A 576,716-nucleotide genomic window follows, 5' to 3' on the forward strand; every position below is an offset into this window, starting at 1 on the left:
GTACTCAACAGCCAACTGTTCTTTTTCCTTTTTCTTTTTTTTCTGTAATTGAAGGATAGTTGATTTACAATGTTGTGTTAGTTTCAGGTGTACAGCACAGTGATTCAATCAGTGATTCAGCCAACCGTTCTTAAGCAGCTTCACTTTCAGCTCTTAGAAGACAAGTTAAAATTGAAAGCGAAAATTTTTTAACATTTTGTCAACAATAAAACATGTCTGCTTTTGGGATTAGGGAAAAATAGGAATCATTTACTTTTTGAAAATTGTTAGACCACTGGCTTTGGGTACGGTCAGTATGTATCAGGAATTGTTTAGAATGTTCTAATAAAAACACATTTCATTCATTCTAGCTCTTGACTTTCAAAGACAAGGCAATTACAAAAAAGAAAGATTGGCAAATAAATATTACAACATTTCAGCATGGCTTATATTCTTTCAGTGAATGGATAGTTTTAGAGTACATAATAACAAATTTTAAACTCCCAAACTACGATTGTACCAAGCACATGCGGTAAAAAGCTAAAAACTAATTCCCAGCACTAAGGCAATTGTATTAGTCCCATATATTTGCTCATAGATATGATAGTTCAGACCAAATTTACCAACAAAGCAATTTCTTGGATGACAACTAAGGGTCTGAAACTGAAAACTTGTCCTACCAGCTCATCCATAAATGGTACCCTCAGAATCCCACCGCTTGTTTAAAGTTGAACCGTAGACTCATGCTTAGAGTATTAGCATATTAGATAAAACTTAACTTGTTGATCGACAACAAATGTTTCAATATTTTGGCCTCAAATATTTAGCTTATTTATATGAAAAATCATTACCAATTAGAGATCCTAGGCTGATAGTTCACTCATTAACCATTTCAAAATCCTCTTAGGGTTCCACTTGAGAGAGCTAGCTGCTGAATCACCTAGAGTTAATGAAGCCCTAATTGTTATGGCGTAAGCTGGTCTGCTTAACTTTGCCAACTTTAGGACCATTAGGCATCATTAGTATTACCCACTGACTCACTGAACTATAAAATAAGATTTAGCATTTTATTCTCAACAACCTTTAAGCATCCAAGAAGAAAATGTTACAACTTATGACAACAATGTCTTCTAGAAAATTAATGAGTCAATAAAAAATAAGGATTCGGGTGGCTTTTCAACTAAGTAGAGCAATGCTCTGAATGTGAATTCTAAATCACATTCATTGATATTAAGATTCAATATTCAAATCAATTTGCATAGGAAGACAATTTTTGTGAGAATTAAGACTTATTTTTCATCAATATTAAGTAGCAGAATTAAGATAAACTATAGATTAGTGACATCCACTCAAAAAGTAGGATGGAATCATTGTCAGGATACTAGAGCTCCCCCCCAAAACCACTAGAATCAGTAACATAGATGATCTGAACGACAGTTTTAACCTAATTTGACATTTACAGAAAACTGTGCCCAACAATAAAAGAATAGACACTCTTTGAGTCCACAGAGAACATTTGCCAAAATAAAGCATGTGACAAGTCATCAAATAAACCTCAACAAACTGCACAGAATTTAATTCATTCAAATCATGTTTTTGGAACATATGGTAATTAATTAACTAATTAGTCCAATAAAAAAATAACTAGAATATCGCCCAGATTCTTAGAAATTAAGCCATACATTTTAAAATAAAATGTAGGTCAAGAAATAAATCACAAAGAAAATCAATAATTCTTTGGAACTAAACGGTAATGAAGGTGTAATATATTAAATCTTCGGAGATACACATCTGACACAGTACTTAGAGGCACGTCTAAAAAAACGCATATATCAGAAAATAACAAAGATTGAGAATAAACTAAGTATCCATCTAAAGAAATTAGAAAATTCTAGTGCAAATTAATCCTAAGAAAGTAAAGGAAGGAAATAATAAAGAACAAAGGATAAATTTGGCAATTTAGTGAAAAGTTCACATTTCTTGAAAACTACTGATTATGAAACCCAACACGAGAAATCCTAAGTCCAGATGATTCCAGCAGTGAGCATTTCCAAACATTTAAGGAAGAAAATGTGGATTTAAAAAAGAAGGGATGCTTGCTTCTCCCTCGTTTAATGAGACCAGCATGTCTTTGATACACAACCTGATAAGGGCACTACAAGAAAGAAAAATTATAGGCAAATCTTTTTCATCAAACAGATGTGAAATCCTCATAAAGTATCATATCAAATTCACTTACATACAGAAAGGATAATACACCACAATTAAGTGAGGTTTATTCTGTGAATGCAAAGTTGGTTAACATTTGGGGAAAAATGTAATTTAACACATTAACTACAAAAAGAGAGGCAAATCCTATGAATGCAAATAAAGTTTGTGATAAAATTCCACACACTTTACTAAAAACAAAACAAAAATACAAATACTCTTAGCCAAAGCGGGATAGACAAGAATTTTCTGAATATGATAAAATCATTTTTTAAATGCAGCAGAAATTATATACAGTGATGAATTACTAAATGCTTTCTGCTTGAGACCGAGAATAAGAGAAAGATGACTGTTATAACCATTTCTGGTCCACACTGTATTGGAACTCCGATCCAATGCAATGAGGGAGGGGAGAAGAAAAGTTAGCCAAGAAAAATACATCTTTATTCACAGACAACATGAGAGCACCTGGAGAGAATCTGAAAGAATCAATAGATGAAGTTTAAAACTAAGCAAAACTCATCTATGATGAAAAAAGTTAGGTTAACAATAACTCCTGGGTAATGGTGAAAAGTAGTTTCTGCAAGGAACATGTAATAATATCCCATTTCTTGATCTTAGGGCTATGGAGACTGATATGTTCCCTTTTTGAAAATTTATTGAGATACACAGTTAGGTTTTTATGTACTTTTCTTTATGTAAAACTACAAAGAATTTACATTATATGTCATAGGTAATATTTATTGAGGCCCTGAGATAATCACATTTCAAGCATTATGCCATTTAATATTCAAAACAATTTCAGAAGGCAGATCCTGTTTTTAACTTCATTTTACAAATAAAGAAATAAGTTCTTGAAGGTTGATGAAACAACCCAAGTACATACAATACAAAGAGTCCAGAAATTTCAACCCAGATCTTTCTGTTGACAAATGCATTTCACTTATCACTAAGTGTAATGTTTTCATTGCTTCTTAGTTCCATGTGTTTTGTTTTGTTTTGTTTTGTTTTTTTCAAACTCTCTCAACAGTTCTGTTCAAGATTTTGGGCAACCAACACAGGTTAAACTATAATTTTAAATGATTGTGAATTCACAACAGCAATGACCTCAATTGATTACACGCCTGAAAAACCAGTGCTTAGGGAGATAATGTTGACGGCATGCTGCATTTTACTTACATTCACGCAAGATTGACTCAACCTGCCAAATGTTTAAAAATCAAAGCCAGACTTATGGTCCAAAGATATATTAAATCATGTGCACAAATGATTCATAACAAAAGCCAATCTACCTGCCATGTGCTGGCAGCCATGAACGAATCACGGTTACACCTAAATCTGAAGAACTACTCTTCTCATATACTGTTAATGATGAGAATACAAAAGCAGCAAAGCACAGGAGATAAATGGGTGTCCATAAAATATGACATATCCTCCAGTAAGACCCAAAGTAATTGAAAGAAATTAGATCATGATGGTACTTCTTTCTATTCCATCTACTTTTTTCAATCTCCCAGCAGAGGTTGATATAAGAAGAGAAAATATTTGCTGGTCGATACACAAGGCAGTGAAACCTTCCCACTTTCGTGCAGATGGAAGCTAGCTTAAGCTGGTTCGTGTGTTCTAAGCACATCTTAAAATAAAAACTGGAGGCTGATTTGCACCAAGAAAAACTGTGCGTAAAGCTGCAGAAGTAGGCAAGCAATTTAAATTTCCAATAATGTCACTGCAATTTTTTTTTTCAATTTTCAAAGGGGTAATAATGCTACCATTTTCACTTCATCATCTGATTCCTTTTGAAACCCACTCTTACATTTCAAATATTACGTCTGACCTAATTATTTCAAGGATGTTGAAGTTGTTTTAAAAAATCAATTACAATACCCATTATGTTTCGTTTCCACTTACAAATTCATTACTTGAACTTGCTGTCAGAATTCATAGCAATAGAGTTTCCAGTTATAATACATGTATGACATCTGTTATTTTCTCTTGCAAGTGAAGTCCTTGAAGTACTTTGGTAAACTTTGCTAAGAAAATATACAGTAACCATTTTAGCATCATCCAACATAACTGGACAGTGCTTATCTAACAATTGCCTTTACATCTTAATTGAGTTTTAAAATCATATGCTACTCTTAACAACATAATCAATTTTTTCCCAAGGAAAACAGAAAAGCCAAGCACTATATTTTAGTGAAGTGTGTTCTGCTAAAGGGTTGGGTCCTTTATTTACTATTTTACAACTAGTTGGCATGTTTTCCATTTTGGAAAACATAAAAAAGAAAGGACATGCTGAAAATACTTTTGTCTTTGTCTTAGTCTATCATTTCAATCCCTGTTGAATGCAAGCTCCACGAAAGCGGGTGCCATGTAGGTCTTATTCACAAATTTAATCTCAGATTCTATTTAGCACAGTACCTATCGCATAGTAAGTGCTCAGTAAATTTCCATGGAAAGGATGAGTGAGTTTGCCATACAAGGTCACCTTTGAGATCTAGGAACAAAGAAACAGAAGATTGTACTTTGATCAAGGGACCCCAAGACCCCAAAGTGGTTCGATGATTTGCCAGGAGAACTCCTAGGGCTCAGCAAACAATTGTACTCACAGCTATGATTTATTACAGCAAAAGGATTCAGAGCACAACAGCTCATGGGGTGAGGTCCTTAGGGAAATGGGCAGAAGCTTCCAAGAGCCCTCTCCAAATGGAATCACGCAAACCTGCTTAATTCCCCAGCAGTTAGGACAACATATGTGAAATGTTGTCTCCCAAGGAAGCTCATCAGACTCACAGCCTAGAGTTTTACTAAGGGTTTGTCACATACACACCCACTGCCTACCACATGCCAAAATTCCAGACTCCTTGAAGGAAAGTAGATGTTCAGCATAAATCATATTGTTTGCATAAACAGTTTAGACAGAGTGAGACATTGTTATCTCTAGGCATGGTGGGAACCCTTTCAAAATCCCGGTTTCCCAGATGCCAGCCAAGGGTTAACATTACAAGCAGCCCTTTTGATGGAAAGTGGTCTCAGGCCTGCTATGTTACTGTTTTCCCCAGCAGAGGTTGATGTAAGAAGAGAAAATATTTGGCAGGGCTCATTTCAATACATCATGCAAATATAATGCTGGCCAACTTTTCTATTTGATTCTCTTTTTCCATTTTAACAGAGCCCTGTGGGCAATCTCATTTATCCAATATCACTGATTGTTAGCAAACGTATTTTAACACTATGTAAGTAATAATATGCACCTTTTTTAGTGGAAGTTGTGATGAGAACCTTACTAGATAGTACAAAACAAATATAAAAAGTCAACTGCCTAATTGGACTTCGGTACTGAGTTATTTTGCTGGGTCCAGAGAAGGGTCATTTTTCCAACCGTGACTCATTTTAAAAGGCAGAGACGTAATCTTATTAGTATTTTGCTCCTTGAAGCACTTAGGCTTTCTGTAAATCATCAGTGCCACAAATATTTGTTGAATGAATGAATAAATTTATGAACACATATTTACATATGTTCTTTGAAAGATAAATTTTGCTATTGGCTGAAATTTTAATACTCAAAATTCCTTTAAAAATATTGCTGTGCTGCCTCCTAGGTAATTTGTTCTTGTTAAGGACACAGGTTTTTTCCTTAATAAATTAATAAAAATAAGTCTTAGCTTCAAATGGAAACGCCTGTGTTTAAGAAGGGAGCGTGAACTGGGAAGTTACTGTCTTCTGATGGGAATATAGGATGATTATAGTAAACTGCCTTAATGACACCAATAATTCATTTTGCAAGGACATGCCTCCACCATGTAACTGTGCAGGTCTTCCCAACAAGACAATGAGTACATTGTTCAACCCCTTGAATCTGGATTTGATCATATGACTTGCTCTGATGAACAGTTTGTCATGATGTCGTGATGTAAGCAGAAGCCTGAAAATTATCTGTGAGGTTGGGCTTGTGTTCTTGTGCTCCTATCATGGACAAGAGAAGGATGTGCCTGGGCTGGCCCGCTACTCCCAGGGGAAGGATGGGAGACGTGGAGCAGAGATGAGTGTCCCCATCCAAGCCCCGTCTGGAGCAGCTGACCTCCTGCTAACTCCCACACGTCTGAGTGAACCAAGCCAAGATCAGCACTGACGCATGAGAACTCAATGTTTATTTTTGTATGCCACCTGACTGTTAATAAAAGTCATGTAAAAAGTCACAGAAGCAAATTATAGGATACATTTTGCCAAGTCACTGTGAGGAGAGTTTGTAACATTACAAAGCACTTATAGCTGACTGGAGGGACATGCCAGGCATTTCCTGGAAATGGCATTTACAGTCTCAAAGGATTTTTTTGGATCAGTTAAAACCAAAACATAAGACATATTTTGCAAGGGCCATTTTAAGATAAGAGCTTGAGTCATTCTAAGTCAAGCATAAAAAGTTAATTTGATGTCATATTATATTTATAGTCTACAGAAATCTTGACTCCCTGGTTATACTGTATTCTTTAATTAAATTTTTATTTAAACCTTGAACCAGTTTCAGTGTACAACAAAATCGTACGGCAGAGTGACCGGAAACAGCAAGAGTGGTAAACAGTATTCAAACTATTCTCAAATTGGCCTTGAGTTTCACCAGTGGAAGGGTGAAGAGTAGGAGAAGAAGCACAAGTCAAACACAAGAATCCATACCTTCATCTCATCTCATATCTCTCTAATCAAGGGGGAAATAAAGGCAAGACATGGGGAAAAGGAAGTAAGAGCTGTTCTGTTATGGCCATGAAATCTCGAATTTCCAAAGGGCTTGACCGGCTCAGACCCACCCACCAGCTCACAAGAATAAGGCAACCTGCCGCAACAGGTATTTTCTTTTGGACCCTAAATTCAGTTAGAGCCAAGTCCTATCTTATTATATTAGTTATGATTAGTACTATCTACTATAAGAAATTAATCCCCAAATGTCAATGGCTTAAAACAGCTAATGTTGATTTATTGTTTATTTAATAGTCCAATGTGGGAAGGTTTTGTCCTTGTCAATCTTCAAGGACCCAAGCTTTGTCCATCTTTGGGTTCCACCCTTTCAGGGCCTGGAAGTCCTCTGCAACCAGCCATTGTACAGGAAATAAACAAAGAAGAAAACATACTTGCTTCTTTAAAGGACCAGAAGTCATACTCTCTCTCTTATTTTGCATTGGCAAAGACTAGTCACATGGACACACAGAGGTGAAAAGGAGAGGATGTGTAGTTCCAGGCTATACGGCAGCCTGGCAAAAACGTTACACAGTGGAAGAGGGAGCACGAATTTTAAGTGGATAAGCAGCCATCCCTGCCGTGCTGATACAACTGTGCTTTGCCCAAGGAGACCAGCACAAGTCTTCAATGTAGCAAATGTTCCATACATATTGGTAGAATAATTGAACTAATGAATTATCTGGACTCATGTACCCATCTTTGTCCTGTAATGTTAATACAGCTATTATTAGTGCCTTTATTGGCCTTCATTGGGTAATTGCTGCAGGCCAATGGCTAAGCTCATTAACTCACTCTTTGAAATAAATATACCAATATCCCTGTTTTGCTAGGTGTTAAAATCAGAATTCAAGCTTAAGTCTGACTCCACAACTGAAACTTTCAAAGGCATTTAATGAGTCCTTCACAGTTTTAGCTCAATCACATGCTGATTTGTAATGTAACATTTTCCATGTATAGACATCTCTTTGCTAGTTACTGCAAGTTCTTAGAGGAGATAATCTCAGTCTTTAATGATCTTTTTCCCTGTACCCCTACCTCTCTCACAGCTTGCATAAATTTAATCTTACAACAATCTACATTGAAACATAGAAAAATAAAAAGCTGAATCATTTGTTTCATGTTGCAAATTGAGTCTATTTTCATACCTCTGAGGTATTTGTAACGATGTGTATATTACATAAAATAGTATATATATAGAGAGAGAATATGTATATAAAACAGTAAGTATAGTATGTATATATATATGTGATATATATACATGTATATATATATATAAACCAGTAAGTAAATACTGTTAAACCAAATCAGATTCTCACCCATTTTCCTGCTCTATAGACTGCTTTCAAATTAAGGTTTGAAAAAGTAAATGGAAAATATAAATTCAGGTAAGATTCCGGTTCTGTTTTTTGAAAAGAAACAGATCCAAATGTTCCAGGGCTACAGGCTGAAAATAAACCATTAATTTAGAGCAGGCTTAATTATGATTTGAAGATATACCTTAAACATCAAAACCATAGGTTCTGATAGAATCCATCACCAATAAATTGTGTGCTTAATTCTGAGCTCTAGCAGTGAGGAGAGCAAACTGTGAGAGGTTTGAGAAACATAATATCCCTATATAATTATTTTGATAGAAATAAAAGTGGTGCTAAATTATTGTTTTTATTGAATTAGAAGTATTTATTCCAAGCATCTAAAGCATTTTTTATGTTGAGGTTAGTGAATGGATTTTCCCACCTTTTAGCAAAAACAGGATAAATTATGAAGGCCTTAAACTGTGACTGGAGAAATCCAGAGTGAACACCAAAATGGTGAAAATGCAGTATTAAATTCTTTGTGAGATCACATTTGAGCAGATATATTCCTTTACCTGTGACAGTTTAACTTGTTCCAAAGTTTTGGGGCTAGCGATTGACTAGCATTCAGTTTTACCGAATATTTTTACTGGAATGATTTTATTTTTGAAATAAGCAAGTAGTTTACCTTCATATAAAAACTGAATAAAAATAGAATCCATGGGCTTCCCTGGTGGCACAATGGTTGAGAATCTGCCTGCCAATGCAGGGGACACGGGTTCGAGCCCTGGTCTGGGAAGATCCCACATGCCGCAGAGCAACTAGGCCCGTGAGCCACAACTACTGAGCCTGCGCGTCTGGAGCTTGTGCTCCGCAACAAGAGAGGCCGCGATAGTGAGAGGCCCGCGCACCATGATGAAGAGTGGCCCCCGCTCGCCGCAACTAGAGAAAGCCCTCGCACAGAAACGAAGACCCAACAGAGCAATCAATCAATCAATCAATCAATCTTTAAAAAAAAAAATAGAATCCATGATTTATGTTCTCTGTTCCAGTGGATAATTAACATTAACTACCACATCTGGCAAACTTACAAAACCATAGAGACTTCTAGATCCCTTTGTCTCTGACATAAAGCCTAACGAGGGTTGGGTGGCCTTCTGCCATCTTATAGCCATGCTGTCTGTGGCTTCTAAGGCTGCAAAGACAGGCAAGAAGAGAGAGAAGCCGGAGGCATGTCCTCTTCACTGTCTTGGCCCCTAATTGGCACATGTGTCTTCTGACCATAGTCCATTGGCCAGAACTAGTCATGTGACCACAACCTAATTACAAGGAAGACCGGGAAATACAGGGGGACAGGGGACTATAGGACGAGCACTGTGTCTGCTACATTCACAGCAAAAACAAGCACCCAACTGCCCCGAGAGCTAGTCCAGACGTTTTCCCATGGATCTTAATACCCTGGCAAACGGTACTTATTGAGCTCTTTTTTCAGCTGTGTTCATCACAACCATCATTTACATAAAGAGATATTCCTGATAGAACTGTGGCGGCAGACATTACCATAACATTCTCAATCTTGTGACTCTGAGTCTGAATTTCTTGAGGTTGACCTAGGAAATTTATTTTACAAGCTTCAAATGATTCACGGCTGAAACCGGGTTACCTGAAACTCGATGATTTAGTAGGCATGCATAGTAGTAGGAGCATGTATGGTTTAGTAGGGTCTTTCTCAGAAAGAAAGATATATTTTTTTCTCATTGGCTATGAATTCTGTTTCTCTTGAACAAAACCTACGTAGCTTGCACCAAAAGCTTTCTGCCTGTATGCACTGCAGGATTTGTTTTTATTTTTTAAACACTAACTGAAAACTCAACACAGGATAAAAATAACGTAGCCAGTTATTTTTCTTTTCTTTTCTTTGATAATATGGATCATACAGAAAGCATTATAATAACATAAGGAAAAGAATTTTTGACAGCTTTAAAAGTTTTAGAAGTAATGCCATGCAAGTTGGAATGGTGTTCTCTAGTCATGTTCCTAAGAAAATGTGATGGCACCGTATTTCGTAATAATTTGAATGTATTATTCAACACTGATATCTCAAGTATTTTGTAAGCAAATTATTATGTTAGCAAAGCAAACAGATTTCCTCCAACTCTGCTCATATTGATTAGTAAAGATGTGCCGAAGGGAGTTTTGAAACTCTTCCAAATGTTCTTGTATGTTAACTCCTTTTCATTATGATGAAATACAGCCTATTATTCATATGGACTAGTGAACAAGAGAGGTTATTTTTTCCTAGTCCTCAGTCATGAGCTCTGGAGAAAATACTGTAATCATTCACCTACACCAGACTATTGCAGGCATTCCTTATTGTGAAGTAGTTTAATCAGTAATTTCATTAGAATGATATTACACTGTGCCTTAACTAATGTTTGGTTTTCCTGACTTTGAAATACCAGATAATGTTATTAAGAGTCACAGAATGACCTCAAAAATAATCCCATTTGTATACAATGTATATTTGAAGTCTGTATTCCCTAGACTCTAAGAAGAGGTTTCAGGAACTTTGATGTCTTGTGTTTTATTTATGCCTAAAAGGGGTTTCTGTCTGGTTTGAGCAAGCTAGGAAATGAGCAGAATTTCCACTAAAAAAAAAAAAGGCCATTTGAAACAGTCCATGGCAAGCGGCATTCGGCATGAAGAACCCTCCCTTCTTTGAAGTCCTAAATATTAGTAGGTGAACTTTTAGCATTTAGGGGTTGCAAAACGGTATAATGACAAGTTTTTCAAATATGAAAAATTATAAAAGAAAGTTGTTGGTAAAGTTGAATCATACACACAGTTTACTTAGACAAAATGAAGAATTAAAAGCATGAGAAAGTAAAAGAGAAAAAAATTTTAGTTAAAATTGGCAATCATTCGCACTCAGTAAATCATGTGCTGAAATGGTCATAAGATTGAAGAAATGAAGATGCTTGTTCCTTGGTCTTAGCTTTCAGTGACTTCTGAGAATGTGAGCATCTTCTACCTTAACGATGATTCTAGTAAAGAAGGTTGAGTATTTGCACACAACACTTCTCCCAAGCAAGGATCAACATCTTCATCTATTCCTTAACCAACAAAACAGCACTGAAGGAAGAACTTACCATGTTGGACTTACTGAGAAATGATATGCCTGGACACTACCCTTTACGGGAAACCTAATGGATTTTCAAAGGTAATTTTAGCAATGCGTACTTTTCACTTTAGCATCTAATTTAAGATTTGGAGCATCTGAGAAGTTTTAAAAGAGCATGTAATTATCGTAATCAGATCCATAGCCACATCATTATTCCCTCCTGGGGGGGCAAAAGTATTTGTAGACACGTTTCAGATCTTCTGAGGGTTTCTCCAGAGGATAATGACCAACAGTGTGAAAACAGTAAGCTAGAGATTAATACTGACAAGGTCAAAATCAACTGACCGAGCATGTTTAAAAGCCACAGTGCTCGAGACCCAGGCACCTTCTTAGCAAAACAAGTCAATAACCTACTTACAAGACACAGTCACCTCTACATGGACAGGGGTACGTAAATCCAAATGAGCATTATTCTCTGATTCAGTCAACGTTCAACAAATAGCATACAAATTACCCACTACCAGGAGGCAGGCCTTGGAGTAAGAGAGGCATGGGGGTTGAAACTCCCTATCTTACACTTACTACTTGAAAGTTGAAATCGGCAAACTTTTTTTTGTAAAGGGATAGATAAATATTTGGGACTTTGTGGGACAGATGGTTTCTGTTGTAACTACTCAGCTCTGTTGTGGCACAAGAGCAGCCGCAGACAGTGCATACAGGGATGGGCATGGCTGTGTTCCAGGGACGCTTCGTTACAAAAATAGGCAGCAGGCCAGGCCTAAGGGCGGTAGCTTTCCAACCTCCGGTAAAGGCAGGCTGGAAGACAGCCTCCACAGCTCTGGAAGGCTACACAAGACCCAGCAGCAACTGCTGTCTCTGGGGAAAATAAATTGGATCTGTGAAATTCAAGGAACAGAGATTTACTTTCCATCGTGTAACTTTTCATTATCTTGAATTCTGTACAATGTATCACATTTACACAATAAATGAATTTACCTTTGGAAATAATCATTATTCCCATGTAGCTATCAACTTCCCAAGGCATCCACTTTATCTTCTATAGACAGAGGGTATTATATCTCCTCTCCTTCTTCCATAGGGCCATTGTAAAAATTAAATCAAACACTGGATGTAAATGTGCTTAATATAAACCTAAAGTACCACCTAAATGTACAGTGCTATTTTCATTATTTTATTACTTTGGGGAAGGTAGAACAGCTTAACAGCTAAGATCTCAGGTATCAGAGCCAGACTATTAAAGACCAAGCAGAATATTTTCTGTTACCTTTTCCTCTCACCACCTGTGTGTTCAAACAGAAGGCAATTCCAAATCAATACTAGGCTCCAAGGAATTTAGAAAGCAAATATGGCATATTGAAAATTAGTACATAGAAAAAAAGTCCTAACTGGGACCCACACTTTTATTAATTCATAGTTCTTGTATTCTTAAATCTATTTAGTTTACTAGAAGAAATTGACATAAGGAATATGATTTCCTTTTATCCTTTTTTTTTTTTTTGACTTTCCAACTCAATTCCGGAGTCAATCAACTCTGGACCCTGTCCTGTTGACATTTACAATCTCTGCAAATGTCGTACAAATTGGAATTGGTCAGGATCAGAATAATGACCTTAGGCGCCATGAAATCTTCAAACACTAAGTAAGATTTAATTAGATCATGTAAACATGATAAAGCAAGAAAATAGGAACATGTATTTTAAAATCACCAACAATAAGTCTTAAAACTAAAAGAAATTTTAGGTTAAGCAAGTTAGACTAAACAATCCATTTTCATTAAATATGGATTTATTGAGTTTTATTTCAGAGGCAAATATAAAAGATTTTTGGGTTATATCCTCTCTAGCAATTGTTTATAACTGCTGGAATGGGTAAGCAAGATGGAAACATTTTAAGAGATAAGAAGAAAGAGAAGTGAATCAATGTAATGAAATAAAGCACTCACTATTTATAAAAAATAATAGTACAGCACTTTGGCAATGCAAAATGTGAATGATCATTGATTAGTAATCAGTAAAACGTACCCTTAACATGGCACTTGAACCATCTAGAAGTTGGAAAAATTCCTCACTCCTTTAAAGATAGTTTAGCTACAAAATCCACAAAGTAATGAAAGCTGGAGATGAAATGTGGGGTCTTTTGGGTATTTTTTCCAACAACGAATCCAGTATTGAACTGGAAGATGCCATATATGTCATTGAATCTTACCTTACCCTGAGGTAAGGTAGCTACGAGCAAAAATATAGGTATGCATAATTCTGAACTCAAGAAGTAATAAACTGGATGGGAAATGGATTTTGAGTAGCAAATTCTCTAGGCAGCCAAAGATGAAAGACTTTCTTGTTTACAAACAGAGGCACCAGAGCAAAGAGCTGCTTCACCGAGGCCAGAGCTAATTAAATCTTTGGGAAATTGTTCCAAGGCGTGGAAGATAGAGAGTGAATATCAAAGAGACTAGTTTAAGAGGAGTGCCCTAAGGATGAAGGAAATAAACCAAAATGAAAACTTCTTGGGGAATAAATGGAAAGCAAAGAGCCATCACTGTGGGCCACATTCTCGCTGAAGAAGGTGGTGGTGAAATTTGTGAATAACACTGGACATCTCTACTAATAATTAGTAACATCATAATGGAGCCATTGATATTCCAGAAACCAAACACAGTGACAAAACGTCCCACGAGGGGCAGAGTCTGCTGAAGTGATCTCCCTAGTCCCAATTGGAGGAAGACCTATAGCTGGTACCCAAAGGCAGAACTGTAGTGCTTGAAGCATGTACAATTTGGGGCTTCTCATTAAGTGATTAAAAAATTACTAATAAAGACTGGTCTAACAGGGGATGCTTATTTGGAGTGACAAAAGAAACTGCAACTGATTAGGAATATTAAAAACCTAACAAATGCCACAAATATCACAAAATCCAGAAAAAACCCTCATAATATTTAATTAATATTTTGACATAAATCTGACCCTGCACCTTTGTGTCAAGATGTCAGGGAAGGGCTTCCCTGGTGGCGCAGTGGTTGAGAATCTGCCTGCCAATGCAGGGGACACGGGTTCAAGCCCTGGTCTGGGAAGATCCCACATGCCGCGGAGTAACTGGGCCCGTGAGCCACAACTACTGAGCCTGCGCGTCTGGAGCCTGTGCTCCGCAACAAGAGAGGCCGCGACAGTGAGAGGCCCGCGCACCGCGATGAAGAGTGGCCCCCACTTGCCACAACTAGAGGAAGCCCTCGCACAGAAACGAAGACCCAACACAGCCAAAAATAAATAAATAAATAAATAAATAAATAAATAAATAAATAAATAAATAAATAAATAAATAAAAATAAAATTAAAAAAAAAAAAGATGTCAGGGAAATTGGCAGGAGAAATACCATGGAGGCATTCCTAAGTCAGGATGGCTGGCCATGATTTCATCGCACAGATACATGGAAGTGACTTTGAGCCACATGTTGAGTGTATCCCCCGCCCAAGTGAAGCTAAGTGTACCCCCCAACTCCACCTCCTTTAGCAGATCCCATACACAATCATGGCCAAAGTCACTTAACAGGGGAAGAAATGTGATGGAAGGCAATTCAGAGGTGGGCGACAGTGGTCCTAAACGATTGAAGTCACAATGTCTTATTTTTGCAAATTTTACAGGAACACATCACAGGCAACGCATGGTGTACACTTTGCTGGACTCTTCCAGAACCTGGCGAGGGGCCGTGCACACAAGGAGCCCTGCATCTTCTCTCAGCTTCACTAGCTTCACAGCAAGTTTGCCTCCACACATCCACTGGTGCTTCTGAACTATACACTGGTGGCCATTGGTCGAGGCAAAAATAGCCTGGGCCAGTGTTGTGTAAGTGCCTGGCAGTAAGCTTTTGATTATCGAGGCAGCCATTTCAAAGATAATCCATCTCAAATAAAGGTACCGTCAACTGTACGACACAGCTACTAGCAAAACGTCCAGATAAGGAACCAGACTGCCCGCACTCACAAAGTTCCCCTTCTGGAAAGGCCTGGGTGACCTAGATAACTACCACTCGAGCGACCAGCTTTTCCCATCCTGCACCCCAATTCTCTCTCTTACATTTTAAATTCACTAATAAAGAGTGAACCCACAAAATCCTAGGCACTCCATCGTCGGACCCCAGTAAAGAGGGAGAACACCAGGTTCTCTCCCTCTCTCTCTCCTCTCCCTCCCTCTTCCCCACCCCTCCCTCCCAACCTACAACCGTGCTGTGTGGCCCTCAGGCATGTCGTGTACCCTCCAGGACTCAGGCATAGACTGGGAGTTGGGGACTGACATGTACATACTGCTATATTTAAAACAAATAACCAACAAGGACTTACAGTACAGCTCAGGGAACTCTGCTCAATACTCTGTAGTAACCTAAATGGGAAAAAAAAATAGATACGTGTATATGTTTAACGGAATCACTTTGCTGTACACCTGAAACTAACACAACATTGTTCATCAAGTGTACCCCAATAGAAAATAAAAATTTTTTTAATAAAAATAAATAAATAAATAAAAGAGAGTAATAACTTTTGCTCCTTCAAAGTTCCCTGATGGTTGTTCCTGACATGAGTCTTGCAATTATAATAAGAATCACAAGGGCTGGTCCAGCCACAGCCTTGGCTCATGCTAGGAAATGTGTGTAGGGCTCGTCCCAAGTCGTAGGGGCCCAGGTGAGTGCCTCAGGCTCTCCTATCGTAGGCTGTGCATCTCTATCATAGGCTGGGACTGACACAAACCAGCCAGACTCTAGATTTTCATAAAAATGGTGAGCAAGTTGCAATATAATTTACTGCCAGCTACTCTGCTTCTACTTTATACTTGTAAAACGTACTGAAAATGAGAACACTAACAGGTACGTTAAAATATTTAAAGAAAAATTTTGCTTGTTTATTTCTTTGAAGATCCCAGACTCATTCACAGAAAGATTAATGGGACTTCAGTTCCCAAAGATTTAGAATTTCTAGGCTATATAGTATGATCTGCAGGATGATGTTGTCAAGTTCTCTGCTGAAGAAAAATCTACCCAGGAAGAGGATTAAACTCAGACACTCATCATTTTAGAATAAAAGAGAATGATTCAAGGCTACTGCCCCATTAAAATTCAAATCCCTCTCTAGCACAGACTAAGAAATTTGGCTACATTATTATCAATTAGAAAGCTCATCAAGAATCAGTATATTAGATCAGAGAGTTACCAGCCATGTATCTCAGAGAAGATTACCCAGGAAAGCTGTGTTCTGAAGTTTTGAGGCAGAACAGAGGAAATGAATATAGATGGAAGAAAATGCTTTCTTCCAGGAAGGGTTTTTGCTTCTAGTGGACAAACCGTAAATGGGCTTTCAGTAAGGGGTGGACACGGGAAGCAACTGGGCAGCTAGAATTCTTGAAGAGGTAAGAAAAATGGAAAAGGAAGAGGTAGAGTGATGTTGAAGTTAAATAATTTTTTTGTTGTGCAGTTGTGCCAATAGCCTGCTTTGCCCTTGGCTCCTAACCATGGTCAAAGCTGCACATTTAATGCCACGAGGTCAAAGCTGTGTGTATAATTGGAGAGGTCAACAGTAAATTCCAGTGAGTGAGCAGATGACCCCTTTCATGCCAGGAACTTTAATTAGGGGAGGTTTGATAGAGGGCTTGTTCAGGTGACAATCTTGAGCCAGCATTTCCAAAAGCAACTACAAATACCACCGTTCGTACGCCAGATGATGTAAGATGAGTGGCCATTTCTATTGAATGCTTTCATTTTGCATTCTGTTTACCTTAACGTAGTAAAGAAAAAATTATATCTACCCAGTAAGTTTACAGAAATGATGTTTTCTTTATAAATTAATCACTTAATAAGAAAAAGTGGATCAGCTTAGAATAAATAATATTATTTTTGATTAGATGATACTTAGATGTGACAAGAATTATAAAGGTGGGGAAAAAAATAATGACACCTGGACGATTGTCATGTATAAACCTCTCCTTTCTTAGGAGTCTATAGAAGAGGCCATTTTGCAAAAGACTAAAAGAGACGCAATGTATTTTGTGTTAAGGTGCCTGTACCTCAAATTCCTAAAATTTTATCAAATAAGAATGGATATAGTTAGGAAACCCAAAATATAGCTAAGCTCATTAAGTAAATCTGAGCAGGGATCATGCACCACATTTTTTCCAATGAGGAGCCTGAGGTCTGGTGTAAGTAGCTTAATTCCAAAGGTGCAAAGAGCTGAGTTAAGGTTGAACACAGGTCTGCTACCTCCAAATTCTGTTACCTAAGCACTAGTTCAAGATGACATTTTAGAGAAAAATTGCTAAGTCAGAGAATCAGTATGGGCAGGAAAATGGTAATGGTCTCAGGTACAACCAGAATATTTACTTCATTAGCTATTTCTAACTACAATTTTACCAACTCCTAGAAGAGAATTGTTAACACCAAATCCTCAGTCAGGATGTCCAGAAAAACATTATAAGAATGACGCATGCAAAAAAATTATTTATGTGTGGGTATGTACACGTACGCATAAATACCTATACTTCCATTATATGCATACGTGACATGGTAGTTTATTGATAAAAATAAACATTATGCCATAAGATGAAGAGATCTGAAGCCTTATCTTCTAGACTCAAATCTCTTACCAGCTATGTGGCTTTGGGCAAGTGGTTCAACTTCTCTAAGCTTCAATTTCCTCAAAACAGGGCTAATAACAGTAGTTGTGGTTGTTGTGAAGATTAAATGAGGTAATATACAAAGTGTGCTGAAAACTGTCCTGGAACGTCATCAATGCTAAAAAACTGTAAGACACTATTATTATCCAATTGATGGTACAATTTAAAATACACACAAACACATAGAGGTCTCGCTCTTATTTGACTCCATCATTCATCTTTTTGAATCACAGATTTATATATTAGATAGAATACTAAGATTATCTTCACACTAACATTTGACATAAATGTGGAAAAAAGTATTGAAGTAATTTTAATAATATGAGCACTTACTATTTAGAGAAGACCCTGGCCTGAAAACTTGCAATAGCTAGGGGTGAGCAAGGGGGTAAGTGTTCTAAGTACCTCGATCTTTCCAGCTATTTTCACATCCTGATTCTCTGGTTTGCTGGCTTGTTAGGAGAATGTAACAGGGTGAGTGGGGGCAGGGGAAGCCCATGGAAGGGGCAGAGCTGGCTCAGTCTGTGATGGAGATGAGTCTGAATCCCAAAGGATGATGAAGAGTCTGCCAGGCAGAATGGCAAAGAGAGAGGCAGAGCTTGCCCTGGCAGGTGCCTACTGCGTGAAAATGCCCAGAGGTGAGATGACACTGCTCGTTCAGGGAACCGTTTGCTGTCCAGTATCGTCAGAGCTTCAAGTACAAGGCAGGAAAGCATGAGAAACTGAGCCTGTGTGTCATGCTCAGGATTTCAGAATTCACCCTGAAGTTGGCAGCAAGTGGAGGGCTTCAAATGGAGGAACTACACATGGTCATCTTTGCTAATAGGCTACCAGCATCTATGTGATAGCATTCCTTAGTCTGGAGTCTATGGGCATCTCTTGAAATTCAGTGTGTCTGTGAACTGGGATAGCAAAAGTTAAAAAAAAAAAGACAGATTTTTACTGAACAATGTAATGTGTTATTAAAGAAGCACATAATTCTATATCACAGATTTACTTATAACATATTGAAACTTTTAATATAATGGATTTGTTCTGCAGTTGTATGTACATTCCTTTATGCTTTTAGAAACTATTCTGAGAAGGGATTCTTAGGCCTCCTCAGACTGCCAAAGGGTTCTATGGCACAAAAAAAGATTAAGAACCCCCAAGGAAGGGTTACACACACATGCAGAGATTCTGAAAGGTAATTCCTGCCATATGCAGGGGAGTAGCCAAGAGTTCAAGTACAAACCACAGATCCCAACAAGATAACAAATAAACTGGCTTAATTAGAAACCACAAACATTGACAGCTCTAGTACTTTTCTTTACTGTGTTTTCTAGCAAGGAAGCTCAAAATAGTAAATTGTCTCTTTCAATACCAGTCATCTGGCAACCTTCCAGGCACTAACCCTGCATGTTATTTCTGGTTGCTTCTATACATACACAGTGTCATAGTGGACGTTTACTGGAGATTTCTCCCCAGATCCATCTCCCTCCTTCTGGCAATAGCAGCAGTTAGTGGGTGCCCCCGTTATGCTCTCTCAGCAAGTATGGTCTTGGGGGTTTTCACCCCCATCGACACGTATACCAAGGCTAAACCAATCACATTCCACCAAACATATGACCTACGTTTGTCCAATCACAGTAACTCTCAAGATTTTGCAGAACCAGCTGACAAGATTCTAGCTGCTCCCACTGGCTCTGAACCCGAGGGGTTGTGAGGATGGAGCTCCTGCAAACAATTGTCCGCCAAAGTAGAGAGGCTTGCAGCAGAGGAAGAAGTTACCATGTGAACGGCAGAGGAAAGAACTAGGGAGAAACAGTTCTGGCGACACCATTTGATGCCTGAAGACAAAGCTAACACTGGGCTTTTTAAATTCATAACCCAAGAGGTTTGCTTTTTTATTACTAAAAATAAACTCACAGAGGGATATAAAATTGTCATCACTAGATAGAAAAGATCCTAACAGAAATGCCCAAGGTTCATGTACTTGGTGAGAAAATTCTAGGTAGCTCACAGAGGAACGTAGATTCATTTCTTCTCAATGAATTTGTGACTTTGTGAAGTTACAACTGTTATCGTCACGTCCTTGGTGCCCATGTTGTGTTGACCTCATTCCTTAAGCAGAATTTTGTCAAGTGTGCTCTGCAAAGCCACGTGTGGCAGGGCCACACGGCGCGAAGGCTAACGGTAGACATTCCTGGGTACAAGGTTAAATGTATTAAATGTCTGGGGAAAATGGAGAGGCCAGAGAATCGATATTTTGCTCAGAAGAGCTGGTAGTGGTCACACACAGAAGGATCTGAGAACCTTCTCCCTTCACAGTTACTAGGGCTGCAGAGTGTATGGAGTGTTAGGCCATGAGGGGTTTGGGGGCAGTACTGTACTAATTCTTCACCAGATGTTTTCTGTATTTTTTACTTTATAATTTCATATTATTGACTGGGTGCTTTGCACTGTGATTTGTGGTGCTCAAACGGTACCATGTGCCATAATTTCTGAAGACCTTGGTATCTAAGTAGACTCCCAGGACTGATTCCGGATTCAGTTAAGAATGAATGGAGGGAGCCCTGAAAGATCTATAGGTTTTTAAATCATGTGTCCCAGGTAATAACTCCTGATGTTTAAAAGCCATTGAACTGGAAAGATCAAGAAAAAACTGAATTCTAAGCAGAAGAGAAAGAATATTAAATCTGAAATCTCTGAATTCCCTTTTTACCTGGTCAATCCAGGAGACACAATCACTTTTCTCTATTTGCTATAGGTTTCTCCTTTTTCGGCACACCACACCTTCACCTCCGTAGAGGTTGGAATTCATGGTGATCTCTATATAGAACAATGCAAGCCACTTGCAGGCACCAGCCAGTTTTTAATTAGGAATATCCCTAAGGAAAAGACTCGGGCACCTTTATGGGCACTGCTGTGCCCACGTCTTGTCACTCTCCAGCAGGGCTTAATGCTTGATGAATTTTAGGATATTTTTAAAGTAGGAAATTGAGCATACAATTGAAAATGCAAAAACGCTGCTGCATTCATCCAATAAACTCACTGTGAACTATGAATTCTGTTTTTGTCCCTCAGGCAAAATTGAGTTCGGGTTATGCATGCATTTCAGGAATAGGAAAACCATTATTTACCTCTTTTCAGATGTGAGTTTTGGCATCTCCTTCAAACTAGCTGTAGAAATTGAGCTGCCTATAGGTGAACAGAAATGTTGCAGCTTCTTATGAAATTTTTTTTACAATGGCTTTAGGTATAAATTAGAATGCCCCTACATTGTAAAATCCACTCTCAGGAAAAGGAGGAACTGCATTTTTAAAAGTTTTTCATTCTACCAAATGGACAGAGTTGCCTTAATTTGTTAATTCAAGGGCTTTCCCCTATCTTTTTCTGTGTAGAAGATACAGATTAGACCCTGAAAGAGAGAGAACACCACAGAGAGAGGTTTTCTTAATCAGTTGCCTATTTCTATTAGGAAGCCATAAGGAGAACACACATTATTTATTATAAGTGTATCTAGTATTTTTTTAACTAATAAATCTGAAGAGGAAAAATCCTTTAATATAATATTTCCATTTCCTTTTCATGGAAGTTTTAAAAAGTTAATGCTTGCACATCTTAATAAACTTTTCTCACATGTCACAACAATAAGGCAAAGAGATCTGATCACTTTTTCCCCAAAATAAAGGCATTTTTTAAACAAAGGCATTCTTAACACTGTACAGGGCACACACATTATCCTTAAAATGCACTTCCAAATCAACCCTTGGAAATAAAGCTGCAAAAGCATTCCATTTCCACTTAATCCAAGAAACAAGCAACCTGGAACACATGAAGTACGGTGTTGGTATTTCCTATTCCTAGTCACACAGCGGTCAACCACAGTAAGATCTGACTCAGCATTTGACTGAAGCAGGAACCTACGGAGGCCTTTGTGTTGCGTCAGCGGCTTATTTGATATATGGAACCATTAAGTGTTTGTTCTTATTAGGGACTATTAGCCAACAGAAAATACTGTACACTTGGTTCAGCCTTTCACATCTGATCCCATCTCGTGCATGATTTTAATCAAGTGTATCAGGGAGGGTTTGATCAGAGTAGGACCACCATGAGAAACAAATGAGGAGAGGACCTTATGTAAATGTGGAAGCAGGGGGTGAGGTCCATGCAAGGCTATGGCTTCTGCATCTGGTTTTGGGCTTCACTTGTTACGGATCAGACAGGCTGGCCTCCAGAAGGGGAAGGTGGATATGAAGTGGGGTGTCAAGGACAAATGGAAACCCAAAAGGATGAACTCCAACCCACCAAGACCAATGACTCGCTTCATTTCATGCTATGTGACATGTGTTTAACAAGGTACAGGTCCTCTGCAAATGACAGAGGATACTTATCACGGCACTTTTTCCCTAGTGATGAAAGATTGTGCTTCAGAATCCTTCTAAACACAGCTCTCGAGGCAGGCATTTCCAATTAAGTGGAGCTGATTGAAGAGAAGAAAGCTATTTGCCCCCTCTACTGTTAGCACAGCATTCAGGAAAGGGTTGTCTTTTTACAAGCTTCCCTTAATCTCTTGATCTCAATCTTCATCGATTTTATGATTTAAAGAGGCTGTGGGGTAATTAATCAAGATTTAAGACATTACTTTTTAAGGGAAAAATGAATTTCAAGGTTCACCAACCAACTTATAAATGCTATGCTTGGTAGATTCCCAAGAGAAAGTATTTTATTAGCAGTAGTAATAATAAAACCTGCTCTTGTGAAGATTATCTACATTTATTTCTATTTGTTCTAAACTTAAAATTCTTTGAGTCTATGTGAACTTGCTCAAAAGATTAGCCATTAGATCTTAACAATGGGACTAAAGTCAAAAGGGGTCATGCTTTCAAAAAAGCAGACTGGGATGGAGCTGGCCACTGTCTTCATTCAGCCTGTCTGGGAACTCTTCTATAGGTACTGCCTTCATAAATTTCACGAGGGTGTGAACTTTATTTTCATTCTGCCCTTAATCACATTTACTTTAAAGCTGCCTTTCTTTAGATTCACTCATTTGATCTGCATTCTGTCTACCGATAAATTCATTTCCTCTGTGTGATCTTTCAGCTCTTATTTTCCCCTCATATCTTCTCTGCATGTCAGATCTGGTGTTTCCTTAAGAATTCCTCTTTTACCATATAGCATTATTCTTCACCCATTCATATACTGATTGTTCTTCACTAGAAGCATTCTGGTTTATTCATACTTCTTTCAGAGTTGTAAGAGTCACTATATTTAGCACAGAATTGAGCCAGAGCATTACAGCACTTGTTCTGAATTATCCATTTCTATGATAGCCATAGAATTAAAAAGAAATTACTTTTTTTTCAATCCATATCATACTACTTCCGCATATTGATCTTGTGGTCAGTTAAACTCCTGAACACTTCCCACACAAGGCGTTTTAAACCACAGTGCCATTCCTGTAACTGCACAGCTGGAATATTGAGACTCGAGAGCAGGTCATTATATTTGTCATTTTTATAGTTTACTGGCCTCAAAAATAGAACGGGAATGAGTTGAGTCCCCAGTGAAAATTTTTATTGAATCTACAATCACTTTTTAAGCAATCACTACTACTTTTTCTCCATGCTCAGAAGTCAACCTTACACAACATTACTTTGGATTTTTCTGGCTTGGTAGCAAGTTCACTTGTGTACTCAGAACTGTATATTCATATTGTTAAGAGACTGTAAGGCACACGAGTGGGAATTTTTTAGCTGCTTTGTTCACTGATGTATCTCTAGCAGTAGGCCCTCACTCGAATCTGTAGAATAGATGAATGAATATAACAGGCACTTTCCATATACTGAATTATTTAATCTGTTTAATAGCCCCAAGAGGTAAATACTATTTTTATTCCATTTTACTGATGGGAAGTAATGCGTTTACTTACAAATTCAGAGAGGATTTTGACTGATTACTGGAAATTAGTTCTAACATGTATATGGAAAATAAGAAACTACAGCCCAGGAAAGAAATAGCCACATTTCCAAAACTAATTCGATTTTCTTTATATAAAAAATCCAGCTATTCACTTAAGCAAATTTTGAGCACTTTTTCACCAAAAACTGTGTTACATGCTAGGAAGACTTAGGAGATGAAGGACAGCCCCTGGCCTCAGAGAGCTGTCAATCATGGTGAAAATAATAGAAATCATGTACTAAGATGAGAAGAAACAGGATGGAGATGAAAAACCACTCATATGCTCACTCAGTGTCTGAGTGGACAAAATCCAAACTCACAAACAGGCAATCATTTAAAATAAAAAGTGATCAAAGGCCCAAATGGGAATCACAATATTGGAATCAGATTTCAAGATGAAATATGAGAGGAAGCCCTTCTGGACTGCATAAAAGCTGATAGGATGGGCACCATTATGAGATCCAGACCAGGATTTATGAAAAGACTTCATATTGATAAGAAAACTATTGATGCTGTATTGCCTCATAAATAAGAGTGTGCCTGACAATATATGTACAAAATGAAGGTTATTCCTCACTGATGTGGATGGAATTAATTAACTGAAGTCAGCCAGGTTTTCAACGGGTCTAGCTTGACTACTTACGATTTATATCTATTCTCCATTCTTGATCTTAGAACAGTTCTTTAGTCACAGGACTTTCTAAATTATAAAGACCTTTCTTGGATTTTTTTCTTCTGTCACACATACCAACAATATACTCAAACAAATTATCAATTTAAAGTTTGGAGCCTGATAGTTCTAAGCATAAAACTCTGAAGTTTTAATAATCTATAAAGTTTGTGTCAAATGCTTAATACACACCTGTTCCAACACAGCTGGCATCTGTCATATACTTGTAAACTATTTGCCTTAATTTGCTTGTCCTAGTAAGAGTAAGCATGTGATATAAGAGATTAGGCTGAATTTCAGTCCAAAGAGACACTGGGGAGATGATTTATGAAATAATAAAAGCCAGAAATGAAATATTCTGTTAGATGATCCCTTTCTTTAGATGGCATATTAATCTCACTCCCACCACTACTTGCAATTCCAATCAGGAAGGTCATGGTCAAAGCCAACGCTTCTCTTAATTTTAGCCAGAAACCTGACTTTTACCCCATTTTTTATTTCTATACTTTCTAATGATACAAGAAGCAATTTTGGCTTACTTGGTTTCTGATGAGAAGCACTTGTACTACATGAGTCACTCTGCCTTACTACTTTGATTTCTTTCATTTTGCATCTTTTTTTAAGACTTCGGTTTCTTAGAGCAGTTTTAGGTTCACAGGAAAATTAAGAGGAAGGCACAGAGATTTCCCAAGTATCTCTATACATGCAGATGCTCCCCCATTATCACCTTCCAGATGGTACACTTGTTACAACTGATGAACCTACACTGACACATCATAATTACTCAACGCGCATAGTTTACCTTTGCATTCACTCATTGGTGTTGTACACTCTTGGGTGTGGAGAAAGGTTATAATGACATGTGCCCATTGCTAAAATATCATACAGACTGTTTTTACTGCCCTGTGCTTTGTCCACAATCCTGCTCTCATGTCCACCTCTGGCAACCAGTGACCTTTTTACTAGTTTTGCCTATTCCAGAAAGCCTTAGGGCTGGAATCATACAGTAAGTAGCCTTTTCAGATTGGCTTCCTTCACTTAGTTATGTGCACTTAAGTTTCCTCCACGTTTTTTTAATTGCTTGATAGCTCATTTCTTTTTAGTGCTGAATAATAGTCCATTGTCTTGATGCACCACTCTTCATTTACCCAGTCATATACTGAAGGGCAATTTGATTGCTTCCAAGTTTGGGCAATTATAAATAAATCTGCTATATACAACTATGTGCAAGTTTTTTTTTTTTTTTTGGTGGACTTTGTTTTTGGCTTTTAACAGTTTGACTATGATATGTCTAAGTGTGGATCTATTTGAGTTTATTCTACTTGGAATTTGTTGAGCTTCCTGTATGAGTAAATATTCATAAATGCTTTTCATCAAATTTGGGATGTTTGGGGCCATTATTTCTTCATATATTTTTTCTGCCTCTTTCTCTCTCTCATCTACTTCTGGAGCTCCAACTATGCAGATGGCATCCCAAAGGTCTCTGAGACTCTGTCCATTTTGTTTTCATTTTTGTTTTATTTGACCTCAGACTAGATAATCTCAACCTATCTTCAAGTTTGCTGATTCAGAACTTGCCAACTCAGATCTGCTGTTGATCCTCTGTTGTAAATTTTTCACTTCAGTTATTGTAATTTTCAACTCCAGATTTCCTATTGGTTTCTTTTTAAAATAATATTAATCTCTTATTTGCTGAGATATCATACTTTCCTGTAACTCTTTAGACATAGATTCCTTTAGTTCTTTGAACATATTTATTATAGCTGCTTCCAATGTCTGAACTTCCTCAGGGATATTATCTAGTGACTGCTTTTCTTCCTGTTTATGGAGCATATTTTCCTGTTTCTTTGTGTGTTTTGTAATCTTTTGTTAAACAATTGACGATTTAAATAATTTATTGGGACAACTGTGGAATTATAACCAATTCTCCCCACCAGCGTTTGCTGTTATTGTTATTGTTGCAGCAGCAAACTTATGCAGTTTGTATTTTTATCATATGCCACTGAAGTCTCAACTCAATTAACTCTGTGGTCAGCTAATCACCGGACAGAGATTTTCTTAACTGCTTTAGATGAGTCAGTCTCTCATCCTTTGCCAAATGACTCTGTGTGTGCTGGAACAAACCTTTAAAATTTTGGCAGTTTACAGCTCTGCCTTAGCACTCGCTTCCCCCTTGTGCAGAGCTCCAGTGTCAGAGAGAGGTGAGAAATCAGGGCTTTCTCAGGTCTTTCCTGGGCATGTGAACGGCCCTGCATATATGCATGGCCTTCTAGGTTATCCAGAACATGTCAGAGATTTTCAAAGCCTCCTATGACATCTCACTCCTCAATTTTTCTTTTCAAGTTTTCTTGGCCATCCTCTTATTTGCCCTAACTGGTATCAGTGCCTCAGGAAGCTTTAAAGTTAAACAGTTGCTCCTAATTATTTTCAAGTACCCTGAGGATAAGGCTTTTTCTGTAGTATAAGCTGTGAGTAAGTCAAATAAAGACAAATACTAAAAATGGAGCTTTTCCAGTGAGCTGTCAGATAGTGAAGATTCTCTGGGTGTGTGATTATGGGGGGAGGTGCAAACCCATTCTGTCTCTCTAGTTACTGCTAGGCCACTACTTCCCATATATATTGTGTTTGCAAAGTTGCTGATTTTCAAGGCTACCAAAGACTTGGGGAAGAGGGGGTATAAATAGAGCAAATTTAAAAGTTTGCTGCTGTTACCAAGATCCAGCTATTTTTCTTGGATAAGCTTTTATTCTATTGTTGGAAGCCTTTGATTAATTTCCCTGAGCTCTGAAAAAGTTGGTTTTCACTATTTTTTCAAGTATATTTATTACCCTTGGGTAGGAGCAAATTTTCAGAGGGCCTTACTGTGCCATTCCAGAGTGCTTTTTTCTGGTTTGCTTTTTCATTTTTGCATCAGATTAATTTATTTCATTGTTCTCCATATATGGCTTTCTTAAGCACCCTATTCAACTAATACTTTCATCGTCATTTGTTGTAGAATTTTATGATTTCAAACTGTTAAAAAAACTGCCATGTATATGAATATCATGAGACTTTATATGACTCTGGTAGAGTTCATAATAAACAGTTTTTTACAGTGATAATGGTAAATATCCAAAACAGAACTTTGCAATAGGATAATGATAGCAGGGTTAAGAATTTTGAAATGTGCAAAATAAAGGTCAGAACATTTTGATTTATCTAAAATAGTAATGTTCATTTAAATAGAATCACAGGAAAAATCACAAAAAGGTGAAATAATTACAATGATTCATCATTTTTCCTTGGGGAAATACACATCAGATGTCATTTTAGTTAAATGGAATTAACCGTGCACGGAAGAGAGTGAGAGAAAAAAACTATGTGGGCAATTCGGCTCACCATGCATGAGTTGAGGTTGTTAATATAAGTTGGTTCTTACAGCTACTAATAATTTAAGTGTCTCATTATGCTGCATCTCATTCTAGTGTTTAAAGATACAGTGCTGGAGAACTCCATTTGCAAGATCGTTTCCTTCTGGGTGCACGTCGTACATGTAAGTATCACTATTCTCATACAGCATTATATATATAATATCAGGCATAGTGGATTGAATAGGGTCCCCCAAAACTCATGTCCATCAAAAACCTTAGAAGGTAAACCTAGTTGGAAATAGTCTTTACTGGTGTAATTGGTTAAGATGAGGTCATACGGTACAAGGGTGGGCCCTAAATCCAATGACTGGTGTCCTCATAAGAAGAGGAGAGGGGGCCCACTGTCTAAGGCTCCACGCTCCCAATGCAGGGGGCCCGGGTTCGATCCCTGGTCAGGTAACTAGATCCTACACGCCACAACTAAGTGTTCACATGCCACAACTAAAGATCTCGCATGCTGCATCGAAGATCCTGCGTGCCACCACTAAGACCCGGCGCAGCCAAATAAATTTTTAAAAAAGAAAAAGAAAAAAGTTTAAAACGGCAAGTTGAAAAAAAAAAAGGAGAGGACTCACAGAGATACACACAGAGAAGAAGTCCATAGGAAGACACAGGCAGAGACTGGAGAGATGCAGCTATTCAATACAAGCTAATAAACACCACAGATTGCTAGAAGCCACTAGAAGTAAGGAAAAGGCAAGGCAAAGTTCTTTCCTAGAACCTTCGGAGGGAACATGGGCTGGTAATGCCTTGATTTTGGACTTCTACCCTCCAGAACTGTGAAAGAATAAATTTCTGTTGGTTTAAGCCACCCAGTTTGTGACACTTAACCTTAGGAAACTATTACACCAAGTATCCCATATTTGGGGGGAAATATAAGGAATTTTCAAGGGTAACTAGACACAATTCAGCATTACTTTCATGTTAGGCACTGACCTAAAACCATCCCCTCACATCACTTACATGACTCTGCAACACAAAGAATTTCATAATTGTAAATGCACAATTTCTTTTGAAACTATTTAAAACATAATATATATAAGTACTAAAATCTAATCTGTATTATTGGTGATATCATTCAAATGCTCTGGCCTTCAATTTTTTCACTGGGAAAATGGGACTTCAGAGCCTAATCGATTACAGCCATTTTTCTATATGTGCACAGAAATTTGTGTAAATTCCTCTGACGAAATTTAGACTGTTATTGAGTATGTAAAATCTTTGAGTCCAGGAACATTATTTTACTGTCTTTTATTTCACATAGAATAATATCTTTCCTGTGTTTTCCAAGCACCCAGACATTGCCTATATCATACTAGACAATCAAAAATTTGTTGAAAGGATACTATCTGGTTAATATCAGAATAATACAATTTTAAAGCTGAACAAGAACTTTAAAAGGACAGTACAACTGGCAAAATCTAAATGTTTCCTTTTGGGAACTGAAGCTCAGAGAGATTATAGCCACAGTGAAACTACAGTCCAGATTCTCAACCTCATCCTTTGATAAAAATTGCTATTCTTATTAGGAGAGGTCCCAACATGCTTTGCAGAATTGGCATAATGGGTTAAGATGGTAGGCTTTTGAGGCTGACTTCCTAGGTTCAAATTCTGGCTCTACCACAAACTAATTTTGTGACTTTAGCAATTAATGCAATCTCCCTGGAACTCAGTTTCCTCATCTGTGGAATGAATTTAATAATCATACTTCCACATCATAGAGTTATAAAGAGGGTTAAATGACTGTTAAGACATATAGGCAGATAATAAGGGCCCAAGAATGTTAGTGGCTACTATGATTACAACCAAATGTCTGTACCTTCGTAAAGAGCTGTTATGTAATGCACTTTGTGGCCTAATTCTGCCTGTGTTTGCTTTACTGGTTCATATAGCCCAGGGTTTCTGACCCTAGGCACTACTGATGTTTGGGGATGGATAATTTTTGTTGTTGGTGGCTGTCCTTTGCATTGCAGAATGTTTACTGGCATGCCAGGTCACTATATGCCAGTAGCATACACTCCCTTCCTTAGTGTGACAACCAAAAAAGTCACCCTGGGTAACATTACTTCTGATATAGAACTACAGCTCTCCTCTTAAGTTCTCTGAGGGCTGGGAGTAGCTCTCATGTCACTTTTTAAACTCCCAACTATCTGGCCTCATGCCCTCCTATAAACACTGTATTTCATAATTTGCTATATTATTCAATAAGTGATGTATATACCCTGTTGAGAATTTAAATATTAGAGGCTATAATAAAGGGGTTTTTCCACCCTCACTCTACCACCAAGACTTATAACTGGTAGCTACCTCAGTGCTTGCAATATGAGAGGTATTTCAAGAATGATGGCTAAATGAATGAATGTTGGTGGGAGAAATTGTTCGCTTCATTGAGAAGGGTGAAATGTCTCCCCTATGCATTGAATCTTTATCATGTAGGAGGCACTCTACTAGATGCCTTACATACATTGTAGCAATTTGGCAAAATCCCATTTTGTAGATAAGCAAACCAAGATTTAGTTCAAAGTCACACAACTAGTAAGAGACAGAAGCAATTTTCGGTGCATATCTTCCTAAATCCTCATCTATACCTTTTATCCTTTTGATATCATGAAGTTCAAATTAACAGTCCTACTGCCCTGGTGACACAGTGGTTAAGAATCCGCCTCCCAATGCAGGGGACACAGGTTTCAGCCCTGGTCCGAGAAGATCAGACGTGCCGTGGAGCAACTAAGCCGGTGCACCACAACTACTGAGCCCGTGTCCCTAGAGCCCATGCTCTGCAACAAGAGAAGCCACCGCAATGAGAAGTCCGCGCACCGCAACAAAGAGTAGCCCCCGCTCACCGCAACTAGAGAAAGCCCGCGTGTAGCAACAAAGATCCAACGCAGCCAAAAATAAATAAATAATTTATTTTTTTAAAAAAATCAACAGTCCTAGAATGAACAGAATCATCTGTTTATAGTAGCAGCCTTTTGAATTTGTTCCCTAAGATTATACAGACACAGTAGAAAGTTTTATATCCAAATAAATGCAATAGAAACTAATGAAAGCATCTGAGGATGGCTCTGAAAGACTTTTATAACGTAAGGTTGAGGAAAAGCAAGCAGCTAACTGCCCCAAAGCGTTTATTCATCAGTCACGGGCCCAGACCAACTTATCTTCTTTGACATACATCTCATCACCTCTACTCATGCTTGTAGCTCTCATTTCAACATGATATGTCCACGGCGGAAAGTTAGTCTCAAAGATTTATTACGTCATTAATCAATATTCAGTGCCACAGAGCAAATAAACCACAAACACGCTGAATCTGCCTGTTCAGTTGCCTTTAACACTGTCAACCCAAAGGGTCTGAGATCCCAGCGTGCTCACCCCAGGGCCGAGTGTGTGTGTGCAAGTGCACATGTGCCAGAAGAGTCTCATCTCAAAAAATTAAAAACCACTTAATCATGACTTACCACTTTCCTCCGATCGCATTATACCTTCATAAATTATACCCATTCCTGTTATTTTTTAAAGAGGGTTTAAAAATCACATGTAACCCCATCTTGTCTTAGGAATATAAAGACTGATCAATGCCTCTTGGTGGATAGTATTCCCTTCAAACATGTAAGATCTTCAACAAAAAGGAAACAACCCAGGTGACCAGGATTTCTGTTTAATGGCTGCTGGCCAGTATATAGGTTTTGTTGTTTGGGAACAGCTTTTGCTCCCTTTGGACATGATACCATAGGCGATACACTAACAATTATGTACATTCAAACTTGATTATTTTAAATTCGATCTTCAGCTGTACTGTAAGTAAGGAACTGCACGTGCATTTGTTGCTTTTCAGTAATATTGAAGAATTGCTTAATTAGCACAACCTTGTAAATCCACTATACTTCACTAAAAAGATAAATAAAATTTTAAAAAATTTAAAAAGAGTTGCTTAGAAGTATACAAAATGTACAGTCACTAAAACAGCTAATTTTTTCCTTCTCTCCCCCTTTGAAAGGAATGGGATTTGGTTGTTCCTACACTAGCTAGAACCATAATAAAAACGTACCATTAATTCGTAATGTAAGCATTGCAATGTGTTAGTAACAATCTTGTGGGCTTGTTTTTCAAATTTCATTTTATTTTGATCAGTTTAATATATTGCATGAATTGTTTTAGGTATTTTCTTTTTTTTTTTACAACAAAAATTTTTTTATTCCTTTAAGTAACAATGGAAGATAAGCCTTTTTTCCTTCTTTTCTCTAATATTTGCCCATGAATTAGAATATACCAAACACAAACTTAAAATAATCCTGAGTGTCATTTATTACTTATCACTTTAGTTCAAGAATAGTGAAGTTAACCACTGACACTGCTGACCAAGTCCTACTTGCTAAATAACAACATGGGATAGTGAAAGCTGAACGGGACCTGTTTAGGCCGTGGCCTGGGCTTTAGCCATCTCTTCCAACACCGGTTGTCTACTTTTATTATGTGACAAGCTCTGATCATTACTTTACATTTGACAAGCCTGTTCATTTGACAAGCTCTGGTCATTATTTTACATTTATTCCAGCAAATCCAGCCCCTGTGGCACTTAATACTGCCATTGTCAATCAGTCTACAGTAGTGACTGACTTTATGGCTCCTGCTGTGGGCCACGTCCAGTGTCCACTGGGTTCTGGGAGAGACACCAAAGAAGAGGCCATTTACGGCTCTGCTGAGGGTAAATCAAGCTCTAAGAGGGAAGGCTCAAGGAGGAGGGCTTATTCCTACAGCACAGAAAGGCCTTAAACATTCTCATTTTTGATTGGACTAAGAAAAAAAGTCCACAATTTCAAGGCTTTTCTACAAAGAGATGCACCCTGAAAGATAATACACAGCTCTGAAGGGTGAATATGGAGGGTACAGGGACCCCTCCACCGACTTCCCACACTCCTTTCTCTAAGTGACAAGGTTGTGGGGCATGGCTGGCTGTTAGAGATTGAGGTAGGGGAGGTACTGATTTACTTTACTTCCTTGCACTGCAATTTTATTTATTTTTTTAATAGGTCTTTACTGGAGTATAATTGCTTCACAATACTGTGTTAGTTTCTGTTGCACAACAAAGAGAATCAGCCATATGCATACACATGTCCCCGTATCCCCTCCCTCTTGAGCCTCCATCCCAACCTCCCTATCCCACCCCTCTAGGTGGTCACAAAGCACCAAGCGGAACTCCCTGTGCTATGCGGCTGCTTCCCACCAGCCAACTATTTTACATTCGGTAGTGTGTATATGTCGATGTTACTCTCACTTCACCCTCCCACCTCATGTCCTCAAGTCCATTCTCTACGTCTACCTCTTTATTCCTGCCCTGCAACTAGGTTCATCAGTACCTTTTTTTTTTTTTTTTTAAGATTCTATATATGCGTTAGCATACGGTATTTGTTTTTCTGACTTACTTCACTCTGTATGACAGACTCTAGGTCCATCCACCTCACTACAAATAACTCAATTTCATTTCTTTTTATGGCTGAGTAATATTCCATTGTATTTATGTGCCACATCTTTTTTATCCATTCATCTGTTGATGGACATTTAGGTTGCTTCCATGTCCTGGCTATTGTAAATAGTGCTGCAGTGAATATTGTGGTACATGACTCTTTTTGAATTATGGTTTGCTCAGGGTATATGCCCAGTAGTGGGATTGCTGGGTCATATGGTAGCTCTATTTTTAGTTTTTTAAGGAACCTCCATACTGTTTTCCATAGTGGTTGTATCAATTTACATTCCCACCAACAGTGCAGGAGGGTTCCCTTTTCACCACACCCTTTCCGGCATTTAGTGTTTCTAGATTTTTTAATAATGGCCATTCTGACCGGCGAGAGGTGATACCTCATTGTAGTTTTGATTTGCATTTCTCTAATAATTAGTGATGTTGAGCAGCTTTTCAGGTGCCTCTTGGCCATCTGTATGTCTTCCTTGGTGAAATGCCTATTGAGGTCTTCCGCCTATGTTTTAACTGGATTGTTTGTTTTTTTGATATTGAGCTCCATGAGCTATTTGTATATTTTGTAGATTAATCCTTTGTCTGTTGTTTCATTTGCAAATATGTTCTCCCATTGTGAGGGTTGTCTTTTTGTCTTGTTTATGGTTTCCTTTGCTGTGCAAAAGCTTTTAAGTTTAATTAAGTCCCATTTGCTTATATTTGTTCTTATTTCCATTATGCTAGGAGGTGGGTTAAAAAAGATCTTGCGGTGCTTATGTCAAACAGCGTTTTTCCTATGTTTTCCTCTAAGAGTTTTATAGTCTCTGCCCTTACATTTAAGTCTTTAATCCATTTGGAGTTTATCTTTGTGTATGGTGTTAGGGAGTGTTCTAATTTCTTTTGCATGTAGCTGTCCAGTTTTCCCGGAACCACTTATTGGAGAGGCTGTCTTTTCTCCATTGTATGTTCTTGCCTCCTTTGTCATAAATTAGGTGCCCATATGTGTGTGGGTTTATCTCTCGGCATTCTATGCTGTACCACTGATCTATCTTTCTATTTTTGTGCCAGTACCATACTGTCTTGATTATTGTAGCTTTGTGGTATAGTGTGAAGTCAGAGAGCCTGATTCCTCCAACTCCGTTGTTCTATCTCAAGATTGCTTTGGCTATTCAGGGTCTTTTGTGTTTCCATACGAATTGTAAATTTTTTTGTTTTAATACTGTGAAGAATGCCATTGGTAGTTTGATAGGCATTGCACTGAATCTGTAAATTGCTTTGGGTACTATAGTCATTTTCACAATATTGCTTCTTCCAATCCAAGAACATAGTATATTTCTCCATCTGTTTATGTCATTTTTGATTTCTTTCATCAGTGTTTTATAGTTTTCTGAGTACAAGTCTTTTGTCTCCTTAAGTAGGTTTATTCCTTGGTATTTTATTTTATTCATTTTGTTGCAGTGGTGAATGGGAGTGTTTTCTTAATTTCTCTTTCTAATTTTTTGTTGTTGGTGTATAAGAATGAGAGAGATTTCTGTGCATTAATTTTGTATCCTGCAACCTTACCAAATTCAATGATTAGCTCTAGTAGTTTTCTAGTGGCATCATTAGGATTTTCTATGTATAGTATCATGTCATCTGCAAACAGTGACAGTTTTACTTCTTTTCCAATTTGTATTCCTTTTATTTCTTTTTCTTCTCTGATTGCCATGGCTAGGACTTCTAAAACTATGTTGAATAAGAGTGGCCAGAGTGGACATCCTTGTCTTGTTCCTACTCATAGTGGAAATGCTTTCAGTTTTTCACCATTGAGTATGATGCTTGCTGTGGGTTTGTCATATATGGATTTATTATGTTGAGGTAGTTTCCCTCTATGCCCATTTTCTGGAGAGTTTTTGTCATAAATCGGTGTTGAATTTTGTCAAAAGATTTTTCTGCCTCTATTGAGATGATCATATGGTTTTTATTCCTTAATTTGTTAATGTGGTGTATCACATTGATTGATTCGTATATATTGAAGTATCCTTCCATCCCTGGGATAAATCCCACTTGATCATGGTGTATGAACCTTTTAATGTGCTGTTGGATTCTGTTTGCTAGTATTTTGTTCAGGATTTTTGCATCTATGTTCATCAGTGATATTGGTCTATAATTTTCCTTTTCTGTGATATCTTTTTCTGGTTTTGGTATCAGGGTGATGGTGGCTTCATAGAATGAATTTGGGAGTGTTTCTCCCTCTGCAACTTTTTGGAAGAGTTTGAGAAGGATCGGTGTTAGCTCTTCTCTAAATGTTTGATAGAATTCACCTGTGAAGCCATCTGGTCCTGGACTTTTGTTTGTAGGAAGATTTTTAATTTCAGTTTCACTTTCATTACTTGTGATAGGTCTGTTTATATTTTCTAATTCTTCCTGGTTCAGTCTTGAAAAACAGTACCTTTCCAAGAATTTGTCCATTTCTTCGTGGTTGTCCATTTTATTGGCATATAGTTGTTTGTAGTAGTGTCTTATAATCTTTTGTATTTCTGCAGTGTCAGTTGTGATTTCTCCTTTTTCATTTCTAATTTTAATGATGTGCGTCCTCTCCCTTTTTTTCTTGATGAGTCTGGCTAATGGTTTATCAATTTTGTTTACCTTCTCAAGAACCAGCTTTTAGTTTTATTGATCTTTGTTATTGTTTTCTTCATTTCTATTTCATTTATTTCTGCTCTGATCTTTTTGATTTCTTTCCTTCTACTGACTTTGGGTTTCCTTTGTTCTTCTTTCTCTAGTTGTTTTAAGTGTAGGGTTAGATTGTTTATTTGAGATTTTTCTTGTTTCTTGAGGTGAGATTGATTTGCTATAAACTTCCCTCTCAGAACTGCTTTTGCTGCATCCCATAGGTTTTGGGTTGTCGTGTTTTCATTGTCATTATTTTCTACGTATTTTTTTGTTTCTTCTTTGATTTCTTCAGTGATCTCTTGGTTATTTAGTAGTGCGCTGTTTAGCCTCCATGTATTTGTGGTTTTTTACAGTTTTTTTCCTTTAATTTATTTCCAATCTCATGGCGTCGTGGTCAGAAAAGATTCTTGATATCATTTCAATTTTCTTAAATTTTCCCAGGCTTGATTCGTGACCCAATATATGATCTATCCTGGAAAATGTTCCATGTGCACTTGAGACGAAAGTGTATTCTGCCACTGTTGGGTGGAATGTTCTATAAATATTAACTAAATCTATCTGATCTATTGTGTCATTGAAAGCTTGTGTTTCCTTATTTATTTTTTGTTTGGATGACCTGTCCATTGGTGTAAGTGGGGTGTTAAAGTCCCCTATTATTATTGTGTTACTGTCGATTTCTCCTTTCATGGTTGTTAGCATTTGCCTTATGTATTGAGGTGCTTCTATTACGGATGCATAGACATTTATAATTGTTATATCTTCTTCTTGGATTGATCCTTTGATCATTATGTACTGTCCCTCCTTATCTCTTGTAACAGTCTTTATTTTAAAGTCTATTTTATCTGATATGAGTATTGCTACTCCAGCTTTCTTTCGATTTCCATTTGCATGGCATATCTTTTTCCATCCCTTCACTTTCAGTCCATACGTGTCCCTAGGTCTGAAGTGGGTCTCTTGTAGACAGCATATATATAGGTCTTGTTTCTGTATCCATTCAGCCAGTCTGTGTTTTTTGGTTGGGGCATTTAATCCATTTACATTCAAGGTTATTATTGATATGTATGTTCCTATTACCATTTTCTTAATTGCTTTGTGTTTGTTTTGTGGGTCTTTTTCTTCTCTTGTGTTTCCCACTTATAGAAGTTTCTTTAGCATTTGTTGTGAAGCTGTTTTGGTGGTGCTGAATTCTCTTCGCTTTTGCTTGTCTGAAACGTTTTTGACTTCTCCATCGAATCTGAATGAGATCCTTGTTGGGTTGAGTAATCTTGGTTGTAGGTTTTTCTCTTTCATCACTTTAAGTGTATCCTGCCACTCCCTTCTGGCCTGCAGAGTTTCCACTGAAAAATCAGCTGATAACTTTATGGGGATTCCTTTGTGTGTTATTTTTTTTTCCCTTGCTGATTTTAATATTTTTTCTTTGAATTTAATTTTTGTTAGTTTGATTAATATGTCTTGGTGTGCTTTTCCTAGGGTTTATCCTGTATGGGAGTCTCAGTGCTTCCTGGACTTGGGTGATGATTTCCTTTCCCATGTTAGGGAAGTTTTTGACTATAATCTCTTCAAATATTTTCTCAGACCCTTTCTGTTTCTCTTCTTCTTCTGGGACCCCTATAATACGAATGTTGGTGCATTTAGTATTGTCCCAGAGGTCTCTGAGATTGTCTTCAATTCTTTTCATTCTTTTTTTTCATTCTGCTCCTCAGCAGTTAATTCCACCATTTTGTCTTCCAGCTCACTTTGCTATTCTGCCTCAGTTTTTCTGTTATTGATTCCTTCTGGTGTATTTTTCATTTCAGTTATTGTGTTGCTCATCTCTGTTTGTTTGTTCTTTAGTTCTTCTAGGTCTTTGTTAAACATTTCTTGTATTTTCTTAATCTTTGCTTCCATTCTATTCGCAAGATTCTGGATCATGTTTACTATCATTACTCTGAATTCTTTTTCAGGTAGATTGCCTATTTCCTCTTCAGTTATTTGGTCTTGTAGATTTTTACCTTGCTCCTTCATCTGTGACATATTTTTTTGCTGTCTCTCTTTTTTTTTTTTTATGAGTGGGATTGTGTTCCTGTCTTACTGGTTGTTTGGCCTGAGGCTTCCAACACTGGAGTTTGTAGGCTATTGGGTAGAGCTGGGTCTTGGTGCTGAGATGAGGAACTCCATGAGACCTCACTCCGATGAATATTCCCTGGGGTCTGAGGTTCTCTGTTAGTCCAGTGGTTCAGACTCAGAGCTCCCACTGCAGGAGCTTTGGCCCGACCCCGGGCTCATGAACCAAGATCCCACAAGCCACGTGGGGTGGCCAAAAAAAAAAAAAAAAAAACAATAACAACAATAACAAGTAAAAAATAAAACTAGACTAGGAAAATAACAGATATGTTAGACAAAATATAAAAATAAAAATATAGATGAATCAACAACTGGAAGGTCCATCAGTACCACAGTAGTGAAAAAGAGGAGGAGGGAAAAGTAAAAAAAAACAAAGGAGGGAGGGAAGGCCTTGGCTGTGAAGGGTGGGGCCTAAGCAAGGGTGAGATTTGGGTGGTGGGTGGGGCCAATGCTCAGGACCCACAGGGCTGGAAAAGGCCCTGGGGGCTGTGGTGGGTGGGGCTGAGGCTCAAGGAACAGATGGGGCCCAGGCGTGCCCCCACTTCTGGTCTCAGAGGGCGGGGGACTCACCTGGGAGCCCAGCAGGCTTCCTGGGCTTGAGTGGGCAGGGCATACACCCTCCGCTCCTCTCCAGCTCCTCCCATCTGCCTCTCCTGATCTCCCCGGCCTCCCCTTCTATGGCCCCAAGGACCCACGTGGCCTGGAGGGGGATTTGGAGGGCAGGGGACTGGCCTGGGAGCTCAGCAGCTTCCCCAGCCCGAGTGGGCCAGGTGATGCCCTCCACTCCTCTCCCACTCTTCCCAGAGAGTCCCTCCTGCCTGCCTCTCCTGATCTCCCCAGCCTCAGGGGTGCTGAGCCTGTCTGGCCTTCACTTTCCTCCCCCCTCAGTCCCCCTATGTCCTACTGGCTCACTTTGGGGTTCCTCCTGTCTTCTTGGGCATCAGAGTCCCCCACCAGTGGCCCGCAGGCTCTCTAGTTGCGTGGAGACTCTAACTTTGTGTCTTCCCACACCGCCATCTTGACTCCGCCCTGTTTTAGGTATTTTCATTTTATGAAATTTACCATGTGTCGGAGATGATTTAATCAATTTAAGTGTTGAACTGGTAGCAGAACTTGTACATTTGTAGTAATTCAGAATTAGTAAGGAAAACAGTTCACCAGTGTCTAGTTTTATATTAAGGTGCTCAGGTTGAAGTAAAGTGGTATAAAAAGCAAAACCAACCAACAAACAAAAGTGCTAAAGCGTATAAGTTTAGTCTCCAAATTCCATTCAATTTAAGATTATTTTCTGTCACATACAGTCAATCAGAACTTGGTTATAAATAAATTACATATTAGATATTCAACTTTAAGACAACTGTTTCCATGTTGGAACACATATTTCACTTCATAATTACAAGTTATTTCTACAATCAATCTATACAACTCTATTTAAGTAATATATATAGCTGAAATAGCTGAACTACATAGCATTATTTCAACTATAATCAACCACTAAATATATAATTTTTATTGAAAAATATATGTAAAAATTTTGGAAAACAAACTTAAGTTCCTTAATGGTGATGACTTAATGGCACTATTAGAGTCAAGAATTCCATCAGTAACATAATGTAGAGAAAGATCATGCTACTGGATATTGAAAAGTTCTGTTATCTCTTTAATTCATTTCAAACTTATTAAATATCAATTCTATTTTGAACACATGGATTCTGCACTCTGCATGATCATAGCTGAAAACAGGAAGCAAATACAACTATAAATAAAAACAATAAAGTGAGTTAAGAATAACAACGGACTGAATACAAGTTAGAGATTACATAGGGAGGAGAAGAGGAAGTGGAGTTGGGGGCTTGGGGTTTAACAGACCCTTCACTGAGGAGGGGATTTCTGCAATGCTTAGATGAGGTCACATATATAGGGCATATTTAGGAGATTTAATCTAGAGACAAAAGACGTACAAAATCTGATTAACTCACTTATAATTCTAGCATTTCTCAAAGAATCTGGTAATTAGATTATATCACACCATAAGTATGAGTTATACTGTTATAAATAAATTCCTTTTTGTTTGTTTTGTTTTGTTTGACTCTACAATTCTAAGAAATAATCTCTTGAAATCTGCATTTATAATAAGAATAACGGCCAACGTTTGAGCACTTACTCCAACCTGAGAATTCTTCTAAGCACTTTACATGCATTATCTTGTTTAAACCTACAGTATGCTTATGAGGTAAACTCTAATTGCCTCCATTTTGTAAATAAGGAAAATGAAGCACAGAGCAATCAATAACTTTCCGAAACTCACAGGGCCAAAATTTGAGCCCAGTCAGTGTTATTCTAGACCTAGTTTTCACCAGAATCTCATACTGTTTCCCCAAAATTAAAATAATAATGTAACTAACATCTACTTTGATATTTTCCCAGTTGCCATCTTATTTGAGTTCACATATCACATTACCATTAAGGGAACTTAGCCCAGATGCTCCTGTTAAAATTATCTCTGCTTTTTTATCTACTACATATCCCATGACCCGGTAATCCCACTTTTAGGATTATATCCATTATATCCATGTCTTAATATGTTTAACCAAGGCCCATGGCAGCATCATTCACAATACTGTCATACTGGAAAATAGCAAAACACCTTTTAGTACTGAAATGGATTTATAATCTGTGGTAGACTCACATAACGGAAGGTTATACAGCAAGGAGAATAACTAGTTACAACCACACACAATATGGATGAATCTCCCATACAAAGTTGGTAAAATAAATCAGACACAAAAGAGTATGTACTATATGAATCCAAGTGTATAAAGTAGAAAAAGAGGCAAACCAAGCTGAGCTGTTCAGGGCTTTTAAGTACACTGATAATGTCCTTTTTAAAAAACTATAGGTGTTGCTTAGATACTGAGATTTTATTAATGCATAGCTTATAGTCAAACTTCCATGATGATAAAAAAAAAAAAACTATAGGTGTTGATTACATGGATGTTTTTACTTTGAAAAAACTCATTGTGTTCTTCATTTATGATATGTATACTTTTCTCTATATTATACTTTGAAAACAAATTTTTAAATCAAATGATACAATGCATCGACCAATGAACAGAGTAGCTATTCAACAAACATACACTGCTTGGAGGAAATACCAAAAATTAAACATTGTCTTATTTCATCAAAAACACAGGTTTGGATATCCAACTTCATATATTGAGCCCTACAACCATAAGATTATTTAAGTAGACATTTTATAATCTTTAAGTAAAATAAGCTAAGAATTTCACCTTTCTGGTTTGGATCTGGGAAGAGGGTAGTAAGTACACATGAGCCTAACAGTCTTATCAGTAAAACAGGGCAAATGTTTTTGGGATGGGAGCAGGGGGTGAGCAGGAAACAGGAGAAGCAAATCAAAGTCTTCAAAAAAATTCTGGAGCCCACTTACTAATCAGGTGTGGCATCAAAGTCTCTCCAGAAATAGTAAAGATAGCCTAGCCAGGCATGAGTCTATAAAGGAGTGAAGGAGGCTTTCTCTGGCTGTGACTGCAGGGTCAAGGTCAAGTGTGAAGGGTTGCAATAAAAAGTGACAGTTGCAGTAAACGGTGGTTCCAGGCACAAATCCACCGTAACCATCTTAAACTGTGTTCTGTTCCCCTGTTGGTCTTTTCAACAACAAACTATAACTGCCTTTAAAGCCACTGAAAAATCTCCAAATATTGAATGTTAGATATATGACTATATCTAGAGCCAAGCAGTTATATGGGCATTGACTTTGCTATTCTTCCCCCTCTAAAGCCTCATAACAAAGCAAGAAAGCCTATTAGTCCTTCCATAGTCTGTTCATGTGAAATATTTAGAGGGGTCAAATGTTTGCAGCTGTTTAGTATGAAAATGTGAATTGCTGTCCTGAAGCACATAAAATACCATTACAAGTTAGAAAATTTTAATAAATTATTGGACACAAATTGTGTAGCCTGTGGCTCCCCTAGATGATGAAATAGCTCTTATGTCGGGCTTGGCCAGTCATCTACTCGCTGGTAGAAGATAAATAAGCAGACTAATCTTATCTCCTCCTTAATCTGTAATTAATTTAGGGAGCAGCATATATGATTTGGGACTAGAATCCATTTTATCTCCCAACATTAGAATGGTAAATCCCTTCATTAACAAAAACAGCCCATGGTACAGTTATTAAACTTATTATGTTATATTGGATATTTGTTTCAGATTGCAGTTACGCATGAATGGGTATCATAGGATGCTTTGACGACCTTTAGAAATTCTTCTGATTAAATGCTGTTGTACTTCATTATGACATTTCCCTCCTTGTACTACCAGATTTGATGTGTATGGCTTAATAATGCAAGTAGACACGAATGTTAATAACTTCACCATTCATTTGCTTTGCTATTTTTTTAACGCACATGAAATTTAGTACAAGTTTCGCTGGCTGGAGGCTTACATGAATCATATAAATTAGAGGGTAACAAAAGAACGTATTAGCATTTGTTAGCCTAGATGCACGAATTTTGTACTAACCATTTTAGTATGTACTACAATTTTTCCACCCTCAGGTAAAATGCCTTTCAATTTTTCAACCAACATCATAATTGAATTGGTTCTCTTTCTGCCTAAGGATGACAACTGTACACTCATGGAATCTTTATTAGATTCCAAGGATTATACCAATGGTACTGGTTTTTCAAGTCAAACAACTCCACTCAGGGAAAGGGGTATTACACAAAATCATGAGAAAAAAAAAGTTAAATTTGTTTGTCATTTAGGGTTGAAAATTCCTGATTAATTACTATTTCACAATAAGCTGAATAGGTATCTGATAAGTGATTCTCAGGAGAAATAGCCACACACTGAGAAGGATAGGAAACCTAAAACTTCATAGAGCATAACTGGCCCCAAACCATAGCTATGTTTCTCACTAGGTGGTGTTTTGTTATTTTCTGATGAATGCATTTTTAAGTTAGTGTTTGAAACAGGATTTTAGGAATCATAAGATAGAACCTTTCTTTTTATAGCTGAGAATTCTGTGTCACCTTAATTATTATTATTTTTTTGAAATAGGATTTAAATCAACAATTTCATACCAAGTTTTAAATGTGCTGCAGTTGATCTGAATAATATCCTGACAGTGACCTGAAGGAAAAGCTTCAGATGCTCTAAAATTAAAAACTCTTAAGTTACACACAGGACATTAGAGATAAGCTAGATAGGCCCTTGTGTTTTGAACAATGAATCTGAAATTTTGAAAAAAAAAAATCAGAATCATATGTAGTACAACCAGGTCATTCTGATAGGTTCTTGTGTATATTATCAGATCTTTCTGTCACCTTTGGTTTCTGGCTGAAATTTGGGAGAAGAGTTGCTGATCATAAGGAAGAATTGAAGAATAAATAGAATCACCAGAAACAAAGCAAATTCATGTGATTTTCTTGATTACAAGCCACACAAAGAGACTAGCTAATAAGCACATGCGCATGTATATACACACATACACACTCATATACGCACACACAAGTCAATTGGAAGAAAAAAGGATAATTCTCATAATCAAAAGAAGAATAACTTCCTTTCTTAAAAAAGAAAAGATGAATCAGGGCCATTCTGGGTTTCCAGGTAACACTAACTAATGCGCATATAATTTTCCTTTCCAGCATTAATCCAATTTTCTTCTGGTAAGAGTACCTAGATTTTTCTCTCAGTTACCAACTTCTTTCTCACTTAGCTCAAGAGTGGATCATGTGAGCTTAGCCTAAGCCAATCCGAGTATCACATTTTCTTAACCTTGGTAATTGTCCAAGTATGCACACATAACCCAACAACATCTTTTTGAGACTTTAAAGAATACTTTCAGTGTTGCCACCCCAAATTTACACCCTAAAGGTTGTATTTTCAGGTTTACTGTAATAAGTTATTACCACTGAAAACAACACTGAAAGTGAGCAAAAAGTTGGAGGAAAATATACACATATGGACAAAAAACTATTATGTGATAAAGTAACCAATGTAGCGAAACCAAGCCAGATACTTGCTCATAAGCTTCATAACTAATACAATTTTAATAGAGTGAATGCTCAGTAAATGATGCCTGACCCTGTTCAGAGATTAAATGTACAAAATGTCTTCACTGAAGACCAAACCCTATGGCCCCGGTCGGCTCGAGTTTCCCGTAAGATCAAGGAAGAAATGATCGCTCTAGGCAGGGACGTGAGGAGAGCCGATTGCCTTATCTTGGTGTGCTGTCCCCCCAAGACGCTCAGGATGGGCCCAGCTCTACAGAAACCCCACTGGACCGAGTGGGAGGTGGGCGGACGGCAGGAGGGCAGCTCAGCTCCCGTCATCAGATAAGTACGAATGGAGCGGCTGTCTCAAGAATTCTGAAATGGAAGTGCCTGGGATGTCTGTGGAACAGACAGATTTGAGTAGTTGCTATATTGGCCTCATGGAAGTATTCATTCAATTAAAGCTATAAAAATCCACGGGATTAAAAAAGGAGAAAGAGAGGCAGACGATTCTCAATAATTTATAATCAGAGCAAAATCACTGGAAATTGGTTGCAGTTCATCTCAGCTCGTCTACGTCTCAAGCACAGGGACCTCATTCTCCTGCTGTGGCTCTGACGTGGGGAACACCCACAGCAACCTCTGCTGAACTTGGAAAGCGATACTTATTACTGACTTTTAACTTTCATTTCGTTAATTATATGATATCGCTCACTCAAGGCTTTGGATGCTTTGTAAACCTCCACTGCAAAAGAGGAAAACATCAAAAAAAAAGGCAACACCTGGTAATAAAATGTTTCATTTAAGAAAAAAAAAAAGGCCAAATGCTAACCAGCTAACTGAAGGCCTCCACTTCCATTAAGATATTGGTGATTCTCTGGAAATGGTCCCTATTAAGCCATTTAACTCCTTATCCTTTGCAAAATGTTTATGTTTAATTAAAAGTAGGAATGATGAAATTAAACTAGAATTTAAGTAATCGGTTGAGTTCTAAAGCACAGTTATTTTTTTTTAAAACACAGGAATTATTAAAGAAGATTTAAATACCTAAATAAAATATCTATCGATAATATGTGCAAAAGTAGATTCTTCTAAAATTGAACTTTGACAATGGGCCAGTCTCTATACTAGGTAGATAGCAAAATTTTCTCATTAAATCTCCATAATGACTTTTTCAGGTAGGCACAATTATCCCTACTTTCAATTCGAGAGGCAGGGGTATAGCATTAACTTGACGAGCTGGGATTCAAATCTGAACCTGAGTTAAACCAACGTCTTGTTTTCTACTGCCAGCCCTTGTCCTACCTATAGATATCTTTTGATTATATTCATATTATTACAATTTTCATACTGAGTTTATTTTTTTAATCTGTAAGCTCATACTGAATCTCCTTTCCATATTTAGAGCTCAATTTATTACTGACCTCTCTCATGTCAGCTCCCCTCCCCAACAAAAAACAACACTGCTGCTGGGAGTGTACAACGTTTATAAAGCACGTGACAGCATGTTGTAAAGGTTTAAAAGTTCGTGTGCTGTTTGAAACGGCAAGGTTAATTCTAAAAATATTTCCTAAGTGGTTGAATGTGATCAACTTGTTACACTTCAATGTAGTTTTGAAAAGTAAAAACTTGGAATGCAAATAAATGTCCAAAAGAGAACTGGGTAAATCAATTATTGCTTAGTTACACAATGGAATGCTTTGAAGCCATTAAAACTGTTCTCATAGAACAACATGAAAAAGGTCTACAGTACATAAAGCAGGACACTAAACATTATATAAAATATAACTCTATAGAGTTCTATTTTAATATACACACAGAAAAATTTTTGGTTATCGTGGAATGAAAAGGATTCTGGGAATTTCTTTGTAAAGGCTGTTGTGTTTGCAAGGAGGAGAAACCTACTGGATCTAGCTTAAGCATAAAAGGTGTATTTATCAAAAGGATCCAGGGGTATCTAAATGCAGTCGGGGTAGAAGTACAACTGGGCTTCAGGAGAGATGGGAAGTGGGGACCTGAGAGCTCTTGGGAAACAAGGCAGTAACGTGCTTGGAATCTCTTTTTCCTCAAGACTTTCTGTCTGAACACCTGTTTCCTTCTCCTCTCTAGAATGGCTTTGCTTCTGTGTACACACGGCAGAAGCTGAACACCCCACTGTAACCAAGTTCACATATTCTCACTTCAAGCAACTGGGGAAGGCTGACTAGTATCTGTGAATTCAAACATAATAGGAGTATCTCATTCATCTACCATGGGACACATTATCAATCCTGGTTCAATAAATGGTGACCGAGGGGACCAGGTCCCAGATTAGTCACCTGAATTTTAGTGCCAACCCTAGGGATTGGGATTTGGGAAGTCAAGGTCTGGGATCTTACTTTAAGTTTTTTCTATAAGAGGAAAATGACATTCTTGTTTTTATGCTTTTCTGGATCTTGCAATGTGAAAGCATGCCTCTTTTGTATTAATGAGAAAAAAAAAAAAGGTGTCTACTGGGCTGAAAGAGGCAATGAACACAGCAGGTGAGTTTTCCCATGTGGGCAGCAGAGTCACAGGTTATTCATACCCCAGTACAATCCTCATAAAAGTTAGGGGACACTCTGTCTAGGAGCTTGATACAAACCTTCCTTCAACACTACACTCTCTGCACCTTCAGGTTTCATCAAAGATCCTGAAGGTAGAATACATAATGGTAGAGGGAAAGTGCAGTGTGCAGTCCAAAGGGCTAAGAGTCCTGAAGTCCCCAGCTTCACCTGATGCCTAAGACAAGATGAGTAAGGAAAACAGAAGCAGCACGACATCATGTACCATTCACTCCCACCTCTAAGTCTGCCCCACCTTTTGGAAGTTCATCACACTCAACTGATTTTTCAGTTTGTAAAATGAAGGGGCTTGAATCACGTGATCTACAGCTCTGAAAACGTGCAGTTCTAAATATCTGGTAAGAGTAAGTCATAAAATAATGAGCTTCGGATATTCACTTGGTTGTTTACGAGATCTAAAGTATATCTTCAAGCTATTTTGGCCTGCGTACTCTAAAGGAATTTGCTATATTTGGGGTCTCAGTCATTTATTACAGGATAGGCCTATGTCATTCAGGAACAATCAGGTATGCAATGTTCTGCTATTTTAATGGGTTTTTAAACCCTCCTTCATGGTTCATTAACATGGATGGACATAACTTCAGAGGTCATAAAGCACGATAGCTTTCCTACACTTAGTTGATAAATAGGTCAATCAGCTTACTTTACATAGCCAAGAACATTCCAGATAAGCACAAATTGAAACCCATGCACAACTAATTGCATATAGGATGACCAAAATGTCAACTCAAATGTAATGTCCACGCATTAAACTATTATCAACTACGTGAGACTGCCTTTCCTTTTTAGTTTACTCTGTCTATATGCCACAATGTTCCCATTAAGAATGTTGTGACACTCCTGTCATTTTGAGAGAGAGGGAGCGTAGGAAGGCGTAGTTTTGCATGTCCAACAAGCTAAACCTTCCTCGCGAATATGTTTATTATGGGAACTAATTCTCTATATGCCACATTCATTATTCTGCACTGTTTTCCTACTGCCCGCCGCACAAGATTATTATACTTTCAAAGTCAACGTGGCTCTTTTCTTAAAAGATGTGCTACACACCATCAATGTACTTGAATTCCTTCCCTGATCATCAAAAATCTGTCAAGAGGTTTGCTAGCATTCAACTCTGATATTACAGTGTTTGACATCACTCAATAATGTGTTGCACACCGAACAAACAAGTGTTACTCTTTAGCATCCAACACATGTCAAAATAAATGGCTATTTCAGTTCTAGTGTTCTCTGAGTGACATTTCTATGTGGTGTCATGCTTTTACTTATCAACCTTGGCTTCTTGGAGTGGCAGGCCTCAAGAACAAAGATTAGCTCTATTGTTCCCCAGCCTATTTTTAACAAGTTGTCACACCGAGAGATCCATTCCAAACAATTTCATGAAACAAATTGTCATGCCTCATCTGCTAAATTGCTTTATTATCTTCTGCACCATTGGTACTCAGACTAGACCCTGTCTTCAAGTTTCTGATTTCATGAACCTCGGTTTCTATTTCTATGTAACTTTTGTTTCCACCAGAGCTACAGGTTTCTGAATTGTTAACGTACATTGACAAGATTAGGTCTGGGGAATATAATCTTAAATAATTGGGTTTATTTAAAATCTATCTTTGTAAATTGCTTTATAGACACTGTGGAGACTTACAAAGGAAGAGATTCAAAAACTGAATTAGCTGGATCTATGCCAGGCACTCAACTTCAATTCCAAAGTCTTACAGTAGATAATTCAAAACTGCTTTACCAATTTAGTCTGAATTTCTGTGTTCATTTATTCTCTCTTCCAGTGTATCTGTTAACATGACAAATACTCAGTTACATCGAAATTTCCCTTTTTTCCTTTAAGGATTTTATTGTCTCCCTTTGTAATACGGAATCTTTTAGATATTTCAAGTAATGTCTTTGCCTTCCCCTTTTTCTTATATACTATGTTTGCAAGTGGGTCATGGCGGTAGGAAGAGAAAAGGTACATCTATGAATCCTGGAGAACATTCTTAAACTAAAAAATCATGTCAAAACAACTCACATATTAAGAAATCAAAGCATTAAAAGTGAAGCAGCTGTGTCCAGCTCTACTGCATTCCCCATCCTCTCCCCCAACTTCACAGAATCAACTACTTTTAAACATTTGATATTAGGTCTTTTAATGATTGCTTCCAAATCCCAAATAGTACACTTACATTGACTTTCCTAGATTTATTAATGTGAGACACTATTAAATCTCTAGTTAAAATATGAGGATTTTGCTCATTTATTCTGCCTTTCGTCTCCTCACCAACCTGTAATCAACATTGTGATGAGCATCTGTAATCTCATCGTCACCATCAGGACCCAATAAATTCACTGATTCATTCACCTCAATAAATATGTACTGAACAACTACTATGCGACCAGACCTTTTACAAGTGCTATAAACACAACAATGTACACAATACAACAAAGCTCTGCCCTCATTGAACCTCTATTTTAATGGGAAGAAGGAGAAAATAAACAGTGGACAGAATATACCAGGCACTCGCTTATAACAGCTAAGAATAACAAGTGAATGCAGAGTAAGGAGTGGAGGGGACCTAAGACCTATTTGATATAGGATCATTTGAGGCCTTTTTCTCGAGGTAACATTTCAGCAGACACTGGAAAATAATGAAGAAGTGAGCCATGTCAATATCAGAGGGGATGTGAATAACAATAGCAAAAGTATAACTGGTTTGAAAAAGACTCACAAGAAACCCATCGTCGATGGAGACAGTGAGGAGGAGAGCAGTAGAAGACGAGAAGGTTTGGGAGGCAGTGGCAGGCAGGGCGTGTGTTGCAGTGCCTGGAAAACCCTGTCAGCCAATAATAAGGAAATGTGTGATATACTGAGTGAAATGAGGTCCCAGCAGCTTCAGGCATCATGATGAACAAAAACATAAAATGCCATCATCCACTATGTCTCCAGCCTGGGCCTCTCCAACATAGCCTGTGTACCACATAAGCACCCTGAGATTCTTCTAATAATGTAATACTACTCTTAACAGTATTATGGAAAATGCACTGAAGTAGGGACAAAGCCACGGTAAGAATAAAAGACAATGAACTTATGTAAATCTGTGTAAGGTGGAAAAAAGCCTTGAACGAAGGCAGTGATACTAGGTACAGAGAACAGTGGGCAGACTTGAAAGAAATTTCCTGAAAGAAACTGGTGGCTCTTTAAGTGTAAAGTTTAAAGGAGTGATAGGACAATAAACTGATACCAAAGTATCTATCTTAGGAAGTAAAGAGGTAGAGTTGAAAAATTCAAGAGAGAAGGCAGGTTTGCTGAGGTTAAAAAAAAGTTTATTATTGGACAATTTAGGTTTTAGGTATGTGTTGGGTATATGTCTTCACAGCTACAATGTGAAAATCATTTCAGGCAGAGGTTTTTACAGTTCTTCTTCAGAATTTACTGTGTACTATTTTTTGTTGGATTAATTATTCTCATTTAGTTTTACTGAATTAAAACTGAGTCGTGCATTTTGAAAAGGTGATAAAGGCGAAGGTTACACATCAGGAAGTTGATGGAAACTAGTGAAACTATTCTGGCAGCAAGGTCACTAGGAGCTGATGAGATTCTAGGTGCTTAGTATATGTATGGGTGGGCTCATTTTGTGGCAAATGAATTGAACTGATTGAACGGTAGGTGATCATCTGTGTACTTTATGTGTGTTATAATACATTAAAAACTATTTTAAAAAAACAAACTTTTGGCCATCCTCAAAATCCCAACAATTTTGGAATTTCTACTATTTCCAATTTGAAAATCCACTAATTTGTGGGATTTTTCCCTCACAGGAACATCTATGGTACCATTATGAGACATGGCTAAAATCAGTTGCAAGGAAGTTTAAAAATAAAATGTCAGCTCCTGAAAAATAATCCCAGGTTTCCAGTAAAATTAATTTCCTTTTTTCTCTAAATGGGCTCTGTTCATACTTTTGTTTCACTTGATTTTACCTTTTTGTCAAAATATTATTGTAAATTAAAAAAAATTAGCTAAGTAAAATTTTGGAATAAAATACTTTAAAAAAAATAATATATCAAATTCTTAACACTATGAGTTTGAGCATTTATTTGAGTACTTCCTTTAATGAATTGGGAAAACTAAAAAAAAATATATATATATATATAAATATATATATATATATATATAGGATTCAGGTGCTTTTTATTCTTATTACTTATAATCTCTTTCTTTTCATACATCTTCCCTATGAGTCATCGAAGACATTTGCTGTTTTTATTGATCATTATTTTTTTGGATGATAAATATAAACCACATATTGCAGAATTTTTCTGGCCAATTCTCAAATATGTTACTTAAGTAATTTTTTTAATATGTAAACCTGTCAATTCAACTCACTAGGTTTATAACCACAAAATTAAAAGCTATTAAAAAGAGAGAGCATACCTGAGATGATTTGTTTAATTCAGTTTTGGAAACTTCATTCTCTTTGCTAATGACTGGTGTAGAGGAAGATTTGTGATCCCATTCCTGATTGAGGTAACATGAGGGGAGGGCCGTTGGGGCTTGGGGAAAGGTTTTTTTGCTGGTAAGAAAGAGACACTAGGCGGGGCTTCCCTGGTGGCGCAGTGGTTAAGAATCCGCTTGCCAATGCAGGGGACACGGGTTAGAGCCCTGATCCGGGAATATCCCACATGCCGCAGAGCAACTAAGCCTGTGCGCCACAACTACTGTGCTCTAGAGCCCGCTAAGCCACAACTACTAAGCCCACATGCTACAACTACTGAAGACCACACACCTAGAGCCCGTGTTCCTCAACTAGAGAAGCCACCGCAATGAGACGCCCACGCACTGCAACGAAGAGTGGCCCCCGCTCACCGCAACTAGAGATAGCCTGCGTGCAGCAACGAAGACCCAACGCAGCCGAAAATAAATAAATAAATTCTTAAAAATATTAAAAAAAGAAAGAGACACAGGAAAGGTCCAGGTTTCCTGCCTTCACTACAATACCTGGGCAGCAGCAGCAAATATGCGATCAATCAACGAAAGCCAAAACTCACAAACTTTATTTGACTATGATAAGTAAACTGGTGACTATTCATGTTTTTACCACTGATTTAATCTGTATCACAGAACAGAATTTACAGAATTAGAATAATGAGCCATCATGAAAGAAGAGAGAGATGGAACAACCTAGGTCCTTGATGATGCTATGGATCTACTGACATTGCCTCACCTGGAGCTGCCACATCACTGGGCTTCTGCAAGTAAATGTGGTAATAAATGTGCTTATTTCTAACCAATTTTTTATTGAAGTTATATAAGGAAAATCAAAACATCCTAAGTAATCTAAAGGGACAAGTATATTCTCTTTAAGACTTCCCCACATACTCAATACAGTGCCCCAAACTTGACGGATACCTAAGACATATTTCCTGAATTTTTAATTTGAAATTTGAATTTGCAAATTCAGTTCTTTAAACCTATATATGCTACAGCAGTGTTTCTAAAAATTTTTTTCACTATGAACTCCTCCCTTCACTCCAGGAGAAAAATTATATTACATTTAAATTTATTGAAAATTGACTAATTTAATTGATTTAAACTAAAATTGAATTTCCCCTTAAGGAGAAATTGTCTTTCTGAGTGCAATATACCCTGCATATCCATTAAAAATACATGTGTTTGCTAGCCCCCATGTTCACTACAGCATTATTCACAACAGGCAAGACATGGAAGCAACCTAAGTGTCCAGTGATGGATGAATGGATAAAGAAAACAGAGTATATACAGACAATGGAATATTATTGAGCCATAAATAAAGAATGAAATCTTGTTATTTGTGCCAACATATAGGGGCCTTGAAGCCATTATGCTAAGTGAAATAAGTCAAAGGAAGACAAATATTCTATGATTTCACTTATATGTGGGAATCTAAACAAAACAAACTCATAGAAACAGTAGAATGGAAGTTGCCAGGGACTGTGCGGGGAGGAGGGGGGATGAAATGGGGAGATGTTTGTCAAAGAGAACAAACTTCCAGTCATAAGAGCAGCAAGTTCTAGGGATCTAAGAAACAGCATGGTGACAAGAGTCAACAATACTGTACTAAACACTTGAAAACTGCTAAAAGATTAAACCTTGAATGTTCTCCCCACACACACACACACACACAAAAGATATACATATGTGCTAATCACTTGAGGTGATGGAGGTGTTAACTAAGCTTTCTGTGGTAATCATTTTGCAATATATGTGTATCAAATCATTACATTGTATACCTTAAATTTACACAATGTTATGTATAAATGATATCTCGATTAAAAAAAAGAATTCATGTGCTAGAGGATATCTTATTATGGCTGAATTTTTTTTTTTTTTTTAAATGTGTTTGCCTTTATTCTTTATTTTTTTGGCTGTGTTGGGTCTTCGTTTCTATGCGAGGGCTTTCTCTAGTTGTGGCAAGTGGGGGCCACTCTTCATTGTGGTGCGCGGGCCTTTCACTGTCGCGGCCTCTCTTATTGCGGAGCACAGGCTCCAGACGCGCAGGCTCAGTAGTTGTGGCTCACGGGCCTAGCTGCTCCGCGGCATGTGGGATCCTCCCAGACAAGGGCTCGAACCCGTGTGTCCTGCATTGGCAGGCAGATTCTCAACCACTGCGCCACCAGGGAAGCCCTATGGCTGAATTTTTACCCAGCACTGTGTGTGTGGTAGGACTGGGGAGGGGAGAGAGGATAACACCACCTTTGATGGCTAAGGAGTTTTTGACAAAAAAGACAATGGCAATGGCTCATTTTTCTAACTATATAAAGTACTGTTCTGCAATACAGAGTCAATAGAACTGCACAAATATAAATATTTACAAGTTTATTTTTTCCTATACAAATAAATGTTAAGCCTAGATTACAAGCTGTTTTTTTAAAAAAATATTTGTGTATTTAAAGAAACACATTTGTAGCACCTCTTCCTTGGGTGTACTCATATTTTCTGAAACTTGTTCAAAACATTTCAGTAAGATGCATTATACAATATATCAGCAACTAATGAAGAAGAAACATGATGACTGTGCACTGTAAAATGTATTAGAATACTAATTAGACTATTGCCCAGAAATGCTTACTGATGTCTTTTAAACACCTGCTGGGTAATTTTGAAGCCTGGGTGTTCCTTCATTTAACAATACACGCTTAATTAGGAGACCAAGTTCAGATTAAATAATAAACCCAGGACAGCCCAGCATGCTCTATGCTTTTAACTTTCTACCTCATCCACAAAATGTAAGGAATGATCATTCCATTTACAGGGGAAGCAATAGAATAGATTTATCAGTTCCCTCAAGGCAGAGTCTAACGGCTATTCTGAACTTCATTTCATAGAATGGCAGGGCAGATTTAGGGACAAAGGGGTGTATAGGGATATTGGAAAGATGTTACATGGAACCAGGCCAGGTGGGGTTTCTCCAGAGGTCTGGTAGCCCATTTCCCTGTGCTCAACAGAAACAAAATGTCTTCGGGGCTTCTACCTTGGTGTCCTGCACTGGGTACCTGCTCTTTTATGCACGTGCCAACTCACTTGCATGTGTGCTTTATTTCCATCTACTTTGACACATGAATACAGTGGAAGTTTCCATAGTCCATGACAATACCCCGCTGGCCACAGTTGGTGCATGGTCTCTTGCTACTGGAGTGTTCCATGGACTTAGCAATATTGACCTCACCTAAGAGGTCATTAAAAGTACATTACCTCTCACTCCACCGTAAATCAAAGATCTGAATTTTCAGAAAATCGTCAGATGATTTGCATGCACATGAATTTTTGACGCACTGTTCCAGAGCACTCTATTTCTCACAGCCTATCAGTTCAAGCTTTTGATTCCCTGCAATACTTTTGGGTCATTGTCACCTATATTCTTTGTCCTTTAGCTAATCTCAGTGGGCTTTGGCTACCTGAGACTAGCAAACCCAAGAAAGCCTCACTTTACCTATTCAATCAATTTTATTTCTTAAAACAAAACAAAGTTTAAACTTAACTTCTAGACAATTTCCCTCCCCGAAGTAGCATGAAAATAAACACTGAGAAATATTCACATTGGGAGATCTGGAAGAATCATCTGTTGAGGTTTAAAGGGTGGTTGAGCATCTTTGAACACAGAATAACTACTCATGTTCAGTGGCTGAATTTATTTGCAGGAAAAGCATGTCACCACCTATAAAGGATGGTTTTATAAATAATATTGCACTGACAAATTGTAGGGAAAAAAAGATGGGGAGAGAACCCATAGATTAAGAAAAACTTCAAGGACTAAAATAAAGAGGCAAGACTAAACTGAAGTGTCTCGGCTGCACATTTGGGTGATAAAAAACCATTAAAAATGTTTACTATAAAGTCAAGGTAATGGCTACTTACAGGAGAAGCGAGGGGTTGTGACTGAGGAGGAGTCCATGAAAGGCACTGGGGCAGGCGGCAAAGTTCTGCTTCTTAACCTGATGGTAGTTGCCATGAAAGAATGTATTAGGGCATACATTTGCTTTGTGCGGGGTTTTTTTGTAAGTGTTATTTTATTTTATTATAAAAATATATAAACAACAACAAGGAAAAGTCTGGTAGGAGAGTGTGGTTCTACCCAAGAGTTAATATATCACCTTGGGCTTCCCTGGTGGCACAGTGGTTAAGAATCCACCTGCCAATTCAGGGGACATGGGTTCGAGCCCTGGTCCGGGAAGATCCCACATGCCGCGGAGCAACTAAGCCCATGTGCCACAACTACTGAGGCTGTGCTCTAGAGCCCGCGAGCCACAACTACTGAAGGCCGCGCACCTAGAGCCCGTGCTCCGCAACAAGAGAAGCCACCGCAATGAGAGGCCAGCGCATGGCAACAAAGAGTAGGCCCCGCCCGCCGCAACTAAAAAAAGCCCGCGCGCAGCAACAAAGACCCAACGCAGCCATAAATAAATAAATAAACAAATAAATAAATTTGAAAAATAAAATATCACCTTTTCTACACATCAGGTTCTTTGCAAATATGTCCAAGGCATTTACTTTACTAGAACAATACGAAAGTCAAATTAAAAAGAAAAATGAATACCTTTATTTCAAAAAAGCCAAACAAACACCAGGCATGCTTTCAGGACTCGTCATTCTGGATTCATCTGTTACTAACTCATTTTTTTAAAGCAGTTCCGTTTTCTTGTTTTAGCATTGCGGTAATTGTCTAGTGTTTTAACAAGGAAGCTCTGGATCCTGGATGCCCAGATGCTAACATGACCTTGATGTGTTAACACCAGGCCATTTACACAGCCTCACCTGGGAAAGAGGAGTAACCATAGTATCAACCTCAGAGCTTTCAGAATGGTGCAAGTGTCCATAGTGAGTCACTGAGCACTGTGCATGACCTATCTATGAGGTTAAGACCCATTAGTTTCTAGAAGTTGTGAAAAGAGGAGGACTTATGGAGTCTAGTGATTTGGACTAAGTCCAAATCGTTTAAGCAGAGTAACTATTTTCTGCCCGATTTCATAAATAGTATAAAGGTTCATTTAGGAAAAGTAAATTTGTAAGCCATTTTCTATCATTCTTAACATCTGAAAATTGAGTCATATTCAAATCCTAGATAATTGTTTTAGAATAACATCTTAGAGGTTGAAGTTCAAGGTCGAATTTCTGCACATTATGAGTCTCTTGATAAGTACCATATGCCAGTGTCATATCCAAGATTAGGTCACAAAACAACAAAAAAAAATGTTTTTGATCCAAATTACTTTTGAATCTTGATAAATATTGAATCTAGTTAATGGGTATATTCTTCTATATATTTTTTATGCTTGGAAATTTTTATTAAAAATATCTCCAAACTCAACAAGTTATATACATGAAATATGTACAGCTTTCTGTTTACCAATAATACCTCAATGGAGTTTAAAAATATACAGGTTTCAAAAAGGAATAAAATTGTAAAAATATATATATTTTAAATATACATACACATGACTGCTGTTACAAACTCTTGTGCAATGAAGCATGTTGAAGAAAGTCTAACATGTAATCTTTCTAGAAGTCCAAACCCAGCTAGTTTTTCCAACTGGGTGAAAATGGATCAATTTTTTCTTTGGTTAAACACCAGGTGATAGAAAGGGCTTACCAGTTTGATAGGCAAAAAATTGCCGTTTTCTCTTCTAGTTTGTATTTCTTAGAACACTAGTGAAGTTGGCCTTGTTACTTTTTACAGTTATTAGTCCTCTGAAAATCTTCTATTCATATCTTTGGCTCATTTTTCAATAGAGTCATTTAGCCTGTTATTATTACTAAGAATTCTTAATACATTACAGATATTAACTTTACTGTATAATACATGTGCCGCAGTTTTTCTATTTTTGTCTAATATTTATCATACATAGAAGATGTTAACCTTTATTCAGATACATCTATATTTTATCTATTTATATATGTAATTTTTCCTTTATGTTTTCTTTCTTTGCCTTTCTACTTAGGAAACACTCTCCCTTTCTATGTATTTCTTACCTGTTTACATACATTTTTCTCCTTTTTCATTTATTATTAAATACTATATATATTTAATAGAGTATATATTTTATGATTTAGCATTTTTCCATTTGGCACTTATTTAGATTTTGTGAAGTAGAAATCTCAACTTTCTTTTTTCCCTCAAGTAGTCAAGTATTATTTATTCTAAAAACAAATCCATCTGTACTAATATACTTGAATTGTCTCCATGTTATAATAATTACAAAAAACAGGATGCTTTGTGCACATGGAATCTTTGTTATAGCTGACCATTCAAAAATTGGCAACAGGCAGTCTAAGTCTCTATAGCTGGAAATATTATTCATTTCTCAGAAAGAGATGTGCTTTGAGAAAATCAAAGAAAGAACTTTTAATGTCCCCTCCCCCTTCTTTTTGTTTTTTTGTTTTTTTGCAAGATGAGTTGGAAGGAGAGAGAGTTTCAACTGTTACACAGGCAGTTTTGTGGTCCTTCTCCGGTGCCCAAAACATAACTTTATGATACTACAGTGAAGTCAAAATTATGGTGCACATAATCTTGAAATAACCTTGAAATTCCCATGGGAGGGGCAAAACTCTTCATTTTTACTTTGAAGAGTTTATATCTTGACTTCAATGAACTTTAGGTATGATACTGATAGAGGGGCCAACCCTGAGAGCAGACATTAACGAGCAACTGGAAATCTTGTGCCTGATAGGACACGCTAGAGAAGAAGTTAAATAGAGAACATGAAAAATGGAGCTTTCTATCAGTAGTCTTGCTACATCCTCCATTTCTAGAAAGGCGATCATATCCTAAGTACAATCTAGCCATCCTTCTCTGGAAGACAGGCAAGTGAGTCCATCAAGAGAAAGCAAGGAAATTCTCTAGGTTGTACATTTCACTTGACCTTTCTGAGGAAAACTCTAAATCATAGGTTGATGAGAAACAAAAGATAAACAAGGAGAGTTATAAACTCAAGACACCACAATGTAACACAAACACAAATAAATCACACCTGCACTATATGGGGAGCAACCCAAATTCCAAAGAGAGAAAAATAATTGTTCCTACAATCAGAGTGGACAAAGCTTATAATTTCAGGGAGGGCAGGGATAACATTTAGTTAACATAGGTGATAAGTTCTCCTGACCTCAAGGGATGCAATGATTCAGTGGTTAGACAACATCATAATTTTGGTGTGTACCTAGAGATAACCCTTGCCAGGGACACAATGACCTGGATTGACAGAAGCTGAATCTATCAGTTTAACACAGAGCTAAGAGGTTAAAACACCTTCAATGCAACAAACTTAGTACTTTATTGAAAGAAATACGTAAGAATATGTTTATCCTTAAGTAACAGAATGGTCAAGGGAAGATGTTTTCTTTTACGAAGAGACAGAGTACTTTTCTTTTCAATTCTATTTTTGCCGTCTTAAATCAACGAATTCCAAGCATTCACCAAGGCAAAATATTCTTTATACAAGAAAGTGAAACACAGTCAGTCTAGAATATAACCCCTTGTCTTTACCCCCCTCTGGCCGATTGTGTTGACTTACAAATTAGATATTATGTTTTCTCATTTATATCGTCCTTCCTTGGAAATTGACTCCTCCTTAGGGTGTAATATCAAGTCAAATTTTCACATAACTCAAAGCCAAAAACAGAAGCATATTTATGGTCTTTAAGTGCACTGCTCTGAAGATTAAGCATTAGTGTGGAATTCTTATGAAATAACATCTCTATGATATTCTCCATTACTATTAAATGATATATTCTTTTGCTTTTTATGTGGAGGTTGAATTGGATTATATGGATATTTCCCCCTAGTGATTTAATTTTTTTTTTTTTTTTTTTTTGGTGGTGGTGGTTATCCTGCTGTTTGTGTCTGCGTGTGTATGTATGCATATGTGTGTGTGAGTGTGTATGCTTGTGTGTTTACTGATTTAATGATACTCATTATAAGGATGATCATCCAAATCAGCATCTCTGAACCTTCTTCTTAATTTGAACACACAACTCAAACTGCATGCTGCATACTTCCTCTGCTTCTCACTCTTACCTAAAATCTAGCATGCAGAACGCCAGTCGCCCAATCTCTATTTCCAGGGTACAAGCAAATTCCTTCCTTTGCTGGTTTCCTTTTTGGTCTCTGTTATTCATAGCTATGACTGGCAGCAGAGTCAGAATTCAACACTAACAGAATCAACATCTTCGAGTGAAGATGAGGCTTGAAAACCTACATCATCTTTGCCTCCTTCCCCACCCTTCTCTCCCCTCACATCCAACTACCTAGTTGAGGTAGTTATCTTTCTGTAACTTCCCTCTTCACGTACAAAAGCAAGCAAGGCCACTGGACAATGCAAATTATGTCTGTGTCTCCTTAGAGCCAACAACATAAGGTGTTTCACTGCTCTCAAGGTCCTGAAGACATTCTTGTTTCTCCTCTGGATTCCTAACTTACAGCTTAGTATTTCAGAGAGCTTTCCTTTACTCCACTCTGAAATGGCAGCTTCTTCTTCTTCTTTTTTTTTTTTTTTATAAAAGGAGTCATCTTATTTAAGTCAACACATATTTTTGGAGCATATAATACATGCCCAACTTGATAATAGAGGAGCCTACCTCCAGCTAAGGAGACGAGAGAGAGCCTATGTCTCAGAAAGAAAGAGAAAGGGCAAGTTCCTGTGTTGGACACTGCAAGCCAAGAGGTTCATGCTGAGTTTATTCTTACAAAATATCAGTGGCAGAGACCAGGAGCGTAACTAACCAACAAGATCAAAAAAAGAGGTGACGTTTTGGTGGTAAATGACAAAAATGCCACTTTCCCCAAGTGAATGATAGGATTCCCCAAAGAGCACATAAAATGAGGTTAAAATGAACTAACACGAAAATTCAAGATGTTTTCCATTAGACTGTAGCTTTCAGGACACAAGCCTGAGTATGAAGGGGGCAAGAAGAGGACAGAGTTAGTGAGGAGTCTGGCGCCCAGTTAAAATCCTGACTGTGATTTTTCAGACCCGACTATGGGAGATTCCAAAGGCTCTAATTGGCAGGCAGAGCCACTGCCGTGCGGTCTCTGAAAGGGGATGCAGTCAAGGACTCAGGTCCCCGGCCGGTCGTGCTCTTCACACGTTTACCTTTCCAGCCCCAGAGCCCTCATTCCTCAGTCTCTTTACCTGAAGTCTCCGGCAGACATCTCCTTCAGGTATCTCAGCCGAGGCCCCCTTTTAGGGAGGGGTCAGATCCCTGTGCCTCCGCACCAAGCACTTTTCTACTCCTAGATCTTCCCTTTCCCACTCCCCTCAACTTCAGGGTCCATAAAACTGCCAGAGCCTTTGGGTCCAGGCTCCTTGAAAAGGGGAGGACCCATCCCTCCTCGGGGCGGACACCTCCGCCCAACCCTACACGGATGTGCAGCCCCATGGGAAGAAATGGGACAGGGGAGTGGGCTACTTCTCTGGGTTTAGAGTCCTACTGCTACCATCACAGAAAGTGATTAAAGGCTTAACATTTTCATTTTTGTCTTGTTGCTTTAATAGGGAGCAAGGCCCTGCCAGCTCCTCCGTAGAAATAATAAGAAAGGCTCCTTCTATGGGGCAGATAATCACAAGGAAGCATAGGATCCAAAGGTTGCTCCCCCCTCCAGGCCCATGGGGCCAAGGCTGGGAGCCAGGAGCTCAGGCCATGTTTCACCCTTGTCCAATCTACACAGCCACAGGGGTGGGCCAGGCCCTAGTGTGATGGCACTAGCAAAACACATGGAAGGAGGAAGGGGTGATTTTCTACAGATAGTAAGGCTCCCGGCAGACAACAGACAGAGCCAATGCCCTAGGCTGAATGCAGCAATGGCTACAGTCAGAACTGGAATCGAGACTTTAGTTACAAGCAAAGATGGAATCTGTGCACAAGTGGAGAAGGCAGTGCCCTCTGTTCCCCTTCAGAAGGCATTGTGTGGACAGAAGCCTGGAGAGAGAAATTCACCTCACCGTAAAGCAGTGGAGGTGAACATAGTTATAATTGAAAAGAAAATCACGTAAAGGAACAAAGGCTCTTTAAATAAATACTCAAGAGTTCTCACACCCATTGTGTAATTGGAACTGCGATTAATACCTTGAGATGAGAATATTTATCCAGTACTTTGTCAATGTTTGTTTTTTGTGAACCATTAAAGGTTTGGATCTCTAGCCCTGAACTTTCTATCTCTATTGCTAAACTGTAACTTCTATGCACAAACTAAAGAGCGGATGAAATATAATTAGAATATATCTTTCAAGAAGAGAAATGAATATGTAATAAGAATATGTCAAAACAAAGTTTGAGCTTGAGCAAGGATCACCACCGAATACTCTGAACGTTTCTTTGCTGCACGTGGTGATGTTTGACTCGTGGACCCCTTACTGGATAGGGAGATGATTGGACTCGCAATGAATTCAAAAGTGACCTGAAAAACTATATTTATTTCTTTGAAAAGGATTTGGAATCTAATCTTTACCCTCTAAGTATAATTTTTCAAGTAAGCACTTTTTGAGGGCAATATAATGCCCCTGAGGTTTTTCTGTTTTTTGTTTTTTTCTTTAATAGATATGTCTTTCCCAGGTAGAATAATCATCTGATTTCTAAAATGCCTTTAAATATAGCAGTACCATTTTAGCTACTTTAAAAAATTCAATATGAATGTAATCCCAGATCCCATTAATTATTACACCTTTAAAAATCCATTTTCACCATTCTAAATTTAACACTTTTACAGTCAATACGGTAGACCACAGACATTCACAGGTTTAAATTTTATGATTTTGACAACTGGCAGTACTATGAATGTCTATGACATATAGTAATTTTCTGGAGACCTGCATTTGAATTGCCTGCCGGGAGATAGATGCTCAAGAATAAGTCTCTTAGCTAGTGACTGAGCGCTCTCATTGTCCAGAAGCTGGGCATCTCACAAACACCTGTCCGCATTGACATAGGTCCTCAACCAAGCTGCTTAAAATGGCCAGAGACGACCGTATTCTGACAGCGTGCACCGTGTTAACGACCTAACACAGTGATTCTCAAACCCGGAGGGTGTTTTAACTCATCCAGAGGACACTCTGTTAAAACACAAATTGCTGGGCGCTGCCCAAGTTTGTCAGAGTTGGAAAAGGAAAATTTGCATTTCTAACACATTCCAAGAGTTCCAAGGTGCTGCTTTGAGAACCCTTGAGCTGAAGGATATTATCCATAATATCCTATATTATCATTAGGAAAAAAAAGTTTTTTTAGCTAAAATTTCCCAAACATATATCAGTAGTTTTAACAATACAATTTTTTATATCAAATAATGACTAGGGATAGCCTGGGTCAGAAGTGATATTTTGCTGGTAACACTATCTATACTCGTTGTCAAAATACAAAAACATTTTGTATAGGTAGTCACTTCATTGAAACCAGTAAATCCTCCCCTTCGCTACCCACACTATTCCTTTCAACCCACCCATGAACTTAGCAATCAGATGTTAATAACTGGCCTAGTAGGGGACCTCCCAAACCTTTCCAATTGATCATCGCCTTTGGTTGCAGAAAGCAAAACACATTAGGAACCAGAACTTCTCCTTTGTCCAGTCAGACCCCACCTTCTCAGGAGAGAGGAGGGGAAATGGGAGACAAACTAAGGATTCTTTTTGATTAAAGAAAAGAGTTGACAAGTTTGTTTATGCTCATTCCAGTAATGGTGGCTTTTTACCATGGAAAAACTATTCCAAGTTTCTGTGAATTCTTGAGGCTCTCAAATCATCCAGACTTATCCAACTGTGTCAAAGATCAGAAAGGAATCTAAGAGGGAAACTCCACCATTAACAGGAGTGCACCTAATTCCAGGGCATTCTCTGTACCTTTAGAGAGCTGGAGTGTTGACAGCCGGATGAGGATTCTTAGATTTGGGACACGGCCATCTCAACGATTCAACGAGATGAAAATGTCAACAATAATTTGAAAGTTGTCTCATACATAACCATATGACATAATAATGAATGCATAAGAATTTATCATCACCATATGTTTTTATATAATCATTAGGTTTTAAGATGTTCTAAAGCAGCACTAATACAGATATCCAGGGGAATGTCTTAGTCAAATCTTTGACAGATCTTCCTCCTGTCTCTGTTGGCTAAATTCTTCATGTGTAAATTACTCCAGTTTAAATTTAATCGCTTTTCTCCATTTGGTCCTTTGAGAAACAAATCGTGTCCCTCATAAAAAGCTCCCTAAATTTGAAGCGAATGGTCTAAAAATCTCTATCATCTTCTCTTTTCTTTCTCTCTCCTTTACTCAAATCATTAAGCACCTGTACCAGGTACTAGGCTGGGTACCAGGGCTACAGATGAACAAAATGTAAACTCCTGTCCTCATGACACATATAATATGAGGGAAATTATAGGCTTCCAGGAGAGGAGATATGAGTGGGTCAGATTTGAACTGGGGAATAATATGGCAAGAAGAAGAGAATGAGAAGGCCTTAACTTGGGAAACTACTTTGTGCAGCAGAGAAAGAAGGTGCTACGTGGCCAGGGTGGGCGAGGTGGGGGAAGGACAAAGAGGTTACAGTATTCATGACCTTGTTGAAGATTTAAGAACAGAAAAGATCTGAAGACTTACAAATTAGATGTGTCATGAGCAGATTCCATTTTTAAAAAGATCTCTTGGGCCACAGTGTGGAGACCAGATTGGAGAAGAAAAACAGGGGGAAACAACCAACCCTTGTCGTTATTAATATTTCATTCCAGACATGGCGGTGGCTTGACATAAAATAATGGTATTGAACACGGGAAAACACAGGCAGATTTGATATACATTCAGAAAGTAAAATAATCAAAGATTATTTGGTGGTGAAGTGAATACGTGGGATGGAAGTAGAGGGTATTATAAGGATATGAGTGGTGGTGGCACTTCCTCCACGTTCAGAGACTGGGGAGATCAAGAGTTCACCTTCAGTTTTTCTCGATGCCTATCGGCATGCACAAGGAGAGAGCACAGGTATGTGGATCTCACTATTGAAGTCTGGCGCTCAGAAAAATTAAACTTAATCACGTTGGTCATTAACATCTGTAGAAGCAGTATAGCACAGGGGAGAGTTTAGGCTTTGGATTCAGAGGCCTGGGAGGCAGAACCAAAGAGATCATGAATCCCCAGAGAAGGACTTTGAGCTAGCCTAGGAACTGCTTTCTTTATTTTTTTTTAATGGTTTTCCGGTTCCAATCCATGAGTGTCCACAGAATAGTAAACTTGACCGTCTGGTTGACTTGGTCTACATCTTGAAACCAAAAGAAATAAACATAATGGATTTCCATTTGGCTCTGCTCAGATGACTAACTGATTGGAGGCTGGGTAAGGAGGTTGAGCTCAAAGGGATCAATAATCAAAACAAACAGTAGCTCTGTCTTGCTCTGGAGACTTCTTTATATATTTTGCTTTTTCACTCTAATTGCTTGGCACCCTAGTTAACGATTTCTATGGAATTAAACCCTATGATAAATAGTATTGATTCTAGCAACAATCAGCTCTGTAACAATTCCTGCACCAATGTGCTCAGATGTCATCAGCAGAGCCAGTGAGTTCTATCTATGAAATCTACCTTTCATTTCAGCGTGAAGCAATAAGCAAAATTCTCAGACTATAACCCCAGCACCAAAAGGTATCCATACTATAGAAAGAAAATCATTGCATCTTTTCAACTTGTATATACACCTTGCTTTTCCCTGTGCCAGCCTGGGAGATATTCTCTCCCTCCACTGAAGGACAGTACAGCTTCATACCAAAGTTACATTTGAAAGAGAGTATCTTCATATAAATTGCTAAATTGGCCATGATTAGTAAAAAATGTTTCTTTAACACAGAGGATCATTTTCCTTCTATTTTAACCCCTGATTGGACAAGCTCACTCTGCCTTCTGTCTCATCACTTATAAGACCTACACTTTATTGAGAAATTGCTTTATATTTTTTTACCCATTATGGGGAATTCTTTACAGTGCATTAAAACGTAACCACTTTAAGAGGCAAGATATATCTATATTTATATATCTATATCTATGTTTATGTCCAGGCTATATTTATCTACCTATGTCTATAAATATATATATATATTACTTCTATATTATAAACATATAAATATACTTCGTTTGTTTGTTTGTTAATTACAGTCAAACAAGTTGAAGGTTAGTTTATGCTCAAGTCAAAAGCCCAAGGGTCATCCAGCTGGTAAGTAGCATTTCTAAGACTTGAATCTTAGGGTACGTGATCTCCAACCTGAGCTCTTGACAACAAAAAGTGATATTTTCTGAATTACTCTTATCTGTGTAAGATTTCGCAATATTCATGGCATCATATGCCTCAATGAAATTAAAGATTTGAATTAAATACCAATATCTGAAAGACCACCTTCAAAAAAGCTTTCTTGCATGATCTTCGGCGTTTTGAGACATATGTAGCTGAGTCTCCAAAGACAGAATCATTTTCTCAGACTAAATGCAACTACTGAGAATTATAGCCACTTGTCTACTTGCAGTGAAATGTCTTTAAAAATGATCAGTTCTCCCAAATATTCCGTTCATTTTTCAACTGTAACTTATGTAGAAAAGGTATCACCTATGCAGTTCTAATAAATCCTATGGACAGTTTCTTACGATATCATATTTATATGAGACTGTGCAAAATCTCCCTCTTCTTCTTTTGAACCAAAATAAAATATAGCAAAGCTGCTGAAAACTTACATTAAAGCACTGGAATTATGTTTCCAAAAAAAGTCAGGAAATATTCAAATAGAGTTTTGGGGGTTTTTTTGTATGTGAGTGAAAGTGATTAAGAGCCTAACTTATATTTGTGAGCCAATGGGGATGCCAAACCAATGGTATAAAAGGTTTCAAGTAGGTGTCTACTTATTTTAAGGTGAAAACCATACCACTCACTGTATGCATATTGTTTTAATGCACCTGTCTTCCTTAATGAGTTCTGAGTAATAAAAAGAGAATTATTCTAGGTATTTCATGTGGAATTATGTAATGTAATGAACAGGGTTTGCAAATGGTTTCTCTTCTACCCAGGAGATGAAGTGTGTAATTCACTAAAATCCTGGATATTGACAGTTCCTTTATCTGGACTGAACAGCCTTAGCTACAAATGACAATTTCATAGAAATACGGGCGAGTTTAAAACGTTGTTCTCAGAAGAAGTTGGGAGAGGGAGAAGACAATATTTTTACTTATATTTGCTTCTTACCTTAGGAGGACATGCTAAGAATGGTTTGACTTTTTCTGTATTATGTAAAACACCAGAAATATGCCTAAAGGGCATTGTTCATTTTACGTGACACACAGTGATTTCAGCTTCTTCTTGGGAATCACTCTCCTTCACTCAATCATGAGCTTTATGTCCCAAAACAAGCATAATGAAATGTCTTAAAACCCCTTCCTTATGGCACCCAGGAGAATACTGTCAAGTTCTAAAGAGCTTCATCTCCAAAAGCTTATTCTAGGGACATGGTGAGCAAGGTGTTTACTATTCACATAATCTTTAGATCTTAGGGTGTTTGACAAAGTGAAAAGTGTTATGAGATAAACCATTTCTCAGATAAATCAGCTAGCAAATCTCAAATCTCAGTTCCTGTTAAGTCAACCGTGTAATTCTATCCTGCAGTTCTTTCTAATAAGAAATTGTATACATCGTGGAAATGTAAATTAATTTTCAAAAGTCTGGGATTCTTTGAGAGTGCTATATACATGTGTTTGCGGAAATGAACTCTGTGTATTATCTTGTATTCACTTTTGTAAATTGTGTCTTATACTAACATCCTCAGAGACAAAGGAGACTTCAACACTTGGACAATGCTTGGGAGACTTAAGCAAGTAGAAGATGGTATATTCTAGAATTCAAGATACAAAGGCCCTTTTATTTTGTTCCCAAGAGGAGCTGATAAGCCTAACTTTCCTTATGACTAAATTTAGCATGGTATTCCCTCCTCAGACAATTCGGGCCTAAAGTCATTAGATGGAAGTGAGCAAGGTTAAGTGTCCAAGAGGGGTTCAGGGGACGGGAGGTACAAGGGTGACCAGAGATCAGATATCAGAGATAAGGTGGGGTCTTCATGAGCAAGTCTGGGATGGGCTGGAGGAGGAAGCCTGGCCTAGGGTGTCGGAGTCCTAGCAGGGTATGGGGGGCTACCTAGTGTGGGGAGTTACAGCCCAGGAGGGCTTCAGAGGGCATCCACGTGGAAGACGGTCTATCACAGGGGTATCTGAACCCGAGCAGAGTGAAGCTGTCATCCACATGGGAAAGCGGCTTGGCTGGGCCTATTCTGGGTGACGAAGGCATCTGTGCGGGGGGCGAATTCAGTGAGGTGGTGTTTGGGGACGCAGTCCTCAGTACAAGGCACAGGGACGTGGACAGGGAAAGGAGAGGCGGTGGCATTTTAGCAGGTGATGGTGGCAATTCTACCTCGGTTACACACAGAGAGTGAGCAAATACGTAAATACTTCAAAGGCCATGAAAGCGGAGTTCTCATTGTCAGAGAATGCAGAAACCAAAATGCCACAGACACTAAGCAGGTGCCACTGAATCCCTGTTATGAGAGGGTCATGAGGAAGCACGTGAAAAGCTCTAATATCTGATTACTGGAGTCAGTGAAACTATACTGCTAGCTGACAGGTGAGTCTCAGATGAGGCCTCAGATTTTCCTGAGACCTAGTGAGTAATTATGTAACAGAGACCTAAAGGCAGGGATTAAAGGCCCAATTCACCCACCTGGAAACTGAGGAGCCTTAAACCTGATAAAGGTGGGAACAGGCGATCCTTTTCCTCTGTAGGGTGCAGGAGAGTAAGTTACTCCGTCTCATGGGAGTGGCCCAGGAAAAGGAGGAACGGTAATACAGCTAACAAGAACCAACGAATTAATATGCTGCACTGTGATACACTGTCTACACGTTTTGTCTCAATTCTCACGGCAACTCATTATGGGTATTGGGAATATGGATATTGTAAGACTATTTTGCAAGTGAACAGCGTAAAGGTTCAAATTTAAATACACTGCTAGTTGGGACCTTGAGCAAATGTATTACAGGGTAAAAGATCTTAGTCTGATTTTCAGCCCATATTTTTAGTCTTTTTACTTCTTCCCTAAAAAGAAAGAAAAGTAGTCTCCCAGGTATGGTAGCCTCTCTGATGTGGCACCATTCCCAACCTTCCATAAGTATGTTACAATAAATACTACCTTATCAGTATACACTAGCATTGCATATTCTAAGGAAAAAATAGTGAAGAAATGTTTATGGCTATAAGATAATCAAGTGTTTTCTAAGGTAATGATTTATGACTTTTATCCCAAGATGAAAATTGACACACTTTATAAGAAAGGTGAGTTCAATTGTTGTTTCTCTTACTTCTACCGGCTTTCACTCATGGTGCCTTATTTCCTTATGTGTTTATTGATTTTTAACTGCTGGCTGTTCATCTTGTTTGTAAACTTACATACGAAACTTCTTTGAGCCATGAGATGCAGGTGGGTACCTCCTGGGAGGATTTTGCCATCTGGTTCTGCCACAGGTCTTAAATGTACTACTACATGAGAAACACTTATATCTAAATTTCTGGCTTGAAGTGTTTTGGGACTGACCACATAGTATGAATTTATGTCGCAGACTTGTTCTAATATCAGCTTCTGGTTATAGGCAATTTCCCTATTTTCATGTGAATTCACAGTTCCTTCTAATTCATCTTTAGATGGAGAGTATAGCACTTTTGAGTTCCAGCTATAAGAAAAGAGGATCCCTGCTTTGGTTTTCTCATTTTGGCTCAGCCTTAGGATTTTTTTTTTTTTTTTTCCTTCTGTACTAGCACCTTCCCCAGTCCCATGAAATACCAAGAAATGGTACTCGGTAAAACTGAGATTCGCATGTGCCCTCAAGGTGAAAGCGGGCTGCAGTGTTCCAATTATTCTCAGGCTCTTGCCTTCATTTAGCTATTGCTCTAAATTCTTTACTTTCTTGCTAGACTACATATGCATCTCTTTTCTTTTCCATTTTGTTTACTGTTTTCAGAAGAAAGATTGGTCCTAGATCCTCATCTGCTAATACATTACTAGAAATGGAACCATAGGGTAAGTTTTTCATTATCCATTCAGTTATTTAAAAATTCATCTGGGGAAAAACTATTATAGATGACACGGATTATCTCATAACTAAATTTAAAGAAAAAATTTAACATATCTTAATCTTCCCCTTGTTAATGGATTTTCTTTTTATTGAAGCTCAATAATTTTCTTTCTATATTTTAAGGGATAATGATTTATTGACAGGCTCACACAGAGACTTGCATTCTATGCTAGTTTCTATACTAAAAAATTGTATCACTTAGTAAGTGACAATCTCTCTGGACTACAGTTGCAAGAAGTTAGTAACCTCAAAAGGAAAGTTTTGTATTTCCTATAGTACTTAATCATGGATAAGAATAATACATGTACATAAAGATTAAGTCACAAAGAGGCTGTTCTGGGACTAAAATCTCATTTGTAACCATAAGATCCTTAAGTGCGTTGATTTTAAATCAATGCATAATTTCATAGCAGACAACTCTCTACTTATAATTCTGGCGTCACCTGCTCTCACAAGACCTGATCTAAAGTTGGTAATGCTTATTACATTAAAACTTACCAATGCCACTTGGAAAAATTAAACTATGTTAATTAAAATATGCAATATTTAATACGGTGTTTCAAATTATTACAGATACTTGACAGACATACAAGGGGTTCAACGACTTGTCTTTTGGAATTCAGTGAATGAAGCTGCTTCTTTTCGTCTTATGTATAATCTTGCACTTCACAAAGGAAACACATTGGAATGTAACAAAAGTAACCCCATAGTTTATTTTTACTTCTACTTATTTTGTATGAAATATAGGTTTCTAACAATTACATAGCCAAATCCTCTTGTTTCAGTCCTGATAAATATAAGAAGCAAATTTCCTCTTGTTTAGTTAAATTCTGATAGAAACTAGAAGGGGTGATGCTTAGTAAATGCACAAATGTTTGCTTGTAAATTTTATATAAAATTTGGTTCAGGGACTTCCCTGGTGGCGCAGCGGTTAAGAATTCGCCTGCCAATGCAGGGGACACCGGTTTGAGCCCTGGTCTGGAAAGATCCCACGTGCCATGGAGCAACTAAGCCCATGAGCCACAACTACTGAGCCTGCGCTCTAGAGCCTGCGAGCCACAACTACTGAGCCCTCGTGCCACAACTACTGAAGCCCGCACACCTAGAGCCCGTGCTCCACAACAAGAGAAGCCACCGCAATGAGAAGCCCACACACCGCAACGAAGAGTAGCCCCTGCTCGCCACAACTAGAGAAAGCCCGAGTGCAGCAACGAAGACCCCACGCAGCCAAAAAAAAAAAAGAAGTTGGTTCAGTCAAGATGCTCCACTGATTACTTAATATACAGGTTTTGTCATAAAACCAATCATATAAAAAAAATGTTTTGAGAATAATAGTGTTGCCTGGCACAGTGTCTGGCACCTAAGGGCATTAGTATTTAGTAAAATATGTGTGGAGTAAATCAATCACTGAATGAATAAAATGTATAATAGATTTATATATTTAAAGTAGTTCTATAAATATCTAATAGCATATTATCCTTAATCCTATTAACTTATCTGATAGCTGGTCTAGGTTAATAGCTTTTAGCTCTGTGGATGGACTAGAAAGGATCCTTGTGCTTTTGGAAATTATGTGCAAAATTGTGATTTAAAGGATTAAATGGATTGTTCCCTCCTGGGGAAAGGATCACTGCTCTCAAAAGATCCTTAAAGTGTCTGAGATGAATAAAGGTTAAATATCAATGTCTTAAACAAAGATGGATCCATTATTTGGGATTAAGGTATTTCTCTAATCAACACAATGCTCTTTTACTAGAACACCAAGAAAAAAATACTCTGATGTAGCCAAGTCTCGGGATTTTAAAAGAACAAAAGCAGTATTAGGCTTAATCATTGTACTTCCTGACATAAAATCTCGCAAGACTGTAAACTCCACAAGGGCAAGAATTTTTTTTTTTTTTTGCTTTGTTCACTGGATGTGTTTCTCAGCACCTAGAATGGCACCTAGCTTATAAAAGGTGGTCAAATTCTGTTGAGCAAATGAGTTAAAATTCAAATAAACGTTGCTTTCTTTTTTTAAAAAAAGAGATAGACACTAGTTATATTTCAACAATTAAGTGATCTATTATTGTAAATATTAATAAACTCAAAGTACAGGATGTAGCCTCAAAAATACCAAGTTATATACATTTTAAATATTATATAAGATTTATTTTATGTGCTCAGATTTTGGAAAGCCCTTAGTTATTAACTTCATAAACACCTGAAGCTACTGTTTAAATGACCTAGCATAATTTTTGAAAACCTTCCTAGTGTATGGTAAAAATAAAAAAGGAAGAATTTGGCCAAGTGAATCCCTGTTTATAATATGTGTGATGTTATCTTCAGGTTTGAAATCAAAACTTAAATAACCTTCTGGTTTGCTTTATTGAATGGTTTCCCATGTGCCAGTCAAGCTAAAAAGCCATCAACAAACCCAGTGTGCATTACGAGCACAATGTGTCAGTGAACCAGCTTGATATGACGGAGCTTACACTCAAGCAGGGGACATTGAGAGATCTAGGCCTTAGATTTGTGTTTCTTTCTGAAAGGATTAAATCATGAATTACTAGATAATTAAACAAAAGAAAACAACACACACAAAAAAATCAAGAACAGTGATTAATACATTATTTATTATATCCACATTTACATGTTAATAACAATTTAAACCTAGAAGAGCACTTATGGATGATCTAATCCAACATTCATTTGACAGATGGAACACCTAAGACCAAAGAGGTGAACTGGCTTGTCCAGGATAAAGAGAGATAAAGCAAGAAGGCAGAAGTTAGCATAGACACCCATGTTTTCTGACAGCCATCTCAGAAGATACTTCCACATAAAATGAGAACCCACATGTCCCCCAATACAGTTACTGAATGAGTATTCGTTGAATTCATTAATTAGCTACATTGTATTTCCCATATAAGCAGACATATTACTGTATGCTAAAAAACTCAGCATAGTTAAGAACTAAGATGCAGGTCTTGTGTATACTGATGGGTGAATATTTATTACCTGGTATGCTAATGCTGGTGTCTCTAATCTAAGAGCTCCCTTGATAAAAATTAAACTGTAGGTAAATGGCTATCCTGGTAAAATGCTGATGGGAACATTTTGATACACCATTTTGGAGGGTCATTTGGCAATATCTATTAATATGAAATAGGCCTATCTTTTGACCTTGCCATCTCATTTCTAGAAGCCTACAGACATGCACATAAGTTGGCCAGGATACTTATAAAAGTAACACTTGTAATAAGAAAGAAAAAAGGCAAATGGCTAGCTGTACTCAGTTTTTAGGATTACGGTGAAGTGACCATTTTAAAAGTTTCTGTGGAAATTTTAGTCCCAGCATCTAGAATGGGTGTGATACACAGTCGACCCTTGAACAACGTTAGGGTTGGGGCACCTACCCTCCGCACAGTCAAATATCCATGTATTGTCGGCCCTGCACGTCCTGGAGGTACTTCTGTATCCTCTGTGCCTCCGAGTTCACGGTCTACATCCACCGATTCAACCAACCATGGATTACGTAGCACTGTAGTATTTACTATTGAAAAATATCCACATATAAGTGGCTCCCCGCAGTTCAAACTCATTTGTTTGAGGGTCAACTGTATAGTAGGAGCACAATAAAATTTAATTCTTCAAAAGCACAGAACCTGACACCTCTTGTACAGAGAACTTCCATAAATGTTCTCCATCAATTCATTCTCCCATAAATGTACTCACTCAACCTACTGGGAAGCACCACAGTGTAATGGTTGAGGGCCAGCATCCATGATTGGTGTCAAACATCTAGATACCTATCTAGGCTCTGAACACTTAAGCACTCAAAACCTGCTTCTTTTGTTTCTTTGTGTAAAGCAGGGATAACAGCACAAACCTCATTAGGCTGTTCTAAGCGACTGCCCGAACATCAGAGGCAACATCATGTGTATACGCACACAGGCCTTATATACTGCCTGCATCATTTTTGTTGTCTAAGGAGTGGTTAAAATACTGGCTCCATTTTATTGGATTGTAATGGAGCTCAAGGGAAATGTTGACTACGATATGCTTTACGTTTCACATAATTGTAAAGCAGTATTATTTAATAATTGTTTAACAGAAATCCTGAACATTCTCAATTTAGGTGATGTCTAATATGATAATTACAGTGGATTGTGACGGGGCTGTGGAAGCAGTCTCTAGTAATAACAAATCTATTTAAAATAAAAAATATGCTAATATATCATGTGCCTGCTATATAGAAATTCTGAAAGTGTAATAGTATATAGAGTAAAAAAGCCAAAATTCCTTCCTTTCCTCCCCAAGTATAACCATTTATTAAGTTTGGTGTATTTCTGGAAGCATATATAACCACCGACTAATATATTTAAAAAAGGGACAATAGTTCATGTTTTGCTTTGCAAGTTGTACTTTCTATAGCTCCTAAATTGTATGACAAACGCCTCGAATTTGACAATCTATATAATGTCAACTAATATGTATTCTTGTGATTGCGTAGCTTCCAAAAGAAACAGACTTAATTTTATTTAGATCAGGAATCAGCAATCTTTTTTTCTGTAAAGGGCCAGATGATATTTTCAACTGTGAGGGCCATGTGGTCTTTGCTGCAACTTCTCAACTCTGCCACTGTAGTATGAAAGCCTCCAAAGGCAATAAGTAAACACACAGGAATGGATGTGTTCCAGTAAAACTTTATTTACAAAAACAAGCTGTGGGCCAGACTTCACCTAATGGTCCTGTTTGCTGAGGCTTGTTTTAGATCACTTTTTAGTATCCAATGCTAGTTCCTAGTCCCCTAAGCCAGACAGCATTTACGTGAATTCTATAACCTTGTGCAAACTCATACAAATTGGAGATCTCACACAGACTTTTCATTTTTAAAGGCACATGACTGTCAAATGATGAGTTAAACACTGTCCTAGGGCAAATGAAAGGCATCTTGAATACAACTGGTCCCCATGGATAGAATCCTATCAGAGAGAGTGTTATTTTATAAAGAGAAAATGGCACATTAAGTTACTCTTCATTAAATGAAAAAACAAAAGCTACTCAGGACCTATTAAAAGCATGAGGAGATTGAGTGAAAAGACAAATAGATGAGGTATGGCAGTAAAAAGAACAATGTCAGTGCATTTTATTGATCATTAACCTTTTGAAATAGGAGGCATTTGAAAACAACAGAGAAGTGTGTTATTGGTTTGGCATGAAACCTCTAATGATGCATGAGAATATATGCTCAAAAATGTCAAAGGTCACCAGAATCACATATTGGCAGATAAAATGTTTTTGATATTGTGTTATACAGAAGTAAAAGGGCAACAAGCTGACTTCTATTGTAATGCTGGCTGGGGAAATTCTGTGGTATTCAGTAAAGTTAAAACTGAATGTAGTACAATATAATCTTGGCCTCCTTTCTATACACCATCAGATAAAACTATGGCTAAAATATCAATGTTATGGATATATTTCTTACCAAGTAGGCATTAAAGATGTCAAGGATTGACCAAATTTTTTATATTAATGGTGGTTCAACAATTTGTCAGTGTAGACTTTTTGTTAAAAATTGGAGAACCAACTCACCTATAGACAGAGACAGTCTTAGACATATAAAGCTCTTCCTCCCATTTTACTCATTCTGTGGTTTCAAATGTCTAAAATATTTCTGTGAGTGGTATCTTAGCTATTGAAATATTAGGATAAATTTGATCAAACCTATTTTTTTCTAGAAAAAAAGCGTCTAAATAAAACTTAGCAGGGACCTGAAAAATCTTTAAAGTTTTGTAGGACTGCATATTTTTTATACATCACCAAATAAACATTGGTATGCTAAAAAAAAAAAAAAGAAATCCTACCATACTCAGAGCACTGTGCATACAGGACCACATCTGAATTTTTTTAAGCTGCTTTATTTGGAAAATAATTCAACACTACCTTTCAAAATAAACTCGATCTACAAAGTTAAGCTTTGCAGGTGTGTTAATTTGATAAAAATAAAAATAAACTTTAGACAAAAAATATTAACTTGGCATAAGGGTAGGATGGATTTCTTGATTTTTGTTGACAATGATCTACAATCTACCTAAAGAGAAGACAACATTTATAACGTGGTATAAATGCGAAGACCTAGTACACATTAAAAGAAAAATATTCTCATGTATTCTCCTGCAGAGACTTTTTTAAAGATCTAAAATGAGACGGCCTATGAGTTTTACTTTGGGTGATCAAGCAAAAGCAAAACAAAAACACAGTAAGAAGTCATCTTTTACTTCTAGTTTCCCATATCCTCCCCTATTGAATCCACTAATACTAATACTGATCTTGCCCCCAGAATCTCACAAGTGTTCCCATTCTTCTCAATCACCTTTCCTTTTGCTACGCCAACCCACGCACCAGAGGTTCTCATTGTCACAATCTCACTAACCTCCAAACTGGCCTCCCCACTTTAATCCATGTAATGCACAGTGGCCAGTTTGATTTTTTTTAAAAACTATTTAGACCATGCCACTCTTCTGCTTAAACATTAAATTGCTCCCCATTTTACTGCCTATGAAATCCAACTTTCTTATCATGACCTAGAAGTCAACAAGATGTTTTCCACTTCATCTGATACCATTTTCTCTTGTCCAGACTCTGTTCTTGCCTCAAAGCCTTTGACTTAATGATTTCTCTGTTTGGAAAGGTAATATTTGTGACACCGAGGCCCCCTAAAACCGAGTGCCTCTGCCCAGTTTATGATAAACCCCTCTATCCAAAACATTATTCCCTTTCTTGTCCAACACCTATTCCCCTCTAGATTGAGAGGTATAAAAGAAAATGGGGGATTGAAACCAAGCAGGATACTGTGGGGTCCTCCTGGGTACAAAAGCCTCTCCATGTCCCCTGTTCCTTATCCGTAGGAAAAAGACTTCAGCCTCCTAAAGCACCCCTGAGTGCCAAAGGGCAGATTCAAACACAAATTCGGGAAAGGAGGGAATACAGAAACAAAGGAGGAGCAGTCAAGAAATAATAATGCGGTGATAAAGCAGGGTCCTGGTTCCTCCTCAAGGGATACACATAATCTGGTACAGATCTATGAGCTCTTCTATAGGAACTAAGGCCCCCGCCCCACCCAGGTGGAGGAGGGTAACTTCAGGCTGAGCATAGGCACTGGACCCTAGACTGCGTGGAACCAGAAGGCTGATGACCAGATTCCTGGAACACCACCCTGTTACCTCCCCACCAACCAGTCAGGAAGGTCACATGCCCTGCAGTCCTCCCCCTAAATTTTGCCTATAAAAACTTTTCCCCCAAAACCATAGGGAAGTTTGGCCTTTTTGAGCATGAGCTGCCCTTTCTTCTTGCTTGGCCTTTGCAATAAACCTTTTCCCTTCAAACTCCGACATTTTGCTTTCTTTGGCCCCACTGTAATCGGGCACATAAACTTGGGTTCGACAACAGTCTGAACTCCTTTTACGGAGAGAAAACTCTCATCCTTTAGCTCTTGGCTGAAATCTCCTCCAACCCCTAACTTCTCATTCTGTGAGTCCCTCTTTCCTACCACTGCCGTTATTAGTTCTCACACTTTTATTTTCTTCACAGTCTGTAGCAATTCAGTTCATTTTTTGATCACTTGTCTAATGCCTATTACTGCTTACAAAATGGAGGCTCCATGAGAACAGAGGTATTGTTTTTCTTGCTAACTGCTATATCCCAGTGCCTAGGATGAAGGCCCACTCAGAATAGTGTGAAATAAAATTTATATTTTATGGCAAGACGACCAAAATTTGAACATAATTTCTTCTCTGCCCTTTGGCCTCCTCTCTCCCCCTTACTGTGCACTGTGTATCTGCATTATGCATCAACCAAACTTCCCCCATGAGCAGGAATACCTTGTCACCCATAAAGAACAATGTTCTTCCAGCATCAACAAGACAACTCCTTAAAAAGATAACATTCCTTCTTGATCTTGTAAGGGGTCATGTGACCCACCAGGTTGACACTTAGATCTGTATTATGTAAACTGTCAATAATACGTCATTTGATGTACAGCCCTCTGCCTCAAAAAATCTTATGTAACTGTGCCTTGATTTCTAACTGGTGGAACAGTTCTCAGAGCTTTCTGAGATGCTCTTCCGGGGTTATAATCCTCAAATTTGGCTCAAATAAAATTTTCCATTTCTTTCTTAGATTGACTGATTTTTTTGTTTACAATAGATAATCAGACATTAATTACTGAATGAGACACACGTTACAGATGAAAGTTCTGCAGATCCAAGGATAAAATAATGACAATATATGTAAAGTACATGCACACAACACTAGCTTTATAATTAAAGCCTCAAGTCCTTATTAGGCATTTCTTGAAAATGTCATAATTATAAACGGAGATTAAATGTAGACAGACAAGGGAGGGAAAATATTATAGTAATAAAATTTCAAAAACCCTTTGTTCATGCTGAAAAAGCACAACACAGCTTAAGAACAGAATGATTTTGTTTACGTAACTGACTTTCTGTCCCCAAATTCAATAGGAGCCGATCTGAAGCACTCCTCTATCAAAATGTCAGGTCTCAGTAAATGACAACTATTGATATTTAGTGCACTCCTAACAATACCAGACCATGCACCATGTTTTACGTGTATTCTATGTTAATCGTTTCAACAACTTTATTGAGATGCTAGGACCGTTATTCTCATTTTGCAGATTAGGGAATCTTGAATCTCTTATGTCAACAGGCCATAGAGAGAAGAATATTTCAGCAAGTCATCTGCTAGGCTTACAGAAAAAAAAGCACTGCAGATTTTACTGCTGTGCTTAATCATTTATGAATCTTGGTTTAACTTCTATCTCTTGCTGGAGAATGGAGAGACTGTGGAATGTTCAGTTAATAAAGAGAAAAGACATTTCGTGTCTTTTCCTATGATTCACGCAGAAGAGTCAGTTATTAGAGCCTGGCATAGAAAGCAACAGGGATGAGAGGATTACACCTGACTGCAAGACAGGAGAGAAGGCTCCAGAACTCTCATTTATTAATTTACTTCATTAATTATTGTATTTACTGATTGTCTACCAATTACCAAGCAGAATGCCTCTATGCCAGAGATACGAAGACAGATAAAACACATTCCCTGCCCTAGACTCAGTTACTGTCATTTGAGTGGAGAGACAAGCAAACTAATGATAAAAATATGCTGTGATAACTTCTTTAATAGACGGTATTTACAGAACACTTTTCAAGAGTTAAATATATACCTAACTTCTGAGTAAATGAAACAGTGCAAAACCAATCAGCGTCAGATGCTTTTATGAGACAGTAGGGAAACACTGAAAACACAATTCATCAAACAAATAATTACACACATCTTAGTATATAGATACATAACTGAAAAAAGTTTTCAGGAGGAAACAGAAAAACCCATATGACCGTGAAACAAGAAAATTTACTTTCTTAATGTTTGACTATTTACAAACCTATCCCACTCCCCCAAATCATATCATATTGTTATTTATTTCAGACATAAAGCTGTCAGATTAATGCAGACTCTCATGCAAAACTTCATCTTTGACTGTCTGAAGTTAATTCCTAAGTGCCACTGCCTGACAGATGGTTTCAACTTTTCCATTCTCACAATAAATACACAAGTTTACCCTTTTCAGGAAAACTATCTAAATTTGATTTCCAATAACTCTTAAGGATAAAATTAGTGTCTAGACGACATAGCTATAAAACATCCAGCATATCTATGCAATATATTTGACAGTCGATTGTCTTGTAAATCAAGTGATATTTTTACACTGACAACTCAAATTTAAAGCATCTTTTCAAATTAACATTGCTAGGAGTATAAACACATTATTGTAAACACAGATACCTGACAAAAGCATTTCCATTCCTGGAATATTTATTTTTATTTAAGACTTTTACAGTTTATTTCCTTTCTTACCCTATAGTCAAATACATTTCTCTTCTTTGATATTCATATAACACTAATTATTATACACTCCCATACTTAAAAACTTTAAATTTCATTATAATTTCTATGTTCAGTTTTCAATATTCTCTTTTCTTTTTCAAGTATGCTTGTTTTACATTATTCCAGATTTTTAGAGATTAAAGTTTAAAAAGTTAAGGAATATAGGGACTTCCCCAGTGGCACAGTGGATGGGACATTGAGCTCCCAATGCAGGGGGCCCAGGTTCGATCCCTGGTCAGGGAACTAGATCCCACATGCGTGCCACAACTAAGGAGCCCACCTGCTGCAACTAAGGAGCCCATGTGCTGCAACTAAGGAGCTGGCAAGCTGAAACTATGGAACCCTGGAGCCGCAACCAAGGAGCCCGCCTGCTACAACTAAAACCCAGAACAACCAAATAAATATTTTTTAAAAAGTTAAGGAAAATAAAGAATATGCCTATTCTATAATGTATACATGATATATATATACCATACACATTATACAATTATATTATATTTTATATATATTCTTTAGAAAAAAGAAAAATGAAACAGAAAGATATATATACAACACCGAGATTTTGCAAAATACAGCTTTCCCTCAGGCTCTAGCTAGTAACCTTAATTTGATTTCAGGGCCTCCTCCCAAGCAAGCATTTCAGAAATTCCTTTGACCACTGCTGATTAATCACTCAATCTCTCCTTAAGGAACTCCTCCATTCTTAGCCCCTTTCCTTCGCCTACATACAAAAATTAGTCCTGTGCTTTACTGTATTATTCAAATTCTGAGCCCATCCTTGTCCTGTTTCATTTGGCTCCAAGAATGATTTAAGATTAGAAAAGGTAAACTTTCCACTTATATCCTCAAGCATTTGTCTATGTGAATCAATGAAGAAAACCTACATTTGAAGTCCAACTTGCTGGCTCTAAGGACTGCGGAGAACGAAGTACTGATATTTTCTCCCTTAAGACTCTTGCATGGACTAGTGTTATTTCACCCACTGCCATGCCTATGGGTCCATAAAAGAAAACACGCTCAGGCCACCCCTGAGAAGACAACGTTATGGTAACTGAACCTGAAACATAAATCTGAGATGAGGCCTGAGGACACCAGAGTCCACATTTTTTAGTGTGGAGCTCGACCCCCACGTGAGACTTGCAAACTGTACTTCAATAAAAAAAAATTAAATTAATAATTTAAAAAACCCAGCATGGGGGAAAATAAGTTCTATGAGTCAAACCCCTGACTCATGCTAAAAAAGCATAAGAAGTTTATGGGTGAGGAAATAGAGAAAGATTTTTTAAAATTAATTACTTAATTCTACTGAAGTATAGAAAACTTACAATATAAGTTTCAGGTGTACATAATAACACAATATTTATATAGAATACACTCCATACAAAGTTATTAAAAGATTTTTGATAAGGCTTTTGGGTCTTATTATCACGAACATTCATTCCCCTGAATTGGGAAGACAATGGTTTCTTCCTCTTTATCTCAGTTTGAGAGGCTTCAAGGAGATCACTTTGTGTGTCATCTGTATTTTGAGGACACACTGGATTGATATGTGTGTGACTGAGTAGGAACCTATGGTGCCTTCCCAGGACAGAGCCCTCCCACTATGTCCTCTGCTTGCCTCTTATTTGTAGAAAAGCTGTAGTCTCCCAGGCCCCCTGAGTCACAAAAGCATGGCTGAAGAATTAATGACTGAAAAGCAATCTTGAGAAAGAAAAACGGAGCCAGAGGAATCAGGCTCCCAGACTTCAGACTATACTACAAATCTACAGTAATCAAGACAGTATGGTACTGGCACAAAAACAGAAATATAGATCAATGGAACAGGATAGAAAGCCCAGAGATAAACCCACGCACCTATGGTCACCTTATCTTTGATAAAGGAGGCAAGAATATACAATGGAGAAAAGACAGCCTTTTCAATAAGTGGTGCTGGGAGAAATGGCCAGACACTATAAGACTTTTATAGGCCAGACCTATAAAACTCTTAGAGGACAACATAGGCAGAACACTCTATGACATACATCACAGCAAGATCCTTTTTGACCCACCTCCTAGAGAAATGGAAATGAAAAAAAAATAAACAAATGGGACCTAATGAAACGTAAAAGCTTTTGCACAGCAAAGGAAACCATAAACAAGACGAAAAAACAACCCTCAGAATGGGAGAAAATATTTGCAAATGAAGCAACTGACAGAGGATTAATCTCCAAAATTTACAAGCAGCTCATGCAGCTCAATATCAACAAAACAAACAACCCAATCCAAAAATGGGCAAAAGACCTAAATAGACATTTCTCCAAAGAAGATATACAGATCACCAACAAACACATGAAAGGATGCTCAACATCACTAATCATTAGAGAAATGCAAATCAAAACTACAATGAGGTATCACCTCACACCAGTCAGAATGGCCATCATCAAAAAATCTACAAACAATAAATGCTGGAGAGGGTGTGGAGAAAAGGAAACCCTCTTGCACTGTTGGTGGGAATGTAAACTGATACAGCCACTATGGAGAACAGTGTGGAGGCTCCTTAAAAAACTAAAAATAGAACTACCATACAACCCAGCAATCACACTACTGGGCATATACCCTGAGAAAACCATAATTCAAAAATAAGCACATACCACAATGTTCACTGCAGCTCTATTTACAATAGCTAGGACATGGAAGCAACCTAAGTGTCCATCAACAGATGAATGGATAAAGAAGATGTGACAATATATACAATGGAATATTACGCAGCCATAAAAAGAAACGAAATTGAGTTATTTGTAGTGAGGTGGATGGACCTAGAGTCTGTCATACAGAGTGAAGTAAGTCAGAAAGAGAAAAACAAATACCGTATACTAACACATATATATGGAATCTAAAAAAAAAAAAAAAAAAGGTTCTGAAGAACCTAGGGGCAAGACGGGAATAAAGACGCACACCTACTAGAGAATGGACTTGAGGACACGGGGAGGGGGAAGGGTAAGCTGGGACGAAGAGAGTGTCATGGACATATATACACTACCAAATGTAAAACAGATACCTAGTGGGAAGCAGCCGCACAGCACAGGGAGATCAGCTCAGTGCTTTGTGACCACCTAGAGGGGTGGGATAGGGAGTGTGGGAGGGAGATGCAAGAGGGAGTAGATATGGGGATATATGTACATGTATAGCTGATTCACTTTGTTATAAAGCAGAAACTGACACACCATTGTAAAGCAATTATACTCCAATAAAGATGCTAAAATTAAAAAAAAAAAAAGAATTAATGATTGAAAGGATGTGAACATGTAGTGACAAAAACAGCAGTTGGGCCAGGAGAACTGGTAAGAATTTAAATAGTGAATCAGCCATATGTCAACCACAGAATCTTTAGCTCCTCCCTTAAGTACACAGATAACTGTATCTAATGCACAGTCCCTGTGTTGTTTTACAGATGCCAATGCCCCCACCAAATGGAAGAAGTTAACTGCTTGATGACCATGAGCACATAGCCCCCAGAGTGGCTGGAGCCTGAGGATTGATAATGTTAACCCCTGTGACACCACCCTTGTTAGCTCACCATCAACCAATCAGAGACTTGTGCAGAGCTGACCACATACCCTGTGACTTCCCTCCCTCATTTTGCCTTTAAAAATGCTTCCCTGAAATCCACTGCAGCTTTTGGGTTTTTAGAGCATGAGCTGCCTGGACTCCTTGTATGGCACCTGTAATAAATGCTGCACTTTCCTTCACCACAACCCTGTGTTAGTATATTAGCTTTACCACATGAGGGCGAGTGGGCCCAAGTTTAGTTCGGTAACATGTTTCCCACACAGAACTATCTGAAGGACAAGTTGTCCAGCCTGCCTTCCTGAGTTGGAATATACAACATGATGGCAACAGTTAACAATGCCATACGATGTATATGAATATTAAGAGAAAAAATCCTGAGTGCTCACTGTAAGAAAAAAATATTTTATATTTTTTTTGTATCTCTTTGAGATAATGAATGTTAACGAAACTTGCAGTCATCATTTCATGATATATGTAAGTCAAATCATTATGCTGTACACCTTAAACTTACACAGTACTATACATCAATTATATCTCAATAAAACTGGAAAAAAACATAAAACAAGGTGATAAGACAAAAATAAGATGCTTTATAGTTATATCCCATGAGGCTTGTTTGTTTGCCATAACTTTACAACAGTTATGCCACTTTGTTTTTTATATATACCTAAGCAAATTATAAAATATGCAACACATTATTTTAATTAAGGTGAATATTTTAACAGAAATAGCATGGATAAGGCTAAATATATCTTTGACCACAACTCCTAATCTCAATACTGCCACTTCATTCCGGAAGTAACCACTATTACTGATTTAGTGCATTCTCTTCCAGACCTATGGTTTTATACATGAATGTATATCCATGAAAAATTTCATTTAAATTTTCACATAATTAGAACCATTTTTTCATCTTATATTTGCCTGTAACACCCAAAAACCTGTGTGGGAGGAGGTAATCAAGAAGACTTGACTGTCAGTTGAACTACAGGCTGGACCCAGGCCATTGGAAGCTTGCCATCCCACCTCCACTGTCTTGGGATGTGTGTTCAGCTTGTGTTCCTTGCTCCTAGAAACTGCACCAAGGAAACAGCCCTGAAATAGGACTGGGTATGTTACTAAACGCAGTTAGGGGCTCTATATAAACAGTTCACCTTTGGCTGGTGAGTATGGAGATCTACTCGTCTTGCAGCCACCCAAGACAAGCTTCTATGGAGATCTACTCGTCTTGCAGCCACCCAAGACAAGCCTTCTTCTAAGTAAGCTCTCTTGCTTATTAAACCTGCCACCTAGCAATCTGGAAGGGTCTGCCTTTTTCTTTGGTCTCTCCTGCCCTCTGCTTACTGGGGGTCAGGAGCGGGGGCTGTTTCCTTTTACACCCAGGAAGTTCCTGAGGAGGTTATGAAGCAACAACCTGTCTTGCATATTTTTACTTGCAGATTTCTTTTTAAGTACTGCACACTAACCCACAGCATCTATTTATCATATCGTATTTTTCTCCTTCTGTGGACATTTAAATTGTTAACATTTTTTTCCCTTTCACAGACAACAGTGAATATCCTTCTTATACTACTAAGAAAGCATTTTGATGTAAATCTCACAATTTATAAATTCTTAAGGCCACAAGGCTGTGCTTTAATCAGATCCATTCTTTCATAGATCTTAATCATGATGTCTGATTTTACTTTACACATTGTCTTATTAAGAAATGTTTTTGTCCTGCCTCAGATATTTTTTACTCATTTGTACTTTAGAACATTGGATACCAAATCTGATGGTTCATTTTAATCAGCTCATTAGACAAAAGTCCGTGGATTCCTTGCCTTATCCTGAGAGACTCTGATTCAAGACAGCTGGGCAGGAACCCACTTCTGATACTTTGGTTTGAAAACCTCTAATACAGAAAGAAGACCTGAAAACAAACTCCTCCTGCTTCTACGAAGCTTTACTTAAAGATAATTCTCAGGATAAGTTATTTCCATGCATACTCCATGCTCTGCCACGGCAGCAGTATCTAGATAGTAACCTCTGATGTCCTAATACAGAAAACTGTAGGACTTGCTGGTATTCCTAAACACCAAGATCATCTATAAATCACAAACAGCTGTGCACAGGGTCTATCTCAGCCTAGGAAACACAGGATTTTCAAGGAAGAGCCAAGAAAAGAATCTGTAGTAGATGCTGATAGGAAGGCACTCAAAGGTTTTCTATCTCAAGTTTAGTGGCTGAAAAGCTTCCTGGGATTTTTCTGCTGTTGGAAAAGTGACTACTCTTTTATTAAGTGACAAGTGATCTCACATTTGTCCAAGAAAAAAAAAAATATCCAGATCAATATGTTTAATTAAGGTACTTTTCGCCTTAAAAATCACAACGTCATGATTAAACTCTGTTTTCATGTTAGAGTCTTACTCAAATTCTCAAAAACATGTCATAAATAAGAATGAGCCTGAAGGTATTCCAGGATATCATGCATGTTTTACGCATAAAAATGTGAAGGTATCTAAGAGTCAAGTTTTTCCTTTAACTGTATAGAAAGGCTTTAAAACAACTAGAACACTCAGATGGGAATATGCTATCTGAGAAGAGGGAGAAAACAATATTTTTGATGCAATTTTTTTCTCTTAAAAATACCATTTAGTTTCAAGGAAAATAATTGAAATCGAACACTTAAGGATGCAGGAACCTAACATTCTTTACATATGACCAATTTGGGAAATTGTTCTGAACCAGTAAAGAAGGCTACTTTTCCTCTTTGATCTCCCTTTTAAGCCCAAGAAAAAACGGTGGGCGTCTCCTTTCAATATGGCATTTTCTGTGTCAGTTTTCACCTCGAGCAATAAGCAAGTCTACACATGGGGTCAATGAAAACGATAAACAGAATGAAATTTCAAGTATTAGGAAAAATTAGCGCTAACCTTCTCATTCCTGCAATATGTGAGATGGGAGAAAAGTTGAAACTGGTTCTAAGTTCGGAGCGTTGAGGGCTTCCTTCCTCACGTAAAGCGATAACCCCATTCTGTGTATTATTTCATTTATTTATCACACACTAGAGGCAGGCATACCCCACCTCCGTTTTATGGGTGAGGAAAGGGATTTAGAGCGCTCAGGCACTTTGCTCAAAAGCCCCAAGCAAGGGAGAGACAGATTCAGGCATTACAGGCTATCTGATTCCAAAGCACACCATCGCCATCTTTCCCCAAATCCTCCTCTACCATCCCTTCTAAAATACAATTTAAGTGTACCTACCAAGCCTGAATGCTCCGCTCACAGCTTTCATCATTTCTTTCCACCAGCTTGTTGCTTAGACCTGGAAGCTCTTCCCCCAGGCAAGCCACCGTCCGCTGCAAGTCCCTTCCAGTTGCCTAGGAGCATTCCGCGTCCCCACTTCTCTCCTGAGCAGCTGGGGCTCATCTACTTTCACAACACCTGTAGCCACTAGCTGCCTTTTCAACAACACAGGCTGTCAGCAGAAAGCTCTCCACAGAACTTAAGTCTCTGGCTAGAAGTATGGGTACGTGCCGTTTTGAAGAAAACTCTCTTTGAAGGTACTGAACGACCTTTCAGTGAAAGGTGAATGTCCCTGAACATAAGTGAAATGTTTTCAATTAGCATTACATTGGAAAATAAACCTAGCGCTTTACTCTCCCCCTTGCCTTTTCTTTAAACTGAAATCTTGGCCTGGATTTATCGTTTTCTCTCTCTTTGAGATCATTTCATTACTACATAATGAATCTCCCGAGCTATGGCAGGAGGCAACTAGAATTCCCCCCCCCCCCCATTCTGCATTCCTTAGCATCTGCTCTTAATAGAAGCGGGAAAACTCAAGGAGAGAATGGCTTTCTTTCCTACAGAAAGAGCCTAGTCAGGTGTTGCAAATTTAGACAAATGTGCTTAATTTCTCAAGTAAGAAAGCTTTTTTTTTCATATGGTAGCAGTAGCCAAAGAAATCTCCTTTGGCACTTCCAGGGCCAGCAGGACTTTGTCACTCACGGGCAGTGGTCCTGGCAGATGAAGGTAACCCACTATAGGTAAGAACACTAAACTAAGTACTGTTCTCAAAATGCGGCTTCTGGACACTCTTCCCATGATTTCCCTTTTTCTTTTTTTTTTTTCTTCTTTATTGGAGTATAATTGCTTTACAGTGTTGTGTTAGTTTCTGCTGTATAACAAAGATAATCAACTATACATATACATATATCCCCATATCTCCTCCCTCTTACGTCTCCCTCCCACCTTCCCTATCCCACCCCTCTAGGTGGTCACAAAGCACCGAGCTGATCTCCCTGTGCTATGCGGCTGCTTCCCACTAGCCATCTATTTTACATCTGGTAGTATATATGTGTCCATGCCACTCTCTCACTTCATCCCAGCTTACCTTCCCCCTCCCCGTGTCCTCAAGTCCATTCTCTACATCTGCGTCTTTATTCCTGTCCTGCCCCTAGGTTCTTCGGAACCTTTTTTTTTTTTTTTTTTTTGAGTCCATATATATGTGTTAGCATACGGTATTTGTTTTTCTCTTTCTGACTTACTTCACTCTGTATGACAGTCCCATGATTTCCTTCTCCTCAACACATTTCCCTCTCCCAAGGCTCTCGAAAAAAACTCTCAGCCCGGGCTTCCCTGGTGGCGCAGTGGTTGAGAATCTGCCTGCCAATGCAGGGGACACGGGTTCGAGCCCTGGTCTGGGAAGATCCCACATGCCGCGGAGCAACTAGGCCCGTGAGCCACAACTACTGAGCCTGCGCGTCTGGAGACTGTGCTCCGCAACAAGAGAGGCCGCGACAGTGAGAGGCCCGTGCACCGCGATGAAGAGTGGCCCCCGCTTGCCGCAACTAGAGAAAGCCCTCACACAGAAACGAAGACGCAACACAGACATAAATAAATAAATAAATAAATAAAAATTAAAAAAAAAAAAAAGAATCACTCTAACATACGGCAGTGTTCATTTAAAAAAAACCAAAACTCTCAGCCCCTCATGTTCTTCAGTCTAACATCTAGAACCTTCTCTGCAGCCAAACGAGCTCTGCCAGGCCAAGGGACCCTGTTTTCACTTAATTACCATAATTCATGAGGAACAAGTATGAGGTCATGAATAGGCCTTATTGATTAATGCAGAAGCAGTAAAGCTTTTAGTCTGAGATTTAACATCTTTCTGAATAACATCCTCTGAATAGTATTACTGGCTTTGATTGTGGCAACATTTTGAGCTCTCTGCCATTTGGATCTTGTTTTGAGAGAATAAGGGTTGCAACCAGCAGAGGCTGAGTGCCTGACATGTGCCCAGTATTTTGCTAAAAGCTCTATAAACATTACCTTAGTTCTCACAGCTACTTGAGCATATATTCTACAATATCCTTCTCATCCTCAAATTACTCTGTAGTCCTTTCCTTTGCTTTATAACTTACATGTAACCTCCTGGAGACGAGACGTCCTGTCCCAAGACCAGTATCTGAAACTCTGGATGAATTAATGAACTACCATTTGAGGTTTAATACTGTCATCCTGTGTATTTTACAAGTAACTCTTGAAGAATAATTGAGCATTTAAAACCCAATAATCAGGTCAGCGCCAGGAGCCGGCCAATCCCGGAGCTCTCCCCCGCGGTCGCGGCACAGGCCGAACAACCAAACGGAAAAGTTTAATAAACAGCAGGCGGAGGGGCTGGCGGCAGCGGCCGGGCCCAAGCGAGCAGGAGTTCGGTGGCCTCACCTGTCCTCATTCACCGGCGGCGACCGGCGGCGGCAGGCAGCGCGTCAGGCGGAGAGAGCCGCCGCCAGCCCAAGCAACAGCAGCAAAGACAACCTGACATAGGGAAGTGGGGACTGCTATACAGAGGACTACAAAGCATCCTCAGTGCAGTAGGAACCCTAATCCAAAGTCCCTATACTTTTATCGGAGTGCGCAACAGAGGAACGTAGCTCAAGAAACTAATCACAGCCAAGTGCCTATACTTTGTTCCACTGGCAGCGGATTTTATGGAAACCCTCGTACAAATGGCATGTGTTCAATACGTTATAAAGAACATCTTCAGAGACAGAATAGTAGTAATGGTAGAATAAGCCCACCTGCACCTTCTGTCAGTAGTCTGAGTCTTTACCAGTTCAGGGCACAGATGGCAGTGTCCAGAAGCTCAGTTGGCATTAGACTCTACCTCTTCATCTATGCTTCCAAGCCCTGTATCAAATCAGTCACTCTTATCAGAATCTGTAGCATCTTCCCAAGTGGACAGCACATCTGTGAACAAAGCAATACCTGAAGCAGAAGACCTGTGAGCTTCAGGATCAGAAACCGCACAGCAGACATCTGAAGAGCGAAGCAAGCCTCCTGAAAAACCAAAACAAAAAAAGAATCACTGTTTCGTGTGCAGGAAGAAAGTGGGACTTACTGGGTTTGAATGCTGGTGTGGAAATGTTTACTGTGGTGTACACCGTTACTCAGATGTACACAAGTGCTCTTACAATTACAAAGCTGATGCTGCTGAGAAAATTAGAAAAGAAAATCCAGTAGTTGTTGGTGAAAAGATCCAGAAGATTTGCACTCCTGCTGGAATACAAAATCCTTTGACCATCTGCAAACTAAAAATGGACTTCAGGTTTTTTTTCCTAGTCATTGGGAATGTAGAGCAATGTATCTTGTATAGACCTTTTAATCATGCATGTCATCAGGAGAACAGATTTTTGTTTCTGTTTTGAAAATGACTCTGAACATTTATTTACATTGCAGTTTCTGTGGCTGAAAAGACTTAAGTAAACTTTACAAGTATTATCCTTTTAAGATCATTTTAATTTTAGTTGAGTGCAGAGGGCTTTTATAACAAATGTGGAGAAATTTTGGAGGGCTGTGATTTTTCCAGTATTAAACATGCATGCGTTAATCTTGCAGTTTATTTTCTCATTGTGTATGTATATATAGCTTTTCTCTGCAGCACGACTTCTCTTCTCACTGTGTATGTATATATAGCTTTTCTCTGCAGCACTATCCCTCTTCTCATTGTGTATGTATATGTAGCTTTTCTCTGCAGCACGATTTCTCTTTTGATAATGCCCTTTAGGGTATAACTAGTTATCAGTAACTGAATGTATCTTAATCATTATGGCCGCTTCTGTTTTTCATTAACAAAGGTTATACCTATGTTAGCATATAGTTTCTTTGCACCCACTATTTATGTCTGAATCATTTGTCACAGGAGAGTGTGTGCTGATGAGATTCTAAGTTTGTGTGTTTTTAACTTTTTTTGAGCTAGGGAAGGAAAAGCTGTATGCATTTCATTGCTGACTGCAGCTTTCTTTCAGATTACGTTCATTGGTCTGTGTGTATACAATATGAAGAATGATCTGAAGTAACTGTGCTGTATTTATGTTTATCCACCATTCTTTGATTAAATAAAAAGGAAAACCATAATGTTCCCTTGTAAAAACAAAACAAAAAACCCCAATAATCATATTATTATTATTAACTTATTAGACTTTCTGACTGAGTACCCATTAGCCAAACTATGATAAAAAGCTTTCTATGATTAGATCATGTCCTCTTACCATGACAATCCTCCAAGGCAGGTCCTTCCTTCCATTGGTGTCTTTTTAGAGATAAGCATTGTGTCTTAGAAAGATTAGCCTGCTTGTCCAAGATCACACAGTTATTTAGGGACATGGCTAGGGTTCCAACCCAGATCTATGACTGGGAACAAATGCTCTTAACCACTATGCTATACTGTTTCATCCCAATTTGGTCATCTTTCCCAACACAGATTATCTACTGCTTATCATTATTTCAAACACATTTTAAAATACCTCTTAGTCTCCTAATCATCATATCTTAATATCTTCAGGGGTCGCACAGGAGGAAAAATTAAGCAAGCAAAAAAGGGGAGGGTTAAGACAAAACGGTGATTAATTCCCTGATTTCACTCAACAATTAGGTACTGAGCAGATAAATATGAGCTACACACAATGAGTGTACTTACTGTGCCACGGTTTATGATTCCAATGAGCATTTCCATATGTGATCTTGAAATTTAGTCTTGGAAGGGCAGCCATTCTTGTCTGGATGCTTTGGAAAGGCCAATATACCAATCACACTGGATGGACCCTTCACTTCCTCATTAGCCAGTCTCGATAGACATTTTACATTAGCATTGTCATTTATATTAGTCTGTCCCATTTTACTGTCCGATGGTAAAATAATTCTCATTTGCTGTTCTTATCATTTGTCTCTGTTTTTTTCTGAGTTTTCCCAGGTAACATCCAATTATGCAGGATCTAATTCTTTCTCTTCCCCACAGTATTAATGACCAAGGTAGAATCATCAGGCTATAAGATAATTTCAGCAGGCAGAATAAGAGTAAAGAATAAGAATGAATGCTGACAAATAACAGAAGCACCCTTTCTTACAACTTTCTGATTCAGGGCATTTATTCTGCGTGCAAGTTCAAGAGGTAATTATCACCTACACGTAAAGCAAGACATGTTAAATTAGGGCACAGGGTTCAAATAAAAATAACAGCAGAAACACCTAACCATTTAAATCAATCATAGTCCTCTCTGTTTACATATTTTCTTTCAAAAGAATGGTACAACTTACTAATTGCTAAATTTGTAATTGCTGCTGTGGTGATTTTACCTCCAATATTTACTGAAGTGATTCCAAATGATAATGAGTATCAGCACAATTTTCATTTTTAAAAAGGGTAAAATACTTCAGAAAAAAATGAACCCAATTAAGATTAACTTTAAATTTAAAAATAGATGGAGTTATAAGAACATGAAACGACAGGGGTGATTTTCATTGAAAAATAAGAACTTGTAACATTCTAATCACTTTTCTTTATTTAATTGAATTATACTGTTAGGTTTTCATTGAAAATGGTAATATTAATGAAAATCAACAAACCATCTTCAATTTTTTAAAAAAAAATGTGTGAAGAAAATTAAACATAAAACCTAAAAATTATTTTTAAAAAACAAATATTTTTATAATTTTTACTTAAAGAATACTTACGCTTGGTCAATTTTAGCTTGGATAGCCTTCCATGTAAGAATTAGAGAATATCAAAATTTACGATAGCCAAAAGAAGTCTTCCCAGGTGTTCAGTTCTCCAATTTGAATTATGATCAATAATAGAGGGCAGAACAAATTATACTACAAATTGACATTAGAGATGCTTATTCAAAATCTCTAAATCTAATGGATCTGATTTTGAAAGGGATTAAAAACCTCTTCATGCCTCAGACTCAGGGGTTACAGCCAGATTACCTGGGTTAGACTCCCGTTTTACTATGCCCTTGCTAGAATGACCTAGTACAATGTCCTTAATCTTCCTGACCCTTAGTTTCCTCATCTGTATAATAGGCTTGATAATAGTACCTAACTAAGAAGACTGTTGTAAACATGAATTTAGCAAAGGTACAGTGCTTAACTCAGAGCCTGGCACATGGAGAGTGAAGATACGTAGTTTAATAGGATCAGTATTACATTACTATGAAAAATTAATCTGATACTAGAATCACTTTACCCTCTCTTCTAGGAACTCCTGGAATCATATACCTTTCTTCTCAGTGGAATGAGATTAAAGGAGAGCTCTAAACGTATACAACAAAGCCACCTACGAACGATGTCTTCTGTCTTCCAGTGTCATATAGGTACCTATTGATGGGAAGAAGAATGCTAAGAGCATGGTTCTAAGCACTCACACATCACCTTGCTTCCTAACTCCCAGCCCTCTGAGTGGGTAGCACCAATAACCTCCATTTTCATAAAAGAGGAAACTTCAGCACAGAGGAGTTTAGTAGTCACTGAAGATCTGACAACTCTATGAGGATAATACCACGATAGTCCCATTCTGCAGACAGGGAAATGGAGGCTTAGCAAAGTTATAGAACTAGTACAAAATCACAGGGCCACTAACTGGTGAGGATGCAATTCAGATCAAGGCAGTATGACTCACTGCTGACCTGACTGTGCCGTGTCAAACAGCCCTGGCTTCGGGGGAGAGGACATCAGGGCTGGTTCTGGTGGTATAATCTGTTTCTGCATATTCCCCAGCTCTTTGCCCTTTATTAGGGTACACTAATGCACCTAGTACAACTAGACTTAAATTTACAGTCACCCACACACACATACCCGTGCGCACACACACACACACGAACACACACACACATGAACACACACACACACGAACACACACCTTCATACCGTGGTACAACCCCTACACATACTTTTCTCAATTCTCCTACTTCTAAATATATCTTTGAATTTTCATGTAAGAAAATGATTATTATTTTAGCTCTAATTTTCCTTACATCAACAATAACTTTTAACACTCTTTACTAATGGAAAACTAATCTTTTTCTAGTATACATTTTCAAACATTTAGAATATATCATACCGCAAGGATTGTTTAGAAGCAAGTCTCTAACACAGATACCAAGGAGAAAGTCAATGAAAGAGTTGATAAGTTGATATTAATCTTAAGAAGATATTTGTCAGAAAAGTGGGAGTAGCCACATTAACTGAAGAAGAAGTCAGAAGAAACTAGATACCATAATTCTAGAAAGTGAATTTTCTGCTTCTCTTTCCTCCCGTCTCCCCAGAGCTGAAATCCCTTTAATAGAGAGGGCATTGTCTCAAACTGCTGATTTTACTCAGTCATTAGGGTATAAAAAAATAGAAGATTAAAAGATGGAAAGACTAAAAGTAGGCTGAAGAATATAAGAAATGATAGCATCAGCATAACTATTATGGTGTGCACCTATTTCCCCCTTAAAATGTTCTTTCTGACCATACCACAATTAATCATCCATGGGCATTTAATTTTTATAAATTTTATTAGAATAATAAAAAATAATACATACAGATAACCATAGGATACACACACAGGAATTTAAAGGTAAATTTTATACTTTTCAATATGAAACAAAGTACATATCTCATGGAGATATATTTCTAGAAACACCATGAAACAATAGAGTAATTGCCTTGAAAATGAAAAGTATAGGAACATATTATAGGAATTACCAAATAATAAAAAGGTACAACTCCATTACATGTAGCATAAAATACAGGTATTGGAGAAAGTGTTTCTCCACTTTTTGACCCGAAATAACAATGGTCATATGAAATCTACTCATCATTCAGAATTTTTCTAGATATATACAGTATATACAGACCTTGAAGAGAAAAGTTATAAATATTTTTCTTCTTTGTGTATAATGACTTTATCTTAAATGTGATCTCTAAATGTAAAGTAACACTCTATGGTAATATCAGAATTTTGCTAATATGTATTCTCTTTTGATATCTGTTGGTTTCAAATTCAGATATCTTTGCAAAGAACAAGTTCCTGCAAAATGTGAAATGGACAGGAAAGAGGTAAAAAATTGATTTTGCAATGTGTAACACTCAATCTGCTGATTTTCATATATTTTTTACATACTGCTATGAAGTCATGTCTTTGACAATCTTTTGAACACCATGTATTGAGAGGCTGAGTCATACATATCAAAGTCAGCGGCATGGCCATGGTTCTATTACAAATTTAGCTCAGGAACTAAAAAGCCTGCCAGACTCACTCTCATAAACGGTTGGATTTCATTAAAAACCATCTCCACCATCCAAAAAAGAGAGGGTCCCTTGATGGAATCGGAGATTGGAAATGAATGATCACGTAAATTTTGTTTTATATTTGGGTTAAGATTCAGGTTGTTCCTTATTTTCTCCACCATGTTTTAATAAAACCTGAAAGCTTGTTCTTAGGTGTGAAGGAAACAATCTCTTTTTACTTTATTTCACTTTTTAAACCTTTTGAGAGAGGACAAAATGTGATCATTTCAGTTTTATAATATCATGGAATGAAAAAGAAAGCATTACCTAGAATGGAGCGCAAACTTAAAAAATGTGGCTGGCTGGTCCTCAGGACTTCAATATGATTAAATAAATTCATACTAATATTTTGCACAGGCCTAGTGCATTAGGGCTAACAAAGCATGGGGGAGAGGCAGAAAAGATGGGCATTATTATCTCCACATTTTAAGGGTGAGTGCTTGAGAAGTAGAGAGAGCAGTGATTTGTAAAGAATCTCACAACCACGCAGCAGTATACCCAGACGAAACAGCACTCTTCCAAAGTCTACTGTAGCATCTCCAACATTCTTTTGAATTACATGCACCCTCTGCCCAACGGGGTAATTTTTAAAATGTATCTTTCACCCTTGAGTATTTCAAATGAGCATTTCCAAATAACACTAATTATGTCTTCCAAACAGTGCTGTTACAATGGGAGCAAAGCATTTGGAGTAAATGAGTTTTTCTACATTAAAAAAAAAACAAAACCAAACCCACAAAAGTATGTGTCTGCATGTGGGTGTGTATACATGGAAGCATGTGAGTCTTTATCCACAGGCAGTGCTTAAAATCATAAGAATGTCTCTATCAAAAATCGGATGTATGTAATATGTAAATTCCTTTGGTGTATCAAGTAAATATTAAGGCATTTCAGATTCCCCTAAAAGGATTTACTGGGTTTTTTTTTATTATTATATTCATATTTTACCTATGTAGAAAGTTAAAAATACAGAGTTGGAAAAAAACATGCATAATCACTGCATTTCGTGAAAGCACTTTTTTTGCAACCAATGAACTTTCCAATAAATAATAAAAAAAAAAGTGACTATCACCACAGGGTGTTTACAATAAAGAACAGTGCTGTAGAGATATAACTTGACACAGGGTGGGCATTGGAGATGGCTGATGTACAACCTCTTGCATCCATATCTGTCAAAGATGATAAACAGCTCATTAATAAGGACTGTATCAATTTAAGTAACTAACTTACTACCACAAGTTAACATTAGCCTTCATGTTATTTAACAATGTAGCATATATTATTTGCCAAGAGTATCTATAAACACTCTTATATACTTAAGTTTTCTTAAAGGATTCTGGGCTTTGTTCATCTAGTATTATTTAACTTTAATTGAAAGTGGAAAAACAACTTAATCATTTTGAAAACAATTATACTCCATTACAGACAATTTTGAGATAATTCAGTGGTTTAATTAAAGCAAGCTTCATTGGAGAAGGGTTAGGAAATATGTTTGTTTCTCTTCTGTACATTTTTTGATAAGTTATTATGCATAATATAAAATATCATCTTAAAAAAGCAATCAATAAAAGCTCCATTTTCCTATAGTTGGCCTTTGTCTGCACCAATCTATGCAAACTCAACAAGAAGGCAGATGTCAGAGGGAAAGGCTACTCTTGACTCAGCATCCCTCAAATGCTAATAAAATCTACCTGTTCCTGCAAAAGCACAGAACCTATTCCTTTTAACAGTTCCACTTGGGCCATATGGTAATTTTACCTCTGAACCTTGATCTATCTTAGGAACAAGATAGCAGGTCTTAATTAAAAACCTAAATAATAATAATAATAAGCTTAAATTAATTTCTGGTTTTGCTCTATTGAAGCACATACAGTTTTAAAAAAGTCTGTAGTCCTAAATGGTTTTTACATATTTTTATGTTGCAGAACTCAGTTCTGAGATAAATATTTCCCATTTTCTTCATTTAGTTACTTGTTTGTTTTGGTCTAAGTATTGCAGTCTTTATGATTTCATGAAGAGATAAAATTCCTCCAACTTTCCACATCTCCCTTTCTCTTTACTTGCTAAGGATGTCCCTCATTTTGTTTTCCAAGATTACAAATAAGGGTTTTAATCTTGAATGCCCAAGATTATAGATTAGGCCAACCTCAATGAAAAGAAACACGGAGCAAAGTAATTTAGGTTACTAAGAACCGCAGAATAGCATGGCTTCTGCAGTACTTAAATTGAGGCCACAAAACTCCACCCTTGAGATTTAAAAGATAAAATTTCTTCTAACACTGTCACTGGTAAAATACGTATGAAAAGTCTGTTTCCCTGAACTCTAAAAATACAATTTCTATAATACAATAGGCTTCATTTGGATTTTGAAAAGACGAGCAAGTATGAAACTCCACTGAAATCAGAAACTAAGAATTTTTTTTTTAAAGCGTCTTTTGGTTTGGCCAAGTGGGTTCTGACCTTAATTTAACAATGCTAAATTTTCTACTTGGTAAAGAACTGATAAGATTCATCTATAATTTCTCAGAGGCAAACAACTAGAAGATTAAAGATCTTAAAAACACTCTGTGGGTTCAACATTGCCCTTGAGAAATGCTTAAGGAATTCTGTTTTATGGCAATCCAAAGGCAAATGTATGCATAGCTCAGAATGAGAAAAAAATAAATTAATAAAATTTGTTAAATATTTCTCAATGTCTTTTCTGTTATTCTGTTCTTATCATTCTTATTTTGCACCACTAGTGAGGAATTCCTCCTGCCCTCATCTCTCATATTCCAAGACCTTCTCAGCATTCAGATGAAAGAAATGGTAGGAAAAAAAGGAGTGGAGAGGGAGGCACTGATTGACTCTCTCTTGGGGGCTCATAACTGATGCCGCGAATTAAGGAGATGTTGACTTCAACCAACTTACTGGTTATTCTTGGAATCCTGATCTGTTCGCTACTGGTCCCATCCCCGCCATCCGTTGTGGCCTTAACTTCAATAATGTAGTCCTCTTTAATGGGCAGCAAAAGTTCAGCTGAAGTTTTGTTTGTGTTTAGCACTTGCACATTATTTTGACTGCTAGTCCTATAGAAAACCTAAAATGCATGAACAAACACATTGATTTTTTTATAGTGCCCTCTTTTATTTTTTTCATAAACTTATTACTCTGATGTTACTTCATTTATATTGTTTGTTTTCCATACCCACTAAAATACAGGCTGCATTCATAGCTCTGTCACCTTAGACTAGGGATCAGCACATGGTAGAAATATCAGGTGCTCAAAATGAAGGAGGTGGGGAAGAAAAAACTTCTTCTATGAAAAGTTCAGCTGGTTGGGTATTTGTGAGGATGGAGAGATGGGGGCAAGGTCCTATTGTATAGATCTTGAACAGGAGACCAAAGAATCAGAGCCAATGCTATTAGTTGTTTTTTAAGTAGTATACGGGTGAGCATCAGAAATAGGAAACTAACATAATTAACAACTTATCAACATTTGGGCTAAAACTCCCACGTGAGCAGAAATATGTCACTTAAATTTATATTTAAGAAATCAGATGTTTTAGAAAAATACCCTTTTCATAAACAGCTTGACATCTGTATGTCAAAAGTAGTTTATAAAGATCACACCATCCACATTTAGAAAAACTGTTCAAATCTAGCTTCCTTTGAAAAGTACTGCCAGAAGTAGGAAAAGAAAGCATTGCAAATGATACAACTTACTTTATATCCTGTTACTTCTGATTCATTCTCCATGGCTTTCACTTGCTCCCAATTAAGTAACACTTTCGTGTCTGTAGCATTCCAAACAACATTTCCTGGTGGCTGACTGGGGGCTTGAAATGCAAAATGAGAAATTAAAATAGATTTGAGCATGGAGTGATATTTTACATAGAACAGATAAATGACAGTCACAGGAGGCAGCCAAAGGAGAGCAGAATCTCTTTGGTAACACATAGTGTATAGGAAGAATCAGAGAAAATAACAGCGTAGCTAAATTTCCTTTTACAAAGGCATTTCCATAACATTGTGAGACAATTTGTTTTATCATGTTCATCATACACTTTAGGGCATTTCTCACTTGTTGCCGTGGTCTCCTGGAAAACTTGTTGATAGTGGAGATAAAGAAATTCTTCTATCCACCACTAGAGGGAAGCTTGTGATGGGCCAGGAAAGGCAGGCAGTGTGTGTCCCGTTTGACACATCCAGAGGCTAAGAGAAACTGCCAACTGAGCAGATTAAACTTGCAGGAAATGAAGTGTGGATGATTTTTAAGCCAGCCATGTATGATGAGATGAGCAAAATGGGAGGCAATCAAAAATAAGGATTACTTAGATTTATTCCCAAGAAGTAATAGCTATACACATGAAAAACTGCAGCACAGAGTCTGTTATTTTACCTTCGTTTTCCAAGTTTAAATCAATTTTTGAGAAAAATAAGGCAAAACAATGAAACGTTAATGAGAGCTCCATTAGATAATTAATGAAACTCTCTGAGGTTTAAAAACTTGGATTCATAATTCAGCTCCCTCTCATGAACACTAGATGCCGGGGGAAGGCGGTTTGATAGCATTTGTCAAGAGCAACATAGCACACTGAAAATTCTGTTTCTTGTCAATCACAAAACAACAAACATAAAATTATCCGTTTGGCAACCACATCACAATTGCCCAAAACAGTGTTGAAATATGTTGCACTTGTGGATTTAGCCATAGAATGTGATTTGGTTAACTGAATTTGTCATGGGAAAATGATATAAAAGATTGGCTATGCTGAGAAATTTCTCAACATCACTGACTCATGCCATGAGGGAGAGAGGGCTGGACTTACAGATGGGAAGAGGGCTCAGGTACATTCATGTGACCAATGACGCCAAACAAGATTGTATTCCCTGCAGATTTTTTGGCTTACTGTCTGCTCTTTAACACAGTTCTACATTGCCTTTAAAATTTGTGATCTGGTATTAACCATGAGTTTAGGTCAGCTCAGAGCACTCTTAAGCTGCAGTGCTTAGATAACAGAACATATATATGGCAGTTACTTAGGGTTGAAATACTAATGACTGTGTTTTGCAGGGCTCCATCCAAATGCTATGAATGCTCGATTGTTAGAACAGTTTCCCAAAGTCTGTGATTTCCTGTGGCCTGGCGGCACCATAAAAGGGCAGGTTCCATTTGAGGCAGCTCAGATAACATGCTTCAGCATGGTGTGTCCTGCCAAGAGATGTGTGCTCGTAGATTATAGAAAACTTGAAGTGATTTTGGTTGAATCACTTATTCCAACACCAGTCTTGCAAAAAAATTAACTGCAAGTTTAAAACCTGGGCTTATTTTGTGTGAGTCCCAAGACAGATGAGAGTTCAGCCTGAATTGAATATTTTTTGAATGGACAAAAAGAAAAAAAAAAAAAAAACAGGAAATGGGAACGGGGAGAAAAATAAAAGCTTTGTTCTGGGTCTGATTACTCTTATTTTCCATATCGGTGTTTCCAAGCATCAGATAGTCACGCCCCGTTTTCATCATTTTTGTTATTTTTAAAAAAATGAACTTGACTTAAACATCAACTTTAGCCTTGTCCTAAACACTAATATTCACACAGTCATGAGCCTTGGTTTGCTAGTTACATTCTTATGGTACTCTATATAATAAATGAAGCATTATTAAATTTTCAAAAATATTTGTGGACTATTCTGAAATCATTTTGTATCACTACTGGTAAGAATAACATCTTCTGGGCTTCCCTGGTGGCACAGCGGTTGAGAATCTGCCTGCCAGTGCAGGGGACACGGGTTCGAGCCCTGGTCTGGGAAGATCCCACATGCCGCGGAGCAACTAGGCCCGTGAGCCACAACTAGTGAGCCTGCGCGACTGGAGCCTGTGCTCCGCAACAAGAGAGGCCGCAATAGTGAGAGGCCCGCGCACCGCGATGAAGAGTGGCCCCCACTAGCCGCAACTAGAGAAAACCCTCGCACAGAAACGAAGACCCAACACAGCCATAAATAAATAAATAAATAAATAAATAAATGACTATTAATATTAAAAAAAAAAAGAATAACATCTTCTGGAAAATCCTAGATCAGATAAACTTTCCTTCCAAATTTAAAATCCTATTATTGTTAGCAACTAATGCCTATTAAAACCTATAATATGTTAGGCAAGGTAGAATGTGGTTTTATATAATTTACTTAATCCTCATTACACTGCATTATAATAAAGCCCGTTTTGCTACATGGGTAATCTGGACCCAGAAAGTTTAAAAAGAAGATTGTACATTCATGTTTATAGCAGCATCATTCACAGCAGACAAAAGGTTTAATCAACCCAAGTGTCCATCAACAGGTGAATAATCAAAATGTGGTATAGCCATACAAAGGAATACTATTCAGCCTTAAATAGGAAGGAAATTCTGACACATGCAACAACCTGGATGAACCTTGAGGAAATTATGCAAAGTGAAATAAACCAGTCACAAAAAAGACAAATTCTGTAGGATGCCACATATATAAGGTAGCCAGAGTAGTCAATCCATAGAGACAGAACGTAGAATGGTGGGTGCCAGGGGTTGGGGAGGGGACAATGGGAGATGCTGTTTCATGGGTACAGAGTTTCAGTTTTGTAAGGTGAAAAGAGTTCTGGAGATTGGCTGCAAAATAACCAAGCCCAACACTAAGGAACTGTACATTTAAAAGTAGGTAGGATGGAAATTTTAGGTCATGCGTATTTTTATCACAATTAAAAATTAAAAGCAAAGAACTTGCTAAGATGCACAGCTGGTAAGAGGTATCATGTGGATTCAAACCAGTTCTGGTTAATTCCAAAGTCTATGCTTCCCCTATTACGTTGTGGTAACTATCTGTGACTTTATTTAACTCTTGAATCATTGACAAATGATTTGTCAATGATGTAAAAATGAATATTAAACATGTTCATCTCAAAATATACTCAATTTTCACTTTCCTAGGACTGCTTTTCCTGACTTCTCAGACTAAATGTACAATGGGGCCTCTTTTCTTATGCCAGGTTCCCTTTCTTCATCATCTTCAACAAAGGTACATTTTACATTTAGTTGTGGTTTTATGTTTATTATCCAATTTTCCTACTAACTCGTAAATTCCTTGCAGAGAAAATGTCCTACATGGTCTCTGACATCGATAGGCCCATATACTAGTTTTTATTCACTAGCCTAATGTCTTGTTAAAGGTAGATATCAAATTAGATTTTGTATGTAACTGACTGCTATTTTAATGCAAGAAACACAACCCAAGGATTCAGAAAACACTTTTCTAGTGTTATCAAAAAATAAGTTTGATCTACTCCCTATGTGTCCCTAAGGAATGATTCATGCAGTGACAAAGTAATGCTGAATGGAGAAAGATTCAGAACAAGTATCAGTAGCAATTCACCATGGTGTCAGCGGGGTAACATTTGGCTGGTCACAGTTCTCAAATGTGGCACATCAGAATTTAGAATGAATTTTCTAGCTCCATGGTTTTGAAAGTCCTCCAAGACACATCCCAGTAAATGCATACATTTCACAAAGACAAAACTGGGACATTAACACTGACCATCAGCTTGAGAGCTTGAATATGGCTGATCATATTGAGGCTAAGACGATAAGGAACAAAACACAAAGAACAGAATAAGAAAGACAGCAAAACAACTAGTGTATTCATTCAATACTTAAATGATTTATTTACTAAATATTTATGTTTTAAGGGTTCAGGGAAAAATGCATATAGGGGTGACAATATCTCGAGTAGATTTTGAAAGATGAATGTGAGTTTCACATGTAGAGGTTGGGGGGTGGTATCCCAGGCAGAGGGATGACACACGCCAAGGCACAGAGGCAGGAACTAGCATAGTGCCGTAGGGAGCTCACTTCTGATGGGTTACGGGTAGGGATGATGGGAAGGAACTGCAAAGGCAGTTGCAGAGACAGGTAGAAGCCATATGCTAAAGAGTCTAGAAGGCCAAAGGAACTAGAAAAGGAATTTTCTGGGGCAGGCAATTGGCAGGGCACTGAAGAAGGATCAGATCTGTGATGCCATCAGGTCTGTGCTTTCATAGATCTTTGTGGGGACAGACGGAGAAGAAGGAGAATCTTGGTGGGAGCTCTGTAGGGAGTACACTGCAGCACTTTGTGTGAAAGATAATAAAGCTCCATATGCAAGTGATGACAGCAGAGTTGGAGGGATGGAACAGACCTGGAATTTGTGAACAGGTCATGATGATGGAGGTCATACGGGTGGTGGTAATAAGAAGGAAGGCTAATTCCAGCTCGGCAGCCCGGGTGAATGACACACACCTTGGGGAACAATGTTTCTATCTGGAATTCCTTTTCAGTCACTACGTACTTAATAAGCATTTTGCATGTGTCAGGGATTCTCCTGAGTACAGTGAGCACAGAGATAAGGATGTTCTCTGACTTCTAACGATGGACCACATTAGTGGTTCCCAGAGACCAGTACTTGTACAAATACGATGGTTTTAGGTGGATAACATTTTTAATTGTAAATATTTACATATTTTCATGTTAGGGGAAAAAAAAACCTATCGTATGCAAGTCTTGATTCATAGATATAATTCTTTTGGATGAGGCCAATATTGGTACATCAGTGGTAATCTACTTTACACACAATACATAGATTAAAATTAGGTTCTAAATAATGACACAGAAAATAGGGCGTTACAGAAACATAAATAACTCAGATGCTTTCAGTAGCACACAGATGTCTGGTAAACACCCCAAAAAACACAGTCATAATTCAAACTGACTCTGAACTAAGGATATATTTACAGTAAATAATTCATCTTAAACTAAGTGATCAAGAACAGAATATCACTCTATTAATAACAGTCATCAACACTCTGGTTAGCTCATTGCAAAACTTATTTCTAGGTACACATTTTTGGCAAATCAATTATGTTTATTTTTGCTGTTCATTGTAGTTTTAAGTTATAAACTTTTCTCTAAGCAACTGCTTTGCTTTCATTGTTATAGGAAGAAAATTAAAACTACTATCTTGTAAGGAGAGAGTATGAGTCGTGTTCTGTTTATAGCAATGATACAAAGCCTTTTAAAATAAATATATTTAAGTATTAAAGTAAATACATTAGGGAAATAATAATCCAGGTTGTTGAGTATGTGGCTAAAATCTTGCAAGGATCATTCAGTGACTGGAGATTGCAAAACACTGGGCAAATTATGAATAAAGTAAAGTTTGATTATTGTATGATCCAAACTTCCCTTTAGTATCTTCATCCCTACTTTTGGTTTCCATCCTTACCAACCTTTAGTTACCTCGTATTAAGCCTTAAATGCCCTTCTTTTCTATCTTACTAATGTCAAAGTTCAAATATTAATTCCTTCCGTCCACAAACTCTCTATAAAAATGATTTACCCTTGTGCACCAACAAACAGCAAGCTTGTACCACCACAGACAAGATCTACCTAATATACTTAAGGCTTAATATACTAGAAGCAATGTGGCCACTTACAACTCACCTGTATTGATTTTAGTCCCTTAACCTAGCAGAAGCCACAGAGTCTCAACTGCAAAAGAAGGAAAACAGCTGGTAGAGCTGTTGCTGGATTAAAAAACACAAGATAGTGAAACGTTTATAACTGTAAAGCTTCACATCAGAGGTTGCAACCTGAAATTTCAGCTAGATCCAGCTTGCACATATTTTTTGTCTCACCCAAATACTGTATTTTAATTTTGTTTAGTTACCAACATTTAAAACTTGGGAGCTTTCATTTAAGATCCAGATTTCTGGTTTCTTGTGCAAAAGTAGATGGTCAGGAACACTGATGGATAGAAAGGATGGGATGGAGCAAGAAGAGACTGCCCCACATGCCCACCACTGCTCATTTAAACCTGCCTGGCCACTGAAGGCACCTGACTTTATTATTCCTCTTTTTAAATAAAGAGTCATTTGGGGTAGTTTTTACATATTTTGAGGATATTTTATTGACATATTTATATAAGTAATCTATATGGATGGAATAAATTACCTTGTTATTTATGTAAAGGCTTGAGGTTGTAGATGCTGAAGGAAGGGATATGAAGGAGGAAGGTGCAGGCAGTAAAGGCAGATGAAAGAGCAACTCGGGGACCCCTAGGGATCTCTCAGGAACTGTGATTTATTCTTAGATCCTCTGGAAACATTTTTAAATGATCCTTATCATTGGCTGGTAGGATTGACTGTTATTATTGTTTAAAAATACTTTGGGGTAGATTATTTGGGGTGTATTATTATTTAGTCTTTGCAAGTCTTCTGTCCTTCATCCTCCATGGAAAGATTATGCTTCCCTGCCTCACTCTCATTGACATTTAGCTCGGCCATGGGACTTGTGGTCCCATGCCTTTAGGAAGACATACTTCCCCTTCTCACTGGCATCTCACAGACATCAGGTTTTGTTATATGGCTTGTTTCAGCCAGTGGAATGTAAGCAAAAGTGAAATGACAGCTTTAAAAGCAATTGAAGAGCACGGTTCACCATTTTCTCTTTGCCATGAGACCAGCATGGCCCAGAGAGCGGCTGCTTCTTCAGTCAGGGTCCTGCAGTGAAGATGCAATTGATCAGATCTGAATCGCACCTGTGATGGACATGTAGTATGAATGAGAAAGAAACACTTGTAGTTTAAAACCTCTAGGTTTGGGAGTTTTGGATACTCTACCCATACTAGCCCAATCTGACTAATACAGCTATTAAACAGTAGCCTAAGCTTCAATGCAACACAATGAATTTTTGTAAAGGCATTGAGTCACATACTGAAGTGGAAATGGGCAGGAGAGAGTTGACAGCATATCTTTTAGGACTTCCAGTTTCACTTTTCATGTTCTATGACATTGGAAGCCTAACCCAGAAGGCTGGCTGAGTTCCACACCTTATGAGAATTAACTTGATATATGGTCTACATTTTGAAATTTTTTGTAAATCATATCTCAACTTTCATATCCTGTAGATTTTTCCTCTGTCAACTCAACTTCTACTGTGTTGACAGTACACTAAAATAGAAAAAAATGATAAAAACTAATTTAATTCTAGTAGAAAAGTGGCATATCACTATATTTATAGCACAACACTAATTGACAGGCTGTAACATTATTTCAATAATTTCAAATGGTATGTGACAAGAATAATAGTATGTCGAAGGCTTTTATTATTGTTATCATTCTTTTAGCACCTATCCTGACATCCTCCGTGTATTTGATTATCAGACTTCTCAACAACAGCCCTATAGCTTTTACTAAATCTACAGCCACGTGACTGCAAATAGGTGATTACTGCAAGGGTGTTGACTGGATGAAGCTGGGAATATAAGACATGTCTACCAATAGGAAAATGGCTAAATTGTGGTGCATTATCACAATGGAATATTATACATACACTAACATATTTATGAAAATTATTAATGACCTGGGGAAAATTCTGATACCAGGTAACTAAATATATGGCATAACCTCCACTGTCTAAGAGAAACATTTTATAGAACGTAAGTCTGGAAAGAAAGATCAACAATACTAGCAATGGTCTTTCTGAGGGATAGGATTATGGGTGATTATTTTCTTCTATTTTCCCCTAATTTTCAGCAGTGAATACATTTTCCTTTACATATAAAAGGTAGAGGTTGTTAAAATAAAGAATATTACTGTCCAGAATTTTCAGTAGTGATATCTTCACAGTGCTGATAGTGAAGTTGGCATTGACTTTCAACATATGGAATTTTAAGAAAATATATTTGCTGTGACTTAATTATGTAAAACTCAACAGATTTCTTGACTACCTGATGGTAATGAGCTGACTTACATGATAAGTGGTAGCTTGAAGGTACACTTTCCACTTGGACTTCACTTGACTTAAACATCAGCATTTGTCATGAAACGGCTTAAATATTTGACACTGTGCAGAAAACAAGTCACCAAAAGCCACTCTTTCCCAAATAATGAGATATATTTGTCTTGACATCATTGAAATTATTATAAATTAATTTATCATAAGAGATTGACTCAATTTTTTAAAAAAAGACAAAAACACGTGCTTCTTAACTCATCTAAAACTCAGAAAAGACTTTACTTGGGGTTTAATCTAGAATGTCAGGGAAGAAAGCCTTTCTTCATTTTAAATGAATGGGAATTCCCGTGACCAAAATCTCTCCTTCTTCGGATAGTAACAACATGAAAATTTGTAACCTATAATCAGAACATTTACAAGCTTCTAGAGAATTCATGGGCAAGGTGGACAGATTTTCAAAAAAATACCAAAGCTCCTACAAACTAAAGTTCATAAGATTTATACAATTGGCCAAAGTATTTGTTTCTATACTAGCTGAAACTTCCTAATTGGATTCTGATTAAATTCAATATTATATTACTATCTTGCTTCAGATCTTACAAGATCAGAGATCACTTTCTTGAAGTCCACAGACAGGAAAAGAAAACCCTTCTAAATCTGAAGAATGTGCATTATTAGTAAACAGTGTATTCTAATGTTGTATGTATGTGATTTGTGGCATATCATACACAAACATGAGTGGGTGACATATATCGGTGGTATGTGACACACAGAAAAGCCAACAAATAACATTTAGTCACCTAGGGAGGAATTAATTCCCTTTTAGTCTTCCCATTAGTTTCAAGAGAAAGCTGGATTTGGGGGCTACTAGCTCTTTCATATCCCTTCAGTGCTAACATCACAAACAAAGAGGAAGCAGGTTCAGTTGTCTGAATAGGCAAGACCACGTTGCTAATATTTAAAATGGAGAACAGCTTATTTTTTCATTATATTTACTATTATTGGCATTGTTAATTGTTTAATTATTACTTTGTTAACATCTACTTATGGCAATGATACTGTTTTTCATACTCAGGAAATTAGTTTCCATTTTCTTTAGGTTTATATAAGTAAAAAAAGGTAAGTTAGTTTTTAAGAAAAAATACTAGGTACACATTAGCAGAGAAGGCCCACAGAAATGGCAAAAATTGAGAAGGCAGATCACCATCTAAAATTTGGGAAACCTTGCACTGATATGTATCCTGACTCTTAACTTAGAGTGGATGATTATATAATGAAATCGTACCTTTGAAAACTTGAAAACTTCTACATTAGGTGTTTGAGGCAGGAATATTCATTTTATCAAAAACCTCTGAAATATTGACTCACATTCTTTCAGGGCTAGTTTTATTCACATTTCCTTTTCATTTCCTGAGGACACACTTAATCGGTTTCCTTAAATTCAGACAATTAATTTTGGCTCAACCTACATGGATGAACATTCCCTTTGGAAATGCAAACACTCAAGTGAAAAACTGATTTCACCATTTAATATCACTATTTTCTCAAGTAGATACTCATGTATAATCATTGGTGAAGGCATTAAAAAATAGGATTCTCTTGTTCTAGGGGAGAATCTGGGCATGTGATGCAGGCCAGGCCAATCAAGGGTTTCCACCTACTTGCCACAAAAACTGGCTCTAGAAGAGCCAAGACCCCTCCTTGGCTCTGAGTGGAGGCATCAGGAAGGAGCTGGCCCTTTTCCCAGCATGCTCAGTTGACAGGAATAGGCTTTGAGGTGCTTAATGGCAATACTGTTACTCTGAAGAGGGGACCTGGTGAGAATGATGCCACCATGGAACAGAGCCAAGAGATGAAGAGAGTCTCGATTGTTTAATAAATACTTACAGGGCACCAACTGTGAGTACTGAGACACGGAAGATAGAGCTCTGGGGATAGAGTAATGAGGAAAACAGGCAAAATCTCTGCCCTGAAGGAGTTTGGCCTTCAGTCAAAGCAGGCTGGTGAGACAACAATAAAATAATTACGAACAAGCTATAGCACGGGTGGTGGCTCTAAGTGCGATGCCCAAGAATAAAGCAGCAAAGGAGACAGGGAGTGTCGGGAAATGAGGGGCTGTACTTTTACATACGGCGGTCAGGTGGCACTGAGGTTACATGTGAGCATGGGGGAGAGTCCCACTTGGGCATCTGGAGGAACAGCCTTCGGGGGAGAGGGGGCAGCAAATGCAGAGCCCCTGAAAGAAAGGTGGAAGGAGCAGGTAGAAAATAGTAGGAAATGAGTCTAAGTAGGATTTCAGGATGGATTGTAAAGACCTTGTTGGGCATTTTAAGGATTTAGCGTTTATCTGGAGTGGGATGGGAAGTGATTGGAAGGTTCTGAGCAGAGAAGCGACATCATCACTACCACTCTGGCCTAAGGGAGACACAGGCAGAGGGGCTGAATGATAAAGGGCCACTGCCCTGATCCATGTGAGGGTTGTGCCAACTTGTACCAGGGCGACTGCCGTGAATGCCTTAAGAAGTGGCAGATTCTTGTAGAAGGCAGATTCTGGACCAGGTGTACGGTATAAGAGAAACAGAAGAGTTGAGGGTGACCCCAAAATTTCTGTGGATGAGCAACTGCAACAACGGGATTGAATTTACCAAGATGGGGAATATTGATATTGTAGAAGGGCCAGGTTTTAAATGGGGTGGATGATTTAAAGAACTTGGTTTTAGAAATAATCAATTTGAGATGTTAGGTGATTATTGAGGATGTTGAGTGCTAAATTTATCCATACTGAAAGCCACAATTACCACTTGACTTTTCAGTCATACAAAGCAGAATATTTGCCCTCCACATTCTTTCCTGCAATCTCCGAACATAAACTTCTCAGTATGTTTCCTTTTAGAAGCCGTTCCATTTTGTCATTTATATGCTATCTGCAATTTTTCCTCATCAGTGCATTTAGATAAAAGATGTTCTTAAGAGTTAGCTCTCTTTGGGTTGCAAGTAACAAAAATCCATCTTTGATTACTTAAAGAGGCTAATTAGTGTTTAACTTAGAAATGCTTTAAAAAAACACAAGTATTTGGATATCAAAAATTAAGTGTTTAATGGAAGCTACAGTACTTAACCTGAGAATCCTTGTATTATTTACATTAATCAAAAATATCACCCAAGATCTGTATGGATGTAAAGCCTCGCATACAGAATTCCATGATTACAAGTACATGAAACTTGCACATTTTAAGTAAGATGGTGAAGGACTCCAGTAAGTGTTCTGAATTCACCATGTTCAGTCAAGAGGAAGTACATGGGATTAATAATAGTACTTCAGGCTGGCCTGCTTCTTTAGATTTCATTCATCTATCTAGCTACCGATTAAATATTTAATGAGTGGCTCCCAGTGCCAGGCTGGGCACTGGGGCTGGGTGAACAGACACAGAAGGACTCTTTCCCCAGAAAGTTTACAATCCAGAGGGGAAGACAGATAGCAAGCAAAGACTCAAAGATGTTATCTTCGTTCTTTATGCCTGAAGCATGACAATAATTCTCTTCACAGTGATAATCACAAAAGCCTTATTAAAATTCGTAACTAGGATTTAAAGCTAACACCATGTCAAACGTTAGTATGACTATTAAGAGCTGCCAGTAAAACAATATTAGAAATAGTTTTAAAAGATTGTCTTACTTGTATTTTGGTACATTAGAAAAATTATGAATGTAAAATTTAAAACTTAACAATGGTCTTTATATACAATCTTAGAATAATTAGGGATTTTAATTATCTCTATGAATTTCCCACTCAAAGTAGGAAAACTTTCTTTAATAACACCTACAGCCCCACATGCACACTCCAGTTAAATTGGGGCGATAGGAATGTATCATTTGCAGGGGGGATTTTGTTCAATTACTGGAATTCCCATGAGACTCCAGGTCCATGAGCACAGAAGTCCTGTCCATCTTTGATCACCTTACCTGCTTCCTAAACACAGAGTAAAATCCCAATAAATACTGGTGTTATATATGACATGAACATTCTAATTATATGGTTGAAAGAGAGGCTAGCACAGTGGTTAAGACTATGTCTGGATTTGTACGGCTCTCTTGCTACTTACTCTGTGATCTCAGCAAAGTTATATAACCTCTATGTGCTTCTGCATCCTCGTCTCTAAAGAGAGACTACTAATAGTTTCCAAGTCACGGTGTTGCTGTGAGAATTAAGACTCAATACATGAAACATACTTAGAACAGAGACTGGAAATTGCTCTGTAAGTGTTAGTCATTAAAATCATAATCACCATCGTTACTGTAACCCACAAATTCCTACTTTAGATTGGGTATTTATATGCTATCTTTAAATTTTAAAGGGTTTTGCTTTTTTTTAATTCTATTTCACTCAGTGTACATTACCATGAAATTCCTATCGATTTATAATCAGTCTCTTCCTTCTGTCTAACCCATTCACTAAGCTCTTCACTGATTCCATGATGATGTCCCACAGTCTTTTACAATCATAATTTCTTAGCAAGTAATCACATCAATTATTAAGTCAGAGGAAAGAGACAGATAAACTTGTTTGCATGCATCAGTGCAATCAGAATTTTTGATTGACGCTGTGCTTTGAACATATAATAATGATGTATATTTAAATCTTACTAATTCAGAAGCGCTACTGGGAATACCAAACATACTGAGCGAAAAGTTCTAAACGCAGAATATTTTCAGTTTATTGCCAAACGTACACGCCCCTTGGTCTAACCCCAACCATGTGTTATAAATAAGAGATGGCGTCAGGCTTCTCCTAATAATTAGTGAAGGATAATTAATTACCACATTAGTTGGTTGCTTGTAAATATATGCTACTTAAAGGGATTAAAATGTTTGGTTGCTAAACTTTCTCTCCAAACTCTCTTTTCAATAGATGATACAAAGGTAAAAATATGAACTTTCCTGATCAAATTAACACTGGTTAATGAAAATCCATAGTAGAATTGTGTTTTATATATATTTTAACTTACCCATAAATAACACTAGCAATAAAATTAGATTTTATACTATTGTTGTTCTTAGCAATTTTAGCCAGCCAACGTATGTTCTCACGAAAGTTTGGGAATTATATATGGAAATAGAAATGCATTAATGAAATTGGCAGTCAAGCAAAATAACTGTCTCATTCCCATATAGGGCCAGTTAAAAAAACATTTTTATACAGGGTTAATTAATTTTGAAAATAAATTAAGAAGAAAAATTGTTTTACTGCACCATTATTTTAAAATTAAAGTTAATCCTGTCATGCCCACATTCCTCATCTTTCAAAAAGAAGTAAAAATGACACCTACCTCATGTGGTAGGTATGAAGTTTAGGTGTGGGAATACATGTAAAGCATGTGAACATAAAATGTTCTCAATTGCTATTAGCTATGACGATAATGACAAGAGTAATTCAAATGGTTGCATTGTGAGAAAGTAGCAATACAATACAATAACTAAATATACACTGGTGCTATCAGTTTCATGGAAATATATGTGAAAGACTACAAAATTGCAAATCACTGATTTTTCTGTAGCCTAATTTAAAGCCAGGTTAATGTATAGCTCATAATTGGTGCTTGTGAATGTACCTGTGAATACACAGCTAACAAAGACTCAGCTTTGAAGGCAACACTGACTGACATCTCTGGTCAGATTTTTAAAAATATCAATATATTCATGTGAACCAACATCTTTACTGTGCATTGCCCTCTTTTGAATAAGTAGGAAAGAAAAGAAGAAAAACATCACTCTTGATTCTTTGGCCTGAACTTTAAGTTATTCATGCTTATCAAAAATCCTCAAGCTTTGGAGAACTAAAAATACATGAAATAAACCAATTAGCTGGATCACATTTTAAAAGAAAAGTGGATGGACTTGACTAAACATCCCACTCTAAAATTTTTCAAAAGGTGCACATTCATTTTCACATGGGGTTTCTAACTGAAGATTTAGGGGTATCAGGAAGACATGTATGTGTGCCTCTGAGTTTACAAGGGATTGGAGTTGGGTTTACATCATTCATTGGGCTTACTGACTTGTGTTGTCCATCTAAAATGATAAAGAAGGCTACCATTTTAAATGTAAAGTATTTTTTTGACGTTAAAAAAATCAGAAGATACATACGAGTTTTCTTGGTGGTTGCATTAACCGTGGCACTAAAGGGACCGGTACCAGCGCTGTTGAAAGCCCGGACAGCCGTGTAATATTCCAAGTTGCTCTTCAAGCCACGGAGTCTGGCCGATGTCACATTTCCTGCCACTTTCAGTTTGCTTGATGATTCCTCTTCTCCATTATTCCAATACCTCACCTGGTGGACAGAAAACATAAAAGATGAGAAAGATTGAGAAAACGGCATCCTTTAAATTAAGTGATTTTTATTAAAATGGGCACTGTAATTTATTTACTTTATCATTTGTTCCACAAGTAGTTTTTAAGGACCTACTATGTGCTAGGTGCTGCATTAGGCTCTGTGCCACAGATGTGAAAGAAAAGGGACTCCCGGGGGAGACAGGTAATAAGTACACAAATAAACCAGATAAGTTCAAAGACAGTAAGTGCTACATGCTACTAGCCCATAGCCTTATAAATGGGAAAATGAAGGAAAAAAATCTACATTTCTAACAGAGTGAGCTGCCCCTCCTTCTCAGACCCTAATCAACCTGGCTCAGGCTCAACGCTGGAAGGCTGGCAGCTATGCTTAAACTCTGATGGATGGTGAAGATGCCTTCTGTGAAGAAAGTGACCTGTCAGAGCAAAGACCACTGAAAAGCCAGCTGGCCACTGACTTGTCCTACAGTGATGGCCAAGTGTCACCAAGACCCCTGAGTATGCACAGCTGCTGCAGAGAAGAGGAAGGCAGGTAACATAGGTTAATATATGGATATATTGAAATGTTTTACTTGTATTTCATTATTGTGAACTGTGCAAAATGATCTGAGACTGCTTATAAAGATATATACATTTACAGTATAAAAATACAAAAATGTTTTCAGAGTATTTGATAAAATAAAGAAAGAAAAGTAGAAAAATACAATAATAAGACACGTTCCCCAGTGAACTCCAATTTATGCTATAAAGTCCTGCTATGCTTTGCTAGACAGTTTGGATCCTTCATAAAATAAAAACAGCAACAAAACCACCAAACAAATGGCTCATGAAAAGTGCAACTATTCCTCGTGCTGAGACCAGATATCACCATCTGACCGTCTAAAGCAGGGGCTGGACACTTAACACAAATACATAAAGCAGACTGAGTACATACTTTTTTACTTTCCTAAAGAAACAGGCACTTGGGGCTCCCCTGATGGCGCAGTGGTTGAGAATCCGCCTGCCAATGCAGGGGACGCGGGTTCGAGCCCTGGTCCGGGAAGATCCCACATGCCGCGGAGCAACTAAGCCCGTGCGCCACAACTACTGAGCCCGTGTGCCACAACTACTGAAGCCCACATGCCACAACTACTGAAGCCCGGGAGCCTAGAGCCCGTGCTCCGCAGCAAGAGAAGCCACCGCAATGAGAAGCCTGCGCACCGCAACGAAGAGTAGCCTCCGCTTACCGCAGGTAGAGAAAGCCTGAGCACAGCAACAAAGACCCAACACAGCCAAAAATAAATAAATTAAATAAATAAATTTATTTTTTAAAAAAAGAAAGAAATAGGCACTTTCCTGTTTTTCTTGCAGTCTTTGCCCTTTTGGTTTGACTTTCATTTTTCTACTTCGATAGCAAAATATGAAAACAGGAAACCATTTCTATAATTTCTGTAAGTAAACGGCTCCTTGGGCAAAATGAAAACGGCAATCGATGCTCAGCCATCAGAGTCATGAAGGCAGTAGAGACGTGTGGGAACTGCGGCGAAGGAGACAGGCACGTTCCATCTTCGTAATGGAGCCTCTACGCAGCTCTGGTCGACGGGGGGAAGACGGACCCAGTGTTTACAGGTCTTTTTTTAAAAGAAAGCAAAAATCCTGATTTTAATGTGAAATGTCCCAAATTTAGAGTTGGCCCCCTTTGTCTGTGGGCTAAACAAAACGTGTTTATGGGTTGCCTAGGGTAAACCCATTTCAGGCCTCTGAGAAAAATACACCTAAAGTTACTTTTAAAAAAATGAGCAACTATAAAATTATTTCTTTAAAAAAGATTAGCAGCAAAATATAAAATCTCAGGTTTTTCAATAATAATCCCAAATTAGCATATTAATATACGCCAGATCAATATTTTCCCTATATATGTGCATGTATATATGTGTGTGTATATTATGCATGTATATTTATATTGCTATCAAGGCCCCCTTAAATTCATGCAAAATGCTGGGCTCATGTATGTGTATATGTGCGTTTTCCCTGGAAAGAAGTTATTAGTTTTCAGAAAAACCGTGAAAGGAGGACGTAAACCCAAATAATTAGGACTAAATTGAATATGCACCTCCTACAACTTTAAAGCATCAAATATAAATTAGCAAAAAAAATCCACATATAGGACAGATACCATTTACCATTATCAAAGAAAACCACATAGATTTTACTCATTAATTAAAGATAACATGCCAAACTGTCTTTTATAAAGCCACACCCAGCAAATTGTTAATGGATACCGAAAACTCACATACATTCTAAATTCACCAACTGTAAACAACGGAGGTATTGCTGAGGTTTAGATGACTCCACAATGATAAGACGCTCCCTGTTCTTTAAAGCATTGTCTAGTTATTAAACTAAGAATGACACATAATCGATAATTAAAATAAAACACTGTAGTCAGCCTGAAAACTTGTGGCCTAGGATATAGCATAGATTGGGAAAAAGATCACATAATTATGAGCTTTAATAATTGTCACTCAACACATGGAATGGCAGAGGCAGGGAGAAGTCAAGTAACTCAATCAAGATCATCCTGTGATACACATTGGTCTCTTGTTAGGTTTCCATCCGTGCGCCATTCTTTCTGTATTCAAATTACTTCAATATAAGTTGCCTAAGAAATCATTCCTTAGGCGACTGATTTAAAGAAGAAATAAAAATAATTTTCAATTGGCATATGGATTATCTTTTATAAATCAGTTCATAGAAGGTGCTTGAAAGCTCTTGATAGTAGTTTGTTTCTGAAGTACTTTAACCAATCTCCATGTATCAGAATGAGAGATTTATTTTTAGATCTCAGTTGCTGACAGGTATTAGAAATATTTAATCATAGAGAAAATTAGTGCCCAAACTGAGCATGATATTAGTTCAAATTTATTATATAATCTTCTTAAATAGCTTTACTTTAAAAGTTGAATAAATATGCATATAACTAAAGCATAAAGAAATAAAGCAGTGACATACATATTTCCAAGTAATAATCAGTTATGTTCTATAAAAATTTTGTTCAAAAATATTTATACAAGGATAGATGTTTTTTATTATGTAAGTAATAAATCAGTTATGTTCTATAAAATTTTGTTCAAAAATATTTATATGAGGATAGTTTTTTTTTTTTTTTTTTAATAGAGGAAAAAGCCAAGAAGTAAAGACGCCATTTTTCCTCTCAGTTGTGTTCTGGGTTTAAATGGTAAAAGTTCTACACTTGAGAGGACAGAATATAACTCCACACTAATTTGGATTTTATAGGCACAACCACAATACAGGGATGAAGAAAGGAAACATGTCCAGGCGGAAGGAACAAACCCTGAAAATATAATTGTGCAGAAAAGAGTTAATGTAACATTGACAGAACATGAAGGCAGCATCTACAAAAGATGAGCAGAGACAGAAATATTACAAAGCACATGAAGAACCCTGCTAACAAGAAAGAAAGTCAGCAGACTGGACCACAGGGGACTGGCTATTATACGCTTAGGTGAAATGGATCTTAAAATAAGTATATTTAAAATGTTCAAATTTACCAAAGAAGGGACTAAATTTATAATGCAAGAATAGGAGACAAAGAAAAAAAGATGGGGCGAATCTAAAAAATATCAAGTAGAATTCTGATACCTGAAAAATACAATAGTAAAAAAGAAATCAGTGCTAGGATTGAGCTGAAGACTGGAAGGTAGAAGACAGAATGAATAAATCCAGAACATGGAGAAGGAAAGAAAAATTATGAAAGCCAAGTTAAGAAACACTGAGGATGAATGAAATTTTCCAACCAGAGTTCCAGAAGGAGAGGTTAAGGAAAAGGCAACAATAAAAGAGAAAATGTCTCAGAATTTTCCAGAACCGAAGAAACGCAGATATTTTCATGTTGTAGATTCACTCTGAGTTCAGAGGGAGGAAAAATAAAAGGTAAATCCACTCCAGAGGAGAAGGTGATTAAGACTGAATTGTGGCTCTCAACATTTTTTCATCATCCGGCCTGAGAGACACAGGCCACTCTCTCCATCAGTAGCGGGTCAGCCTGCCTTGGTTTGCTAGTGCAAGTGTGCGCCAGTGCCAGCAACTGCATTCCCTGGCACAGAAGACAGCAGGAAGGGCGAATGCTAAGGTGGAATCATGTTCTGGAGGCAGGTTTGTCTTGGTCATCACCATAGCTCTGCCGCTTGGGTCAAAGCTTGTACACACTAAGTACCCAATATTGGTGAATTCTTGAATGACTTAAACACGGGCAGTTTAAAAATGCCTCCCTCCTTCCCACCACAGAGACACATAAGAAATATGTATTTGGTCTCTGCACACAGCTCCCCCCAAACCCGTGGAATCTCAGAAGTGGTAAGCGTCTTTTGCATGCTAATGAGACATCTGGTGGCTCTGGGCTCCTGGGTACCTTCAGGATGGAGACTGGCTGCCAGGGTAACCAACCTTGTGATTAGAGGGTTGGAACTTTCAGGCCCACCTCCTGACACAAGGCTGGAGGTGGATTTAATTTGGTTAACTAATGGTCAATGATTTAATCAATCGTTCCTATGCAGTGAAGCCTCCATAAAAAAAAAACCTAACTGAAGAGGTTAGAAGGGCTTCCAAGTCAGTGAACACATTGAGGTGCTGGGAGAGTGGAGGGCACCGAGAGGGCATGGAAGGTCTGTGCCCCTTCCCACATACCTTGGCCTACACACCTCTTCCATTTAGCTGTTGCTGAGTTGTATCCTTTACAATAAATGGACAACGGTAAGTAAAGTGCTCTCCTGAGTTTTGTGAGCCATTCTAGCAAGTTATCAAACCCAGGGAGGGGGTTGTGGGAACCCCTCCGTTGATCAGAGGAGGGCTGGACTTGTGACTGGCACCTGATGTTTGTGTGCGTGTGGCGGCGGGGCAGGGCAGTCTTGTGGGACTGAACCCTCAACTTGTAGGATCTGAAGCTAATTCTAGGTACAGAGGGTCAAAATTGAATTGAATTTTAGGACGCCCAGCTGGTGGCAGAGAACCGGTTGGTGTAGAGAAAGAACCCCACATTTTTGATGTCAGAACTGTTTTGTGGATAGAGCACAGAGGAAGATTTTTTTTTTTTCCTTAATTCACCAAGCTAGTTACTCAAGTCCTAATATTCTATGTGTCTATAAAACACTGGGACTCCAGTTTCTTGATGAGATAATAATTTTTTCTTCAGAACCATAATACTCTTTCACAAGCTAACATATTTTTATCTCGGTAAGTAAACAGAAACAAACTTGAGGAATGTCAGGATTTAAAATGCTATCTCTATTTCTGCAAGTAATTTGGTTATTCCAGAAACTAATGTCCCTGCGGTGAGGAGTCCTTCACATCACGGCATCAGAGATTTCACTTCACCTTAAAATGAAATGCAGTTTATAAAAATAATATATTGAAAAATGGCACCTTTTTTAGCCATTAAAGTACAGGTATTTAGTCAGAATAGACTGAAATAATTTTGTGTATACTTACAGATTTTCAGGAAGACAAATATTTCATCTTAGCTGCTAGACGAAACACATTTCAATAAATATCAGGCAGGCAAATGCACTGGACAGGTTTTAGAAGACAAATCCAGATCTACCTCCTACTCTTCTTTACTGGGCTCTCAGTCCCTGGAGGGCTGACCTATGTGAATTACACACCAAGCTCGCTGACCCTCTGGCTTCTCACTGGATGGAGAGGAAATGGAGCAGGACCCTCTAGGGCCCTCCCAGTACAAATCCTTTCTGTAGACCCTGTTTCTTGTTTGCAGGAAATAGGCTTCATTTAGCCTCCGTGACCTACCCTGAGTTCCAAAGGGCAGATTCAAATAACTGCTTATCAGGGAAGGGAGGGAATACAAAAACAAAGGAGAAGCGGGCAAGAAATAATAGTGCATGGGGTGGGAGTGGAGGCGCAGGGTCCTGCTTCCACGTCAAGGAATATAGGTAACAATACCTTTGAGTTCTTCTGCAGGAACTAAGGCCCCCGCCCAGGCGGAGGATGGTAACTTCAGCCTGAGCCCAAGATTCCTGGAGCACAGCCCTGTTTACCTCACCACCAACAAATCAGAAGAAAGTCTGCCCACAGTGGAAGATAAATGAAGACCCTGAACTCCTCCCCAAGTGATTCTCCCTTTAAAAACTTTCATGGTCGAGCAGAATCTTCAGAGTTGGTTTTTGGACACAAGTTCGCCATCTTCCCACTTTGCTGGCCTCCTGAATAAAGCGACTTTTCCGTTCCTACCAGCACTTGTCTCTTGAGTACCGGCTTTTGAGAGGAGAGCAGTGAACCTGAATTCAGAAACAGAGAAGCCAGGAGATGGGCCGATGCGAGGAGAGAGAGGCTGCGATATTTACTCCCCTGGATCCCTCAATGCTGAGGCGCAGTCTGGTAGGGACTATATCTGCCTAATAACAAACCCAGCTTTGTTTGCGTGGCTCTCACACACATACGTACTGCTCCCTCCAGCATAACAAATCCTTCCACCACCTCCAGAAAGTCTGCATTTTATTTACTCAATTCATTTTTGCTGCCTTCCTGTTTATTTAAATGGGCCTGAATTGTCTCTATCCAATTTTCCTACGTACATGTGACTCGTTCTAGAGTGAAGTTAATTCTCTGCCTGATAGTAGGAATTAGACTCTCTCCATATGTCTTTGTTTCTTCCAGTAGGATTTTCGTATTATCAAAAAAGTATTCAAATATTTGACGTCTTTTTCCACTCTAATTAAAATGTTAGGAGCTAAACACATTCCGTACAGCTGTTTAGAACAGGAGGTAGGACAGAGGTATGAGTGAAGTTTTAGTTTGGCCTTCTGTACACATTTTAAGTTATGTTCCCCTGCTACACATTAAAAAAAATAAATCTACTATGTTCCCCTCCCCCCCGCCCAAGTTCTATTTCACTGCCAAACATTTAAAAAAACTCTACAACTCCCCCCCGCCCCCCATCCCGGGGAAACACTGACTGAAACCGTCCACCCTGGCCAGGCACCACAGTAACCACCTGCATGAGTTATCTTCAACAGGAGGTCCTGGTAAGGAATGCAGAACTAACAAGCTACCACCAACCGGAATAATTCGGGAAAGGTCACAAGGAAAGAGGCGACGCCAGCCCAGATGTCCTGCCAACCTCCCAGAATCCTTCTCGCTGGAATCCATCTTGGTCGAGCGATGCACGCACCATCAGGAAGGACCCTGACTCAAAGTGACTGTCCAGAGATAACCCCAAAACTAACCCCATTCCCATAAAACCCGAGTCTGCGAGCCACGTGGGCAGAGCAGTTCTCCTGGCTTCCCTTACCCTGCTGCTCTCCACCCGGGAGCCCCTTCCCAATAAAGTCATTTGCTTTGTCAGCACGTGTGTTTCTCTGGACACTTCATTTCTGAGTGTTAGACAAGAGCCCACTCTCGGGCCCTGGAAGGGGTCCCCCCTCCTGCAACAGTTCCACAAATATGTTTACCTGTAGTATTTCACAAGTATAGATTTTTGTTTCCATCACTTATCAAGATCATTCTCCCAAGTTTTATTTTCTCAAGACACAAAATGACTTTAAAGAAATGGACTGTATATACCAAGCTAGAACTTTGGAGCTTTTGTTCCTCAGGCACCCACTACCCATGAACTTAAATCATCTGCATCCTCTTTATCTTGTCTGTACGTATCTCTTGTTCCTATGCAAAGGGCACAAGAAAAGATCTGAGCCTGAGTGTTGTGGCTTAGAAGGTGAAATAAATTGGAGCCCAGGGAAATGAGCTCCTCGACGACTACTTGGTCAAATCAGAAAGAAAATTAGTCTAGATGCTAAAGATGATGTGTGCTCAGCACACCACGTGACACAGGATGAGATGAGAGGGAAGCAGGGTGCTACTAACAATTGTAAAGCCACACTGGGGAAACTGCAACCCAGAAAGTTAGCCACATGCCTGATAGTTAAATACTCTGCTAAGTCCTTTATTCTTCCAGGTTACTGTTTAAATCATTATTGAGACTATGAAAATACATATTTTTATCTTGGCATAATTATATAAATTATTTCTTAAGTTGCCCCAATTAGTATACCTTTCCCTGAGCTTGTTTCTTTCTTTTCATACGTACCAAGCACTTGGGGAACAAACTTTCACTAGTTGTTTCCTTTCAATACTGTATTCAGGCTCCATTTGGATGTTAAATTTGCTACTCTTTACACAGATAGGCAAGATGTCATCATTAATTTCGAGCGAAGTCCCATATGCTCTTCGCCCCTCATCTTTTTGCCCCCCACCTAACGGCAACACCAGTAGCAACACAAACAACAGCACTGGGTCCCATACTCAGATTGTGCTAAGTGTTTCTGTATTACTTCACTGGTTTTCAAATTTCCCCTTTCAATGAAATCTTATCCCAACGCCCAATATTCAAAACAGAAAAGGAGAAGCTCCCAAAGTCTCTTTGGGCCATTTTCACAATGGCTGCTTTATCTCACTTAAAGTTTCTCCAGTGATGCTGAGAGTTATTTACTGTTTTAACTGGGCCTTGGAGAGCATTCGTAATGTGCTCAAAGCCAGACAGCAGTAAGATAATGGAGCCAAAATTGCATTTATTCAATCAACATGAAATTTTTGCCTGCCTTCTGTGTGCCAGATACAACTCTTGGCACTTGGGATACATCAGTGAACAAACAGGCAGAATCCCCTGTCGCTGGTGGAGCTTATATTCTGTCCCAGTGGATCTGAAGGCAGGTTTGTCTAATTCAAAAATGGTATGGACTTCATGAGATACTACAATGGCACTACTTGGATTCTTTGGTTTTCTCTCTTGTTCAATCAACCTCTCTTTCCTGACCTGAGCCACAGTGGTATAATTCTACTTTCTTAGAGAGTATGCATATCTGGATGACTCATGATCAGCTTAAAGTGATATATTCTAAAATCAGCATCTACCTGCCCCCAAGCTGTCAAAACAATCGCCAGTGACTGGTAACATTCCTGTGGTGCTTGGAAGCCCACAAAGCCCATTTATATATAGTCTCTTGCTTATTTCTCTTAACTACCTCACAAGCTACAGCCAGGTCAGAAATGATTATCCTATCATACGGTTTGTAAAGGACAAAGTTATGAATGGGGGATGTGTACTTCAGTCTGCTGCTGGAGGGATGCAAAATGTGCTCATTTATTTTCTTTAAGTAAATTTGATTTAACACTGAATTTCATATCCTGCTCAGCTAATGGAAAATTCGACTTCAATCACTCCTGGGGCTCCCTTCCCAAAGCCTGGCCAAGATAACTTACTGTTACATTGGTCTGATCCCTTTAGGCCCAGCAGTTCTGCCATGCTTGGGGAATAAGAAGTCCTTGCTGAGTGTGGGAAGCACAGCTGTTCCCTTCTGTGGTCTGGCCACCAACTTGGGCACTGCCAGGTAGAAAGCTCTGGGACCCACGAGATTTTGTAAGCCTCAGATCTTCGTTTCCTCCAAGGTCACCTGAAACTTCTCTTGTATTTTTTCCTCTGTGGCATGTTCTCTCGCTTCACCCTCTAGGATACATGAAATAATCTCCTTAAAGGCTTGAGCTTTGGAAACAAAGCGAGGAAGGAAGGGATCTCACAGGCAACCCCATCTTGATAGCCGTCAAAAACTCTCATGAGGCAAAAGAGCTTGGAGTCGAAGAACTGCTTGAGAATAGTTACTGGGGAGAAATCTATGAATTAATATCGGAAAAATTCTTCTGGGACATGGTTCACACTTATTCATTGCTTATTATTATGAGCCAGAAACTGTGAGAAGCACAGGTGCCTAATCTCATTCAATCCTCTCAAAATCCTAATTAGGTTAAGCCCATTGTTCCCATTCTGCAGGCAGGAAAATGAGGCTCACAGAATTTACGTAACTTTTCCAGCACAGTGAGTGGCAGAGCTGGGACCTGGCACAGGTTTGACCTCAGGATTATGCTCCTTTACATCTGTGTTCCTTCCATCACACTTACCGTTCCTGTCAATGCCATTTCTCTAATCATTGGGGAGCTACTATTGGTTGCCCGCTATCTTTCACTGCTTCTACTCACTGTCAGGGAATTAAAGGAATTTTCCATCCAAGTGTTCTTGGCTTCCTTTAAGATGCTGATCAAGTTGCTCTGCTGTATTTATGTGGTGTTTTGCTTCTTCAGTATCACTTCGGTTTCCTTAAGTCTGGACAGCTCTGTGATCAGGGTCTCTGTGTCAAGACCAGGGCTTCCTATACATACGTGTGCAGGAAGACGTTTCCCTATGGGTATTTACTAAAAATGCACCTTCACAACACCCACCCCTAGATGTTTGGGTTCAGTGGGCCCAGGGAGGATTCTGGGGGCTCATCTTCAGCAAAAATTTAGGTAATTGTGGTGAAGGTGGCCCATGGTGCATCCTTTGAGCATCACTGCTCTAGCCAATCCTTCCTCTACTTTATCTTTAATTTATCCAAGTCACTGCTTGTTTGGTTACAAGGACCAGGAACTCTCTCAAGTGCAAATGTAAAGGGGGCTGGCTGAAAAGGAGGACAAGGTGACATTATGAGAAAGAAAACAGCCAACTCAAGAACTGGTCAATTGTCAGAGAGCTCTTCTATGTTGCTCTTCAAGCTCCACGGGTCCTTGTCTCCTCCATTCTTTAGGGCTGCATGAAAGTATGTCTGCTCCGTCTCATCTCTGTAAATCAGCTTTGTCCTATCTGCCCATGGCCTTCACTTGGGAAGTCTGAACTGGGTCCTAAATTTGACACATCACTCACTGCATTATGCTCACTGAACACAATCTCTATGCTGCTTGCTTCAATACTTCAAACAAGAATCTGACTAGCTCAGCTTAACTGTCCATGGGTCAGCTGCCTTTGAGCAAGTGGGCACCCTCGTGCAGTCACTGAGGTTATGCTGGCAAGTGGCAGGGTACACGGTTCTGTACTGCAAACACGTGCATGTAAACCTACCACTGAGTCAGGAATTAGAAGCATGAGGGAAGCTTGCTAAGAAGACGGCTGTGGGCCGGGGTGAAATCACAGCTGTGGCTACCACAGTGTCACTGTCACAGAAACCTTCTTAAGACTTCGCTTTTTATCTTGTCAGCTCTCAGCTCAACTGCTCCCACTCTTCTCTAACTGCTCCCTCCTAAACGTGGGGCCCAGTCCAGAATGGTTCTTCTTAACATTCAGAGCCGTCTGTGAGCTGGCCCCGCTGCACCCTGCTACCGTCACCTGCCCCACAGGAACCCCCTTCTGCAGATGGACCTCTACTCCTTCCACTCTTTCAATGTGCCATGCTCAGCCTGGAATGTTTCCACTTTCTCTACGTTTACTTATTTTTTCTTTAAAGTCCTGTTAAACCTTACTAGCCTTATGAAACCTTTCAAGGTCACTCATCCCTCAACCACTTTCTGTGTGGCCTGTTCTGCACTTCATTACATTTGGTCTTGTGTTATGCCGTTTCAGACCTTTCATCGTATTTCACCAAAGACAATTATTTGAAGGCAAGAATTACATTCTACAAGGCTGACTTCTCTAGAGCCTAGAAGTAACAAGGTCACCAAGAAAATAAGACAAAGCACCGGAAGAACTATTAGCAGATATACCCAGTGAACTTAAATACTATGTTTCGAGCTCACTCTTATTTTTTAGCCAAACTAGCTAAAGATTAGGCCCACAGGATACATGATTTCCTTTCATTTTATTATTATTTTTTCCTTTATACCTCAACTAAAGTCACTTTCATTCAACTGGTTGAGTTAAAGTCAATATCCGTTGATAGCCACACAGAACAATACGGTGATAAAATTGAACAAAAGTCAGACTTTAGCTAAGATGTCATTGTTAAGAAGACTTTTAAATGAAAGCAGACAAGGTAGCATGGCAACATACTTACACGAGCTAATTAATTTGAAAAGACATTACCTCATAGCCGAGTAAGTGTCCGTTGCTCAACTTCCAAGGAACAGCCTTCCAAGAAACTTCAATTTCTGAGGAAGACAAGCTATTTGCACAAACTTGAGATGGAGCTACTGTAGGCTCTGTTTGGGAACAGAAAAATATATTGACGTTCTTATTTTTTTAAAAAAAGCATTTTAACATATTTGAAAATGTAAAATATTCTGTAAAAATATTTGAAAACATGAACCATGTCTTGGTCACTTCCCATGTCCTAGGAAGAGACAGCATCACAGCCACAGGCTTTTCCTTGCGGAACAGCCAGAGCAACTTGCTCCCTCTCTGGCATTCCCTTCTTGGTATCCTACTTTCCTCCCCTTTTTCCCTTGGTTCTTTCCTCCCTATCATTATTTCTCTCCTCTCCGTCCCACAGTCCCTATGGGAAATCCTATGCCCACAAGTGCTACTTATTTTATGTTATTTTTTGTTTTTCCAAATAAAGGTCAAGGTCTACAGAATTCATTTATTCAATAAGCATTTGGTGAGTGCCTTGTCTAGCCAGGCCCACAAGAGGGGCAAAGTTAAATGAGATCCTGTACTCTTCTGGAGGAGATAAGCACACACAGAGCTTAATACACAGGAAGAAATCCCCTTTGTAATGGAGAACTCTTGGGGCTTCATGGATCTCACAGTGATTCTTTCCTCTTAGGAGCTCTGAGCAGAGATGCGTCCTCCCCCAATATCCATTTCTACGTTAAAGGATCCTGCTCCCTGGCCATGGCTGACGCATATTAAGATAGACCCCTGGTCCAAGGATGGGCCTATTAGATTTTTTTCTCTTGAGAATTTGAAACGTGCTTTGGAAAAACGAGGAAGACTTGAGGCCAATCAATCCAGCCCTGGTGCCCTAGAGAAGCCCTAAGTTTCTGAGGGCCCAGAGCTTCTCTGACTAAGGCTCTTCATGAGGTTTGCTATTTACCTCTCTCTTTGATTCAATGAAAGGTCAGAGTATATTTCCAATAAATCCCTGCTTTTTTAAAAGACAAGTCGAATCAGTTTCTGACATTTGTAACAGAAAGACCTTTAACCAAATCATCAGTGGTGGCAAGAATGGAAACAGGAGAAGGAAAGTGCAGGAGGCAAGAAGATAGAAAAAGGCTCTGGCCGTCCCTCCTTCCCAGCTGCTGCCCGCCCCCAACCCCATCTACCCAAACTCCCTGGTTAATTTAATTGCCATCACCCGTCAGACTGCTGACCTGCTCTTGTAATGATAATCCTTCTCAGCAACTCTTGGAGATGGGGTCTGGCTATGAATATAAAAGCTCTTGGTTTTGCAAAAAATTTAAAAATCCTGTTCTCTTTTTCCTCTCAGAACACAGTGGGAAAAGAGAGAACAAAAATAGGAGGTGACAGTATGATGAAAAATTGAGCCTCCTTACTGTTTTTAGGAATGACAACTGTGGACCCACTTTCTCAATTTACTGTAAGGCTTGGAGGATAGAGGAGATACTGTGAAATCGTATTTCATGAGCTCAAACTACTCAAGAGCAAAGGCCCCGGGTTAAAATACTAGCTCAATAGGTCTGTATGGATTTTGGCAAGTCCATTAATTTCTTTCCTCAAGCTTCCATTTTCTCCTGTGTAAGTGGGAAATAACAATAGTATCTACTTGCCATTCCTCCTTGGAAAATTCCAATTAGGTAACGTCTGGCTGATGGTAAGCATCCAATACGTGTTAGCTCCTGCCATTCTAACTAGCTAGAACCTCATGAGATAGCCAATATTCAGCTGCTTTTGACCTATAAAATGGCAATTTCATAGGATTCTCCTAACGTTACTATTATTTTTACTATTACTTTCTGGGACAGAAAGGCAGAGAAAGGGAGTGAGTCCAGAGTGGAGTATGTATGAATCTATACCGGCTAGAACTGGTGAAACCCATCCTCAAACCTGCATATTCCATACCTCCCCAATGTCAGATTTCTGGTCCTCCCTCTCCATCCTGCTAAAACCTCTTTCTCAGGTCTAGGAACCACTATAAAGCTTCAGACTAGGGCACTTCCAAAAGAATATCTTAATCTTACCTCCCGAAGAAGAAAGCTGTAGAAGGCTGTGCTGCTCCCTGCTTCACAGACTGGAACTCAGTGTATTCCTCATAAGCAGATTTTTAACGAATTATTACCCCCTCTAACTATCCATTGAGTCTCACGCTTCAAGTAGGCATGGTTGATCTTTATTACCTGGACTACTAACTATGACTTCAATCATTCTCCTTTTCAAGAAATATATCTGAAGTCACAAAGAACTTCCAAATGGGTTTTTGGAGCACAATTGGTTGATTAAGTGTGGTACTGACATACAGATCTTCCTTGACTTATGATGGGGTTACATCTCGATAAACACATCCTAATTTGAAAATATCATAAGTCGAAAATGCATTTAATATACCTCATATAGCAAACAGCAAAGCTTAGCCTAGCCTACCTTAAACAGGCTCTGAACACTTACATTAGCCTACAGTTGGGCAAAATCATCTAATATAAGGCCTATTGTACAATAAAGTGTTGAGTAGCTCCTGTAATTTATTGACTACTGTACTGAAAGTGAAAAATAGAACGGTTGCATGGTACAGAATAATTTTAAGTATATCCAGTGTTTACCCTTGTGGTTGTCTGGCTGACTAGGAGCTGTAGCTACTGCTGCCCAGCACCCTGAGAGATTATTTTACTCCATATCACTGGCCCAGGAAAAGATTAGAATTCGAAACTCGAAGTACAATTTCTACTGAAATGTGTCTCACTTCACACCACTGTAAAGTCGAAAAATCATTAAGTTGAAGGCCATAGCCTATGGCTAATCATAGCCCTTCCATACCTTCTTCTGCAGAGAACACTGTTGTCACTGGGCTAAACGGTCCTTCGCCTTTGTTATTATAAACACCCACTTTAACTTCATACAGTGAAAATGGCAGGATGCTTTCATTTCTAAAGACGTATCTTGGGGTATCAGGAGATGTGACCACTGTCTGGATCCAGTTGGTTACTCCAATAGGGCGGAAAGCAACAACATATCCAAAACCTTCACCATTCTGTAGTTCTTCAGGGACTGGCTATAAAGGAAAGGCATATTAACTCACGCTTTCACACGAGAGCAAGGCAAGAATAAATGCAGCTATAATGCGGAGTCTTTTGTAAAAGCCATCAAATAATCATCTACATTGGATTAAGTGGTTGGATTAAAAAAGGAGAAAAAGGTCAGGGGGACAGTCAGCTGCTTTTAAATAAACATGTGCCACTCTTTCATAGCCACCAGATAACTAACTGGAATTTTCATAAATTATTCAGATTTTTGAGCATCTTGCAGCCGCAATCTTAGTTCCGAATAATAAAGATATACTTTCAGTTGAAATACTGCATCTCTAAATCAAATAAAAATCATCTCATCCCTAATGTTGATTTTATAGAAAAAAACTACACATTGGCATGATAATTCAGAGCAAAAGAGTAAAACTTTAAAAAAGGAAATAAAAACAATGTATTAAACTCAAAGCTGTATTTGCATCATGTCAAAAATTCCTATTGACACTCCATACTCTCTTGACTTCTTATTTTTCCAACCACATCTTCAAATAATGTAGACAATTCTAGTGCCTTCTGACTTTGTTAATTAATATTTTTCCTAATTATGACTTAAAGCAAGGGCTGAGAGAATGGCTAGGAAGCAGCACGGGCTGGAGAAGTGGCGTGTGCATCACCAGCGGGGGAGCAGCTCCAGAGAAAAGAGCCAGGACTAGACTCTCAGCCCTATGCTTACCAGCCAGATGACCTCGGGCAAATTATTTAACATCTCTATGCCTTAGTGCTTTCACCTAAAAAATGTTGCGAGGATAAAATGAAAAAAATATGCAAAATGCTAGGAACAATGATTAACACAGAGTGAACACCCAAAAATATTAGCTACTAGTTCCAGCCACCACTACCAGCACCACCCAGGATGCCATGAGTGTGGGAAGAGCGTCACCCTGAGGGGCAGGCGCTGTGCAGACACTTACATCCCAGGTGATCACCAGTTCAGACCGGCTCCCACCTCCTCCACTGGCGTCTGAAGGAGGCACTTCCGGCACTGAAAGATTAGAAAGAACGACTGAAACCCTGCTAGCATCTGGTAATATTTATCTGAAAGAAGACTCAATGTTGTTTACCTTTAATACTTAAAATAATTTGATCATTGGCACATTACACACGTGTGTGTGTGCATGTGCACACATGGGTGTATATATGCAATATCTGTGTATATATACGTGTGTGCATATATATGTGTATATATACATATATATCTTTGAGGGAGATCATCACATGCTTCATATTTGCATAAAGTTATTAGAGATTCAAAATATCTCAAACAGTAAGAAAAAAATGACTCAGTGTGAAGGTTAATAAAACAAGAAAAAGTGATTCATCAGGGATGATGATAAATCAATCCCATACGGACATTTTTTCCCCCCAGTTTCAAAGCTATTTTTTTAATTGAGGTATAGTTGATTTACAATGGTTCAGGTGTACAGCAAAGTGATTCAGTTATATATATATATATATATATATATATATATATTTATACATATATATACACACACATATATATTCTTTTTCAGATTCTTTTCCCTTATAGGTTATTACAAGATATTAAATATAGTTCCCTGTGCTATACAGTAGGTCCTGGTTGTTTACCTATTTTATATATAGTAGTGTGTACCTGTTAACCTCAAATTCCTAATTTATCCCGCCCTTCTCCTTCCCCCTTTGGTAGCCATAAGTTTGTTTTCTATGTCTGTGAGTCTACTTCTGTTTTGTAAATAAGTTCATTTGTATCATTATTTTTTTAGAGTCCACATGTAAGTGATATCGTATGATATTTGTCTTTCTCTGTGTGACTTGACTTCACTTGGTATGATAATCTTTAGGTCCATCTACATCAGCATGAACATTTAACTTGTGACTATTTCAAGTACAGATTTAGTTCTCAGAAAAACATTGGCTCTATATAAAGATGACCAATACTTAAACCCTCAAATCCTGTTATGAGATAATCTTTATGAACCTCACACAGGCTTTTATGCTGAGAAATTTATGCTTAGTAAATCCCATGACACACCTAGAACATAAGTTCCCTGAAGGTGGGTCTTTGTTGTATTCAGAGCTGTACCCACTGTACCTAGAAAGTGCTCAGTGCACAGCAGGTACTTCCTGAATATGTGTTGTGTGAATAAATGAACTGAGCACCAAGACAGACATGGTTCCCCGATTTCTCACAATACCTGGCATAAACATTATATGCATTGTCCCATGTAAATGAGCATCATTAAAATTATTGAAATGTATTCCATGACTTCTATCTTGGCTTTGTTCCAAAGTAATATATTGGCTGTATTTCAAACATAATTTTAGTCTTAATTAATACTACAGACTCTGAAAAGGAAAGTCTTAAATCCTCTCTGATGCCTCAATAATGTGATACCATGTACACTTTCTACTTTGCAGTTTCAATGTTAGGCTATTTTTAGCATTATAAAAAACAGTCTTATGGTTATTATTAATAGTTGCCCCACATGGACAATTTTAACAATAATTCTCTCTTAATTTAATACTCAAGGGGCCAAAATATACCTATTCATCAATCGCTTAAGCTTGGTGGCAGAATGAGATTTCCTAGCAGCTGAACTCCCAGAAGTCATTATCCTACCAATTTGTCAATGCTTGTTATAAATGAAAACAGCATTTCCCCTGTTAACGGGTGACTATATCAGATAGTAATTATAACCTTAAGTGACAAAAACATATTCACTCTACATACACTAATGAATGCTGACGATGGACTGAACTCTTGCAAATGTCACACTACATCAGAATCACTTACACGTGTCTTTTGACAAATGCCATATGGCCAGTCTGCCATTAGATAGTTCAGATAATTGCGACAATGCATTATCGAGGCTGGAGATCAAGCGCAAGAGAAGTGGAAATACACACCCAGAAAAACCTATGAAGCCATGACTCAGAAAACAAAAACACTAACCTGCCTCCTCAGTTCTTACTTTTTCTGAGGGTAAACTGGGTTCTCCACCTCCGATTTTGTTACTGGCTACAACCCGAAATTCGTATTCCACCCATGGATTTAACTCGACTACCGTAGCTGTGTGTGTTTTCCCATCAATGACCTCAGGCACTACAAAGGAATATTTCAGAGAGGTAAACGTCTGCATGTCTTAGGGTTGACCTGAAATCCATTCATATGTACCGGTGGCATTTGCCTCTTCCCCTTTACCTGTTGTGGCCGTCTGCCAACCCACGGAGAAAGGGGTCCGTGCCTGGATAGAATAGGATATAACGGGGCTGTGGTTGTCTGTACCTTCTTTCCAAGAGAGTTGGGCTGTTGTATCTGTAATTTCATCTACCTTTACGTCTTCTGGTGGTCCAGGTGAACCTAAGGCAAAAATGCAAACAATATTTAGCAATTCCATAAACGTCATTCTCTTCTACCAATGTGAAGAACATGCCCCATAGCACTTGAATCCCTTCAACGGATCCCAATTTCAAAAGCACTTCGGGAAAAAGGACATTTACCTGGCAACAAAATTTCCACTTTTTTTCTTTCACATTCCTGTTGTTAGATATTAAATCTGTATTTTGAGCCATGAATTCCAAAGGCATAATACTCCACAATTGCAAATGAAACCTGCTTTTTGAGCCCTCTATTCAGCATGATTCCTGCACTGTTCCAAATTCAACATCCTTTACTTTTGGCGCAAAACCTTTTTCTTTAATCTTCTGGGACATCTCTGTAGTTCCCAGTTTGTAATCTAGAGCTGTTTTATTCTACCATGCACTCTGGGTATTTTTCAGCTCAGTAGCAAATCAGTACTTTGGACAGTAGCTCAGACTGGCAAATTTTCTCAGGCACCCTAGATGATCCTGTGTTTTATTTTGGAAGTAGACACACACACACACACACACACACACACACACACTATCACTACTCTCTTTCATATTAAACACTACTGCTGAATTAATGACATGCTCAATAACACATCAGCTTGGCAGCAGCTGTGGAATGCTCATTACAGTGAGAGCTATTGGAATGACAGAGTTGAGATTTTTATTTCTTTGAATTAGCACCCATCCTTATTCTCACATCTTCTGCTCTATTTGGGCAGGGGGATCAAATCAATATTATATAACTCACATGTTCATATGCTATCTCATCATGGTTTTTCAGTGAGAAAGGCTCAGTTAAGATGCGAAATTAAAGAAGCACACAGAGCCATTAATGTTTACCTCTCACTATGAGGTCAGCGGCAGATGAAACACTGTCCACCCCTGTCTGCACCACACAAACATATTTCCCACTGTGTTTCAACTGAATGTTTCTGATCATTAAATCGCCTGAAGAACTCTGTTGGAAAAAACAGGTAATGAACATATTATTAGTTTGAAAACACAGAGACTCTCGAAGGCTATGGCCAACAACACCACTGGAATAAAACCCGTATTTAGAGAGAAGACCTAGGTGGTTCCAAGACATAAGATTGCTACGATGGAAAGTATGGAAATAAAAACAGGTTAAAAACCATACATGATTGCAGACATAGATTTCTGTAGCTAAATAAACAACAAGCTTTCCCCTAGGCATTTATGGTTTCAGAGATAAATAAGGGCAGAGATTACAGTCTCAGAGTCTATTTACTTTCAATAGGGTGACACTTCTTTTTATATCCACTGCTCAGCACCAGCGCAACTCTTTTCTCTGGTTCCATCCTCTTTGCAATTATCTGCCTGAGAAGAAGACAGAAGCATTTAGGTATCTGGTGGGAGATAAAGGCAGCACGACAAGGGGATTATCATGGTTGAAACACTTTTCTGAACACTTTGAAGCTTAAAAAGCCTAATGCTATTTAATTCCTTCGCTACAGAATTTAGGGACGGTCAGTATGAACCCCTCAATAAGAAGAAATTAAAACATTTTTAACCAAAAACTAATAGCTGCCCATAAAGACATAGGCTGGCATTCCCCAGTGCCAATTAATGAAGCAAATGTATTTCTAAAAGCTCAACTTCAAATCGTCCTTGTTTTAAAAGAATGTAAAATCATGTTCGTAAAATGAGTAACTGCAGGCCAGTTTCATGCATTAGTAAAAGTATGGACTGAAATAAAACGATTTGGAAAGCAAAGCCCTTTGAAAAGGATCACTTAATGGAAAATCTCTAAAATGGTATGGAAGAGGAAGCAATAAGTAGTTTGTCTTATTAATTAAAAGGATAATTTTACTCTTGGGTTTTCCCAGTATTTGTTGAAAGATGGATTCCACTATCCTGCTTTTAGGTAATTTCCTAAGATCTCCTATCAGGTAGTTTCTTAAATATTGCTTCCTATCCTTAGGATTCTTAATGCGCTATGTATTCTCCGTTGGTTGGATTGTATGGCTTTAGCCTGAATTTCTTAGTATCAGGAAAAGGCAGATGTGAGCTGATTGATGGCTGTAATTAAATGATAATCCAGAAACTGTTGAGTTTGCACATTTTACTTTTATCAAGTTAAACTTTTTCGTTTCCCTCCCTCTTTCTTTCTCCTCAGGGTTACTTAGAAATTTATCCCCAGGACAAAGCCTTCAATGCTTGCTGACCTTTAGAAACTCTTTAGATTTTATGAGCCCCATATACTCACAGGAGGTTGATTATCATTTCTATAGGAATCTCTTATTTTCAGTGAAGTAAGAACTGTTACGATTAAATTCCATCAAGGCATTGGGATAAGCTGTTATTCTTCCCTGTGTTTATTTGCTTATTTTGAAAGCAGTTGGGTAAAAAAAGAGAACTGGAAGTAGCACTGTCTTTTTGTCCTCAGACACATGAATATAGCTTTTAGGCACATAAGCTCGTTTTCTTTCTTGAAGGAGTAAAAAAGAGATTGATGTTGGGTTTGTCATTTCTGTTCACTTTGGTATTGATGGGTAGAGAGAGATATAACTTAGCTAGCTTGTGTAATAACCAAACCACCTTCCTGAAGAAATATAGTTAGGCTCACCATGAAGGGAAATATAATTTTTAATTATATTTTACACTGCAGAGTGAAAACGGAAGCAATAAACATGTAGACGGTAGGAACCATTGATTTTTTTTTCAGCACCAACATGAAACTGAGTGGATGAATACATAAATGAAAAATAAAATGTAGCAAAAACTAAGGATCCTGTACTTAATTTTTGTCTTTCTCAGTAGACTATATTTATATTGTTCCTCTTCTAGTGCTTTTTCTCTCTCACTCTATCTATTGTCTTTTCATGGAGCAATATGAAGAGTCAAGATTCATCTTAACAAAAGTTCATCGAATGCTTGCCGTATTAGACTCACTCGAGGTTAGAGAAGTGTGTTATACATGACCTCTGCTCTCTAGGATGTAAACCCAAGTCAGGGATATATAAATATATATGAAACAAGTTATGTTTACAAATTTAGAGAAGTTATTTAATAAAGGTTAAATAAAATCACATGGCACATACCATGTGTACACAACCTCAGAATGCAGGAGGCAGGAGATTTTTCAGTCCTGCCGAGGATGTGGAGCAACCGGTACTCTTGTTATTGCTAATGGGAATGGAGACCGGTGCAATCACTCTGGAACCTTGTTTAGAAATATCTACTAAGGCAGGATATACCCATAATCTACAACCCGGCAATTCCGTTCCTAAGTAATACATACTTTACAGAGATGTGTGTGTATGTTCATCAAGACATTTACAAGAACGTTTGTGGCAGTACTAACCATAATAGCTAAAGAATGGAAACAACCTAGTCAATCAATGAACCATAACTAAATAAATCAATGAACCATAACTATATAGACTGACATAGCTAAGTCTCAACATAAAAGATATAAATCAGATAGAAAGGAGTACAATGATACTAATCTATCATATCATAAATCTAGACTGTGACTATCTTTGGAGGGATATTTAGGACTGCAACGAGGCATCACAGGGACTTCTGGAATAGGGGTCATGTTGCTTCCTGATTTCATCGTTGGTTACCTGAATGTGTTCATTTTGTGAAAATTCACTGGGCTACACACTTACAATTTGTGTATTTTTTGGCAGAACATAATAACTCTCAAGATGCAGCTGTTATAATGTACAACTATAGCTCTAAATGCTCCACTATAAATAGGACCATCAGTGAAAAGGTCAAATAACATGGCTGTTATTCTAAACTCCAGTTTCTTTCACAAGAATTAAATGTTTAATAATAAAAGTGCAATTAATTAGAACATTCTATAACTTCTTATTAAGATGCAATTGATTATTCCCAGACATTAAAAAAAGATAAAAAAGGAAAAGGAAATTCCAAAGGGAAGTTTCACTTATATCAAACCAATTCTTGTCCCCATCAATTTTCACTGCTAATGGTTAGAATATAGTTTGTTACTGATTAACTATGATAAAGGGGACAGGAGAGGAATGTCTGAAAAAACCCAAGTAGCATTAGTCTAATTGTGGTAAAATAGCACTTGATAGATTATTTTTCAGTATATTTATCAGTAAAATTGCATCTATTATTTAGATACATTTAGAAACATGCTTCTAATTCCTCAGAGTGTAAGTGTAAAACAACTTACAAACATTAATAATCTTTGAATAAATTCTTAGGAACACTAATAACCCTTTGAATAAAAATAGCTTCTACTTTATTATCTGCTAAATTAGTTTGTTAGTCTTTCTTTGTATTGTTTTCCTAAACTCTCCTTTGTCCCCCTTCCCTCAAATAGAACGGACTAGAATTGGGACAACGCAGAGTCAAAGCTTCATTTTCTTCACTTCGCTTATCCCTATGGCCCTTAAAACGTCCCCCTCCAAGTGCAGCACTGTAATCCCCAGTCTTTCCAGAAAACAAGTCCTTTTTCTATGCCGCTGATCACAGCATTATTTGAAAATGGAGCTTTTAGCAGTGCAAGAGGCCTATTTCTACAGCTTCAACAGGGGTTTAAGAAGAGGGAGACATTTCCCTAAGTCATATGAATTTTAGCTCTTTCTCAGAAGCACTATCTTTTTAAATAGGATCATTCATTCCAAAACTATTCATTAAGCAATGGTTATACTTTAGTCGCTGGGGATACAATAGTGAGGGAAAAAACCAGTCCTTATGTTCATGGAGCTTACAGTTGAAAGACAGCCATTAATCAAATGACTACCACAAATCAATGTAAAATTACAGTGTAATGCAAGTTCAAAATACACAGACGAATCTATGATTCTGGAGTCTCAATGTATTGATAGTTGAGCTAAGATTTGCAATATGAATACAAGCTATCTAGCAAAAGAGGTTAAGAAAAAAATGGTCTACATTAGAGCACTTACACATATGCAGAGACTCTAAGGCAGGTGACAACAGAGTCTCTTGTGGTAGTGGGAGGGATAGGCAATGTCAGGGGGGATAGTCAATCCACAAATCCATAGGAATAGGCCTCTCCCACTACCAAAAGCTCCATTTCTGTCCCCAGAAAACTAAAATTTCACTGTAGCTAATTTCAGGTTCATATTCATGTCTTAATGATAGTAAATTTTTTATTATATTTGAAAAAACTTGTAAGCTTTTCTAGAATTACTTAATTATCTAATTAGTTGTTCACCTAATTATATAGATTTCTCCTAGAAAAGATCATATTTCCAGAACATGTTACAGGTATAAACAGTATATGGATTTATAAGTCAAATCACCTTTGAAATAAATGCTAACAGAAAATCCAGTGAGTGCATGAGACGAAAAAGAAGATAAGCTTGTTAACTTTTTCCCTATATTTTCTTAGGTGACGATGCTAGTGGAATTTTTGATGCAGTTGAAAAACCACTCTGCACTGAAAGAAAAATACTGCATGATGTGATAACCCACGCCAGCTGGAGGTAAGAAAGAGACAACTCATTCCTAATTACACGTAAGCTGAGAGTACATCGTGAGATCTACCATATGCTACAAATCAAGGTATAAAATAAACCTTGGAACTTGGAAAACCTCTAGACCCCTGCAAATGTAGCGTGCACTCTGAATAAAACAAATTTTCAGCAAAAACTAATTTCCTAGTAAGCACTCTTGATGTACATGCTGCTGCTGGACTGCCAAGAAGCATAATTTTCCAATTTAAGGGGAAAAAAAGCATTTTGACAACTATTTGGAAGGCAAGGTAGAATAGAAGCTCCTCCTTTTTAAAAATCACTTTACACAGCCTGTTTCTGTATAGATTCCAATGTTAATCATTCATCCCGTCACTGGGTTGCCTTCCAAGTCCTGACACTGCATGTAAATCATACACAGGTGACTAGGGAACAGTCAAGCCTACAGGTTACTTCTGAAACCTGAGTGGTGTTTTTCTCTGTGAAGGCCCCTAAGGGAATTGGTGGGAGATGGGTCACCTCTGTATTTCTGACCAACCAAGTTAAATCTTGCCCCATCCCTACCCCAAATGGCTGCAACAAGGCCACCTTTGTTACAAATGGACACTGCTCACCCAAGGAACAGAAATAATTGGCAACCACTGAAACATGAAAATGGGCCCTAACACTGTAAACACTTTTAGTTTTTCCAACTGATTAATAATTTCATCTGAAACTGTCTGATGCCTGGTTGTCCAAACAGGTGATATTTAGTGCAGGTAATATGCAATCCGTTCACATCAAAATTTTTCGACCTTCTTTGGTACCAATAAACTGAAATAATTGATCCATTACAGGATTTAGAGCCCTAGCTTGTCCCGTCATAACTGTTTTGAAAGAATAACACATGAAAGATAAAAACTTGGTCAAAGACCTTCATACATATTTTAAACTGTGTCAATGCCCAAGTTACCTTAAAGGTATCAGCTTTTCTATTTCAACATCAGGTTCACATTAACAACTTGGGGATTTTTTTTTTCTGGCCACTGTAGTGTTTATGGAGTATCTTACTGGAAGTTGGTGATCTCAGGATCCAGTGTCTATTCCCACAGTGATTGTACCTCAGTGTTTTCTAAACTTCAACCATTAGAGTCACACCGCCACATTTTTTTTTTTTTGCCATATTCCAGTACTAACTGCTCTACTATTTACTTGTTTCTTAAACTGTTTAACTTTCTTAAATAATATGGAAGTCAATACAGAAAATGTGTACTTTTATCTAACATGGAAAACTGTCGATCACAGTAATAGTTAACTGAAAATGAAAACAGTGAGTGGAAAATAATGCCAATGGACACTGTCCAAAATAATGTAAATGGACACTAGGTGGGCACTCTCAAAGTCTCTGAGACTTGGACCTTTGCTCTTTTAATTAAAAAGGGAGATTAGCAAAAATTAGAAAATCATTCGTGACAAACCTAACACCATACTGAATTATTCTCCTTGATTTAACCTAAATGATTGAAATGAAATTGAAAATAGAATAGATCTCATTCTGCATTATTTAATATTGCCTATTGGGTACCTAGTCTGTGCTTTGCAAAACACTGGGCTACCCAGATCACTTAACCCAGTAGTTTTCAACATTGGCTGTACAGTAAATTCACCTGGAGAGTCTTTAAAAACATACCAGAAATCCCTAGGCCACATCCCGGAACAGTTAAATCAAAATGGACTAGAAAGAGGAGACCCTTTAGCTGATTCTAATGATCAGTTAGTATCTAAAAGCATTAAATGCCCGAGATTTTATATTCTTCACATCATCACTCCTCCTGGAAATAAAAGCTTCAAGATAGTCACTCTTTTCCCTAGCTCTAAAACTCTGCAATTAATAAATGCATAAAATAATCATTAAGTTAGGTTGCTTAGTGCTGGGTTTATAAGCTGAGAACAGTACACCTGTACATATTTTCATTCTGGAAGATGGGTGAGAAAACTAGTACCTGTGAAACAGGTACTATATGTCAAGTACAAGGCACATTTCCTTGACATTAGATTGCTTTGGTGTACTTGTTGTCATTTTAAAAACACTAGTCATTGAAATAATTCAACATGGTGATAGATTTCTATAGATTCATATAGCAACTTACTGTTAGTCAATGTGAATCACCCTAAGATTACTCTGAATTGATGTGACGACAGTTCAGAATGCAAGTATTTCAAGTCACAAGAGCCTACCCTGAGTAACAATTTATCTCATAGATCACAGGTCTTTTTTTTGTCTTTGTTGCTTTTACCCCCATATTAGAGGTTTAAAATACACTGGGAGCAGATCTGCCCCTTGCAGAATTATAAGGTTAGTATATGAAAAAGGGAATCCCCTGATACAAAGGCACAAAAAGCCACTGTTTCATGGAAACTTGACCAAGTTGTGCAAATGTCTTGTGCTCAGTTCTAGTTCCAATTACTCTTGCTGTGTAATAAATTACCCCCCAAATTTAGTGGCTTAAAAAACTGATGATCATTTACTCTGCTCAGCTATATATAATCTGAGCAGAGATCAGTAGGGGGACAGCTCGTCTCTGTTGTAAACCTCATCAGCTGGGGCAGCTGGAATGGGGACAGGCAAACCAGCTTACATGACTGGAGACTGGTGTCGGCTGTTGGCTGGGAGTTCAGCCGTTCTCTTAAGGTAGACCTCTCCACCATCCGCTTGGGCTTCCAAGCAGGAATTCCAAGAGAAATTGCACCAATGGAACCAGGTGGAAGTGCAGGCATTTTTATGAGCTCGCCTCAGCACTCACAGAGCACCACTCCTGCTTTTCTTTATTGATCAAAGCAGCCACAAAGGTCTACCTGGGTTCAAGACAAGAGGCGTACATTTCACCACTTGATGGGGAAGAGTGTCAAAGTCACATCGAAAGACGAGCAAGTTGGGTACAAAGTGTGCTTTTGCAGTCATCTTTGGAAAACACCATTGGACACGTCCCTCCAGATCCATTCTGTACCTGCCATACTGCTTCCTTTGGAGGCAGCTGACCTACATGGACTATGTAAAATGGTGCCCTCACTTTCTGTCTTTTCCTTGGGTTCCTCCCATCAGGAAATCTGAGGAAGGGAGAACAGTGAGTTCGTGGTATTTGTTTATCAAGATTCATCCCTGCAGGGTTGTTTTACTCTGACTGTGCCAAGAACCCAAGATAGACTTAAAACAACCCCACCAACTCTGATCTAGACGCCCTTTCATGTCAGGAGCCTATGCGTGAGCCAGAGAAAGGATACCCGCAGGCAGAGAGAATAAAATTACACTCTCTCCCAGGAGAGTTGCTCCCAAAGAGATCACACCAACTCTACTACAACTTCAGACCAATGTATTCCCACAGTTTTCCTGATGCTCTGGAAATCAATCAATCAATCTCAAAGTCATATTTAAAAAGTTGAAAAAAAAGACTAGGTTGGATGCCAAATCCAATCTATCATTAGACTATTTTTTTTGTAAACAGTTATGATCTAAAATTTTAAAGTCAGTATTAAAAAATGGTTTACAAAATCAGAGTGTTTACTGTTATAAAAAAACAGCTAAAATTCCTGGTTTTTGTGTCTAAAATTTTAAATTGCCCCAAATGAGCCGTTTATTCTTCACTTTCTTATTCATGTCCAGATCAATTAAATGGTATAATTAAATACTGCCTTGCAAAGTAGAATAATTTTCTTTCTGAAATCGGAGCATAAAAATCCAAGTCACTATGGACAATTACAAATCAATAATAAAAAGGCAAATAACCCAATTAAAAAACAGGCCAGTCACCCTGACTTCTGATTTTCAGTTGGCATATAAGCAGTTTAGCAGTCATCACTCTGTTCTAACAACAAGTAAAAGCTGAGTAACTCCTCTTCGATCTGACAGAGAAGTGAGGCCATGGAAAAAACCACTACCTTCAAAAGTGGAGAGACAGACCGACAAATACAGAGAACCACAACTTACTGGAGCAGAAATCCGCCAGCAGAAATTTCCCTGGGAGGCAGGACTGGGGTAGAGAAACCCAAACTGTGATGGGTGAATTGCTGGACGGTCAGCGTGGACAGGTCTGAAAGCTAACACTCCAGGGAACCCTGACACAGGTGGTTCCCCATCCTTTTCTGAGTTTTACCTCCAGGAGCTCTACCGGGTCCTCACAGTGAATGGTGAGGAAAGATCCCCTCATGTTTCTGGCAGGGGAAGGGAAAATGAACCATTACGAAATAAGCCAGAGCCCTCTGTTCTTCTGAACAAAGGCTGCCTTTAGGAGAAACTATTTTACCAGAGCCTAACCTGCTGGGGTTTTGTAAGAGCCTAATACGTCTCCCTAAGAAAAATACCCCAATCCTGATCCCTCTAGCTTCCCACGCGGGGGAAGGGAAATACAAAGCTCCAGTACCTCCGGCCATCCTGTCTCACCAGATGGGAAAGGGGGAGATGAAGAAGCACTGCGGAAGTTCACAGTGCAGGGGCACAGGCTCACCAGAACAGCAGACCAAGTCACAGGCCTGGAGAACACTTCCTCTCACCCCCCACAAACTCACTACGGTATCTGTAAAGGCCTGCTCACTGCAGTTCCTTTCAGCTAGCGCATCACGTATGCCTTTCAACAGAACAATTACCAGGCATATGAAAACGCAGAAAACACAGTGTTAAGAGGCTGAATACACATCAGAACAGGCATCAGATACGGCATGAAGTATCAGACCAGAAGTTTTAAAGAGCTATGATTAATATGCTAAGGGATTTAATGGAAAAAATAGATTGCAAAAAGAAATGGATAACGTAAGCAGAGGGACGGAAATTCTAAAAAACAAAAAAGAAATGCTAGCGATCAAAAACACTGTAAAGAAATAAATAATGGCTTTCATGAGCTCATTAGTAGACTAAACATGGCTGAGAAGACAATCTCTAAGCTTGAGGATATGACGATCAAATCTTCCAAAACTTAAAATGAAAGATGAAACAACTGAAAATAAAGAACAAAATACTTAAGAACTGTGTAATGGAGATATCAGAAGGAGAAGAAAGAGAAAAAGGAAACAGAAGTAATATTTGACGCAGTGGTGACTGAGAATTTCCCAAATTTATATCTGAAATCAAACCACAGGCCTCTCTCCAGAGAGAACGAAAATGATAGGTCAGAAACACGGCCCTCCATAAAGAAAGGAAGAGCATCAGAAAACAAATAAGTGAAATATTCTTAATTTATCTAATAGATAACAGTTTTTTCAAAATAATAATTCACTGCTAGGAGGAAAGCAAAACTAAACATACTCGTGCCATATGACCCAGAAATCTTACTCCTTGATATGTACCCAAATTGAAAACTTATGTCCACACAAAACCTGCACACAGATGTTTAAAGCAGCTTTACTCATAATTTCAAAAACTTGGAAGTAAACAAGGTGGCCTTCAGTAGGTGAGTGGATAAACTACTATATCCAGTCAAAAGAAAAAAGAGCTATTATGCCATTGAAAGATATGGAGGAAACATAAATGTATAGTACTAAGTGAAAGAAGCTAATCTGAAAAGGCTACATACTACGTGATTCCAACTATAGAACATTCTAGAAAAAGCAAAACTATGGAGATAGTAAAGATTATTGGTTGCCAAGGGTTGGGGGAGGGAGAGATGAATAGATGGAGCATAGAGGAATTTTAGGGCAGTGAAACTACTCTGAATGATACTCTAATGGTGGATACATGTCCTTATATATTTGTCCAAACCCAATGAATGTACAGCACCAAGAATGAACGCTAATGTAAACCACGGACCCTGGGTGATAATGATGTGTCAATGTAGGTTCATGGATTGTAACAAATGGACCACTATGATGCAGGATATTGGTAGTGGAGTAGGTTGTGCACGTGTGAGGACAGGGGTTGTATGGGAACGACTCTTTGCACTTTCCACTCACTTTTGCTGTGAGCTTAAAACTGCTCTAAAAATAAAATTTATTAATAAAAATAAGTTAATAAAATACTTATTAATAATTAATAACAAGTAAAAAATAAATAAAAATTTTACAAGTCACAAAGGACCACATCCTTCATGATTTCTTTATATGAAATGTCCAGAATAGGCAAATACCAGAGCAGAAAGTAGCTTTGTGGTTGCCTGGGGCTGGGAGTGTTTGAAGGTGGAGGAGTTGGGGGAATTATGGATAATGGGTGTGAGGTCTCTTTCTGAAGTAATTAAAATATTCTGAAATTGATGATGGAGGCACATCTCTTTGAATATAGTAAAAGCTATTTAATTGTATACTTTAGTTCAATTATATGAATTATTTCTCAATAAAGGTGTTAAATAAATAAGCCATCATGAATAAAAGGTAATGCTATGATTAGCAGACACCCTTTACCTCCTCATTCAGTTTGATTGATCTGTTCATTTTTTGGATTTATTAGATTTAAGCCTATTTTTGACAAGTCCTCTTTTTTCAGAATGTATTCATGAACCTTAGCCCCACCCCCTTTGCCAAACAAAACCAAACCAAAATTATAAACTACTAGTTCTTTCCTCTGCCTCCAGAGATGAGATATTTTAAATCTGCAAATCACAGATGCAGGTAAATATCTGTTAATCACAATTTGGAGGATCTGAAGTAGTCATAATCAATATCGAATGAATTGTTACTGACTCTCTTAGAACTTTCTTTAGAGATTTTTTTTAAGTATTTGTACATAATGGTGTTTGGATTTTCATGTGCTGGTATATACACAAACATATTTACAGGAACACAAACATACACATTACTGTCTCGGATGGTAGCTTATAGTTTTCAACTGGCTAACAGTAGGGTGGGTCCAGTGGTGGAATCCCAGTATGTCCTAAGCTCAACAGTGAACAACTGACAACCCCACCCTTGAGAAAAAAGTCAATTCCTAAGAATTGGAGTGATGTCATTTTATGAAAGGTTTGTGGGGAAAAATATGAAATTCACAACAAAATCTCCCTGAAATATTCTTTAAACATCTGCATCTCTCCCAAAGTTTCTCTCCTAGTATCACTAGCCTATCTAACTTCCCCAAAGTTTCTTATGTAACCCTCCTTGAACACTAGTTCTAAAATCTTCATATTCCCCTTCAAATTCCTACAGCTTGAATATCCCATTCAACCCAAGAAAAGTTATGAAAACTATTAGGAAAAGAAGAATACAGATTTTTTGACTACGTGAAAATGAAAACTTTTACTCTATGAGTGATAAAATAATAGACAAAGTTAACATAAAAGTGACATACCAAAGGAAGATATTTCCAGTGACTCACACTAAGATATAATAAATAGCTTGACTACATAAGGACCTACTGTAAATCTGTAAAGCAAAAGGCTTGACTTCTAATGGAAGAAATGAGCAGAGGACACAAATCTGCAAGGTATGGAAGAGGGACAGGAAATGGCCAGTACACACTGTGAATTTGTGTGTAAGTGAAGGATTTCCTGCTGTGACCTAAGGAGAACACTGTCCAATGGACACAAAATATACATGAGATGAAAATCTATTATATGCAAATGTCAATATCACTACTGTGTTTCTAGCAAAAATAAAATAGGTCTTATCTGGCTGATGGTTGTCTTGAAGCAGTGTGTGTTTTGTTTTTGTAACTTTCGGAAGTCATTCCCTATTGCTAGATTTAAAATAATTTTTTGAACACTCTTCTATACAATAACCCAGGCAGCTGGGCTATTGTGAATTTCTCTAGCTAGAAATTAGGTAATTTTTTGTTTTCTGCAGAAGTAACGATGCATTTCATGAGTCAGTATTAAGCCCCCAATTTTCTTGATTTGGAGGAGTCAGTCATAATTCTGAATCTTTCTTAAGTATCCAAATTACTAATAAGCAAAATGGAGAGATTCTCCATCTTACTATTAATCTGAGAAATGAGAAACTGTTGATAATGAGATATCACTTCTCAACCATCTGTTTGGGAAAATTTTTATTTAAAAAATCAAGGGAAAAAATCATGTGTGGGAAAGAATGTGGGGCAACAGGCACCTCCTGCTCTGCTGATGGGAATGTAAATTGCCGCAGCTTTCCCAGAGAACACTTTAGAAGCAATCCTACCAGCGCTGCTGGTAGCAGTAACAGCAACAGCAAGAACAACCGCAGCCAACAGCTAACATGGGTTGTTCTGAAGTATTTTATACACTTACCTCAGAATAAATGACTAGTATCACATCAGTTTTACAGATGAAGAAACTGAGGCAAAGAAAGATTAACAACAGTTCACAGGAGAATGCAATAGGTTAAAAGAGATGGAATTTTGAGTACCGATGTTTTAATGATGCAACTATATGTATAATTCCAGTCCTATCCAGCAATTCATACGTGAACAAATACCCCCCAGAAAAATTCCTGGGAATTACTGACAAGGTGTCATTACTCTTCTTTCAAAATACTGTTAACTATTCTTTTCCTTACCTAAATACTCTCAGAATTGTCTAAAGTGGTGTCTGATTGCTAGTCATTCTAGAAGCATGGGAAAAAATTGAAGAAAAATGAAAAGCCTTACATTATAATAGCTGCTTTATTTCATCTAGGAGCACTGATTTTTTTTTTTCATGATTCTTTCCCTGTCTCTCTCCACATCCAATCCATCCATCCATCCATCCACCCTAAGAGAGTACTGGAGTTGTCTTTATTTAGGCCTTGTGTACTTGTGCAAATTATTAACATGCATTTTATATATCTTTTGAGGGATCTTTTTGTCCCGTTATACTGCTTATTGGTCACTGTTGATACATAAGTAAGCTATTACTTTTTGTGAATTTATCTTGTATCCCAGTAGTTGACTGAACTCTGATTAGTTTTTAAAAATTTTAGAGTTGATACTATTGGGTTTTGAGTAGCCCTGATATCGTTTTGTCCAAATAATGGTAATTTTGTTTCCTTATTTCTAAAGTTATAATTGGCCCAAACACCTCCAAATGGTTTCAAAGTAATGGTACCTGTGTGCATTCTGTCTTATTGTTGATTTAAATAAAAGTATTCCTGATATTCCCTTTAAAGACATTTCTGAGATGTGGAAGAAGTATTTTTCTGTTCCTACAACGGGTCATTAATTTTATTGAATGTCTTATAAATGCCCACTGAGAATACAGTGGTCTATTTTATTATATCTATTGATATGAAGCACGCACATTTCCTAGATCATCATCTAGTGTTTATGAAAGTTTACTCTTTCAGTATGATGTTCAGTTGTTTTTTGCTAAAACTTTATTTAGGTTTTCATACTCTATTCATGAAATCGATTCATATTTACTAATTATTTGTTATCTTGCCAGGTTTTGTTCTCAGGAATATGCTAACCTTACAAAATAAATTGAAAAGATTTAAAACTTTTTATATTGTCAAATAGTCTATATAACAATTTAGCTATTTCTTAAAATCTTAAAAAAAATTACCAGTAAAATTCTAGCCTTAGAATCTTTTTATTTGTGGGGGAAACGGGGGGGGGGGGCTGTTACTAATTTACAGTTTTTCATGATTATGAATCTACTTAGCTTTTTAAATTCTTATTAATTTTGATCACTTATATACTCCCCCAAATTTTCTACTTAATTGGGTTTTCATATATATGACTTGAACATGGAATATTCTGTTTATTTTTAATTCTTTCTCACCCATTACGTTCTCTTTCTCATTTCTAATTTTAGCTGCTTTAACCTTTATTCTTCATTAATATTTTCCAGAGCTTGTCTATTGCTTTTGGACATTGCTCCATCCATCCATTTATTCTTCCATCTCCTTAATATATAGTTGTTTTGTTACTTTCTTTCCTAAAATTTACAAGGGTGTGAAAAAGATGAAAAGGAATGTGTATTTTCTATTTTTAGGATCAATTTTTAATGTGTATCTGTTACTTCCATTATAAAATAGTATTAAATTGTGTTTCTGATTTTTGGCAAATGATCTGTTGATGGTTGAAAGAGGAGCTCTCAGACTACATGACAATTTAGTTTCTCATTTTCTATTTGTTTTTGACTTGATATATTTTAATGGTACATTAATTGGAATATTATGATTTATGATTATTACCCCTGCATGGCAGAGCAAACTTTTTTCAAAATAAATTTACCTTTTTTACTCTTAAAGTTTGCCTTGAATTCTTATTATTTTTTAAATTAGTAATTGTTACCGTGTTTCTTTTTGTTGAATTTGACTGATAAATATTTGCACATCTTTTCATTTACAGCCTTGGTTTTTGTTGTAACTCCGCTGTCTTTATGGGTTTTAATTCAAGTTACATGTTACTTGGTTTGACTGCTGCTCGTCTTCTTATAAATTTAAATCTTACAGGGTTTCCACTAGGGGTGGATTGGACCATTCATCTTAACAAACATTGTACGTAATAAACGCAGCCCTGGGATACTAATCATACCCTAGGTAGGAACTGAGACTCTAGGATGCCTGGCTGAGCAAACAATGAGTTAGTGAAATAAACTCAACTTCAACTCTTTTGCGCATTTCCCCGTTTCCAATAGGCATTGGAGAACCTTTGTTTTTTCATCCCCAAATAGCTTTGTGGGAGGGGCTGGGCTTCAGGGATGTATGCTCAAGATGAATAATATTAATTCCCCTGGTCTAATCCCCAACTTTTATGGACTCATTACTGGATGTATTCTCTAAAGGATCCTTCCAAGTCAGTTTATATTTTGAATTTGGACAAGATATAAAATTTATAAGACACTCTAAGTGGGAGATGTTTACAAACGCAGCGTGTCACCACAGGCAGTGTTTGAATGAGTGCTTTACCTCAGTTCTGTATTTAAAATGCACACAAAACCTCTTACAGAATTTTGTGTTGTAAAATAACTGCTATTGTCAAACTTTTAGTCCTCATACCTAAGTAATTCTATGAAATAAATCAAGTCACGGTGACCATATTGTATTATTATACACAAAGGATTTCTTTCAAAGATACTCTTTTCTGCCACTGAGAGCTGGGAAATATATCAGGTCTCAAGCTCTCAAGCAGCTGCTGTCACTAGACTGAGATTGTGGCCTGTGGGAGATAAATCACACCAAAGGCAGCCAGTTCAGTGAGTCGCAGATTGGTTGTCACTGCTAAACCTCTTATTGCTTCCAGTGACTTTTATCCACACACATTCTAATTCATCATAGATCCAATCCCATAAAACGTGTGAAGCTCTCTAGCTTGGCTCTATACATTCCTCATTTCTAAAGTATCTGCCGCACATCAGGTTTATCAAAGCATATCTATTTAAACATCCTTACAATATACAGGAAACTTCTGGGGTGTTTAGGTTCGACAGTTTCTAACTACAGTCAGTCTCCATAATGGAATATGTCTAAGTCCAAAAGTTAGCTTATCAAGGCAAGCCAAATTATTCTTGAACGTTCTTAAAAGCATACTTAAATTTCCAGGCCCTTAAATCCTTAGGTACCAGCCAAAAATGTTCTTTCATTTCTCTTGAATTTGGGGGCCATTATCTCCTTTTTCCTGTCAGTGGAAGCTTAGATATATTTAAAAGCTGAGAAAGAAAGATTCTATACTGGGAACTGGGTGAATGATGTAATCTCTTTTTTCTCTCTCTCTCTCTTTTTTTCTTTTTTTTTGCATGGAGTGGAATTTTTTTTTTTTTTTGCATGGAGTGGAATTCTGTTGGTTAAACATGGCTATGATAGAATGCTACCGTAGACATATTGTCGGGACTGTGTCTCTTCCTATTACTGTGCATATATAAAATTTATGTACACGTAACTACATACATTCTTACCTACATAGGCACAACTACATATGGAGACATCTAGGTATAGCCCAAAGGGAGAGAGCACAACGTTCCTGGAAGAGGGACCAGTGTGTGCAAAATCTTGTGGTGGGAGGGAACATGGCAAATACTAAAAACTGATGTGAAAAGAAACCAGAAAATGGGGAACAGAAAGTTAAGTAACTCATGCAAGGACATCACCTAGTAAGCAATAGAATCTAGACCTCACCTGTATCTGAACCCAAATCCCCTGCTTCTCTAATTACACCACACTCTGCCTATAACCAAGATTTGCTTGGCAAACAATGGACTTAAGTGGATGCCTTTTACTGCTGACTTATTTATACAACTCTGATTTGTCCCATGGAACAAAGCCTGTATATGACCCATATTTCTCCTTTGTGATGTGTCAATTTGCTTTGGACAGTTGGCTTAATAAGCTTTTCTGAATGCTATATATTCTGACTGTGCAGAAACCTACAACTGCTCTTGAGACAGGACGGAAAGGGGCAGGATACAACCACTAGATAAATGAAGAAGGGGTGCAGCCCTTAGGATGTGATAAAAACTGGCTGGAACCGGCTGAAACCAAGGTGGCATGGAGAACAGTCTGGTCCTTGACCTTTAGCTCATTATACCTTCATTATAATACTGAAAGTGGCCCAATTCCTGGAGATCCTCACCCTTTCCTGGAATAGCAAGAACATTCCTCCTACTCCTTAGCACGTGATATTACTCAGCCCACAAAAAAAAGACCAACCCCACGCCCTGGGGCCACTCTCACTTTCTGAGCAGGATCGCATTCTGCCTATGGAATGTGTCCCTCTAAATAAATTTGCTTTCACTTTACTTTGGCTCGCTCTTGAATTCTTTCCTGCTTGAAGCCAAGGACCCTCACTTGGAGGTCTGTCCCAAGGACTCGAGCGGGTCCCTGGACGTGACAATTTCCTCTCCTCCAGCACTGTCAGCACACTGCTTTGGCATGACACGCAAGTCTACACAACACATCTGATCTAAACTGGAGCTTTTGGATTTTCCCAAAAAGGTGTGTATTTTTTTTTTTTTTTTTTTACAATGAATGAATATTGAATACCCAGAGTCGTCTCAATGACAAGTGGCTGAAACAGCTGAAAGCTGCCAGTTAGATTTTCCATTTTCTAAACTACCCACCCTCTTTTTAAAACATGGCTCCTACACTATCCAGCTTTCTAAGCAACTTTCCCAGTTACCGGCTTCTCCCTCACATTTTGTTGCTTTTGAAAACAGGGGATATATCTATGCACACACTGGGATAAAAGACAAGCAGACTCCTCGGTCTTCAGTGAATGCTGCAGTGAATACACAGAGGACAAGAGCTGTTATATGACTCCCTTCTCATGCAACAGGAAAGCAATTTACTTAATTGCTTGTGCTTGAGGGTAATGTCATCTTGTATGGCTTACATTTTATACTGATGGGAGAATACTAAGTTACTAATGGCACAAGTCAATAAAAAAATTCATAGGCCATGAATGAACATGTTAGAAAAAGACCAGAACTGGCAAGTGACAGGTTTAATTCATGCAGTTTCATGTTTCAGATACGTGATTCCTGTAGAGAGATGACTGACTCAATACCTTACGTAGAACCTATCAAGTAACACAGGAGCAGTTAAGTTACAGTATTATCTTGAATATTCTTAATTCCAAGACCCTCTTAGAGAAAGCAGCCATCTAGCTCAGTCTCAGTGAAATGTTTGTTTGAGGATGTTTGATGCATATTAAAATCAAACTGCTGGGACTTCCCTGGTGGTCCAGTGGTAAAGAATCCACCCTACAATGCAGGGGACTCGGGTTCCATCCCTGGTCAGGAAGCTAAGATCCCACATGCCGCGGGGCAACTAAGCCCGCACACCACAACTACTGAGCTCGCGACTCAACTAGAGAGCCTGCGTGCTGCAAACTACAGGGCCCACAAGCTCTGGAACCCGCACGCCACAACTAGAGAAGAGAAAACCGGCACGCCACAACTAGAGAGAAGCCCGGGAGCATCAACGAAAGATCCTGCATGCCACAACTAAGACCCGACACAGCCAAAAATAAATTTTAAAAAATAAATAAATAATAAATAAATCTTTAAAAAAAACCAAATCAAATCAAAGTACTTTGGGTTTTTAGTCTTTTAATGTATATTTCTTTAGCATTAGCGCAGACGAAGGACATTGTATTGGATACAATATTATCAGCAGTTCACAATCGAGGAGATAAATCACAGTATTATCTACATTATACAGCAAAGGCAATTAATGTTTCAAATCAAATTCTTTATGAATTAAAGTTAGGGCAAGAGCTGGGTTACAGCAGTGAAGGTAACATTCTAGCCTTTTCTTTTTTCCCTTGACTCCTCTCCAAGGAAAGGCAAATGATAAACCCTAAGTACGGAGTAAAGAGTTGGCTGAGGATACTGGCATATGCCTTTTCCTGCTGTCATAGAAAAAATCAGTGACTTAGAAAAAAAAAAGCACTTAAAGCAATAGTAAAAGAAATGTCAATGGTTTGCAGCAATTGGTGAAGTTCTTGAAAGCCTTGAATCAGTCAGAACAATTTGGAAAACTAGAACTTCGAAAATGGAGTAAGCCAGATGATAGAACATAGAAACAGCATTGAAATTGTACTTAATTGTGGCTAGGTATCTAAATATCGCCTTTTTTTTTTTTAAAGACCAGCTGTAGTGGGTCACTAGGGCTGCTGTAACAAAGTAACACAAACTGGGTGGCTTCAAACCACAGAACTTTATCCTCTTAGAGTTTTGGAGTCCACAAATCTGAAATCAAGCTCTCTCTCCCAAATTTCGAGGGTAAGACCCTTCTTCCCTGCCTCTTCTAGGTTCTGGCAGCCCCAGGCATTCTGTGACTTGTGCCTCCATCTTCACAGGGCCATCTTCCTTGTGTCTATGTTCTCCTCTCTGTGTGTTTGTCTGTGCCTAAATTTCCCTCCTCTTACAAGGACAACAGGCATATTGGATTACGGCCCATCCTATTCCAGTATGACATCATCATAACTTCACTGCATATATCTGCAACAACCCTTTCCAAATAAGGTCACATTCTGAGGTACTAGTGTAAAGGACAGACTCTTCTGTATCTCCTTTACAGTCAATACTATACGCACACTCGGAACACGTCACATTTCTGACACCTGAGGTGTGTGTTTTCCACACCAAGCAATTCTCCAACACCAGGTGGTGGGGGGTCCCAAAAGTCAATTCAATTCTGACACTATCTGCCTGGAGTTAGCATCAGATCCAGAAGTTAAGGGCTCAGTCCCCTGAGACTGGCCCCTCTTCAGACAACAACTGCAAGTCTCAGACTGTCATTTGTACTTCCGACCAACCACTTACAAATTGAGGTTCCCATGACACTCTCCTTGGGTTCAGTAATTTGCTAGAATGGCTCACAGAACTCAGGGTAACATTTATTTACTTTATGATACTTTATGTATCATAAAGGATACATATAAACAGCCAGATGAAGAGATACATAGGGTGAGATCCAGAAGGGTTCCAAGTACAAGAGCTTCTATCCCAGTGGAGTTGGAGTGTGTCACCCACCTCGCATGTAGATATGTTCACCAACCCAGAAGCTCTCTGTGATGAAAAGTACTTTACTTTTGGGATTTTTATGGAAGCTTCATCACATAGGCCTGATCCATCATAAATTCACTGCCCAGCCCCTCCCTCCTTCCTGAAGGAGGGAGGGGCTGGGCAGTGAATTTATGATCGATGGGGAGTGCTGAAGGTTCCATGTTTCTAATCATGGCTTGGTCTTTCTGGTGACCATCCTGAAACTATCCAGGAGTCCACAGCGTCACTTCATTAGGACAAAAACACATTTCATCACGCAGGAAATTCCAAGGGTTTTAGGAGGTCTGTGCCAGGATCCAGGGAAAAAGGCTAATAATCCTATTATTATTAGCCTCTACCACAATCCTATCACAACTAGGCCTTAGGATTTGAACTTATCTTTTGAGGAAACATAATTCAAGTCCTAACACAATCCTTTCAAGTTGCACACAATCCTAACACATTAATAGACCCCATGTATATACATATATACATTTAAGAAGAAATATTGGTGGTGGTTTTTTTTGTTTTTTTTTTGACCTGGCCATGTGGCTTGCAGGATCTTAGTTCCCCGACCAGGGATTGAACCCGGGCCATGGCAGTGAAAGTGCCAAGTCCCAACCACTGGACCACCAGGGAATTCCCAAGAAATATTGTTAAATAAATATAGCTGAATTGACCATCATATCGTTTTGTCCATAAGAAGAAAACCCAGACTCTACTATGATGTACCACTGACATCTTAGCCAAAATGAACGAAGCTAAACCCTGTGTCAAAGAAAACAGGCCTGCAAGGGAAACTGGCCTCGTGATGATGGATTCACAGACATGTGGCCAGGTGCAAGGCCTGCTGTTAGTCTGTGCGGTTCACAACACTGCGTTCCTTCTTAACAGTTCTCCTCAAGGTGTCCATTTTCCCTTGAAATCTGTAATTCTTCCTCACATAGAACCATCGCAAACGAGGAGGCAGAATGAAACAAGAGAAAGTATTTGTGTTTTGGGGACTCACAGATCTAGGCTTGGATGTAAGTTCCACCACTAGCTAGCTCAGTGACTCTGGACAAGTTAATATCTTTACAAATCCTTAGTTTATGCACCTGTAAAAGGGCAATGCTTACCACTGACATCCAGTGTCATTGCAACGATTAACTGGGATGAAGCACCTGGCCTGATACATGGAAGGCATTTAGCAAATGTGACTCCGTTCAACTTCATAATATATCATGTTGAAAATAAACACTTGTATAAGAACACTTTCCCTTCTGTGGAATACTAATGACAAAAGTATCGTGCAAAATAACATTTAATATAAACACAGCAAACATCGATTTTAATTAAAATTACAGTTTACGGGTTGAAGTAAATATGCTCACTTTCTGGTAATTACTATAATAAAATTAGATCATTACAGAATCGCAACCCCCGACTCACTCACAGAACAGACATTACTGGAGTAACACATATGTGCCTGATGTTTCTTTAGGGACAATATGTCAGAGACACATGTAAAAATCATGAGGAAAGTGTCACAACTTACCCCACCGACTTTCTCAAAGTGAGATCCATCTTTCTTAAAATCTGTGAGGGCCCCATTGAAATACCAGGTAAACATGATGTCTAATAGGGGGTCGTGTTGCACCTGGCAGGGCAAAATGACACTTTCGCCCACTGAGACATCCATGTTGGATGGTGCCAAAGTTATTCTTGTTGGTTCTATTGGGGAAATAATAAAGTTTTAATTAAAACTTCAGCATTTTTATTTTGATGAAAGCAATTTTCAACAGGCAGACTGTTAATCTAACTTATAGTATGTATGTGTGTATAGACATACATATGTGTCTATATACATATATATACCTCTGTATCAAGAAAAGCCTTCAAGATGAAAAGAGACATTTTGATGCAGACCCATAACATATTTCATTGGATACACAAATTCTTGTTAAATGAATTAGGGTATCTAAATTTATGGGATATAGAAGTTTAAAAATTGAAGTCACCTGTAAACAAGGGTTATAATACTACTACAAAATCAATTTCATTTTAGCTTTATTGCTTCATGAAATATACCGGTAGAAATAGAAACCACTGTATTTTCAATGACTGGAAAATGTATTACTACCAAAATTTAAATAGACTCAAACTTTTGAAAGACTACAAAAATGATGTTTAGAATAGGCAGAATACTAAGTTAAAATGTTAATTAATTTGTTTTTTCCCAAATGCAAATGTCCTTTCTATCATCACCATAGTCCTTCCATAGTTGGGAATTAAGCTTCCCTTGACTCCACTTTTCCATTGCTGCTCCCCATTTCTTTGCTCCATGTTGTAGCAAAAGTCTTCAAAAGAGGCATTTATTATGTTTTCTACAACAACAATCTTCTGATCTTCCTCCTACCCAAACCTGTGCAACCTCAAGCCTTTCCCATCTCAGTTGTTTTGACTGTTATTCTTCCTGTTGTTCACCAAACACTCTGCAGGCATCCTTCTCTTTCTTTCTCTCAGACCTCACAGTCAGTTTGTCAGCAACGCCTACTGACTCTACATGCAGAATATATGCAGATTCGAATCCCTTCCCATCAACTGCTCTGCTGCCACCCTCATCTGGGTCATTATCACTCCCGCCTGGATTACTGCAATGTCTCCTGAGGTTCCTCCCACTTCTACCCTTGACTCCCCACAGTCTGTTCTCAACAGAGCAGCTAGAGTGACCCCTTAAAAATATATTTCCCATCATTTCATTCCTCTGCTCAAAACTGTGCACTAGCCTTTACTTTTCATTCCAACTAAAAGTTGACGTCCTAACAAGGTCTACAAAACCTCCACACGATTGTCCCCAAGAAATCTACTGAACTCCATCTCCATGAAATCTTTGTTCACATCTCTCCTTCTCTGATCACTTGGGTTCATGCTCCAGCTTACTTCTCCCAAACACTCCTCTGTATTTTACAATCGTTTGCAATCTCTTTTCTTCTAAGAATTTCCTTGCCTTATATTCCTACCACTTATTTTCTTTCTACCTTTGGTAGAAGGTAAGTTTCATGTGGGCAGCATTCTTTGTCAGTTTGTTACTGAATAACCCAAGCACCTGGCACATGGTAGATACTCAGTGCTTTTCTTCAATGAATAAATGAACAAAACACATCCACAATTCTAAGTGACTCTTTTTGATAGCAAGGGTTATTCCATGGACTCAAACATCTCCAGAAAATATCAAAGATAATGGAAAAGGGGAAAGTGTACCCAAAAGATTTGACATACTAGAATAGCACAAAATAAAAGCAGACCAGCCGCATATGCTATTTATAATTCTTCTGCCCATTTTGGCAGCACAGTAACTCATGTGTCCCTGGTACACACCGTGGTGTATAAAAAAATATTAAGGACTGTTCCCTTGACTTTCACTTGTTAGAGAAAACACAAGTGCAAACGTAAGGTCGCTCTTCGTAGTGCACTGCATATTGTGAAAAACATTTTTTCCTTTGATCTTAATAACATACCACACAGTGTATCTCCATGTAAAGCAATCTTTCAGAAATGCACCTACCTGTAACAACCAAGTGTGTTGTGCCATTTGCTTTCCCAAACTGGTTTTCTGCTATGCAGGTATAAATTCCAGCATCAGCTTTAGTCACACTGGCAATTTTGAGTCCTCCATCTTTTAAAAAAGAAATTCTAAAGATACAAATGAGACAAATAAAAGTAAACTAGTCACTTTTTTTCAAAATAAATAGCGTTTTTGTTAACAGAAGTATTGTCTTAAGCTACTATATTTAAGGCAACATAAACCAGCCCTTAGCCTCCTTGGGTCTAAAGAAAATTAAAAGAAAATTTATACACACATGCACACAGCTGACTAAAAAAGAAGCTCTACCAATTCAAACATTTCTTGATATGTTTACACAGTTTTACTTAACAGCATTACTTAACATTACATCGGGTTTTGGGGATGCCTTTATCTATTAAGTGTGAAATGTTTTCTAAAAATATATGGTGAGGTAGATTACTCATGGGTTACCCGTATCAATTTGGAGAAAATAAGAAGTAGACATGACACTATTTTCCATAAATCTGAAAGTTTATGAGAAATGAGAAACCCCCTGGTGTTTCATTATGAACTTGAGAGAGTCAGATCTAACCTAGTATAAATCCATATTTTGCAAAAGAACATCTGCATGGTCACCCATGAACTACGGCAAAAATGTGGGCAACGTAAATGAACACATCTGAGTTTCTGAGCATACGCTTAAAGTACTTAAAGCTTTTGGTCTAACTAATTAACTAAGGAAACAGAAATGAACTTTACATGAGCTAGATGCTATGAGAGTCTCTGAGATCATGGTGTGAGCAAGACAGGAAGTCCCCACCTAAGAAGAACTACAATCCTGCAGCCTGTGGAACAAAATCCAAATTCACAGAAAGATAGACAAGATGAAAAGGCAGAGGGTTACGTACCAGATGAAGGAACAAGATAAAACCATGGAAAAACAACTAAATGAAGTGGAGATAGGCAACCTTCCAGAAAAAGAATTCAGAATAATAATAGTGAAGATGATCCAGGACCTCGGAAAAAGAATGGAGGCAAAGATCGAGAAGATGCAAGAAACGTTTAACAAAGATCTAGAAGAATTAAAGAACAAACAAACAGAGATGAACAATACAATAATTGAAATGAAAACTACACCAGAAGGAATCAATAGCAGAATAACTGAGGCAGAAGAACGGATAAGTGACCTGGAAGACAGAATGGTGGAATTCACTGCTGCAGAACAGACTAAAGAAAAAAGAATGAAAAGAAATGAAGACAGCCTAAGAGACCGCTGGGACAACATTAAACGCAACAACATTCACATTATAGGGGTCCCAGAAGGAGAAGAGAGAAAGGACCCAAGAAAATATTTGAAGAGATTATAGTTGAAAACTTCCCTAACATGGGAAAGGAAATAGCCACCCAAGTCTGGGAAGCACAGAGAGTTCCATACAGGATAAACCCAAGGAGAAACACGCCGAGACACATAGTAATCAAATTAGCAAAAATTAAAGACAAAGAAAAATTATTGAAAGCAGCAAGGGAAAAACGACAAATAACATACAAGGGAAACCCCATAAGGTTAACAGCTGATTTCTCAGCAGAAACTTTACAAGCCAGAAGGGAGTGGCGTGATATACTTAAAGTGATGAAAGGGAAGAACCTACAACCAAGATTACTCTACCCAGCAAGGATCTCATTCAGATTCGATGGAGAAATCAAAAGCTTTAAAGACAAGCAAAAGCTAAGAGAATTCAGCATCACCAAACCAGCTCTACAACAAATGCTAAAGGAACTTCTCTAAGTGGGAAACACAAGAGAAGAAAAGGACCTAAAAACCAAACCCAAAATAATTAAGAAAATGGTCATAGGAACATACATATCGATAATTACCTTAAACGTGAATGGATTAAATGCTCCAACCAAAAGACACAGGCTTGCTGAATGGATACAAAAACAAGACCCATATATATGCTGTCTACAAAAGACCCACTTCAGACCTAGGGACACATACAGACTGAAAGTGAGGGGATGGAAAAAGATATTCCATGCAAATGGAAATCAAAAGAAAGCTGGAGTAGCAATACTCATGTCAGATAAAATAGACTTTAAAATAAAGAATGTTACAAGAGACAAGGAAGGACACTACATAATGATCAAAGGATCAATCCAAGAAGAAGATATAACAATTATAAATATATATGCACCCAACACAGGAGCACCTCAATACATAAGGCAACTGCTAACAGCTATAAAAGAGGAAATCGACAATAACACAATAATAGTGGGGGACTTTAACACCTCACTTACACCAATGGACAGATCATCCAAACGGAAAATTAATAACGAAACACAAGCTTTAAATGATACAATAGACCAGATATATATAATTGATATTTATAGGACATTCCATCCAAAAACAGCAGTTTACATGTTCTTCTCAAGTGCGCACGGAACATTCTCCAGGATAGTTCACATCTTGGGTCACACATCAAGCCTCAGTAAATTTAATAAAACTAAAATCATACCAAACATCTTTTCTGACCACAATGCTATGAGATTAGAAGTCAATTACATGGAAAAAAACGTAAAAAACACATTACTGTTTTTTAACAATAACACATTGTTAAAACAATGTTTAACAATAACACATTGCTAAAACAACACATTGTTTTATTGTTAATAAAACAATACATTACTAAATAACCAAGAGATCGCTGAAGAAATCAAAGAGGAAATCAAAAAATACCTAGAGACAAATGACAATGAAAACACGATGATCCAAAACCTATGGGATGTGGCAAAAGCAGTTCTAAGAGGGAAGTTTATAGCTATACATCCTACCTCAAGAAACAAGAAAAATCTCAAATAAACAATCTAACCTTACACCTAAAGGAACTAGAGAAAGAAGAACAAACAAAACCCAAAGTTAGCAGAAGGAAAGAAATCATAAAGATCAGAGCAGAAATAAATGAAATAGAAACAAAGAAAACAATAGCAAAGATCAATAAAACTAAAAGCTGGTTCTTTGAGAAGATAAACAAAATTGATAAACCAGTAGCCAGACTCATAAAGAAAAAGAGGGAGAGGACTGAAGTCAATAAAATTAGAAATGAAAAAGGAGAAGTTACAACAGACACCGCAGAAATACAAAGCATCCGAAGAGACTACTACAAGCAACTCTATGCCAATAAAATGGACAACCTGGAAGAAATGGAGAAATTCTTAGAAAGGTATAACCTTCCAAGACTGAAGCAGGAAGAAATAGAAAATATGAACAGACCAATCACAAGTAATGAAATTGAAACTGTGATTAAAGGTCTTCCAACAAACAAAAGTCCAGAACCAGATGGCACAGGTGAATTCTATCAATCATTTAGAGAAGAACTAACACCCATCCTCCTCAAACTCTTCCAAAAAACTGCAGAGGAAGGAACACTCCCAAACTCATTCTATGAGGCCACCATCACCCTGATACCAAAACCAGACAAAGATACTACAAAAAAAAGAAAATTACAGACCAATATCACTGATGAATACAGATGCAAAAATCCTCACCAAATACTAGCAAACAGAATCCAACAGCACATTAAAAGGATCATACACCATGATCAAGTGGGATTTATCCCAGGGATGCAAGGATTCTTCAATATATGCAAATCAATCAATGTGATACACCATATTAACAAGTTGAAGAATAAAAACCATATGATCATCTCAATAGATGCAGAAAAAGCTTTTGACAAAATTCAACACCCATTTATGATAAAAACTCTCCAGAAAGTGGGCATAGAGGGAAACTACCTCAATATAATAAAGGCCATATATGACAAACCCACAGCAAACATCATTCTCAATGGTGAACAACTGAAAGCATTTCCTCTAAGATGAGGAACGAGACAAGGATGTCCACCCTCACCACTATTATTCAACATAGTTTTGGAAGTCCTAGCCACAGCAATCAGAGAAGAAAAAGAAATAAAAGGAATCCAAATCGGAAAAGAAGAAGTAAAGCTGTCACTGTTTGCAGATGGCATGATGCTATATATAGAGAATCCTAAAGATGCCACGAAAACTACTAGAGCTAATCAATGAATTTGGTAAAGTTGCAGGATACAAAATTAATGCACAGAAATCTCTTGCATTCCTGTATACTAATGATGAAAAATCTAAAAGAGAAATTAAGGAAACACTCCCATTTACCACTGCAACAAAAAGAGTAAAATACCTAGGAATAAACCTACCTAAGGAGACAAAAGACCTATATGCAGAAAACTGTAAGACACTGATGAAAGAAATTAAAGATGATACCAACAGATGGAGAGATATACCATGTCCTTGGATTGGAAGAATCAACATTGTGAAAATGAGTATACTACCCAAAGCAATCTACAGATTCAATGCAATCCCTATCAAATTACCAATGGCATTTTTTACAGAACTAGAACAAAAAATCTTAAAATTTGTATGGAGACACAAAAGACCCCGAATAGCCAAAGCAGTCTTGAGGGAAAAAAACAGAGCTGGAGGAATCAGGCTCCTTGACTTCAGAGTATACTACAAAGCTACAGTAATCAAGACAATATGGTACTGGCACAAAAAAAGAAATATAGATCAATGGAGCAAGATAGAAAGCCCAGAGAGAAACCCACGCACCTATGGTCAACTAATCTATGACAAAGGAGGCAAAGATATACAATGGAGAAAAGACAGTCTCTTCAGTAAGTGGTGCTGGGAAAACTGGACAGCTACATGTAAAAGAATGAAATTAGAACACTCCCTAACACCATCCACAAAAATAAACTCAAAATGGATTCGAGACCTAAATGTAAGACCAGACACTATAAAACTCTTAGAGGAGAACATAGGAAGAACACTCTGACATAAATCACAGCAAGATCTTTTTTGATCCACCTCCTAGAGTAATGGAAATAAAAACAAAATAAACAAATGGGACCTAATGAAACTTGAAAGCTTTTGCACAGCAAAGGAAACCATAAACAAGACAACCCTCAGAATGGGAGAAAATATTTGCAAACGAATCCACGGACAAAGGATTAACCTCCAAAATATATAAACAGCTCATGCAGCTCAATATTAAAAAAAAAAAACAACCCAATCCAAAAATGGGCAGAAGACCTAAATAGACATTTCTCCAAAGAAGACATACAGATGGCCAAGAAGCACATGAAAAGCTGCTCAACATCACTAATTATTAGAGAAATGCAAATCAAAACTACAGTGAGGTATCACCTCACACCAGTTAGAATGGGCATCACCAGAACATCTACAAACAACAAATGCTGGAGAGGGTGTGGAGGAAAGGGAACCCTCTTGCACTGTTGGTGGGAATGTCAATTGATACAGTCACTATGGAGAACAGTATGGAGGTTCCTTAAAAAATGAAAAATAGAATTACCATATTACCCAGCAATCCCACTACTGGGCATATACCCTGAGAAAACCATAATTCAAAAAGACACATGCACCCCAATGTTCACTGCAGCACTATTTACAATAGCCAGGTCATGGAAGCAACCTACATGCCCATCAACAGACGAATGGATAAAGGAGATGTGGTTCATATATACAATGGAATATTACTCAGCCACAAAAAGGAACGAAATTGGGTCATTTGTGATGGATGGATGGATCTAGAGAGTGTCATACAGAGTGAAGTAAGTCAGAAAGAGAAAAACAAATATCGTATATTAACGCATATATGTGGAACCTAGAAAAATGGCACAGATGAACCAGTTTGCAGGGCAGAAATTGAGACACAGATGTAGAGAACAAACGTATGGACACCAAGGGGGGAAACTGGGGGGGCAGAGTGGTGGTGGGATGAATTGGAAGATTGGGATTGACATGTATACACTAATATGTATAAAATAGATAACTAATAGGAAGCTGCTGTATAAAAAAATAAATAAAATAAAATTCAAAAATTCAAAAAAAAGTCCCCATCTTCACGGAAACAACAGTCTAGTGAGTGGCACAGACAGTAGATGATGAAATAGGTAAATGTGATAAGTTCAGATTTTTGAGAAGTATTCAGAAGGGGTGATACCATAAAAGCAATGGCTCTAGGGAGTGTTCCCATGAGAGAGTGCTTCAGAAAACCCTCTTAGAAAAGGTGCCATTTGAACTGAGAAAGAAGAATGAGAAAGAGTTGACCTGTCATTAGTCTGATTCATGAATCTTTACTGCCCATCTTGTCTATCCAGAATTATTCTTCTTTTCTCTGAATCCCTAAAATCTTTACTATCCATACCATGCATTTAATGCTTAGAATGCCTTTTATCTTTTATGGTTCACATCTTTGATACATGAGTTTAGTATCTATCCAAAAGGATGGTAAACTTCTTAAAAGGTTTGCAACTCCAGCGTCAGCATGGCATGGTATGTGTAAACCGTCAATAAATGCCTCCCAATTCTGGGTGATACAGTAGAGCGGACAGGAAAGATGCTGAGGACATTAGACTAGAGTTGGAGGATCTCAGCTCAATCTCTAAATATTACCCCATTTGTTGCAAGATTTTTAGGTGTGTGCCAAAAATGTGATTATTAGGACAAGTTTATGTATCAAAAATACACAAGATATGGATTTTATGTTGTATGTATTATGTGTGTGTGTATTTTTCATAGCTTGTGATTCACTTTCGCTTGCATCCTGGTTATATTTTCTTGGGTGAGAAAGTTGTAGGGGAATTGGAGCTGGTGCACAGGGGCCTGTTTATGATCCTGGGTAGAGCGTTCCATGTATGTTAGTTGCTCATGTGATTTTTTTAACATGTCAAGATACATTTCAAATACAAGGGTTTGAGAGCAATGGCCTGGACAGCTAATTAGGGAACACAGAGCACTATACTTCAATTTGAGGAACTACATTGAAGGGTTAAAAATTCCAAGAACTTTCGTAAGAAGCTGTAAAAAAGGTGCTATGTCTGATTTCCTTCGTGAAATCCTGGCCACTTTGTTGGGTATGAAATGTAATCTGATCACTTTTTGCAAAGAGACGATCAAAAAAGAATTTCTTTGTATCTTGTCATAGAGCAGAGATTTTCTTAAACAGCGTGCAATAATAACTGAAAGAGGAAAGCCTGCAGGGAGGTACACGTGAATGAAAGCTTTGGAAATGGAGACTCTTTTGAGAAACATGGGGAGTAAGCTAAGGAAAGAGAAATCTGATCAGTAACCCCGCCTTCCTCCCTCCTGCCCAGCCCAGCCTTAGACCCCTTTCCCTAGCATCCCACTGCCTGAAGGACAAAGACCGCATCCTAAGCCTTAGCCATATCCTCCCATCAGGACCCCGCCCCTCTAACTACATAAGGCCTCATGAATTCCACCCTTTGTTTGCTCTTCTCCAGTCACACAAGCCTTCTTTTAATTGCTTTTATGCTCTTCTTGTCTTGGGGCCTTTATAAAACCTGTTCCTTATGTCTGATAAATGCATACTCAACCTTCAGATTTTGGTCACTTCCCTGAACCCATGGGGTGGATTACGTCTTCCTGTACTGATTATAAATCATCTGTGCTTTTGTCATAGCATTTGGCAACTGGCCAATTATATACCTGTGTGCTTATTTGACTAATATTTTTCTCCTCTTGTAAGCTCAGAGACAGTAAGGTCTCTTGAAGCAAGGAGGGTGAATAGTGTCTGGATTACTCACCACCGCATTCCTAGAGCCTTGAACTATTCCTGGCACAGAGGAGATGCTCAAAAATAATGCCTGTTGAATGAATAAGTGACTGTATGCCTTTAAAGAGTCACTGTAGAAGAGATGGGATTAGTGATGGCAGGTTGCAAGGCACTGAGAACTTTACAAATTACAAGGAAGTAAATTCAGAAAGCGTGCAGACTTTTACTCACACATATATTTACATACATATGCACATACGTATATATGTTCTCTATATAAATGTGTGTGTGTATATATATATACACACAACTATACATATGTGCATAAATATATATGTGGAACAAAGAAAGATGAAGCAGTAGAGGGCTGGATGAAGAGAACTGAACAACTCCTAGGATAAGAGGACTGAAAATACACTTGTACTTTTAAGGAAGATATCAATAAAGGGCAAGGCACTGAAAATAAGGGAAGCACAGGGGAAACGAGGGAGGGAGGAAAGAGAATGAGAGAGAAAACTGGCTGAGAAAAGTCTCAGAGGTGGAAGGAATGAGTATCAACAAAGGCAATGTTCCTGACCCACTCTGACTGCTAATCCTACTTGTCAAATTTTTGGCCAAGATCCCCAAAGAACATAGTCCTTGATCCACAGCACTGCTCAGTAAATTTTACCTACCATTGCCTTAAAAAGAAAGTGCAGATTTGCTAGAGATTTTCCTATGTAAAGAAAGCAAGCCGATATCAGAAAGATGGTTATCAGAAGGTCTTGAAGACATTCAAACCGTGAGGCAACCTTACCTGTTCTGAGATAGAAGGTGGAAATAGAATTGAAAGCTCTAGGAGGCTGGGCAATCAACCACTCCTGAGATTAGTAAGCAATAAAACAAAGTAATGATGTCTCTTGTTGACTGAACAAATATTCAGCTTAAGCTTAGAGCTTCTGATTTGGGTACCACAGAGCAGAGATGGGCAATTTCAGGTATCTTCCCAAGCTATGAACTAGTGTTAACAGTCAATCTTTCACTACAAATATAGAACTATTAGCAATGATGGAAGAACTAGAAATCCTTTAGTGCAGGAGGTTTAATAACTCTAAATGAGCAGGCCTAGCCTCATGACTACAATGAGATAAGAAACAGTTTCAAAGGCAAGGCTAACACCTCGGGAGTCACACACAGAGTCCAAAACAAACATACTGACTCTCAAAGAACGCAAACTCTGTACATTGTAAAATTTTGAGCTAATTGGATATTTTCTTCCTCAATTGGTTCTTCCAGTAAGTTCTAAGAGGCCCACAGGGCATTTCACACAACATAAAAATAAACAATATTGAGTAAATGGATGGAGTAATTGCTTCTTAACAGAAAACCTTCAATAACCCATGCTTCCCTACAGAGATCCAAAGTGAAAATTTTATACCACTTCACTATAAATGAAATTGCTTTCTGAGCTTTCTGGGAACACGTTTTTCTGCAAATGGGTAGAGCTGAAAATGTAGATAACCATGAGTAACTCTAGTCTTGGCACAAAAAGTTAAATGAAGATTTATGAGATTAATATTCAGAAATGTGGTACTCCAGGTTGCTTTGAGAAATGTGCAATTTTAATCACTGTGGCATTTTAACTCCTTGATCAGTTTTATAATATACCTTTATACGTACCCTTTTATTGGTTTTTTCCTTTTGTAGGAAAAGAGGTTAATTATTTCACTTAACTTCACGCAGTCTGTGGTTAGTTTGGGATAAGTAAACTTAATTGCTCTAAGCTGGTCTAATGGTCCATGCTGTAGTTCAGCGATGGAATTGAATTTATGACTGTTAAGAAACCCTGTTTGCTCTGAAAGTAGACTGTTGTCTAGGCAACGTTGACCTATACTGTATGATGACATTTAAACATCCATAATAAGACACTATGTTTTAGAATGAGAAAGGTATGGAATATTATGCATGCGAGGCAGGATTTCTGAAAACATTCTTTTCCCCCTGCCTATTTTCTGAATATTACAGTAGTTTATTCAACTTGAATTTTAACAAACACACTGCAACTCTACATTTTCTCAGGAAGCTCATCTCAGTGGAGATGAGATCACATGAGATTGTAATGATTAAACTGTTCTATAGAAAATAACAAGGCTATTTTGGACTTCACTTTGTTAGTACATATTGTAAGAGACGGATGTTTAAAATTAGCTACAAGAGAAAAGTACTCACAATGCATATATTACAGGATAAATAATGACAGTTAAGAAAATGAAATATAAATTGACAAAAACGCATGAGAAAATAAATGCCAGAGACAAAGAGCATATAGTGTATATTTTCATTTACAACCAATCTCACTTCCATATGCTTGGTAAATAACGTCTCCCCCTTGAGTTCAAAGATAACCTACAAATAGTATTTAGGAAAATAATATTAGCATTTTCATTCTTTTAGTTATACCATTTTGAGCTTTCATCTTATGAACTAAACAGTGTTAGTTTAGTGATTTATTGCTTAGAAAGTCTCCAAGGAAAAGACAGGCAGAGTAGAGAAGATTCAGCAGTTAATCATCCTTTCTTTGAGTAAGCACCAGGCTAATAATATGCGGCTGTGTTACTTTGTTGGATACACATGTTACACAGAACAGGCACCTGAAGTCCTAGAGAAACAGGGTGTGGCTCCACTCTGTAGCCAAGATAAATGTACATTTTTCACATTAATTAATATTTCCTCATATTTATAAGACGAGAACCAACAATAAAGGAACATTTTCATTACATGTATAAAACCTTTCCAAATGTACATCTATCATAACAAATACATTTGGAGCTAAATTTATTATGACAGAGACTCAACAGTTTTTTTCCTCCTAAAATGGACTCACAACTATAGAACAAAATGCCTCTAAAAAAAATTTTCCAGTTTGAATGATTATATAAAACTATTTATCTAAGTAATTCATGAGGTCCAGGCAACAGTCCATTTGAAACATTTAAATCCTCATACAACAGAGGATCTGCAAAAATTATAAATGCTCAGATGAGTTAGTAAAACAAACAAACATGACAAATCAACAATTCTCTGATGGCTCATGTATTCAAAGATAACCTCGTAAAGAATACTTAATAAGATTCAAAGGGGCCTCATATTTGACACTATTCTTCTTTGCCTGAGAGATTCATGAGTCAAATCAATGCAAATCAAGATGTCAGCTGTAATACAGAGAAAGCTGATGCAAAACTGCTTAAGTGAGAAGCTATGGTTTCCGGACACTTCATTCCAGAATTAGGCAGGCCTAAGCTTCCTGGCACATGCAGATGAGCACAGGCCCTCCCTGTAAGGGCAAGCTCCCTTCCTGTATGGTAAACAGAACAGCAGAATACATTCAATCTCTACAGGCAGGCAGACACCAAAGAGAAAGAAGGAAGACGTCTGAGCTACAATGTCAAGGTCTTCCACCCAATTTCAGGAGTCAGATGCTTTCTCTGGGGAAGGGTTGAAGAGAGACACAAGTGTTACCCAAATGGGTGTCCTTCCCCCTAGAGACTAGCAGTCCTGGAATGGAGCTCACCTCCAACAATAATGCTAGAAGCAAGATACCTTGTACGCAAAAGGGAAATTTCATTGACTCAAGGGATGTAGAAGGTGCTGGATACTTTTTGGCTGCCCAGAATCGATTCCCCTTTCTTTGGGAACCAACATAGATCTTACTTTGTAGGATTCTCTTCCACTATTGTATACAGTCTTAGTAGGAACCAGTGATGGTTCCCATCTTATCCTAGCCAAGGGGGAAATACCAGACACAGGGCAGCATTTCTCAAACTTTACTATTCACCATTCACCTGGAGGACTCAGTCCTTCAAATACCCACTGCTGGGCCCACCACCAGATAAGGTGTGGGACAGGGCCCCGGAACTTACATTTCTAATAAGTTCCCAGGTGATTCTGGTGCTGCTGATATGAGGACCACACTTTGAAAAACCGTCATCTAGGCTACGTCCTTTGGGCTCTCCCTCTGCAGACTTTGATTTGAGACACAATGATGAAAATAATGATTAGCTAATTCATTCCAGCACTTGCCCTGACAGGATGGGGCAATCCAGGATTCCTGGAGCCAACTAGCTCCTGTCCATTCCCAAGTCAGTTTCTACAGCTAATCTAACAATTTTGTTCAATATTCTTGTATTAATTCTTAGCTAGAGTGCCCAAATCCCTAAAAAATACAAGTTACTAATAGTTGGCGACACACACATTGTATTTGTTCAATAAATATTTGTTGTCTTAATGAATATGAAGGGTTCTGAGACAGTTTTCTATACAATTTTCTAATTTTCTACAAGGTTCTATCACAAATCAAGAATGGCCCCCCAAACACATGCCCTGATGTTGAGCTCTTGCAAGATGAAATGGTTTTAGCCTCACTATTTCAATTCCAAGGTCATTCTCTTTTATAGATGTCCATCAATATTTAAGTGACTCATTTACAACCTTATGCAGTGTTTCTAACCTTTCTGGGACACAAAGTTCTTTGAATATTTGAAAAATCTGAGGACTCTCTCTGCAGAACAAATAAACACATATACAACCATAACAATAACAAAAGATCTGATACGATTCAGGATGAATTGTCCAAGCTTCTGTGGACATCAGGTTAGCAACTCCTGCTAGCAATTCAACTCATCCAATGACACAGGAGTGCATTTGGAATCTCTTTGTCTTGGATGCTTTAGTGTGAATCCTTTAAGATGTGCTTTATTGAGATTTTCTATTTATATGACTGTGTACGTTTGATGACTGGCTCCTTAAAAATTATCTTGCACAAAAAGAGAGAGGTAATATTGCATAGCTCAAGAAGGTAGAGTCTTAGCTCAGACGTGCATCCACACACTGGAGTGGGTCCCAAGGTTTTCTGAGAAAAATCTCAGCCCCAATAACCTGAACTTTCTTGTCCCTCCTCCATGCAGAGGTTAATCACCATCATCTATTCAGACAAAGGGTCTGGTGATCCATCACACCTCTAATAAGATGATATAAGCTTTAACACTAGTTCAATTGACTCTTTAAGCATTTGACTCTGTATTTTCACAGCAGCACCTTCTCTTTACCTCAGATTCTTGATGCTGAAAATACCCTCGAAATAACTTCTATTTACATGCTTATTAAACCATACATGTGAGAAATAATATTCATGGACGATTAGCTGAAAAACAATGTCTATCTATTCCTCAAGAGTCTTAAGTCTTAAAACTCAAAGTTACCCTTGGATTATGAGAAAGAAAAAAAAAATTAAAATTCATATTTCATTTTAAGGACATTAACATATATTACTCAATGTTCTCTCCATCACAATCCATTGAATTTGGACATATCCATTTGCATACTTTTGCCTAGGAAGAGTTGCATATCTCCTTATCAAATGGCTTCATTCAATCTTGCAAACAGTGTGGATTGTGTTATTAGCAGTATTTTTCTCTGCTCATTTGTTAAAAGTGTTGAGCCAAAATTTTGGATCTCAACTAAGCGAATGGATCTGTTGGCATAGGTTTGGTACACTAACCGCGGATATTCACTCTACAAGTATTTACTGAACATGTACTATGGACCATGCTCTGTAATAAGCAAAAAGGATTTACTGGTAAGAATTTATTCTGTCCTAATGAAACTTACATTCTAGGAAATTTGAACTCTGGCATATTTTTTGTCTTCAATGTTCATTTTGTGTGTATTCTAATAAACTGTCCTCAAGTTCTTTTTGGAATGAGGCATGATGTTAGTAAATGAAATAAACTAGAAGACATAAAGGTATTAAAATGAGTAGTCATAAGAAAATAATATATAATAAATTTAGTAAGGTATAAGGTGTTTCAAGAACCTAAACTAGAAAAACATATAATTTATATCAAGCTATAAAAACTATGATTTTCCCATTTGTGTAAATCAATAAATACTGCAGAAAATTAAGTGCCTAATACAATCTTTAAGTTAAAGGTGCTTCCTTCTTTAGCATTTGAATGTAAAAGGTTAGAAAATAATTTTTTCCCAAAACAAGACAGATTTTATATATTCAGTCCCAATTACAGATGTTGTTTCAGAATTGCAAGACTCTCAAAGGGTCAAATGCTCTCGTGCGCCAACAAAAACTGCTCTAGCAATGACATCTACATTAAGACAGGATTATAAAATACCACAAATAATACCAGAAAGTGGAAAACACATGAAAGTACAAAATGGTTTTTTTTAAAAATTTGTTAGGCAGTAAGAAATGTAACTCAGTGTACCAATTCATTAGAACTTACAGAACAGACCATAAATTATGAATAACTCCTTTCCAGCATAACTATGTGGGAGGCATCAACCAACACCAACAATCCGCATGTTTATTCCTTTTTCACAGAAGTGCAATGGCACCTCACCTAATCATTCATTCAACCATTTTTCCTTCCATTCCCCCCCTATTTCTATTAAGGGCTTCAGGGAGGGGGAAGAATAAACTAAAATATAGCACTTTTCATATTTTAATAGGAAGCCTCAAGTAGAAATCTATTAAAAAATCAATTTTATACATTTCTAAGAAATTGCTGCAATAAATTAGATAAGAAAATTATAGGTACTTTTAAGACATGGGAAGCGATCCAAAAAAAGAATAAAATTCACTTCAACAAATATTTGTTGAGTACTTACAACACTCTAAGTGTTTTGAAAAACACATGTATGAGTAAGAACTAGCCCCTATCCTTTAGAGACTTTCAATCTAATGGCGCGGGGGGTGCATAGAGTTCACCACAACTATCAATAAAATTTGATGCTTTGGTATGAAATTTTGTATCTGAGGTACAAATTCATCCAGCTCTACCTCAAAACACACAATATCCTTTTCTCCATTTCCTCCACTGTTACCATAAATCAAGCCTCCAGTACATCTTACCCTGACAACTCCAAGTTGCCTCCTAACTAGATTCATTGCTTTCCCCCCTTTCTCTCCTCAACCCACTCTCCACACTACAGCCAGAGTTACCTTTTAAACAGAGTATGTCACACCCTGTGTTAAAATCACCAATGACTTCTTATTCCATTTAAAATAAAATCCAGCAGTTTTATCACTGTCTTCAAAGACCCCATTTCTGGATTCTGCCCATCTCTGGGACCTCATATTTCATTATTCTCCCTTTCTATGCATGATTCTTCAGTCACACTGGCTTTGCTCCAGATTCTCAAATGAGTCAATTTCATTCCCACCTCCAGGCCTTTGTTCTGTTGGGACCTCTTCCTGCGAGGCACATCTTCCAATTCTTGGCATGACCCATTGCTTCTTACTATTTAGTTCTCTGTCCAGAAGTTACTTCCTTAAGGAGGGCTTTCTTGAAATACCCTATATGATTATACACTTTTTTCCCTTAATGGCTAAAGAAATTATCTTCTTAACTTATTCGTATGCCATCTCTCCCTTCTGCAAGTTACACAAGGAAGGGACTATATCTGTCCTGTTCACTGTGGTCTTCTCTGAGCCTGGAACAAGGCATGCCGGGTGGGTGTGCCAGATTGTATTTCCCAAAGGTGGCCACAGTAAGATTTCCCATCCCAAATGCTCTCCTAGAATCTTGCTATAGTACTCTCCCATTAAGAGGTGCAGTCAAATCCCCCTCCTCCTGAATCTGCTCAGCTCGGTGATTCACTGGTAACCAGTGGAATGCCAGGAAAGTAAGGTTTTGTGTCTTCTGAGCCTAGCCTATTCAACTTCCACCTTGCTTACTTGAATATTCGCTCTTGAAGACTTTAGCTGCCATATAAGCATTTCAACTCCCCGTGAGGCCACCATGTTTTGAGGGAACCCAAACTAGCCCACGTGGAGAGACCACATGGAGAGGCTATGGGCCTGCCAGAGAGAAAGCAGTACATGGCCAGCCCCCAGCTGCTCCAGCTCCAGCACAAGCCTGACTGCAACCACGTGAGACGCTCCAAACAAACACTGCCGAGCCAAGCCTTTCCCCAATTCCTGACCCATGGAAACCGTGAGCGATAATAAAGCGATTGCTGTTTTACACCATTAAATTTTAGGGTGATTTGTTATGCAGCAATAGTTAGTGGGAACAGTAGGTGCTGAATAAATATTTGATGAGTAAATGAATGTTGAAATGAATAAACATGTATGGAACAGTGACCACGTCTACAAAGACAGAGAAGGTGAGAATCCAGGTGAGATGATGGCCTTCTGCACAAACAGCCACAAAACACTGTGTTAAATGATACAGTTGGGCCTAAAGAAACCACAAGGGTAAAGCAGAAGAAAGAGCAATTAATCTCGCCTATTGGGCTTGGGAAAGGCTTCCCATGGTGAGTAACATTAAGCTGGGCCTTGAGTGATAAGCAGGGGTTTGCAAGATAGAGAAGAAAAGACATTCCAGCCAGAGTAAATCACAGGAGAATAAATGCAGAGTGCAATGAGAATTCTGTTTTGTCCTCCTTTCTTTTTAAGAATTACTCAGAGGGCAATGGTAGGCACTCTTGATAATGTTAAAGGAGTCAATACTCTTATTTTGAGAGAAGTCTCCTGTTTTTTCCTGTCTTAAACATTATTACGAGAAAAAGTGCAATGGTAGTATGTTATGATATGACAGGGGTCCTCAATAAAATATTTTTTCTTTGAATTTTCAGTGAAAGCAGAGATACAGAACACTGACTGGGCCGTAGGAAAATGCATGTGGGATTTTGGGGCTTGAGTGAGAAATTCTATATGACCAAACGGATGTGGTACGGAGGGACATACCCAGTAAATAAAACATCTATGCTGAGCATGGTTATGAATTAATGTACCCAGTTCTAACACAGAACTGGCTGGAAGTAGATTCCAATGCCTAGCATTGGGATTCACTAACCTGCTTTCCCCTACCAAAATCATAAAACTGACAAAATATTTTTAAAGGGGCCCTAACTTTTACAATCCATAAAAATCAAATTTAAAATATGGATTTAAGAACCACATGGTCACCTGCAAAATTTAGTTGATATAATTTTAGAACCCATTTGACAGCTACAAATTCTTTAATAACATCTGGGTAGAATTTATTCATGGTTAAATAATGTAAAACTAATCTGGTTGTTGTAAAAGAGAAAGGTCTTTACTCACCTTTCTTTTAACCCAGTCTTGTTACTCTTACCGTATGAGAAACATGATGAAAATAAATAATATTAAAAACTGTAGATTTGGGGATTAGTAGCTGCAAACTATTATATATAGAATGGATAAAGAACAAGGTGTTACTGTATAGCACAGGGAACTATATTCAATATCCTGGGATAAATCATACTGGAAAAGAATATGAAAAAGATTGTATATTTTTTCTATAACTGAATCACTTTGCTGTACCATAGAAATTAATACATCGTAAATCAACTATACTTCAATAAAATAAATTTTAAAAACCTGTATCAACAGTAGCAGGTCCCTTTTTTTGAGAGCCTATGTAGAAGCCACCAGAGTAGATGCTTCACATACTTTATTACTTTTATCGTTGCAACTAGAGTCTACTGAGATAAAGAAGGAATGAACGTGAGAGAAATGGGGCAGGGCAGAGTTGGAAGTAATTTGTCCTTTCTCTGCCTGTCAGGGGAGATCAGTTTTTTTAGCCAACCTCTTGCTCAGAGTTGGCTATGCCACCAAGCAAATGCCACCTATCAGACCAACTAACCCTGCAAAGTAAGAATTTCTGGCCCTGTTGCACAAAGGAAGGAAACCAAGGCTCGGGGGTTAAGTAACCTGCCTAGTATCACACAGGTGGTATGATTGGACCCACGTCTTTTCGACTTCGATGCTCTGCTCTTACCAAGTACTAAAATTAAATCAAGAAGCAAATAAAACTTACATTTAACTTCATCTGACATGGTGAATAATGTGCATAGTGATTAGTATACTGCATGTCAATCATGCATAAATAATGCACATAAGTAATGATACAAATATGCAGAAAATTAAGCTGCCTGCGGTTAAGAGGAGAAGATCTGTAGGTCTCTGTTGGTGGCTGGAGAATGGGGAATGGAGGAGAGAAAGTGATTATGATCCCTTCCCATGAGTCCCATTTCAAACCCTTCCCATGAGTTGCATTCCAAACCCAAAGTCTTGGGTTGCATTAACTCCTCTCTTGATTATCTTCACTCTTAAATACTAGCTTAATCTTCTCATAGGGTGTGGGACTTATGGGGCAAATGCACCGTTTCCTCTTCTCTTTCCAGCTGGAAGCATGAGAGAAATGGAAATATGGGTTGGGAAACACAGAGACAGAAGGAGACTGTTCTCTGTTCTCTGAGACTCTTGCATATTTACCCAGGCATCTCAATCTCGCCTTCAAAAAAAATTATCTTCCTTCGATATTCACCTCCTCTGAAGGAGAGAGATGGGTCTCTACCTGGGAAAGAACTCAGCTTAGCCTTTCTTATTTACCTGATCATATGTGAACTTTACCTTGGACACAATCGGAATACATAACCAGTTTCACCTCCTGTCTATGCAATCATTTTGTTCAGATGGTGTTTTCCCTACTTTTTTGCTTTCCTTGGTTTCACAGATCCTTCAAAATGGAGCTACAACATCACTTCCTTCGAGATACCTCTCTGTATGGAGCTGCCTGCCCACTGCCCCAAGATGCTGGCTGAGACAGCATCTCTTCTCTGTGCTTCTTACTGGCTTATAAACACCCCATGATAGACAGGGTGGCAATGTCCTGTTTCCTCGGGCCAGCCTTGGCTTCTATGTGTTGTCTTGGCGGGAATTACTAACAGGGTCCCCTTTCTCTTTCAAAATGTCCCAGATTGTAGAATAAATTATATATGGTCACTTTAATTATACAGTCTCTCCCAGAATAACTGATGGGTAAATTTTCCACATCCTAAAAGAATGTGTGGGCTCCTGGAGGGCTCTTGATGTTTCTTATTCATTTATGTATTCCCAGGGCTGGGCACTGTCCCCAGTGCTGAATAAAGATAAGACAAACTAGTGGACAGCCTGAGTACCTTCCCTGCAGACAGGAAGCAAGGACATCAATCTCGATACAACTAACATCCAGGTTCTGACAGTTGGCAACATCACATGTGTTAAATAAAATTCTCCTTTCTTCTTGTAAATTTACCAGTGAGAGATTAATCTAGAGTTAAGGGTACAGAAGTAAAGGATTGGCTGAGATCTTGGCTGTGTACCCAAGGGGAGATGAACTGATACTCTCTGAGCTTCGTTACCTATCTGATGGTTGTGAGGGGACAGCTGTTGAGATAGGGAGACAAAGGGTGATGGGGAAGATAATCCAGATGGCTTTTTGGTGAAAGGAGCAATGGCAGGCAGAGAGAGAGCAGCATTTTGAACAGTATGAAGAAAAATCAACTCCACTGTGATAAGAGACAGAGGAGCCAAGAAATGTGAGGAAATGGGGAGGGAATGGAGATAGAAACGATCTGGCAAACAAATTCTTTTTCTTCATCTAAGAGCTCAAGCCAAGGGAAATACCATCTAACAGATTTGCTGGATAGTAACAGAGTCCCCAGACACATCTTTACAAAGCAAGGCTGTGGCGACTAGCAGTAGCAATGGCAGAAATGCCAAGTGGTTCTCGCTCTGATGGAATTATCCTGTTTACCGGCAAAAGTTTAGATTCTACTTCTAAGTAACGTCATCGAACTACTCAGTGTTTCACAAAAGGGCCAAAATGACCAGTTGGGGGCATTTCTTGAGCTTTGAAACTCCTATCCAAAGCCACTCATGAAATTAGGATGAGATGACTATAAAATCGCACGCAAAATTTTGTTTAAAAAATTAAGGTATAATTTATAGACAAAATAATCCACCTTTTTTGCTGTACAGTTCTGCGAGTTTTAACAAATGAATGTAGACATGTAACCACTGTCATAATCAAGATCTAAAACAATTCCCTCACCCCCCAAAATTCTCCCATGCCCCAAAATAGTCAATCTCTCCACCCACTCCCTGCCCCTGACAAGCAGTGATCACTGTTTTTTGTCTGTAAAGCATGCCTTTTTCCGGTCTGTCATATAAACGGAATCATACAGCATACAAAGCTCACTGTCTTTTAAAGCCAGCTTCTAACTATATGCAAAAAATACATTAAAATTGGTTAATACATTTTAAAAACATTGTCTGGATTATGGCTATTAATATTTGGGGAAAATCTTTATTTCTTTCTTTAAAAAGCATTTAAATTTCTATAGTATTAAATGCTGCCTAGAACCTTTGAAACAATTTTAATGTGTTTAATTAGAAATAATGGGCCATTTTTTTACTCTCTTCTGAATTGAGGCCATTGTAATAAAATATTTACTATTATAAGCAATAGCATTCAAGTGAAAGCCCCATTTTTAAAGATAATTGGCTAATGTGTTTTAAGTACCACTAAGTGAAACAGAAAAGCTAAACATTCTTTAAAATATGCCAGCTGGCTATTTCTTCTCGCATACCAAGCCTATTCACATTCTCCAGGTTCTTTTAGAATTTTCCTTGGCTTAAAGGAGACAAAACTTCCTGTTTTATTTCAAGTCTTTTGAAAACATGTGGATTTAAGTGAATGAATGCAACAGCACTAAAATGTTGAAATTTAGTGAAAAACCATTGGATGCTCAAAGGGTAGAGCATTTCTGTTTATAAAAGAAAACCTCCTTTCTGAAGGGTGAAAAGCAGAATAGTTTTTCTCAGTACCGGATGATACAAATATCAAACCAAAAGAAGGAAAAAAAACTCTACTCAGAATTAATACTAGTAATTTAAAAGTTTAGAATATCTGCATTCCAGGTGACTTAACTGGACCTTGACTTAATATATCAATTGCTTTATACATTGTGACTGTTAGCCATTTAAATGATATTGTAAAAACAGGCATCCTCTACTTACATTTAAATTTCCATAAGCTTCAGAATTAAGATACAGACCCTCCTTTAATTTAATGATTTACTGTCTAATGATATGTAACTTCCTAGAAACTTTTATCCACTGTCATGATTTCAGCTACCATCTGTATACATGTAACACCTAAATTTCTATCTGTAGCTCAGGCCGCTCTCCTGAGTTCCAGATTTAGACAGTCAACCTCTAAAAGCACACAGATATATCCAGTTGGTTTGTCAACAAGCATTTCAAACTGAAACAATTTCAAATTGAATTTATCATATTTGCCCCCACCTCTGCTCCTTCTGTATTGTTCCCTGTCTCACTAAATAGGTCTACCACCACCCTGATGCCTGAACTGGAAATTTAGGATTCAGTCTTGACTAGCATCTTCTCTCCAAATCTTTGAGTCCTCTGTCCTGCTGATTTAACTTTTTCACAACCCCTCAATACTTCTCTCCATTCTCATTGCCATTTCTTTATTTCAGGCTCTAATCCTCTCCTGCTCACACTGCACAATTGCTGCTAATTGGGAATCTTGCCTCAAGCTCCAACTGCTCCAATTCATGCTCTCTACTGCCACCGTTGTGATTTTTTTTAAACATAAATTTGATCTTTCTCCAGGACACATATCTGGAGAAAACTATAATTCAAAAAGATACATGCACCCCAATGTTCAATGCAGCACTATTCACAATAGGCAAGACATGGAAGCAACCTAAATGTCCATCGACAGATGAATTCATAAAGAAGATGTGATACATATTATACACACACACACACACACACACACACACACACACACATACATACATACATACAATGGAATACTACTCGGCCATAAAAAAGAGTGAAATAATGCCATTTGCAGCAACATGGATGGACCTAGAGATTATCATACTAAGCAAGGTAAGTCGAAAGAAAAAGACAAATACCATATGATATCACTTATATGTGGAATCTAAAATATGACACAAATGAACTTATCTACGAAACAGAAACTGACTCGCAGACATAGAGAACAGACTTGTGGTTGCCAAGGGGAAGAGTGGGTAGGGTAGGGAAGGATTGGGAGTTTGGGATTAGCAAATGCAAACTACTATATATAGAATGGATAAACAACAAGGTCCTACTGTATAGCACAGGGAACTATATTCAGTGTCCTGTGATAAATCATAATGGAAAAGAATATGAAAAAGAAGGTATACATAGGTATAACTGAATCACTTTGCTGTACAGCAGAAATTAACACAACATTGTAAATCAACTATATTTCAACAAAATAAATTTTTAAAAAATAAATAAATTTGATCTTTTTTTTTTTTTAAATTTGATCTTTTAACTGCTACTTTATTTTGTTGCTTTCACAGGAAATAAAGCCCAAACTCTATTTCATTTGGCTTCCCGCGTCATTCACAATAAGATCCTTGCTTACCTCCATGGCCTCGCTCCCTCTGTAGCCCTCCCTCCTAAGTGACTTTTCACTCGAGTTGCACTGAACATCAAATGCCTATTCTGTCCTTGCCTCTGTGCCTTTGCACAGGCTGTTCCTCCTGCCTTGAGCACTCTTCTCCAGTGAATCCTAGTCATCGTTCAAGTCTTGGTATAGATACTACATTCTCCAGAAAGCCTGCTCTGCACCCTAAATTGGAGATGGGGCCTCCTCAAGTAATCACCGAACATCTGTACTTTGCCAGTTGAGTTTTGTTATAAAGGCCCTGTGTTACCTGCCTGATACCCTGAAAATCTACAAATAATGGGATTAACTTCTCTGGTGAAAATTAAATACCTAGTGCCTAGCACATAGTAGGTATTCAAAATATTTTCAAATGATTGAATGAGCACTTAATTTTAAGAGCTCAGGAATCACTATGTGCATTATAAGCCCTTGTTATCTATTCAGAGAAGCTTTACTAAGACCTCTGTTGGGAAGTAATCCCTTTATTACCTTAGCTTGAAATGCTCTCTCTACTTGAAAGCACTAACACTGATTTCTTCAAAACCTTTCTGTAATTCAGGTGTCTCACTCACTTAGATCTACATTACTATGGCTGATGCAAGATTCAAAACTGTAACTGTGCTGATATAAAAACTTTCAAACTAGATAGATTATAATTATTCAAACATATTGTGTGGTTTACATAGTAGACATATTTATCAATTTATATAATTTTTAAAAGACATATTTAATCCTTGAATTTTTTTTTCTGATTCAGGCTTTGAATGATACTATATATCTATATAAATATATAGATATCTATGTTTATGTGTATATCATACTATATATATATATATGTATTATATATAGGCTTAATCAAAAGTGCATTTGTCAGGCTTCCCTGGTGGCGCAGTGGTTGAGAATCTGCCTGCTAATGCAGGGGACACGGGTTCGAGCCCTGGTCTGGGAAGATCCCACATGCCGCGGAGCAACTAGGCCCGTGAGCCACAACTACTGAGCCTGCGCGTCTGGAGCCTGTGCTCTGCAACAAGAGAGGCCGCGACAGTGAGAGGCCCGCGCACCGCGATGAAGAGTGGCCCCCGCTTGCCGCAACTAGAGAAAGTCCTCGCACAGAAACGACCCAACACAGCCATAAATAAATAAATAAATAAATAAATAAATAAATAAATAAAGTGCATTTGTCAACAGCCCATATGCTAGGCTAGAGAAAGCTTTCCTATTTATCATAAGTTTCTTATTCACTGACAAACCCATGTTGATCCACCAAAAAAACCCCAAATAAACAAAACAAAAACCAAAACACAAGAAAAAAAACTAAGTAAAAATTTTATGGATTTAAAATCTTGCCATAAATATCCCATCAAAAATTTTTGCCTTCTCTTATATTTTCAAATGCATCAATGAATTCATTTGTCCCCAAGATGAGATTTGAGTCTGCATGTTTGATGTCGGAACAGCCCATGACTGAACAACCTCAATAAATCTATCATTTAAAGTGTTTCCCCAATTTGGCTTAAGCCTGCAGACCAAGAGGGATGGACATGGCGCTTTTGTTGCCAAGTGATGGCTGAGACCCACTCTGATTTCACATGAACTTGGAGAAGATTCAGCTCTGCAACTTGTTCCATAATTGCTTCTAGCAGCTTTTCCCCTAAGCATCAAGGCCCTGGCCCAGTGTCCAGTGCTTTTGCTGTCCAAAGAGATAAAAGCAAAATCCAAACCACCAGACCTGGTGCCATGTACTGAATATTAGGGTTTCCCCAAAATTTATATGTTAAATCCTAATCTCCAATGTGATGGTATTAGAAGGCAGGGCCTTTAGGAGGTGATTAGATCATAAGGGTAGAACCTTCATGAATGGGATTACTGCCCTTATAGACGAGACCTCAGAGAGCTCTCTGGCTCGTTTTCTGCTTTGCTGAGGATATAAGGTGAAGGCAGCTGTCCTTACCAGAATTCAACCATGCTGGCACCCTGATTCTGGCTTCCATCCTTCAGAACTGTGAGAAATAAATTTCCATTGTTCAAGCCATCCAGTTTATGGTATTATGTTATAAAAGCTCGAACGAAGATACCTGGGAAAGACTGCAGCACTATGGACCCTTCTCTTAAACATGTTTCCTCTTTTTAACCTTATTTTTATACCTGAAAGTTTCCTTATTCACTGGGGAGATGTTAGAAATACTTAATACAAAGTACAGGGTAAGTAGGCTTGAAAGGGTCAGAGAAATAACTTTTATGAACATGAGACATGGTTGGAGTAACCACCACTTTCCCCCCTTTCTTCTTAAAACATAATCCCAATTTCTCATTGGGCACACTCCCACCCAGGAAAGAAATCTGTATTTCCCAGCTTCTTCTGCAGCTAAGTTTGGCCAGGGAACTAATTTCTGACCAGTAAGGCATAAGGAAAATTATTGGATGGGGCTTCTGGGAAGTTTCTTAAAAGGGAGTAAATGTATCTTGATTTCTACCTTCCTCCTTCCCTGTCATTGGGGGATGACATTGGGAAGGATGTCTTGGGAGGCTGAAGCCCCAGCAGCCATCCTGGTTCCTGATGTGAGGACGGTAGAGCAGCAAGATAAAAGGGGTGTGCATCTCTGATGACTGTGGTCTCCAGGGAGTCTTAACTGCCTATCTTCCCAGAGACCAACCAGCCAATGAACTGCCCAACCAACCAACAAACAAAACAAATTCTATCTCTTTCAGCCACTGTTACTTCCAACATTTTATCTGTAACATAACCTCATTTTTCTGATCAGCGGATCTACAAATATCAGACATCATGGTAAACGCTTACTTTATAGCAACTGTATAAGGTGGGAATTATTCTTTCTGTTTTATAGATGAGGAAATTAATGTTCAGAGGTGTCACATAACTGACCTAATGATACCAAAGTAGCAAGTGGCCAAGTCAAAATACCAGGTGAGATTCTAGAATTTAAACTTTTTTCCTGCATTATCCCATCACTCTCTAAAGTGGGAGTAAATCTCTCCTGTGTGCCTTTAGCTAAATCTCTTAATCTTTTATCCCCTTTTAAAATTAAGATTAAAAACCTCTGCCTACTATAGGCACTACTGTGAGGACAAGTGGGTTTATTATTTTGCAAAGCATTTAAGTCCTTGGAACATAACCATTATTTAATGTATGCATACAATTAAAGCTCTAAAATGTTTTTGACAACAAAAAAGTTACCAGTTATACACGAACACTTAACTTCCATCACAGCTAAAATTAACTAGTTTGTGCCTATAATTGTTTAAACTAGCTTCAACAATTAAACTCCGAATCACTAATTAATTTCCTGCCCCAGAAATCTATTCTGTGCCGCCTAGCCCTTAGTTGGATTGTGTTTTGTAACCACTCAGCTGACAACTTGGCCTTGTCCTCCTGCTGTGGCTGCCTTTTAACGGAGGTGTCTCCCATAAAATATCTGAGGGAGAGCAGATTGTGTTGTCATAACCAACTCACAAAAAAACTCTGGGACTGTAATCTAAAAGCAGTTCAACCTGGTTGTCTGTCTGCAATAAGATTTGGCAATTTTGGAAAAGCAAATCTACATTTCTTAGTCTAAGAAACTGTTTGTTTGTTTTCCCCCATCTCCAAAAAGAATAATTTGGACCCCATGACTTCAAAGGCTGAGACCACCTCTCAGATTCGGGGCTCCCTATACACAATGTGGCATTGAAAAAGCTTGATGGTTATGCCCTAGCTATGGGACTCATCCTGGCTATGTGACTTTAGGCAAATTACATAATTTCTCTAAGCTTTAGTTTTCTCATTAGTAAAAATGGAGATGATAATAAGATCTAACAGCACAGAGTTGTGGAGATATTGAAAGGAGATAATACGTGTAGAGTTCTGTATTAGTTTCCTTTTTCTCCAATTACAAGTTACTATAAACTTGTTTAGTGGCCCAAAACAACACAAATGTATTACCTTACAGTTTTGGAGGTCAGAAGTCCAGTATGGGTCTCAATGGGCTAAAATCAAGGTGCTGTCACGGTTGTGTTACTTTGGAAGGTCCTAGAATCATTTTCTGCTCCTTCAGGTTGTTGGAAGAATTCAGTTCATTGAGGTTATGGGACTGAGCCCCCTATTTCCTTGCTGTCAGCTGAGGATTTTCCCATTTTATAGAGGAGTCTGAAATTCCTCTGTTCATTGGCCCCCTTCTACCATCTTCAAAGCCAGCAATCCCAATCAGGGTCCCCCTCATGCTGGAAATCTCTCCTGCTCTTCTCTCATTACCATACATTTCTTTCAAACACTGCCTCTGTCTTCTTCCCCTTTCAAGCGCCCAGGTGAATACTTAAGGCAACCCAGATAATCCAATATAATCTCCCCATTTTAAGGGCAAACGGTTAGCAACCTTAATTCCATCTTTAACTTTCATTATCTTTTGCCATGTAATGTAATAATGTAAATCATATGTCTTCAGGATAAGAACATGGACATGTTTGGGGCCATTATTCTGCTTACCAGAAGCTTTCAGCATAATGCTCCAACAGGTAGTAAGTACTCAATAAATAATAATGATAGCCAATACTTATGTTTACCCTATGCCAGGTACTGACCTAAGCGCTATATGGATATTTATGTCTTTTATCCACATAGCAACCCTCATAATGTGAAGTATGCGCTAATATCATCATAACCATTAACAAATGGGGACATGAAACACACAAAGAGTAAGTCATTTCATGTAGCTGGTAAAAGAATACAGATTTGAACCCCGGCAGTCTGGGTCCAGAAGCTGTGCTTTTAAGTAGGCCCCATTCTGCCTCTTCATTTTAAATATTATTACAGTAAACAGGAAATCAAGAAAGCGTCTGCTTAAACTAATACCTGTGAAGCTAAATTATTTCAATATAGGGCAACAGCAAGAGTGGTATTCATCTGGCATATGCTGCCGTCATATGTTCTCTTTGCCCTGTGATGCTGGGCCACCAGGAGCTGAGAGAGGGCCTGGGTCCAGGGCTGGCATTCCTTTGTCATCCCAGTTTGAGTCTTACCAGGCAAATGGGGAGGAAACTCCTTTCTAAAATATTCTATGTTGGAAGAGGTGAGATAAATCTCTGTTTTTAGATTTCAAAACCTGGTGAGTATCATCTTGAGAGTATTACAAACAAAAATACTGCTATTGTGGTTCTTGAACACCTCACATTTTATCGAAATGCTACTGCATTTCACTTCATACTGAACACCTGCTTTGGCATCACGATGAAAAGTGAGAAGCAAATAAATCACCACCTTTCTGGACAACAGAATACCTTTCAGTCTCCTGTACGGGCACATCTCCTTTCTTCCAGGAAGAGAGTGCCCTGGGGGAAGCTCTGGGTTTACAGTCCAAGCTGACCTCGCTGCCCACCTGCACCTGAATCAACTTTTTCATCGGAGTCTTTGAAAAATCTGGAGCAGAAGCTAAAAAGGAAGAAAGAAGAAAGAATGACAATTTGAAGTCTGAATTCATTTCTTTAAATTCCCATCAATTTCAAAGGTTGACTTTATGATTTTTTAAAGTTTCTTGACACGTAAGATATTGGTACTTGATTTATTTGATTGACTGGGCACCACCTCCAGGACGATTTCAATGCTTAAAAAGTAAGTCCTACCATTGTGTTTTCTGGCAAGTTCTAATTCCCGAGACAATTACTTTATATGAGAATTTTTAAAGTTTACTATGAAGTTTTAAAATAGCTCAGTCATGAGTTTATCAAAACTAAAAGCATTTAATAGAATGTTCTTGAAAGTTAGTTCCACGAGGACTACAGTAGGGTTGGTCTCTCTTGTGACTTCAAGGACACAGATGTGGCACAGGGCCTGGCACTCATTAGATGCTCAGTTATGTTTTTAGAATGAAGGCTGAGTACTGAATTCTTATTCTCTTGTATGAACAGTAACAAGATCTATTACAAAATTTTCATGTGGTTAGCTTTAACTTCCAAGTTGGAGAAATATATTATAGCTTAACATTATTATATTAAGTTACAATATTCCATTAAATACTATAATATGTAGAAAACATTATGCTGGCTAATAATGGATGGAATGCTGATCCTGAAACAATACCTGAACATTCAAGAGACATAAAAATGTATCATTTGAATTAAGTATGTTACTCAGAAAATCATCCTTCCTTTTACTGCAAATGCGGAAAAAAGTTAAGAAACGAGTGCATTTCCCCAAATATCTAATCCCCTGTCTCATGGCATATCCCAGTTAATATAACTTATTTTTTATAAGTGGAGATCATAGAAGGAATTATACTACATATATATATATATATACATAATTGCAGATAAAGAAAACATGTTATCCAAAGGTTGCTGGCCTTAAGAATTAGGATCCTGAGAGAGTAATTTTTACTAACACAAATGAAAAATACTTTTATGTTTCAATAAAATCTTTTTTTTTAAGCATAGATCATGTATTTTCCCATATGAAAACCCCATGCAACACTGGGTAGGGACCCATCCATTTGAAACATGAATAAACTATGGCTCATAAGGTAAATTTAACATAAGAGCACAGCCATGCTTCGACTTAAGATATGGGCAAATCCCACTTTCTTTCTGTCATGACACCCTACTTCTCTGTCACGGATAACACTAGCCAGATTTTCAGTTGATGATCTGCCCCTCCCAAGCTTCAGTCTTCCTGGTGCATGTGATTTGTTTCTTAACTTCCAGGCACCAAGAAAGACCTATTTTCCTCAAACCAGTGTTTTTCAATGAGACACTTCACATTTCGGGCTAGACAGGACTTTGTTGTGAGAGGCTACCTTGGGCATTGTAGGACATTTAGCAGCTTCTCTGGCAGCTGCCCACCAGATGCCAGTAGCACATGCTAGCTCCCTTCTTCCCCACCTTCCCCTTACACCGTGACAGCCAAAAATGTCTCCAGAATTTGCCACTATCCCCTGGGGGCAAAATCATCCCCAGCTGGGAAATACTGAGTTAGATCAGGGCCTTTCAACCTTCTGGCCATTTGGGTTGGACCAACCATGGGTACGTGACTCAAATCAGGTACGCGGGGCCAATGACATGTAGCACTGTGACTTCCATCTGAACAATTAAGAAAGCCATCCTTCCGCCACTAGATTGACTGTGGTAATGAAAACAACATGCTGGGTAACATCCTACGGGGCCAGATAGTGGTGATGATGTTTGAGCCCTGGGTCAAGTCCAGCTGAAATCCAAATTCTCCATTTTAATAACACTGAGCAATAAACTTCCTCCCCTCTCCTCCTCTTTCTCTCCCTCCCTCCTTCCCTTCCCCCCCACTCCCTCTTTCTTTCTTATTTATACATACTATGTTATGCTCTGACAATTTTGGTTGGACTTTAAGTCATTTGCATCTTAAACTGTTTTTCTGAACAACTGCCCTAAACATGATATAACATCTCCTTTCTTCTCCTATACCTAAAGTACAAAAAAAATAATAATTCTTAATTTCAAGTACTTGAGCCTTGGTCAATTAAAGCTTTGGTCTGCCGAATGCTTGATGCTTTCAGCAGAGTTATTAAAGAAAAAGACAACTCCTTTTGGATCAATAAAGCACTGATTTGAATTCTGATATTTACTTTTATGGACCAGCAACAGAGAACACCAGAGTCACTTATTCTCTTAAAAGGTACTACTTACTTAGTTGGTACTGCTGGAATTGGATAATAAGGATGTCTTAGGTCAACACTCTCTCCCTGTTGCTTCTCTACTTCAGTCTTTGGGCCTTAATTCTGGTCATAACTGGTGCTTTCCCTTAGAAATCATTAAAATGTGTGCCTTGATTAGAAACCCTGCATGATTCTGCTGTGATACTGAAAATGTTATTAGATGTAGGAATCTAATATGAAAAGTAAATATTTCTGCTTCTGGCAAATATGGAGGATTTAAGAAAAAAAATAATAAGACAAGAAAATTAGTCTTACCCACAACCTTGAGCTCAGCACTGGAATAGACGAGACCATGTTTGTTCTCTGCTATGCACTGGAACATGCCAGAATCGGTCACATTTAGGTTGGATATTTTAAGGGCACCATTTTCTATCTGTGTTCTCTCCTAGATGATAATAAAAATGTCTTGTATATACCATTTTAGAAGAAAAAAGATAACCACTGAATATTATTTCAATCATACACAAACCTCCTTAATTTTTCTCATGGGATTAGGCAATCTGAGCTGAAATTTAAACATTTCCCTTATTTGAAACAGTGAGAATGACTTAACATAACAGCTAGACATCGGAAATACTAATAAACGTCCTTCAGTCAAAGAGTATATCAGTAAAATGAATAACAAAGCACGATGTAAAATATTGCAACTATTTCATTTTTCCCTGTGGATAAAGTTGCAGACTTTAAGAAATCTACCATGCTTCCCACCCCATTAACTGGAAAGGTTTTCACCAGTTTTTAAAATCATGCAAATTAAAGATATTATAAATTCTATGTATTAAAAAGGGTTCTGGGAAACACATTTATTAAAGGTTTGTAGGTATTATGAAAGGTTATGTGTAGAACTTTGAAGGAACATAACTGACTTAGTACACAATTTTTAAAAAGAGCAAAAATTACCTGGCTTGAGAAGAGGAGCGATTGAGAAAATAAGTACTCGTGTAACAAGGTAACGAAGTAATCGATACATTTATTCTCCAGAGGCCATGCAAGTTATCAAACACGAGAAAGGAAATTACATTCTACATTTTATTAAAGTAAAGCCTTCTCTAATTTCAAAATGAAAAAAAATAGCGCAGTGGACCCTTGAACAACAAGGTTTGAACTACGGGGGTCCACTCATTTGCAGATACTTTTTCAATAGTAAACACTACAGGACTACACGGTCCCTGGGCGGCTGCATCTGCGCATGCAGAGGAACTGAGGACACAGAGGACAGACTATAAATTATACGAGGATTAACGCCTACATTGTTCATGGGTTGACAGTATATCATTTTATGTACTAAATTCATAAAATCACCTTTTCCCAATGAAATTCAATATTGAAAATATTTCCTCCTTGGCACACTGAGTACTCGACTTCATCCTTTTTACCTCTGTACCACTGCTTAGCTGAACGCGGTATGAACGGTTCAGATGAATGTATGCAAACTCACCAGTTGACTCTGGCACTGGTCACTGGGGAAGGCATTTATTTATACAAAGTGGGGACAGAGTGGATTAACCAGGCATGTTACCTTACCTCGAGCACAAGGGCTTCTCCATTTTTCAACCATCGGTAGGAGGGTTTGGGCTTACCACTCGCCCGACATTCCCAGTAAAGACTGTCCTCCACAGCTATTTCCACATCTTTTATGAGTTGAACCCAATGAGGCTTTGCTGCAATGGAAAAAAAAAAAAGAAATTCAAACCACTCCACAATAAAAAAACAAATACTTTATCCACATAAATATAAATGGATATGACTATGGGCAATAACAGATTAACGTAAGCATAGTGGCTAAAATTATATTTAATTCCCTAAGTATTTACTAAGTGGGTATATGAAACATTTCTAGATTTGAGGATGGATGTTACAATCTGCCTTTTCCTAAGTCAAACTCATTACGCTTTCTCTGTTTTTGAAATTCTGGGCACTGTATTACATTCTTCAGATGTCTATTAGTAGAAAAAAAATGCAGGTACACAAAATAGATTTTCTTGTCCAAGTGCATTTTTGAATTATGAGATCACAATTGATAACAAGTTAATATGTGAATGACAGCAGATACTAGTCTAAATTTGCACTAAAAATCAGCATCCATAGAAGAGAAACTTCTACAGTGGAGGAAAAAATATTTCCTTCAACTTAGAAATAACTCTTAATTAAATACAAACTAGTGAACATCTTATGAACCTCTGTGCAAATGAAAATGTAAGCAGGGAAAGATGGATAAATTGCTTCAATTTGAATCAAACGATGTTTTATGAAAAAGAAGTAACTCATGCCACCTTAAATGATGTATGCAAATCAGTTGCATCAGGTTCATTTGTCATTTTTACTTACATTTTAGAAGACACTTGGGAAATCCTTTTACAGATGGAAGCAACGTACCACTCATAATGAAAGTCATTCAATACACACAGTATATTCAGCCAAGTCTCAGCTTGTGTTTTAGACCCGAGACTAGGAGGTGAGATGTCTTCCTGGTTTCACATTGCATTATGCATGCGATGTGTACTTCGGGGTTCACATTTGCATCCTCCATATGGAGAAACAGTTTAACTATTTCTATTTAATTTCAACCATGGGAAGGTTTGTCTTTCTGTTTCTATCTCATAAAATTGCTTTTTTTATAACTGAAATTGAAATGAAAATATAGCTATTTCGCTTTTAGAGAAAATGTACCCATCTGAGTTTTACCTTATTTTGTTTTTTAAAAAATATAAATGACTTGCCCAGTCTGAAGTGTAGTTCAGTCCAAAATCACTCCTCTCTACTCTATATTAAAACACATTTTCTTCTTTCAGGAATTATCAGCCTCGGTGGATGGAGACTACAAATAAACTCACACATGATCCCTTGACTGAGACTCAAGTTTCTAGCAAAAGTTTCCACTGGATCCTCATATTACTATTCTCCAAATGGGAAGATAATTTGCTGGACTAAGCCAATCCTGAGATTACAACTGGTACATTTATTGTGATTTTTCCCCTTATTCCATCATACGAGATTCAAATATTCTACTGGACCATTTTTTACATGAACTATTAGAGCAGATAAGCAGAGAACTACACGGCATTTATTGAATATACTAGTCTTTTTTAAAAAATAAATTTCTTTTATTTATTTATTTTTGGCTGTGTTGGGTCTTTGTCGCCGCGCATGGGCTTTCTCTAGTTGCAGCAAGCGGGGGCTACTCTGTTGCAGTGCGGAGGCTTCTCGTTGTGGTGGCTTGTTACAGAGCACAGGCTCCAGGTGAGCGGGCTTCAGTAGTTGCGGCACGTGGGCTCAGTAGTTGTGGCTCAAGGGCTCTAGAGCACAGGCTCAGTAGTTGTGGCGCACCGGCTTAGTTGCTCCACAGCATGTGGGATCTTCCCGGACCAGGGCTTGAACCCGTGTCCCCTGCATCGGCAGGCAGATTCTTAACCACTGCACCACCAGGGAAGCCCTGAATATACTAGTCTTAAGCCAGAACTGTAAAGTAGCTTTTACGAAACTCTCTATCTCATTGATTTCCTTTCTTTTTATCTTTTTCTTTTGTGGCTGGCCCATGCAGCATGTGGGATCTTAGTTCCCCGACCGGGGATCGAACCTGAGTCCCCTGCAGTGGAAGTGCAAAGTCTTAACCACTGGACTGCCAGGGAAGTCCATCTATCTCATTATTTCTAATTGGTTTCTTAGGTACATATCATATTACCTACATAATGGACTAAAGCAACAGTCTACCTCATTTACTAAGACCTCCTTTACTAAGTATAGTGGATGATGTTGGTTGTCTATTGTGCATCCATTTCCTCTCTCCTTTATCTCTAAGATGACCCAACTTATCGTTGAATTATCCTCTCTTCCATCACCTCGCATTGTCCACAAAATCCAGGGAAACCTGACCATATTCCATGTTCCAAAAAAGAGGCTCTTAAGTTGTTTAAGCCAATTCTCCTAGCTGGTGATTGGTTTAGGAATGAACACACAGCCAATGAGATTTGAGAAGTGAATTGCAAGATGTTTTAGAGAAAGGAAGAATGAACAAGAACTAATGTGCTAGCCACTGCTGGTAGCCATTCTGTGACTGTAAGGGCAACCAACATGCAGAGAAAGGGAAAAGGTAGATAAGGGCAGAAACCACACCACAGAGAAAATGTGCCAGGACCTGAATATAAGGCACATAAATGTCAGCTTAGCTTTGGATGTCTTGCAATACAAGTGTTTTATTATTTGTGCAGGGTCGCTGTTCCATACAGATAAAAACATTCCTATTGAAACATTAAGACAGTTGGAATATCCTGTGTTTTCCTGTCATGGTCACTTCTTACCCTGGGTCAGGTAGTGGCTGCTTAGAAAGGAGAAAATAAACTAGGACTTGTTTGCGGTCGACTTAGAGCCATACAGCCACATGGGTTAAGTGTCCCCAACCCATCTCCATATCATCCCACCAACATGTAGAACTTGACACCTGGGAAACTTCAACTTGGTGCTACGTATTCTAACCTAATCCTGTTACAAGATGGAGGAGTTAGAACACGGAATGACTCATGCTATTAAACCATGCCTCCATTTTGTTCCTGACGGCTCCTATAACCTTACCATAAAATAAGTGTCAATCTAATCACACATAATGCACGTGCAAACTTCACATTCTTTTGAAGGGGTTCATAATAAGCTCTATAATTTTAATATTTGTCTTTGCAAAGTTTTTCCTCTCTGCAACATTTTATATGCTGTACAAGTTTGCACTGAAAATTATTTCAAATTCCAGTTTTTAAAATAAACAATATGTTGCCATTTGCTTTTCACAAAAGTGTTCAATTCCTATTAGTTTTACAATGTTTCTAATGATTAAACTGCAAAAATATATTCACTGAGCTTACATCTTCCCATATTTAGTAGTACGTTTTGTAAAATCATTTATTTCTACTTTCTAAACCCTGCTTTCATCAAAATACATAGTATATTTTTTTAATAAAAGGGATTTGAAAACAAGTTTGGGGAAAAAAGATAATCTAATTTTCCTACAAATAGACTCTAAATAAAGGTAACGTTACTAACCTTTCTTTACCCAAATTGAGCAGTACATCAAATAAATGTGCTTACAAATTAAAGGCAGCAAACATGGTACACCATGTTATTGGAAAGGATAGAATAACACTGAGGAAGTCAAGTAAGCCTGGGTTTATGTGGTTTGTCTAATGCAGTAATTGCAAGTTTTCCCAGTAGACAGTTTCTTTCTGCTTAGTAAAGACCATAAAGAAAGATACAAAATACTATTTTCTAGAGGTAAGGGCAGACAGAAAGGAGATCTCTCCTTGTTACGGTTAAGTGAGTAAATGGTTACTCTTAGGAAAAAAAAGTGAAATATTTCATTATCATATCAGTCAGTTTAAAATACAGTTAAGAGTATATTATGCCACCAACTTCATTGCAAAAATTTATTTTCTTAAACTCCTTCTATGCTAAATATCCTCATTTAACAAAATGTAGAGCAGAAAAAGTTGGACACTGGGATTCTGCTAAAACCTCCTACTTCACCCCCACCCAGTCCCAATAACAATAACTTTTAGAGAGATTGAAAGTTAAAAATCCAATATGCCCGAAGTGAAGGCTCACCATAGTAAGTGAGACGCCCCCTGGCGACATTTTTTCCTCGTGAATTCTCAGCAATGCATTCATAGGAACCTGCATCTTCCTGTTGGAAGTTGGGGATTTCAAGCACACCATTGGACTTCCTCAATTTAATTTTAGTGGAAAAAGGCAGTCCATCACTTCTTCTCCAATTAATCTGAGGTATAGGACTAAGAAGAAATTTCTCAAGTTACTTGCTATTTTAAACAGAGGTCTGGAAGCCTTTTAGGCTTGACAAAATAAAACTTTCTTAGGATAGAACAAAAAAGGCACAGATTTTCAAATGCAGAACACAGACAGTTGTCAGTCACATAAACCTGCAAATGCCAAGATTTATCTCTTTAAGTTGATATTTTAATAAAATAAACTGTGCATTTTCTCTAGTTAACTCATGATTTAGAGAAAAAAGTCTAATGTATACTCACTGTATTATAATACAACAAATGAACAAGCAAAAGAAAAATAACACCAATTTAGTTTATGAAATTAGGCAGGCATAGTCATTTTCTGGAAATCGCCTTTAAAGTTTCAAACTAAATTATACATGTGCATTTCCCCTGTATTTTAATTTTTTCTTTGCTTCTAAATGAAAGAAAATTTTAGAAAATAAGGAAAAGAAGAGGCTGTTAAAAGCTATCTTGATCTCTTACAGCAACCTAACATTTTAGCATATCGGTGTAAATGTTATAAAACTTACTTTCCAAGGGCAAAACATTCCAACTTCACAGTTGAACCTTTAGCTGCTGGAAGAGTTTCTGGAAACTGAACTTCTATTTTCGGTTCATATTCACCCATCACTCCTGTGAATCCACAATACAAAGTTAATGGTTTCAACGTTTCCTTTGGAATTGTCCCATTTTTCTTAAAACTTTTTTTTTTTTTTTTTTTTTTTTTTGCTCTATTTTGAACTAACTCTTCCTTATGATTTGAATAACTCACTAGCCGTCTGGTAGGTACTTTTAGAAGCAGTGCTACCTTGGGCCAAACATGCAACATTAATAAATATGTGGGAACTTTGGATTCCGTGATTCCTAAGTTACAGCTTACAGAGCAGTTCTGAGAAAACCACTAGGCCTTTTACATTATATAAAATGAGAGGCTTTTTTATTCTGTATTCAATTTGGACATTTCTAGTCAAACCGAAATACACAATGTATTATGAGTTCTTAAAATATCCTAAAGAGCAAAAATTATGGGAGGAAATTTACTTAATGGTACCCTGGTAGCACAGACACCAATCTTAAACTTATTGACTACCAGGAGACAAGAAATGGTAACTTAATAAATGGGAAAGGTCAAATTCAATTACAACTGACTGGAAAGTATTTTGTGGCCATGGCATTGTGCTGTATCAGATACAGTTTTGCATAAGTGGGAGTTACCCAAGGCTTCCAAATCTGCTTTCTCTGAAGTTCATGGGCTCCCTTGAAACAGTCATTGAGGGGCTGAAGAAACATCTATTTTCCCTTTTTCCCCTCCAGTTTTATTGAGGTATGACTGACGAATAAACACTGCATGTATTTAGGTTGTACAAAGTGATTTTTTTAGGGCGTACAATGTGATGATTTCATATATGTACACATTGTGAAATGATTACATCAGTCAAGTTAACACATTTAACACCTCACAATTACTATTTTCAATTTTTAAAATTAAAATTTTTTTCTGTAGTGAGAACACTTAAGATCTACTGTCTAAGCCAATTTCAAGTACACAACACAACATTACTATATAATCACTACACTGGTGAGGGTAGGGGAATGGGGGAGATGTTGGTCAAAGTGTACAAACTTTCAATTATAAGATGAGTAAGTTCTGGGGATCTAATGTACACATTTTTTCTTTTCATTTTCTTTAGAGATGCTTTTTAGTCTATAACAAAATATCCAGAGCTTTAATAACCTCAAGCTGGCAAAAGTCAGGACCAGTGACGTCACGGGAACCCAAGGTGAGCCCCAGGCTCAGAGGGCCTCGCGTTTGGCTTAATGACCTATTGCCACCATCTTGAAATTCTTCATAATTTTTGAACAAGTGACGCCTCATTTTCATTCTGCACTGGTCCCTGCAAATTAGGAAGCCAGTCTTGAGTAAGAATTATGTACAGGGACCTATGGTTGATGGAATCATTTTAGCCATTGTACTCATAAATATTTTTTCTTCTGAAAAAAAACAAAATAATAATTCTTCAGGATATACTTTTCACTTTTCCCAATTTGTTTTTACTTGTATTCGCAACAGCATTTCCACTCAGAATTGCCCCTTGAAACATATCCTACCGTCAGAACGTAGCACCAAAGGAGTTGGAGAACCCAGCACTCTGGCGTTTGTCACCATACTAGTCACCACACACGTGTAATTTCCCACATCCAGTGGTTCCACCTTGGCTATGTAGAGGTGGCCTGTCTCTTGAGAGACAAATCGCCGACTATCTTCTTCGACAAATGATGGATATTCATTGAAGATCCAAGCATATGATAGTTCTAATAAAATTTTTAGAGAAAAGAAATTCCATCATGAAGGAAAATTTTCCACAGTATATTAAAAATATCTGAAATCACCGTTACTGTGAAGCAATGCTGAGTGTCTTTATTGCAGGTCATGAAGAGAAACGGTTATGAGACGTGATGCTGTGTTCATTCTGCACTATTATGGAGGTCACTGCTGATTAGCATTCTTGTGGGAGCAATATTATCACTGTCATCATTATCGCTGCTCCAGATACCTCCTAACAAGTATCTCTGGCTTCAGTCTTGCTCCCTTTTAATTTGTATCGCCATACTACATGTCCCATGATCTTTTAAAATTACCAATCTCATCACGTCAACTCCTGACATAACACTTTCAGCAATTCCTCGGTAGTCTCTGGAATAATGCAAAATTGCTTAACATGAAAATGAGACCCTGCATGGTTAGGCCCCTGCTTATGGCTTTAGCAACTGAGAAGCCCAATACTCTTTCTTGCAGCTGGGTTTTTATATATGCTGCTCTCGGAGGCTGCAGTGTCCTTTTTCTCTGTCCAAGGCTTCTTTCCTTTTCAACACCAAACCCCATTCTGTCATAACTTCCAAATGTTTTTCAAAGCCTGGTTCCAACATCACGAATCACCTCCTCAGAGAAGACTTCCTTAACCCTCGTCCTCTGAGTAAGTGCTTCTATACAGAGCAACTCTATGCTTATACTACTTTAAGTACTTACCACTTTTTATGCAATGATCTATTTACTTATCTGTCCTCCCACCACTCGGTAAACAAATAATGTCAAATTTTATCCTGCCTGCCTTCCCCTCCTAAAATTAGCAAACTGAAACATCCAAGAACATTTAACAGTCTTCAATAAATATTTATTGAGTTAATTAAGTTAAAATTATGCTACTATCTCCTACATCAGGTCCAATATTAGAGTTTTCCTGAACTTTGGGATCAAGGAAAACTAACCTTCCCCAAAGGAACTGTTGTTTTCCTCCTCTGAGATGAGGACTAAATAATACTATGCTGCTTTGTTCTAGATGTCTATATTTTTTAGAAGCAAGTTGTTATTTAAGTATAGTTATTGTGGTTGGTTTATTTGATTCCTTCTTTCTGTGGCCCTATTTTCTTTTACAATTCCACTAACCTTATGGCACTGGTTCATACTGTAATGCTTTTCCAAGAGAATCTTCAGAAAATATATGTAATCAAAATCAATTTTAATGAATAACAAGTTCAAAAACGTATTTAAGGCATAATTCCAATGGTGAAGGGTCTTTCTGCTTGGTAGAGGGGGACGGTATGTCAGCACAAAAATAACAATGAGATAATGTGTCAGGACTGGGTGAGAGTTACTGTGGGTTTCAAAGGAAGGAGCGGCGACATTCTCAGGACTGAAGAACAGGTCTTAAAGAACAGGTGAATATGAAGGGACAAAAGTGCTCCAGGTGGAGGGAAGAGCATGTGTAAGGGGAACAGGGTAAAGAGCAGTTAAGTACCTGATGGAAATGAAAAATGACTGTCTCTCTTCCACTTTCAAAGCAAATTCTGATGATTCCAAAGGTTAGCAGGTCAACGGCGTACTGTGCAGATGTTCAGAAACAATGGTTCGTAATCTCGAACTGATCTTTATGTCATGCTATCATATCAGTAGAGAGTTTCATGAAATTCCACTCAGTCATGTGATAGAGCATGAAATCTAAAGTTGTTTGTTGGATTGTACGGAAAAAAATGTATCTCCAACATCCACTCCACAATTGGCTTCCTGTCTACCCTGATGGTGCTTTCTCTTGCACTAGTGCTAAACAAACCACAGAGTTGAAGAATGCTGGTAAGGTAGGCTTAATTTGTTCTGGGATGGTTAAAACTGACAGGTATAAAAGCAAATAAACCTTTAGGCTCTTCCCTTGGCCCTAAGTATCCAGTCCCATCCCAACATTCCCCAAGCCCCCATAAACTCACCTTGTTTTACAGGAAGCAAAGTAATCTTATTCTGCTTTCCAAAGTGTTCTATTTATGAAGTGAATATGACTGTACCTCTCCCTTTAATCCAGGGGGAGTAAAACATCTACTGCTCCCTAACATAATAGACCTTAGCTGGGTATTAGAATAAGTCAATCTTATTAAACTAGTTTATACTAAAGTGAGAATGGCTGATGGAAAAAAACTGATTCAGAAATCCTAAAATCTAATAAATTCATGAAAGAAAATATTATACAGCAAGAAGAATGTATGAACAACAGCTACATGCAACAATTTGGAATAAATACTACCTATGTAATTTTGACTGAAAATGTTCGATACCAGATAAAACAAGACTGCATTTGTAGTATTTCTTTTAATCCCAAATTAAAATTGATACTACTTAAATATTGTACTATTATTATGTTGTTAAAGAAATATTGTGGCAGCTTTGCCTATATGACCTAGTAATGACTGTTAAGAGAAGTAAGGGAAGGATATCAAAATTAAAATCATTTTAAGTGTGCTCCCAAAACGAGCATGAAGTGCATATGTAAGAATCACAGAGTGGAGGAGAGGGGCAAGATGGCGGAAGAGTAAGACGCGGAGATCACCTTCCTTCCCACAGATACAGTAGAAATACATCCACACGTGGAACTGCTCCTACAGAACACCCACTGAATGCTGGCAGAAGACGTCAGACCTCCCAAAAGGCAAGAAAATCCCCATGTACTTGGGTAGGTCAAAAGAAAAAAGAAAACACAGAGACAAAAGAATAGGGACGGGACCTGCGCCAGTGGGAGGGAGCCATGAAGGAGGAAAGTTTTCCAGGCACTAGGAAGCCCCTTCGCGGGCAGAGACTGCGGGTGGCAGAGGGGGGAGCTTCGGAGCCGTGGAGGAGAGCGCAGCCACAGGGTTGCGGAGGGCAAAGCGGAGACATTCCCGCACGGAGGATCGGTGCCGACCAGCATTCACCAGCCCGAGAGGCTTGTCTGCTCACCCACCGGGGCGGGCGGGGGCTGGGAGCTGAGGCTTGGGCTTCGGTGCTAGCCAGGAGGGAGTCCGGGAAAAAGTCTGCAGCTGCCGAAGAGGCAAGAGACTTTTTCTTGCCTCTTTGTTTCGCGGCGCGCAAGGGGAGGGGATTCAGAGCGCCGCCTAAACGAGCTCCAGAGAAAGGCGCGAGCCGCGGCTATCAGCGCGGATCCCACAGCAACAGGGGCGCAGAGGGAAAAACGGAGAGATTCCCGCACAAAGGCTCGGCGCCGAGCAGCGCTCACCAGCCCGAGAGGCTTGTCTGCTCACCCGCGGGGCGGGCGGGGGCTGGGAGCCGAGGCGCTGGCTTCGGTCGGATCGCAGGGAGAGGACTGCGGCTGGCGGAGTGAACACAGCCTGAAAGGGTTGGCGCGCCTCGGCTAGCCGGGAGGGAGCCTGAGAGGAGGTCTGCAGCCGCCGAAGAGGCAAGAGACTTTTTCTTGCCTCTTTGTTTCGCGGCACGCAAGGAGAGGGGATTCAGAGCACCGCGTAGATGAACTCCAGACAGGCGCGAGCCGGGGCTATCAGCGCGGACCCCAGAGGCGGGCGCGAGCCGCGGCTAACAGCGCGGACCCCAGAGACTGGTAGGCGACGCTAGGGCTGCTGCTGCCGCCAACAACAAGCCTGTGTGTGAGCACAGGTCACTCTCCACGCTGCCCCTCCCGGGAGCCAGTGCAGCTCGCCACTGCCAGGCTCCCATGATCCGGGAAAACTTCCCCGGGAGAACGCACGGCGCGCCTCAGGCTGCTGCAACGTCATGCCGGCCTCTGCCGCCGTAGGCTCGCCCCGCCTCCTCCGTACCGCTCCCTCCCCGCAAGCTGAGTGAGCCAGAGCCTCCAAAGCAGCTGTTCCTTTAACCCCGTTCTGTCTGGGCGGGGAACGGACGCCCTCAGGCGACCTACACGCAGAGGCGGGTCCAAATCCAAAGCTGAACCCCCCAGGAGCTGTACGAACAAAGAAGAGAAAGGGAAATCTCTCCCAGCAGCCTCAGAAGCAGCGGATTAAAGCTCCACAAACAACTTGATGTGCCTGCATCTGTTGAATACCTGAATAGACAACGAATCATCCCAAATTCAAGAGGTGGACTTCAGGAGCAGGATATATTAATTTTTCCCCTTTTCCTTTTTTTGTGAGTGTATATGTGTATGCTTCTGGGTGAGATTTTGTCTGTATAGCTTTGCTTTCACCATTAGTCCTAGGGTTAGGTCCGTCCGTTTTTTTGTTTTTTTTTTTTTTACTTAAAAAAAATTTTTTTTTCTGAATATATGTTTTCTTAATAATTTTTTCCGTATTTTCTATTTTTAGAAATTTAAAAAATTTTAATAAGTTTTTTCATATTTTTTATTTTAAAAGATTAAAAACTTTTTTTCTTAATAAATTTTTTCTTAATTTTCTTTCTTATTTTTTACTATAAAAAATTAATAAATCTATTTTTAAAAATTAAAAAAAAATTTTTTCTGAATACATTTACTCTTAATAATTTTTTTCTTATTTTTTATTATAATAGCTTTATTTTATTTTATTTTATCCTCTTTCTTTCTATTTTTTTCTCCCCTATATTCTGAGCTGTGTGGATGAAAGGCTCTTCGTGCTCCAGCCAGGCATCAGGGCTGTGCCTCTGAGGTGGGAGAGCCAACTTCAGGACACTGGTCCACAAGAGACCTACCAGCTCCATGTAATACCAAACAGCGAAAATCTCTCAGAGATCTCCATCTCAACATCAAGACCCAGCTTCACTCAACAACCAGCAAGCTACAGTGCTGGACACCTTATGCCAAACAACTAGCAAGACAGGAACACAGCCCCATCCATTAGCAGAGAGACTGCCTAAAATCATAAGGCCACAGACACCCCAAAACACCACCAGACATGGACGTGCCCACCGGAAAGACAAGATCCATCCTCATCCACCAGAACACAGGCAATAGTCCCCTCCACCAGGAAGCCTACACAACCCACTGAACCAACCTTACCCACTGGGGACAGATACCAAAAACAACAGGAACTACGAACCTGCAGCCTGTGAAAAGGAGACCCCAAACACAGTAAGATAAGCAAAATGAGACGACAGAAAAACACACAGCAGATGAAGGAGCAGGGTCAAAACACACCACATCTAACAAATGAAGAGGAAATAGGTAGTCTACCTGAAAAAGAATTCAGAATAATGATAGTAAGGATGATCCAAATTCTTGGAAATAGAATAGACAAAATGCAAGAAACATTTAACAAGGACGTAGAAGAACTAAAGAGGAACCAAGCAACGATGAAAAACACAATAAATGAAATTAAAAATACTCTAGATGGGATCAATAGCAGAATAACTGAGGCAGAAGAAAGGATAAGTGACCTGGAACATAAAATGGTGGAAATAACTACTGCAGAGCAGGATAAAGAAAAAAGAATGAAAAGAACTGAGGACAGTCTCAGAGACCTCTGGGACAACATTAAACACACCAACATTCGAATTATAGGGGTCCCAGAAGAAGAAGAGAAAAAGAAAGGGACTGAGAAAATATTTGAAGAGATTATAGTTGAAAACTTCCCTAATATGGGAAAGGAAATAGTTAATCAAATCCAGGAAGCACAGAGAGTCCCATACAGGATAAACCCAAGGAGAAACATGCCAAGACACATATTAATCAAACTGTCAAAAATTAAATATAAAGAAAACATATTAAAAGCAGCAAGGGAAAAACAACAAATAACACACAAGGGAATCCCCATAAGGTTAACAGCTGATCTTTCAGCAGAAACTCTGCAAGCCAGAAGGGAGTGGCAGGATATACTTAAAGTGATGAAGGAGAAAAACCTACAACCAAGATTACTCTACCCAGCAAGGATCTCATTCAGATTTGATGGAGAAATTAAAACCTTTACAGACAAGCAAAAGCTGAGAGAGTTCAGCACCACCAAACCAGCTTTACAACAAATGCTAAGGGAACTTCTCTAGGCAAGAAACACAAGAGAAGGAAAACACCTACAATAACAAACCCAAAACATTTAAGAAAATGGGAATAGGAACATACATATCGATAATTACCTTGAATGTAAATGGATTAAATGCTCCCACCAAAAGACACAGACTGGCTGAATGGATACAAAAACAAGACCCATATATATGCTGTCTACAAGAGACCCACTTCAGACCTAGAGACACATACAGACTGAAAGTGAGGGGATGGAAAAAGATATTCCATGCAAATGGAAATCAAAAGAAAGCTGGAGTAGCAATTCTCATATCAGACAAAATAGACTTTAAAATAAAGAATATTATAAGAGACAAAGAAGGACACTATACAATGATCAAGGGATCGATACAAGAGGAAGGTATAACAATTGTAAATATTTATGCACCCAACATAGGAGCACCTCAATACATAAGGCAAATACTAACAGCCATAAAAGGGGAAATCGACAGCAACACAATCATAGTAGGGGACTTTAACACCCCACTTTCACCAATGGACAGATCATCCAAAATGAAAATAAATAAGGAAACACAAGCTTTAAATGATACATTAAACAAGATGGACTTAATTGATATTTATAGGACATTCCACCCAAAAACAACAGAATACACATTTTTCTCAAGTGCTCATGGAACATTCTCCAGGATAGATCATATCTTGGGTCACAAATCAAGCCTTGGTAAATTTAAGAAAATTGAAATCGTATCAAGTATCTTTTCCGACCACAACGCTATGAGACTAGATATCAATTACAGGAAAAGATGTGTAAAAAATACAAACACATGGAGGCTACACAATACACTACTTAATAACGAAGTGATCACTGAAGAAATCAAAGGGGAAATCAAAAAATACCTAGAAACAAATGACAATGGAGATACGACGACCCAAAACCTACGGGACGTAGCAAAAGCAGTGCTAAGAGGGAAGTTTATAGCAATACAAGCCTACCTCAAGAAACAGGAAACATCTCGAATAAACAACCTAACCTTGCACCTAAAGCAATTAGAGAAAGAAGAACAAAAAAAACCCCAAAGCTAGCAGAAGGAAAGAAATTATAAAGATCAGGTCAGAAATAAATGAAAAAGAAATGAAAGAAACAATAGCAAAAATCAATGAAACTAAAAGCTGGTTCTTTGAGAAGATAAACAAAATTGATAAACCATTAGCCAGACTCATCAAGAGAAAAAGGGAGAAGACTCAAATCAATAGAATTAGAAATGAAAAAGAAGTAACCACTGACACTGCAGAAATACAAAAGATCATGAGAGATTACTACAAGCAACTCTATGCCAATAAAATGGACAACCTGGAAGAAATGGACAGATTCTTAGAAATGCACAAACTGCCGAGACTGAACCAGGAAGAAATAGAAAATATGAACAGACCAATCACAAGCACTGAAATTGAAACTGTGATTAAAAACCTTCCAACAAACAAAAGCCCAGGACCAGATGGCTTCACAGGTGAATTCTATCAAACATTTAGAGAAGAGCTAACACCTATCCTTCTCAAACTCTTCCAAAATACTGCAGAGGGAGGAACACTCCCAAACTCATTCTACGAGGCCACCATCACCCTGATACCAAAACCAGACAAAGATGTCACAAAGAAAGAAAACTACAGGCCAATATCACTGATGAACATAGATGCAAAAATCCTCAACAAAATACTAGCAAACAGAATCCAACAGCACATTAAAAGGATCATACACCATGATCAAGTGGGGTTTATCCCAGGAATGCAAGGATTCTTCAATATACGCAAATCAATCAATGTGATACACCATATTAACAAATTGAAGGAGAAAAACCATATGATCATCTCAATAGATGCAGAGAAAACTTTCGACAAAATTCAACACCCATTCATGATAAAAGCCCTGCAGAAAGTAGGCATAGAGGGAACTTTCCTCAACATAATAAAGGCCATATATGACAAACCCACAGCCAACATTGTCCTCAATGGTGAAAAACTGAAACCATTTCCACTAAGATCAGGAACAAGACAAGGTTGTCCATTCTCACCACTATTATTCAACATAGTTTTGGAAGTGTTAGCCACAGCAATCAGAGAAGACAAAGAAATAAAAGGAATCCAAATCGGAAAAGAAGAAGTAAAGCTGTCACTGTTTGCAGATGACATGATACTATACATAGAGAATCCTAAAGATGCTACCAGAAAACTCCTAGAGCTAATCAATGAATTTGGTAAAGTAGCAGGATACAAAATTAATGCACAGAAATCTCTTGCATTTCTATATACTAATGACGAAAAATCTGAAAGTGAAATTAAGAAAACACTCCCGTTTACCATTGCAACAAAAAGAATAAAATATCTAGGAATAAACCTACCTAAGGAGACAAAAGACCTGTATGCAGAAAATTATAAGACACTGATGAAAGAAATTAAAGATGATACAAATAGATGGAGAGATATACCATGTTCTTGGATTGGAAGAATCAACATTGTGAAAATGACTCTACTACCCAAAGCAATCTACAGATTCAATGCAATCCCTATCAAACTACCACTGGCATTTTTCACAGAACTAGAACAAAAAATTCCACAATTTGTATGGAAACACAAAAGACCCCGAATAGCCAAAGCAATCTTGAGAATGAAAAATGGAGCTGGGGGAATCAGGCTCCCTGACTTCAGACTATATTACAAAGCTACAGTAATCAAGACAGTTTGGTACTGGCACAAAAACAGAAATATAGATCAATGGAACAGGATAGATAGCCCAGAGATAAACCCACACACTTATGGTCACCTTCTCTTTGATAAAGGAGGCAAGCATATACAGTGGAGAAAAGACAGCCTCTTCAATAAGTGGTGCTGGGAAAATTGGACAGATACATGTAAAAGTATGAAATTAGAACACTCCCTGACACCATGCACAAAAATAAACTCAAAGTGGACTAAAGACCTAAGTGTAAGGGCAGACACTATCAAACTCTCAGAGGAAAACATAGGCAGAACACTCTATGACATACATCACAGCAAGATTCTTTTTGACCCAGCTCCCAGAGAAATGGAAATAAGAACACAAATAAACAAATGGGACCTAATGAAACTTAAAAGCTTTTGCACAGCAAAAGGAAACCATAAACAAGACCAAAAGACAACCCTCAGAATGGGAGAAAATATTTGCAAATGAAGCAACTGACAAAGGATTAATCTCCAAGATTTACAAGCAGCTCATGCAGTTCAATAACAAAAAAACGAACAACCCAATCCAAAAATGGGCAGAAGACCTAAATAGACATTTCTCCAAAGAAGATATACAGATTGCCAACAGACACATGAAAGAATGCTCAACATCATTAATCATTAGAGAAATGCAAATCAAAACTACAATGAGATATCATCTCACACCGGTCAGAATGGCCATCATCAAAAAAATCTAGAAACAATAAATGCTGGAGAGGGTGTGGAGGAAAGGGAACACTCTTGCACTGTTGGTGGGAATGTAAATGGATACAGCCACTATGGAGAACAGTATGGAGGTTCCTTAAAAAACTACAAATAGCACTACCATACGACCCAGCAATCCCACTACTGGGCATATACCCTGAGAAAACCATAGTTCAAAAAGAGTCATGTACCAAAATGTTCATTGCAGCTCTATTTACAATAGCCAGGACATGGAAGCAACCTAAATGTCCATCGACAGATGAATGGATAAAGAAGATGTGGCACATATATACAATGGAATATTACTCAGCCATAAAAAGAAATGAAATGTTGGTATTTGTAATGAGGTGGATGGAGTTAAGAGTCTGTCATACAGAGTGAAGTAAGTCAGAAAGAGAAAAACAAATACAGTATGCTAACACATATATACGGAATCTAAGGCAAAAAAAAAAAAAAAGGCCATGAAGAACCTAGTGGCAAGACGGGAATAGACACAGACCTACTAGAGAATGGACTTGAGGATATGGGGAGGGGGTGGGGTGAGATGTGACAGGGTGAGAGAGCGTCATGGACATATATACACTACCAAATGTAAAATAGATAGCTAGTGGGAAGCAGCCGCATAGCACAGGGAGATCAGCTGGGTGGTTTGTGACCACCTAGAGGGGTGGGATGGGGAGGGTGGGAGGGAGGGAGATGCAAGAGGGAAGAGATATGGGAACATATTGTATATGTATAACTGATTAACTTTGTTATAAAGCAGAAGCTAACACACCATTGTAAGGCAATTATACTTCAATAAAGATATTTAAAAAAAAAAAAAAAAAAAAGAATCACAGAGTGGACTGTGGTAGACACAGAAGGGTCCCAAGTAGGTCTCACTTGAGAAGAACGTACTGCATGGCACACAGTTAACTGATGGCCTCCAGCCACTGGTGCATGCGAGCTGTGGCTGCACTTTCCCAGGTTGCTACCTGCTAATAGGGGCTCCCTGGGGGTGTTAATGCTGGCACTCCTGCAGGATTCCTCACAAGGGCAACTACGGCTTGAGGACTCCCCATCAGAAGGGCCACAATAGTTTTAGAACTGTGCTGTGCTCTGGCATTCTTCCTGCCCAAGTTTTCCTCCCCTCTCTGTTCAAAGCTATCAGACCTGAATCTCAGTCTGAGTCTCCCCCTACCCATTTCTGCTCGCTCCCCCCTTATCCTTCACAGGCACTTCCTCAGGTCTTTTTTTTTTTTAATGTCTAATTCTCTGATGCCATCTTGCAGTCTCCTTCTTAGGGGACCTGAACTGACATGGTGTTGCTGAAATTGAGTGACACACTCGCCTGGGTATTAAAAATTGCCCCTCCCCTTAGAGGAAATGTCTGTTTTCACTGACTGCCTTTCAGATAACTGTCCTTCTCCCCATGTTGCATCAAGATAGTCCCCTCACCTCATCCCCCAAGCTCTTCAAATATACAAACCAATCCCTGGTTGATTCTTAGTACCTGCCCTCCAGAGAAGCCCAGACAAGTCAGCATCCCAGAGTCAGTGTAAGCCTATCCTGAGACCACCACCCAATCCCCCCACCCCAACAAGCAGAGAAGGAAAAATTCCACCATTTACAGAAAGCTCATTTTTCTGGGCTAAGTTACTGAGAAGAAGCCTTAAACCATTGGCTTACAATGGCCTACCTACTGGAATATGATGTAACTAGAATAATACAATGGTCTTCCTCCACTACTTCTTCCTCAGAAAAGCAAGAGAAAAAAAAAAGATCTTTAACTAACAACACAAAAAACTACCTTTAAGGTTTTGAGTGGAATAAGCAGAAGAAACAGGAAAATTAGGAAGAAAAACCACTCTGGGGATGGAAAAGGTTGTACTGAAAACAGATTTTGAGACTCAGGCAGGTAACCTAGAAGTAAATGCCCAATACGTGGGTAGAGATGTTGTAACTACAACTTTAAGAGAGAGCCTGGGCCTAATAATCGTAGGCAGAACAGTGGCCCCCAGAAGTCTACATCCTAATCCCTAAAGTCTGAACATGTTACCCGGTGAGGCAGAAGGGACTCTGAAGATCTGATTAAATTAAGGATGTTGAGATGGGAAGATTATTCTGGATTATTTGGGTGGGCCCAATGTCACCATAAGGGTCCTTATAAGAGGGAAGTCACTGAAAGGACATGTAATGCCAGAAGCAGAAGTTGTAGTCAGAGAAAGATATTTCAAGATGCTAAACTCTTGGTTTGAAAATGAAGGAAGGGGCTGTAAGTCCAGGAATGTAGTTGGCTTATAGAAGCTGGAAAAGGCAAGAAAACAGATTTTCCCCTTGAGCCTCCAGAAAGACAGCAGACCCACCAACATCTTGATTTTCCATCAAGTGAAACTGGTTTTGGACTTTGGACCTTCAGAACTATGAAAGAATAAATTTGTGTGTTTTAAGCTACTAAATTCATGGTAATGCATTACAGCAGCAATAGGGAAGTAATATACATGGCAAAGGGAGTCTGCAGATGTGATCAAGTTGAGAATCTTGAAATGGATCTGGGAGGGCAAAAATGTAATCACAAAGATCCTTATGAGGAAAGAACAGAGACCGGAGGGTCAGAACTATGACTAAGAAAGCAGAGAACAGAGTGATGGGATTGCTGGCTGGGGGCCAAGATTGCCAAGGAATGCGGGCAGCCTCTAGAAGCTGCAAAAGTAAGGGAACAAAGCCCTTGATTTTAGCCCAGTGAGACTTGTGTTGGACTTGAAGGGGAGCAGAATATACCATCCCAAAATATGCCTCTTTGGCATGAAGATCATTTTAAGTTGATTATTTTTAAGAAGGAGCCGACAGAAAAAGCTCTGAAAACTTGAGTAGAAGTTACACTTTTTAAAGAGACGTTTACATTTAAAAGGGGAATCTCTGTTTGTAAGGACGCCTCTCTCCCTGTACCAGGAAGAAAAGGATGACTAAACTCTTCTCAGTGGAGAAGACAAGAACTTAAATCTGCATAATCACCTTACCCTTGTTTACTGTACTTTTCCTGACCACCTCCCATAACAGGCCTCCTCCTGCCACACCCCAACATTTTCTTTTCTTTTATATTTAAGGTGGTGGCTTGCGCCATTTCAGTTATCCTGGGTAACTCCTATGTATATATGAGAGACACACACACACACACTACATATATAAAAAATACATATATATACATAGAGAGAGAGAGAGAGAGAGCGAGCTTGGAAGGGTAGAGGGAAAATTATTTTTCTTCCTCCACAGGCTTCTGACCTGCAGGACTTTAAGATAATAAACCTGTGGCGTTTTGAGCCTCAAAATTCGTGGTAATTTGTTGCAGCGGCAACAGGAAACGAATACAAATGATGATGACAGCTAACAATGAAGTGTTCACTATGTGTCAGGTACTAAGTGCTGTAGACACAATTTTCAAAGAAAAGCAAACAACCAAGGACAAAAAAGTGGAGAAAGCCTAAGCTCCTAATGCCTAAGGAAGAATTAGATTTTACATAATCTGTTTATAAAATCAATACAATTAGGGAGGGGTAATTCCAAAAGTGGTATCAAACTAGGATAACCTGAAAGCAAATGAATTAGTGATTGATAGTTCTGTACAAAGATTCAGACCCTTAAAGACTTATGGAAATAAATCAAACCTGTATTTAATATGGCATACACTGTCATGAAAGGTACACAGAATTCTGTAGCACTGACCTACCTTTCTTTATAGATTTTCTCATTGAGATGGAACGAAATATAACTTTTATGTCTTAGAGTGAAGAGAGGGAAGATCTGCACTATTTCATTTATTGCTTGCATGTCTTTGTTGAAATATATATGGCATCACTCTGATTGAAAACATTAAAAAATTATGTGATTTACTGTGTACTGAATAAAGTAAAAAATACCTGCCATAATACTCTCAGAGTTTATTCACCATAAAAATCTGCATTTGCAATAAATGTTAATTGTATACTGCAAAGTAAAATATATATCAAATCAGCATCCTTTGGAGACTTTTCAACATCATTTTATGCACGATGATAAATAAAAAGCTATAATAAAAATAATAATTTTATATACTCAAACAAGCTAGGCTTTACAAAACCCTTCCCAACCTCCTGTGTATAATGTGCATGAGCACATTGTCCCAAAACTTCCTGGCTGCTGGGCGTTCTATTAACAATGTTACGTGAATATTGGGAATGTGAAATATTTTTTATTAGAGGACAAAGAGGTTTTACCAATCAAAGCCATAAATTAACAAAATGGAGCACTGAAACTCTGTTTTCTAAAAAGTAATATTTGATGGAGGACATCACTCCTCCAATCACATTCCTTCCTGCGTCACTTAAGTGTAAGGCCAGTCAATTTAACATGAAATATGTCACCTTAGTGTTTACCTGAAGATACATTAATACACATACTACTGACATTGAAGGGTTTATTTCTAGTTCCATTATAAAATTCTATTATGAGGGATATCTAATCCTTTGTATAGGCATTTGCTAGAAGAAATTCTGTCAAATAAAATTGCAGTTGGGCAAATTTGTGCAAGTAACTTTGGCAATTTTCTGTAGTGCCAAGTGGGAAGTCTGACCTGCTTTTTAAATATTTAAACATATTTAAGTATGTTTAAATAAAACATATTTAAAAGGGTCTGAGAGCTTGCTTGATGTCACTCAAGATTTTTATCTTGATTTTAACTGATTCATACAAGTTGGGAAGGAAATTTTGCTATAGAGCTTACACATGACACCACACTGATGGAGGGTCTGGGACACACTCAACAATCTAAAATGTAGAAAACTGAAGACAATTTAAGTTTCAAAGAAGAACAGATCAATGGTTAGGAATGAAAAGTCTATACCTTGAAGCAGAAGGCATCTATCACCACTTCTATCATTTCAGTGTCTTGTCTTTCAAAAGCTTTTTTGTAAGTTGTTGCTTTGGTGACAATATTATGTATATAGGTTTCCTTGTTTAGCCCATAAATGTCTGCCTAATCCATTATGATTCAGAGTACTAACAAGCCTGGCTTGTGAAGGTCCTAAGATTAGGAGAACAATGATCAGGGAGGGAAAACACTAAAGGTGACATTTCTTTCCTCCTTTCATACTTGGGGGACCACGGGTCAGCAAGGAATAACTAGGAGGTCAAGCCCAGACTGCCGCCTGCTTTGTAAACTACATCTTTTGGAACAAACTCACGCCCATTCAATGGCTATTGTCTAGGGCTGCTTTCAGGCTGTAAGAGTAGAGTGAGTAGCTTCGACAAAGACTACATGGCCCATGAAGCTTAAAAGATTTATCTGATCTTTTAAGAAAAAGGTTGTTGACTCCTGTTCTAGGTTAATATTATCTCTAGACCAAATTATGAGTTTGGCAATCTTTTAAGATCTCTTGTCTTATTTATTTTTACTCCTCTCTTCTTTACAGGGCTGTCATATTGTCCTACCTTTGTGAAAAAATATTTCACAAAGGTCATGCAAGACCATTAGCCTCTTGTACTCTACATTTCTTTGTTTCTCTCTCTTGCTTTAGTCGCTACCATTAGGGACTACATACCAGCCATTACATTGTGTAATAGAAGCTTCCAAGAAATAATGCAGCCCTGTGACCACCACTTTTAGTTCTACTATTTTCTTTTAGGAATGGGGAGTATTTTCAGTGGGTACCTGCATCTTCCATCACATTCTGACTGCACTAGGCACTGACATCCTTGTCTTCATTTTTAGGCTTCTGCCAGGGAAGCTCCTCTCCTAACGAGTGTCTTCATCTCTTTCCTGGTACCTTGGCTGCTAAGACTGATACGGTGCCAAAGTGAAGCTCTTTCTTCCGTATTTGTTGAGGCAAAAATGTGTGGTGCCCTCTAGAGGCCATTTGTATTTTTGCTTGTATATACACATTCTTCCTTTTTCTCATGAAGAACATGTATTTATTTATTTATCCAGTGAACCTCCTCTCATCCTTAGTTCAACTTGTTTTGCTGGGACTGTCTCCTTGCTGCGAGGAAATTTCAAGATGAGGAAATACAAGTGGGAGCTAAGTACAATGACACTCAATACCTGATGCCGAGCAATGATTTGGGGTTAATGCGGAGACGGACTAGCCAAAACATCGGCAAGCCATTTAACGACATACTTCCTTTGCGAGGGTGCTAAAGAAGCAAGGCATTGCTACAGAAAGTGGTTCAGACACTCATTAGAGAAGATGAGGTCTAATAAGGACAGGATGGAGTTATCGTGATGCTTTATAAAGACATGACAAGACCTTCATGCCACAGACCCAAACTGCAATCACTTATTCCCCAGCTCGTATGAGGACTTGCTGGTATCGTGCTGACACTCAATTCAGGAAGAGCGCCCCAAAATGGCAGAGTCGGAACTTAAGGTACAAGAGACTTTGGGAATATAATGCATTTCTTCTGGGCTTCCTCATTTTTATTATTAAAATGTACCTTGGGGGCTTCCCTGGTGGCGCAGTGGTTGAGAATCTGCCTGCCAATGCAGGGGACACGGGTTCGGGCCCTGGTCTGGGAAGATCCCACATGCCGCGGAGCAACTAGGCCCGTGAGCCACAACTGCTGAGCCTGCGCGTCTGGAGCCTGTGCTCCGCAACAAGAGAGGCCGCGATAGTGAGAGGCCCGCGCACTGTGATGAAGAGTGGCCCCCGCTTGCCGCAACTAGAGAAAGCCCTCGCACAGAAACGAAGACCCAACACAGCCAAAAATAAATATAAATAAATAAATAAAAATTTTTTTTTTAAATGTACCTTTCCAGAGGAGTTCAGAGACCCTGAAAATGTTAGAAAGCGATTTTAAGATTAGCTCTAAACCCAAATGTTGCCAACACTAGAAGCTTCGCTGCCACCACCTGCTTGTGCAGCTAAAAGAAAATGCTTTGTAATAAACACATTTTGGCACACTGCTACGCTTGATACAATGTGCACTTTGGTGCACACATCTTAAATATATGCCAAATCCTTCTGGCCAGGTTTGCACTTGCTTCATCACTTATACTGAATAATGGACATTTTTTTATGACTTCAGTGACAGTAAATAACATTTTCTTTTTAAGTGCAGTCCAGGAGAAGGTAAAGAGTCCTACAGCTCATGGGAGTGCTAATTGGAGCCAATTATAATTTGATTGACCTGCCTTGCTTATTAAAATGATATGCAAAATTTACACTGCCCTTGCAAAATGGAAATTTTCTTCAGTACAAGCTAACTACAAGAAGCCCACCCTTTAATGAATCCAAAGGTGGTGCTTCTGGGTTATAATTCGCACATCAACTCTCAGAAGCCAATTCCAGAGAGGGATTTCACTGGGTTGCAAATACTACAAAAGAAGTCTATGGAGGGGGAAAAATGTGCAATAAAATAAATGAAATAATTAAGGGCTAGCGAATAAAGGGGCAGCATCACAATAACTCTGTCCATTCCTCATCAGGTCTCATTTTCTTTTATGAAAATTAAAATGATTTCCTTAAGGAATGTCACGGGGACTTGATATTTCCCTTCTTGCCATGTGGGTGATTTTTTAAAGCAGAATAAATGTTCATTTTCACTGGTAAATAGAAATGAAGTTATTAGCAGAAGATAAAGTCATTCCGCCAAGTCACAGGCGTCTTCCAACTGAGGACAACAAATGAGTCCTCAGGAAGCTGGAGAAATTAATGTTTCTCCTTCCCTCCCTGTCCAGCCTCCAGTGACACACACAAACACACACTCAAACCCACACTCTGTCATACACACACACACAAAGTAGTACTACTACTTAACTATTAGTAACATATCAAACTGTTCATCAAAATAGGGTTAAATACCATTTAAAAATGTATTTTAAAATGGATCTTCACCCTTCCTGATCTAGCTTTTCTGAATAACACATTTTAGAAAGTGGTGGTTCCATTATAAATTATACTACTAAAATAGTCCTAAGTCACCTGATTAAAAAAGCAAATCAAATAAATCAAACCAAAATCAAATGAATCCAAATCAAATAAATATTTGATTATGGAAGGATGTGCAATTATGCCTGAATAACTGAAATAAACATGGTAACAAAAAACAAGGCCCAAAGGAATCAATCACCAAAAGTAATTCCCTTCCTTCAAATCGGTAGGGCTCTATAAATGCCAATTTCTTTAGGCACTAAAGGATATGCACTGGAGATTTCACAGCCGCCTCAGGTTCAAGTCAAATATAGACAGTAGTTTGCAGGCTTTCAGAAAAGTGATAGACGACAAAGTCAGAAAAACAGCTTTTAGACCACTTCACGTTTCCCTGCCTGCTATGCTAAATAACACGTGTATAAAGGCATACATCGCTTTATTGAGTTTCACTTTATTTTGCTTCACAGATATCCTATTTTTTCCAAATTGAAAGTTTGTGGCAACCCTGTGTTATGTGAGTCTGTTGGGGCCATTTTTCTAATAGCATTTCCTCACTTCCTGTCTCTGTGTCACATTTTGGTAATTCTTGAAATATTTCAAACTTTTCATTATTATTATAGTTATTATGGGGAAGTGTGATCACTGATCTTTGATGTTACTACTCTAAGTGTTTAGGGCATCCACATAAGACAGCAAGCTACTGGGGCCCAGGGCAGGCCACCCCAAAATATGCCTCAATGGCATACTGATTATTTTGAATTACATTAAATGGCCAATGCAAGAGGTACACTCTGAGCCTCTTTTCTATCTCCCTGAAAGCAGGAAATACATTTCTCATGTGAAAGGTACATTCCCTGTATCTAGAGGTAGAAGGACGCCCTTATCACCAGAGACAGGAATCCTGGGCCAAGAAGCCTGTATAAACAAACCTTGTTACTTTGTTATTTAACTACCCCAAGCCCACACTTTAAGTTCTTCACTAATGAAGAACCCAAAGCATAAGTTTCTTTGCCCTGTCAATTCTTCTCAAATTTACTGTTTCTTTTTCCAAAAATTATAACAGCTGCTTGTTTTGGCCACTTCTTAGGTCCCATTTCTATGAGACCTTTGCGCACACGAATTAAAATGTGTTTCTTTTCCTCTTGTTATTCTATCTTGTGTCAATTTTATTATTAGTGCAGCCACAAGAACTTACGAAGAGTAGAGGAGGGAAATTTCCCCTACCAATCGGTGTTCTGACTGCACCACCACCCGCCCACCCCGCCATTCGCCCGTCTCTCTCCCTCTCCTCAGGCCTCCTTCTTTCCTGAGACACAACAGTATTGAAATTAGGCTAATGAAGAACCCTACAACGGACTCTTAAATATTCAAGGAAAAGGAAGAGTCACATGTCTTTCACTCTAAATCAAAAGGTAGAAATGATTAAGCTTAGAGGAAGGCACATGGAAAGGTGAGACAGGCAGAAGCTAGGCTTCTTGCACCGGTTAGGAAGTTGTGAAGGCAAAGAAACGGTTCTTGAAGGAAATTATCAGTGCCAGTCCATTGAATACATGTCTGATAAAAAGCCAGAGAGCCTTACTGCTGATATGGAGAACGTTTTTGTGGTCTGGATAGATCAAACCAGCCACAATATTCCCTTACGCCACAGCCTAACCCAGAGCAAGCCTCTAATTTCTCTTATATTCTATGAAGGCTGAGGGAGGTGAGGAAGCTGCAAAAGAAAAGTTTGAAGCTAAAAGAGCTTATTTCAGGAGGTTTAAGGAAAGAAGTCGTCTCGGAAACATAAAAGTGCAAAGTGAAGCAGCAAGGGCTGATGTAGAAGCTACAGCAAGTTATCCAGGGGATTTAGCTAAGATAATAATTTAAAGTGGCTACACTAAACAACAGATTTTCAATGTAGATGAAACAGCCTTATGTTAGAAAAAGATGCCACCTAGGACTTTTATAGTCAGAGAAGAGAAGTCAATGCCTGACTTCAAATCTTCCAAGGACAGGCTGGCTCTCTTGTTAGGGGCTAATGCAGCTGGTGACTTTAGGTTGAAGCCAATGATCAGTTACCATTCTGAAGATCCTAGGGCTTAAGAATTATGCTCAATCTACTGTGCCTGTGCTCTATAAAGGGAACAACAAAGCCTAGATGATGGCACATCTGTTTACAACAGGGTTGACTGAATACCTTAAGCCCACTGTTGAGACCGACTGCTCAGAAACAAAGACTCCTTTCAAAATATTACTGCTCCTTCACAATGCACCCAAGAGCTCTGATGGAGATGTACAATGAGATTCATGTTGTTTTCATGCCTGCTAACCCAACGTCCATTCTGCAGCCCACGGATCGAGGAGTAATTTCAACTTTCAAGTATTATTATTTCAGAAATACATTTTGCAAGGCCAAAGATGTCATAATAGTGATTCCTCTGATGGATCTGGGCAAAGTCCATTGAAAACCTTCTGGAAAGAATTCACCATTTTAGATGCCATTAAGAAGATTCATGACTCATGAGAAGAGGTCAACATATCAACATAAACGGGAGTTTGGAAGAAGTGGATTCCTACCCTCATGAATGACTTTGAGGGATTCAAGAGTTCAGTGAGGGAAGTAACTGCAGCTGTGGTGGAAGCAGTGAGAGAACTAGAATTAGAAGCGGAGCCTGAAGATGTGACTGAATTGCTGCAATCTCATGATAAAACTTTAACAGATGAAGAGTTGCTTCTTATGGATAAGCAAAGAAAGTCGTTTCTTGAGAAGAAATCTACTCCTGGTGAAGATACCGTAAAGACTGTTGAAACAACAACAAAAGATTTAGAATATTACATAAACTTGGTTGATGCAGGGTTTGAGAAGCCTGACTCCAATTTTGATAAGAAGTTCTACTGTGGGTAAAATGCTATCAAACAGTACTGCATGCTACAAAGAAATCATCCTTGAAAAGAAGAGCCAATTGATGAGGCAAACTTCATTAAGAAGAAACTGCCACAGCCAACCCAACCTTCACCAACCACCACCCTGATCAGTGAGCAGCCATCAGCATCAAGGAAAGACCCTCCACCAGCAAAGAGATTATGACTCACTGAAGACTCAGATGATGGTTGGCATTTCTTAGCAATAAAATGTTTTTAAATTAAGGTTAAAACTTTTTTTTTTTTTAGAAATAAAGCTAGGACTCCCCTAGAGGTCCAGTGGTTAAGACTCCACACTTCCACTGCAGGGGGCGTGCGTCCAACCCCTGGTCGGGGAACTAAGATCCTGTATGCCGCGTGGTGCGGCCAAAAAAAAAAAAAAAAAAGTTAGTAGAAATAAAGCTATTGCACACTTATTAAAACATAGCCTAGTACAAACATAACTTTTATATGTACTGGGAAAACAAAAAACTCGTGTGATTCACTTTATTGCACTATTTGCTTATTGTGGTGGTCTGTACCAAACCCGCAGTACCTCTGAGGTCTGCCTCTAGGCAGTTCTACTGACAATTGTCCTTAAAATGCAGTAAATTTTATGTTTACTAACTTTAATTAATTTCTTTCCTTTTGCTTTTTTCCAACAAGAAACAATTATACAGAAGTGTTAAAGAGCACTGGCTCTTTCTTTTTGGCTCTAAATATATTTACCGGAAACAACACAAAGAAATACAAAACCACCACCTGCTCACTCCTTCAAACATTTCTCTATAAAGCGCTTCTAATAAAGGAGACAGGTCTCCTCTTGAAAAGGAACGGCAGCAATCACGTGAGTATTCTTCAGCCAACAAGATGAAAAGCTTTTCTTTCCAAGAAGCAAATATGTAGATCCTCAGTATAAAAGCATTAGATCTGGCCTTGATCAAAGTCAAGAATAAACTTATCTAGAAATTGTAATGTGTTTGACATAAATGTTCATTGATCCTCTTTCAACGAGAGGGACACTGAACTTCATTCCTTTAACTTCTAATTCAATATTACATCTTCTTTTTATTCTCCCTAACAATATTGCATTTTCATTTTCAGAATAAATTCATATTAAACAAGTTGTCCTGCTGATTTACCCTGCTTACTTTGATTCTTTCCCCTTTACATTACCTGAGGTGATATAAAGATCTCTTCTGCCAATTACATTTCAGCAGCTAATATTCTGTTATAAGCAAGGGTAACGCATCTGTTTCACTGCGTATCTAGTTACTGTGAGGGATGCCTGTCCTCTGCTTCTAGACAGTTTTGCTGTCTTATTTTGAGACCATATGTTGTATAAGGCTCTGGGAATTACTGAAACTGCTCATATTTGTTTTACCACATTTTACTTCAACAACATATCTTCTGGGAGATTTAGGAGCATGTTTATTTCTCTCATTCCTTTATTTTATTAATTCAATTAGCTGACCTTCAGCTGGCACGCGATGAAGGACTTTTCTAGCTTTCAATGTGAATGTGTTAAATCAAAGAGTACTTGGTGCACCATGTTCCAGATCGGAGCTGTATTTTATTTCTGTCGACCATAGACACTTACAATACTTGGGCTCTGATAAAAATAATAAATTTTATCACTTTTCTTCGGAGAAAGATTTTCGAATTCCAGTTAGAGAATCTCTTTTTGCACCACTTATTCACCAGAGAACATGTAAGAAGGCGATATGATGGGTCTTAGCCCTAAGGATTTGGTCATCGACCCCTAGGTCTCAGGTGACTTGTAATGGTTACGGTTACACGGAACATGGAACCTGTTCTGTCCTTTCTCCAAATTTCCTTTCAGCCTCTTATACATGAAGATATGAAGGGAAGCTTCTCTATTTCTTAACAAGGAGAAGCAGCAAATATAACGTGGATAATGGAAACTAAGAAAGCCTGAAGTACTGTTTAAGGACATAACACTGTTTGACCAAGCTGTCTCTCTGACTGGAAGAACAGCCTGAAATAAGTTTATGGGGGCATCTTCGAAAGAAGGAAGTGCTTCTGCATTGAGTCTTAGGATTTGAGGTTTAAACTTGACTTTCTCTCATCCTAGGTACGTGCCTTTGGTAAATTCACTTAAAATCTCTGGTCTCAGTTTCTTCTCTGGTATGAAAAATGACAGGGTCGCGTAAGATTGCCCTGGATGCCAACCTGTGGGTTGTACGAGATTGCCCTGGTTGCTAACCTATAGGATACAGGTTCTTTGGGAATTGCCATAAGATGAGAGAATCCACATGCATCTACTTGGTGGGAGAGATCAAACAAATTTTACATTACAAAATATATAAACAGATCCTGCTATTTAAAATGTGAGAGCCATACTGTGATTAACAAAAATATATATTCAATTAAAAAGTGTTACTGAAGTCACTGTGACTTTTGGGTATCATGTACTTTCTCTCCCGAAAATACAAAAAGCAATAGAAATAGCTGAGTACCTACTGCGAGCCAGATACTGCTCTTAGCAACTTAAACATATTACCTTATTTAATCGTCACAAAAGTCTATGAGGCAAGTACTATTAACATACATTTTACACAGATGAGGCAACTAAGACAATTAAGGAAGTCCCAGGTAATAAGTAATGTTAGAAGGATTTGAATCCAGGCAATGTGGAACAGAGCCTAACCCACTACACAGGGCTGTCTTCTCTGTGTAGTGTCTAAATCATGTGACAATAGTAAAATTTTGACAGTTAAGATGAATCCATAAATTCAAAAGGGTTGAAGACTATGGGTGTTTCAGATTCCTTTTATCCCTTAAATATTCTCCTTTACAAGTTTTATTTCTTAAGAAAAGACAGTCTAGGGTAGAGGTTAAAAACAAAAGTTATTGGAAGAAACAAACAACAGCAATAAACCATGACTGAGATCCATCCCTGGTTCTGGTACCTAAAGCTATGTAACCAAGGGGCAAGGCTCTTTTCTTCTCTATGCCTCAGTTTCCTTGTTTGTAATATAAAGATAATAGTAGTACCTACCCCATAGTTTTGGTTGTGGATTAATTAAGAGATACATACAAAGTATTTACAGGCATGCATGACAATTAGTGAGGGTTCAATAAATGTCTGTAGCTATTGTTTTGCTCTTGTTTGACTGTCCTCTGTGGGGATCCTACAAAGAAGTTAAACATGCAAAACGCAGGTTTTGTGGAGGAAGCAGAGAGGCAGGACTGCATCACACAGACACTGCAGTGAACAAGCCCATCCAGATCCAAGCAGTAAAGGTATAGTTTTCACTGGCAGATCTAGGGAGCAGATCAAACCAACCGGAAGTGCTTAAGATGCTGGTAGCAGAGGGCAAGGCAAACAGGTGTCAAACAAGTGTCTATGCTTTGTGGACAGTGAGAAGCTCTAAAATGATGGCGTGCACGAAGATATTTGACTCCTATAACCAGCTAGGTTGAGCGGTGGGAGTTGCTTGTTGACAGTGTTTTGATGTACTTTTAGGAGACACTGAGATATGCGCTTCTGGATATATAATTACTATCACATATGAAAAACAGAACGGGAACTTGGCAAGAATAAAGTTTCCTCAAACAAAAGAATGGACAGAACTGCACAGAGCAGATTAAAATCATTATATAGTACAAACAAGATTAAAGTTTACTCTTAAGAGAAAATATAAGCCAAGGTAAGTGTGCTGAAATCTGGTCTCACTTGAAAAGAAAGGTAATAGGAATGAACACTGATGTGGAGAAATAATCAAAATGCAAGCATGACAAAATGCAGCATCCTTTCTGCTCAATTAATCAGATGAGCTAAGTGTGCCACAAAAGCGAGGCTTCACAGTACAGGTGGTGTCAAGTGAGCTGGGGAGTGGGTACGCGGCTCTGCAGAGTGCTGAAAGCTAGCAATGAATTGGAGTTCTATTTCTAACTTGCTCTTGGAATATTTCCACATGGGAATAATCATTTCTAAATATCAACTGACTGTCTGTAATCTTAAGTCAAAGAAGTACCTCCTCACATCTCTATGAGGATATTGAGAGAAGGTTTTGCCTTTAAAATTGCAAGGGCTGTTGGTTAAATGCTCATCTGTGTGCCATTGTTTTGAGATGTATACAGATATTAAATGAAAATGAGAACAGAGGAAATTCCCTAGTGCTCCAGTGGTTAGGACTCAGCGCTCTCACCGCGAGGGCCTGGGTTTGATCCCTGGTGGGGGATCCCACAAGCCGCACGGTGCGGCCAAAAAAAAAAAAAAAAAATCAGTGGTTAAAGGGACTTCCCTGGTGGTGCAGTGGTTAAGAATCCCCCTGCCAATGCAGGGGACACCGGTTCGAGCCCTGGTCCGGGAAGATCCCACATGCCGCAGAGAAACTAAGCCCGTGCGCCACAACTACTGAGCCCGCGTGCCACAACTACTGAAGCCCGCACGCCTAGAGCCCATGCTCCGCAACAAGAGAAGCCACCGCAATGAGAAGCCCGCGCACCGCAACGAAGACTAGGCCCCGCCCGCCGCAACTAGAGAAAGCCCGCGCGCAGCAACGAAGATCCAACGCAGCCAAAAAGAAATTAAATAAATAAAAGAAAAATGAGAACAGGTCCCCATCCCACTCAACTTGTGAACCTTGATGATGACATAATGACACAGGTAGAAAAGAAACAATTTATATTTAATATTCTAATATCATACACATAAAATGGGACCCCAGTAATTAAGAACGTTCTCTACTTTTCTTTAGCTGATGAATTGTCATCCTGGGGTTAAAGGGAGAATGTTTAAAGGCAGATGATCAGGCCAAATTAGTTCTCCTGGCTGACGGCTGAGTCAGGATGGTTTTTTTCTAGGCTCTCTGAATAGCCAGAAAATAGCCCATCCCAGTGCCAGGATGGTTTCTGATAAAAACCGTATCACTGAATTAAAATTAGCCTAGTGTTCCTCAAAAGGTAGGCACCTAACAGATAGTAAAAAACAAATAAATTAATATGGACAAATTTTAAAAGGAACATGAATTTAAATAAAAGTCTACATTGCAAATGTTTATGAGAACTTAACACGTTAGAAGTTTATTGAGTATATTGAACAGCTTGGAAATATTAATTATATAATTTTTATGATCAGATACAGTCAAACTGAGTGGCTGTCAAATGACTGATTTTAGAATTTCAAGTATTTTAAATATGGCTCAAAAAATCAGCGTCAGAAAAAGTATAGCATATGAATACTCAGATGTTTCATAATTGTTTTAAAAAGGAAAAGAAACATAGACAGAAAATAGCTTTTACAACCCAGGAATATATTTATCTTTATTAAAAACTTTCCTACCCCACAAAAAGGTTTTAAAATAAATCCTAATTTTTATATTTAACAAGTGTTTCCTGAAAAGTTCTATTCTAAGGGGCAGCTAAAATAGTCTTTGGATACACAATATAGGTTACCCATTTTTCTTCACAGGACATCTCACAAAATTGCCTACAGGCACACAGGCAAGAGAAAACTGACTGGCCTTTACAATCTCAACAAAGAAAGCACTCTTGTAGGCCACGTGGCAGGAAGTCCTATTTAAAATCAGGGAAATCAGATTTTATAAGGATTTATCCTTTACTTACACTTACTTCAGAGAAAAGGATGGCTCAGTCCATCAGACGCTCCTTTTTTCATCTCTTAGGTTAGTTTTAATTTGATTATTGAAGCTAATTCCCTCTGTTTTCTATATTAGAGATCAATATACATACTCTTGGTAGTTATCCCAAACAACTGATTAATTTTTCAGTTTGGATTCAGTCTGTTAATGTGAAGCTTCAACTGACTTTGTATGCAAGTTATTGGCAGAAGAAATTAAGGCATCTAAAATGTAATTTTAACTCTTAAAACTATTGACCCTTATCTCTCAACTATTGTATGTTAAAGTAGATAATTTACAGATAAACTTATGGAATTACATTAGCTTTAACATTTGCAGAAAGACTAAATTAAATTAAATTACCCTGATATTGTCACTGAATTAACAGGTTGGATTATTTTGGGAAGTTAACAAGCTGCTCAATAAAGGAAGAGTTTACTAGTTACATGAGAGGAAACAGGTATCCCCCTTTCTCATGGGACGAGTATTTCTGAGTCTTATAGTCTATTTAAAAACCACTCCTTACAAACATGGTAAAAAGAAAATAACTCACATAAGGGCCATGACTTTATTTTTGTGCTTTATGCTATGCTCTGAGAAGTAGTACGTACATGAGAAGAGTATCTCTTAGTAATTTTAATCCCATTTTACTGATGAGAGTATTGAGGCCCATAAAGGTTAAGTGAGATCTCATACATAGTAAGGGAGGAAAGCAAAGTTGAAAGGAGCCTGGTCCCCAAGTCCCTGCTCTTAAAATCTAAGCAGCTTCGCACCCACTAACTCAGACTTGCCACCATTATCCCTTTTTCCTCTTTAATCCAAGCCTGTTCTATATGCCAAAGATAAAAGAGAGAAATTGAAGGCCTAAAATTTAGATTCCGAGCCTAACGACTTGGAAGGAAGCCTTATTATTCTCTCTGAAATAAATAAGGCGCTCCTGGAAGATGTAATTAAGATTCTGGGGAACAAGCATGATGATAACTTATAGGAGTCAACATACACCCCTACCTTTCTTCAGATCTCTTCTTTTAAACTGATCCCCTATTCACATGTCTCCCCTCTGACTGTAGCTAAATGGTACCAGGAATTATATGCAATGACCTTCAAAGAGTACTTTGTGAAGTACTAAGAACAAAATTGTCATTTATTAGCCAAGTTGATCTCATTAAGGAGCATTACCCTGACCATCGACTTAGAGCTCTAATAGAGCTGGGTTCCAAGATCCCTCAGTATTTGACCTGGGTGGGACAGAGGCCCAGAATGCCAGCTTTTGTTAAAGGGTTTGACTAAATAGAAGAAAAATGTTAAACAGCCCTAACAGCGTGCCATTTTATACTTTCTCTCTCCGCTGAGAGTCTGCTTTTTTTGGAGAAAAGGCTATTTCATGACAGAATAATTGGTTCTGATTCCACAGTTTTCTATGTCAATGTTCTTTCTTCCATGAGGCCCCAGAATGCTTTGAGCTGCATTGTGGAAAAAAAAAAAAATTCAAGAAATAGACTCAACCCATTTGGGAGCTCCACAGTCCAGTCTAAAAATTAGGCACCAGAAACAAAGCAGAAGTCCCAGAAGGAAAGGAGTCCTCCCTCCGAGAAGTGCACAAGGTCACTGTCATCACTGTCATGAACAGACCAACCTCAGCCTGTCAGGCAACCTGGGCCAGCCTGATTCCTCCCGGAGGGCACAGTATCCACCCATTCACCTGTTCTTCAGATCCCTACTTAACACTTACAGACGCCTTCCCGACACAGATTACACCATTATAAAGGTGGTAATGGGATAACAATAAAAGTCAGATTTAGCAGTGTTCAGACAAACGGGTAAACATAACTGAGCCATCAGAGTTATGTTACAAACGTTAATTTAGGCAAAAAGGTAGGATTATAAAGGCATCGTGCGCTCTGAAAGTATCCCCTTTCACGTTTATTAGTTTCTCTGCCACGACTCTATTTATCAAAGTATAATAAGAGCCCATTCGTGGTCATGCATTACGGGAGATGGGTCTTACCAGAGGAATTAAACACGTAACAGCCTGTGATATGAATGAAGGTGTTTTAATAACTTTGGGTTTGGCAGCCCAATAAAACATTATGATCATCATGGGATTCACGCTGAAGTTCGCAGCCCTGTTTAATGGAAACAGGCTCCACGTGAATAATCTATCCTTGCCTAACTACGTTTCCTCCTTAAAATGATATGGGTTCAGATTAAAGAACATATGAAGGCATATCATTATCATAGACATAAAATTGCTAAGAATGTGGACATTCTGTAAACAGTAAATATCTGTTTCCTGGGTTGGGAGTCAATGTTAAGTAGTGCTCAAGAGCATCAACTCGGACTCTGCTGCCCATCAACTACATGACCTTGAGCAAGGTCACCTAACTTACTATCTCTGAGCTTCCATGTCCTTATCTGTGAAATGGAGAAAATAATACCCTGACCTTGATGAGGTTGTTGTGAAGATTAAATAACTGAATATATACCTCAGTGGCTCAAATTAAATGCTCAATAAATGTTAGCTATTAGTATAGTTTATTCCTTGTATTATTATTTTCCACTCTCCTACTAGATTTGTGAGAAAGACAGTGCCCTCTAATTTCGATGAGAATTGTTATGTGACTTTATTCATGTTAAGTAGAGATCGGCTGTGGAATGACAAAGAGGGGATGAGAAGGAATGGAAAAAGGGAAGAAGAGGAAGTAAGAGGGAGGGGGAAGTGAGGAAGGAGAGAGGGGAGAAAAAAAGGACAGAGTCTAAACCAGGGTCTAGGAATGTAGAGTATTTAATTCAGGGGGATTAATTAAAAAGCATTACTCTAATGGAGAGCGCCGTGCTTGGGCCAAGGAGGGTTACCGGTGGAGAGAATTAGAGGTGACAAGGCAAGGGGAGAAGGCCGATGGCTCTCCTTGTTCTACTGACACCTCTTCCCTCCTCATCCTTTCTTTCCCTTCCTTCCTTATTTATTTTCCTCCTTTTTTCCCCTTTCTGCTTCCCTCCTACCCTCTATCCCTCCCACACTCCCTCTCTCCTTCCTTCTTTCCTTCATTCACCCAAGAAACATTTATTCAGGAGTCATTAAACCCTTAGAACATCATAAAAGTGCGTTCTACATAAACCTCAACAACAAAAACCAAGACTAGGTATCAGGTAGAGAGGATATTGCATAGCCTATCAAGACAGAGAGAATCCAGTGCCAGTATATGTGTGAGTGTATAGTAACTAGCAAGTTAGAGGAATTCTCTGTTCTCAGGGAGCCTATATTTTAGTAGTGGAAGATACTCTATTAATTAACAGACACAAAAATTTATATCAGAATCATATCATTTGATGAGAGCTGCTATGAACAAAGTGTCAGAAGGTGCGAGAGAGAGAACTCTTTTGGACAGGGTGCTCAGGAACAGGGTTTAATTCCCTAATTTTTGAATTGAGATTTAGCATTCATCCACAGAGTGCACCATTGTAAGTGCACAACAGGGTGAGTTTTTACATCTGTATATACCTGTGCAACTATCACCAAGATCAAAGTCCAGAACATGCTCAGAGATTTCGTTTATGTACTTTAGTTTTTCGTAAATGATACTGTGTTATATATCTAACTCTCTTAATTTTTTTTCACCAGGCACTATTTTAACACCTATCTCTACTCCACCTTTTACCTGTGCCTTCTAACCTCTGTACATACTCCGTGATGGGTGTCAACCACCTGTCTACTTATCCTCTGACCCAGTAATGGGTCCAAGGTTGCTTCCAACATTCCAGACGTCTGAAGAATACTGAAAGGAACATCCTCAAACATGAATGCTAACTGAGCTATATGATTTTTTTCAGTTCCTGAGTAGAAGCAGAAAGTTGCTCTCTGAATCTACAAGAAGAATAATTTGACCAATGCCTGACTTCTTTACAGGACGTTAGAAGTTAGAAGCACACCACTCTGTGCTCCCACCAGCAGTTCACATCTGCCTGTTTTTTAAATTGACGTGCTCTGACATCTCAGAATTTAGAAAATCTTTTCACACAACTCTAAAACTTCTGAATTTCCTCCCCTTAAATTCATCGTTCCTTCCCTGGGGCGTGTTTTTCAAAGCGTGTGGCCGTCCCTTTCTTGATGATTTGCATGAATAGTATTATTAAGGAGGTAACACTTAAGCTGAGATGTGATTAACAGGGAGGAGAAGGCAGAGGGAACACCCTAGACAACGGCCCTCAGGCAGGACTGAGGCTGCTGTGTAGAAGGAACAGGGAAGCCCACCAGTGTGGCTGGAACACAGTGGGAAAGGGCGCAAGGGAGGCAGATGAGGTCTGAGAGGGAGAAAGGGCCAGAAGTAGCCTGTGATTCAAAATCTGCCAGACAGTGCAGAGTTTTCCTGTTCCATCTGCAGAATTTTTAATGCTGCACCTGACCTTTTACCTGTCATCAATAAATGAAGAATGGCAGGCACAACTGTAGCTGATGTGCCTCTGAGAGTTTAATAGTAATAAAAGTAGATCAACAATTGTGATTTGAAGCACTCAGAACACCATAAGAGTACATTCTATAAAAATCTCAATAGCAAAGAGGTAAAAGATTACATATCAGGTAGAGGAGAATTTGTGTAGCAGAATAAGACACATCACTGAGAGAGCTCAGAAAATTGCTTACTCCTCATGGGAAAAGCTAAAAAGAATAATAATAATACACTTATTTCATTAGACCAGTCTGTGGAGATGTTCATCTCAAATTACTATTGAAATGAGTCTACACAAGATAAGGGATTTTGAGATTTAAATTTAAGGACAAACTGTTCTCATTTTTAAAGTAAAAACTCAAAGGGTAGTAAGTTAATAACAATAAAATACAAAGGAAAAAAAAAAAAAGCCTGCAACTGGTAAGTGGGAACATTATATAGTCTTAATAAAATATATCAACTTTTCAGATGTTAACTATGCATACTGCAATAGAAAAATAATGTGATTCAGAAGCAATATACTTTAAGGCTCTTGGAAAACAGAAACAGAAGACTTATTATTTTAATCTGGTATAGAGCAAAATGACAAAGGATCTGTTAATTGAGTGACACGTGACATTGGGACATGTGACACCCAACCTCAATTTGTCTGTCTGGCCAACAGTAAAAAGTCATTATGAAGATGATGATGAGCATGGTAAAACAAAAAGAGGCAAAGAACAGTAAACATGGAGGAAAGTATATTTATGTTTACCTTGAGATAAATAAAATTTTTCAAATGTTAACAGGGAAGTTAGTCTCTCTTTTTAGTCATTTGATTTGAAAAGACGGTGTGGAAGAACACAGCTAGGGTAAAACTAATTTTTAAGCTCTTGCAATAAATGTTAAAATAACCATCACAATTAAGAAAACCTTTGATTCCTCTCTAATCTTTATTGGTGGCTTCTAATTTTAAAAGAAGATATGAATTTAATCACTCCTTGTTACTCTGCTGTGATGATCAGTAATTTGATATGCATGGAAGTGCTTTGAACTCACAGAAAGAAAGAGTCTGTAAACATAGAACTCTCGTTCTTTCAAATAAATAAATATATGGAAAATGTTTAACATGCAATGAAAATGATATATATGTTAACAAAATTATAAGATAAAAATGCAAATAATATAAATTGATATAATGATCAAAACAACTGTAATTAAGTGAGTAGTCTGGGAAGTCTAGATTAGATAACACTTGCTTACACAGGCCTATAATGTTTATTCTGTTTCCCTGCAAACGGTTTATGTCCTTGTCTGTCTCTCCTACTGGACTCTAAGCATCTCACAGCAGGAACATCGTCCTCACCTCCGTGGCCCCAGAGTGTGGGATGGTGTAAGAGGTCAGCAGATGTACGAACTCATGCCCTTGAACTGCGGTACCCAATCAGCAACTGAGGGAAAGGCACATGTTTTGAAGAACAAAACCAAGATTGACTTGATTCAGCTCTTCTGTAATCATCAGTATGTTAAGCATTCATCATTGCCTGCTCTAATTTTACACACACACACACACGCGTGCACATACGTACACACGGAAATTAGGAAGACCCTGAAATTAGAGCAAGACATACTTGAGTCTGACTCCCAATAAGTACAGATTTATTAAACATTTATGATAGTGTCTCGCATTTAGTAAAGGGTATATAAGTGCTTCATTTATTAAGAAAAAAACCAAACAAAAACCAACCTAGGCCATACCCATGCTGGCTATTACCGTGTCAATCTTGGGCAACTTATTTTACTGCTTTGAGCCTAGGTTTCTTTTATCTGAAAAATGGAATACTTCTTACTTCACAGGGTTTTTGTCAGGAGTAAAATATGAAAATGAATAGAAAAGTATTTAGCATGCAGGTGTTCAAAAAACATTACTTCTTTTCCCTACTGCTTCTGTCTACACTTTAAAAACTGATGTAGCTCAACTGCTGTGATATGTGTCTCTAACTTTACTCTTAAATAGGTTACTATTGGTATAGTCTGTTTCGATGATGAAAAGTCATACAGTAAGAGAGGTGTTACAGAATGTTAGGTAAAGGTGAAACATCAGTCCCTTGCTAAACCTGCGGGTTCCACCTGTCTACCCCCAGAACAATTTGTAAAAGCCTCCATTCACTGCTTATCATGTGGCTTATAAGTCTCTTTATTACCTGCTTCTCCATTTCTAGACTAGGAGCAGCATCAATGCAACAGTGATGTCTCCTTTACTTTTATCTCCTTTGAGCCCAGCGTAGAGTAAGATAAATGCTTGCTGAATTAAATGAACAAGTGATACTGGAGGAGCATCAAAAACTCATGACCAGTCTGCTTACGCCTGGCTGTATCACATAAATGAAAAAGTTAAACTGCTCTGGACAGAGACTTATAACTGGGTCTTAAAAGGTTAAAAATAAATTTCTGAATGATGTGTCTAATTAAAATTTGTCAGTTAAATTTTACACAAAGATTCTCCAAATTAACATAAGGCTCTTCTTTTCTCCTTCAAAGATCCCATAACTTTTTTCTTTTAACTTTCCCATTTGTTTATCTTCAAACATGAGGTGTTCATAATCATCTCCATTTAACAGATGGGAACACTGAAGTTCAGAGATGTTGTGAAATTGCTTTCTCAAACAGGGGCACCATCCCAGGGGCGGTCACGATAGAAGTCCTATATCTTTCAATTAGAATCCGCTTCCGAGTAATTAACACATTTTCTTTAGCCTGCAAAATAATCACCCTTTGTAGAGCTCCAGTGTGGAAAATTTTTATCTGAGAAAGACTTATTTCGGAAAGCTTTATATGAACTTGCAATTGCAGGCCACTGTGAAAATCACCGTGCCGTTTCAGGTTTAAAAGTGTAGTTGTGATCAACAATTCTCTGCAACCATGGCAACACAATGTGCCCTTTTCTAGCTGTTTACTCTTAAAGAATTAGAGGACTATTTAAAGATTAAGATTACCATGCATGCTATACTAGGTGACCTTACAAAGGATAAGATAAAAGCTCTGGGTACTCAGCTTTGTAAACGAGTGCTAGTGATTACTTTGGGTTACATAGGTATATATGAAAATTTAATTTCTTGGGAACCATTTATAGGTTACAGCAATCCAGCAATAACTATGACATATTACGAACTGATTTGCATACCAAGGGGAACTTTACTATATGTGTTTCCATAAATTTGTGGACCAGTGTTTAGTACCAGTTATGAGATCAGAACAAAGAAGGATTCCTTCTATCTTGAATTTCCAAATAAGAAGACATTCAGAATTTTGACTACTTTTATTAAAGATATATTAATGCTCATGTAAGATGAGGAAAGAAGAAAAACTCAAGAGGGATAAACTTGTGACCTTGTAATAGAAAAATGCACCTTAACCGACAGGTTATATGTGCCTGTCTACTAAGAGACCAACTCAGTTATTAATGAAAATATCAAAAAAAGGCCCATGCATTTTGGTTCCACTGCTTACAAAGATCCAATTTAATTAACTCTTGAAGCTCAATCACTACACAAGATGAGTTCTTCTTTAACCACAACTTTTTAACTGTTTATACTAAAAGAGATTCTAACTGTCCTTACTGTAACTAAATTAGTTTTCATAAATCTTGTGCTCAAGATCAAAAAGAGAATATAGGAAACCAGTATTTACAGAAACATTTTTTTTACCAACTCACCTGTAGGCCACAGATCTTTAATCCATCTAGTTGAATTTGAATGCTTTATTCATATTCTCATTCATTCTCCTCTCCACCCCGCCCCCCCCACCCCCGCCGACCCCAGTTATCTGAAACAAGCTGATTTAGGGGCCTAATTAAACATTAGAAAATAGTATTTGTAAGAACCATTCTAAAATGTACAACACACTTCTTTCTCTTAGTATACTGAGTCTGAGGAACTTAATTTAACTCTTATAGCATAAGCATTAATTAACATCATAAACTGATGCCAAGAGATGCTCCAGAGAGCCATAGGGATGCAGTTGAAGACACTGTGATGAATGCTCCCCAACCCTCTCATCTCCCTCATCTTGTCACCTCCACACAACCTACATCTCTGCTACTCAGTGAGTCATGTTTCCAGAACAGCCCATTCTTCTAACCATCCTCATCTTTCTTCAAGAGTTAAGCTTTTATGCCAGCATTTTATATCTACTTTTAAGCAACAGGCTTTGGTTGGGAAAACTCTTATGAATGAAGCCCATCTTCTCCTAAGAATAAACTTTGCAAAAGATACAAGGTCTTTTATGTTTCTTAGACTGAAGGGTACGGTCCCCAGGAGCAGAAGCTTGGCTTCTGGGGATATGTGAGGCCCTGGGGCGCACACTGCACATCTTCCGTGGGCATCCATTTTACCACGTGGATGTATTATAGGGTAGGAGGCAAAAACTGCAAGAATCTTCAAAGTAAGATCTGAGACTTCAAAGTATTCTTGGGTTTATGGTTGTTTCCCCATGGCTATGTCCCAGAACCCCTAAGGTCTGTGATTTGTCTCTCCTCTTTTCAGGGAAAAAAAAAAAAAAAAATACAGAAGCACTGCTTAAGGCATGGATATGAAATTATGTCAAAAATAAATGAGGTTTCTAATAATCTAGCTGGGTGGGTCATTAATGATGGCTTTTTTTAAATGACAGCCCCACCAAATGAAGCCTCATCTAAGATCATAAAATTTTAAATCTTTGGAACTCACCACTTTCTACCTTGTCTTAGTTAGCGTCATGCATTTTTTCCCTTCTTCTCTCTCACAAACAATACCTGATTAATCTTTGTGACAGAAACTTCCTAGAGCACATGACCTTGAATAAGTAAGCAGTAAAGAACATTTTACATGCTCCAGCAGGTACTGGGCACCTGTTTATTGAGTGTATGCTATACACTAAGCATTATTCTTGGCTCTGAGGATACAGGGCTAAAACATTTAGCCAAGTCCTAACTCACTTGAAGGTAGATTCTAACTGCATTGGCAAAGGGGCAACATTTTTAAAAATATACAAAATAAAAGAGCAATAAAATGGGAGAAAATGATACATGCTACGAAGAAAATAAATCTGGGTGATATGACAGTGCCAGAGAGAAGGAGTTGCTTTGATGGTTAGGAAACAGGCCGTATCAACTGAGCCCTCAACAGAAAGCAAGTCAGCCAAGGAAGGATTTGGGGGATGAATATTCGAGGCAGAACGAACAACAGTGCAACTGCCCTAAATGCTGGGGTTCCTGAGGAGTCAGGGGATAGCAGGTCTGGGCAGAAGGAGAGGTTGGAGAGTGGAATGAGAGAGCGTCCTGACCTGGGCTGATACCAGATGTTCCAGGCTGTGTGAGCAGGACAAGGAATCTGAACTTGACTTTTTACCTGTGATAAGCAGTTGCTGAAGTGCTTTAAGCGAGGGAGCTAGGTGACTGAATTTACATTTTAAAGCCATAACTGGCTGTTGTGTGGACAAGGACAGCAGGGAGAGGTTACAGTGGAAATGGGACATCAGAGAGGAGACTCCGCAGGTGCAGACACCGGCAGTTTCCACCAGAATTGGGGAATTGCAAAAATGTGCAAAATTTTGTTGAGTGGAATTGCTGAGAGAAGGTGAAGGGAAGAGAAGAACACGGCTCACCTCACATGCAGTCTCCCAGCCTGAGGAGTCAGGAGGTCGCATGATCCCTCATGCAAGGTCACAAGGTGCTAGGTGGCTGAATCAGGCCTGAAACCAGAAATGTGACTCCACCCACAAACTTTGTGATGTCAACTGATCGGTTCAGAAATTCTAGTTCTTCAGTAGAAAGGAAGGCAATACAGTCAGAAAGAGCGTAATGGTCTAATCCAATCTGCCTAACCTGGTGTTTGACTGTCCTCTGCCACATCCCTCCCACTCCTCCATACCGCAAAGCGGTGGGTGTTCAATACTTTATAATTTCAGTTTTTTGTTTGCAAGAATATGCACTCAGAGAAATGCTACAGGAAATAGAAGCCTGTTCAAGGTGATCATGAAACCAAACAGAAGTTCCTGGGCTTTCAGAAATATTCCGACCTCCTTCTTCTCGTTTGCCATTAAACTCATTAATGCAGGGAGTTCAATTAATTCTCCTCTGGTTCTCTTTTCTCTCCTCTGTCTAGATTTATTGATACTCCATGCTCTGATTCCGCGAGGCTACTTTGACCAGGAAACTCCTCCTCTTTAGCAGGTAAAACAGTCTTTCACAGCTGCTTCCTCCTTGAAGTCTTCCCTGTTCTAAGCTCCTAATACTTTCATTCATTTGGCTCTTAACCGGTTCACCATTCTCTCTTTCCTTATTTAGAGCAACGTCTAAGCCTCCCTCTTACACATCACAAACTATTTCTGATTTATCTTTCTGATGGGACCCCTTCCCCCAGCACAACAGGCACAAAATAAATATATACAAAATAAACAATTACCTAAACTTTTAGGCTAAATTCATCTCTATAAGGAGTCCATTCTATTTTAGAAAAGACAGCAAGGGATCAGGAATTTTCTTTCTTAATTGAACGTGGTAAAAGTGAACTCACAAACATTTGTCAATTCAATAATAATTTACTAAGCCTTTCCAATAAGCTAGGGATGTTGTATACATTGGCCAAAAAAAAAGAAAAGGAGGATGGCTAAGTCTTCTCAATGTCCATTATTCTGGTTTCTCTAACTGGGGGGCCTTGAATATGATAAATCACTTCCATGCCTGTCTCTCTTTGACTACAACTTCACTTTTTCCTCCCAACTGAAACTGAAGTCTGTTTCCTTTTAAGAAAAGCTTAAAAAAGAATTTTCCTTGTAGAACTCATCATGTTCTTAAAAGAACCCAGGAGAAAGCATGCTGGAGTTAAAAGAAGGATTAGAGTTATCAGGTAACCTGAGTTTGAGTATGGCCCTGACATACACCATGTGATTTTGCTCAAATCAATTAATCTATAGAGGTCTCAGTTTCCTCATCTGTAAAATAAATAAATTAAACTACCTTTTCCTACAGTGTGTTTAATGCTCAGCACACTACTGCAAAATACTGACATAATTATAGAACAATGTAGTTTGCTTATCTGTAGGGACATTTTTAAAGTAGTGGAAAAGAAGTGAAAGAAAGATGGATTAGACAAAAATGTTTCATATTCCAACGACAAAAACTGTATTATCAGGCCTCACTACTTGTGCTCTTGAAAGAGACTTCAAATGTAGAAAAATCTTTCACAAAAACCCCAAATATGAACTGAATTTTACACTCAAAGATATTAATCATAGCATTATAACAGCAAAGGTCCAAATAATCTAAATGACCAAACAAAAGAATAATGAGAAATGAAGGGCTACTTCCTTCAACATGATAATGATTATCTATCAGAACAACAGAAAGCAGTACCCTTAGTTACACAAGAGCAATGGTGTATTTCAAAAATGGCTCCTGTCACTGTATCTTCTGGGAACACATGAGGGTCATCCAAGAATTCACTGACACTAATACAGTGGCCAGAAAATTTGCAAATAAATATAAAAAACTAGGTAGTCTTCTCATACCTGGTCACAATGTTTTAAAAAATACGTAAATTAAAAAAGTTTTTAAATGTAATGACTCTGATGTGCATTTAGAAGAATGAATGTATTTGAAAGACAATATTTCTTTTCTGTTTTGGCAATATAAGCTGTACAATAGGAGGACTTGTCCTACAAATTATTAAAACATTATGGAATTAAAATAGGTATAGCATTTAAAATATCATAGTGATGCTGTAGGAACAGAACAATAACAGAGAATAAAGAATTCAAAAATTGATCCATACATGTGTGTGTGTATGTGTATGTGTGTGTGTCTGTGTGTGTGTGTGTGTGTGTGTGTGTATATATATATATATATATATATATATATATGTAGGTATGTATCAATCTATATGTATTTTTATATGATTGTGGTGGCATTTCAAAGAAGTAGGGGAAAGAGTGGATTATCCATTGAAGTGTGTTGGGACAGCTAGCTACCCATGTTACAAATATGATGCCAAATCCTTACCTCACACATTACATCAAACAAATTCTAGATGGATTAATATTAAAATTAAAAATATCATAAAGGTCCTGAATATATGTATATATTTGAAAATATTTATAATGTGGAGACTTTATCAAAAATGACACCCAAGGCAGAAAAACATATGTAAATCAGAGATTTTACTATATAAAATTTTAATACTTTAATAAGGCAAAATAAGGAAACAAAAATGAAATCCACTAACTAAAATAACAAAAGGTGACAAATTATGGAAAAAAACAGAAAAAAATGTGCCATATATGACAAACACAATGATAATCATCTTAAAATATAAGGAATGATTTAAAGGCATTATTTTTATATTAAAATTGTTTTTAATAAAAAAAGATTATTTTGAAGGTGTTCACACTAACAGGGAAATGCTTAAGCTATAACATTAACAGAAAAAAATACAAATATGTCACTACAGTTGCTCTCAGTTATGGAAAAAAAAAATGTTTAAGAAAAAAATAAGACAGTAAACAGACCAAAATGATGGCTATTTTGGCACTGTGGTAATATGGGTGATTTTACCTTTGTGATTTAAACCTGCTAAGTTTTCTAAATGCTCTATAATAAGTATCATTTATTTTCTCACCTGAAAAAAATAACAAACAGCACAAACTTTTTTTTTTTAAGTCTCTTCAAGGGAAAAGCTTGGGTTCATTTTGGAATCTTACTTTTTATATGTTCCTTACTTTAACTATATTCAGTGGAGAGTATGTGCCAATAAAAACCTCCTTCTCCATGTGTGCCATTCTCCTTCATCCAGACAATTCTCTTACTTAGCGAATCTATAATTTTTCCAAAAGGAAAAGAAGTTACATGTGCACATGCACACACAAAGGAAATAGCTAAAATACAACAGATACATTATTTCTCATTGCTAGTAATTATTTGTTTCTGCCAGAGGAGGAAAGCAATAAAGAAAAGATATATAAGAGAATTTCAGCAGGGAACATGTACTTATTAATTCTTTTCCGGGCTAAAATGACAACTCCACTTCGTTTGTTACATTGTATCTTGAAAACTATACCAAGGGATAGAAGAAAAATGAAAGTTCTTGTGTTCAGCATCCTGTTCTCAGACCTGAGGTTTACAGAACAGTGTGGTAGAGTGGAAGGGGTCCTGCATTCTCCCTTACAACTGAAGACGGAAGTCTTTCAGTTTTAGTCATCAACTGAAATTTGTTGTATTTTTCTGTGTAATGCCCAAGACAGAGCAATGTGGAACTTCAGAGAAACAATGAACTGAAGAATAACACATAACCTCTGTGAGTAGTAGGAGAATCCTAACTGAGAAAATACAAAGGTGTGAGTAAAATATAGGCATGCCAAATGTTCTTCGCAGAAGACCCATAGCAAGTTTGGAATACTGGTAAACAAATACTTGATGGTAAAATATAACACCACATTGCATCCATTCAAAGATATCTCAGCTTGATAAAGTATAATACCTTGTCAACATTTAAAGGAACCATATTTTCTCTCCTATTTGGGTAGGGTGCATATCACAGACACCATGTATATACAGGATACCATCTCCAGTGGGGGTTGGTGTTTGTGAGCAATGTGATGAGTCTCTAGTTGACCTTTCTCTGACCTGATATTTTCCAGCTTAGCCAGAATGGCCCAGACAATCACTGGCTTCCTGCAGTCAGTTTATAACTTGGGGTAGGAAGGACCTTAAGAGGTCATCAACAGTGCTTGAATAAATTCTGCGCCATGGTGGCAGGCTGCAGGCTTCAAACTCGTGCGCTTCAAAGGAAATTAATTTCCCACTGGTCTTGCAACTTTGTGTTATATAAATCCCTGGATTTAAGACTAGGAATATTTCTGATGTGCTTTTGAAAATCTGATCTAACTAGAGTTTAAAAAAAGGAAAACAAAATTCCTCAGAACAAAGCGTGGTAGGCCTTTAATAAAAGGTTTGCACTGAGTAAGTCTTATCCCTGGATTATCTCCCTAGTACAGTAACTGGCTGGTTTTTAAAGGGTATCACAGAAATCAGACAGACAAGAATAGGGCATGATCAGGAGGCAGTGCATATTTTCATTCTTTCAACTGCACTTGGAAGTTGTCCCTGTTCTTGGAGGGGACATGACTGAAGCCCAAAACTAACTTGCAATTTGAATGTCCCTTGATGCATTTCCAAACTGGGCCAGACTGCTGGAGACATTCTCAAATATATGCATTTACACCTGACCCCCCAATCCTGACAGAGATCATGCTGAACCTTTGTAAACTGACTTGGAATTCTCTAGAAAACGTCCTTCATTTTCCATGTGGAATTCTGTATGCAGCTTTGTTAAAGAATTCCTTTCCCTTCTTCAGGGCAATTTCCCTGCAAAGAAGTCTTTTGCATCCTCTGGTTCCAAAAGAATTTTCACAGAATTCATCTGTCCTTTTGTCTTCTAGTGAAGCCTCCCATTGTTCCGGAGACCATCTGAAGGTTGTTTCCCTAAGTATCACTAGTATTCTGCTAGCACTAAGATAGAGTATGATTGTCTAAACATTTATCAACTTGATTATATTTTTTTCAATTTCAAGTGTAAAGGTTCTCAAGTCCTTTTGCCAACACACTACACACGGCTTAGATGAATCAGTTTTTCATGACACAAACTGTTCAAGAACTTTGCATATATATAAGGGTTGTAAGTTATGTCCCCTATAAGGATGTCTTATCATAGCCCTAATATCCCAACTGCTAGTTGTCTCAGTTCTTATTAAAATGGATTCAAGGGGGCTTCCCTGCTGGCACAGTGGTTAAGAATCCGCCTGCCAATGCAGGGGACATGGGTTTGATCCCTGGTCCGGGAAGATCCCACATGCCACGGAGCAACTAAGCCCGTGTGCCACAACTACTGAGCCTGTGCTCTAGAGCCCATCAGCCACAACTACTGAAGCCAGCGAGCCACAACTACTGAAGCCCGCGTGCCTAGAGCCCGTGCTCCGCAACAAGAGAAGCCACCACAATGAGAAGCCCGTGCGCCGCAACAAAGACCCAATGCAGCCCAAAAAAAAAAAAAAAAAAATGGATTCAAGGAATCTGTCTCTAATCAGGTGCATAAGACCTGGAGGTTCACAAATATAACACGAGATATACATAGGTGCTATTCTTTCAGCAGAACCCTCTCTCATTTTCGGTTCTAAATTTTCTCTATACAATACTTCCAACTGAAATTCCCAGGCTGTTCCGAAGGTTTGTTTCCTTTGACTAGGAAGCCAATTCTTGCATTGTTTTCAAGTTCTCCCAACTTGGAGATATCTGGAAATCCAGTGAGTTTTGTATTTCACCTATTCCTTTTACTTCCTGGAGGTTTCCTTCATTGTATTATTCTGCTCTGATCATGACTTGGTTTTAGCAAACAGCATTTCTTCCAATTTAGTTGAGGATTCTTAATAATGCTTTGTACCTTGGAATACCTACCCCCAATATACTTCACTAAGAATCAGAAAGAAGTCATGGTCACTTTAATACCTTCCAATGCCTGTTGAAGATATGGAATTTTGTCTCTGTTCTACTTCACAAATAGAAAGATTAACAAAGCCTTAATTTCACCATCGTTTTACATCTGTATCTTGTTCAAATAGTCCTTTAACCTTTCTTATTCTCTACTCTGGTACTGGAGCGGACAAAATTCTCTCATTGCCTGGCTAAGGACTCTTGAATCTCTGCCTCCCTGCGAATCTACGGTGAGGAATCCAAGACTCAGAACTAAGAAATAACTTTCACTCCTTACCAGCACTGGATTAAGAAAACTCATACAGATTCTGTGTTATAGCCATGGGAAAAACAAAATATATCATATGAGCATCTGAAAGCAGTTGGCAATATTAAGTATGAGCCAAGAATTAACACTTCATGTTTATACCAGATGTCAGGTACACCACTTCTCTCTCTGAGCTGTCAAAAAGCCTAATACAGAGAGAAAAGGTCAAAGAATCCTGAGGGAGGTTAGTGGTGCTTAAAGGTTATAATGATTGAAAAAGATTGCTTTAAGTCTACGTATGTCACCACTTCAGATGTCATTTCACATCACAAGTGGAAAACAGAATAGGCCTTCTTAAGAAATTTGCGGAATACAGTATGTTTTGGCAGTAGTGTTGAAAACACACTATGGTTTCTGTAAGCCAGCCAGCACAGGTCCCCTTATCTGAAGATCAATGATTACAGATGATTGATGGACACCAGCCTGTTATTACTATAACAGATGTAATGTGATCCACTCATAATTAATTGAATTTATAAAATGCCAGAAGTATACTTAGTCAAAAGCATCCCTTAATTTTCTCCCCCAGTTTTCATAATGATATAATGAAGAATCCACCCCCTAATATATCAAGAATTACAGTGAAGATGAATCAGAACAAATCCCGGGAACTGACTCCACCTGCTCACTGATAAAATAAGATACACTTGTCCTCTACCCCTTCCCTTCCCTTCCCTTCCCTTCCTCCCTCCCTCCCTTTCTCTTTATAATTTATCAGTACAGAATTCTATCTTTAAAGAATATTTATGTGGAACTACAACATTTAAAACTGGTAAAAAAAGAATTGCTCTATTTGAAGAGGGAGTTGGGGAAATCTGAGGCCCGTACACTAAGCTGTACCCTTTCACAAACCCTTAGAGCATTTAGCAGAGAATATTTTGAAAATTACTGGTATGCATGATCTTCAAGCTACGTAAGCATTTCCTGAAGTGGACTTCTCAGAATATGTGGTCCCGCAAGATGCTATATAAACAAAGGGTTCGCTCGTCAAGTAAGTTTGGGAGAAGCTGTCCGCTAGACTCCTCCTCTAGGATATGTAAAATTAGTACTGTACTATTAAAAGCTCTGACAAATAAAAGAAAGATGCTTTCTTTTGCTTTCCCCAGCGTTTTTGCAAAAGTGTTTTTTTTTTTTTTAAAAAACTGCCTCACTCTTTTGCATGATGCCTATTGCTGTTGCATAAGAATACATAGTGAAAAAATGTTGCTCAGTGTCACACAAATGGTCTGTGAGTAGAAGTATAAAACCACAAGAGAAAATAAGGAGTCTATGGTAGGAACACAGAATTTACCTTTACCTATTGTATTTAATATATCAACCCATGAGTCAGATGATCTTGTCAGGGACACAGTGCACAGGAAGGTTCCTTATCTGTGGAGGGTCATCAATACTACTCAGTGCAGAGAGTATGTACGTGTCATGCTGTATAAAAATCAGAGGGGAACTTAAAAGAAGTGATAGGAGTGGGTTACAAAATGCACAATATTTCCAAATATATTAATGTCACTGAAAACATTAAGATTATTTTAGAAAAATGAGAAAAAATAAATTTTTTTTTTGGTTGCATCACACGGCTTGTGGGATCTTAGTTCCCCAACCAGGGATCAAACTTGGGCCCTCGGCAGTGAAAGCGCCAAGTCCTAACCACTGGTCTGCCAGGGAATTCCCCCAAAATTCTTAAATTTCTAGATTTACATAAAAATTTACCTTAGGAACAACAAATGATTTACTCATAGCTACAATGGAAGAATTAGTTACAATTCTGCTTAATTATTGTGTTTACTCTTGGGAATACAATGCTTCTTCATGGGAACTGGGCTTTAGCTGACATCACTGACCTTCCAAGTTCATCTCTTTCTAGATAAAATCAAATGTAGTCTCAAAAATTACAGAGTTTGTACTTACATATAATAAAACCTCACACATTAGACCCCCATGGCTTTGCTGTGTTTAGTTGATTGGTTTATCCCCACTTTGGGGGCATAAAACATTTGCTAAGAAAAGTAATGATGTAAACTAGGCTAGATGGGGAGAATGTAAAATGAATCTGCAAAACTGTTTCCAGAAGGATTGAGATGCTACTTCCAAATACTGCAGGCCTCCAGGAGCCCATAATTAGCTGTTTTAATTAGCCTTGTTTGGAATTGTTTTCTGTACTTCTGAATCTAACAAAAGTGAATTTTTAAAGGCTATAAACAATACTCTTACCTCTTAGACACGTATACCCTTAGACTACTGAGTGAATGAGGCATTTTTAAAGATTAGCATTAATTGAATGTCCTTGAGGAAGAGACTTCTAACTGTGGCCCACAGGCTAAAGGCACCCTCAAACCAAGTACTGTTTGACCCATATTGTTAACGTTTTGGAAAATTTTGTCAACATATAGTTTCTAGCTGTTCTTGTTTTCTCCATGGCAATAATCGGCTGGAACTGAGCAGCATTTGAACGCTTTGGGTGGTTTGAACATTTTGGGTGCCATTTTTCATCATGATATATTGTTGTTCTTACATCTTCTTGTTGGAAGAGTTAGGATAACTTAAACTAGTTATTGGATCTAGATCTCATCACATCTGGGGAAACTGAAAGAAAGACTACAAAGGCCCAATAGCTAAAGAAAAAAATAAGAGAGAACTTACAGTCGATTACATTATTATTAAAATTTTTTGTTGCTCCTCTCTGTGACAGAATGGTTTCTGGCCCATTTGATCAGTACTGGCCATAATACGTGTTTCACAAAATAGAATAGGAGGGGCTTCCCTGGTGGCGCAGTGGTTAAGAATCCTCCTGCCAATGCAGGGGACACGGGTTCGATCCCTGGCCTGGAAAGATCCCACATGCTGCGGAGCAACTAAGCCTGTGCACCACAACTACTGGGCCTGTGCTCTAGAGGCCGCGAGCCACAACTACTGAAGGCTGCGCACCCTACAGCCCATGTTCTGCAACAAGAGAAGCCACCGCAATGAGAAGCCCGCACACCACAGCGAAGAGTAGCCCCCGTTCGCTGCAACTAGAGAAAGCCTGCGCACAGCAGTGAAGGTCCAACACAGCCAAAAATAAATAATAAATAAATTAATTAATTAATTTAAAAAATAGAATGGGAGCAGAAATGATGTATATATACCACCTGTGAACAGACTGAATGAGTCTGACAAGTTTCTTTTCTTCCTGCCATGAGAATGGCATATCCCAGACAAGGGCTACTTTTTCCCAAAATAAACAGGTCACATGGAATATAGCTGCAGCCAACCCATAGCATAGAGCCTACAAAACTGGAAATAAATCTTCATTATTATAAGCCCTTGAGACTTTGGAGTCATTTGTTACTGAGACTTTGGAGTCATTTGTTACTGCAACAGAACCTAGTAAAAGCTGACTGATATGCAGCAAATTTTGTATAAATAGTGCAAAAAACAGCTCTGTGTTTAATATGCCAAGCGTGTCTGTGTCTAATGAATTTAACTTAAGAGGACATTAGGAAAAAAGCCATAGTAATAACTTAACCAGCAAATGGAAGATACGTGTGACAAAATGCTTAAAAAACTCAGAAAAGAACTGTATTTTCTATGTTGTAAAAACTGCATATGAAGTAAATGATGCTGTTAAGTGATTTCAATATGTTACTGGGAAAAAACCAAAAAATTGCCCAAGTCTCAAAACCTGGCCCTGCTCATCAATCTGAAACACTTGGCTGGCCCCTGCAGACCTCTGAGAATACAGAAAGGTGGTCACTGTGATGTTTCTTTGGATGCATTTAGACACTGACTCTTGTAATCTTACTGAAAACGTTGCACATGATTCATTTTAAAATTTCTTAGTTTTAAATACTGGTATCCTTTCAAAGTCAAACTTCCTAAAGTTAATAGGGAAAAATAGCTTTTAAATAAGAGCCAGGTCTAAAAGGGAAGAAGGTAAGCGACTGATTTTGAAAATCCTCCCCTACAATATCAGTCTGATTTTTACTCCAGATGGGCATACCCCCTTGAGATGAACACTCTCACAGAAACACACAGACACAACAACAACAATAAACAAATCCAAACTACTCAGGGGTAAGATGCCAAGCAGTGCCTGGAGGATCAAAAGCTACGCACACTTAACCAATGCCCAGCTTCTGTGATTATCAACAAGCACCGGTGACTGCCGGGCACCTACCAACTACGCCACACGGGGGAAAGTGGATGAATGCCATGGAATATTCAGCTACACGCCTAGGCACACCGGCAACCGTGCTCTCTAAGGCAGCTAATGTTAATGAAGGAAAAATTCAGCTGGGATAGGAATTGCCTAGCTTATAAATAAATGAACATCAATGTCCTATATAAGCCAAGAATTCCACTACCCTTTTAAAGTCCAAAATGTCCTACTTAATAAAATGCAACTCCTGAAATACTTCAGTGCTTACACTTGCTCCATCATAAATGACATTTCTCTACTCCTTTAAAACATTTCTTTAAGGCATTTAAATTTGTACGACGTGACGACAGTGGGTCTCAAAGTGTGGCTCAAGGCCCCGCTGAGTCAAAAATCCCCTGGGTCATTCATAAAGAATGCAGATTCCCAGAAAAGACTCCGCACTAAGGAATCAGAATCTCTGAGAGTGGGATCGTGGAATACACATTTTTAACAACTCCTCCAAATAAGCTTCTTATACAGCCACTAGAAATCATGAAATACAGCCTCTTAAGACACACTGTATCTTATACATCTCTGGTCCTAACCTGCTTGTGCTTATTTTCAAAAGCGCAGGTCTATCTAAAGGTGGCAGAGAGAAGCCAGCTATACTCCCAACCCGTTCCCACTTCCTCCATGGCACACAATGGACCTCCTTTGCTCTCAGTGTGACCATGTGACTGGGAACCAGTCAGCAGAATGTGCACATAGGTGACATGTGCCATCCCCTCCAGGCACATGTCCACAAGAACCATCCATGGGTCATCTCTCCCCCTTTTTTCCCTGCCAGCTGGACCAAGACAGAGGCAGCGACCACAGATTTTAGATGCTGAAACGGAGAGGCATAAATGGATGAGGCCAGAGATCTATGATCAAAAGCACTTGATGTGGATTTTAGCTGAGCAAGAAATACAGTTCAGTTTAAGCTAATATATTTTCAGGTTTCTCTGTTAACAGTAGCTCACGTAAGCTGAATTAAAACACTAGTACGTATAACCTCCTCTGGGCCAATCAGCAGCGGCCAGCTGGAACATGCTAGGCGTGGTTCCAAGCCCGTGGAGGCAATGGAGGGAATACCCAGGGGGAGAGGCAGTCACTGCTCGTGTCGTTAAACAGAACACAAGCGAGTCTAAAACCTCCACCACATAATCCAACCCTTACGGCTGGAGGAAGGAAACCCAAGCGCCGTCTAGAAACAGGTTTTCTAAAATGGGGTAAAAATAAGCCAATCAAATGTACAAATGTACCCTGGGGTACATGAGGAAAATATAATAAGCCCTCTTTAAAAATTTACTTACATAGTTTAATTTTACATTTTTCTACCTAGTAAACATATTAGGATTATAATATATTTTTATCTATATATATAAATCAGACATTTCAAGCCACTCACATATATGCCCCTGGGGACAGGGGGATTCCTATTTATCTTTCTATTTCCTTGCACCCTGAGAACAGTACATTTAACTTGGAAAGTGGTTTGGGTAGGGTTCAAAAATACTGACTTGAATACATTCCTATCAAGTTTATCAGCAATGCTTTCAGTTTTTTCTGTATTTAATACTAAGATTATTCAAGTAAAGGGCCATATATATTACAGTAAAATAGCATTATAAGACGTAAACATCTTCCACACGTCAACAGATATTTGATGGATGCATGAGTAAATCAAAATATGAATAAAATGGATGGATAGATGGACAGATGCAGGAAGGAAGGGAAGGAGGAGGGCAGACTCAATGAATATTTTTAATTCATAGTTTCCACATTCAAGCACTTTGGAGAAACTCAGGATTTTTCATCTCCATTTCCAACTACAAAATGGATGTTCAGCAATTAAGACTATTTGAGACAACAGATATTCCCTTCAGAGATCAATTTTACTGTTATCCACATAGTAGCACCTGAGGTTTATGTGTCAACCGATTCAGAACATACTTGTCTGAATATTACTACGAATTTATTAATATTCTGGACACCCATAAATGTCAACAGTCACATCAGCATTGGCATATATTCAAAAAACACTTTCACAATTGTGATATATTATTCATTCAGTCTACAGATGGATTCTCTCTTTCTTGTGACATGTTAACATATCTGACTCCCAGGCTTACGAGCAATAAATTAGGAGCAATATTCTATGGTGCAGAGAGATGCTTATTCCTCAATAACCCACCAACCATCTGCTTTATCTAGATTTCATAATTTGTGATGGTATAAAGACCTGCTATGATGCAACTTTCAGATACATTGCTTTAGGGAAGGGGAAACCCTTGGGTTCTCAAAGAAACGTTTTATATAGTGACCAGTGATGCAAATGCCATGGGAGCCAGAAAGCACATTCTGCCCATGAACATATTATGTATTTCCTACTTCAAAGTTTTGTAAAAAGCTGTTGTTTTAAATTTGACTAAACTACAAACATGAATAGTAGAGGAGTGTAGTTCAAGGAAAAATGAATGCCTAAGCCAAGGTGGTGCTAAGGTTACACATTAAGGTATTTAGGGAAACTACTGTTTTGGGTCCAAACCACATCCCAAAACACTAGGTAATGTCTCATCGCCTTGAAGCAAGGTCTAGCAACTGCACAAGTGTTTCCAGAACATTCTTACTTGGAAATTTTTCTTCAAGTTGCCCCATCTAAACTACCTGAGGTGACTTTTGTGTTTTGGTCCTAGGGAAAGAAAAAAAAAAGATGTTGACACAGAGGGTGTAAATCCCATGCCATCTGGTTATGTTGCTAACAATTGTCACCTCTGTCACACCGGATTTACAAAGCAATTTTTAGCATGAAGTCGCTTCATCCTGCACTACCTGCTGTTTAGCATCTCACACGCTTCCTTTTCACATCCCAAAGGATGGCAGGCAGTGTCCAGGGCTGTCATTGTAAGAAGAATACGCACAGAGCACAGACGTGGGAAGCTGGATCAGAGACCAAAGCTGTTTGCTTATGAAACACTGGGAAACACTCAGGTCTATTTTTAACTCAGAATAAATCTCATCAGGCATCCTTGGACAAAAACCAAGTCTTTATTAACATGTATGTAGGCAATAACTTGATTAATCTATGAATTCCTGTCTAATTAGTATTTATCATGAAAGGCCCATGAACTAGTCTTGTATCCTTATTTATATTAGGATAATTTTTTTGTGCATTTGAATTTACAACGATCTTGTAGTGATATCAGCAACTGACTGGTAATTACACTAATTCCCAGCTTTTCACACTATTGGTAACTAGATTGATAATTAACCCACAGATAATCCATGGCTGGTACCTTATTTTTGACATGTCGCTTCCTGATTTTCCAGATAATTTTCAAGAGAATACTAATTCCTTTCACCTTAGAGAGATGATGAATTATTCTGCAGAGAAGACAATGAATAGGAAGTAACAGAAAGTGTCACAGAATGAGTGGGAGATAAGACCCCTCTCAAATGACAGTAACCTGCATTGCTTAGGAGTTATGGGGACTCCTAGGAAACATTTCTGTCACCCATCAGGAAACAATTTTTCCTTCTATGGCATCATATAAATGGCGATTGCTCTTAAGCAAAGCAGCCCCAGGTTGCTGCTACTTTCTTATAAATTATCTGCATAGACAAATTATTTAAGGGAGTATGAATAATATATTCAGTTTCCATACTTTGGGACTCCTATTTGGGTTCTTTTTTTGCATATCTCCCTTGTCACTTATCCAGTTCCTCTCCATACTTTTAATCAAAAGAATCTCCTAGCAGATGATTTATTTCCATCAAGAGCCAGCACCCTGCTTAGCAACTAAGCAGCACTCAATAAATAGAGACTACTATTATTATTTGTTATTATTATTATTATTATTTCACCCCTGTGTCTACTCTGTCAGGCTGTGATTCTGTTAGAGCATACGATAGATAATAAAATACGATGATGTCTTCAGTAATCAGAAAATAACAACAAAATTAAAAATTTCCGACCACTGAGAAGGGACCAAGTAGAAGGGAGTAAAAGTAATACAGCAGTTAAGACAGAGAAGGGAAGGTCATGTCCTGCAGGGACCACGGGACTTTGTGGAAAGAGGACACAATGGATCACAGCGGGGCCATGTGTGCCCCATATCACATGTACTGATAAATCCTGGAGTCACGGCTTCAGCTGCTCTGTGCTGCCTCACATTCTCCACTGAATGAAAAGTCCCTCAGTCCACAAGGGGATGAAGCGGAACTGATACCAGCTGCTGTGGGCAGAGTTCACCGTCATCTGTCAGTGTCTGCACCTGTCTGCTTGGCACCCAGCGCATATTAGTTGTTAAATGCTTCCACCTCTAGAAACAAGAGTTTGCAGTGCATTCTCAGAAAGCATCTGTAACTGGCCCGATCTAAAGAGGATTCCTTTATTCATTTCATGAATGTATTCATTTGTTCAACCATTATTTACTGACTGCTTGTCATAAACCAGCCTTGTGTCAGGCACTTGGGTGCAGAGCAAACCTGGACATAGGCTCTGTCTTCTAGAAGCTCCCAAACCAAGAAGTCAGGGCAGGGGATGTAAATTGTGACTTGGCAGACTCAACATTAGGGAGACTTGGATCAATGACAATCCTGTTTTCAGCATCTAAATCTGACGCTCTGGTCCCTATCATTTTCCTGCACAATCTAGCATGCAGGAAGATATGCTTTTGTTCAGTCGTTCGCTCCCCCATGCATGCCGCGGGGTCTTAAGAGCTAATGTACCGCATCTGGGAAGATTTCTTTCCTTCTTTGCCAACAATTCTACTGACTTCCACAGTCATCCCAGGCTGTGAGCTTTAAAAATGAAAAGAGCACTATCTGAAGTCACCAAGGCAGAGAGGAATCAGGATGTCATTACTTAGGAGAGTTGTGACTGGCCAGCAGTTCTCCAATTTCAAGACAATGGAAAAGATTCATCTTTTGGAACATGTTTTATCCAACAGCTTATTAAGACTCCCTCACTGTGTGCATGCCCAGTCAACTAAAAGATCCCCTCCTTTGTTATCAGCAAGTACATCTAGTCATAAAAATGTTGAAAGAAGATCACTTAGACTTTTAATTTGGGTCAACAGTTCCAACACACATCATAGACAAGACCGCCCAGCGGTCTTTTATGTTGCTTTTCAAAAATAAACTTTAGTTATTTTGATACTTGCTTACTAGGTGTACTTCTAACCATTATTAGTGTCTACCTAAAACATCACTCCCTTTTTTTTCTCATAATAAAACCCTTCTTTTCTTTTGGAAACTACGTCTTTCTCATCCCAGTGCTTGCCAGTAGATGGAGCTGACTCTGGTTCTCTGCTGGAGGGGAAAATCTCATGAGCAAGGCTCATCCAATGAAAATCAGGAGCCACTGAGCAACAGGCTGTCTGGTCCATTAGGATCTTTAGCACTAAGGACCGGAAGGCCTGGAGTTGCCAGGAGCCACCTGTGCCACCACAGGGAGTCTACATGACAATGGAATCAACATGGAGGGAAGCAGAGCCAAGAAACAGCAAGAAAGACCAACCGCTTATGGAATTGGTTAAACCATTGGGTCCAGTAGACTGGTTCTCAGGGAGCAAATATTAGAGTCTGGGATAAAGATTTTGACCAAAGCTCAAAACCTGTGAAAGCAAGGAGGCAGAAGCAGGATTTGAGATAAGAAAGAAGTCAAACTGTGGTGATCCAAAAAGCCTTGGCCATGCTGGAAGGAAGCTCTGGACTGAGTCCTCCCCACTAAAAGTGTCCAGTGTTGGGCAGAAAGGGCTGACCCCTTATATCCTCTCCTTGTTCAGTCACCAGATGCAGGCAGTCCCGGGAAGGGTGAGACCCTGGGCAAGTGGCTCCTGCAGCCAAGGAGATCAGGAAGAAGCTGAGAGCTGGAGGCCACTGGCTGACCCCACTGCCCATAGTGAGGCAGCGAGTCATTCTGGGTGGTACATCGCTGTGTCAACCATAGAGCTCTAGTAGAAAGCACAGGCTCAACACAGTTATATGAGCCAGTAAACTCCCTATTTTCTTCAAGCCAGTTTGAGCTCAGTTACTTTTACTGCTAATCAAGAGAGTCTATGCTTCCCTTCAAAGTCACAGGTCCTCTGAAACTTCATGATTTCAGCAAAATATACACTCCCGAAGTAGACTGGGGAGCCCAATTTAAACCCATACTCACCAACACGAGGGCAAGCATGGCAGCTAATCAAGCCCCAAATCTGCAGTCTGCAGCTGGCTCAGACATTTCAAATGATCAAATACTGAAGATGGGAAATGTCTGTTTTACTGGGCTGAGGATTTTGTCATGAAAACTGCCAAGTCACTGGGCAACAAGGACTTTGGTTTGGATGTCACAGAACAAATAAAGTCCAGTATATTGACATTTGACTAAGCTTTATTATAATGGGAAGAAGACTTCTCAGTTTTGCCTCTGGTCAGAAAGATTCTCTCTAACCTATTTATCTCTCAGTAATTCTCATCCTCTCAATAACAGAATGTGTTTGCTTCTCTGAGAACAATGATTCATACATTAATAATGCCTTCTTTGTTCCTGCAAGTGACCAAGTTTGTAATAGTGAGCATGAGAGGAGAATCCAACCAGCACTTCAGGCTCTTACTGGGGAGCAGTACTTATTAAATCATTTTCATATGTGCAGAAGTTCATTTTCACTCTTGGTAGCTATTCTGTTAACCTTCTGAATTTCCAGCAATATTTCAATTTATAGCAATGCAGCATAAAATTTGCAATTCCAACACCCCAGTAAAAATGGTGTGAATACACACACATATTTCATTTTCAATGTATATTACACATATATCAAGAGGTGCAACAGCATATATCAATAAGCATGTGTAAGCGTGTATGCATAAGGCAGGAGAGAGAGAGAGAGAGAGAAGGAGAGAGAAACCACAAAGACACCAAGGTATGTCATGGTCTAAAACTAAATAATAAATGATAATAGTGTAAGGATGAAGCATTGTTCAGCACCATTAGGTAACTGAAATTAACTTGATCTTGCTTGCCTTTAGAACCTTCCTTGTTGGAATGAGTAAATTATGTTTATAATCTCCTCTGGGCTACTTTTTGTAGAGTTTCTTATATTGCAACTCAACTGACAGAATCCAATGCTTGGATTATCAAGTTTCTCAGGGTAATTTATGGAAGCAATAACAGCACATATGCTGTGGGTCTCGCCCTGAAACTTGTTTAATAAACATAAAAAGCAAAAACAGAGCACTTGTTACCTCCAGAGTGTGGCGGGAGGCCACAGAGCAGGACGACTCCCTGTCCTTCACGCACTGACACTGTACTTCTCATTTTGGTTTTAAAATTTTCCAGATCTGATTTGAAAACAAAACAAAACAGAATTTCAGAAAGGACCATAAATTTAAAATGTTCACACAGAGGCATTCTTCTTTTTTAGGATAATAAAAAATCCCTTCTCAGGAACCTCAGGAGGAAAACACTTAACATTTGCTTTGAGAAGGAAAAGTAGGATTTTGATTTCTTTATTAAGGCTTCTAGAAATTCAGCAATAGAAACAAAAATACATACCCACTAATCCTGTAAATTAAACCCACATATTCCTTTTTATTTATAGCTGTAAAAAAATACAAACTGTTTTTATCATTGGCCAAATAATTTTTTTCAAGTATTTAATAAAGTAATTAAGGCAAATACTATTTTGATCACCAGTGGTTATTTTTAAAAACCATTTCATTTCTTTCAATAATAATCCAGGACAGCAAATTCCAGTTCATAGTCTCCAGCTTAAATTATAGCATGGAGAAAATTCTATGGGCTTCATTTTGAACAAAGCTTAAGCCTACGGGGAAAAAAAGAAGAAACATTTGTTTCTCTAAACTCTGATTTAAAAAAAAAGTACTGTGCATTCCATAGTTAATATATGCTGTGGTGTCACTTTCTGTATTAGAAAAATTGCACTGTCAATTTGTAAAAGAATATACTCATTTCACAGCTTTTAAGGGTTGATATAAATTGCCTATGTGGTGTCTATGAAAAGTAAGGCAGTGTATGTATTTTTAAAATACAACTTGAAAAATTTCAACTTTGAAAAATGCAAAAACCAAAATAATCTTCTTCAAATTGATAAGACTACCAACTGTAGACATGTATGAATTTTCTAAGCACCATAAATCAATACATCAAAGGGAAATTAGAAGGTCTATGTGTTTCATTTTATTGTTACTGAAAAATAGTATTAAATTGTTAGCTTATAAGCATGGAATAAAGCAATTCAGCAAAACTCACATATGTGTGACTATAAAAGGAGAAAAAAATAGTGTTTATGGACTTATTTTATTCAGAAGTTACCCTACAAAAGTGATATAACGTAGCATTATATCATCTTAAATCTATAACCAAATGCAGCATTATCAAAACACTAAGGCGTTTGAAGTGTAACTGAGCTGGAACTGCAGAATTGGACCATCCAAATGTTTCCCAAAGACTAAGTGGAGGAGTACATCATATCAGAATGTAGCCCATACATGGAAAAATAATCTCAAATCATTATATTTTGACAACCAAGTATGCATCATAATTACTGATTTTCTGTCCAATTCCTTGTTTTCTTCTGTTATATAACTTCACATCATAAAACACATTCATCACTGATTTTACCTAGAATACACCAAAAAGGATAAAAAAATGTTCTACGGAAACTAACAATGTCTCTTCTCCTCCATAGGTGAAAACCTCTTTTGCCTAAACCCTAACACTGTCACAGGTTTGTCCATTGCTCTGGACATTTGCAGTGATACTATCTCTACAGTATATAAGGACAGAGAACATTATTTTTGGATACCTGATGTGGCCAGTTCATGGAGAACATGCATTAGGAAGAGCAAACAAAAATAACTGTAGTGGTCTTAAGTGTCTTCCCAGCTTCTTTTTTTTTTTTTTTTTTTTAACCCTAGGGACTATAGAGATAAAAGTAGTATAAATATCCAAAAAGTTTCAGATTACTGAAATATCCTGGCAGATTATATATGCAACCCAAACCCAAGTCAAGGCTGCATATGGTCCAATCTTGACAAGAACTGTATCAGAACAAGTCCTGTTTAGGAGTCAAAATAAATAAGAAGTCATTCCAGAAATTATTTGGTAGAAACCTCTCCGATTTTTCTTCCTGTCTCCTAATTCTTGCAAAATGTGACATTATTCTGGAGCCTCCAATTAGCCAGATTTTAAGAAGAAACCAACTTCATAAGGAGCATCTACAAAGAACTACAACTAGCATCATATTTGATGGTGAAAGACAATGTATTCTGCCAACATCAGGAATACGACAAGAAAGTTCATTCTAGCCACTTGCAGCCAACATCATACTAGAAGTTCTGACCGCTGCAATAATAAAAGAATAAAAAATAAGAAGCATACAGTTTCTAAAGGAAGAAATAAAATGACCCCTATTAGCAGATGATATGATTGTCTAAATAGAAAATAGGAAGGCATCTACAAAAACAAAAAGCAAACCAAAAAATTCCCACTACAAAGTGAGTTAAATAGGTCACAGGATACAATTTCTAGAGAGTAACAATAAACCTGCAGAAACCAAAATTAAAGACACAAAATTGCTTACAATCATTTCAAAGAAAATACAGTACTTAGGTATACAGATAATAAAACGTACAAAGGATCTATATGCTGCAAGTTACAAGATACTGATAAAAAAGAATCAGTCTAAATAAAGTGAAAACACCTACTGTGTTCATGGATTGGAAGATTCAGCATAGTTTCAACTGTCCCCAAATTGATATATAGATTTAATGTAATTCCTATCAAAATTCCAGCAAGGTTTTTGGTGGGTTTGTTTTACTTTTATATCTTTTGTAGATGTAGACAGGCTTGTGCTAAAACTTACATAGAAAAAGCACAGGCCCTAGAATAACGAAGACAATCTTGACTAAGAAGAATAAAGTGGAAAGAACCACTCTACCTAGTATTAAGACTTATTATGTAGCTACAATGAGCGAGACAGTGTGGGAACGGCAGAGGGACAGACACATAGAACAATGGAATAAAACAGAGAATACAGAAACAGATGCACACAAATACGCTGTGTTGATTTGTGACATATGTGCAAAAGCAATTCAGTGGAAGAAGGACAGCCTTTCAATAAATGGTGCAGGAGCAACTGGACAACCATAGGGAAAAAAAGGAACCTTGTCCTCAACCTCACTCATATATGAAAATTAATTCAAAATGGATTTGAATGTAAATGTAAAACATAAAAATATAGAAATATAGACCTTTTAGAGAAAAATATAGGAGCACATTTTTGGGATCTAGGGTTAGGCAAAAAGTTTTTAGGCTTGACAGTAATAAACTGGACCTTACCAAAATTTAGAGCTTTTGCCTTGTGAAAGTGCATGGGAAAAGGATGAAAAGACAGGCAACAGACCAGGAGAAAATATTTTCAAATCACTTATCCAGTAAAGGAATAGTATCCAGAATAAGTCCTCTTAAAACTCAGTAGTAAAAAACAAAACTATCCAATTAGAAAATGGGCAAAACAATGAACAGGCATTTCACTGAAGAAGATATAGAGATGGTAAATAAGGACATGAAAAATGTTCAACATCATTAGCCATCAGGGAAATAGAAATTAAAACTGCAGTGAGGCATCACGGCACACCTATCAGAATGGTTAGCGACACCTATCAGAACTATAGCGACAACACTAAACCCCATAAAGGATGTGGAGAAACAAAATCGCTCATACGTTGTTGGTGGCTGTATGATTGTACAGCATTTCACAGCCACTCTGGAAGCAGTTTGGTAGTTTCTTCAAAAACTAAACACACAATTGCCATATGATCCAGCAATTGCACTCTTGGGCATTTATCCCAGGGAAACAAAAACATACTTTCACAAGAAAACCTGTACAAAAAAGTTTGTACAGTTTTATTCATAATAGCCCTGAATTGGGGACAACCCAGATGTCCTTCAATGGATGAACGGTTAAACAAACAGTAGTGCACACATTTCCTGGAATACTACTCAGCAATAAAAAGCAATGGACTACTGATACACCCCACACTTGGATGAATCTTCAGGTAATAATGCTAAGCGAAAAAAGCAATCCTGAAAGGTTACATGTTGTATGACTCCATTTATATAATATTTTTAAAATTACAGAATTTCAGAAACAGAGGATGCATTAGTGGTTGTCAGTGTTTAGGGAAGGTGGGGCAGGGATATGGGTGTGGTTATAAAAGGGCACTGTGAGGGATCTCGACCACAGAGTGGATACACAAACTATACATAATACCATTATAGAGAACTAAACACACACAGACACACACACACACACACACACACACACACACACACACACAAATAAGTACATTTACAACTGGGAAAATCTGCATTAAAAAACAAAGCTAAAATCCAGCTCTTCATATTTTTTTACTTTCTTTCCTCTTCCTCCACCCCACCTACAGGCCGCAAGTTGCTCACCTTGATTGCCCTTCTGGTCGCCACCTGTGCTGTGCTGCTCTAAGATATCCCAAGTTCTGGTCACACCCTGGAGACAGTATCTCCCAAACTGATATCAAACGGAGGTATGCAGAGCCAGGAGAGAAATACACTCCTTACTTTGACTGTTTTTCCTATGAATATGCACATGGACCATTCCTGGTGTATAAAATACTCTACCTTGACACCTGTCTGTTAATTTTATTTAGTGGGCTAGGTTTTCTATGGGCTGCTCAAACACTTCACACTTTCAGGTTGATCTCCCCTAGAGGGGTGGGATAGGGAGGGTGGGAGGGAGATGCAAGAGGGAGGAGATACGGCGATGCATGTATATGTATAGCTGATTCACTTTGTTTTACAGCAGAAACTAACACACCATTGTAAAGCAATTATACTCCAATAAAGATGTTAAAAAAAAAAAAAAGAAGAATCCGCTTGCTAATTCAGGGGACATGGGTTCAAGCCCTGGTCTGGGAAGACCCCATGTGCCACAGAACAACTAAGCCCATGCGCCTAGAGCCCGTGCTCCTCAACTAGAGAAGCCACCGCCATGAGAAGCCCGCGCACCACAACGAAGAGTAGCCCCCGCTCACGGCAACTAGAGAAAGCCCGTGCGCAGCAACAAAGACCCAACACAGCCAAAAAAAACCAGTAAAGTTTCTAACGGAAAATTCTACCATGGCAGGCTAATAGGTGTGTCCTAGGAAAATAAGAATGGCTCCTTATGTAAAAACAATGGCTTGCTCAACAAGTTCAATAGTATCTTAGTTTTCCTTCCCCAAAAGCAGAGCCAAGAAAGCACTTGAGTGACCTGGAGAATGTGGAAGATGATCTCCGAAAGTAGGAGGGAAGGAGTGGGGTGAAAAAAAGAGGGATGGAAGAAAAGCCACCAGCTGGTTACATTACTGAAGCTGCTGCTGTAGTCAGTAAGGGATTGATTCTGCATGAACCTCTGATAAGTGTATAGAATGCCTTCTAGAACCATCACCTTGAAAGATGGGAGTCAGGGGTATTTGAATACAGGCTCCCAACCTTACCAGTGAAGGGTTTTCCCTGGGGGCAATCATTTTCCCCTACCCAGCAGAGCTCTCACTGTGAACTTTCATGGAACTGTCCACCCCCACTGCACATTAATCAGAGGTGGGCAGAGGGGATTTAACACATTTTGGGGATACCAAAAATTTCTACTGCAAATAGATTTCATACTTAAAAGCCCAGCCTTTTTAGAGGTTTTAAAACAGGTTTGTGTTGTAAGTTTCCAACCAGACGTAAGTATTCAGTATTTTCTAAGCCTCCTTAGGGACCAGGGAAGCACTTAATAAGATCTTAACACCTTCAGGAACTGTCTTTGTTTTTTAAACACAGTTGAAATACTGGCACAATGGGTGAACTCTAAGCACCTAGGAATACTTTACAAGACCTTTCCCCACAGGTATATCATAATTCAGCTCCTTCTCTACCTCTCATCACCCCACTGCTCCAGCAAGCCCAACTCTCAGCCACATACACTGAAACAATAACAAACTATTTGGATTTCGCCAAGCACAAAATGCTTGTCAAAAATCATGCAATTGTGCGCCCGCTCCTTCACTGACGTTGCACTTTTATTCATCTTCAAAACCAGCTTCATCCACATCCCTTTCTTGAAACTCTTGAAATTACCTCCATCCTTTCAATTCTGTTTTTTAATTAATTTATTTATTTATTTATTTATGGCTGCGTTGGGTCTTCGTTGCTGTGTGCGGGCTTTCTCTAGTTGCGGCGACCGGGGGCTACTCTTCGCCATGATGCATGGGCTTCTCATTGCGGTGGCTTCTCTTGTTGCAGAGCACGGGGTCTAGGCGCACGGGCTTCAGTAGTTGTGGCGCACGGGCTCTAGAGCGCAGGCTCAGTAGTCGTGGCGCACGGGCTTAGTTGCTCTGCGGCATGTGGGATCTTCCCAGACCAGGGATCGAACCCGTGTCCCCTGCATTGGCAGGCAGACTAACCACTGCGCCACCAGGGAAGCTCCCAATTCTGTATTTTCTATATTTTTCTATTTTTCCATTTTGTTCTCCTATCCTGGGGGTCCACCAAGATTACAACACTGTCATTTTCATCTTTATATCTCTAGGCTATTACATATTTGTTGGCATTGTGTGGGTCATCAACATACATTTGCATCCATCATATCATTTTCCTTGGAATCTCCATGGTGGGTCCCCCACCGAAGTTGAATCCTCTGTGCCTGGGCTGCAGATTTCTTAACTTTCTACCAGTGAGGTTTAGGAAAAGAAAACAGGAGTGGGCCCACCAGGGATCCTGTCTTTGCTCCACCATAATCCAGATCTGCAAGATTGGAGGAGTTACCACTTGGTCATCTGTGCTTCCCAGCTTTTTATTTGTAAACTGGGGACAACACCTGCCCTCTGAACCTCACGGAGTTTTTGGAGAGAGGCTCTCTACCATCGCAGATCTGCAAGCCTTTTGAAAAATAAAAAGAGTTATAGAAGTGCAAGGTTCCTTATTCCTTCTGAGTCTCTGGTTTTACAACTCTCCTTACTTCAGTCTCTCTCATCTCATATATGATGTCAAACATGCAAAGATCACTTCATCTAAAAAGCAAAATATATCTTCCAATAATTCCCATGCTCCACTTTTCTTAAACAAATCCCCCTGCCCCCCATGACCATCTCTCTGTTTCCTTCCACTTTTTAACTTGGATTGAATTTAAGTCTGGGTCCTCTGGAGTCAGATAAACCCATCTACAAATCCCTTTCCTGAAACTTAAGTGTTTGACCTGTGGTAGATTACTTCACTTGTTGATCCACAGTTTCGTCATCTGTAAATTGAGGATAATAATAGCAATTATCTCTGCTATTGTTGTGAGAAAGAAATATGATAGTCTACGTCATTTACTTAGAAGTGTCTAACTTATAAGTGTTCAAAAAATAATAGCTATCATTTTTCTTTACATCCCCTCATAGATCTCACCAAGTCTGAAGCTTCTACCATTGTGTCTATACCAAAGATGTGTTCATCAAAATTTTAATTCAAAACATGCATTTTCTGCATGCCTTCCAGACACATTTTGGCTATTCATCTCATATTCAACATTTCATTTTCCTACGCTTAGAGTAGCCCCTACAAAACCCTACAACTTCCATCATTGTGTTGTTACTTTCTAAAACTCCCACCTCCAATTTGTCACTCCTCATTCCTACTTTTGTTCAATCCATTCAATTTTATCATGTTAATTGCTTTGCAAAGTTCAGCCTCTTTCTTCCCATTTCTAATTTCTCACTACCACCATTTTAATTTTACTGGAAAAATTTTATGATGCAAATTCACCTGGCATGTATTAAGCATATGGCTCCAGTATGCTTGTCTATCAAATCTCTGCATCCCCAATGTCATAAGAATATGCTCTATCAAAACTGACTAAATTCACATATGAAGGAATTAATGGATGAATGAAATTGCTAGGCTGTGTGATAGAATTTCCTGGAATTTATCTCATTTAATTTTCACAAAAGCTCTCTTTAAAGGTATTATTTTTCCATTTTCCAAAAAAGCTGTGGCTCTAAGCAATTACAGACTTTGACAAAGGTGATGCAGTAAGTGGTGGAGCCAGTTCAACTGATTTCAAGTCCAGCTCTTTTTATCTTTATACTATGTGATAAGTCCATCCAACCTTTGGGCCAGTCTCCCCACCTGCGATCTCTCCCCTCCCATCCAATCCATCTGTCTTGTGCCCAGAGAGTTGAGTTCAGTTTTCTTCATAAAACACATATCCAGTTTTCAATACCTGCTCAAAATTTTACATGAATTTCTCATTGCCTAGATGATGAAGTCCATTTTCTTGTCCTAACATTCAGTCATTCACTCGAAATGTATGTATTAATATATGTACATGTATATGTATATATGTGTGAAATATGTACCTATGTTCCAGGTATTGCCACAAAAGAGCTCGGTTTGTCATCTGGAGTATTTCTGCTTCTAAAACTTTACTTATGCCCCATCATTCCTTTCAACTTATGTTAAGTATCTATATTTCAAGGTCTAGTTAAAAATGTTCACGCTTTGTGAAGGAAGAGTTCTCCGATAATTCTGAACTACATGATAACTGTGTTTTAGATTAATCTGTCTCACAAGACTAACGCTGAGGGCTCAGTCCACCTCCATCTCCTTTTTGCCTTCCACAGACCTCAGAAAGCACCTATCCAGTACAAATGGCTTCAACTCAAGCAGTATTATTCGTCCCCTCTAGAAAAGATACCATCCACTGTTAAGAGCACACAGAATGCTTGTGCCTAGTAGCTGCTCTCTAGCAAGCCCTTCTGCTTCCATCAGTTGAACTGCCTGTATTTATTAACAGAACTGAATCACCCTTTTTACATTTTTTTGTTGAAATTAAATTACTAGTGAAATACTAAAAAAGTTGAGGGAATAAGTGTGTGAAAAAAAGGGAACTGTTGTTTATGAAAAAAATTTTAAACTTTTGAAAAACTCAATGAAAGAAATTCACCCTTTCCCCAAGATTGATGCTAAAATAGAATACAGAATGCAAAATACCATAAAAGCTTATAAATAAAAAATAAAAATCTTTAGACTATTTCTGTACCCAGATTACTTAAGAAATATTTTTTAAATTATCACTCAAATTCAAAGAAAAACAACAGCTGTAAATCACAGGAGATTCACAATAGGTGTGTTTTATACAAATAACACAATGAATTCCTACCTTCCATCAACGAAGAGTGCTTGGCACTGCATTAAAAAACAAAAACAAAAAGCAGAAGACATATATAGTTTCATATTTGAAGCAAAACTATAATTGTTATAATAAAAGGTAACTTTTCTTTAAATGATTACCTATTTTAATTTATTAAGGAGCTTTTCAATTAAGAGTCCAACTACTGGTCCTGACTATATCAAATAAAAAAGCCCCTTATGTATTTGGGAAAAAGTAAATGCTGGATTATTAAATCAAACAAGAAAAATTAAGAATAACGTTTCTGATATTGACAGTTTTGCTCTTCTAGTATATTAAATCTAGGAAAAAGAAAAAAAAACTCTTCCCAGTTGACTGTGGATATTAATTTTACCTGTAATACTAAATTTTAAAACACGAACAGTTTAATGTAAGCTGAGCAGTACTATAAATCTTACTTTCTGAAAATTTTTTCTTCTTATACTTCATGTATCTTAAAAAAGCTAGCTTTATCATTAAAACCACATTTAAAAAATTTATGTGGCAATACTACAAATCATTTTCCTTCTCTTTGAAACTAAGATCTCCAAGTATACCAGAGGTTTGAGATAATTCAGAAAATCTGCATGAAAACCATATTTTAAAAGTCAGTTTGATTTTAACAGGGCCATAGAAAAAGCCAGCATTCATACACAAAACGTTACCAAATATAGAGAACTATTTTCAAGACTATCTAAGAACGTTATATTTCAGAAACTAACCATCATTGGGTGTGTCACAGAGGAATTCTAACGATTAGTTATACAAAGATGTGCTTGGTCTTTTCACTTAGAAACATCTACTTGCCAATTTGGAAATAAAAAGATCACATAAAATGACAATATTCTGAATATCTGAACACATCACACCACTTCAATGCAGTTATCTTAATAATATTCTCAAACATTTAAAAAAAGCTTTTTAACAGTCTAGATTAAAATGTCTCAGTGGCTTCTTCAGCAAAGAATTTGAAGTTAGATTTCCGTTACAGTCTCTGCTACTAAAACAAGCTCTGTGGTTTTACACAATTTTCTCAGACTCTTTGATATGCAGATTCTTCTGAAAAATGCAGATAATATGACCTGTGTTAGAAACGTGCTGAGAGGGTTATGTGAGAAAATAAATGCAAAATTCTTGGAATGTATTACGTGCTCAGTAAGTATTAGCAAGCTGCTTCCCCTCCCCGGGCAAGGATAAGCTCTACATATCCTTCTATCCTCATCTATCCAGACCTATGTCATTCAAACCCAGATGAAAGTTTCCTTTCTCATCTGAAGCGTTCAACAGCTACTCCAGTTTGTCTATATTTAGCCTCTTGCTTTTAACAGGCATGTCTCTCTTCCCAGGAACATCATAATTTCTATTGTTTTCCCCCTGCAATTAGTAGAGTAGTTGCTAAGTAATACTTGTTGAAATTCAACACATGAAGTGAGTTTTTTAAAAAAAGCTCCGTTATTTGCTAAACTGGCTGAGTCACTGAGACTGTTTATATATTTCATGGAACAGTTGCCATTAAGACACATGTGATTTTAGCAACGAATATATGGTGTTACATTATATGCTTACTTCTATCCATTATAGGAATAATGAAAAATAAAAATAAATTAGCATAATGCAATAACCCTCCAACACTACAAGAAAAAATATTAAATATTGAGTCATTACCCTTATTTACAAATAGACAGTTTATTTTTGAATGATTCCCTCAGCAGCACATTTCCAGACTAATAGCAGGGCTCACAGATGATAAGAACGCCTATGGTCTGGCATTCAAAGATCACCTTTGTTACAGAGAAAGAAGCTAATTAGATTTATTTTAATTATATGATCACTTCATACTGACAATTTTCATCAAAAAGAGAAAGAGAGAGACACACATCAAAGATTAGTTATGGACCGCCTGAAAAAAATACTTTGCTAATTCAAGTTAAATGAAGATTACTTTCTAAAGAATCAAAATGACTTACATGTGCACAGACCTCTTGAGACTGACATAGTTTATCTCCTATGATTCTCAGCAATAATCTGTGAGACAGGCAATACATATATAATTATTCCCAATTTTTACAAGAGCAAACCAAGTCCAGGAGAGGTTAGATTTTGCCCAAAGCCATGCTGCTAATTAAGTGTCAGAGTCAGGCAGATGACACATCCTCTGATTTCTAACTTGGAGAAAAAGGAGGAACATCACATCTGAATTACAGTTTAAGCTTTTGACTCCTTTTCAGTCTTTAGAAATTCTACCTTAGAAAACTGAAATGGATAACTCGCAAGTCATATTTAAGGTATGTTCGTTCTTTCAATCATTCATTCAAATTATTCAACAAGTGCCAACAAGGCTGAGTGAAAGAATATGTCTTTACTCTTCTGAAACTTGCCAACTCGTTTCTTAACCGTGCAGTGTCTTGGTTTCCTCTTTGTAAACAAGGAGGGATGACACCCACCCAGGAATCCCTTGGGGTTTGATATAACAATCAAAGGTAATGATCAACAAAATAGAGCTTTCAAAGTGTAAATGACAGCAAAATATTTAGGTGTAAATGCTCCTATTTTTCATCACTCTATAATCTTATGTAGCTTCACGTTTCTTCAAAGTCATTATACAATATTGGAGAATGTATTTACTGTTTATTTATTTAGTACCCCCCCCCCATCCTGGCTAGAAAGTAAGCTTCACAAAACTATAGTCTTTCTTCTGCTTCATTTTTACATCCTGGGCACATATTACATGTTAAGCATATAAACAGATGTTATCATATGATTTCAATAAAGGCTCTCACTCTCTTATGCCCCTATATCAACAACACATAAAAACTAATTTGTCTATTGGTGAAAGATTGATAATATCTTAGATCATTACCTAGTGCACAGCTGATGTCTGTTGTTCTGTTGCAGAGCTCCTGAATTATTAACTTAAAGCTTAAGTTATAAAGCAAAGTTACAAAGCAAAATAGCTAGAAAAAAAACTCCCCCAAAATATAACTGTGAAATTTAAAGAAATGTGTGTATTTCTCCCTAACTTTAACACCGGCCAGACTTACTGTGTCATGTACATCAATTTCAAAACTTTTATAAACAAATGTACATAATTTAAAACTAATAGGGAATAATAAAAATCTACATGTGTAACAATGACTTCTTGTTAATTTCTATGAGGTCTTTAAAAATATTTAACCCAGAAAAAAATCAACCTTATATTTAAGAAAATAAAGGCATATGTTATTTTGTCATTTTAACACCAAACCCTAAAATAAACTAAAGCATAATAGATGGATATAAATATTATAATAGCCTGCTTGTTGCCATGGAAACATCACTATCAGCAGACCTCTGAATGTGCATTTGCCTATGTTTCTCTGAAGAAAGCAAGCACAAATTCATACTACTTGTTTTCTTTGTAAGTTATATCTGACTTCCAGAATAAGCAAAGAACAAGAGTGTAATTTTGTGCTACAGAAATGCATTACACATGATACTAGGTGACACATGGATCCATTAGTCTACTAGATCCCCTACACTTTAGTACTTAAAGAGCTCCTGAAAAAAGTTTCTTGGTCTAAATTTTTAAAGCACAAACATGTATACAAATGAGAAAGCAATCAGGGCAAATGTGCTGATGCAGAGGGTAAAATAAAGTGAAAATGGGACAAATGTAAATATATTATTGTTAGAATAAATGGACCAACTTATTAAATGGGCTATATTATCCTTTGGACCTGTTTATTGAAAGTGCCAGCAATCATGAAGCTGGTAGGAGAAATGCACTCCATCAATTCTGTAGATGATGCTTCTTTCCATAAATAAATCTTCTGCATTTAACCAACACGAAAACTTAGGTTACCATTCTAACGGAAAATATTCCTCCCTAAGTATATATTCTGTAAGCTTCACTTTCTGAACACTGAGATTGCTACATTCCTGTTCTATTCAATTTTGTTTCTTGTTTAATGATTACATAATCAGGTGGGAGGCTGTTACAGTAAAATAGATTAGATGGGAAATGTGTCCAAAGTAAGACTGTAGAAATCAGAGAGGAAGAGAGGTATTTTAGCAATACCTCTACAAGATAAAATTACATAATCAATATTGTGTGGAAATATTGATAAAAAAGAAAGTGCTAGGCAAAATACAAATTCCTTTGCGTGGCTTATGCAGGCGAGTGGGATCTGAACCGTGTCTATCTCTTCTGCACCATCTCTCCACTGCCTGTGGCCCATTCCACACTTCAGTCAGATGGAATTCCCTTCTCTAAGCTGCATACACACAACTACTGCCATCTTTTCAGGCCTTTTTCTTCTGCTCCTTCCAGGTGGCTAACTCCTGCCCACCCTCAGTCTCATCTTAGGTACTGTGGCCCCCATATGAGGTCTGTTTCTTATCACAGCTTAGTGGTTTTACACACCATGTACTATGTGAGCTTCATGAGGGCAGGGAACTCTTGGTCAAGACTTGGCACTTAGTAGGTGCTGTTTTCATTTCCTGGGGCTGTCGTAACAAAGTACCACAAACTGCGTGGCCTAAAACAACAGAAACTTATTGACTCACAATTGCAGAGGCTTTAAGTCTAAAATCAAGGCGTTGGCAGGGCCATCCTCCCTTTGAAACCGGTAGAGGAATCCTTCCTTGCCTCTTTCTGGCTCTCGTGGCTTGATGGCCATCTGGCATTTCTTGGCTTGTAGATACATCACTCCAATCTCTGCCTTCATGGTCACATGCATTCTCCCTGTGTGTCTCTGTCTTTACATGGATGTCTTCTTCATATAAGGACACTGGTCACTGGTCAGATTAGGGGCCCACTCAACTCCAGCATGACCTCATCTTAACTATTTACACCTCCAGTGACCCTATTTCCAAATAAGGGCACATTCTGAAGTACTGGGTTAGGACTTTAACGTATCTTTTTTGGGAGGACACAAATCAACCCATAACAGGTAGTGAACAATATAATAAATAAAGCCAGTAAAAATGTTATGTTTGGGGCAGAAGGGGCATTTAAGAATAGAGACATAGGCATTTCTCACTATACCCATGCATATTTCTTGTGGATATCCTACTGAAAGCCACACTTCTTACGTCTCGTCCCAGAACTTTTCACCTATCAGACAATGAAGTATGTTTAATCACAAGCTTCAAGATCGTGACATAATTCTTTAGACTCTTTCTTATGTCCAACAGAGCTAACTTCCCAGTCTTCAGCAAAGACTCTTTTTCTTGGTGTTGCCTATTCCCAACCCAACTGGCACTTTAAATGTGGCATAGCTTCACTTAAATTTTTAAATTACCACATTAACTAAATTTTGATACACTTCTAAGAAAACCACTTTAATTCAGGTATTTTTAGCAACAATTTAAATTTTCTCAATTATAAACCTTTCAGGAACTAGCTGAATATGGCCTGTTCCTTTACTGCTCAAGGAAGGGACACTACCAACCATAAACAATTAATTTTAATTGAAATCCACAAATGGTTAAAACTAGGTAATGCTGAACATAAATGATTCTGAATATTTTTACATACCACCAAGGTATCTTACTCATGATGCCACACATGCTAATACAGAAAGATGATAAAAAACTATACATAGAAGAAATTAAATACAGCTACCGTTCTTGAAGTCAGCAAACAGGATAGCTTCAAGAGAGTATGTATTACCTAGACGGCTACTGCATTATTACTCCATGATGAATACTGTCTTTCAGTATGCCTGATGCCTCTAACAACATTCATAATATTTAAAGCACTAAGGATGTATTTTGGTTAGGAGGTTAGCTGATGTTTCCAATGCAACACTTCCTAGAATGTCACAATCTTCTGACAATAACATATGGAAACATTAAAAACGACTCTTGTTTTATGAATGCTTTCTACTAGAATCAGTGAAATTAAAGAGAAATGCTTTAATAAGATATGTATTTAACTAAGACAGTAGGCAAAAGTAGTGCTACTAAGGCATGACTTTGGAAAGCAATACATTTTATGCAGTACCTTAATGTGTATCACCAAAGCAAGGGTAACAAAAATGAGGAATGCAACAATCATGCTAGTGGAGAAACATGTGCTCCCCATCATTAGGAATCACAGGACAAGAGAGGGCCTCTGTGATGGCATCAGCATATATTCTTCATTAGTGTTTGAAAAAAACAGAGGGGAAACTCTAGTAATTTGCCTATGCTTATTGGTCTGGGGACCTGAAGTCAGGGCTGCCCCCCACGGCTGCACAGGACTCCTAGATAACATACAGCAATCTAGCAGCCAAAGAGCTGGTTATTAAATACCCTGACCATTCCTCTTCCCACTCTCCAATTGCCCACCACTGCCTCCCATTAGCCAAAACCACCCAAAAGCCACATGGCAAGGGAACCCTCTGATGTAGTCCATATGGGTGGGTCTCCTTGGGCAGACAACAGGGTGGAAAGTGGATGTGGAAGGATAGATGGAAGACAACTAGCACAGCTTGTTTTTTTCATTGTTCTCTGGTCAACCAAGTGAATAAAGGGATCAGTAATTACATGGAAAGTAAGACATACTAAGATGCTCCCCCAAACATGTTTAATTGAATTTAGTTGAAGGATCTGGCATTTTTGTCTCCAGTGAGGTCACAATAATCCTCTCACCACCTGTCCTATTTTCAAGTTCAAGATTTACCATCAACTTTCTCTTAGAATGAATGATCTGGTTTTCAGACGTTATTATCCCTTAGGTGAGGAGTGCATAACGAGCTCCACTGCTCCAAGTTTCTAATGGTAGGAAAAGGAATCGTTTAGACCTCAAATTAAATTGCTCTACTTGAAAAACATGATGCATTTTATAATGAAGAGATGAAAACAATCTTAATAGGTTGTTTTTTCAGCTAGTTGGAGAATAATTCATTCTGGCAGATCCATTGGGATGCAGCCCAGCTTCCAACTGGATGATCCACTGCAGCCCACGGCCTGATGTCATTTTATGGATGAGGCACTCAGCTGAGAACATCTGCTTTAAGATTTTCCAGGTTAAAGCTTTGTCTTCTATGCTACATGGGGCAGAACTCTACGGGTTTTAACCAACTGCTTACACACATACTCAACCTGATTCAAAGATCTCCTATGGACAGTGAATCTTTCCAGGCTACCTTCAGGAAATCCATGATACACACCCACAATGAAGTCGGTAAGCCCAGGGTCTAGGTGAGAATAAGAGGGCAACTTCATCTTCCTTCCTTGTTTACATCCGTTCCAAACACATTTTTGCAGGGTGGAAAGACGCCTAAGTAGATGGGCTTCTGTTAACCAACAACACAGAACAACAACAGAACCACTAGACACCAGTTTCATCTCAGGACACTAGATAAAGGGATTGAGACATTTGTCTTGGTCTAGAAAATGAAAGACTGTGATAATGCAAACACAAACTCTCTAGTCGTCCTTATTCTCCAATATGCGCAATTTATTATTTTAATTTAGGACAGGAGAAGGGAAACCACTTGGATGATTCTGACAAGTGCATAAAGTATAGAGTGTAATAATAGGCTCTCGAGTCAGGGTGCCACTTGGTAACCCAAGCGACTCAAATTACTTAGCCTCCCTACACACACCTAAGGTTCTAAGATGTAAAACAAGGAGAACAGTGTTACATACATTTCTGGGGTTTTTTTTGAAGATTAAATGAGAGACCATATACAGGGACAGGATAAACACTAAATATTAGCTATTATTATAAGGTATCAGCCCAACCAGAAGTGTCTTTTATGGCTGTACTTAATGCAAGGCCCTCAGTCTACCTGAATAATACATTTCACAAATATTTTTCTCTATCTTTTGCAAAACATTCCGTGTTTTCTCTGTTATACAATATCCATCACTATACATCCCACATTCATCCATGCTTATTTAGTTCAAGGAACACAGTCTCTTCTGACAGCCATATATGCTTTCTATAACCTAGATGAAAAATGTATAAGCCAACATGTTTCATTTGGTTATAGCTAACAGGATACTTCCCAGCTGTTAGAATCAATATCTCCCAGGTGCCTCTAATTCTTTTAAATGGTCTCCTTCCATTTTTATCTGTGATTGTCCTACTTTATACTAATTTCCTTCTGTAAGCCAACTCAAGTCTTTTCAGAAGCCACTGAGTATAAATCATGAAGAAATATCTATGTATATATAATATAATTAATGGAGATTCATTGTGGCTTCTTATTGCACCTGCTCTGGGGCCATTTTATTGCCAACTGACATCCTACCACAAGAAAGACAAAGTAGGAGCAAAGGACTGAAAATTAAATTAATCATTTTTTAGATGAGATTCTGAGTCTTAAGTAAATCATACCATTACAGTAAAGAGTTTAAATCTGAATTATTTATATACTCTTTTAGAACACTAATCTCTTTAGTCATCTTTGCTCAATTAAAAAGAAAACCAGCCATCATTTTTAAAAGAGAAAAGAATGAAATTCACTTTGGTTTATAAGAATCAGCAGGGAAGCATGTTTAAAGTGTAGGTTCCCAGGCTCTAACTCTAAAGATTCTGATTCTGCAGGTGGGGGAAGGCCTTTGGATTTATTAAATAGAAAATATATATAAATATAAATATAAAATAGATATGTCCGGCTAGTGATTTGAGGGCCACACATTTTAATATTTTGCATAAAGGGGTAGTCTACTTGATAGGCAGAAAAACCCGCTGACAGAATTTATCTTTCTTTAAAATGTAAGCCTGGGTTGACTGAAGTCATTTCGATTCTGACATTTACCAAAAGCCATTTGGCATTAATTGCTCTTTTTCCAAATATTCAGAACAACTGACTACTCCATTATGGAGTAAGTAAAAACTATGTACGCAGGACCTTAAGATCCAGAGGAATATCCTTGGAACATTGTCATTAAACAAGAGAAGTGTTTGAAACTTCTTGACACTTAAGGCAATTTAATTCCATGTTTCTCAAAAGAGCATGTTAAAGTATATTTCTTACTTTAATAATAATTTTTGTGATCATAAGTAGTTACATAATCATTTAGTAGCAAGAGAATGAAATACACTGAGTGTATTCCCCTCATCCCTTACCTAAAAAATGAAAACAGTCTTTCACTTTCAGGCTTATGAAAATTAAGTTACCCAATTTCTAAAACATAGTAGGGTTTGAGTAAATGGTAGCTGTAAGCATCTTGTACTTTGGTAGGCAAGGTTTTAAATTCTGCTTTGTAACTATTTGAAATATATTTTACATACATACAGTTTTTGGATATACAGTTTAAAAAAAAGGCCTTTGAATCTTCTAGTTATAAAAATATAGACATATACCAAGTATTCAATTTCCTGAGCACATCAGGGACTCAATACTTCAGACTAATTACACATATGTGCAGTCCATACATTATTCTGAATTTAAGGACTTGCTCACTCCAAAAGTTCAGTTCCACGTTGGTTTGACTGGAGAACTCAGAACACGAAGTACTTAACTTTAACCCTATTATTCTTAAGCATCTGCCTCTACCTTCACGGCTCTGAGAGCGCTAGAAGCCTATGAGATCTTGATCAGCCCTTGCGCCAGTTATCAACTTGTGTGTAACAACCACCCCCAATAAATTAGTGGCTTAAAATAACAATAATTTTTTTCTTCCCAAATATGCAGTGTGGCCAGGGCTCAGCAGGGAACTCTCGTCTCTGCTCCATGTGAGATCAGGTAGGGCAGCTACTTGGGACTGGAACGTTTTCTTCCAAGACAGCAAGTTGACAATGACTGTCAGCAGGGAGTTCAGCCAGAGCTGAGAGCCAAGAGCCTTGAATCTCTCAGTGGGTGGCTTGGGCTTTCTTTTGCATAGTTGCTGGGTTCCAAGAGGGGATATCAAAGGAGCACCAGGAGTATTGCCTTTTAGGACCTCATCTTTAGAAATCACATAGGATCACTTCTACTGTAGTTACAGGCCTGCCCAGATTCAAGAAGGTTGCAAAGACCCTTCCTGTCTATGGGAGGAGTGTCAACATCACATTGTAGGTTGGCCATCCTGAAAAATACAACCTTCCACAGCCTTTTTTTAATTCTCTCCTACTGTAATCACCTACCTACCTATAGGATCATTTCTTCTCAGTCTTTTTTGAAGGCTTTTTCTCCCTGACATATCCTCAATCTAGTCTTCTTCTCCATCCATTTATTACCAATACTAGTTTTTTTAAATTACAAAAATAGAAGAAAACCTCAAGAAAGATTGCTTCAGAAATGCTAAGAAAAATCTCATACATTATTGGTGGAAATGTAAATTGGTATAACTTTGGAAAACAGTTTGACAAATATCTATCAGTCTCCTTAAAAGGTCTATATACAAGGATCTTCACTGCAGCACTATTCATAATAGAAAAAGGCTAGAAAAAACCTAAATGATTCTTAATAGACACCATTATAAACAAGATGGTTAATCTGAAGCCCTGATTCTCAATCTTTAGTGGGCATCAGAATCACCTGAGATCTTGTTAAAACACTGGTTCTTGAGTCCGACCCAAAAGTGTTTGAGGCAGTAGGTCTGAGGTAGGGCCCAAGAATTGGGATTTGTAATAAGTTCCCAGGAGAAGCGTACGCTGCTGGTCTAAAGGAACCACACTTTGAATATGCTGGTCTATGACATGGACTATTACACAGTTATGGGGAAAGAAAGAGTCCTATATTCTGATATGGAACAATGTCCAAAATATGTTGAATGGGAATTGTTAAGGTGCGAACAGTCTGTTTGGTGTTACTACTCTAAAGAACTTATACTCTATATATGCTTGAAGAGTCATATAGGAATTGCTGCCTGGCAACCAAGGGTATGGGGGTGGGAAGGAGACATCCTCTACGATATAAATCTTTAATGTTTTACATGTGCGTATGCTATTTTTTAAATGAAGATCTATCGACTGAAAAAAAATAACAATACTCAACTTTAATTACTTTTCAACTGACTTACAAAACCCCTATACATCTTCCTTGCCTAGGAGCATCTTTCTTCAAAGGTACTGCAGTAGCATAAAATCTGAAATCTGGAGAATCCTAAAGGCAGCTCCACTCTTACATTTTCTTGGCAACGTATTAGAATCATGGACTCAGAATGAGGGGTACAGATATGAAAAATGATGTGTTTCTTTTAGAGCAGTAAAGTACAGTACTAAAATAGTAATGTAATGTCAGCACGCACGACAAATGAAAACACAGAAAGAGATAATCTGCTCATTTACCATTAGGTGGTATGTGTTGTTAAAAGCACCTGATATTCATACAGGTTTCAGAGGTGGAAAGTAAACTGTCAAAAACAGTTGGGCTGTTGAACGTTTCTCTAAATAGGAAGCCAAAGACTGGTAGGAAATTTCATCATAGGTAATTTTGCATTTGCCATTAAATAAAACACAAAACTTTTAAAATTTTCCTTTTTGTGACTTAGGTTAAAACTTTTTTGGCAGATGAACATGTGTTGTTCATTTCAAATGGCTGAGAGTTTAAAATGTTTCTTTTATGTTAAAATAGCAAACTACTGAGAGTACACTTAAAGGAAAAATAAACTCTGTTTACCAAGAAATTTTTATATATACTTTGTATACTATAAAAATAAAGCAAATATAATTCTTAAGGCCAATAAACACAAAGGTTATAACTCCTTCCACAAATATGCTATGTTAATGGCAGAGTTTATTTTAATATTATTAAATACTATATTTTGTAAATTTCTATGATAAAATTAATATTTCAGTAGATAAGAGTCTATTTTACTTTAATATTATTAAAACCTGATATTTTGTAGAATACTATGATAAACAAGATTATATAACTGACTGGTGGGAAAAAAGTCATCATTTAATGTAAGAGTGAGAAAAATTAAAAAGTGTTTTCATTGTTTGCAAAAGTTTAATGTACTCCAAACGGGTAAGAGTTTTCAGAGAACAACTTCGCATTAAGACAAAATTTTACAAGTCAGATATGCATAGATGTTAACAGTCTTTCATTTACAGATAAGTAGCCAAAGTTTGTATTTATACTTTATCATCAACTATGTACCTAAGGCAGTAAAATGGGGATAAGAGAATAATATCATTTACCTCAACCAAATGAAGTAAGACACCCCTCCCAGAAACTACCCCAACAACAACAAAAAAACACTATTCACATTTAAAATAGCATCTGTAGCATAGGGGGTAGGAGAAGCTAAGGAGCCATTCCTACCGCCCTTTTAAAATAATTAGGCCACTGAAATTAGGCTAAATGAAAACATGTTTACTTTGACTCCTTATGTTTACTTTGACTCATACTGTTAAAACTAAAAAAATCTTTTACATTTAGTGTTCATAAAGTCTGCTAGAACATAAAATTCATTAAATTTTTAATGCTTTGCCTTAAGAAAACATTCTGCATGACTCAGAAGGACAGATAATACAAGACAGTAAACAAGAAGGATCTAAGGAATGTAAAAAGTAAAAGCAGTGGTATAAACTATATAAAACAGAGTCAGGAACTGCTATAAAGTCCTACCTACTTACATTCAGGTCATAAATTTCATTCTGAGCTTTCTAACAATTATTAAGAAAACAAATATTTGTTTGGTTCAGCAATTCATTATGTCCAGAAAGTTTTTGTTGTTGTTGTTGTTTTAATTCCACAAGTGAAACACACCATACCTGATACTACACGTTCCCATAAAGAGGATTCTGTTGGTATAAAGAGCAAGCAACACCCTCAACTACATCTTCTCCGGGGCAGACGATGGTGAGTTCTTCAGGGCTGTTGCTCACAGCATCTTCCACGCTGGCTGATGAGCTCTGGGCTGACCACATAACATGATCTACACGAAGACAATTTTGAACGTGACAACAGCTACTAACTAGGCCTGAAGAAGGGCAAATAGAGGTAAACTGAAAATGTCCCAGGCAAACTGAGATCAGTGGTCATCCTTGCTGAAATCTATCAGTAAAAGTAATTCTATAGAGATTGAGGGACGGAGTGGCTGAAAATTTGATGAGGTCCAGGTACACAGCTGTCTGCTGGAGTTAACACATACTTTATCCATTTCTAATCAGCAACGGAAATTCCTAAGACTTACATAGTTACCAATAATAAAAGTAGTTTACATTTTCCAGGATTTACTAGGTACCTGGGGCTAATGGTTTCAGGAGTTGGCAAACTACTGCCTGAGGACCAAATCCAGCCTGCCATCTATTTTTGTTATTATTGTTTGTTATATTTAGTTGAAAATAACGAAAAGAAACATACTCTTTGGAGACGTGTGAAAATTGTAAGAAAAGAAAATTTCAGTGCCCACAAATAGTTTTACTGGAACACAGCCAAGCCCATTTTATCTATACATGTCCTATGGCTGTCCATCGACTGCAAAGGGAGAACTGAGTACGTATGACAGAGACGAATATGTCCTGCAGAGAAGCCAGACTCAAAAGGTTCTATACTGTATGAGCCCATTTATATGACTTTCTGGAAGAGGCACAGCCAAGGACCCAGAGAAGGGATCAGAAGTTGCCAAAGGTAAGGGATATGGGAAATTGGACTACAAGGGGCAGCTGGAAAGAACGTTCTTGATTGTGCCATTGGTGCAATTGTCAACACCTGTAAATCTATCTACACCAAATGGCATGAACTATATAATTAAGGGAGAAAAAAAATCTGTTTGGTTCCAAACCCTGTAGCCATGCAGACTCAATAAAACACAGCTTTGTGTCTTTCCAGTTCTGTTTTCTTCCAACTGGGAGCTACAGACCAGCTGTGAATCTCCATTCTCAATTCATATATCTTTCAATAGAAGAGCTGTATTTTATTCAGTAGAAGACTGCTAAACTCATCTGCCTCGTGTGAAGGTCAGCCAAAGCCCTCCTCCACTTGACTGACCTAGCACTCCACAGCCATCCCACACTGACTGGACCCCTCGGGGCTCCTTGAATCTTGAGCTCTCTGCCTTGTAACGGAGTGTTTGTGCCAAGTTTCCTCCACAGAGCTCGCTCTCTTTACTCCATGTTGCCTCTTCATACCCTCTTGTATTCCCAGACCCAGAGGGATCTTGCTACCACTCTTCACTCATTCTTCTGCTTAACAATCTGTCACCAAGTTCTGACACTTTTGTTTCTGAATACCTCCTGAGCCTTTCCTCTTCATTTCCAGGGCTAAGATCCCTATCCAGGCCACCACCATCAATCCATTCTACCAAACATCCCCCAAAACCGTCCAAGTGCAAACCTCACTCCCCTACTGCCCTGCTTATACCACCCCAAAGTCTTCCCACTGACCTGACTTCTTAACAAGGCCTGTAAGATCTCTGCATGTCTATTTCCTCAGCCTCATCTCTTTCCACTAGTCTCTATAAATTCTAGGGTCCAACCATAAACTTCCCTCAGGCCCCTGAATGTCCTATGCTTGCTGCTTTTCCAACCGCTAAACGTTTACACATGCCATTCCCTCTGTTGAAACTCTTCTTCAACCTTTTTACTTTTGTCTTCACCACCTATTCATCCGATTAGTCCTCAGTTAAAAGCTGCCTTTAACCTTTAAGGTAGCCTGCCTAAATGCTCCTGAACAGGATGACGCCCATTTTCATTACCTCCAATCACACTTTAAGTTAGGTTTTTTAACTTCTACTTTTCTATTTTCCCTGGAGTATTTTAAAGCAAATCTAAACAGCTCATTGTTTTACTTTAAATACAGTCAGCCCTCTGTATCCATGGGTTCTGCATCCTGGGATCCAACCAACCACAGATGGAAAATATTCAAAACAAAGTTCTGAAAAGTTTCAAAAAGCAAAACTCGAATTTGCCTGAAGCTGGCAACTATTTACATAGCATTTACATTATATTTACAGCTATTTACATAGCATTTACACTGTATTAGGTATTATAAGCAAACTCGAGATGATTTAAAGCATACAGAAGGATGTGCATAGGTTATATGCAAATATAACACCATTTTATATAAGAGACTTGAGCATGGGGACGCGGATTTTGGTATGTGGGATGGTGTCCTGGAACCAATCCCCCTTAGATACAAAGAGACAACTGTACTGCAGTATTATTTCTAATAGCTATGACCTTATTTTTTAATTCAGTTAGCGTAACAGCTTTACCATTAGCATACACAGTGTTTGCAATATTTTCTTCTAGTCTGTAAGATATATTTTCATCCTCTTCCCATTTTCTTAATTGGTGAGGTCCAATTCATAAATTTTTCCTTTTATGAATAATGCTTTTGGGGCCAAGCCTAAGAACTCTTTAGCGAGCCCTAGGTCTCAAGAATTTTTTTCCTATTTTTTAGAAGGTTTATAGTTTTGCGTTTTACACTTAAGTTCATGATTAATTTTGAGTCAATTTTTGTACAAAGTATGAGGTTTAGGTCAAGAGTCATTGTTTTGCCTATGCATATCCAATTGCTCCAACACCATGTGCTGAAAAGGCTATCCTATCTTGAATTGCTTCTGCATCTTTGTCGAAAATCAATTTAGAATATCTGTGTCGGTCTATGTCTGGATCCTCTATCTGGGTACCCTATTCTATTCCTTGGTCTATGTGTCTACCTATCAGCCAATACAATAGTCTTCATTACTCTAGCTAAATATTAATCCTTAATATCAGGAATCAGAGTGATTCCTCACACTTTATTCTTCTTTTTCAGGACTGCTTTCAGAGTCTGTGCCTGGTATAAATTTTAGAATAAGTTTTTCTGTATCTAAAAACAAAACAAAAATCAAAATCAACCTCCCTGGGATTTTGTTTGGAATTGCATTAAACCTACAGATCAATTTGGGGAGAATTGACATCATTATTATGTTGGTATTCTAGTTTATGAACATGGTATTTTATTCCATTTATTAAGGAATTCTTTGATTTCCTTCATTAGCATTATACAATTTTCAGCATAAAGATACGGAATGTATTTTGCAAAGCGTATACCTTAGGATTTCATTTTCTTTGAAGCACCTGCAGTTGAGATTGTGTTTATAATTTTGGTTTCAGTGAGTTCATTTGTCATCGTATAAAAACATGATTGTTTTTTGTGTGAACTTGTTTTCTTTGACCTCGCTAACTTAGGTCTAAGAGATTTTTGTAGATTCCTTTGGATTTTAGATATATCTGCAAATACAGTGCTTTTTTTTTTCTTTTTACTTTCCAATATGTATGCCATTTATTTCTTTTCCATGACTCATCACAGGGGCTACAATTTCCAGTACTATGCTGAATAAGAAAGGTGAGAATGGACATCACTGCCTTATTTCTGATCTTATGTGGAAACCATTAAATAAATGTTTAACTATAGTGGAGGTAATTCCCTTGTATTCTTAATTTGGTGAAAGATTTTACCATGTATGCGTGCCAGAACTGTTAAAATGCTTTTTCTGTGTCAATTGACGTGACCATGTGATTTTTCTTCTGTAGCATGTTGGTACGATGTATTATACTGATTGATTTTTGCTCCTTCCACAATGTAAGGATACAAGGAGAAGTCTGGGTGAAGAAAATCAGTCGTCTGTGCCGTTCAAATGATTACAATATGGACTAACTGCATTTCTGTGATTTCTTTTAACTTGAACTTCTATCCCCTAAACTGGTAGTTTGACTTAGACACTTGATTAGAGTCAAGTTATTATTTATTTATTTAAGTTAACCATCATCCATAGGTGTTGCTGTATACTTTCTATGGCATCAAATCAAGAGGCACCTAATTCTGGATGCCGCTTTTTTTGTGATGTTAAAATTGATCAGTAGGTTCAGGTATTATCTGTTTCCCCACCTAGACGCATTAATCTCCATTACTCTGGAATTCTGGTAAAACTGCACTTTCACTTTTCAATCTATTTGCATCTAATTTGCATCATATTATTGGATACTTAAATTATCAGATAATTGCTGAGATGGCTTGAGAAAAAAAATTAAGGAATAGGCATGGTTGTTACTAGGGATATTACTAAGGAGGAATATTTCAATGTGTAAAGCTTTTATAGGTGGTCAATTCCCTAATGAATATTTTCTTGTTAAAATCATTTATCTACTCAACTGTACTTCATAACTATAAGGAATCAGATAATGACTACTTGTATATTAAGAAGGCATCCTATCTCTCAAATAACCTGTCTCCCCTTCCCTTCCATTACAATTTATCCTTCTAAATTAGAATATTACCAGGCAGAGCAACAACAGTGTGGCCTTTCCTTACATTACGTGTAAACTTTTCTCTCCCCTAATGCATAACAACTAAAATATTGGCTGCTGAATACTACAGTAAACTTCTCAAAGAACAAAACCCTATTTTTACCCAGTCTTCTCCAGCTATCACAGCACTCTCAATCTTCCTTTTATATGAACCCAAAAGCTAAGAATCATCTTCAAAGTCATCCTGCTTCTTTATTCATTACCCAAGTCTAGTCAACACTATCTTGGACATGTTTATCAGCTCTTTTCCTACTGCATCTATATACACACTCTAATTAGCCCTCCTTTTTCTAACCTGTTCACCTCCAAACCATCATACGATCCTGCCAGATGAAACATCCGAAAGCACAAACCTGGTCACCTCATCAACTCTGACATTTAATATCTCTCCGTTGCCTAGAAATTAAGTCCCAAATTCCATACAATGTCGTATAAGACGTATGTCATCTAATCTTATTTCTCACCAGTCTCCTTTGTGCACAATTTACTAAAAAAAAAAAGAAAAAAACAAAAAAAAAAACCTGTTCCTTTGTATCCATATGTCTATACTTTGTTTAAAAAGATGGACTTCCTGGAAGTCCAGGAAACCTATGGACTTCCCTGGCGGTCTAGTGGTTAAGACTCCGCACTCCCAACCCAGGGGGTATGTGTTCGATCCCTGGCTGGGGAAGATCCCGCGTGCCACATGGCGTGAGCAAAAAAATTTTTTAAAATAAAAATAAAAAGACTACTACCTAGAATATTATCTCTAAACATTGAAAGCAGTGTCAGTACTGAAAGTTTTTGATGAGCTGTGTGACACTGGCACCAACAAATAGATGGACTATCAGCCAATAAATCCCACTGGTTGGTAAAGTTTTAGAGCCATCTGGTTACAAAGCCTCAGCATTCTTTAGGAAACTATGTACTGGGCTACTTCTTCTACAATACTTCTATTGATTCTCCCAGATTTCCTTAGTCCTGTATAGACATTGAGGTAAGGATCGCATCATTTTGTTTTCAATAGTTACAGCATATGTCATTTTCCCTTTTAGTCTGTAAATGTCCTGAGGTTAAGAGCTCTCAGATTCATCTTTAATGCCCTTACTATCCCTAAAACAAAACCTGTCCTCTATTTATCTAAGAAAGACCTATACATTTTTGAAGTCCAAGAACAACTGGAATCTCCGAAGTGCAACCTTACATAACCTTCTTGAACTTGTTAATCTCTCCCTACTATTAAAGTAATTTCTTCAAATTGTTACCTGTAGATTAGTCTGTCTTTCCTGGTAAGCTATGAGTCAATTAAGGGCATGGAAGTATGTCTTTAAAACCCCCATATTTAGCGTAAAGACTGGCACAAAGAACCTGCTCATAAAGGATTATTAATTTATATAAAGCATCAAATGTGCTCAGGATCATTGGTTCAATGAAGATCTGTAACAGCTCTGATCCATTAAGTGTTTGATTCTACAATGTCTAGACTTAGCTAATTTGTATATTCTGTATATCTCTTTTCTGCAAAAGGCTAGAGACCTCATGAGTCTGTGCCATGTCCCTTTTGTCTCTCCCATAATGCTTAATATTTATGAATATCTGCAAATGATTGATAACTAGCATCAATACGATTAGACGTGAATTTCACTTAGTAAGTAAAAGTAGATGATTAAAAAGCTCACTATGTAGGATTCTGGGCAGCTTGGAGAGGGAGTGGGGCATACCTATCGCAGTCTCCTGCTGTTAGAATGCATGGTTCTTTCTCTCATTATGAAGCCGACTCCCTTCGTGAATGCCCCTATGAGGAACTAATTGGTTTTCTGAATTCCAGATTTCCTACATAAGATGTCAAATGAGTTTGCACCTCATGCAGACAGTTCACAGCAGGGACCAGACTATCTTAGAAACATTACATGTTACCAGTTTAAAACTGTTCTGGCTGGTTTCCTGGTCATTTAGGGAAACCTGGGAAAACATGTCTTATGTTGTCGTTTTGTTCTCAGGTCAACATCTCCTGGAGAGCTAGTGTGTCTTATTCACACCTTTCACTTTCTCTCTAATGAAATGATGCTGTTGTCTAAATAATCTTCTGTCTTGTCCACCAGCATATTTAAATCAATCTATATTACACAAGTGTTGAATCTGAAAACAAAAATCCACAGGGACATGAAGTAGTGGTTTCCAGCCAAGGGTATACGTGTCTGGTTTTACTGTTTTTATTACATTTGATCCAGTTGAAATATGTAACTGAACTTTCCCTAAGCATCCCTTGACAATGTCAGTTTCCCATTAAATCGAGCTGGGCCTTAAATGTCTTCCATAGTTCTTTTTCCCTAGGGTCAAAATCTAAGTAGTGGTTAAAGCATAGGCTTTGGATGAAAAATATTAGGCTTCAAAATATGGCTCTCCTCTGGCTGGCTGTGTGACCTCATAGAGTTGTTATAAGGATTAAATGACATGAATATGCAAATGACTCTATTAGCACTGTACAAACCTATAGCAATTGCTTTACAGATAGTATTTACTGTTACAATATATCAAATATACATATGCAAAAGCTCATAAACCCATATGCTTTATTAAGTAGCACTTAAAATTCTCAAGTGAATGTATTATCTATTGGCCCCCAAATAAACTTGGTTATGGGACCCAAGTTAATATATTGTGATTTCTTCTTTGCTGGAATACTTGATGGTATATGCAGATATCAGAGCAGGAGTGTAGAAAAACAATGCTAAGACATGACATAAGAAGAGGGATTTAAAAGAGACAATGACAGTAGGAGAACATGCTGACAGCTTAAAAATCAGCGGCTAAAGCCCATAGTACTTATACCCCAGTCCAGAGGAGGCCTATCAAAACCATTTACTGAAGAACCACTAGAACCCAGAGGACAGTATGTGAAAAGTGCCAACTCAGGAAAAAAGTCTATCTTATATGGTAAATCCATATTACACAACTGTTGAATTTGAAAACAAAATCCACAGAGAAAAGAAATGGTGGTTTCCAGCCAAGACAATATATGTACCATGTTTTACTGTTTCTATTAAATATGATTCTGTTGAAATTAGTAAATAGATATTCTCTAAGAATCCTCTGACACTCTCAGTTTCCTATTAAACTCAGCTGATCCTTAAATGCTTCCCAAGATACTTAAGAAAGCAGCTGGTATACAGAAGGCCCTCAGTAACTATCAGTGAGCTACCAAAATTTCTTTCCCTCAGGCACTGTATACCATTCTGGGGACACAAAGTCTATAAAACGATCCCACACAGAGTACCTAAGTGTTGCGCATACAGACAAAAGGCACAAAAAATAAAGGTCCTTAACACTGTCGTCAGGCTCGCGAATCAGTTAAGGAGGGTGGTGACTGGTACCTTATTTAAGAAAGAAAAAAATAACTAGATAGGAAAAAGTTATAATAGGAAAAAGAAAAGCAAGCAATTGGACTACAGCCTCAATTAACCCACTACCTCTGAAATGGTTTTCCCCTGCTGCTTCTGTAAAAGAAAGCATCTAGAAAGCACTGTAAAGTGGCGATTGTTTCCAAGGCATTAAGTACTTTCTTCTCCTTGCCCAGGAGCCATCTCTGCACACACACAATGTATTTCTCTGTCCAAGAAAACGGTTACAGTGCAACACTCATTTTTACCTGTGCAGCCTCCATTCCTCCTTCGGTAACAGAACTTTTAATTTTCATTCCGGTCACCATCCCCCCGCCCCACAACTCCTCAGTGTATCAATAAAAAGACTGAATGAGGCTTACCAATTGGTATATTCCAACCACCTGGTCAGAGTTGGTCCAGAAAAGGCAGGCCTCCTATTTCAGGTGGGCAAGGCTTACACCTGGGATCCACGTCTGAACCCTGAGGGAGAAGCACGTTCCTTTCTCCGGAGATTGCTAAGCTTGGGATTCTGGCAGCAATCCTGACATGGACTAGACATAGGATGGCCCAGAGTGAGGCCAACAGAGAGGAAAGTAGAGATCAGAGAAACCAAGGCCTGGGGGCATCATTTGAACCCTTGTAGTCAGTCTTGACTACAGTCAATTTGCCTAGGACTTTTCAGCTGCAGGAGCCAAAAAAACCCCTTTTGGAGCTTAAGCCAGTTTTGATTTGAGTTTCTATCACCTGTCACTAAAAGAGTCCAAGCTAAAAGAAGTGGGGCCTGAACAGACACAGAAAGATGCTGCCAGCAGGAGAGAAAGATGGAGAATACAAGTGAGCTTGGCGGGAGGGCAAGTGACCCCCAGCAGGAAGAGAGGCTAGTTAGGAGGCAGGAGCAGACAACGGGAGGAGATGGACATGTTATGTGGCATAATATGCGTCTTACTCGACACTGAATTCCTTGCAGAGGAACTCAGGGTCTAGTCAAGACGAAAGGATTTTGAATTGCTGACACCAACGAAACACAATGATAGAAAAAATCCATAATTAAAACATGAATAACAAAGACATTCATAGTCTAGAAAAAAGAAAACTATAATAATGAAATTGAGATCAACTCCTAAAATTTATGCTGTGTAACTATTATTATGCATCAGGAGACATAACTATTTTGATACATAAATTATAATATGTATAAGTATATGCCTTATCATTAATACCTATTCTGAAAGGAGATTCAAGCCTAGATGAGTTGGAGGAAAATTTATCTAAAAATCCTGGGTTCGGGCTTCCCTGGTGTCGCAGTGGTTGAGATCTGCCTGCCAATGCAGGGGACACGGGTTCGAGCCCTGGTCTGGGAGGATCCCACATGCCACGGAGCAGCTGGGCCCGTGAGCCACAACTGCTGAGCCTGCGCGTCTGGAGCCTGTGCTCCGCAACGGGAGAGGCCGCGACAGTGAGAGGCCCGCGCACCGTGATGAAGAGTGGCCCCCCGCTTGCCGCAACTGGAGAAAGCCCTCGCACAGAAACGAAGACCCAACACACCCAAAAATAAATAAATAAATAAATAAATTTATTTAAAAAAAAAAAAAAATCCTGGGTTGAGGGAGACATTTTATTAATAAGTTGTCTACTGAACAACCTGGAGCTAAATATAGATTTTTAGGAAACATTCTTAGTGTGTGCATTAAAACAAACAATAATTTGAGAAGGCAGTTATTAAAAAATGTGAACTTGGTAATCAAGGTCATAATCAAGATATTAGGAATAAAAAACAAATGTTAAAGAAATGAATATTATCTATTGACTTAAAATCATTACATATTAGTGTTTTTGAGAAGAAAGGAATACAAATTTAGTGGGAAAGTGACAGAAAGCACTGTTAATCATAATCCTCACATATAAAGAAGAAAAATTGATTAGTGTTCACAGTGGGAAATTTTTATCAATAACTTTACCAAATCAAATAACTGAAGTGATGAAATATTCTATTTTATAAAGTAGTGTCCTTTGAGATTTTGAAATTAAAGTTCTGAAGTATAATTTATAAGCAAACAATTTTAAAGAACGATATAATGTACTCTTGAGTAGCATATTCTTTGCTTTATCACAGAAGAATTAGGGGAGACAATTCACAAAAGGAAAAAAAGTAATACTTGTATGTCTTTTGAAAATCAAATCATTTTAAAACTGACAAACAAGAGATTCCTTACCAAACACAGAATAATGAAAAGATGTAAAGTGAAGTAATGTATGTTTATAAAAGCTACTTTGATTTTTAAAGCCATAACTCCAAATTGAACAAAAATAAGGGAAAGGGGGAAGAAGAGAGAGAAAAATCCTCTAAAAGAGATCATTACCCTGAAAATTACAGGATTTCAGGTATGACTTTAAAGATATTTTCCAACATCTGCAAAATAGAATCACAGCAGTATAATGGATGAGCATTAAACCAGGACTCAATTAAATAGATGCTCCTCTAGAAGAAGAAATTACAGAATATTTTTAGCATGCTACAGCAGGAGAATACAACAGCCTAAAAATTATGGTACAAGATACACTATAAAATACCATACACATATAATAGTGCCTTATCCTAAATTAAAGCGTTGAGCTCAATTCTAGCCTTTTCACAAGCTATTTGATTTTAACTTTAAATATACCCCCCAAGCAGCTGCTGCCTTCACCAGGCAACAGTTTCTTTCACAGACAAGCCGTAACAGTTCTGTTATAGACAAGAAAATGCTTTTAGAGTTCTTAAGAAGAAGTGATAAAAAAAAAGAAAATTCCCAACAGAGCAGCAATAAAGGCACAGTTCTACAGTGACCAAAGAAGGATAGTAAAACAAAACAACAGGCAGATGACTTCTAAGCAAGAACTTTTCTGAGGTTCAAGGAAATAAAACTGATCTAGCCTGAGAAGCATCCAATCTACTTCTACTGTAATGGCATTGTATTGGACCAGAAGAAAATCCATATGAAAGAATGCCAGTTAATCAAAGGGCCAAATGGGCTGATGATGTTGCCAGCTTAGGGAAATTTCCAAGCCTCTGGGATACTGGACTCTGATAAGACGAATTTAATATATATATGTGTGTGTGTGTGTGTATATATGTTTACATATATATATGTATATATATAACTGCATACATATATATATAATTGTTTTCAATTTGAAAGCAATCTGAATCAGCTTCATAAAAAGCTAATCAACATTCTTTCTTTGATCCCTACAATAATATATACAACATGTTTTGTATTTTAAAATATTTGTAGGAAGTTAAAATAAAATGTTATTGCTACTCAAGCAAAATCTTGAGTCTAGAAGTTTTCCATGACGGATAACGGACAGAAAAGGGAAGAGGGCTAAAATCCAGCCAAGGCTTAATATCAAAGGCGATCTAAATTCTTTTTAAAAGAAATGTAATAAAAACTAAAATGTACATGTAATTAAGAGATCAGAAATCTTTTAGATGCTCACATATGAGATATATTTTTGTCATTATCAGAGTCTAACTTAATGAATTTCATATAATATCCAGCAATTGGCCCATATTGATGGAGACGGCTCCATTCTAATACCAACATGTCTGAGGGAAATGACCTATTTGAATTCACAGGATTAACTGATCAAATTTTTAATGATGGCATTAGCCAAAACCATCTGGATAACACAAAAATCACAGCTGGGGAAAAAGCAAAAAAAAAAGAAAAAAGAAAAACACATTAACAATCCACTGGATTTCCATGAATGCTACTATATTTCAACACAGAAAGGGAGGTATCAGAATAACAACCCTGTGGTTATAGCAAACAAGGGCCACTGCCAATAATCAACATCCACGTGACAGATGAGTCTCTTTCAGACCACAGATTCTGGAGGAGTTTAACAATACTCTCTAAATTGTGAATTATATCATTTTATAGAAACAGAGTTTATAAGCCTGTCATTTAGTTGTTAGTTTCAACAAGTACTCCCTGGAAGGGAGAAAGACAAGGGGGGATTCTAAGGACCATTGTTGAACTTTGATATTTGGAGAATTCTCAATAAAATAGGAGGAAAAAAGATATTCTATCCAAAGCTCTCAGTTGGTTCAAAGTCTTAAAGTTAGAATCTTTGCCTTGAAAGGAAACCTAGGTTCATTCTGTTCAGCTTAGCTTCTAAACTTAGAATCATGCAATGGTAGAAAGGACAGTCTTTTAGGTGCTAAATTCTTCCTTACAAATAAAGCAATTGAAGCCCAGGGAGGTCAAATGACTCGCATTTAGTGTCTGAGCCAGAACTAGAACCAAGATCTTCAACATCTAATCTTGGATTAATTCTACCCTATCACATTGGTGTGATTAGTATAGTATCTATAGATTTCATTTTAACCCTGTGTGATTAGTATAATATCTATAGTATTTCATTTTAACCCTGTTGGATGACCCGCAGCCTTTTCAGCGTGTTAAATCACACATTTCTACCACTGACCTCAGTGATTTAAAGAGGTGACTCAAAAACTCATCTGACTAACAGAATGTTAGGAAACATTTGCATGAATCTGACAAAGTACTTGCATCTAGAATGTATATAGAATTTTTACAACTTAGTAATAAAAGAAAAATAACCCAATTAGAATATGAGCAAAGGATATAAATAGACCTTTTTCCAAAACAGAGAAATGGCCAATAAATACATGAAAGCATGTTCAAATCATTAGTCAACAGGGAGATGCAAATCAAAACCAGTGAGATACCACTTCATACCTACTAAGACGGTTTTAATCCAAAGGACAAATATAAAAAATGTTGGCTAGCATGGGAAAAATTGGAACCTTAAAAAATTGGAAAAAAAAAAGGGAAAAAAAAAAAAAAATTGGAACCTGGTGGGACTGTTAAGTGCTGCAGTAACTTTGTGAAACAGTATATTGTCATATAATGAATATCCTAAGACAGCTGCAGTTATTTTACAAACTAAAATATTTTTGATTCAAAAGGCAAACAGCAAATATATTCCATTTATATTGAAAGGCATAAAACACACAGACTGAGCAGTTACTGAAAAAAAACGCTGGCTTCTATAGAATCCGTTTTAAAATCACAACCTTCCTATGTGACTAGGTTGAAAAGTATTGTGTTTGACAAAAAGTTTTGTTTTGTTTTGCAAATTCATATATATGAATAGTGTACTGATAAAGTTACAGCCTTTTGTTTGAAATTTAACTGTTGTTGGACCATCAGAGCAAAGCAGCTTTGGACTTCATCAAAGTCATTATGTTCAAAGATGAAATTTATGTTTTTAGCTGCACTATTTAGTTATGAGAAGTAGCACTGCCTATAACTCACAGCAAACTAAGCTCCTACTAATAATCACAGAACAATTTTAGCTACTTAGTCTTCAGTAATTTTTCTTTTCAGATACAGCCAGCCACTCTGGGATTCGTCATTAAAATTTCTGCGTTTCTTTAACCTTTCTTCAAACTTATTTGTCTAAGTCTCCATGTGCTTTTAAAGATTAAAATCTAAGAAAAGTGAATAATGTTACAACCCCTCTGCTAGTAGAAGAAAGAGTAACCCTTTGCAGGGGCAATATGGTCAATTTCTGTCTCATACAAAGATTGCAAAACAGACAGCAGCTAAAAGGGAATTGAAAAGAGGAAAAAGAAACTTTGGGCTTAATAGATGTGCTCTTACATATCTTCTGAGAAGGAGGGAGGATCATTCATAATCCAGCATAGTCCTTTTAATTTCATAGTGTATCTGTTCTCAACATCTAGGTCGGAGGTCAATAATGGTGACCCCTGGGCTATATCTTGCCTTCAGACTTGATTGCTGCAGATAGGGTTGACCCATGCAGTGTTTACGTAAAAATTAAATTTAGTCTCTAACACGTAAAACGTCAAGCACTGTATGTAAATAATGAATTCTGAGTTATCCTGAAAAGTGATTAGCTTTGGTAACTGTATGATCAGGCCACCCAAGACGGCTGTTCTCTTGCTCTCTGTACATCCCCTGCTTGACCAGTGCCTGCTTCACCTACACCCTACTCACCTGACTGATCTCCCTACATACTTGCCCCAGGCCTCACCTAGTGCTTGTTCTTATCAAAGGGCCGGTGAGGGGCTTGCCCCTCTCCCAGTTTCCCTGGTAACCAATGAGCCAACTAGACCTGAACTCCCCCTATGACTGGCAATCTCCTCTTCCCCCAGGAGGGAAGACTGCCGCCATGTCCTGCCCACTGTCCACAGCACACAGTGGGGTATCTCTCCAGGACCTTGCTGCAGACACTTAAGATCCCCCATCCATTAAACCACTGATGTCTCTGGCGCTGACTCCCGGCTCTTTCTTCGGTCTTGAAGCTGGGCAAGCACAGGGCTTGTAGACCTGCAGGGTGCAACCCAACAGTAACACAGTTCCTGCATTTCTCATTCATTATTTCACTCATTAATACTGAATGAGTGTCTACAAAACCTGGGCAGCTGCATAGTGAGCGCCCCCTATAGGAAAATCACGCCATCGTCTCTGGTCCATCCCAGACCTCACTACTCCTTATTGCTTACACAAAGCTGGCTTCAGTGATGAACGTTATCTTCTTAAGTAATCAAACTTAATAGAAATATAAAGAAGCACAAAAAATGGTAGGAGACTTCGAGTTCCACAAATTGCTTTGCAATGCTGGCTAAAATATAACAAAAATTTAGTTGAAAGCATAGCACAGCTGAGCAAACAAAGTAAGCTGCAAAGCAGAACAGTTAATTCTAGAGCCTATGCTGTGGCAGCTGGGGCAGTGGAATGAGGGTGTGGGGAACGGCAGATCAGACTCGGCAATCTGGTAGCTTAGGTTGAACTGCCCTTGTGGAAACAGGAGATGTGGAGGTCCTAGGGTTAAGAAACAGACATTTGAAAATGAGCCCTTTTGCACACAGCTGCATACCTAAAGGGCTGCACTCTTGCTTAAACCCACCCATGGACCTAGGGAGAAGGCTAGGGAGTTAGTCTGTCCATCTTTTTTTCTCCTTGGAGTGAGGTTGTGGTGAGGTGGGAGATTTGGAGGGAGCAGATATTTCAATGAAGAATTCATGATTGGGGGCCTATACCTCACATGATTTGGGGTCTCATATGTATTTAACATATAATCGACGCTCATTATTTGTGGATTTCATATTTGTGAATTCACCTACTCTCTAAAATGTATTTGTAAAGCCATGAATCAATATTTGTGGCACTTTTGTGGTCATTCTCAGATATGCTCAAAATGGTGAAAAATTTGAGTCATCCCCACACGCACGTTTCCAGCTGAGGTTGAATAAAGCAATGCTCTGCCTTCTTGTTTCAGCTCTCGGACTGTAAACAAGATCCATTTTGCTGTATGTCAGTGCCATTTTTTTTTTTTTTTGCTTCTTAGTGCTATTTAAATCGGACTCCAAGCACAGTGCTGAAATGCTATCTAATGTGCTCAAGCGCAAAGAGGCTGTGCTGGGCCTTATGGAGAAAACACATGTTAGATAAGCTTCCTTCAGGCATGAGTTGCAGAGTTCCTGACCATGTGGTTAATGTTAGCGAATCAACAATGTATATTACATAAGATGCCTTTAAACAGAAACATCCATAAAACAAGGTTATGTATTGAATGGTGGACAAAAACCTCATGACCAGAAGTTTACAGGAACCTGCTAACCCTGTATTTCCTAAAAGCGATAGTGCAGTATTTGCTAATTCAGTTTTATTGGTGACTGATAAGAAAAATTGACTCTACACGGGGGCTACACTGAGCCAATATATTAATGTATTACACTTCCCAGGTTGGTTGAATCCCTGGTTCTTGGAGAAAGTCATAAAAGCTGTTGGGTATGGATACTTCTTCAACCAAGGCTAAGAAGAATCTCATGTTGGCATGGGAGGGGGAAATTCTCTTAAAGAACAGATTCACATCAAACATCACAAAAAATGCTAATATGTACTACAAATGAGAGTCAACAGACTAACACATCATAATTAACATCAACGATATCCTGAGCTTACAGAACAACATTATGAAAGAACACCTAAATAAACTTTAAACAATTAAACAAAGTAATAAAAATTGGGGTTGGGTGTCAAACCATCAGCAAAAACAGGATGCTCTGAAGAGAGAACAGGAACATATGAAAAAGAACCAGACAGAATGTCTAGACAAGAAAAATGTAACCACTGGAATTAACAACTCAAAGGATAGTTTAATAGTAAATCAGAAGGAGATGAAAGATTAGTGAACCACACGCTAGAACTAAGTAAGTGGAGATAGAAAACATGAAAGACAGGTTAACAGACATGGTGAAATGAGAAATTTCAAAATATATTCAAAAAGGAAAACCAGAAGGAGTAAAGAACAGGCATGGGGATAAACAAAACTGGAAGAGATAACAGCTGTGAAATTTTCAGAGTTCCCATAAGACGTGTATTTCGAGATTCGGGAATCATAGCTTAGAATTGTTTAAATATGATAACAGCTTATCCTTGTACGGCATGCACTGTGGGCCAGGCACTGCTCCAGATGCTTGACATATTGTAGCTCATTTAATGCTCACAGCTGATGAAGTAAATTCTACTGTTACCTTTGATTTACAGATGAAGAGTCGGAAACACAGAGAGGTTCAATATTTGTCCAAAGTCACATGGCTGCTAAGTGGTGGGATTCAAACCCGGGCAGTCTGGCTCCAGTCTCTATGTCTTTAACACTACATTTTAGAGCAGAGTTATATTTGGAAGAATAAGGGCAAATAACACACTCTCTCAGACCAAAGGGGAGAAGAGGAAAAAAACCAAAACAGTACTGACACATCAATGGAAACTCACTAAATGAATTTCTAAAAGATGCAAAAAAAAAAGATCACAGATGCATGAACGAGGGTGCACAAAGGAAATAGGGAACATGTGGATAAATCTAAAAGAAACACTGATTATGTAAAATAACAATAAGTCTTCTAGGGCAAACACACACATCTATACTTTCTCTCTTCCTCTGAGATATTCCCCAAAGCAAGAGGTACTTGCAGTAAAGAGATATTTTTTGAAGGCACAAACTCACAAAGATAGGAAAATAGAAGAGCAAACTGCAATAAAATTTTGGAAACTAGAAAGCAGAAATGATGGTGTTGACTGTCTTGGCATAATGTAGGAAGATGTCTTTTAAACTCACAGTGAGGAAATGAAGAGGAGGAGATGGTATAAGTCGGAATTTGAAGCAACGGTTAGGTACCCAGATCCCCTGTCCCACCTACATACCCAGGGAGTGCCGCTGCACACCAGGAGAGAGGAGGCTTATTCTCTAAAGAGGGTAAGACACAGGATGTCTTGACAACAGGTCACTAGGCAGATTTTATAAAGGTTATTGTGAGGAAACAGGTGGATTAACTAAATATATACACATTGGTTCCTGCAATCTCTTAGGCCTCTTCTCCCACCAGGCTCCCAGAATGCTAGTGGTGGCTTTTGCCACCCACAGGGAAGTCTGGACTCTTTTCTCCTCTGGGGAATATGACCTGCCCCAAAGGGAAGAACTAAAACTAATGATACTAAGGGATCCCCAGTGAGATGAGCCACAGTAATAGTTAACCTCATCGTGACAAATTCCACCAAATAACTGGAGATTTCTGTTAGGTTATTAGTTTCCCACTCTTTAAGTCTGTGCAAACAACCAAGGATTACCAGATATCTATGAAAAATTTCTTATATGAAATACAGAAACCATCCAGCATAAAATAGAAATGAAGCTACTTGGAAAAAAGTTTGTCCTAGGGAAGAAAATGTAAAGGAAGCAAAGCATCCTTCATATCTTCATATAGATGTGAAAGGATAAAACTACTAAACTAGAATAAGATACAAGGAGGCAATTTAGAGAACAGAAGGTCTCTTAAGTTGTAAACATGAAAGCTGGTATCAAAAACTCAACAGAAGTGTTCAAAACCTGGTTGAAGTAATTCACCAAGAGTCAGAGATAAGGGTCAAAACAAGAAAATTTGGATAGAAGGTGTGTGGGGGAGTGGTGAGATGGGAAAAGTGAGGAGAGAAGCAATCCAATCTAGGTGGTCCAAAATGCAAATAATGATGTATGTCAAAAAGAAAATAGAGAAAACCAGGGAGAGGTAATCATAAAAGCTCTCAAAACTAAAGGCCTCATGTTCTCAAACTATAAGGATTCAGAGAGTATCAAGGATGTTAGACAAAATTTGACACATACCAAATCAAATCACTGTGAAATTTCAGAACACTAGAGACAAAGAAAAAATCCCACAAGCTTCCTCTAGAGAAAAACAGGTCCTCTATATAAGGAATCAAAATGGCAACAGATCTCTCAACAGCAACACTGGATGCTAAGAAACAAGGAGAAATATCTTCAGGTTTCTGAAGGAAAATGACTTCTAACATCGTATATTTACAAGGCTGAGTCTCTCAATCAAGTGTGCCAGTATAATTTTTAGAACACATGGTCCAGAACAATCATAGCTAGCCTTCATCCTTTTTTGGGACACTTGAGGACATGGTGCTCTAAGACAATGAACACCAAGAACAAGGAAGAGGTGGACATGGAATATAGCTGAAGGGAGATCCCGGAAAGACAGTTTTGCCCCTAATGTGCAGGAAAACCAATCTAAACTGGAGCATCCCAAAACCTGCAAGACAGATTTCTCCAGGAAGGTAAAACTGATAGAATATGGGATGCCTCTCAAAATCTGAGATGACATCCAGAAAACTGGCCAAAATTTTGGTTGACATAAGTATAAGACTATAGAAAATTAAGAAATTAAAAAATAAGGTTACTAATTTGAAGGACAAGAAAATTATGCACGGAAGGAAAAACAATTATAATCTGCTACAAAAGTCAGCTCTGAATATCATTTACAAAATCATAGTAATGTAAACACTGAATATTGACCTAATTCAAATTTTGACCCAATAAAATCCTGTAATAACATGCTCTGAATTAATGTATATTCAAATGTTAATCATTTGGCAACTGGATTCTTCGCAGCTCCCTCAGTTTCAAACAGAGACAGGTGAAGTGTTTATTCTTTGTGGAGGTTTGGATGGGGATTGGGTTGGGGAACGGGCTTGTGATCACTTGGGTCTCTATCCAGTCAAAGTACAGTAAGTGGAATATAGTGTGGATTTCCCTATTTTTAACTTTGTGTTTTTGTAAGAGCCATGACTTAAAAAATGGTGTTTTCTTCATACACCTCATAAAAAAGCAACCTCACATTTCTGTGGTGGCAAGGTGGTGGTATGACAGTGTTACAGCATCAGTTGCCAGATTTGATGGCCAATAGTAATGCTTAAAACTGAAAAATCAAGAAGCAGCAAATAAGCAAGTTATTTAAAAAACTGAAGTAAATATCAAGAGCCAGTCAAAAAGTTGAAAGTAATTGCCTTTAGGAAAGGAGAAATAAAAACAATATGGGCAGAAGTCTGACATTTTTCTTAAAAACAAACAAAAAACCGCCAACTATGTAGAAGTTTGCACATGCTTACATTATTTCAGATATAAAAGAAAAACTAGAAAATAAAAGGAACAGTACCAATAATATCTTATTCATGATGTTACAAAAATTCAACAACTTACTGGACAGCAACACTATTCTGGAGGAGGGAATTACAGTTTAAAATGCTGCTGAGTCCTCTATTGTTGGAGATATTGATTAAATTTGGACTTTGTTAAATGTGAGTACTAAAATTTCTAAGGCAATTACTACAAGAAAACAAATAGAGTGTATAACTTGTGATGTTACTGAGGGGGAAATAAATTCTCAATCAGTCCAAAGAGAAGAACACAAATATTAACATTTTCATATTAATATATTAATATTTAAACTATAAGGCAAAGTGCTTTATTAGAGATAGCGAGTCACCTCATTTTGACCAAAAATATACCCATTCTAAACTTCTATACATCAATAATTTACTAATTACAAAAAGCAAAATAGAAATACTAGATAAACTGAGAAATCCACCATCACTGTGAGAGAAATTGATAGATTAATTAGATAAAGCATCGTTAATAATATATATATGATTTGAGCAACACAATTGCCAACTTTAACCCAAAGAACATAAGGAGGACACGTCTCTGGTCAATGGGTCACTAGGTTAGAAATCAGTAACCAAAGATGACTAGAAAAACTCCATATGTTTAGAAATTTAAAAACACATGTCTGATAACTCATGGATTCAAGAGAAAATCATAATGAAATCATAACATTTATAGAACTGAACCATAATAAACATGCTATATGTCAGAATGCAAATTTAAAGCTATACATATTTAAAATAGACAAAAGAAAGGTAGGAAGGTAATGAGTTACCTATATAACTTAAGGGACTAAAAAAAGAACAATAAAATAATCCAAGAAGCTGGCAAGAACAATAAACATAAGAGTAAAATGAATGAAATATAATATAAAGATTCAAAGGTAAGGAATAACAACATCAAGTTCTGACAAGTTTGATACTAAAATAATAGTTAGAATGAAATAGGGAATGTATGTATAGATAAGGCACAGACAAGAAGGACAGTAAGAGAAAATGCTTTGAAACAACTTTTTGCCAATACATTAGAAAACATAAACAAAATGGACATAATTCCTAGGGAAAAAACACAATTTTTCACAAAGGAGACAATATGGTTAGTCCTATTAACTATTCAAATGATTCAATCAATAGTTAAAATATTTCCTGAATGAAAACTCCAGACCCAGATAGTTTTATTTGTAAGTTCTACTTTTTATTCAAGGAGTATATAATTCCTGTATTTCTCAAAATTTTATAGGGAATATAAAATAAGGAGTACTCTCCAGCTCATTTATAGAGATGAATATAACTTTGATACTAAAGCCAAAAAAGGATAGTATGAGAAGAGAAAACAAAAAGAAAAGCTCCTATATTGATATATATGCAAAATGCTAAACAAAATATTGAAAAACAGATAACATCCAACTATTTAAAAAAAAAAAAAACTTACACAAAAGCCAAGTTGAAACTAAACCAGGACTAGAAGTTTGGTTAATACTAAAAATTGTTCATTGCATTAACAGGTTAAAGGAGAAAAACAGCATGAATATCCCAGTAAAAGTAGGAAAAGTATTTACAAGAATAAAGCATTCCTGATTTTAAAAAAAAAAACAAAAAAAAAAAACCTAACTTAGAGAAGAACCTACTTAACTTGATAAACAGTATCTTTAAAATCTATAGTAAACATCATACCAAATGGTGAAATGTTAATCTTATTCACTCTTGAAAATCAAGAGCAAAACAGGGATAGGGATATTCACACTCAAAATATCTATTCAACACTGTACTGGACTAGAGAAAGTGCACTCATATAAAATATATAAAAGGAGCAAGGGTTGATAAGAACACAAAAACTCTCACTGCTTGCAGATAATATTATTCTCCAAACACAAAAGCCCAAAGAAGCCAGACATGATGACCACACACTGCTTTTCAGTTGGTTAAGAATGGCCCCATCCAACAATTGAGCTGGTAAAGCAGAGTTCCCATCCTGGAATAAAATAAATCGGTACCTCTACCTCACACGATATACAAAATCAATTCCAGATAATTAAAGACTTAAATGTAAAGAGGAGAATATTAAACTTTTATAAGTACATTTAGGAGAAAGTTTTTACCATTTCAGGATAAGGAAGAAAAAATTTTAAACAACTCATGAAAGAACATGAGCTATAAAAAAAAATCAATACTTTAATGTAAAATTAAGAACATCTGTTTATCATTTGACACCATCAAGAAAAAAAAAAAAAGCCACTAAAAAGAAGATATGTATATAACTGACAAAGGATTAATCCAGAGTATACAAACAACTCTTAAGTTAAAAAAAAAAAAGACTACCATACAGTGAAAAAGTATCTGAATAACAGAAACATAAATGGTCAACAAATCTATGAAAATGAGCTTAACTTCACTGTAATTATAGAAATGCAAATTAAAACCAAAATTACATTTTAATTTAAAAATAAAAATGCAAATTAAAAAGTAAAATACAATTTTATATTCACCAGATTTGCACAAATTAAAATGCTGAACAATAACAAATGTTGGCAAAGATGTAGATCAGCAGATACAAATATAATGTTGGGGGGAAGTTGTAGATGTAGGAATGCTGTCTGATGTCATTACATAAAAGTTTAAGAAATTAAAAAGGTAAAACAACTTTACATGTTGCTTAGAAGCACATACATATTTATTCAAAGGATAAAAAAAGCACATATAATTCAGAACAGGGGCCACCTATTCAGAGGGAGCTTAAGAGCGAGAAGATAATGTCATCAGGGTGAGTTATCAGGTAGCTTTAATTGTACTTCGAATCTTTAAACCTTAAGATAAGTGGTGGCTACACAGAGATTCTTTACACTTTTCTCCATACCATTTATACGTCTAATATAATTCATGATTAAAAATGTATTGCACCTCGGTCCAGTCCCAAGATGGCGGCCACCATGAAGAAGGCGGCTGCAGAAGATGTCAATGTTACTTTTGAAGATCAACAAAAGGTAAACAAATTTGCACGGAATACAAGTAGAATCACAGAGCTGAAGGAAGAAACAGAAGTAAAAAAGAAACAACTCCAGAATTTAGAAGATGCTTTTGAGGATATCATGCTTGCAGACGACGACTGCTTAATGATACCTTATCAGATTGGTGATGTTTTCATTAGCCATTCTCAAGAAGAAACACAAGAAATGTTAGAAGAAGCAAAGAAAAATTTGCAAGAAGAAATTGGTGCCTTAGAATCCAGAGTGGAATCAATTCAGCGGGTGTTAGCAGATTTGAAAGTTCAGTTATATGCAAAATTTGGGAGTAACATAAACCTTGAAGCTGATGAAAGTTAAACATTTTATAATACTTTTTAAATTTGTTTAATAAACTTGTATTGCACCTCAAAAATGGTTAAAAGAAAACATTTTAATAAAGAATGACAGGAAATTCAAGAATAAGAGAAGTAAAACTAATTATCAATAAAGCAAAGATATTTGGGGTTTTGAAGGTACTACCCTCACTTTTTGTGGCTGGAATTAAGAATCTGACAAAAACATCTGCAGATATATTAAACAAGCTTCAAAAATTATACACATGCAACGTAACAGTAAATCATTGAGAAAATGTCTACAATTCAAACATTGCATCATTTTACGTATCTGCCCCCTCCCTAAATTTTGTGATTGCTCCACAAAGAATCGGTTAAAAGGAATAAAAAATGCCTACAGAAAGTAAGCTTCTTAAACTATAAATGAGCTTTTCACTTTCATTTAATTACAAATACTATTTTTAAGCATCTTGAAAATCAAGATAAAATTTCACTGGATTTTCACCAGTGTTAAAAGTGGTGCATTGAGGATAATGTCATTTACTCATTTCTCCATGAAGCACATTTTAAGTACTTTTCCCATGGCTGACAGAAACAAAAAAGTATTACTAAGCATGCAAACATAGCTATAGTGAACAATTAGAACATTTTTTCAATGACGACACTTTATTATCTACTTACCTGCGGCAAAAACAGTCACGGTTCCCCTGAACTGGAGTCATGAGCATCTAGAAGGATGTATATGTAGTAGTACAAGACTCTTCTTATTAACCCCTTCTTTCAGTTAATGTATTACATCCCTTCAAGGTTGCCAAGTTAAAGGAATGCTCTCTTATACCTGGTAATTTGTAATCTCTGATGTATTAGATATCCTCCACGTTTTTTGCCACCTTCTTTGGTTTCTTTACCAGAAACCTATATCTCAAACATATGAATTCAAAAATTCATTTTTTATATTTCCAGCTTAATGTGGCATCAGGTTAAGAATAACCAATATTGCTCTTTGTAAGTGCCAAAAACCACTTGTGAAAACGCCAAAAAAAAAAAAATTGCAAAACAAAAGAATCTCACTGTACATCAAAAACTCCAAAAGCAATCAAATGCCAAGCACATGAGTAAATAAAACTTATGAGGCCGATGAGGTAGACTGTGGGGAAATCCAAGGGACTACATGGTAGGTACATCCTGGGTTTTCTGTATAAAGAGAGAATTCACAACAAAGGTAGGAAGATATTTTGTGCCTTATTCATCACATGTATCCTGATAGGATGCACCCCAAAGAGAAACTCAAGGACAGTACCAAATGGAAAAGAAAAACTTCTGTTGGAAGAGGCAATCCACTCACTATGTGCTCTTAGCTTCCTGTTAAGTGTTTCTGGACGTGCCAAGAATGAAAAGCCCAGTCACTCCATTTCTCAGGGATGTGTTTTCAGAGACCAACCAGGAGGGATAAGACAAGCTCTCCCTCTAGGACGAAGAGCAGGCTTGCTTACTCCCTGCTATAAAAGAGATGGATTCGCTAATCTCAGTGTTCCTCAGCTGTGGGTGTAGCATCTCTCCTGGCTACATCATATCACTTCCGCGGGACTTGGGGGCAAGGGGAACTGAAGCGTGGTGCTTGCTATGCTGTGAGCAATAAAGCTCTTTGAAGCTCTTTGTTACTGACCCAGGAATATCATGTGTTCTGTTAGCATCCATGGAAGAGTAGCAGCCTAGCTTATTAGCTTGTAAGTAGGGTAAAATAAAATCCCAGACTCAACAACTTTATCCCACTCTGCCTATAATGTTCTGGCCAGGAAGTAGGGGCAGACTGCAAGAGACATGATATAACTTTAGAAGTATTTGCAAACAAGCCACTCTCTCCAGGAAGAAAAGACTGAGGAAAAACCTATAAGTTACTGATACTTCCTCAGGTATTAGAGGGCATCAAGGATCTGTAGTAGAAAAATAGCACTGCTTAAGAGGAATAATGTATTTTGTGAAAGACTCCAGGGAATAGGGAATTAGACTGGAAACTTCACATTTCCCTATAGATCAGAGAAGTGAATCTGATCTCTGCATGTGGCAAAGAAAGCAAAATCAAGGTAATCGATTGACATGTGTTGACAAAGGCTGAGTTTGGACAAAATCTGCTTTACAATCTATTAAAAGTGTTAAGCATAAAAATGGAAACATCAAATGGAAGTAGGAGGAAAGATTGCCTCTAAGATCCAAAATAGCATTTCAGAAAACTGGCTGTATCTTCAGAATAATACAAACAAATAGATGTGGCTTCCATCAATCATAAACAGAAATTCATAGCAAAGAACAACCTGAAATAAATAGTATTTCAAAAAATGGGACAAAAATAATCCCTTTCAATCCTTTTAAAAATATAAATAAATCAAACATACAACTAAAAGATGCAGGAAAATTTCCTGAATTGTGTATGAGATGTATAAGTATCAATATAATAAAATAATTTTTCAAGTTGTAAGCAAAGCAAATAAAAAAAGAGATCTAAACCTGTCTGTATGCTGGAAATATATATATATATATTTATGTTTTTATATATATGTTTATATATATACATGTTTTTAGCTAAAAGAATGAAGAAAAAATTATCCCATAGTCAACCAAGAGAAACAAGAAATAATTACAACAAAAAAAGGAGGTGGTGGTAAGCTCCCAAGAAACAGAAATTAGTCTAATCCCAGACTTCTGTTCAGCAACGCTAATTCCAGAAGACAACAGAGCAACACACTTTGAATTCTTTGATAAACAGTTTCAGGATCCAACATTGTACCAATCAGAAGGTGTCTTCATATTTAAGGCAATATAATGAAATTTTTTAAAATGCAAGAGGATGAAATATAGTTACATTTTTAGGTGTAACTGATTGTTCCAAAAATCTAAAAATTGAGAAAGTAAAAAAAATAAGACAAGAATGGGAAAAGTCTTGTGGCTGGTATCACAGACAGGTGAAACATAGATATAGTTAAAGACAATATACACATATAAAATTATTCATGAGGAGAATATTATTTATATTTAATCTATACATACACATACCTGCATATATAAATAGTATCATACATACATACACACACAAAATATATATTTAGTAAAATGATATAATAACAATTGAAATCAATAATCATGGAAGTCACTATAACTGTGAGGTATACAGTAGGAAAAAAAGGAACTAAACTAATTGTTTAAAATGGGGGGACTGAAAAAATAATTTAAATTTAAAATTCTGGCTACTATAGAAGTAAACTTTTATAAATTAAGAAGTAATTTTATAAACTAAAAGGTAAACTTAAACTTCTGTAATATGAATATGACATATAGCTATCAAAGTGCCCAGGGAAGATACAGGTTAAAAAAAAAAAAACTGTTCATAGAGGGAAAAGAAACAGAGGAAGCAGAAGAAAGAGCAAGGAAGTTTGAAAAACGGAACACACAGAATATAATGGCAGGAACAAAACCAACCATTGCCATTATAAAAACAGAAGCAATAGAATAAGCTATGCATTAAATGACACATCATCAATTTATTAATGGTCTGCGGCAGTTGGGGGAGACTACTACCACATTATAAGAACATTTGCATTCTAATTTCAGAATAATTGAGGTGTAAAGAACTAAAAGAAATCTTAGAACCAAGGTAATGCTGATATGCACTGTATATGAAACATACAACAAAAACAAAGGAAGAGAGACCAGTAAGAAGAAACAAAAAGCAGAAAATAGTCAAAAGATATATCAGGAAGATAAACACTAAATTAGGTCTCTGGTCCCCATTCTAAATTCCCTGCTAAAAAGCATGTGGTTTTCTCAGGATGGGACATGGGTTCATCCTGGTCCAATTAACAAGGTACAAACTTGGCTTCCAGAGCCAGGCTTCAGTGGGGGCCTGTGTTGAAGGTCATCATGAGCTGGGCAAAACTGCAGTGGAGGTCAAAGATATGTCACATTCTTTTCTTTCTCACTGTCTTTGTTCCTTTATATTTTCAGATTTGTTAGATGTAATTCTCTAATTTCAATGTTCTGCCAGAACAAAGGTCACGTCTGACAATTCGTTCATATGCGTTTCAGTTCTAACATAGTACAAAGCACAAAGTAACTAATGAATAAACACATCCTTAACTAGATTCTTTTTCCTCCCCTAAACAGAATCCTTACAAAATAGTAAAACATATAACACACACACATACACCCACATTCACATACACACACATTTTAAACTCTGATTTGTACAGTATATAGAGATCAAAAAAATCATATTGAATTACTTTCTCAACCTATTTCTTTAATTAATAAATTCCACATATTGTTTCTGAAATCTGAAATGACCACACAAATTCAGCTATATATTTTTAAATGTTGGACTTATATGCGTGAACATATACTTACAGGCAAACTGGAGTTTAGCTTCTCTGCTGACAATTGTTCCAACTGAATTTGTTGCAAAACATTGATAACTTCCTGTATCCCAATTTCTGTTGGGGTTAAGAACCACAAGATTTCCTCCGTTCAACTTATAACGATACTCCATACTCAGATTAATATCGCTTCCATTCAGCTGCCATCTGTAAAACAAATGTCCAGGATTTTCCCCTTAGTATATTTAAACTTTTTTAAAAATCTGCATTAATAATCTACTTTAAACATCAGCTCTCTTATAAATGAAAAGCAACAAATACATCATTCAATTATTACATAATTGAAAAATCAAAGATGCCTAAGTTTTGTTATCAGAAACAAAAGGTTAAATTACAGTAGAAAGCACAAGAGAGTAGCATCTAAAAGCTAAAGATTTTTCAAGATTTTCTGAAGAGGTGAGAATAATTTAGTTTGTCCACTAGGGGGAAAATTAGGCTTGGTCTGTATAGACAAAGATGAAGTAGAATGTTGAGGTAATTATCTCATATACTTCAGGCCAGTCTCATGCTGCCGATGAACGGGGAAAAGAGCACATTTCTTTGATTTATCCAGACTGACTGAGCACATTTAATAAATTAATTGGGTAAGTGCTCAACTATCCATTTCAATTTGTCTGAGTAAATACCTGTCCCGGAGGCCCTCTGCTCTTCTAAGCCATCACAGTGATATTTACTAAATGATACACTGTGGTAAAAGATCCTAAAGGCCACCTAGGGGGTCGGAAACAGTAAAGGCACTAACCCCAGAGCCATATTTATCAATGGGAAGCCAAAAGAAAAAAAGAAAGAAGCTGGTTTTTAAACAAGAGTTTTCAAACAGAAAAACCAGAATTTTTTAAACAGCAAGCACACCTGACACATCCAAGAAGATTATTACCTTTAAAAACTCATTAAATATCGCACAATCTCAAGAACACATCCATTGTATAAATTAAGCCATCTGTCTCCTAGAGGACTTGATTTTTTATAATAAAATTACACTGGTATCCATTCTATAAATTTTAGAGTATTATGGCAACAATCTCAATTGCTTTTCATAATAACTTTGAGAAAGTGGTTAATAAAATGACCATTTCACAGATGAGGATTTCAATAAAACAGTTGAGTGAGTTTGCAACTCTCCCCAAACTATTAATTACTGGATCAGAACTAGTACCCATTTGAATTCTAGCCCAGAGGTCTTTAACCATGTCATGGGTCATATAAAAATTTTATTAATATATCAAATATTTAATCTGGAAATAGTAATATTGTGAAAGCATAAAAAGAGGTGAAATGTGAACATTATCACAAACCAAAGGACATAAAGTTAAATGAAATATTATATAGCTGTGAAAATGTATAAGCTTTTGCAAACATAGAAGAGTCTTACAAAGGTGAAAACATTTTTTACAGTGCAATGTGATACCATGTATATAAAGTTTTAAAACATATAAAGTAATATTAAGAATGTATTAAACATTTTAAAATGTATGAAAATGAATCACTTCAAGTTTAAGGTACTTTAGAGCTCTCATGGAGAGAAAAGTGAGAAAGGGTTATGGGGCAAACACTGGGAAATTTAGCTTTTTTGGTTTTATTTCCTAAACTGAATAGTGGTTATATGAATGTTCATCATTACACTTAATTATATGTTTATATCATTTTCTATACCTGAAATAGTGCATAATAAAATTTTAATAATGGAGGCTACAGGAAATGAATAAATTTTGAAGTTTAGTTTCTACAGCTCAAAGCACTATTATATCATTTGCTCATTTTAAAAATCAAGACTTTCTTGATTTTTCTTTCTTTATGCACATACAAGTCTCCCAGGTCTAAAGCAATATTTCTTCTGAGAAATCAAAATGAAATTAAGAGGAAAAACTGGAGGCCCCGTGTCTTCTCTTTTGAACTTAAAAGAGCAAAATTACAAAGAAATATGAAAAAGCCGTAACTGCTTTCTCGTTTGTGGCAGATTTCCGCTATGGGTTTGATTCTGCTTTGTTTGTAGAGTAACTCTCTTATGCTCCTTCCCAAGGCAAGTCCATATTTGCATGTGCATTTTAGGTCACTTTCTTCTATTCTGACTTTAATCCTGCCCTTAGAGATTTGAAGTCGAACCATGAACACTTATTAACCCTTCTTCATCTTATTCCTGCCCAAATCCTAGAACTACAGAAACTCAGAAAAGGAAATGAAATCAAGGAAAATTGTCCATCTGCATTCTGTCTGAATACTCTGCACTCTTGATACACAAGGTGGCCTGCAGACCAAGATCATCAGCATCCTCATCACAATCTGAGAGTTTGCTGGAAATGCAGAATCTTGGGCTCTATCCTAAATGTACTAAACCAGAATTGGCATCTTAGTGAGATCTGCCAGTGTTTAATATGCCCATTCAAGTTTGGAAGAACTGGTCTATAATATCCCCAAGAAGCAACCGTGGACTGCCTATAGGGGACATAGATAAGAATTCCCCACTCTTGATTTAGCCTATTTCATATTCAACAACTATGATTAGAAAAAGCAACTTTCCTTCCCTCCCTTCCTGGTGAAAAAACATTTATTGAGTGCCTGTATGTCAGGCAACTTTCCAGGTTCTAAGAATGGGGTGAAAAAGGTCCCTGCCTTCATGGAACTTACATTTGGGGGGAGACTTTTCTATGATTCCTCGTTCCTACCCTTTCCCCCTTGTCTAGTCCCAGGCTCTATCCAATCCTACCATGTAACAGCAGAATGAACAGAAATGAGATTCAGAAACAAGTGCTCCTTGTTTTACGGGTTGGACTCATCCCTCACCAGCTGTGTGACCATGGGCAGTTAACTTAACTCCTTTACACCTAAGTTTTTAACATGTAAAATAAAGAGAATGTCATCTTTCCCATAGGGTTGCTCTATCCATTTATTTAGACAATGTATGTAAAGCCGGTGGCTCAGGGCAGCCAGCCAACAAATGGGCCGGCACCACTGTTGACAAGGGAGGAAGTTCCATCAAAGGCTGCAAACCCATCTTTCTGCTTTGTTTTTCTTTCCTGTCATCCTCATAGAGTAGACGTGGGTTATGCGTAACCTGCTTGATTCAATGCTTTTGGTCATCTCCTCTCATGTGGAATGGGCTGTATCTTCCACATAGGGTTTGTCTGCATTTGTACCTGCCTGAGAAGTCAGGGAAACACGGGACGAAACACATGCTGGGCTTGACCTTCAAAGAATAAATCTGACAGTAAATCACAAGTGGGTGGGTTGAATTTGTAAGCTGCAAATGGTTTGCCAGTTACTAAATGACTTAATATTTGCGGGGGAGGAGGGAGGGGAGAACTCCTCTAAATGCAAAGCAGGAAAAATATAGTTAATTTCACATACTTTTTGAACGGAAAACTCTCATGACAAAGGGTACTTGTGACTTTGTTACCTACAAAGAACAGTTTGTACCAAGGAAAAAGGATTTCAGCTCCAGAGTCTAGAATGTTTACGGCCTGATGAAGCATGTCTGATGGCTTCGTTTGAGAATTCTGTTTTCGTGTTTAGCTGATGAATAATAAAGGTACAATGGCTATGTGGAAAATTGTAAAGATAAATAAAAATATGGAGAAGCACTTCTTCTTGCCTATTTAATAGCTGGAAAGATTTACAGATCATAAAGTACGTGGGAAAATACCTTATTTCAATATGTGTCTGAGATCTAAAAGCGATCATCTCAAAGTTTTGACTGAAGATCCAAAACGGAAAACATTTCTTCCATTATGCATAAGTGTTTCTTACTTCTTTTAGCTCAGTCTTTGTCATATAGACAAAATCTCTATATTATTTCACTATGTGAAGAGGTAAAAGCTACTCTCTTTTACGTGTGTTTCTGCTAGACCGAAAGTATAAGTGCATTTGTTTTAGCAAACTCTTAGAGCAAAGGTATACTTGAGATACTCTGAAGAAGGTTAACTTTCTTTTAACAAAGCAATATAATTATTTCCCTCCTTCTTAACACTATTCATCATTAAATGGAACTCATCCCCAGGTGATATAAAATTTCTCAATATCTTATTAAACAATGGTTGTTTTTCCTCTTGGTGAAAATATGTGAATTCAAAAGGGTTGTCTTGGTTTAAACTCTGCAACGTGTAAGCAATCTCTGGGCCTGGGCATCCAAATATTATTTTATCCTGAGGAAAGAATGTACTTAAGTTCCTAACACAAAATATTCATATTTGGGCCTGATTACTGAATATTTCCAATATGATCTTCTGTATAAGAAATATTCATGAAAACTGAAGGCACACATATATACTCCTTCCACAAAGAATGTGTCCAATAAATCTACAAATTAGACTTAATTTCTTTGCAGTAAATTGTAATCCAGCTGTTCAGAGTTCATGAACATCATGCATAGTGGTAAAACAGTGACAGGTAAGTGGCACATTCAGGTCATAAATTTGGGAAGCTTTCTGAGGTAGACACTGTCTTTTAGTTTTGCACATTCACAATCCTTTGTAGAAGTTATAGATGTCTACCTTATGAAGGAATTTTGAAGTTCCTGAGGACTCTAAAATCTCAGAATGAAATTTTTTTGAAATATGGAAATTGTATAAAACTTCATAAAAGTTAACATTTGCATACCCCAATTCCATTCCAAAAGGCTTAATGCAGTGATCTGGAGTAAAAGAAGACAGCTCTGGGGCTCTTGGGGCTATGTACAACAGCATTTCAATCATACAACATTTACACTGTGCTCTAGAATCAAACTAACATTGTAGCTTTAGCTCAGTGGCAAATGTCACAAGATTAAGCACCTTTGCATAATCATCATCTTGTAACACTCTTGAATGATCTTGTAAGTTCACTGTCTGCCTTCAGTGTTCAAATGCTCATCCTACATGAATTAGGATTTGCTTTTAGAATCCACAAGTGAGAAATGGTTTATTATTCATATTTCACAACTCTGATTCTCAGGCAATGAGCTCTCATCCCCCTTAACTGCTTGGTGTGGAGCTTATATGTGAATTTGTTTCTAGGCCAATAACTTGAGGTTGGGGGTCTGGAAGAAGTCCTGGGCCACTTACTCTGATCGCTGACCTGAGGCAGCATGGATTGGATCAGTCCACTTCTAAGCCTCAGTTACATCCTCTACACAACAGGAAGCTGGTATCGACCTCATTGGAGAGAGGCTAGGGAGGTAAAGTGAGCAAGAAAAACCGGGCCAAGCCTGCCACAATAGAACTGTGAAGGCTATGGCACTTTTTCCCCTAAAAATCTCAAATACAATTTCTTTAAAACATTGTACAGGCCCTCAGGTTAACAGTTTTTGAATCTTGAATATAAAACATAAGGTATGAGAGATATTTCAACTGGTAGTTATTACTTTTAAACGATGAAAACTATAATGGTGACTTCCAGGAAATAACTAAAACATCAGTAATTGAGAGCACATGAATCGCTGCCTTCCAACACAAAGAACAAACTATGTGTAAGACTGTGTGTGTGTATGTTTGTGTGCAAACACAAATTTACATAACAGTGAGTTAAATCAGTATAAAAAGCCTAGATTCTCAGTGTTGAGAGGTGCTTTTCAAACCATATAAGCTCCATTGGAGGATGATTGTCTATCACTGCTGAATTCCCACCATCGGTCATAATAGGCTATCCATGGTAGGTGCTCACAGAAGTTTCCTGAATTGGAGCAATCTTATTTTACCCTCTAACCTAGCCATCACTAGCCTCCATACAGTCGTCCCTAACTGTGGCCATCCATATTACCAACAAACATCTCAAAGACAGGGAATGAATGCATAATTATTTTCATTTACCATACTAGTTATTATTTATTTACCATACTAGCTATTATTGTATATGGCAAGCTTTTACACAAAACCACACTAGTATGGAATGAAAATAATGAAGATAAACATAGATGTATCTTGTTGTCAGTATAATTTAAGGCACCAAGTCCCAAACTGGGTCTTCCACTAGAACTTTGTAACAAGTCACCCTTTGAAATTGAAACTAACAAAACTGAGTGACAATAAATTGGGTGACATCAGGTAGTTTCAAAATAGTCCCAGGATGTACTTCAGCTCATGGTTGATTGCATTAATATTGTCCTTCAAGATATCTACACCCATCTTACAAAGTCTGGTCGGGAAAATGGAAACATAAACAATATTCCAAAGAAAAACAAATATCACGTGTTAGACTTTGATATAAAACCAAGCAAAAAGGACAAAATAATTTACTAAAATCTTTAGGGGTCTGGGGCTGGGTCTGGAAAATATGCCCACATTAAATACTTCTTAAATCAACAGGCAATACTTTATTTGAGGTTTGACAGGAAAATTAGGAATTTAGTCACAGAAGCAATTTGTGGTTTTAGATGCAGCTTTCAAGTTAATAAGCAAATGAATTTGTGTTCAAATGCAATGTTTGTTAATATGTTTACTGAAGTGATGAGAATAATTGCAGTCCTTGAAAGAATGAATGTCTGAATTTGCATATTCAATACTTTATCCAAAAATAACTAGTTAGGCTTCAGCAATAATTGCTGAAGATACAAATGAGTTAAATTGTGATGCTGTGTTTTTAAAAATCAAGTTTTTAAAATGTGTTTTATGACACAGATTCCCATTTGTCACTCACTGATAAATTTTAAACATATGTAATAAAAAAGGGGCAAACAGAGATTAAAGCTACACTGTGATTAAAAACAACTGTTGAGTTTACATAGGTAAAGCCTCGTTCAAATTCATCACTGATTGTCTTTCAATTATTCTTGAGGAGAATTATAGAAGACGGCTGCTATTTCTGCCTTCCCTGCATCTATTTCAGCTTTTTCTGGTACCATCTTTCTCCTTCTCCTTTGAAGAGGCCACTCCTCCCAGGACCCAGGCGTGCCCAAAGAGCACATTCCATATCTCAGACCTTAGTGATTAGTTAAGAATACAACTGTGACCCAACTGATTTAATTTGTGTTTGATCAGTATGTGTTTTCCTTCCCCCTTGCCTCACTACCAAAACATAAGACCAGCAACAAAAAGATGTTAATTTTTTAACTGCCATCTTTAATATCTAAAATCTAACCTCCACATTTCTCCTGGGTTCTGACTGCTGACAGTATTAGCTATGTTTTTATTTCATGTTTTTCTGATGCCGTTCAGAGCTTTTGATGACTCTAATAGGAAAGATGCCCTCTTTTTCCAGTTAATATTCTGTGGAGGATATAAGTAGACCTAAGCAGTCATCTTTGTCACCTCAAGGGCAATCTGTCTTAAAATAGAGCCAAAAAGGAGGACTCAATCCAAATTTAAGAATATCCTACACAATAAACAATGGACCACTTCTGATCCTGTGATCCTTCATGACACTCTTGACTCCCGAAATATGATCTAACCCCAAACTGCCTCTCTTTGTTTCCTCCCTGTTAACTTCATTCCATTTCTTTTTTCATGCCACCAATTTAGCTTTCACTGTTTGCTAAGCATTCTGAATGTAAGGATGAAGAACACACTGTCTTCACCTTGAAGGGAGTTACATCCGACCAGGCAAACCCACTTCATTTTGGTAAGTTTTATAATCCAGGAAGGCCTAGGTGCAATGCGCAGTACATGGCTGAAGCATGGAACCCAGCTCTGAGGATATCGAGAAGGCTTCATGGGAGAGACAGTAGCACAGCCAAGTTTCAAATGCCCTGTAAGAGACACTGTCTACCTCTGCTTGCCTCAGGCACCATAGAAATTCTTTCTTCTTTATGGTTTGCAGTCATTCCAACCTTGTAAACATTTCATTGCTCTTAGTAGCTGACTCTGTGTGTGGGGACCAGAGCTCATCAGCTAGAGAAGTCAGGATGCTAAAAGGAGTTGAGTTTGAGGATAGGCTCAGAGAATTGGGCCTAGTAATCTAGCAGAACAAATTAATTTCCTTAGGGCCAAGGGAATTTGGAGGAACAATAATTCTTACTTGCCTTGGAGCACAAAAGTAAAAGAACAGTGACATCAGATCTTACATGGCAACAAGATATACATAAGGGACAAACTGTATATAATCAAAAATATATTTTAAATATATTTCATATTTTATTAAATAGAATATATCATATATTATACATACATGGTACGTGGTACCATGTATAGTATTATGTGGTGTGTCTCCACACGGATGTGTGTTTAGATAACAAATAAACGCCTTACATTTACTCCTTGGATAAACGGTGAGCAGAAATTAGTCCATTATTTTTTCTTCGTTCTTATACTGAATGCATTTAGTGGACTTTCAGTAAATTAATCATGTGCAGGATGTAACTCCATTATAGGGAACTCTACTTAAAAGGGAGAAACTGTGGCCGAGAGATCTGCATTTTGCAATGTTATACAGTCCTTACAACGTGCATATCCAAGATTCCTCACACTGTACTTCATTAAAATTATTTACTTGTTATATAAAGCTGGAAGAGAATGATGTTCTGGTTGCTTCCTTGTGATGAGAGAAAAACAGAAGAGCATTTATAGAAAAGAGTTGTGGATCCAAGGGTCAGAGCAGAGCAGTGCTGTCTGATAGAACTTTCTGCAAGCACCAGAAATTTCATCTGTGTTGTCCAATACAGCAGCAATTAGCTACATGTGACTACTGACCACTTGAAATCAGGCTGCTGTGACTGAGGAACTGAATTCCTAGTTTAACGGATTTAAACGTACATGGCCACACTTGGCTACTGGCTACCATATTGGACAGCACAGCCTGTAAGTGTCCAGCCCGACTAAACTTTGTGAACACAAAGGCCACATGGGACACATTCACTTTTAAGGCTTATCTTCTTTGGCCTACATTATATTTAAAAAGAAAAACAGTCAACATTAGACGTAGATTCAAAAAAGAAAATTTCTCAATTTTAAACATCTCTTGAAAAGGTTTTGTAATATTGGACCAGGACTCCTGGATGGTAACAACCGGCTAGTGTTAAGGAGCAGTCGTGACCAGTGGATGGACCTGCGGCTGAATGTGGGACGGTCTCCAGTCATTATTCAGTATGTCCATATGTTCCTAAGGCAGGGCCACCTCTTTTAGTTTTGTTACTTACCTGGTCCCCATTGGCATTTGAATACTATACTCCAGTCTAACCCAAATATGCGGTCCCTTTTAATGCTGAATGGCATCAGTAGAAGTGACCAGGGAGCCTCCTATTTGGGATCTTTCATCTTAGCAAATGATGGGCATTTTTAACCCTTTGAAAAGTTGGAGAAGATCCTTCCCATTTAAAAAAGTTATTAATACTTCCTCAGGGTAACCTCTTTCAGCATCATCAGCAATTACAATGAGACTGAATACTAATTAACCTTTAAATACAGGCTTTGGGGCTCAGGCGGGAAGATGCAAAAGAAAGAATAAAATTCTCAATTAAACCCTAAAACAAGTAATTTCTCTTGAGAATTTCTGAACTTTTGGATTTCTAATATGGCCAATTAAGAGTTCTTTTTACCCAGTGGGATAATAACAAAGACAAGACTTCTCATCAGAGAAGTTTGCCTCAGTCTACAAGACAAGCTCTGGGTTTTCAAAGGACATTTTTTTATAAGACTCATAGACTTTATTCTGAAACTTGGGAAATGTGTTTGGACTGCGTTTAATTTATAGCTTCACACGAACCGCTAATTTTCCTCCTTGATATCTTTCTTTTCCCTCCCTCCCTCTCTCTCTCTCTATCTATGTGCTTAGATTTATAAATACTTACAAAAAGGCTTCTTTTCTCTGACTTTATGTAAAAAAAAAAGAAAAAAGAAAAAAAAACCCCATGTTATTTATTTATGTCCTCAAAGTCATTACCTATTTACACTATTTATCCGTAATTTTTAAAGGATAGCAAAAAATAAGAACAAGCAAGCATATTTTCTTCTGGAACAATTAAAGAATAATGCAGAATATTACCTGGTTGACTACTAAAGTCAAAAGCTAGGGAAAGGGGCTTCCCTGGTGGCGCAGTGGTTAAGAATCTGCCTGCCAATGCAGGGGACAGGGGTTCAAGCCCTGTCTGGGAGGATCCCACATGCCACGGAGCAACTAAGCCCGTGAGCCACAACTACTGAGCCTGCGCGTCTGGAGCCTGTGCTCCGCAACGGGAGAGGCCGCGACAGTGAGAGGCCCGCGCACTGCGATGAAGAGTGGCCCCCGCTCGCCGCAACTGGAGAAAGCCCTCGCACAGAAACGAGGACCCAACGCAGCCAAAAATAAATAAATAAATTTAAAAAAAAAAGCTAGGGAAAAAAATCAGGCCATAAATGAAGGTGTTATCTAGGTAGACACGGTCATGATTACAACCCACATCAGTCTATAGTCCCATTTATTCCATTAGCACAACCTATTACTTATACAGATACCATGGATAACAGGGAGTTGTTGCTTATTATAGGAAAGCCTAATATTTTCACAATGAAAAGAGGTTCCCTAGTGCTTTTTCAATGTCTCAATTTCTTTTTTTTTTTTTTAATTAATTAATTAATTTATTTTTGCCTGCGTTGGGTCTTCGTTGCTGCATGCCAGCTTTCTCTAGTTGCGGTGAGCTGGGGCCATTCTTCGTAGCGGTGCGCGGGTTTCTCATTGCGGTGGCTTCTCTTGCTGAGGAGCACAGGCTCTAGGCGTGCAGGCTTCAGTAGTTGTGGCACGCAGGCTCAGTAGTTGTGGCTCGCGGGCTCTAGAGTGCAGGCTCAGTAGTTGTAGTACACGGGCTCAGTTGCTCTGCTGCATGTGGGATCTTCCTGGACCAGGGCTCAAATCCATGTCCCCCGCATTGGCAGGCAGATTCATAACCACTGTGCCACCAGGGAAGCCCCCAAGGTCTCAATTTCTAATGACTATAAAGTGAAATTTTATACTGGTTAGAATTCTTTTTTTGTTTGTTTTTGAATTTTTGAATTTTATTTATTTTTTTATACAGCAGGTTCTTGTTAGTTATCCATTTTATATATATTAATGTATATATGTCAATCCCAATCTCCCAATTCATCCCACCACCACCACCCCTCCCCCCTGCCGCTTTCCCCCCTTGGTGTCCATACATTTGTTCTCTACATCTGTGTCTCAGTTTCTGCCCTGCAAACCAGTTCATCTGTGCCATTTTTCTAGGTTCCACCTATATGCGTTAATATACGATATTTGTTTTTCTCTTTCTGACTTACTTCACTCTGTATGACAGTCTCTAGATTGAATGGATAAAGAAGATGTGGTAGATATATACAATGGAATATTACTCAGCCATAAAAAGGAATGAAATTGGGTCATTTGTAGAGACGTGGATGAACACTGGTTAGAATTCTTAGCTTTAGAAAATCTTTCGAGCTATAATGAAAGTGTCTGCTCTATTTTCCTATAAACCAAATATTTTAAAACAATAACTAGCATGTAAAATTTCTTCATTTATCAGACTTAAAACCGATAAGTCAATTTCAGTCACACATCTCCTAATCTCAGATACAGATTTTTTTAGAATTTCAACATATAATATCTCAGGACATATAACAAATCATAAAAAGTACGGTGCAAAAGGCAGAATTTTTTCAACATTTTATACATATTATCAGTATGTTTAAACAAATACATTATGTTTACACAATGGCATCGTGTAAATATACCTGGTATCACTTTAAATGTATTAATCTGGAATTAAAATAAATACCTGATATATAAAGAAATAATTACAACAAAAGGCTGTTTCTGGATTTCTAAGCTCAGGTCTTCTTGCTGTTTGGTTAAACTTTACAAACATAATTAATCTATTCATTTAGAAATAAACTGCTGTATGACTATATCTTGTATCTTGACAATTTTGCAGCTGAACACATTTATCACCAAATTATTCACAAGATAAATGCTAGGAAATAACTTTACTGACAACAACAACAAAAAAACCCAGCCCACACATGAGTCATTTACATGGATTCTTTATAATATTCACAGTCGTGTCTAAAAGGATAATCTTCCATTTCAGGGACAAACAAACAGATACATTTAGGAAGTGTTAGAATGTCCTACAAAAATGCCAGGAATAAATGTTTCCAGGATAATGTCTTGTTAAGTGGATCTGTTCATCTTCCCCCAAAAGAAGAAAATATTTTCAGCTTTTGTACGTGCTATGTCTGGTTAATTGGACTGGCTCATAAAACACAGCTTCTTGTTTTTTTAATCATGTTAGGGACTTCCCTGGTGGTCCAGTGGTTAAGACTGCACGCTTCCAATGCAGGGGGCGCAGGTTCAATCCCTGGTCAGGGAAATAAGATCCCACAGGCCGCACAGTGCGGCCAAAAAAAATAAAATCATGTTATACTTTTCTTACTTCTATAGGTTAAGGAAGAGGCAGACAGAAAACTTTCCATCACCTCTGTCAGTTCTAACCAGTAACCTGGAATCTTTACATTTATTTTGTTGAAAACACACAACAGGTGCTCAATAAATATGTTGTTGCTTACTGTTGAAAGAAACTGACCTTGATTACTTCCAGATGCAAAAATACAAAGGTCTACCTTCTAGCCTAATGCTGACCCAGTTTAACAATGACTGTTCGTTTCTGTTATCCACATGGGTTAAGCAAACAATAGAAGATCTACTCAAAACATTTAGAATTTCATTAATAAAGGCTGAAGTCTGCTTGTTCTTCAGGTTATAGAAAAGGTTTTGCCAAGCGAACTAATACTGTAAACAGAGTGTTTGAGACAAATGCTCACAGTACTCAAGAGCATGTTGTTTTCAAGGTGCCTCAAGCATTTTCTCGTAACCATTTATATGAAAGCAGCATATGCTATTTATAAATAATTCATCTCTTCATTAAAGTGGGCCCCCTGAGCACCCCTAAAAGTAAAAATCGTTAATCTTGTATTATTTAATAAAGTAAATATCCATCCCATCCAAATAATCCACCATCATCTCCCAAATGTTAATATTTTTATCTTAAGGTGATGGGAGTTCACTTTTTTTTTCTTTTTTCCTTATACCTTTCTGTGTTGTTTGAAAGTTTTCAGTGAACAAGTCATTATTTATATAATCTGAGATACACACTTTCACATGAAAAAATATAATAAATTTATTTTCTCTTCAAGAATAATTAAAATGACTTCAGTAGGAATGCATTTTATTCTTCTATACTTAATGAACTTTCTAACATATACTCAGTAAAATAGCAAAGGAAGGATAGATGCTGTTACGTTTTTCTCAAACTATGATTGCTACAGACCTTTACAACACATTGAATTTCATCCCCACGATGGATGTGTTCCCAAGGACTACATGTAAATCCAAATCCATACATTGTTTTACCACACATCAATGAAAAAACATTGTTTATTTAAGAGACTCTACCATGTTTCTCTTTAATCAAGAAATCTTACTGTAAAGTGATAATCAATCAAATATACACAATATGGAGCCAAATGTTTATGTATGAACTCTGCTGAATATAGCAGACAACTATAGCTTCATGTATGATTTCTTACTGATAGCATAAATATACGGAAGCAAAAAAAAGTTCACAATTGCTACATCGTTTTTTCTTAATTTGGATTTTCAAACATTCCACTGTACCTGTAATGAGGTGAAGGGTTGCCTCGTGCTTCACAATTTAAAGTTATTTTTTTATCCTCTGAACCAACAGGAAAAATGCTGTTGCTGGGTTCTTTAATAAACACTGGGCCTTGTAAGAGCAGCTCACCTACATGGGTGGGAAAAATAATCGTAATAAGTAAAAGCTACTGTACAAGCTGCACTCTACAATTAAAGAAGAAAAGCAAGCAACTAGTGTCTGCTCTTTAAAAAAAAAAAAAGGAAAGAAAAAGCAGGCTTTGCTTCTTCCCTCATCCACAAAGATGCCCTGTAGGCACTGCTTTGTTTGTAAGCATCACTTAAGCCATCTTTAACAGCCTAGTAACACTTCTAAGAGAATGAAAATTACTATCAAAACCACTGCCATATTAATAAGATTACTTAAAAGAATAAATACGGCTGTACTAATTACTTTTTGTAACATAAACTCTACCTAAAATTATCGTTGGTAAATTACCTAGTCTAGGACGCCTTTCTGTCATAAGCCTCTTTACAAAACTTAAGCTGTATTGAAAATCAGTTGAATCCCTGACTATTGTCTTTCTCATAAAACCCTACCATGCCTGCAAATCTGAATGCTGACAATGTTATTTTGCACTCTGACCTCAAAACACTCAATATTTGGTGGGATTTCCATTTTACTACTAGCAAATTGAAAAGAAGGATACAGCACTGAACAAGTGTCCTTTAAAAACTGTTTCTACGTTGGTTAAGAGAACTTGAACATTCTGAGACTTTCCACATACACACACACAAAAAATTAAAAACCTGTGTCTTTGTACTATGAATTTCAAAAGGAATGAGATATTGCCATCACCAAATGCTTATGCTACTGCAATTGTATAATCATTACCAGAGCCTTTCTGAAAACAAACATATTCACGGGGGGGGGGGGGGGGGGGGAAGCTCTTTTCTCTCCTATCTTGAAATGCTCAGTAAAGTTGCAGAGAATGAATAATCAGACTAAGAGACAAACACAACCCATGAACAGACGACAAAGAAAATGAGACGGAAAGTAACCCCCAAAAGCCCAGAAACCATTTTGGCTACTTAACTAAGTAATAACATTACAACATTAATAAAAATGTTTCCCATAATAACTGGAATAATAAAGTAACATAATACTGAAAATAATCATTGAAATGAAGAAAAAGCAGCAAAGCCACCACGTGAACCCCATGTGCCCACATCTTTTCTTTAATCTCCGCCACGCTCTGTGAGGTAAGTACCGTAATTATTCCCAGTGCACAGAAGAGCAGTGTGGAATCTAAGAGTGGTTAGGTGAAGCGAGCAAGTACACACAGCTTCTCAGAATGTACACACTGGAGATTATCTGATTCCAGTTCTTGTAGTGATACCCTCTGGACTTCTGCCCAGTGAATTTGGCCTTGCCATTAATCTGGCCTTTGGGAGGTCCTCTATGTCTTACCTGATAGCAATGCCTTTGTTTAGTGTGAGGACTGGCCACCCTGGGTCTGAGGGTGGGAGTGGCCACACCTGATAGTCCTGGATGGGGGCTGACCACACTAGAAAGACCAACCACATGACTGACAGTAGGAGATTTGGCCACATGGGATGAGGTGACTTGGAAACTGCCCTCAACCCCATATGCAATCAATCAACCATGACACTGCAGAATGAAGCCCCAGTAAAAACTTTGGATGCTGAGGTCTGACGAGCTTTCTGGGTGCCAATACTCCTCGTGTGCTGTCACACATCAACACCAGGATGGTAACACATCCTGGGGACAACAAAAGCTTAGCATTCAGGACTCTTCTAGAGTCTGCCCTATGCTTCTCTTCCTTTGGCTGATTTTAATACGTATCTTTTCCCGGTAATAAACCATAATCATGAGTATAACAGCTTTCAGTGACTCCTGTCAGTTCTTCTCGTGACTAACCAAACTCAGAATTCGCAACTGATGATATAAATGAGGGCAGTCTGGGGACTGTGCACTCAAACTTCAAAGTTTGGCTAACTCTGGGCAGCCTTCCACTGCAACATCACCATACAGTTAACCCTTACTACTGCCCACCATGATTTAAGAAAGCAGTGGGCTATCCTCGGAAGTCCCTGGTTTTTGTTTTCGTTTTTGTTTTTTTGCTTTACAATGTTGTTACTTTCTGCTGTTTAACAAAATGAAATCAGCTATACATATACATATATCCCCATATCCCCTCTCTCTTACGTCTCCCTCCCACCTTCCCTATCCCACCCCTCTAGGTGGACACAAAGCACCGAGCTGATCTCCCTGTGCTATGCAGCTGCTTCTCACTAGCTATCTAGTTTACATTTGGTAGTGCATATATGTCAATGCCACAAGTCCCTGGTTTTTATTTACACATAAGGGGAAAACGTCACAAGGAAAAAGAAAATCTCACTTTTCCTTTGCGGAAAAGGACAACCTCCAGAAGAAAGGAATTTTGAAACAGCTACTAATCACATAGTCCCTAATCAAAAAAGAACCAATGCTGTCATTTTCTTGAATTTTTTCCCTTCAAACAGTTTACTGCATAAAAATAAATACAAAAATGACAGTGTTTTATTAATTTGAACATACTTCTGTCTGTTACAATGTCTGTTTGTAAATATTTGCAAAGAGGGTGGATTTTTCATAGCATTTTTTCTAGTGCAATGGCTTCTGATTTATTTTCAGTGACATATATTTTATTCATTTAGGAGATGGTATAGCATCACTGTCCTGACGAACTGATGTACACAGGGCTTGAAAGCAATAATATTTTAACATAATGACATACATTTGAAACTAGCAGGTAAGTTGGGGAAGGAAACCAACAGAAGGAAAACTGGGTCTAGATAAGAAGGGGGTGATTTCAATGCAAAAGACAAAGAGAGGTTTTTTAAAAATTTCCTACAAGTGACCACAATGAAAACCCAAACATCCATCATCATCCAATAAAAGTCAAATTCCCAAATGATGTTCTAATTCTTCTCTGGAGACTGCTATACATTTTAGATGATGGTATTAAATACTTAGAAATATTTTTTTCTGAGACCCTTTTGAAAGAGGGATGATAATAGCTAATTTACTAACATTTATGTGCCAGGCACTGTACTCAGCTATTTGTTAGCCTCATCTCCCTATTCCCAGGCTGCCTTTGACCCATCCCCTACTTTCTGAGGTCCAGCTGCGCCGCCATCCTTGTCTTCGCCTCTCAGACATGCTGAGCTTTGGGTTGACCTTCCTTCTTCTTGTGCTCTGGTTTCCTTTTGTCATTCAAAACTCAGCATAACTGTCATCTTCTCAGCTTAAATGAGACTGCTCCCCCCCTCTAAGTCATTACTCACCCCTCACTTCCACCACGTATCAGCACATCTCACTGTCTCTCACTACCTGTAAACAGTATACACGTTTATATGAGTGTTTGTTATTTATCTGTATCTAATTCATTGCTGCCTCCCCAACTCCTAGAACATGGCAGATATTCAATATCTGCTGAATACACAATTAAGATGAATGAAGAAATTCTCTCAATAACTCAATATAAGGCAGATATTAATTTACAGCTGGTGACTGATAAAGCTAAGATTTTAATTCCAGAGCTTATTTTCTCACCTGGTAGTTGTTTGGCCTCCCCAGAAGAAATGAGACCCAGAGAGGTTAAATAACCAACCAAGTTAACACAGTGTTTTAGTGAGAGACCTGGGATCACACCCCAGTGGTCACAGTCTTGGTTTGTTTTCCGTTTCCATTAAACCACACTGTTCTAAATATGCTCAAAGGTGAAAATTAACCATCAGTTTGCTTTTTCAACTTCAGTATTTTCTGATGACACTGGAGTTAACAGCCTGTGAGGCACATACCCGCCATTTCTGAAATTTAAGGCTCCTAAAGGCTTTTCAGACCATCAGCAGCCATTCAAGAGTCTCCAACACCTCCTAAAATTTAAGTACAAATTAATAATCAGGAACTTCCCTGGTGGCACAGTGGTTAAGAATCCGCCTGCCAATTCAGGGGACACGGGTTCGAGCCCTGGTCCGGGAAGATCCCACATGCCGCGGAGCAACTAAGCCCGTGTGCCACAACTACTGAGCCTGCACCCTAGAGCCCGCGCGAGCCACAACTACTGAAGCCCGCGCGCCTAGAGGCCGTGCTCTGCAACAAGAGAAGCCACTGCAATGAGAAGCCCGCGCACCGCAACGAAGAGTGGCCCCTGCTCACCGCAACTAGAGAAAGACTGTGCGCAGCAATGAAGACCCAATGCAGCCAAAGATAAATAAATAAATTTATAAAGAAAAAAATCAAACATGACAGGTTGGTCCACGCTTCATACTCAGAAAACACACAGAGGCCACTCAATCTTGTTTCCCCAGAATAATATCGGTGATGAGAGATGCCGGGTTATAATGTTCTAGTCTCCTGCCAGCAATATAAGCTTAATAGGAAAAGATTCTGAAGTCTTTGCTAACCTAAAGGAAATTATCCAACAGTTTCTTCAAAGCTAATTTTGATCCTCCAAAGGACAAAACCTTGACTATTCATACAGATATTCATAACCAGCAAAAAGCAGCTTGGCTGAAAACAGAAGGTGGCCTCATGCCTAACTAAATGGATTCAATGTAACATTTAGATTGATGCTAAACTTTACTTTTTGTGACGGGGGCATTTTTTTGATATGCTGGCCTGGCTCCCAAGCTCCATTTTAAGTTTACAACCTAAAATAAACGGCATATAACACCTCCGAACAGGATTAATAATTCCAAAAATCCAATCCTGAGGTGTTTTTTTCCCCCTCCAAACACCCAGAGGCTACTAGTAATAACTCCCTTTGAATGTAAGTACAAGCTTTATGAGCTCCTAAGGTAATGTCACTAAAAGATCAAGCTGTGGCCAATCAATTCTAATGGTCATACTCCATACAATTTCTATGAAGAATGACAGAGAGGAACAAAGGATTGCAGGCAGTTGCATTACTTTTACTAAAAGAAATAAAAGTCCTAAAATACTACAGTGTTATCTCTGAAATTCCTACAGAAAAGGAAAGCATACCCCATTTTCCCTTGCTGACTTACATCATAGCTACATGACACAAAAAAGGAGGAAATGAAGAGGGTAAATCCAAAAAGAGAGCTAGGGTTGGTAGTGCTGTTTAAGGCAGAATGTAAAAGAAGGTGGATCGAGAAAGAAATATTCAATGTAGTTAAAAGAGATATCTGACCCAAACAGAAGGATCTCTAGCCCAGGTCAGGAAAGTAAAATAATATGCTGCCAGTGAGATGAGATCTAAATTCCAGGCCTTACTATTCCACAGGAAAGAAAATTTAAGATGGAAACACTCTGTAGCAGTGGGACATCACCTTTGATTCTGGCATCGGCGGTCTACAGCTAGAAAATGCTTAAAAAAAAAAAAAAGCAAGGGATGACTAAAATAAAATTCCATTTATATTCTTCCAATGTCAGGGGAGGCTGAAGAATTCAATCTTAAGATAATTCATTTCTTTAACAAATATTTGAAGGCCAGACACGCACACCATGTGCAAAACTAGCTGTGGCAGATACTGTCGGTTGTCTACACAGCAGTTCTTCCCTAATTGTTTTCCTTGCCTTCAGAACTTGCCTTGTCATCAGAGATGCTGAAAGCACCAGATATGTTACCTTTCCAGGACTCTTTGTAGTTTTTGACTGGAAAGCAGGGTAGACAGGGGAGATTGGGTTATGAGACCAGTAACAGCCAAAAAGGGGTATATTAGTTTGCTAGGTCTGCCATAACAGAGTACCACAAACTGGGTTGTTTAAGCAACAGAACTTAATTTGTCTCACAGTTTGGAGGCTAGAATTCTCAAATCAAGGTGTGGGCATGGTTGATTTCTTCCGAGGGCTCTGAGGTGAGGATCTGTTCCAGGCTTGTCTCCCTGGCTTATAGGTGTCCTCTTCTCCCTGGGTCTCTTCACCTCATCTTCCCTCTCTGTGTGTCTCTATATCCAAATTTCCCCCCTTAATAAGGATACATGCATAATGGATTTGGGTCCACCCTGATGATCTAATCTTCACTAATTACATCTGCAATGACCCTGTGTCCAAATAAGGTCACATTCCGAGTTCCTGAGGATTAGGGCTTCAACACACAAATATTGAGGGGATACACTTCAACCCATAACAAGAGGTAAAGGAAAATCTGCTAGAGGCTTCTAGGAAAGGGTCCTCACATCTTTGAGTTCTTGAACCAACATGAACCACGTTAACTCTAAACATCACGTGTTGGAAAAATAAACCTCTGACTCGTTGTCACCTGCAGCTCAATCTACTCTAACTCACATGCTAAAAAAAAAAATTAAAAAAAAAAAAAACAGGGAAAAGACAATATAGCATACTTCAGATGAGAAAGGACAATAAAACATGAGGAATAACTAATTCATCCATTTCCCACACCTGGAAATGTTATCAAGCAATTAGGTTAAAAGGAAAAATGCTGGAGTGTCACAGCGTGACAGAGGGCATTAGAAAGTGCTAAAATTCTTTAAATTGCTAAGTTAATAGTTTACTACTTGATTTGCTCAATCGTTACTTCATGCTTTGTCCATAAACAGAAATGGAGAAACTGCATGACAAGCAGTATTCAATAGTTACGGAATTAGAACTGAAAGTGGCTGTTTAAGCTTTACAAGTACTAGAAATAAATGTTCACATAAATGAATGCTCCTCCCTAAAGTGGCAGATCCTTTTCAACACATGACAATTTTTTTAAACCAAGAATTGTATTTTTCCTCTCACTGCAACCTGCCTACAAAAAACACAATAAGACTCATACCCATACACGTTTACTTACCTAATAGTCATGTTTAAGGTTAAATATCTGGACTTTAGCACTTTAGTAAACCAATCACAGATTTTGATGAAAGTTGTCCTCTGTTTCACTGGATGGATGAATATTCAATATGTAATACAGTTGAGTAAAATAAGAGAATTTGGGAATACTTCTGAGGGTAGCTAATATTTTATCTTGATGCTTTTAATCCAATGGCTATATTTCTGATTTGTGAAATATCTTTACATTTCAGTGATACGTTTAACCAATTTACAGTCATATTGCAGGAAATAATGTACTGGGGAGAAAACAAACTTAGAGGAGATGGGTTGAAGTCTTAGTAGATTAAAATGTTTTCATAATACTCTTTCTTTATTTAAATACATGTTATTGTCTTTTTATGAATGTGAGTTCTAGTGCTTTCGAATCTCCCTGACATCTTTCCATAATACCCAGTCCATAATTATACCTTTCTTGCTAGATGGCTTAATAGCAACTCCACATGATAAAAAAATGTTACAGTGCTATTGTTAGATGCAGTGTGCCATGTGTACAATACACCCAGGAATACACAATCCATATCTCATTTATTTGAAAAGAAAAAAAACACTTATAACTCCACTTTCTATTATACTAACTTTTACTGAATATCTCTGAAGTGTGCAAATTCATAAGGTTCTCCCCAATCATACTGAATTGAAAACACTTCATTAATCAACTCTTTTAAAAACATTTCTTTAGTATACTTCTCTCAAAGAATTTAATAGAGCTGGTTATATTTGTGGTTTCTATTCTTTACCAAAGAGATTGGGTCAAGGCTTTCTGGGGCCCAAGCATGACTTTCTTCGTGTATTTTAGAAAGAATGTTTCATATCAAACTCTAGTTGAAGGCTATTGTTTTCTATGAAAAAATAGTTAGACAATAAAGAATTCCTATGGTTGTAATGGAGAAGCCATTAAGAAGTAATGAGAACTGGTGATTGCATTTTGTAGCATTTTTGCAGCTGTAATCTCATAAAGCAGAAAAGAGCATACTCTTTTCCTGCCTGCACCTCCATAAGCAGAAGCCAGCACTGTGTTTGTAAATGTCTAAGTATATGAAATACCATCTAGATCTCTCTTCTCACTTCTTTCCCCAAACAAGGATCCTGCTTTTATATTTCTAGACCACTGAGGGGAATTAAGCTGGGTTGTAGGGTAGGTATGGAGATCAAAGAAAGCAGGACAAAGGACAACCACTCCCAAAACTGTATTTGGAACTATGGGTGTTGGTAGGGGAAAGTTTCTCAGAGTTGCAGAAACTTAAATAATTAAATAATTTGTCAAATTATTTTTCATTTGATCCACAATTAAGATTTATTTTTCATCATGATTTATTGTAGACACAGTGTGCATGTGTATACACACACACACAACTGATTAAAAAGTTTCTTGAAATAATACTAATTCTCACCGCATACTGAATCATAACATTTTTTCTATTCTCTTCTATTCTATTCCATTTTCTACCCCCAATTTGATAATCCATGGTGTAGAAGCATCCTTTCTTGTCCCCAGTGTCCTAGATTATTATCTGGGGGGGGGGGGAGTGGAATTGTAATGATTGCAAGGTATTTCTTTCATTTCCTTCACTTAAGAATGATACCAACCTTGGCAATGAAGGAAAAGACCCAACCACATTCAAAATGGTGGTTGCAAGATGTAGTGATGACAAGAGAGCCTTCTCCAAATCTGTTTAACAGCTACATCCTCCGTAGGCTTGGGGAGAACAAACAATATTGTGCACTACTCCTAGCCTGGCAATGAAGGAAACATATTTTATTCCAAAAAACAGTGTTCCTCAGTTCTGTATAATATGGAGCAAAATCCCTTGTCATAAATACTTCATAAACACATGCACAGTCTCAAATGTCAACAAAGAAAAAATAAACACTGACCATCAGGCCCTACTCTAGACACTTTGCATCTACCAAGTCACCTTATTCTCAGTGAATATTAAACACTGAATAAAAAATGGTACTCATTTGAATGTTATTGCTTTCATTAACACTGACATGGATTATAAATAATAATCCTGAGGGCTGGTGAGGATGAGTTACATCTCTCTATATTTTTGGTACGACCATTCTGGAGAACCTTTTGGTGGTAGGTATGAGAAGCTACAGTCATGTAGGAAGTCTAAAGAAACTCCACTAAATTATTTCATTAATCCTTCCTCCATATAACCATTTAGTAGTAATCTTTCCCCATTCTGAATTCTTAGAACAATTTTTGTGTATTTCATTCATCACAATTTCCCTAGCCTACTATATACTACGTTTACTTGTTTTTCACTCACAACTCCTCCATCCCCAGTCTTTATAAGATAGTGACTATATTTAACACACATTTCAACCCCCCTAAGCATCCCCATCATATTGTATATATTGGATAACTTGGTAAATTAACATTTGAAAGGAAATGTGTGTGTTTATGCTTCATTGCAAATGGTTTTAACTTACAAAATGTTATTGCTGATCAAAGAAAGAATCTAGCCATTCTCAGGACAATTGTATAAGCAAGTATCCTATCTCCAACTGGAATATGTATGTCCAACTACAAAATAATCCATTACATGAAAATATGAACTTACAGAAGCTAACTGAGTAACTGCATCTCTGACTCTTAGAAATACCCCCACTGTGTTCTTACAGTCAAGGCATTCACTGTTATTAGGTGGCTATTTCTGTTTGGGCAATTTGCAGGATCTTGGTCACCTACAATTCAGCCACTCCCTCAGAGTACTGAAAACACAGGTACTACGCAGGAGCTGCTTCCCTAAAGCCACATATGAATGGCACTTTTATAAGCAACAGCAATTTATTAGTAATCTCTTGTATAATTTCTGAGTGCTGAAGCAAAGCCCCATTTCTGGATTTTAATGACTTGTTTGAACAGTCACCAGAGTCATTAAAAAAAAAAAAAGTTGAGCTTTTGGTAGGCTGTATATTGCCCAGATCTCTAAGGAAGTTTTCTGTGCTTAAAGTTACTTTCAAGAGGGGTTTCAAGAGGGTTTCAAAACATCAGCATTTGCACAAGTTTTACCATTCCATGGAGTGGATCTCTTTGCAAAACAACCCCACATCTGTGATACATCATTTATGTGAACCACAAATTTACTTAACACATAACCAGCATGGAATTCTTACTTTAGTCTAATTCTTCTAAGGTTAGGATAGAATGTTAGGATTTCAATCAGTCACCTGTTGGCTGCCTGAACACACTCCACAGTTCTGTCTCTTTATCTCAGAATTTGAGCTTTACTTAGGAAGCCACGTTTGTTTTTCAGATAGAACCTGAGCTAGACTGTCTTTTCAGGGTTTTGTAAATCTGAGATTCTTTAATAATATGAAACGTGTATGATGTGACCCATCATATATATTTGGAAACTCTGGTTTGGCCTCATTTAAAAATCCAAATGTATTTGGCATAAAGTCAAATTTCACCTTTAAAAAAAATCGTACGTCTAGCAATACTGGGCCTTCTTTCTCTCCTGGCACTCCTCATCTGGGCACTGTCATACAGAGAGAGCACATTCTCAGCTTTCCCTGAAGGCAGCCCTACAGGGAGTAACACATTCTGGGTTGTCAGTAAGAACTGCGCCTATAATTATGTGCAAAATAACTGTGTTTACCAAATAAGTTGTCTTGAACTGATTGATACCATTCTTCTGCCTGGAATGCTTCCGCAGTCTATCATTCAAGACACAGAGTCTCTTTTGATAGTCCAGCCAAAATTAATCCCACTTTATCAGAAATTCAATTGGATTATACCTCTCTCAAGCCTCTATATTTTAGTAATTTGTGTGCAGGTTTCCTCCTTTTTCCCCAACCTATGGCTTTTTATTGCCTTACGGCAAAATACTTTGCCCACGATAGTACAGTAAGTGCTTGACAAAAAATGATCTTAAAAAACATGTATTTATGCTTTAGGACAGGGGTCAGAAAACTATGGGCCACGGGCCAAACTCAACTGCCATCTGTTTTTTTATGACACCTTATTCAAAAATATAATATTCCATGACACATGAAAATTATATGAAATTCAAATTTCAGTGTCCATGAATAGTTTCACTGGAACACAACCATGCCCACTCGTTTATGTATTGTCTATGGCTGCTTTCACATTACAGTAGCAGAGATGGGTAGTTATGACGGAGACCATATGGGCCATAAAGCCAAAAATATTTACTATCTGAATATTGTACAAAAATGTGTGCCGACCTCTGCTTTAGGAAGGACCATGTCTATTAGCAGAACAGCGACTTTGCCTTGGGATAAACAAGATTTTTTTCCCTAATACTTCCATCTAGCTTTAGGCAAGTCACTTAAGCTCTCAGAGCCCCTGAGTTCTCTACTGTTATGCAGGAATGATACCAATATTATAGGGCTTTTGTTGCAAGGATAAGCAAAAAATTTTATTACAGCAGCAGTGCCATAAATGGTATTGCTATTGCCTATTTTTGCTTAGCCCTCAAATAAAACTTTTAATTACCTCCGACTGAGGACTAGTAACTTATGACACTGTGGTCTGATAAATGACTTAATTTATTAGAGTCTCATACCTACATGGCATGAAAAACAGGATGGAATTGTCCCTATCTTCATGGTGGTTGTGAACACTGGCACCTGTGTTCTCTTATCTGGTTTGAGCAAATAATTGCAAGTATTATGCCTAAGACAAAAGGTGCCTATTAATCAATGGAGGGTGAAAACTTCAAAATATTTTTTAAAAAAGGAATCTTAATAACATCCACGGCACTAGTTCTCACTGAGAGACGATTCTCCAACAAGTATTTACTCTCCACTCTGTTTCCAAATAATTACTCACCAAAGCAGTATCAATGGAAAACTCAACAAAATCACAGCAAACAGCTTTCAAAAACCCCATGAAGCAGAAAAAAACATGAGATTCTCTTATACTGTTGTAAGCTGAATGTTTATTTTCTCTCTTCTCCCGTAATAGGAATAATTGCCACAGCACTGAGGATTCTCATTTTACTCTGCTGTGTAATCAAGCACATAAAAAAGGCATGTGGGGCACTGCATATGCTGCAGTAAATATTATATCTTAACTAAAAGATGGATGGTCACTCAGAAACCCATGCAGCACACTGTTCAACAGCCAACACTTCATAACTACCTACATAATTATGCTCTGCATATGACTACTTTTATATATTTCTTGTACATATGTTTGAGTTTAAATATCACGTGCAAGAGTGTGCACACACACATGCATACTCATGGGATCAGAATGAAAAGCTCTGTTTTCCTATACAGTCAAAAAGTCAAAGTATTTAAAAATCCTATGAAAGAACCCCCAGTAATGAAAATCTCATTTGGAGGCTAAAATTCCAGGAGCCCTGCTACAAAAACTTAAGGCTAGTATAAAAACACACAAAAAACACACATATTGCCATCTGTCCGTAAACCTCCCTGGGTGGCACATCAGATTGCCCTTTATGTTGTACAGAACAAGAGAGTGTATGATGCCGCAATGAACAAGGTAGAACAGGGAAATGCTATTCCCAGTATTCAGGTGTTCTCCGAATAACTGTTGAAACTTACCAGTGCCCCATGTCCAGGGCCAAAACCAATCAACGTCACAACGGCAGCAACTGATCCCAGCATTGCCAGGATGCATTAAGTCCAGTTGATAGCAGCCTTCACCACCCCTCCTTGCTTGCAGGATTAGAGGAGCAAAGAATGTTCACATGCTTGGAATTAACAATGAATTAGTCACCAGAGCCACTCAAAACGGCAGCCTACAAATTCCACTCTTGCAGGTCAACAAGACACCATAAAGGTGTCCACGCAAAAAAAAGTGAATGGAGTCACAGGTTCAGAGGATGTGAATTCATGAATCACTACACCATCTCACACCATCACACACCATGCCTTAAGTTTTCTTTCTTGACTACCTTCCACAGATGATGGGCCTTCAGTGACTATGCAATAAGACGAAGAAAAGAGCCACTTCTCCCTTGAAATAGTCTCCCAAGGTCACTTATCACAAGCTGGGGCTCAGGTCTACCTGAGACAGTCCTCCTTTTTTTTTTTTTTTTAACTGTCCTTTTAGTTAAAAGGAACAAATTGCCTCCTGTTTAAGTGACAGGTGGGAATATTATCTTTGTCTCCAGCAGTGTCATAAATAAGAAAAGTAAACCCGGGTGGTATAAAGAGAAAGCAGTAAGTCAAATACCAAGATAAGAGCTTAATTCCTCAGCTGCCAGGCAGAAGCTGGAAGAGGAAGCACATTGGTAAATCTAGGTAGCCAGGGAGGGGTGCAGGAGTTTTCTGTCTTTCCTTTTTTTTGCCAATATCGAGTTTGTTGTTTTTCCTTCTTTTTAAGCAATAAATACCCAAAATGTAGTGTGACCAAAAAGCAGTGTTTCACACTCAACAGATGCTTTTCAAAATGAATAGAATGTTGAGCAAACATTTTATTATCAGCAATATTTTAATCTTAACCATCTAACATGGAATTTTGTAAGTAGTAGTATCACACTGACCCAAAACTGCACGATTGCATTTGTAATCCAACGGCAGTTATTTCAGGCTCCAATGACTGTGTCATTGATTTGAAAGATAAAAGAAATAATAAATAAAAAAGGATGATGAATAATTTTCATTTATATATTTATCTACTGAGGGACAAATAAATTCTAACGTTTCAGCCATTTATGGATGTCATTTACCTTCTCACTTTCACTGACACCCTTCAAAGAAATAAATGTGGTGCTCCTCGTGGGCATTGTTAGCTAGCCTTCTGTAAAAACAAAAGAAAACTGGCAGTCACTGGACAATTACCCACCACAGAAAAATGGCTAAGCCTCTCTCCTTGACACAGCTGGCAAATAAAAAGCTGTTCAATAATGTGATACTACTTTAAGCTTATGGAAAGCTGTATCAGAACAGATAAAATGACTATCTTCTCCTATAGTTTCTTCAAATTATACACAGAGAAACTTATATATGTAAAGATGCATCCATAATTTGATTGTTCCCTACCACATAAGATAATTTTAAATTTAAAAATATCTTTATCTAAAATAGCATCCAGTGTTGCATATCTAATCACAAAGTTCTGTCACTTGACATTGTCTCAAACTTAAAGTGTGGACTAATGATCAAAGTAAGTTAAGATGCAGAAGTGAACATAAATTGTATCTTCATGTCTCATGGGTGGGGAGGAAAAAGCGACAGGGCACCCTTAGGGTTCACCAACAAAACGGGATTAAGGAGCCCTGCCACTTCCCCAATTAAAATATGCAGCAGTTTTTGAGTAAGAATTTTCCTTTGAAAGTAATATGGATGCAAAAACGGTGCCTGTTTATGGACATTTTGTTACATCCAAGCTATGAATTTATGGAAATGGGAAGAGGGTTTGGGTGCGGGTGAGGTTTGGAAAAGATGAACGGCCGATGGCAGGTGATCCTAGAAAGTGGCGAAAGGGATCCCCATGGAATACCCCTCAGGCTTTTTCACTGTCACAGGATCCGAATGATATATTAAGAAAAAAAAAAAAAAAAAGTTTTAAAACTGAGAGAAAACAAAAGATAAAAAGTATGTAAGAGTTGGACACCACACAGATGACGTGAGAATTACAGAAAAACATAGTAAAACACCTTGCACACTGCCTACCACGGAGGACAGCCAAGCAATGATGGGCATTATTTTTATGCAAGCTCAGAGGCACCGACTGACAGCCGGTATTAGTGAGGAAACGGCTGATTTCCACACTGGTGAGCATTTCCAAACACTCAGCAGTGGGCTGGATGAATCAGCAGAGTCACTTGAAGCGATACACATTAGTGTGTGTCCACAATTCATTCCAGAAAAGCACATGACCGTCCTCAAGAGGGAACGACAAAGGAGATAAACACAGAGGCCAGGGCTAGAATTGTATCATGAATGGCAATGTGTCCCTCAGCCACCTGGCCCACCAAGGCAATCCTGAGCCAGTTAACACCAACTAAGCCTCCCACTTTTTGACTTCGGAGCAGCTCTATCTACCTCATAGGCACCATTTTCCTTTTGGTACCCCAGCCTCCCTGGGGCAACACTTTCTGTCCATTCACTTGAGCCTATTCACCTGGAGAGGAGGTAGAAGATGCTGAAAATGCATTAAAATGTTTGCAATACACAACTCCTTCCAGTGCACACCTAGTCTGTTGTGCGTGCACACACACACACACACACACACACACACACACACACACCTGCCTCCCAAACACTGAAAAGTATCAACACTCTCCCTTACCCGGCACCACAGAGGAACCATTTGGTTCTTTGCTGTAGGAGGATCTACAACACACCACACTCAGAAAAGGCTTAGTGCAGCTGAAAGCTCCACAGACAGAAACTCAGGCAATCTAGAACAAGACAGCACTGGACCAGTAACTCATTAACGGGCTGTGTGTGAGAGAGGGCCTCAAACACTCTGAACTGTACTGTTCTCACTGACAATGTGAGCAAAGCCTGCAATACAGAAGCATGTGTACAAAAGCATATGTATGTGTATGAGCATAAATACAATCCAGTTTCACCAAAGATTACTGTTATCAATGTATTTCCTTTCTTTCTTACCAACTATTTCTTGCTGGTATCACTATGAAGACACCTCCCCTTGATCTTGATCTTCTGCTCTGATACCCCAGCCACGCACACACACACACACATGCACACACACACATAAACTGGGTTTTAATCTTTTGGTTTCAACAGACTTCCAGCTCATATCACCCAGACACTCTTCAAGCACCTCCAAACTCAACATGCCCAAGACACATCCAAATCCCTTCCTCCTTCTGTGTTTCTTATTTCTGTTAATTTTCTCATTATCTCCCCACTCAACTTCAAAACCTCAAAGTCCCCTTCAACAATCTCTTCTCCCTCACCAGGCACAACCATCCAATTGTCCATCACATCCTTTCAGTTGTGACTCTGTAATTTGTCTCATCTCCGATCTTATCTTTTTGACTCCACCTGCCCTAGTCTGGGCATAAGTTATCCCTCACTTGACAGTAACTTCCAAGCAGGCCTTCTTTCTTTTAGTTTTTCTTCCTTCCAATGTATCCTACAAACATCCTATTGGGGCAAAGGTCTGTATATAGCAAAGCTAAGATGCCAACATTCCTGACTTAGCAATCTCTACGCCCAACATTTTTTATCTAGCCTTCCTCTACCTCTTCTCTCCAAGTGTGTGATGGGCAGAATGTAGATTTATAATTTCCAATGGAAGTATAACTATAGTTTATAACACTGTATTCTATAAGGGAAATTTGCTGAGAGAGTAGAACTTAAATTTTATCACCAAAAAAGAAAGATACGTAACACATATATAAGTTTACATTTTCTAGTAATAAGAGAGGAAAATGAAACAGGTGAAATTAATTTATTTGTATATTGTATATATCCCAATATATCAAAATATTATCAATTTAATATGCAATCAATATAACTGCTAATGGAATATTTTCTCTCCGTTTTTCATAATATGTCTTTGAAATCCAGTGTGTATTTTACACTTATGACAACTCTCAATTTGGATTAGCCATGCTTCAAGAGATCAACAGGCCCATGTGGCTAGTACCAAACACACTGGGCAGTGCAGATCTAGAGAAACATAGTCTGTGTTTGAAACCTGGCTCCACTTAACTGCATGTGACTTTAAGCAAAGTAATAATCTCTCTGTACCTCAGTTTCCTCATGTAAAGTAACAAAAATAAAGTTATTAGGAGAATTAAATGAAATTAATTAACACAAACAGATTGCTTAAGCTGGGGTTGACATGCAATACAGTTCCAATATACATTGATCGTCATTATTAACAAAGCTACTGCACGCTTGCCACAAATACATATAACTAGGAGCCAACTCTATTTTACACTTTGCTCTAACCTTGAATGATTTTCTTCTGTCTGAATGTTTGTGTCCTCCCCAAAGTTCATATGTTAAAACCCCAACCCCAGAGTGGTGACATTAGGAGGAAAGGCCCTTGAGAGGAAATTAGGATTAAATGAAGTCATGAGGATGGGGTCCTTATAATAGGATTAGTGCCCTTATAAGAAGAGACCATAGAGCTTGCTCTTTGTCTCTCCCTGCCTTGTGAGGATACAGCAAGAAGAGAGCCAAATGCAAACCATGAAGAGTGTCCTGTGAGGAAGTGATCAGCCGGCACCATGATCTTGGACTTCTCACCCTCAAGGGTTATGAGAAATAAACTTCTGTTTAAGCCACTCAGGCTATGGTATTTTGTTATAGCAATCTGAGCAGACTAAGACACTGCCTTGTTCTCTTAGATTATGTCCAGTTTTAACATAATGGTTATATCCATGGGCTATGGAATGAAGCTGTCTTATAGATTACTCTTTGACTTCCCTTATTAACTACGTGAATTTTAGGAAATATCTTAACTTCTCAGAACCTCAGGCCCTCATTTACAAAATAGGGATCACAATAGCACAAGGTTCAGAGGATATAACTCAGGCAAGGCCCTTTGCTCAGTGCTTGGTACAAAGCAAGCACTCACTACATTTTCACTCTAATTATTATTATATTAAGACCCAGCTCAAATGCTGTTCTCTCCATAAATATTTTTTCTTCCTTCCTTTCTATAAGATCTGTCTTCTTAGAGCTACCATGCCAGGTTTTTAGTATTTTTCTTAAATAGGATCCTAAATCTTAGCATTTTTTTCTCCTCTCATTGTTTGCATGTGCCTTCTTTCCTTCCTAGACAGACAGCAACTGAATGATTCATCTTGGACTCCTCCACAGCACACAATGCCTCACACAAAGCAGACACTCAGTAACTGCCTGCCAAATGGCAACTCCGGTCGCAATGTATGAGATGCACTGCAGAAAGGAAGGAAAAGCAGGCAGAAAGATGAGGAGCAAGGCCAGGGCAATAGTTGAGATGAGAGATAATAAAGACAGGATCTGCCTATGGAAAGGTTTACTGGAAGTGGGAATAGGGATGGGGTGAGAATACGGGACAATGAAGAGGAAGAGTAATTTAGTGTAACAGCATAACCACTGCCTTCCCTTTGCAAAAAATGTGTTAACTGACTAGAATCAAGATTCCTTTTGTTGTGGCTTGTATAAATGCATACATATGTGTGAGTATGTTATACTCAAAGTTCACCATTATTCATGAGTTAATACTTAAGAATGCACCCTTACATACCAGGAACCCAAATCCATTTAGCTCTGCTAATACAATTCATGGAAAGACATAATTTGCACAGGGGTACTTAAAAACACTTTCATATGATGAGTACTTTAAGACTGTTTAACACTTAGGCAATACTCAATTAAATTGGTTTGAATGAGCACTTTATTTGCAGGAGTCAGTGAACCAACCAACAGATACTTTTGAGACAATAGCTGCTTTAAGAGCTAAATAAAATTGTGGGTTTTATTTAAGCTTATGTGTTTGTTGAACTCTAATAGCATTTCAAATACCCATTATTCCAAAGCCTTCTTAGGCACCACAAAGCTTACAAAAATCCAATAGGCGGAGATCAAGGTTATAGGAACAAAACACACCAACAATGCTTGCTTTTTTCCCCCCTGATTTTCACATGCATACTCTGATAAGCCGTCAAGATTTAAACAGGATAAATGAAAAGCAATTCAAGATTTAGGCAATTGAGGGAATTATCTGAAGTAAGTTTACTGGTGAAAACACGGAGGATGTCAAGATTTATAAGCAGAGATCAGCGACATCTCCATTTCACCAGTATCAATGCTATCAAATCATATTACACTGCACACAAATAAATACTACAGAAAAAAATGACAGTCATTTGGGCTTATGACAACAGTTTACTTGAAGTGCCACATCCAGTGCCACAAACTCATTTTCTCAGTGATTACAGGGTGGCGGTATTAGAACCAATTGAAAAATATTCCCCAATTATCTCAGGGAGAACTTGGAAAGTTTATTTTGCTTCCAAAGCTTTCCTTAATCACTATTTGTATGACAGAGTAGCACAGAAAGATTTTCACATTAAGATGACAAAGAACAGGATGGAATCTATGATTAAGGGCACTCAAAGATGTGTACCAGTAGGCTCAGTTTGTATTTGCACACAAACTATTGGCTTTAAAACAAGCAGAGTTTATGATTTGCAAATGCAGCCCAAACATGTGTATTTTGTTTGTATATATTGTCCATTATACACTACACTGTTAAAGGAAGCCAAGGCTCATGCTTGATGATCACGCATTTTATCTTTATTTATAATGTCAACAATTTTTTTAAAATGATTTAATCTAGGTGATCTAAATCATCTCATAAAGGTATGGTCTCATAGTCTCAGTGATACTACATTTAGGGATACCTATGAGTGGACACAAGCCTTTACTGCCTTGGTAACTCCTGAAAGAGGCAAACATAAATTTCACAGGTTAATGCAGCTCTGTGGAATAGGGTTATGCCAGGTCATAGGGGCTAGAGGTGAGGCATTTACCGCTTTTGATGATGTTTAAGCCAGAAGGGGGGGTGGGGGGCACATGTCAACATGATTTCATCAAGGACCTGGTGTCTTCTGATTTCTCTGATCTCAATGCAAGAATCAGCTTTTCCCTCAGGCTGGCTTCCCAGGTGATTATAGGTTAGCCACCTACAGCAAGCAGGGTGTCCGGATTCCTCATTCAGATACACTAGGAGAAACGGCACTTCTCACAAAGTTTGAACAAAAAGTCCTTGAATCAATCAAACCTTATGGCCAAAAAAAAAAAAAAAATCCCATGAGCTCAATGGCTTAAGCCAATCACTGGGACAAATCAGATGGGTCCATCTATGGAGCTCTGCATGGAGTCAATCTCTCCCAGGCCTCAGGGCTGTTTCATCATTGCAGAAAACAGCAGATATCGGAGATGCCAACACAATATCCACTACAAGAAAGTTAAACACAACTAAAAATCATCTTCCCTTTTGGATTAATGGCTACTTATTTTCACAAGTAATTTCTAGCTACTACCAAAATAATAATAGATTGCAATGTGTTGATTGTTCACTACAATTTTAAGAGAATAATTTGAAGAAATAAGAACACTAGAACTTTTACAGAAATATGATATTTTCCATGATGGTGTTTTAAACTAGGCATCAACAATGATTTCAGTTATCCAAGGAAGCTTCCCTTACCAAAAGACTTTTATTTGCCGTGTTAGTAGTCCCACTAAAAGATTAAAAGTAAAAACAGAATACTCTCTGCAAAGTTTAGAATTTCCACATGCATTGATTAAGGATTTGCCTACATTCACCAAGTACTGACACCTGAAATCAGAACTCATATGACAAGGGATTCAGTATTTGATGCTAATACACACTCAGGAGACACAACTTTTCATGGGAAATCAGAAAGTCCCCATTAGCGGGTGCCTCTGTCTCACTGTGAGGACAAGGACACTGGCAGCAGAAGTTCTGGGAAGTGCTCGTTGGCTTGAGCCCTCCGAGAGTCTGTCATTAGCCCCACCAAAGAGCCCAGGTAGGCTCCAGTGTGTTGGGTTGCCTCAGGCCAAACAACGAACAGGGAGGGAACCCAGCCTCACCCATCAACAGTCAAGCAGATCAAAGTTTTACTGAGCTCTGCCCACCAGAGCAACAGTCAGCTCTACCCACCACCAGTCCCTCCCAACAGGAAATTTACACAAGCCTCTTAGAGAGCCTCATCCACCAGAGCACAGACAGCAGAAGCAAGAAGAACTACAATCCTGCAGCCTGTGGAACAAAAACCACATTCACAGAAAGACAGACAAGATGAAAACGCAGAGGGCTATGTACCAGATGAAGGAACAAGATAAAACCCCAGAAAAACAACTAAATGAAGTGGAGATAGGCAACTTTCCAGAAAAAGAATTCAGAATAATGATAGTGAAGATGATCCAGGACCTCAGAAAAAGAATGGAGGCAAAGATTGAGAAGATGCAAGAAATGTTTAACAAAGACCTAGAAGAATTAAAGAACAAACAGAGATGAACAATACAATAATTGAAATGAAAACTGCACTAGAAGGAATCAACAGCAGAATAACTGAGGCAGAAGAATGGATAAGTGACCTGGAAGACAGAATGGTGGAATTCACTGTTGCAGAAAAGAATAAAGAAAAAAGAATGAAAAGAAATGAGGACAGCCTAAGAGATTTCTGGGACAACATTAAACGCAACAACATTCGCATTATAGGGGGCCTAGAAGGAGAAGAGAGAGAGAAAGGACCAGAGAAAATATTTGAAGAGGTTACAGTCAAAAACTTCCCTAACATGGGAAAGGAAATAGCCACCCAAGTCCAGGAAGCACAGACAGTCCCATACAGGATAAACCCAAGGAGAAACACGTCGAGACACATAGTAATCAAATTGGCAAAAATTAAAGACAAAGAAAAATTATTGAAAGCAGCAAGGGAAAAATGACAAATAACATACAAGGGAACCCCCATAAGGTTAACAGCTGATTTCTCAGCAGAAACTTTACAAGCCAGAAGGGAGTGGCGAAAGGGAAGAACCTACAACCAAGATTACTCTACCCAGCAAGGATCTCATTCAGATTCGATGGAGAAATCAAAAGCTTTAAAGACAAGCAAAAGCTAAGAGAATTTAGCACCACCAAACCAGCTCTAAAACAAATGCTAAAGGAACTTCTCTAAGTGGGAAACACAAGAGAAGAAAAGGACCTAAAAAACAAACCCAAAATAATTAAGAAAATGGTCATAGGAACATACATATTGATAATTACCTTAAACGTGAATGGATTAAACGCCCCAACCAAAAGACACAGGCTTGCTGAATGAATACAAAAACAAGACCCATATATATACTGTCTACAAGAGACCCACTTCAGACCTAGGGACACATACAGACTGAAAGTGAGGGGGATGGAAAAAGATATTCCATGCAAATGGAAATCAAAAGAAAGCTGGAGAAGCAATACTCATATCAGATAAAATAGACTTTGAAATAAAGAATGTTACAAGAGATAAGGAAGGACACTACCTAATGATCAAAGGATCAATCCAAGAAGAAGATATAACAATTATAAATATATATGCATCCACCATAGCAGCACCTCAATACACAGGGCAACTGCTAACAACTATAAAAGAGGAAATCGACAGTAACACAATAATAGTGGGGGACTTTAACACCTCACTTACACCAATGGACAGATCATCCAAACAGAAAATTAATAAGGAAACACAAACGTTAAATGACACAACAGACCAGATATATTTAATTGATATTTATAGGACATTCCATCCACAAAGAGCAGATTACACTTTCTTCTCAAGTGCACACGGAACATTCTCTAGGATAGATCACATCTTGGGTCACAAATCAAGCCTCAGTAAATTTAAGAAAATTGAAAGCATATGAAGCATCTTTTCTGACCACAACACTATGAGATTAGAAATGAATTACAGGGAAAAAAAAACGTAAAAAGCACAAACACATGGAGGCTAAACAATATGTTACTAAATAACCAAGAGATCACTAAAGAAATCAAAGAGGAAATCAAAAAATACCTAGAGACAAATGACAGTGAAAACACGATGATCCAAAACCTATGGGATGCAGCAAAAGTAGTTCTAAGAGGGAAGTTTATAGCTATACAAGCCTCCCTCAAGAAACAAGAAAAATCTCAAGTAAACAATCTAACCTTACACCTAAAGGAACTAGAGAAAGAAGAACAAACAAAACCCAAAGTTGGCAGAAGGAAAGAAATCATAAAGATCAGAGCAGAAATAAATGAAATAGAAACAAAGAAAACAACAGCAAAGATCAATAAAACTAAAAGCTGGTTCTTTGAGAAGATAAACAAAATTGATAAACCAGTAACCAGACTCATCAAGAAAAAGAGGGAGAGGACTCAAATCAATAAAATTAGACATGAAAAAGGAGAAGTTACAACAGACACAGCAGAAATACAAAGCATCCGAAGAGATTACTACAAGCAACTCTATGCCAATAAAATGGAGAACCTGGAAGAAATGGACAAATTCTTAGAAAGGTATAACCTTCCAAGATTGAACCAGGAAGAAATAGAAAATATGAACAGACCAATCACAAGTAATGAAATTGAAACTGTGAGTAAAAATCTTCCAACAAACAAAAGTCCAGGACCAGACGGCTTCACAGGCGAATTCTATCAAACATTTAGAGAAGAGCTAACACCCATCCTTCTCAAACTCTTCCAAAAAATTACACAGGAAGGAACACTCCCAAACTCATTCTATGAGGCCACCATCACCCTGACACCAAAACCAGACAAAGATACTACAAAAACAGAAAATTACAGACCAATATCACTGGTGAATACAGATGCAAAAATCCTCAACAAAATACTAGCAAACAGAATCCAACAACACATTAAAAGGATCATACACCATGATCAAGTGGGATTTATCCCAGGGATGCAAGGATTCTTCAATATATGCAAATCAATCAATGTGATTCACCATATGAACAAATTGAAGAATAAAAACCATATGATCATCTCAATAGATGCAGAAAAAGCTTTTGACAAAATTCAACACCCATTTATGATAAAAACTCTCCAGAAAGTGGGCATAGAGGGAAACTACCTCAACATAATAAAGGCCATATATGACAAACCCACAGCAAACATCATTCTCAATGTTGAAAAACTGAAAGCATTTCCTCTAAGATCAGGAACAAGACAAGGATCTCCACTCTCACCACTATTATTCAACATAGTTTTGGAAGTCCTAGCCACAGCAATCAGAGAAGAAAAGGAAATAAAAGGAATACAAATTGGAAAAGAAGTAAAACTGTCACTGTCTGCAGATGACATGATACTATACAGAGAGAATCCTTAAGATGCCACCAGAAAACTACTAGAGCTAATCAATGAATTTTGTAAAGTTGCAGGATACAAAATTAATGCACAGAAATCTCTTGCATTCCTATACACTAATGATGAAAAATCTGTAAGAGAAATTAAGGAAACACTCCCATTTACCATTGCAACAAAAAGAGTAAAATACCTAGCAATAAACCTACCTAGGGAGACAAAAGACCTGTATGCAGAAAACTATAAGACACTGATGAAAGATATTAAAGATGATACCAACAGATGGAGAGACATACCATGTTCTTGGATTGGAAGAATCAATATTGTGAAAATGACTATACTACCCAAAGCAATCTACAGATTCAATGCAATCCCTATCAAATTACCAATGGCATTTTTTACGGACTAGAACAAAAAATCTTAAAATCTGTATGGAATCAGAAAAGACCCCGAATAGCCAAAGCAGTCTTGAGGGAAAAAAACGGAGCTGGAGGAATCAGACTCCCTGACTTCAGAGTATACTACAAAGCTACAGTAATCAAGACAATATGGTACTGGCACAAAAACAGAAATATAGATCAATGGAAAAAGATAGAGAGCCCAGAGAGAAACCCACGCACCTATGGTCAACTAATCTATGACAAAGGAAGCAAGGATATAAAATGGAGAAAAGACAGTCTCTTCAATAAGTGGTGCTGGGAAAACTGGACAGCTACATGTAAAAGAATGAAATTAGAACACTCCCTAACACCATATACAAAAATAAACTCAAAGTGGAGTAGAGACCTAAATGTAAGACCAGACACTATAAAACTCTTACAGGAAAACATAGGAAGAACACTCTTTGACATAAATCACAGCAAGATCTTTTTTGATCCACCTCTGAGAGTAATGGAAATAAAAACAAAAATAAACAAATGGGACCTAATGAAACTTCAAAGCTTTTGCACAGCAAAGGAAACCATAAACAAGACGAAAAGACATCCCTCAAGATGGGAGAAAATATTTGCAAATGAATCAGCGGGCAAAGGATTAATCTCCAAGATATATAAACAGCTCATGCAGCTCAATATTTAAAAAACAAACAACCCAATCCAAAAATGGGCAGAAGACCTAAACAGACATTTCTCCAAAGAAGACATACAGACGGCCAAGAAGCACATGAAAAGCTGCTCAACATCACTAATTATTAGAGAAATGCAAATCAAAACTACAATGAGGTATCACCTCACACCAGTTAGAATGGGCAGCATCAGAAAATCTACAAACAACAAATGCTGGAGAGGGTGTGGAGAAAAGGGAACCCTCTTGCACTCTCGGTGGGAATGTAAATTGATAGAGCCATTATGGAGAACAGTATGGAGGTTCCTTAAAAAACGGAAAATAGAATTACCATATGACCCAGCAATCCCACTACTGGGCATATATCCAGAAAAAACCATAATTGAAAAAGACACTTGCACCCCAATATTCACTGCAGCACTATTTACAATAGCGAGGTCATGGAAACAACCTAAATGCCCATCAACAGACGAATGGATAAAGAAGATGTGGTACATATATACAATGGAATATTACTCAGCCATAAAGAGGAACGAAATTGGGTCATTTGTAGAGATGTGGATGGTCTAGAGACTGTCATACAGAGTGAAGTGAGTCAAAAAGAGAAAAACAAATATCGTATATTAAAACATATACTGGAATCTAGAAAAATGGTACAGATGAACCAGTTTGCAGGGCAGAAACTGAGACACAAATGTACAGAACAAACATACAGACACTAAGCAGGGAAAGCAGTGGGGGGTGGGGGGGGGGGGTGATGTGATGAATTGGGAGATTGGGATTGACATGTATACACTGATGTGTATAAAATGGATGACTAATAAGAACCTGCTGTATAAAATGTAAATTAACTAAAATTCAAAAATTCAAAAACAAAAAAAACAAAAAGTCTCCATTAGCTTTCATGATTTGGGCTCCCTTTGGGGTATTAAGATATTAGAAAACCTTTGCAAAATGGTTGGGTTTCTATTTTATAAATGTCTAGGGCAGTGCTGTCCGATAGAAATATAACACAAGTCACACACATATTTTAAAATTTCTAGTAACCACATTAAAAAAGGTTAAAAGAAACAGGTGACATTAATTTTAATATTTTTGCTTGACCAAATATAATTAAATTATTATCAGTGCAGAATTTAATCAATAAAAATTATTGAGATATTTAAATAATTTTTTTAAACTCTGAATATTTTTGGTTACAAGTCTTTTACATTTTGTAAAACACTTTTACTGCATTTTACAGTCTCCATTGGGGCACATCTCAGTTGGGACTAGGTACGTTTCCAATCTTCACCTGCCACATGTGGCTAGCGGCTCCCATATAGGACAGTGAACATGTGAAGTATCTAATACAGTCAAGCAATGAACTAATAGGTAATTAAGGAGCAAGATAACAATCTCCTTGGGTCCTTGATGATTTTTAGCCCATGGCCTATACCTCTGACTTCATTCCAGAAGAGAAACTACTGAAGTGGTAAATTCTAGTGATAGGGAACTATACTCTGATTTCAGAGATAAACAGAAATCTTGAGACAACCATGTAGACTGGGCAAGTTACTTAAACTCTTAGAGACTGTTCCCTAATCTCCGAAATAGAAATAATATCTATCTCATTTTATTTTTGTTAACTAGATGACCTAAGTAAAGCATTTTCCACAGTGCCTGGTACACAATGAATGAGCATCCATTAATTACTATTGTTAGTATTATTAATTTTCCTGTCATTACTATTGTTTTCCTCATCCGAGTGTTCCTTCCTCTTCTTGTCTCTCTCTCTCTGTTCTCTAACTAGGTCTCTGGCTCTTAAACTTTTTTCATAGCAACTCAGTAAGAAATATATGTAAGATCAAGACCCAATACACAATATTAAAAGGACAGCTCCATGAGGACTGGGACATTGTCTGTTTTATTCACTGCCATGTCCCAAATGCCCAGAAGTGCTCAACAGACAATATTTACTAAGTGGGCAGTGTATGCTGATACATTATACTCTATTCTTACTTTAATTTTAATTTATTTATTCTAATAAAAAATGTTAAATGTGACCCACAGAATTGATTTTTTTAATCCACTATTTGGTAGTGACCTTTAGTTTGGAAAACTCTCAACCGTATTTTGTGCAGGGTCTTCATTTCATTCAGAAGGTACACCTCTTGATGTGGGCACAAGGTGACATAGAGCCGTGAGGTTATCATAAAGGCTTTCTTTTCTCTCATATCCCACATATATATTCCATCCACAAATCCTCATGAATATACCTTCAAAATACATCCAAAATTTGACCACCGCCCCTGCTAACCACCCTGGAGTCAGACATCAACAACCCTTGCCTGATTAGGGCATTAACTTCCCATTAATACCTCTGCTGGCTCACCTGCACCTCTACAATAAATCCACAACACAACATCCAGCCAGATCTTTAAAAAAAAAAAAAAAAGAGTCAGATTACATCCAGCAAGATCCTTTAAAAAAAAAGAAAAGAAAAAGTCAGATTACATCACTTCTCTGATCAAATCACACTATGGCTCCTGAGGGCATTCAGAGCAAAAGCTCTAAATATTTTCAGTGATATACAAGGCCTTCATTTTTGCTGCATCCATCTCCATGTTAACTCTTGGCTCTCACCTACTACTTCTTTCCCATAACTCTTCCTTGTCCAACCAAGCTAACTTTCCTGCTGTTTCTAGAAATACTCAGCATGTCATATATTAAACACTTGGATGGATTGCTGACTCTGCCTGGAGCTCCCTTCCCTAAATACTCACGAGGTCAACTCGTTCGCCACAAAGTCTTGGCCCAAATGTCACCTTCTCTATGAGGATGGACCTGATGACCTCTGGTAACTCACTTCCCGGCCCCCCACACTCTCATCTTGTTCTGCTTCTTTTCCTTCACAGCACTAGCATCTACTAAATCAATATCATTTTCTACCCTAACATGATGGAATATAAACCCCACAGGGACACAGATCTCTGTCCATTTTCTTCACTGGAAACAATGTATGGCACATAATAGATGCTTAATAAATATTTTTAAAAGAATGAATGCAGCCTGGTGTTTTGGAGGAAAAACACGATTAAGTTCACCTTAGGAAAAATTCCCAGCCAAAAATTACTATTTGCCCCTTTGCTACAGAGAGAAACATGCAGAGACAGAACAACAGAAGGAAACAGTTTTAAAAATGCAGAAAATAATGGATAACAAAATAGCTTAAATCTGAGAAAATAGAAAACACAAATTATCAAGCATTTGCTATATTTATTGAGTTTACGTCTTTGGATAAACTCTACTCTACCAAGTGAATTCACACAACATGTTTTTACTTGGCATTTATTTAGAGATCTTCCCTACCTCATGAACAGATTTTTAACTTTAATACTTAAAAAATGACCCAATATTGGTAAACAGAATATCACACTCACAAGCTGGCTTTTTAATCTAAATTTTATATAAATCCAAAACGAGTACCAATATTCAGTACATAAAGAACTGTACGCAATCAATACTCTTTAGAAAATTAGTCAGAGACAAATTCTTCTCCATACTATAATTATAAAGATTACCAATTCTCTAAGTAATACCCTACATAAAATTTATCATATATCAATTAGTCCAGTTCTCCTTTACCAACCTTTATAGCTTTTTTACCAACATACCCAGAAAATCAAGTTGACCTTTAAATTTTTTAATGTCTTAATATTTTAGTAAAATGGATACTGCTTTCTCCATAAATTCGTTCATAAGTCTATAAAACATTTCTAAAAAATACTGAAAACAAGCAATACAATTTGCACACAGTGCAAAATTACAACTCAAAATTTTAAACCTTTGAAACACTGATCTCATTTTCTTTAGCTATACTTCCACTTTCTGAGTATATCTACCTGTTTCCAACTAATTGTAAAAGTTCAAGGTTGTTTCTATGAAAGTTGATATTGTGAATAATAATACTCCTGTAGTGTATTCCCTTTCATTTTCTCCTTGTACCACAGAACTCAAATTTAAAATTTTGTAAATGAAGAAAATAAGCCAAGAAAAAGATTTATTTTGATATCCGTGTTGGTCTTTCTCCAAAGACTATTTAAAACAGTAGAAATTTATAAATAATTACTCCTTTTTTCCTCAGTGCTAGATTAGTAGGAAAGAAAATGTTTTAGGAAACAAAATTGAGGCATCACAGGGGAAAACCTGTATAAAAAAACTTTATTTTAAAAGTTGGAGGTTTAAATATCATTTAAATACTTCAAGAATGTTTAAAGTTTGACATAAGGGCTTAGAAGTTTACTCCAATATAAACATGTCTTCAAATAACATATGTTTTACCTGACAATGCATTTGGCCTCATTCCATACCAATTTCCTCCTCTTAGAAAAGAAAAATGACAAGCTACTTTTTTTTTGTTACTTTCCTTAGGTATCATAAAGCACTTGTGTTTATCTAGAAGATAGGTCTTCTTCTCAGGAGACGGATGCTGAAATTTTTAGAGGTGAGAGGTGATAACTTCTGTAACTTACTTTCAAATGGTGTAGTCAATCAAAAAATGAATGGAAAATACACACACATATGTATATATATAGAACAAGTACAGTAAATGGTACAATAGTTAAATCTAAATGGTGCATATGTAGGTACTTATTGTACTATTCTTTCAACCCTTTAGGTGCTGGAGAGTTTTTATAATAAAAAGAAAGAAAACTTTGCAAACAAATCAACGGACAAAGGATTAATCTCCAAAATATAAAAACAACTCATGCAGCTCAATATCAAAAAAACAACCCAATCAAAAAATGGGCAGGAGACCTAAATAGACATTTCTCCAAAGAAGACATACAGATGGTCAAGAGGCACATGAAAAGATGCTCAACATCACTAATTATTAGAGAAATGCAAATCAAAACTACAGTGAGGTATCACCTCACACCGGTCGGAATGGCCATCATCAAAAAATCTACAAACAATAAATGCTGGAGAAGGTGTGGAGAAAAGGGAACCCTCCTGCACTGTTGGTGGGAATGTAAAATGATACAGCCACTATGGAGAATAGTATGGAGGTTCCTTAAAAAACTAAAAATAGAATTACCATATGACCCAGCAATCCCACTACTGGGCATATACCCAGAGAAAACCATAATTCAAAAAGACACATGCACCCCAATGTTCACTGCAGCACTATTTACAATAACCAGGTCATGGAAGCAACCTAAATGCCCATTGACAGACAAATGGATAAAGAAGATGCGGTCCATATATACAATGGAATATTACTCAGCCATAAAAATGAATGAAATTGGGTCATTTGTAGAGATGTGGATGGACCTAGAGACCGTCATACAGAGTGAAGTAAGTCAGAAAAAGAAACACAAATATCGTATATTAACACATGTATGTGGAATCTAGAAAAATGGTACAGATGAACCTGTTTGCAAGGCAGAAATAGAGACACAGACGTAGAAGAACAAATGTATGGACACCAATGGGGGAAAGGGTGGGTGGGATGAATTGGGAGCCTGGGATTGACATATATACACTAATATGTATAAAACAGATAACTAGTGAGAAACTGCTGTACAGCACAGGAAACTCCACTTTGCTGTACAGTAGAAACTAACACAACATTGTAAAACAACTATACCCCAATAAAAAAATAAAATACAATAAAATAAAGCAAAAAACTAATCGTTGCACACATGTTACTTCATTTAAAAAAATCCTTGTCTTACTCTTCCACTGTTCAAGAAAATGAAACAAAATGAACATGCATCAAATGATTTTTAAGAGTTGCTTTTGTATGGTGAATATATGAGAATTATTCCTTTTTCTTTCTGTTTTGTTCTAAACTTCAAATTTTCAAAATTAACAAATAAAAATTCTATCCTTACTTTTGGTCCCTTAAATAAGTTATTTGCTGAAAGAAAAATAGTATTGTTTTTAAGATTAGATATGAAAATACGGACATTTTTTAAAATCTGTATTTTCCCTTTACACTACAGATTACAAGATTTAGCCATTTTGGTAAAAAAGTCATGAATTAACATTCTCAAATTCTGATTGTTATATTCATAACACCACAGTAGATCCATAATATTTTTTGTACACATGTATCTATTCTTTTTTTTATTTGAATTTTATTTTATTTATTTTTTATACAGCAGGTTCTTATTAGATCCATGATATTAAATGCCATTATATTTGTAATGAAAATAAAATGGTCTGTAAACATTAGGGAGCACAATGAGAATCCAGTTATCAGAAGAGAAAATTAGAATTTCCTTTCTGAGACAAAAAAAAAAGACTTGTGGAGGATCAGTTCAACATTTAAAAATTATTTAACAAATGACTCAAGTATAGTTCTAACTTCAATTTAGAAAATATAGCTTATTGTTACCTCCTAGGCAGCCAATGAATGAAAGCAGGATCAACTGTTTCCATGACAACATCATCTTTAATTGCCAAAAGCAAGAGTAACTCTTGTCCAGTCTCTGATGAATAGAATGCTATGTCTTCAGGTGAATCCTTTAATCTGTAAAATAAATATACAAAGAAGTCAGACTTGAAAAAACGAATTGCTTTAAAACATAGATTTTCTTCTTTTCATAAAACTGTACCACTCTCAACCACTCAAAATCCCTAAATGAAATGAATCTTTTTTGGTGCAAAAAAGATGTATGATATGTAGATACTTAAAAAACTCTTTATGTAACTGATAGGCAGACAGAGGGGCTTCACAAAATTAGAAATGTTTGACAATACTAAAATATTAAATATTAGTATATTAAGTATTGAAACTTTTGCTAGATAGTAATTATAACAAGTAAAATATTACCCTGAAGTTGTAACTTTTCTCATTTTCTCTCATGATAATATTTTTGGTTAAACTAAGAGTCACATCAGCAGATTTGATATCTTGAAACACTGCTTTTCATAGTCTCTGAATCCCTCATAGGCATATAAATTATAAATAACATTATCAATGTTCATTTTAAGCCTGTTTTTTCAGAAACAATTGCAGAAAGCCCTCAATTACATATGTTGAATTAAAAAAATGCTAATGATGAAAACTGTTCAGTACGAGAATCTTGCAAATGAAACTATTTTTTGCTTTCCTGAATTTTCATAAACTTGAATGTGCTGGCTGAGGGTAAATAATTGTGTGAATATCCTGTGTCATTTTCAATGGCCATTTGAAACTACCTAAACTGCATGGTTAATGATCAAGTAGGCTGGATGCACACACTTAAAATCAGAGAAACTTTTTTCGATTGCTAAAACTCAGCTGGTTCCACACAGGGAAATGAATGACTTTAATGTCAGCCATTTTAGCAGAGAAGGTGTACAATTCTCAGTCAGTAGTTGCTATGGATTGGGCTGTCTTAGTTGTTGCTAAGCAAACGAGAGAAATCTCAGTGGTTCTTAACTATGGGATCCTGCCATGTGATGTGATATATTCAATTAGAATTAAGTGTGTTCCAAATAATAATTTCAAGAGTGAAAATATGACATCTTACAAGTTACATACTTAAAATAATATATTAAATCAGTTATTCCTATAGTAATGCTGCTCTTGTTCACTTGCAATATAATATACATTCTTGGGGAAGGCGAGGGGAGTAAGTGGTAGAACTGCTAGAATTCCGGGATTTCTGCATAACTCTGACTTGGCCCGTGGGAATCTGAAACAGGTGGCAATACGATTGAGAACTACTCCTCTAAGGACTGCAGGTTGGCAACTTACACCATCATGGGATCTGTGACCATTTCTAACCGTCCCCATTACTACAAATTGCAAGTGTCTTAGTTTAGGTTCCCCTTAATGCAAACACTGCAAAATGAATTCAAGTGCAAGCAGTTTACTTGCGAGGTGAATGACAAAAACAGTCAGGACCTGGTGAAGTAAGAGAGGGAAAGGAATGCAGCCAATAAAGGGTAAGATATGAACCCATCAATCCCTGTGTCTAAGTACAGCTTATTCCTTTTGGGGAAACTCTGGAAGTCCAGCCTGCGTAGAACGTATGCCTCAGAGCAATCCCAAGAGTTATGCTTCAGTTGTCCAGTTATCCTTGCCAAGGGGCAAGGGATCTGGGGTATTTATACAACTCCCATGAGTCATCGTTTGGAGGCTATTTTCAGGGAGTATTAATGATCCAGCACTTCTAGCCTCTCATAGGGACAGCAAAACGGCTTCAGAGGCAAAAAAAAAAAAAAAAAAAACCCATTAGGTCCATTCAAAGAATGCATTTGGTGGCAAGTGGAAGTGATGTGTGCACTGAAGTGATAATGGCAAGAGTCACATGTGGTGTCTGTCTCACTGTGCATATGAAACTGAGACATTTCGAAGCTATTTTCAATAGCATTCAGTCCCATGAGACTTATGGCCAAAATCATGAAATTATTTAAGTGTACAAGGAAGGACACACATTCTACTTCATTCAATAATTACTTCTCAAGCCTTTCCAGTGGTTGATTTTCCCCACTTGGACCAAAGGCTTTCAGATACCTAGCCTGCCTTCCTTTTTCCTGATTAATCAGTAAGACGTTTTGTATCCATAATTATTTTCAATTACTAAGTTGAATAATAACTTAAATCATTCTAGATTACACTTAAATATGACAGCCATAACCACCATAACTTCCTTCTAATGATGCACGTGAGGAAACCACAGTCCAGAAATCATGAGAAGAATGACATACACACACATATACACAGTAGAAAAGCAAAAAAATTTTTTGAACTTTTCAAATAAAATATAATGACAATTATTCATAAAAGGCGTTGGAAACATTAAATGCAGTAATATGATACATGAAATGTCAAATATTCATAAAAAGCTAGGCAGCAGTTGCAAGGTATATTAAAGTCTGGGGACAACAGTTAAGTCTCAAACACAGGAAAGCCTTGAGGAGTAAAACATTATCAAACTAGTATTTCATTCTTTGAGGAGTTAAAGCTATCCAGTTTATACATTAAATGGACTAAGAAAGAATTTGGTAATAACAAAATAATAGACTTAAAAAGAACAGGTTGTTGGAATTTTCAAGAAAAAAGGAAAACTTTAGCAGAAGATCCTGTAGTAACATCATCACAATCATTAAAATGCATCCATATAAATGTGTGAGGCTTTGCTCTATGTCATACAGAGAACAAAACATATGGTCTATGTTCTAATACTGCAACGGGGAAAGAAAACATTATAAACACTTGTAAGTAGGATAAGGAGAAAATTACTAGACTGATACATCTTTGAAAGTAGGACCACAGCTTTTCCACCACTGGTTGCTGCAATGTTTCTAACACCCTGTGCATCATTTTAGGCTTTTAAGTACTTTTTCTTGCTGAGCTTTAAGAAAAATGAATAAGTCAATTTGGGAGATTAAACCATTTCACTGGTCATCAAGGGAGTGAGAAGCATTTCTACGGAAAGAAAAGATAAGTCACAGCATGGGATCTAGCCACCACTTGAAAATTATTTCAGAAAAATGTATAAGAAGGCATTAAGTAGATGGTAAATTAAAAAAAAAAAGTTATCTTCCCAACAATGCATCCCACAACTAACACGCATATCAGCTACATTTGCAAAGTGTAAGTATGTTCAAAGAAGTCCTAAAGTCTTTTTGAAAATTCATTCATTCAATAAATATTTATTAAGCTCTTATTAGGTGCTGGAATTTTAATTCTGGAGGAAGATGAAGATGGGGTTGTCAGATAATTGACGATCCCTGCCCTCATGGAATATACAAACTAATGGGAGTGATATACGATTCAATTACTTACAAAGTATATGTAAACTGACCACTGTGAAAGGTACAATGAAGGGATAGGAGTTTCTAGTGAAAATCTTAATGAGAACAACCCTCATCAGGAAGGTCAGGAGAAGCTCCTCTGAAGAACTGCAGTGAAATGGAAGAAAAGAAGAGATGACATAATCAGATGTGGGTATGTTTTGCAGGGTGAGAAAAGGAAGAAATTTTCCAGGTATAGACAAAGCCTTGAGTTGGTAAACAGGCTGGTGAGTAGCCACTGTCTGGACCCTTGCCTATCAAATAACCATCCTGTCTCCCAGGCTGGCCCAGAACCCCACCCCACCAACTAGATGTACCACCTAAAAATTAGTGACTGGCTCAACAGGGGGTTTCCAGAATTCTGCTCTAGCCCATGTCACTTCTGACTGGTCAGTGCCCATGTCCTACTGCTGGTTAAATATTGTGGCAATCACCCCTGGGCGTAAAGAATAGAATATGCAAAAGGCCCTATGGCTTCAGTGTTCATGGCTTATTGTACGAACAGAAAGAAGATTGATGAGATAGAATGCAGATGGCCAAGTTCACTGTGGTGTGAAATGAGACTGCAGATGTATAATAGGGGTCAAGCTTCTATGCCTGGCTAAGAATATTAGTATCAGGATAAAGCCCTTTGAAAACGCAGTACAATTTTAACCAGGAGTTGACATGATCAGATTTACAATGAACATTCAAATCAGACAATATTATAATCTGTGTCAGGCTTAAAAGGATAAAAAGACAACATATTTTGCAACACACCAATTTCGTTCTTGCCTTCAAATTCATAGAAGTCAGAAGCTAGACGATATTAACCAAACTATCTGATTTAAGAGAAGAAATATGTATAGTCCAATATTCTTATATTGGTTCACACACATACACACAGGCACACACTGTATAAAGTTCAAAGATAAAAAGAAACTTCATTAGGGATACTATTCTTAAAAATTATGCTGCTCATTTTTAATCAGTGCTAAAGTAGGGCACTGACTTTATAAATAATGAAGGCAATTAATACAGTCATGACCTGACTTCTCAGTGTTGCCAAGTATTGTCACAGAGAGAAAGGTCATATAAAAGCTCATACCACTTCTGAAATCACCAAGTTAAAATAAATACAAAAGAAGCTACTGAAGCAAGACAGATATGAATCAAAATGTCATCTGCTCCAATAAACATATTCTACTATTCACAGGAATGTTTTAAATCAAAGAAATAAATAGATACCCTTTAGAATTTTCTCTGCTAATAGACATTTGCTTCTAGGGGTTAAAGCTTAATAAATTCACAACACATTTCTCATGGTGGTCTTTAAAAAGCCCCCAAATTTAGTATATATTAACAACTGTACTATCTATTCTTAATGTCAACTCAGTTAAAAATGCTAGACCTTGGACTTAAAACAAAAAATGCTCTAAATAGTTGTTCCCAGTTGCTCTAGAAGAAGAGATCATTTGTGGCTTTTGTCATACACTTTACAAAATTGCTACTAAGCTTGTGGATCATGAAATATTGATATATATTTATATTGAATATACATACACAGCTCTGAATGCAGTCTTGGCAAATGCTCAGAGTTAAGCTTCTTTATGCGGTGGAAACTTTAGGTGTGAGAATGATTTGACTTCATTTATATCAGAGGAACGGGTACCTAACGCGCATTCTCCTTTTCAAAGAGACAAACCCTACAGCAATTTTGTTGAGAGGACTGCTGAACACATCTCTCACATCCAAAAAAACTCACCTCCAACTCTGATATTTGAGAAACAAAATCTATTCATGAATATACAGTATTCCCAACCTGTACCAAAAAAACCACAAAAAACCTTGAGCAGATTAGAGCCTTTTAGTAGAGTAAAATATTTAATCATTAATGCATAAAAGTTTGATGCCTATGGTGTTGTATTTTGAGTCTTGTAGAGAAATTAGCTCACTATCGTGGTATACAACGTAACACCATGGTAGTCAATGAATACATGAGCTTAACACTTGATAAGACTGCACATCCTGCCAGTTCAGAAATCAGGCTGCATACACCCACTTTGTTTTCATTCATCATCATAATCATTCACTCATTCAGGATCTGCACGTCTTCCAGAAATGCAGTTGATCCACTCTGCATACTATACCTTTCCTGCTGAAACTGAACAGACAGGGGATGAAATTCACGTGAATACTGGGCTCAAAGTCCAACATTCTCGACAACTCCACACACATCCTCCCTACAGTTCATAAGTGTTCCGCAGCTAAGAAGAGGGGAGAATATAATGTGCCCAGGTTGACGTTACCTTCACACTAACAGTTCTGTATTTACAGTAGCAGAATCAGCAAATAAGGCAAATGCCAGCTAGAAGCCATCTATCTCATGCTCTTGAGGACACCTACAGCCCTTTATAGTCCTTCCTCCAACCCTCAGCACTTTCAACACCTCCCATTATAGTTACAGAGACTATGGCTTTTCTCTCCAAATAGACTACAATCTGCAAAACAACAGTGATTCGTAACCTTTTGTAGGTTAAGGTCCTTTTTGAGAAATCAGCCAAATCTATGGACCCTCTTACCTCTCTACTCCAAATACAGATAGACTGACATAAGCTAACTTTTGTTTTGTACACAATTTGTTTTATTACACTCGAAAATAATTTCTTTTACATAGCTATTACATGCGTGTGTACCTATATATGGGTGTATATATTATAGACATGTGTGTGTGGGTGTATATATATGTGTGTATTTGGAGATTTATTTCTTCTTTCTTTGTTCATGCAGAAATTAATGACAATTTCATCAAAATGGAATTAAGTATAAATTATGCAGATTGAAAAGAAAAAAATTATGTTGAAAACTAATTGTTCCTGAGAAGGTCACTGTTGAAAAGCTTGATAAATAAGTTGAGATCATGAACCTGTTTTTGGTATGGAGAGGCATCTCATCTCTGACATCCAGTTAATTTTTTTCTTTTGATCTTTTAGCAATCAGTGTACACAGGCAGTAGCAAAGCGAATCAGACCTCTTTTTGGGCATACATTGCGGTCGATGAATCAGCTATATAAAAATACTGCCAGAACACTCCGAGGCACCTTATGTTGATTTCCGAGCCTCTTTTTACTTTGTCCTCAACTCAACAAGGTCTTCTCTGGCAACTCAAGAGATCTCTCTGTCCTCAACTCAAAGATGGTTTCACTGATACCACCTCAGAAAAAACTGCAATTCCATTTTTCAGTTGGTTCCACTAATTTCATGCAACTGCAAGGTGAAGAGAAAAGACACAGCTACAAAATCATGCCAACCTGTTTCTTGCTTCAAAATATTAGACAAAATGTCATTATTTCTAAGTATACTTGACAGAGGGTTTACTTCAATTCTCTTGCTTTCCTTTAAGCCTCAAACTAAATGTGGCCATTTCCAGGGCACAATGTTTTTACAAACATCTCTCCAATCATAGGTGACTACTACTTGGCATGCAAGAACAACCCTTGAAGCATGTTGTGTTTTGGAGCAGGTCCAAGTTTCGAAAAGTTGCAGGATCTTCTAATGGAATTTTCATCCTTAAAAAAACGATTGACACTGTCCAATGTTTTTCCAAGGTAGTCAGAACGAAGGTGCTCTTGTGGGGATTTTTTTTTTAATTTAATTCTTCCAGTGAAAAGAACCCTGCTCTGGGACTTGGACTTTTGGGTCCTACCACATTTAATGATAACTAGAAAACTAAACGATAAGCAAATTCTGCTATATACTTATCCTTGACATTTTCTAACTTAAACAAGGAACAAAATGAACAAAGACAAATTTCCATAATTATAAATGCTGCATGGGTTTTCTTCCTTTCTTACTGAATGGGAAATTACTGTAGACCTCATGATATGGTAATGAGGAGCAACGTAACTTTCTTCAGTCTACATCACAACATTCCTTGCCACTATATATTTATTTAGAATTTTAAAATAGCTTAAAAACCATACGATGCAGGGACTTCCCTGGTGGTGCAGTGGTTAGGAATCTGCCTGCCAGTGCAGGGGACGGGTTTGAGCCCTGGTCCGGGAAGATCCCACGTGCCGCGGAGCAACTAAGCCCGTGCGCCACAACTACTGAGCCTGCACTCTAGAGCCCATGAGCCACAACTACTGAGCCCTCATGCCATAACTACTGAAGCCCGCACGCCTAGAGCTCATGCTCTGCAAGAAGAGAAGCCACCACGATGAGAAGCCCACGCACCGCAACAGAGTAGACCCCGCTCACCACATCTAGAGGAAGCCTGCGTGCAACAATGAAGACCCAACGCAGCCAAAAATAAATAAATTTATTAAAAAAAAAAAAACACCATATGATGCAAATGCTTTTCTACAAAGATAATATTCCAAATATTAGAAAGGAAAATGAAATGTGATATCATTACCTTTTATTGCTTGTTATTTCCCAGATATTGTTTCATACATTAACCCACTTCACCCTCACAACTATCCATGAGGCTCATTCTATTATCACCCCCATTTTTCAGATAAAGAAACAAAGACACACATAGGTTAAGACATTTACCCAAGATAAATAAAGACAGAACCTCTGTACTTTCAATTATTTTTCACATGATATGTAGCAAATGGAATGTTTATGCAGTCAGATTGTTAGGGAACCATAAAGTATAACCTGATCTTTTATATATTTTTATTTATTTATTTTTTACTTTTTATTGGAGTATAGTTGCTTTACAATGTTGTGTTAGTTTCTACTGTACAGCAAAGTGAATCAGCTATACGTATAAATATATCCCCCCTTTTTTGGATTTCCTTCCCATTTAGGTCACCACAGAGCACTGAGTAGAGTTCCCTCTGCTATACAGTAGGTTATCATTGGTTATCTATTTTATACACAGCATCAATAGTGTATATATGTCAATCCCAATCCCCCAATTCATCCCACCCCCGCCTTCCCCCTTGGTATCCATACGTTTGTTCTCTACCTCTGTGTCTCTATTTATGCTTTGTAAATAAGATCATCTATACCAATTTTTTCAGATTCCACATATATGCGTTAATATACAATATTTGTTTTTCTCCTGGTCATTTATATACTTTTAAAGGTTTGTATTAATACAGTTGGCAACTGAAACTAGTTCTATAACTGATACTGCATTAAATTTCACTTAAATTCATTACATTTTTAACAAATTAAATTTCTTTTATAAAGGGAAAGTACTGGACTATTTAAATAAATAACGCTTCTCCTTGATTTCAAGCATATACACTGTGATAACGTACCATCCCTATAGTAGGTAAGAATTAAGAAAAATGCAGCAACTCTGTTTGGGATTAAATCAAGAAATCTCAAAGATACACTAAGCCACGAACATAAAATACGACACAATGTGTGAAAAGTATGATGCCTTTCGTACGGAGTCAAAAAATATACACTTATGTACATTTATGAGCGCAAAGAATTTGAAAGAATATTCAAGAACTGGAGAAAGCAGTTGTCTCTGGGGAGGGGAACTGTGTATTTTGAAACAGAAACCAGGTAAACCACTTTTCTCTCTACATTCTTTTATATATTTTAAATTTTCTACGATGGCCACATATTGATTTCTCAAAACATTACCAAACATTTTGAAAAAGGGAAAAAAAAAATCTCCATTTCTAACATGACAATAGGTTCAAAAATATGTAAATAATTTTGTTGTGAGGGTCAAGGAGAAAGGGGTCAAGAGGTTGAAAAGGGCTAAATAGTGCTTTTTGGCCAGGATGAAGCAGTACTCAGCAGGCAGTCTGGTTGTGCACACTAAGCAAGGCCATACTTTCTTTCTTTCTTTTTTTTTTTTACCTTGTAATTTTGGATAAAGGAGAATGATCTTGGTGAGAAAACTCACATTTCCTGAGTGCCTACAGCATGTCAGGTACAAGCACAGAGAGAATATTTTTAAATAAATCATCATCTTTGACCTCCAGGTACTTAAACTCTCAAGAAGCAAACTGACCCAGAAACGTTTTAATACAAGCTTCTGGACCAGAGGAGAGAGGTCTGTAATAGGATGTTAATAGGAAGTTCCTTCTTCAGTCTCCAAGACATAGCAGTGTTATACCCTAAAGGTGAGGGAGGTGCCAGAACAGAATGAGGAACAAATTTTCAAAGGAGATACTGCAAAACCATTTGTCTGGCTCTGAAACCCTTGCTCACATCAGAGATGTCTGGAGCCTCAGTAGAGGATTTGAAAAAAGCTTCTTTGGAGAGAATTCTGATGAGTTCTACCCACTCAGGGGGAGGGAAAAGGGTTTCCTTTAAACCCACTGAGGGGGGACGTGCTATAAGGAGACCACAGAGAGCTGCATTTTGAGGGATGCAGGGGTCTAGGATCACACTAAGGAAAAAGAGTAGGCTAAGCAGAATAGAAGATTGCAATTTATGAAGGAGATGGATCCTCAGAGACATTACAGGTACAGAATGCATGTTGTGTTTGGTGAGCCAGACACACACCCGGGAGTGCTGGGGGGATGCAGTTGTCAATCACCCAGAGCAAGAGAATCAGCAGTGGGGGCAGGGGAAGACCTTCCACAGGAAAGGTAGGGGATCTAAGGAGAGAACCACTGAAAGAAAACACCAGTTCTACACTCCCGGTAAGTCCAAAGTGCCATGATCCTAAATCACAACAACGGAATCAATCAGGTGAAACGTGCTGCCCCCTCTTCTCTTCCTTTGCAACACAGTAATCAGAACTAGAAACAGCAAGTTAGGGGGAGGAGATGTAGACATACTAGGTGAGAAAAGAAGCCAAAACATTCTTTCTCTGATTGCAGACTTCCCCTCTGCAGCAGCGAAGCAGTAGGGAGGGAGATTAGTTTTATCTTTAAATCAAGTTCTAAGTTGTAGCTATTAAACAGGACAGAATATTATAATTTTTTGATTGAAATTATGTCAGATACCTAAGCATCACCAAATATGGAGTGGACAGGGCTACTGGGGTTTTCTTCCAGGGGCAGGAGAGGAACTAAGAAAAGAAATTCACAGAAAGAACATAAGGGGACAAAGAGAGACAACAAAGTTGCTTGACGGTCATAGCTCATGAGCTACATTTCTTTAAGGTATAGTTATAGATAAGGAATAGGAATGGTGGTTAGAAAATGGGAAGACTCTATAGTATAGGTGGCATCTGAGGTAATTCTGAAAAGAAAAGAGAGGGCTAACCTAGGAGAAAGGTAAGGAGACGGGTATGGGGAAATGTAACCCCAATGGCAAAACCTAGCACCAGAGGTGATTCACGGGAGTGAGTGAAATGACGCACAGAAAATCCAGAGACAGTGGGCTGAGACAAAAAGATGGAGAAGCCCAGTCTTCAGGGTGTGAGCAGAGGAAGATCAAATCCTTGAGGATGACAGAAAAGGAACACGCCTAGAGGTCCAATGCAACTCATGCGTGACTGGGTTATGAAAGCTAAGGGTGCATGCAGAGTGTTTAGTTTTGCAAGGGCGTGCTGGAGATCACGGCAAGAAACAGATTGCTTGGGGCTGGGAGTGGGAACGGGGAGAGACTGAAAATAGGCAGGAGGGTTCTTTCTAGGGTGATGGAAGTATTCTAAAACTGAGTCGTGGGAATGGTCACACAACTCTGTGAATTTACTAAAATCGTTGAGTTGTACACTAATGTGAGTGCATTTTATGGTATGTAAATTTTACCTCAATAAGGTTACTTTTTTTTTTTTTAAAACAAAGGTAGAAATAAAGAGAGAAAGAGGGCAACAAAGAACAAGAAGGAAAGCTAGAGGGGGAAAAAAGAGAAAGAGAGGCGGTAAATCAAGGCCTGCAAATGCCTTTCGTGATGTCATCATGCCCAGTCCTTGGGAAGCATCAGCCTCATTGTGGTGGGCAGAAGTGTGAAGAGAGGGTGAGGAATGGAAACAGCTAAAATCAGCTACTCTTTCAATAATTCAGAACGAAAGAGATGGGACTGTGGTTAGAGATGGGTGGCAGGTCGATAGAGAGTCAATGAGGGATATTTTTAAGTTGGAAAATTCTTGAGCATGTTTATAGACTGAGGGGAAGAATTTAAAACATAGGAAACAAAAGGTACATTTTACTAGTGGAGAGAATCTTCCCGGAGTGAACTTGCATGGTAATGACTCTGCCTCAGCCATAATCACATGAGCAAAATTCAAAGTATCAATATATCTTAAAAAGGAAAGAGCAATGATGATTCGCCACTATTCAATGACTAAAAGAGAAAAGGTGAACTCTGGGGTGGAGACATTTTCTGGAGCATTTCAGCTGGTCTCTATGGCTCTTTATTAGTGACTCCAGAGGGTCACAGAGCATGAGATGCTCAGCATGTCCTGTCTCTCCTTTTTATTTTTATTTTTGTGAGGTAAATTAACTTAGAAACCATGGTTTCACCCATTTTCAGGAGCTCTAGAACCCACCCCATTTCCTACTCAGACAGCAGACTCAAATTAAACATTCTAAGCACTGAGATACGTTGAGGAACACTAGTAACTAAACATGATATTATTACAGTACTCCAGAGAATTCCCTTATCCTCCAACTATTTAAACCACAATTCCAGCACAACAAGTTCTAGGTAGGTAATAACAGCAAACCCTAAGTACTTAATGTGTACCAGGCAAGATTCTAGGTGCTTTATAAACACATGTAATGTCACAAAGAAGAAACTGTCACCATCCCCATTTTACAGATGAGGTAACTAACGTAGAGAAGAGTTAACCACGCCCAGTTTCACACAGGTGGCCTTGCCTGAGTCTGGTATTACTAAATCAATCCCTAGTTGTGATGATTCTGCCTAATCTATTCTTCATTTACCCTAAGACACAGGTAGAATGTGGTTCTCTGAAGCTTTGTGTCTCTGTTCAAAGCTCAGCTAGACATATACACAAGGTGAGGTGATAGGTTCAGACTCTAGGGCAGTGGTTCTCAACCAGGGGACATGTGTCCATGTCTGAGGAGGTTTTCGGTTGCCACAGCTATGCAGTGGAGGGGTGTGGGTGTTCCACGGGCATCTAGAGAATGGAGGCTGGGGGGCGGAGGCCACTACAATTCAACAGTGCAAAGGACAATTCCCCACAATAGACAATTATCCAACCCTGAATGTCAATCATGTCGGAATAAGAAGCCTGACTTTAGAGAAATTTGGCATCAGAAGACCCTGAAACCAGCTTCTGTCCAGTCTGGCTACTTACTGTTCACAACTTTACAGAATAAAGGTCACACTTCAACCTGCTCTCATTCAACCATGAGCCTTGTGGGAAAACAGAATAAAAGACCATGGTGACGCACCTACTTTTTCAAACTAAGTTTTTGTTATGAAAAACCCCAATCACATACAAAGTAAATGTTATAGGATAATGAACACTCATATACCCACCAGCAACTACAACAAATACCAATAATCTGCCATTCTTGTTTTTTTTATAGCTCCACTCACCCCACTTCCCACCTGGTTATTATTTTTGTAGTTATTTAAGGTATAATTTGCATACATGAAAATCGCCGTGTAATTTTTAATATGGAATTTTGAAGAATTATTTTTATTGTAAAATAAAACAAAGATCTTTCTGATGTAAGTAAAACATGAATACAGAGACAAATATATGTCTTCATGAATTACTGGATGGCAAATTCCCCTGTATTGTGGCCTCATTTTAAAAGTATCTGCCCTCGGGCTTCCCTGGTGGCGCAGTGGTTGAGAATCTGCCTGCAAATGCAGGGGACACGGGTTCGAGCCCTGGTCTGGGAAGATCCCACATGCCACGGAGCAACTAGGCCCGTGAGCCACAACTACTGAGCCTGCGCGTCTGGAGCCTGTGCTCCGCAACAAGAGAGGCCGTGATAGTGAGAGGCCCGCGCACCGCGATGAAGAGTGGCCCACGCTCGCCGCAACTAGAGAAAGCCCTCGCACAGAAACGAAGACCCAACACAGCCAAACATAAATTAATTAATTAATTTAAAAAAAAAAAAAAGTATCTGCCCTCTTCATTCTCTCTCACATACTCCACCAGAAAGAGCTTCCTTGACATCTAACTTCTAAGTCAGTGTTTTTCAAACTTTAGGTTGTGTCCCATTTAGAGGGCTATGAATAGGGTTCTTTAAAAAATTTGTTTGTGTGTTTGTTACGGGAGCAAATGAGAGAACAGACTAGACTAGACTAGAATTGAACAGAACAGAAATGATCAAAATGTACTGAATTTAAATAAGGGTTAGGACTAGTTTCCACAATGATACTATGGAAGGACAACATATGAAGCATTAAGACCTGAAATAACTAGTATTTCTTATTATGAATGGCGGTCAAAAATAGTTTAAAAACATGAGAGGCGGAATGAACACAGTATGTGTGTATATGTGTGTGTATACATATATATGGCATAAATATATATGTATGTGCATATGTGTATGTATATACACATGCAGCTGTATAACCTTGGGCAAGTTACTTGTTACTTAAACCTCTTTTGCCTTTGAATTTTGCATCTGTAAAATGGGGGTGGTAAGTGTGTACGTAATTGGTTTATTGTAAGAATTAAATATGATTGTGAGTATATGATGTGCCAGATCTTTGGTGTCAAAGATCTGAAAGTTACTGCTCTTATTTCAAAGAAATTAAATATAACTATAACTGACACCTTCACTGGAGATAAATCAAAGACTTAAATAAAGTACTAACTCAAACATAGGTCTCTAACTCATTTTGAAGAGACATTAACACCTTATGGACTGCTTATATCTTTTTTTTTTTAAACACTTGTTCTGCTTGACTGTGTTTTTTCAAGTTGCTTTATCACAATGAATGGAGCGATTTTGACACCTTTAGGAAATGCTAATCATGGCTGTGAATAGTTATCTGCTTAGCATTCACACCTATTAGGGGCTGTATCTAGGTGTATAAAATATCCACTCTATCAACACAGAAGTGTAAATATAAATTGAAGCAAACTGTGATAGCAGCTTGAATTTATATCCACAGTATCAATTTCAGCTGAGGAGAAAGAGAGGAAAAGTACCCCGGGCCCCCTCCCCCACTGCAACAAACCTCTATTTGTTATCAAACAAATAAATAATGGTTCGGATGAAGCCCATAAACCACAAATTGACTGCCTGTATGGAATAGTCTGGAATGTAATGACATAACACCATAAGGAGGGGTGGAGCCTGAGAACAGGAGGGCATGTGCCCATCTTAGCCTCAGGGGCTGTCTAATGGTGCAATGAGAGGCCCAGACCTACAGAGCTTTAGATAAGATTTCCTAGTTTTCAAATGTTAGCAAGCAACTATTTAAAACCACAACGTCAAAACATTTGTGTTGACCAAACAAAACATGTCTGCAGTTTAGATACAATCCATCTTGAAACCTCTGACCAAAATGCATGCGACTGCTTACAATTCTGAAAAGCATAACTGATCACTGTTGCTCCTTGAGAAATATACAACACTGCATATTAAAAACAATATTTTTTCTAATCGGGAATACATTTCTTAAAATTTTGTTTTATCTCTCCATTGGGGGAAGCGTGACAACAAAGGAAAGGACGCATCTCCCTCAGTTTTCAGAGTAGGAGATCTCCGTTACGTGGAAAGTATTCCATTTTATTCAATGAGATGGTTCTCGTTCATCCACTAATGACCTCTGGTCTAAGAACCAAAACTTTGCAAGCAAAGTTTAGAAGGTCCCAAAGACTGTGCCCCTAATGGAGATTTCCTCAGCTCTGGGTACACAGGCTGCCTCTGGCCACAAGAAGCCTCCCTTCTCTACCTAGATGTGCCACACAGATATTAACATTTCTATGCATGCCACATGGGAAATACTAGGGAAGCATTTGTAACTACTGGCAGGAAAAGCTTGAAGACCTTAGTGAAGCCTTTGAGCTTCAGCTAAGAGCTGATATAGCTCAGTTCACACAACAGTCATCACTGTGGTTTCATTTCCCCACATAGTTTGATTTAGGAGATGGAAGTGAATTTAACCAAAAAGCTACATGCGGATTTGTAGGTGAAGGTCCAACCCTGAATACCAGTGCTGTTTCTTCAGCACCTAGAATTCTACCTGGAGGAATCCATTTATAATACATATGCTTCTGGGAATGGACTTCTAAGATTTCTGGTTTGTTCAGAACACAGATTCTGCTTATGTCCTGCTTCTCTAGACCCTCCAAATGAAGTCCCTGTGTGGACATATGAAGACACATTTCATTTTGTAGATCCTCAACAAGTTCTGTTCATTGCACCCTCACATTTCAAAATAACAAAAACAAGTCACAGTTTTCATGAACACATACACAATTTTCTTAATATCCTCATAACATGAGAACCAGGCAGACATTGTAAGTTAGTGAAAGTGCCAGGTGGGGATGGCATGGAGCTGCTGAAAAGCAGCTGTAAAAAGGGACAGCTGCTTTTCAGTTTTCGGAAATAGCTGCTAATCTGTCTTTTTATTTTTCATGCTGGCAATTCTTTTTTTAACAGGGGGCTGGCCTAACAAAACTTGCCTGTAGACATGATGTGGCCTGTAGGCCAGGAATTTGAGGTCTCTGGATATACAGTCACAGGGGAGAAAAAAATAGAACAATAACAATAACAAAAATCCTCTTAAGAGAGACGCTCTTCTTCACATAGAGATAAGCTCTGCTGTGCGCACTGTCTGCCTAGCCATTTCCGTGCACCCCACTGTATGCCCAAAGCCTACTGCAGTGCTTGGCCCACAGCTGACACTCAAAACAATATGTGTGGAATTAATGAACATCAGATTTAGGGCACTAGTTGCCACACTTGGCTACGTATCTGATCATCTGGGGGAGCTAGGCAGAAACGCTGATCCCCTGGTCCCACTGCACCATAAATTCCAGGCACCAGGCCCAGAACTGCTTGCTTTTTTTTTTTTTTTTCTTTTTAACTTCCCAAAGTAATTCTGCTGCAGGGTCATTGATGCATACAGGAACCACTGGCTAGGGCTCAGTGAGCCTCCAAATTCTAGTCCTAGCTGCCGGTGACAAGACTGAAAGGCATCTTCACCTCTGTGGCTATTGTTAACATTTTAAACTTGGTTTGTTTCCCCTGAATATCCCCCTTTCGCTAGCTCTGTGATTCCCTGATACAGGGAAGGAGGAGGAAGAAGGGAAAGTTAAAGTTGTTCTCCCAACTAATTGCTTCCAAAAGCACAAGTTGTTTCCAAGAAAACACTGAGAAGATTCAACGAAGGCCTCAGCTGGAAACACTCGAACAGAGAAGGAAGATACTTCCCATTTATGGAGGTCTGGAAGTCTACAGGGGGTGACTAGACTCAAGAGGGGGGAACCCAGAGCTCTCAGGGAGATGAACTTGGGAAAGATGCCAAGAAACAGGAGTTGGGATAGGCAGCCTGACCGGAAGAGACAATGGAGAGAGACAACCTCAATGGATGAATGACCTATGATCCATCCTTCCAAGTCTTGGTCATTACCACTCAATTTCCAAGGCACAGGCTCTGTGACGCCTCTGAGAAATATAACAGGACACCTGGGGAGGCAGAATGAGGGTTTGCCATTAAAAAAAAAACACACACACTGAAGTTGAGTTACAGAAATATGGGAAGTGGACTTCTTTGTGCCATCTGAACCTGGGTTGGCGGGGGTCACGATTCCAACCCTTAACACCTCTTACATAAACTTGGGGGTGATACTTAGTTGAAAGGATTTTGTGCAGATTAATTAGTAACCCTTTGTGAAACACTTTGGTGCAATAAGAATGTTCCTTATTTTGGTTACATGATCTACTAATTTTGCAGTTGGAAAGCAGAGTGATTAAGGTTTTATCACAAGCTATGAAAGCCGAGAATGCTGAACTTCTGTGAAAATTCTCTCCCCGTCTATTCCTCTGAGCCCAATTATCTGTCCGGCCAGACATCTATTATTTTATTTAGCAAAACTGATGCTTTGAAACACATTTTGAAGGAACAACAAAAAAGGTAGATTCTGGTGTATTGCAATAAAGACCTTCGTGTTTAATGTTCATTTTGGAGATGCTCTATTTTATTGGAGCACGTATATTTGAATAGATAATGTTTACTGGCATTTGGGCATGTTGAAAACTTACATATTCTATGACATAAGGACCCAAAGGATGTGTGGATATTCGGGTCCTTGGGAGGTGGTGTGTTTTTTGGGAGATGTGCTTCCCTGAAGCAGGAATGGAGGAAAAAAAAAAAAAATCAAAAACAAAGCTGCTGGCTCAACAGAGACTAGTTACTAAAAGACAGGAAATGGCTGAAGATTTGCAGCCGCAACCCAAACTCTCTCAGCCAGGTTCAAGGTTGTTACTTAGTTCAGGTGTAAATAGTACAGCCATGGCAATTATGCTGAGTTGCCACCCATTCTGATCCGGCAATACCACACTCTTCCTAATATTTTGATTACCACCCTCGGTACACTAAAAAAATAGTTTAGTGGATGTTTTCACATTATACAGATTTTTTCACTTTATAAATGATCTTTTCTAATGTTTTAAAATGAAAGCTGCCCATTAATTTCAATGTGCACTAAGATACTTTCCTCTCAACAGAGGGTCTCCCATGGACATGGGCCTGACATAAAAGAACACACACCTAGCACAGGACGGATGATGACAATGAGATCCTACTATTTAATGTGTCCTTTGCGGCAGGATTGATTGTCACTTTGAAATTTCAGGATTCGATTTATTCCAAGTATTTAGTACCGAATAGTGGTGCTGAGAAATGTTTCTAAGTATTAACAGTCAAATACTGGTAGTGATTCCTGTCATTTATTGACTATCTTGTGCCTGGCACTGAGCTTATTTAATCCTCCCAACAGCCCTCTGAGGGAAAGGCTTTGACTATTCCCACTCAGAGAGAAGGAAACTAAGGCTTAAGGGAGTGAAGTAATATGTCTATCATCACCCAGCTACTGAAAAGTAGTTTGGAGTCCACTCCAGTGGAATCTTAGGACTACGCTGCTATATTTCTGCTTCCTAAAATATCCATGTGTGTCTTTCATCAGTTTAAAACATCCTTTCCTTCTGGGATAGAACAACAACAAAATAATAATTTAATATACTGTCCTCCAGGCAGTCCCTACATAGATATTCCCACCATGAAATTCTGGTGCTGCTTTTTTGTTAGGTACTGTATCACTTCTCATTTTTACATTTGAGTTCACTGACATGCTTGTACTTTCCTAGCTCCTTTGAGAGTCTGAGGAGGGGACGGAGAGGGTGGGTGAAGAACTAAGACAGGAAAGGAGTAGGAAAAAAGGAACATGTAGGCACAGTGCAGTCTAAATAATCAAGGCTTAACTCCCCACTTCCACATTGTATTTGTTCAGAAAGTAGGCTCTGTTTGCTCTAAGAAGTGACAGAATGACCTGGCAGAGAGCCTTCTAGAACCGCACACATAAAATCCAGCCCAGCATGACCTGTCTTGTAAGCATGTTCTGTTAGGGAAGCTCGTCTTCTACAAGGTTACCACTCCAGGGGATGAAGTTTCTAAGAACTAGGGAAGTGCACGGCTAGCAAAACACTTCTCTCTCTGAGGGCTGGCAGCCATCCATGCTCAAAGAAGTAGATACTTGAAATAGAAAGCCAGCTCTCTGAGCATCGTAATTCCTCTCTGGTTTCTATTTCTGCTTATACTTTTTTTCTGAGATTTTTTTCAGCGATTCCCCTCATCGGTTCTTCAGTAAAAGGGGTAGGGTAATATGGAAAAGTATGGATAGACAAATAATAAGGAACAGTTTTAGATCCTCAGGTTTGGGGGATTTCCCTTCATGTAGTGCTTAACAGTTAATATATCTACCCTTAAAGCAATAAGTTTATATGAACATTGATTAGATTATAAATGATATATCATTCTGGCTTCGGCAGTTAGTATATGTTTCCTGTATTGTTATTTGCTTTATGCACATCCTGTTTCTCCAAGCAGATGCTCACTGAAGTTTGCTGAGCATTTACTACATGCCATGTTCTACAGACAGTGTTTTACATGGATTATCTCATTTAAACTTCAAACAAAAAGATAAGGTAGGCATTACTCTTACACTAAGGAATTTGAGTTTGAGCGATTAAGCAATTTGCACTTGGCTAATTAGTGACGTAGCTGGTAGACAATCCCCAGAGTTCTCTCCCTCTATTCTCACTCCTCTACACCACCTCCTACCTGTCCAAGACTTTCTTCTGGTTCTCTCTATCCAAACTACATAATTAATCCCTAAGCCAACAAGTATACAAAGAATAAATGACACTGCCAAGTGGTCTCACTGAATCAAGCAATATTAATTAAGCATCTATTTTATATGTGTATATACATATACACACACACATACAGATGGGTAGTATATTTTAGTTACATGTTCGCAATCATAACAGATCATTCTGTAGGCTACTTTTTTCCACTCAAAATATTCTAAACTTTTGGTTTTAATTTAATAAGTAATACAAATTCATTGTATAAAATATAAAAAGTGAAAAAGAAGAATATCAAACATTACCAAAAATCTCATAATCTAGATAAAACCATTGACAGAAATTTAAAAGTTAGAGAATATCAAGCGTTGGTGAGTCAGTGAAACAAAAAGAACTCTTATACCCTGATTGTTGGAGTGTATTTTCATGCTAACTACCATGGATGACAACGGGCCATCATTTGGTAAAAGTGAAGGCACAGAAGTTCGTCTTCTGGGTATACACACTAGAGACACTCTTGCACGTGTATGTACACTTTTCAAGATGTACAAAAATGATCCTAGCAGCACTATGGCTATGGGTAGTAGCAAAAACATAAAACAAACCAACATCCTTCAACAAGTACTGGATAAATGAACTGTGGTAGATTCAGTCAGTGGAATACTACAGAGCAGAGAGAATTAATGAAGTATACTTTTACACATCCACATAATCAAATCTCAACAACATACTGAATGAAAAGGCACACTGCAGAAGAATAGAGTAGAATCCCATTTATGTGACTTTCAAAAAAATACAAAACTTAACAGCTGTACAGAGGTACATGAATACATAATAAAAACTAAAACAAAAAGCAAGCAAATGATAAATGTAAAATTCAAACGGTGCCAACCTCTAGGGTAAGGAGAGAGACTGGGATAGAAAGGAACATAAAATAGCCTTCAAAGACACTGATAATGCTCTCTTTCGTAGTTGTGCAGAGGGCTCATGAGACTTTATTGTTCCTTATAAATTATGTACATGCGGCATATACACTTTTCTATGAATGAAATGTTTCACTATAAAAGCAAATACTACAGTTTTTTTCCGAAACACTATAAAGATGGAGACTAGAACAAAAAGTGCAGGTAGAATATGATGGCAAATTGCTTTTACTTTGCGTGTCAACTCACTGTTTGGTTATAGCTTTCTCTAAAATTATGTTAAGAAGGGTGCTCAGACCAAAAATGAGTTCACCTGGAAGGAATGCCATGACTGACTGCCAGCGTCTACCGTGGGTTCAAGAGGAAGCCACCAAGAGTTTAGTGCAATGGCCATGGGTTTGTGGTGCATGATGTAAGTTAGAATTAAGGCTGTATTTGTAGCACATTCCAGCCTTCTCTAGGGTGAGGAGGGGTTGATGAAACACTACAATGTATGAATTTCCTTCTATAAATATGAGGAACCACCAAGGTCTTGGAATAAAGATGTATTTAAGGAAGTGACTTTGGAATTCCCTGGCAGTCCAGTGGTTAGGACTTGGCAGCACCTTCACTGCCGGGGCCCAGGTTCAATCCCTCCCTGGTTGGTGAACTAAGATCCTACAAGCTGCGAGGTGCAGCCAAAAATGGATGAATGAATGAATGAATGAATAAATAAATAAGTGATACAGGGAAATTAACCTGGTAGCAACTTGCAAAATTATAATAAGATAAATCAGACCATTGAAACAGTGGATTACTACGAGGGAGAGTTTTTGAAATCCATATGTCTTTGATCTACCCAAGACAAATCTGAGGCTTGAGAATGTATATATTTGAAAAAGTTCTTAATGTAATTCTGATCCACTCAGCTATGTGAGAATCACTAAGTAAATTATCATTAATTATTCTACTAAAATGCACTAAGTAGTATTAGATAATATGATGAATCTGAAACAATGACTGTTCCAGTTTGATGTGACTCAACAGTAACCACACAGTCTTGATTGACTGTAGCTAGCAGTGTAAATGTGTCAGTTCATACATACTGTTTAAATAGTGTGCAGAAAAATCGTTAATTCTATTTCTTTCTTTCTACTTCTACAACTGTAAAAGTTATCTTATAGCTTTATATTTCCTTTATAAAATAAAAAGTACTCGTTAAAAGAATACAGTTTCAATGCTACCCAAGATGACTTAACAGTAAAAAACAGTGTGTTAAGTTTCGTAGTATTCAACAGGCAGAAGACACGTGGGAAACTGGGATACAGTCTTCAAGATAAAAGAGAACACGTGGGCATTTAAGAAGACAATGTTATCAGAGAAAAGGCTTAAAACCAGCACAAAATTTATTGCTTGGGAACAATAAACTCTGGTGGTAACACATCTTCTGAGAACACTTCAAAAATGATGTAGTCAAGCTAAGACTTTGGGGATTTAATGCTCCTGGCAAAGAGTTGGTTATGACACTTATTGTTTTTCTACAAAAAGTAGTTAAATTGAAAACACTCTGAGATCCAAAATGGAGAAAGATAAAAAATTCATTCACAGGAAATATGAATTAATATGAATAAGCTAAAATATTTTCCAGGTCTAATGATATACATTAATTTAGTAGAAGGTCACAAGTACTACACATTAGATCTTCAATACTGTTATCTTATTTTACCTGGAAGATATTCTTAACATTGATATGTTATGCACAGATATTAAATTTTATTTCTATCCCCCCAAAAAAACCAGAGGGACACTTCATTATAGCAACTGCACAAGCACAGGCGATATATAGTCAAACCTGTGTGTGGACCATGGTTAGCAAAGACCTGACAGCCCCACTTTTCCAATCAGAAGACCACAGAAATGCCAAGGTTGGGCAGAACAACTGAGACAATATGGGAAACGTAACTGGACAGAGCAGCGATGTGGTGATCATCTAACCAAGACCTCAAATTAAGTCTTTCCAGTGGAAAGGAAGGTCAAGTACAAAGACAGCTCCAAGAACACGAAAGAACATTATTACTTCTTTGCAAATGGTTTTTCATCATATTTGACTGGCAAGTTCAAGCTAAACTTTCAATTTGCAATGGTGGAGTTTGTAGAGTCATTGAGGATAAATTAATCAGAAACTCCAGGAATGCAAGAGTCAGAAAGAACACAAACTGTTTTTTCTGTATTGATCGCAGACCACAAGGTAGGAAACAAATTGGAGGAACTGACATGGTAGGTCAGGCTGGCATTGAAAGGGAAAAGGCATTATTAGAATTTCTTCTCGATAAATTATGATATGAACTCACAACCTTAAGATCTAACAATGTACTTTGACCAGTTCAAGAGTATAACTTCGCTGACTTTGAGAAACTTTGAAATTTAAAGGAGGCTTTATCCATTTTCAGATCATCTTGCTGAACACTGAACATATGTCTAAATGTTTTGCTTTTAATATAGTATTTGCAATATAGTTTTTTAGCATTTGCACTAAAAGTTATTTAATGATGGATAGACATTGTCATTTTATCTAAGAACAGCTATTTGTAAGTCCATAACAAATCTTCTAAAATTGAGAGCGTGAAGATAGACAATCTTCTACTCTAAAATAAAGAACGTATAAGGGCTTTTAGAAAGATATGGCTTAAACCATCCCCTTCGGAATCCCTTGGGATGCTTATTTTAAAAAGCAATTATACAGCCAGCTTCCCACTCTTGGATTAACTAAGGAGGACACCAATGTGAGATCAAGGAATGTACGCTTTATACATATAGCCTAGGTGATTCTCTGGTATAATGAGGTTGAGAAATAACGGAAAAGTCTTTAAAAACAATTATAAGGTAAAGAACAAGCAATCTTAAAAAAACCTGACATAATTCTAAAACACCATATACAATATGACAAAAGTTCCAGGAGACACTGTTGAGGTGCTTGCCCTGCAGAGCTATTGTTTCAAACACCCACTAGTTAACTCACAGCAATTAGTGGCTATGACCCCAAACTAAAATTAGAATGTCTATTATTTGCTTTAAAATTTTCTAAATAGAAATCTATCCTAAACATTTCTCTAATCTCTGATGGGCTGTCAATTTAGACTTTTCAGTTTTGTCAAAATAATTTTCTGAAGGTACATATGCTATTTGACCAGCCCCATCCTCAATTAGGGCTTTGTGAAAACCATCCTCTTGGAATCCACTCAACCCTCCATAATATTTTAATAACTCAAAATCCATTTGGTATCAGTTTTACCAGATTCAAAGGCCACCACCACGCCTGAAGTGGCCATAAAACTCCACCTGTCTATTCACAGGCATCAGTGTAATTATTTTATTTATAATTCACAGACATGGTAGCTTCATTAATTTAGGCTATAAATTCATTATGATCAAGGGAAAGACCTTTTATTTAAATTGCATTTCAAGGTTAAGTTCTTGATTTTTCTTTTGTTCTGACAAAACATATAGAATCTTTAAATATGAAACTCATTGTTTAGGGATACCCAGATATTCAGTGATATAAAGCAAATAATATAAATTTGTTGTGTGATTTGCTACCAGAAAAAAAACCCTGATAATCAAAAACAAACAAAAAATGAACCATTTAAATCACAACATCAATAAAGCTGTCTTGATTATGATAGCCTGCACCGTATGTACCATACTCAGGAGATAAGGGACCGAGTTGAGAACTGGGTGCAATCTTTGCTCTTAACCACTCAAATGCACCATCTCTTAGTAACTTTTTAAAGTTCATCTTGATTTGCTTTCATTTCTTGATAATTTAAGCAATCAGTCAACAACTATCTACATTCACAGGCATCCAAAATAATTTTAAAATTTCCATTTATTCTGTTTTATTTCATTTTATTTGTTTAAATTTTCTTGATTTAGTAAATTTATTTTCTTTTATTACTTCTCCTCTCCACTTTACTCTTTTTCCCTATCCACACTCATAACTGTCATTCCCATCTCACTTCCTCCAGGTTAATAAGCCAATAGCACAGGTATTCTTCCATAGTTTCCCTCATATTTATTAATTTAATTTTATTTAAACATACATGTATACATTCATACATACATATTCATTCACACATGTATATTTACATGAAGTGTCATTGATTTTTAAAGTTTATATTGTTTTTTCTGCAACTTGCTATTCTTAGTAGCACCTGATGAAAATTTCTCCAAGTCAATGGCATAACTCTCACACACCATTTTTTTTTTTTAATTTATTTATTTATTTATCTTTGGGTGTGTTGGGTCCTCGTTTCTGTGCGAGGGCTTTCTCTAGTTGCAGCGAGCGGGGGCCACTCTTCATCGCGGTGCGTGGGCCTCTCACTGTCGCGGGCTCTCTTGTTGCGGAGCACAGGCTCCAGACGCGCAGGCTCAGTAGTTGTGGCTCACAGGCCTAGTAGCTCCGTGGCATGTGGGATCTTCCCAGACCAGGGCTCGAACCGGTGTCCCCTGCACTGGCAGGCAGACTCTCAACCACTGCGCCACCAGGGAAGCCCCAACACACACCATTTTTAATAGTCATATAATATACGAGCAGATGTATATGTGTTCAACCCTTTCCAACGCTTTGATAGCTCTCATGTAACACACACACATGCACTTTGATGTATATTAAATAGATTACCAGAAATGAAAATATATGTAAAATGTAATTTAAAAAATTTTAAGACAACACCAGATTGCTTTTCTAAAGGTGTGAAAAAATTTGTATTTCTACCAGGAAAGCAAATGTCATCACTTTTTCACTTTTGCTCTGTCATGAATGTGAGCATCTGTTTATATATTTGCTAGCTCCTTGGTTTTACTTTTCCATGAACTGCTAGTTTGTTTCTTTGTTCGTTTTTCTATTGAACTATCCATATAGACATATAATTTACAAATGTCAAATTGTAAGAACTCTTTGTATATTATGGATATTAACCCTTTGCACCTGTCATCTACTTTGGAAATTTTCCTCAACATATATTTTCCACTGATTTTCTTTATGCTGATATTTTTTATCTAATTAATTTATATTAAGTTTCACATAGAAAATATGTCTGTATTTTTTTTCTGGGTTGCTATATTTGATTAAGAATTGTTTTCTCATCACTAAATTAAATATGTAGCCTCTTAAATGTCCTTCTACAATTTTATTTTGTTCATATTTAACTCTTTAATCCATATATAATTCATATTTATCTAGTTATCTATCACTCACAGACACACACACACACACACACACACACACGGTAAGGTAAGGGGGCCTCCTTAATTTTACTCCAGATTGATAGTCATTTGTGCCAGTACTACTTCTTAAATGAAGCATCCATTTACCATTACACTGAAATGCTAACTTTGGTATATATTAAATTCCTATAAATACTACTATCTATTTCTGATTCTATATGCTAGTCCACCAATTGATTTGTCTATTTCTTATGTCAAATCATGTTGATTTGGTAATAACATGTTTTTGGAAATAATGGTGATCAACGGCATCTTTGTCTATTTCTTAATTTAATATTAGTGGTTGGCAATTTAGATGAATACATGTGGCTTTGACAATTTTTGGTACACAGCCTTTCTCGTATCTAAATATTTTCTGTTTTTATTCTGTCTACGTTTTAAATGAGGAGTGGCAACTGGACCTTATCAGATTACTATGGTCATATGATTTTTCCAAAATAACTTGTTGTCTCTGATGACACAGTAAAATATTCTTACTTTCCTGGAATAAACCTTTCTTGGTCAGAATTATTATCCTCTTTATACACTGCTGAATTCCAATTATTGGTATTTTAGTTAGAATTTTTACATTTAAGTTAGAATTAGTTTTCCTAAAATCACATGTATTTTGGTCACTTCCTTTTAATATACCATAACAGCTTTTGACACTGAAATTATGTAGGACTCATAATATGAATTGCTGAGTTTTCCATATTTTTCTCAGGCAGTTGCTTGGGACAGACAACAGTATACATTTTCAGTCTTGCCCCAAGGATATGGTAACTCTTCCACTCATTGACATAATATAGTTTCAAGGGACCTAGACAACGTGGACCTTCTGCAGAACATGGTATTATGCCAATAACATCATGTTAATCAGACCAAATAAGCAAGATACGTCAAGGATGTTAAAAACCCTGCACAGGGAGATCAGCTTGGTGCTTGGTGACCACCTAGAGGGGTGGGATAGGGAGGGTGGGAGGGAGACACAAGAGGGAGGGGATATGGGGATATATGTATATGTATAGCTGATTCACTTTGTTATACAGCAGAAACTATCACACCATTGTAAAGCAATTATACGCCAATAAAGATGTTTAAAAAAACCCCAAAAAACCTGATAAAATACATGTGTTCCAGAAGGTGGGAGGAAAACCCTACCAACATCCAGGGGTCTTACTCATAGCCGAACTTTTTAATTTTTTTAATTTTTTTAATTTTATGGCCCCATGATCTGGGGCACGTGAGGACATTTTCACCAAACTGAAGGACAAATTACTGTATGTCAAACCTCCCACCACCAGTTTGGCCTCTTTGCTTATGAATACTTCTCTGACCTGTTCACCATGTGATGCAAAGGTTATGAATACTTCTCTGACCTGTTCACCATGTGATGCAAAGGTTACCAATGTTGAGCGGGCCCAGAGCAAGAAAAGATTCCACACCAGACCAAGGTAGTAGCACAAATGGCCCTTCTCCTAGGGCCATATGACCCGGCAGATGCTATGGGTTTAGAGGTATCAGTGGTGGGTAAACACACTGTAAAATTTCTGGCAAGTCCCAATAAGAGAATCACAGCATATCCCCTCAGGGTCCTGGAGCAAGTACATGCCATATGCGGTGAAGAATTATACAACACTTGAAAAAGTCCCAGGAATGCCACTGAGCCCTGGTAAAGAGAGATGCCTGACATTATATGGGACATTATATAACCACTGCAACACAACTGACCATCACAACCTGGGTTCAGTCAAACCCACCAAATCATATGGTCATGCAGGCACATCAGAAATCCATCATAACATGGAAATGGCATTTCTGGGATCAGGCATGAGCAGGGACAGACCAGCCTGTTGTGTATGTGGGTGCAAATCAAACATAAACCACTGCACCACATCTTCAATCAGAGATGACCCCAAAAGACAGCAGTGAAGGAAAACCTTCACAATGGGCAGAACATCCATTTTCTGTTAAAAGAGAAAGAAGTACCCCAAGGTAAGAATACATGGACTGACAGGCAGTGGTAAATAGTTTGGCTATGTTGGTCAGGAGCCTAAAATAATAAAGAATTATAGACCATGGACAGGGTAACCTGGGGAACAGTCACGTGAACAGAAATAGGACTGGGACCAAAATGTGAACACCTTACAAGTTAACACACGGCAGAGAGTCACCAAACACCCAAGTCAGGCAGAAGAGCTCGCCAGATGGTATCAGCCACTTTTGTCACCATCTACCATAGAGATGGTGTATGAATGGAATGGCAGCACATATAGAGGCTGTGGATGGGCCCAAAAGCATGGTCTCCCCACTCACCAGAGCTAGGCCAACCTGCCATCAAGAGGCCAGTGCTGAGGCCCCAGAATGGTACTATCCCGCAAGCAATCAACAAGCAAATTGGCAATGGGTTGATTATATCAAACTCCTTCCATACTGGAAGGTGCAGTAATTCATCTTGACGGAAACTGATCTATATTTTAGATATAGGTTTGCCTTTTCTGCCCATGTGTCCAGGCTAGCACCACTATACAAGGGCTTACCGGGTGTCTAAATCATCCATATGAGTTCACATATAACACCACCTCAGATCAAAAAAAACTACTCTGCAGCCATGGAGATGCCAGAGGGCGCAAAGGTACACAGACCACTTGTCTTAACATTCCACAATACCAAGAAGCTGTCAGCCTGATAAATATAAAGGCCACTTTTTAAAACAGATTTTATATTTTAGAGCAGTTTTAAGTTCACAGCAAAACTGAGTGGAAAATACATGTATTTCCAGTAGACTCCCCACCTCCACACACACACAGCCCCCTCCACTATCAAGCTCCTACATCAGAGGGGTACATTTGTTACAACTGATGAACTTACATTGACACATTATTATCACCCAAAGTCCACGGTTTACCTTAGGGTTCACTCTTTGTGATGTACCTTGTATGGGTTTTGGCAAAGGTTTAATAACATGTATCTACCATTAAAGTATCATAAAGAGTAGTTTCACTGCCCTAAAAAAGTCATCTGTGCTCCACCTACTCATCCCTCTCTTCCCCTTAACCCCTGGCAAATACTGATCTTTTTATTGTTTCCGTAGTTTTGACTTTTCCAGAATGTCATACAGTTGGAATCACACAGCATATAACATTTTCAGATTGGCACATTTGACTTAGTAATATGCATTTAAAGTTCCTCCATATCTTTTTATAACTTGATAGCTCATTTCTTTTTAGATGCTGAATAATATTCTACTACCTATATGTTTCATACTTAATTTATTCATTCATCTACTAAAGGATATCTTAGTTGCCTCAGTGTTTCGGCAATTATTAATAAGCTGCCATAAACATCCATGTACAGGGTTTTGCATGGACATAAGTTTTCAAATCCTTTGGGTAAAGACCAAGGAACATGTTGCTAGATCATATGCTAAGAGAATGTTTCATTTGTAATAAACTGTCAATCTACCTTACAAGTGACTACTACATTTTTCATTCCCACCAGGAACAAATGAGACTACTGTCATTCCACATCCTCACCAGTATTTGGTATTGTCAGTGTTCTGGATTTTGGTCATCCTAATAGGTATGTAGTGGTATCTCATTGTTGTTTTCTTTTGCATTTCCCTGATGACATATCATGTGGAACGTCTTTTCATATATTTATTTGCCATCTGTATATCTTCCTTGGTGAGGTCTCTGTTAAGATCTTTGATTCATTTTTTTAATCAGGTTGTTTGTTTTCTTATTGCTGAATTTTAAGAGTTCTTTGTATATTTTGGATAACGGTTGTTTATCAGAAATATCTTTCATAAATATTTTTTCCAAGTCAGTGGCTTATCTTCTGTCTTGAGTATGTTTTTATGTGCTTACTGGACATCTGTATATCTTCTTTAGAGAAATGTCTATTCAAATCCTTTGCCCATTTTTAAAATTGGGTTCTTTATCTTTTTATTGTTGCCTTGTAAAAGTTATTTACTCATTCTGGATACAAGTCTCTTACCAGGTACATGACTTAAAATATTTTACCCCTTTCTATTGGTTGTCTTTTCCCTTTTTTAATGGTATACTTTTAAAGCACAAATGTTGTGCTTTTGACAAAGTCCAACTTGTCTTTTTTTTTTGACACTTAGATAACATATCTAAGAAACCACTGCCTAACCCAAAGTCATGGAGATTTATACTTTTCTTCTAAGATTTTTATAGTCTTAGCTCTTATAGGTAGGCCTATCCCTATTTTGAAATAACTTGGCCTATAGTATGAGGTAGTGGTCTAACCTTTTTTGCATATGGATACCCAGTTGTCTCAGCACAGTAATGGCATTTTGAAGGTACAGTGAGGGATCAGCTTGTAGAGGATTCCCTGCAAGAATGAGGTATCCTTCTCCAGTACACAGAATATGCCCTAAATCAATGACCATTTTATGGTGCTGTGTCCCTAATAAGTAGAATACATACATTTAGGAACCAAGGAATAGAAGTAGAAGTGGCCTCACTTGTGACTCTCACTGACCCACATCAAAAATTTCTCCTTTACATTTTCTGAAACTCTGATAATTTAAGAATCTTTGTTTCCAGAAAGGGAACATTTCCACTAGAGGACATATCCAGGGTCCCACTGAACTTGAAGTTATAGTTTGCACCTTGTCACTTCAGGGTCCTCATGCTAGAAGATAAACAATAAACAAAGAAAGAGGAAAAAGGAAATACCAGCCAAAGAGAATCTAGAATGGATAGTAAAGTAGAAAAACAATAACTGTCTCCACAAACACTTATTTACAGTATTTTAAATATATTATCTGTATAATGATATACAGATTTTGCACTTGGAGACCAAATGCAGAGGTAAATAATGTATCTTGTCCTATTGGCTGTCCCCTAATAGGACAAAACATTTTGGTAAGTTTCTCCAAAAAATAAGACCAACAAGAATCTTGGAGAAGCTGTTTCCAAAACCTATTATACAAAGCAAGTGGATGTGCTCGACATAAGGGGTGGACTGTAGTGGTCCCTTCAGAATGAGGCATTCATGACCTCAACTACTGGAAATACAGGTGACTGAGTCGTACAGGAGCTAAAGAGATTCAGCTAAGGAGAATCACCTCACTCACAGTTGTTCCTCCCTCCTTAATGACAGCCTGCATGCAATTACTGCCTTTTGTAAGGTGGTATAAAGGCACACTCTTAGGACTCGGGGCAAAGCAACCCTCTAGGGCCATCACAGCCCAGATCTCCCCATAGGAGAGGCTTAGACTTTAATGTAACTGCATCACAATTCACCTCCTTCCTTGGTTCAATCCTCTTTCCTTTATTCTCTCACAGGGCCTGATCCTGAGAGCACTCCCAAATAAACTTCCAATATGCAGATCTCTGTCTCACAGTTGGTCTTCCAAAGCACACAATCTAAGGTACCTTACAATTTTGGGAGTAAAACTTTGCAACATTCCTCAACAACTGTGATTGACACATCCATGTATTTCTATGCCATATATTAAAAATGATGATCTGAGTCCTCCTGGTTTTTTTTTAAATCAGATATATATCACTTCAAGAGTCAAATGGAAAAAAGAACAGCATAAAGATGATTTTCATAGTCTTTGGTATGGAATCACTTGAGTTTGAGTCCTTAACCTGCTATTTAGTGTCTCTGACTTTGGATAAATTACTTAATATCTTATATATATATATACACTATTTTCTTCACCTGTAACATGGTGTTAAATAAAAGGAACTGTGCTCAGGGAGTCAGGTTAAGAACTAAATAATCTAAGGCACAAAAGGTAGTAAGCATAGAGCTAAATAAAAATTAGCTATTATTTTCATAATTAAAATTACTAGGAAAAAACTCACACAAGTGGGTTTAAGCCCCAGTTCTGACACTGTTAGAGCTTTACCAAGTTTCCTTGTCTAGCCTACACCTCAGTTTCCTTAACTGCAAAATGAAGAAAGCAGAGGAAGTTGCTAAGCTATTTTCTCCAAAAAAACCCTGTGATTCTTTAGATACAAAGACCCAAATGATCTGCATCACTGGGTTTTTTGGTATTAACAACCCCGGGGATGTTGCTGATTCCTCGGCAGCGAAAAAGAGGCACTGGCCACCCCTGCTCCTCTGGGGCCTCGTTAGAGCCTTGCTCCCCAGCAGCTCAGAGGAACCCATGTTCTCAGGGACTTCGGTGTGTGGCAGTGGCTGTGGTACCTGGTGACTTACCCAGCCTACCTCGGCGAGCAGGGAGCTCTGTCGCTGGCAGCCAATCCTGACAGAACTGAAAGGTAAACATAGGAGATTCAAACGAACAAAGACACACACAACCAACCTGGACCAAAAAAAAAAAAAAAGAAAAGAAAGAAAAGCAACACTGAGCAATATTTTAGCACTTGTGCAGAGCACAAAGGAGAAAAAGAGTAAAGGAAGAAAAAAGTCTGTCTCCTTAGAGGAAATGAAGATGCATCCATTCTAATTTTACTTCGATTTTTTTCCTTCTCTTTTAGATGGTTCCCTGATCACACTATGCAATTGCTTAATATAATAGTATAGATTGTGTGGCTCGCCAAAGTGTATTTCAGGGACCCATTACCAGACTCATGGAGACAACTGTGTCGGTTATGATGGAATTTAGCATCCAAGATACTGGGGCACTCAAATTATCCAGAAGTCCAATCGCTGAGTCCAGAACATGCATCTCCAAGGAAAGTAAGATCTTGTATCATTTACTCGAAGAGGGAAACTCAATAGGCATGTTATTTTTCCTGTCACCCACATGGACCAGATGACTGTAAATCATGCCAGTACACAGTGTCAGCACCACCTAGGCTCTGAAGCCAGACAACCCTGGGTACAAATCCCAGCAGTGACCTCAATGGCCAGCTACCATCAGTTCTTCCTCTAGAACAGGAATAACAGTGGCACCTACCTCTTGAGGACTAGATGAGTTAATACCTATAGAGCACTGAACACAGTGCCTGGTAAAGGGTGATAGCCTGATAAGGGTTATTTTTTAAAAATTTAATTTATTTTTTATTTTATATTGGAGTACAGTTGATTTAAAACGTTGTGTTAGTTTCAGGTGTACAGCAAAGTGATTCATTTATACATATATATGTATCCATTCTTTTTCAGATTCTTTTCCCATATAGGTTATTACAGAATACTGAGTAGAGGTCCTTGTGCTACACAGTAGGTCCTTGTTGATTATCTATTTTATATACAGTAGTGTGTATATGTTAATCCCAAACTCCTAATTTATCCCCCCACCTTTCCCCTTTGGTAACCATAAATTCATTCCCTAAGTCTGTGAGTCTGTTTCTGTTTTGTAAATAAGTTCATTTGTATCATTTTTTAAATTAGATTCCACATATAAGTGGTATCATATGGTATCTGTCTTTCTCTGTATGATTTACTTCACTTAGTATGATAATCTCTAGGTCCATCCATGTTGCTGCAAATGGCATTACTCAGTTCTTTTTTTTTTTTTGACAAGTGGTTATTGATTTTTAAAAAATATTTATTTATTTGGCTGTGTTGGGTCTTAGTTGCGGCATGTGGGATCTTTCACTGTGGCACGCGGGCTCTTTGTTGCTGCACGCGGGCTTCTCTGCGACATGCCGACTTCTCTCTCTAGTTGTGGCGTGCAGGCTCTCTAGCTGCGGCACACGGGCTTAGTTGCCCTGCGGCATGTGGGATCTTAGTTCTCCGACCAGGGATCGAACCTGCATCCCCTGCATTGGAAGGCAGATTCTTAACCACCGGACCACCAGGGATGTCCCGTTAATTCTTTTTTATGGCTGAGTGATATTCCATTGTATATATGTACCACATCTTCTTTATCCATTCCTCTGTCGATGGACATTTAGGTTGCTTCTATGTCCTGGCTATTGTAAATAGTGCTGCAATGAACATTGGGGTGCATGTATCTTTTCAAATTATGGTTTTCTTCAGATATATGCCCAGGAGTGGGATTGCTGGATAATAGGGTAGCTCTATTTTTAGTTTTTTAAGGAACCTCCATACTGTTCTCCATAGTGGCTGTACCAATTTACATTCCCACCAACAGTGTAGGAGGGTTCCCTTTTCTCCACACCCTCTCCAGCATTTATTGTTTGTAGATTTTTTGATGATGGCCATTCTGACCGGTATGAGGTGATACCTCATTGTAGTTTTGATTTGCATTTCTCTAATAATTCGTGATGTTGAGCATCTTACATGCTTTTTGGACACCTGTATGTCTCTTTTGGAGAAATGTCTATTTAGATCTTCTGCCCACTTTTTGATTTTTTTTTTTTTTTATATTTAGCTGCATGAGCTGGTTGTATATTTTGGAGATTAATCCCTTGTCAGTCACTTCATTTGCAAATATTTTCTCCCATTCTGTGGATTGTCTTTCCACTTTGTTTATGGTTTCCTTTGCTGTGCAAAAGCTTTTAAGTTTAATTAGGTTCCATTTGTTTATTTTTATTTTCATTACTCTAGCAGGTAGATCCAAAAAGATAACTTCAGACTATACTACAGAGCTACAGTAATCAAACAGTATGGTACTGGCACAAAAACAGAAATATAGATCAATGGGGACAGGATAGAAAGCCCAGAAATAAACCCACACACCTATGGTTAATTAATCTACAACAAAGGAGGCAAAAATATACAATGGAGAAAAGACAGTCTCTTCAATAAGTGGTGCTGGGAAAACTAGACTGCTTCACATACAAGAATGAAATTAGAACATTCCATAACACCATACACAAAAATAAACTCAAAATAGATTTAAGACCTAAATGTAAGACTGGTTACTATAAAAGTCTCTGAAGAAAACATAGGCAGAACAGTCTCTGACATTAATCACAGCATTATCTTTTTTGGATCCACCCCCTTATTATGGATGATGTTATTATTGATGATAACCTCAAGAGAAGTCAAGATATTTTTTATACATGCCTCCAATGTCTTACTTTTGTATAAATGCCTTATAATTTTTAATTTTACATATGAAATAAATTATATAATGAAATTTATATCTATTTACACATGTACACATTTATGTGTATACATGAATGCAAACACAAATTTATAGAAATTTAGAAATAATCTATCAATGCCTCCCATCTCCAGGCTATCACCCCAGGAAGAACTACCCTAATCTCTTAACAGGATTATCGAAATCGACATTTAACTAGTCTGCTTCTACTCTTGCTCTCTTCCTTTTCATTCCCCTTTCAGTAGCCAAAGTTTAAAACCCAAATCAGCACTTAGCCCCTGGTTTCAAACTCTCCAATGGCTTCCCACTGTCCATGGAATAAAATCCAGACTCCTGACCATGGGCCACAAGGACCTCCACCTCTGGTCCCTTGTCTCTCCCTCTAACCTCCTCTTCTTTCATGCTCAGGCTCCTGCACTACACTCCAGCCACTGTGGCCTTCTTCCTGTTCTTCAAATAAATCACATTTATTCCCTCCTCAGGGTACCTGCACTTGCTAAAGTTGGTCTGCTAATCTTCCTTCTACCCCAGACTGGCTTTTCTTCTCATGTTTCTGGTCTCCACTCAGGAGAAGCCTCCTTCCAGAAGGGTCCTCCATCCCTCACCTCCTCCATTACAAAACCTTGTTGCATCATCCTCATAACCATTATCACTCCCTGGTTTATGATGTTCATTTATTTTTACATTTATTGTTCATCTCCTTTCCTTTCACATGGAAGCTCCATGAGAAAGGGACTGGGTATAGCCATCACATCCTCAGCACCTTCTACAATACTTCAGGCATAGTTAAAACCCACCAGGTACTTTATAAATGAATGATTTCCTGAAATCATTTTTTTTATAGAGCAAATGCCTTCTCATACACCAAGAGAACATACAATCATGTTTTTTATAGAAATGCATTTTATTTTTATTTCTACTGACCATATTTTTCACAAGTAAGAAAGACTGAATTGGATTTAGCATTCAAAATGCAGCTCTGCAAGATCCTTAGAAAACGTTTCCAGAAGATATGAGTAAGCTAGTCTCACAAACCTGACTCAGCCAGGACAGTAATTCACCTAAACCCTTGGGACTGAGATCCTATAAGCCTCTTGGCATTTTTCCCATATTTCCATCAGTCACATCATTTTTTATTCTCATTCCCAGCAGAAACGATTGACAACACAAAACAAAAAAAACATTGCTAACATATTTGCAGGTAATGGATTCTAGTATATATGACTAGCTGTGAAAATAAACACAATCCGAGTCTTACACAGTCAGATCTGAGTAAAAGTAAGTTTAGACCTGCTTTTGTTGCATCTGGTGTTATTTTCATAATTTCCCAAAATAATACTGTTTTTCTCCCTTTTTAAATTTCTCCTTTTTGTGTGTTTTCTTCCCCCTTTATATCTTTCTTTTGGTGTCTAAAGGGAAAAAGCACACACATCATTGTTATTTCCTCTCTGTTTGCCAAAGCATTAGATGCTATGGCAACAGCACCCAGAAAATGATTACTGAAAATAATTAGGACCTAGGCATTGACACAAATTATATCCAGGTAATAAACTTAAAAGAAAAAAAATGAGGGGCTAATGATGGGGCCAGAAAGGTAAATCCTTTTGCTCAAAAATAAGCTGGTGAAAGCTTCTATACTCTTGGAAACACTGGCTGCACAAGGCTTTTCCTCTCTGCCTGTCCCTTTGCAACCCTGGCTCAGCACTGAACTCTGCCTGGATGCTTTATGTTAACACAGTTACAGAGCACTTTCACTCAAGTCACCGGGAGTACCTCTCCCTCCAGGACACTTTAAGTTCTCCAACCCTTTCCTTCAAAGCAGTTCAGACAAAAGAAAGAAAAAAAAAAAATTACTGTATTTGACCTTAAATCTAATCACTTGAATTTCAGTGCAATTAAAAGCAGTTGAAATGTAAACCCTCCAGTGAGCTTCTATTAGAAAGGCTAGGAGACACTGAGGCATCCCCAGCATGCAAAGAGAGAACGCCCATTTGAGAATAATGATAAAGCAGCTGCAGATGTTCAGTCAATTAGATTGCCTGATTAGCTCAACGTTCCAATGCATCATGCAACTCAATAATGGGTTGCCCCCCCGTTCCTTTTCTGGGGTAATGGCTTTAAACAGCATAGCCAGCACAGATGCTGGGTTCCATCTATTTGTTTCTACACATTCCGCTACTCAACCCACCTCTTCCTTCATGCTTCTTTTGGTTGCCAAGTTGCAGATGTTTCTGCCTTCTCATTTCCCCTCTTCAGAGTACCTTTTTCATTTGAAACCAAGTAAGCCCAAAAGAAAAAAAAAAAAATCACATTAATTCTTCAAATTGTGGGAGTTAAAAACAGACACATCACTGTCTACTGAAAAGGTTACATCTGCAAGTGCCAAGTTCCAGGATGTTACTGCTAAGTAAGAATGGAGTTCACTTTCCAGTCACCCTCACATTCCCAGTGCAGGTGGAGTGGACTTTTGCCATTCTGTCTGGGCAGCCACCATCCTCATTTCCTACACATGAGAGCTCTCCCCAGATTCTGAGGCAGTATCCCCCAGAACAGAACGAGAAACCTATTTTTTTCAGTCACCAGAAACCTATTTTCCCAGGCTCCCTTGCAGTTATAATGCAGCCCATGACCTAGGCTCTGACAAGTAAATGCACCCTCCCCAGACTCTGAATGGGAAGCTTATGGCACAGTCACAGGGACTGACAGCATCCATCTCAGTGGGGAGGTATGGCCATGGTGGTACATTTCCTGGAGAACACACAGCAGCAATTCTAGCACCTGGATCTTATACTGGTCAAGATACTCATGACAAAAGGTGTGAGGTCCACGGTTTTTGGCTGTGTAAATTCTTGGCTTAGCTCTCTGGCCTGCATAGATATTTTCTCCTTCACCTATCAAACATCCTTTAAATAAATTCCCTTTCTGCTTAGACAGGTAGAGTCAGCCTATACTGCTTACAAATTAAGAATCCTGACAAATATGGCCAGAGGAGAACAATGATATGTGATGGTTAGAGTATAGGCTGGTACAAAGAAACACATCATACAGTGACCCAAATAAGACAGACACTATTTTTTCTCTTAACAATCCACATGTCAGACGTCAACATCTCTGTGCCATAACGTCACCCAGGGATCTAGGTTCCTTATAGCTTTTTCCGTCCTCCTCCTCTGCAAGGTCCAATTTAGCTTCCACCATTTTCACAGTTCAACACAGAGGAAAAGGAAAATAGTTGAGTGGAGTACAAGTAGCTTTCTTTTTTGATTTTTTTCCTACTACTGCTGTAAAAAAAATTCCACAAACTTTGTGGCTTAAAAGATCATAAACTTATTACCTTGCAGTTCTGGAGGTCTGAAGTATAAAATGGATCTTTATGAACTGAAATCAAGGTGTCAAAAGCGTTCCTTCTGGAGGTTCTTCCACTTTCTAGAGGCTGCCTGCATTCTTTGGCTTCGGTCTCCTTACTCCATCTCAAAGCCAACACTCTAATCTCTGCTTTCATAACACATCTCTATGACCCTGATCCTCTGCAGCCCTCTTATAGGGACTTTTGTCATTACATTGGGCCCACCCACCTGGATAATCCAGGATGCCATCTAAAGATTCTTAAATTAATTGCATATAGAAAGTTCCTTTTGCCACAGAAGTTAACACACGTATTCACAGGTTCCAGTGATTAGGACATGGACACACTTGAAGGACCATCATTCGATCAACCACAGAATGGAACCCAGAAGTAGAACTTATCATTTTCACTCACATCCCACCAACCTGAAATTAGCCACGTGTCCACCCTTAGCTGCAAGGGAACCTGGACATTTCAGAAAACCTTGTGAACATGTGCCCCGCCAAAACTTAATAATAATGGTAATGGGCAAGGTTTTCTGTAACTGAAAGGAAGATGAGAAGAATGGAAACTAACTGTGTCAGTCAAGGTGGTCCCAGCAGGAGAGAGATGGCAGATTCAAAAAGTGTAACTGAAAAGAGTTCAATAAAGGAACTATTCACAAATGTATGAACAAGGTTAAAGGAAATTATCGCGGGATATTATGTTAAAATTAGCAACAGCTGAGAGCTCCTACCACTCGTAGGCCTAAAGGGGCAAAGGGAGGAATGTCTGTCTCCTAGGGCTGCCATAACAAAGTACCACAAATCAGCTGACTTAAAATAACAAATTTATTCTATCAATGTTTTGGAGGAGAGAAGCCTAAAATGATGGTGTTGGCAGGGCCAGGCTCCCTCCAAAGGCTCCAGGGAAGAACCCCTTCCCTACCTCTTCAAGCTTCTGGTTGCTGCTGGCAATCCTTGACCTCCTTCAGTCTGTGCCATCATAACCCTGACTCCATCTTCACATGGTCCTCCACTGGTCTTTCAATCACTTTCTCTATCCTTATAAGGACACTGGACACCAGTCCTTGGGTTTATTTAGGGGCCCACCCTAATCTAGTATGACCTCATCTTAATTTGATTACCTCTGCAAAGATCCTATTTCCAAATAAGGTCACATTCATAGGTATAGGGGGTGAGGACTTCAACATAGCTTTTTGGGGGGAACATAATCCAACCCACAACAGAGGTTACCAGGCACTGAAGAGGGGCTCTAGCTTAACAGAGGACTGTGTATGAGAAGCTGTGGCCTCTAGTTCACGAACAAAACCAGTTTATGACAACCCAACATGGATAGAGATGATGGAGTGACCACTCTGATTGCACTCTCCTCACCCTTTGATGTCCTGCCATCCACTGGCTGATCTCGACTAGAAGGTGGGGCTGGGCAGCAAGTCCGTTAGAGCAATCCATACAAGTCAGCCTCTCAGGGCACAGAGCAGACTGGAGAGGGGTATAGAATGGATGTGGAAATGCAGAGTCTGCGATACGGGGCACTTAAAGCTTCTGCCACAGGGACCCTCATGAACACAACACTTCAAGAGGCTTCCTAGCCCTTGATAGATGTGTATCAGGCAGCAATCAACTCACCATGTTTGAGTTCCTGCTGTGTGACACATACCAGGATAAGCACTAGAGCAACTACAAAATCTGAAATATGGCACCTATGGTGACTTAGTTGGTGGGGAACAGAAGGCACCTGTCTATCTTCCAAGAGGGAGGTCCTTTTGAATCTTGAGAAGATAAAGGGTGAAGGCTTTTTTCACAAGATCATTTCCTCTAATGACAACCTGATGATGGCTTCTGGGTATCTGTTTTCAAGATGTTCAGAGTTTCATGGAGGAGACACACAGCTAAACAAAAACAATTTGATGGGAGATTTAAGAGTATGTAAAAGAGCTAAGAGAATACAAAGAGGGAACAATTCGCTGGGTTCAATACACTGTTGGTTATAATTTATTGGATTCCCTCTCCTTGAAAAATTGGTAATCTATGAAAAATAACTACAGGAATATCTGCATTAGCAAAATTGGAACAGTTCTTGGTCTTTCTCCGTAAACTGGGAGTTACTAATTGAGGTTCACTTGGTGACTGCTCTCAAGAACATTCCTAATGGCAGTCCCAAAACTTTCTAAACCAAAAGAGAAAGAAATAGTTAAGCATTTTGGAAGCCATCAATTTTCTATGACTGCAAGACAATATTCTATCAGTGCTGTCCAACAAAGAAATTATTGTGTTTAATAACTTAAAGAAAAATGTATGTGACATTTGAGTAGGGATTCCTAAGTGATTTAACAACAGCAAATGGAAATATTCTCATTTGTATTTAAAAAAAGGCTAATGCAGACTCTAAATACGTGTGTTTGCACTTGAATGTGAGCATATGTATACGTGTTTGGGGAGAACAATTTCCTTCACTCCTTCCATGTGGACTAAATCTTAACTTACTAGTGCACTTCTTATTCCCCTGCTCCAGGGGATGTGGAGTGACAAGTGCCTGGTCCAGTTGGAAACAACAAACTGAACACGCTCAGCTCACTAACGCTGCTCTCCTTTGATTCCAAGCTTGTTCTACTCATCTTCTGGAACAGGGTCTGTGCAGTGAGGCCTACCCTGTCCATCTTTGCTTACAAGAGGATAGACACATGTGCTAGTTCTAGGGTTCAGCCTTAAGAAGCCCACTTAGCCAATAGCACTAAAACTCTGCTCTCCCACTTGGCCTCTACCAGTAACAAAGGTAATAATTTGGCTTCCATAGCCTCTTCTTTGCTTTATTTTCCATTGTTTCAGAATATAAGTGGGCAAAGGGGTTCTATTTATTGAGGGCCCTCTCAAAGCCTTCAGCCTTTAGTGAGCCATCTCAGGGTGATATGAAGTACACATCAAAGTGCCAAAGCTGGTGAAGCAAATGGTGCTCTCAAACACTAAGACCTGTGGCTTCTAGTCTTAGATTTCAGAATGGGGGTAAAGAAAATGAATGTTGATGGCTGAGTCTTGGACTTTAGTGTATGGGGGAAAAAAATTATTTTTTAAAAATATTTATTTATTTGGTTGCGCTCGATCTTAGTTGCAGCAGGCGGGCTTCTTAGTTGCGGCTCCAGGGCTCCTTAGTTGCGGCTCGCTGGCTCCTTAGTGGTGGTGTGCGGGATCCTTAGTTGTGGCATGCGAACTCTTAGCTGCAGCCTTCATGTGGGATCTAGTTCCCTGACCAGAGATCAAATCCGGGCCCCCTGCATTGGGAGCGTGGAGTCTTATCCACTGCGCCACCAGAGTAGTCCCAAAAATAAATGTTAATGGTTGGATAAACCTTATATGAGGTCAAGAGGGTTAAACAGCCATGCCCTGAGAAAAAGAATTCAAGCCTGGGGCCTACGGTATCTTGAACTTGGAGGATTTAGGGAATACGGTTGGTATTCCACCAAGATCCATTGGGATCCATCTGACAGGTCCTGTGTGTCCAACTCCCAGTTTCTATATGCTTTGTGTCTAGACATTCATACCTGTTACCTGTGACCTCCATTAAAGGCCTTTCCTTGTGTTACTGGAGATGGATCACCTTTACAAGCACAGAACAGAAAATGCCTGGGAATTACATCCCTTGGTTGTAAATACCCAAAGCCAGTATCTGAATGTGTGGAAAGCCCAGCCCCCTTCCCTTAAAATGGGGCAGACTTTGGGGGGTAATTTACACTGCAAGTTCCTTGCAGGATCAGATCAGCCAGGATTTGCCCTGAATCTGCCCACTGCTTGGCTTATTCCCTTTCCTGTCCTGTTCCTTACTGACCTACCCGTCTCCTCGGGACACATTTCCTCAAAAACTCACGAGCACAAACGTCCTCACCTAGGGGTCAGTGTGCGGGTATCCGACCTAAGAAAGAGACACCAGAGCTTTGCCCCAAGTGAGTAGCTATTTCTACAGAGGCAGGAACTAAAGCACAACCCGGGCCTTAAGCACAAGTGCAGAGGCAGCTTAAGCCAAGCCAGAGAGCAGTGGCAGGGGAGGCAGAACTGTTTCCAAACAGGTGAGGTGGGTAGCCTCAAGCCTCAAGGGCCGGCTGCTGCAGTTGACTAAGGAGACACCCTATTCCTGGACAAGACTGGGGCCAAGATTTTATTGTAGAAAAAAAAACCTTGGTGGGCTTTGGGAGGCAAAACAATTTTTGCAATTTTTAACAGAATTTCTCCACTTGCCACACAGAACTGGAGCACCAGGCCGAGGTCAGCAGCACTAAGTCAAGAGCCCTAGAAGCCATTCTGTATTCTGGGCCACAGGCAGGAAGTTGTGGTAAGACTCACACTGAAGTCCTTTTGCTTGTCCACGGGTTCAAGAACAGAAAGCTTGCAAATTACTCAGTGACTTTAAAGTATGATCATAGAGGTGGGTGAACTAGTAAGGTCTGGGTCCTGAGGAAACATGGAAGAGGAATAAGTAGAATTCGAACGAGTTTTAAAACAGAAGTACTGGTCTTCAATGGCCCCTGAGGCACAAGCTTCAGCAGAGCCGACAGCAGCCTCCAGTCCGAGGATCAGCTAAGGAGACACTTAGGTAGCAGAAGGGCTACAGAGGCGAGGACGTGAAAATGCCCAGCATCAGAGAGCTGCTGCATCAGGAGATAAAGCCCACGCTCCACTCAGTGCTCGGCGGAGTGAAAGTGAAGACACGTCTACTGGATAAGACAAATAAGACCTACTAATTAGAGCTACCATCACTGCCATTTTTTTCACTTTGCATATTAATTTTCTGTTGCTGCATAACAAATTACCACACATTTACTGGTTAAAACAATACAAATTTATGCTCTCACAGTTTCTGTGGGTCAGGAGTCTGGGCACGTTTTGGCTGTATCCTCTGCTCAGGGTCTCACCAGGATGACCTCAAGGTGTCAGCTGAGGATGTCACCTCACCCAAGACTCGGGGTCTTCTTCCACGGTGACTCGGGGTGTTGGCAGAATTCAGTTTCTTGAAGTTGTAGGATTAGGTTCACGCTAACTTGCTACCTGTCGACCAAGGACCACTCTTAGCTCCTGGAGTTCACACCCAAGTCTTTGCCACATAGGAACCCAAGACACTGCACAACATGGATGTTTGCTTCCTTCTAAGCCAAAGGAATCCCTCTGCAACCAGTTGGAGAAAATGCTCTGCTTTTAGAGGCCTACCTGATTAAATCAGGCCTACCTGGATAATCTCTCTTGTGTCATATAAGGTAACAGTACCAGAAAAGTGAGATCTCATTATATTCACAGAGTTCCACCCATATTCAATTAGATTATACAAGTACACCAGAGGCTCAGGAGTCTTGGGGCCACCTTACAATCCTGCTTACTACACTTTGCAAAACAAAGTAATGTCTAAAATACCATTCTCTGAGTTAGAAAAACAGTATGCAAAGGTGGATTATTCTACTAGGTATGACACATGGATAGTCAACTTTAAGCTCTTATGAAGAGACAGAGTTTCTGTTCATGGGGAGGATTCTGCAAGTGAAGCTGAAATCAAGATACTCTCTCAGCTTCTCTTGGTCTTGGAGCACTGGGTGTCTGGCAACATTAAATGCTGGGTTCCACAAACATATGCTGCCTAGGACAACTGCTCTGGAGACTTGAGACAGGCTTTTTTTTTTTCCCACTCAGATTATGTTGTAGCGGAGCCAATGTTGTGTGATAATCTTGTGTGTCACATTAACTCTCTGGCTCTTTAAAACGAAAAGGCATCAGAGTCTTGGCCTCAGTTTCTGAGGTCTTCCTTCCTCAGACTGCAGGGGCTCAAGGATCACCAATTTTCTGAGGCATCACTTAGAATAAATTGGAGGGAATGGATTTTGGAATCTACTGTTACTAAAGATTTTGAAATTGTAACTGAAAGACAAGGAATTTGATTGCAGATTTTAATTCATTTGAACTTGAACATGTTTGCTATTTAACTTCTGAGAAGGATTTGACTTTTAGACTGAACATTTCCTTGGGTATATGATAACAGAGCATTTATTCATGTTTGAATTTAACGCATTTCTAACATAACAAAATATAGAACACAAAAGAATAGAAATATCATAGTGTGTCACATCTGCATGGATAAGTGCTTTTACATGAAACTATAATTTCTGAATTACATATATCTGTATATGTGTGCTTGGTAACAATATAAAATACATTTCATACTGTAAATTGCAGTAAATGTAATTTGAAAGCCATTTAATACATCGAAAGTGTTTAATGTGGTCTCTGGCACGTAACAAGCATCACTGTATTTTAGGCAGTGTTCCTATGATCAGCAGCATCAGAATCGGTGGCTCTCCCCCTGGCTTGACCACTGGATCATCTGGGAGCTTTAAATCGCCTGGGAATGCTTGCTTCCTCACCCCTACCCCACACACCCAGATTCTAATGTGATTGGCCTGGGATGTGGCTTGGGCTTTTATGAAGATGGTGATTAGCTTGGTGCTTCAGACCTACAACTTGGCCTTTCATTGTTGTGTCACCCTGGACAAGCCACTTAACTTCTCAGGATTCAGCTCCCACATCTGTAATATGGGAACTATTTTATTGCCTGCTTTATAGAACCCTTTCATAACAGAGTTATTATGAGGCTTTAATGGCTTAATATACATAAAGCACTTAGCATAATGCCTGTCCTCTATGTTCACAAAGTGGTAGCTATTATTCAGACGTATTAAAAACCTATCACAACAGGAAACATGAACTCATATTTATTGATGATTTTTGTCAAAATAATCTAGTCATTTCTTTAGATAATATACATTAGGAACCATCACTTTACACTCTGAAACTAGGAAACAAAACTTATAGAACTTGTGGTCTCTCTTTCACTAACACCAATTACAAATCCCATGTTAACATATTCTGTCACTTTCTTCCTGTTCAACTATTAGTTGCCCAAGTTCATCTTTTCTCTTCCTGGCTTTGCAGTCTTTCACAGCTGTCAACTAAGGCATAATTTTATTAAATGTCTCACTGGTGGCTTTAGGTCATATACTGACGTCTGCCTTAACTGCCCACCATCTGCGCTCCACCTGCCGTGGGCCCCAAGCCTTTGCAAATCTTCTCATCAACTTCTTTAGGGTCTCTGAGTTACTTCTAAATGAGTAAAGGAGCCTGCCTTGCTTTTCTACTTTCTTCACTAAGAACTACTATACCCAAAGGTCACCAACTTACGTACATAATGCATTTCAGTTTCCTGAGTCTCCACGGATGGCTAAGTTAAAAGAAAATGCCACTTTTCACCCATCGGGTTAACAAACATTTTAAAATCTGGTAATATCAAATACTGGTAAAAAGCAGACCAATGAGAACTCTCTTGTACTGCTTGAGGGACTGAAATGAGTGCTATCGCTTTGAACGGCAACTGGAAATTATCAAAATTTAAAATGGACTTATCTTTGCATGATACACTTACTGATGAATCAACAATTAATTCTGAATATCACATGTAAAAGAAATCTTCCCACATTTGAAGAAAGAGGCATAGCCCGTGACATTCACTGCAGCCCTGGGACCAATAACAAAAAGCTGGGACCAATATAAATGTTCATCAGAAAGGGAATGGCTAATTAAACTATGATATATTCCACTATGGGATAAAAGGAAGAGTTTGATCTACTTACAACATAACATAATGTTAAGTGATAAAAGGATGATGCAGAATGACACATTATGACATTATTTTTTTAAAAGAACATATACTACTGTGTGTGTATGTGCAAGTGTGTGTGTGTTCGCAAAAAAGGCCCACAACACACAAATGCAACTCTTAAATTTGATTATCTCTGGAATGGTGGGGAATTTTACCTGCTATTTGGATTTTATTAAAGGATATATTTATTAATTATATAATTAAATACTTGTTTATCAAATTCCAATTTTTTTTTATAGCTACTTTTTAATTTTTATTTATTTATTTATTTTTGGCTGTGCTGGGTCTTCGGTTCGTGCGAGGGCTTTCTCTAGTTGCGGCAAATGGGGGCCACTCTTCATCGCGGTGCGGGGACCGCTCTTCATCGCGGTGCGCGGGCCTTTCACTATCGCGGCCCCTCCCATTGCGGGGCACAGGCTCCAGACGCGCAGGCTCAGTAGTTGTGGCTCACGGGCCCAGCCGCTCCGTGGCATGTGGGATCTTCCCAGACCAGGGCTCGAACCCGTGTCCCCTGCGTTAGCAGGCAGATTCTCAACCACTGCGCCACCAGGGAAGCCCTCCAATTTTTAAAATAAGAATAACTGACCTCTATTCTTCTCCTCCCTGTGCAGCAGATAAACTGGTGATAAGTGAAACCTTTTATGAGAAGCCAGGAGAAGCCAGGGCACGAGGTGCCTGCCCGCATGCATGGGAGGATACCTGTAATCTAGAGAACGAGGCAAGTCTGAATTCATCTACTTTTTAAGTAGTTCTCTGTGAGTGCCTGGGGGGACTGCAAGAGCCATATTTAAATCGCCATATTGGAATACATTTAGTGTTTAGAGGGATTGAAGAGAATGGAAGTTCCTTTCTTATCTCCACAGAGCAAGTGGGGATGGCAGTTTCCATAAGGCACATGATTCCCTGCCTGAATGCCCAAAGCCCAGAGCTGCATGCCTCCTACCCAAACCAATGGAGGGGATCAACTGGACACCACTAAGCTGGGAAGGACCTATTTAAACTGAAGGACACCCCCAAGCCTCAGGGAAAGGACATAAGGAAATTGGCACAGCAGACTATGTCTGAAGGTGGCATGAGATGGGGGTGGGCAACGGGGCGGGTTAAAGAAAGGAAAGACTCTTGTAATTGTGTAAGCTTGCATAAGCACCAGCTCCAACACACTGGGCTACCACAAGGTAAGCTCAATGCATTTCCTCTGCATTTATATTTCAGAATCTATATAATAAGTCACAATCACCATTGGTATTCTGATTACGGAAGACAAATCCTGTAGGAATGAAAGCTTAGAGTAGTCAATGCCTAAGCCAAGCTATGTAATAGTCTAGGAGTCATGGTCTACCTATACATGAAAATGTTTTCAAAGGTTCAAGACACGTAAAAATTATATATACTCAACTCAAATATCCAACAGTTAGAGACTGATTAATAAATTATGGTATACCCACTACAGGAATATTATGTTCCTATTAAAGGAGGTAGTGGAGAAAGAGCTTGTTCAACATAGAAAACTGCTCAACAGAAACAATAAGTGATGAAGTTCAACAGAGGTACCCTGAAGCAGACAGCCTAGGACTGAGTCTAGGATATGTCATCTGTGATCTGTGGAAACTTTAGCAAATCTCCTAGCAAGTCTCTTAGCTAAGACTTCAGCAAGACTCTTAAGCTGTGTCTTAGTATTATAAAGCATCTGACTCATAGAGGCTGTTGTGAGAATTAAATTTATTTATACACACACACACACACACACACACACACACACCTCAGAAGGGTGCCTTGGACTGAGTAAATTCTCAGTAAATAACAGCTATTATTATTAACATGATGATTATTCAAGAATTGCCATTAAATGGCACAAAAAGCTCATAAGTCAATGAAACATTTTCCCATTTTGAAAAAGCACATAGATTTATACATAATCTATATTGATACAGAATTAGCTCAAATACACAAAAACATATATATATGTATCAAAACTCAATGATTTAGGAACTACTGAAAAGAAAAAACAACTACTTTTATTGAGTACTCTTTATTTCCTCTCCTATTTGAATGGCATAGTTGTTCAAGCCAGATCATCAATGTTTAATTTCTGGCTTGGCTACTTGTTAGCTTTGTAACCTTGGGAAATTTACTTAACTTCTCTGGGCCTCAGTTTTCCTCATATGTCAAACGGTAATAACATTTATATCTACATTAAATGAGAATGAAATGCTTATTTAAAAATCGTGCTATTTACCATGCCACATGGATCATTGAAGATCAAATGGTTTAAATATACATGCCAGACATAAAAGCATCATGACAATTTTTGCTTTCTATCACAAGTCTAAAAAATGGTTAGAGGCTTCCCTGGTGGTGCAGTGGTTAAGAATCCACCTGCCAATGCAGGGGACACGGCTTCGAGCCCTGGTCCGGGAAGATCTCACGTGCCGCGGAGCAACTAAGCCCGTGAGCCCCACCTACTGAGCCTGCGGTCTAGAGCCCGTGAGCCACAACTACTGAGCCTGCATGCCACAACTACTGAAGCCTGCGTGCCTAGAGCCTGTGCTCCACAACAAGAGAAGACACCGCAATGAGAAGCCCGTGCACCACAACGGAGAGTAGCCCCTGCTTGCCGCAAGCAGAGAAGGCCCGTGCACAGCAATGAAGACCCAACACAGCCAAAAATAAATAAATCAATAAATAAATGAAAAAGAAACTGGTTAGAATTTTCAGATGACATGACCTTATAAACAGAAAATCTGAAAGAATCAGCAAAATAACTATTAGAACTATACGTGCACAATGGAATATTATTTAGTGATAAAAAATAAAACACTGATACATTCTACAACAAGGATGGACCTGGAAAACATAATGCTCAGTACAGGAAGCCAGACACAAAAGGCCACTTATTGTATGATTCCATTTATCTGGACTTTCCAGTGTCGGGAAATCCATAAAGACAGAAAGTAGATTAGTCATTGGTAGGAACTGGAGGGGGAGGAGGATAGGAAGTGATTCCAATGGGTACAGGGTTCTTTTAGGGTGATTAAAATTTCTGGAATTAGACAGTAGTGATGGTCGCACAACCTTTTGAATATGCTAAAACCCACTGAACTGTACACTTGAAAATCGTGAATTAAATGGTAGGTGATTTATATTGTATTTCAAGAAAAAACTACTGCTTAGAACACTTTTAAAGAACTAAATTGAACTTCTTTAATTCCTGGCCATGTTTCATCGTGACGAAACCAAAGCCACTTAGGTTTGCTTTTGAACTTAAAGATTTTCCCATAGAATTCATGTCATTTTTCTCTAACAAGCTTTTTCTTTTTCCCAGTGTCGTACCTATGTTTTCAGTCATTCCAGTAGTCCCAATCACCTTTGGAATCAGATGTTACCAAACTGAATTAACCTATTTTTGTATGATTCTTGGAAAAATCAGCTTTTACCAGACATTTCTTGAAGGATCCACATTACCTCCCTACACTTAGTCCTACCACTGAAAAAAAAAATTAAAACTGTTGGTGAGAAAGTGAATATGAGATATTAAAGAGCATATTGATAATTGTGATGAAAATGTATGCTTTTCTCCAAAGAATTTTCTACCTATTAAAAATAAAGTGATTAATTTTTAAGATATGTAATTGTGAATCACCGCCCCTTCAGTCTCTCGCACACGTGCACACACACACCCCTACACACACGATGTTTCAAGCTGTAGAGCCAAATCTTTTGTGGCTCCTTGATTTAGGGGGGATATCTCAACGCCTGGCTTTGTTCCCCCCAATTTCCTTCATTTTTGGGTGTCCCTGTCTTAAACCATGTGAAATCTTTCTGAGAGGCTTGTCAGCCCACAGAGTTACTATGGAAATACCCGCTATCCCAGCCCACGGGGTTCCGAGGAACCCAGCACCTTTACTTCTTCAGAGCCGAGCCTGGGTGGGTAAACTGCTACTAGGATGGCCATTGTGGTACCCAGAGCTCAGCTTCCCTAGGTACCCTATACATTCTGCGGCCCCAACCAAACCTCCCCCACAGCCCAGGAAGATCCTACCACCTGTGGAGGGCTGGCCACAGGCACTGCTCCTTCCAACACCCAAGACCTCCACCTTCTTCTAATGTTAGGTTTCCTTCTCCTGCCTCCTATGAGCTCATTCCCTTCCCTCCTCATCCCTCTCCTCTTCCTTTTTCCTTCCCTCATAACCAGAATCTGAAATTTTTCCTGAGAGACAGTGCAAAGGAATATAGTAGGAAAATCACACAAATTTATATCTTCAGAAATTATCCTGCCAGGCAGATGTGTTAAAACAAATACAGGTCTCTGACCTGAGCATATCAAATAAACTTCCAATATTTTCATCAGTAAAATGAAAGAAGTTGGAGAGCTAATCTTCTAGTCTCTTCCTTCCCATTTAAAAGAGAAAAAAAAATTCAATATTACATATGTCTAGTTAAAATGGAACAAGAGAAATTCACCCCCAAAAAAACCTAACCAGACTAAACACAATTTTTTGAGTGTAGGAAAAAAATAATCCTTAATCTAGCCACAGGCAAGGAGGAAACAATTTCACAAATCAATAGAAATTGAAATTACATTAATCATTTAAATGTAAACCAGAAAAGAAGTTCTTTTAATGGCTGAGATAAAAATTAGAGTGATTGTACATTTTTTCTATTAAAAAAGCCCTTAAACTGTACCTACTCTTTTAAAAAGTTTGTATTTCTGATATTATAATTTTAAATTTATACTAACAAAAAAAAGGTGGGGGGGGGGGCACATACCCTGATGCTTAATGATTTTTTTTTCCTATTTAGAAAAGACAGAAAGTATTCCTACACACTGTTTTTAAACAAGTGCATGTTTTTCTTTGTTCTGTTTTGTTTTGGCCGTGCTGCACGGCTTGCAGGATCCTCCTAGTTCCCGACCAGGGATTGAACCCAGGCCCCCAGGGTGAAAGCCTCAAGTCCTAACCACTGGACTGCCAAGGAATTCCTTTTCTTTTTTTTTTTTTTAACAAGTACATGTTTTCAAAGAAACAAATTCAAAGAAAGCCTTAAATCCTACTTCCCTACTTTCCAGTATAGTGTTTATTTTCTGGACTCAAACTCCCACTTTTAAGCTGATTTTACTTCTCAGATTAACCGCCAATTCCTGAAGAATCTTAGTGACCATCTCTGACTTTCTAAGGAGAAGCAGCAGAGAATTCATAAGCAGAGTCTTCCTACTATACCTGAGAGTAATGTAAATAAACACCTCCTGGGAGTTTACTGTATCCCCACTTCATTCAGGAAGGAAAACAAAACACACACCTCTCCACAGAGAACGATCCACTTACTATACCCAGAATACAAAGTCAAGTCCTCATGACCTAAAATCAGGAGAAATGCCATTCAGGGAACCATGCCACAGATGTTTTAGATGAATGGATAAACTAATATCAAATGAGTATCAAATGCTTTTATGCACTATAAAAATGAAGACTTCACTAAAACAGATCGTTAATCCAAGGGATATCAGCAGTTTCTTTCTTGGAAGTTGTGATTTCTAACTGCTCAAACTTCCCAAGTGATTGCATTAAAATGCATCTGGCTTCATTCCTCGATTGGCTTCACAGCATTACTTATTCTATTATACATTTTCAACAGTGAAGGAAAGAAAAAGAATTATAGTACGTGTATGTTACTGAAATGACCTCAAACCCAAATAGCATAGTTCTCTCTCATTTAACCAATGCATATTTCATTTTTACTACCACACAAAAGCTCAAGTTATTCTAAATTATTCATGATCACTCCTTCCCAGTAACATCCATATGTTCTCACTCACCCAAAAAAGAAAAGCCATTTCCATTCTTGATGAGTAGCATTTGTAACCTATCACCTTTCTTTACAATGAAAGAAGGTTGAGTATTTCAAAAAATAATCATTATAACATTGGCAAAAGCTAAAGACTTGGGTCACATACTAGCATTAGTTTTTGGCAAAAGTTTTCTCCTGAACCAATGATGGATGTTACTGACAGAAACCTAGGGTTAGATATTTTAATATTAATTATGTTACCGATACATAAGCAGTTTGCAGAATCTTGAAACGTGCTTGGCACAAGGCAAGCATTTTATACATATTTGTTGAATTTACTAATGAATATCTAACTGATGTAAGCTTCATTTTAGATTTTTTAAAAAGGATATATTTATTTTAAATTTTCTATATTTCCATTACAATAAATTTCTGATAAATCCATATCAGTTTGCAAAGTAAACATTAAAAATAGCAACTTCCTTATAGGGTAAAGCTAATGCTCTTTATTAACTCCCTATTTAAAAAGCTTAAATGATTGTATACTGAAATTTCTAATTTTTGTTAAGCAAGTTATCAATAGAGATAGACTATTAAACAGCCCTGTAACCAGACTCTGGTTATAAAATATAAAAGAAAAAGTTGAAGCTATAAAAACACTATAGGAAAGAGTACATAAATAAAATAAAATCCAGTATCATACTACCAGATGCCACAGTCAAAGGTTTCTCCATTGTTGGAAATTCATGTAAAAAATTACAAATAACACACAACTTAAGGAGATTCTCATGCAATGCATCACTTCATTAGTGATTAATGAAATCCTGTTCTGTGAAATACTGCCAGGTCATCTAGAGTTAAATGACAGGAATGTTCCTCCACACAGTGGAATATGGACATCTGTTCTCTACAAGCCCATGCTGCAAATTCATTTACAATCAAATTCATTAACCTGAGAGTATTCCAACAAGAAATCAGGAATCATTAACAATTCACAGCTGGCTACAGTGGCATGCTCCAGAAAGGTTAAAGTGGCATAAAGGACCCCATGACTTATTACATTTTCTATGTGTTCTGGAAAGGACTTAGGGAAGGGGACAAAAATTACAACGTTTTAATCACTAGCTGTAAAAGTTTACCTAGTTTTAAAAGGTTTACCTAGCTTTAATTTAAAAATCCCATGTCTGTGGATTATACCTCAACAAAGTTAAAGAATGAAATAAGCAAATAAATTTAAAAAAATTAAAATGATGAACTCATCCCCTTCCTCAACAGGAGTCGTGTGAATTCATGTATACCAATATGTGACACTCTTACCTAAACACATCAACAACTGAGTTAAATGTAAATAGACTACTTTCTGCAATTAAAAGGCATAGACTATCAGACTGAATAAAAAAATAAAGGCAACTATATGCTCTTTAAAGAAATATACTTTAGAGGTAATAGATTAAAAGTAAATAGGTAAAAACAAAATTATCATGCAAACTTTAAATATCAGAAAGCTAGTGTTATAAACCAACAGCAGACAAAGAAGACTTTAAGCCAAAGAATATTACTAAAACTAAAAAGGGCATTCCATAATGATAAAAGGATCAATCATATCATTAGGAAGAGATAACAATCTTAAATGCATAAGCACTTAACAACAGAGCTTCAAAATACAAAAAAGCACAAATTGACAAATCAAAAAGAGAAAGAGAAAAATCTACAACAATAGTTGAAGATTTTAAATGCACTTTTTCAGTTATAAATATTAATAGAACAAGTAGACCCTGCCCACCCCCACAGAAAAATTCAGTAGAGACAGAGAAAATCTGAAAAATAGAATCAGCCCATTGTACCTAACCAGAATGTATATATCACTAACATAACAACATAAAATGCATTCTTTTCAAGAGCACCTGGAACATTTACAGAGATAGACCACATGTTGCTCTATAAAATAAGTTTTGAAAACATCAAAGAACTGAAATAATAAATAGTATCTTGTCTGACAATAAAAGTATTAAATTAGAAATTAACTAAAAAGAACACATTGACAAGTCCCAAATATTAGGAAAAAAACAATATACTTTTAAGTAAACCATAAATCAAAGAAGAAATGAAATAAAAACAGAAAATATTTTGAAATAAAAAATGAAAACCAACCTACCAAAATTGTGCATTGCAGAAAATGCTGCTCTTATAAGTTTATAGTTTTAAGCCTTAACAGTGAAGAAGAAAGGTTTAAATTAATCATCTGAGATCCTACTTGAAGAAGCAAAAATAGAGGAGCAACTGAAGTTCAGAATAAATGTAACAAAGAAAATATTTTAAAAAGAGCATAAATAAATGAAATTTTAAAGAACAAACAACAGGGAAAATCAACAAAGTAAAATATTGTTTCTTTGAATACATTAACAAAATTGATAAATCACTAGCAATTCTACACAGGAAAGAAAAGAGAGAAAATACAAAATTCAATATCAGGAAATAAAAAGAACAGCATTACAACAGATCCTGCAAATATTACAATGATAATAAAGGAAGATATTGCAAATGACTTTATGCCATAAATTCATGAAATTTGATAAAAAGGACACATTGCTTCAAAAACAAAAAATACCACAGCTGATGCGAGGTGAAGTAGAAAATCAAAGTTACTCCGTATCTATTAAAGAAACTGAACCTGAAATCAAAACCTTCTCATAAGGTAAGCTTCAGGCCAGATAACTACATTGGTGAATTCTAACATCAAGAAAATAATAAGTATTTTACACAAACTGTTTCAGAATATAGAGGAAGGAGGAATACTCCCTAACTCATTTTATGAGGCAGCATTATCATGATACTAAAAATATCTGACAAATATTACAAGAAGTTATAGACCAATATTTTCTCGTGAAAAAAATCCCTTAAAATCTCAAAAAATGCAAAAATCCTTAAAAGTATTAGGAGGTCAAGCACACAAATATATAAAACGAGTAATACATCATGAAAAAAATGTGGTTTACCCCAGAATATAAGATTGGTTTAACATTCAAAATACCAATCAGTGTAATATTGCCATGTTAATAAAATAAAAGAGAAAGAAACATAATCATTTTCAATAGATGAAGAAAATGCCTATGACCAAAGTCATGACCTTCATGATAAAACTTTCAACAAAGCAGGAATATAAAGGAACCACCTCAATACACTAAGGAGTATCAACAAAAACCCTATAGCTAACATTTTTCTTAATGGTAAAAATTAAACCTGTTCCCAGTACCATCAGGGAGAAGGTAAGTATGTCGTCTGTTACCAATTGTATTCACCATTGTACTGGAGATCCTAGACAGTGTAATAAAGCAAGCAAAGAAAATAGAAAATAAATGGCATTCAGGTGGAAAAATATATATATAAAGTTCATTATTAACAGACAATATAACTGTGTTTTAGAAAACCATAAAATCTACAAAACACACACACACACACACACACAACTACTTGGATTAAAATGTTGCAGAATACAAGGTCAGTACACTAAAATCAATCATATTTCTAAATACAACAATGACAAATTGGAAAATGAAATTTTAAAATTATACTTATAATAGCATGTAAAACCATCAAATACCCAGGAAGAAATAAAACAAGTATTGCAATGTTTCTACACTGGAAACCACAAATATTGGTGAGTTAATGATGACCTAAATAAAAGGCTATGCAATGCTCATTGATTTAAAGATTAAATATTGTTATAAGGTCCATTTATTCTAAACTGCCTTATGGATTCAATGCAACTCCTTCCAAAATCCCAAGAGGCCCTTCTGAAGAAACAGGTAAGATGAATCTAAAATTTACATGCAACTGCAAAGGATCTAGAAGAGCCAAACAAATCTGAAATAAGAGCAAATTTAAAAGACACTAATTGATTTCAACCTACAATTAAGACAGTGTTGAGTTTGCATAGATAGACAAATAGATCACTGGAAGAGAAGACAGAGTTCAGAAATAGACCCCAAATACTAGGTCAATGTTTTTGGTTTTTTTGGTTTTTAGAACAAGGCACCAAGGCAATTCATGGGGGGAAAGTGTTTTTAATAAATGTTACTGCAAAAATGGATAACTATATACTAAAAATCCTCAATACCTTTGTCACTCCACCAACAAACACTTACTTGACATGACTCACAGATCTAAATGTCAAACAGCAAACCAGAAAGCTTCAAGATCATATGTGAGAATACTTTTGTGACCATGGGCAGGACACACAAAAACATTGGCAACTTCAAAAAAATGATAAGTTGGAGTCCTTCAAAATTAAAAATATCTCATCATAAATAGTAATATCATTTAAAAAATTAACACACAATCCAGGCTAGGAAAAATATTAACAGTACACTTGTATGCTGAATATGTAAGTAAGAAATGAAAATTTAAAAAGCCCTATAAAAATGGGCAATAGACTTGAATAAACACTACCCAGAAGAAGATGTATAAATGATAAATTAGCATATGAAAAGATGCTTAACAAACATTAGTCATACAAATTAAAACCAGAGTACTATACACTCTCTCATTTACTAGAATGGCCAAAATAAAAAAGACTGACAAATGTTGGCAGAGATATCCCCAGACAAGAAATGTAATAGGAACCTCCAAACATTGCTGGTGGGAATGTAAAATGGTACAACCACTTTAGATAACTACTAAGTCTGTGTGTGTGTGTGTCCACGTGTGTGCACACGCATGTATGACCCTATGACAAAGAACCTCTACACTTAGGTATTTAACCCAGAGAAGTGAAAGCATGTCCACAAAATGAACAGTACACACGTTTCTATAATCCATATTTATAACTGTGTCATTTGTACCTGTGGGATTTTAAATTATGGAGGTGACTGAGAGAAGACACAGAGAGGAAAATGCCACTGAAAGAAGATTCACTGCTTACATTTCCCAAGAGAAGGGGGCATGCCAGACCACAAAGGACCACATGGGAAAGCACCAGTTTTGGAGAAGCAGCAGAAGCAGGAGAGAGTGGAAGGCATAAGCCTTAGCCTTTATTGGGGGAAGAACAAGGCAGGGCTGCATAAACAGCTTAGGATTGGCTGGTGTGAAAAATTACAGAGGGCTCTGGGGCATAGGGACTGCCCCCAGTTGTCTGGCACCTGGTTCTGGATTGATCTAGGGCAGTGGAAATCCTGGCTTGGTGTGTGAGAGTAGGTAAAGGAGGTGGTTCAGAGTACGGACTCTGGATCACAGGGGAGTTATAAACAACTTTGGCCAGTAGTTTGGCCCTCTAATTAATAGATGTCAAATAGACCAATACAGAATCTAAGAAACACAGTTAGAATAATGACAGCCCAAGAGTGGAAAGCAAACCAAATGTCCATGAGGAGACCAGTGAATAAATAGTTTGTGGTATACCCCCATAGTAAAAGAATACTTCTTAGTAATTAAAAAAAAATGATAGACTCAATACCACCTAAATACATCTGAAAAACATGATGTTGAGCAAAATAGCCAGACTATAAAGCAGGGATCCCCAACCCTTGGGCCACGGACCACTACCAGTCTGTGGCCTGTTAGAAATGGGGCCGCACAGCAGGAGGTGAGTGGCAGGCAAGTGAGCGAAGCTTTATCTGTATTTTTTTCCATTTTTTTCTTTTTTAATTATTATGTTAAAATACACACACATGAAATTTACCATCTTAACCATTTTTACGTGTACAGTTCAGTGGTATTAAATATAGTCACACTGTTGTGCAACCATCACCATCATCCATCCCCTAGATTCTTTTCATCTTGTAAATCTGAAACTCTATACCCATTAAACACTAACTCCCCATTCTGTATTTACAGCCGCTCCCCATCGCTCCCATTACCACCTGAGCTCTGCCTCCCATCAGATCAGCGGCAGCATTAGATTCTCATAGGAGCGCGAACCCTACTGCAAACTGCGCGTGTGAGGGGTCTAGGTTGCGTGCTCCTCATGAGAACCTAATGCCTGATGATCTGAGGTGGAGCTAAGGCGGTGATGCTAGTGCCAGGAAGTGGCTGCAAATACAGATTATCATTAGCAGAGAGGTTTGACTGCACAGAGACCGTAATAAATCAATTGCTTGCAGACTCATATCAAAACCCTATCAGTGAGTGGTGTGTGAAAACAAGCTCAGGGCTCCCACTGATTCTACATTATGGTGAGTTGTATAATTATTTCATTATATATTACAATGTAATAATAATAGAAATAAAGTGCACATTAAATGTAATGTGCTTGAATCATCCCAAAACCACCCTTCCACCCCCCAACCCGCCCCAGTCTGTGGAAAAATTGTCTTCCACGAAACCTGTCCCTGGTGCCGAAAAGGCTGGGGACCACTGCTATAAAGAATATATACATTATGTTTCCAGTTATATGAAGCCCGAGAACAGGTATAATTCTATCGTGGTAAGGATTAGCAGTGGCTGCCTTGGGGGCCAGGGGGCTGGGATTGACTGGAAAGGGCCGCGAGGGAAATTTCTGGGGGAATGAAAGTGTTCTATATCTTGTGGTTGTCGATTTGTGATTACTTGGGTAGTCAAAAGCAACTGTCAAAATGCATCAAACTGAACATGTAAGATCTGTGCATTTAGTTGGATACTAATTGTACTTCAACATTTTAAAATGGAAAAAAAAATCTATTAAGGAAGATTATACATTTGAAGCACAGAATTGCTATATATATTTTTACTGCTTGCTTTTCACGTTGATCCTTTATTTCGAGTCCAGTAAGAGACAACTACTGTGGTTCTAAGCGCAGGTTTTGCAGACAGACAGTCCTAACTTCCAGTCCTGGCTCCTGTCCCTGATTCCTATCCCAAAATCTCTATGACTTTTTTACCAAGTTACTTATCCTTTCAAAGCCTCAGCTTTCTCACCTGAAAAAAATTTGGCTAACAGTCCTTACTTCTTACCTGCATAACCACTCTGACAACAACATCACAATATAGGTGAGCCACATATTGATGGTAATCGTAATCATCGTAATCACAGCAAAGCTAATATTAATGATTATATTGTTAAAAACCTTCATCAAATGTGTCTCCAGGATGGACAATTATACGTAATATAATGGTAATATATGATTACTATATGTAATACATAAATTTTGTATTTTATTTTTTACAGTAGAATTTGACACCTTATATAGTTGTTGACGTCCAAATGAGACAATATATAGGAAAATAACATGTCAGAAGATATAAACTGCAGCATTGCACTTATAAGGTGCTCTACGTGTATTATTGCATATGATCCTTACAGCATGCCTATTAAATAGACACTATTATCACTCCTATTTGACAGTTGAGGAAACTGAGGCTTAGACAAGCCCCAAGCTCAAAGATGACAAATGGATAAGGGGTAGAGCCGGGATTTCAACCTTATCATTAAGAACTCTGGTTCTTTCCATCTTTCCATCCTGACAGCCTCAGTAAATCGGCTAATAGCCTCTTGACTGTAAGATGGTTGTTCTTGATTGGGCATCATATCTTTATACAGAATCCAAAGTCCAGAGGGAAGAAAGAGGGTCCTTCTGCTTTGTCCTTTTTTAATCCAACCAGTTGAATAACTCATACGAGGAGTGTTTCCCCATTTTAAAATTCCTTTGAAAGGAAGAAAGTAGTAAGTGGCATATCTTGCTTTAATAAAATATTGTAGCTGAGATTTTTACATGCATGGAGAGTCATTACACTGAAGGATTCTGATGGGTCAGTATTCACAAGTCACAGTGAGGACCTGTGCAAATGAATCCAAGCTAGAGAGATGGGGAGAATCAAATTAAAAGTTGTAAATCCTGGACTGCTTTTATGTATGATTGAAACAGAAGTTGGAGTATCTAATTCACATTACCTTCAATGTTAAAGAAAAATGGTATATAAGTCTAAACTCTATGGATTTTCTGCAAAAGAACTGTGGGAATCGAGTCCTTGCCAACTACAGAATTAATCATTTACTGACATTTGTGGGCTTAAATTGCATTAGATTTCTTATTTTGAAATCAGGTTTTAGACAAGCAGAACACTACGAACAACTGACCATCCTTTACAGTATAATAAACTGAATTAAATGTTGTACTTGCAATGGAACTGAAAGCTCTTATGGAAAAATATTGGCTTTTTGTAGGACATACCAAAACATTACATGCTGATTTGATCATTAAATATTAAGTATATGCACATTTTAAAGCACAGTGTAAAATTAAAACTCTTAACTTTCAAAAATTTTTATATCTATCATCTTGAAATACTAAATGGCTGTCTTAACAAAATCTAATGATTGTACTGTTTGAAATAAACAAAACTAAAAATGTAATTTTAACATCGGATAAATACAGATTAAAAGGGGATCTATTTGTGCCCATTTAAGAGTTTTCTTAGCTGTCAAAATGAGCTACAGGAGAACAAATGGGAATTGCATTCTATTTTATTTCACCTTTCTACAGAGGCACAGCATGAAATTCTTTTCTTGTAACTTCCTTGTTAAAATTACAATGTATCAAGCAGAATACCGACCCACTGGGATAATGGTAAAATTACTGTCTTGGTATTCAGACTTCCTTTCCTCAAAGATTTTGGAAGTTGTGACAAGCTGCTAGATGTCTTCAAACTACAAAGAAAAGCAAAATATCCTTATCTTGGCTGGCACAGGACAAGACAGCAAACAAAGTAGGGCGTGTAGCCTCGGGCAATGATTTCTCTATAGAGATTCCAGATCTGAGAAAACCACTTATCAGAATATTTGTTCCTCTATAGTGATAGAGGTTTTCAACCAAACATGTAATGGATATTTCATAAAGAAAACATATAAAGGTCATTAATAAAGTGGGAGACTGGAGGAAGAATGCTAAAAAACATATATACCCCATTAACTTCCTTACTTGCACTGTCTGTCAGAAACACTCCCCTTGATCTTGTGTAATTAACAGCCCTTCTGTCTTTCAACCTGCATTAATGATGAGGGATATACTGTGTAGTCTGCAGCAAAATGTATTAATAAACATATCAAGTGACTGCTCAGTAAATAACTATAGTGGTGGAGCACAGAGCTGGACTTGCTGGGTTCAAATCCCCGGTACGGAACTGTGTAGTCCTGAGAAGTTGGTTGAGCTACTTCACCACTCTGAGCCTCTTCTTTCCCATCTGATATAACGGGTTAACAATAGTATCTAGTTCATGGGGTGTTTGTGGGATTCAATGAATTCATATACATAAGTCACTTAAAAAGTATCTGAAACATACTGTAATGAATATTGTAATACAGGTTACCTAATAATAATAATTATATTATGAATGAATGAATAAATAAAGCCAACAACTCAAGGAATGTACTATCTTAAACACTCCCTGTGACATATTAAAAAAAGTATTAGGTATCTTTGCTCACGTAATGTCTAATCTAATAGGGAACATAGGAGTGTCCGTGGAGTTTGCTTGCCTTTGCCTCCCATCTCTTCTGTGTTGAGTTTACTGTGAAGAGCTGCCCCTCCCAGCTACTCTCCCCACTTATAATTCAGGTGGGGCATTTCCCACTTCCCCGGTTCTCTCACAGATTCTAGGATACACATATGGCCCAGACCTGGCCCCCCAAAATCAATTTCAGAACTTGGTCTCTATTAGTAAGAAAATGACCTCTTTTTCCATGGAGGAATAAAAAAGCATTAAAAAAAAATAAGAGTGGAGTCAGGTAAAGCACGGGGAAGGGGGTGTGTATGCAGAGACAGTGCAGGCAGATAATGACAACACAAAGGAAACCCAAGTGTGTTCAACATCAGGGCTTATCTGTCCACAAACGTCATGTCTTTTCCTTTCAGTTCAGGCACAGGATAGGACTGCAACCCCCTTTGAATATGGACATGGCCATTTGACTGTTTTTGGTCAATGAGATGTGAGCACAAGTGACTTGTACCCCCCGCGGGCAGAAGCTTGGAGACAATTACACATTTTGCCATGTTCCATTTTCTACATCATTGCGAGAAGAGAGGCACGTGTCAGAATTGTGTTTCTGTCAACCTGGGTCCCTGAGTAACTACAATGAGCAGATTCCACCTGCCACTTAAGTTACACATGTAGCACAAGCAAGAAATAAGCTGTAATTGCATGAAGCTATAGTGAATTTGAGGACTTAGCCTGCCCGACTGATACATGAGCAAAAAGAAAAGAGGGAGATACAGGCAGAGCTAGCCAATAACCATGGATAAACTCCTGGTCTCATTCTGCCCAGTGAAATCTGTCCTGGACTTTTCAATAAGGAGAGCCAATGCACTTAGAGGGAGTGGAGGGTAGAGGCTTGAGCCAGTGTGAGCTGCATATCTGACATGTGCAACCAAAAGTACACCTTCTACTACAAAAGAGGCAGTATTGATGTACAAAAAGTAAACATACAATTATAATACAGATGCTAAATTACCACAGGGCACTTTTAAGCAGATGGGAGATCAGAGTGTAAGCCTTAGGCATGGATTGGATTTTGAGAAGCAGCCAGATGAGGGCAGACTTTCCCCAGGAGAAGAAGGGCACACACAGGTAAAGGTGAGCGTACAGCACAGAGCCAGGGATGCCTACGCAGTGCTCAAGGCGCTGTCCCCTACCCGACTGTGTAGATACTTTGGAAAACATCTGGGGGCATTCTTGTTTGCTCACTGGGGAATACCAGGGTCTTAAGAAAGCAGAGGCCACGGAGGCTGGATGTCCTGCAATGCAATTCCCATAGGGCTTTCAAATGGGAAGGTTATGTAAGAAAAAATCCTATCTATCATTACTTGAGCTTACAAAGAACTATTTGCATGGTCTTAATATATAAGGATGCAACTCCTGTGTGAATCAACGGAAGACCGACTTTGCAATGAATGTTCAGATGATACCAAGAGTTGTCCATCATGTCAGAAAATCACATCATCATTGGCAAAACTCACAATGGGAACCCGGTCAACAATCTGACTCACAGGTAACTGGTCTGCAGCTGCAGCCACCACATTCACAGCGATTTTATGAATATATTCACATATACCTGCTTAGCTATCATGTTCAATGTCAAATATCAAGAAAATTGTCTCTGATGTTCAGCTGACTACTGTCTAATGTCTCTTCAATCCAAGCTTTATTATAAGTATATGCAAGGACAGACAACCTCATCTTATCTTCTGGGGTGGTCATAACTGAGCACTAAAAGATTAAAACAACAGATTACATTATGAATCAATTTCCTTGTATTTCTCCTTTTATTACACACAAGGTCTTACGTTGGCCTTTTTGAAATCATGTGGATAATTTTGTTGTATTAACTATAAATGTCATGTCAGTACATAAAGGGGATGTTACAACGTATTAGTTCATGTGCATGATGTTGGACAACCACTGACTTTGAGGAGAGCAACTGTAAGAATAATACTGTTGTCAAAATGTAGGAAGCCTTGAATGCCAGGTTAATAGCTTTTTTTTCCCTATAAGCAGCAAGAAGGTATTACATTCATGCAGTGAGAAAGCTGTGTGAACACGGCTGTGTCCAAAGGTAACCGATGTGGTACCATGAAGAGTGACAGGAGGAGAGGAGAAACCGGGAGGCTGCAGATGTGCCCATGGTAACATGACAATAAAAGCCTAAACCAGGGGAATGGGGGGGAGATGGATCTGAGGAACAACATAAAGAAGATTCCAGCATGATAAGTGCATGGTTAGGGAGGGAAGGAAAGAATCAATGGGAACTCCAAGGTTTCTGGCTCCCCTGATAGGGAAGACTTGATGGTCCAGAGTCAGAAATTGGGCAGTGTGAGTCAAGAAGCCATATCCCAGGAGAAAGATGAGTTCAATTTCAGACACACTCAAGTTTAAATCAACAGTAAGACATTCAGACGGAAATGGTGGACAGCGGTTGGCAAACGGGACTGGACTGACGATACGTAATCAGGACACAGGAATAACAGAGTTATAGAGAGGATGGAAGGACTCTCCAATGGAAGAAAGATGGGGAAGAAAGAAAAGACAGTCAAGGACTGAAGCTCAGATAACATCCACAATGAGCAAGGGAATGAAGGATGAAAATCAGCCCGACAGCAGACATATAAAAGAACACCAAAAGTTCAGTGGTATGAAAGTCAGAAGAGGTAAAGCGATGGCAAAGATAGGCAGCAAATAGCACTGAGAGCCTGGAAACAAGGACTGAGACAGAACCACTGATCTTGACCTAAGAAGCTGCCTGTGACCGCAGAAATGCCACTTGTATAGGGGTGAGATCAGAAGGCAGACAGCAAGGCCGTCCAAACCAGGAGAGGACAAGAAATCAAGGCGGCAGGTGTAGGGCACATGTTCTAGAAGCTCAGCAGTGTACAGGAGGGCAACAGGAAGAAACTTCCTGTCAATGATTACTGATTTCCACATGAAACATGAAAAGATTCGTTGATTCATTTTAACCTAGAACTGAGAACTGGTGGAAAAATACATCTACTCCAAAATGCATCACTTGGCAAAAAACAAAAACAAAATGAAACATATATAAATTATATCCAGTAATTCTTAAAGAAAGTAACACACATTTTCTCTCAGCCCTCAGACTTCAGGATGTGGCTGCCCCACGGGCCTTGGCTATGAGGCTGACATTCTGGGTCACTGTTTCCCTGAACGAAAATGAGGGTAAAGCACAGATTCTTTTTTTTATATATATAAATTTTTATTTATTTTATTTATTTATTTTTGGCAGCACTGGGTCTTTGTTCCTGCGTGTGGGCTTTCTCTAGTTGCAGTGAGCAGGGGCTGCTCTTCATTGCAGTGCGCAGGCTTCTCATTGTGGTGGCTTCTCTTGTTGCAGAGCACAGGCTCTAGGCGCACAGGCTTCAGCAGTTGTGGCACGAGGGCTCAGTAGTTGTGGCTCACGGGCTCTAGAGCGCAGGCTCAGTAGTTGTGGCTCACGGGCTCTAGAGCGCAGGCTCAGTAGTTGTGGGACACGGGCTTAGTTGCTCCACGGCATGTGGGATCTTCCCAGACCAGGGTTCCAAACCCGTGTCCCCTGCTTTGGCAGGCGGATTCTTAAGTACTGCGCCACCAGGAAAGCCCAAAGCACAGATTCTTAATAGGAATTTTCTTCACAGCAAATGATTGTGGGTCACACCTAACCGAAGATTCACCTCTAGTGTTCTTAATAAACTTATCTTTTAAAGAGCTTAAACAAAACTCTGGGTCTGTATGTCTCACTGATCATACATTCTCTCTAGGAAATCTTCTTTTCTAATAAGGTTACAGAACAAAATATGCACAATTTACTAAGTCAACAATTGTTACCTTTAATCACTTCATAAAACTAGCAGTCACTGAGTGGCTAGTAGGTTTTAGGTACAAATATAGTTTTAAAATAACCTTAGCTTCCTAAAATGTAAATGAATATGCAAACTGACTCAACATTCTAACATTTATTATTAGATGTTGAATTTTGTTTTTGTTTTTAGAAGATGTTGCACAAATTCTGAATGGAAAATTAACTAAGAGTTTTATAGCTTGGCAAATTTGTTTTCATTTTGGAACAATTTATGACACAGAGTCTAAAATGCATTGTGGCTAATTAATGACTTTTTTGTGGTTTGACATACATAACACATTAGCATTGTGATAGCTTCTCCTTAGATCCTACTGAATCATCTCTCTCTCTCTCAAATTTCAATGCATGTAAGTGGTTGAAAGAACAGAAACTCCATTTTCTCTTCTTTTTTGTAACAACTTCTGGTGCAAAGGTGATTTGTTACTGAACATCAAAGAACAATGGAGAGACTTGGAAGGTTGAAAGAAGATTACTACATGTGACTTTAAACTTCCAAAAATACAACCTACTAGTCCAGAACTCCTAACGGTGTTATAAAGTCTATATGCTCACAGGAAGAGAAAATATTCTCATTAACGCTAAGAAAATACTATTGCTATTTAAGCAGAGTAATTACAAGTACCAAGGACTGAGTATCTCTGTGCCGGAAACTGTATTACTTTTAATGCTGAAAAGTTGATTTTATAGATGAGAAAACTGAAGCTCAGTTTAACTTTAAAGGCCACATATACGTGTGTGTATATACATACACATATACACATTTTGATTTTTGTTTTTTTTTTAAACAAATACATACAGGGCTTTGGCCCTGTTCACTGGTTGGTATTGTTTTAAGAACGGGATTAATATTAGCTGCTGCCTCTGTTATTTGAGCATCTGCTAAGAGGAAGCCCTAGAGAGTAAGAGCTGTGTCACTGACTTAAAAATTCTTACAAAATAGAATTATCAAATATATATATATATATCTTCTCCCAACCCCCTCCCACCACCAAGCCACAGTATAGTGGAGTAACGTGAACAGAGTGACTGACAATTCACTCTCTAGAGGAGAAGGAGACATGGCACTTTGTAAGACAGAGAGGAGAGAAAAGACCAAGGGAACATGGAAAAGAGGAGATGAAACTCCAAGCGGAAGATTTTATTCTCCTCGCTGCATGCCCAGGGAGAGATGAGGGTGAGCCAAGTAGCATAGGCAGCCTCTCAATAGACTGTAAGCATCCAGTTTGTTGGAAATATCCTACTGCACTCCATGTGGCTGTGCTAGGCTACAGGGCTGTTAGCAGTGGGCAATTCCATCAGTGTTTGCACTTATATTAAAAACACAGTACTGTAGTTACATATTCCAAATAGCATTTCCTATTTCAGAAAAGTATTAAACAATGTATGGAAAACAAAAGCAAAACACCCCACAATGTATCACCAGCACTGAAATCAATGGCTCCCATTCCCTGGGCAAATCAGTGAATGCAAAATAAAAAAGGCAATGGACTTGAGCACCAAGGGTCCTTCCAGTTGGAAAGGGTATAATTCTGTCACTAAGAGGTATTACTGTTTTTGAGGCAGAGTTCCAATGTCTCCAACATGGTATCAACATGTGCCTTATGGACCCAGAATTAATCCTTTTCCCTTCAAGGGAAGCATGACCAATGCTGCCCTGTTATTGAGGTCCCTCCCATCCCCCTGGGTACACCGGCCGGCAGGAGAACAGTCAATTTAAATACACCATCCATTCCATTTACATAGAACTCTAAGGCGGCAAAATAATGAGAAGGGTAAGAGGGCTCCATTCGCCATCTCATCAGTTCAGGGGTCCAACACAGGAATCCGTCAATGCAGAGTGACTGTATACAAGCTTCTATCAATCAGACTTATACTAGGTTTAGTCCTGAACCAGAAAACCACCTTTTATAACCATTTCAGAAAGAAACTTTATCATTATCCTTGGAAGAATGATTTCATTAGACATATAAACCTCTTCACATGATTTAATATAGTATGTGAAAAATCTCTATACTCTAAGCAAAAATCTTTCTAGAACTCCATTTTATCGGGGAGATTTTTTTTAATGAATAAGGAGAACCCAGACTTTTTTCCTCCTAGCCACTGAGCTGTGGCTTTGTGAAATGGAATTTACAATTACTAAAAAGAAAACAGCCCCAAATCCCACAACTCCTTTCACTTAATTATTCATGACATTGATCAGCACATTTATTTTTAAAAACAGATAAAGTTAGAGCAGCACTCATAGAGGAAGAAAACTTCTTGCAAACTTGCATTACTGTGGACTTGGAAGTTTCTTTTTCAGGGATTTGTACTTTGCCTATGTAAATTTTAAAACCAATCAAGTATCATCACAAGATACTTAAAACAAGCTTACAATGTTCAAAGCCATCTTTGCAGGTGACACTTTTCATTCTAATTCACTCATCAGGATTAATTTCTGTTTATTGTTCTTAATCATTAAAAATTAGACACTTCTAGCAATACTAAAAATAAACGTGGTAATAATGAGGGAAATAGAATGGATAAGTCCTTTAGGAGTTTTAGAAATGACTTCAGGTTTTACAAAAAATATTAACTTTTAGTAAATCACAAGACATTGAATTTAACAGAATAGACTTTCTATTCCCCATACCAGTTAGGAGTATCTTGGAAACTTCTAGAAGAAAATTTAGAAGATAAAGAGTTCCCTTAGAGTGGCAGATTGTCTGTAAACATGGCAGTCAACAATTCCTCTTAATGCTGTGCACCATGCTGCTTCTTCCAATCAAGTCTGTTTCCCCTGCTCTTGATTCTGGACTGGCCTTGTGACATGCTTTATTCAACAGAATACAGCAGAGGGGACGCTCCGCCAGTCCTGAGCTTAGAGCTTAAGAGGCTTCCACTTTCACTCTCGTGGAAAGTAAAGGAAAGTAAGCCTAGGTTACTGAATGATGACAGGTGAGAGACAGCAACCCACTCAGGTCCCAGTCACTCGTTACCCCAGCTGAGGCACCAAGTTTGTGAGTGAAGCTATCTCAGATTTCCCAGGCCCAGCCAAGTCACCCCAGCCAACACCACGTGGATTAAAGATGAGCTATCCCTGAAGAGTCCTGTTCAAATTCCTAACCCACTCACACAACTGTAAACGATAAAATCAATGTTTTAAACCACTAAATTTGGGGATGGTTTGTCACCCTGCAAAAAGTAACCGATACATTTATAGTTGAATTCAATGCCATGTCATTTCCATAGTTATACTACCTTCCTTAATATTGTAAGGAATTCATATTAATTCTACAAAAGAATCAATGAACAAATATTTCCTTCCAGTGAGGCATCTCTAGTTGTAAGGCACAGAGAAAAAATTAACCACAGTAATATCAACAATTTAATGTGAGTTTAAGCATGATTATTAATTCATCAAATGAATATGGAATGCTTACGAAGATATAGGTTGTATGCCAGGAACAGGTGACCAGCAGGTAGAAAATTTTATAGCATAGAGGGGTATAAAGGCAATTATAATACAGTACACCAAATGCTATCGTAACAAAGAGTTAAAATATAGATGTGGAGATTTCTTCTAAATCTAGAAATAACTATGTTGGAGCAATATGATAAGCATCATGAGAAAGGTAGCTACAGTGCTCATTTGTTGTAAAGATTAAATGAAGTGGTTAGCATAGCACTTAGTACATAATTAGTCCACATTAAACGGTGCTGAAAAATCTCAACTATACAAAGAGTTACAAGAATTCAAACAGGGAAGGCTCATGAGTGGTTTGCAGGTTATTTGTGGATTTCATCTAACTGCCTCAATATTTCTGAGAGCCTACTCTCTGCCAGGCATTGGGGGGGTACGACAGGAGGGGCCAAGAAAGACAAATTTCTTTCCCTCAAACTACTCAATCTGGAAAACAGACACCCAATAAGAATAATGAGAGATACAGAAGGTAGAGCAAAAGACTGTCATCTGTTCAGGAAGTGCTGTTTAACTTGAAACTTGAAAGAGGAATAGGAGTGAGCCAGGCAATGGCTGCTTGGTGAGTGTGTATGAATGTATGTATGGGGATGGGGCAGAAGCAATGGGGGTGGGGAAGTGTACCCCAGCCAGTGGTCACAGCATATGCAAAGGCCTGCTCAAGAAATGGAAGATGTCCGTCATCGCTAGCATCAGAAAGCACAGGGAGGAGCTCCCCATAGTAAGGCCAGTGAGGGCAGGAAGGGGAGAGATCACACAGAGTCCTTAGGAGCCATGTCAAGTAACCTGGACTTTACCTTAAGGTCAACTGAAAGTTACTAAAGTTTTGGTAAGCATTTCAACAGGGTTGCATATTTAAAACACTTGCTGCAGTGTGGAAATAGAATCAAAATAGTCAAGAATAGATACTGGAGACAGGAGAAACCAGACTGGATGTTTTTGTAATAACTGAGAAAAATGATGATGGTTGTTTAATTGAAGCTGTTGGCATTAAAGGTGGAGAGAACTGGGCAGTTTCAGCGGATATTCTGGATGTAGGAAAGACAAGACTTGTTGCCAATTCAATATGGGCTCAAAAAGGAGAAGAAGTCAGCAGGAAATCCCAGGTTTATGGGTTGAGCAAGTGATTCAATCCTGGTGTTGCTTTCTTGTGGGGACAGTGGAGAACACTGGTAGAAAAGTAACTCTGGCCAGGATGCTGATGAGGTCAACTCTACACATATTGAGGTTGAAGGGCTCTCAGATATCCAAGTAGATGTTGTATATTGACCAGCATAAGGCAGGTTATGCTGTACCAACCAATAACTTGAAAATCTCTGTAGATGGTGACAATGAAGTTTATCTCATGCTTATATTTGATGTCTACTGCAGGTCAACAGAGGGCTCTGCACATGGCAGTCACTCAGGCTCCAGGCTCACAGAAACTCCATCTTAACATGGGCTTCCATGGCTGCAGAAGCAGATGAGGACACACAGAACCAAGTACTGTCTCCCAGAGCCCCTGCAGGAAGTAACTAAATGTGAAATGTTCACATTCCATTGGCCAAAGTCAGTCAAGGGACCAAGTCTGCCATCAGCAATAGGGCAGGAAAAAAATCATCCTCTCCTGGGGAGGGGTAAATAATTATCAACAGTTTCTATCAGTAATAAAGCAAACAACATAAATAGGTTTAGACCTTTAGATAAAGCTAACTGAGCTAAAAAGAGAGAGAAAAGAGAGACGTTAAACCGAATTTTTAAAAACATGCATATGATTTTGACAGGGGTAGAGAAAACCATTAAGAGGATTCCAGATATTAATGCGGAATAATGGAAAGGAAAGCACCAGTGGTAGATGAAACTTTTTGTTAGATTCTGTGTTCCTCTCTTTACAATGAAGAGAAAAAGAGGCAAAAAATAAATGATTCATATGAGGGAGAAGGAAAATGAGCCAATCAAAGACTCCAGGACCAAAAGAGCAGAGGGCAGACCGCCTTGGAAAGAAGGGAAGAGACAGGTTTAAGCTGGGATGGGAAGCTGAAAGAGGTCCTGAAAAGTAAACTCAATTTTAGTCCTAGAGATGAAATCTTACATAGAATGACAAATGGGTCCCTTGGGGTCTGAGATGAGTAGAAAAGTTCACTCACAATCACTATGGAAGACAAGTCAATAGCTGCCATTTACAGTCATATAATTTTTTTTCTCAAAAGTGGAGGCTGTTCTGGAGTGAAAAATGCATTGTTTCCAGACATGGGACAATATGGATTCCATTTCTGGTTAGGTCATTAACCTGTTATTTGATCTAAGGCATTCTATGAATCTTTTTGGCCTCACTAGTAACACAGATTCCAAGATGCTAAGCTTTATAAGGATTTTTGGACAAAAACATGAAAGCTATTTACAGAGAGATTTTACCTAGATCCACCCCCTCCTTGGTCTCCTAATATCTGAGATTGACAACAGGACACGGCCTCCAATCTACCTCCACGCGCTAATATCTGACACTCCGCCCAAAGCAAGGTCTTCTACTGTTACAACTTACAACCTGCCAAGTAGCCCCTTAACACGCTCTCAACTACGACAAGCATGGAAATGACTCACTGGTTCAAGAACCTGCCAGGGCAGCTCTTACCAACCAAACAGCGTGTGCTTTGACTTCCAGCCCTCCATGCGCTGAGGATTCAGCCTAGTCCTAGATTCACAGGAAGCCTTCCCTGATTATTCTACTCGATAGTCACCCCAGTTTCCTTTTCTTCTCAACTCTCTTGTCGTTTAGCATAAACCACATCTCCATTATTCTATGAATATATATACTATAAAATGCAAATAGTGAATAATATGGACACCAACACTAATACTTTAAACACAAACATCAACAGGTAGCAAAACTACTGAGTTTTCCTAAGGGCCTCATGTATCTCCCAAGGTCCTTACCTCCTGTATTTATTACAACAAATCTACACAGCTGGAGCCAATATTCCAGCTTTACAGATGAAGAAACTAGACTGCAGAGAGTCAATTAATGTAGCCAAGGACACAAACTATTAAGTGGTAAACGAAGTTTGCCTGGATTAAGAAGCATAGGCATTATGACTAGGCACAGTTTCATAATATTGCTCACTAGGTTTCTAAAAACATGTCAGTTCTTGCCATTCAACTATATGTTCCCTGAGAGCTTTCATTGTATTTTCTACCTCTCTGTATTCCTGGGCCTTATACAGGACTCCTCCACTTAGGCAGCAATTAGAGAGTTATAATTCATTCATGGGCAATAAAGTGACATTTACATCTCCTGTTTCTTATCTGAAAAGCAACTAAAATCTAGAGGGAATTTACAATGCTTAATGGATATGAGGTTTGGTGGTATGGCAGATTGCATTATTGGCCCCAATTCTCCACCCCTTCCTGTACCTACGCCCTTGGCCATGTGACTTTACAGTTCCTCCCACTTAAGGGGCAGAGGATAATTCCCCTCCCTTGAATTTGAGTTTGGCCATGTTTCTTGTTATGGCCCACAGAACACTACAGAAGTGATAGCACGCTAGTTGCAAGCCAAGATCAAAATAGACCTTATATGTTTCCACTTACCTTTTGCACCCATGCAATTAGCATAAGCATATTTTCTACCACAGAGCTTCTCCTTTAGCTTGCACACCAAAATAGCATGTGGAAATACCTGAGCCAGCCAGACCTGCAGCTTGAGCAAAGCACCCCAGCCAAGCCCAGTCAAGATCTGCCAACTCTCAGCTCACCCATAAAAATGTAAGCAAGCCCAGCTGAGTTCAGCAGAGCTACCCCAGCCAATCTGTAGTAGTGAGAACTAGATAAATTCCTCTTCTTTGAGGCTACTGAAATTTTCTGGTTGCTTTTTATGTAGAATCATTGCGGCAGTAGCTAAATCATATAGGTAAACTGTATTCTTATTCACAAATATTCCTTCTTCACCCCCAGGCCTATATGTGGAATACGTTTCTGCCCATTGTCTTGGGCATGCAGTTTTTCAGTAGCATATCAAGATATGAGACATATGCCAGGACCCAGCAGAAACTATAATGTGCTAGTAATGGTTTGGTTCAGTCTCATAAGATTCTGGGACCTTAATAAAATCTTGGACTTCCAGCCTGATGAAATGATTAGGTAAGACTTTTGGGGTATAGTTCTTGTGAAGCGAGTGAGCATAATTTGTGTACACGCGACTAAAAGTATATTTTGTGTGTATAAGGTAGACTATGGTAGATTATACTATTATTTGTAAACATTCACTTATCTTTACCTTTTTTTTGGTCTTACAGTGACTTCTGGCCAATGAAATGTTAGAAAACCTGATATATGACCAGTTCTAGCCCAAGTTTTAAGCAACTGCACAGTTCAGCTAAGCCTCTTGGGTTTCCACCCCCTGCCATGAGAATGTGTCCCACATAAGGGCCTTTCTTAACTTGGATTCGCTAGAAACAAAATCTGAGACGAAGAAGGTTTGTGGAGAAATGCTCTTGAAAAAAACAGGTTTAAGGAAGTAAACAAAGCAAGAACAGGCAGAGGGGGACTGTGAAACTTAAAGTAGTTGCAACGGGGGCATAAGTTGGGCCCAAAGGGCTTTTGGGGCTGGGATCACCCTCCAGAGTTGTCCTAAATTAAAGCTAGGGGACCAGGTTTTGTTGCCCCATATCAGCCAGTCGCTGGCATGAGCCATCACCCAAGAAAAGGCATAACCTTGGCTTGAGACAGTTCCCTACACAAAAGGAAATTCCCAGGGCTTCCCTGGTGGCGCAGTGGTTGCGAGTCTGCCTGCCAATGCAGGGGACACGGGTTCGATCCCTGGTCCGGGAAGATCCTACATGCCGCCGAGCAACGAAGCCCGTGCGCCACACCGACTGAGCCTGTACTCCAGAGCCCACGAGCCACAACTACTGAGCCCGCGTGCCTAGAGCCCGTGCTCTGCAACAAGAGGAGCCACCACAGTGAGAACCCCACGCACCGCCAAGAGTAGTTGCTCACAGTAACTAGAGAAAGCCCACGCAAAGCAATGAAGACCCAATGCAGCCAAAGATAAAATAAATTTATAAAAAAAAAAAAAAAAAGGAAATTCCCAGGTGATGGATGAACCGGTGGGCCACCAGCAGCTGACATTCCAAGCAGACGTGGGTAGATACGTCGGCCCTACATTGGTGGGCCTGGATGGAGCACTACAGTATCCACTACATGGCTGTGCCTGCAACCTGGACGCCAGGATGGAAAGTCACGTGGGGCAGGTGCACAGTCAGCCCACAGCATGTAAGGAAGCCAGGCTGTCCCAGAGTCGAGCCTCAGCTCACAGGTAACACAGGTGAGGAAAATCTGTTGTTAGAAGCCCCTGAGATTTTCAGATCATTTGTTACTCAAGAAAAGCTGACTAAAACATTTATAAAATAACAAAACAGAGATAAGACGGGCTTCCCTGGTGGTGCAGTGGTTGAGGGTCTGCCTGCCGATGCAGGGGACACGGGTTCGAGCCCTGGTCTGGGAAGATCCCACGTGCCGCGGAGCAACTAGGCCCGTGAGCCACAATTACTGAGCCTGCGCGTCTGGAGCCTGTGCTCCACAACAAGAGAGGCCGCGACAGTGAAAGGCCCGCGCACCACGATGAAGAGTGGTCCCCACTTGCCGCAACTAGAGAAAGCCCTCGCACAGAAACGAAGACCTAACACAGCCATAAATAAAATAAATAAATAATTTTAAAAAAAAACAAAAACAAAAAACAAACAAACAAAAAAAAAGACCCCACATTTTTAAAATATTTATCTAAATTTTTAAAAATATGCTTTTTAAATTAGAATGTGTGTGTGACTGCTGCAAAAATTACCCCCCGTATTGAACCACTTAACCATATTTATTTGCTGATGATTATGCATTTGACCTGAGATCAGCTGAGCAATTTGTTTGCCAGTTCTGCCTGGGGCCACTCATGTAATCTTAATCTTCTGACGGCTTAATTGATCACTGACGTGACTGACTACCAATTCTGGCTACTGACACTGTCTTTACCTGGCCTCTCAGGTCAAAAAGGCTTGTCTGGGCTTCTTTACATGGTGGTCTCAGGAAGAGGACAAGAATGGAATCTCAGTGTCTTGAGGCTGAGGCTCAGCATTCACAATCACGCCACTTCACTTTGTCCACATTTTATAGCTCAAGTTCCATAGGCTAGCCCAGATCCAAAGGGAAGGGAAATAGGTTCATTGCTTAAAGCGAAGAAAGAGCACGTCACCATGCAGAGTACCAAGGACAGTATTACTGCAGCCATCTTTGCAAACAGTCTCCCACAGGGCTGATGTGTGCTTTATCTTTTTCTAAAGTTATTTTTCTCTGATGGTCAAACTTGATATATTTTAGACTTGCCTTTCCCATCCTTGGGGGTTGGGGGTGGAACACCTGCAAACAAATATATGTAATATTTTCAATTAGAGACAATTGAAAACATTTGTGCACTAGGGGTCAGTACAGAAGAGTCAATTCAAAAATATGACCCTAAAGCAAGAAAGAAAACTAAGAAGAAGAAGAGATGAAAAAGAGGAGGAAGAAGAAACTAACTTTAAATAACATGGGCATTTAATCCTATATAAAACTGCAAACACCTCCCCATCATTTATTTTATTCTCTTCGGCTTGAAAGCATACAAAATGGATGTGTTTCTTACCCTATGAATTTATGATTTGGTATTAAGCTATTTCCTATTCTAATATATGTCTTGGGTAATGTGCGGGGGGGGATCAAAGTGGGTGAGAAGAATGACAAAGAAATAATCAGATTATTAATAAACAGATGTAAGAATTTTTAAAAAATCAAGATTCAGGAGGAAAACCCCATAAGAAATTTCTAGAAAAATGACAAAAGATATTTCCAAGCAAGTCGTAATGCAAAACCATTTACAGCAACAGGCAATTAAGACCCTACTAGATTAAAAAGAAATAATGCCTATAAGTCTAGCATTTCCCATTATACGGAAATATGCCCTCCACATATAAGCATCTTCACAGAATATGTGGTTTGTTTCATGACGTAACAAAACCCATATATCGAGACCCTTTTGTTATTTTTAAAAACATATTTCTACTAAGTACTAGAGAACCAACTCCACAGGGGCAATTACTGCTTAATATTAGTGAAGGCTTGTCTGGGCTTCTTTACATGGTGGTCTCACCATAACAGTTCAGTAAATTAATACTAAATATAAACATGTATATCTTTCCATTGCATATGAGAAACATTTCATTTAATGGTATGAAAAAGTGAGAAAGAGAGAAAATCTTTGACACACAAGGCTCAAATTTCCAAATTGCACAGATATACCCAGTTCTTAGTTGGTTTTACTTGGCAAAAATAAAAGAAGTCCTAGTAAAGAGTCACTAAGAATAGTTGAGAAAAATGACAAACTGTCTAATATATACAAATGTAATGCCTTTGTGGGTATAGGGGATGGATAGAGGTAAGGGAGGTACTGTCTACTGTTGCATGCACCCGACTTTGGTACAACTGTGCCTTATCTGTATTCCAGAGCCCTCAGAATATTCATCAGAATTAGTAACAAGGAATGGTAATCAGCAACTTTCTGCTGCTTTACATTCACAGAAGCAGCCAGCCCAACTGAGTAGCAGCCATCAGATTAGATCACTAGCTACATTGTTCGAGTTGATTTTAATTGCCTGAAAAGGGTCATTACCGACTACTGCAATGTGTTAAGTTATTTTAAAGAGTGACTATTTCTATGTAAGAAATAATAATGGACTCTGATTCAGTTAGAAAGTACAAGAAAGTATTCAGCTGGGTCTCTGTCCTGGTGGCATAAAAATACTGTCCAAGTCTGATTACAATGATAAACACCCTTACCTGCAGAACTTTTTAAAAGTAGTATGGAAAGTCAACACAGATTCCCAAACTGATAACCACAGAGAACCACCAAAATGTCACATCCTGGTTTATAAAATGCCAAGATTTCCCATTTCCAGAGCAACTTTAACATACAGGCAGGCAACTCCAAGGTAAAGAATTTCATGATATTTAAGAAGACAAATATTTGCATGGAAAAAGGTCTATGGAACTGGAACTTTTGAAACCTCAAAGATACTTGCAAAAATATTACATCAGTGTATGATTACATGGAAACTGTAGCTCTCAGGATAGTTGTTCTTTAAATTAAAATTCTAGATACATGAATCTATATATGGGATAAAACGGCATAGAGGTATACACATATTCTTGCAATCAGGCTAAAAAAATTGTGACACCAGAATAAGATCTGTTGTCTAGTTAAGAGTAATGCACCAGGATCAATTTCCTGGTTCTGGAATCATACGACAGCTATAGGCAATGTGACCATCAGGGGAAGCTGGGTGAAGGATATATAGAACTCTTTGTACTATCTTTGCAACTTCCTGTGAGTATAATTATTTCAAAACAAAAAGTTTTAAAATGCCGGTTACCAAGACTCACTCCCACAGGTAACTCAGGAAGTCCTGTTAGGGCCAAGGAATTTCCATGATTTCAACAGGACAGTTCATGTTTCTAGAAAGATCATTAACTGGGAAGCAGTGAAAGAAAAGTAGAGTATATTCAGCACTATAAGAGGGGCTTTCTGTTTTGAAGGATGATTGGTGAGATTGTTTAATGCCCATAAGCCTTTCCCCCATTTTTAAGTAATTAGTTATCGCTTAGGAAGAAGTGCTTTTGATTTGTTGTGATGCAGTCATTTAGTTCTTTCTTTCTTATGCCAATGTTTTACTCTAATAAAATAATGAAATTTGAGAATTCCAAATTACCCCCCTCGCACTAAAATGAAACAATTATACCAAGGACCAATCCTTGGTACTGACAACCTTTTAGCTTATGCTTCTTTTTTTTTTTTTTAATTTTTTTTTTTTTTAGTTTTTGGTTGCGTTGTGTCTTCCTTGCTGTGCGTGGGCTTTCTCTAGTTGCAGCAAGTGGGGGCTACTCTTCTTTGTGGAGCACAAGCTCTAGGTACGTGGGCTTTAGTAGTTGTGGCACACGGGCTCAGCAGTTGTGGCTTGCAGGCTCTAGGGTGCAGGCTCAGTAGTTGTGGTGCACGGGCTTAGTTGCTCTGCAGCATGTGGGATCTTCCCGGACCAGGGCTCGAACCTGTGTCCCCTGCATTGGGAGGCGGATTCTTAACCACTGCACCACCAAGGAAGTCCCTAGCTTATGCTTCTTTTAGGGCATAGGTCTGTCAGAGAATTTTCTAAATTCAGACCATTTCAAGATAGTCATCTGTTGTCAATGAATGACTTGTCACCCAGAAACTGTGCAAGATAAAATAAAAATCTTTAAATATACACTAAAATAATTTTAAGTCCAAAAAAAGATGCCTTAATATAACTATAGTAGAATCTGACTATCTTTCTTTCATTCCACAAATATTTACCAAAATTCTAATATGTGTGTTCCACTCCACCCACAGACTATCAGGAAAGGCAGATATTAAACAAACGTACAGTGTTAATTAAACTCTAATCCATTCTCCCTCTAAAGAAGAACATTTTAAAATACAGGTGAGAGCAGACAGCATGGGGCTCAAATCTAGTCTGGGAGGACAGTAAAGACTTCTTGGAGGAACAGATGGGTGGGTACCACTGGGCAAATGGCAGGTTTAAAAGTGAAGAGCTTTCCTGGCAGAAGTAACAGTGAATTGAGGGTAGAGATGAGCTGAGACAGGAATGAGGGGCTTGGGGTGGAACCCATGGGTGCAGGGACCCTGAAGCCACAAGTGTTACACTGAATTGTAAGGAAAGTTAAAGATGGTGCCTGTACTTGGAACACTCTATATGGAGGAGAACGAGGGGAAGAAGTCTCACGTAGACAGGCTGCATCAGTGGCAGTTTTTCTCTAGGCAGTGGGTGTCCAATGACAAGATGGATTAATATAGCACCATGTGTTGGAAAGACTGGAGCAAGAAAGGGAGTGTGGGGAGGAGGATCATTTCTTAATCTGCTGCATTTAGGTAAGAAGTGTAAAGCAAATAAAGTGCTTGAACCCTAAGCTCGTGCATAATAACCCAAATAAAAGTTCTTCTATTTTTAATCAGTTGACTGGTTACAGAACAAAGGAAGAGGATGGTGCTGAAGACCACTGGTGTCACTTGCCTTGAGGACCACAATGAGAATCAAAGAAAGAAGAGATCACCTAAACTGGAACCAGCCTGGGAAGAAAAATGATGAATTCCATTTTGACAAAATAAGTCTGAAGTAGTAGATATTCTAGAGATCTAAGAGACTATGGGCGAAGCCACAGAAAGAACCCTTTGCAAGCCAGCTGCAGAATTCTGCTGAACAGGGACATTCTTGACAGGATCTTTGGTCACAGGGGTGCCCAGTCACATGTTGCAAACTCAGCACCCCCAAAAGCACAATTCTCATGGGTGGATCAAACTCCACTGTGAGCCAGGTACTGTGATAGGAGCTGCTTTGTAGTAGCAAGTAAAACAGATGTGGTAACTGCTTACAAGACGGCTTACAGAACAGTCAACAAGGAATCAGGTAAGGAAATAGTTCCAAGTTATGATAAGGAGGAATATGATCAGAAAGTTATGGAGGACGTGAACAGAAAGAGCGTAACAGAGGTGCCCTAATCTAGAGGAGGAAGGAAATGAAAGAGAGCCCTCTCTTAGTAACTGATATTTAAACTGTGAGCTAAGAAGCAATGAACACCAGTCAGAATTTGTAATGTGTGTGCCTCTGTGTGCGTGCGTGCACGCACGCACACACACAAGCACGTTTTGTGTGTTTGGGGGTAAAAGCTGAAGGGAGCTACCAGGCAAAGGAACAGAAGAAGCCCTAAGGTAGGAAGGAGGTCAACAAAACCACAGACATAAAAAAAAGCCTACTAAGTGCTCATTCCCAAAAGCATGGGAGGAGATGATGCTGGCGGGATAGACAGGCAGTGTTTAAATCCTACGTGGCTCTCTAGGTAATACTGAATAGTTCAGAATGTGGCAGAAAGCTATCGAAATGCTTGAAGGAGAGGAGTACTAAATTTAACTAAATTAAAAAAAGAAAGAAAGAAAGAAAGAAAAATACCGCCCTGCCTGCTGTGCAGAGAATGATTTGGGGAAAGAAGAAAGAAAGGAGACAGGGAAGCCAGCGCAGTTGTCCCAGGAGAGAAGGCAGTGACCTGGAGTAGGATGATGTGAGTGGATGTGGAGGGAAGTGGGCCAATTGGAGAAATATTTCAGAGTTAGAATCAAAAGGACACGAGAAATGAGTTGCACTAGTTCCCAAAATAAGATTTTCTGAAGTACTGCAATGATCCCAAGAATTCTTTCTCCTATTATAAATAGTATACTGTCAGGTTTATTTATCAGAAATATAATCAAAGTGCTTTTTGAATTACAGAGCTCACCTTTTAACATTTGAAAGGCATTGAAAGTCAAGAGATTTAGAAAAACAAATGGGACAAATTTGTTCTGTTTTAGAACACAGAAAATTTATAGTCTGAGTTCTAAAGGCACCTAAGAGAGTGCTATGGAATTGTTGTAACATATATAATCTATTTCTTAAAATGTCAATATGTCTGCAATAAGGAACATGCATACCTTCTGAATTATTTTATCCTACTTAATAAAACAGTCATTTTTTTCTCACTTTTTTGCAAGGCAGCTTCTTGCACAGTAAAGATTCTACAAATATTTACATTCCAAGTAGCAGAGCTGTTTGAGATGCAATAAAGTTCTGCCGGCACTTCTATTACAAAGCCTTATTTCTTGTTTACAACATGCACATAAAAAGGGGGGAAATAAAACCATACTATGGATTGAAACTTGGCATACAAAGTTTCAACAAAAAAGTACACTTCTAGTGCAGCAAGTTTTCAAAAAGAATGTTCCATAGTGTTTAGGAGATAGACTATGCCGTGGTGGGGAAGGGGAGTGGGGGGGGGGGGAGGAAGACACTTGGGGGTGTCCTTCACAAAAACCATTTAGCACACGTGATCCAATTCTGAATTTTTTATACAAATTAGATCTGAGACTAAGATCTGTAACCCATCAACTTTAAAGCAATGTTCTATCTTAAAATGCTCTGTGGCTCCAACAAGCTAATTACTGCCAAATACCTTTGCGAACAGGGTATTATCGAATGCATTATTATCAAGCATAAGAAAGGAAGTAGTCCACCAGCATTAAGTGATTAATAAATGCTTATTAAAACCATGGCAGCACTTCAGAGATGCCCACCTTCAAAGAGACAAAGTAACTCCCTAAGATCAGAAGCCTTATTAAAGATGGACTGGTGGTGATCATTAATTCAGAGATAGCAAGCAAACATGCACAGCATCAATTAATCCTCCTGCCATCTGAATATCTCCCAATGCATAAAATTAACACTATTTTACTGCTAACAACTTACTAACTGGTGACTGGAAAACACAGAACATTGAACCAGTCATACAATTCTCTGGTGGCATTGCAACAATATAGTGAACTATACATAGATCTGGCAGTTTGAAAGGGGCAATTATACTTATATACTATTTCAGCACAAAACATATTAAGAGTTAATGAGAACTTCAAGTTGGACACTTAAATTACGTAGTTAAAACAAAGCCGGAAGATGTGTACTGAATGCATGAGAAGGAGTTAGGAACTTACAAAAGAGAAAGACATATTTTGCCAGCAGAGCGAAGAGGCTATTAGTTTGTAATAACTAGGCATATATGAAATGTGACAGTGATAAAATTGAACATAAATCAGCAACGGAAAGGCTGCAGCTTGTTGTCCGCAGCTAATCTTTTGCTCCAGTTGAAACTGCTCAGCACTTTGGTCCTATTAAATGTTCTGTTGCCATTTTAAGGAACACTTGGGCTACTTGGTTGTGTTGTGAAGGATATTTAAAACTTAAGAGTTCTCCTGGAGAAATGAACTAATGCCTTCATGTCTTCAGGCTGACATTAATGACATCCAGACAGCAAGCAGGACGTGGTGCTGAATTTTATTGTCTGAGGCAGCCACTGCCTGAATCTATTCCCCTGCAGATCAATTAGCCATTCAGTGCCTCCGATATCCCATCTTTAGATAGGAGGGCCACACATATGTATTCAACCTCACCTTTCATGTAAAAAAAAAAAAAAAAAAAAAAAGTGCAGCAATTTGCTCTATGTCCCTGGTGAATATGGATCCTTTCCAGGGTCCTCAAACCACATGTTGACTCTCAACTGACTTCAAGCAAGCATTCAAAGATCAGCAATTCCTGAAGCCACTATTTTTAGAATTGGCACAGTCTTTCCATTAAGGAGGCTGAACCCAATCAGACATCTTTTATGAACAACATTTACAAGAACCTGTCTTACTGTAATCAGAAACTGGCACATATTAGGCATTTTGCTAACAGTGCTCAAATGGGTATGAATATTAACCGGCAGACAACTTCCTCCCTAGTACCATGACTCACAAAGGGTTAAAACCACAGACGCAGATACCAGGTTATAGCAGCCGAAGTCCTATGACTGTTAGTAAACACAGCTAACAAGGCAAAAGTAACACATTTGACTTCAATATTGAGAGGCAATAGCTCTTTCAAAGGCAATTACTCCTCCTTTCAATCTCTGAAGGGCTCTGAATCATTGTTCTGATTAATTCCTGTTTTTAACCTATTAACAGATCAGGATTCTTTTTCAGCTGGTGTGATATTCATCTCTGTGGGGGCAGACAGAAACCACAGCACGTACAGTCTTCCTACTTTTTTTTTTTCCAGTTATTCTTGCTTAATCATTTTTAAATTATTTCTGGATTTACCTACTCACTGTATGAGCTGGGGTTTCTGACCGCCCTCCTGCACATGACACAACTCCTGTCTGTTGCTTTCTCTAGCTCTGTTTCCCCACATCTTGGTTTGAGATGAACAGACTTTCCACCCCTTTCCCAGAGCTCTGTCTGTTCCCCTCCCTTCGGCTCAGAACGGAGATTTGCTCTCCTCCCCATAGCGGTCACCGTTCGTTATTAAATCATTCCTCTGGGCGCATCTCCGTGTTGTAAATCAATACGCAAATGCAATACAGGAAAGGACACAAGGACTGGCGAGCCGTGCGGAGCTTTGCACAAGCAGAGCCCAGAAGCTGTGCATTTCAAACAAACCAAAACAAAGAAAAAAAAAAAAATTCCCCAAGGTGCTGTGATTTGGAGTGCCCAGTTGTCACTTCCTGGTTTTCTGATCTCGACCTCTCGACATTCTGGTACCTGCTTGGTTAGCCTTGCAGAGCTCCTTAGAGAACGGAGAAGCAGCCAAGAACAGGGGCCGATCTCAATTAAACTGGATCACAGCCCATCAGAGAAAACCTGGCAAATAAACGCAACGGGGCATTCCATCCAAGACTGCAGATTTGAAAGTGGAAAGAAAATGCAGCTCGGAAAACTTGATCGCTAATGGAAGCATTCTCCACCCTGGCATTCTCCATCCTTAGAGGTGGAAGCCAGGAAGGGGGTTTCTGGCAAAAAATTATCTCATTTCCACCCTCTGCACCATGGACCTGGGATTCTTCCTCTGCACCCTTACAGTGAACAACTTTTTTTTTTTTTCTCCCAACTTTCCCTGGCCAAATCCGCTGAGCTAAGGACAAGCCAGGGGAACCCACCTCGCATTACCCCACGCTCGTGCCGAGGATGCGGAGTCTTCCCATCAAGAAACCAATCCTCTCCCGAGAAGGAGAAAAATAATCTCCCCCAAGCAAAACAGCCAGGAGAGGCAGCTTTTATTCTCAACCCGTCGAGTGTATTTCCCCGCAAACAAACTTTGGGGCTGAGGAGCCGTGAAGCCAGTGCGGAAAGTTTGCCCCAGCAGATGGCTCATCCCAGTACCCGGACCGGCGAGAGGAGCCGGGCATGCCCAACCTACCTGGTCCCGGCAGCTAGCTCACCAGGTGCCAGCTCCGCCGGCCGGTCAGCCGCCTATCGCCGGGGCTCGATGGGCAGCCGTGCGCGCCCGCGCGAGACGCCGCCGCCGCAGCCCCCCGGTCCGCGCCGTTCCCGGCCGAGCCCGCGGCGCCCGCCCGCCAGCCGCCACCGCCGCTGCGTGCCAGTCTGCTGTGGCCGCTGCTGGCGCCAAGCGAGCGCTGTCTGCGCTTCCTCCGCTCCGGCGCGGGCACGGGAGGGAGGGGAGAGGGGAGGGAGGGGAGAGGGGCGGGAGGGAGGGGCGGGGAGCGCGGCGGAGCAGCCAACGGGGTCCCGCGCCTCGCGCCGCCCGCGTGCCCCCCCACCAACCCGCGCTTCCGCGCCCCTGCGCCCGGCAGGACCCCGCGTCGCCCTGCGCTCAGGCAGCGTGCGCCCACGTGCGTTCGGCCTCCGCAGGGCCCTGGGCGCGGCTTCAGAGGGGGCGGCGGTCAGCGTGTCACCGCTGGGTGGCCTTGTGCGCGCACAGTCGGGCCCCGGGGAGCACGGGTAAAAGGTAGGAGTTCCACTTCTAGGAAAGCTTCCTACAGCTGCTCTCCCACAAGTGCGCAAAGATGGGCAATTTTAATATTAAAGCCTATATTTATTAAGGGCCCGCTACGTACCAGGTAGCGGATTGCGCAATTTAAGTGAATTAGTTCTTGGTTGTCCCCAGAGCACCCCTGGGTCTATTATTACTCCCTGATTTAGTGATGAGGAAATTAACTTGCCTAAGGCTGAAATGAGTAAGTTATGAGAATAATCACTAATTTTTTTGTCTTTTTACAAGGACCCTATGAGGTAGATCTTATCGCCTTTATTGTCTTAAATACATACAGACAGTGTTTGGTTGGACAACCTAGGCTTGAATGAAAGCCTGTTAAAGTCCTAAACCCGTGGTTTGAACAGCTAGGCTAGACTTACTTCCCATACCTGTGCAAAGGTTGTTCAGTGCAGCTTTACTTCTAATTGAAAAAACAGCCTACCTGTCTGTCCATCATTAAAAGAACAGCTAATTAAAGTATAGTGGAGCCATAGGATGGAATATAATGCAGCCACCTACAGAGAGGGAAGTACATCTACTAGTATTGGCATGAAATGACCTTCAAGAGGTATTACTAGGAGGAAGAAGTTTCAGGAAAAGTATTTTCAGTTTTTTGCTTATATACACGTGCGCATGCATATTTATGCATTCACCATTGCTAGAAGGATGACCCAGGATACTGTTAACAATAGTCCTTGTGAATAAAATTGAAATTGGGGCTGAATTTTATAATTCTTTGACGTTGTTTTTAAAATGTAGCATAAATTTACTTTATAGAAAAAAAAAAAATCTACTCCTGTTTGCTTAATTAGACTTAAACAAGGGTTTCCAGCCCTGTCCCCTCTTCTCTCCTTTCCTCTCTCTGATTCCTACTGTCAGAGGGACACAACCACTCATCAAGGGCAGCAGCCAGGGCCAAAAAGACCTGAGAGGGGTTTTAAGGGAAATAGCCGTTTGGCTGCTCGTTCTCATTTTTGCTCATTTCTCCCAGGAATAAATGCTCCTGTTTAGTCCCCTGCAATTCAGAATGGAATGTGAACTTTTGGAAAACTCTCCTTCAGGGGCCTTAAAAGATAACAGGTAGAAAACCCAGGTCAGTAAGATGCAGAGCACTGCTGCCTACACTGAAGCCCGCATGGAGGGCCCCAGTCCTTCTTGCTGGCGGAAAGAAACTGCTTCAAAGGGTCCAGTGCGGTGGGGTTTCCCCCAGAACGATTTCGGCAGTGATGTCTCCTTTCCCCTTGAGCACACAGCAGTGTCCTGGGATACACTGGGTAACTTTGTCTGATCTTGGCCACTTTTATCCTATTTCTCACTTTATCAGGAAAACTGTTCTTCCCTGTCAAAGTAATGGCTGGATTAAAAAAAAAAAAAAAAGATGGGATTATTTATGTTTCAAAAGAGGGGAGGCAAGGATAGATGGAGCTCACTACTATAAATAAAAATAATGTGCTTTTTCCTGTGAGAATTAAATTGCTGTAAATTTGGGCTCCTTAAGGTCTCTGTACTCAGCAAAAGAAAAAAATAGAATAGGTACGGAACTGTGGTTTATGGTCGTTTCAGTTGTTATTGGTTACTGTAAATAATCTTTTTGCTTGCAATCTGGGAACATGTTGGCAAACCCCCTGAGTGTGACAAAATGTTTTATTGGGTAGAACTGGTGTATTCTGGAAGGAACTGAGAAAACTTTCCATGCAAATTATGCTCATGCCTTGCACCTAGCAGGTGCAATTACTGCCAGGCCCACATCCATCACAGGAGTGCCTCTTCTCTGAATATTTTCAAGTCGATGTCTCATAATGCATTATCCTTCTAATACATACATAAACATAGACCCTATGTAATGGGAAGGGAAAGAGCATTTTTATCAAGGAGGAGGAGCTGTCCCCAGGCAGCAAAATGACGGGAAAAAGACAGGAGAGAAATTGCTTTAAATTAGAGGGAGAGAAATCTAAACCTGAACCCCCCACTGCTGTCTCCAAATAATTAGTCATTTCCAAGCTCAGATTACATTCGTTGCCTGTGCTGGTGAAAGCTGATTAGCGCTGGAAAGGAATTTAGTGAAATCTCGAATCTATGGTCGCAGCAGAAGGGAGGACATCCTAAATTTGCAGCAGTAATGATGACCATTTCGTGTGAGCCACAGTTTCATAGTCAGAAGAGGTAAGAGGTGTATAAATACATGTATATAAGGAGATATGCATCATTTTATTTCCTCCCTTTGCTCAAAATGTAAAGCATAATGTGAGTCAACTGAAGACCTGATAATTTACCAAAAGTTGATACACAAGAGCAGGTTTAAATAAAATTTCCATCCAATTTCTGGGCTGGAAGCCCAGGAAATTAAAAAAAAGAAAAATTAAAGGCACATGTGGGTCTTCTCAGTGTGAATGCCGGATGGAGTTTTTATTGAATTTGGCCTCAACTGATTGTAGCATTATAAGCAATTCTGCAGTTAAGTTTCAGCAGCCATTTAGATGGCAAATCCTTTTTTTAGGGTATTATAACTAAGAATAATAACTTCCTTTTTATATGGCACATTTTATAACAAAGCACTTTAAAGTGTGAGATCATCTTCCCATTATTAAGATACCCCATCTGTGTTGGCATATAGAAGCTATTTCATGCCACTGACACCACATAACAGTTATTTGTTTGCCTGTTTCTTGTGTAGCAGAAGGAAATGAAGAAAAATATCTACTAAACCCACAGACTGACATTCTTCGGTAAAAGTATAAATTGGAATATAGCCAAGTTACTAAGTTAAACATACCCATTTCTATAAAAAGAGGTGAGGAGTCTTTTAGTTTCCATGGGTGGAAAGATAAGTCCTATGGACTTTGCCATGTTACTGTCCCCAAGTACATATCTAGATGTAAAGATTATATTATTGAGTATACAGAATTGTCATCTCTAGTGCTGGTGTGGGTGGTTCTGAGAGGTTCCTTGAGTCAGGCTAAAGAGCAGTAGTAAGTTTTCAGCATCCAAACGGGAGTAAAAATTAAAGTTGTTACAGTAACTGGATAACAGGCAAAAAATCTTCCATGAAACTTTCCCCTTAAATGTTTGTCCATTGAATACCCTTATTCAAGCAAGTTCTCCATTGTTCTGGTAAGAGGGTCAAACTGGAGGATTCTGGAAACATGAATGCATGTAAAATGCTTAGCACTGTGCCTGGAACTTAGCTCTGGGTGTTAATCAAATATAACTAATTAAAGTGTCTACTCACTTGTTTTCTCCTCTAAAGGTGATTGCCAAACTTTCTGTCTGTAATAGCTCTGCTGTCATTCTCTTTATGTCACAGAACATATCCCTATGTGACCCTATTTTTTACATGTTTTTTGTTGCCAGAATCCCTCACTAGAATGCAAGCTGCATGAAAGTGTGGTCTTTTGTTTGTTTGTTTACTGTGGCGTTCACAGCCCTCAGCACATATCTGACCCACACATGATTCAGATTCCGTAAATGTTCGTTTAATGATTGAAAGAGTTTCCAGTGTGCCAGGCACTGTACTCATTGCTTATACCCAGTGCTTTGCAACCCTTAAAACAACCCCAGGAGGTAACTAACTATTGTTTTACTGTCTTTTACAGATGAAGGAACTAAGACACAGAAAAGTGAACTCATGTATTTGGAAGCTCTCTGTTTGAAGATTGCACAAGCTGCAAGTAGCAAAGCTTGGCCTCGAATTGTGGGGTCCAGTGCCAGACTCTCTGCTTCCTGTGCATCCCTGTGAGTTTAAGTGGATTTTGCTACCCATCCAGTCCAACACTTGTAAAATTTTAATGTGCCTGCAACTGGGAATCTGGTTAAAATGCAGATTCTGATTTAGCAGGTCTGGGGTGAGGCCTGAGACTCTGCATTTCTACCAAGCTCCCAAACGATGCATGGAGCTGCTGGTCCAGAGACCAGACTTCGAAGAGCTAGGTTTTCATGTTAACATATAATCCAGTTGGCACATCCCAAATTTTAGGGATGGAAATTAATGGAAGTTAAAAAACAATATTGGAATTGCTTAAATAGTTATGAAATCATAGAGTTTGACTTAGAATTATTTCTTCTAGGTTTACAGTGACTAGTCCAAAGTAAAATCTCAACGAATATTAATTTCCTATACAGAAGAAGAAACTGAGGCACAGAAAGATTATGTAACTTTTCCCAGTTCACTGGTGGCAGAGCTGAGATAGTGACCACCTGATACCTGTGCTCTTTTTGATCAGAAAGCACTGACGCCTCTTGATCAGTTTTTTAACAGTAGATTTCATGGAAATTTGAAATGGCAACAGACTGACAAGGTTAAGAGAGTTGGTAAAGAGGGTGTGCACAGATGTACTTAGCGGTTGCACTTTGGTAGGGATGAGGTGGTTGCACCCTGAGGAAGAAATGAGGGCACCTGAAGTTCAGAGCTCCTGAATTGAAAACCTATTACACAACAGCTGAAGAACGCTACATGTAAGAGCCCTTCCCCCTAATGTATGTTACTATACACAAGCAATGTAAGTTTCCCATTTAGTAACTCTATTTATGGGGGGTATTTTCCCAATATTAATGGGAATAACACTGTCTTTCCTATTTAAATATGATCATGTTTTGAAAAAGAGGTTATGTACATATGTCACTTCATTGAAAATACGGGCTTTTGCACAAAGTAACTTGCCTTTCATTAATTTACCTCATCATTTTTTTTACTGTGGGTTTTAATAAGTATTTTATTGGTTTGTCTGTCTAAAATGTTTTCCCCAAGACTGCCAATATTTCTTGGAATAAAAATGAAGATTTTTTTTCATATGCTGAAATGCAGAAAAACATCCTTTACGTATTTATATTTTCATTCTGCTCATACTGTTATTATGATGCAAATTTTTTGACAGTAATAAATATATTGATGTTAAAACTGGGCTTCTGCTCTATGTGTATCTTTGAAATGCTTATATATCTAAAAAATCTTAGCTGATATGGTGAGACAAAGGGAGTTTTTCTAAACTTAAGGTGAAATAAAGTTCTTCACGGGGGAGTTTGAGAATGAAAAACAAAAACTGTTTCTTTATGAATAGAGGATGACTGTTATTAGCCGGATAAGTATCTTGGATGAGGGATAAAGAATGAAAACAAAGATTGTTTTAGTCAGCTCTGCCTCCTAGAACAAATTACCATAGAGTGGCTGGCCTACACCACAAACATTTATTTCTCATACTTCTGGAGGCTGGAAATCCAAGATGAGGGTGCCAACATGGTTGGGTTCTGGTGAAAGCCCTCTTACTGGTTTGTAGATGGTGGCTTCTTTTTGTATCCTCACATGGCAGAGAGCAGACAGAGAGAAAGAGGTGGGGGAGGAGAGAGAGAGTGTGTTTTCTGGTCTCTTCTTATAAGGGCACAAATCCTATTCATGAGTGCTCCACCCTCATGATCTAAGTACTTCCCAGAGGCTCTACCTTTTAATATTGTCAGGTTTTTAATGTAATAGCCAGTTATTTTACCAGCAAAAGTGCGTTTATGCGGAAATAGAGGAATTGCAGTTCGGGATACCCAGACTATGGTGGATCATAGGCAAATCCAGGGAACAAGGAAGGGGAACCTGCTTTAATAAGGAATTGTTTTTTTGTGTGGGGGGGAGGTGGTTTGGAAGGGGCTGTAATAACCAAAGAGTCCACTGGAGGAAGCTGGGAGTACAAAGTATGGAGGCTTCTCATTGGTTGAGCTGCTACAGTCTGATGGGCTGGGCTGTCTAAGGGCAGAGTTACATTTTCTCCTCCCTGCTAGACAGTAAAGTAGGCAACCCCTTCCTCCCTGAGATGTAGGCATGTGTCTTTTCCTATTTGTAGTAAATGACCACGCATGGCAGGCATGAGAGCTCCCCCTACAAACCTTCACAGACTCCAATTTCAGCTGAGGTTTCTTTAATTCATTCCACAGTACTGTCACATTGGGGGTTAGGATTTCAACATATGAATTTTGGGGGGACACAAACATTCAGTCCATAACAACGACACAAAGTAAGTTGAGGTAAATCTATGCTAGGTAGAAACCATTGTACAGAAGACCAAGAGACAAGAAAGAACAAGTTTGTGTTGATGTAGTTGCTATCATCAGCTCCTAATGAGCTAACAAGGTAGTATGGTGAATAGTATTTTGACAACATTTATAGGCATCTGTATGAAGTGGGTCTTTTAGCCTCTGAAGAAAGAAATGTAAGAAATTGTTTTACATTTCAGCCAGTTTACCCCAGTGAAGTGCTTTTTCTTTAATAACTTAATGTAACATTAAGTTTTCTATTTCCACTATTTACTAATAATTGGGCAGTGTCTTAGGGAAGGAATAATTTCCACACCTAGTCACAACTGGCCAAAACGCAAGGAAACCTTTCCTTCCTCCAGAGTTTGGAGGAAAAGCAGCTGATTTCTAAGGTTCTGATGACCACTTTTGGACCTCTCACAGGGCCCAACACACAACATGCATTAAAATGTTCACTGAATGAACATGTGTCAAGTGGTAAATTTCTAAAATTCTTTTTGATTACATGCCATTTATTTTGATCACCTACTTTCAATTTTTTTTTTCATTTTTGTCAATATGATTAAAGGAAAAGAGATTTTTCTCACTGAAATGCACACCCTTCATTATGCTAAAATATCCTTTCGAGAAACTGACAACTAGAATCCTTTATTCTAGTGGTTCTGACACTTTTGCCTCATGTTAGAATCACTTGGGGGAGTTAAAAAAATCTGGGTGCCCTGGTTTTACCTCTTCCTGATTAGTTCGGAATCTCTGGGATGCAATACCCAGGTATCAGTATTTTTTAACTGCCCACGTAATTCTAGTATGCAGATAAGTTTGAGAAGTATTGTGGGTTGAAATGTGTTCCCTCAAAAGAGATGTGAAGTCCTATCCTCAGGTACCTGTGAATGTGACTTTATTTGGAAATCAGTTTTTTGTAGATGGAATTAGTTAAATTAAGGGAAGGTTTTACAGAATTGGAGGGCCCTAATCCAATGACTGGTGTCCTTCTATAAGGAGGGGAATTTGGACATACGGAGAGAGGAGAACGCCCTGAAAAGACACAGAGAGAGGCACAGAGGGAAGACAGCCATGCGAGGTGGAGGCTGAGGCTGGCATTGTACAGCTGTAAGCCAAGAAACACCAAGGATTTCCAGAAATCTCAAGAAGCCAGAAGAGAAGCGTGGAACAGTTGCTCCCTCTGAGCCGCCAAGAAGGAACCCATCCTGTTGATACCTTGATTTTGCACAGCTGGGCTCCAGGACTGTGAGAGAGTAAATTTTTATTGTTTTAAGCTACTGAGGGGGACTTCCCTGGTGGCGCAGTCGTTAAGACTCTGCCTGCCAATGCAGGGGGCACGGGTTCGAGGCCTGGTCCAGAAAGATCCCACATGCTGGGGAGTAACTAAGCCCGTGGGCCACAACTACTGAGCCTATGCTCTAGAGCACGCGAGCCACAACTACTGAGCCCACACACCTAGAGCCCGTGCTCCACAACAAGAGAAGCCACTGCAATGAGAAGCCCACCCACCACAATGAAGAGTAGCCCCCGCTTGCTGCAACTGGAGAAAGCCCGCGTGCAGCAACAAAGACCCAACACAGCCAAAAATAAATAAATTTATTAAAAAAAAATTGCTACTGAGGTTATAATAATTTGTTACTGCAGCCCTAGCAAATGAATACAGCGCTTCTTAGTGGATCCAGAGTAGGCTGGCCAGCAGTTTGTAATTCCTCCTTTTCATCTCATTTAGTCAACTAGCTGAATTGGTGGGTGGGTTCTAAATTAATAGCCATTTTCACTGACAGTGCCAGAGCAAATATTCTGCCTCCTTCCATTCCTCCCTCTGCCCCACCTCGGTCATTAAGCCAGGAAGAAAAATTCAAAGCACTTATTTGGATGAAACATTTCTTTGGGTCATTATAGTTTTAAGGATTAGACTTTGCCACTTGTTAGTCCAAGCATTTGTTTGCTTACATTCTTTCTATCATGGTCCATAAAATACTGAGTCACAATACTCCAGTATTTTCTCTTTTAGCCAAGTTCAATTGCTGCAGGATTCAGTCACTATAATCAAAACATTTTAATACTTGAAAACAATGAAAGGAAGAGGTGACTTTCTTTTTCTTCACTCTTTCTGTCAAGGTGATAAGTTCCCAACTATATTTTCCCATAAAACAATCTCTGCCAATTGTTTCTTCAGTATTTATGAAATGTTCCTACACTGCAAACTATTTTTAAAATGAGATTCAAAGAGACTTTAGGTGACTCTTAATCATTTTCAAACTATTATCACAATTATCACAATCGCTGGGAAGACAAGTATAGGCATGATTTGCACATGGATGAAAACAACCTAGTAATCAAAAGCTGAGGAAGCAGCCCTCTTCCCAGTGAGCCATTTTAGATGATAAAATAAGTAACTGCAGTGTGACTCTCCAGTTAACGAGGATATTCTGGTTATAGCATGAATGTGTGTGAAACTTCAGAGCAGGTCTAGAAGTTTATAAATTATAATCCCCAATATGACTGTTGTGTATCTGACACCCCAGCTAACACAAATTAGACCCACAAATGCAGATGTGCAATTACGAAAGCATCGGGAAGGTTATCAAGTGAGATGTTTTTTGACAGTTAAAATCACAAAACAGAGGTAACCTAACAATTAAGGGTTAGTGAGTCACATGAATAGAAATACCACTGGTGGAGAGAGAGGGCTTCTTACTTCTGTTAGCAAAGATTGCTAGTTTCTAGAAATAAGCATTACTGGTATTTTGGCTAGTCCTATTTTGACCACTAGGCAAATTTCTTTGGGGCTATTTCTGGCTTTTACATCCTCAGGATTCTTAGCAGGGAAAACATGCATAATAAAAGGAAGGTGGTGGATTACAATAATACTACCCAGATGATTGGAGAGGAAAGATCTCTCCCCCTATGGACAGCCAGTGTATTTTATACATAACTAAAGGTGGGTGACATAATTTGTGGCATAATTTCAGTGTGAAATGAAAATGCGGGACCCCTTGTTCAAAACACAGGAAAAAAGTGTTGTCTATAAATGTAGCTTTTTTCTTTTTCCCACAGTTGATCTCTCTTGAGTTGTCGTGATGTTCTTTATTTTCTGTTTAATGTCATTCTAAATAAAGGAGAATTAAAAATGTTAATTTTTAGCATGAATTTTAACATGCATATTTATGTTGTGCAATGCCAGTTTTAAATGCAAATATAAGAGCATTTAACTCATATGTGGTATCACCGAAATTATACAATTTGTGTTTTGCAGCTTCTACATGCATATGTATTTTGTTCTTCCCAGAACAATGGAAATGCCGGACAAAGCTAACTCAGCTGTTGTTATTTTATCTGATATGCAAAACTCTCTATTTTCGGCTTATTGATGAATGAGGAAGGATTGAAAGGAAAAGGATGCGTGGGTTGCTTTATCTTTCACTTTCCTCCTGTGCCATAATTTTCACATTTGTGAAAATTGTCTAGTACAGGGAATAATAGCAAATAAGAAAGGATATAATAGTGTTCTTTGGTTGTTAGGATTTCTCAGAATGCCATTGCTCTTTTTCTGCATTGGAAGCAAAATTCTGATTCTGATGCAAAATGTGGCCTCTCAGGGCTATCAGCACCTTGCCTACTCAGTTGTGGATGTAACTAGCTTACTTTTTACTTTAAGTTTGATTCTTGCAGAATTCCCAGGCATAGTGAGTGCACCAGAAGTCTGTGACTGTGGGCCTTCAAGAACACTCGTGAATGGCACAACAAGGACTGTCGACGCCAGGATTGCACGCATCTCCTCTGCGCAAGCACATATTCTGTTGTCCAGTGGATTTCATTAACAAAACACAAGTCCAGGGCTTCCCTGGTGGCGCAGTGGTAGAGAGTCTGCCTGCCAATGCAGGGGACACGGGTTCGAGCCCTGGTCTGGGAAGATCCCCCATGCTGCGGAGCAACTGGGCCCGTGAGCCACAACTACTGAGCCTGCGCGTCTGGAGCCTGTGCTCCGCAACAGGAGAGGCCGTGACAGTGAGAGGCCCGCGCGCCGCGATGAAGAGTGGCCCCTGCTCGCCGCAACTACAGAAAGCCCTCGCACAGGAACTAAGACCCAACACAGCCAGAAATAAATAAATAAATTAATTAATTAATTAAAAAATAAATAAAAATAAAACAAAACACAAGTCCAAAGATAAAATTATTAAGAATTTCAAGGCAGCCACAACATAGCGTTAAACCAAGAGCAGGGCAACCGCATAGGTCACGCCACCATGAAGCCCCCTGGCAAAGCTGTTGTAAGCCTATAACTGTAGTTTTCGAATTTAACTCTGCCCTCCCACTAGCATAAAAATGTCTTGGATTTGTATGTAGGTTTTCAAGTGATAGCTAAAGACATTCAGTGTAGTAGGTAACTGGGGATGTATAAAAAAATAGTGCTATCATTTTTTAGCTCTTATATCCAAATTTTGGCTCACTAAAAATCGATTACTTTCTTGTATAAAATAGGTAAGCACTGTGTCCCTGAGTATATTTCATCCCCTTTTCCCTCCCTCCCTTCTCCCCTTCCTTCCTTCCTGCCTTCCTTCCTTCCTTCCTTTCTTTCCTTTTCTTTATTTTTCCAGTGTCCTTTCTTTGATTCATGTCGGAAGTTTGCTACTGGAAACTAGCCACAATCTACATTGTGGACCTCCAAAGCTATCCAACAAGCCTCGGGCAATTAATACTTACTAGAGAACAATATAATTCCACAAGCAGTCATACCCTCCCTCTTCTGCACACATTTCTATGCATTTCTCTCTTGTCTTAAATTAGTGTAGCCATTGATTTTGGTGTCTTTTTCTTAGGGAACAATTTTTATACCGCGTGTTTAAAAAGTGATGATAGGGTTCTTAGACATGTGGCCTTGTGATTCACTGATAGAGCCTTTGAGGGTAAATCTGCCTTTTTGGCATTGTTAATCTCTTTTTGCCACCACTCTTTTTTAGAGGGTTCTTGCATTTAACGTTTAGATCATTAACTTTAAGCAAGAAATGGCAGAATCTCAAAACTGGCATACGTTCCACGAAAGCAGCCTGGGGGCTACACACATTCTTCCAAGTTTTAATCCTCCCAGGTGCTGCTTTTGTTGAAAACATTCCAACTCTACCCTGTATTTGGTATGCTGCCCTGTTTACCAAGAGTGCAAATCTCCTGTAAACCTTACTCTTAAAAAGGCTACCAGGATCAGAGCCAATCAAAAAAGGAACAGCCTTCATAAATATTCACAGCTCACCAGAGACTGAGCTGTAACAAGTAATGAATAGTCATAGGGAATCTCATCACTGACGGAGACCCATCAATGCAAAAACAAAACCCCATTTCCAAAAACAATATAAAGGAAGCATGTCTGTAAAATACCGGCTAAGAGTAGTATTATGAGAACAATTATTTCAATTTAGAGACGTCTCTGTTATATTCCATGAATCATTTATTTTCTCCCCCTCCCAGATTAAATATAGATTTTTAAATATAAATATCTGTTTTAAAGACCTGTTTTTCCCAATATACCATTTTCCCCCTTCTACTTGGATAACTGTCGGCAGTAAGATACATGCATTTTCTCTGTATAGCATATCTGTTTGCTTGCAGGGCTCATGGGAAAGCAGTAGGTGATTTTTAAAATGGTTTCTGGCTTGTGGTAAACATTTCATCCTGAAAACTGGAAAACCACTTGGTCTGACTACCCTCAATCTGAGAATAAAATATTTGGGCTTAAAACATGAAGTGGGTAGAGGCATATGGGCTACAATGGGTCAGGAAGTATTCTGGACATTAAATCTGGGAGAACAGGGGAAAATGTATCTCTCCTTCCTTATTTCTCCCTTTACTGCTTGTTAAATAGAATTGTCAAAGCCTCCAACCTCCTGCATCTGTTACAATGTTTTGTAGATTAGATATTTGGAAAGCTCTGTTGCTTTCTGAGTCTGTCTTAAATGTGATCTGCTCTCTGTTCTGAAACACACGCAATTACAGATGATTTCATAGGTATGTACTATGAACAGGACACCTCTGGTTGTATGATGTACTTCCCCTCTTCACATGCACCTGCATGATTAAACTCTAAGAGAGACTGGAGGACTCCCAAGTATTTTAACGTATACATGAAGTAAGTCCACAGAGACTTTCTTCATTTATCCTTTTAACACTCTTATTATCCACCTAACTCTCTGTTTCTCTTTTTTTTTAAATAAATTATAGTTGACTTAGAGCAAATTCATTTCATAGTCACCTCTTCCTCAACCGCCCCATACCTTAAATTCTAGAAACTTGCAACTGCCGACTAAATTAAATATAAATTCCTCAACTTTACATGATGGTTCTCATTAGTATTCTATTAACATTAGGATAGTGCCAAATAATAGATACTCAAACAAAAAGGAGGAATATATGTTCATAGAACCAAAAATCCAGAGCTAGAGTTAGCCTTAGATAAAGCTAGATCCAGAGCCTTAGATCATCTCATCAGCTCTCTTCTCCTTTGCCTCTCTTCTTTGCCTCTCTCTTCTCCTTTGCCTCTATTATCCTTTGCATTAAATTCAGTGTCAAACTTGTTCTCACCATTTGGCGACTCCTAGCAGCCCCAGGCCTACATCCTTAATGGTTCAAGGGTATCTGAATGAGACTGCTCTTAATCCCAGCAGTTCCAAAAGAAGTTCCAGAATGAAATCTCACTGTACTCCTTGGCCTACCTTAGGTTATTTGCTTATCCTTGATCCAGTCTCTGGAACCAGAGGAGATGATGCTATGATTGATGGACTTGAGTCATGGTCCCACCCTTGGACCTAGGCATAGACGTAGGAGTCAGCTCCCCGCAACCGCATTGACTGTGATACTCATAGGAAAAGTAAGATCTTGTAGACAAACAAATAGAGAGTTGAGGCTGGGCAGGAAGTAACAACAGACATCCATCAGAAGCCATAGGCTACGTTTCTTATCTTCTCCTATTTCCCTAAAACAACCTGTTGTGGAGACCTCTTTGGTTTTATCAGCCACTGCACAAGGGAATGGTAGTGGAGATTCTGTACCTAGTTGGAGGTCATGAGTGTCAAGCATGGTCTAGGGAGATATAGTCCTCTTCCCAAGAGACTGCAGTCAGCCATATAAGATTTTCAGGAAATCTTTCTACCAGTTCTTAGTCTAAAACCTAGTCTTGAAATCAAGTCTCATTCCCAAAGATGGTTGTCTCTAGGGAGACTGGGTCTCTGTTAAATTAAAGGCTTAACTTTGGCCCAGAGTTTCGTGGCTGTAACCTCTGTTTAATGCTAATTATATATTCAACATAGGTTTAATCATATACTGAACATCCCATAGCAAGGAGGGTAAGATAATTGTTCTGACACCTGGGACCTCCCAATTGCATTAAGCCACTCAGACACTCACTGTAGTGTAGCAGTCAAATTGGCATCTCAATACAGCCTTCTAGTTGCCTCCCCCATTGACCTATCGAAAAGCCATTTATGAAAGGTATAATTCTGCTAAGCAGTGCATCCCCCAGTAGAAAATAGGATGCAAAGACATTAAAACATTAAAAATATACCACAACTCTTATAACCTACTTTTGGCATTAACATTTTTTTTTAATATCCTGAAAGCCTCAAAAAAGGGGAGCAGCCTCTGGCCTTCTGTTTCCAACACCTTTAAAATTATCTCTCTCTTATTGAAACTTTCCAGAAGCCACTCTCCTCTAAACCTTCATAGCAAGTTCTGAACTTCACACTGAGTCTTCATTATCTTCTGCCTTGAATTAGTGTTGTTGTGTGCAAGCCTTAGATGATAGTAACCTTTTGAGTTCAAGTCCTATTTATACCTTGCCTATGTGATATTTATATTTTTTTATGATGTGCTTGTTTAAGCCTTACAATATTGTCCCAATTACCTGGAGGACAGGACCTTCGTTCTATTCATTTATGTATCTACTAAGAGCCTGGCAAAGGATTCTGTGTACAAACTTGGTACATAATTCATATTTGTTGGAATAGCATGAATCTTTTAGTCTGCATTTGTCTTTAAACTGTCTGTGTCTTGTGTGTATCTTGATGGTCTAGATTGTAGTTGGTAGTGAAATCCATATTTTGCTTTGCTCCTGTGAATTTATAAAGGGTTGCCCCTCTGAGAAGTAGTTCTTACCAACACTCCTAACTCTCAGTCAGATAGAACTGACCACTTATCTTTGGCTCATTCCACATATCTTTCACTCCACTATATATATGCTTCTATCATGTTGTGTTTCTTAGTTTATGTGCCTGTCACATTTTCTTATTCTGTGAGCCCTTCAAAAGACGCAGTGGTTGAGAATCTGCCTGCCAATGCAGGGGACACGGGTTCGAGCCCTGGTCTGGGAAGATCCCACGTGCCGTGGAGCAACTAGGCCCGTGAGCCACAACTACTGGGCCTGCGCGTCTGGAGCCTGTGCTCCTCAACAAGAGAGGCCGCGACAGTGAAAGGCCCGCACACCGCGATGAAGAGTGGCCCCCGCTCGCCGCAACTAGAGAAAGCCCTCGCACAGAAACGAAGACCCAACACAGCCAATAATTAATTAATTAATTTATTTAAAAAAAAAAAAAAAGAGCTATTTTTTTTTCCATTTTGTATCTCCCGTGCCTAGATCATAAATTTTGGTCTATAATTATTTTTCGTGTCGTATAAATGGAATGATGTATTGAAACTAAGATAATTAAGACAGTTCCTCTAGAGGAGGATGGACTCTGGTGTAAAAAAGTTAATCTTCACAATGATAACACTTCATAACAAATTGCCCCAAGATTTGGTGGCTTAAAATAGCAATCATTTATTCATGCTCATGTGTCTGTGGTTTGGTGATCTAGCTGTGCTTCCAAGTGTGGGTCTGGCTGGTCTAGGCTCCTCACCACAAATTGGGCTCAGTCTGTAACCACATGTTGACTCTGGAGGCCTGGTGGGAGATGCAGCAAATTACCCATCACCTTCTCATGGTGATGGCAGAAATGCAAGGGAGCAAGCCCTACCGCTTAAATATTTCAAGCCTTTGCATCATGATGCTAATATCAAGTTGGTAATAATAAGCAACAAGGATATGTTGTACAGCACAGGCAAATACAGCCATTATTTTGTAATAACTTTAAATGGAGTGTAATATATAAAAATATTGAATCACTATGATGTACACCTGAAACTAATGCAGTATTATAAAGAATCTATACTTCAATTAAAAAACAATAATATTGAGTTGGTAAAAAAAATCCAAATGGCTAAGCATAAAGTCAGTGGGTGGGTAAGTATACTTTGAGTGTATGAGAACTGAAAAATCTTGGAGCAAAGGGCACAGGTTCAGGCAGGGGTGGAGAACTGTGGCCAACATTTCCATCTGGCATATCAGGTTATAAAGAAGATTCGTGAAAGAAATAGCAATCCTGGAGTTGGATAGTTTCATTTAGCCATTGCTGTTCTGGGATTTATTTGTGGTCAGCATCCAAGATACCCAAGGATTATTCTACTTTAAATCATATTTGAAGATCTCCTGAGTTGATGCTTATGAGTTGTCTTTTTACTGCATTTACAATATAAGTTGTATACCCTTATGGATATCAAAATGTTGCTGTGCTATGCTTACTAAATCTAAGGTTAGTTTCTTTCATGACTAGACTGTCCTTATTATGACCCTTATTTTTAACACCCCCCCAAGTAAGTTGCCTCCTTAATAATTCACTAACAATACTGACCCTCCCTTCAGAGAGGCTGTGTTATTTAACTGCCTTCTTCCTCATAATCAAGTCAGACTCCATGAACAGTTAAGGATTTTGTTTTGAATTTGTAAATGAATATGATTTAATACAAGTTTATGCAATAGTTCTAAGGTTTAATATTTTGCACCCTCTGCTGGGGAAAAAACAAAGAGAATTACAGCAGATGTGGAGAAGTAAGTGATATAGGACATGAAGTGAAAGCCTTAGATTAGAAGACCACTTGGCCCATAAAAGTCTTTCATTTTGCAGTTAGTTTGAGAATATGATTCTGTAACTCTCCTTGCATAAACAATATATGATGAAATTTAAATTCACGAACATTAACCTGAAAATATCCAAGCTTACAATTTATTGGATGCAGAGATCTGAAAAATCCCTTTAAAGCCTTCCCTATAGGTGGATTTTGGAATATATTTAGGTTAAATCCCATTGATAAGAACCCAAAATATCAAGAAACAGAAATACTAAATATCTGAAAAACTGAGACTTAAATGGTACTTTCTATTAAGAAAGCCACAAGCTAGTAATTTTCTGTTCTGCATTCCACAAAAGAGGTTGTCAGCTTATGCAGTACTTGAATTATAAGGAAACAAATAACTCTTTGTTTCACAAGTAAATTTAAATGCCATAACCTCTTAACAGTGCATTACTAAGAATGATAAAGACATTATCCACTGGCATACACTTTCATTTAAAGGTCTCCACATAACGGCAGAGACAGCCTAAAATTTCTTCAAGTTAGGTTCAAACATAACATAAATCTGAATTCCATAATGCCTTTCATAAGATGGAAGAAAGCAGCTATATCTGAAACATTCTCCAGCTCTTATTCATAACAGGTGAACAGTTTCATCAGAGTGAAATGATCACTTAGAATGACAAATGTTTTAAATGGAAGAATATGAGATTGAAGGAGATCTTCTTTCTAAACCCTTATACCTGTACACACGTCTGTGTGACTGTCCTAGTTTATGTTGAATGCCCTAGGACATTGAGAGTGGTCAGCCTTATCCATTTCCCACACTTTTATAATCCACTGTTGAAAGAATATTTCAGCTGACACAGCTGTCTCAGTAGCCTCTGGAGCAACACAAACCTGGTATTTTCTAATCCGAGGTTATTTTTTAGGTCATCAATTCTATTTCCAAACATCTGACAGACCCTGGTGTTCTTAATTAGAGTGGTGGCACATCTATTGATCATTATCTTTATGACTTCAATTTTCTCAACTTGTAACAAGTTCAGAAGCAGGTTTTTGCAGACCTTGTCTGTTGCTCTCTGAATCACATCTACTAGCACTTACTAAGCCAGTCTGACATCATTTGATAAGTAAAACACAGATCCTCAGATGGTAAATCAAAAATAGAATGGTTTACCTCCAGGGAAGGGAACTTGAGGGCAAAATGGTAAATTCTGATCTCAATTTTTCTCTTTCTCTCTCTCTCTTTTGCTCGCACTCTCTCTCTGCTCTCTCTCCATTTCTCTTTCTCTTTCTTTGCCTTTTTCATACAGCCACACACAAAATCATATATCAAAATGTAAAATAGAAATATGAATAAAATTACATGTCCATATTTTGTTGCTAATCTTTAAATGGTACAGGAGATATACATGTGACCTTTATAAATAGAGCCTTTCTGAACTGTGCCATGTACGGGAGTACAGGGAAAAGAGCCATAAAGGTCATTTAACGGTATTTTCTACAGGTTGCTGTTATGTGAATACTTCATATAATCTGGCCTTTCCTTTCCAGCTTTCTCTTCCATGTTTCACAATGTATGCTGTTTTAGTAGACCCTGTGCCTTTAATAGCATTTTCAAAATGCTACTCTTGTCCATTTATTTATGTGTTAGAACCTGTCCAGGCTATCTTCCCTTCTCATTTCTACTACTTCACATTATCTCCAGCTCATGTAAGATAATTAACCATAAAAATTATTTTTCAAAACTGTCGACATAAAGTGATTTTTTTTCCTAAGGCTAGGACTAATCTAATTAATTATTTAATTCAGTTCAATTAATTAATTACTTTTGTCACATATATGTCCTTTTAACACAAATTTGGATTGAGCTGATTAAGCTTTATGATTCTGGATCGAGATTCCCCATTGCAATTTTCTCCTGGGGTAAACAGGGGATACTTTCCATACAATAACAATGATTGTGTTGATTTCTCAGTCTTATTTTCTTACCACATAGAGAAAGATCTTAGGTTAGAGGTTGTCTCATCTTCATTCTTGCACCTGTCATGCTCTCCCTGAACACTTCCAATTCCTGTGTGAGGACTCTTTCAGTTGCAAGTAACAGACAACACAATCAAACTACCTTAAGATTAACAAAAAGAGCTTATTTATTCGTGATATAGCAGGGAATGAAACAGGGTAGTTCTCAGAATGAAAGGAAGAGATCTAAGGCCTTAGGGACTAAAAACGAAGTCTCAGTGCTTCCCAGATACTGTTTGTATGTATGCCTTCCATCTGTGCATCTCTCTATGGGCCTCTTCCTCCAGCTCAGCAAAGCTCTCTCCATGTAGTGAGGATCATGACTGCCATAAACAGCAATTTCAAAACCAGCAAATTCTCTCATCGCCTGGTTATCTGGGGAAGGCATCTGATTGGCCCTGCTTTGATTCACCTGTTCACCTCTTGGACCAATCACAGTTGCCTGGCCTTGGAAAACTATTAGTTTGAATCATATGTGATTTCTGTTTCTATAGGTTCAAAATAGTCAAGTATAGGCAGTTTCTTTTGGTTCAGCTGAACGAGGATCAGGCCTCAGTCACATGGCACCCTTGGGGCCAGGTGGTCTTTTACTATGATCTGAAGAAGGATGCAAAAATGGATGGAGAGCTGAGAAATTAGTTACTAAATAGTTCTAATAAAATATTTTATATATTTCAATAACTTAAGGCCAATAATATAATCTTTATTATATGAGAACTTAAACCATGAAAATACACCTGGAGCAACAAAAATCTGATCTTTTCAAATTTGAAGTGATTTAGCAGGTCCTAAGTTCTATTTCCAAGCATCTAAATGGTTCTGGTATTCTTAATTAGAATGATAGAGGCAGTTGTAGATTCATATATATACTAAAGTAAATTTTACTTTTAATTATCATGTTTCATATGCTAAGTTTCTTAACATATATCGCATTTCATACCCAATTCCCAAGTAACTGAGGACCATATGCTGAAATGTTTCATGTCTTCTTACACAAAGCCACTATTCTGTATTAGAAGATGAGTGCTTATTGATTTAGGATCCTACAAAGGGAGATATTTCAAGAGTCTTTTAAACAGCCCATAGATATGAGACTAATATGATTCTTCTGGACTTTGCATACAATTGTTTATATTTAAACCTGATGAAATGCTAATATCCACCCATTTTGGACTGACCAAAGTGGCAATTTCATGTGGTTCAAACTATTAATCCATGAAAGAAATTATTCTAAATCATGCAGATTGACTTCGTACAATTTGAAATTCAGTATCATTCTTGGCCTAGGTCTAAAGTAGTATAGGAGAATCCCTCTCAGGTGTGGCTTACCTCATGTTTTTCACAGCTGTTAAAAACGATCGTTCGGGGCTTCCCTGGTGGCGCAGGGGTTAGAAATCCGCCTGCCAATGCAGGGGACACGGGTTCGTGCCCCGGTCCGGGAAGATACCACATGCCGCGGAGCGGCTAGGCCCGTGAGCCACAACTACTGAGCCTGCGCGTCTGGAGCCTGTGCTCCGCAACAAGGGAGGCCGCGATAGTGAGAGGCCCGCGCACCGCGATGAAGAGTGGCCCCCGCTCGCCGCAACTGGAGAAAGCCCTTGCACAGAAACTAAGACCCAACACATCCACAAATAAATAAATAAATAAATAAATTTATTAAAAAAAAAAAAAAAAAAAAAACGATCGTTCGTACATGTATAGTTATACATGTACCCAAGTATAACTATAAGTGGACAAAGGATCATTTTCCAGTGCAGCTGATATGGGTATGAGATCACAACAGAGCTCCCGAAGGGAACAGAAGCCATGCCAGTTTTGTTCACTGTTTTGTCCTCAACACCTAATACAGAACCTGCAACAAAGTAGGCATTTAGTACGGTAATATTAACTGAATGAAAATAAATATATGTAAATGTTTGAATGCACTGTGAAGACATGCTTTGGATGAAAAAAAAATATGCCCTAAGTATATGGAAAATTAAATTCGTTAGGTACCTGACATTTTACTGATGGCTTTGGAGAATAAATTGTGAGATAACACACCAGAAATGAGATGCTATATGTGAGGACAATAACAAGAGAAGACTAGTGAAGAACATTCCACAAAAAAAAAAAAAAAAAAAAAAAAAAAGTACATACAAAGGTCCTGAGATGGGAAAGAAGTTAAAAAAATCAAGATGTAGTGAATGGAGCCCGAAGTGGCTGGAGTGGAGAGCAGGGAAGTTGGGAGAACAACTTGTTAAGGATAAGGATTAGGCTTGTTTTTACCAAGAAGATCTTTCTTTCTCTTCCTTGATTCTTCTTTATTTTCTGATTCGTGTTTGAAGAGGCAGTTGGTAGACACAGCGTCCTTGGGCCTCTTGCTCTCCTATGTGTCTGGCTGGCTCTGCTAAAGCTACAAGCTTTTACAGCCCTTTTCAGGTATTTCTCAGGGTTATTTATTCAGCCAGTAACCTTGAGCGACCAGGTTACATCTTGTGTGGACCAAGAGCAGGCTTGCTTACGGTTCGCTATAAGAACGATGGATTTCCCCAACCTCAGAGTTCTCAACTACGACACAGACCCACTGTGTATGCAGCATCAAACACATTGCCTCTCCACACCCGCCCCAGGACTTGGGAGCAGGGGTGACAGCGTGCTGCTGCCTGTGCTGTGTGTAATACAGTCATTCGTCTCTGACCCACGAATCTTGTGTCTTAGTCAGCATCCACGAACAGTAACAGGGTCACACTAGGTTGCAAGTAGTGTAAACATCAATTCCCAGACCTGACACTGCATTTATTAACTCCTCAACAATTTGGGGGAAATAATAGAAAAGATAAGACTTTGCCTTTTAAAGAGTTTAAGCTAGAGATTTGACTGAATACAGTCACATTAACTTTTAGTGTGATTTTTAATAAGGAAGAACATATGAGAATATTATTAATGTTTGGTTACCATCTGTGACTAGGTGCAAAAATATCATTTGATTACTTTCATAGGGATAATAATATATTATTTTGTAAAAAAAAGAATTTCTATTCTGTGTGAGTGGATTTTCATCTTGAATGTATAGTGTTGAAATATAAGTAAACACTAGTTCTGTTATATACTACTGGGGAAGCTTTCTCTATTTTGCCTAAATATCTGTACCATAAATATATTTTTTCTAAAACACTCCGATTTCTATAGTTTCGATTTATTTTTCATAATAATGATATATTAAAATACATAGATATCTAAGGACTATTTCAATAATTGAAATATTGTAGATTATGACTTTTTTTTTAAAGTTGTCATTTTTAATAAGTTATGTTGAACTCTCGAAAATTCTCTGAGACTCAAACTGTAAGGGAATGAGCATTTTATTCAGGTCATTGCAACAGGAAAAACTCTCAAAGGAATTAAGCATCTCCTCAAACCTGGGGAATAAGAGGGACTTTTCAGGGGAAGGGAGCAAAAGCAGCAAGACGCTTGCTGCAAATTTGGTGGGTTTTAGTGAGGCAAGTGCTTCAGTTGTGCTTGAAAGGAGAGGGTATTTATGTGTGTGTGTGTATGATTTGGCCCATTATCAGTCCTTCACATCCTGTTCTTAGAATTTTTTGACTTAAAGAAGAAGTTCAGAAAGAGGCAGTTTGTTTATTAACATGAAATCATAATCATTGAGCTAATTTTTTCCAAAATGTTCACTTCTGTTTAAGATTCTTTTGAAAATTGACTAAAGGACCAACATCTTTTTCTTAAATGTATCCCTTAATATTACAGATGTTGTCACCAGATTGCCAGTAAACTTATTTTAAAAATAAATGAAACTTCTAGACAAATGTAGTTATTTAATATTCTGCAATATATGTTTTGAACCTCCCCTTGCGAAATCTTACATGAATGAACAATTCACTGATTAACTGTGGAACAGTGATTTATTCTACCTCAAAGCTAGAGTCTAAATATAATCATTTCATTACTGGTAACAAATCACCTTAAGAGCAGTTACAGTTAGAATATTTCCTCACATCTGGAATGAAATGTTGAATGTAACTTTTCACTTCTATCTCCCTTTATCATGCTGCAATGAACCTGAAGGTTAATTTACTTCCCATCTGCCTTTATTTCTATTCTATGGAGCTTATGCTTTTTTTCCTTTTTTCTTTCATGAGAATATATTCTCTATTCCAACCTCGCCCCCTTTTTTTCCACTTATGATCCTTTAGTGTGATGTCTTTCAGTAAGACATCACACTAAAGGATCATGCTTTCATTAGCATAATGTAAACACACCCTCTTCCAATTAATCACCGGATTTTTGTAATTTGAATTTTTTGAAGCAACTTTTTGCTTAAGTTTCTCCTATAGATGAATAGCACTTTGAAAGTTATAAAAAACAAATACTGCTGGTCATTCTAAATGATATTCACATAACATATTTTTCTGATAATGGAGCTATTCTTACTTTTTTCTCCCTTTAGACTTTGTCAGTATTAACTAGCACATGACACAATAACATCTGCATCTAAATCTATTCAAGGAGAGAGGTAATTTAATAACATCACTTTTAAATTTCAATCAGAGTTATGATCAATGAAGAAAAACTTGGATAGTCTGATGGGATGTGTGCTGGGTTTATATGGCAGTTTAGTCATCCTCTATCAAATTGTAGGTGGTAGAGTACAGTGCTAAAGGACATAGTTTTGTGGTATCACCTGGTCACTCTAGTCTTAACTGTTTAATTCCTGGGTCTGTGAACTTGGGCAAATATCTAAGCCTCATTTTCTCATCTTTAAAATGGGAACTATAACCTTGATCAGAGAGTGACTGTAATGATATATATTAATTGCTTAATAAATTTTATTTCTCTATTATTACTACTACTGATACTAATGCAGAGCCACTATAACATGCATATTTACTGGCCCATCTCAGATGCCTGTTTTGAAGCAGCAGGTCAATTATTTAGTATCTACATATCACGCACACAATGCCTTAATTACCGTATTTGAACCCTAATAATAGGTCTAAATAGATATGTTATCTTGGCCTCAGTTTAGATTACTGGGGCATATGGATGATGAACTTCGACATTTTAAGTCATTCATCTCAATGTATCAAATATTTTCAACCTTTTTAAAAAATCTTTTATTGTGCAGTTTTATTTTTATTGTTCTATTACTTTTTTTCAAACCTGACATCAGTGCCTTACAATAATATGTAAGTTACTGGCATTTTGTTACCACATTTATGAGGAAAAGAGTTCATAATCTTACTTTTTACAGTTTATGTTTTCCTTCTAGTTTCAAGTATTGCATGATTATAAAATGTTTTCTTCATGTTTAAAAGCTGAATGTAGAATGAAGGTGGCAACATAGAGTCATGGGAAAAGACTATAAATTGCAGTTGGAATCTTAGAATCACAGCCTAGTTTCTCTGCTCATTGGTCGTGAGATCTTGGATTAGTTATTTATACTGAAAGAATGTCAGTTTCTTTGTTTATAACCTGAGGACAGTAATATACCCATAGGTTTATAGTGAAGATTTAAGGAAGAAAAAAATAATATTGTAAATAGTAGAACATATATAGATGTAAATTGTTACCATGAAAGTGACTCAAATCCCAGCAACTTAAAACTTCTGGTAAAAAACAGAAAATAACTAGTATTGCTGAGGATGTAGAGAAATTAGAACCCTTGTGCTCTGTTGGTGGGAGTGTAAAATGGTCCAGCTGCTGTGGAAAACAGTACAGTGGTGTCTAAAAAAAAATTAAACGGAATTACCATATGATCCAGCAGTTTCACTTCTGGGTGTATACCTGAAATAATTGAAAGCAGGGTCTCAAAGAGGTATTTGTACATTCGTGTTCATAGAAGCACTATTCGTAATAGCCAAAAGGTGGAAGCAACCCAAGTGTCCATTAACAAATGAATGGATAAATAAAATTGAATATATAAGTACAATGGAATGTTATTAAGCCTTAAAAATGAAAGAAATCCTGACACACGTTACAATATAGATGAACCCTGAGGATATTACGCTAAGTGAAATAAACCGGTCACAAAAAGATAAATACTGTTTGATTCCACTTATGTGAGGTACCTAAAGTAGTCAAATTTATAGAGACATAAAGTAGAATAGAGGTTTCTAGGGACCTGGGGGAGGGGACAGCGGGGAGACATTCTTTAATGGGCACAGTGTTTCAGTTTTTCAACTGAAAAGAGTTCTAGGGATTGATTGCATAGCGATGTGATTGTATAACAATGTGAATGTACTTAACGTTGCTGAACTGTACACTTACAAACGGGGAAGATGGTAAATTTTTTGTTATGTGTATTTTACCACAATTTTCTTAAAAAGGCCAAATTGTTTTTGTCTGAGCATCCTAAAGTTGAATGGCATAGTATTTAAGCATATAGTAAAGTATTTATAGTATCTAAGCATAGCCCTGACAGGAGTATCAGAAAACCTTGTTGGATGACTTAGCCCGGATTGTACCTAACTCTGGAGTAAGTAACCCTAAACTTGAGTTACTGCATCCATGAACTGGGGGATCAGTGCATCTACTTCAGTACTGCTATTTTGATGTTTAAAAGAGATACTGTTCTTAAAGCACAGCAGGGTATCTGTACTCATTTGCTAGGGCTGTCATAACAAAATAGCATAGACTGGGAGGCTTAAAAAAACAGAACTTTTTTTCCCTCAGAGTTCTAAAGCCTAGAAGTCCAAGATCAAGGTGTTGGCAGGTTTGTTTTTTTCTAAGGCCTTTCTCCTTGGCTTATAGATGCTGCCTTCTTGCTGTGTCCTCATATGGTCTTTCTTCTGTGCATGTGTCTGTGTTCAGATTTCCTCTTTTTATAAAGATATGGGTCATATTGAATTAGGGCCCACCCTAAGTACCTCATTTAACTTAATTACTTCTTGAAAGACCTTATCTCCAGATATGGTTACATTCTGAGGTACTGGGAGTTAGGGCTTCAACATAAGAATGTGACAGTTCAGCCCGTAACAGTATCTCATACATCGTAAGTGTAGAATAAATGTAAACTGGTGTGTATTTGTTATTTTCATAGATAGGTGCTTTTAGTGTGCATATAAAATATGATAGTCTCATAATTTGTATGTTTTGAAAATGAAATGTGATATGGACAAGGTTATTCATTCAGCAAAACGTGACTCATCAATCAATTGAATAGACAAGGGCTTACAATGGAAATTAAAACATGGTTCATAATATTTACGTAGCACTCTACACTTTATGCTGTTCTTTTATATATTGTCCTATTTAATGCTCATAAAACCTTGTAAGGAAGATGTGGGCCTATGTTTTATATGTTTAATATTATGTATTTCTTTCTATTGCATCTGTTTCTAGGAATGAATTGTTATGGTTTTAAAATGATACCCATCATATCATTTAAAAATAGAAGTAAGTGAGGCAATCTTGGCAATAATCCAACAGTGAAAACATACACAAAATACTGAGAAATCTGGATTCAGAGGACAAAATAAACACGTGTCTCTAATATACCCTTCCCTTGTGTTCCAAATCCCTTCAAATAAGAGAAAGAATATGTTTATATATGTATGTGTGTATACATATATATGTTTATGTATATACATACATACATACATATAGCCTGTTCTGCTCCTTTCTCCAAACTGCCAAGGGCAGACTCTTGTAATCATGGTCAGCTTCTCAATTGCAGTGTGATAGCAGACAATCTTTATGTATGTGAGGAAAACTCAGGCAAGGGAAGAGAAACACTCGAGGTGGGGTGGGGGGTTGGGGGGGAAGAGTTAGCAGAGGATTCAGGAATGCTTAATTAAGTTGTATCAGAGCCATCAGGGAGGATTAGCATCCTAACCTCAACAACAGGCTGGAAAAGTAACCTATTCAAGACCCTAATTTTTTTTAAAGAAACTCTTGTGAAATAATAATAATAATAAAAAATTTCCTGAATATCAGAATGGGCACCACTACAGAGGAAATGAAGGAGCAAGAAAAGGAAGCCCAGGGGTTTTCGGAAAATATGTGGCAAAAGTCAAAAGAGATGGAAAGCAAGGACTAAAAGGTAATAGGAATGAGAGGAGGCATCTAGAAGTTTCAATGAGATGAAGAGAGGATGAAAGAAAGTAATGGAAAAATTTCTCAACAGGCAGCTAATAGGATGAATGAAACAAAAAATATTCATTTTTCAGCCACTCTAGTGAAAGTCTAGAATTTCAAGGATTAAAAATTAAAGTTAAAAGGCAAACAATGAGGAATAAAACACTACAGCGTAAAACAAATTACCTACAAGTAAATGAAAATGCAGATGACATCAGGGTTCTTTTCAATAACAGTGAATATAAGAGAACAATAAGAAGAAAATAATTTAAAATTCAGAATTTCCTCTGGACTCAAGTGTACAATCATTTTTATCATGGAAGGACTCTGAATTTTATTATGTCTTTGAAAGAATTACTCAAGGATATGTACCAGCAGTAAATACAAACATACATACATAGAGAAAGAAAGAAAGAAAGAAAGAGGGAGGGAGGAAGGAAGGAAGGGAAACTAGAAGCTTGGTTATAAAAAATTGTGGTAGGCAAAGAACCTAGTAGAAAATTCCTTATAGTTAACTCTAAAACATATTGCTGCACAGGGAAAAAAAAAATTTATGTACATGTGAACATGAAAGTCTAGTTAGCAAAAGAAGAAAAGACAGAAATAAATAGAAATAGGAAGGATACGGTGGACATAAATTGTATGGAAGAGATTTAAAAATAGGTGAATGCTATCTTGCCAAAATATATGAGTTTCCAGACAATACTTTGAGGAAAAAAAGGGCCAAGACTACGGGTATGAAATCGTGATGTAGGGCTTATGCTGTTTGTTTGAAGAGACACTACCCGGAAGTATGACCCCTGGGCATATGGAATATTTTAAGCTGAAGGAGTTTGAGAAAGTGGGAGAAGTAGGAAGGTTACTCTGACCTTTCCCCCCACCCTTCTCCCTTGAAACAGGTCATAAAACTCTCATATGAGAGGTGCCCTCCTTATACCCAGCAGAATGGAACATCCTTATCTTTGATGACAAATAGGCACCAAAAAGAATCCTAACAAACAGGTCTTTGCTGTTTCCTCCAGTTTACTGCACTTAATTCTCATATTCTTTAAATTCACATTCCTCCACCTGCTCTTCATCAAACCTACACTCAGGTCTGTTTCTTTGGGTGTTTATTTCCTAATGAAGGCTACCGCATCACATGAAAATAAATGTGTGTGCTTTTTTCCCTTTTAATCTATATTTGTGAGTTTAATTTTCAGACCCAGCCAGGTACTCTAAGAGGGTCGAGGGGAACTTCTTCCCTCCCTACATGTACATGACCATAACCCAAGGACCCCCACCTTCGCCTTCGAAAAAGCTTCTCCAAATTGGTTTTGCAGTCTAGAGTGGAGAAAGGACCTTTAACTCTTAAAATAAACACATTTTTAAAAAGGCTGTTAGAAAGGAAAGCATTGATGATATGCACCTGAAAAGAGGGCAGATGCGTTTGAAAACTTGAGTAATCAGAGAATTTATTCAGAGGTCAGGGGGTAGTTTTACACTGAAAATCTATAAAGGAGTTCTGGTATTTTTCAAGTGAGTAAATCACTGACGTCTGTTTTTGTTCCTTAAGTTTTCAACTCATAGGACATGAAGTTCTCTTATATGTGGAATTCTTTTAATTATGAGGAGAAAGGTCTCATCCAAATACGTTTTCCAGTTGACTCAGGTAGTAGCAAGCCTGTACAAATGGCTATCGGAGGAATAAATCGAAAAGTCATTCAAAGATTTGCCCCTAAAACATAATAGGCTAAAGTAAGTTAATTTCTATAAATGATTCAAAAATTAGATGTTATTACATGATATAAATTACATTGTATAAATGATTCCAGAGCATAGAAACAACTAAATGTCTAGTACTGGGATGACTGGATAACTTTCAATGTATCCATACCATAAAATAATATGAAGACATTTTACAATGAGATGGGCTTCTATATATAGACATAGACGAATGTCCAAGACTTAATATTTAGATTAAAAGTCACTGAAAAAAATAGAGAGCATTTTCAATTTATGTTTGAAATTAACTACATACACATATTTAAACATACATATAAAGTTGAATTCATACATGTAGTGATTATCTCAGAGGAAAAGACGTGGTGTATGTGTGAGTGTGTGTGTGTGTGTATTAAGGGATGGGTTTAGAAGATTGGGTGGAATTGAGACATTCACATTAGAGTCTATGTATTTCTGTGTTTTGTTAATATTTTTGAATCAGCATGCTTTTGTTTCTTACTTTGTAATGAGAACATACTTAAATTAATAAGATAAAACAGAAATCATGCCAAAGTATTTCATTTTCAAAGAAAGATAAAGGTGTGAGTTTTGGGCAGAACAAGCTCTTTGCTAAGTCCGGAGGCTGGGTATCACATGAACTCAAGCTCAGGTTTTTAGAATCTACTATCCCCCCACTTTAAAATGATATGTTTATTTCTAACTCTTATTTTTATTTCATTTTATGCACATTGTAAATTACATGTGAGGAATTCTGAAGACAAAGCTACCATGCACACATACCTCATATATTAATTGCAAATAAAAGAGCACAAATAAAGATCACTCACTGTTACATCACTTAAAGGTAGCTACTGTTAAAATTCTGAGGTATATGCTTCTAGAAATATTTTTAAATTAGGTTATATGCACATATATATATTTCTAGCTTTCACATATGACTATATAGATGTATATATGTTTACGAAATAAAGGTCATAATATACATTATGGCTTTTTTTATCATACTGTGTAAAATTTTTCCCCATGCCATTAAACAGTCTTATAAAAGCTGCCTAGGGGGCTTCCCTGGTGGCGCAGCGGTTGGGAGTCTGCCTGCTAATGCAGGGGGCACGGGTTCGCGCCCTGGTCTGGGAAGATCCCACATGCCGCGGAGCGCCTGGGCCCGTGAGCCACAATTGCTGAGCCTGCGCGTCTGGAGCCTGTGCTCCGCGACAGGAGGGGCCGCGATGGTGGGAGGCCCGCGCGCCGCGATGAAGAGTGGCCCCCGCTTGCCGCAGCTGGAGAAGGCCCTCGCACAGAAACGAAGACCCAACATAGCAATCAATCAATCAATAAATAAATCTTAAAAAAAAAAAAAAAAAAAAAAAAAAGCTGCCTAGGGGCTTCCCTGGTGGCGCAGTGGTTGAGAGTCTGCCTGCTAATGCAGGGGACACGGGTTCGAGCCCTGGTCTGGGAGGATCCCACATGCCGCAGAGCAACTACGCCCGTGAGCCACAACTACTGAGCCTGCGCGTCTGGAGCCTGTGCTCCGCAACAAGAGAGGCTGCGATAGTGAGAGGTCCGCGCACCGCGATGAAGAGTGGCCCCCGCTTGCCACAACTAGAGAAAGCCCTTGCACAGAAACGAAGACCCAACACAGCCAAAAATAAATAAATAAATTTAAAAAAAAAAGTAACAAATGTTCAAGTACAATTGGTGTCTTTAAAAAAAAAAAAACAATTCATTATCATAGGACTTTTTGCACTGTATCTCTCTGAGCATTTTTTATAGCAAATTCCTAGAAATGAAATTTCTTGGTCAGAACTCATACTTCTAAGGCTTTTGATAGATCTCTTGGAATTGCCTTCCAGAAAGTTTTTACCATGCCAGTTTAATGAGCAGGCTATTTTCATTTACCCCAGATAAAACTAGGTAATTAAAATAAATTTTATTATTAAAGGTTCCCAAAATGATGGGTGCAAAATTATATCCTTCTGCCTCTCAGATTTCACCATTTAGTGCCAGCTGAAGTGCCTGACAGAATACATAATACTCTGCGCAGATTTTTACTGTAGAAAGCAAGTTTTCAAACTTTCAAAGTATCCACTTAGAAGTAGGTCATTCGGGAAGAATTCCTGAGTACCAGTTATGTTCTAGGTATAACCCAGATAACAACCGAAGTAACTCACTCTGTCCTTTGAGATGCAAATAAAATTAGTTCAAATCTACCTTGCTGTCCCCAGGAAGTATAATATTCCCTCTGAGATGTCTGAAGGTCAAGGAGCATAGCTTTCATGGTTACCCTGCACTCTGATTTCTTGCTCCATCCACACTTTACCCCATCTAGCATTGCTCCTGTGGAGTCGTACTCCCATCCCTGCAGTACTGACAGAACACGCACCACGCTTCTGACACCATTCTTGCAGTTCAGTGCTGTGTGGAACGGGGACACTGTGGGTGGGAACTAGAGAGTTTGTACCCCAATTCTACCCAGCAAGTGACATTTATAAATTATGAATTTACGAAGTGAATAGAAGTTAAACATTAGCCATCCTCATTCTTAAAGTCATTTAGCTAGCATGCCGGGCACGTCTCATGGCCCTGCTTTCTCTTGAGGCCAGTACCAGTACCTGTTGATGTGCTTCTCGGTCCCTGCATTCTTTTCTCTCTATCTTGCAGTCTCATTTCTTCTGTTTTTCCTCACTCACCTCTCCCACCAAACCAAACTCTCTTAATTTCTTATGTAGAACAATTTAATGATCACTTTTTCTACCTCAAAGCCATCCAGCCAGAACCCAGGAGACTTCACCTTCATAAGTAATTGTGCCCATTCAGGAATGTTTCTGGACAAAGACAGTTTTCTCCCAGATAGGCATGTTAGCAGCAGCACTTAAAAGAACACAGTCAGCCCCCTCACTGTTTCAAGGATACCATGCTGGGAAGGCGTGGTCATGCCAAGCAGAACAAAATCTGATTCCTGCTGTCCAGGCTCTCCTAATCTAGGCATTCTTTTCTGGCCTCATTCGGGGCCCAGATATTCTTGCAAGGCCACTGTCCATCTGCTGATTGAACTCCTACATTTTGCTGTCCCACATGCAGGGTCATGGTCAGTACTAACTATCTCCTAAAAACCATTCTTGACTCCTTATGATGCCAGAGAACGTCTATGCCAAGACAATATATATTGAGTTCACCCAACTTGAGTTCTGTCTTTATCGTATTTAGCATTCAGAATGAGTATCTATTATTTAGGATACTTTCTTCAGTGACAAACCTGACTCAAATTACCTTAAGAAAAAAAAAATAAGAGAGAATTTATGATTAATGTCTTGGTAAGCCCAGTGGTAGGACTGACTTCCCCTCTCTCTCTTTCCTTGGAAAATGGAGTGCTATAGAAGGGGTAAGAACAGCTGACTGTAAGACATAAACACTACACAGATTCAGGCAGTGTGGTATTATGGAAACAGTCCTGATTTGGCAATTAAAACTCTGGGTTCTAATCCTAGCTTCGGCTCAAGCTAGCAGTAGGTCCTTAAGGAACTTTCTTAATTCCTAGATTTTTCCAGGACTTGCGTTCCTCATCATCCATATAGTTTATTGGAATTACCTGTGGAGTTTATGCAAAGCAGGTGCTTGAGCTGTAGGGCAAATCCATTGAATCACTATCTCAGAGGAAAGAGTTCCAGACACTGGGAACACTGTGATGATGCTTATATGCTATCAAATTTGTGAAACACAGAAACAGTCCATCTTTTGGGGGAGTTTATTTCCAGATATAAAATTTATGAAACTAGGAAGTTGCAGAAGGACCAGATCCAGCTACATAATATTTTTGTAAGTTCATTATAAAAAACACAGTATCATTATAAACAGTTCAAAAGGGTCATATATTGAGGTTAGACTTTGTGTCTCTGAGATAAAATAAAATGGACTTTCTAAAAGATTACAGAGAAAGCTTCCAAACATACAGGGAACATGGCATGCATGCACCTTTCACAGATAATCGACCAACAAAAAGATGAATCTGGAACTTGTGGGAAAAGAACAGGTAGTGATGACTCAATTAATTACACATAGACGTCATGGTAAGCGCTATGGGAATTTTGGTGACAAAACACAATATAAGTGCAGAAATGATAATATGACTTACTAGGTATAAGGAAGAGACAGGTAGGTCTCAATACTCACAGCAGTGGTCACGACACTTCTCATTGCAGCAGGATTCTTGTGGCCTTTTGTACTCAACCTAATAACAGTAATTTAGAGATAATCACACTGTGACCCATGTCGGATCCTTCTTGGTTCTAGATGACTCCTTTAATGGAATCTTCTCTTCCTACATTGATTGAAAGTGAAGTTGGAATAACTTTATCTCCTGGCTGTCTGTTTAGGCAGAAAAATCCTATAATACTTTTTATCCTGAATTGGATAATTTATTTTAGGAGGGGCAAATAAACCTCTTATTCTGTGAGAAGATTTACACTTTATATTAGTTCAAGGCTCTTTGAGTTACAGATAAGAAACATCCAACTCACATAAGCTTATGAAGAAAAGAAAGAAGGGAAGAAAGGAAGGAAGGAAGAAAGGGAGAAAGAAAGAGAGAAAGAAAAAAGGAGAAGCAAAGAAAAAGAAAAGAAAGAAAAAGGAAAAAGAAAGGAAAGAGGAGGGTGTATCTTATTGGGTAACATGATTGTCAAGTCTCAGGACCTTCTTTAAATCAGCATGTTCCAGAGTTCAAATGCTGTTATTAAGACTTTGTTTCCCTATCTTGGCTCCACTTGCCTCAGCTTCATCATCGTATAGGCCATCTCCATTTGGCAGCCAGATGATGACAGGCAACTCAAATAATTATTGCTATCAAAGTAATAATACTTTAATGTTTTATTAAGTATCTACTATGTTATAAGTACTCTACATGTATGAACCCCTTAATCCTCAGGACTGTTCTATGAGGTAGGTCCTATTATTTCCAATTTTAGAGATGTGACGACTAAGCCATAGAGAAGATAAATAATTTACCCAAGCTAGTGAGTAGTGGAACTGGAATTTTAATCCAGGCTGTCTGACACCAGAGCCCTGGTCAAACCTGGATCACTCGCTTTCAGTTTAGGGGGAGAAGATTGGATTCATGCTAATGTTATGACGGACAATGATTATTATAAAAATGGGAGTGAAGGTATGGTTTCCTCAAAGGAAGGGGTGATGGAGAGACAATTCAAAAGACTAAGATGTATTTTTTTCTTCCCATAATTGAACAACACACGTAATAGAAAAATATTGCATTTGCTTGTAGGACCAATAAAAGAATTAATTAGAATTAATCTAAAAGTTGGTGAGGTCTGTGAGACAAATTAATTTTTGTGGGAGGAAGTGTAATAGTCGATGGGATTGTTAGAATAAAAGCAGCAAAAATGGGAAATGAATCCAACTCAAGGAGGTCATTTGTTTTTTTCCACCTCCTATTTTTCAGGTAGGTTTTTGAAAGACACTTTGATTTAAAAGCATAGAACAAATACAGAGACGTTCAGGTCTTCAGAAAGATAGGATATTCCTGAATGATAAAGGAAAGTGAGAAATAATTTGAACATATTAGTTTGAAACATCTTAAATTTACTTGCTTTGTTGTTTAACCACACACACACAGTTGACGTACATACCCTTTTTTGGTGGAAACATCAAAAGTGAATGTTTCTTTATATCAGAGTCCAAGATGATGGCATCTTTTGTATGATCAATTCCTTTTCTTCCAGAAAAGCCAATCTTTCTTTATTCTCTGTGCCCAGATTGTTTTTTAAAAAATAGGTTCCAAATCACAAAAAAAATTCACCTGAAAATGATGAGGGGCTAAAAAGCAAAAGAAAACAAACAACATGAGAATCAAGTTACACAATTAAGCATCAGAAAAAGGGTAGGAATGGGCACCTTTTCTCAGTGTCTGTGTTTTACCACACTTAGCTGGTTCCATAGCAAAGGCCAGCCTCTTACTGTTGTGGTAGTAAACTTTTTATGTAGGACAAATATGACAAGAGCAATCATTTTTACTTTTGCTGCTAAGCAATATTTTAGAAAAAGATTTAAAGAATGGCCATAAAGAAAAATGTAAACCCTCCTCTCTCCAACAACATATTGCAGCTTATTGGTGCAATATACTAGGTGGAAACTTCTTATTTTCTGCAAATATTTTCATGTATTTTCCATCACTTTTTAGGATGGTTCCCCTCTGAATATTTTGGGTGTGATTTAATGAGAGAGTAGAGTGGCAGTGATTAGGGTGGCTTAAAGCAGAGGATTTTTTGCTGGCACGTCTGAGGAATGTTCTCGGAAAGCCATCATCTTTTTGAACTCTATTGGACGACTGTAAATAGTGAATGTGTGTTTTTAAAAGTGAATATATTCTTCTAATAAAGCATATTTTATTTGATATATTCCATAAGAAGACATTACCCAGTGTGGTTAGTCCCATCATGATTGTTATTTTTCTAATTGTTACCTAAATGAGATTGATCACATTTTAACCAGGTTCCTACTCCATTAAGGGATCTTAACCCATCTCTAGGGGGTATTTCTTCATCATTGCAATGTTGCTGTGATAAGAGAGGAGAACTTGGAAGACATTAAAAACAGTGTTTAAGGTTAGGCTGAATCTTCTCAAAGCAAAATAAAATCTGATTAGAGTAGAGTACAAGCAATTTTAAAGTGTTTTTGAAACTAGATATAGATATATACTTTCAAATAAATTAGTGAATTTGATAGAATGAAAGTATACTGAATTTTGTATATTGAGATATAGATTTTAACACTAAAAATTTGTTATATATAATGTCTCTTATGGTTTCAAAGGAAACTAGTTTCATTCACTTTTTTCTCACTTAATGCTGTTGAATTCTTACAGTGCTTTCTGGAAAACTTTTCAAATTTAAACCTTTTTCTGTATGCACCTACAAACATATCAGCATCAGAATAATATGGAAATTAATTTTATTTCTTCATTTGTTCATTAAAAGTGTAATTTTCTTCAAGCTAAAAGAATCTGTTGATTCTAAATTCACTTTTGGGAAGGTGGCATCATGCACTATTGGTGGTATTATACTCCATTGAAGTTTATAAGTATCTTTTTTTTCAAGTAACATTTCTGTGTTTGCTTTACCAGAAAGAATATTCTTTATTTTGTTTAATTAGTAAGATCTATCTGTCAGTAATGTGGGCAAATTAATTTATTCCGTATTATAATTTTTCCACATTGTAATCTATACAATTGACTGTGTATTTATTGTTTTCTAAGGGATGACTTTCATAGTAAGTCTTCAGAAAGACAATTATTTTCACTAATGTTTAATACAATACTGTGTTTATCATCTATAAAAGAAGGCAAAGATTGATACCATTTACAGTCATTGGGTGGAATTTGTACGTGTTTCTGTTTGTATGTCACATTCTCTAGTATTTACCATCTGGAATTTTATTTTTGACTATTTAAAGTTAACTTACTGAACTGAAACTGGTAACATATAGGAAGCTGAATGTCACAGGCTTTGAGTATGCTTTAAATAGACAAAAACAAGCATATATTTTGGAGACTGTAGTGGTTGATTATTTCCCATCCTGCCCCAAACTTTCCACTGTTCGTAGAACTACTGAAGTAATTTGGTTTTCAAATGTTGATTCTAGATCAATCCCAGGCTTCAGTGAAAATACCAAGAAAGGAGGCTGATTATAGTAAAAACTTTTGTGTTTAGTAACCTTAAAAACACATCAATATGTTAAAGTACATCAGTTAGAGAATCAGCATGAAAAAATGGAAAAGCTTTATTTCAAAAAGTTTAAAGCATCCCACATACTAGAAGTTGGAGGTCTAAGTACTGTCATTACTCTTTGTTGAGCCTTTCTTTGTTTGGGAGGGAGGCAGTGATTGGAAACAAAGGCTGTGACGTCAGATATAATTAAGTTTGGGTCCTGGGTCTCCCTCCTTCTAATCTTGCATCAATTTCCTAATTTATAGAATGGAGACAATGACAGCTACTTCATAGGGTTGTTATAAGGATTAAATGACAAATATATCCAAGCCCTTAGTATACTGCCTGGCTAAAAATCAAGGAACAGTTAATGATACTGCTCTTACTGGATTGTAGTTATTATTATTATTGTCTCCTGCTGGTAAGATGGTTTGTTAATCAGGCAGTCATACCATTTTGATCTCTTAAGATATAAGTAATTAGTTACCTGTGAATGGGGAAAGCTAGTAAGGATAAAGTATGTTAGTAGATTTTCATTCTGTAACCAAATTCTAAATCCCTGAACTTGCTGGGCTCTTCTTAAGTGCAGAAAACAGGGAGGGGGGAGGGGAAGCATTTGTTGTTATCTCAGCCACCCAGACTATGATAGAATACTTCCCAACCCACCAGTAGGGATCTATGCACAGTCTTTAGAAATGAAAGACACTTGACTCCATTGAAGCACTCAAACCTATTTGTATTCTATACATGCCATGGAGACTGGGACCATATCTATTTTGTTTTCCACTGAATTCCCTGTATCTAGCCTAGAGTCCAAAATATGTATATAACAAACACTAAATATATATTTGCTGAATAAATCTATCAGAAAGGACATTAAATCACAATGCCATTGCAAAGCTTCTACCCTCCTTCTTTCTTAACATTCTGAAAAACATTAGCTAATCTATTTTCTTGTCAGTTTTCACTCAAGTGATTGTTTTCCTCATTATAGACATGTAAATCTGTGTTCCTTGGTATTAATTACTATTGTCAAGGTAGAAAAAGGAGAGTCTACCAGAAAGATACTGGCTTACCTCATTGAATCCAAAGAGGAAAAAAAATTGACAACAAAGGTCAAGAATAATAGCAAATTCAACAGCTTCTTCATAATGGTTTAGCTGCTGATAGAGCCCAGTCACTCTGTCTTTAAATTTTCAGAAAAGAGACTCTAGCCCACCTCCGATGAACTGTTTACCTTTGGACCAATCAGCTAGAGCAGGGGTTATATCACTCATTAGTAACATGTTTGCTAAGAGTGTGCCTGTGGGTAGCTTAGCTAGTTTATAGCAACTGAAAGAGCCTGAAGACAACCCATATTTATCAGAAAGAGCTGAGCTATCTCTGGTAACAAACAGCCCTAAAGTCCCAGTGACTCATACAAGTTTTCTTACTTATGGCACATTTCCATTGCTGATTGCCTGGGGGCTCTGCTCTGCATTGTCCTCACTCTAGGACCCAGGCTGGGAGAGCAGTCAGTACCTAGCAATTTACTGTCCAAGGTAGGAGCCTCCAGCCATATGTGGCTGTTTAACTTTAAATTGGTTAAAATGAAATAAAATAAAATATACAGCTCCTCAGACACACTATCCACATTTCTAGTACTCAGTAGCCCAATGTACTGTGGCTAATGGCTAATATATTGGACAATACAGAGAACATTTCCATCTTCGCAGAAAATTCTCCTGGACAGTGCTGATCTATTGCCAAGCACTGTGGCAGACGAAAAGAGGGCTCCGAGGGGTCTTGAGCTGGCAATTTAACTGCTTTAACTGAGAAGCAACATACATCACTTCTGCTCACAATAATGACCCCATCAAATTTCCTGGTCCCACCAAGCAGCAGGAGGGTCCAGGAAATGTGAGCCTATTCTGATGGTTAGTTTCATATTTCAATTTGACTGGGCCAAAGGATACCCAGATGTCTAGCTAAACATTATTTCTGGGTGTGTCTGTGAGGGTGTTTCCGGAAGAGATTAGCATTTGAATTGATGGACTGAGTAAACCATATGGCTCTCCCCAAGGTGGGGGGGATAATCCAGTCCACTGGGGGCCTGAATAAAACAAGAAGGCGGAGGCAGGTGGAATTGGCCCTCTGCCTGACTGCTCTAGGTAGGACACTGATCTCTCGCCCTTGGTGTTCCTGGCCCTCATGCCTTGAGTTTTGGACTGGAATCCACACCATCAGCTCTCTGGCCCTCAGGCCTTATACCACACCAGCAGCTTTCCTGGGGCTCCAGTTTGCAGAGGGCAGATTGTGGGACTTATTTTATAGTCACATGCGTCAGTACCTTATAATATATCTTTTTCTGTGTAAGTATATTTGTGTATCTCTATATTTTATTGGTTCTGTTTCTCTGGAGAACCCTGACTAATAAACTTACTATATGATTAGAAATAGAAACCAAGAGATATTTGGTGAACTAGCACAAATAACCACACACACCAACAGACCTTTACTAGATACAATAGCAAAATTTAAAACCATGTAATACTTAAAAAACATTTTTTTCCCTCAGTAAAATATGTGTGACTTCTACGTTTTTTTGTTTTGTTTCTGCGAACAGTGTTGGACATAAAAATCTTCATGTTTGATCTGGAATGGTCACACCATCCAAGAAGGTACCAAACCTTCTGTGTGTGTGTGTGTGTGTGTGTGTGTGTGTGTGTGTGTGTACATACATACATACATGGATGCATGTGTATGAGCAAGAAAGAGAGAAATGGGGGAGGGTGACAAGAATCTTGTGGGTTTTGTTACTTTTCTATAATTCTACTTGAGGACAGTACCAAATGATTTGTTTCTGTTCTCAGAGTATGGCTTTCATATGATAGTAGTAGTTTGCTAAGCTAAAAACGAAAACGTTTCTGGTCTTAGGAAGACAAGGAGGACAGTGAGGCTGTTGAGGAACACCTCTTACTCTCTCAAACTCTGACAGCAGCCATAGCAACAGTTATGTGCCTGGAATTATGCTAAGTCCGTTACAGAATTAAATTATTTAATATTTATCACATCAGAATTTTACAGATAAAGAGTTGTTAAATAGCCAGCTGGAGATCCTAAGGCTAGTAGATGGTAGACATGAATGAGGCTGAAATCATGTCTGTTTCCCCATCTGAATTCCAAGTCCATGTACTTGATGACTGCACAATACGGTTCTTCATGGCACCCATATGCTGTCTCTTCTAGGCACTAAGATGATAGCTATGGTTAAAGAGCAAATTTTTAGAAAGTGAGATTTGCTGAAGACCTTTAATCTCCTTTTGACTAACATAGCTTACGGTTGGAACAAGAGGGCTACATGGGGTTAAGGCTGTTGATGAAGGTCACAGAGGTAGCTATTAGCAGGGGTTGGATGGAGACCCAGGCCTGATGAGCACTGTGGCTGTTTACATGTACAGGGCAAGGAAAGGATGATGCTTCTACAGCTACCGCATACATATTTTTATTCATTTATTCACACATTAATTCACTCCACAGATAGTGGAGAATATTCTAAATTTCTAGTCCTTGGGTAGGTCATAAGGACATAACTCTAATCAGATGTGGTCTCTACACTTATGAGGGGTGTTATTAACTGTTGCATAAATTTAGTTCTTTAAAACTTTGAGGTATTTTCTATCATTCAACTTTTGAGACTTTAAAGTGAATGCTATGGGCCTAGCACTTTTTAACTCTAAAATCAGTATTTTCCCCCTATGCTCAGAAAAAAATGAATGCTTCTTTAAGATGCACAGTGTCACTCCAATTTTGTTAGGCTGCTTCAACATTTTACTCTCAGCAAGACTTTTGAGACCCTCTGCCCATCTCTGTGTCATAGGGTTTTCTGGATTTGAACCACTGACGCAGAAGTGATAGAATTCATATTCTGCATCTGACCCAGTTATAGTCTCCGACACCTCCTGTTTTCTCCAAAGGGTTGATTTATTATTACACAACAGATCTTTATACATTTCTTCAGTCACAAGATACGCACTGGTGGCTGTTCATGCACTTGTTGTTTGAAGACCTTGCTTTCTGAATTCTTTTAATGCTGAGCCATCTATCTTGAATGCTCAGTTTAAGCAAACTTGACTCCCTTTTGTTATCAGATACCCTATTTATAAGGGTAATTTCATGCCATTTACACAAGAAAAGCATGGCATTTGCTTTTTACATAAAGAATTGCGTATTGTTCTTGTGCTCTAGAGATTGTGAAAATGTACCCTGTTGCTTTGGAGGAGTTTCCCCTGTAAATCATTAAATTTTAATTTATTTTCTAAAATGTGATGTTATTATCTTGGCTGTATCTATTTAAAATAGATATCTACCTGTTTTCTGCAAGGGAAGAAAACAAACCATCCTGCAAACTAAAACCTGTATTTCATGAAAAAACAGACAAAGGAAAGGAAGGCTGTTATTAATGTGTAGTATATTATGCATCTCTCTTTTGAAACAATCAATTAAATAAAAGCAAGTGCATGATGGCTATTATAACTTGTATAGGTACCGTAATTTATTCTCCGTAAATATCTGGTCATCTGGATTGAGAGGTAAGGTGCACAATGTAATGGATGCTGTTGGTTCCCCACCTAGATCCTGCTTTTCCAGCCCAGTACGCCCATTCATCAGCTGTCGTGAATGATGGCAGCTAGTGGCTTGCTACTCCAAGGGAATTAGCCTTCCTTCTCCAAAGAGTTAGCTTCGGTTGATAGGATCCATGCCACCCAGGAACTCACATAGTAAATCACTGATCTGGAGGTCCTAAAGGCCACTCCCTTACCTCAAGGTGATTCACCTACGTGGTGCAATTTATGTTCCAGAGTCCCCCACGGATCAGGCAAGGTTAGACTTAAATAAAACCATATCCCACACCCTTGCTTATGTCCTTTCTCTGCCCTATTCTTGCTTCCCTCCTTTAGACATCTTACCCATAACAGAGATGCAAGGCTTTTAAGAAGGTTTTTCTGTGTGATTGATCTTAGAAGGCAATAAATAATATGGTAGAGGGTGAGATGATAGGGTTTTTTCCAGTCTACTGGGGACTGAGAGCTGAGTGGAAAATCTGCTCAATGGCTAAATGATGGAATGAGCCACTCCAATAGCAAGGCCAAATATACAATTGACCCTAGTGATGGATCAGATTTATATATTCATGACTAATAATGATTTCCTCTTCTGTCTTCTTGATTTCTCTTCTTCTCTTCCAGAGGTAGATGATGCAATTTTTAAAAAGGACAGATCTTCCTTGCAGAAGAATTTAATGTATATAGATATTCTCCCTTTCAGGAAGGGGAAATTAATTCTCCTCCACTTGAGTGTGGACTAGACTTAATATCTCACTTCCAAAGAATAGGGTATGGAAAGGGAAAAGGAATAACTTTACAGTGGAGAAGCCTGGCAAACATGACCTTGACCAAGGTTAACATCTTTCGTGGTAACTCATGTTGATATCATGTACCCCCGATTTGATGTCATGAGCAGGGCACTTTACCTCTCTGGTATTCTTCCCTCAAACCCATACCCTAGTCTAATCCTGAGAAGACACCAGACAAACCAAATTGAGGGACATTCTATGACATACCTGATCAGTATCCTAAAAAAAGGTCAAGGCCATTGAAAACAGAAAAGATTGACAAACTCTCACAGATCAGAGAAGACGAAGGCAATGTTGTATCCTGAATTGGATCCTAGTGTACTGAGAGGATATTAGTGAAAACATCATGCAATCCAAATACTGGATGTAATTAAGTTAATAGTGTTGAACCAATGTTAATTACTCAGTTTTGACAAGTGCACCATAGTTATGTGAGATAGCATTAAGGGAAACGAGACAGAGGGTGTAAGGGAACTCTCTGTACTATCTTTGCAACTTTACTGTAAATCTAAAATTATTCCAACATAAAAAAGTTTTATTAACTAAAGAGAGAAAGAACCACTGCCTCAGTGTAGACACTTTTATATCCAAAAGTCAATGATTAACTGAAAGTAACAGAACCAATGTAATGGAATAATCTTAGATACAATTAGCTGATTTTAATCTAGATGCCCCCAAATGAGGAATACCAGATTGACTGGGAACTTTAAAAAAATCTTTTAAAATCTTTTGATCATACAAAGTAATTTTTGAGATCTCATTATGTGTCAGGCACTAGAAGTAAATAGCTATAGGCCTACATTATATATCGTGTGCTCTAGAGACCAACTATCTGAACCCAAATCCTCAATTTGCTTCAAAAAATTGAACTACTGTGTGCCTCAGTTTATTTAACTGTAAAATAGGTGATAAGAATGGTACTTAACTTTATAGAGTTGTGAAAAGTAATGGAAATAATGCACATCTAACAGTTGCTATTATACATAGCCCTGAGCCACAACCACATGTTAGGTATTATGTCATTATTATAAGGATCAGATACATCAGTTTGGCATTATTAGCACTACCATATCAACTACCCTTGCATTAATTCTATCAACTGTAAGTTTTAGTATATATATATAATTTTCTTGATTCTCATAACCTTTATGTTTCAAAATAAATACATTTCAATTTTTCATTCTGCAGAGGTGAATATTTGGGACATTTAAAGAAACAATGTTGAATGGTCCTGCCAGTGTACAAATCATTTAAGAGTGTGAACATCACCTACTAGAATTTAAATCATTAAGAGGAGCAATATATTTTGGATCTCTAAATGACACAGTTTAAAATTCCATCACAGTCATTCATAATGCCAGTTTGGGGATGTTTATTATGACCATTTAAAGAAGAAATTGAGGCCATGTGTGAAAACCACATTTAAATACATTAAAATAGATGGATAAATTGAGTTATGAGATTATATAAACAGATAACATTTAAGCTAAAGAGCTGAGAGCACACTGGCACACAATCAAAGAATCAAACTCAGTTCTCTCTTGCTGGCTGCGATACAGAAAAAGACTGTTTTCCCAATCTTGTCTCTTGCATGTCACCCTTTACAGCCAGAACCAGATAAAACTACTTTGGGCCATTTGTTTACTGACATTAAAGTGGATTTACTGCGACTGAAAGCTTTTCTATTGTCCCTTCTGGGCTGAATCAACTTTATTTAAATGGTAATTCACTCACATACTTCTAATCCCCTTCAAATGCTTTCTTTGTTTACAACAACCAAAGATAATGAGGATTTAGAAAACAGTTTGCAAATATTATTGAACATAATGGATAATAGAACCCTGGTGCTGATACTTAGTAAATTAGTCCTAAAGAAAATGGAATATTTCCATTTTCAAACTAAAGATTTAATATATTAGACAAAGGAGTTAAACATAATCCTATATGTATAATTAATCACTAATTCTGGTAGATAGTTAATAACTACGCCAAGAAAATAGAGTCTGTTATCATAACTTCCCAAAAGTCATTTCTATTGTGTTACCTCAATAGAAATTACTTAGTTAAAATTTTCCAATGGCAATCACTTAACTTTTTTCTCTTCTCTCTTCATTTGGGTCTTTTCTCTTGTGCTGTATTATTTTATTAAAATTTATCTCTTTTTTTAAAAGGATACTTTTTTTTTGGAGTATAAAATCCTTGGAGTTTAGTTTGACAACTCTATTCATTTGACTTCCAAACTTTGTTTTTCAGTGAGTGTTTTCTGTTTCTTTTCTTTAAAAAAAAAAGTGTGTTTTGAAGGTTTTATGTGCTTGCACTTCATTATGAAACCACAGTGTTAAGTCAACCCCAATTTGTATATACGTAGTAGTGTTGTCTTCTTAACCAGCTGATTGTCAGGAATGTTAAGCTGAGGTGTCAACATGGTCAGAAAAGGTGGAGAATACACAGGGAACTGGATATGGTTTTGGCATATTTTCATACATTTACCAAAATTTGATTACAGGGATCTCACTTTTAAATTCTGTTTGGTTCAAAAAACACTCCAATTAAAAATCTGATATTCTCTGGCTGGATGAAAATGCAAGATTCAACTATGTGCTGTTTATAAGAGACAGACTTTAAATGTAATGAAACAGAGCATTTGAACAAAAATAACTACGAATATAATACCATGAACCAATACTAAAAGCACTGTGTTGAGTGCCACAAGTCAGACTCCCCACGCCAAATTACGCATGAGTGATTCCATTTATAAGAAGCCAAGGACAGGCAATTATAAATTTATAAGTTAATTTAAAAACACACAAACAAAAACACCCACTGTACTCCCTGCATCAGAATTAATTGCTTGTTAATTTCCCAGGCTACACCAGATATTTTGAGTTAGAATATCTTGGGAGTACGGCCCCCAAATCTGTATTTTGAACACATTTCCTAGGTGACTCTTAAGTAGTCTGAAGTTTAAGAAAGGAGTACTAAATAGTAAATAGACAAAGATAAGTACAGAGAAGCTAGGTGACTTATCCAAGGTCACTCACTGCATGGATTGCAATAACATGTCTCTTGACTCTCAGTCTGTGGCCATTCCTATTATATAACACACAATTCTTAGTTTAGATGTAGGATCAATTAAGTGGATCTTACATCAGAGATGACCTTAAGCCATGGCTACTTCTACTTTCAATTCCATGAGTAATCTCACCATCATGCATTTCCAGGCTTGTATAACACATCACGTTCAGTATCACATGGAGAAGCTGATATTAAGATATATTAGGAGAGAGTGCTTATCAGAGGAAGCAGATTGCTGTTTAGAAGAGAAGATGAGAAAGATGGTAGATACAAGCAACAGAGGAGAGAAAATAGACTCAAGTCTCTAGTTTATGGCAAAAATAAGAAATAAATTTTAATTAAAAATGATTATCTTTTATTTCAGAAATCTTTTAATTTCTAGTTAAACAGATCTGTATCATGTATTAATTTATGGGCATAAGTCTATTGATACATTTACTAAGTGGAAATTTAAATAGTACCATAAAGAAAGAGTTACAATTAAAACTTTTTTTGCAAACATTCCAAAGAGTCTCATTATAATTAAGATAGGTGATATACTCAGAAGAGCATTAACACCACATTCCTTTCAGTCTTATAGGAAAGAAATACTGTTTTTTTAATTTGAGGGCAATAAAAATAAGGCTACAGAGTTGTGGGGTGATCATAAACTCTGATCTTTGATTCTGATAGAAAGATTTTGCTTTATTTTAACATGTTTCTTTTTGTGAATCTAGTTATTTGACATTAATAAGTTTAAATTTCGTTTTTTTTCCTGCTAATTTCCGTAAGGAATACTTATATACATATTGAAACAATAATTGTCATAGTCTATTTTATTAACATAGATACCTGCAATTTAGACACAACTTAAAAATAAACCTTTGGTTATTTCTCAAAAGCAAACTGAAGTCTGTGAAGAGGAATAAGGTATAATTCATTGAACTTAATCAGTTCAATTTGTTGAATCCACTGAATTCATTAAAAAACATAAACTGCGGGCTTCCCTGGTGGCGCAGTGGTTGAGAATCTGCCTGCTAATGCAGGGGACACGGGTTCGAGCCCTGGTCTGGGAAGATCCCACATGCCACGGAGCGGCTGGGCCCGTGAGCCACAACTACTGAGCCTGCGCATCTGGAGCCTGTGCCCCGCAACGGGAGGGGCCGCGACAGTGAAAGGCCCGCGCACCGCGATGAAGAGTGGCCCCCGCTTGCCGCAACTAGAGAAAGCCCTCGCACGAACTGAAGACCCAACACAGCCAAAAATAAATAAATAAATAAAGTAGCTATAAAATTAAAAAAAAAAAAAAAAAAAACATAAACTGCTTTTCATCAATACCTTTGAAATCACCATTGCTCAAATCCACAATACAAATATAACTCTTGGAATGCCTGAAAAGATGAGTGGGTTAAAATAGGTGACTGAGGGATGACTAGTCCATTTTAAATTTTTTTGGAGTGAGGGTAAAAGTTGGCAACATGTGCATGAACAGAAGTGCAAATTTGAAGATTATTCAGATTTTAATATCACTATCAACAGCCAAATCAGCTCCCTAAGTTCTGAAAATAGGTAATAGAGTGCTCTGTAATTTACAAAATACCTTCACAGTCATTATGACAAATAAAGGAATGGATCTCACTTTTTTGCTGACTTCTTCAGGTTTATTTTGCTATGGTAATGTGTGTATTCTTGGACTCAATTGGACCTAAATTTATTTCTAATGTGGTTCAAAAGCATAACCCTGCCATCTGTTGCTTGCAGCCTCAGTAAGCACATGTGTCCATGTTCACATACCCTCCACACTTACCTGAATTTTCTTTTATCTGGATCATTTTTGTAAAACTTCAGCAACTTCATTTTAATATGGCATGACTGAACATTTTAATATCCTAAAGTTGGTCCTAAAATCCTTCTAAATTAGGACTAGCTCCCTTTCCTTCTTTCTTGGTTGACAATGACCTTCAATTCTCAAGGCATGGTAGAGATCATACCACTGATGATGTGTATATAAAGTCAGAGGCAATTTGAACAAAAGAACACCAGCCCTTTTTCTTACAGAGTGACAGTGCTTGGAGGTCTGCACAGTGATTTGGTATTTGTGGAAGGATCAGGTACTGTGAGCGGTGGTTTCATGTTTTAGTCATATTTTCTAACTCGTTTCCTGTTTATCTGCTACAAAATCCAGACTTAGATTTTGGCAGCCAAAAGTCATTGATTTCTTTGACATCTCTTCAGGAGTTTTGGATAGATAATTCCCAGATAAGGAGTCAAAAATTCAAGTTATTTTTATACATATGCATATATTGTTGTACCTGTATGTGCATCTGTAGGAAAAACTCACCGTTTTTTCCTTTACTCTCATACGTAAACACTTCTGACACCAAATGTGTGGGTTTACTACACCAAGCAATTTTGACGCTAACGGCCTGAAGTTAGGGCAGACCCCACAGATGAAGGCTCAGTCCCACAAGACTGCCCCCTACTTCATAAGTAGTAGGCCCCCAGGTCACCCAGAATTTCTGTCTGACTTGGCTATAAGTGGGAGTCTCACCTAATATGGCTATAAATGGGAGGTTTGATAATTTGTTAGAGCAGCTCACAGTACCTAGAAGACACAGTTTACTTATTTATTGCTGCTTTATTACAAAGCATATTTTTAAAGGACACAAATGAACAGCCAGATTAAGATGTGCACGGGGCAAGGACTGGAAGGGCCCCAAGCACAGGAGCCTCTATCACTGTGGAGCTGGGGTGCAACACCCTCCCGGATGTGGACGTGTTCACCAACCTGGAAGCTCTCCAAACTCCCTAGTTCAGGGATTTTTTGGAGGCTTCATCACATAAGCATGATTAATAATTATCATTCTCCATTTTTTCCCCAGAGGATAGAGGATGAAGCTTAAAGTTCTAAGTTTCTAGTCATGGCTTGGAGTTTCTGGGGACCAGCCCCCATCCTGAAGCTATCTAGGAGCCCACCAAGGGTTGCCTCATTAGAACAAATGACACTCCTACCACCAAGGAAATTCCAAGGGATTTAGGAGCTCTGTGTCAGGAATTGGGGTAAAGATCAGATATTAGAACAAAAGTTGCTTTTAACACCTTTATCCAAGGGATTTAGGAGCTCTGAACGGGAGCTGAGGATGAACACCAAAGTATATATTTCTTATTGTATCACAATATCACAATGAATATATATTTACATATTCTTAAACCATAAATCTTTTTATATCCCTATCTCCCTAACTGGACATTCATTAACTCACACTCTCTGTTCTCCATTGACTTTTGTGCTACTCTTATTAGTTAGCAAGATGCCCCTGGAGTCTTTGTGCCTGAGCTTTTCCCCAAAACGGTTATTCCCTAGATGTGTGATTTAGAACAAATTACATAGCTTTTCTGAAGTTTCCGTCTTGCCATCTATAAAATTGGGACGGCTATTACACTGATCTCGTAGGATTGTTGGGAGATGTTGAGTGCCTAGTACAGGACTGGCATCATATAAATAGTCATTGAATATTAGCTCTTAAAGAAAATGTGGTATGTGTGTGTGTGTGTATATATATATATATATATATATATATATATATATATATATATATATATATATGTTATACACACATACATATGTTACTAAGCTGTAAAAAAAGAAGGAAATCCTGCCATTTGCAACAATAAGGATGGACCTTAAGGATATTATGCTAAGTGAAATAAGTCAGACAGAGAAATATAAACACTGTATGATTCACTTTTATGTAGAATCTAAAAGCACTTAGCTCACAGAAACAGAGTAGAATAGTGGTTGCCCAGGGCTGTGAGGTGATGCTGGTCAAAGGGTACAGATTTTCAGTTATAAGATGAATAAGGTCTGGGGATCTAACGGAAGCATGATGACTACAGGTAAAAATATCGTATTGTGCACTTGAAATTGCCATGAGAGTAGAGCTTTAATGTTCTCACCATAACAACAGCAAAACAACAAAATGGTAATTATGTGAAGGATGTGTTAATTAGCCTCATTGTGGTAAACATTTCACAATAGATACTTGTATCCAATCATCACATTATTCACCTTCAACGTATACAATATTATATGTTAATTTTATCTGAATAAGGCTGGAAAAAATAAATATTAGCTTCTATTACTCTCCTTTTAGTCTTCTTTTGGTTTTATCATTTGTGTACTCATTTAATTTCCTCATCTATATTGTAAAGTTCTAAGGAACAAAGATTTTATCTTGCCTAACTTTGTTTTCTAATGACTATTATCTTATACAATGAGTAGTACTTAGAAATGGATATGGGCTTTGTGGTCAGAAAGATATGGGTTCACATGTGAATTCAAATCTAGGTTTTGATACTTGAGAACAAGCTTCATTTTTTTCATGTATACATTTTGAGTAATAAAAATACCAAGATCATAGGTACTATTGGGTTTCTATAACATAAAATGTATGAAGAACTTAGCTCAGTACCTGGCACATAGTACAATATCTGCTAGTGTGGTGATTCTCTTGTTGCTATCACTTGGAAGACCAAACAAAAACTTATGTAAGTTTTGAAAATTATCAAAATTACGAGAGGAAATTTACAAGAATGTGAACTGCCTACATAATCTGTTAAAATTCTTTCTCATGCATACAGTGAAATTAGTTGCACTTTTTAAAAATGGGGCAGAGTCTTATTCTAGACTCTTTAGCATTTTAGAGACAGCAAATTTTCCCCTCGATCAAGCAGATCAGAAAATGGAGATGTAGGAGGGAGAATTAGTTTGTAAAAGAGAACACAAATCTTTAATGATGCTTTCTTGATGACCTCTTTTAGTATTTCTTGGCCTTCATTTCCTCTCATGGTAATCTCTAGCCAACATAAAAGTAGTAATTTGGAAAAAATTTCTAACTTACCTTACCTGCGCTCTCCTAATTTTTTTCCTTCTCTTTCTTTCCCTCATATCTGGGACAGGAGATCTAGCTCATCGTTTAATTTGAGTTTCAAAATATCCCTGTGTTGTATATAGGGCAGTTATAATTATAGCCAATTTAAAAATGAGAAATAGCCTGAGATAGGTTTACTATCCAAGGTCATACAACTGTAGTCACTGGTAGGCAGGAAACGAAACTTTTCTTTAGACTACAGATTCAGTGTTCTTCCTATCACATCAGCTGGTTGTGACTTTCAAGACTGCTTGGGCCAGACCATTATGCAATGGGTAGTTTTTAACTTGGCCTGAACTTTGTGCCTCTTGCCATCAACTCTCCAGTCAGTTGACAAGTGTCAACTCTGTTGTGAGCATAATAGTGCTTTATAACACTAGGAGGCAAGAACAATTCAAACCCCCAAAACAAATGTAGCAAGAGAAGAAAAATGTTCATAACCAGAAACATATTAGCAAAATAATATGCTCTGCTGATGCAGTTGAAATGAAAGCCTGTATATGGTTAGTTTCATGTCTGTTTGGTTCCTCCTTGGAATTACTAATACAGTACTGAATATTTGCTTAGGAAAAGCATGTTTTTAATGATAAAACTCAATTTTAAAAGTGCAAATCTTCCATTAGAAAGCAGTCTATAAAGACACTATTCACTTGTATGAGATACAGGGTTTTTTGATGCCCAGTTATGCTTTGAGCCCACTCCTGAGAAAACAAACATCTCAGAGTTCTTATTTTTATTTTTGAATTCTCCCCATAATGCTGAATATAGGCATTACATTCTCATACATTAAAAAAATACCGAGAAAATATTATTCACTGACTTACTGAAGGTAAACCTCATAGAACAAAAACACCTCCTGGTTTCTTGGAGGGGCTGGAGTCAATAATTCATCTCCTTGTAGACACAGTGAAAAGCAACTCTCAGCACAGCTGCCTGCTCCTGCTCTGAGTGATGACTGATGGCGGAGGAAATAGGCAGAGAATGCTCTTAAGGATTTCTTGTAGGCAGGGTTCTTAACCTCAAGTTCATGGGTAACTTGGGGCTTCAGTGATAAGCTTTACAAAGTCTGCAAACCACCACTAACAGTATGTAAATATATCTCCACACCTTTATATATACACCCTAACTGAAGCATATATAAACTTAGTCCCTCGTTAATAGTTCTGGTGTAAACCACCACTGTAGCTAACTTAGGGAACTAGATAACACAAGTCTCAAGAGAATTGTGTAGCCCACTGCTTCTTTTATAGAATCAGAGGCAATAGCTGAAATGTTGAATCTTCGCTATTGTAACTTCACTGCCCCAATCTCGTGTGGATTATGGGTAGGACAGAGTATTGTGATAATGTGCTTTGGACATAAATTTCAAGTGGAAGTTGCAAAGGTAAATAAGATTATGTTGCCTAGTTCTGTTAAGTGTCCAGAAATATCCCATTACATTCATCATTAGTGATACCCATGAAAAATGTGGAATGAACAGCTATGTAAGGAATGATAAAGTGCTGGGAGAGCTGAGAATTTTAGGGTAAAATAAAGTAGATAGGTCAGGAGCAGAATATGTCTCCAGAGAAGGGGATGGGGTGGGTAATTGTACTGCAGTTATTAGGGTAGTCATTTTTTAAATGTTAGGGTTCTTTATATTCCATGACATACTGTTTTATTTTTAAAAGGTGAGTCTTCTGTATTTTATTCTTTAGTAAACTCAAAATTTCATATCTGCCTCCATCACACTTCCTTCTCTTCTTTTCTTACCATTGGATTATCTTTCATTTTCTTGAATTCTCTTACATTGCAAACTCCACAAAACATATTTATTTTGTCATCTCCTATATATGTGTGGAATTTTTTCTGTATACAAATATCTGTGTTGAAAAGAAGACGATAAGAGCAAGTATCGGCTTCTGTGCTGAATGTCACTAGGTATCTCTTTTCTGCAGATTTTCAAACCTACAAATCTCTTTTGTACTTTTTCATTGTCCTTATTAAAGGCATGTGACTTACAGTGAAATCTGCAGAGGTAAATTGGTATCACAGAATAGAGTGTGCTGTAAATGCCACAGTTCTGTGATAAACAAGTTAAGTCATGTTTGCTGTTTTGGCAAAAATTTCTTCATTTCTATTCTGGAAAGATAATAGTCGTCAGTTACTTGGAATACCTTTTCATGTTAGTGGATTCTATCTATGATTTATATTGAATTTCTGAAGAGGAAAGAATGCAGATTTCACTTCATTGAGACAAGAGTGTAGGGAAATTACAGAAATACCAACTGTGGACAGTTGTCAAGTTGGCATTCTAACTCTATTGATTGTGCTTTTTCTAGACTTGAAACCACCTTTTACTAATGAGATTTTATAGGCCCTAGGGTTTAGTGTAAAACAGGTTCACTGCTTTATTGTAGAAGCTAAAAGGAAAAGAATTATCGCAGGTATCAAGCAGACGATAGTCTGTAAAACAACTGTATTAATTTATGCACACACTTGCCATTACTGTAGAGGTGAGAATCATCTTAGCAATGACCCTGTTCAATCCCATAATTATCAGTGTCCTTGAAGGATAGTATTTATTGCAATTCTTTTTAATTGTAAGAATAAGTGATCAGAGTTAGGAATTTTTTTTTTTTTGAAGTTGTCGTGTTTTGGGGTTACCTGCATGAGAATTAATCTTTACATAGGAGACCAAAGCAAAGTTTAAGCTTAGTTAATATATAAACATTTTTCTCTTTGACTGGTTTAGACCTAAGTAAGCAGATTATATTGATATAATAAAAATGCCTTGTTTACTTAATAGATAACCAGAGCTATCATGGATAATCTGTCATGGATAATAATAGACAAGTTTTGTGGTTTTATTACACTTAACAAAAATGGAGTCAACTGGAAAAAATGCACAGTGTAAGAGCAGTGAGTTGAATTTATTCTATATCTTACTGAGGACTCTTGCCTGGGAGACAGCCTTTCAGATAGCTCTGAGGAACTGTTCAGAAGAAGTGTGTGGGGGGAGTAGAATATATGTGATTTTGGCAAAGGGATATGTGCAGTCAAGCACACATCTTGATGGAAGATTACTGCTATCACGAGGAACAGATATCTTAGGTCATATTTTAGTGCTTTTCTAAGTATGAGAAGATACGAGAATTTCGGTTCACAAAACTTTCTCCTGAAAATATATCTAACTATCTGAGGGTCTTTTCTGCTTGTTTTCCTCAAGCACAGAGTGCCTCATTACTGATCTTAACCCTTGAATTCCTTTCAGGGTGTACTGCAGGTTAGTGATTGCAGTAGTTTGTAGGACCAGATGGTGAGCAACATTCTTTAGTTTCTAATAGTTAATTTAACTTGATGCATGTTTCTAAATCAGTAAGGAATTTAATTAGGATAAGGGTTTCAACTATTTGACTTCGGATTACTCAAAGTTTCAGTTATATTCAAGTCTATTGATGCTTTTCAAATAATAAAACCCTTAGTGAAAATCTGGAGGGTTATAAAAATTTTAATATCAAATAAATAGACTTCTTCCTAGGCATGATGAAAGAGAAGTAACAATTATTAAACTCCCAAATGATACTAAATGGGGTAAGTGTAACTCTTTATAAAGCATATTGATGTTATGGTAGGATAGGAATAGCTGATTGGGTTACTTCTGCATTGGAAAATAAAAGGTCTTAGTTTGAATCGTCTAGGTTCAACGAGTTGTGATTTTAAAATACCAATTAAAATACCTTCTATAGCCTGAAAGCCGCCAGGGGTATTTCATCTTAATGTCCATATAGTCTCTAGCAGACTGTGGCCATTTAGTCAAACTGTGAGAGAAACAAATGTGTTTTTTCTTGTTGCTTATTTCATGTTTTCTTCCTAATAGATCTAATTTCCATGTTGAAATGGTGCACATGACTTGTCAAGATTTTAGACCATATTTTGTTTTGCGTCTGGCTTGTTTAACCATTGTACACATTTCCCACCATGCCTCTTTCCTCCCCTCTCCCTCTTTCATAATTTCCTTCTTTTCTTTTCAATAGAATTCTTTGTTTCTATGGTTATTGTATGTTAGGGCTTGAGCCTAGCTTTCAGATCCAACTTTGGTAACATTTTCTCAATTATAAAACTCTTAAGACACTAATTTACTCTCAGAGCCTTCTTCAGCAAGGCAGCAATCTATCACAATAAGGTGCTGGCATCAAAACGGGGTGACTGTTGCAGATGTCTTTTTTCCCAAATAGGAACAGAACATATCTGATTCATTACTTTCTAATGACATAATCTTACCCAATTTTATTTTGTTAAATGAGTCAAAAATAACTGAGGGTAATCTAAATATTCAATTCTGATATTTATTTACAAAAGATTTATGGAAAAATATTTTTTAAAGCTGAGGTTTTGAAAGTCATGAAAACCTAAACCTCAGGAAATGAGGGGAGTTTGCTGTTTATACACAGTGATCAAGCCCCCTTTCTCAGCACTTTAACCTCCTGGAGGACCTGCTGTTTTCCCCCTTTTGCTATTTTCCCTTAAATCATATGACTTCTTTTCCCTTCCTTGACCATTGCTTAGGATCTTCCTCAGTCATCTCCTGCCTGCAGTGCTCTTAACCAGAATCTACACGGCTAACTCCCTCCCCACCTGCCAGTATGTCTTCAAAGACCTACCTTGACCATTTATTGAATCCTGAAAAATATGCTCCCACCCCAACTCTTGGTTCCTTTCATTCTAGTTGACTTTTCCTTTTATCTGTAGTACTCATCATCCTGTACTGTAGATAATTTACTTATTATATTTCTCATATATTTCTTTAACTCCCATCCTAGACTACAACCTCTATAAGGACAGGAATATTTGTCTCAGTGGCTCAGGGATATATTTTAATTACCTAGAACAGTGCTGGGTTATGGTAGGAGCTGAATAATTATTTGCTGAATGAATGAATGATTTTACATGACCTGTTTCATCTGTTAGGCTTATCTCCATTGCAAAGCAGTTCCATAAAAGATACCAAAAATATTCTTAACTATTCTTAAAAGTTAGGGTGTAAAGCATATACTCTGGCAAAAAGAATAAAATAATTACCAAGGACTACAGGTTAGTTACCACAAATGTGATGTGACAGTTCAGTTTTTGTTGTTAGCCTCAAATCATAAGAAAAATTCAAAGCACCTGCTTTATTCTTTAGAAAGAATACTATTAGAGAATTGTATTTATTGAAGTTAAAATATTCTAACATTTTAACATCAGTAAAACTGTACATCATCAAAACATTTTTTGAGCAGAAGCAGATATGTTGTGAAAGTTTTGTAAAGATACATATCTGAAATAAATGGCAGATTTTGATTCCTTAAAGAATCATGGGTATCTTTCAACCAGAGTAGAAAATAACTTTTTTTTCTCTATCAGAGTATTTTGTCCAAATTACAGATGCTATTAAAAAATGAATTAAAAAAAATTTTTTTAACTTACAGCTATGGAACTATCTTTATCCCTTTTAATCTGTACTCTAGTTTATATTCAAATAAAATCTAAATAGATATCAACTTTTGATCTGAAAATAAATTAAGTTTTTAGAATAATATCTTTTGAGACGCAGACATTTTCACTGTAAACACACAATAAGCGTTCATCCAATAAATGCAACTTTGGCAGGCACTATATTTGCTGATTGAAGAACGAATATTAAAAAGCTACTGACTGAGATGAAAGGTTCAATAGCAATCTCCAGTTTACGTTATGGAGAGAAAAAATGGTTTTCTTTGAAGAGTGGGGAAGATTTAATTAAACATAAAATAAGGAAAAGGTTACTTTCTGTTAAAATTTAAAAGGTTAAGAAAGTAAGTACAAAGAAGTCCATGACACCATTTTTTCAAATTCTCACTTCATTTGCATCATACAAAGCAGATAAATCATGTACCCCCCCCAAAGTGGGTAACAGAGATATGTGTATAACATAAAAGAACATCTGTTAGTAGGTCTCTCCTGAAAGAAGTGGGAAGGGCAAAAGCTTACTTGTTTCAGAATTAATTTGATAATGAGAGCTCTCTTTGAAACTTCAGATGGCTCAACACAGAACAGCACAGAATGTCAAAGCATACAGGGAATTTCCAAGGTAAATTAATAGGATGATGGTAATACGTAGATGCAGTGCTAATTCCTCCTTTACTAATTGTTATAATCATAATATGGTAAGACAATATGGGAACACATGAAAGTAAAGAAAGAAAAAGGACACGTCTGTTTATTATTAATTATGTCAGTATGAGATACAGCAGTAAATTCAGGCATGAGGGAAAACTCAGTTATTGTTTTTTATCATCCTTCCTCTGAGGGAATTGCTCTATTTCCAAAAATGAATTTTTTAAAAAAGAAAACTACAGCCTGTACTTTGAAATCAGGTATAAGGATCCTGTTAGCAATTGAAACCTTCCCTAAATTAGAAGAGGCTTAATTTAAACTTCTTAGGTCCAAGGTAATTGGATTGACTACTCTATAGTGACTAGAATGCATTTACTGGGATGGTCAGTCATTTCTCCAGTCCTAAGAGTATAATCTCCAATTCAGAATCATCAGGGAACATCTATGGAAAATTTCTGGCTTGAGATTATTTTGTGCAAATTTAAATAAGGCCTAAAGAGAATCTAAAGGTTCCTCTGAGTTCCCTCAGCATGCTGGTGGGAGTTAAGTGGTTCTTTTGATAGAAATATCCTTTTCATAAAGACTTTTTATCATCATATATAATTACCTCAAATAAAATAGACAGTTAATAAATGTTATTTGAGGATAATGGGAGGCAATAAGTAGAGGGAGTGGAAACATTACGTTTTTGCATATTGAGTTGTTATTTAATCATAAGTTGCTCAATGCCCCACTTTCAACTAATTATGAAGAAAAAAGAACCCATAAACTAAGTCATATTAAAATATCAATGACTAATATTGTACAAAAAAAATTGTATTACTCTTTCCAAGGTCGTTTGCATCTTCAAACACAATGTCTAAAGATGGAGATATTTTCATTTAAACAAAGCATCTCTAGATAGTAGTAGAAGAGGTCGACATATTTGGATGCATGCTATCTTTCAAATCAAATACCATAGGACAATTTCTGTTATGCTTATAATGAGTATCCTGGTTGCATATTAAAATGAAACTTCTCAGTGGGTTCTGATTGTAGACAATACAGATTAAAGACACTCCACCCTGTGTCTCCTACCAGAAGCAACTGTAAAACCTGGACAGCATGCATGAATCAGTTATTCTATGTCTCCTAAAAGTAAATATATTCACAATAGACAAAAGGTGGAAACACCCAATTTCCATCAATGGATGAATGGATAGACATACATGCAATGGAATATTATTCAGCCTTAAAAATGAAGAAAATTCTGACACATGCTATGGTAGAACATGGAAGAACGTTGAAGACATTATGCTAAGTGAAATTAACCAGTCACAAAAAGACAAATACTGTATGAATCAATTTAAATACATCATCTAGAATAGTCAAATTCATAGAGACAAAGTAGGGGAGGGGAGAATGGGGACTTATTATTACATGGGTGCAGAATTTCAGTTTTGCAAAGTGAAAAGTGTTCTGGAGATGGATGGTTGTGATGATTTGATAACAATTCAAATGCACTTAATACTATGGAACTGTACATTAAATTTGGTTATGATGGTATTATAGACTGAATTGTGTCTCCCCACCACATTCACATGTTGAAGTCCTAATCACCAGTACCTTGCAGTATGACTGTATTTGGGGATAGGGTCTTTAAAAAAGGTATTTAAGATTAAATGAGGTCATAAGAGTGGGGCCCTAATCCAGTACGACTGGTGTCCTTATAAGAAGAGGAAGGGATTCCAGAGATATGCGTGTACAGAGAAAAGATACATTAATACTGGATACCTAAATACATTCAAAAAACCCAAAAAATGACAGGAAAGGGAAGAATAGGGAGACAAACAGAGAGTGCCATCAAAAACAAATCATGGTAGAGACAGATCCACATATATCAGTAATTACATAATATATAAATGTTCTAAACACAACAATTAAAAGTCTCATATAAAATACATGACCTAACTATATGCTGCCCACAAGAAATTCACTTTAAATACAGTCATGCAGGTTAATTAAAAGTAAAAAGATATACAATACAAACAGTAATCAAAGAAAGCTCAAGTGACTAATTACAGTGCTCTGAAGATAATATAGAGAAAAAATAATTTGCAGGTATAATGATAAAGTTCAATTCATTCACTAAGAAGATATAACATCCTAAATATGTATGCACCAAACAATAGGATATTAAAACATTATAAAGCAAAAACTGGCAGAACTGAAAGGAGAGATGGATAGATACACAAATATATTTGTAGATTTCAATATTTTTTCTCAGTAATCAATAAAGCTAGTAGGCAGAAAAATCACAAAGTTAGAGAAAAACTAGAAAACAGCATCAACCAGCTGGATCTAGCTGATATACCTAATCCATATCATCAGGAAAATGCAAATTCTTTTGACATTTACATAGAACATTCACCAATGTAGACCTAATCATGAATCATAAAGAAAATTTAAAAGAATTGAAATAGACTATACTCACAAATTGTATACAGTAATCATAATGGAATTAGACTAGAAATCATTAGGAGAAAGAAAACAGGAAGATCTTAAAACACAAGAAAATCGAACAATACACTTCCTAATGATCCATGGGTCAAAGAGGAAGTCTCAAGGGATTTTAGAAAATATTTTAAATTGAATAGATATTAAAGCACCAGATGTCAAAAGTTTGTGCTATGCAACTGCTGCTGTGCTTGGTGGGAAATTTATAGCATTAAATGCTTACATTACAAAGGAGAAAGGTCTCAACTCAACATTATAGGCTTCCACCATAAGAAACTGGAAAATAAAAAGTAAAATAAATCAAAACAAGCAGAAATCAATGAATTTAAAATAGGGGAACAATAGAGAATAATCAATGAAACAAATATGAATCTTTGAAAAGTTAATGACATAAATAAAGCTCTCCCAAGACTGACAAAAAAGGAGAAAAAACATAAATTAACAATAGCAGGAAAGAAAGAATATCCCTACAGACATAAAAATGATGATAGGAATACTACAAACAACTCTATGGACATAAATTTTCCAACTTAGATAAAATGGATCAATTCCTTAAAAACCGTAAACTACCAACATTTGCCCAAGATGAATTTGGTAATCTAAATACTGCTTTATGTATTAGAGAAGTTGAATTTGCTACTAATACCTTTAAAAATGAAATACCCAAGCTCAAACAATTTAATGGTGAATTCTACCAAACATTTCAAGAAGAAATAACACCAATTCTATGCAGTCTCTTCCAGAAAATAGAACATGCAGAATACATCCGATGTGTGTTCTGAGGCTGTCATTACCCTGATTCCAAAGCCAGACAAAGACAATATGAATGAAGAAAACTACAAACCTATACTCCTCATGAGCATAGCTGTAAAAATCCTCCATAAACATCAGCATATAGAATCCAGCAACGTATAAAAGGAATAATATACCATGACCAAGTGTGATTTCTCCTAGAATTTCAAGGCTTTAAAATATTAGAACATAAATCAGTAAAATTAAATCATATTTTAACAGTCAAAAAAAGAAAAGCTACATGATCATTTCAACTGATGCAGAAAAAGCACCTGACAAGATTCAACTTGCATTTGTAATAGAAACTCTCAGGAAACTAAGAATATAAGAAAACTTCTGTTGTGTAAGGTCTGATGTTATGTGCTGCCTCGTCATCTGGTGAGACTGGGAGGGCTTGAAGTAGCCTAAGCACAAGTTTCCTTCTCTCCTTTGGTTCTGGGGACAAGGTCCCCTAGCCAAACATCCCTTTTTATCAAGGGAATCTGGCACAATTCATGCTTATCCCTGAGTAGTGAGTTTCAGTTCCTTGCCACCTCATGGAATTATTCAAACAAACCAATCATATCCTCAAGGGAACCTTTTTTTTTTTTTTAAACTGTACCTTCTTGATACTACAAACCTTGCCTCCCACTGCCCCCTTTTGATTATTCTGTTCCCAAGGTCAAACCCCTGTGGCCCTGCATAGTGTACAGTGTCCTTCTCCCCCATGCTGTGAATATATGTGACTAATAAACTGCTGTTGATCTCATCTGTCCAGTGTTGACTGTCCTGTGTTCTGCCATCTCCATAACCCTAGGGCAGGAATCCCTCCCTCACCAGTGGGATGAATAGGATGCAATTACAATGATGTCCTCAACTTAATAAAAGGACTCTAAGTCAAACCTACAGCAAACATCATATTTAATGTTGAAAGACTAAATGTTTTCTAAGATTGAGGACAAGGCAAGGATTTTGTGGTGGGCAGAATTTGGAGATGGTCTCAAAATTGCCACCCCAGAGTTTAAATGTCTCACATGATACCTATCCTTTGAGTGTGGGCAGGACTTGTAAAGATGTTGGGATAGTCACTCTCTTGATTAGGTTAACGTTAATGGACAAAGGTTATAGAATTGTAACTTCCAAAATTACAATATATGAAACTCTGTCTTGGAAGTTGGAGAGAGAGCATCCTGTTGACTTTGGTGAAGTATGCTGCCATGTGCTGAGAAAGCCACATGGCTAGGACCTGAGAGTGGCCTCTAGTTTCTGAGAGTGACCCCAGCCATCAGCTAGCAGGAAAATGGGGACCTATCCTCAATCCCACAAGGGCAAAGGACTGAATTTTGCCAATAACCTGTATGAACTTGGAAGAGGATCCCCAAATTTTACAGGAGAACACATCTGACACTTTAATTTCAGACTTGTGAGATCCTCTATAGAGAACCTAGTCAAGCCATGCTTGGATTCCTGACACACAGGAACTTAGCAGGTTATATATGTTTTTTTTTTTAAAGCTACTGAGTTTCTAGCAGTTTCTTATGTAGCAATATACAACTAATATAGATGTCCTCTCACCACCCCTATTCTAGATTGTACTGGAAGTCCTAGGCAGTAAAAAGACATGCTAGGAAATAATATTTGCAAGTGGAGACAAGGGACTGTATCCAAAATATGTAAATAACTCTCAAAACTTAAAAGTTAGAAAGCAACTCAATTAAAAATGGGCAAATTACTTGAATAGACATTTCTCCAAAAATGGCAATAAACACATGAAACAATGTTCATCACCATTAGCCATTAGGGAAATAAGAATTAAAACTATGCTGAGATACCTCTACAGCCTATTAAAATGGCTAAAATGAAACAACTAACAATATCAAGTGTAGATGAAGATGTTGAACAACTATAATTCTCATACACTGCTGATGGAAATGCAAAATGCTACAGCTATTCTAGAAACCAGCTTGGCAATTTCTTATAAAGTTAAACATATGATGCAGGAATCCCATTCCTTGGTATGTACACCAAGGAAATTAAAAAATTTATTCATACAAAAATCTATATAGAAATGTTAATAGTGATGCTAATCATTGCTCTAAACTGAAACAACTCAAATACACTTTAACTGGTGAATGGATACATAAATCGTGGTCATTCATACAATAGCATAATGCTCATCAGTAAAAGGAGGAACTACTGAGATAAACAAGACTTGGATGAATCTCAAAGGCATTTTGCTGAAAGAAGCCTGTCTCAAAAGGATGCAGCAGACAGAATAATAGCCCCCCAGAGATGTCTGTGTCCTAATTCCTGACACCCGTTAATGCATTCTCCTCCTTACATAGCAAAAGGTACTTTGCAGATGTGATTGAATTGAGGATCTTGAGAAGGGGAAATTATCCTATTAGGTCCAGTGTAATCATGGGGTCTTTATAAGAGGGAAGCAGGAGGGTCAAAAGGCAGAAAAATGTGATGTGATGATGAAAGCAGAGGGAAACAAAGCAACACGATGATGGGCATGGACCAAGGAATGAGGACAGCCTGTATAAGCTGGAAAAAGCAAGGCAATGGATTCCCCACTAGAGTCTCCAAAAGGAAAGCAGCCCTGCTGACACTTTGATTTTAGCCTGCTGACACTGAATTTGGAATTCTGACTTTCCAAAATGTAAGATAATAAATTTGCATTGTTTTAAGCTACAAAGTTTGTAGTAATCTGTTGTAGTGGCAATCAGAATCTAATACAGTTGCATTTTGTATGATTCTATTTATATGACATTTTCCAAATGACAAAACTATAGTGATAGAGAGTAGATCCAGGGGTTGCCAGAAGTTGGGTGGAGTGTGTAATTGCAAAGAAATTACCCTTGGGTGTTTTGGAGGTGTTGGAACTATTCTGTATACTCAGGGTGATGGTAGTTACATGTATACGACTACATTAAAATTCATAGAATTTTATACAGACAAAAAGTCATTTTACTGTATGTTAATTTTAAAATCTAAAAGAAAGAACAAAGAGAACAACTAATATAGCAATCTACTCTTTGGAGAAGAAAAAAAGAAACTCCCCTTTGAAATTTTTATAGTACATATTTAAGAACTTACAATGGGGACTTCCCTGGTGGCACAGTAGTTAAGACTCCGCCTGCCAATGCAGGGGACATGGGTTCAAGCCCTGGTCCGGGAAGATCCCACATGCCGTGGAGCAACTAAGCCCGTGCGCCACAACTACTGAGCCTGCGCTCTAGAGGTCGCGAGCCACAACTACTGAGCCCACGCACCACAACTACTGAAGCCTGCGCGCCTAGAGCCTGTGCTCCACAACAAGAGAAGCCACCGTGATGAAAAGCCCATGCACCAACAAAGAGTAGCCTCTGCTCGCCACAGCTAGAGAAAGCCCGCACGCAGCAGTGAAGATCCAATGCAGCCAAAAATAAATAAATAAATAAATAATAAAAATAAATTAATTATTTTAAAAAAGTTTAAAAAAAAGGGTACCTGCTTCATTTCAAAATATGTCCAATATATATATACTAATGATTAGTGATGTTAAGCATCCTTTCATGTGTTTGTTGGCAATCTGTATGTCTTCTTTGGAGAAATGTCTATTTAGGTCTTCTGCCCATTTTTGAATTCGGTTGTTTGTTTTGTTGATATTGAGCTGCATGAGCTGTTTATATATTTTGAAGATAAATCCTTTGTCTGTTGAATCATTTGCAAATATTTTCTCCCATTCTGAGGGTTGTCTTTTCATCTTGTTTATGGTTTCCTTTGCTGTGCAAAAGCTTTTAAGTTTCATTAGGTCCCATTTGTTTATTTTTGTTTTTATTTCCATTTCTCTAGGAGGTGGGTCAAAAGGATCTTGCTGTGATTTATGTCATAGAGTGTTCTGCCTATGTTTTCCTCTAAGAGTTTTATAGTGTCTGGCCTTACATTTAGGTCTTTAATCCATTTTGAGTTTATTTTCGTGTATGGTGTTAGGGAATATTCTAATTTCATTCTTTTACATGAAGCTGTCCAGTTTTCCCAGCACCACTTATTGAGGAGGCTGTCTTTTCTCCATTGTATATTCTTGCCTCCTTTGTCAAAGATAAGGTGACCATATTGATGGGTTTATCTATGGGCTTTCTACCCTGTTCCATTGATCTATATTTCTGTTTTTGTGCCAGTAACATACTATCTTGATTACTGTAGCTTTGTAGTATAGTCTGAAGTCAGGGAGCCTGATTCCTCCAGCTCTGTTTTTCTTTCTCAAGATTGCTTTGGCTATTCGGGGTCTTTTGTGTTTCCATACAAATTGTGAAATTTTTTGTTCTAGTTCTGTGAAAAATGCCATTGGTAGTTTGACAGGGATTGCATTGAATCTGTAGATTGCTTTGGGTAGTAGAGTCATTTTCACAATGTTGATTCTTCCTAATCCAAGAACATGGTATATCTCTCCATCTGTTTGTATCACCTTTAATTTCTTTCATCAGTGTCTTATAGTTTTCTGCATACAGGTCTTTTGACTCCTTGGGTAGGTTTATTCCTAGATATTTTATTCTTTTTGTTGCAGTGGTAAATGGGAGTGCTTCCTTAATTTCTCTTTCAGATTTTTCATCATTAGTGTATAGGAATGGAAGGGATTTCTGTGCATTAATTTTGTATCTTGCTACTTTACCAAATTCATTGATTAGCGCTAATAGTTTTCTGGTAGCATCTTTAGGATTCTCTATGTATAGTATCATGTCATCCGCAAACAGTGACAGTTTTACTTCTTCTTTTCCGATTTGGATTCCTTTTATATCTTTTTCTTCTCTGATTGCCGTGGCTAAAACTTCCAAAACTAAGTTGAATAATAGTGGTGAGAGTGGGCAACCTTGTCTTGTTCCTGATCTTAGTGGAAATGGTTTCAGTTTTTCACCATTGAGAATGATGTTGGCTGTGGGTTTGTCATATATGGCCTTTATTATGTTGAGGTAAGTTCCCTCTATGCCTACTTTCTAGAGGGTTTTTATCATAAACTGTTGTTGAATTTTGTCGAAAGCTTTTTCTGCATCTATTAAGGTGATCATATGGTTTTTCTCCTTCAGTTTGTTAATATGGTGTATCACATTGATTGATTTGTATATATTGAAGAATCCTTGCATTCTGGGATAAACCCAACTTGATCATGGTGTATGATCCTTTTAACGTGCTGTTGGATTCTGTTTGCTAGTATTTTGTTGAGGATTTTTGCATCTCTGTTCATCAGAGATATTGGCCAGTAGTTTTCTTTTTTTGTGACATCTTTTTCTGGTTTTGGTATCAGGGTGATGGTGGCCTCATAGAATGAGTTTGGGAGTGTTCCTCCCTCTGCTATATTTTTGAAGAGTTTGAGAAGGATAGGTGTTAGCTCTTCTCTAAATGTTTGATAGAATTCGCCTGTGAAGCCATCTGGTCCTGGGCTTTTGTTTCTTGGAAGATTTTTAATCACAGTTTCAATTTCAGTGCTTTTGATTGGTCTGTATATTTTCTATTTCTTCCAGGTTCAGTCTCAGAAGGTTGTACTTTTTTAAGAATTTGTCCATTTCTTGCAGGTTGTACGTTTTATTGGCCTATAGTTGCTTGTAGTAATCTCTCATGATCCTTTGTATTTCTGCAGTGTCATTTGTTACTTCTCCTTTTTCATTTCTAATTCTATCAATTTGAGTCTTCTCCCTTTTTTTGTTGATAAATCAGGCTAATGGGTTATCAATTTTGTTTATCTTCTCAAAGAACCAGCTTTTAGTTTTATTGATCTTTGCTATCATTTCCTTCATTTCTTTTTCATTTATTTCTGATATGATATTTATGATTTCTTTCCTTCTGCTAACTTTGGGTGTTTTTTTTGTTGTTGTTGTTCTTTCTTTAATTGCTTTAAGTGAAAGGTTAGGTTGTTTATTTGAGATTTTTCTTGTGTCTTGACGTAGAATGGTACTGCTATAAACTTCCCTCTTAGAATTGATTTTGCTGTATCCTATAGGTTTTGGGTCCTCGTGTTTTCATTGTCATTTGTTTCTGGGTATTTTATGATTTCCTCTTTGATTTCTTCAGTGACCTCTCGGTTATTTAGTAGCATATTGTTTAGCCTCCATGTGTTTGTATTTTTAAAGTTTTTTTCCTGTAATTTATATCTAGTCTCATAGCGCTGTGGTCGGAAAAGATACTTGATACGATGTCAATTTTCTTAAATTTACCAAGGCTTGATTTGTGACCCAAGATATGATCTATCCTGGAGAATGTTCCATGAGGACTTGAGAAGAATGTGTATTCTGTTGTTTTTGGATGGAATGTCCTATAAATATCAGTTAAGTCCATCTTGTTTAATGTGTCATTTTAAGCTTCTGTTTCCTTATTTTATTTTCATTTTGGATGATCTGTCCATTGGTGAAAGTGGGGTGTTAAAAGTCCCCTACTATGATTGTGTTACTGTTGCTTTCCCCTTTTATGGCTGTTAGTATTTGCCTTATGTATTGAGGTGCTCCTATGTTGGGTGCATAAATATTTACAATTGTTATATCCTCTTCTTGGATTGATCCCTTGATCATTATATAGTGTCCTTCTTTGTCTCTTATAATAATCTTTATTTTAGTCTCTTTTGTCTGATATGAGAATTGCTACTCCAGCTTTCTTTTGATTTCCATTTGCATGGAATATCTTTTTCCATCCCCTCACTTTCAGTCTGTATGTGTCTCTAGGTCTGAAGTGGGTCTCTTGTAGACAGCATATATATGCGTCCTGTTTTTGTATCCATTCAGCCAGTCTATGTCTTTTGGTTGGAGCATTTAATCCATTTACATTTAAAGTAATTATCGATATGTGTGTTCCTATTACCATTTTCTTAATTGTTTTGGGTTTTTGTAGGTCTTTTCCTTCTCTTGTGTTTCCTGCCTAGAGAAGTTCCTTTAGCATTTGTTTTAAAGCTGGTTTGATGGTGCTGAATTCTCTTAGCTTTTGCCTGTCTGTAAAGGTTTTAATTTCTCTGTCGAATCTGAATGAGATCCTTGCTGGGTAGAGTAATCTTGGTTGTAGTTTTTTCCCTTTCATCACTTTAAATATGTCCTGCCACTCCCTTCTGGCTTGTAGAGTTTCTGCTGAAAGATCAGCTGTTAACCTTATGGGGATTCCCTTGTATGTTATTTGTTGCTTTTCCCTTGCTGCTTTTAATATTTTTTCTTTGCATTTAATTTTTTAAAATTAATTAATTAATTAATTAATTTTTGGCTGTGTTGGGTCTTCATTGCTGTTCACGGGCTTTCTCTAGTTGCAGTGAGCAGGGGCTACTCTTTGTTGCAGTGCACTGGCTTCTCATTGTGGCGGCTTCTCTTATTGTGGAGCACCAGCTCTAGGCGTGTGGGCTCAGTAGTTGTGGCACTCAGGCTCAGTGGTTGTGGCTCGTGGGCTCTAGAGCGCAGGCTCAGTAGTTGTGGTGCACGGGCTTAGTTACACCGCGGCATGTGGGATCTTCCCGGACCAGGGCTCGATCCTGTGTCCCCTGCATTGGCCACCAGGGAAGTCCCTGTATTTCATTTTGATAGTTTGATTAATATGTGTCTTGGTGTGTTTCTCCTTGGATGTATCCTGTATGGGACTCTCTGTGCTTCCTGGACTTGATTGACTCTTTCCTTTCCCATGTTAGGGAAGTTTTCAACTACAATCTCTTCAAATATTTTCTCAGTCCCATTCTTTTTCTTTTCTTCTTCTGGGACCCCTATAATTTGAATGTTGGTGTGTTTAATGTTGTCCCAGACGTCTCTGAGACTGTCTTCAATTCTTTTCATTCCTTTTTCTTTATTCTGCTCTGCAGTAGTTATTTCCACTATTTTATCTTCCAGGTCACTTATCCATTCTTCTGCCTCAGTTATTCTGCTATTGATCCCTTCTAGAGAATTTTAAATTTCATTTATTGTGTTGTTCATCATTGTTTGTTTGCTCTTTAGTTCTTCTAGGTCCTTGTTGAATGTTTATTGTATTTTCTCCATTCAATTTCCACGAATTTGGATCACCTTTACTATCATGACTCTGAATTCTTTTTCAGGTAGACTGGCTATTTCCTCTTCATTTGTTTGTTCTGGTGGGTTTTTAGCTTGCTCCTTCATCTGCTGAGAATTTCTTTGTCTTCTCATTTTGCTTAACTTACTGTGTTTGGGGGTCTCCTTTTCATAGGCTGCAGGTTCATAGTTCCCATTGTTTTTGGTGTCTGCCCCCAGTGGGTAAGGTTGGTTCAGTGGGTTGTGTGGGCTTCCTGGTGGAGGGGACTGGTGCCTGTGTTCTGGTGGATGTGGCTGGATCTCGTCTTTCTGGGGGGCAGAACCACGTCCAGTGGTGTGTTTTGGCGTGTCTGTGAACTTAGTATGATTTTAAGCAGCCTCTCTGGTTATGGGTGGGGTTGTGTTCCTGTCTTGCTAGTGGTTTGGCATAGGGTGTGCAGCACTGTAGCTTGCTGGTCTTTGAGTGAAGCTGGGTATTAGCATTGAGATGGAGATCTCTGGGAGTGTTTTCACCATTTGATATTACGGGGGGCCAGGAGGTTTCTGGTGGACCAATGTCCTACTCAGCTCTCCCACCTCAGAGGCTCCGGCCTGGCACCTGGCTGGAGCACCAAGACCCTGTCAACCACACGTGACTAGAAACAATGTAGTGTGCCTCTTTACCAGCATTTGAGTGACTCAAGCATTACAGGGTTGGGTATGCAGTAAGCTGCTCTGCATGGTGCTGACACATCAAGGTGGACCAGAGTCGTGGCTCCCAAAGCTGAGTCTACTTGCTTGTTTGGACCCTAAGGTAGTTTTTACTCATCTACGCACCGAATACGCCAGGGGCCAGAAGAGTTGCGTTTCGTCGGGAAGACCGGGTAGGATTTTTATCTTAATGTCAGCTCTGAGTTTCTGCAAAAAATTCAGTCACGCCAGCTATACCAGATGCTTCCCTGTGTCTTTAGAACTATCAAGGTAATGATATTCTGTACTAATGTAGCTTTTGTCAGATCAGAGTGTGAATATGAAGGATTATTTTCAAGCTGAACAAATTATGTTTTTTCTTACATACCTCCTTAAGAAGTGATTGTTAGAATTCTAACTTTCAGGAGACCAGTATGACGTTAAAAATATCCAAGGTATTAAAAGACAGGTCAGAATGCCAAAGGAACTTACTTAATACTATTGTAACATTACTGTCCCCCACCCCAGTGAAAAACAAAATAAGAAAGAAAAGAAAAAAAAACTTTTTAATCAATGTGGAGAAAAGATGCAGATATATTATAAATTTATATCCCTATCCTGGTTTCTCCCTTCAACTCCAGACCCTATTAGTGTCTAAGAGAATAGTAATATTTCATACATTAATAATAATTTCTATAATGCACCCTACATTGTAAACTCCAAAAAGTGGTGATTTCTTTAGGCCGATCATTCAAATGCAGGATGTTTTGGAATGCTTTATTGGTGAAGTGATCCAAACTGTGTCATAGGGGCATGAGGAACTGAGAGAGGGAAGGGAAGGAAGCCAGTAAGTAGGACCGGTGGTTCAATTCCTCTGGAAAACTCTGGAAGGGAGTGTGGGAAACAACTGAGAAGCTGGAATAGTTATTCTCCAGCTCTCATGTATTATTGGTTGTGGGCTGTTGTGAAGGCATTAATGCCCTTGCACTTTCCACTTTTTGTTTGTCCCATGTAGAGCTCAACAGGACAAGAAGAAGCCCTTAGGTAGAAAGTATCAGGTGATCATAGGATAAGGCCTTCCACACCTGCAGAACTGATGAGCACAAAGAGATATCAGGGGAGACCAATTGTGCCTCTTGCAACTGTCATACCAGGGCAGAGTGAAGATGATTTTTGTATGATTCATAAAAAGAAAGTTATATGAGGTTAGGAGGGAAAATTGCATAGAAATTCTAAGAAACCAAGACTAAAAATAAACAAAAATCACCTTCCAATGCTTCTTCCATTTTTGCTGTTAGAATAATCATTTAAATTTTTTTCAACAGAAGCATGTATGCTCTTTAAAAAAAAATTTACAGGGAGAAGGTAGGTGGAAGGTATGGGCTAAGTACTTGCAATGAGGAAAGAAAAAGAGTAAAATTGCAGTAGTGAAAGAAAGCAAAATGTGCTCAGTCTCCCACAGTATTTCAGCACAGAAGGCATGAAGCAAGAACAAAGGGCAAATATCTCATCCTTTACTCCCACCAGGCAGAATTCGTACTGTGAAAATTAACTGTCTTTTGCCTCATCAGAATTAAAATCATACACCGTTTGCAGACATATGCTCACACTTGAAATAGTTTGGAAAGAAATGATTCATTCTACAGTATCCATTAGAAAATGCCTCAGAATTATGGACAGTTTCTCAGTGTGAAGCAATAGTTTGTTTTAATTATTTTTTTTGACTAGAATATAAACTCAGTGAAATCAGGAACTGTAGTGTTTTTCACCATCTTACTAATGCAATGCCTGGTATGTAGTATTCACTCTGTATGTACGAGTTGGATGAGTGAATTTAATTGGTTAAATTAAGTGAAGTCATTTCATAACCCAGTGGTTCTTAAAGGGAGATAATAGGATTTTGTCTTTCCGCATCCTGCCCCCCTGGGACATTTGTCAATGCCTAGAGATATTTTGGGTTGTCACAACAGGAGAGAGAGTGCTATAGGCATCTAGTGGGTAGAGGTCAGAGATGCTGCTAAACATCTTACAATGCACTGGACAGTCTGCACAACAAAGAATTACCCATCTCAAAATGTCAACAGTGGCAAGATTTTCTAACCCTGATATAATACCTAGCAGTGTTCAGTCATTGACATATTCTATTCACACTTTATAAAATGCACTTTTAGTCAATAACCAGCAAGTTGATTTTTTTTGGTCCAACATTAGTCAGTCTCACATGTAAAGTTCTTTGATTCATTCTAGAGTTAATGTTTGCCCTGTGTTTGGGTTCCCCTAAAAGCCAACCCAGAGACAAGGAGTTCTACAAAAGTAGTTTAATTGACAAGTGACTTCTGAGACACCAGTAGGAAGTGGAAAATTGAGGTAGGGAAAAAAGGAAGGAGTCAATGGTGTAGCATTATCAGGATATTTACCACTGTGACAACTGGGGCTAACAACTACTGGAGAACCCTGGGAGACAGGGTAGAGTGCAGCTGAAGATAATCCCAACTGAGAGATAAGGATGCTGGGGTATGTATCCACTGATTCAGTAGCAGCTACTCCATCATGATGTGGCAGGTTTATGACCAAACATGAGTTCACGTAGGCAACCGCATAACAAAAATTGTTTACAGTGAGTTTTTACTAAATGCTTCCTTTTCTCTTTGGAGACTCAGTACTCTTCAATCCTTAATCTTATTCTTATCCTTGTGATATTTTAGAATCCTAGAATCATGAAGCCTTTCAGTGTATCTAACCCAACCTGTTCCATAACTTGGACAAATGGATAGTTAGCTTCTGTTTCAGCATTTATGTCCTACTAATGTCTAACTATTTGATTAATTAAATTGATACTGAATAAGGAATAGTCTGTTTTCCTTTGTGTTTTCACTTTTCATTATGGATTAATTAATGTCAGACTGTCCTTGACATCTAGATCTATTGCTACTAGAAATGCCTTGACATTAATACTTGATTTGTTCTTGGAGAAAGATACTAAACTCAAAAGAATTAGCAAAATTTTATGTAGAAAATGGTGACTGTTTGAAGGTCTCTGTATTTTGTGTACATTTGTAGTTTAAATATTAATGAAAGCTTTCCATTAAATACTCATTCCAATAGGTATGTGATACTAATTTATAAGGAAACACAAAATTAGTTTTATAGAAACTTCTAAAACTAGTATAAATCAACCCCCTATGCAATATTCATCTCAGTCCACACATTATATTAAAGTGTGCTAAAATGTGTAAATTTAACCCTGGTACATAGGGGCTGAAGGCTCTTTTACATGATTTATGGGATCACTAAAAGATTTGTTTCTCCTCCTCAGTCGTTTTTCTACTATTGTCCCAAGATTTATATTACTCAATCAGGTAAAGACCACTTTCAACCCTGTTTGAATAAGTGCTGATAGGTCATAACTTTTCTAGAAAGGTATATCAGGTACAGTAATGATGTTCTTTGATTTGAAAAATCTTGAACAGGAAAAGTTTGGCTGCTGAGATTTTCAACATCAATCCACTTTTCGTGTTCTTACGGGTCTTTTTTTTAGTCTCAAAACACAAAAATGAACTGTCTACATCAACTTCTCAAAAACTGTTCCCAAAATAAAACAAAAAAAAACAACCCAAAAGATGTGTTACCAAAAAAACTATTCAGTTTATTTTAAATTTAATTTCAGGAAAGAATATCAATATGGATGATTGTATGACAGTTACAACAATTACTGCCAAGCCATAAATAATTCTCTTTAACTTAAATATATATTTCTCTTCAAAGTCTGATTAGATGCAATATAATTTTTGTGCAGATGCATTTATCTCACATTTTATTCACTGCTGTTAGTTATATCACTCTGTAGAGAGTTACCAAAGGGCAAGAACACTACAGATTTTACATTTTAGATACTATTTTATAAATATTTTATAGAAGGCTGATCTAGGAGGAAAAGTTTGGTACCATTAAACACAAAGAAAATGCTATTTAAATCATTTAGATCATGCCACTGGAACTATTTTTCAAATAGTTTATGAAAATTATGTTTCAAAAGAGATTTTAACACCATGAAAGACACCGTGGTTTTTAATGGTGGTTTACAGAAAGACATTTCTTGAAGAATTGATTTATATATTTACAGTGAATCTGGAGTGAGTCTGTCCTAGTTCCATTTTGATATATGAATTTCATTTGGTATCTTTGACAAAGTGCTACAGCAATCAACCTGGTTTTTATTTAGTGTGTGAAAGGACAATCAGCCAAATTCTAATCTCAAATGTGTGAATTTATCACATTTCATAAAATATGCTGCTTCGCAGTATCAAAAATGGATTTAAGACATTTATGGCAATGCACAGTACATGAGAAGCACATGAGAGTGGATGATTTCATTTTCAGGGAATCAACCTGGGGCTTTACTAGTGCCTTCAAGAACACAAGACTTTTATTTTTCTCTTTAGGTTCTTGTCCGCTCAGGAAACTTTTAATTTATCAGTGGGCAGAATGGAGAGGCTAACCATTTTGTGTGGGAAGAAAGGAGGGCAGCAAAACTTGGAAGTCATAGATTATCTGAGAGCTACGCAGTGCACAAAATGGTTGTGTTTTCTTTCAGTGATCCCTGATTGAACTAGTCATTGATCATTTGCATTCTCCCACATAGATTTTCATAAATTGCAGTTATACTTCCTTTTACATTGGGTTGATACACTGCCAAATATGACCACTACCTCTTTATAATATAGACTTTCTTAATTTGATTTTTTCTGCTCACTTTCTCCACCTCACAATGAGTAAAGTTATGACAATGTTAGAAGGTGGCAAAGAACCTTTAATATTTATACATTTCAGTTAACCTTCTAAACTTTTGGTCATCCTTGAGAAGCAATCCAGAATGTTTCACCCTTTGAGGCTTCTCATTTTAGTTTTAAAATGCAACTTAGTTGTATCACTAAGAGAAATATTTACTGCAGGAACTTATATTTTGTACATCTTAACTTTCACATTTTGTGGCCTGATCAACTGTTCTATAGTCCATATTTCCAGTGTATTGTATATAATTATGTTTAATTGATTGCAGCTTTTTGACAAGTTCTAATGAAATATTCAGTTGTCAATTTTTAGTTTACTGGCGCTATGGCTCTTAAATATTATTATTTAATATGACTAATAATACCATTTTTGGATATAGGCTACATTCTGATAAACACTTAGGTATTCTGAAGGAGGTAGCTTTATTTTTATTTTATTTATTTTTATTTTTAATTCTTTATTTTGGCTGCATTGGGTCTTTGTTGTTGCACGGGGGCTTTCTCTAGATGTGGTGAACAGGGGCTACTCTTCGCTGAAATGCGCGGGCTTCTCATCACGGTGGCTTCTCTTGTTGCAGAGCACAGGCTCTAGGCGCACGGGCTTCAGTAGTTGTGGCACGTGGACTCAATAGTTGTGGCTCACGGGCTCTAGAGCGCAGGCTCAGTAGTCGTGGCCCACGGGCTTAGCTGCTCCGCGGCATGTGGGATCTTCAAGGACCAGGGCTCGAACCCGTGTCCCCTGCATTGGCAGGCGGATTCTTAACCACTGCGCCACCAGGCAAGTCCCAGTAGCTTTATTTTTAAACATGCAGTTCAATTGAAACTGACATTATGCAGTTCAAAATATATATATTTAGTCTCCTTTCACTTTGAAGAATTACAGTCTCTGAATGCATTTCTTTCCGTTGTTAATAAGCGCTATGCCTGAAGATCAAGTCCTATAGCAAACCACATGCCAACCTTCACTACACACTGCTTCTTTTAAGTGGATAATTTAAAACATATGCACTCAAGTACTCTGTCTTCCTCTTTAGATGCTGTTTGAGTATCTCATCTGAAAGAGAGTCTAAAGCATAAATATTTGGTGTTTTTTATTGTAACTAACCCTTTTCACTCCGCAATAGCATACTGTTTGCATCATATAGTAAAGACTCTTTGCAAACCAAGTTGGATGGTATGAATGAGAGGGATCAGCATTAGCTTCTAAGTGGCTATGAAGAAGATTGGGACTCTTGAGTCTTGGGAATCCTGAATATGTAATAGAGAAAATTGTGTAATTACTTATTGCAACATTTTACAAAGGGACCTTACATCTTTTAGGAATGTTTAGAGTTATAATGTAATAGCTTATACATTTCCATGAGTAATGTTGCCTATAAACATTAAATATTGAAGAAACTTAATGTACTGGCCAGACTGAACCCTTTCATGGAGCTATTGTTACGGTTATCATTGTTATTATTATTGCTGCAGGAGGTTCAATACACAGCTAACATAGACCCTTTTAAATTGAATTTGCATCTCTGCTATTTAACACCATCCAAAGTAAATCTCTAAATGTGAAACATAGTTACCTAAACGCTTGTAATGTAAAAACCCAATGTACACAACATTAATCATCAGCATTGGTAATTGGATGATTCAGTGATGGAGACTCATTGAATATTTCAAAATCTAATCTAGTGGGCTTCCCTGGTGGTGCAGTGGTTGAGAATCTGCCTGCCAATGCAGGGGACACGGGTTCGAGCCCTGGTCTGGGAAGATCCCACATGCCGCGGAGCAACTAGGCCCGTGAGCCACAATTACTGAGCCTGCGCGTCTGAAGCCTGTGCTCCGTAACAAGAGAGGCCGCGATAATGAGAGGCCCGCGCACCGCGATGAAGAGTGGTCCCCACTTGCCACAACTAGAGAAAGCCCTCGCACAGAAACGAAGACCCAACACAGCCATAAATAAATAAATAAATAAAATTAAACTTAAAAAAAAAAAATCTAATCTAGATATTGAATTTTTGGTAAAGTTACATGTTTAATACCTTGGTTTCATTGATGAATCCTGTCTTCTCTAATTCAATTATTAATTCTTAATTTTAAAAAGTTATTTAGCATAACATTTCTCTAAACTATGATATTTTGCTATTTGCTTAGAATTCTACAAAAACTTATTGAGCCCTTACTGTATGCCTTATACCATGATAGGCACTAAGTGCCTTACTCATAAAGATAGCAGTAAGACACCATTCCAGACCTCAGAACTTCAAGATTTATTCAAATAATCACAATCTGTGATATGATAAGAATCATGATGCAGGAATAAAAAAGGGAAGTAGTAATGGCACAACTGCATTCTAATGAAGATTAAATTACCAAAATTCTCTGTGATCCATTTTTTTCAACAAATACTCATTAAGTACTTACCACATACTGGGTCTTATTCAAAACACTGGGGATTTCTCAGTGAATGAAACAGACAAAATCCCTCTTCTGGTGAGGCTGACATGCTAGTGGGGGGAGGTGGAAAATATATCCTAAGTATCATACATAAGTAAATTTTGTAGCATGCAATATTTGATTAACCATTTTCCCCCTTTAAAGGAGATAAACTTACGTCCTGGTAAAGGGACATATTTGCGGCAATTTTTAAAAATTATTTAACTCAAATTATTCATGTTGAATATTCAAATATATTAGAAAAATATGAAATAAGTTCTAGGTTGACTTCACCAAATTTCATATTTTATTGCTGCTAAGATACTTATCTCCTTACATATTTAGTGACTCTGAAAACAGTGTCAGTTAATCAATAGGATGTAACAATCATTGTCAACAGGGCAGCAGGTGCAGTGCAAATTGTCACCTGCTGTGCACACACCAACTTGGATTTCACTCATGATGACACGATGAGAAAACAACTACCCCTTGGCCTTTCAGTTGACACACCATGTATGAACACATTAAAGAAAGAGTATGAGTCCTGGTTGTGGTCTGAAACCTCCCATTAATTCCTTGTGTAAGGTCAAGAAAGCACTGAATAAAAACTTACCAAAAGTGTGGCAGCAGCTTAAAGGAAAGAACTGGAGGAGCAATCTTTTGAGAAGTGCTGTATCACCAATGCTGTCGATTGGGACGATACTGTGGGAATAAAAAAGAACATGGATATGGATGACTCTGAGTAGAAAAGAGATTCAGGAAAATTGCACTCTGAATGTGAAAACACTTTGAGAATACTCTACCCAATTTATTTGGTTTCTATTTCCCTTTTTATGTGTACACAACGTGATATGTTAAAGATGTTAGCTAAGTCTAAAATATCTCTACGATATCTTTAAAAAAATTTCAGGCAATATGAATGTATAATCCATCAAATTGGCAACTTTCTTCTGGTTTTTCACGGGAACATAAGTTATTGGTTTGTCTTATAATTAATGGTGTTTTAAGTTTTATCAAATACAATAATTCTATAAGCAATAGCTGGATTTTCACTTTTATTCATGGAAATAATTATTCTCAAATGAGGAAAAAATTTCCTTACATTTGAAAACTATCACAGAAAAGATCATGTCTTTGGATGTTTGCATATGAACATTCTATGATCAGCAGGTGAAAAAGACTGAGACCATCTGCTGCAATTAAACACGGAAGCTTTCATTCAAATGACTGAATAATTCCTATAAGCTCTCAGCAGGAAAATCAAAAGCCAATGCCTTAGCTCTTTTTGTCATTCAGAATAGTTCAGTCAGGTTTTTGAAGACCAGGGTGTATTTTTTAAAAAGATACATTGTTGCATGATTTAGAATTTTTTCATCTCCACCACTCTGCTTTTTAAAAAATGTATTTGTGTTGATTTATAACAGTGATGTACTTTTCTTTGTAGATTCAATTATGTTTGCAAAGCTATTGCTCCGTTGTGTATACCTAGCAGGTAGACTTAAAGCTTTCAACCACTACTATTATGATGACTAAGCACAACTGATTGTCTAACAGCTTGCTTGGAGATAATGGCAAGATGGTAAAGAATTGAGCGCATGTCTCAACTTCTGTTTGGAATGTATCACGATTTCAGTCTCTTTTCAATCTTTCAGGTTCCTGGCCATCGGTTGTTACACCACTTCTTCCTTTTGTCTCATGACAAATCATACACACACAATGAGTAATAATTTTTATCTTTAAAAAAACGAAGGGAACAGACAGGTTTTTGCTGTCCATCTTTTGGTGCATTGGGGAAGGGAAGAATTCTTCCTGATGCTCCTCAAATAATGCCCAGTGGCTACTATCTTTAAAGTTTTTGATCAATTCTGGTGAAAAGGAAAGTACAGCTACTGATGCATGGTAAGTCATTTTAAAAATCAGATAAAATGTGGACTTTCCATTATTGTTTTTGATTTAAGAATATAGTACTTTACTGCTTTGTTGAGCCAATGTCATTTTAAGAAATGTACAAGACTCTATTATTTATTCACGTTATTGTCTGTGTTAATAGTATCATTAATAAAATGAATCGTCTATATGCCATATGGTAAAATACCACTAACATTTCCACTAAAATTTCTTTCTGAAGTTATTAGTAGACGTTTCTCATTTTAGGTTACATAATTTCCTTTTGTCATTGAGGATATTGGTAAAATTATAGAAAATCTAAATGATGCATTAGGAGACCCACATCTCAGCAACAGGGTTTTACTGTGATGTAGTTCTATGGTGTGCCAAGTTTACTAGGCACTGGAGAACAATGAAAGTTTGGATAAATGGGCATTTTCTCTTTAATTGGCATAACTTTAAATGTTATCCACTTGGATGGAATTTTTTCTTTAAATGTAATGTACTCTGTTCTTCCTTAAGACGTAGAACACACTTGACTTTACTTGACAGGTCCCAAAATCAGGATCAACTTTAATAACATTGATTACTGGATGGCAGTTATAAAAAAAAATGAATTTTGTGGGGGGAGCTCCTAAGGGCCAGTTAATTAGCATATGAAAATACATTTATGAATAGCGTATTCTGCTTATGACCATCACTTTCACCTACTGTATATTCAAGTAATTTTTCCTAGTCTCTCTACATCTCCACTGGCCATGACTACCAGCTCTTTACATCCAGCGTTTTCTTTCTACTTTTGTCCATTTTTTTCCTTTCCTCTATCTTCTTTTCTTTTATCTTGTCTCTTTTTTCTCAGACTCTTTGGCTTTCATACATTTCAGATTTGGCTGATAGTTATCATTAGACAACAAAAGCAAATTCTTGGTTGGATTAACATCGCTTCTTCAGTTCTCCTTGGCTAGATTTATTGGTAGGGTTTTCTATTCCTTCTCTTGTTGGAACCGTTTCAGAACATTGGCCATGCCCACTATCCAAGTGCTGAGTATATAGTGTTCCTGTTTGGATACCAATTTTATTAGCTTACCAAAATGTGAATTCTCTTATGCCAATTTTATATAATGTGGCATTTGGATACATAACAATATTTTATGAAGGACACTACGTGTTGTTGCCAGAGTTTGTGTTTGATCTAATGTCTGTGACTGCTGTGCCAACAAGATGGCTAATGAGTAGATTACAAAAAATCAGATCTGATGTTCATCTGAAAAGGAAGTGTTTAGTCATTATAGGTTATCATTTACCTGATTCCATGAGATAAGAAGTTGGCGTTGAAAGCATTTTCTTAAAATTTTGAAATTTATCTTCTGTGTAATTGATACATCTCTGTACCATCCCAATCTATTTGGATGAAGTCACCAAAATAATCAAAAAGCCCATAACTTAAGAGTTTTTATCATTATTGTCTAATACAACAAGGACTCAGGTTTCATGATGAAGTGTATTCTGGACAAATAATGTAACCAGGCCCATACGTCTTGTATTTAAGTCTTACCTATTATATAATTGCTGACATGTGTCTTTGTTCCTAATTATATCTATTTCTAAGTTAAAACATATATAATGTTCCCAATTTCTACATGGGAAAATATGTAAAAGAATTTTGTGAATCAAGCCTATGTTTCTTCTTCTATGGCTTCACAATTTCTACTCAATTCCAAAGCACTATATTTTTAAAGCAAGAGACAATGTTATGGGATATATGAGCTCTTTCAAATAATAGTGTAATGTGAAAGCTAACAGCTGACTCTGGAGTTACACTAACTTAGGTCAAGCCTCAGTGCAATTATTTTAATTGCAGGATACTGGGCAATCCTGGGCTTCACTTTCCTCATCTGTAAAATGGGAGGGGGTGGGGGATACTAAGGGTGCATATATTATAGAGCTTTGGAGAGGATTAAATGAGAAAATACATTTAAAGCACTTAAATATACCTGACCTATAGCAAACACTTGACAAATGTTAGATCTTATACATGTATTTTCTGAGTAGCTATGTTACATTTAGACATGAAATGTAAGAATGCACAAGAATTTATAGATGTATTTATTGGAGAAGCCATGATTACATATTAGAGTCACAAGTAAAAGGACAGCATGATCTTTCCTTATATATATATTTCTTTGAATAATCCATCTTCCACACTATGCAATCTAACTCAGTCCCACATGGAAACGCCTTCAGAATGTAGCCAAAAGATTAAGGCTTGGTTTCTCTGAATATTGCCACTATGCTGGAGAGAAAACAGGGAATGATACTAAGTGGATTTGAGTTTTTACTATCTAGAAACTTACTGTCTAAAATGAATTTGTGTAAAGAGAAGTTGGTCTTTTAGAATCTGTGACACATAGAATGGAATTCAGCTAGATACAGGGTAATTTTCAGTGCTTCTGATTACTGTACATCACCCACTTTAATTTTAACATAATATTTAAAAATCTGATACCAGACCTGATGTGTGGTATCTAATATCAAAGATAATATAGAGGAAATTTTGGAAGCTAAAAAGTAATAAAAATTATAATGTCTGTTGGTATTTTTATACACAAAAATAAAAAGCAGTATAGATTATAAGGCTAAGTTTCCAGAAATGACTGTTTTAAGTTACTAATAATTCAGTTGTCAGATCTAGAATATAGTATTTTTTTCACATGCTTCAACTTCTTTTCTCTCTTCTTTCAAAGTGAATTGAAGTATTTTGTGAGTTTGAGTTGAATGGTATTAAATAATTCATGTTTTAGTAATACATTATTCTGTTTTAATAAGATAATGACCCACTTAATCAATGGGATACTAAAACACATACTTTCATTCATTAATTAATTAATCAGCCATCCAAAAATTTATTGAAGGATTTTAGAAATTATGAGTAATGCTGAAAAGGGTATTAAATATTTTCAAGGAGTATACAGTTCAAACAGAAGACAATAGTAATGCATATGTCACAAGCATATAAAAGCATAATTAAATGTACCTCAGAGTACACAGGATATTTTTCAAAAACTCTAAAATTACAGTTAAGTCTACGGTGCTGTCAGCATTTCATGCAAGTCATGCCACTCCACAACGCAGCAAAGCATCATCAGAAGAGCTACAGAAACTGGCTTAACATCTGAAGTTTTTTCACTGCACCAGCCAGAATATGCCACGTCATTGCAGCGCACAATTATCAGCACTATCTGGGCAGAGACTGCTTCAACAGTGAATATATTAATACCCTATTTTGGAAGATTTTTATGGGATAATAGAATACTTTTCATATTCTATGCAATTTCTGCATAAAGATGTAGTATTGCCTAGAGAAATGTAAAAGCAGTGCAGAGCATAGTAGCCCCTATAAAATAGAATGGAGAACTGGCAGTCATTAGTGGATCATTTTCTACTGCAAAATGCTGAGGATATGCACATATTCACCACATATGGTTGTTCAAGTTGTGCACTGCACAACTCTAAGGGATAGTAACTATCATTTGCTTACTTAACCCAGGAAGCATTTTTTTCACTACAAATGTTTGATAACAGAGAGGAATCTCAAGAGCAAAGTGCAGATTCAGGACAAAGAAAATAGGTAGGCTTTTCAAGGCAGGAATGACTATGTCAGTACAAGTGGTGGTGATGATGTATGCGAACTATCCGTTGCTTATATATCCTTTAGGATACATATGGCAGGATTCTGACAGATAATTTTTTGAAGGGGTAAGAAAATATTTTATTTTCAGTTTCTGCTGTTTGCCTAGGTTCTATATCAGTTGCTTTGGAGAACTGAATTGGTGAAAAGAACCTTATGTTTTTGTGTGTTTGGGTTATTGAAACATCTTCAGTGAAGCTGCAAGCATATCTCTCTACACAACATGTAACAATTAAATATTAGCTTAACTCTTTCTATCACTTCCTGTGTCTTTATCAACCACACTCAAACTAACTCAGCAGGATTAAGAACATTTCTAATAACTGAAACAAAAAGCTTATTTTATTTGTACATTCTGGATAAATGCATGTAAGTGTATAGTATATTTGGATACAATATCATAGTCTGAAGAACTATGAACAGAGACAAGAGTGTTCAAATGTACTAACATATGCTGTGTGCAGATTCAGCTGCCATCAGCTGCCATCATTTTCCTTTGCCACATTTCTGCATAGAGGAGGGACACATAGATGGGACAGCAGAAGAAAGTCTTTTCTGAATTACATATTCTTACCTCTTATCAGTTGAAATCATTTATCTTGATTAAAATGGAGACCAGAGATGCCTAATGTTTTATGGACTTTGCAAACTCAGCTCCCTGATCTATAGTGACAGAAAACAAGAGTGGTGGAATAGGGCTGGGTGTTGGGTGGGGCATTGATTGGGAAAGGATAGACACGACTTTCTGAGGTGATGGACATGCTATATCTTGAATATGATGGGCATTATATGAGTGCATCTATTTGCCAAAAGTGATTAACTGTACATGTATAATGGGGGCATTTTATTGTATGTAACTTATATTTCAATAAAAGTGATTTTGAAATACTAGCTGCCTATATCCAAAATTAATATTTCTATATCCAAAATAGAAAAAAAAATTGTGTTCTGAAGAAACAGTAGTACATCTGTATATTTGAAAACAAAAGAAAAAGTCTTGTTGAGAATTAATTCTTCAAGAACTGTAAATTTAACTAAAAGTAAAATATGACAACATCATTTAAAAATGTTCAGGTCATTAAATCACTATGAGTATGCTTGAGTGTATGAGTGAAGAAATAATTATTCTATTGCTAAGTAATCTAAAAATGTATAATTTGTTTGCTATAAATATTGAAACGTTTCCTCCCTTAAAAATTGTAATATTGGTACAAATTAGTACATTCTCTTTGAAATGTTTGAGCAGTATGAAATACTTCCTCCCTTCTTATCCTTCCTTGTCTCCTAATGCTTACTGCTAAACTGAGACTTCACATTGGAAGCTCACACTTGTACTTTACTGTGTATCATTTCAGATTTTATTCATTCATTGAACATTTTGGGTATGAATGAGTAGATTTACAATGTAGATATACACATACTAATTCTGCAACTTGATCTTCACTTAAGTATTTAAAAAATATTTCAAACATTATTAAGACTATGTCCAGATCCAAATTCAGTTGGTCAATTGTAAAGCATATGCTTCCTCCAAAGTATATTCCAGAGGGATTTTAAAGTAGTTAACATTTTGAAGTTGTTGATTCCAAAGGGATGTTAGAGCAAATATTTTAAACTTATGTATAAATTATTAAGCATATATCTTAAACTCAGTGAGTCTTGACAAATGCATACATGTGTAATCCACAACTCTATCTAGACATAGAATTTTCTCAACTTCTCAGAAGCTTCTGACATGACCTTTCTCAAGCAGCACCTGTGGCAATTGTTCTTATTTCTTTTACCAACGATTAGTTTTGTCTGTTCTAGGACTTCATATAGATAGAATCAAACTGTCCGCATACTGTCTCTAGTCTCTTTGGCTTACCAACATGTTTTTGAGCTTCTACATATATAAGTAACCTGTTCTTTTTTACTGCTGACTAGTATTTGGTTGTAGGAATATATTACACTTTGTTTATCTATTCTCCCTTTGATGGATATTTGGGTTAATTTTAATTTGAGGTTATTATGAATAAGTGTTTATGACCATTTTTATACAACTCATTTTTGTGCCTGTATGCTTTATTTCTTTGGGGGTAAATATTTAGAAATGGAATTGCTGGGTCTTAGAGTTAGTTCTGGTTAACTTTTTGAGAATCCACTAGACTCACTCCTAAAGCGGTTATATCATTTTACACTCCCACCAGCAGTGCATGCCAGTTCTGGTTAATAGCCTATATTTTAAAGCTATTAACTTCAAAGGGATTTTGGTACCCAGTATTTTAAAAGAACTATGAGTCTAAATAGACAATTTGGCCAATGCCATCAAGGAACTACTTTCAGCTCTAGGAGCTTATTTTGTAGGGCAAGAGTTAAATGTCAGAAACCGAAGAAAGGTTTAAACTTCTGCTAATTATCAGGTATATTAATAAAAGTCCTTGACTTTGGCTGATTTTACAACTACCACATGTGCTTCAGTATTGGATATATTTTGAAATATTATATAAATTAGGAGTTGCTTAAAACAATATAATTTCCTGTGTTTTCCTTTTTAAAAGCTGGTACAAGCCATCATTTCTCACTGACTTAATTGTAAAGTGCATGACCCAGCACAGAAATAAACACATACCCTCAATTTTGTCCCAAATCTTTGAGTTCTCACCAACCCTGTCATTTCTTTACACCTCTTAAGTCTTCCAGTGGGGGATTTGAGGTCATATAGACATCAAATTCTAACTCTGCCCCTTACTTGCTTTAGAATTTGGGCAAGTTAGTCAACAGAGAAAGGACAAATGGAGGCTGTAAAAACGACATGAAGTAATGCAGATAAGGCACTTAATAAACGATGGCAGGAATTTGTAGCTGTTGGATATTGTAGCAGCAGGAATTTCTTTCCTTAATCCTGTGCCACAGACAAGGTGGAGTACTTTTTGTTTTCTAAATGTAGCCTGTTTTCTCTCTGTAGTGCCTTTATCCATACTGTTCCTACCATCTAGGTAGGTCTCTCTTCCCTTTTTTATAAGTCTAGATCTTCATGGTAGTTCTCAAGTCAAAGGCCACCTTTTTATCTGAATCTCTCCAAACTTCCTATCTGGAAACAAACAAATTTTCAAGTGAAGTCTAACTGTCCTTTAAAAACAAAACAATTTTGTTTTCTTTGTAACTTGTCATCATGTTTAGTACTATTAGAGAATAAGTTATAATGAAAACAAAAGTTGTTTGGTTTGTTTATTTATATTTTTCACTCTTTGAGAGGTAGAAAGAGTACCATACCGTATATTACCATCTTTATCATCACCACGAGAGTTAACATTAATTAAATGCTTCACATGTGCCAGACTCAGTACTAAGCACTGACATTATTAAATGAATGAGTCAGATACACTTGGGAATTTTTAAAATCTCACTAACATTAGCTTCTTTCCTTCAAAACTTCTTTTGAATATGCTAATTTCCTTTCATCTATTACTGAGACTCAGGGTGGACATTAAATGAAAAATCACTGCAGAAAATGCTGCATTCACCTAGAGTTGTGACAGAGATTAAAAATCAACATACACTATTAATGTCTAATTTCCACTATTTTTAAAAGTGTTCTTTCTCTCTCCCTCACTTTTTTCCTCTCCTTTAGTCCCGGCTCATATATGAGTTTCAGCATTAACATTCATAAATTGGACTATGGCGAGGATGAAATAACTGAAATACTATATGCACTCTTTCAGTACATATGTGCAGTGTAAGAATGAACATGTCAAGCTACTGTAAAGTGCATCTGTCTTTAGCATTGAACTTTTGTAGGTCATCTGAGAATACAAGGCAGTTTTTCAGGCATCGAAGAGACAAAACCATATCAAAGTTTCCTCCATGTCCTGGAAACTTTCTCTGATTTAATCAGTGGATGTATTGTCCTGTAATAACTTGTGATTGAAATGTAGTTTGTTTATTAACTTTATTGTAATTTTAGACATTAAATGATATTTTAAATGACTCTTTTGAGGTACAATTCATATACAATAATATGAACCTACTTAAGTGTATAGCTTAATGAGTTTTGTCAAATGTGCACTCTTGATCATCCACCACGAATCAAGGTATAAATTATTTCCATCACTTTACAAAGTTTTTTGGTACCCATTTGCAGCCAGTTCCTCTCATGTCCACCTCCAGGCAACCACTTCTTTTGTGTTCTGACACTGTAGATCAAGTATTATAGCCTCTTTTACAACTTCACATAAATGGAATTCACAGAGTCTGTACTCTTGCATCTGGCTTATTTAGCTCTCCATAATATTTTTGAGATTCAGCCAAATTCAGTTTTTTCATATGATCTAAGAACTATCATAAAAATTTTTTTGTATAGAAAGGATATGGAGTAAAATATGTTGGTTTTTTTTCCCGTATGGATGTTCAGTTATTCCAGCACCATTTGTTAAAAAGGTTTTTCCTTTCCACACCAAACTCGATTGGCACCTTTGTCAAAATTTCAATTGGCTACATACTATGGGTCTATTTTGGGACTCTCTATTCTGTTCCTTTGAGCAAGTTGTCTACTCTCATACCAAAACTGCACTGTCTTCATTACTACAGCTTTATAGAAGGTCTTGCAATCAGGTGTAAATTTTGCTCTTCTTTTGAATTTGACTTTATTCTCTTTTTCAAAATTGTTTGCCCATTCCTAATCTTTGTTATTTCCATATAAATTTTAACAACAGTTTATCAATTTATACTAAAAAAGATGGGAAAATTTTGATAATGATTGCATTGAAACTATACATCAATTTGGAAAAAAAGATATCTGAATACTATTGAATCTTCCAAAATATGAACAGTGTATATCTATATATTTATTTAGGTCCTCTCTAATTTCTTTAAATGCTGTAGTTTTCATTGTAATGATATTGCCCAATTTCCATTGCATTCATTCCTAGGAAGTTGGTGTTTTTTAATGCAGATATAAATGATATTCAAAAAATTACTTTATAATTGTTCCTTGATAAGATATTTAAGTGCCATTTATTTTTCTGTATACTGATCTTATATCTTGCAGACATACTGAATCCACTTATTATTTCTAGTAGTATGAGTTTTTTGTGTGTATATTCTTTTAGATTTTCTATGCACACAATCATATCTTCCAGGAATAATGGCATTTTTACTTCTTCCATTTTCTACCTTTCTATTCTATAGACTTTTTTTTTCTTATGTTCTTGCACTGACCAAAACTTTTAGTACAATATCGACCAGAAGTGGAGGCAGCAGACATCCCTGCATTGCTCCCAAACTTAAAGGACAAAGATTCACTTGTTCACCATTAAGTGTAATATTGTAAGTTTTTCATACGTACTCATTATCACATTGAGAAAATCTATTTAATTCCTAGTTTTCTGAAAGTTCTTATAATGAATGTGTACTGAAATTTATGAAATGCTTTGTTTTTTAAAAAGGCAATCTTTTTTTCTTTTTTAATTTGTGTAGAAATCTAATTTCATTTTTTTTTTTACATTATTTAATTTTTATTTATTTATTTATTTATTTATGACTGTGTTGGGTCTTCGTTTCTGTGCGAGGGCTTTCTCTAGTTGCGGCAAGCGGGGGCCACTCTTCATTGCGGTGCCCGGGCCTCTCACTATCGCGGCCTCTCTTGTTGCGGAGCACAGGCTCCAGACGCGCAGGCTCAGTACTTGTGGCTCACGGGCCTAGTTGCTCCAAGGCATGTGGGATCTTCCCAGACCAGGGCTCGAACCCGTGTCCCATGCATTGGCAGGCAGATTCTCAACCACTGCGCCACCAGGGAAGCCCATGAAATGCTTTTAATGTATCATTTGAGGTAAACATATGTAAACATTTCCTCTCTGTTTTGAATATATTGTGAAGTGTGTTTATTAAAATCCTCATGTTAAAGGAGTCTTTGATTCCTAGGATAAATCCCACTTAGTATTACATATTTTACATGTTGCTGGATTTCATGTGCTAATTTTTGATAAATATTTTTGCACCTACATTCACATGGACATTACTTTTCTTTCCTTGGATTACCTTTGACTTGGTTTAGTATCTCATTAATTCTGGCCAATAAGATAAAAAGGAATTGTTCTTTCCATTTATTTTCTGAAATAGTTTGTCTAACATTTTTATCTTATGTTTGAAATAATTCATCAATAAAGCGATCTTGATTTGATTTTTTTTCCTTGTTGGAAGGTTAACAGCATTTTTATTTTTTTATATACATATGGGACTATTCATATTTTTTCCTTTTGTGTTTCACATTTTTGTTGGTAAAAATGTTTCTTTTACGGAAATTGTTCATTTCATCTAACTTTTCATATTTATTGGCAAAAATTGTCCTTTAATCTTTTCTTCCATTTTCTTTTAGTGTCTGTAGGATCTGTACAGATGGCTGCTTTTTTATTCCTGATATTGATGATTTATATCATCGGTTCTACTCCATTGATCTGTAAGCTTTATCCTTATGCCAATACTATACTTTTTTGATTACTGTAGCTTTATACTAAATCTTGAATTTTGGGGTAATGCCATTCCTTTGAATTTGTTCTTCTTCAATATTGTATTGGCCATGCTGGGTTATTTTGCCTTTCCATATAAATTTTAGAATCAGTTCGTTGATAGTCATGAAATAATTTGCTGGAATTTTTATTGATATTGTGTAGAATCTATAGATTAAGTAGGGGAGAACTGACATTTCAACAATACTGAGTCATCCTATCCATTAATATGGAAGTAGTGTACCTTCTTCATCATAGTTATTTTAAATTTATCATTAAAAAATACCTTCTTAATCATGGTTATTTTAAATTTATCATCTGATAATTCCAACATCTGTGTCATATCTGTATTTCATGCTGTTGTTTGCTTTGTCGCTTTAGACTGTGCTATTCCTTGCCTTTTAGCATGCCTGTAATTTTTTGTTGAATACTGGATATCTTCTATCATGTAATAAGACCTGAGGCAAACAGACTTTTTTCTCATATATAATTATTTTTTCTTTCAGTTTATTTAGATATAATTGGCATATAGTTCTATATAAGTTGAAGGTGTACACCATAAAGACTTGACTTGCGTGCATTGCAAAATGATTACCACAACAAATTTAGTTAACTTCCCTCACTTCGGACAGGTAGATTAGGAAAAAAAAAAAAAAGGTAAACAGGCTTTTAATGTGAGGATTTATTTTAATCTTGGCTAGGACTTGGGCTGTGTTTAATGTTAGCTGAAGCTGTAGATTACAGAGGCTTCAAATTCTTCAACTGCTATCTTTGGCTCCTTTGTTGAATCTGGTCTGGGCTTCCCTAAGTACTTCTCCTTAGAGACACTGTGACTTTATGCTGTTTCAGCTGTAATCCACTGTTATTATGTAGAGCCCTGTTGGTGTGGTTGTAATGTGGAGGGAGGGGATGCACTGTATAATCTTATGGCTAAATCTTTTATGTGTTTCTGGGTCGGGCTTTGACCTTCAAGAGTTTTTCTCCAGTGGCATAGCTTTTTTTCCCCTTTAGAGAAAGACAGGAAGACAAGAGGGGGACAAAATGACTTTCTACCAGCTGGGAGAATCTGATAAAGTCTTTTCTCTTGGAGAGCATGCCTTTGTTATGGAGAATGTTCTGGGCATATTTCTCAAGGATTCATCTTTCCTTCTCCTTTCTAGAACCATGAGAGAATCATTCTCTGATCTTCACCAGTTGGTAAAGCTCACTGAAGTGTCAGAGATCCCTGGGTGAGGGCCCAGGAGTTTCCCACTTTCATGCTAGTCCACACTCAGCCTCCAGCAATTCCTTAAATTTATCACTTAAGTGGTCCTACTAGTTTATATCTTCTGCCCCAATTAAGTAAATCTTGGCTGTGATTCCTTTTATTCTTCTCTCTCTCCAGATTTCGGAGTCTTAGTTTGTCCTCAAGCTTGGTTAACTGATGGATTGAAGAAAAGTCATTGATTTTCGGTGTTTGGATTTTTCTGTTTGTAAGGGCAAGCATGATGAGTTTCAAGGTCTTTAAATGTCAAAACTGAAACCAGAAGTCTGTGCATTTATTATTTTAGTTTTTTGGTTTTTCTGTACTTCTGTTTAGGTAATTTCTATTATTTTTAACTTCAAGTTAAACTTCAACTTCAAGTCCATTGGTCTTTTCTTTAGTATTTCATATAATATTAAGACATTCTATTAGTTTTAAATACACATGGTGTGTTTTTCACCTCCAGAATTTCCATTTCGTTCTTTTTCTTATCTTCTGTTTTTCTCCTCATTATGTTAATGCTTTTATTTAAATCCTTGAGCATATTTAGGGTAAGTGTAATTGCTTTTTTTAAATTCCTTCTCTGCTATTTCCATTATCTTTGCCATTTCTTGGTTTGTTTTTATTGACGGATTTTCCTTGTGATTATAGGTCATAATGTATGCTACTTTTTTGTATATCTATAGTAGAAGTTTCTTTAATCAAGCAGCTCAGTTATTTATTGATCAGCTTATCTTTTTCCTTTTACTTCTCTTAAAAACCCTCTTTTATTTTTAAGCTTTGTTAGAGCATATTTACAGTAACCCTTACAGTAAAGCTAGTTTAGTCTTAATATTTTGGTGTGACTCTCTGGCAGCTCTGCTGATTGCCTCCGTGTTCAACAAGGTCTCACTACTTCCCGTGAGTTCTAGAAGGTTTTGCTTATAGATATCCAGCTCTTTTTGTTTTGTTTTGCGTCAGCTGATGGAATATTTCCCTTTGAAAATGATGATTAGTATTTAGCTGAAAACTCTGCAAACCTCCTATGCAGACTACTGGAGCCCTTTTTTTCTGTATCTCCCTCCCACTCAGTACTCTGTCCCACAAATTACAGCTGATTTAGCTTCCCCAAACTCCAATCAGTGTATCTTAAGCTTATCAAGATCTCCATTCTCTGCTCAGGTTCCTCCTTCCTGTGCCATTTTTCTGAAATTGGCTCCAGGTAGTAAGCTGTGGCAGTTTTTAAGGTGGACTACTTCTTTCTCTTCCCTCAGGGATTACAGTCCTACACTTCTTGTTCAAATGTTTGAAAACAGTCCTTTACTATATTCAGTCAAGTTTCTATCTCTTATTTCAGAAAGGCAAGTTTCATACCTGTCACTCTTTCATAGTCAGATGCAAAAGTTCTGAATTATACTTCCATGTCATTGAATTCCCATAATATAAACTACCATAAATTATTGGGGACTCTGGGATCACAAAATAACCTTAACTTTATAGAGATTTATTGGATAAGTTGTAAAGAATTTTAGTTTCCTTATTCTTAGCCAATTTTGTTCTTAAAAGTGATTACCTAATTGCACATTAATATATTAATACTGTTTTTAATTATTCAATTGCTTGGCAATGGATCGATTTCTGTCCCCAAAGTTTCTCAGCATACATTCAAAATTAGCAAAAATATATTGAGGTTAACTGGGATAATAATGACAACATTAGCTAATATTTATGGATCCCTAATTATGTGCCAGCTGCTGAGCTAGATTCTTTATATAGTTTATTTTATTGAAACTCTGAACTGTCTTTAAAGGCAGTTGTTATTATTGTACTGATATTATTGATGAGAAAACAAATAAGGTAGGTAGTATTATCATACCCATGTTACATAAGGAACTAAATGCTTAGAAAGATTTTGTACTTAATAGGATATGAACTTAGGTTCCTCCCAGAAAAGTACAAATAAATGCTATTTTCTCTTTAAAAAAATGTGAATTTAATGTGTATGATTTAGGATATTCTTGAAAGAGTAACCTTAAAAGCTAAAACGAGAGGCTTATTTGGGTGTGTGAAAAACACTTCTCTGTTAAAATTACTTTCAGTGTCCATTTGAGATTTCAAAGGTTCATATCAGAAACATAAAGTTTATCTCACAATCTTTTATTTATTTTCACTTTTATAGTTATTGACATCATTATTTTATGTGGACAAATATCTTCCCCTTTTCTAATTCCTGTATTTATCAATATTTATTTGTAATCAAGATCATCACCATTTGTATTTCTCCAAAGATCTTCCTACCATTACAATCTGTTCTGTTTTACTCTAGACATGGATTTATTTATATTCCAGCACCTCCCAGTGCACTTTGCACATACTGTAGTGGTATTCATTATGCATTTGTTGAATAAATGAGTAAATGCAATAAATAAGTAATGAAAGCCTGAAGTCCCCTGTCTGCTCTCCAAGTTCCCTATGCCAATTACTTGCTCTTTTCACTCGCCACAGAATTCCACATCTCTAAATCACTTATATTGTGAAAGAGTTATTGCTCTTCCGTAGAGAATCTAAATTTTAACACTTTCTTCATTCTTTCCTCCCTTCTTCTCTTTACCCTTACCTCTCTAAACTGTAAATGTGCACTTACAAACAAAACACAGACACACATACAGCATACATTTACCCACATAGTTTACTTATAATTGTGTTACAAGTTTCATTTACTCTTTCACTAATGGAAAACTCCTCATTGACAGGAAACATAATTTTTCTCTTTCCAGCACTTTATTCCTCAGTTGCAATGAATGGAATCAATGTGTCCATCAAAGATTGTCCACTCCCAAGGAAAATGCTATCTGATATTTTTTTTGGTTGCTTAGTAGAGCACCATATACCACCAAATTTGGTCATATTTAAGGACTACACACACACACACACACGACCAAGTACTGTCTGCACATAGCATTTTATTGTGTACGCATTTTATTTCATGATATAAGTAAACAGACACAATCCTAATTTATAGAAATTTACATTATAATATGAAGAGAATTTCAAAAAGTTTAACCCAGGCATAATGACAGAGAGGATATTTAAAATAATATGCATACAGTACAGAGTAGTGCAATTGAAACAATTAAAATTAGGAAAAGATTAAAAATTATCATGTTAATGATATATACACAATTACTTGTATATATTTCATGTATACACATGTTTTGACCCTTGAACAATGCAGGGGTTAGGGATGCTGACCCTCCATGCAGTCTAAAACCGATGTGTAACTTGTAGCTGGCCCTCTGTATATGCAATTCCTCACATCCACAGATTTAACTAACCTCGGATCTTGTCTACTCTAGTATTTACATTGAAAATATCCATATATAAGTGAACCAATGCAGTTCAAACCTGTGTTGTTCAAGGGTCAAATGTATATATTTTGGGGAAATATAAAACTGGAAATGCAGAAGAGGATATAACATAAGATTAAGGACATGGATTTGGGTATCAGCTCTGGGTTTAAATGTTAACTCTGGACACACAAGCTGTAGGGTCCTGGGAGAGTTACAGAAACTGTCTGATCCTTGGAGATAATACCTGTTTTATGGCACTATTTTGATGATTGAATGATAAAAAGCAACTTCTCTCAAATATTATTTTCCCATGAATACTTTCACAATCGTTGCCATATTTACATATCACCTATAATTTACTTAATGTTTCTGTAAATGTACCCATATTTTGACTATTGTATTTAAAAAGAAAACTATAAATGGAAGAAGTATTTTTCTAATTCACATGAAAATGAATGCATACATATTAATATAAGAAATATTTGTGTATCTTCCATGATACACATACTATTGTATTGATACTTGGGTTAACCCTGAGATAATACTAAATTGAATTGTATTATCTCTTCATTATTTAGATAACACTAAATTAAATTTACTTCTCAGTAAATTATGACTGTAATTATTGCCCATAACTAAAATAGTATAATAATGAAAAAATAAATTGTGTTATTAGAGGTATTTTTTAAGGAGAAGATGAAATTTCACTGTGGTAGCTAAGCAGCGAAATTTGGTAAATGGGTGCTAAAGTTTCAGGGAGCATCCTGATTTCATTTAATCAAACCCTGTTGTGAGCCTATATCCCAATTTTTGCTTCCAAATATATGAAACAGGATATAGGTTTGGTGCTTGAGGTCTAGGGAGGAGAGCAGAGAGTGTATTTCTAGTAAGTTTCCAAGTAGTACTGATACTGCTGGTTCTTGGTTCACACTTAGAGAACCACTGCTCTAAGTCATTTAGTCCATCTTTCTCTGTTGTTCATTTGCACATTTGTTTCTTTCCTTCCTGTTGGAATAAATCTACCCTCAGAGGAAATAAATTCATGTGAAATATTGGGAGACTACCTTAAGATAAGGGCCTCCCCTAAATTATCTGCGTTAGGTTAGTCCCTTTTTTCTTGACTTTGACAATCCAATTCACCCACCCTAGCTCACTAACCCTAATGATTCTGAATCTTAAGATAAATCTCTTCTATCAAGGTTCATAAATCCCTTCCCAAACGCTGCTCCCTCTTTCACAGAGTTGCATCTGAGCAGAATCTGCTCTTAGGAACTTTTTCCGAACACCATTGATGCTTCCATCAAAGTCTACCAGTCCTTTGTCTTCCTTTTGACTCTGCTATCTTATTGGACTGGACAAATAAGCTTGTATTATGTCCGATAATGTATCTTTTCATAAGCAAAAGTGTATACTTTATCACTTGGATGTAGACATGTCTTATAGAACATAAGGGTAAGGAGTGTGACTGGACTTCCTAAGGACTGGCTAGAATCAGAAACTGCAAAGCTATCAGGAAATCAAGTGACTACTCACTTGTTCTCTCCCCTTCAGAAAACACAGTCACTTGTCTGTTGCATTCATCTCTGCAGATAGCTTTCTATTTCTCCATTCATATGTCCATGCCACAGCTCTCAGTTTCATGTTTGTATGAGCAAACAGGATGATCAGTGTCTTTGTTACAAATCGATGGAAGGCAGAATTTGGCCCATGTTGGTGTCAACTGTCCAGCCCTTTATCAATTAACCATGTCTACAGGAAAAGTGTATATAGTAAAATTGTAACTGTTGATGCCAAACCCTGGGGATGAGGACAACTCTTGAGATGAATGTGGATTTCTCATAAAAGGAAAACATTGATATTTATGTTCTACTGAAAAATATGTATATATAAATTTTAAAATTACAAAAATAAAACTTGCATATAATAAAACAAAAAAAATTCAGATAGGTCATTAATGGAGCTGGAGGAATCAGGCTCCCTGACTTCAGACTATACTACGAAGCTACAGTCATCAAAACAGTATGGTACTGGCACAAAAACAGAAATATAGATCAATGGAACAGGATAGAAAGTCCAGAGATAAACCCATGCACCTATGGTCACCTAATCTATAACAAAGGAGGCAAGAATATACAATAGAGAAAAGACAGTCTCTTCAATAAGTGGTGCTGGGAAAACTGAACAGCTACATTAAGTGAATGATATTAGAATACTCCCTAACACCATACAAAATAAAAAACTCAAAATGGATTAAAGACCTCAATGTAAGACCAGATACTATAAAACTCTTAGAGGAAAACATAGGCAGAACACTCTCTGACATAAATTGCAGCAAGATCTTTTTTGATCCACCTCCTAGAATAATAAAATAAAAACAAAAATAAATAAATGGGACCTAATTAAAGTTAAAAGCTTTTGCACAGCAGAGGAAACCATAAACAAAATGTAAAGACAACCCACAGAATGGGAGAAAATACTTGCAAATGAAGGAACCAACAAGGGATTAATCTCCAAAATATATAAACAGCTCATGCAGCCCAATTAAAAAAAAAAAACAATCAAAAATGGGTGATATATCTAAATAGACATTTCTCCAAAGAAGACATACAGATGGCCAAGAATCACATGAAAAGATGCTCAACATCACTAATTATTAGAGAAATGCAAATCAAAACTACAATGAGGTATCGCCTCACACTGCTCAGAATGGCCATCATCAAAAAATCTACAAACAATAAATGCTGGAGAGGGTGTGGAGAAAAGGGAACCCTCTTGCACTGTTGATAGGGATGTAATTTGGTATGGCCACTATGGAGAACAGTATAGAGGCTCCTTGCTAAAAACAGACCTACCATATGATCCAGCAATCCCACTCCTGGGCATATACCTGGAGAAAACCATAATTTGAAAAGATACATGCACCCCAATGTTCATTGCAGCACTATTTACAATAGTCAGGACATGGAAGCAACCTAAATGTCCATCGGACAGAGGAATGGATAAAGAAGATGTGGTACATATATACAGTGGAATATTATCCATAAAAAAGAATGAAATAATGCCATTTGCAGCAACATGGATGGACCTAGAGATTGTCATGCTGAGTGAAGTAAGTCAGACAGAGAAAGACAAATACCATATGATATTGCTTATATGTGGAATCTAAAAAAATGGTACAAATGAACTTATTTACAAAACAGAAATAGAGTCACAGATGTAGAAAGCAAACTTATGGTTACCAGAGGGGAAAGGGTGGGGAGGGGTAAACTGGGAGATTGGGATTGACATATATGTACTACTATATATAAAACAGATAACTAATAAGGACCTACTGTTTAGCACAAGGAACTCTACCTAATACTCTGCTATGACTTATATGGGAAAAGAATTTTAAAAAGAGTGGATACATGTATATGTATAACTGATTCACTTTGTTGTACAGCAGAAACTAACACAACATTGTAAATCAGCTATACTCCAATAAAAATTTTTAAAAAATTAAAAAAATATATATTATATATACCATCCTTGAGGTAACCACTTTTAAATTTTTTTAGTTTGCATGATTATTTCTTCTTAAATATTTAAAAAACTTAAATAGATGAAAACAGATATTCAGATATTCAATTTTTCCAACAACGTTCTCTAAAAGGTTCTTTTCTAACAAAAAATTTGGGGTTTGTCAACACTCAGTTGGCAAAATATGTGTGGGTATCTCCATACTCTCTATTCTGTTCCATTTATCATTTAACTGTACTTAAAACCAAGAGAACACTATCTTCATTACTGTAGTTTCATATGCAGTCTTGATATTAGGTAGTAAGAGTCTTTCAGCTTGCGGAATCTTAGTTCCCTGACCAGGGACCAAACCCGCACCCTCGGCAGTGAAAGCACAGAGTCCTAACAACTGAACCGCCAGGCCTGTTCTACTCTTTCAAGATTGCTTTGGTATAGTAGATTGTCGGCATTTCATTATAAATTTTAGAACCAGTTTGTCAGTTCCTCTAAAAATCCTGTTATGATTTTGATTAGGATTTACTTGAGCTTATCATTGGTTTTGGTGAGAATAGACATTGATGTCTTCTAATCCGTATGATGGTACATTTCTCCATTTATTTAGATCATCTTTGGTTTCTCTCTCAACAATGTTTTGTAGTTTTCAGTACAGAGAACTTACCCCGTTTATCCCTAGGTATTTGATATTTTGACATGCAAAGAGTTTTGTTAAAATTTCACTTTCCCATTGTTCATTAACAAGATATAGAACTAGGATTGAATTTTGATAACTGACTTTATATCCCTTGGCCTTACAAAATTCACTAATTGTAGTATATTTAAAATAAAAATTCTTGGTGTTTTCTATGTACACAATTCTGTCATATAGAAATCATTAAAAAATTTAATTTCCCTTTCCACTCTGTATGCTTTTTTTTTTTTCCTTTTTCTTATTTTATTTCAGTGGCTAAGACTTCTAGTACAATGTTGAATAGAAGTGTTAGGTGAAAATATTCTTGTCTCATTTGTTATGCAGGGACAAAGCCTTCAATGTTTTATCATTAAGTAGAGGTTTAGGCTTTTTGTCAGATTGAAGCATTTTCCTTCTATTTCTAGTTTACTAAACATTTTTATTATTCCAGTTATTAAAATGATGGTATGTTTTTCTCCTTCCTTTTATCTGTTAACATTGTAATATTGATTGATTTTCTAATGTTAAATTAACCTAACGTTACTGGGATAAACTCTATGTGATTATGATGTATTCTCTTTTCATATATTTTTAGATGCTCTTTGCTAATAGTGCCTTAAGCATTTCGTATTTATGATCATGAGTGATAATAAGTAATTTTTTTCTTTGCCAGGTTTTGATATTAGGGTTATGCTGCTCTTATAAAGCAAGTTGGGTTGTGTTCCTTCTACTATTAAGTTGAAAGAGTTGTCTAAGATTGACATTCCTTCTTTCCTAAATGATTAATAAAATTCACAAGTGAAAGCCTCTAGACCCAGGATTTTTTTGTGGGATGGTTTTTGATTAGGAACTCAGTGTTTAATGTATATAGAGCTATTCAGATTTTCAATATCTTCTTGCAATATTTTTTGTAATTTTTGTTTTTTAAGGAATTTATTTCACCTAAGTTTCTGAATTAATTAGCATAATGTTCATAGTATTATCTTATTGTCATTATTGTCCTTTTCATCTTTGCAGGATCTGTTCTGATTTCTCCTCTTTCATTCCTGAATTATGTCATTTGTATTTTTTGTTCCTTGATCCATCATGCTAGGAGTTTATCAATTTTATTAATCCTTTCAAAGTTCAATTTCTGATTGTTTCTCTATTATTTATTTCTTATTTACTTCATTTATTTTCTTTCTATTTTTATTACTTCCTTTAAAATTTTCCTTTGGTTTAAGCTTGATATTTTAAATTTTATTATAAATTGATTGGGACATTTTTATTGTCCAGATTATGGTAAATCTTAGTAAATATTCTAAGAGAACATGAAAAAATTGTATTCTGCGCTTGATGACTACAGTGTTCTATAAAAGTTCATTCAAATTGGGGGATGGTACTGTTTAAATATTTTATGTTTTTACTGAATTTTTGTCTACTTTTCTCTACATATACCTGTCCACTTGTCTTCTATGTTCTGATTTTGATTGTCTCCTTATTGTGAACTTATCCATTATATTAGTTTTCCACTGGTGCATAAAAATTACCAGACATTTAGCAGCTTAAAAGAACACAAATTTATTATCTCATAGCTTCTGTGGTCAGGAATCTGGTATGTGTTCCCTGGATACTGTGCTCAGGGTTCCAACCTGGCTGAAATTCAGGTGTTGGCTAGGGCTGCAATTTCATCTGATGTTTGGAGTCCTCTTCCAAGATCATTCTAATTTTTGGCAGAATTTAGTTGTAGAAACTATGTCCGTGCTGACGGTTGGGGTTCACTGTCAGCTCCTAGAGGCTGCTCTCAAAGCCTAGCCATGTGGTATTCTCACAACATGGCAGCTTACTTCTTCAAAACCAGGAAAAGAAGCTCTCATTAGTCTCCTAAGGCAGAGTCATATGTAATATAGCATAGTCAGGAGAGAGATCATTTCAACAACTTTATCATACGGTGTATCCTAATTAAGGGAATGACTATCTCATGGTATTCACAGGTCACACATACACTCAAGGGAAGGAGATTATTCAGTGTGTACACCAAGGGGCAGAAACCTCGGGAGCCTTCTTAGAATTTGTCTACCACAATGAGGAAATCAAAGTGAACCAGTAGGATTGCTCTATTGTATATCAAACATCTCCACGTTCATAAGATTACTGTAAAAACGTGTAACTTGTGATTCCTCGAAGTGATGGGCTGGGCCCTGGAAATGTGGCAGAAGGATCTGGGCCATGTTTGAAGAGCTATGTCTTATCATGAGGAGAGGGATTTTAATTGCCTGAAGAACATCCCAGAGTAGAAGCTTGTATAATAAAAGAGTAGCTAGGCACTGCCTTGTGGGAAAAATATTTTTAAAAGAAAATTGCTGCCAAAAGCATGGGATGAAGGAACTTTGGAGAGGAGAAAAGTTGAAATGATATTTTTCAAATGAAATACATTGCAATGTAACATGAGGACATCTACTGACTCCCAAATCTCAGTAAAGACCATAAAATTTGCAAAAATAAATTGACATTTTCATATTTTTTGTAGAAACTAGTGAAGGGGCTGGATTCCATGTCTTACTGGATGGGAGGGCAAACCAGACTCAGTCTGGGCAGATGAGAAGGCCGACATCTCTGTGATAGTGGAAATTGCTGTTTAATAAACATACAACCCATCCTTAATCAATTTTGTGATGAAAAAGTTTGGCAGATAACATGTGAAACTAGTTTCCCCTAACCCCTTTTCTAGCTATAAATTAGGTTAGCTGAATGACTCTTACACTGTAGTTTTGGGGACATATTTGGCTGTTTCTTGAACTTCTTAAAAGCTTAATTGTAGGAACAATTTGCTGCTGAAAGCAGAGTTTCAAAAATGTTCATTTTATTTTATTAAAAAATTACTTCTGATTATTTATAAAATTTAGAAAAGTGCATATAATAAAATAATATTCCTCCATATTTTCCATTGCTGTGGAAATCTTAGCCTATTTGCTTGCTTTCTTTACTTCCAGTCTTCTCCTCCTCCTCTTCCTTCTTCTCTCTCTCACTCTCTCTGTCTGTCTCTATCTCTCTCAACTTGTTACTCTATTTTTGTTAAAATTATAACTGCACAGCATAAAAACTAAAATAATCCAACAATTATAATGTTATTGTAAGATCAAAATTAAAAGAATGGCAATAAAATAAACTGTAAAATGCACCACTATGAACATTAGGTGACTGTCATTTCCTGTTTTACATGTAGTAGCAGGGTAAAGAGAATGCTAGATAGGCAGGTAGACAGACAGACTTACATTAAAAAGAGGTCATATAATTACTGCTACTTTCTAATTTGAGAGTAATAACTTTAATATTTGAATTAAATTTACTTGAATGAACAAGTAAATATTTCTTTGTTTCAAGAAATATTTCGTAAATGGCATTTAGGTTCAAAAAAGTGATTATAAAATGCATTAGGTAGTTGAATTCATATTCTTTAGCCTGCATTTCCCTATCATAAACAATTCGGACGTGGACATTCTCCCAGGTCTCCTCTCCACCCACATGTGTCTTTTTTGTTTTAAATAACTGATCGACATTTTCACTGTGGATAATCTTGGTTTATATTCTTTTTCTCTCAGACACTGGTATATGTTGCTCTGTTATCTTCTGGCATTGAACCTTGCCTCAGAGGTGAGGACAGCCAGCTGCTTTGTATTTCTCCATTATCAGTTGCTTGTTTGTTTTTCTTTCTGGGTATTTAAAAGAATTCTTTATGTTTCAGGTACTAACTAGGCTATTTCTAGGTGTGGAATGTCTACATCAACTTTTTTTTGAAACAGGATGGGTTATTTCAATCTGTAGTATTTTCTTCATTTAAAGGAAAATATATAAATCTATCTCATTTCTGGCTTCTTTAGTTTTATATCAATGTCTATAATTTTAACCCCTTTGACTTTTTAATTTGTATTCACTTTGCTTAAGCCTTCTTTTTATGTCAACAATTCAGTTTTTAGTGTGGCCTCTATTCGGCCCCTTCTTATTTTTTAGTTTATTTCTTAGCTCTGTAATGATGATGCCATTCTGTCAGTCAATGTGTTTCTTTGGGAGGGTCTGCAATCTGAGTTTCATTTCATACTATCATTTATTTCATTGCTGTTTTGTGTTGTTTTATCAAATTAATGTTCTAATTGATTTGTTATCTATTGTGAAAAATAATTATAAGGAATTTTATTCTTTTCCTTGAAATTTTAATTTTTTATGAACTGGATTACTTGTTTTCCTATTACATCTTACTTCCTCTCTTTCTTATTTCTTTCTCCCTCCTTCCCTTCCTCTCTCCCTTTCTTCCCTTCCTCCCTCCCTCCCTTCCTTCCTTCTTTCCCTGCTTTGTAGTATATCTCCATTATTGCCATGTGGTTTCTTTCATCTGGGTTATGCTTGGCTATTCTGCCCATAAATTATTTTGTTTATATACAGAGTGAATGAATCTTGACTCTCCTCTTGGAATATCTGACACTAGTTTGCTTTTCCTTTCAAGGTAGAGATAGGTGTTGGGGATTGTGTATCTTGACCATGTTCCTGCAGATTTATATGGGATAGTAGAACAAGGGATGTAAAGATGAGGTGAGTGAGAACTCAGTGGAGTTCTCGCACTTTTCAGCTTCTGGTTAAGGTCTTGAAGCAGGTTTCACTCTGTCTAATTTGAGGGCTGGTATTTTTTTCATGGAGGGACTTTTGGCGTACCTTTGGGCTTTGGACTTTTTTCTCAATTTAATATGTAGCCCTGGAGCCTTTAGTTGATTGAGTCATTTCCTTTGTTGTCTTCTTTATATTAACCTTCAGATTCCAATACTCCTCAATACAAAAAGGAAAAATAAAGTGGATGTCCACTCAGTTGTTTCATTCTGGGTTTGGGGAGGCATTAACAGTGAGTAGTAATGGGATTTTGTTAACTTATTAGTAAAACTTCTAGAAAGTGAGATCAGTGTTAGGAATCAAGTGCTTTATCTCCTGTAGCCACTATTACTTGCTAAAGAATCTTAATATATGAAGCAGCTGAAGTTTGTTTCTGTGTCACATGGTGTCTTAATTTGGGTGCCTCCAGAAGAACTTGAGACAAGATTTGACTGCAGGTAGTTTATTTGGGAGGTAACTCCAGGTGCTGAAGAGGAGACTTGAGCAGAGAAAGAAAGACATTGTCAGTGCTTACTTTTCAAGCCAGACAGTCACATAAATAGTTGGAGAAGCTCTGGAAGCCACTCCTCAGAATTCTGCCACCTGAGAAATAAATACCTGCCACCAGGTATTTATACCCCAAACACCTGTCAGTCATTCATTAGTTGAGTGTTTTCCTGAGGTTGTTAATCCTCAGCACTTTTAATCTGATGTATAGTCAGAAAAGCAGGTTTCATCCTGCCAGAGAAAACCCTCAGGCAAAGCGGTGTAGGTGCTGCAGGTTGGAAGATGAGCCAGTGAACACTGAATTAGTAATGGGGGAATGGGCATGGTTCTGACAGCATCTGATACAGATAGATTAATTTTCCACTAATTTGCTGTCAACATGGTGAAATGGTAGCCAAAGGAAAAAAGAATATGCCCATATAATTTATGGTAGACCCCAGTACACTCTAAAAAGCTACTAATTTATAAATAATAAGGGTTTACCAATTTTGCTCCAGTATTTGGCTTAATGTGTGTTTTTATTTCCCTCAAGTGACACTTAAAAATACAAAGGTTAGGGGGCTTCCCTGGTGGCACAGTGGTTGAGAATCCGCCTGCCAATGCAGGGGACATGGGTTCGAGCCCTGGTCTGGGAGGATCCCACATGCCGCGGAGCACCTAGGCCCGTGAGCCACAACTACTGAGCCTGCGCGTCTGGAGCCTGTGCTCCCAACAAGAGAGGCCACAACAGTGAGAGGCCCGCACACCGTGATGAAGAGAGGCCCCTGCTCGCCGCAACTGGAGAAAGCCCTCGCACAGAAACGAAGACCCAACACAGCCAAGAATAAATAAATAAATTTATAAAAAAAAAAATACAGGGCTTCCCTGGTGGCGCAGTGGTTGAGAGTCTGCCTGCCAATGCAGGGGACACGGGTTCGGGCCCTGGTCTGGGAAGATCCCACATGCCGCGGAGCAACTAAGTCCGTGAGCCACAACTACTGAGCCTGCGCATCTGGAGCCTGTGCTCCGCAACAAGAGAGGCCGCGACAGTGAGAGGCCCGCGCACCGCGATGAAGAGTGGCCCCCCGCTTGCCGCAACTAGAGAAAGCCCTCGCACAGAAACGAAGACCCAACACAGCCATAAATAAATAAATAAATAAATAAATTTTAAAAAAAAATACAAAGGTTAGATCAAACCACTCAAAAGTAATGTGTAACAACAATATTATAAAGCACATTTCAGGAAATCACAGCAAATGACACAGAAGAAAGAAATTCAGCTACAACATTACAAAAGGGATGAAAATTCGCTGAACATATTAACTTAAATAATTTTAGCTTCTAGCTCAGTTTTGGAAGCTGGAAAGTTTGGATCTCTTCCTCAGAGGTCCCATTATGATCATGGCATTGAAGTGCAAATAATAATAAACCCGGAATGACAAAGAGAATTAACACGTGAGATCTCAAGACATTTCTGCAAGCTAGAAAGTCTGTTGTTTGAACAATGAATGTACTTCAGACTCTTAGAAGCTGTAGCCCAACATATGACCCTAGAGAACTCTTGTGGAGGTAAGATTCGGTAAACAAAACTTCAGAAAGGTGCTCAAATTGGAGTTGGAAGAAAGGAAAGAGAGAAATAATGAGAATGAATGTAGGAATTGGGGGATTGATTGACCAGGAAACAACCCAGTATAAACAGCCACTACCAATCCAGGAGGGTCTTCTATAAAGAAATCAGATGCAGTCTCTTGGGAGAACTAATACATTTGGTACATGTGATGGCGACTTGGAATAAAACCCTTCTTAATTCTGTCATTTAATAGAACCATGCTTGGCCTGCTAGCATTTTCTTGCGTGATCACCCTAAATTGAAGCCTTATAGTTAACACCAGACTTCCTAATCTGGCATGCCACTCTGAGAAAAGATCTGTTAGAAAAAAGACAAAGTTATTAAAAAGCAAAAGAAACTCATATTAGCTACCTAAAGTAGTCCTCTCAGCTCTTTATTCTTAAATAAGAAATGGTAGTTAGATATCACCTGAATTATGAAGAAAGCTAGAATAATGAAAAAGACAGATGTAAATTGAAGAAAAACTGACCTCCTTAGGATACAGAAATAATTCTTTAAAACTGTCTCTTAAAAATAAAACAGTGATGTCTTCAAAACAGAATATAATAAAACCTGAAAAACTAATTTTAATCTTCCTTGAGTGGTAAACGATTGCACTCATAAAACATGAAGAATAGACTAGGTGATATAAAGCATTATAGAGCATGAAAATAACTGTTATAAGTTAAAAATACGATTGCAAAATTTTTAAATCAATTGAAGAGTTGGAAATTAATCTAAATAAAATATCCCAGAATGAAGAGCTAAAATATTAGACACAGAAACTATTTGAAAAAACTTGAGAAACAGATAGCTAGTATAGAACATTCATCATCAGAATTATAGCCCTGGAAAAAGAGTTAAGAAAACAGACAAGAGAAAAATCATCAAAGAAATTACACAAGAAAATCTCACACTGTGGAAGGGAACTACGAGACTTTAACATAAAAGTGTTCGTTTATGAACATGAAAATTGCTACACCTTGTCACATTTATGTGATTTCATGAATGATGAGAAGACTCTGAAACTAAGTTGAAAAATACTTAAACAGAAGATAGGATATGTACAAAGTAAAGCAAAGCAGGCAGGTATCAGTAACATGGAATGATAAAAGTTAATGAAGCAATACCTTTAAAGTCCTGAGAAAAAAATATATTAAATCTAGAATTCTATATTCATCCAAAATATCAATCAATTCAAACAAATTTAAAATGTTCAAGACTGTCAGCATTTACCATTTGTGTATCTTTTCGTAGAAATTTCTTGAAATACTCTAGCAAAATTAGGAAGAAAACCAAGAAAAACAAAGCTCATGAGATCCAGGAAAGTATAGTTATAGCCTAGGAGAGTGGAGAAGTTCTAGGTTAACAGCTTTTGATCACATGACTCTAAGATTGGAGAAGATTATAGTACTTTGGGATTTTTATATTTGGGGGAAAAGATCTTATATAATATGTGATATTTTTGTCAATAGGTATATGATAAATTGAAGCTATGGTGAAGCTTTTTCTTGTTTTGGTTTTTGGTCAAGAAGAAAAAGGAAAGGCGATTAGATTGTTCAGGAAAAATCAAATTTTGTATAGGAAAATATGAAGCAGACTAATATGTGGAATGGTTTGAAGTAAAGGAGTGTAAGAAAAGTAATTTTATTTGACTTATTCCTCACAGCTACTCTGGAATCGAAATAAGCTACAATAAAGTAGAAAGTTCTCAATATGGCAAAGACATGTGAAGTTAGGACATTCATAATAATATTGATACAGACTATTAGTTTTCAACTTTATTAATAAATCTGTACAAAAGCTCAGACAAAATTATGAATATAGACTATAATGTTGTTTTATGTTGTTTGGTGTTTTTTTTGTATATTTTTTGCCTCTGAGTCCTTGTGGGATTTTTTTTTTTTTATTCAAACAGAAAGTCACAAAAATTATAATCATCCTCATCAGTTCACTCAGTCCCATGTAATTAATTTTTTTTTCATCTTGATCTTTTGTTAGCACTTTTATGAATTCATCAGTTTTCCATTAGAGTTCTGAAAATGCTTATTCATTCAGTTCAGCAGTATAGTCAGTTACCAGAAACCTGTACTTGTCAGAGTCTTTTCCATGAATTCCTTGAAGATGAAACTCTTTTACAAGAACATTTTTGCGAAAGCATCGGAGTACACCCAGAATATAATGTTAATTTTAATCTTAAAAATATGCAAACAAAGAAATATTTGAGAAAAGATAGAAGGTTAAAAGCAGTGGGAGAAGATGGGATGGAAGGGCATGGGTGATGATATGTCCATCTTACCTTGACAAAACTATTATACTGACTGAGGTTAATGACACAAGAAATAGAGCTGTAAAAATTTTATTCAAAATTACAAAAAAATGACATAAAGGGTGCAATTGTGAGGATGGTTGCTTTTCATTAGAATTTTTATGTACTCTTTAATTTTTATTATTTCCCGGTATTACTATGATAAATTATTAATTTATGTACAATATGGAGAATCAATTTGCTTGCTTTTTATGTTACTTTATCTCTTATGTGACACTATGCAAAAGCAACATTTTTCTCAGTGTAATTATTTCATGATAGCTGGAGGATGGCTCCATTTATAATTGCTCAGAAGTTTTAATCCATTTTATTATCAAAAAATAAAATAAACGAAGGGTGATACGAAAAAACCAAGGCAGACTTAAACTCTTAAACTGATTCTGAAAAGGATTTAAGGGCAAGGGGAAGTGGCTGAATAAATTTACAACGAATGTGAATTTTCAGGCTGCCAATAAATCTGTTAATTATTAGGTAATTCATTGTGAAATATTTAACTTATATGAAAGAAAAGGAAAATTTAAACAATTACTTATATAACAGATGGTTTTAACTCTCTAGTTACAAATCTTATCTCTTTCTTGTTCCCGTATTTATAATCTCTTTTCAAATGTACTGTTAAGACAATTTCTTATTAAAAATAGATTGAGTAACATATGCCTCCTAATATATGAGTTTACAAAGTCAATTGTAGTTGTATTATCACAGAGCTTTTTACATGTCTGTAATAAGACTTACAGTCTTATTTAGATGGCAATATTAAACACATTCGTAACATTTAGGTACAAATATTTTAGGGATACAATGTGAAAAATTCTGCAGAGTTTTCATTTTGATGTTTCATTTCAGTACGCTGGCTGTCATTACGTACGTGACATGCTTTGAGCTCTAGAGCTTAACAAAAGATGTGGGAAAACGAGACAGTCAATGAAAAGGATTAAAGAATTGACAAGATAATAGCTGGATATAGAAATTGGGGTTTAGTTTGGCAAAAATGATTTTTGGAGAAATAACTAGTCATTTGTGCCATTTTAACAGGGTGACTGTGTAAGTCACACTAAGGGAGTAGGGTTGGGGGGTTAATTTCTCCATCCTTAAAATTAAAGGATTATTTTAGAAAATCTTTATGATCTCTTCCATATATAAAATTGTGTAATTCTAGGAAGCATTAGCACAGAAAAGGTATTGTCTTAAAATATTTTAAATTGAAGCAAGAAAAGGATAGGCTACATATTGCAAAGCAAAAAAAAAACAACTGTTAACTTAGTTATATTCTTTTTTTTTTTTTTTAAAGAAATTCACGTTCTTTTATTTATTTATTTATCTATCCATGACTGTGTTGGGTCTTCGTTTCTGTGCGAGGGCCTTCCCCAGTTGCGGCAAGTGGGGGCCACTCCTCATCGCGGTGCGCGGGCCTCTCACCATCGCGGCCTCTCTTGTAGCGGAGCACAGGCTCCAGACGCGCAGGCTCAGCAATTGTGGCTCACGGGCCCAGTTGCTCCGCGGCATGCGGGATCCTCCCAGACCAGGGCTCGAACCCGTGTCCCCTGCATTGGCAGGCAGATTCTCAACCACTGCGCCACCAGGGAAGCCCCATATTCTTTTAAAAGAATCTCTTTACAGATTTTTGTAACAACAGGTAGCTAATTTGTGTGGGGAAAATGTCTACTTATATGTCGGGACAGAGTGGACTGAGTCCACTTTAAAAATTGATACCTAATCTTAGAAATCTAAGTTCTAAAGAAACGAAAGCCAGCCACAGCTTCAGTCATGGTACCATTTGCTTTAAACAGTCCAGACTCACAGACCTTCTCCTGGTCCTACGTATTCTTCATCAACCCTCCCACCTTCACAGGATCTTTGCACACGCTGTTGCCTCCATTTAGAATATTTTTCCATCACCTTTTAGGTCTGCTTATCCTGAAGGTCTCAGTTTAAGCATCATTCCTCCCTTGGACATTCCTTAACTCTCCTCATTACATCAAACTGCCCTAATATGAACTCTTTTAGCAGCAAAATATCTCCTCTACAAAGTACATGTCAGAGTTGGAATTTTCATGTCATTTGTGTACATACTTGGATGTGTTCTGTCTCCTTCTTCTGTTCTCTAACTCCATGAGGGTAGGGACAAATTAGGGTTTGATCTTAGTTGCATTCCCAGTGTTCTGAGACAGACACTGGTACAAAGAAGGCACAAAACACATAGATGTTGAATGAAGGAATGGATATTTTTAAACCTCTATCCATAATTTTGGAGGTCCTAGCTCTCTTTGCAATATCATTATTTTCTAGAATTCTCATTCTGAGGATTGATAAAGTTCTTTATAAACTCACAATTTCTTCCTTCACTTTTACTCTCAGATGGTAGGTAATCCTTATTAATATTCAGGAAATAAATGGTTAGAATAATGAGACAGTGGGAAGGGCAATGTCATATAATACAAAAAATATCAGATATTAGAAAGACATAGGTTCCAGTCCAAAATATGACATATTAGCTTTGTCCTTTGTTCCTTGTTTATCTGTAAAATAGAATTAATAATATTTGCCTTACCTGCTATGCTGGATGGTTTTATGCATAAAGATGAAATACTTCCAAATTTTATTGTTTTTCTGTGGTTTATTAAACTGTGTATATCTATCTAAATATAACCAGGAAAAACAATAAGCAAATCATGAACAGTTATGTATTATTAGAGCTCTTTCAATTGTAAGTAATGCAAATGAAATTCAGATAGGCTTAAGAAAAAAGGGACTGTGTTAACTCATTCAAACTGAAAAGTTCAAAAGAGATTTGAGCACAACTGGATTCAAAGGCTTAAATGAGCTCTTAGGCTTCACCTGTACTCTGCTTCCATTGTGTTAGCTTTAGTTTCAGGTAGGACCACCACATATGTTGACTAAGATGGCCACATGGAAATCCACTGCCTACGAGGTTAGCATCCCCAGCTGGAAAAAAAAAAAATCTTCCTTAATTGCTGCCTCAAACATCCCAACATTCACTGGCCTGTCTTGCCTCATACTGTTCCCTGAACCAATCATTTTGAGATTTGATTAGATAGGCCTAAGACAAACATGCTTTTGTTGAGTAAAGGGTAGGGTACGTCATACCCACACTTGGATTGAATTGTGGAGAATTGAATTGAGTTTTCTACAGGAAAAACAGTGGGCTCTTTGGGAGGATGGAATACTAAGAAGGCAAAAGAAAATATGCCTCCAATATTTATCTTGTTACTAGGATTACCTATAATCTGTTAACTGCTTTTTGCTTCTCTGTGTTTTTCAATAATTCTACAATAATCGTGTACTGTGTGGGCAGTAACAAAAATATAAATGAGATACTGTATATAATAGTGTGCTCTAAACTCTAGGGAGCTATATAATGAAAGGGATTATTAAGAAGACTGGATTTTTTTTCAAATGGAAGAAACAGGGTAAGCAAAAACCTCAACCAAAACACCTTTAATCCCCATTTTAGACTTATTGAGAATGTTTTTGTAATTTTTTTTTATATGCTTGACCTAAGAAAAGAATTTGAGATGGTTTTTCCAGCATAAAGCTGTCATTGCCTCTTAAGGAAGATTTGGTCTATTTGCTGTGAATGCCAGTGAATAACTGTGGCTTCTTATGATAACTCAGCACCTATTTCTCTACACGCTTTATGGCTTAAGGGAGCATTTTCTCATTTTTTCATATATTTCCAGTCGTGTTCTATTATTTTATCTTTGGCACTGCAGACTGGTGGTAGATGGAACCCACGTATGGCTCTTAGAGTTGGTAGAGTCTAGATGGAAAGTGGGTCTCAACACTGTCATTTGGCTTTCCATGAATGTGTTTTATTTAGCCCATCATACTGAGAGAAACAATCTAAGTGATTATTTTCAACTGAAAGTTGTTGTTATGCTTGTTCTTTTCTCACCCCCTCATCTTTTGCAGTTTTTTCAAAGGACTCAGCTTTAGAAGGGTTCTGTGTATGATAAACTCTCTTAGGTCAGGTTACCCAGGAAACAGACTAGGAGACAGAGATTTGCGTGCACAAGGTTTTTTGGGGAGTGCCTTTCGAGCAGCACCTACCAGGGAGGGATGAAATAAGATCATGCAGAGGAAAAAGTTGTACTGTGATGTTGTGAGAACAAGGGCTGATTCTGTGGGGAGCTGTGGAGCTGCAGTGACCCTTCAGACTTGTCCTGAATTCCGGCGAGGCGGCTGGACTTTTGTACCCAGCACAGACCAGTCACTGAATGTGGGGGCCCCTGGGACAGAAGCGCAATGGGGGTGAGGGAGCCCCTGTGAATGAGGGCAGTTCTTGAGCAGGTCTCTTCTGTGAGTGTTCAGTAGCCAACAAGTTCTGGCAGCTGAGGAAATAAGAACTTTTGTCCTTTAGGACAAAAGTGATTTAAATGGTTTTCCTCCTCTCTTTAACGTATTTAAGTTTCGTTTGTAATGTCTTTGATTTTTTGCATTTTGATTATTACGTATCTATGCATGTTTTCCTTAGAATTTATCCTATTTGGAATTTACTGAGTTTCTAGATTCTATAAATTTATGATTCCCACCAAATTTAGTATATTTTGAAATGTTATTTCTACAAATACACTTCTGCCCTAAACTCTTTATTCTCTTCTTCTAGGACAACAATGTAACATACTTTACACCTTTTATATATGTATGTGTATATATATATATGTATATGTGTATATATATATATATATGTATATGTGTATATATATATATATGTATATGTGTATATATATATATATATATATATATATATATATATATATATATATATACACATTCTGGTTTTGAGCCCATTCAGTGAACTATTTATGTAAGTAAGATAGTGTACTTTTTACTTTTAAAATTTTCATTTAGTTATTTTTTTTAACAGCTTTATTGGAGTATAATTGCTTCATTTAGTTATTTTTTATAGTTTCATTTTCTACTGATATTTCTCATCTTTACATTCATTTCAGTATATTTGTTATGAAAGTTATAACAAATAGTGATCTTTAAAATAGCTGCTGGAAAGTCCTTGTTGGATAATTACAAAATCTGGGTCATCTTGACCTTGGCATCTGTTGTCTTTTCACTTAAAAATGAGTCTCTTTTTCCTATGTCTTTCCATGTCAATTTTGGGTTGTACGTTGGTCATTGTTAATGTTATATTGTATACACTCTGGTTTCTATTATAATCCTCTTGGGAATGTGGATGTTTTTGTTTTGGGAGGCAATCAGTCTGGATACATCTGAACTGTAAGATCTGTCTTGTCTTTGGTGGGTGGTGGTTTAAATTTCAGCTCAGTTCTTTCAGCTTTTACTATGCTGTTTTTTTTGGTTTTGGTTCTTTTTTTTTTTTTTTCATCTTGCTCTATTCTCAGTAATTTACACTCATGAGTTGCATTTTTCCTTATCATCAAGCAATATCATAAATTACCAATTACAGATTGACATATCTCAGCTAAATTTTTTGCATGTCATTGAACTGAATTTACATTAGGGAAATCTAGTCTCTATTAGATTTATCAGACAGGATAATATTTTAATATTTTTGAAAGCTGGTCCATTAACTTCTACAAATATTTATTTTTTAAGCAATGATACAGAAATTCTGTTTCTAGTAATGACTAACTAGGTTTCAGAACAGCCTTTTTGCTGAGAACAATGAAATAAGCTAGAAAAATATTTAGAAAATTATCTGTTTTAAGACATAAAAAAGGTACCAATAAATTGAAAACTTAAAGAGCCAAGAGACAGAAAATGAGGAATACCAAGGGAGGTTATTTCAGTATCTGGAGCCACTTCTACCAGTAAAATTAATGCCAAATGCTAAAGCAATGGTTGAGAGGATAATCAACTGAGCAGAATATGGGCTGTCTTATGTTGCTGGGGAAACTATGGAATTAAGGGCTCTGGGTAAATACCCCGATCTGTCAGTTGGTATCTAAAGGTAGTGCATTCTACGTGTGATATTGAATGGGAACTAAATAAGCTCTCATAATAACTAATGCCCAGCTTAAAATCATCTCAACTCCTATGTGGATTATGGCGATGTACCCCCCTGCTTCATGATAACAAAAATAATTCCTCTCTGGAGAAAGATGACATTAGTTAAAGCTTCAAATGATTGATACCAATTTTCTATACAATGGTAGGCAATGTGGGTGAGCAATAAAAAATAATCAGGCACGTATAAAATAAATAAGATACAAGGATGTATTGTACAGGGAATATAACCAATATTTTATAATAAGTATAAATGGAGTATAATCTATAAAATATCAAATCACTATGTTGTACACCTGCAACTAATAGAACACTTTAAATCAACTATACTTCCATAAAAAACAATCAGGTGCAAAACATCAAGAATCGGCCAAAAACAAGAAAAAAAAGCCAAGAGAACAACCACATATTAGAGTTATAAACTATAGCTTAATTAATATGTTTAGAAATTGTGACAAGATGGAGAATTTTAGCAGAGAACTGGAAATTTTAAAAGATGGGAATTCTAGAACTTAAGTAACAAAATGAGTGGTTAAGATCTCAACAGTGGAGATTTTATTAAACTAAGTGGTTGGGTTTATCAACAGACTAGATACAGCTGAAGAAAGAAGAAGCTGGAAAATAAGTCAAAAGAAAATATTCAAACTGAAGGTGAAGCTCCAAAAGGATAGAAAATTCAGAGAACATAATGGATATTTAGAATATAGTGCAAATGTCTAACAAATATGTAATTGGAGGCTTAAAAGTGGACAAAAGAGTGAATTGGGCAGAAACAATAGTTGAGAATATTGAGACTAAGAATGTTAAAAAAACTGAAGAGAGTGTTCAAGGCAGAGATTCAAGAAGTGCTATAGGGGCTTCCCTGGTGGCAAAGTGGTTAAGAACCCGCCTGCCAATGCAGGGGACACGGGTCCGTGCCCCGGTCCGGGAAGATCCCACATGCCGCGGAGCGGCTAGGTCCGTGAGCCACAACTACTGAGCCTGCGCGTCTGGAGCCTGTGCTCCGCAACAAGAGAGGCCGCGACAGTGAGAGGCCCGCGCACCGCGATGAAGAGTGGCCCCCACTCGCCGCAACTTGAGAAAGCCCCCCCACAGAAACGAAGACCCAACACAGCCAAAAATAAATAAATAAATTAATTAATTAAAAAAAAAAAAAGAAGTGCTATAAAACCGAAGAAACATAGATACAAAGAAAAATATGAGATATGTCATATTGCTGAAAACAAAAGATAAATAATAAATCACAAAAGCAGTGAGAAATCTGTAGATTCAACTCAGTCCCAATCAAAATTCCAGCAGTATTTTTTGAAGAAATTCATGAACTTATTCTAAAATTAAAATGCAATTGCAAAGGATATGTATATTTATATAAAATATAATAAAATATATGTTTATATAAGAGCATGTATATTTTTTTCTTAATGAACAAAGTTGAAAGACATATTACCTGCTATTGAGAACCACTATAAAGCTACGTTAATTAAGACTGTATTATCAGTATAAGGAATAACAAACAGATCAGTAGACCCAAATGGAGTTGAGATATAGACCTATATATACAGCCAGCTATTTTAAACTAAGGTGTGAAATTAAATCCATGGGATAGGAAAGTTTTTTTAAACAAATAATGCTGAATCAATTCCATATATCACTCCAAAATTAAATTAATTCAAGATAGATCAAAGGCCTACATCTAAAATCTACAACCATAAATCTGTAGGAAAATGTCTTTGTTATCTTGAGTAGGCAAAGATTTATTGGACAGACACAAAAAAGCACTAGTCATTACAAAAACGGATAATATGAACTTTATCAACGTTAAAGATAAAACTTCTATTTATGAAAGAAATTAGGAAAATGAATAGGCAAGTCACAGACTGAAACAAAATATTTACAATGCATAAATCTGAGAAAGGACTTTTACCTAGAATATATAAAGAACTTCTACTTATCAATGTTATAAAGACAGATTACTCAATAACAAGGGTAAAACTTTTGAACAGACACTTCTCAAAAGGAGATATAAGAATGATCAATAAGCACAAGCATGTAAAAAAATGCTTAACATCATTATCAGAAAATTAAAACCACAATCATATATCATTTTACACCCACTGCAATGGATATATCCGTTAAGAGTGACAATGCTAATTGTTGGCAAAGATGTGGAGCTACTATAACTTTCATAAATGCTGGTAGGAAGGTTAAATTGTTCAAATACTTTGCATAACTGTTTGGCAGTTTCTTGTCAAATTAAATATACATTCTATCTCACACCCTGAGAATTCCATTCTAGGTATTTACCCAAGATAAATAAAAACCTCTGTCTGCAAAAGATTTATAAAAAATGTTCATCATAACCTAATTTGAAACAACTCAAATGCTCATCCACAAGGAGAATGGAATAAACAATCTGTGGTATATTCATACAATGGAATATTGCTTGACAACGAAAAGGAAATTAATAATGCGGACACATGCCATGACGAATGTTATAAACACAACGTCGAGCACACAATGTTGAGCAAAAGAAGCCACACATAAGTGATTTTACGCTGTAGGATTTTACTTATTTTAAGTCCAAGAAGAGAACCATAGTGACAGAAATCAGGACAGCAATTCTTAAGGTGAGAGTATGAAATTCAATGGAAAAAGGCAAGAGAACTTTCTGGGATAATGGAAATATTCTATATATTTTGCTTTGGATAGTAGTTACATGGGTAAATAAATTTGTCAAAACCCATCGACACTTATGTGCCTTTTGTTGCATGTATACTATACCTCAATAAAACAGGAACCCAGTGAGATGTCATTACATATAAAAAATGGCTAAAATTCAAAACAAAGTAAACATGGTAATACTAATGAGGGGCTTATGGACCCATGGAAACATCCAAGCAGTGCTTGCAATAGCATAAGTTAGCACTATCAGTTTGGAAACCTAAAGGATGAGCTCCACAGTGCTTTGACTCAGCAATTCCACTCCTAGTTATATTCCAAAAATACATAAGTAGAAAAGGTGGTCCAGGCTATTTATAACAATACACTATTTTAATGGCAAAACTTGTGGTATATACATTAGAGCAATGAAAATTACTACTACATGTAACAACATGGAAGAAAATCTCACAACCATAATAATTTGTGAAGGAAACCCCAAAAGAAAGTATACATATTGTGTGAGTCCATTTATAAAAGCTTCAAAAATGATTATAAATTTCTGTATGCATTTTTGTGTTTGTATGTTTTATTTCAGTTTCAGGAAGTGCATTATAAAAGAGAGAAGGTAGAGGCTGTGCTGAAGGATGGGTTTGGGGTAAAGAGGAAGCGGAGACTTGGATGAGAAGCAAGTACTTTATATTTAATTGCCATTTCTATTACCAGAAGAACATAGTGTCTCTTTTATACTTATGTTCAACTTTTTCTTCATTGATTTTTACTATATTCATCCCAGAAAAAAGTCACAAATCTTTAGCCATTGAAATTTTTTTTTGTTCTCTTCCATATGCACTCTGCATTACAATTTTTAAAGTTCACCAATGCTATGGGAATGTAAGTTGGTACAGCCACTGTGGAAAACAGTATGGAGGTTCCTCAGAAAACTAAAAATAGAACTACCATATGATCTAGCAATCCTACTCCTGGGCGTATACCCAGACAAAACTATAATTCAAAAAGATAAATGCACCCCAAAGTTCATAGCAGCACTATTCACAATAGCCAAGACATGGAAACAACCTAAGTGCCCATCGACAGATGAATGGATAAAGAAGATGTGGTACATACAATGGAATACTACTCATCCATAAAAAAGAACAAAATAATGCCATTTGCAGCAACATGGATACAACTAGAGATTATCATACTAAGTGAAGTAAGTCAGAAAGAGAAAGACAAATACCATATGTTATCACTTATATATGGAAGCTAAAATATGACACAATGAACCTATCTATGAAACAGAAGCAGAATCATGGACATAGAGAACAGACTTGTGGTTGCCAAGGAGGAGAGGGTTGAGGGAGGGTTGGAGTGGGAAGTTGGGGTTAGCAGATGTAAGCTTTTATATATAAGAATGGATAAACAACAAGGTCCTACTGTATAACACGGAGAGCTATATTCAATATCCTATGACAAACCATAATGGAAAAGAATATAAAAAAAGAATGTGTGTGTGTGTGTGTGTGTGTGTGTGTGTGTGTGTAACTGAATCACTTTGCTGTATAGCAGAAATTAACACATTGTAAATCAACTGTACTTCAATAAAAAAATAAAGTTCACCAATGCTGTATTACCTTATTATCTTGCTGAATATTTTATGCATAGACACTTCTTTCTGTATTTGCTTTCACAACTTTGCAGGTTTTTCATTGACTTCCAAATGCTAGCTTTCTGCTGAGACTAATACCTTTTGCAAGTCTGTTAGACCCCTATCAGCTTTTGTAAAGTACACTGACCTTTGTGATTGCACTGTTAAACAGCATGATTAACATACACATTTTTGAAATTAGGACATGAACGGGCTCTAAAAGAAGTCATAATATAATTAGATTATTAATCTGTTTCATTTATGCATATTATTTACTTATAAAAACATGATTGCCTCAAATTATTGCGCAAACCCAATTTTGTTCTATTGTGCCATTCAATAATTTCAGTGTGAATAACTGCTTTATAAAAAATAAATAACCTGATTAGGAGGATGGGTTAATTAGATATTTACATGATTCTAAGCATTTTTCTTCTGAAACTCCAGTATTTTAACCATGACAACAATATAGGATTTTGAAAAATCAATATTTTTCCTTTTATAGATCCTTTCATGTATACATTTTGTCTGGGAAAAGTAAATTCTGTCTTAAATATGCGCATTTACAGACAAATGCAAATGTAATTGGCAAACAAATGTAAAATGTGTTTATAGAAAATACAGCAGCTATAATTTAATTAGTACCTACTGTATTATGGTGCCACATAGACCATTTTCATATATTATTTTATATTGAGTGTAATTTTCACTGCAAAGCTCTATAATATATCATCTCTATATTCTATTCCTTTTTGCAGATGAGTAAACTAAGTCTTAGGGAGGTAAAATGACTTGAACAAAACATATATGACTGTAGTGATTCCCATTGTTACTGTTCATGGCTTTTCATGGTTCACAATGATGTGCTCAAGGGTTTGGCCATTCCAGGCCCCACCTGTTCATCCATAGAGAGAAAGGTCATCAAGTAGCTCAGTGTAGTGGTTGGAAAGCTCTCAACCGATAAGTGGTAGAGGTATTTCTTAATAAGGTAAAAAATATGAAATGAATATTAACATAATGGACACCCTGGCTCATGGCAGAGGTAATATCAGTGGAGAAATAGTTTTGTTGGAGTAGTTTAGTTTGAGCTGCATAAAACTGTAGATCTCACATTTTGCTAAATCATTCCTAACCCCAAACACTGCACTCAAGTACATGAAAACATGTCTTCTACCTCTGCTCGCTTCCCTTTTTAATGCCCCTCCCATTACCAGCCCCCCACCTCTCTGTTCTGGGTACCTGATTATTCTGCATTCCATTCAGAGCCTATGGATTGTGCCTACTCTTCTAGATTCTTCCTCCTCCTCCCTCACAAAATGTTCCTGTCAGGTATCACATATCTTCAAAATTTTGATGTCTGATAAACATATCATAATAGAGCTTTCATTATGTTTTGAGCATTTGTAAAAATACCTTGTCCTTGTGACTATCCTCTTGCAAGTGACAATAACCCATCTCTAAACAGCTTAAGCAAAAAGTGAACTTATTAACTTCAACTAACTGAAAAGTTACGGTGGTTCTTCCATTAGGTAGCACTTCACTCTTGGACTTAAATGATGCCCTTTGGGATTTGTCTTTCTGAGTCCCCTAACTCTGCTCTTTGTGCTGACTGCACCTTCAGACAGACTCTGCCTTTTTGGAGCAAATATACTTAAAGCTCCAGGGTTACCCATGAGCAGCTGGGCATCCTCAGTGGAAAGAGAATGGATTTCTTCTAAGAGTGGTAAAGAAAGACCTGTCTCCAGCTGGTTTGTTTGTCACATGCTGACTGCTGGAACAGATTGCCACCTCATGGTGACACCGTTTTCTCCTTGGATGGATGCTTGGTCGAGAAAAAATATATCGAACTCACTCAGTATATTTTCAAACAAGCCTTAAGGCAGTCTTATCAAGACATATGTAACTGTAGGATCAGTGAAAGCATTCCTATTTGCATTTTAGCAGTTTCAGTACCAGGAAATTGACATTCCAGGAGTGTAATTTACAAATATGAGGGCTGATGCAAATGCTCCTTTGGAGTATTTGGAATTGGAATGGGGGGCACAACTTCTTTCTGTAAGTGGAGCAACATGCAGAAATGAATGAATTGTTCTTAGTAAGATCTTAACTGGGAGATATGATTCTCTCATCCACATTGCAACCCTGTTTTCCTTGTCAACAGCTTTCTTGTGCTGACTTTAAAATATTCTAAGGATTGTAGTTTGTTTTGCTTTTCTGCTAGCCAAAAATGTGTTCCTCCTTTGAGGGGGATTATATTCTGCTCTGGCTTGGGGTGAACACATACATTTTCAAATTCATGGCTTTACTCTTGAGTTTGTTGAAAATATGAAAATTCTTAGGGTTTGTGTGCCTGACAGTGAAACATTATGGTGCATGATGAAACATGACTAGTTTATTTAAATAGCACAAGTGAAATGTCTGCAGCAACTTGCACACCATAGAGATATTTCTCAGTGGTATACCCTAATGCCTAATATGTCTCATGTAACTGCTGGAAATTTGATCAGGGATTCCCTGTGCAGTCTAGAGTTTAGGATAAAGTATCAGAACTTGAATTTCACATCTAAAATATCCTCCTTCCACCCAATCAGGGAAGGTTGGAGTAATGAGTCTGCGTGTAAAAAACGGAAACATTATCCCTAGAGTTTAATTCAGAATCAGGGAAAATACAGTATGCTCTTCCATTAAGCAAATAGCCTTCTTTATTGAAAGTGGGTCATCCAGAGCCCAAGCTGCTTAAGGAAAACAGATGAAACACAGTAATTCCAAGAACAGACCAATAAAGGCCAAGTGCCCAGTTAATCTTTCAAAGGACAAGTCCCTCAGTAGCCATGAATGCCTGTTAAGAGTTGAACATGTCTAATTTATATATGACTCCAGGGTCAACATGATTTAATGGGAGGGGAACAAGGTATATATAATTTGTAGAAACCAATGCAAGGGAAACTGTTAAGGAAAGTTTTAAGGTTTAAAAGATTTTAAGGAAACTTTTCAAGAAAAAGTACATGTCATAGCCTCCAATTGACAGTTGCCCCAAAGAGAGTAAATGAAAAGGTTTCAGCTCATTAACTCCTTTTTTAAAGGTCTAAATAGAAACAATATAAAGTAAGATGCCCTAAAGCAGGAGAGGACACTTCTGGCATCTCAACTGTTCTGGAGCAGCTTGCCTGATAAACACGTCATTACTGCATTTTCAAAGGTCAGTTTGAGGTATGATATCACATTCTTTTTATAGCATGAGAAATTCAATATGTATTCATAAAATATTAGTTTCCTTCCCAGTGATTTACAAACTAGGAGAAAAATTTCTGGGTTTTTGGAATTTATCTTTAAACATTCAAATCCTCCTTGAAGCATGCATGCCATATTCTAGAACATGGCAACCTTTTTCTGTAGAGGACTAATAGCAAATATTTTCAACCTCTGGGGATAGATTGTCCCAGTAGAAACTGTTTAACTCTGCCATTGTAGTGCAAAGGCAGCAATAAGCAATATGTAAATTAATGTGCATGGCTATGTTCTGATAAAACTTTACTGACAAAAACAGGCATCAGGCTGGATTTGAACGATAGATCATCTTTTGCCAAACCTTACTGTAGAAAATTGTTTAGGTAAGTGGTAACTTAATGACTGGCTGTAGAGGTTGGTGGGTTGCAGGCATATGAACAGCCAAGTTTCAAATGACTGGTTAGTGACTCCCAGTATGACTTTGAATAATTCTGATATCACTAGTAACTGATATAACTCATAATTCTGATATAACTAGTAAGAGCTGTGGATGGTTCTCATGTTCTGATTGTTAATAACTCTTCTGGAAACATTGATTTCTAATTTTCTGTGTACACACACATACACATCCATACATGTACATATCTATTGTGAAAATCATTTTTTGGAACACTGTTGTATTTTGGAAATAAGGTATCTGAATTATTTAAGACACTATGAAACTGATTTTGTCACAGATCGGTTATGGACATTATTAGTCAACCATATTCTACTGTACTCTTCTGTTGTTACAAACAACCATCATTTTTTGAAGCCACATAATGAAGTTATTTTACTTTGCAGCTTCTGTTTTCTTGTATTCTCTGAAAATAAGATATCAAGTTAGTTCTTATGGAAGCAGTATAGTGGTTAAGAGTCTTAAGAACCTGAACTGGGAAATCAGATAAATCCATATTGTATTTTAGCTCTGCCTTTTATTAGCTTTAGGGATTCTGTGCAAGTGACATGACTTTTTTGAGCCTCTGCTTCTTCATCTGTATGTAAGATAAAGTAGATAACAAGTGTACAGCATTTAGCACAATCCCGGATGTATAGGAAATGCTCAATAATTTACAGCTGTTATTATCTTTAGTAAGATGGGGAAACCACTTTGTCACTTACCATTATGTCTTTACTGTTAATATTTTTCTTGATAAGGTGGATGACTACTGTTTTTTGCTTGCCAAATATTCATTCTCGATTCTTATATTAATTTTACTGGATTTTCCTTGTGGTTTCTAGGTGTTTAAAAGTGAGGCTGCCTTCATCTCTGGTTCAAAGTATAGGCATATGGCCTATCTTGGCCATAGGACTGCTTCAAATGTGGCACATGGCCCTTTCTGGCCCATGAGATTTAATTCTGGGACATCCGTCTGGGAAAGTGAAGATGAGCGTGTAAGCCTAGAGCTTTGCCAGCAGGCAAAGATATTTGCCTGAAGCCATGCCACCCGTGAACTTTTCATTTGTGCGTATCACTAAATATTTTGTTGTTGGTTTTTTTGCTTTATCCATTTTGAAATGGGTTTCTGTCACTTGTAACTGAATAAGTCCTAACCAGTACAGCTAATTATTTTACATTTGCTAGCAGGACAGATTCTATCAGCTAATCGACGTCTGAACTTTCTTATTTTTATTTTTTTATTTTTTATTTTTTTGTAGAATAGCACATATGATTGACCAACTTTCTTTTCTTTTTTTTCTTTTCTTTCTTCCTTCCTTCCTTCCTCCCTCCCTCCCTCCCTTTCTTTCTTTCTTTCTTTCCTTCTTCTTCTCTCTCTCTTTCATTCTTTCATTTTTTTACCTTGGGGACCAAAATTCAAAGTAATCAAGTGGCAGGACCTAAACCTGTTATAAAGGTCAAACATTTTATTTTGCCAGCTGAGATAATGGAGTTCTTGATAAGACTTCCTTTGAGAACAAAAATCAAAGAGTATTAACTCTGGGGGAGGGGTAATGCTAAAGACCAACAGCCCTTTTTTCTCATAAGGGAACACCTTGTCCTATGAGATATGTCCTAAAGTGACCTGCTCAAGGTCCCATAATTAGTTACAAAATAGGATTAGAATTCAGGTTTCCTATCCATACAGGATTTCGCTTTTGATGTGCATTTATATGTTTAGCAAGCCATCTTGTCTGTGCTACATGAACCCGAATTAGTAAGATTTCTTGGATAAAAACAAGGAATAAAAAAAAGAGTTAAAAAAAAAACAAAAAACAAGGAATAGCCACAGATATATTTCTTTTGTACATAAAGCCTAATTATACCTGTGAAAATAATAGCATCTGTTTAAATGCAGGTAATAGTTTAATATAGCTGTCAAAATGTGTTAACATTTCAAGTACTTGGGGTGCTTTGGATGGCTCTATAGCTGCTAGCATTTAACATAGTATTGCTTAAAGCTTTGCATGGGGTATCTTTGGACTCAGATTCAAAGTAAATAGGAGATGACTTTGGAATAATAACAGAGGGACTTTGGGAAGTCACTTAACCTCACTGAGCCTCAGTTTCCTCATTTGTAAAGCATTTATAATATTAGTAACTTTAGCTTAGTAATAATGTAGGTTAAAGCTCAAATGAGACAATATCTGTGAAGTATGTAGCACTGGGCATGGCACATAGTGTCAGTCTGTTCATGCTGCCATAAAAAATACCACAGACTGTGTGGCTTGTACAACAAAAATGTATTTCTCTCAGTTCTACAGGCTGGAAAGTCCAAGATCAAGATCAAAATGCCAGTCAAATTGATTTCTAGTGAGAGCTGTCTTCCTGACTTGTAGATGGCTGCTTTCCCACTCTGTCCTCACATGGCCTTTCCTCCATGCTTCCGTAGACAGAGAGAGAGAAAGAATGTGTATGTGTGTGTGTGTCTGTGAGAGAGAGACAGAGAGACAGAGAGAGAGAGAGAAAGAGAGATATCTTTCTATTATCATACCAGTAATCCCATCATGAGAATCCCACCCTATTAAAGAAAAAATTATTGTGACCCTTGTTAAAGTGGTAAGGCAAGCTGTATTCAGGATTATCAGGCTAGGTATGAGGGCTACTGCAATGGGATTTTTGAAGTAAGAGAGGTGGCTCAACTCTAAATACAGCGAGGAATGGTGGGAATTTGTAGCCAAGGATCAGGGTGGGGGTCAGTAGACGGAAAATTGCTAAGAAGAAACATCAGGGGTAAGAGAGGATTCTAGCTAAATGAACCTAACGGGGTTCTTGCTTAAGGGGCCAGGGAGATCAGATGTCACCTGGGGTAAGGGGGGGAAGAGGAACCCAATTAGCTATTGAGGGTGATCAGATATTGAGGTGGGAAATTCTGGCTAAATTGACTTAGCAGGACTCTTGCTAAAATTGTACAATGCAGAGGTAGAAAGAGTAGGACAAAAGTTGAGGCCCAGTTGGGAAGAGGATCAAAGGAACCTGACTAAAATTTGGTCAAGGAGAGACACTTTGTCAAATCTCATGACCTCATCTGACCCTCATACCCCACAAAGGCCCTCTCTCCCAATACCATCACATTGAGGGTTAGGGCTTCCACATATGAATTTTGAGAGGATACATTCAGTCCTTAATGATTAGTAAGTGTTCATTTTAAGATTATTATCATTTTGTTATCCTAGTCTTTCTTTAGCTCAAATATTAAACCTGAGCCTAGGTTAGCTATTTGGAAGTTTTTTCTATCCTCCCACATGTTATAATGCTTTGTTTAGAAGTCTGGGATTTTGGTGAGCTTCCTCAGGTATTTTGTCATGTAACAGACTGTGTAATAAAAGTGGAGTGGAGCACGTGTCTGAAATGGGTAACAACCACAAGTTGATCTATTTGTATGATAATAGTACAGTTAAAAATAAATAGGCAACCATACTTCTGAAAAATAGAACTACAATTTCAGGAAGCCAGTGAGTTCATTAGTTTCTTTTAACAATCTAACAAGTAACATTTCACCGGGAACCCTAAAAATGATAATTAAGCTTTTTGCGTCACAGCCTGTATTCTGTTGGTATGATATGTAGCAATCCTACTCACAACAGCAAGACATTAGAGAGGGATAGTACAGGGGAAAGGATGGGAAGGGAAGACAGCAGGGCAATACCTGGAAATCACGTTTGGAAAGAACTGTAAGACAATCTTTTTCCCCCCAAATGTAAAGCATTTGATTGGAACCAGGTGGTGTGTATATTTCACTGAGTTCCTAAGGGGACTTGAGGACATCTCATGAAATTGAGGCCCAAATTGGTACCAGGCAATATCCTCATCTCTTCAGTCATTCTCTATATTGGAATTTTCTCTGTGCTTTTCACCCCATTCAAAGTAGCAAATGATTAATAGGATTCCATTAAAAGGTCAGTTACCTTTTAGAATTATGGTTCTCAAACTTTAATATGCATACAGGTCACCTAAGAATCACCTTCAAATGCAGTGTGGGACTTGACATTGTGCATTTCTAACTAGCTCTCAGGGGATGTCTGCCACGCTGGGGTCTGCAGACCACACTTTGAGCAGCTGTGCCAATAGAACTCTCTGGGACAATGAATATTCTGTATCTGTGCTGTCAGATAGGTAGCTACCAGCCACATGTGGCTTTTAAGCACTTGAAATGTAAATAGTGTGACTGAGAAATTGAACTTCTAATTTTATTACATTTAAACATAAATAGACATGTGGCTAGTGGCTACCTGATTGGATAGTGCAGCTCTAGGATAAGACTAATGTCAACTATAACACTGCCAGTGTCCTCTCCCCCATTAAAGCCTCCAAGAGGTTCCCTTTGTATTTGTAGAATAAAGGAGGAGCTAGTCTACAAGACTCAGCTGTCACCTCAATGGCTTCTTCTCACAATCTGCTTCCGCTGCCCTGTTGCTATCACGCCCTGGGCTTTGTGCATTAGTCCTTCTCTCTCCAAGCTCCTTTACTCCCGTGTGATTTATGACATCATTTTCTTCTTGGCTGGAACACAACCCACTTTTCCCCTCTTCCTGAGTTCATTTATACTCAGCTTTGGGTTTCAGTTCAGAGATGCCTTCCTTGAAATTCCTGCCCAACTGTCCATATTTCTGAATTTCTCTCCTTCATAGCCCGGATCCCAGTTGAGAGTCTGTGCTTGTTTGTATGGTGGTCGTTTACAAATACGTGGCTCCTCACTAGGCTGAAATTCTATGAGGACAGCGATTATATCTCTTTCTGTTTATTATTATATACCCAGAAATCAGTACAGGAAATGGCACCTAGTAGAGGCTGAACATTTATTTGTTGAATAACGTTTAATGTATATATTATACACACACAAATTACTTGGGGGTACTTGTTAAAAATGCAAACCCTTTTGTCCTACCTCCTCAAATTTCAGTTCACTAAAAGGTCAGGATGAGGGGTACTGGTCCTCATTTTTTAACAAGCACTCAAGCTGCCTGTGATGCAGTTGTTGTCTGTGGGTTCTGTTTTGAGAAACAGTGTTCTAGGTAGTCCTAAAGGACAGCTAAGTTTAAGTGTATTTTTGTTTTCTTTTGGTGAGAGGGGCAGTGAACAGTAGTTTCGTTACTCCCTTTCAGGAATTAAAGGAGGAGCCCTCCTCCCTCCCTCATATGACATACTTAAGCAAAGCTAGAGCAGAGCTGAGCACAGCTAGAAAGTATTGCTCTCATAATACAGCCCTGTGGAGTTTCATAATGCATCCAGCAAGCAACTCGTATCCCAATTAAAGATACTACATTAAAGGGCAGTATGTATAGAGTGGCAAAAGAACACAGTATTCCAGTGAATTGAACACAGTTATGATGTAGTTGCTCGAAAACTGCTGCTATTAATATTAATAGTATACTAGCAAGTTGTGCTATAATATTTATTTAAAATAAAAAGGTAACATGCCCAAGTTAAAGGGAAAACACACTGGCTAGCAAAGGTTATTTGCTTTACAGATGCAAATCATTACTGTGGAGCTGGAAACTGGGTGAAGGTGACGAAAATAATAAAGGAAAATCCAACATATTTGGACACTCAGCCAACAGGAAGGTGGCCCATCTCATGTTGAAGGTGAGATGAGAAATGAAAACCTCACTATTCCACCTTCTTGCCTGCATTCCTCTGGTGAGAAAAAGATAATCTTAGAAGAACTAGAATTCACTTTTTTTCAGAAGGAGGTAGCGACTATCAAAGAAACGTGATCCTGTTGATATGACAGTGCTTCCTTCTTTGGTTTGTTCAGTTCATTCAATCGATACATATTCAGTAGAAGCATAGCATAGTGATCAAGAATATTCTGTCTGGAGCCAGACTGCCTGGGTTCAAATTCTTTCACCAGTTACTAGCATTACCAGTTGGGAAGGCTGCTTATGTATTTGAACGCCCCAACTTTCTTATCTATAAAATGGAGATCATAATAATAATCCCTATCCATGGGTTGTGGCAGGAGCAAATGATTAATATATTTTAAAAGCTTAGGATAGTGATGGCATTCTAGGTTCTATATTAGTGTTAATTTTTTGTGTATATGGGTGTATTTTTTAGTGCAGTTTTTTTTGAGGAACACTTCAGGGTGAAAACCTACCTTTGTAGAATTTACAATCTAGTGAGAGGAGATGAGACAGTACACAATAAACATAATATATCAGTAAATTATAATAATAACTGTAATAACCAGTAAGTAATGGAGTATGCTATGAAATACAAATGGACTGTGGAAAAAATAACATTAAAAAAAGAGCTGGGGACTCCCCTGGTGGTCCAGTGGATAAGACTTCACCTTCCAATGCAGGGGGTGCAGGTTCGATCCCTGGTTGGGGAGCTAAGATCACACGTGCCTCATGGCCAAAAAACCAAAACATAAAATAAATAGAAGCAATACTGTAACAAATTCAATAAAGACTTAAAAAAAAAAAAGAGCAGAGTTTGGGCCCTGAGAATAGTTATTTTTATTCCCCAAAGGACAGAGAGGTTCAGCAGCTTTCCCAAGGTCACACAGCTAGGATGTGAATTCTGACTCCAGAGACCATGACCACAGTCACCTGACAGGTCATGGTGCATCCTACAGAACTTTGCCATTTGGAGGAGGAGGTGGAATGAACCATGCACGTCAGGAGAGGAAGGACTGCAGGCCAAGGGGACAGCTACTACAAAGGTATTAACTTGGGTTCATCATGGCATGTTGGAGGAATTGCAGTGGATTTGTTGCGACCAGAGTAAAGTTAAGGAGTGGGAGGTAGTTGGGTCAGACAGATAATGAGAGGATGCAATTCATGTAGACTACTGTAAGAATTTGGCTCTTACTTAAAGTGAGATGTATGTTTATTGAAAGCTTTTTTTTTTTTTTAAACAAATGATTGTTGTAGGAAAATATCAAATATAATAAGTGTATATTAAAAAAACAAGATGCAGACAATTATATATACAATACAATTCTAGAAGATAAATTCTGGAGAGAAATACAATACACTGTTAACAGTAATAACTATCTTGTGTTTGGAACATGGCAGGCTTTTATTTCCTTAATACCTTTCAGTACTTTCCAAATAATATAAAATGATACGCATCATATAGTCAGAGAAATAGAATATTATTTTCTAAAATACAGGTGGCTGCTAAGCAACCAGAAGTGAAATATTAACATCTGATAGTATAATTATCAGGTACTTGGCCACTTTACTGACGGTCGTCAAAGAAAACTTTTCACTGTGTCGAGGCAAGCTGATTAAGTTTTCTTTCCTTTACTCAATTACAGAAAAAACACTTCACCTATATTATCTAGAAAAATAGGTTTATGCAGACTTGACTCTAGGACAGATATAATTTATTCTCTCCATCATCTGAGGTGTTTTTGTGTCGTGTTTATAAACCTGGTATTAAATTTGTTCATTTTAAATTTAGTAGAGTTTTAGATGGTCTTTTTTTTTTTTTTTCAAGTCAACAAACTGTAATTGTTTTCCCAAAGATACATTTTTTTTTCATACACATCCATCATACACTGTAACCAAAAAAAGCAGTGTACATGAAATAAGGGAAAATAAATTAAAAATCCATAGCATAGGTAAGGAGGCTCTAGTCTGGAGCACAGCTGAGTTTCCAGCAATATAATGAGGCTCAAAAGTTTCTTTTATAAGAATGCTTGCTAGCAAAGGTTCCAGCCAGGTGGTTGGTTGGTCTGTAAGTCAGTCTTGAGTACCTGAAACAGTTCTGTGTTTTCTTTTTCCTTAGCGTTTAGAATACCCATCATTGTCCTGCAATAGGCAGAGCTATCATGTCCAGGAAAAGTGAGGGAGGGTACCACAGAGGCAGCGGGAGATCCAAATACAGCATTCAAAGGTAATTGGTCCAGTGATGCCTGGGGAAGGAGGAAGGGGATGGCACTCCCGGGTTAGCCATCTTCCTTCGGGGGTGTGTACCAGCAGTTTTTTTCGTGGATCTGCACCAAGGACTTGTAGGTCTGCTGTGCTCTTGTCGGGCTGTATTGAGATTTGTTGGCTCCAAACTGCACTCGTGCTTTTCCCTTCACCCGTGTGGCACTGATCTGCATGATCACTGACTCTATTGAGTAGGCACTGCTCCAGCCCTGCTTGGTGAGAAGTTCCATGCAGATGGCACCTCCGCCCAGAACATACCCTCGGAGAGGACTGGAGACACAACCCTGACAAACGGCACGTCAAAGGGAAAGTTATCTTTAAAAGAAAAGTTAAGTAGGATGAAGTCGGCTCCTTTCTCTGAGGATCTGGAGATGGTTGTGCAAAGTGCTGTCCTGGTCAACTTTGAGGAGTTTGACATTCCAATCATACAGGCTGTCATTCACGAGTTTGACTGTATAGTTTCCGCCTTTGAAACTCAGTGATCCGTATATATTCCTGAGCTCCTTCATCAGCTGGTCAGTAGCCTGCGCCCGAGCCAGACACCGGATCATTTAAGTAATCTTGCCTCTGGTTCTTTTTAATTTTCTCTGGTATGGCCAAGTTTTCTTTTCCGATGCCGTCATCTTCAGATTTCTTGCCCTCAGGTGGCTCTTCTTCTTTCATTTCATAGTGATCTAGGTCTTCTGTGTCCCCAGGCATCTCCTCATCTTCACCTTCCGAAGATACATCTTCCTGTGTACACTGCTCTTCTGGCAAGGGCTGATCCAGCATCTCCACATCTGGATGCTGAGGGAGGTTATAGAGTTTACACAGGTCGGAGATGATCCTCTTCAGATGCTGCAGTAGCAGAGTATTCCCTTTCTTTATGTCCACCAGCCTCTCCAAGACAGCAGCCAAGTTAGGGTCATCGGACTCCGCTGACCAGATGGGGGGCACAGCTGGCTATGACACTGTGATGTTGCAGTCGATGCGGACGGGATCCCCAGGCACCGACCCCTGTGGGGAGAGATGCGGTCCGGGCGCGGCCCCTGTCCCGGACCCTCTGGCCTCAGCCAGCGGGAACTCGCATCTCGGCTGGTCCAGGCAGGCGCTGGCAATGCTGAAGCGCTCGTGGGCGCGGGGGAGAAGGAACTGGAGCAGCTTCAGCTCCCCACTCAGGCAGGGCCCAGGCCCCAGGCCCCAGGCCCCGCCCCCCATCCTGGGACTGTCCCCCAGCCCCCCCCACCCCCCGCCTCCAGCTGCTGCCCCAGCCCAGCTGCTGCTGCTGCCCCAGGGCCGGCGGGCGGGAGCCCCCGGCCTCCGCTCCTGGCTCCACTGCCGCCCCCGCCGTCCGCACTTCCTGATCCCCCCTTCGCCAAGATGGCACCACCGCCACCTCCGGGACAGGGCCCCCCCCCCTCCGCTCGCAGGCGCCCCCAGCTGCTGGAAGCCACGCGCCCCTCCTTCTCCTCCTCCTCGGCAGCCCCGCTTCCCTTAGATAGTCTCTTATACTTCCTGTGAAGTTTGGAAGATTATAAATTTAGGTTGAACTGATAAAATATTTTGGCCTGCAGGAAAAATATTATAATTCTATTATATCTTTGAAATGTTAATTTTACATTGGGATTTGGATAAAGTATAATTATGTCATAATGATACTCACTTTTACAAGAAAATTATATGAATAGAAGATTTAGACATGTATTTTGCATATGCTTTTATAATTATTCTCTTTCTGCGATAAATTCTTCTTTTTATACACATTACAGAATAACTGAGTGTTTCAGTTCAAATAAAGGAAAATTGTGTTTAAGAAAAATATTTTCTCTGGATAAATGCCCAGAAGTGGGATAACGGGATCATATGGTAGTTCTACTCTGAATTTTTTGGGGGGGGAACCTCCATACTGACTTTCAAAGTGGCTGCACCAATTTACATTCCCACAAACCTCATCCTCACCAACACTTGTTATTTCTTATCTTGTGAGCACACTGTAGGGTATACAGAAGTAGAAGTATAATGCTGTGCACATGAAACTCATATAATGTTATAAATCAGTGTTATCTCAATAAACAAATTAATTAATTTTTTAAAAGACAAATAAAAAAATATTTTCTCTATTTCCTATCCTTTAAATTGACACCATAGATACTGTATCCATTATGAAGCTCTCTGTGGTCAGAGACCATTAACTCAATTAAAATTAGATTAAGGAATAAAAGGAAATTATCAACACATATAAATATCCAGAGCTAGATTAATTTTCAGGTATAGTTGGGTTCAGAGACTGGGCCACCTCCTCAGGATTTGTTTCTTTCTGTTTCTTGACTCTATTTTCAACTTTGTTGGCTTAAGTCTAGGTAGCACGAGATTTCTCCTTGTGTCAGGAAGATGTCGGTAAGCAGCTTAAATTTCCCATTCTTCTAGTAAGAGACTATAAGGAAACAGTGAAATTCTTTTCTGGTAGCTTTTCCAGAAGTCCTGAAATTTATTGTGATTGGCCCAACTAAAATCTTATGTCCATAACTGAATCAAATTACAGTGACCAGAGAAATGCCAAGACTTGGTTTACCCCAGAAACTCCTTCCTAAAGATATGGAATGAAGGTGGATCTTTGATTAAAAATCAGGGAGACAAATACTGGGGCAGTAAACATGAAACATCCATAGTATAAACATTTCTGGAAAAGCCTTTATTAAGGGAAATAGTAGTTTCTGCTGTTAACAACCAACTTCAAAAATCTCACTGGCTTAGAACGACAAATATCTTCTTTGCTTTCCAGTTGTGGGTCAGCTCTGCATTTCTCTAATTAGTTAATAGTCGTGTGAGGCATGTTTCTCTAATGGCAAATGGCATGAAAACAAAAAAGGTGAGCAGAGTTATGAAATGCCTTTAAAGGCTTCAGCTTGTGTCTAGGGCCCATCACTTTAATCCACATGCTATTGGACAAACAAGTCATGCGGCTAAACTCAACATCAGTTGAATGAGGAAACATACTCATTAGTGGGAGGTAATGCAAAGTCCTGTGACAAGTGGCATGGAGTAATTCGAATACAGGACAGGAGTGAAGAATTGAGAGCAATGAACCTATTTACAAGAGGACGTTTCTAGTGCGCACTTGATGACAAAGTCAGCTGTCAGAAGATTTTTCTCCAATTCACGTCTCCGTAGAGTTTATTATTAAGATCCAAGAAGGTAGTGTTCATCACCATTACATTTCTGTTCAGATTAAATTATACACGAATATCTGTATATAAATTTGTTTTATAACAGATAAGTAACCAAAACAGTAACAAATGTAATTTATTTTTAAATTATTATTGACATTTTCCCATATTATAGTTTTTGAGTACCAAACTTTATTGAAATCTTTTATACTAGTTCCGGAAGAATTCTGATGTCAATTTCAGGTTTCCAATTAAGATTTTTATATTATCTTTGGTTTATTCCTGTGGAGTATATTTTCTAAATCCCCACAAAGGAAAGTTAGGTCAAATCACCATTAATTCTGAATATGCTTGTGTTTGGTTAGTGTCATAACTTTAATATGAGCTAAGTGTATTTTTATGCAGTAATTTGGTAAATCATCTCAGTAGATGATAGCAAATTACCCACCTTTGTTCTGCCTGATGGATAATATGTTCTAGTTGAGTAATTAGGTATTAGTTAGGCACAGCTGCAGCTTGTGTTCGACAAGTACTTTTTCAGTCACACATTTCTCTCTCTCTTTGTGGATGAATTGGCAACATGCCTCATACGGGTCTTTAATGTACTGTTTTTATGTAGCTACAGGCTGCTGGTCCAAAGGGTATATGTATACAGTTTGATATCTATGTAATACCATCTTTGAAGAAGAGGACAAATTTTTCTTAAAAATCATACATGGTAATATTGATATATTATTATCTTTTATATAATACAATATTTTTAATCTTTCAATCATCCCTACATAAGTCTTCCTTTTAGGCTGTCCTTTCCAACTGTGAGAGTTTAAGGGTTATATTTCATGACTTTGCAGATAACATTTGCCTATGCATAATTAGTATGTCTGAAATGCTGGAGACTATGCCATTGGCTAGAATGCCATTGTGCTACAGTGGTGCTCCTTTGAAGTGGCATATGTCAACCTGGGCATAACGGAAATTTTGGGCCAGCAGATAATTTGTTGCAGGAGGCTGTCCCGTGCTTTGTGGGATGTTTAACAGCCCCCTGGCCTCTACCCACAAGATGTCTGTAGTACTCTGCCCTACCCCAGGTTGTGTCAATCCAGAATGCCTCCAGACATTTCCAAATGTCCCCGGAGGGGCAAAATTGCCCCCGTTGAGTGCTACTGCTTTAAAGTAATTTCTAATTAATGGTGACATATATTATAGCAACCTCTCCCTCCTATCTGCCTATCATACTTAAAATTGTTGGCCTGAAAATTGATAAAGGAATGAGGAAGAATGAGGCTAGTATGTCTCATTTAACATAAATCTCTGAATTTGGACAATAGTGAATTACATGTTAGAGAAAATTGTTTACATTCTTTTATTCAGGTTTTTCATGTAGACCTTTATAGGATAGGAAGGTTCTGGTCTACCAGTTTTCTCTTTCCTTTCATTAGAAATGTCTCTCTCCATTGTTACTTGTTGTTATTATTGTTCCCTTAGTGGCTATTAATTTAAAAGGTTGCATTTATTCATTTTCTTTGCTGTGCAAAATATTTTAGAATAGATGTTGTAAGCGAATTCCATTATGTCTATGAAAACTTCCTCTGAGTAGGGGGTTTCTGTAAATTAGGAGGGTCTGGGGAGTAAGATTTTTTTACATTTGGAGAGAGAATGATTTGGGGTTAATTGCACATAGTTACTAAACAGTCGTACTCCTTCAGTGTGCTTGTTGACAGGGATAACAGATGAGGTTTCATCTCATTTCTCTGCAAGAATATTTTGCCTTCTAAGTTCACGATTTTTGGAATCTAAAACAATTTCATGAGGCTTGAATTCTGGGCTCTCGAACTTAAATTCTAGGGCAAATCCAATCTAGCAGAAAGAACATGGGTTTTGATTAAATAGAACTGGATTCCAGTTCCAACCCCTAAGTACTTGCTGTGCAACTTTGGCTAAGTTACTCAAAATCTCTGAAACTGTTTCCTCCTCAGTGAATGGAGATAATACATTTTATTGCTGAGACTGGGGCAGGAATGAGCTGGTGGTGGGAAGGTGACTGCATTTATTCTCTCCACTTTCTTTTATCCTATTCTTTATATTTAGCATCAACCGTTTTACTGAAAACTCCTCTCACAGAGTCTCCCAAAACCTACTTGCTGATAAATCCAAAGGACTCCTGGTAGTCCTTTTTTTAATCAACTGCTCTTTTGCTTTAAAAAAGGGACTGGCAAACATTTTCTGTAAAGAGCCAGATAGTAAATATTTTTGACTTTATGAGATAATGTCTGTCTCAATTACTCAACTCGGCCATCATATGTAAAAGTGGCCATAGACAGTGTATTAATGAATGGACTTGGCTGTGCTCCAATAATACTTTATTTACAGTAGTAGGTGGTGGGCTGGACTTGACTCACAAGCGTAGTTTGATGATCCCTACTCTAAGCTCCTCATTGGCTTCTCAGTTCACTTTATATCCTTTAGTTTTCTGGCTACAAAGGATTCGTCTCTTGTCATTGATAACTCCTCCTCTATCTCCTTCACTGGGTTTTCTTTTCTTGCTCACATATTAATTGTTTAAATTAAGATAGTGCCGGTTGGGAAGAGGAAGCAGATGTGAATCAAAATGAGACCATCATTTTCTTTCTCAAGCCTTTATCCTCGGTGTGAAGGCCAAATCTCAGAGGCGTACAAGGCTCTTTATTATTTAATTTCTGCTCAACTTTGCATCTTCTTCTCAAATTCCTCAAAGCTGTTACCCTCCCAAGCTATTTACATTTTCTCAATTTGCCTGGTGCTCCCTCTTATCCCTGAGCTCGGCACATATGACTTTTTCCTCTCGAAAGATTTTTTCTTTATCTTTTTTTTTTTTTCCCTGGATGGAGAAAATTCATTCCTTATACTCTACCTTAATTAGCTTCTGCTCTCAGCAGATTTCTTTAAATCCCCACCCAAGATTGGATTAGAGCTTTTTCTACATGATTTCTTTGAGTATATTTTAAATTATCTAGAAATAAAACTTTAATGAAAACATCAACGTAGTCTGTTCCATAATAGAGTTATGGTTGGATTGCTACGAGACTGCACAGAAAGGGTACTAACCCTATTCTTGGAGACCAAACTGCCAGGGAAGGCATAAGGGGAAAGTGATTTTTGAGTTGGGTCTCGACACAGAGGACCAGGGGAGGAAGGTTCTGCCAAGCTGATGGAATGTCAGAATTCAAGACTGTGGGGCACTGGGCAGTTCATGGGACAGTTCATATTCTGGACGACATTCTATGATTCATGTCTATTCTCTGCAGTAAAGCTTCACTTAGATAATTGACGCTCAGTAAATGTGCGTGGTCAGATGACAAATTTATTCTTAGAAGTTACAAGTTAGGCTAATTTTTTTTAAGGTAGGCATTTACTTTTGATTGATCTTAATATATTCATCAATTAAGATAATTTAAAATGCACTGACCTTTCATCACAATACTCTAGGTGAGCTTTCACAGATGTATGTATGACTAATTCATCTCCCCTCCACCCATTCATCTCCCCTCCATCAAAACCCAGCATAGTGCACAGAGAAGGTCTTCATAAATATTTGTTGAATGAAAGAAAAACGCTGAATGTTGCAAGGAGGTGGCACCAGATAGAAGACAAAGAGTAAACAATTTGCCAAACTCAAGAATGCACATATGCAAGGCATAAAATAGATCTTGGTACTACTTGATTATAACAAAATAATTACCTTTTAATCATAAAATGTAAAAGCAACTAGAATATTAAGCAAAGGAGAAATACAATAAAGAAAAATGATTATGAAAATTCTAAACTCTGAGTTGAGATTTATAATAAACTTCCATTTTAACTAAGGCAGTCCAGTGATATTCATTATTTTCTCTTGACGTTCATTCATTCATGCATTCCAAAAATATCTACAGAATACTACTTATGCAAAGGCACTACTATAGGTTCTCATCACCCTTCTTATTAAATTCTGAAATCTAGGTATTAGCTATGTATATATTTACACACACATACACAATTATGGATACACATATGTGTGCATATACATGCATTCAGTTTCTTTAACTAAAAAGCTGGCTATTCAGGATGAAATTGTTTCTCAACACCTGCAATTACCATGTCTCCTGTACTGTACATTCCTTGACTACTTCTGGCAAAATGGCCTTATATTTCACGCTAAGTTCTTCTAAAAGCTCTTCATGAAGTTATTTATGCTGGGAATAAAGTTTATGAGAGAAAATAGCATTAAAAATATAATTCTTATTGCAATGTGACCAAAATCCAGGAAAAGAAAAAAAGAGGGAAGCTGGATTTTCTTACAGACCCCCTTCTACTTACTCTCAGAATTGGAATTAAGAGATATAACTTATGGAGAACATACACCATTGAAGAGATGCCTAGGGAGTTAGAGCCGAATTCTCGTTTCAATGGGTGAACAGTCAGTCGCTGCCATATGGGCAGAACACGGTTTCTTCTCAGATGTTTCCTAGGTATTTTGTGCCCTATCAAAGGTGGCTACATCCACTCCATTTCTAGGCCCAAAATATTAAATATAGTTCATGTATCTTATGCTGTATTTTCCAAAAGAATGTTCTGAGAAAACAATGCATATCATATATATTCATAACCTATTAAAGAGTTCATCACAGACTAATTAGTTGCTCATTAAATATTTGCTGAGATCAAAAGAATGCATTATAACTCTATCAATGTAAAAGATTTGTCAAAGTCCACAAATGAAGCAGGAAGTTATCACTCTTTACAGACATATAAAATAACATCTGACTATTGACAACTTCTTGATAATTCACAGGTCACTCATGCTCAGGAAATAATAAGGGAGTACACACAGTATGATTTGATTTGGGGTGATTAAAAAATGAGGATGTTCTATCCTAGGATAGATGTAGTAGTAGAACTCGGTGTCTAATTTCAAGTAATTCTGCCAGCTAGCTGTAATCCCTCTGAATACAGGAATAATAATAATTTCCTCAAAAGTTTTTAGTGAAATTTAAGTGAAACAATGCAGGTAATGCATTTGATTCAACACTTATCACATCATAGAATCTTATATAAGAGAAATACTAAGATGAACCCATGAAATCAAAATAAAATAATAAAAATAGTGTTCATCTGTAAATGTTTGTACTACAGTTTCCTGTGCTTTTAATAATTTTCTATAAAATAAATTTGTGCTAATCATGGTCAGGTTCGCAGTGTTCTGATACTCTAGGGATGTAATAGTAACCATATAATTTGAGAAAAGATAACAATATTGGTTGTAGCCTTTTCTGTAATTCTCAATGGCTATTTCTTTCTTTGCATCGATCTTGGGACCCATGAAGAGTGGGAATAAGAAACAAATAAAATCTTTAAAAATGTTGCCAGCTTGAAGGTTCTCATTTTTCTATATTATCCCTTCAACACCCTAAGTGATCAGTGCTGGGGAAGAGGTCATGATCTGACTAGGAAAATGAATTATTTTTATAAGTGTGGGGAGAAAATCATTTAAATTAAGTTATATAGAGAATGATAAAAGAAATTCCTTGAATATATGAATATTTACTATACATTTTTCTTTGAGCCCTTCTCTTTTCTATACTTATTTTTTAAAGAAATGGTAAACAATCATTTTATGTTCTCCTTCTTTTTCTAATTTTCCTTAACCTTTCCCAATTCTCATTTTCTCATTTCCAACCACCCCATCACCACAAGCACCAAAAAAAGAAAAAAAAGGAAGTCAGACTTGTCAGACTTTGTTATCATTGTCCCAGAAGGGAATTACTTATCACAACTTCTTTTCTTTCTATTCCACAGCTAGTTATTTAAAATTTCTTTTGGAACCAGAGAGATTACTTTATTCTAGGATTTCCCCTAAGACAAAAACCCTGGTAACCATAGCAGCATTGCCATCCAATCTTTTGAATCCACAACAAAATGCAGCTAGAAATGCTTAGCGCAGTCTCCCAAGGCAAACATTGCTGTGATGAGTGACAAACTGAAACAATAGGAGCTGCTCCTGTTGCCATGGAAACAGGCCCTTCCATCTGAGCGGTTCCATCCCAGGGTTCACAATCTAAAGCTCTGCAAAGGTATGCTGGTCTTCACTCCCCTACTGGTTAGCACTTACCACCAGACTAACACTGCTGAGATGACTGACATGGAAAAATGAGGGCTATCCCTCATTGCCACAGTAACTCAGGTTTCCAGTAATTTGCCTTAATGGAAAGTTGAAAGAGCTCTGTAGCAGATGTCTATAGTAGCTAAATCAAATGACAGTTAAAGAGAACAAATGTGATAAGTTCCTTAAAAGTTAAATGCACACCTTTTGGGGTGTCACTGGGTCTGTGTTTTCTAAAAAAATATATGCTCCACCATGCTTTTAAGGAATCACAATTTAGATCATGAAGTACTGGAACAAAATATGTTTTATCCACTTGCAAAAATGTTTATAGAGAATACAAAGTTCTCTGAATGTAAATAGAAAGCACTAAGTTATTAAACACTTTTTCTTTGGGAGTCCTTCAACAGGAAGGACTCTGTTGAACAACGAAGGACGGAAATTTCATTGAATTAACTGGCATATTTATGACTAATCATATATCTTAATGGCATTTTTTAGCAAATGGCTAGTCAAAATATTAGATTTGGAAAGTTATGATGAGCTGATAATCCATTACCCTTATTTAAAAAATTAAGATTAAAAAACTTTAAAAATTAAGATTTAAAAAATACTTCATGTGTTATAGATTATTTCAGGACTTGTCAATAAGATGATCTATGAGGCAGGCATTATAGTGATCCTCATTCACTAGGTGAGGCAAACCCACCTCTGGGAGGTTAAAGTGACCTACACGAAGTGACGCAGCAATGGTGAAACTTAGCCTTGAACTCAGACAGCCTGGTTCTACATTCTCCATTCTTTTTATTTTACCATTTTACTTTAATCTGCACAACATGTACCTATTAAGTATCCTCAGAGAATTTAACTAAACTATAATTTTGGTCCAAGTTAAAAGAATGTATAGTTTCAGATGCTGCAGGGCATACCTCTGTATGTATTCTGCATTTTTCGCTGTGGTATGCTTTGTAGACATGAACATGGAGCCCATCACAAGTTCCCTAGAATGGACTTTGAGCTTTAATCAAGAAACCATTGTGGAGTACGTAATAGCATAACTTATCTGACAACCTGTTACATAGGCAGATACAAAACTCAGAACTCCAAGATGAAGGGAAAACTCATGAAAATATGGTTTGAATCCTAGGAAATGTGCATAAGGTATAGTATGCGTTGGTAACTTAGGATACCAGATGCACCGCAAATTGTACATAAAGCTTCCACAAGACTATAGGGCCATATGTATGTGCTATTGACAATAAACAGAATACCTGTCATTGGTATGAATGGAATGTTTTATAAACAATAGTATAGGGATTATAAATAATGAGTTTGAATGACATTTCTAACATTTACTAGCTGTATGACATTTGGCAGGTTACCCAACTTCTCTATTTCCTTTATACAATGGGGATAATACTTAATCTATAAAGTTGGTATGAGGATTAAATAAAATATTAAACATACAAACATCTAACACAGCAACTGGCCCATATAAGGACTCAATAAAAGTTAGGTTACACTTATTTGTTCTTGTAGAAGTCAAAGGTAAAGTAAGAAGGGATCTTTTGCAGCTTCTTCAATGACAGAGCAGACACGGTTTACTAGAAAAATGTAAGAACTATTACTATTTTACTCAATATGAGGAAGATATTTTGTAAAAAGAAAAAAAAGAGCCTTTGCCTCCTAAACAAAATAATATGTTACCTTGACAGAAAGTATGAAAGGTTATATAGAAAGGGTGAGGTTGAACTGTTTTGGCTTACTATTGTTGAAGAGGTATTTACAGCTGATGGTATGCATAAGATCTTCAGATTTTATTTTTTAAATCACCTGGCAATGAATGACAGCTCCTTTTCTTCTTTTCTACTACTTGCAGTATCACTGTTGCAAGTTGCAAGGAGCCCTACAGCAAACACCATCAAATGAGTACAGCAAGGCATGTGGAAATGAGACTTGGTACTAATTAGGCAACTTTGAAGGAAAGGCGTTGTGGAACGTGAAATGCAGAAAGTAGTAATTACTGGCCTTAATAAAATCACCAAACTTTAAGTTAGTAACTCAGAGGTGGTTTAAAGACAGCAGGAGAGGCAATGAAGGACATTTGTCCTTAACACACCTCCAAATAGCGTGGAATAATACTAGAAAAAAACTCTCCATGTTATGTTCCTATCTCTTTTTTCTCTAACCTTATTTCCTGCTGTTTTTCTGAACACACTCTGATCTCTGCTGCTCTGCAGACATACTCAACCTTTGCTGCCTTTATTCCATTGTTTATGCGCTTCTGTCACCAAGAATGCCAACCCTCTCAGGAAAAAACCAATAGTGTTAAAATCTTACTTTTCCGTTAATGCCAATATCAAAAGGTAGCTTCTTCATAAACTGTCCATGATGCTTCCCACTGGAGTGTGTGCTCTCCCCTGCCTTTCTTGCAGCCCTTCAAATTGTACCTTGGAGTCCAAGTGTAAACTATATTGCACTCAACGGGGAGACATGCGGGAGAGATGGAAAGAAAGAAATGAAAGAGAAGCTGAAGAAAAACCAACTACAGTTGTCTCTCCATATCTGTGGGGGATTGATTCCAGGACACCCTCAAAATACCAAAATCTCTCAGATGCTCAAGTCCCCTGTATAAAATGGCATAGTACGGTTTGCACTCCTTCTGCATTCTGGGCCTGCATCTGTGCACCCTGGGGTTCAACCAACTGGGGATCAGTTGGTTGAATCAGCAAATGCACAGCCTTTGCATACAGAGGGCAGACTGTATGTAAATTGTGCAGAAGACTCTGCCTCCCATTTCAGTTCATAAATGTAGGGCCCAAAGTAAGCTGGGATGTGGAGTATCTGTTGCTCCTAAGATGATCCTAGTTTCCTGCCTGCATAGCTTAGTTTGCCCATTTCACTCCCTTGTAATCAACTACATATATATATATATATATACACACACACACACATATATATGTATATATATATTACTCCCTTGTAATCAAGTGTGTATATATATATACATACACACACACACACACATATATATATATACACACACACACATATATATGTATATATATATTACTCCCTTGTAATCAAGTGTGTATATATATATATACACACACACACACACATATATATATATACACACACACACACATATATATGTATATATATATTACTCCCTTGTAATCAAGTGTGTATATATATATATACACACACACACACATATATATATATACACACACACACATATATATGTATATATATATTACTCCCTTGTAATCAAGTGTGTATATATATATATATATATATATATACACACACACACATATATATATATATATACACACACACACACTCATATATACTTGTACTACATTGCTCCCCAACTCAACCAAATGTCATAAGAGGTGATCCGCTGAAAAACAGTGATTTTGTGGTGTTATGGTTCTTATTCCTGATGTTGGCTGCATTGGACTCAATGCTGCTTTATGTTTGAAACAATTTGTTTTTAGGCTTTGGAGTTATTCAAAGCCCTCTAAAAATAGCTGAAGCTTGAAATAAAATATACTGACCTCAAATTATAGAAATTTGAAAAATTAAAATGAGTCAACACTTAATTGTCTACAAAACACATGAACTCAATTTTTGTAACTGTACGTTTAGTATTTGTAATAGATTTTCACAATTGAAAAGAATTTTGTAATACATTTTCTCTCTTTGCATCAATTCATAAGTATGTATGATCAAAAAAAAAAAAACAAAGAAAAATTTCAATTTAGTCAGTTGTAGCCACACCTTATCCAAATGCAAAAAATGCAAATTCTCTCATTTAAAAAAAAATTCACAAGATATTTAGTGTGGAAACTGAGTGCTTTATAATGTATTAGATAATCTGTGGGATGGGGATTCTAGTGACTAGAATCCTAGGACTTTGTAAGATTGCCTTGGTTTCCCTATTGAGAGTTAAAACAGGAACACCACAGTTGCCTTCCGAAGGATTTTTAGGAGTAAATTTGACTATAAATCATTTTCATCTCACCTGACTATGTAAGACGTGGCTCAGCACTGTCTCTCTTATGACTTATGACCCTCCTTTACCTCCCCTTATGGATGTTTATTTTTGCTATGACATTTTTATGGTCCTTCCCTATTCCTTTTATTTAATTCCTCCTCTTTTAAATTGTATTTATTTTCTGTACTTTAGATCCAAGTTACTAGGCTTTTTCCAACGTAACTGGATTGTCAAAGTGTACATATAGTCAGATGTGCATGAAAATTATAGCTTAGTTATTTTATGCAACTGACCTAAACATTGTCACAGACTCTTATCCTTCTAGGCAGTGAGGAGACACATGTTTTTTATCAGCAATATTTCAGCATCTTCCAGTTTTAACAGCACCTTTCAGTTTTAAGTAGACCCTCTATGTTAAATATTTAGTCAGGTTAGAAGTCAAGGTCCTATCAGGGCTGCCTCACCTTTCCCCTTCAGTCTTCCCCCAGGTGGCGTCTGGATATAAGTGACAGGTCTTCACTATGTTTCATGGAGGAAAAGCTGTCTGAGGTTTTACCTACTACTGGTCTACTCTCCAGGGTGACGGATCTGGTATTCGTGTTTTCACTGGTGGTGTCTGCTGAGGTACAGTTAGTTGAGCTTTATTCCAGGACAGCTAGGCCTTTCTGCTACTATCGTCTATGGCTGGTGACCTTGGGGTCTGGTTTCTTAGCTCAGGCTTGATGACTTAGCCCCACCTCAGTAACTGCTGGTGTTACAGATCCACCCTGAAGGTGGCTGTGACTGCCTCCCAGCTTCATCCTTAATGACCAACCTTCTTGTTCTTGGCTACAAGGCCACTCTGGCCACACTGTTCTTAACAGTGATTCTCTTTTGGTAATTCCCCCAGCAAGATTTTTAATTCCTTATCTCACTATTCTTAATTGGTGATCCATATCACATATTTCTAACATTTTTGTTTATCTTTACATTTTTTCTAAACTCAAACCCAGTTTTTTGTTAAAAAAAAAAAGGGGGAAATGAAAAAGACATACACACAGACAAAAGTTAGCTTAAGTATACACAGCTTATATCCACTGAACAAGGTCACTTTTGCAATGCCTTTCAGGCTCCGTATGATCTATTCATCAATACTTTTACCTATAGGAATAGGATGCTACAGTTAACTTTGAAATAAAAGACTACTCTCCTGGACACATGTGATTATGTCCAGGAAAGAAGATGAATGACTTAAACTGGGCCAATCATATTCTTTTTTCAAAGGTGCTATGATACAGTCCTTATTTATCAATCAGAAGCAAAAGGAAGAATGGGTAGCTTCTCAGAGGAAAAAATGGAGATCAAATAATTCCTGTTTTCCAGATACTTTTCTATTCCTTGTTACCATCCTTCTCTGAGGCCTTGCTACATCCTCACCCTTGGAAAATGCAAAACACTTTGAATCTTCATAATGAATTCCCATTATATCTCTATAAGCTAGCTCAAGTTGATTTCTAGAATATTTAATTAAAGAGTTATGATGAACACATCTGTGGGGTTTATTTCTTTCATGTCCAAATTACCTCGCCGAAAATGAAATGGAAATTTTGGCCTTTATTTTGGATTCTATCAAAGAACAATGGCTCTAAGAATTTAAGGAAAGATAATATCCATTTGTAATTCAAAGGTGTGACAACTCAAAACAGTCTTCTCACGGTTCCAGCGGTGAGTAGAATCTTTCTCTGTTCTTCATCTGAGTCTCCATATTGTCTGCTTTATATTACCATATTGAGTAATTCAACCAGTTACTGCAGGTACAACAAAACAGTAAATCTATTTCTGTTGGCTGATGTCTGAACATATCCTACCTGTCCTTATTATGGGTATGCTGGTGAACATTTTGCTTTAACTATTGCTGGAATTTTTTTTAAAGGAAAACAGTATTATTATTATTTTTTATTCTTAATGTAGTCTTAGCAATGATTTCCTGCTGTCTTGGATAGTGATACCTAATAGCTTTTCCTACCTGCATCCGTTTCACTTTCTTCCAGTTGCTGCAACTCTATTTTCCTTTAGGGAACTGTTCCTCCTCATTTCTTGCAGCCTTGGTGAGACTGATAATCCAGGTACTCTAGCTTGATCTGAGAAAGTCTATCAGCTCTCATTCTCTAGATCCTGATGTAGTTACTGGACTTTCTGAGCCCAGGTTGTGCTAACTTTCCTTCAAAATTTGCTACTTTCCATTTATTTGTGTCATCTTCAATTTCTTTCATCCATGTCTTATAGTTTTCAGAGTACAGGTCTGTCACCTCCTTGGTTAAATTTATTCATAGGTATTTTATTCTTTTTGATGCAATTTTAAGTGGAACTCTTTTCTTAATTTCTTTTTCTAATAGTTCATTAGTAGTATATAGAAAGACAACAGATTTCTATATATTGATTTTGTATCCTAAAACTTTTCTGAATGCATTTGTTAGTTCTAATAGTTTTTATGGGATTTTTGGGGTTTCCTATATACAGTACCAAGTCATCTGCACATAGTGACAGTTTTACTTTTTCTCTTCCAATTTGGATGCCTCTTCTTTTTTTCTTTTTTCTGATTGCTGTGACTGGGACTTCCAATACTATGTTGAATAAAAGTGGCGAGAGTGGGCATCCTTGTCTTGTTCCTGATCTTAGAGGAAAAGCTTTCAGCTTTTCACTGTTGAGTATGATGTTAGCTGAGTGTTTGTCACATATGGCCTTTATTATGTTGAAGGATGTTTCCTCTATATCCACTTTGTTGAGATTTTTTTTATCATAAATGGATGTTGAAGTTTGCAGATGCTTTTTCTGCATATACTGAGATGACTGTATGATTTATATCCTTAATTTTGTTATGTGGTGTACTGCTTGATTTGCAGATATGGAACTATTCTTGCACTTCTGGAATAAATCCCACTTGATCATGGTGTATGATCCATTTAATGTATCATTGAATTCAGTTTTCTAGTATTTTGTTGAAGATTTTTGTATCTAGGTTCATCAGGCATATTGACCTGTAATGTTCTTTTTTGTAGTGTCTTTATCTGGTTTTAGCATCAGGGTAATGCTGGTCTGGTAAAATGAGTTTGAAAGCGTTCGTTCCTCTTCACCTTTTTTTGGAGTAGTTTGAGAAGGATACATACTAACTCTCCCTTAAGTATTTGGTAGAACTCATCTGTGAAGTTGTCTGTTTATGGACATTCTACTCCTGAGTTTGGTTAGCATCTTTATGAGTATTACTTTGAAGTCTTTATCTATTAAATTGTTTGTCTTCATTTTGTTTAGTTCTTGTTCTGAGGTTTTGTCTTGTTCGGTTTTGATTGTCTTTTGTTTTGTTCTTTTCTTTTGGAAGGTGGTTTGTCTCCTCATTTTGCCTAACTTTCTGCATTTGTTTCTATGTACTAGGTGTTATCCACTACCTCTGTCAGTCTGGAAACAGTGGGCTCATGTAGAAGCTGCTCTGTGAGGCCCAGTGGCGCAATACCCTCTGGTCTTTAGAGCCAGGTGCTCCAGGGGTATCTCCTGTGTGGACTGCGTGTGCCCTCCTGTTGTGGTTGGGCTGCCATTGCTACATTCGTGCTGGTGGGCAGGGCCGGCCCCCGGCTTAGCTAGCTGTGTGGCTTGGCCTCAACTGCTGTGGATTCCCTGTTGGGCAAGTCTGGCCCTCGGCCCAGCTGGCTGAGAGGGCCAGCTATGACTACTGCAGGCATGCTGATGTGTGGGACTGGCCCTTGGCCCAGCTGGCTGTGAGACTTGGCTGCAATTCTTAGGGGCACACTGGCATGCAGGACTGTCCCCACAGAATGGGAGCTGCTGTGGAGGGGTGCCTGTGCTGGTAGAGACGGCCCACTGGTGAGACAGGGCAGGAGCCATGTTGGAGGGGCAGGCCTGGATGGGCAAGTTAGGCAGGTTGGGTCCTTGGGGGAACTCTGGGGTGGGGCACATGATATTAGCTAAGTTGATGGAGAGTGACAGAAATGGCACCCACTAGTGCCAGGCCAGCTAGGTGGAAGGAGAGTAAACAAAAATCATAATGGCACCTGCAAGCACTTCCATCTCCAGAGAAAGTTCCATCAGATCCCTGCCTCTCTAGCACACACCCTAAAATTAGTCAAGGAATTTCCTTTTCATATAAACCAGGTGCTTTTCAAGATGCTGCCTCTGCACTGTGAGTAGGAGCTAGTGAGTTTGTGCAAGAGTCAAGAGTGGTGTCTCAGTTTCCCACAATCTTCCAGGTCTCCCAGATGCAAGCCCTACTGGTTTTCCAAGCCAGACTTATGGGGGCTCATCTTCCTGGTGCAGGTCCCCTGGGCTGAGGAGCCAGACATGGGGCTTGGAGTCCTTGCCTCTTGGGGAGGGGGGACCTCCACGGTTGTGATACCCCTCCTGTTTATGGGTCACTGCACCAGGGGTGTGGGTTCTGGTTAGACCATGCCCATGCTCATCCTCCCTGTCTCGACATGGACTTTGCTTTATATCCTTAGTTTCAGAAACTCTATTCTGCTAGTCTTCAGGTTGTTCTCAGAAATAGTTGCTGTCTATGTAGTTGTAGTTACGGTGTGTCCATGAGCAGAGGGAGGTGAGCTCAGAATCTTCCTACTCTACCATCTCGATCCAGACTCCACTTCTGTAATATTTTGAAGCAAATCTCAGACATATATGTTTCCTTTGTAAATATTTCAGTATACATTTGTCAAAATTAATAAATGTTTCTCTTCTTTAGATATAACTGGAACAACATTATCATATCTAAAAACAAAATGGAGTTTCATTTCTGGTAATGGTGGAATAGCTGATATCAGACCTACCCTCTTGATGAAATAATTATAAGCTTTGGACAAAACACATTAAAAAAAAAAAAAAAGAACAATTGTTTCTAGTCAGATGAATCTAGAGGGCATGCTCCATAGTGAGAGAGACCGTGACTCAGCAGCTTGCCTGGATATGGGAAGGCCAGGCTCTAGGGTCAGCAAAACGCCTCATTTGAGGATTAGGATACGTAGGATCTGCACCCTGTCAAGTTCCCTGGTCAGGGGACGCCTATAACTTGGTTCTGCAGGTGAGTGAAGCTGCTGGTTGGGATTACAACTTGGGCACTACAGAATAAGAAACAAAGACATAATAATGAGGAGGTGCTTGCTGTACTAAGCCATGAACTGGGGCATTGGAATTTGGGACACACAAAAATATCATTATTAGCCAGATGAATTATTTCCTGTGTTTTTTCTTGTTTGCTGTATTAATTGACTGAAAAAGAGCTTTTTGCTGCATTTGGTTTTTATGGCAGCCATTATGCTCTAATTGGACTATTGATCATCTTCCAGTTTATTTCTCCACCTTATCATGATTGTCTTTCTTTTCACCTAACAGCCGTAAGCCACGGATTTGACTTTCAAGCTGATGCATTTGCTAAAAAACTTGGAGAGGCTAAAGACACATTCTGCTTTAACCAAGTTAAACAAAGGTAACTTGGGATTCCCTGTTTTTGACTGGCTATTTTCAGTGTCACATTATTCTCATCCTCTAGTACCAGGGAGACTTCAAGCTTTGGAAAATTCAAAACAAGACTAGTTGTCCAGTCTGTGACTGAAGACACTTCCGATCAGTTTTGTCCTGGTGGCATATTCTAGCTCTTCCTGTTTTAAATTTTTTCTTTAAGAAAAGTTATTAAGTACAGAAAATCCAAGATTTAAATAAATTTAATATCTCATTTCAAAAATGATTTTAATAATCCATTTCTTAAAGAAAACATGAAAATTTTAGGCTTAATGTTTTAAAAAGCATAGTTTTTCTTGAAGTATAGTTGATTTACAATGTAGTGTTAATTTCTACTGTACAGCAAAGTAATTCAGTTATACATATACATACATTTTTTTAAAAAGTTCTTTTCCATTATGGTTTATCACAGGTTATTGAATATAGTTTCCTGTGCTATACAGTAGGAACTTGTTATTTATCCATTCTATATATAATAGCTTACATCTGTTAATCCCAAACTTCCACTCCATCCCTCTGCCATCTCCCTTCCCCCATAGCAACCACAAGTTTGTTCTCTATGTCTGTGAGTCTGCTTCTGTTTCGTAGATAGGTTCCTTTGTGTCAAATTTTAGATTACACATATAAGTGATATAATATGGTATTTGTCTTTCTCTTTCTGACTTAGTATGATAATCTCTAAATCCATCCATGTTGCTGCAACTGGCATTATTTTGTTCTTTTTTATGGCTGAGTAGTATTCCATTGTATATATGTACCACATCTTCTTTATCCATTCATCTGTCGATGGACATTTAGGTTGCTTCTATGTCTTGGCTACTGTGAATAGTGTTGCTATGAACATAGGGGTGCACGTATCTTTCTGAATTACAGTTTTGTCTGGATATATGCCCAGGAGTGGGATTACTGGATCATATGGCAATTCTATTTTTAGTTTTTTGAGGAATCTCCATGCTGTTTTCCATAGTGGCTGCACCAACTTACATTCCCACCAACAGTGTAGGAGGGTTCCCTTTACTCCACACCCTCTTCAGCACTTGTTATTTGTAGACTTTTTAATGATGGCCATTCTGACCATTGTGAGGTGGTACCTCATTGTAGTTTTGATTTGCATTTCTCCAGTAATTAGCAATGTTGAGCATCTTTTCATGTGCCTATTGGTCACCTGTATTTCTTCTTTGGAGAAATGTCTATTTAAGTCTTCTGTCCATTTTTCGATTGGGTTGTTTGATTTTTTTGTTGTTGACTTGTATGAGCTGTTTGTATATTTTAGAAAATTAAGCCCTTATTGGTCATATTGTTTGCAAATATTTTCTCCCATTCTATAGGTTGTCTTTTCATTTTGTTTATGGTTTCCTTTGCTGTGCAAAGGCTTGTAAGTTTGATTAGGTCCCATTTTTTTTCTATTGCTTTGGAAGACTGACCTAAGAAAACATTGGTACGATTTATATCAGAGAAAGTTTTGCCTGTGATCTCTTTTAGGAGTTTTATGGTGTCAGGTCTTATGTTTAAGTTTTAAAGGAATAGTTTTATCTTTAAAATCAAATTTATCATCAACTTGTAAAATTATTTGAGAAAATACAGAACTTGTTTTACTTACACACTTATATGGAATCAGGTAAGTTTGGGGTCATATGTTTAAAAGAGGGAGCATCACCTCTAAGTCCTCTCTGTAAGACAGAAATAGTAGTCCCAAATCATTGAGCTCATACCTGAGTTGAGACTTGTTTTTACTTTCATGCTTTTATGATTTAACCTGCCAATCAGCGTTTTAAATGAAAAAGAAAAGTAACAATTGGTAAGGCTGATGTTATTTAAATGAAAGTAGCTAGAAATATGCTCTACTGTTACACCAAATTTCTCTGTTTGCTCTCTTGCTACAAACTGATCAGGAGTTTCTAATGATGTTTTGAAATTAGAAATTATGTGTAGAATGTTTTAAATCATTGGGCTTTATTTTTGTTTTTAAGAAAATTCCAGTCTTTATTTTTCCTTCTACGTACTGGGAATGATCCCATTATGGGTAAATTAGTATTTTTTAAAAATATTCAGCTTTCTCCTCATTCATAATCTTTTAGTCAATAAACAGTGCATCTTTTCACTTAGCAGAAGTTGCCATATTGAACAGCTTTTACTGTTTTTAAAGTGGCAGAATGTGGATAGAAGAAGAAATGACATTTTAAGAGACACAGGGTGAAACACTGGTGGTTCTCCTATAATACTGCAGGAAAAAATATAGTCTTCTATCTCTTTCAAGGACAGAAGAGTTTCACTTTTTATTTATAATCTTATCAGTAAGTTGTAAGTACTGTTTAAGCAGGCCTGATTCTGTTTTTAAAAATTATAGTTTTTGATATGCAGATCATTTTTATTTTCAAATCAAATGTCATAAAATTTTTCGTTTCCAGTTTGCAAGGCTCCATATTTGACTGCTTTAAATTTCTGTCCACTTTCTGAATGAGAACTGACTTTGTCCCTAGAGCTCCCCACCCATTGGTGACATTTGCCTTCTGGGGATTTATTCCAAAGTAAGATCAATGATGCATCCTTGGTATCTGCCGAGAAAGTCTGTGGCTCAGCAGATATTTGGGTGATGTCTTTACATGGAAATATAATTAAAAATACATATCTAATTTAGTACCATATTATTTATTTTCCTAAAGCTAAAGAGGAGCAGTCCTATGATTTTATCCAGCATCCTATATCTGTGAATTCATGCTGTGACAACTGCCTTTCCTTCCTTCTGTGCCTTTAAAGACAAATTTCAGTTGTGCACAAGTGAAACATTAAAAATTGCCAATGCAAATTAAAAAAAAAGTTTGAAGGCATTAAAGAGGCACCAGAAGCAGAGAAAATGGAGAGAAATAGAACTCTCAAAATGAAATAAACTAGGTGAGATCCACATTTAACTGACTTTTCCCTGAGGGAATTCTCCAGTCTGTGTGAGCACCCCAGAGTTCAAGGTGAAAGATGCAGTCTTACTTGACTGTAGAGTTAGATATCACAGTGTGAAACTGACAGAGATTAAAAATTGAGAGGAAAATGATAGAAAGTAGTTAGACACAGAACAGGAAGACCTAAATATGCATACAGACTCCTGTAAATTTTTCAGTTTATTCCTAAAGTGTAAATGTATAAAGCAAGACTTCAAGGGACCCAGCGGAAAGCAACAAATAGAATCCTTAAAATGTGAGCAAAGATTTCATCAGCTTCAACACTGGAGAATAAGAGTTTTGTATTGGAGTCCTGTCAAGTTGGGGTGGTTTGATAAAAACCTTGCTTTCTGTGTAAAACTTAGAAGGGGCATACTTTAGGAATGAAGTCTGCAGTAAGGGCCATGCCCAAGGATCAAGGGCAAAAGCAAAAGAGTTCTGCCCTAACAAAACCTAGTAAAAACTTTCACAGAATTAAAGTTATCTGTAAATAATATAAATGTGTGCTAGAAAAAATTCTGAGATACCTAACAATATCTAGCATTTCTACAAAGCATTATATTCAATTTTCAATATAACAATACTATAAAAAATTACTATACACATGAAAATATCAGGAAGTGCCATCACATTCAAGAGAATAAAGAGTCAATGGAAGCAGATCCAAAGGTGACTCAGATATACACAGGCTTTATAACTTATTAGTATGTTAAATAATTTACAGGAAAACATGGACATAATGGGGAAAGGCATGGGTTTCTCAGGAAAGGAATAAAAAGTGTAAAAATGAATCAATCAGAAATCCTAGAACTAAAAAATACATTTGTAGAAAACATCATTAGGTGGGATTATGAGCAGATTGGACATAGTTTAATAAAAGCACTGAACTTGAAGAAGGGTTAATGGAAAATTTGTGTTTTTTTTAATCTTTGTATTTGTAATTTGAAACTCTGAAACTCTAACTCATGTTTAATTTAAAATCCAAAGCAAATATACACATACAAAAATTAAAGTTTGAGAGTTTTAAATGTTAAATATACATCAAACTTAAGTTTTTAAATTTGAAGGAATTTCCACTATTTCCCCATTTCTTTTGATGTGTTCATGACTGTTTCAGCCACCAAGGCTTAAACTCTACTAGACATCGCTCTCTTGACAAATTCATCTAGTGAATCATTAAGTCAGTCTCATGGCAAAAAATTTCTGTTCATTCTTTCAGTTTCTTTTTTCTTTCTGCTGAAACTACCTTCCTCCCTAAAAATAAATATGCCCCTTGTCCAAATATGAATATAAATTGATAGGTGAATGAATGGGATTATTCAGTACTTAAAAAATGAACAGTTTTCCCATGGCATTGAGTAAATTAATAAAAAGGAAGATCCTTTTCTTCTGCTCAGGGAACACAGAGTTCCTTCAAGGTTTATGTGAGAGACCTTACTTATTACTTATCCACAACTCCCCCTTTCTTGCTGGCTATCAGAACCACAGTTGTTTTTTCATTTTGTTTTGTTTTGTTTTTTTGAAGAACAGTAATATGTCCAATATCAGGGGGTAAATCATGACTGATCTAAGTGAACCCCTGTCTCCATCTTTCCTATTTGCCATGTACAACTTTTTCAGTGTCACTTATAGCCATGTGAACATTTTCTGGCCCATAAGATGTAAGGAGAAATCTTCGGGGGGTGGGGGGGGGCGGGTCTTCAAGTAAAGCTTTTATTTCCTGATAAGAAGACATAGACTCAGGAGGAGAAAACCCTCCCCTCTCTTTCTAATTTTGAATATAATTGTGACATCTGGAGCTTGCAACTATGAGGCAATAAGCCTAAGACAAACAAACTAAGGCAATAAAACATACAAAACCAAAAGAGCCAATGTGCCAAAAAGAATGGGCAAATGGAAAGAGTCTAGTCACTGATGATTACATTAAAATTTGAACTAGCCTTTAACTTCCTATCTCTGGACTTCCTATTAAGTGAAATAATTAGAGCTGTGATTTTAGCAACTGTTAGCTGTATTTTTGTTATTTGCTGCCCCCAAACCCTTGATGAATAAAGATTACCTACATGAAACAGTTTAATACCAATGCAAGAAAGCATGTGATTGTTACCAAAAATCATGATGGATTATTGTAATATGGAAAGACAAATTTGATAAATATGTACTTCTGAGTCAGAAAAACCATCATGGAATGTTTGCCTGTAATTACCATGAGTTGTGCTGATTCTTAAAGTTTTCCTATTTCAAAGAACATGAATAGTATGTGAAAGTAAACTCAAAACTTTCCCCACGTTCTAGTTTTATGATGGTTGAATTTACTGGATAATAAATTTCTGTGTATGAAAATTACCTCTGCTATCATTATCCCTAGTAAATGTGTAAAATGAGGTAATAGTGTATTTATGTTTTTCTCACAAAGTTTCTGGGTTGGAAAAAGATCTTCTGAGCACAATACCTTTCCAGTTGTTCAATTCCCTTTACACATTGCTGTTAAATGTTTGCCAGGCCTGTTCCTAAGTTCCACTGGTAATGAGGAACTGGAATCAGTACACTTTATCTTCTAGCAGTATTGGACTTATGACAACTCTTTCCTTCTGTGGATTAGAAATATGTATTGTGTAGTTTCTTCCCATTGGTGTGAATTAGTATTGGAACTGTATAAAGATAGCTATTATTTCCTCCCTGACACTTTTCCAGTTTACTCACCCCCAGTTCTGAAGAGCAGTTTTATAGTAAAGTTTTATATACCTTAGTCATTTGTGGGCTACCTTCATGTTTTTTTCCATATCAACTAAACTATCATTTATTCAGTAACTTATTAATATGACTCCTCGTTTTACTTAAATAATTCTAGCTCCCCCCATGCAGTAATAGACATTAAATCACTCGTTTGATTCCTTAGTTATATTTTTCTAATAGGCATTATAATGAATAAATATTAAAATAAAAATATTCATGTTTAGCCTAAGTAATATGTGTAACACATATTGAGAAACACTGCATTAAATATATTCCTATAAAGATTTTGTGTGTCTTAAAACCTTTCTACTTTCTCTGCTGACTATATTGAAGCCTCTTTTTCATTCTTCTTTTCCCTCCCTCCCTTCCTTCCTTGTGACAAAACAAATTAAACTTATTAACCATGAAGCTAAAAAGTATCATGAGTTTGAATCTTTCAACTTGAAGAGGGCTCTCATTTCATGATTACAAACAGGTAGGTTATTTTTTCTCTTAGCTACCATAGGAATATTCAGATACCCTATATTCGTTGAAGCATGCACTCTTTAGGACTGAAGTAAACATTGTTTTTTATTAAAAATTAAGAAGAAAAGTGAGATAATTTTTATCCATATGTTATTTAAATTGATATAGTAATACCTCAGTTGGAAGGATAGCTGTTTTAATAATAGAAGTTCATCCTATTTTTAATAAATATAATAAGGTAGACATGGTTGTAATTATTTTCTAGGAAACAGTTATGGCTATATCAAGGAAATTAAATAAATCTTAATGTAACATTTTCCAACATTTTTAAGAATCAAATCCTACATTTTAAAATAAGAAGATACAGTGTAGATTATAGCCATTTTCATGTGTGAGATGGTTCCTTATTTCTTTTTCTCTAATCAAGCTTTCAGTTGCTTCACATTGCCTGGCCAATTTTAGGTATATGTCCATCAATGCTTGGCAGCCTCCAGCATGTCATAGTCTTGTTTTATGAAGACCCTAGACAACCATTCACACAGATTGTGTGATTGCAGAGAGGGCTGAAGGTGAGGTTTAAAAATGTCAGTAACTCAGATTTATTACACTTCAAGATGGAGGAGGAGTAAGACGTGGAGATCACCTTCCTCCCCATAAATACATCAACAATACATCTACATGTGGAACAACTCCTACAGAACACCTACTGAATGCTGGCAGAAGACATCAGACTTCCCAAAAGGCAAGAAACTCCCAATGTACCTGGCTGTGTGGCTGAAGGGTCTTGGTGCTCCAGCAGGGTGTCAGGCCTGAGCTTCTGAGTTGGGAGAGCCGAGTTCAGGACACTGCACCACCAGAGACCTCCCGGACCCATGTAATATCAAGTGGCGAGAGCGCTCCCAGAGATCTCCATCTCAGCACTAAGACCCAGCTCCACTCAACGACCAGCAAGCTCCAGTGCTGGACACCCCATGCCTAACAACTAGCAAGACAGAAACACAACCCTACCCATTAGCAGAGAGGCTGCCTAAAATCATACTAAGCTTACAGACACCCCAAGACACACCACTGGACGCAGTCCTGCTCACCAGAAAGACAAGATCCAGCCTCATCCACCAGAACACAGGCACCAGTCCCCTCTGCCATGAAACCTACACAACCCACAGAACCAACCTTACCCACTGGGGGCAGACACCAAAAAAAAAGGGAAATACGATCCTGCAGCCTGCGAAAAGAAGACCCCAAACACAGTAAGTTAAGCAAAATGAGAAGACAGAGAAATACAGAACTGATGAAGGAGCAAAGTAAAAACCCACCAGACCAAACAAATGAAGAGGAAATAGGCAGTCTACCTGAAAAAGAATTCAGAGAAATGATAGTAAAGATGATCCAAAATCTTGGAAATAGAATGGAGAAAATACAAAAAATGTTTAACAAGGACCTAGAAGACCTAAGAGCAAACAATGATGAAAAACGCAATAAATGAAATTAAAAATTCTCTACAAGGAATCAATAGCAGAACAACTGAGGCAGAAGAATGGATAAGTGACCTGGACGATAAAATAGTGGAAATAACTTCCAAAGAGCAGAATAAAGAAAAAAGAATGAAAAGAATTGAGGACAGACTCAGAGACCTCTGGGACAACAATAAATGCACCAACATTCGAATTATAGAGGTCCCAGAAGAAGAAGAGAAAAAGAAAGGGACTGAGAAAATATTTGAAGAGATTATAGTTGAAAACTTCCCTAATATGGGAAAGGAAATAGTCAATCAAAGCCAGGAAGCACATTCCAAGGAGAAACATGCCAAGACACATATTAATCAAACTATCAAAAATTAAATACAAAGAAAAAATATTAAAAGCAGCAAGGGAAAAGCAACAAATAACAACAAAGGGAATCCCCATAAGGTAAACAGCTGATCTTTCAGCAGAAACTCTGCAAGCCAGAAGGGAGTGGCAGGGCATATTTAAAGTAATGAAAGGGAAAAAACTACAATCAAGATTACCCAGCAAAGATCTCATTCAGATTCGATGAAGAAATTAAAACCTTTACAGACAGGCAAAAGCTAAGAGAATTCAGCACCATCAAACCAGCTTTAAAACAAACGCTAAAGGAACTTCTCTAGGCAGGAAACACAAGAGAAGGAAAAGACCTACAAAAACAAACTCAAAACAATTAAGAAAATGGAAATAGGAACATACATATCGATAACTACCTTAAATGTAAATGGATTAAATGTTCCAACCAAAAGACATAGACTGGCTGAATGGATACAAAAACAGGACCCATATATATGCTGTCTACA

At 37.7% G+C, this 576,716-nt stretch overlaps 2 protein-coding genes and 2 pseudogenes across 4 annotated transcripts; 2 read left to right on the plus strand and 2 right to left on the minus strand.

The window, feature by feature from the left end:
• Window positions 1-61,190: 61,190 nt before the first annotated feature.
• Window positions 61,191-94,405, plus strand: LOC132375345 (AN1-type zinc finger protein 6-like; annotated as a pseudogene).
• CNTN3 (contactin 3) lies at window positions 94,272-423,105 on the minus strand. 3 transcript variants are annotated; one of them, XM_059940197.1, is made up of 23 exons: window positions 423,040-423,105; window positions 339,904-340,038; window positions 308,812-308,938; window positions 295,256-295,431; window positions 246,519-246,614; window positions 192,931-193,134; window positions 191,352-191,454; window positions 190,640-190,824; window positions 186,575-186,711; window positions 185,306-185,435; window positions 182,649-182,799; window positions 155,436-155,563; window positions 153,426-153,601; window positions 131,950-132,067; window positions 130,940-131,098; window positions 130,691-130,840; window positions 128,670-128,740; window positions 127,493-127,727; window positions 124,646-124,761; window positions 112,549-112,732; window positions 98,330-98,442; window positions 97,535-97,703; window positions 94,272-95,793 (listed from the first exon to the last, which is right to left on the minus strand). In XM_059940197.1, exons 2-23 carry the CDS (start codon window positions 339,956-339,958, stop codon window positions 95,693-95,695), a joined length of 3,084 nt encoding a protein of 1,027 aa, XP_059796180.1. In that variant the 5' UTR covers window positions 339,959-340,038; window positions 423,040-423,105; the 3' UTR covers window positions 94,272-95,692. The 3 variants fall into 3 exon arrangements, with proteins under 3 accessions (XP_059796180.1, XP_059796182.1, XP_059796181.1); XM_059940198.1 differs by lacking the exons at window positions 94,272-95,793; window positions 97,535-97,703; window positions 98,330-98,442; window positions 112,549-112,732 and adding an exon at window positions 114,078-114,362; XM_059940199.1 differs by lacking the exons at window positions 246,519-246,614; window positions 295,256-295,431; window positions 308,812-308,938; window positions 339,904-340,038; window positions 423,040-423,105 and adding an exon at window positions 194,619-194,690.
• Window positions 290,478-290,882, plus strand: LOC132374188 (prefoldin subunit 4-like). The gene has a single exon (XM_059937711.1). The coding sequence runs from the start codon at window positions 290,478-290,480 to the stop codon at window positions 290,880-290,882; it is 405 nt and encodes a 134-aa protein (XP_059793694.1).
• Window positions 423,106-549,425: 126,320 nt separating the features above from the next.
• LOC132375346 (ubiquitin-conjugating enzyme E2 Q1-like) lies at window positions 549,426-550,702 on the minus strand (annotated as a pseudogene).
• Between the last annotated feature and the right edge of the window lie 26,014 nt (window positions 550,703-576,716).

The sequence above is a fragment of the Balaenoptera ricei genome, chromosome 11, assembly GCF_028023285.1.
Source record: "Balaenoptera ricei isolate mBalRic1 chromosome 11, mBalRic1.hap2, whole genome shotgun sequence".
Lineage (NCBI taxonomy): Eukaryota > Metazoa > Chordata > Mammalia > Artiodactyla > Balaenopteridae > Balaenoptera > Balaenoptera ricei.

Bases quoted from the DNA above. Each gene is read 5' to 3' on its own strand.
- LOC132374188 (XM_059937711.1), top strand. From the start codon at position 290,478: ATGGCGGCCACCATGAAGAAGGCGGCTGCAGAAGATGTCAATGTTACT.
- CNTN3 (XM_059940197.1), bottom strand. From the start codon at position 339,958: ATGATGTTGTCATGGAAACAGTTGATCCTGCTTTCATTCATTGGCTGC. The intron at 191,455-192,930 runs GTAGGATATGTT...GTGGATTCACAG, and splicing joins TTTGGTGCTACGTTCTGACG to GAGTGATGGGTGAATATGAA. The intron at 131,099-131,949 runs GTAAACATTAAT...TTTTTGCCTTAG, and splicing joins CGCTGACCTCATAGTGAGAG to GTTCACCTGGACCACCAGAA.